This window comes from Oryctolagus cuniculus, chromosome 10, assembly GCF_051225735.1.
Source record: "Oryctolagus cuniculus isolate XC-2025 breed Fujian yellow rabbit chromosome 10, ASM5122573v1, whole genome shotgun sequence".
In the NCBI taxonomy this organism is placed as follows: Eukaryota; Metazoa; Chordata; class Mammalia; order Lagomorpha; family Leporidae; genus Oryctolagus; species Oryctolagus cuniculus.
Window position 1 is genome coordinate 53,814,876 of NC_142876.1, and position 463,384 is coordinate 54,278,259.

Genomic DNA, 463,384 nt, shown 5'->3' on the forward strand with positions numbered 1-463,384 from the left:
GCTAAGTCTGCAGTTGGTACACTTCCCACCTTTCATCATCTGCCGAGAGCCCTTTTAGTGGTTAAATGACAGTGATAAAGACTGTCTTATTTCAGTTTAGCTTATAAAACAATTAACTCTCAAAGGTATAAGTGAACTGAGCTGCTCCAATCCGAAGTACAAATATTAGGAACCATTTATGTTACCTTTTGGAGGTGGAGACGTGGTTGAGTAACCTAACTAATCTTGTTGGGTCATCTTTAATGTCTGTTAAATGTCAGACACCGTGTAGAAATACCTGTAATTTGGAAGGCGAGCCCTGACTCCTCCCTTGTGTCTTCAATGACTGGTTTGAGTCGCTCTGAAAGGCACACTGGTACATTGAAAACATTTAACCACGAATTGTCAAACCAATGCCCATTTACTGCATTGACTTCTTGAACTCCTAATGATTTGATGAGGCTTCACAGTCCTGCCTTGGTGTTCCTGTCCCTTCTAGTCATTAGTGATCTAACTGAAATGCACATCAGCTTGGTTTCCCACTTCCCTGCTCCCTACATCCCAAATCCTGACCCTATGGAAATCGGAGGTTCTTGGGGTGGCCTCTCTCACCATCTAGCTCCCACGTGACTCTTCAGACTTGAACATACATGCTGTTGGTCGCCTCAACTCTCTTGCTCATCAGGGTAGAGACCTGGGATGCCCCTTCAGCCATTGCTTTCATCTGACTGCATCCCTGTTATTTAAAATTCAGCTTAGAAACCTCCAACTGTATTTATCTGAGGGACACACACAGAGCGAACTCCCATTCCCCAAATGCCTGAAACAACCCAGGCTTTGGCCAGGCCTAAGATAGGACCCTAGAACTCAATACAGGTCTTCCACTTGGGTGACCCAAGTACTTGGACCATCCCCTGCTACCCACCCGGGGGTGCATTATCAGGAGGCAGAGCCAGGACTTCAACCGGACACTCTGATAGGGAACAAGGGACTCTTAACTGGTAGATCCTCCACCCCACAAATCTACCTTAGACAGTCAGTGGGTTAGAGTTGCCCTTGATATATACAGTTATGACTGAGCTTTGCCATGTCATTGTTCGGTTCTTCTCCCAGATTACAAAGCACCTGACAAAAGATAACCTAGGGCAGTGTTTCCCTAATCTAGATCACCTGCATTAGAAACCTCCCAGAAGCTTGTTAAAAACACCTCCCCCGGCTCTCTCCAGAACCTACTGAATCAGAATAGGGCTAAACTGTAAAACAAGAAAATTCAGAACCACGGGCCTGCGGGAGGAGCCATGAAGGGTTAAGCGGATATCACCTGGGTTACAAGGACATTGCTTCTCTCTTGGGCCCATGTTAGCAAGGAGAGAGGGCTCAGCTCCTCGTGCTGGGTTCCACGAGAAGGCCAGCTACGCTGCACTCGTAAGGATTTGTACCGACTTTACTGAAGAAGGACCACAGGTGTTAGGGCCCAAGCGCCCATGCTCTTGCCCCCTCTTTATCTGCGTTTCCTCTTCCTAGCTGCTGGGATCATTTTTGCCTCTACAATAAATACTGGGATGATCTGGGTTTGGCAATTTTTACAAAATGCAATGCCCAGAAAAACCAAACTACTACACCATGGCTGTGTAAATGTCTATCTTTATAGGTAAAACACTATATCTGAATATGATCAGCTTAGGAAATCAACTAGAAAAGTTTACACAGCAAAAGAGAGTGTGTGTTAAAAATCAGACATGTATTGTCCTGGTAGGCAAAATATAAAGTCTAAATATGATAAGTAATTGACTTACATAGTATGTGACAATAAACATGAATTTTTTGTGATAACTTAAAACTATACTTTTTTTACTCCTTAGTAGAGTTAGTTACTATGGGCTAAAATAAAAAGGTAGCTAACCCAACAAAGGTCAAATATTAATATATATTAATCGGCAAGGTACATATCACAGTATTACTAGCCCATGCCTCCACAGGTGTCCAGTTATAAAAATGTGTTCGGTATACATCAAATATACATTAGCCAGTCCTCTCAGCATAGGCACAGTCTAATACAAAAATAGATTTGACACATGAATCAGAAGATCCACCTGAGAACCTATGAAACAGGAGAACGGAGGGAGGGAGGGAGGGATGACAACACCAAAAAGCAGCACACACAGATGCCAACAGTCCCCCACTTCCACGCGGTTCTCTTCACCAGCAAGGGGTCAAGAGCAGTTTACACCAAACCAAGGTAGCAGGCAGCTCGCAGTGCGTTCACCGGTGGGATGAGTCACAGCAGGCAGGCCGGCCTGCCGGCTTAGGAATTACCAGCTCAAAATGGACCTAGATTTCAGCCAGCTGCTCCTGGTACAATGGACTCACACTGTAGGGCTGTTATTTTGGGGTCTTCAGAATCTCTGTGTACCCACTGCCCCTGCTCTACAACGTGTGAACACAGGGTGCACCCTGGGGGCAATCTGAACTAAGCCTTGGGAGAGACTGTGGTGAAACAGAACTGTGTTTGGTAAAAGAAACCTACTGCAGGGTGTTAGCAAACGTGTCTATCCAGTGACGCTAGCTGAATACAAAATTATCTGAGTCCCTGAAATTTTCATGGGGAAATAAAAGTAATTTCTAAAAAGCAGTTACCGCAGAAATAAATCTGTAAAATTCAATATGCAGAAGACAATGTAATCCTTGGATATGGAGTAACGATTCCAACAATACTGGGGCTGGAAATCCAAGTAAGAATGAACTCTGAAGCCAGAACTTCATGATTGAAAATGCAGAAATACAGAAAAGTTGGCCACAGACTCTGTGGATTAAGAAGAAAACAATATGGCAACTGCTCTATTTTAAATACTCGCAATGGTCTTCCCTTCAGTCTAATGAAACCAGGAACCAGTTGTTTTGGAAACCAATTTTTCTCTTTAGCCAAATTCTCTCTTCTAGCCCTGTAGATGTTATTATTCACAGAATGTATGATAGCAATTTTGTGTCTTTGTTAGTATTTAAAATCCACACAGAATTCACATCAGGAAGTCAATGTGAATAGAACCTTGGAAACAGCCTACAAAAAGTGTGGTCAGGAACCGAGATGAGGAGACACAAAGATAGTATAACCAGAGTCAATAAGGAGTGACTTCTTGCTGTGCTACAGCAGCAGAAGTTGCTTACTGTGACACTGCCATCCCCAGCTCCCTGATAAGGCGCCTGAGAAAGCAGTGGGAGACAGCCCAAGTGCTTGGGTCCCTGTGGGGGACCAGGATGGAGTTCCAGGCTCCTGGCTTCAGCTGGCCCAATCCTGGCTGCTGCAGCCATATTGGGAGTAAAACTCTGCATGGAAGATGGATCTCTACCCACCTCCCCCATATTCTGCCTTTCAAATAAAAATAAATCTTACAAAAAATTATTTCCTCAAAACAAGATTCAATTTGCCAACACTCTAACTGCTTTCCTCATGTTTTATTTTGAAAAGAAATATTAAAATATTAACATCACATGAGATTGTGCTTTAGCCAAAAGCATGTAAATGATACTCTAAAACCTATCCTTTAGCTCAACAGAAATTAAAAAAAAAATGCAACCTTGAATGTGAGCCAAATTATGGCAAAGATCCTTAAACGTGACTGAGGTATTTAGAGTCCTCAAAACCACAGGTGTGCAGGACTGGCCTTAGAGGTAAATTAAAAGACCACAACAATCAGCAATGAAGTGTTTAAAAAATAACATTGAACTCCTTTTATAATCTCTGATAACCTCAGCTGGGCAGAAAATGATATCCAGCAATGCTTCACCATCAAACATTTCATGGCAAAAACCTTCGTTCATTTGAGAGTGACTTTTCCAAGTCATCTGTTAAAAGATTTCCAAAAGTTGGTCATTAGACAATTTTCACAAACAACAGGCAACCCCTAAAACATAAGTAACGTGTGTCTGTAGCTGAGGCTCTCCAATCACTAGCAAAACAGTTGGGTTTTCGGTTGTAACATTTTCTTCTATTACTTCCTGCATGGTTTGCTTTCAAAGGGAAAAGACAGTGTTTATCCTTTGGGAACATTTTGCAGAGGATCTAGAGATGAATCTTTGATGACACACGTCAGCTGAGAGTGTTTGTTCTTTTAATAAGGAAAACATGAAATTCTGAGTTAGTAACATGGTTGTTTTTTAATAATAAAAAAATCTTCAGTTGGCGGTCAGATCTGCTATCTAGTCGCTGGGAACAGAGGGACAGTGAATGGAGTCCATTCGCCTTCTGTGCCTGAGTTTTGCTGTCTGTGGGAGAGGGCTAGGACTAGCTGCGCTGCCTGATTCACAGGAATATTCTGAGGGTAAATTAAAACACTAGGAAGCGCTTTTATTTTTTTCAGAACACAATATAAATGCAATGTCACGATGCTGCTCATCTCTCAGGCACCTGTCACTGTCACCCTCGCGAGAGGGGCTTCAGGGAGGTGCCCCTGCAAGATCATAGGCAGGACGCTTAGTTTGATTTTATTTCAAAAAATAATAAGTCACAAAACTAAAATGCTTGAACAAGGTCACTTAACCTTCTCCCCGGGTGGCTATTATCCTCCTCTTCACCCTCGCCATGGCCACTTTTCAGCTAAATGTTTAAAAGAGGAGATGTTTAACATGTCAGCTTAACTGGGAAAATGTGTCCCTGGCACAGGTGACTCTCAGAAGAAAAGCCGATTTTCACATGAGCTTTGTCCTCTGCTTTTATTTTCAGGTGCGGGCCCGGGCGGGCAGGGACACAGCAGGCTCCCCGGGTCTGTCACTGAGGAACCAGTTCCCGAAGGGAGGCCAGGGCAGCGTGGATGCGGACGTGCAGTCTGTTCTCAAAGTCATAGCCGGAGAAATCTTCCTGCAAGGACAAAGACAGGGAGGGCTCTGTCAGCGAGGCTCGCACGGCGCTGCAGTGCAGTCCACAGCACCAGCTACCGGACAGCTCCAGGTCCCACTCCCCACACTCCCAGCAAAGGCTGCACGGCCACGTGGGTGTCTCACTCTCCAAACATCAGCCTTTTGCGTACATTTAGAAAATGCCAAGGGAGTGTCCGCAGTGCTGTCTTTGAACACGGCCCTCGTGTTGCTTTAGAATGAACAGCCTTCAGCTGTGCTGTTCCTGTTAGACGTTCTCAAGTCGAGACCCCAGCGGTGAAATCAAGAGTTATTTCCCCACCCTTAGAATGGCATACACCATTTCATGGAGTTTCTTACGATCCTGGAAAGTTCACGTAAAGTCAAGTGCTTGCTCGCTCACTTAGCCAGCACTTCTCCTTTCTAGAAATACCGGTGAGAACCTCCCAGACTCTAAAACTCAGACTCAGCTGGACACTGCACAGGGCAGCACAGGTCTCTGGAAAGAGGCGGAATCAGGGTTTTACCTTTGCTTGCAGAAGTAGAGTTCTGCCTCTTCCTACAGTCTATGAAGATAAGAAAAACATTATCTATTAGTCTCTACAATTATATAGGCACAAGCAGAAAATGTTCAAAAATGGTGTGCTAATTAAGACAATTCATGGTAGGCAAGAAAGCAAGTTTACTGCTCATTCAAGTAGAATGATTTGTTTTCTTTAATATATTAATTTTACATCATAGTTATTAAATTTAATATTTAATACCTATTAAATATTATTTTTACATTACTTGATAAATAATTTCTCATAATCTTATTAGTCTATAACAGGCAACAACTGAAGTATAATACCTTAGGTCAAAACCTTGCTATAACAACCTAAAATTAATGATTACCAAAAGTTGCATCTGAAGTTAGTAAATTATACCTCCTTTTGAAACATTATTAAGCGAGGAAGTCAACTTAATTTTAAAAAAATGTTGGGGTCCAGAATTGTGGTGTAGCCGGTTAAGCCTCTGCCTGCAACGCCGGCATCCCATATGGGCACTGGTTCTGGTCTCAGCTGCTCCACTTCTGACCCACCTCCTTGCTAATGATCCTGGGAAAGCAGTAGAAGATGGCCCAAGTCCTTGGGCTCCTGCACCCTCATGGGAGACCCGGAGGAGGCTCCGGGCTCCTGGCTTCGGCCTGACCCAGCCCCAGCTGTTGGGGCCGTTTGGGGAATGAACCAGTGGATGGCATATTCTCTTTCTCTGTCTCTCCTCCTTTCTTTGTAACTTGTCTTTCAAATAAATACAAAATAAATCTTTAAAAAAGTTGGCTAGTCTTATTATATTTTTTATGTATTATTACTGTTGCACCAAGAGTAAACTTCATTAAAATAAAGTATGGTGTCGGAATTTTCTATTCAAATTCATAAAACCTGTATTTTGTTTTGGTAAAATTTGACTTTCCAATTAAAAGCCCATCATCTTTGGCAAGTCAGGTTTCATATTTAGGGATTGGGCTAGAATAATATTTCTATTAATTTAGCTCAATGTTTGAAAAAATCTATATATTTAGAAGATGAATTAAATTCACTAAAAATTATAATTTTATAAAGCCAATACACGAATGAAGCTCACGTAAATGAGCTTCTAAAAGAAGGTTCCAAGTAAATTCAGACACAATTGAAACTCTAGTAAAACAAAAACAACTACCTCATTGTACCAACTTAAATATACACCTTAGTTACGCAGTCAAATTTGTATGGTATTCTAAATTTTAAAGTAATCATGCAAACATCGTCATTTATTCTCACTATAATCTTTGTTAAATGGCAAGGCAGTTTTTTTGTTTCTTTTGTTTACTCTTTTGATTTTCTTATTTTACTTATTTGAAGGCAGAAAGAGAAACAGAGAGAGAAAGAGGGAGCAAGCTCCCATCCATTGGTTCACTCCCCAGTTGCCCACAACAGCTAGAGCTGGGCCAGGCTGAAGCCATGAGCCTGGAATTGAATCTAGGTCTCCTCACAAATGGCAGGGATGCGGCCCCCATCTGTTGCACCCCAAGGTGCAGGTTAACAGGAAGCTGGAATCAGACTGGGGCACTCTGATGTGGGACATGGGCGTCCTAAGCAGCATCTTAACCATGAGGCCAGATACTTGCCCCAAGGCAGGTATTTTTTATCCTGTTTTACAAACTAAGAGGTATGCAGTGAAGTAACATACCCAGCGCCATACACTAAAACACTGCATTGTATCATACATTATGACAAAGGCAATGATTTTCCCAAAAATAAATCTTTGTCCAAAAAGTTACATGTATAATTCAAATCCTAGAGAAGAAATAAATTCCTCAAAGACAGTTAGATTAGGGGCCAGCTCTGTGGTGTAGCAGCTTGAGCCTCTGCCTGTAAAGCTGGCATCCCGTATGGGGACTGGTTCAATTCCCAGCTGCTCCACTTCTAATCCAGCTCCCTGCTAATGGCCTGAGAAAGCAATGGAGGATGCCCCAAGTGCTGGGGCCCCTTCATCCATGTGGGAGACCCAGAAAAAGCCTCTGGCTCCTGGCTTCGGTCTGGTCCAGCTCTGGCCATTGCAGCCATTTGGGGGATCCCTCTCTGTCTCTCCCTCTGTCTGCCTGTAACTCCGCTTCTCAAATAAGTAAATTAAAAAAAGACAGTAAGATTAGGATTATGAATTTTTGGATTCATCCAAGAAGTGGATCAATAAAGAACATGTGTTCAATTTATTTTAAATAAAGGGTGCTTAGTGACTGCTCATTTGTCTGTTTGCTCATGAACATTATTAAAAAATGTGGGGTGGCACTGTGGTGCAGCAAGTGGGGCTGCTGATTGTGATGCCTATGTCCCGTAGGGAAGTGCTGGTTCAAGCCCTTCTCCTCTGCTTCCAATCCAGTTTCCTGCTAATGTACCTGGGAAGGCAGCACATGGCAGCCAGGTACTTGGGCCCTTTCTCTCACATGGGAGACCTAGATGGAGTTCCAGGCTCTGGCTGTCATGGGCACTTGGAGAATGAACCAGAGGATGGAAGATCTCTTTACCTCTTTTGGTGCCTCCCTCTCTGTCACTCTACCTTCAAATAAATACATAAATGTTTAAAGAGTGTGTGTGTGTGATCTTACCTCTGGCCTGTCCAGCAGAAGACAGCCAAGTTCATAGCAAGCATATGGCTGAACATACAAGTTATTCTGACGACACACTTCATCTTTGACAGCTCTCTGAAAGAACTAAAGAAATACAAATGTGATTGGAATGATTGATTTTCCTGCTTAGCCCAGGGCTCACCACATGTTCAGGAGGCAGGAAGGGAGACCCACGTTTCTTTTCTCCAGACCATCTTCATTCCTCCCCATCCACCCCCATCCATAATTCAGAAGCCTCCTCTAGGACCACTCATCCATCAGTCGGTCCCATTTGTGTTACTTATTTTCCCAGCTGGCACATCAACCTCCACTGATCCTACTGCAGAAAATACACTTTATCTGCATCTAAAAGTCTACACATCCCTATTTTCGTGTTTAACACAGAAAACACACAAGCCAAGACCTCTTAACACGTGTCTTGATTGCATCTCACTAGTACTTAAGCTTGTGATCTAAAATAAGCTATCTAGGGCTGTGTAATAACTAGAACACCACACTGACAGATTAATTTAAAATTATAATACAAGTACATTAACGTAGCTTTTAAAGCCAAAAATCTTCTATTTCTACACATGAACTCAAAGAGAAGTCAACGTACTACTGCTACACATAAAACTTGGCTGGAAAAATCCCTCCAAGTGTATTTGAAAATAATTCATGGTTCTTCGTCATGTTCTGTGCACAGAGACTCATCCTATGCCAGCAACCTTCTAAACCTCACCACACTCTGCACCAGTAACCCGCAGCGATAAGGAGAGGAGAAGCCACCATATCGATGTGACTGGTTGCTTTTGGTTTGGTCTGACTACAAGGCTTCCCTGGGATCCTCCTGATGTGTTTGCCTCCTCAATTTCTCTCCTGAGACTGTTGTCTTGGATAAACAGGAGCAGAAAGGAAGGCCACCTATAAAGAGGCAGTCTCCAAGGTGGAAGCTGCATTCAAAACAACTATTACCATCATCACCTCCCAGCAGCTGAAGGGATGGTGTTCTCCAAATACAGTGGGTAAAGCTCACAGGGCCATGGGAAGTCTGGCCCTGTACTTTTTTATTCTCGAGCACAGACACAGGGGCTCCCGATCTCTCTACGTAAGTCATGACCACATTTGCACTTTACCTGAAGAGCATCTTCTGAGTTTCCTAGACACTTGTGTATGGCACCGAGCAGCAAATACTTTAATCCAACCACAGATGAATCATCCACTTCATGGCAAGCTTCAAGAGAAAGGGAGCGAAAACAGCAGGGAGGAAACACAGTCATTCAGGAATTTCCTTTAATGCCACCCACAGCAAAGTGAGTGCTTCATTGTATGGCTGCTTATTTGGTTCATGTTTCTGTCCCCAAAACTCAGAATGCACCTGTTCTCTATCCACTAGTGAGTAGCAGCCTTGGCCAAGGAGACAAAAAATGTCAAACTCCACACAGCCAAGAAGACTCAAAATCATAGCCTATTTGTACTAAGTGAAGAAGAAATCCTGAAGAAGCCACATAGTCTATGATTCCAAATAAATGACATTCTGGGGGCCAGTGCTGTGGCATAGTGGGTAAAGTTGCCACCTACAGTGCAAGTATCCCATATAGGTGCCAATTCAAGTTTCTTCTGCTCCACTTCCAATTCATCTCTTTGCTGTGGCCTGGGAAAGCAGTGGAAGATGACCTGAGTCCTTGGGCCCCTGCACTCACATGGGAGACCCAGAAGAAGCTCCTGGCTCCTGGCTTCAGATCAGCACAGCTCCGGTCGTTGCAGCCAACTGGGGAGTGAACCAGCGGATGGAAGACCTTTCTCTCTGTCTCTCTGTCTCTCTGTCTCTCTCTCTCTGCCTCTTCTTTCTCTGTGTAACTCTGACTTTCAAATAAATAAATCTTTTAAATAAATAAACAAATGACATTCTGGAAAAAGGCAAACTGTGGACACAATAAAAACCCAGTAGTTACCAGGACACAGAAGAGGCAGGGCCGAGTAGGTGGAATACAGCTGGTTTAAGAGCAATGCAAACCCACTGTTCTCACTACACTGGTGGACACCTGCCTTTCAGCATTTCCCTGCACCCACAGAACACACAACAGCAACAGTGCACCCCAGTGTGAGCTGCGGACTTTGGGGGATTCGGTCACGCCAGTGCTGGCTCACTGACTGTAACAAAGGCTCCCCTGAGGCGAGCCTGGTAAAGAGGCCAGGGGAGCAAGACGACTATGCAGGGACTCTGGACTTTCTGCTCAACTTCACTACAAACCTAAAACTGTTCCCATTGTGGCGCAGCGGGTAGAGTCACCACCCGTGATGCCGGCATCCCATACGGGCACCAGTTTTGAGTCCCGGCTGCTCCACTTCTGATCTAGCTCCCTGCTAATGCACCTAAGAAAACAGAGGAAGATTGCCCAAGTGCTTGGGCCCCTACACCCATGTGAGAGACCTGGAATAAGCTCCTGGCTCGTGGCTGTGATCTGGTCCAATTCCGGCTGTTGCAGCTATTTGGGGAGTGAACCAGCAGATGGAAGATCTCTCTGTCTCTCCCTCTCTCTCTGTAATTCTGCCTTTCAAATAAAATAAATAAATACGAAAAAAAGAGAAAGAACTCAAGAGATCTTAAGGCAGCAAAGTCAAGGAAATGCTAACATAATACATTAACTTGCTCATTCATTCATTCATTCATTCGAGGGGTAGCTACTGTTTCTTCCAGCAGATGGAAGACCTCTTAAAATACCACGGTGACAACACAAACAAAAATTCCTATCCTTACAACGGACCAGAATAGACATTTCTGCAAAAGAGACATGCAAATGGCCAGTGGGTGTATGAAAATATGCCCACAATTAATCACTAATCATCAGGAGAGAAGAAATCAGAACCACAAGGGACTGCCATCTCACCTCTGTTAGGATGGCTGCTATTAAACAGCAGTAGGGCATGTGGGAAAAGGAAACGGGAACCCTTGGGCACTGTCAGGGGGAATGCAAGATGGCGGAGCTGCTACGGAAAACAGGACAAAGGTTCCTCAGAGCATGAGAAATCCCACAGAACTGAGCAATCTCACTTCTGGGTATCTATCCCAAAGAATGGAAATCGGGATCTGAAAAACATATTTGCATGCTCAAGTTGGAAACAAATGAAATGTCTATGAGCAGGGCAGAGCTGTGGCGTGGCAGGTGAGGCCACCACCTGCAGTGCCAGCATCCCATATGGGCGCCAGTTCGAGTCCCGGCTGCTCCTCTTCCAATCCAGCTCCCTGCTAATGTGCCTGGGAAAGCAACAGATGATGGCCCAAGACCTGGGCTACTGCACCAATGGGGGAGATGAGAGGAAGCTCCTGGCTCCTGCCTTCAGATTGGCTTAGCTCTGAACGCTGTGGCCATTTGGAGAGTGAACCAGTGGATGGAAGACCTTTCTCTCTCTTCCTCTGCCTCTGTATAACTCTGCCTTTCAAATAAATAAATAAATCTTTAAAAAAAATCTTATCAGCAGATGAATGGGTGAAGAAAATATAGCACAGACTACAAAAGAATTGTATGCAGCCTTAAGACAGAAGGAATTGCTGTCAGATGCAGCAACCTGGGCGAACTGTGAGAGCATTGGGCCAAGTGAAAAAGCCAGGGTCAGAGACCAAACACCACATCAGTCCCCCTAGATGAGGCCCCCCAGGCGTGAAACTCTCAGGCGTGCGAAGCAGGATGGGGGCTGCCAGGGGCTTGGGGATGGGAAGTGGTTGCTGTTCATGTGTCTGAGGTTTCAGTTATACAAAATGAAACTGTTCCAGAGACCCGCTACACAGCACCAAGCTGATGCCCAATAATAAAGTTACTTTAAGGATGGTAAGTGAGCGTGACGTGCTTAGGGGGAATCTGCTGAAATCCATCGAGATGTTTAGAGAGCACGTTCTTTAAATGCAGAAGTCCCACATACAGGGAATTGTCCCACAGGTAATACGGGCTCACAGGTGCAAAGGTATTTGTGTAAACAGTCACTGAATCATCTGGTTTTAAGTATTTGCCCAGCAAAGTGAAAGGAATTACATACAACTATAGCATTAATGATTCTGCGACTATTTGCGAATTTATTTTATGTGAGGAAAACTGAACATCTTTTTATTTGATTATTATTTCAAGCCCTTGCCTATTTCCCTGCTAGACTATGGTCTTTTGACTTTTTATTTGTTGAACTCTTTATTTAGTAGAGTCATTATGCCTTTGACTGTAATGTAAATTAAAAATATGTGATCTCAAAAAATAAGCTATTAAGTAAAAAAAAAAAAGCAATAGTCCATTGAAGTGCACAAGATTGGAGACAGCCTGTGTGCACACCAGCAGGGGACTAGTTACAGAAACGATCATTATTCCTACTTGGGAATACTACCACGACACTCAGAAGGCATGAGGTCAATCTACATGTTGATATTAGATAATATCCAAAATCTTCCTAAGTGACAGGAACACAGGCAGGAGAGAAGGGAGAGGATGCTGCTGTCTCAGGCTCCACGCAGACTCACCCATGCGCAGGCACACCCTTGTCCAGGGAAATGTGTGGCACATGCCCAGAAGGCCACTCCGAAACTCCTGAGCTGTGAGTGTCTTTTGGGAGGAGACCGCATGCCTGAGATGGAAGAGATGCTAACATTTTGCTTTCTCCATACGCCTTTGAGTAGTCTGGATATTTTCACAAATTTGTGAATTACTTAGCAAATAAGAACACTAAGATCCTAAAAATTAAAAAAAAAAAATGTATGCCAGGAAAAAACATTTCTGTCCTGAAGAAGCTTATATATTTGGGTGGGGATATAGGGGGAGACACTGCATGAAAGGTAAACAGATAAAATATGTCACATGAGGGTAAGTGCTAAGGGGGAAAATAAAGCCAGGCAGGGGAATCGGAAGTGGGAATGCAGTTCAAGCTTCATGGCTAAGATCACAGTGGCGTAAACACTGGGGACAATGCGGGAAGGAACTGTGTGAACGTTATTTGGGGCTGAGAGAAGAGCAAGCGCAAAGGCACGGAGGCCAGCACTGCTGGTTGTGTTCATGAATGGAAGAAGGAGTGTGGCTGCAGAGCAGAGAAGCAACTGCCTGGTAAGGTTCCAGACTGTGGGGTACTGCCAGCCACTGAATGCCCTCGGGCTTTTACTATGAGATGAGAGACAGAAGAGTTCTGAGAAGCAGAGTGACATCATATGACTTGGGTTTTAATAGGACCCCGGTGGCTGCAGTGCTGAGAAAACAGACATAGCTTGGAAACACAGAGTAAGAATGCAGAGAGAGGGAGGCGCAGGGCAGCATGGGAGTGGAACCACGAGCCGGGGGGCGTGGAGACATGACGCGCTCTGCTAGCAGCGAGTTACGGGGGAGACTCTGGTCAGCTACATGCACAAAACCAGAGGGCTTGAAGGAGAGCCCCACACAGATGCTTAGGAGCCACACTCTGCTGTCGGCCTTTCCAGGAACCCAGCAGCTTCTCTGCCAAGGTCTTCGCCAGGCCCTGTACAGCTGGGTGGATCTGGGTCATCACTGCTCCACACCGGGGGATGAGAGAATCCAAGAATCTCAGAGTCGGGCTCTGATGTTGAGGAATGTTCTCATCTTCACTTCAGCGACAGTCTCCCTCCCCGTGGGCCTATCTTTGTTGCTAATTTGTTAATTCTGATACCTGCAAAAGGACTCAGAGACTATTTAGTCCGATCTCACGTAAGTGACAGCCATTCTCGTGCCTGTCAATCGTGCCTAGCTTACATTTGCTCCTGTGTTTTAAATATCTCTAAATACACGAGTCTACACTCGTGCATTAAAGACTACCTCAGATCCTTCCTTGCTCCTGCAGTTGCCTTAGCAGGGCCTGACCCCTGCAAGAAATAGTAAGTTATTTCTTTAATACCCCACAATGCCTGGCTCATTTAAAGATTTCATTTATGGGGCCGGCGCTGTGGTGTAGAGGGGAAAGCTGCTGCCTGCAGTGCCGACATCCCATATGGGAACCAGTTCGAGTCCCTACGGCCGCACTTCTGATTCAACTCTCTGCTTTGGCCTGGGAAAGCAGTAGATGAAGTGCTTGGGCCCCTGAACCTATGTGGGAGACCTGGAAGAAGCTCCTGGCTCCTGGCTTCAGATCGGTGCAGCTCCAGCCATTGTGGCCAATTGGGGAGTGAACCATTGGATGGAAGACACCTCTCTCTCTCTCTCTCTGCCTCTCTTCTCTCTGTGTAACTCTTTCAAGTAAATAAATAAATCTTTAAAAAAAAAAGAGTAACTTTATCAGGGTTGCCTATGGTCTTACAGTTTTCCTAATACATAAATGAAAAGTGTATACTTTCAGTTACGCTCCTGGACATTTACCCAAGAGAAGCGAGCACATAACTATACAAAAGAGCCATTAACCTAGGTTGTGCACTTTTGTTTGTAGCAGTTTTACTCAAGGAAGCTGAAAAACCAAAAACCAAACCAAAACCCCAAATGCCTATCACCCAGAAAATGAGTAAACAAGCTGAGGTCTAGGCATAGCCATATAGTGGTGCACTACTCAGCCAGGACAAGACATGGACGATTGATGCAGGCTGCAACATGGACAAACCTTATGAACACTCTGCAGAACAAGTGAAGCCATGAATCGAAACATACGCCTGATATATTTCCATTTACAGCAAGTTCAAGTTCACAAAGGTCAGAACTGTGCTTGCCCTCGGGTGCGGAGTGAGGAGGAGCCCAAGGAACGTGTCAGGGTGGGTGATGGGAATGTATTATCTTCCGACTGTTGTAAGGGATGCCCCGGTGTGCATATTGGTCCGCACTCACTGGCCTAGAGATACTCTTTACTATCTGTGCTTTTTGTGTGTGTGTGAATCACACCTGCATGAAACACAATGATGGCCCTGGGGATAAAACATACGCTCACAGCGACACCTGTGGCCAGAGGGTGCGGAACACTTCTGGTGACAGCAGCACCCTGGACTCCAACTATGACAAGAGGATCTGCAGGTACGCGCACCTGCTGCTCTGATAACCCAAGTGATGGGAGTTTCTTCCTCTACAGCTTGAATCCAAGAGCGACAGACTGGTCCCGCCTGGCTCAGAAGACAGCGTGACCGCAGGAAGCGGTGCGGGCACGGCTGGCTGGTGTGCCCCCCCCTTACCTTGACTCATCCTCTGCAGGTTGGGGAGGGAACAGTTGGGAAGGGCCTTCCACAGGTACAGCACCTCAATGGACGCCAACACACACAGCGCTTGGGTTGGGGTTTGCTTCCGAAATCGCTCTGCCTGCGAGTAGGAAAAGATTCGGCTGTGTTTTTCCAAAACAAATTCAACTTAAACATGCTTCTAGGACATTTAAAAGCACACGATTCGCATTCAGGATGGATGGCGGCTCCTTTCCTAGCCTCTCCCTCCCCCTCCCCCGTCCTGCTCCCTCCCTCTGGTTGACACCCTTGGTGCCAAACCAGACCCTTCCAGATTCCTTGCAAAGCAACTGGCAGACAGACAAGCTACACGGGGCAGCTTGTGAAATAGGTAAGATGAAAGTCCCCACAGGCTTCAAAGAGCCCCCTACCCTCCCACCAGCTGCCTTCTAACAACCCCCACATACACACACTGGCAAATTCCCTCCTTAACCAGATGAAAACTCAGCTCTAAACACGCCCTCTGCGATGTCTCTTAGGAGACTGTCGCCAACCTCTTTGCTTGATTTGAAGCAAAGACCTCTGCTGAGGTCGGTCTCTGTCTCCTTTTTCCGTCTCTCCCTTCTGGGGGTACAAAAGGCCAGAACCCCGAGCTATTGCAAACCTAACCTAACACCTACAAGGGCGAAAATGACCACGTCTCTCCATTGAACAACTTTTCCTGTCTGAGTTCTACGACATCAGGACACTTGCCTCCTGTGCCTCACTCAACCCCATCTCCTATCGAGAACTGGCATATAGGGATTCTGAAAACTTAGGCATGAAATGAGTTTTATTTTAGTTTAAATCAATGAATTCAGAAGGCTGGGTTATAAGGATGGGGCTCAATGAGCTTTTATGGGGGATGTAAGACAAGACGCCTTGTAGTCACGGTCCCAAGGACTTTTTGGTTTTCTACTTGGTCCTAGTGCTGTCACTTGCCTTCTGTATGAGAGTCTAATTTACACTCAAACAAATTCAGTAAATGTTCAGTAAAAACTTAGAAAACCTAAAGAATGGCAAATTCAAAGTAGGAGAGAGGTCATAAAACAGGTTCTGCTGCAAAATTTGATTATGGGAGGCTAAAAAGCGAAAATGCGATGCTATCCCTCTAGCCCCGGGCCTTCCAGCAGGGCTCCGAGACCGGACCAACCCACTCCGCTCCCACAGGGCGCCAGCCTCGGTCCCTGGAAAGCGCGTGCGCCCTGCGGCCTCTGCGCTGTGCGCACTCCAGGGACCAGAAGCGAAGGCGCATGCGCCCTGCGGTGTCTGCCCCGCGTGCGCTCACAGGAACAGGAAATGCGCTTGGATGATTTGCGGCCAAGCCCGTGCTGCTCCCCACCGCGGCTGACTGCACGGGGCACAGCCGAGGAGTTCGGGCCACAGACCTCGAGGCCAGCGGGGCCCCCAACCTACCTTCTTCACTGAGAACTGTTCAATCTGGTTGTTTTTCCTCTTGAAGAGTTTCTGAACTTCTTTAAAAACGGCCTGTGCGCCGTCCACGTCACCGCTGGCTCCCTGGCACACTGTAAGAAACCATGGTCTGAGCTGTAGACTGCCGGCAGGGTTGGTACCACTGGGGGATGCCGAGGGGCATCATACTGGGAACCGTTTCCAAGCACAAAACCAGAGCCAGTGCCTGGCGACTGCCACACCAGGGGCCGCTCGGCCCTCCGGCTGTCACCGCCCATCCCCATCTCCCAGGGGCCTGTGTTCCGGAGCTGGGGTGGGGTGGGTCACAGGGAAAGCCAGCTCTCCTCCTGTTGGAACAGGTTTTTTTTGTTTTTTTTTTTTTTAAGATTTATTTATTTATTTATTTGAAAGAGAGAGACAGAGAAAGAGGTCTTCCATCCACAGATTCACTCTTCAGAAGGCTGTAGTGGCCAGGGCTGGGCCATGTGGGTGCAGGGGCCCAAGTATCTGGGCCATCCTCTGCTGCTTTCCCAGGATCATTAACAGGGAGTTGTATCGGAAGTGGACCAGCTGGAACTCGAACCAGCACCCGTATGGGATGCCTGAGCTGCAGGTGGCGGCTTTACCCGCTCCGCTACAGCGCCAGCCCGGGAGACATAGTCTTGTATGTAACAAAAGGCTGGCCGATGCCACAGCTCAATAGGCTAATCGTCTGCCTGCGGCGCTGGCACCCCGGGTTGTAGTCCTGGTCGGGGCGCTGGATTCTGTCCCGGTTGCTCCTTTTCCAGTCCAACTCTCTGCTGTGGCCTGGGAGTGCAGTGGAGGATGGCCCAAGTGCTTGGGCCCTGCACCTACATGGGAGACCTGGAGAAGCACCTGGCTCCTGGCTTCGGATCAGCGCAGCACTCTGGCCATAGCAGCCATTGGGGGGTAAACCAACTGAAAAAAAGGAAGACTGCCTCTCTCTCACTGTTCACTGTCCACTCTGCCTGTCAAAAAAAAAAAAAAAAAAAAAAAAAAAAAAGAAAAGAAAAGAAAAGAAAAGAAAGGCACCGCTACTGCCATAGTGCACAACCTCCTTGGCGTCTACATGGGCAGGGAGTGGAGATAAAAGGAATCTGGGAAAGAACAGTGAGCAGATAAGGGGTTTAGGAAGACTTCCTGGCAGGAGAGGGAATCCCTGTCCTGGAACAAAAGTTACAGAGACACACAAAGGCCTGCACCCTGTAGACCCTGAGTTCCATAGGCCTGCACCCTGTAGACCCTGAGTTCCAGTTGGAACGATTCTCTCTCTCTCTCTCTCTCTCTCTCTCTCACACACACACACACACACACACACACACGTTTATTCTGATGTAAAAAGGGCTGAAATACATAGGAGGGGCCTTCGCTGCCCTGCAGTGCTGACATCCCATATGGGTGCCGGTTCAAGTCCCGGCTGCTCCACTTCCATTCCAGCTTTCTGCTGTGGCCTGGGAAAGCAGTGGAAGATGGCCCCAGTCCTTGGGCCCCTGTGCCCACATGGGAGACCTGGAAGAAGCTCCTGGCTCCTGGCTTTGGATCAGTGCAGTTTCAGCCGTTGCAGCCATTTGGGGAGTGAACCAGCGGATGGGAGACCTCCCCCCGTCTCTCTCCTGTCTCCTGTCTCCTCTCTCCTCTCTGCCTCTCTATAACTCTGCCTTTCAAATAAATAAATAAAATTTTTTAAAATATGCATGCATTTCAAAAATGTAAATGTATATAATTCCCTTTTCCACACACTGTTGAAGTGCCCTTATGTGCGGTGATAGGAGAAGTTAGGGGAGAAAACCAAAGTGCTTTGGGAAAGACCCAGAAAGAAAAGGGGTCCTTTCTGTCCGGAGTGATGCGGGAGCTATGAAGGAAGGGTGTGACTCGTCTGTCCCATTGCACCTGCAGCCCACCCCAGGGCCCTGGCAAAGACGTCATCATAGCCCCTTCGCTCCACCTGCATCCCACCCCCTCCAGTCTTCACATTGGGGTCAGTCCCAGCCCCTCAGCCAGTCTTTACCACCACCCTGTCATCCTCCTCTCACCTCCTAGGCCACCAAATCCCATCCCGTGCATTTTTGCTGAGACACTGTCTTAGCTGCATGCTGTTTTTGGAACAGACTAAACAGATTTGATAACAGATAATTCCAATGGGATTTCAAGCTTACAGAAAAGGGGCAAGAATAGTACAAGGATTGATGCAGCAACTCCCCTCCTGGGCATATACCCCTAGGAAGCGAAAGCAAGGACTCGGGCACCAGGGTTCGTAGCAAGTATCACACTCTCTGGAGTGAAAAGGTGGAAGTAACCCCCGTGTCCATCGCTGGATGGATGCATAAACAAAACATGGACCCCACACGTAGCAGCAGAAGTTAACACGTGCAGTAATGTGGGTGCACCTAGCAGACACTGTGCTATGTGACATAAGCCGGACACACGAGGGCAGATGTGCCCCATTCATATGAGGCATGAAGAATAATCAAATTCACAGAGACAGAAAGAAGAATGGCAGCCAGGAGCTGCAGGGGAGGGAAAGCAGTGTTCTTGTTGGATGGGTTTTGCATGTCATTCAGTTGGTGAGTATTTTCTGGAGATGGATGTGGTGAGGGTCGCATGATACCACACACGAATGTAACCTCACTAAATGGCTCACTTAAAAATGCCTACGAGGGTCCATTTGATTTATATTTTATTACATGTTATTTAGCTCTTATATGTTATTTATATTTTGCCACAATAAAAAAGACAGGGCTGGGAGCCAAGTCCCCATGGCAGCACGCTGGCCCCTGAATGCCTGTGCTCTCCAGCTCTGCCTGCAAGAAGCCAGCTGGGCAGAAGCACCCTTGCTGCCTTGGGCACCCTCCACAGCGGGGCTCTCCACACTTGTACTATCTTGCCAGCAAAACCCCTCGGACAGACACATCCAAACCGGCCCTGCCCATCACCCACAGCCAGCACAGCGCCGGGACTGCCACAGCGTGGGGAGACAAATGCTCCTCTTCACAGCCACATGTGCTCTGTGTCTTCCGCACTCAACAGACAGGAAATAGCACCCCCCCACCCCCCACCCCATGGACAACGTGGCGCAAATACATGTGATGACCACTAGGTGGCGTGCGGGCCTCTGCTTCCTACGCTATGCAAAGCAACTTCCCCTACTCTTCAGCGTTGGGCACACGGAGGTGGCCCAATGCACTGCTGCTGCTTTTATGGGCGATGCCTGCAAATTCAGTACAGCAGCCCTTTAAGGTTAGACACAGTATACTGACAAGGACACCCAAAGTAAGATTACTCCATGCACACAGCACTGTAAGAAAAGACACACACCACACCACAAGGAGAGCAGACACGGTGGCTTTTCATAGCCACTGTTCGTGGACTCATGCGATCTTTATAGAGAGTTTCAGACATGGAGGATATACAGATTGGCCACTGTTAATTCTTACTTTTTCTTTTTAAAAAGATTGTTATTTTATTTTTAAAGGCAGAGTTACAGAGGTTCACTCCTCAAATGGTTACAACAGCTGGGCCGGACTGAAGCCAAGAGGCTGGAATTTCATCTGGGTCTCCCGTGTGGGTGCAAAGTACTTGGACCATCTTTCACTGCTTTCCCAGGCCGTTAGCAGGGAGCTGGATAGGAAATGGAGCAGTTGGACTCTACTTGGCACACATATGGGATGCTAGTGTTGCAGGCCACAGCTTAACCCACTGTATCACAATACTTTTAAATAGAGCAGATCTGTAGATAGAATGAAAGGGGAAGATGTTTCCTCAAATTGAAACATTTAGAAGAACAGGAAGCATTTAAAATAGTGTTTGGTTAGTCTGAATTTTAAATAACACGGTTACTATGTGGCTTCATAAGGAAGGTTCCTCTCTATACAAACTTGCAAAGGTTTATATAAAGTTGCTTCAAGGCAGGAAATGTGCAGCCACTTGGTTTCTTCAATCCACTCCTCCACAATTGGAAACCAAGGGGAATAGTTAATATCTCAAGGACAGACAACCCTTCTTTCCACCAGGTGGCAGCATGTCTTCAACTATCATACAAGGTGTAAGGCAGAAACACTCCCATTGAAAACACAGGGCCAGTGCTGTGGCATAGCAGGTAAACCTGCGGCCTCCCCTAGGGCACCAGTTTAAGTCCCTGCTGCTCCACTTCTTTTTTTATTTTATTTTATTTTATTTTATTTTTATTTTTATTTTTTGACAGGGAGAGTGGACAGTGAGAGAGAGAGACAGAGAGAAAGGTCTTCCTTTGCCGTTGGTTCACCCTCCAATGGCCGCCGCAGCTGGCGCATTGCAGCCGGCGCACGGTGCTGATCCGATGGCAGGAGCCAGGTACTTATCCTGGTCTCTCATGGGGTGCAGGTCCCAAGCACTTGGGCCATCCTCCACTGCACTCCCTGGCCACAGCAGAGAGCTGGCCTGGACTAGAACCCGGTGTGCCGGCGCCGCAAAGCGGAGGATTAGCCTAGTGCCTGCTGCTCCACTTCTGACCCAGCTCTCTGCTATGGCAGAGGGAAAGCAGCAGAAGGTTGTCCAAGTGCTTGGGACCCTGCACCCACATGGGAGACCCAGAAGAAGCTCCTGGCTCCTGGCTTCAGACCGGCCCAACTCTGGCCGTTGTGGCCATCTGGGGAGTGAACCAGCGGATGGAAGATTTCAATCTCTCTCTCTCTCCCCCTCCCCTTCTCCCTCTAACTCTGCCTTTCAAATAAATTATTAAAAAAAAATAGACATTACAGATGTTTGGCTGTGATGCTGCACAGTGTTGAAAGACCTGGCACTGTCCTACACCATCACACTGTACTGTGGATGAACAGGCAAAACAGGGTTGGAACACAGGACTCAACGCACGAGCTACTTTGTAACCAGGCACCACCAGCGAACATACTAACACAGTGAAAAAGACATGTTTGAGAACATCCTTAAAATTCCTAACACAGCAAAGAAAGGGGTGGAGAAGGGCAGGCTGAGGGTGGTTAGGACAAGATGGACAAAACTGGAGCAGCGTCATAAGAAGCATTTCCGAGACGCTGTGCAGGACGAAGCCTGGCTCGGGGCACCAGGCACAGGACTGGAGTTCTCAATGAACACAGGATCCTGCTGCCATTTACTTGGTCGCACAAAATGTCACTGTGCTAGGGAGAATGGTGGAGCACAACGCCCTCCCCCCCTCCTCCCCACATCCACCACCAGCCTGGGAGGTAACTCACAGGGGGCGGGGCCATGCTGTGAGACCAGTCCACTCACCTGCTGTCAAATAGGCGTAATAGCACTGCGACCACCGGGACTCGTTTTTCAGCCGCTCGAAGGAATCGAACGCATCCTTGAAGTTGAGCTCGATCATGCTGCACCACCCTGTGAGAGAAACCCCGTTAGCCCATACCCGGGAGTCACGGCCCACCTGGACCCCGAGTCTCTCAACGGCTCACTGCCTTCCTCTGGGAGCGCTCTAGGACGTGCTCTGCAACACTCAGCTTTAGAGGATTTTCTCTTGAATGTGTCCTGGGTAAAGTCTGGGCAAGACCAGGCACTTCCGATGTCACGACCTCTTGGGGAGTGGAGACGAGCACGGCACAGATTTCTAGAAGGACACTCGAGTGAGTCTCATCTGTGTGAGTCACCCAAGCCCAGGGAGGTACAGGCAGCCGGGGGAGCAAGGGCTTCCTGGACTCACCTGAGGGTGAATTATTAGCACGCATTCTCAGACCTCTGTGAGAAGCATGCAAGCCCATCTTCTCTACATTGGGGGACCCTATCTTTCTTGGATCGAAACACTGTGGGACTGGCATTCTGGCACGGAACACTTTATTTCCTTTGTACATTTAAGAAATACATATTTATTCATTGAGAGGGACAAAGACAGACAGCCATTGAGAGAGAGAGAGAGGAAGAGGGAGAAGGAGAGAGGTTCCATCTGCTGATTTTCCTTGGCGCTCAATCCAGGTCTCCCGTGTACATAGCGGGAACCAAGGGGTTGAGCCATCACTACTGCCTCCCAGGGACTGCATTCGCAGACACTGGAGTCAGAAACTGGGTATTACAGGAATCGAACCCAGATATTCCAATGTGGGACACAGCATCCTAGCCAGCCTCTCAACTGCCAGCCAAATGCCTGCCCCATTCCCATTGCTAAGCAGCATCTCAGAACAATTGAGCCCTATTGTGTAGCAAACACTGACAGAATTCTGCCTGCTCCTGTTTTGCGAAAGGGGCTGACAGCAGTCTCACTTTAACAAGGAGAAAACTGGAGGCTGAGCACTCAAAGCCACACGGTTCATCAGAGGGAAGCTCTGGAGACCAAGATCTGACACCCTTTTCTTTACACAATATTGCCTCCATAAAAGAAATTTCTGGAATCACTAAGTAGCTGTGTGACCTTGGGTTTGCCACTATGGGAAGTGGGTGCACACACTTATAAGGCACAAATCCTACAGGGAAGATGATACTTACATATTTTAAGAGTACTAATTTGAGCTGTTGTCACCCTATAACAGCTACCAGGGCAAGATCTGACTTAAGTACAAAAGAGAGGCAGAAAATGAGGCCTGGGTATCACTCACCTCCTGAGTTCCTCTCCCCAAGGCCTGGGCTAGCTCACCGCTAAGCTTCCTTTGGCTCTAACATTCTAACTTCAACTCTAACATAGACCTTGAAATGATACACAGGAAAGGCCACCAAGCTAGGCTTTCTTCTATTAAAATTTTTTATTTGAAAGGTAGAGAGAGACAGAAAGACAGTGTGGTTTCCCATTTGTTAGTTCCTTTTCCAAATGCCCATGACAGCCAGGGCTGGGCCAGTAAAAAAGCCAGGGGTCGGGGACTCAATCTGGTCTCTCACATGGGTGGCAGGGACCCAGGCGCTTGAGCCTGCACCTGCCCCCTCCCAGGCTGCACATTAGTAGGAAGCTGGGATCAGAAGTGAAGCTGGGACTCAGACTCCACTTTGATGCGGGATGTGGGAGTTCTAAGGGGTGTCTTAACTAACCACTGTACCAAACAGGCACCCCAAAAGCTAGGCTCGAAACATCCTGAACTCTACATATGGCTACTACACAGAGCTCCTGCAGAGTTGAGGTTGCATAAAGATTTATTTTTCATGGCATTATACTTTATCTGCTCTTCCCTAAACTATAAACAGGCATTTAAAATGGATTTTTTTGTAATATTATTACTGTCCAATCCCCAATCTTGTGCTTTGCATATTTTTAAAAGGATTCAGGAAAACAATTATGTCCGCAGCAGGTGAACATGTGGCAGGGGTCACAGGCCAAGAACCGAGAGGTGTCCATTGCTTCCAAGCATTCGTTGTTTACCCTTCCCTGCCCCTCGGCAGACAGCTTTTGGAGTTCCAATTTCCCTTCAGATTCCTGAAGGGAATCATTTCTCCTTTATCCATTCCTTTTTCACTCCTTATGTGCTATGTGATGTAACTTTGTAGTATTGTAGCTAAGCTGAAACTATAAAGTACCAGGCCTTTGTTTAAAAAAAAAAAATGTAGGGGCGGAGGTTTGTGTTGTGGCACAAAGCCATTGCCTGGGATACCAGCATCCCATATGAGCACTGGTTGGAGTCCTGGCTGCTCTGCTTCCAATCCAGCTTCCTCCTAATGTACCTGGGAAGGCAGTGGAAGACGGCCCAAGTGCTTGTGTCTCTGCTACCTATGTGGGAGCCAGGGATGGAGTCCCAGGCTCCTGGCTTTGGCCTGACCCAGTTCTGGCTGTTTTGGTTATTTGGGCAGTAAACCAGAGAGATGAAAGATTTCTTTCTCTCCCCTGCCCCTCTGCCTTTCAAATAAAAAAAAAATCTTTTTAAAAAATTGTGTCTGTTTGTTTCAACCCCGAAGTTGTATTTACTCTTAGCCTATGGGAGAAAATGCTACAGAAAAGGAGTTCTGTCACGCAGTCAGAGTTTTAGTACAGTAAGCAAAAGATTCACAGCAACAGCTTTGGAGATGGGGGGGAGAAAATCTTGGACAGACACATCCGAGTCCATTGCTAAATGTATTCCCAGCCTGTGGGCCCCAGCACCCTGCCTGAGGCTTCCTCCCTGTTCTTTCCTCCACCGCTCACAGCGGCTGCCAAGGGAGGCACCATCAAGGCAGTGGCGACAGCGTGGCTCAGGGGCTTGCTCAACCGCCCGAGGCCTCCAGAAACACGGGTGGAGAGCTGGCATTGGAGCCCACTCACTCCTGTGCTGTGCTGTTCATCTCAGACAAACACTGGCAGGAAAGAGGAACAAAGTGCTTTGAATTCTAAAGTGCAGTCCAATGCGGAATTTACAAATGGGAACTCAGGGACCCTACTTAAGGCTACCTACTACCTTGCAATCAAAACGCTACAAAAGCCCACCGTGCCACGGCAGCAACAAGGGAGCATCGGAGAGGGAACGGCTGTCACCGTGCTACCAGGCCATCCACGTCCTCGTCGCCAGGTAAGGCAGAGAGAGCGAGTCAAGACACAAACGGCACAGCACCACTACTGAAACACTGCCCACTCAAGCCAGGGATGCTTCCTCTCCATGAGAAGCTGGTGAGACATCACATCTTTACCAATTTCATAGAGACAGACGTGCTGAATTTCCCTCTGGTCCACGGCCAGTTCCAAAGCAGTATGGAAGGAAGTCAAGGCACTGTTGATCTGACACTGAGGGAAAGAAGGAAACACAGTTACTGGCTTAGAGCGGTCATTAGCATCACAACCATCAGCATTCTATAGCATCTTCTTCCTTTAGTCAACTGAGGCTCCAGAGAAGAGAGTGGTCTTTAAAATTTATTTATGTACTTATTTGTTTATGTTAGTTGAAAGATAGAGGAGGGGAAGGGACTTCCACCTGCTGGTTCGCTTCCTAAAGGCCTCAGTGAGTCAGGGCTGGGCAAGGTCTAAGGAGCTGGAGCCTGGAGCTCGGAACCTGGAACTCAATCAGGGTTTCCCATGTGAGTGGTAGGGATCCAAGAACTTGAGCCATCACCTATGCCTCCCAGGGTGTGAATCAGCAGGAAGCAGGAATCAGAAGCAGAGCCAGGACCTGAACCCATGCCCTCTGCTGGAGGATGTGGGTGCCCCCACTGGCGTCTCAACTGCTCTGCCGAATGCCTGCCCTGAGACAGTGGTTTAGTGACCGCTAAGGCGGCACTGGAGTTCCCCTACACTGCTGTGAGGCTGACCCAGGCACAGCCCAGGGCACCGCCTGCTCCTGCAGCGCTCTCTTCACTTTGGGGCAGCAGATCTGCCTGTACTTAAGTGTTTGCTAATCTAGCTCCTTGTTATGAGGAATCTTCCAAAAGCATGCAAAACATATTTCATCCTGCTGTATGCAGTCAGGGCTGGCCCAGAAAGACTCTCTCTCAGTCCTGAGCAAGCACACAAAGCCACTGCCCCTGTCAGCCGGTCCTCCGTGGCCTCTCCCTGTGCGGCCCACCAGTCTCCACCCTCTGGTTGTCCGTTGGTGTCTACACCCCAGAAACTGCTCTCCCCTTGTTTTGGTCACCACATCGCTTTCCCAACACTTTGCAAATTCTCTGGGAACTGAGATGACATTTCCAAATGTTGCCTTCTCCTAATGCTATCCAGGACCCAACAGTCTCCGAATCATCTGTTCTACGTATTCCTGGTGCAACACAACACTTCCCACTTGTTCACGGTTTTACTTTGCAGGTCCAGTGACCTGCAATCAGCTGCTGTGCAGAAATACGCGGTAGAGGATATGCGGTAGGATATTTTGAGAGAGGCCTCTTTCACCCAAGATTTATTACAGCACATTGTCACATTTGTTTGATTTTATTATTGTAATCATTCATCTCTTACTGTTTCTAATTTATACATTAAGCTTCATCACAGGTATGTAGGCATAGGGGAAAACCTAGGCTACAGAAGGCTTGGGATGAGCCACGGTTTCAAGGCATGCACGGCCATGGAATGCACCCCCTCTGGAGAACAGGAGACTGCTACACACCCTGTTTTTCTTTCCATCAAAGCTCTCTTTCAAGGCCTGCCAAGCAGATTCCATAGCACTTGATAAGAGCACCAAAAAAGTCAACTAGATAGGCACTGAGGTGGTACATATCACGTGTCATTAATAAATGACAACCTGGAGCAGCCAGCCCCAGATGGTGCATGTGGGCTCCAGGCACCTCTGCCTTGCTCCAGCAGGCATCAGTGGGCCGAGGGCTTTTCCCTCATCCCTCCTCCTGCTGCTGCTCCATGTTACCTACCCCTTTCCCAGGTCTCCCGTGACCTTTTCATTCCACCACCAAGCATTGCGGGCCAGGGGTGTGTGTGTGTGTGTGTGTGTGTGTGTGTGTGTGTGGCGGTCCTGAAAGGGAAGCTGCAGGCTATTTGGAGGACCAGCCCCACTCATACCCCTGGGCTGCTCATGCCAAGCCCCGGCAGAGGGCGCCTGGGACTCAAAGGCCCCAGGGCATTTGTGAGTCAGACAAGTGACCTTCAGGACAGACTGGGACTCAGGAACACTGAAAGCCAAATGACTGATTAGCCAAGGTCACGGCTGGATCAATAAATGCTTGTGGTCCAAAGTACGGTTGTGCGCTGCTTCCAGGACGGTGCCAGCTGCAGTATTTAGTGTCCAGGCTGTTGATCATGTAGCCACGAAAGGCACACCTCACTGCACCATGAATGCCAGTTTGGGGGGGAGGGACAGGGCTTAAGGTCTAGTTTGCAAGGAAGCCCTTGGAAGTGCACAGCAGGTCCATAATTTAGCCCACCATCGCACACTAGCTGTAAGTACACAGCCCAAATGCAAAAGACCAATGATACATTAAAAAATCAATCTTCCATGAAGCGTGTGTGCACATGAACATCTACTACACCCAGTCTCCAACTTCTCCCTTTCTGGATTTACAGCTCTTTTCATGCATCAAACGTGTCCTCAATTCAGCAGATTCCAAAGAAACCACAGCACCTGGGGCTCTGCTGCACACACACTCTGTCTGCTGAGTGAACAATGCTCCAACACCATACACAGTCATTCTAGATGGGCTGCCACCACCGAGCCGTCCACAGCTGTGGGTGCAGGGCACAACAGAGCAATGTCACACACCCTTAAGAGAACAGAAAAGTACGCAGTGAAGATGGAGCAGGCCAGCGTGGGGTGCAGTAGGGTAAGCCTCTGCCTGCAGTGCCAGCATCCCATATGGGCACCAGTTCGAGTCCCGGCTGCTCCACTTCCAATCCAGCTCCCTGCTGATGGCCTGGGAAAGCACTGGAAGATGGCCCAAGTGCTTGGGCCCCTGCACCCACACAGAAGACCCAGAAGAAACACCTGGCTTTGGATTGGCCTACCTTCAGCCACTTCAGTCATTTGGGGAGTGAACCAGTGATAGAAGACCTCTCTCTCCATCTCTCCCTCTCTCTGTAACTCTGCCTCTCAAATAAATGTCTTTAAAAAAATAATTAACTGAGCAACTGCCATGCTAGGCTGTGCAGACACAAAAATAAGTCAAAACAAGGTTTTGAATGTGAGGAAAGGAAGCAGCAGCCAAGAAGCAACATTTGAACCAACAGCCCTTCTCCAAACTCTTTCAAATATGTTCTGAGATAGGCACATAGGAGTATTGGTCCTGCTTGCAGATGAGGAAAGTGAAGTTTAGAGAAGTGAATGAGCTTGGTCAAGATCAAGGTCAACAGGCAGGAACTGTAGAGTATTCAAATTCTACTTTTACTGTCTCCCAAGTTTGCTTTCTTCAGAGACTGTGGATGCATTTGTGATTAAATTAAGGCTCTTGAGATAAAGAAGGCTATGCTGGACCATGTGGTGGACCCCGGATGTACTCACACGCAGCCCCATGAAGAGGAAGGCAGGGGTAGGCGTATGGCGCAGTGCTCAAAGACTGCACTTGGGACGCACAGCCCATGCTGGAGGGCCTGGGTTCGAGTCTTGGCTCTGCTCTCAATTCTTGCTTCTGGCTAATGCATCCTGAGAGGCAGCAGGTGGTAGCTCCTGCCACCCATGTGGGAGACCCAGAGGGAATTCCTGGCTCCTGACTCTGGTCTGGCCTAGCGCTGGCTGCTGTGGGCATTTGGGGAGTGAAGCAGCAGATGGGAAATTTCTGTCTGTCTCGTTGCCTTTCAAATAAAATAAATAATACTTCATATATATATATTCAAAAGAGAGAAATGCTGAGGAGATGTGATATACACAGAAGAGGAGAGGCCCTGTGATCACAGAGCCAGAGATTGGAGGAATGTGGCCACAAGCCAGGGAATGCAGGCAACCCCCTCGGGGTTGGAAGGGGCAAGGTCTGGATTCCCCCTATAGCCTCCGGAGGGAGCCAGGCCTGCTAGTGCCTTAACTTTGGCCCTGTGCAACCGGTTTTGGACTTCTGGCTTCCACACTGAGAATAAAAAAATTTTTTTTTAAGGCACCCAGTCTGTGGTAATTTGTTACACAGCCTTGGGAAACAAATGCAGGTCCTTTGTCTCAACGTGAAGCATGAAGAAAGCACCACGCCCTTTGTGCTGTAAGGACTGAAACTGAACTTGAGCTTCCTGATGCCCTGTCGTGGGGCTTTGCGGCATTGTCCCCGGGACCAGCACAACCACAGAGGAGCTCACAGGCTGTCCTGATCACTCAGAGAAATGCAGCCGCTGGCCCTGCAAACCGTGGAAATACAGCGACCTTCACTTGCACCACACAGATTGAAAGCAAAAATGATCTGCAGGAGATTTTATGATCACAGACTGAAACCTCCACCACAGAACCAACAAAGCAGAATTATCCTCTCTTGGATGCTCCACTCACAGTTTCATTTTTAAAGAAATGCGTGGAGCCTGGGCTGAAGGGAATACAGAAAAAGCCAGTAAGCCAAGAGTTAGAACCGTACAGCATCATACGCTGACAAAGCAGGTCACAAAACCGCCCGAAGCCTCGGGGTCCTCACCTGTAAAATGCTGCCTTGCTTTGTTTGCTTCCAAAGGAAGCCACAAAGAACAAAATTCACAAGTCTTTGCCAAATTAAACAGCGCATTTCTTGCCAACCTAAAATCAGCAGAGTCCGCAGCCTCTGCATGGTGACTATAGAGATGCAAAGCCTGGCTTCCTTTTTGTACATAAAATAATAATTCATTATTTCAAAGTCACAGAGAGAGAGACAGATTGATTTCTCCATCCCCTGGTTCACTCCCCAAATGCCCTCAATAGCAAGGGCTGGGCTACGCCGAAGCCAGGAGCCAGGAACTCCATCTGGATATACGGCCTGGGTGGTAAGCGTCCAAGGACTTGAGGCCTCATTGCTGCCTCCTAGAGTGCACATAACAGGAAGGCGGAATGGGGCTTGGAGTCAGGACTCAAATCCAGGCACTCCAATTTCGGATGCAGGCATCACAAACGGCATTGTAACCCCTGCGCCACACTCCTACCCACCCCTCAAACCTCGCTTCTTGGTAGGTACATCCCTAGGCGTTTGGGAACACTTGCAAAATGGATTTGTTGCTCCATTTTATCCACTAAAAAAAGTGTTGCCAGTGCATGGGAAACCTGGATTTTTGCAGCATTACTCTGGTCTCCACATTATTTTGCTCTTAAGGGTTCACAGAAAGTGACACTGTTTCCTCCTGGATTTTCCATGGAGATATTCAAATCATTTGCAAGTAATGCCAGTGCTGTCCCTTCCTCCACGGGAGGCTTGTGTGTCCACTGGCCAGGAGCAGCCCTGGAAATACAGGGTAACAGTAAGTGCAGCCGCATCCTGGCTCCGTTTTTGTTCACCAGGATGTTTCTCATGTTGCCCATGAGTGGAAGTTTGCTGCAAGCTGTTTTCTAGATGCCTTTTTTTTTTTTTTTTTTAACCAATGAAAGAAATTAGCTCTCTCCTTAGAATCTGCTGACAGTTTGCCTGGTGTTTAAGAAATCTGGATCGGGTAGTGCCTTTCTTTAAATATCACTGATAGGATTGTGCGGTCTTATCAATTATTTCCTGAATGCAGGGGTAAGAACAAATGTCCTGAGGCTGAACCACAATTAGCTTTTTGGAATAAGTCCGGCCAGATTATCATATGGCATTTAGAAATACTGGATTTCGGTTCCTAATATTTAACTGTTTACATTCAGAATGAGTGACTTGCAGTTTTCTGTGTAGCGATTTACATTTTGGAATCAGGATTATGTAGACTTAAAAACCAGCTGAAAATATTTCTGTATTTTCTATGCTCTGGAACTAGGTAAAAGACTAGTTCACTTTGAAACTAAATCTTTCAACTGAATAATTCACTAAAATGTTTAAGTCACTATACCTAAAAATTTCTTCTTCACTGGTGCACAGTGTAACAAAGAATATTAAACTTTCAGTTGATGCTATCAAATTCCAGCACCAACTGCATAACCAACAGAGTTTTAGATTTTAGAAAATATCTATTGTTTATACCCTCAAGGGACACGGAAATAAATACATAAACTATAAATAAAAGGCTCTTTGGTGAGATACTTTATCTTCAGACTTTTATTTATTTTATTGATTTGATAGGCAGGGAAACGGAGGGAGAGGCAGAAAGAGCTGTTCCACTTGCTGCTTCACTCCTGAAATGCCTACAGCTGAGGCTGATTCAGGCCAGAGCCAAGAGCTGTGAACTCAATCCAGGTCTCCCGTGCGGAGTACTCGAGCCATCACCTGCTGCACCCCAGGGTGTGCATTAGCAGGAAGCTGCAATCAGCAGAGCCAAGACTCATAGGCAGGAACTCAAGTATCAGATATACATGCCCCAAGAGGCGTCTTTCCTGCTCTGCCAGATGCCTCTCATCTTTAACAATAAGTTTATGTCACCTGTTAACAGTGCTAGGAAATAACTCATGACACTGTTTCCCAGCATTCAGAACAAGCACTCACGCTAAGTGGCAATTAACTTTCCCAGCGATGTTTCAGACTCACCAGGAGAAAGTCCAGATTTATCTAGCAGGTATAATTAGGAACTGTGTAAGTGAAGACTCTACTACAAACATACAAGTATGGACTGTTGTCTAAAATCCAAGCACATGTGTGTTTTTTTTTTTTTTTTAATTTTTGGAGAGCTCAGAAACAAAGAAAAATGAAACATAAAGGGATGGAGGGGCCCAAGGCAACACTTCCCATGCAATTTTTTCCCCCCACAGGCAGAGTTAGTGAGAGAGAGAGAGACAGAGAGAAAGGTCTTCCTTCCATTGGTTCACTCCCCAAATGGCTGCTACGGCTGACACCTGCGCTGATCCGAAGCCAGGAGCCAGGTGCTTCCTCCTGGTGTCCCATGCAGGTGCAGGGCCCAAGCACTTGGGCCATCCTCCACTGCCCTCCCTGGCCACAGCAGAGAGCTGGACTGGAAGGGGAGCAACCAGGACAGAATCTGGTGCCCCAACCGGGACTAGAACCTGGGGTGCCAGCGCCGCAGGTGGAGGATTAGCCAAGTGAGCCGCAGCGCCGGCCTCCATGCAATTTTAAAAATGGAAGATATTCTGATTAAGATATTTCCACAATATGTTTTAAAAATCCTTTTGAAGGTAACTATCTCAAAGCACAAATACAAAGGCATAAAAATGTCTGATAATTTCCCGAGTCAGACGCTAATCCTGGGAAACAGTGTTGCATGCGGTTCTCTTCAAAGACCATCACTAGCAATGCTGGGAAGATTCAGTGAATGCAGCTACCGACAAAAGGCTCCAGCTCCAGAATGTCAAGAAGAGGAGAAATGGACACTGGCCAAGTTCTTCTGGGGACTTGGCATAGACTATCGCACTAAAGGCACACAGAGTTCCAGATCTCTCCAAATCTCTAACGCACAGAAGAGTCGGCTTCCCGAGCAAGCAGGTGCTTTTTGTACCACCTCCAAATTATGTTTAACGATGAATGACAACAAAGCTTACAGACACAAGGGTTTCAGTTTACGGCCAACCTGCTGGCATTGAACAAATGCCGCTGTCTCTTCCTCCTACTGGGTTAAACACCAGGGAGGAGAGACAGTGAGAGGACAGAGCACAAGTGTCCCAATGCCTGGGCTGCTGGGGAAGCTGTTCCCTGGCTCTGCGGCTATAAGGTGCACTTGCATAGGAGAATTTTCAATTCTGTTAGATTTTTTTTTTTTGACAAGTAGAGTTATAGACAGTGAGAGAGAGACAGAGAGAAAGGTCTTCCTTCCGTTGGTTCACTCCCCAAATGGCCGCTTGGCCCAGCCCTGCCAGTGGAAGCCATTTGGGGAGTGAACCAGTGGATGGATTCTCATTCTCATTCTCATTCTCATTCTCATTCTCATTCTCATTCTCTCTCTCTCTCTCTCTTTCAAATTCTTTCAAATTAAGAGAAAGAACAAAAAAAGAAGAATCTGGGCTTTTGCACTGGATGAGATGGGAATTTGTTCCAGGGCTTTTCAAAGAGGCCTGAGATAATGTGACTTAAATTTCACTGGAAGCTTCACTTCCAAGGTCACTTTAGCAGATCTGTTAAGAACAGACTCTAGAGCAAGAGTGACACAAGCCAGCCGTCCATCTGGAAAATGCTATAGTCATCCGGAAGAAAAAAACATGGCTAGGTCCAAGGAGGCAGGGCTTCAAATTCCTAATTAGTTCATAAAACTCCATGTCTAAGACGGTGACTATCCAAGGTGGACAGCGTGCAACGTAAAAAGACACACACACCGCTTGTCACTGCTGACTACACATGCGGACTGCAGACTGGCAAAGCACAGCCAGCTTTCGATGCCCTGTGATGTTCCGGGATCTCCATGTGTCCTTTCCTGCTCTGCATTAATTCCCAACGTAAGAACTCCTGCCTGTTATGAAGGACAGAGACTCCAACTGATCACTACAGTCACCAGAGCAGTCAGCTGGCAAATGCAGTCAGTCATTACAGCCAACAGCAACACAGAAACAGTAGCTTTTTGTGGAGTCCAAGATGTGCAAGGAGTCCTTGATGTAGTTTTGCACCTCACTAGGTTCTCAAATGAATGAGTTATTTAGGCAGAACAAGAGAGTTGGAAATATACATTTGGATGCAGACCCTTTAGACACGGCTGCTCGGACAGCTGATTCCGCTGGCACCTTCGCTGTCATGAAAGCGCTCTCACTAAGTGCCTGGGGAGCTGCATGGGTCATCTGACAACCGTGCGCTGTGCCGAAGCCCACAGAGCCTTGCGGGGGGGCGGGACCTGGCTGATAAGCTGCTCCCGTCCACTCAGGGACAGGCACCGTGAACCTCCCTGTTCCCGGATGCCTCGTGCGGCACATGGGCCCCACCTCTGCACGCCCCGCCCCTCCTGGGTCCCCTCATCCCTTCTCAGGCATCCCTCCCCACAGTGACTGCCCTTTCACCTGGAACTTTCCTTTTATGGTCTCATGCGATGATCTTTGCAGGCACGCCTACTGCTGCCTTCATACTTCAGTTGGAAGCTCTTTTCTGGGGGGGAGGGGACTTCCTTGAGTACTTTTCTTGACCTCTGCCAGAAGGCATTTTACATTAGAGGCAGTAAATATCTGATTTATGCACAAATAATGGCTCTCATAGCTGTGTTTGCAGCATCTCCACACGGGTGAATAGAAATCCCCTGGGAACCCACAGCTAACTGAATATTGCACCAGTCACAAGACTTCTCTGGTCGCAACAGTCATGCATGTGACTCTGCCAGCACCTGTGATACTTTACACTGGGATTTGTAACACAGACGCAATTTTGTCCAGACAGGACGGGAACGTTCGAGAAGCCCTGAAGAAGCACCAGGTGCTTAGTGCGTCACCTCCCCATGTGACGTCACTTAAGGCTGACGTCACACTGCATGAGTGGGATTGGCCTCCTTTCACAGACAAGGTCCAGGACACCAGCTTGGAAAGCTCAGCCAGGCTGGTAAGTGGAGGAGCCCATCTTGGGATGAATCTGATGATATTCCTTCCACTGCATCAAGACGCCTTTTAAAATTACAGAAAAGAAGCTTAAGACGAATAGCAGAAAATTAAAAAGAAATAGACTTATGTTAAAAACACAGTCATAGGGCTGGCATTGCGGCATAGGGGGTTAACTATTGCCTGCAGTGCCGGCATCCCATATGGGCACCGCTTCAAGTCTTGGCTGCTCCACTTTAGATCAGGCTCCCTGCTAATGGCCTGGGAAAGCAGTGGAGGATGGCCCAAGTGCTTGGGCTCCAGCACCCATGTAGGAAACCCAGAAGGAGCTCCTGGCTTAGGCCTAGCCCAGCCCCGCCCATTGTGGCCATTTGGGGAGTAAATCAATGGATGGAAGATCTCTCTCTCTCCCCCCCTCCCTCCCTCCCTCCAACTCTGCCTTTCAAATAAATAAATAAATATTTTTAAAAGCCCACTATTGAAGAATTAAAAATAAAAGCAAAGAGGAAAATACAAGAAATTAACTCATAAAAATAAAAGTCACGGGAATACAGAGTATTCTGGTCTACGAACACAACCACACTACTCAACAGCAAACAAGTTTGGGAGGAACCTAGGAAGTGGACGGAGGAGCTGCGTTCTGCATGGAGAGTGGTGTGAGACAGCCGCTCTCAGGAAAGTGGCCTCCACACACTCCCGGGGACTGGATGGCGTGCTCCGTGAGTGTTTCCCAGAGGAATTAATGACAAGTTGTCAAAAGCACAAACCATCCCGGGCAGTTGGTTTTGAAGATTAAAGCACCATAAGTCGCTTTCACAAAAGCTTTGTTGAGATACAATTCACAAAGCAGAAAATGCATTCCTTTGAAGCAGACAACTGAGTGATGATGACGTAGCCACAGAACGGGAGCATTTGATGCCGGCAGGACTCATCTAACTCACTGCTTCTACGTGTCCTATGGAACCCTTCGAGGCGCCCTAGCTACCGCAGAAACGGGAAATTTCCAGCTCCTCGTCTGCACCCTCTGTCTTCCCTTTGAAGAGCCACCGTGCAGAATCAGAGCCTCTGGGAAGTCCCAGGATCCCCGAGGTTACCTGATGTGGCGCCTCTTTTCACCGCACAGTGCACCAAACCAGTGCTGCTTCAGGGAAGATGCTCAGAAAACCTGAATTTACTCCAATCCCCTAGTGGTCTAGGTCAAGGCAGAGAGTGCCAGAGAAGGGAATCTGGCTTGAGCGAGGTCTCACAGCTCCTTAAAGATGTCTGCAGTGAAAGCAGCAAGTTGCTCATCCCTCAGCATTGAGGAGGAACTGGTCCCAGGAGTGGGTACCAAACCCAAGGATGCTCGAGTCCTTCATGTGAACTGGCATCATATTTGCACATTCTCCGCACATGCTACCACCACACACTTACAACTTCTCAGGAGGACTTTCATGCCCGATGCAATGGAGATGCTTTGGAAGTCACTGTTACACTCTATTGGTTGTATCCCCAGATATCTGGTTGAATCCATAAATGTGGAGGCCACAGATACTTAAGACTCACTGTATAACTACACTGTTAATGACAGAGCCAAAACCAGACACCAGCTCTCCACATCTGCTGCCCAGTGCTCCTTCTGCAATAGCAACCCTCTAAATACTACATCCTGAACAATGCTCAGGGCTAGCAAGTTTTCTACAAGAAGACATAGAGAAAGGAGGACCACCACTCTCACAAAGAAACACACACTCAGCTTTAAGGGACCAATATGCTTGAACAGTTAAAGTCCAAAATCATAAAGGAAAACCAACACAAGAATTCACTATGATACTAAGAAGAAATACAAAATTTCGTGGACAGGAATATGTCAAAGTGAGAAACACTATTTCCTAAAGCTGGACTGTTACTCCTCAATCAGAGCTCATTAGCATTAGAAAAAGGAGAACCAAACAAGAATGGAACAGAGACTGCATGGATCTGTGAAACCCTGTTTACAGCAACAGAAAAATGAGTAAAACACCAAAATCACTTTTTCAACTAAGATCAACTTTTCAATCTTTGCAACTAAGATCATTTTTAAGGAAAAGTCTACCCAAAGATACGTAAGCAGAACCAGAAATAAACAAGAACTACAAGGTCAATGGAAAACAATACCCATGTGTCACGTACACAACTAAATATGAAGGAAGCAGCCCAGCTCCTCTACAAGAAAGGAGAGTCTCTGATCGGACTGAGAAACAAAACAGAATGATCTGCTGCTTCCCGGTCACCCCCACTCCACCTGCCCCCCCCTGCCCGGTGCTCTGGCCCTACTGATCTCAGAAGTCTCCTGTATACGTGGCTTTTTCTCTCATCTGAGCTCATCGCCCATGCACCTGCCACTGCCTATAAACTTCTGACTCTTCAAGAACCAGCCCAAAAAGCCCCCACTCTGGGTTGTCTTGTCTAGCTCTCGGGGGTGGCACTGCAGGTGAGCTGCCTTGATATTCTCGTGGCCTTGCTTTTATGTTTCTCAAAGCCCAGTCACATCTGCATCTGCTGGTGTGCCCCCCTGTTCACTTGGCCTTGACCTCCCCTGGTGCCTAACAGTAGCCACAGTGGTACCATCATTGTCATCACAGCAGCACTGACCTGGCACCCGCTCAGAGCAATGCATGCTGCCCATACCCCTCAGGTTCCCTGAATCCCAACAGCAAGACTGTGCCACAGACACCACTGAGGAGGGAGAGATGGAAGGTCTAAAGAGATGACGGCGTGCATCCACGGTCAGATGGCCAGAGTAGCAGGGTCAGCACACATCCCAGGTCCCAGCAGCCCGCCTCCAGTACTGAGCTCTGAACCCCGACTTGTGCCTTGTGCCGGGCAGAGGCAGCAGCTCAGACCCAAACAAGGGATGCGACAGAGCAGGCCTCATCACATTGTGAATCTAATAATGTAAATGAGGTTCATCATCTCAAATAAGCAAAACATGAAAACGAACACTTAATGACATCAAGTGGACATTTAATCAACACCCTTGGTTTCCCCCAACACTCTCAAGTAGAAGGAATAAGGATATCCAAGCCAAATTTCAAGGAATACAATCACATCCATAATCCGAAAACACTAATGTTCCACTATTCTAATAAGTCAAATACGCTATGATGAAGTATTAAGAAAATAAAAGGAGGCAGGCGTTTGGTGCCTCAGGTTGAGTCCCGGCTGCTCCGCTTCCAATTTCAGCTCCCTGCTAATGCGCCTGGGAGGCAGCAGGCGATGGCTCAAGTACTGGAGTCCCTGCTACCCATGTGGGGGACCCAGATGGAGTTCCAGGTTCTTGGTTTCATCCTCACCCAGGCCTGGCTGCTGCAGGCATTTGAATACTGAACCAGAGGATGGAAGATCTTTTTTCTGTCTGTATCTGATTCTGCCTTCCAAACAAATTTTCAAACAATTAATTGGCAGAAAATTTCAAATTTCTTTAAAAACTAACACAATTATCCAAAAGCCTAATAATAAAATTAAGAAAATAAAAATAAGTATAATAAAAGTAATACCAGATTTTTACATATCTGAAACTAGCATTCAGTTATATGTTTAAAATATAGTAAGTGGGGCCAGCTTTTGGCACAGTGGGTTAAGCTGCAGCGTGCAACCCTCACATACCATATCGGAGTGCCAGTTCAAGTCCTGGCTACTCTGCTTCCAACCCAGAGTTATGCGGACATGCCTGGGAAGGCAGCAGAAGATGGCTCAAGTACTCTGGCCCCTAGCAGCTATGTGGGAGTCCAGGATGGAGTTCCTGGCTTTGGCCCGGCCTGGACTTGGCTGCTTGTGTCCATCTGGGGAAGTCAATCAGTAGATGGAAGATATCTCTCTCCTCTCTCTTTCTGTCACTCTGCCTTCAAATAAATGCATATTTCCATAACAGGAAGAAAAATATTAAGTGGAAATGGAAAATGACAACATCAAATAAATGCATATTTCCATAACAGGAAGAAAAATATTAAGTGGAAATGGAAAATGACAACATAGAAAATGGCATAAGTGTGTGCGTGTGTGTGTGTGTGTGTGAATAAAAACATCCTGGGGGGGGGGGGTGCCGGTGCTGTGGCACAGCAGGTAATGTTGCTGCTTGCAGTGCCAGCACCCCATATGGGCGCTTGAGTTCCGGCTGCTCCACTTCTGATCCAGCTCCCTGCTATGGCCTGGGAAAGCAGTAGAAGATGGCCCAAAGTACCTGGGTCCCTGCATCCACGTGGGAGACCTACATGAAGATCCTGGCTCCTGACTTTGGCCTGGCTCAACCCTGGCCATTGTGGCCACTTGGGGAGTGAGCCAGAAGATAGAATATCTCTCTGTCTCTCCTTCTCTCTCTGTAACTCAAATAAATAAATGTTTAAAAATAAACAAGTAAATATTTTTTAAAAAATCATCAGAGAAATAAGCAAGCAATTAAAGAACTGATTCCAAAAGTACCCTCAACAGCATTAAGTTACAGAATTCTTTCAAATGTTTAATGGTGGTTTAATTACTTCAAGTGATTTACTTCTCCAAAAAGCTAAAAAAAAAAAAAAAATCGATTAACCCACTCCTTAAAAATGAATCGTTTGTTTCTAAAGCCTAATCAGAGCAGGTCCTCTGACTATTTAGATTTAGATTGACATTTAAATACACACATAGGTATTATTTGCTACTCAGCTACGTACATATGGAACATACGGGTAACACCATTATCGGCTGAATGTAGGTGTCCCCATTTGGCCTTAAAAGTTCTTAAAAACATCTTTGCTGAGATATAAATGCCATAAACTCACCTAAAGTGTACAAACTGATGTCTTAGGTACAGTCACAGAGCTATACAGTCATTACCACTATCTAAATTTGGAATATTTTCATCACCTAAAAAGAAAACTTGTACCCATTAGCAGTCACCTATCCTACCCAGAAGCAAGCAATAATCTAGTCTGTGTTTCTATTAATTTGCCTAATCTGGAGATTTGGTATGGATGGGGTCACACGATAGTCTTCATGACTGGCCTTTTCGCTTAGCAGGTTTTCAAGGTCTATCCAAGGTCGTATGGATCAGTACTTCTTTACTGCTGATTCACATTCCATTGTCTACATACATGGCATGTTGTTAATTTCTCGATGGGGGCATTTGAGTTGTTTCTCTTTTTTGTTATTATGGGTGATAAAACTGACTTATGTTTTTGTTTCTTGTGTAAACTGCTAGGAATAGACTTTCTGGGTTACACAGTTGGTAAATCTATATTTAGTGTTTTGAGGAACTGACAAACTTTTCTCCAAAGTGGCTGCACCATGTTATAGTTCCACCACTAATGGACTTCTCCACATCTGTTTCTTGCCAACACTGGGTATTAGCTGTCTTTTGAACTACAGTTAGCCTAGCGCAGGTGCAGCAGCTTCTCACTGGATTTGCATTTGCCATTCCTCAATGCTTTACGATGTTCAGCATCACTGCAGGTGTGTATTAGCTACCTGCACATCTTCTTTGGAGAAATCTTCAGATCTTTTATTTGTTATTAAAATGGGCTATGTCTTTATTATTGAGTTGTAACAGTTCTTTAAAACGTTTTCTAGATACAAGTCTCTTGGGAGATATACAACTTAAAAATACTTTCTCCCGGCCGGCGCTGCGGCTCACTAGGCTAATCCTCCACCTAGCGGCGCTGGCACACTGGGTTCTAGTCCCGGTCGGGGCGCCGGATTCTGTCCCGGTTGCCCCTCTTCCAGGCCAGCTCTCTGCTGTGGCCAGGGAGTGCAGTGGAGGATGGCCCAAGTGCTTGGACCCTGCACCCGCATGGGAGACCAGGATAAGTACCTGGCTCCTGCCATTGGATCAGCGCGGTGCACCGGCTGCAGCGCACCAGCCGCGGTGGCCATTGGAGGGTGAATCAACGGCAAAAGGAAGACCTTTCTCTCTGTCTCTCTCTCTCACTGTCCACTCTGCCTGTCAAAAAAAAAAAAAATACTTTCTCCCATTCTGGGGTTTTTCACTTTCCTGATGCTATTATTTGCAGCTAAGTGTTTCATTTCAATGGAGTTTGATTTACCTACTTTTGTTGTTGTGGGGTTGATGTCATGTCTAAGAAACCACTGCCTGACCCAAGGGTTTCATAGTTTTAAGCCTCACATTTAGGGATATGATCCATTGTGAGTTAACATCTGTGTAGGATGTAAGGGTCCAATTTCATTATTCTGCATATTCAGTTGCCCTGGTATCACAAGACTATTCTTTGCCCACTGATTTGCCTTGGTGCCCTTGTCAAAAGTCCATTGATCAAAACGGATCTATATGTCTATTCTTATACCAGCACCACACTGTCCAGGTTACTGTACAGTACATTTTGATATCAGGAAGTATGACTCTTCCAATTTTTTTTTTCAAGATTGTTTTTGCTATTCTGGGTCCCTTGAGGTTTGAGTCTGTTTGCGAATTTCCACAAAAATGCAAGCTCTGATTTTCACAGGGAGTGCTCGGATCTGCAGTTCAGCTAGGGAGCACTGCTGATCACATCTTCTGATCCTTGAGCACAGGGTGTTTCTCCAACGGCATTTTAAAAATTATCTTTAAACTGCTTTAACTTGCATCATAACAGAAATAAAAATAAAACTAAGGGCTGGGATACAGATGCTGATACCATGCAGGAAACAGAAACAGTCATACTCCGGCCCCTTGTTTCTTGAGTGTAATTTTTAACCATTTAACAACAGCTACAGAACTGTTCATCATTTTTATTTCTCAATACTAAAGCTACAGCCCAAAGAAACAACTCAGGGAAAAAAAAAAAAGAAAGAAAAAACACGGTAAGATATGTGTTGCATAACTTGTAACCCCAGGGAAATACCGGAAAAGAGCAACAATTAAGTATCCCAACATAAGGGAAATGCCCCATTATTACCACAGTGGAGATCTAAGCAGTCTGCCTGCATATGAGTTATTTATAAAAACTACGTTAATACATATCAACATTAGGTTTGTCAGCAAAATGCATAAAGTCTCCCATGTGTATATTAAAGGTCACAGAATAATTTGAGGTAAAGCAGCTGAAAATATAATTAGCATTGAGTTATTATTTTTATGGAACTGCTTATCATCTTGAAGCACTATGCACAGGTCTTACAACGGAAGGATTTCCTTGTAGGCTGCAGAAGGACACGCTGCGCCAGCCACTTTCTTCTACGTGATTCAGGACCAAGGCCGCCGTGAACCGGGTTAGCAATATTGCCCTGAAGGACACTGAGAGGAAGGACTGACCCCTACCTCTGGACTACGGCCGATGCAGGCAAGGGGAAGCTTATCCTCTTATGCACACTGAGCAAGCTTAGGGATATAAATCAATATTAGCCTTCTACTTGCCTTGCAACCCAACGGCCTGGAAAGATAGGCTGGAAAGAACAGCCAGTGTATTTCACTCACGGGCAAACTGGGTAACCACGATGTTCTCGTTTCGGCCAACAGTCATTACACACACGATGTGCATTGATCTCGCTGCAAAGTGAAGACAAATACATCCTCCATCTCCCCTCCACCAGATGAAATCAATCTCTCATTCCCTGTACTTCTAAGAATAAAACAGCAGCCCTATTTTTTTTTGGCGGGGGGTGGGGGTGGGGGAGGGTGCCTGAAGTAATTAAGAGAATCATGCAGGGTGGAGGAAGAGAAGACTACAATTAAGAGAGCTTCAGGGACTGATTTCTCTTCCTGCATTGCCTCTTTCCTGAGCCTATAAATAACAACATGACATCATGCTGACGAGGCAGGCGGTTCAAACCCCGGAGGCAGGGCTGCCCGCCCTTCAGCAGACGCTGAGACACACTCTGCCAACGTCCACACCGCCCGGCCACACAGAACCCCCCCTCTTTCCCCTGGGGGAGAAATGAGTCACCATGGGCATCAACATGCAGGGTTCCGGCCCTGCCATCGCTGGGCCACTACACCAGAACAGTCCTCTTCCTAGAACCAAGTAGCAGGCAAGTGGCTGCCGGCTGCCCCGTGCAGGTGTCACAGCATCTGTCCCCTGCACTCTGCACCATTCTCCACTCTGAAAGAGAAGGAGGGCCTGCGGAGGGCTCCCCGGAGGTGCGGCTTCGTGACTTCAAGACCCACCCCAGCAGCAATGAATGACCCAGTGACCTTTTACTTGTAGCATTCACTCAGTCCCTGATGGGAATGAACCACAAACTAAAACCTTGGCAAATCACCAAAATTAAGGCTTTTTTTTTTTTTTTTTGGAGGGGTGGGGTGGAGGGAGCAAGTTAACAGTCTAACCAAAATTAAGCACTTTCATCACCAAATAAAAAAAATTAACTCAAACAGCAAGCATAACAAAATACAAATCCTGATTTTTACTTGTCTGTTTAACAGCGTCCAAACCCAATTTACTTATTTTATTTACAGAAGTTTATTTAAAACTATTTTTAACAGGCATATAAAAATTGTGCATATTTTTGCAGCACTGTGTACTGGTTTGTTACATGTATACATTGTGTAATATCCAATCAGGGTAAATATATCTAACATTTCTTTATAGTGAAAGTAGCCCTGGGGTAGGCACTGTAGTGCAGTGGGTTAAAGCCCCAGCCTACAATGCTGGCATCCCATATGGGCACCAGTTCGAGCCCCCAGCTGCTCCACTTCCAATCCAGCTCTCTGCTATGGCCTGGGAAAACAGTGGAGGATGGTCCAAGTTCTTGGACTCCTGTATGAACGTGAGAGAGTAGAAGAAGCTGTGGCTTTGGATCAGCCCAGCTCCTGCTGTTACAGTCATTTGGGGAGTGAACCAGCGGGCGGAAGACCTCTCTCTCTGTTTCTGGCTCTATCTCTCTCTGTAACTCAGTCTTTCAAATAAATAAAAATAAATCTTTTTTTTTTTTTTAAAAGAAAGCAGTAGGGGGCAGGCACTGTGGCGCAGTAGGTTAAAACCCTGGCCTTATGCACCGGCATCCCATATGGGCATCTGTTCTAGTCCCGGCTGCTCCTCTTCTGATCCAGCTCTCTGCTATGGCCTGGGAAAGCAGTAGAAGATGGCCCAAGTCCTTGGGCCCCTGCACCTGCACGGGAGACCTGGAAGAAGCTCCTGGCTCCTGGCTCCTGGCTTCGGATCGCCACAGCTCAGGCCGTTGCGGCCATCTGGGGAGTGAACCAGCAGATGGAAGACCTCTCTGTCTCACCTCTCTCTGTAACTCTTTCAAATAAATGAAACAAATCTTTAAAAAAACAAAAAAGAAAGAAAGTAGCCCAAATCTTATCTCTTAGGTTTCTTAATAGTGAAGTATAGAGTGCAGTAGCTATACTCACCCTGCTGCACCAGAGCCCTAGGACGTCACACTCCCATCAAACCAACCAAACCCAACAGACCTCGTTCATCATCATGGAGTACAGAGGGACAATTCTAAAAAATGCCAAGGGCTTTGGTGCCCCACTGCGGGCTCGTACAACTTTAAATTCCAGGCTCTTGCCCTCCAGTCAACAAATCTCTGCTGAACGCTGAACTTAGTATCCTCACGTTCAAAGCCACTCTCGAGACCTTTAACACTAAGAAAGCACTCATCCTGTACGCAGCTTCCACTTCAGGAGTGAGAAGGCTCAGGCCATCCAAAGTCTCCTTTCACAGTGTGCTCTCCTCCTGCACCAACCCCGGGGAGTAGGGAAGCTTCCACAGCCTAAAGCTCTCTTCTCCCAGCAGGGCTACGGAACCCTGAGTCTGAACGAAAAGAACTCTCGTGAATAGACCTGACTGCGCAGGAGACATGAGAGCTGCATTAAGAGCAAGAGGGAAAAGGGAGAAATCCAGCCAAGGACTCACATGCCTAAATGCAAAGGAAAACAGTTTCAAGATAATAACGAAATAACTTGGATATGAGTTTAAACGATTCAGACCCTGGTGAGCTTCTGCACTGTGTTTCAGTTATAAACTATTAGTGTAATCTCAAAGAATATTCTCCTTTTAGAAATCGCTTCATTAGAGATTACAAGTTAGGAAATTGCTGTGTGGAGTCCTCAGATGTAAGGAGTCACTTAGTGAAAGAAAAATAAATGGGGCGGTAAAATACACTCCCATTGCAAACATCAACCAACCCAACCAACAGTCCTGGGCCTCTGAAAAATGGGCCTGGGCAAAAGTCTTCAGGGGCACTCATGGGGTTTGCTGGGGTGACACCCCTCTAGCAGAGGGCCTGGCCAAGTGGACCACAGATACTGCTAAAACCTCAAACTGATTCACTGGTAACTATTGCTAAGCAATAGATGGGGCCTCTAGCCTAACAGCCACCTTTGTCCAGGGGCATGGTTACTGTCTTACATTTTCATTGTTCAAGTCCTCAAGTAAACAGATAAACAGAGACACCAAGGAGGAGAGAACCCTCCCTCTAGGAGGGACTGGGAGCGCCTGGGCCACTCGTTGCATGAGCTCAGAAAGTTCTCGGGCCCCTGTTTCTCTTTTCTATAACACACAGAAGACACCTGGACATCTCAGCCATGGAGTGGCTCCAAGGATGAAACGGAACAGCGCACGTAAAGCTCTTGGCCAAATCCAACATCTGAACATGATGGAAAGCTACTGTTAAACTGGCCGGTGCCGTGGCTCACTAGGCTAATCCTCCACCTTGCGGCGCCGGCACACCGATTTCTAGTCCCGGTCGGGGCGCCGGATTCTGTCCCGGTTGCCCCTCTTCCAGGCCAGCTCTCTGCTGTGGCCAGGGAGTGCAGTGGAGGATGGCCCAGGTGCTTGGGCCCTGCACCCCATGGGAGACCAGGATAAGTACCTAGCTCCTGGCTTCGGATCAGCACGATGCGCTGGTCACAGCACGCTGGCCGCGGCGGCCATTGGAGGGTGAACCAACAGCAAAGGAAGACCTTTCTCTCTGTCTCTCTCTCTCACTGTCCACTCCACTGTCTGTAGAGATCAAAATTTAGAAATGGGTTATTAGTATCTCAGAGAAGAAAACCATTGTATTTTGTGTTCTTCAGCTCAGAGACTTAATCATACTTGTGTGCCTTCAGCTGCAAGGATGCCAATTTGTCTCGTTCTCAGTGAGGAATCACCCCTGCTTCACCCACACCCCCTGAACAGAAGGCGAGCGACAAACACCCAGGGCTCCTGGAAGAGTCGTCCTTAGCAGTGACACAAGGAAAGGCAGAACAAAATGTTCCCAGGCCCCAGGACTTCCTGGCTCACTGTGATAGGAGCCCCCAGGCGAGGAGCCAAGATCTGATCATCAGAGGGAAGGCACCGTACCTCTAATCGCTGTATCCGTCCCTTGAAAAACATAAAGAGGGAAGAATTTGGGTAAGCAGCTTCTTTTTTGAGAAGAATTTCCTTCGCTTCATCCAGGCCGGCTTTGTTATCACTGCCATCCAAGGCAAAGAAAGGGCGCACCACGGTGTGGTACCAGAGCAGAGCTAATCTAGGGGGGAGAGAGAGACAGACACGGAGCGCATGATTTTTCTTACATGGTTTCTATTACTTAAAAAAAAAAAAAATCAGCACGCGACCTCTCCATTACACAGTCTTTCTGAAAGGCTTACCACACCGTCCTTACAGAGGTAATACCTTGAGTACGTTTTCCTGTTTTAATTTTGCCGGTCTTTGGGGGGACTGCAGGTGCAGCATGTGGCATGAGCGGCACGCCCCCTCTCATTGGGTGGGAGGAGTAAGGTCACAGAGCCTTGCAGGCAGGCGGCTGCAGACACGACCCACGTAAACCTCTGAATTCTGCATCTCCCTTGTCAAGGCACAAATCAGAAACAGTAGCCAGGGACCTTGCATCTGCTGTCTGCTCCTAATAAAAGCTGTACTTTTTGCAAAAAGAGATCACTGTTTTCTCTTGTGTTCAAAAAAGTTAAGGTCCAAGCCTCGGAATTCAAATTGAACTGCAGAAACGAAAGTCAGAAGTCGTACGAAGCTGCTGAGAAGGAGAGATTTAAAGGCCCTTTCTCTGACTGCTGGGGGTGCTCAAGGTATAAAACAAGCAAATACACAAATAACGTAGCATACCTGTACTTCAAATTCAGTACCTTCAAGAAAATGTCACATTAAACTTAGGTCAACAAAACAGACTCATCAAGAACAGCTTTAACGAACAGATGAAAATGTTTAACCAGCACATCGAATATTTTTATGTGAATGTGTTCTTGCCGTGTGTTCACAAATTCAGTTCTCTCGTGGAGATCATACCAATTTACATTACTAATTCTATTCCTTCCTTTAAGCACCAAATGATATTAAGACATAAACAGACAAATGATCACAAGTTACAAGTCTGTGAGTTTAAATTAACGTAGGACCACGGTTTGAGTAATTTAATGAGCTTGGGAAGACACAAATATGTTTTCAATGAAACATTAATGCTATTTCTAATGGCTACTGAGTTACCAAGCACACTCCTCAATACGCAGGACAAGAGTTCATGGAGAACCTCTGTGAAATCACCCATTTTTTGGGAAATTGTTGACAAGTGATGTCACTCATGTCAGACAAAGAACAGGTAGTTTGGTAAAACTGCTCAAATGGAAAATGGTAGATATTTGCCAGGTGGAAAGAAAATCCCATCCTTTTTAACTGATGTAGAAATGGGTGGGTCCTGTCAGGTTCTCCATGTTGCCTGGTTTAAATAGTTGTCACTTAGGTCTACCTAGAACAATGTAACAGGTCTCAATTTAGTGGGCTAGCAAACAATACTCCTGCCATGTATTCCTAGATTCCCAAGAGGCTGTTTTTTTTTTTTTTCTGTTTTTAATTTTTATCATTAATGAATGGTGAGTTCTGTCCCATGAATGAAGGATCTTCAGAAAGTTCATGGAAATTGCATGCTATAAGGAAACTGCACGGACTTAACATTTTCTACACTGCAATAAATTTATCTTTTAATTGCATCTGTCCATGAATTTTCTGAAGGACCCTGGTATAAGAAAGCAACTGACAAACTAGAATCACAGAGAAATCACCCAGTGTGAGGAGTCTTCATAAGAATACAAGTTGCAGAATCAGAGAAGAGGCTTCTTAAATTTCTACGTCCTAAGTTCAAAACTCAGGATCACGAATCACAGTGATGACGGCGGTCAAAGTCACAGAAACTTCTACAATCGTTTGAGGCTGAAAGACAAGGTCACTTGCCCTGTTTAAAACACAGGACTCATGAGACTTAAAAGAACGGTGCCTTGCTCTCCAGTGCCCCGGCTGACGGCCACCACCACAGAACACCACACAGCACAGTCCTCAGAGTGGCATTAAATGACTCCAGGCACGGCGTCGTGTCAACCGGGCACGCATGTTACCTGCAGTTCCCTTAAAGTCTCTGAGTGTGGTTTACTTACTTTCAACACTATATTATCTACCAAAGCATTGCAATATAGCTACTCACGTAGCTAAAGGGGCCTTCATGTCCTTACTTTCGCTCGCATACATCAGTGAAGAAAGCCCCTGTAGGCGGTCTCCAGGAAAACCCAGCAGGTTGATGATTTTGAGCAGGTTTGGGGGCACCATGGATATGCAAAGGTGAAAAAGGCCATATCCAAAGCTCACAGCACCTTTCAGTCTGTTCAGAGACTCCTCAGACACCCCTTCAGTCACAATGTGGTTATCATTTGCAGCGTCAGAGGTCAAGGGCTCTTCAGCCAGCTTCTTCTGGTGCAGCTCTTGGAGCGCATTGATGTCCAGATAGCATTTATTGTAAATCTTCCAGGCCTTCCTAAGGATCCACCCACCTTTTATGTACGCTAGAAGAGGGGGAGGGGGCAAAAGCATGAACAAGTTAGGTTTGCAATCAGCTTTGTATCTGAATGCTAAAGGATGCAGAAAAACCCTCTGATGACCAAGCAAAACCATACAAATCATAAAGGCTCTTATCACTCACTACACCCAGGTTTCTTCTTCGTGCTTAAATCTCTTACTTGTTGTCGATCTCCCTTCTCTGTACTGTATGACCACTGCCAAGAACTGTATGTGTTTTTTTGTTCACTGTTACATCAATTCCCTTATACAATAACTAGAACATAGTATATGCGTATGATATATGCTGGTAGGAAGGGAGGGAGGGAGAGGGGAAAAGTATGAAAAGAAGGGAGGAAGGGAGGAAGGAAAGGAGGAGGGCAGGCAGGGAGGGTCGCCTGAATCCAACTTGTCCCCATGGGTTCCAGGGAATCCTCCACGACCTCTCTGAACTACTACAGTGCTATCCTGATAAACCTCTTCAGTAACTCCGGCTCTGTCTACCCTGTGTTGTGTTCCCCCTCAAGAGTGAACTTGGGGTCTAGTTCAATGCTAAATTTATACACAAGCCCTAAGCACGATGTCTTGCCAAAAAATACAGCCAGCAAACAAAAGGATTCACGTTTACTAGGTAAACAGAGGGCAGTAAACGAGCAAGAGATGCCGTTCACTCACGGGAAGGGCAGAAACACACGGGGTCTCAGGCCACCTGTGCAGCCTGGCCACTTCTTCCCAGGACTGCCTGACTCGGCCTGGAGCACGGGCATTCCCTCACCCGCTGCCCAGCCTGCAGGGTCTGGTGGAGAGGGGGGCAAAGGCGAGACTGCACCAACAGGTGGAGAGCTGCCATTCTTAGGGCCGCTTCCGCTGGTTCCCAGCAGGCTGACTTCTCTTGAGAACCAGCCCCACAGAGAAGATGTCAAGGTTAACAAGCAGGATGGCGAGGAACCACCTTCTGGGCCCCGAGGGCCTCTCCCCAGCACGGCCTCCGGAGGGCGCTGTGCACCTCTTCTCTGTGAACAGTTCTCGCCAGTGGGTGCCCAGAGGGGGTCTGTTTCCTTGCACGAATCTCAGTGCATCACGAGTAGAGCCCTGAGCAAAGGGTTTTCCATAGGGAATTCCTCACCAAACAAGCTTCCCTTACAGCCACAGGAAGTGGGCGTCTCCCAGCATCGCAAATGAGTGCTGATTAAAATCAAGGCTGCTCCACTTCCAGTCTAGTTCCCTGCTAATGCACTTGGAAAAGCAGCGGAGAATGGCTACTTGGGCCCTTGCCACCATGTGGAGAACAGGATGTAGCTCCTGGCTCCTGGCTTTGGCCTGGCCCAGCCCTGGCTGTAGGGGCCGTTGACGGAGTGAACCAGCAGATGGAAGGTCTCTCCCCCCTGTACCCCGTCCCCCAGAATGCTGCTAAATATCTATGATAAACAGCATAATCAATTAACATCAAAGTATCAGAAGAATGGACAAAGGCCATGAAGGTAATTTGTGAAAGAAATACAGTTTAGGGATAAAGTATAAAAATAGGTGCAAGCTCACCTGTCACCAAAAAAATGTACAACAAAGAGCATCTAAATGTCCAAGAAGAATTGATTAAATAGATTATGGCACATCCATGATACACTAATATTCTATTAATTATTTAGAATTATATTTGAAACTGAGTCATAGGGAAAACACAATCTAAAAGCACAAAATAGGATGCAAAGCCCCATAGATTTAATCTTGTAAAAAAAAAAAAAAAAAAAATGGAGGGGCCGGCCCTGTGGCATAGCACGTAAAGCCACCGCCTGTAGTGCTGGCATCCCATATGGGCGCTGGTTCCAGGCCTGGCTGCTCCACTTCCAATCCAGCTCTCTGCTATGGCCTGGGAAAGCAGCAGAAGATGGCCCAAGTCCTTGGGCCCCTGCACCCATGTGGGAGACCTGGAGGAGGCTCCTGGTTCCTGGCTTTGGATTGGCACAGCTCTAGCCATTGTGGACATTTGGGGAGTGAAATCAGAGAGAGAGGAAAACCTTTCTCTTTCTGCCTCTGCCTCTCTGTAATTCTGCCTTTCAAATAAAGAAATAAATCTTTTAAAAAAATAAAAATAGATTGCTAATAGTATTTTTTTTTTTTGACAGGCAGAGTGGATAGTGAAAGAGAGAGAGAGACAGAGAGAAAGGTCTTCCTTTTGCCGTTGGTTCACCCTCCAATGGCCGCCGCGGCTGGCGCGCTGTGGCCGGCGCACCGCGCTGATCCAATGGCAGGAGCCAGGTGCTTCTCCTGGTCTCCCATGGGGTGCAGGGCCCAAGCACTTGGGCCATCCTCCACTGCACTCCCGGGCCACAGCAGAGAGCTGGCCTGGAAGAGGGGCAAGCGGGACAGAATCCAGCGCCCCGACTGGGACTAGAACCCGGTGTGCCGGTGCCGCTAGGTAGAGGATTAGCCTATTGAGCCACGGCACCGGCAGCTAATAGTATTAAGTGACTTTCTCCATGGGGTGAAATTAGAGATGACTTTCTTTTGTAGTTTGTGATATTTTAAAAAATCTCCATGATAATACTTAGTCATTTTATAAGGAGAATAATTTTAAAAGTAAGACATATGAACTGATTAACCCAAAGTTCATGAGTGCAGGGATCATGGCCTATGTTTGCTCACCTACCACAGCACTTAACATATGGTATAAACTCTATGATTATGTGTTTGATTCAAAAACTTATGAATGAATGAAGACAGATATACTCATTTTTTAAACTGATTTACTTCTGCACTGAGACATTTTACATTTTACTTTGCATTTGCTTTTTTATTTTAAAGATTTATTTCACAGGCAGAGCAATAGAGAGAGAGGGAGGGAGAGACACAGAGTGATCTTGTATTCGCTGGTTCGTTCCCCAAATGCTACACAAATTGGGGCTGGGCCAGCAGAAGCCCGGAGCTTGGAGCTTTATCTGGGTCTCCCAGTTGGGTGGTAGGTGTCCAAGCACTTGGGCCATCTTTCACTGCCTTCTCAGGAGTATTTGCAGGGAACTGGATCAGAAGCAGAGCAGCTGAGACTTGAACCAGCACTCTGATATGGGATGCAAGCAGCAGCCTAAACTGCGGTACCACAACAGCCAGCCCCTATATTTACTTTATCCTTCTCTCTCAACAGTTCAGGAAAAGGAAATACAAGAATCACAGAAAACCCAGAGCACCTATGTGGACCGAAGAACTCATGATAAGCCCTGCTGCTCTTTGCTATCTGAGCTGCTGTGGGGCTCCAACTAGGGGACTTTGCATGGTCACAGTACAGAAAATTCACAAGAGCTATGTACTCTCCCCAGTATAAGCATGGTATCGGGAGAGTCCTGAGAAGTGGAATAAGGGGGAGGGGGGTAACTGAACCAAAGCAAACAGCAAAAGTAAATTACAGAACACACTTAAAAGAATGAATTCAAGGAAGCCAAATTCTGAAGGTCAAAATAAAAGTGGAATTCCACTTTTGACTCGAGTCAAACAGAACCAAAGTATCCTCAAGTATGAAATAGAGGCAGAGGGGCCAGCAATGTGGCTCAGTAGGTTAATCCTCCGCCTGTGGCATTGGCATCCCATACGGGTGCCGGTCCTAGTCCTGGCTGCTCCTCTTCTGATCCAGCTCTCTGCTCTGGCCTGGGAAAGCATTAGAAGATGGCCCAAGTCCTTGGGCCTCTGCATCTGCATGGGAGACCAGGAAGAAGCTCCTGGCTTCAGATCGGCGCAGCTCCGGCCATTGCAGCCATTTGGGGAGTGAACCAGTGGACGTAAGAACTGTCTCTCTGTCTCTCCCTCTCACTGTCTGTAACTATATATCTCAAATAAATAAAATAGCCTTTTTTTTTTTTTTACAGGCAGAGTGGACAGTGAGAGAGAGAGACAGAGAGAAAGGTCTTCCTTTTGCCGTTGGTTCACCCTCCAATGGCCGCCGTGCTGCGGCTGGTGCACCGCGCTGATCTGATGGCAGGAGCCAGGTGCTTCTCCTGGTCTCCCATGGGGTGCAGGGCCCAAGTACTTGGACCATCCTCCACTGCACTCCCAGGCCATAGCAGAGAGCTGGCCTGGAAGAGGGGCAAGCGGGACAGAATCCAGCGCCCCGACTGGGAATAGAACCCAGTGTGCTGGTGCCGCTAGGTGGAGGATTAGCCTAGTGAGCCGTGGCACCGGCTATAAAATAGTTTTTAAAAAAGAAAAGAAATAGAGGCAGGAAGAGAGAGGAAAGGGGGAGAGGGAAAGAGGGAGAAAAGGAGAGGAGGAGAGAGGGAGAGAGGGGGGTGGGGTGGGCTGGCCTCTGGTAATCTAGATGTTACAGTTTAACAGAAATATATACTTCTTCATTTTAAGTTTGGCAGAAAATGCTTTTCTGACTGTGAGTTTTAATTGATTCCTGTTTTGAATTTTCATCTTTTCTGAGTAAGTTCTATCTACCCAAGTGGCAGGCCCCTGCTGTCACAGCAGAGAAACACCTAATCACATAGGCAAAAGATCAGGCCCAGTAGACCCAGTCTTAGGGCAAGTTGTTAGAGATGCAATTGAGTCTATTTCACTCAGGAAATTAAAGCCACAAAAGCTCAGAAAACACTGTGGTAGGCAAATTAAGAAATGAGCTTATACCCACGACTAAAGGTCATTCCATTATATCAGGAAATCTTTAATGATCTTGAATGATTTCCTAATACAGTTGAAAGCACTGAAAACAGCCAGGCCTACAGGAACACTTTCCCATTAATCTTAGATTTAAATCCATCATATTTCACTTGAAATGCTACAGTCACAACTTCATTCCCACCAAGAAAAAGGACTATAGGTATCTACACAGACACACATGAAAAGGTGCTGGTGATTTCTCTAAGATGACAGCATTATCTGGAGGCAAAAGGAAGAAACACAGACCACTCTGTGAAACACACACTAAGCACTCGCAGTTTCAACTTCGCGAGTAATACATCAGAATCGTACCCCAAAACGGTGCCACATGTTTTCAAGGACTGAAATCCGAGGCGTTCTAGAGAAGACTGTCACTATGTGTACTGAGGAACAAGCCCTGGAAAGCAGTACTTGGGCGTACCTGACAGCTCTTGTTTCACAAACGAAAGCACAGCCAGGTACACCTGACAGTCAGCTATGATGATTTGCCTCTGAAGCCGGTCAACCATGGAGGGGGCGGATTTCCGGACGTCAACCTGTTTGGTGGAAAGCAAGCACACACTCATAAATCCTGCGCAACAACAATATCCCCTCCAGACAACCATTAGTCTCTTGCACGAAATCATCATCGCACCTAGGAATTGGGAAACATGGCGGCCACTCACAGCCAAGGCCAAGTTGCGAGTACAACTCGGTAACTATTCCCCCCGAGGTTAGCTGTGCTTTGGTAACAGAGCTCATAGAATGCAGAGGGGGAGTCTAACTCCAGGACAACGATTCTGAATAATGAAAATGCAATTTATGGGAAACATGAAAATCCACACAAAATTTCAGAGTTTCACCTTTATAAAGAAAACCAATGTGAATTCTTTTTTTTTATTTGACAGAGTTAGTGAGAGAGAGAGAGAGAGAGAGAAAGGTCTTCCCTCCATTGGTTCACCCCCCAAATGGCCGCTACAGCCGGAGCTATGCCGATCCGAAGCCAGGAGCCAGTGCTTCCTCCTGGTCTCCCATGCAGGTGCAGGGCCCAAGCACTTGGGCCATCCTCCACTGCACTCCGTGGCCACAGCAGAGAGCTGGACTGGAAGAGGGGCAACCGGGACAGAATCTGGCGCCCCAACTGGGACTAGAACCGGGGTGCCGGCGCCGCAGGCAGAGGATTAACCAAGTGAGCCATGGCGCCAGCCCCCAATATGAATTCTTATTCAAGATAAAAACCATCAGTGGTACTACTTCTCCCCCACAGCAGGTACCCTGAAAGGTCATTTAGCAGCCATTGCTCTTCAGGGGGGACTGATTCGAGGGTGCATCTTTTAGTGCATGCAACTGAGACGTGAAGGCCAGAAACTGACCACCCTTCTGTTAAGGAGAAAACACCCCGTCATCAAACATTACAACTTTGCATAGACCACAACTTGAACTGAAAACTTCAGCTGTATAAATAAAGACAAGCAAATAGCCAAATCACTTTTTGCAAAATGTTAGGTTTTATCAGAATATTGATAAAAAGAAGAAATATCACACTGCAATAGTGTACTCTGAATCCCCAATACAGAGTGAACTTGAATAAAATCAGCTAACTAGCTTTCATGTACTTTCGCAAGGAGGTAGGAACTGGTAGGATTTTTACATATATAAAAATATATAAATTGCGTGCATCATACACATAACATAATGATTTGCTTCTGTTCTTCCAGATTTTATGCTAAAATGGTCATTGTTCTTCTAAATCTAGCCTCACCACACATTACTTTGCTGGCTTGGGAAAATGTCAATCTATTGATGCTTCTGTTTCTTTCTAATAACATCTTCTGTGCAGGCTGTCTGAAGGGCTAATGAGATCCTGTCCTTATATAAGAAAACACTTTCTAAACTGCGAGACCCATTACAAATGTTAATTATTAACACCTGTGCTAGGCATAGTACTAGACACCAAGGTTGCACACGTCAATAAGCTCCCAGTCTAATGAGGGCTGGAGGCCTCATTACCAACGTAACGTGTAAGTGCTCTGAAGGGTAGAAGCACACAGGAACCTGCAGGAGGCCTGTTCATCAGGACTTGGAACCCTGGGCAAGAGTCTTGGGGAAAGAGGACACAAAAGAACAAGTGAGGAGCAGGTCAAGGAGGAGAATGTTCCAGGCAGAGGCAAGGCCGCCACATCAAGGGTTTGGACTTCATGGCAATGACAATGGCTAGTGGAGGTGGGGAAGCGAAAACCACAGGAGCATTTATTTGCATTTCAGTGCTGGCCTATAGAGAGAACGGCTTAGGGCACAGTGAGACCGGAGGCAGAGACTCCAGTCTGTCTCAGGCAAGGGGGACGCTGCCTGGCCTGAAGAGATGGCCGTGAGGGTGGAGGGAAGCGGAGGACCTCAAGAGATACTTAAGAAAGAGACTCTACAGGATTTGGTCACTGAGTTGGAGAGGGAGGAAGCAAGGGGAACTCTGGGACATCCTGCTGCTCCTGGGGACAGTCCTCATGGCCCATGGGTGGGCACCACGAGCAAGAGCAAGGGTAAGGCCCCCTCCTATGGTTGTGGGTAGCGGCTGGTACGGAGCAGCAGAAAAGCCAGGGCCGCTCAGGACAAGAACCAGCAGAGTAGCTTCTCCATCACACATGTGACACGTGAGACCCCAGGAACTCCCGGGGTGGGAGGGTGCCTCTTCACAGCCCAGACCTTGATGCAGGCATCCCAAGCAGCTGGATGCTCAGCTCATGGAGGAGCATGATTCGAAGTCAACAGAAGAACTACATGGCTCTGGGACTGAAAGGAGGTTCTAATGCTTTAGCAGACACATTTTGCAGAACCAAAAACCATAGTAAATTCCAAGGATTTACCTTTTTTTTTTTTCAGTCAAGTTCTAAGTACCAAAAGCCAAGTGAATGAGTGATATTCTAAGTCAGCGGCACACAGTGCACACCCTGAAGCTGTGGGACTTACATTCTTTTTAATTTTATTCTTGATTGTTTCAATCACTCCAGCCTCTTCACTTTCACACAGCTTTTCTGTAGTTTTTAAGTCATCACACGCCAACTGCATTTTTTCTTCCTCAAATGTCATCATGGCATTCTTCCAAGAAAGAAAGAAAGAATGAGTGAGTCACCGAGTGTCTAAAAATTTAGGCCAATTCATTACAACAAAATTCCAAACTAGAAAGAGAAAAACACTTACATCATTTGTTCCAAGTATAAGACTCAAAGTGTTGCAGCATAGCGTAAGCACTTAAAGAACCTATAAACTCGGGATGAAGTAAGAATACCCCTCTTCTACACCAGCAGGACAAGATACATGGTAGCAAAGGTCCATGCCCACCCTTATTGTCCTACATTTGTTATGTTGTTCATAAACACAATAACACAAATTCTATATATTTTCTGATTGGTCTGCTCAATTCAGTTTTCATAACAGCATCTCATTCAACAGTTCACCCTGCCCACACAACCCCTGGTCTATCGCTCTGCCCCAAAATGCCAATGAAACAACAACTAGGACACGCTCCCTGAAAATCATCAGTCTTGCCGGGGACAGCAGTCCCAGCAGGCTTACTTACAAGGAGTTCATTTTGTATTGTCCCCGGTCAAAGAGCCTATGGACAGCACGTCTCTGGGTGCCTCATGCATGTGGATTCGAATCTGGTCCCCTTGGCCTGGGTGGGGACAGTCTACCAAAGGTCTGCCCAACACTTGTGCCCCTACCCTGTTCCGGAGGTGGGTGGGCTGCAGGGGCTCAGACGGAGCAGCTGCAGGGTGCCTGGGTGCTGGAAGGCCCCTGGTGAGCTCACTGGCTCTGGCTCTCCACTCTCTGTTCTGTCAGCCAGCCCTCCCTGGCTGTGCTAGGCCTCCTCAGCTGACTCTAACCCACTTTTCCCTTCCAGTCAAACCAGGCCGTGATCACACTTGCCCAGGCCTTACGGTCATGCTCTTCTTTCCACCTGTTCCCTCAGGCTGCTGGAAGCTCCCCTCTGCTGTGGACCTGCTCCTCCCTGGCACCCCCCACCCTCCCACCCACAACTGGACTCAGCTGAGACCCCTGGTTTCCATGCCCCTTGCTGCCCCTGTAGTTGCTTAGGTTCTAGAGTCTACTGTGTTCTTTGAGGCAAGAAACTTACAAGGGTAGGCTGTAAGGAAGCTGTACTCACTGGTGACATGAGGAAATCAACGGCTGGAATAAAGCCCCCTCTCGAGGGAGGCTGGTCTGGTGCCTGAGGCTGGTACCAACAGGCTGGGCAGCATTTGCCCATTCACTGCCATTTTTCTGAATCTCAAATCTAAATGCTTTATCTCTTTGTCTCCACTCATGCCTTCCCCCACCACCACGGTTTTATACAATCTGATATTCTTTTAAAATTATGTGTTTGAAAACAATGTGTGATGAATGTTTCTAAAAAATGAAACCACCCAATCTTCCTCATTGCCCCATTTACTTTAAAACCTCTACTGCAACTCAGTCCCTTGATTCTCAAATGTGAGTATTTGGAAACGCAACACTAACCAATTAACTTATGCTCCGCCTTCTAGAAAATCCACACTGACCCAATTTCAGGGCAAACCTTTGTGACCCGAAGTCAAACCATTTCCCCCCTTCCTTTTTTTTTTTTTTTTTTTTTTTTTTTTTTTGACAGGCAGAGTGGACAGAGAGAAAGGTCTTCCTTTGCCGTTGGTTCACCCTCCAATGGCTGCCGCGGCCGGCGCACTGCACTGATCCGAAGGAAGGAGCCAGGTGCTTCTCCTGGTCTCCCATCGGGTGCAGGGCCCAAGCACTTGGGCCATCCTCCACTGCACTCCTGGGCAATAGCAGAGAGCTGGCCTGGGAGAGGGGCAACCGGGACAGAATCCAGTGCCCCGACCAGAACTAGAACCTGGTATGCCAGCACCGCAAGGCAGAGGATTAGCCTGTTCAGCCACGGCGCCGGCCTATTTCCCCCCTTCCTAATAGAGTTTTACTTTTTCAAGTATTTTATCTGAAAAACAATTTTGGTTGGGAGAATAGAATATTCTAGAAGATTTAAGATTTTAGTTTAAAAATTATGGAAGAGAAGTTATCTGATAGGTACTAGCTACTGGGGAAAAAAATCTATCAGTTTTAAGCCCTGGAAAATTGTCTACAATTGCATAGCTATATGGCTGATAGCCACTAACAGACACTACTTTATATGTTTGCTTCATGCCCATATATCTTCCGATAGCGACTTACCAAAAAACTGACAAAGCTGGCTCCAAAACTCATTAATGGGCTGTGATTTCTGTAAAGAAAACAGAACAAAATTATTTTTATTATATACTTTGCAATTTAAAAGCAGGGGATATCTCAGGATCACAATATAATCCTATTAATTGGATGGAAGAAATGAAGATCATCAGGTTAAATTGACCCACTAAAGTTAAAGAGACCCAAGATGGTTCACAGTTCTGTCTGCTGGGACAGACTCTGTCCCTGCTTATTCCAAGTAAGTGGACCACAATATCAAATTATAATAGAGACTATTTTAAGCATGCTTTTAAAGTATGGCTGTTAAAGAGTTGGCATAGAAAATATAGAGATGGTAGACCCAAAGTGACATCTGCACTTTGATGGTTGCTATGCATGTTTTAAAATGTAAGACTTGCTCAAACTCTCTACACATAAAATCAGTATTATTTCTAGAGAAGCAAAGGGTTTTACCACTGAGCAAGGTTCACAAACTCACTTATCCATCCAGGAACATTTAAGATGGCTCCAAGAGAGTGAACAAGCAGATAGAAGGTCTCTTTGCCTCATTCCTGGGTATATAGCTACAGAACTTAATGATCACGCTACCCTGCGTACAACATGTACCGTATAGTAGTATTTAATAATTATACATGTTATAACAGCATATTGATAGCAGTGTTATTACTAATAGCCTCAAACTGGAAATCATTCAAATGCCCATCAACAGTAGAATGGATTGCATTAACTGCACAATATTCATTCAATGGAACAGCTCACAGCTAAGAAAAATCACTGCTAATTGAAATAACATGAGTTAATCTCATAGACATAATGCTAAGTGAAAGAAGCCAGACACAAGGGAATACAAAGGTACTTCAAAATGTTCTTGGAGAATGTAATGAAGAGATAAGTTCATTTTGGTGTAAAAAATTTTGGGAGCCAACGTGTGGTATAGTGAATAAAGCCATTGCCTGTGACACTGACATCCCATATGGGCACCCGTTCAAGTCTCAGCTGCTTCACTTCTGATCCAGCTCTCTGCTATGACCTAGGAAGGCAGCGGGGAATGGCCCAAGTGCTTGGGCTCCTGCATCCACATGGGAGACCTGGAAGAAGCTCCTGGCTCCTGGCTTTGGGCCAGCCTAGCCAGCCCCGGCAGCTGTAGTTATTTGGGGAGTGAACCAGCAGATGGAAGATAACTCTTTTCTCTCTCTCTCCCTCTCTGCAACTCAGCTTTCAAATCAATAAATAAACCTTAAAAATTTTTTTGACCTCCATGCATATATGTTTATGCTAAATAATTCCCTTCATATGAAGTTCAAAATCACAATCATGACCACTGATGATGACTGAAATCAAAACAACAGTGACCTGTGGGGGAATATCAACCGAGAAGGACCCCAAGGGGGCTCAGGAGTGCTAGAAACATCTTCTAACTCTTGCAGGGAGGTAATGACACTGCCATTTCCATATGTAAAAGTTCTTTCCTGTATGTGAGTTCTTCCTTATGAAAAACAGGGAGAAATTGAAAAGAGGAAAAAAATCAGAAGATGATCACTGACATTAATGAAGTAGTATTAATTTTTTTAAGATGTAGCAATGGAACCGTGTTATTTCAAAGGAATCTTCAGAGATGTGTATGAAAGGATTTGAGATGAAATGATATGATAACTGGGATCTGTTTCAAAATTTCTAGGAAAAGATAAAAAGTGGGCAGGAGCATAGGCAAAACGAGGTTGCTCATGACTCCATCATAACTGAGGCTGGTGAAAGACCATCGAAATTCACTCAGCTTTTCTATGTGCTTTGGAAGAGGTATGAAATTTTACATAATAAAAAGCTACACAACACAGTAACAGCCTTCTCCCAAAGATAAGGTGACGTCTGATATTCGTTGATAGATTCTGAAGGTCACTCTCATAGTTTGCAGCCTGAAATGAAACCTAAGTAACAAAAAGCTCTAAATTTGTCTCTCTATATGAATGACTCACTCAAAGGTACAAAACCTGTTGAGAACACGAGGAAGCAGTATCTATGCAACACTGCCATGGAAACATTTTTTTAAAATTTCTCCAGGATATTAAAAATTAGTCTGATGGGGGCTGGCGTTGTGGTGCAGCAGGTTAAACCATTGCCTGTGACCATGCCAGCATTGCGCATGGGTGCCAGTTCGAGTGCCGGCTGCTCTACCTTCTATCCAGCTCTCTGCTAATGCACCTGAGAAAGCAACAGAGGATGGCCCAAGTGCATGGGCCTGTGCCACCTACAAGGGAGACGTGGAAGAAGCCTCTGGTTCCTGGCCTTGGTCTGGCCAACCCATGGCCATTGCAGCCATCTGGGGAGTGAACAGCAGATACCACCGGTTCGAGTCCCAGCTGCTCCACTTCCAATTGAGCTCCCTGCTGAAGTGCTTGGGGAAACAGCAGAGCATGGCTTAAATCCATGGGCCCCTACACCCATGTGGGAGATCTGGAAGAAACTCCTGGCTCCTGCCTTCAGATAGGCTCAGCTCCAGCTATTGCAGCCATTTAGGGAGTGAACCCTAAATGGAACCCTAGAGTGAACCCAAAATGGAAGGCGTCTCTCTCTGTCTCTACCTCTCTCTGTAACTCTTTCAAATAAATAAAATAAATCTTTTTAAAAAAATTAGACTGATGATTTTGTTCTCTAAAATATAGGAGAAGGGAATGCATACATTTTATTCTCAAAGGAATAGTTCTCCATTAGATAATGAACATTAATCACTACTGTAACTAAATCTTCAAATGCCCAAGTTACCAAAGTGGCGAAGGGCTGGAATTTTTAAAGACTTTCTTTGATTTTCCTGAAAATGTGCTATATTTGTATAATGTTGGGTTCTTAGAAGAATTCCCACAAAATGACTTTCCTCCTCTCCAAATGCGTGGAAGGTTTGGTCCTTTGTGGTTTACAAAAGAAATCTGGGACCTCCTGAACATTAATCAGCCCACAGCCGCCATCCACGTCTTTCACCGTGGCCCCAAGAGCCAGATCTGAAGGGCAGAGAAAGACCGCATGAATTTACCCCTGCAGCTCTTAATGGAGGCTTGTCTTCTCTGACCCATGCACTTTCAAAAACCACAGCCTCAGGGGACCGCCAGGGCTGACTCGGTCCAATTAGCAGAAAAAGCAACATCAAATGCTTCTCTAGATGCCTCTGACCTTGACTTCAGAAATGCAGCATTGCCAGTGCACCAGTGATAGCCTCTGCTCTGCTCAGTCTCACCACAAATGCACTTGAAGGAGACAAAACTGGCTGCGTATTTTCTGCTTCCTTGTGAACACACACAGTGCCAACAGAAGATCAAAGTGTGCAGGAACCCATTGGCTGCCACGTGACCCAGAATGGGGCATGTGGGGTTTGATTAAGCTGTCTCTGTAGGGAAAATTTCAGGTCTGTGAGCTGGGTAATGGCATCATGGATATGATGCCAAAGGCACAGGTAGCAAAAGTAAAAGCAGGTAAATGAACTACATCAAAATTTTTAAAACTCTGCCTCAACGAATACTATCAACAGAGTGAAAAGGCAACCAACCTACAGGTTGAGAGAAAATATTTGCAAATCATGTATCTGATAAAGGGTTAATATCCAAACTATATAAAGAACTCCTACAACTGAACAACAAAATAACCCAGACAACCCAATTAAAAAACAGGTGAAGGACATGTAGAGACCTTGCTCCAAAGCAGAAATACAAATAGCTAGCAAGCACATGAACAGAAGGAACACTAGGAAAATGCAAATCAAAACCACAATAAGATGCCAGCCGTTAGCATGGTCACCATAAAAATACAGGCAGTGTTAGAATGTAGCGACCCCTGAACCCTGTACACTGTTAGCAGGACTGTGAAATGGTATCGTTGTTATAAAAGACAGTATAGCAGTTCCTCAAAAAATAAGAGCATAGGATTACCATATGACCTAGCAAGTCCATTTCGGGGTATACACCCTGGAGAACTGAACACAGGAGCCGCAACAGATATCAGCACTCTGCTACTCACAGTAATATCAATCACAGTAGCCAACAGGTGAGAGTAACCCATGTGTCCATCAGTGGATGAAAGGGTAACATGAACGGTGGGGTATGCATATGGTGGAATATCATTCACCCAAAAAGGGAAGAAATTCTGACTCCCACGACAAAATGGATGAACCTTGAGGACATTCTGCTAACTGCAATAAGCTAGTCACAGAAGTACACACTGCATGATTCTACTGACATGAAGCAGCTCTCACAGTCAAGGTCATAGGAAGAGAGAGCAGAATGCTGGTTGCCAGGGCTGGGGATGGGAGAAGGAACAGGCAGTTACTGTTTAACGTATGTAGAGTCTGGGTTGTGCAAGGGGCAAAGACTTCTGTACATCAGTGTGGACGTGCTTAACGTTACCAAGTATGCCCTTAAAGCGGCTACGATGGTCAAGTCCGTGTTCTGTGTATTTTGCCACAGTTTAAACTGTTTTTCATGGGAGTAAAACTGTCTATAATAGTATAAGTGCCTCATAAAATAACCAGATGGAATATTATGACCTCAAAAAACTTTTGATAAGCTTTATTGTAAAAACCAAAGCTCCGTGTACCTTGTGTTCCAACATGTTAGGACAAAGAGGAAGGAAGATAGGAGTTGTGGGAGGCAATGAGGTTAAGGGCGTTCTTTTCCATGAGAGTATCTCTATGCGGGGAAGACGCAGAGTCACGACAAAACCTGCTCTAATCACCATCTCTGTTTTTATGCTGTCACCATGGACAGTCTCCCTACATTTACACCCCTTTCAGCAAGGAACAAATGCCAACGTGTCAGTCCATTTTCCTGTCTAAACCCGCCCTATAATTCTGCTATTGTTTTGATGCACTTTCTCAACAGAATGTATCATGCAGCCAACCAGGGTCATGGGCAATCCAGCAAAACAGCCTAAGGGGGTACGCTGTCCACGACGGGGCAAGCTGAGGCGCAGCCATGGCCAGCTGCGGCCCTGGGCACCGCCAGGACAGGGCTGGCAGAGCACTGGCCCCAAAGAAGTAAACCGAGAGGCACTCGCCTGAGCTTGCTGTCTAAGAAAGTCTCATTTTTTTTTCCTAAGGGCAAATGTAAATGATGTGGGACTGCTTTTTATATAATCCATATAAGTAGTAAATGCAAGATTTTATACATAACTCTTTAAAATAAAAACATAGATAAAAGAAAGGTAGTTCAGTAGGACATCAAGAGGAACCAACATATTGTTGTCTTGCTCTTTGAACTAATTTATTTTTCATTTTTTTTTTTTTGACAGGCAGAGTTAGACAGTGAGAGAGACAGAGAAAAAGGTCTTCCTTCCGTGGGCTCACTCCCCAAATGGCCTTTTTTTTTTTCATTTTTAACACTGAAATCTTCCCTCTGCCTTGCTTACTACTCCCCACTCTGTCAAGAAACATAATAAATACAGTAAATTATAATAAGGAATTTGACAAAGGTGAAAAGACTAAACAAAGCCCTGAAATGTGTCAGTTTCCTGGGATACTGAGGACTGGAATCAAAGCACTGCTCACCCTCAAGATTCCTGGGCTACAGGCTCAATGTTCACTGTTCTGAATCTCAAGTTCTCTGTGAGTAAGCTGTGGTAGCATCCAAGAGATAAGATGAAGGTGTTTGGGGTTAGTGCTGTGGTGTAGTGGGTAAAGCTGCCACCTGCAACACTGGCATCCCATATGGGCACCAGTTCAAGTCCCAGCTGCTCCACTTCTGATCCAGCTCCCTACTAATGAGCCCGGGAAAGGAGAAGATGGCCCAAATGCTTGGGCCGGGAGATCTGGAAGAGGCTCCTAGCTCCTGGCTTTGGCCTGGCCCAGCCCTGCTATTGCAGCCATTTGGAGAATGAACCAGCAGATGGAATACCTCTCTGTCTCTCCCCTTCTCTCTGTAACTCTGGCTTTCAACTAAATAAAATAAATCCTATTCTTAAAAAAGGTTAATGTGGTACCTCTACAATGAACTGTGTTTTCCAAATATGTTTAATTTAGGTTTCTTAACAATTCTAAATTTATTTGAGAGGCAGAAAGAGAGGAAGAGAAAGACAGGGGGTGGGGGATATGAAGCTCCTATTAGCTGGTTCACTCTCCAAGAGTCTGCAGGGACCAGGGGACTGAACTCAGGAGCTGAGACCGCAATCCAGGTCTCCACATGGGTGGCAGGAGCTAAATCAGTGCTGCCTCCTAGGGTCTGCATTAGCAAGAAGCTGGGGCCAGGAGCCGGAGCCAGACACAGAACCAAGGTACTCCAGTGTGGGACGCAGACCGCCTAACCAGCAACTTAACCGCTGGACCAAATGTTCACCCCTGAACTTACCTTCTAACACCCTTCAGTCACTGTAGAGCATTAAGAGAAGCTCCTTGGAGGCCTCAGTATTTTTAATTTGAAGATAAAGCAGCAATAACAGAGGAAAGAATGTCTGGCCAGCTGGTACCAAGGAACAGAAGAGCTCTTATCAAGGGAGAACAGTGACATTTCCAGCACCTGCTCAGGCGGCACGCGCTCAACAAATGTTTACTAAAGAGAGCATCTTCCATATGCAGAAAGGGGAACTAGGAAGGAAAGTGCCCCATTCCTTCAGAGGGTGGCCAAGGGAATCCAACACGGGAAGGCTTAAAAAGATTCCTCAAAACGAAAGCTAAGTTGCTCTTGCAGAAGCAAATTTATTCTAAGGCATCTTAGGTGACAGGGAGCCCCAGAGCCTCCTTTATGCATTGCACACAGGATTTCCTTGAAGGTGGTAGTGCAGCGCAGTGGAGGGTGCCCTTCTGAACCCGGATACAGACCAGGCTGTAAAATAAAAGTCAGCATCTGTGTTTGTCCTGAATATTACGTCACTCCCTCATTCCCACCAGCGCATGGCTCCCACTCATCAGGTTTCCTCTGCTCAGCAGACCTAGGAGAGAGGTACAGGTACCCAGTCCAATGCAGAAGCTGTTCCACATCTTCTAAGTGTCCATGAGAAGTACTAAGGTGGCTTTCCAGGGGACACAGTCCGCCCCAAGGCTGCGCAGTGAGGGATGAAAACGTCAGCTCCAGCCCATGCAAGTGCTTATTAGGGTGAGAAGAAACCAGCCCAGGAGCAGGTGTTTGGCTTAGCGGTTAGGACGCCTGTGTGCCATAGCAAAGTGCCTGGGTTTGACTCCAGCATCTGGTTCCTCACTCCAGCTTCCTGCTAATGTGGACCCAGGGAGGCAGCAGTAATAGCTTAAGTAGTTGGATTCCTGCCACCCAAAGGAGACCTGACTAAGGTCCTGGCTCCCAGCATTGGCCTGCCCCAGACCCAAGTGTTATGGACATCTGGGGAGTGAACCAGCGGGTGGCAGCACTCTCGCTCCCACCCTCCCTCTCAGATAAATACAGATTAGAGAAAAAACCAGGTCAAGCAATACAATTCACCATCCAAGTAAGACAACGGCTTCCTGCCTCCACCAACAGAGTTATCTAAGGGAAAGGACACATTTTCCTTTAAAAAGTGACGAAGATATGTATTTAAAATGAGGACACTTTATTTTAAAGTCACATGTCCAAATCGTGATGGGATAATGCTCCTCGGTTTAAAATAAGTGGAAAATGACCTCTGATACCTTTCTGGGCATCGTGCTACCGCACTACACGCTGGAGACACAAGGAAGAGCGAGGACATGCGTGGTCCAGTCTAGCAGCTGAGAAGAAATACCTGTAACCTTTCTGAGAGTGATGGACATTGGTGAGTGGCCGTCCCCCTGACTCACGGCCGCCCCTTGTCACCGTATTTTTCATGGATAAGTGACACTCCTTCCAACACCACACTTGAGAAAATCCGAGAAAGGCTACATGCCATCCCGATTTCCCCAATTTCCTCTTCTTGCGTCCTCCCTCTCTCCCTCTCTCCCTCTCTCCCTCTCTCCCTCTCTCCCTCTCTCTCTCCTTCCTTCCTTCCTTCCTTCCTTCCTTCCTTCCTTCCTTCCCCCCCCCTTTCAAGATTTATTTATTTATTTGGAAGGCATAGCTAGAGAGAGAGAGAGAGAGAGAGATCTTCCATCTGCTGATTCACTCCCCAAATGGCCGCGGTGGCCAGAGCTGAGCCAATCTGAAGCCAGGAACCAGGAGGTTCCTCCCACATGGGTGCAGGGGCCCAAGGACTTGGGCCATCTTCCACTGCTTTCCCAGGCCACAGCAGAGAGCTGGATCAGAAGTGGAACAGCCAGGACTCGAACTGGCGTTCAAATGGGATGCCAGCACTGCAGGCGGCAGCTTCAGCAGCTACGCCAAGCGCTGGGCCCTCCCAATAATGATAATGACCCCTCTGACCACATCCTACAGAAGCCATGCTTCCCACAGCATCCAATGATCTGTCCTCCAACAGGGGTTAAAAAAAAAAAAAAAAACTACCATATAGAGGCTCTTCATCCACCTAAGACCACACACACACACACACAAACCTAAAAAAAAGGCTCTCCCCAACAGTAATAAGTGACAGTGTGGGAATTCAGGGGATGGTTCTATTACTTCTCAGATACGAATCAAAGAGGGACCCTTGGGGAAGCTGCTGTCTCAGGGACAGCGTGTGTGTGTAAGACGTGTGAAGATCACATTCAGGTGATGAGTGTCTAATTCACGAGTATGTGCAACAGGCCCAGTCTCTGTTCAGATTTGGATCTATCACGTGCAGGGCCGTGGGGGGCCTGCAGCCACCGCCAACTCTGGAGAGGGGAACCTGGGCCACGAGGCATGTCAGACCCAGAGAGCACCTGCCCTGCCCCGGGTGTGCAGTGGTGCCTGCACCGACACACACCACAGTGACATTAGCTGCTTGCACTGTGGCCGTGCGTCTTATGGCAAAATAACAGATAATTCACCAGCCGGTGCCAAGAAGCCACACGAGACCCTTCCAGGGAGCAGCACAGCCAACAGCTTGTGCACGCAGGGCGGGGGAGGATTTCGGAGAGCAGGTGGAGACTCTGGATCTCCTCCCCGCACAGGGACAGAAGCAGCAGCAGCCCTGGCTGACCTCATTCCTCCAGCTTGGGGTGCTAATTATCTGCAGGAAGATCGCCAATGAGCACCACGAAAAAAACAACTGGACCCTTGACCCAGCCTTCCCACGGACAACTGTTCTGACAGAAGTGCTTCTAGGATGCACAGACAATAAGAACGCACTTCCTACATACGGCCAAACACCCCTCAACACCACTGACGTTTAAAAAACAGACATGGGGCAGGGTGCTAGGTCCAGGGTTTGGGATACCCGTGTCCCAGATTGGAATGCTCGGTTCCGGTCTTCACTGCTCTGCTTCTCAGCCAGCTTCCTGCTACTGCACACCCTGGGAGGCAGCAGGTGAAGGTTCCCGGGCATGGGTCCCTGCCACCCACTGGGGAGATGTGTACTGAGTTCCCAGCTGCTGGCTTCGGCCTGGCCCTGCCCCAGCCACTGCAGGCGTTCAGGGAGTGAACTAATGGCTGACAGCTCTCTGCGTTTCTGCTGTCAGATAAGTAATTTTTTGGTAAAGATTTTATTTATTTATTTGACAGGCAGAGTTACAGACAGTGAGAGAGACAGAGAGAAAGGTCTTCCTTCCGATGGTTTACTCCCCAAATGGCCGCAATAGCAGGAGCTGCGCCGATCCGAAGCCAGGAGCCAGGTGCTTCCTCCCGGTCTCCCAGGCGGGTTCAGGGACCCAAGCACCTGGGCCATCCTCCACTGCCTTCCCAGCAGAGAGCTGGACTGGAAGAGGAGCAACCGGGACTAGAACCCGGTGCCCAAATGGGATGCCAGCGCCGCAGGTGGAGGATTAACCAAGTGAGCCATGGCGCGGCTCCCAGATAAGTAATTTTTTTAAAAAACATGCAGCTTCCAGGTCCGGCTGACAGAAACAGAATTTCACCTTTGAGCTTGTCTGTGGTATCCAGCAAAATGAAAGCTAGCGCATAGCTCTCTAAGTATCTAGGGATTATAAAAGGGGGAGAACAAGAATGAAAAAAAATGGTGAGCAGGACAAAGGACAGGAGTGCTGGCCTGGGGCGAGGCGCAGGGAGAGCTGGGAGCCACCCTTTGCAGAGTCACAAATGGTGGTCCCCACATGCCGCCCTGGGCGGAGGGGATGGAAAAGACAGGGAGAGAGACACGAAGGCCAGGGCGAACACTGGATCCCGAACCTGCCTGATTATCTAACAGACTGTTCAGCGCGTGGGTATTTAGGGAACAGAATCACTATGCAAAAATTAAGTCTGCCTCAAGAACAGGGAAAGTAAGAAATGATTCCATTTTATTTCCTTTCCCATTATTACTTTAATTCTGTAAGTTTTCCTTTTTTAGGATTTATTTATTTATAAGTCAGAGTTACAAGGTGGGGAGGGGGAAGTCTTTCATCCACTGGTTCATTCCCCAAATGGCCGCAACAGCCAGGACTGGGCCAGGTGGAAACCAGGAGCCAGGAGCTTCTTCTGGGTCTCCCACATGCGTGCAGGGGCCCCAAGCACTTGGGCCGTCTTCCACTGCTTTCTCAGGTGCATTTGCAGGGAGCTGGACCAGAAGGGAAGCAGCTGGGTCTCGAACCAGTGCCCATATGGAATGCTGTCATCACAGGTGGTGGCTTTACCCCCTGCACCATGGTACTAGCCCCAAATTTTCAACATTAGCATCACAATGGCGGGAAGGTAAAGTTTAGTTCCCTTGCCTGGGCTTCTGGAACATGAGGACCCCCCACCTGGGCTGCACATCTCCTGCTTTCTTGCCTCAGTGACTTCTGTTCAGTTTCCAGGTCTTGGTTCAAACGATGCTGATTCCAGACCCCTCAGCGCTCGAGTCGGGATGGGAGCCCTACTCTGGGCTCCTTCTCACTGGCCTTGGCCCATCAGAACACTGCTCTCACCTGCACACTGCCTAGCACAGGGCCCAGCAGCTAGAGCGGCCTCAGGGAACACGTGTCAGTTGAACAAGTGGATGAGTGTACGGATGGGCTGACAAGCGAACAAAGGAATATCTGATGATCAGTTCTTTCAGGTGCACTTCTGGTAAGTGCAGCCGTTTCCTGTCCTTTCCATGTGGTAAAGCTGACTTACCCAAGAGAGTCACTAAAATAGCGCCCAGTATGCAGCAGGTGCCACCTAAGTGCTCACTGAATGAAGCTAGTTCCAAAGAGAGGACTCATACTTGGATAGTCTCTGGAGTACACAAAATGCTTCTGATGAGTTCTGGCTTTTACTGTTAATCCATTTTTACAAATATAGATCTCATTCACCTGCAGGGTTCTGAAAATTATTTTTGGTGGCATTACAAAGGCAACGTCTTAAACTAGAACTCTATTGATGATATAAAACTTTCTTCTGAGTTGGCAAACCTATTTTTCTTTAAAGATTTACTTATTTATTTGAAAGGCAATGAGAGAGAGAGAGAGAGAAAGAGAGAGAAAGAGAGAGAGAGAAGGCTTCCATCTGTTTGTTCACTCCCCAGATGGTCACAACAGCTAGGACCAGGCCAGGTTGAAGTCAGGAGCCTGGAATTCCATCTGGGTCTCCCAATGGGTGGCAGGGGCCCAAGCACTCAAGCCGTCCTCCACTGCTTTTCCCAGGTGCCTTGGCAGGGAGCTGGATTGGAAGTGAAAGGGATATTGGTGTCTGTCTGTTTTTCTGCCTCTAAAATTAAAAAAATAAATAACTTTAACAAATAAATTCATTCTCACAAGCTATCACTTTGTATTAATGTCCTCCTTATACTTAATCAGGTATTTCAAAATTGCAAAGTTTATTTTGGAAAACAGGTGCAAGTATTTGTTTTCCAAAGTCACTGGTTTATGAGCCTCCCACATACTATTAAACTAAAATGTTGTGTTTAAAATTCCTTTTCTAGTAGAGGCATTATTTGACCACAAAATCAAACACATATGCGGTAAAACTACCTACAGGAGATTAATAAGAGAGTGAAATTCTTTTTGCCAGATTAAAGCTGCTGTGATGATATTTGAGTAAGCTACACTGCAGATGAAACTGAACTGGCAACAGATAAAATTAACCAAATGAATACGCTGGTGTTTCATCTTGCACACATCTCCAGTACCCTCCTCTACTTCTCCCAACTCCACACAGCTGTTGGCTTCCACAGTGATCTGTTATAATTCTAAGTACTGGCAGGAGACATCTCCTCCTTCACTAGTCTTACTACAGCATCAAACTAAGCTACATGCATGAGTAGGTAAGGGTGTGTCTGGTTGGCTTTGGTGTTGTTAACACATACACAGACTTTCCATGCTGTGTACCCTGTGCCTGCCTGCCACAGAAAGAGAGAGGAAAAGAAGGGAGGGAGTAAGGCAGAGAAAAAGGGACAGAAAGAAACAAAAAGGAAGAGAGAAGAGAAAAATAATATAACACAGTCTAAGAATGGTGCCACAATTTTGGAGAATAAGTGATAGTAAATGTAGCCTAAAGTTGAATAAGGTATGTATCCTATAAAACTCACACTCTATGAAGAAAAATTCTGGTATTCAGGAATACACATCAATATAAATGTACCTCTTCTTCACCAACTTGGGATTTTATGAAACTAAGGTTTTTATTAGGGCAGCATGAATGTCATGCTAACATTCTATGGATCAAAAACCTGGTATTTTGGCACAGTTAAGTATTTCAAGAACAAATACCCATGAAATAATGTGAATAAAAAGTCAAATTGGGGACCAGTGTTATGGTACTTGAGCGGTCAACATCAGACATAAGTGTGGGTTCAAGTCCCAGCAGCTCCACTCCCAATCCACCTCCCTGCTAATGTGTCTAGGAAGGCAACGGAAGGTGGCCCAAGTGTTTGGGCCCCTGTACCCATGTGGGAGACCTGGAAGGAGTTCCAGGTTCCTGGCTTTGGCCTGGCCCAGTGTCAGTCATGACCATTTGTGGAGTGAACCAGCAGATAGAAGATCTCTCTATCTCTCTGTCACACCCTCTCTGTAACTCTTGAAAAAAGTCAAACTGGCTGAAGCAAAAACACATTAAATGACTGCTTTGGGGCTGGCTCTGTGGCATAGAGAGTAAAGCCACCACCTGAAGTGCTGGCATCCCCTATGGGCGCCAGTTCTGATTCAGCTCTCTGCTATGGTCTGGGAAAGCAGTAGAAGAAGGCCCAAGTCCTTGGGCCCCTGCACCCACCTGGGAGACCTAGAAGAAGCACCTGGCTCCTGGCTTTGGATCGGCGCAGCTCTGGCCATTGGGGCCAATTGGGAAGTGAACCAGCAGATGGAAGACCACCCCCCCTTCTCTCTTTCTCTCTGCCTCTCCTCTCTGTGTAACTCTGACTTTCAAATAAATAAATTTTTTTTTTTTAAAAAAGCAACATTTGCAGAAAGGAGGACAAACTCCATAAACACATCACATACAGAAACATCCTACTACAGAGAGTGGGAGTTTAAAGGTGGTTTTTCTCTTCTCTTTTTTTTCCTTTTCTTTCTTTTCTAATTTATCAATGACTAAGCTTTTATTTCTTTTTACAATTTGAAGAGTTTTTTCATTTCATTAACATAAGGCATAGGTAAAGGCGTGCCCATACAGAGGGCTGGCATCATGGCTGCGTCCCGTATCTGAGAGCCGGTCTGAGTCCTCACTCCTCGTCTATGATCCACTCCGGCTAACGTGCTCGGGAAGGCAGCAGGCGACAGCCCAAGGACTCAGGTCCCTGCCACCCACACAGGAATCGGGATGAGCTCTCTGCTCCCAGCTTCGGCCTGGCCCAGACCTGCTTGCTGCAGGCACAGTGACTCAGCAAAGGGAAGATTCTCTCTCTCTCTTTCCCTCTGCCATTCTGCCTTTCAAATAAGTACATATATTTTTAAATGTGCACATATAATTGAAAGCATCAATATATAGTTGAAGTTCATCTACTGACTTATTCAGAATATAACAAAATGTTTTAGGAGAATTAATTCACTTCTTGATGACACAGGATAGCAGGTAATACACAAGCTTCGGTCCCATCTGTAATTGTACTGGCCCCATTATTCAATTTCGATATTTGGCACAGGGTATACTAATAACCACTTTATGCCAAATAATTCTGTGATTTTACTGGTGAACTTCAGACGGGGACGACCATAACTGTCAGTGCAAATACAGCGGGGTGCCCAACAGGTGTACGGGTGCTTCAAGTGGGACCCAGCATCACCTGAGGGAACGCCAGCTTCGCCCTGTTGGGGCAGCTCACCCTGGGCCTCAGAGAAGAGGAACGTTACACAGCACGGCTCTATAAAGTATTTCCTCAGCGCCGTGATCAGATTGTCCATTCAGCCACCAACGCCGTGGATGACATGAAGTCCCCTTGTCACAATGCTTTAAACTTTCCACAGAACAGAAACAAGAGAAGCTGTCCCACAGTCACAGATACAGGCCTCCAGGATTTTGCCCACGCACTTGCGGACTGTCTAAAGCAGTACCTTCTTGGTGGCAAGCGGGCGCTGCCCCTCCCTGCTTGGCTGAGCTCAGCCATCTGTGGCCTCCCTGCGCCTTCTCTGGCTCCCCCTCCTGCGAAGCTGTGTTTCCCAGCAGTCGTTAAAAATCTTCTGCCACTGCTGCAGCGACTGCTGCTGGTACTGCCACAGCCGTTCTGGTTTCTCGGTGTGACCAAGTCTTGACCAGAGCTTCTGTCTCCAAAACCTATTGGGGGGGCCAGCGCCGTGGCTCACTTGGTTCATCCTCCACCTGTGGCGCTGGCATCCCATATGGGCGCCGGGTTCTAGTCCCAGTTGCTCCTCTTCCAGTCCAGCTCTCTGCTGTGGCCTGGGAGGGCAGTAGAGGATGGCCCAAGTGCTTGGGCCCTGCACCCACATGGGAGACCAGGAAGAAGCACCTGGCTCCTGGCTTCAGATTGGCGCAGCGCCGGCTGTGGCAACCATTTGGGGAGTGAACCAACAGAAGGAAGACCTGTCTCTCTCTCTCTCTCTCACTAACTCTATCTGTCAAATAAAAAAAAAAAAACAAAACCTATTGGTGTTCATAATCTGAAAACCGGTTGCTGTAATTAACAGTCACTGCAGCTTACATCTCCTCCAAGATTCCTTCCATCCTTACCTAATCCACGTACCACGTCCCTTGCCAGCATGCCCACCACCAAAGCTACAACTACCGAAGTTTCTTTAAAAAAAAAAATGTACTTATTTATTGACAGGCAGAGACAGAAAGAGAGGGAGAGACAGAGAAAGAGAGGTGAGGGAGAGATGTCTTCCACCCGCTAGTTCATAACCTAGATGGTCACAAGAGCTGGGGCTGGGCCTGGCCGCTCCCAGTGGGTGGCTGTGGTTCAAGTACTCAGGTCATCTGCTGCTGCTTTCCCAGGTGCATTCACAGGGAGCTGGACTGGAAGCAGAGCAGCCAGGAACCAGCCCTCATAAGGGATGCCGGTGTCACTGGCATTGGCTTAATCAGCCCCACAAGCATCAGCAACGCTTCCAGACCACTTGAACCTCTCTGGTTGAATGAAGCACGGGGTGTCTCTTGCTTCCATGGGGCCTTGCCGACAGACTCGGCCACAGAGCCATGGCCATCAACAGTTACACAGGCAGGGGCCCTCTCGCCCCTGCCTCAGTCACGATGTTGTCGCTTCAAGTGCCCCACATTGTTCAAAATATGATGTTGCTCGGTGGCCTCGACTCTCCCCAACAAAGGTCTTTCTTCCACTTGAGTGGGCCCTGGTCTTGGGGACTCTAAGTTCTGCGCTCCTACATCCATCTTGCGTGGCCTCGCACTCACGGCTGCTCCCACAGGACAGCCCCGAAGCCCCTGGAGCACTCGCTGTGTGGATCTCGCATCTGCACAGCTCACGACAGTCCCCACGGCTCCTCAGATTCTCGCTGTCTGCTTCAAAGCCCAATCCTCCGTCCTGGCTCCTTAGGGGACTCTGACTTAGACACAATGGCAGAGGGAAGAGGACCTGAACAAAGCTGTCTCAGCATGTCCCCAGGCAGAAAAAGCAAAAGGGAAGCCATACTGCCTGGACACCAACACATGCCAATCACTGCTCCGTGCACTAGAAAATGGCCCTTCCCATGGAGACTTAAAAAAAAAAAAAAAGAGAGAGATTTTTAAGCCTGCAATGCAGTAAAGGTGGTACAATTACATTTATGGCAGAATTCTGTTCCAGTACCTACACGAAGTCTAAATTAAATATTAAAATCATCTCCATCTGCAATAAACCCAATGGCTCACTGCACGCTCTCCTGGCGGAAGATCCAATCTTGATTATGAGGTATCCAGGGGACACATTGTTCTACTTTCCATAGATGAGTCAATGCAGCAGGAAACCGCCATGGTTCAGAGCACCGCGCCATCGCACATGATGTCTTCTGTTTTCCCAGGCAGGCAGCTCAGCACCCCGGGCGTCCACAGAGCAATCCTCAGAGAAGAGCAGAGCTTTCCCCAGTACTTTGAGAAACAAATCTGTGCCGTGAGCGGCACCATCACCAGAGAGCTTGGGGGTTTTCTTTTCTGCAGGTCAAATCTTAAGGTGAGAAGTGCAGCCATTCAGTTTGAAAACGCTTTGCCGGTGCCTTACGGAGATCACCAAGAACACAGAGAGGGCTGCACAGGATGGGCGAGGTGCGGGGCGCGGAGGAGGCTCTGTGCCCTGTCTGAACGCTGCCCGCGCCAGGAAGCTCCAGGAAGCTCCCAATCTTGTGGGGCTCGTGTTCCGCAGCAGAAATTCTGACAGTGACAAATACATATTTCCTCATGGAACGGTCAGTCCCGTAACTGACCTCTAACAATGGCATCCGTGACATTTATTAAAGGCGTCCAGAAAACAAACTTAATAGGCCATCAAGGTTGCCGTACAAGGTCACAGAGATCATGGCGGAAGCATGGACTGGCACGCAGGTGAGCAGAGGCTGTGAAATGCAAGGAGAGGTTAAGATGCAGCCTCATTCGGATCTAGCTGAAGAGCCCATGAGAGTATTGTAGGCAGGGAAAGCCAAGACACTCTGGCCAAAAAAAAACCCACCTAAATGAAAGATCTCTGCAAGTGAGATCCCAGTAGAAAGAGTGGGCCATCAAAGAAGGAGGTACCTTTCTCTGAAGGGAGGAGAGAACTTCCACTTTGACTATGACCTTGTCTAAATAAGATTGGAGTTGGCAAACTCAAAAGGCTTCCATAGCCTTGGCAATTCATGACTAGAGCCTAGGGAGATTACTGACCCATAAACAAGAGTGTCAATTTGTTAAGTCAACAACAGGAGGCACTGTGCACTTACTACTCATGTAGGATCTCTGTCCTTAATGTGTTGATCAATGTGAATTAATGCTATAACTAGTATTCAAACAGTATTTTACACTTTATGTTTCTGTGTGGGTGCAAACTGTTGAAATCTTTACTTAATATATACTAAATCGATTTTCTGTATATAAAGAGAATTGAAAATGAATCTTGATGTGAATGGAAGGAGAGAGGGAGCGGGAGATGGGAGGGCTGCAGGTGGGAGAGAAGTTATGGGGGGGAAAGCCATTGTAATCCATAAGCTGTACTTTGGAAATTTATATTTACTAAATAAAAGTTAAAAAAAAAGTTCATGGTAAAATAGAAAAAAAAAAAAAATGCGGCCTCACTCAGCCGGGCCAGGCCACCGGACGCTCACCTCTTACCAGGTCTCCGGAGGATGCTGGTCCCCAAACCACACTCTGACCACCAAAATCTCAGGGGCACTGTTTGGATTTTTGTTTCAAAAACGTGGCCATGTGGGGCAGGCATCTGGCGCCTGCACCCCATCTCACAGAGCCTGGGTTCAGCCCCGGCTCCACTTCTGATTCCAGCTTCCTGCTAACATGCGCCCTACAAACCAACAGGTGACAACTCTAGCAGTCGAGCCCCTGCCACCCACATGGGAGACTTGGACTGAGTTCCCGGGGCCGGGCTTCCGACTTGCCTCGCTCTGGCCCTGCAGGAATTTGAGGAGTGAACCCGTGGGTGGAAGATCTCTGTCTCCATCTCTCTGCCTTTCAAATAAAATGAAAATAAGTTTTTAAAAATTTCTAAAAAAGCAACAAGTGAATATTGCTGGCAGACAGAATTGTGTTAACCAAAATCCTCTATACTGAAATGTAATCTTTCCAAAAAGAAAACTTTGAAGACATCACTTAGGTTTCCCCACCTGAAATAAAGATTTCTAAAGGTCTGCTTTGGAAAACCAAATTTAAGATCCTGTTCCCCAACGTGTGTCTCAGTTTCCCGTTCAAACAGTGGCCCCTGGGCCTCCGAAGAGGCCGGGGGTGCAGCCTCCTCTTCCTCCTCCCATGTCCTTGTTCCATTCACTCTTTCCTCTCTGTCTTCCCATCACACTGGCTTCCACTTCCCATGGCCGCACTGCTACACGGAGCTTCCCCCAGACTCCAGTCTACACCAGGCTGTCAAAAACAAAGCAGTGCTCCTTGGAGACTTGTCTTTTAAACTTATTTTTGTTTATCTGTTGAAAGGCAGAGAGACACAGAGATCTTCCATCCAAATGCTTACAAGACAGGCCAGAGTCAAGAGCTCAATCCCGGACTCCCACCGGGTGGCAGGGGCTGAAGTACCTGAGCCATCGTCTGCTCTCTCTCAGGGTGTGCATTAGCAGGAAGCTGGAATCCAAGGGGAGCTGGGATTTGAACCTTGGCACTCTGATATGGGATGCAGGCAATCTGAGCAGAGTCTTAAGTAGGCCAAATACCTGCCCTTTGGAGATACTTTACAATGTGTCACCTGTCACCTCTGCTGGACATCCAAGTCCCTCCAACAACCTGGCCCTCGCTAGATGCATGTTTCCCTTCTTCCAGCCAGGTTTTCTGGCCCAGCTCTGCAAGCCCTTAACCACCTGCCTACAACACTCACTTTTCCTTCTTGGCCTTTGCACGCTCTCCCCTCTCCACTTCATGCCCTTGATTCCACCCTGGAAAAAATTCAACTGTCCCAATACCTTCTCTGCAACCCCTGTGTCCACAGAAAGAAAACAGGGACCCTGGTTTACACTACAGTGCCTACAAACTTGATGATTGCATGCTCACACACGGAGCTACTGATAGAAGTTTCCTTCTCACAGGAGGAAAATCTAATCGCCAGATGGAGACACTTGGGGCACAAAGTTAAGACTGTCCTGATTTGTGAAATGGCAACTGGGAGAGGCAGCAGGGTCCAAGAGCCTGGTAGGAACTACCTGAAACCATCTGCAGATGCAAAACTCTCCCCTTCAATCCTAAGGCGGCTGGGATCAAGCTCAAGGTTGTACACCGGTGACCTTCCCTGCCTGCCAACTCCCCTGTGATGCACCTGCACCTGTCCACGTGTCCTCACGTGGACCTCACGGACTCAAGAGTTAGAGTGAAGTGGGGACTTCAGTGTGCACTGTCTACAAGATGGCATGAGACATGCATGAATCTCTGACACGGCAAAACAAGAGACAGACACTTGCAGCTCTGTGCTCCCCGGCAGCAGACTGGCGGTGCCCAGCTGCCAGCCGCCCACTCAGCACCTGGCCTTGGGACTGCCCACTCAGGATGTGCTCATCACACTGGCCTTTCCCTACCTCTTTTATCTGATGTTCCCCCGTGCTGAAGGAGGCGCTCTGCTAACTTGATTCACTCAAGGTTTCATGCCAAGATGCGGAAAGGAGGGGCACCTGAAAAAGAATGCTGTCACTGAGCCAGTTTTCATTCATTCTTTTTTCTTTTCTTTTCTTTTTTTGGACAGACAGGGTTAGACAGTGAGAGAGAGAGACAGAGAGAAAGGTCTTCCTTCCGTTGGTTCACCCCCCAAATGGCCGCTACGGCCGGTGCACATCCGAAGCCAGGAGCCAGGTGCTTCCTCCTGGTCTCCCATGCAGGTGCAAGGCCCAAGCACTTGGGCCATCCTCCACTGCACTCCCAGGCCACAGCAGAGAGCTGGACTGGAAGAGGGGCAACCGGGACAGAATCTGGTGCCCCAATCAGGACTAGAACCCGGTGTGCCGGCGCCGCTAGGTGGAGGATTAGCCTAGTGAGCCGCAGCGCCAGCCCCATTCATTCTTTTTTCTTAACACTGCTTCAGTTTAATTTTCAAATATTTTTAAAATTTATTTCTTTATTTGAAATTCAGAGTTACACAGAGAGAGAAGGAGAGGCAGAGAGAGAGAGAAAGGTCTTCCATCCGCTGGTTCACTCCCCAACTGGCTACAACGGCTGGAGCTGCGCTGATCCGAAGCCAGGAGCCAGGAGCTTCCTCTGGGTCTCCCATGCAGGCACAGGGTCCCAAGGACTTGGGCCAACTTCCACTGCTTTCCTAGGCCACAGCAGAGAGCTGGATGGGAAGTGGAGCAGCCAGGTCCCGATCTGGTGCCCATATGGGAATGCCAGCACAGCAGGTGGCAGCCTTATCCACTACACCACAGCACCAGCCCCCCAAATTATTTCTTATTTAATTATTTATTTATTCATTTATTTGAAAGGCAGAGTAACAGAGAGAGGAAGTGAGAAAGAGAGAAAGAGATCTTCCATCCATGGCTTTAACCCCCAAATGGCTACAAAGGCCTGAATTGGGGCAGGCCAAAGCCAGTAGGGAAGAGCCTTTTCCAGGTCTCCCACGTGGGTAGCAGGGGCCCAGGTACCCAGGCCCTCCTCCACTGCTTTCCTAGGCACAACTGCAAGGAGTTGGATTGGAAGTGGAGCAGCCAAGACTGGAACCAGCATCCATACGGGATGGTGGCCTCGCAGGCAGTGGTTCAACCTGCTATGTCACAATGCTGGTCTCTTAATTTATCTCTATAAATGTAATTTTCTACTACTCTTAGTCTGATTCATAAATGTTTGTCTTTCATACCAGTGTATTGTACAACCCCAGGTAGACTATAAATTTCTTGGGAACAGAGACTAGGCCTGATTTTTTCCATGTGATTTCATTTATCTTATCACCAACGTGTACAACACAACAAGCACTGCACACACATTTTCTCTTTAAAATCTTTTTAAATTATAAGGGGAACAAATTTCATGTATTTCATATATACAGCTTTAAGATCATAATGAGACTTCTCACCCTACCCTCCCTCTCTTCCTCTCTCCCATCTTTCCTCCTTTTCTTACTTTTTGTCTAATTTTTTTTTATTTGACAGGTAGAGTTATAGACAGTGAGAGAGAGAGAGAGACAGAGAGAAAGGTCTTCCTTCCATTGGTTCACTCCCCAAATGGCCGCCATGGCCAGAACAACTCCGATACGAAGCCAGGAGCCAGGTGCTTCCTTCTGGTCTCCCAAGCAGGTGCAGGGCCCAAGCACTTGGGCCATCCTCCACTGCCCTCCCGGGCCACAGCAGAGAGCTGGACTGGAAGAGGGGCAACCGGGATCAGAACCTGGCGCCCATATGGGATGCCGGTGCCACAGGCAGAGGACCATCCAAGCGAGCCACGGTGCCAGCCCCTTGTTTAATTTTTATAATTAAATACTTTTAATTTACTTTCTAATCACAAGCTGAATCCTCCACTAAATAAAAATCTCAACATGTAGTAAGCAGAAAAACTGCTGTTCCTTGAGAGTAACAAGAGCTATAAACCATAATCAATCTCAAAATGTCAACTTCGCACACATACATTTTTTTAGGCTCTGTATTTTAGTTACACATTTTCCTGAGAGTCATGGTCCCTACTCTCAGATTGCCCCAGCAGCTCCCACAATGCCTCAGTACACATGGCACAGTCATTCGATGGCTACTTGAACAACCCTGAGACGGCAAATGTCATTAGGCCCGCCCCTTCTTTATACTCTGTAATACATGGGGTATATTCATTCTGCTTTAATAGTCTTTATGTCAAAACAAAATTATAACAGAGATGGGAGGGAAGAGGCCATGCCAAATTCAGAAGCCCCTGTAAAACCGCGGCAAGGAATCAGGCAACATAAAGTATCACTGATCCCTAGACCAAATACTTCCAACTCCAGACACACACCCAGGCAACAGGTTGCACACTGGAGAAAAAGGTGTACCCAGAAGGGCGCTAAAGTGCTGGGAAAGATCCTAAGGAAACGGAGCCCACCTAAGCAGTGAGTGGGAGAGTCATAAATAAGTACACCACACACTTAGACACTGAAATACTCGCTCTCAACGGGTAGACTTCAAAACTGACAAAATGAGTCAAAGAAGCAAACGGCAGAGGCTACTCATGTAAATTTGAAAACAGAAGCCTAGGTATTGTTGTGCAATATAAATATAAGCCATGGGTGGGAGAGACAGCTCCTGCCCTGACACGCTGCCTGCCTCTCAGGGAGGGAGAGAGAGAGGACAATGCACTTGAACTGGGCTGCAGAAGGGACTGTGGCTGTATCGGAATCCTCTTCTGAGAACCTTACGGGAGTATGGCAAACGTTAACCCTGGTTAACTCTGGCTGGGAAGGGTAGACACATTTGTTTATAGTACGCTATGCTTTTTGTATATTTAAAACATGTTAAAGAAAAAATTTTATCACAAGCCCATGACCATATTCACACGTTCAGGATGAATGTTTTGCCTAGTGATTAAGATGCTACATCGGGCTCAGCTCTCAGCTCTGGCCTAGTTCCACGTTCCTGCCCATGCAGACCCTGAGAGGCAGCGGTGACGGCTCAACTGCTGGGAAACCTGGATTGAGTTCCTGGCTCCCAGCTTTGGCCTGGCCCAACCCCAGTGGCTGCAGACAGCTGAGAAGTGACCCAGCAGATGGAGACTCACTCACTCTCTTTCTCTCGCTCTGCCTCTCAAATGGATATTTCTTTTTAAATTTTAAAACATTTTAAGAGGTTCAATTATTAAAATAATGAAAGCAAACCAGGGAAGCAGGTGGTAAGGCAAAGCTTCCTAAGATATTTCACAGTTGTGACATAATGATACAGGGCCATGGTGCTGCTGGGCCACACACCAGAGAACGCCCTGCTCCTTAGATTTGCTCAGTGTACTTTGACCTGGCAGGTGCGCTGCTGGCCTTTCTCTGGTGCCAGTGACACACCACTGGGCACTGGGGGGCGCTGTCTCCACTGCCCAGCCATGCAGCAGACCAGAGATCTGTCAGACCCAGGCTTGCTGCACACAGCCAAGTGTTCGCAAAAGCCACCAGCATCCTCTTCCTGTGCTAGCCAATCAATGCTAATCCTGTCATCAAGGGAAAAGAACTGAATTTCTACCCTAATGGACTGTATGTGCAGGCTCTTTCAGAAACTATAATTAACTGTGCTTTTAGCATAGCCAGAAAGTAGGTGGGCTCACTTTGAAGCAATGATCATTTTAACTGACGCCATTAGGAGTCTAAGGAGTCATAAATTATGAAATGACATATGTAAGTCTGATTTTTAAAGGGAAATACTACTGCCTGCCTCTCTCTAGTTACCCAGCCATCCCTAGGATCACCCCACTTTTTTTTTCTTGAATTCCATCCATTTCATTTCAATGCCGTATCTAATGAGAAAACCCTACTAACACCAATTTCATTTTGAACAATCAACGTACAATGCTTCCTAGAACCTATATCACCTGTTTGTGTCAGTCTGCCCTAAACTCAATCAGTAATTTAGAATGTAACTCCCCAAAGTAGAGTGCCACCATTTCCAACTGATGTTTAGAGTTGTCTTTGTTTTTATGAACACACACACACACACACACACACACACACGAGAAATTCAACCAACCTCCACTCACCTAAATCTCTGGATTAACCAATATTAGAGGGAGAGAAATAGATGCCCTTCACCTGTTGAACACCCAAGCTAGCAGGCTTTTCTCTTGCGCTTACTAGCTAAGCCGTGTGCTTACTGAGAGTCCCTAGTGATTATTCACAAACATGCTTGTGCCTTATGCCCTAGTTAGCGCAATTACGTAATTCCTTATTTATTAGGTAAACAGTAAAATAAGAGTACGAAAAAGTGTTAAGCTATACGAAAAAAAGCAATTAAATACTTTGAAAAGATTTGGCAAAAGCAGATGACTTTAAAAGGTGCTTTAGAAGTCAGCCAGAGTGAGACAACTGTCAAAGCTAGAAGCACCCACCCAGACTGCCTTGCAAATGACTTTGACCTCTTGTTCCACTTCAAAGACACCCCGATACTGCAAATCACAGAAGTGCATTCTAGGAGAGGCTTATGAAACAAAGGCACACTGAAAATCCACCAGCAAACTCACACACAAAGGAACAGCCTTGGCCCAACATCAAAAGTCAGAACAAAAGGTTTACTGGATATTACTTCATTTTTATAGTCGTCTGCTTTAACTCACTTTTAAAATTAGTCATTAGTGGTCATCACCACAGTGGCTCAGAGGCCTCTAATATACTCAACTAGGTGTTTCAAGTCCTTTTTTCAGTATTTAGCACCACACACTCAAGACAGTGACAACACAAGGTGTAACATTTCCCAGTGGATGATGCCAGACCATTAAAGAAACTGATACATTACACAATCCTTCAAAAACTTCTTCTTCTTCCTGGATTATTTCTCTTTCAGTGAATAGCAGCTGTGTCGAGCTGGTTAAGTGACACAGCCAGGAACACTCACAACCCATATCAGAAGTGCCTGGGTTCGAGTCCCCGTTCTGTTCCTCACTCTAGTTTCCTGCTAAGGCACACTCTGAGAGGCAGCAGGGGATGGCTCAAGTAGTTGGGTCCCTGCCACCCACATGGGAGACCAGGATGGAGTTCCCAGCTCTTGCCTTAGGCCTGGTCCAGTCCCAGCTATTGCGGATATTTGGCAAGGGGAGTGAACCAGCAGATAGGAGACCTCTGTGCCCTTCAAATAAAGTAAATACATTTTAAAAAGCAGCCATCTCCAAGTCAGGAAGAGGCCCTCACTGGATCCTGAGCACTCTGCCCCCAGCCTCAGACCGCCAGCCCCGAGATCCGTCAGACAACACATGGGCGCTGTCTAGGCCACCCCCTCTTCCCTAGCTGCCATGGAGCCTGAGCCGACGGCCACCTGCTGCCAGCACCATTGCCGGGGAGGCCCCGTACACCACTTTCTGTGTGGCTCTCTCACCAGACTGGAGCTTCTTTGAGGGTAAGGAATGGGTCTCATGCACTGTGTCTCCTCTCGGGACCCACCATGGTGGTTCCAACACAGCAGGTAGACAATACATGCTGAATGTATAGGTAACAAGAATGAGGATTCCATTTTAAACAAACATTATCATTCAACAGAACCTGATTTTGAATGGTAAGAGACACAGATACCAGCTTCCTGCTGGCCTACACCCTGGGAGGCAGCAGGCAATGGCTCAAATACTTGGGAATCTGCCAACCACGTGGCAGACTCGGATGGAGTTCCTGCAGTTCTAGGCTCCTGGCTTCAGCCTGGCCCAGTCCTGGCTATTTTAGACATTTGGGGAGAAAACCAGCGGGTAGAAAATCTCTCTTTCTCTCTCTCTCCCTCCCTCCCTCCCATCCTCCCTTCCTTCCTCTCTGTCTCTCCCACTCCCATCCTCATGTCTTTCAAATAAAGAAAATAAAATATTTTTTTAAAAGTAAGAGAAATGTTGCCACCAGACATGCACCTGAACTCCTCGGGGCCCAGGGCTACACAGCTTCACAAGTACAGACTTTGCTGTGTTTTTCCCAACCCCACCTGCAGGGAAGTCTCTGAAGAACGAGAGCTGGAAGGTCTCTTCTCTTGACCTGAGCCATGGTACCTGCCCTCTGCGGCTGCGCATCTTTCTAAGATGCCACAGTCCCTATTGGACCTCGAAGCACTCCGAGTTCACAACAGCAACCTTGCCACCAACCACACGTGATCGCCCTCTTCCCTTTGTACTGCATTTTGCATGTCAGAAGGGATCACATCCAATGCCTAAGTGCTACCTTGATAAACCAAAGTGGTAACAAGAATCAGCCCACACCACACAGAGCGTCTCACATACGCAAGCCTTCAAATGAGTGAGAGACACAGGTGACTGGCGCCGTGGTTAAGTAGCCACTTGGGACATCGGACAGCCTGGTTTGAATTATAGTTCCACTCCTTCTTTTTATTTTTTTAAGATTTATTTATTTATTTGAAAGTCAGAGTTACACAGAGAGAGAAGGAGAGGCAGAGAGAGAGAGAGGTCTTCTATCTGATGTTCACTCCCCAGTTGGTCGCAACGGCTGGAATTGCGCCAATTCAAAGCCAGGAGACAGGAGTTTCTTTCAGGTCTCCCACGCGAGTGCAGGGGCCCAAAGACTTGGGCCATCTTCTACTGCTTTCCCAGGCCATAGCAGAGAGCTGGATCAGATGAGGAGCAACCGGGACTTGAACTGGTGCCCTTATGGGATGCTGGTGCTTCAGGCCAGGGAGTTAACCTGCTGCGCTACAGCGCTGGCCAATGGTTCCACTGATTCTGATCCAGCTTCCTGCTCCTGCGTGCCCTGGGAAGCAGTAGATGACAGCTCAAGGACTCAGATCCCTGCCACCCATGGGGGAGACCTGAACTGAGTTCCAGGCTCCTGGGTTTGGCCTGGCCCATTCCTGGCTGTTGGAGGCATTCGAGGACTGAACCAGCAGACTGAAGATCTCTCTTTGTCCATCTGTTTCTTTGCTTTTCACATAAAATGAAAATAAACAAATACTAAAATATCAATGAAGAAATTACAATCAGAGGCTAATCTCTCAAAAAAAAGTCATGGAAAAATGGAATTAAAAGATGTTTATTTTGGTACAAAAAATTTTTGAAGCCTTGCATAGTTTTTCCATAATGCACATTTCTATGAACTTTTTGAAGACTGCTCATACTTTCTAATATCCCAGACAAACTTCCTATCACAGGGAACCCACACGCTTGCAGACTGGGGGGTGCCTGGCACGCAGAAAAACTCACATTAAAACAAGGATCATTCATCCAATACTCACTGAGCCCCGACCAACATGCAGGGGATACGGCCTGGGTGAGCCAGAAAGACAAGGATCCTAACCTCATGGAGGGGTGGGAAGTGTCTTGTTAGGCAATGCGGGTTACAGTCTTCTCTTTACACAGTACTCTGAGACCCTAAAAGAACCAAGAGCTGAACCCATGCAAACGGAGCCTGCTAACAACTGGGAAAAGTCACAATTGTCCCGAGATAAACAACCATTTTCATCAAGACCTTACACCAACACTAACAGCCTTCTCAATAGTCAAAGACTGAACTGCTGCCATCCAGGATGCATTAGCAGGAAGTGGGATTAGAAACAGAGCAGCAGTTAATGGTTCAAGTGCTTGGGCCCCTGCTACCTAGCAGGAAGATCTGGATGGAGTTCCAACTCTTAACCTCAATCTTGGTCCATCTCTGGCTACAGGCATTTGGGGAGTGAACTAAAAGACACAGTCTCAGTCTCTCTCTCTCTTTCTCTCTCTATCTCTCTCTCTCTCTATCTTGCCTTTCAAGTAGATGAAAATAAACATTTTTAAGGATCTTTTAAGGATCAGGAACAATACAAGCACAGCCACTTTGCCATGCTATCTAACACAGTACTAGAAGACCAAGTCAGAGCATTAGGAAAGAAATAGACAGAAGGCACCCACACTGGAAGAACTGAAGTCATCTGTGTTCACCGATGACATGATCTTATATATGGGAAACACTAAACATTCCACAAATAACTGTTAGAACCAATAAACAAACTCAGCAAAGCTGCAGGATACAAAATCAGTGTATAAAATCCAGTTGCATTTCCATACACTAACAACAAACAGCCCAAAAAGAAGAGTAAGAAAACCATTCCCTTAACAACAGTATCAAAAAAGTATAAAATATATAGACATAAACTTAACCAAGAGATGAAATAGGCTGAACACCAAAAGCTATAAAATGTTGCTGGAAGAAATTAAAGAAGATGCCAATAAATGGAAAGATGTCCCATGTTCATGGATTGGGTGATTTATAATCATTAAGATGCCAATGTGACATAAAGTGATTTACAGAGTCAACATCATCCCTATCAAAATCCTAATAATATCCTTTTGCAGAAATAAAAAAAAAAAAATCCATCTGAAAACTCATATAAGACTTTAAGGGACTCCAAATAGCCCAAAAAATCTTGAAAAAGAAGAACAAAAGTAGAGGTCTCACACTTCCTTATTTCAAAACTTATTACAAATATAAATAAATGAAACAATGGTTGGCCAGTGCCACAGCTCACTAGGTTAATCCTCCACCTGTGGCACTGGCACACCAGGTTCTAGTCCCGGTTGGGGCACCGGTTCTGTCCCGGTTGCTCCTCTTCCAGTTCAGCTCTCTGCTGTGGCCCGGAATGGCAGTGGAGGATGGCCCCAGTCCTTGGGCCCTGCACCTGCATGGGAGAGCAGGAGGAAGCACCTGGCTCCTGGCTTCGGACCGGCATAGTGCGCCGGCCATAGTGGCCATCTGGGGGGGGTGAACCAATGGAAGGAAGACCTCTCTCTCTCTCTCTCTCTCTCTCTCTCTCTCTGTCTAACTCTGCATGTCAAAAAAAAAAAAAAAAAAAGAAGAAATGAAACAATGGTATGGTGGCATAAAGACAGACAGACGGACCAATGGAATAGCATAGAGAGCTCAGAAATATATGCATGCGTGCATATACAGTCAAATAATTTTTGATAAGGGTGTGAAGACCATTCAAAGGGGGAAAAGATGGTCTTTTCAACAAAGAGTGTTGGGAAAATGGATATCCACATGCAAAGGAATGAAGTTGGACCCTTACCTTCTATCAACATTGAAGTTCAAATTATACAACTTATTAGAAAACACAGGGAGGAAGCCTACTGATATTGGATTTGGCAATGATTTACAGAAAGTTACAACAAAAGCACAGGCAAAAAAAAATATACTGGACTGTATCAAATTAAAATATTTTCTGCAGCAAAGGACACTATCAAGAGTGAAATGGCAACTCATTAGATGGAGGAAATATTTTCAAGTTACCTAATTGATAAGCAGTTAATTACCAGAATATATAAAGAACCCCTGCAGCTCAACAGCAAAGAAACAAATGATTCAGTTAAAAATTGGGCAAGTGACTTGAATAGACATTTCTCCAAAGAACATACAGAAACAGCCACTAACCACATGAACAAATGCTCAACATTGCCAAACATTAAGGAAATGCAATTCAGGTACCACAATACAATGACTTATTTAAAACAAAAAAAAGCGCTGGTGAGGATGTAGAGAAACTAGAAGCTTTGTGCAATTTCTTATAGGACTATAAAATGGCAAAACCAAGATGGAAAGTAGGATCGTGTTTCCTCAAAGAACTGGACACAGAATTCCCATATGACTGAGCAATGCTACTTCTGTGTATAAATACCCCCAAAGAATCGACAGTCAGAGCTCAAATGGGTATTCTGACTCCCATGCTTACAGCGGCACTACTCACAACAGCCAAAAGGTGGAAGCAAGGCGAGTGTCCACTAGGAACAAAAGGACAGACAAAACATGGTGTGTGTGTGTGTGTGTGTGTGTGTGTGATGGGATATTAGCCAGCCTTACAGAGAAAGGAGATTCTCACATACATGACAATAGGCATAAACTTTGACGACATTCTGCTAAGTGAAATGAGCCATCGCAGAAAGATAAATACTGTCCACTACCACTTACACAAGGTACCTGTCACAGTCAGTCACAGAGACAGAAAGCAGACTGGTGGCCCCCGGGGCCGCAGGGAGGAGGAAATGGGAAGGCAGAGCCTACTGGGTACCGAGCTTCAGTTTGAAGATGGATGCTGGTGACGGCTGCACAACAGTATGAGTGCACCCGATGTCACTGAACCGTGCATCTAAAGATGTTCACAGTGGTAAATTCCACCTTATGCATATCTTCCAACAAATAAAAAATGATTTATTATTATTGCTTATAAAATATATGGGAAGGCAGCATTGTGGCACAGCAGGTAAAGCTGCCGCCTGCAATGCCAGTATCCCATATCAGCACTGGATGGAGTCCTAGCTGCTCCACTTCCAATCCAGCTCCCTGCTAATGCACCTAGCAAAGCAGTGGAAGATGGCCCATGTGCTTGGGCTCCTGCACCCATGTGGAAGACCCAGAAGAAGCTCCTGGCTCCTGGCATCAGAGTGGCCCAGCTCCAGCCATTGAGGCCATTTGAGGAGTGAAACAGCTGCTGGAAGACCTCTCTCTCTGTAACTCTCCCTTTCAAATAAATAAAAAAAAAAAAAACTTGAAAAAAATATGGGGAAATGAAAAATTCAATGAAACAGATGTAATTTAAAACATTAAAGTTTTCCTTTTTTATTAAAAACAAACAAAAAAAAACCTTATGAAAAGTAGTGTGAACAGGGCTTGCTTTTTTCCCATCATATTACTCCTGATGCACAGTGAGTACCTTCACCATGCTTTGAACTGGGATCAGCTGTCAACACTCCAGCCTTTGTGTTTCCTATGTTGTGCAACATCTCCAAGAGTTCCTTTAACTTGAGGATTTTTTTTTTTTTTTTTTTGCCAGCATCACTTCCTCTTGGACGCCTTCATCCTTTGTCCTTACAAGCACTTTCCTCCTTTGTGTCAATAAACTCAGCTTCACTGAACGCCTGTGGCTGCCTCTCTGGAGTCCCTGGGCCGTGCCATTCCCAGGGCAGCTGTTCATCTTTGATCCAAACTTCACCTCCAGCATCGTCCCTGTCCTCTTTACTGCCCCTTCACCTTCAATGGCCAAGTCCCTCTTCAAACCTTCCACTTTCTGTAAAATACCGTGTGAGTGTATTGGCAGGAGACAAGGGGGCCACACAACCGCACTCTTTGCCCTCTGGGAACTGAGTAACAGGGACGCAGTGACCAACCAAGAGCAGGATCTGAAAGAAGTACTGAGACTGGGGTCGCTCGCCACTCAGGATGCTGGAAGCCCATATGGGCGCTGGTTCAAGTCCCAGCTGCTCTACTTCTGATCCAGCTTCCTGCTAATGGCCTGAGAAAAATGCTCCAAGTATTTGGGCTCCTGCTACCCATGTGGGAGACCTGGATGTAGCTCCTGGATCCTGGCTTTGGCCAGGTTCTGCCTGGCCCCTTGCAGCCATCTAGGGAATGAACCAGTAGATGGAAGATCTCTCACTCTCTCTGTAGCTCTTTCAAATAAATAAATAAATCTTAAAAAAAAAAAAAAAAAAGAAGTACTATGATCGGTCACTGATCCTGCTGTACTTTGTTACATATCAGTGATCAGCAAACTGAAGCGCTGCCAGCTTGGGCAGTTCCTCATGGTTCATGCACACGTGGTAGCAGCTGAAATATGAGCCACGGTCAATGTTACACGCTGGTAGATGAAATCCATGCGCACCAGGCAAAGCAAACAGAGAGGTCAGAAGAACCCCAGCAAAAGCAAAGGAGCCAGGCTAGAGGCCAAAGGCAGCCTCTCCAGAAAGGGGAAGTGGAGTGGAGGCTGAAGGGTGAGCAGCAACTGAGTCAGCTTGGTGGGAAGACTCCATTCAAGGAGAGCCCTGTGCCGGGAGGGAGCAGGCAAGGTCAGGGGTCTGCAGGAAGACCAAGGGAGCTAGGGGTTAAAGGGCAAAGGACACGCAGTGCAGTGCAAGTAAGTTCGCAAAATGGCCTGATTGTGGACAGTGGACAGTGGACAAAGAACCCGTACGTTAAAGTGAAGGTTAATATGGACTCTGAGGGGTCAAACCCCAAATCACTGTCAATTTAAAGCTATTTTGTTTTTCCCTTTTTATATAAACCATTATGCACAAGTTTCTTTCATGGAAAATGGACTTAAAGGATATGTTTACTTGGTCCAAAAATTTTCTAACCTTTATGTATTTGAAAGAATTACACAGAGAAAAGGAAACACACACACACACACACACACACACACAGAGAGAGAGAGAGAGAGAGAGAGAGAGAGAGAGAGATTTTCCATCCATTGGTTCACTTTGTAAGTGGCTGCAACTGCCAGGGAAGAGCCAGGCTGAAGCCAGGAGCTTCTTCAGGGTCTCCCACATGGGTAGCAGGGCCCAAGCACTTGGCCATCTTCTGTTGCTTTCCCATGCTCATTAGTAGAGAGCTGGATGTGGGACAGCCAGGACTCAAACGGCGCTGGTCTGGAATGCCAGCATTGCAGGCGGCAGCTTACCCTGCTGAGCCACAATGCCAGCTCCACCAAACAATTTGGAAATCCATGCATAATTTTCAACATGTAATATGCATTTTTCCATGAACTTTTTGATGACTTCTTCAAAAGAAGAGGGACCATGAGTTTATTTTACAGCATGAGCTTACTTGACTCTGTATGGCCACAGCCTCAGAGGAACACAATCAAAGTATTTTAAAATATAAGGGGGAAAAAGAGGAGAGGCCACAGACAATCAAAGGGCAAACCATGCAGGGTCAGTTTTTGCCGGGTAGATCCCATCAAGGCTTGTGGTCCTGATGGGGAGAGCAAGGGGAGGCCACATTAGTTTCCTGTGGCTGCTCTAAGTTACCAGAGACTGGGTGGCTTAAAGCAACAGCAGGGTGTTCTCTCATAGTCCTGGGGCCCTGTGTCACTGGGCTGAAGTCAAAGTGTTGGCAGGGCCAGGCTTCTCTGCAGGCTCGGGGGAGAACCCCTGCTTGCCTGTCTCAGCTTCTGGGTGCTCCCTGCGTTCTGTACCCTGTGGCAGCATCACCCCTATCTTAAAGGCCAATGGCTTTCAACCCGTCTCTTTCTGCTCCTTTTTCATATCACCTTCTCCTCTGTGTGTGGAAATCTCCCTCTCCCTCCCTCTTATAAGACTATATGTGATTGCAATCAGCACTCTCCCCCAACCCCACCATGCACACGTCCATAACCCAGGATAACCTCCCCATCTCAAGATCCTTAACTTAAATGCGCCTGCCATGTTCACCCCTTTCCAACTCATTTGCCATATAAGGTACCACTTCCAGGTTCTGCAACTGAGACTGGGCATCTTTGGGGGGATCATTTCTTTCTGCCTGTCCCAGAGGCCATGAAGGACTTGTGAGTGGAGAGACCCGTAGTTAGACTCACATGTGGAGGAGGGGCAGGAGGAGGGGCAGAGAGGACCAGGGGAAGCCAGTTGGGCCAGAGCAACTGTGCAAGTGAGAGGTGAGGGTGATGAAGATGAAGAGCAGGGGAGGGACTCAACAGATACGTGGGAGGTGACACTGGCAGACACAGAAAGTCAGTTAAGAGGAGGGGCCGGGAGAGCCTTCTAGACTTCTGGTGTGCATAGCCAAGTTTCAAGTGGTGACTCCAGCTGAGCTTGGGAGCACGGGAAGCAGACAGGAGAGGATCAGGGAGAAACAGCTGACCTGCCACGTACATACCACGTAACACCAGTCAGGGTAACAACAGGGCTGCTGGCGGCAGATCTTCCACTCAGCTTTTCCACTTGGGTTTGGTTAAGTCTTAGCTTTGTCACAGGGAAGGTGATAATGAAATCAATACTTATTCTCAGGGCTGCTCTGAGAATTGAGATTCAGGCCAAAAGGCACACGACACAATGGCTCATTAACAGAAAGCACTTACTATCCACTTGATCCCCACTCACCATCACTCTGCCTGCGCAGACAAGAGACTGTCGTGTGGTTACGGGGCTGCACTACTTCTAGTTTAATCAGCTCCCTCTCTGGCTTTTCTTAACTCATATATTATGCAATCCTGATGGTCATTTACAGTCACTGATACATTCTGAAAATAATTCTTCAGGTTGAACAATTTCTTTAGTTTTCCTTAATCTGCCATTAGTGTGTATCAAATATCTTCCTAACTCATCAGCATTCGTTCCTTCTCTGTCTTATAGATAAGCAACTCAATCACTTCCATGCAATGCTTTTAGCACCTGGAGACAGCACTGATAAGCAACTCAGAGAACACCCAAATCGCATTTCATCACCTAATTAGAAAGGCCCTTTGGCAAGGACTGTTCAACACAATGATTTCATTATTTCCTCATCCTTTATTATGGGGGCAATCGTCTGCAAACTGCACGAATAGTCCGAGGATTAAACACTTTCATCCATTTACACAAGCGGTTCAACTGCTCACCGATTTTAGACCGGCACTTAGATCCTTAGGATGCTTCTCTATTTTTCAGTTACAAGGCATTTCAAAATGAAGCTAGGCACTGACCCTTCATAAATTTCAGTAACTGGTTCTTAGTAAAGCCCTCCGAGCTTCTTAGACGGCAACCATTACTCACTAGGGCATCTACTTTTTCCTTTAGTGCAGGGCACAGGTGAAGACAATTTCATACGTGTTTCCTTCACGATTCATAAGATCCTTACCTATCGTGTTTTGGCTTCAATAGCTCTTTGATGAGCTTCTGTTTCATGTTACAACTCAACATTCTTCCATCAAGAGAAAAGCTCCCAATTTCAAGTAAACCTCAACTACTCTCTCTCATATGCCCAGCCCAGATCCAAAATACCACACAAAGGCTACAGAAAACCCCCAAGCAATGTGTCTGAACTAGTGATTTCTCAAGAACAAAAATTTCTAAGAATTCCACCACACCAGGTCCCAATACTTAGCTAAACTATTCTAAATAGCTATTTTCCTCTTTCCTTTTTAATTTTTTGTTTCCTGGGCTATTTCAAAAAGAGTAATTTCTAGCTCAGTTACTAATTTTAATAAATCTAAGTAATGAATGTCTTCTCAGTCATCAATACAGAAATAATGAGAAAATGTTTGGATCTGCATGGTTGATTTTTTCTTTTCTTTTCTTTTCTTTTTTTTTTTTTTTACAAAAAAGAACGCTCATTTTTGAGTAATTAAATGGATGCAAACCTGGATATAATGCACGGGAAAGTCAGAAGCCCCATCACTCCAACTGCAGGCCTAGAAAAAGCAGCTCCACGCTAACCTCGGATCATTCAAGAGCCGCATCAGACAAGTGCGCAGCTGATGAATTCAACGTGCTTCTATTTCAGACCTAAATAAAGAAGAGGGCGAGCGAGATTTGCAAGACACACAGATATCAAGTTCTTTCTTGTCTGGGAGAGCAGCAGACAACACATAACTTGAGATTTTGCAATTTACTGCTTAACATGGGGGCTGGGGGAAGCACTCAAGACCTTGGCAGTGACTCATCCTATCGGGAGCAATCCAAAAGAGGCCCAGCAGCGTGGAGTGAAGTTTAATCCAATTGCTTCCTAATGCGATTCTGTCATTTCATGAATTCAACTTCAATTTGGATGAAAAACATCATTTTCCCTCTTCTTTCCTGTCCCTGTTATAACAGCATCAAAAACTGTGATAGAGATCAAATGATGCAACCGTTTACAAATCTGATTCTCTTCGGCAGCTAGTTTATGGATGAATAATTTATATGGATTAAAACTGAAAGCAGAGCTGCTACAGAGATGAGGCAGAAAGTGCGATTTCAAAGCAGAAGTCTCCAGGACCGAAAGTCCACCCGGGAGACAGCAGCAAGAGCCCCCCAGCTGCAGGCACTGGCAGTGAGGAGCATCAGACTCATGCAGCCACACCCAGCAAGGAACACAATGGCGCAGCCCAGCAGGCAAGAACAAGTTGAGCTCCCAAGTATTATGGGATGCAGCTGGTCCTGGCCGAGGCTGGGACCAGAGAAAGCGCTCAGTGTGGAGGTGCTCTGTCAGAGATCACATTGTGTGGGCATTTTCTTCCCCGCCTAGTTGTTTCTGCCTTTTTTTTTTTTTTTTTTTTTTGACAGAGTGGACAGTGAGAGAAAGAGAGACAGAGAGAAAGGTCTTCCTTTTGCCGTTGGTTCACCCTCCAATGGCCGCCTCAGCCGGCACGCTGCGGCTGGGGCATTGTGCTGATCCAAAGGCAGGAGCCAGGTGCTTCCTCCTGGTCTCCCATGGGGTGCAGGGCCCAAGCACTTGGGCCATCCTCCACTGCACTCCCTGGCCACAGCAGAGAGCTGGCCTGGAAGAGGGGCAACCGGGACAGAATCCGGCGCCCCGACCGGGACTAGAACCCGGTGTGCCGGCGCCGCAAGGCAGAGGATTAGCCTAGTGAGCCACGGCGCCATCTTGTTTCTGCTTAGAACAGGAAGCCGTCAGGCACCACTCCGCCCTACTCTCTCAGCCTTTAGAAGAATCACTTTTGTGGTCCCTTTGGCTGTGTACCTTCAAGGTAATTGTGCCCTAATACCTGGGGATTTGACCCCTTTTTTGTTTTTGAAATTTTTAAAATGTTGCTTTAATTTACACGACCTGCTCAGCAAAGCGCATGCCCTCTTCTCAGCAAGGATACGGCCAGTGTACACAGTCTGAGGTTCAAGGTTAGGAAGACTTAAGAGGGGCAGGGCCAGGACAGCAGCCTCTGAAACAAGGTCAGCTTGCAGCTGGAGGGACACAGGTGCCACAGGCTCCTTATATGGCACAGAGGGAGAGGAGGGGCCTCACTGGTTCTCCATCCACAAGGTTAGGAAGAGAAGAGGGGACATTGCCATCCCTTCTGGTACTGCTTGGGCCTGAGAAGCAACAGATGTGTGACTGGGAAGGCTGGCTTTGAGCTGCAAGGAACCTGTGGGGCCCAGCTTGGCCTCTTCAGGCCTCAGGACCATACACCTGGGCTTCAGGCTGGCCTGTGTGGTCACAGGTGCACGGGGGGCTCCCTTCACCCTCCTCCAGCCACACCTGGCAGCCTCTCCCCTCCCTGCAGCCTAACTGTGTCAGCCGAAAGACGCTGCCCCAGGGATCTGGCTCTAGAGCCCAAACCTTGTCCAGAACCTTCTAGCACTGAGCTTGAGGCTTCTTGATAGAGGTGTTTTAAAAACCTATGGGGCCTTTTGGGGATGACATGGTAACGGCAGTAAAATGGGAAACAAGGCAGCCTGCAGTGTGGGAGACCTTCTGGCACACTGTCTCACGTCCTGCACCACTCTCAAACATCTGGAAATTCACATGGATGAAAGGCCATTCATATTATCCACTTCTAGAACCTACCTTCATCTACACACAAACATCAAATACAATGTCCCCCGGTATCTGCAGGGGGTCAGTTCCACCACCCACAGCAAGCACAAAGTCCTGACATGCTCAAGTCCCTGATGTAAAATGGCTTAATATTTGCATATAACCTCTAAAAATCCTCCTATGCCCTTTAAATCACCTCTAAATAACATAACACCTAACACAACACCTGCATCTCACTTCACTCATGCGGATTCGGTACTCAGGGCATGGCAAATTCAAGTTTTGCTTTATGGAACTTTCTAGACTGTTTTTCAGAGTATTCCAACCCATGGTCTGTATATGTGAAATCCACATATAGATAGCCCTGGTTGTATTCCTTGCCCTTTATCAAGGTTTGTTCACAATTTTGGAGGAAAAACATGTCACCAACAGCAACACTGCCTGTGTATGTGAACTGCCCGCCCACCACTACACTAGTCTGCTTTTGCAGCTATCTCGTGCCAATATTCACAGGGATGATGGAAGCTACTGTTATATTTAAAGCCGAATAAAATTCCTGAAGACATGAAACACTGGATATCTTTTGCCACCTAGTAATCTTAAGACTTTGTAGCATACTGAAATTTATATCATTAAAATTACATATTGAAATTGGTGTTCAATTCTTTTTCAAAAGATTTACTTTATTTGAAAAGCAGTGTGACATCCTCTGGTTTCTCTTCAGATCGTATAAATCTTTTGCCTTTTACTAAAGAAAAGCAGAGTGACAGAATGAGGGGGAGAGACAGAGAGAAAGAGATCTTCCAGGGGCCAACGTTGTGGCATTGAGTTAAGCAGCTGCCTACAAGGCCAGCATCCCATACAGGCACCAGTTTGAGTCTTGGCTGATCCACTTCCAATCCAGCTCCCTGCTAATGTGCCTGGGAAAGCAGAGGAAGATGACCCAAGTCCTTGGGCCCTACCCATGTGGAAGACCTGAATGAAGCTCTTGTCTCCTGGCTTTGGACTGGCCCAACCCTGGCCATTGTGGTCATTTGGGGAGTGAACCAAATCTGTGTCTTTCTCTCTTTCTCTGTAACTCTGCCTTTCAAATAAATAAATACATCTTTACAAAAAAATTTTAAAAAGAGATCTTTTATCCCCAAATGACTCAATAGCCATGGCTGGGCCAGGCCAAAGCCATGAGCCTGGAACTCTGTGCCACGTGCGAGGCAGGGCCCGAGTTCTTGAGCCATCTTCTGCTGCTTTCCCAGTTGTAATAGCAGCAGGGAGCTGGATTAGAAGCAGAGCAGGACTTGAGCCAGCACTCCGATACGAGATGCAGGCACCCCAAGTGATAGCCTTTAACCCTCCACACCACCATATCTGCCCCTCATTTTAGCTCTTCTGATGAAGGTGTGTTGAACATTTACATGTTAAAATACATATTCACATTTTTATTAGAAATTCACATTTATTAGAAATTCACATTTATTAGAAATTCACATTTATTAGAAAATTCACATTTTATTAGAAACTGTTTTTTAACTTCTCCTTGATAACACAATTTGGCCCTTCTACTGACTGCATGTGTTAGTAGGTTATCTCATCAACCCTCTTCATTTTAGGATCGTCTAAGAGGTGTTATCAAAAGAGCGCTGGATCTGACACAGCCCAGAGCTGCCTGTCTGGGAAGCACCACCTCCCAGCCACCGGGTTCTCCCAGAGCCCTGTTCTTCCTGACACTCAGGGCTCTGGGGTTCTGGAGCTGCCTCTGTGCCTTCTCATGCCAGGGAGGCAAGTAAGACCAGAGCACATTGTAGCACCACCAACCCGGGGCCGCCAAGCCCTGACTCCATGAGAGATGAAGGCCCACTGGCCTCCTTGCTGTGGGACAGAGCATGGCTCATCAGACAGCTGTGGTCCCCAGAGCCACACGGCCCAGACCAGGCCCCTGCCAAGGCTCAGGTGTGCTCAGCCACGGCCCTGCTCCCCAGCGCCCCCGACTCAGCCAGGCAGCCTGGGAAGCACCAGAGAGAAGAGGCTGATGGAACCAGAAGGAGGAGCTCTGCCATTCACTGCTGAGAAATAAGAGCACCAACCTCAGGGCCTCTCTGGAGCTCCCCGAACTCGGTCAAGAGACACCCATGATGACCCCCACCCCCACCCCAGGGATGCATCTGCTGCCGGGCACATAAAGGGGAACAGCTCAGCCCCTGCATAATCCCAGCAACCACAGGAAGGCCAGCAAGGCCTGGAGAGGAAGCCCAGCCACTGTCTGTCTGGAGGCCCTCTGCCTTCTCCCACAGACGGGCGGGTGCCCAGGGCCTCCAAGACGCAGGCGCTGCAGAAAGGGAAGGCCGGGCGGAGCCCCAGGCCTCTTTCCCGAGAGCTGAAGGACAGGACCCACTGGTCGGACGATGCACAGCGCTCAGCACAGCCTGCAAAGGGAAGAGGGACCAGGAGTGGCAGGAACAGAGCCAGGGCCCAGGGCATCTCAGGCCAGAGCCAGCAGAGGCTGGGAGCCACCTGGGGGGTGACACATTCCCTGAGGATGGAGCTCTGTGGTGGTGGCAGGGGTGGCCTCTGGGTGTCAGAGGGTGGTGGGCCCCTGGCTGGGGGAGCTCTAACAGCACCTATGAAGCGTGTGAAAGGTCAGTGATCCAGGTAGCACCGGCCCTGACTGCTGCCAGGCCTGGGGCAGGCCACCCTCAGTTACAGGGAGACACCAGATCACCCTGTCCCAGAGCTGGCCAGGAGACATGGGGGGCCAGCGAGGCTGGGCATGGGGCCTGGCACATGGTAAGCCCTGGCTGGTGCTTACCATTCTGTGTTTGCTTTGGTGTGTATGAGGTGGGAAAAAGTCACCCAACCAGTGACTTCACACATCTTTCAGCTCTGGACGGCACTGAGGGTGCGAATGACTCCTACGAGATGTGTCTGAACCGCTGCCTGTACTAGCTGTACAGCTCCTATGTTCTGAAATTCTCAAGCAGGAAGTGAGAGACAGGGAAAGCCAGCTTAGCACAGGGGAGGCCGCACAGCCATCTGCCCACCATCTTCACACGAGAGAAGCCTCGTCTCCATCTCAGAACCCATTTCAACAAGTCATGACTTTCTGTTTCGCACAGTAAGTTTCTGAGTACTGTGATATAAAAATAGGTGTCAACAGTCACTTTGCAGAAATCGGGATGCATTTTCCCCAAAGCTCAGCTCATGGAGGCCTGTTCAATCCCAAACCAGACCAGGTTCCAGAAAGAGTAGCACATGCATGAATTTAGGGTGCTGGAAAGATGGTAATGAAAGGGGTACAGCAGGCCCTCCTCACCCATGGGACTGGCGTTCCAAGGCCCCCAGCGGATGCCTGAAACTGCAGATGGCTCCAAACCCTAAATATGCTAGCATTTCCACCCCTGCATACACAGTTATGAGAAAGCTTCATTGTAAATCAGGCAGAGCATGGCATGAACAACAATAACTAATGATGAAACACAGCAATTAGAATGATATACTGTAGAAAAAGTTGAAGCTTATGAATTACTTATTTCTGAAATTTTCCATTTAATATTTTCAGACCAAAATTGACTGCAGGTTACTAAAATCACAGAAAGTAAAACTGCAGATAAGGGCAGGGGGTGCTACTGTCTAAAACAGAAAGGCCTCCCTCCCTACCCAACCCCAACCCTGCCCCTGGCACGGAGGAGCACAGCACAGGATTCAGAAACCACGGGCAAAGTCACCTGTTACAGAGCCGTCTGTTTTCCTCTCCCTCTCCTAGATCTGCCCTTCTTGAATTCTTTCCCAGTATCAGCTTTTCCTTCAAGTCCCCTGCTGTTGCTGAGTGAGTAGGAGGGTTACCTGGCAAGGGAGACCGGGTGCAGAACCAGTATTTTTTTTTTTTTTTTGACAGGCAGAGTGGACAGTGAGAGAGAGAGAGAGAAAGGTCTTCCTTTTGCCGTTGGTTCACCCTCAAATGGCCGCCGCGGCCGGCACGCTGCGGCCGGCGCACCGCGCTGATCCGATGGCAGGAGCCAGGAGCCAGGTGCTTTTCCTGGTCTCCCATGGGGTGCAGGGCCCAAGCACCTGGGCCATCCTCCACTGCACTCCCTGGCCATAGCAGAGAGCTGGCCTGGAAGAGGGGCAACCGGGACAGAATCCGGCGCCCTGACCGACTCTAGAACCCGGTGTGCCGGCGCCGCTAGGCGGAGGATTAGCCTAGTGAGCCGCGGCGCCGGCCCAGAACCAGTATTTTAGCAGCTACAACAGCCTGGGTGAAAGGTACAGAATCCTGAAATACGGTGACGCATGTGGGGGTCTCCCCGTGGTTTCATGCAACTAGAACAGAAAGTGCTCCGCGCTTCAGCCTAACTCCCCTCTCCTGTCTGGTTCTTAGCCTCATCAGGACTGCCCCCAGCAGAGCTGCTGTCTGCCAGCTTAGGGTTGGAAGCTCTCCTCTCTGCTGGGTCACCTGTGAGCACAGCACGCTGGACTCAGCACAGAGAGTCCTTCAAGGGCTCACACCTTTAACTCCGTGAATGTGTGCGCAGGTAGACACACTCTATTTTTCCTGGTCATTTCCTCCAAATTCTCCCAGTCCTCCACAGGCATCTGCATTTTTCAAAGAATCCCAATTAAGCCAAATGAATCTTTAATGAATATTTAATTGGGACCTTTTCCAACAGTGTGATCACTGAGGGGAAAAAAAAATAGATGAGGCTTTGCACAGACACAGCACTGAGCTGAGCTAAGGAGGGTGGAAAAAGTCGACAGCTGAGTTTCCGGTCTCTCTTGCCAGTTTCTTTCAACGGTTTCTGCCTTTTATTGCTTCTCCTTTCCTTGTGTTTCTGCATCATGGCCTCTCCTGGCGACTCCAAGACAGATTACTGTGGTTAGCCAAAGCGTCCAGAAACCAGGAGCAGCTTGCAAGTCCAAGTCCATGCTGTCCTCCCGAGTCTCTGACATGGTGTGGGGCACAGAGAGGCTCAGAGGCCTGCTGGCCCAGTGTCCCTTATGTACGCATTTGAGTCTTTCCAGAAAAGTCCACAGGCACAACAAAGTATGTTGGGTTTTTGCTTGTTTTTGTTTCTACTTTGTTTTGTTTTTTTTTTTGCAAAGAGGCAGGGAGTAAATAGTTGAGGCTTTGCAGGCCCTCTGCTGTATCACAACTACTCATGTCTGTGGTGACAGTGCAAAGGCAGCCGCAGACCACACAGAACCAATGAACCAGGCTGTGTCCCAATAAAACTTTAGTTACAGAAACAGGCAGCAGGCTGGATCTGGTCCAGAAGCCATAGTTTGCCAACCTCTGGGATCACACTGAACCACCTCTGTGGTAACACTGGCCCCAAGGTCAACAGGCTCACAAAACAAGGCCACATATCTCATGGCTTTGTCTTGGGCCATAAACTGTAACAATTTAGGATACATATATCCATTTACACACACACATGCACACGTACACACACAGCACCATGAATTCCTCTGGCTTTTTTATGTTTAATAGATTTCTGTCACTTTACAATTTCAAATGGAAAAGAAAAATATCACCAATGATGTTAACAACCACATACTAATTCTACCTCCAGTCCTTACGTATCACCATGCATGGTGATTAAAACATTCAGGATAGAACCATTCTATGATGATTTCAGTAGACACTGACTAAACAGGACTTTGCAATAATATCTGTAGCTTGAAATCGGTAGTAGTACTGGCAGTGGTAGCAACTGCAGGTGCCAAGACTTAAAACAGGGGACGGGATGGTGGCCTCCAGGGACAGCAGGGAGGCTAACTATCAGGACTACAAACGAAAATGACAAAGATCCTGTGGGTTAGAAGCTCCCAATCGCTCTCAATCTCCTCATAGATCAGCCTGTCCTCTCCCACCAGTCCTCTAGCTTAAAAACACAGCCACGTTTCAAGCCACAGAGAAAAAAAGACGGTGACGTTAGGGCCCTGAAGCCCCCAAGGAGCCAGGAGTTAGATGCAGATGTGACGGCCACACCATGGACGTCGGCCAGACCCTGAGCAGCAAAGGGACCCTAAAAACAGCACTGACTCAGAAGAGGCATAGGCAGCCGGTGGGGAGAAGCAAACAGCAGGTGCAGAATAAGCTATCCAATGGGACAACTTAACCACACTGACCAGCTGCAGACCCCACCCCTCTCCTCCCTGTGCTCTCTCTGGGTGGGCTGCTCACTGTGTCCCCTCCCACATATCTCACATTCTCCCCTCCCTTCCCCCTGCTCCTCCAACACCTTCTCACTGACCCCTCCACCCCGTCAGGATGCTCAGGCATCATTACCCCTGCCAAACAGTCCTCCCAGCATGGCTGCATGTCGCTCCCCCTCTTCGTGGAGGAACGACACTAAACCCTGCCTAGGCTTCATATCCGAGTCACGGCACCATTATGTTGCTCCCCGTCTTCGTGGAGGAACGACACAGGACCCTGCGTTGTTCTTTCCTCTGCCCGGCCCTCCCCGGGTTTGCTGCTGGTTCTTCCCGGGTTGGCTACCGTCCCTTCCACCTCCGTGGAAGGGCGGTTCCCCCAGCCACTTTCCCCACTTCCATGGGGGAGCGGCACACCGCCGGCCGGCTCTCTCGGGGGCTGCTCAGGTGTTCCTTCAGATAGATGTTCCTGGTGCATGTTGTCTCTCTCCTCCTTTATAGTCCTCTTCCACCAATCCCAACTCTGCTACCCACACGCCGAGTACGCTGCTCTCCTCCAATCAGGAGTAGGTCCTGCTGTTTATTGGTTGAACTGGAGGCAGCTGTGTAGAAGCTGTTTCCTCCTCTCCCAGCGCCATATTGTGGGAGAGCAGATGCATAGAATAAGTCTTAATTCCAGTAACAGTCTAGTCCGAGTTGCTCCCCACAGCTGCATGCTGCTCCTCTGCTCCCCCAGGCAACAGTGGGCCATGGACACGCGCTCAGCCTCACTTCCGCTGTCAGCCTTCCCCATGATGGGGACTAAAATCAGCCCCCGCCATGTGCACATAACCCACGGTCTACTTTACTGTGTGCATGGGGAGCTAAGGGTTGTGCTCTGTGTATTACAATCCAGAGTGTGTGTGTGTGTGTGTGTGTGAGAGAGAGAGAGAGAGAGAGAGAGAGAGAGAGAGAGTGTCTGTTGGATTAGAGCACTGAGCCCAAACACCAAACTCAGGAGTTTGAGTTCAGGTGGTCAGTATCATGAATTTACAAACTTAGGCCCTTGGCCTCAAAGCAGCACAAATCTGTCCGGATCTCTGGGAAAATATCTCCGAGCACATGACCGCGATGACCATCCCCAACAGGGCAGCCTGTCACAACACTGTCACTACAGTCACAACAGAAGCGGTGGGCAGCTGTCTTAGATCTCAAAACAAGACCCCCACTGTGCTTATACTTCTGATTCCAGTATGTACGATATCTGACTCACGCAACCCAGATTTCCCACCAACTCAGAATGGCCTTCATAATCATATAATCATGTCTCTATAAAGTAACCATTTCTCACTATGTAGCTATCAATGAAATATTTAAATTTATTTATTTATTTATTTTTACTTATTAGCTCAAGAAGCAGAGAGCGAGCGGGTGAACATACTTCCCCCATTCACTGGTTCACTCCTCAAATGCCTGCAACTGTGAGGTCTGGGCCAGGCCAAAGGTGAGAGCTGGGAATCCAGGTCTCCCACATGAGTAGCAGGAAGCCAACCACTCGGCCATCACTACTGTCTCCCATCTCGCTGGAGTCAGGAGCCAGAGCATGGCCACGTGGGACAGAAGCATCTTAACTGCTTTTGATTGTCTTATTCTGGCAATGTGGCATGAGAAGATGAACTGTAGCTTTAATAAAAACATAACTGCTATGCTGGACACAAAATCCGTTTCTGTAACTGTAACAACTAGGCTACAGAAAGCTGTTATGGGGCAGTGGGCGAAGAATGGCCGCCTGAGAGCGACACAGTGCTGAAAAAGGAGGCAGAGCTGGAATTTGGTTACCCCTTCGCTGTACTTACAGCGAGAGGGCTTGCACAAACACTTGTCATATGCTGAGCCTTGCAGCAGGCCATGTAACCTCAGAGCAGGAAGAGAAGTTCCCCGATGCATAGTAGGATCTTAACTTACAGATATTAAATCTTTAACTTTTTAACTAATATAGAAACCTTGCACATATTTGCGATGTAATACATGAATACTTTGTGTAACGTCCAATCAGGATAAACATCTATCTCCTGAAACATTCATTATTCCTTTATGGTGAAAATACGCAAAATCCTCTCGTTTAGGTTTTTTTTTTTTTTAATACAGTGCATTATCATATCGGTAGTCACCTTACCGTGTAATAACTTCTTACTCCTATCTAATCTAGAACGTCTTACTCCTATCTAACTACAACTTGGTACTTACAGGACTAGATGCTGGCAAGTTTGTATTGAGAGCTGCCACTGGGCCAGATACCACAGACTGTTTCCTTTCATCCCACCAGCCAAGCTACCGTGTCAGTGCTGCTATCTCTACTCCCATCTTATAAGTAAAGAAACAAACTTCAAGAAGCCCCAGTCAGCAGCTACAAAGTGGCAAAACTAGGACTGGAACCCTGGTAGCTGGAGCGTGGCATGTGACGGGTTCCTCTGTGCACCTGTGCTTTCCACGACAGGGATGAGCACAGGGACCTATACAATGACTTCCCACATCGCAAACAAAGCAGCTAGAGCAAGGGGAAACGAACAGGATAAGGCTATCACCTTCCCTTCACCCATAAAAAGGCTTTCTGACGTTACCGGAAAATAAAGTCGCAGGGCAGACTACAAAATACAAGAAATTCCGCGGGGCAGGCGGAATGGGAAACTTAACAGTCCTTGATTTAGAACCAGAGCGCCTGCACCCCAGCCCACACTAAACACGGGATCTCAGATCCCTCATTATGAACCGGTCAGGAGAAGCGACACCTCCCTCTTCTGGTGTCATCAGAGCAGTGAGAACATATAAGGAAAGCTGTCTAGCGCTGTGCTGGGCAGAGAACAGATAGGACAGTATTTCCTCTTATCTTCAGTCAGCTCTGCCATAAACAGCAAAGGCTGTGGGGGCGGGGAGGTTTCCCTTCCCACAACCCCCGAATGCACTCATTCTAACAAACACCTTCAAGGTGCCATCTCTGCTGAAGCGGTCTGCCTTCTGCTACCTGCACCCCACTGTGCAGACAGCAAGTTCCTACTCTGAATGCAAAGGCAACCCCAAGGCAGTAGTTAAGTATACTAAAGCAGTACAGAAAGGGCAGAGACCATTAAGTACCGCAGAAGACTGCAAAGCAAGAAGCACTGCAAACGACAAGGACCTTCAGCAGCAACTAGAGTGCAAAAATCACACTCTTCAGACTGCCTCCATCCAGCTCTCTTAGGACCCAGGCTGGCAGTTTGAAAGTCAGAGCCCATTCACATGTGTTTCATGAACGGCATTTCCAGAAGGTAAAACAAAGCAAGCTACAAAAGAAACCGCGGCACAGGCACGTCTTTCAAATCCTCCAGCATCCGACTTGACCCCAGGGCTTGTATGCTTGCAAAAGGAAACACTGAGAGAAGCTAAAAAGTTTTTTCCTTTTCAGACCCAAAGCAGCAAAAGCTCATTTAAAAGTCAAATGATTTGAGCGAGAAGTTCCTAGCTGTCCGACGCTTTGCCGCGAAGCATGTGGGAGCCAGGCTGGGTGGAAACCCCAGGCGTCAGCACTTCTGTCTCCCGTTCCTTCCCCTTACACACGGGCGCCCTCACTCCAGTCCAAGTCCGGGGTGGGGGTGGGGTCTCGGAACGTGCCACGCAACTGCTCATCCACTACCTCCGGAGCGGTCAACATGCAAAGCGCAAACTTGCTCCCTAGATCAGAAAGCACACGACGATTCTGGTCCCCAAGGAGATGAAGGCTCCTCCTACACCCACAAGAAAAGCTACCAGGTTGCGGTTCTTTTGCCTTTTTTTTTTTTTTTAAGACTAAAAAAATTAGCGGAACACATGGATTTTCCCTTTCATTCTTACTTATTTTTTTTAAAGCCCTCCTCCATTTCCTCATTTCCTTCTTCCCTGAAGTTGGAGGAATTCTGAATAAACACGCTCGCCTGGAACGCAGAACTCATGCTGAAGACTGAGTTTTTAGAAGCCGCCGGGCAGAGTCGGGCTGAAACGGTTACAGCCCTGCACGCCCGGGCACTTACGCATGTCTGTTTTCAAACAATGCAAGCTTCTAGAGCGCACCGCGATGCAAAGCAACGCGAGGCGCCAGGCACGGGCATGGTGCGGCCGTGAGCTTATGTCACAAAGGCTTCCCCGCAGCACGCGAGCGCGAGTCGCCACCCCGCCAGTCCCAGGCTCGCCCCTGCCTCCCAGGGTGAACGGGTTCGGGGACCGACGGCCGGAGCGGAACCAACACGGGGCACAGCTCTGGGAGGGCAAGGCTGCGGGGGCGAAAGTGCCGGGAGGCTGCGGAAGAGCTGGGAGGACGAGGATCACGGAGCGGGGGTGGGGTGGAGAGGGGCGAACAGCGCGGTCCGCGGCCGAGTGGCCGCCGCGAGGGGCAGGGGCTGTGGGCGGGGAGCCGCAGGTGGACGCGCGCGAGCCCGGCGGCAGGGGCGCGTGGGTCACCTGTATTGTTTGAAAAGCTGGTCCGACTCCCTGAAGCCGTTGTTGAGCAGCATGTTGATGCCGGCCAGGGCCAGCTCCGCGTCCTGCAGGGGCGCCGGCGCCGCCGTGGCCGAGTCTGCGTCGTCCCGCCGCCGCGGCCGCTGCTGCTCCGAGCCGGCCATGGGGCGCGAGGCCCTGCGCTGGGGTGGGGCGAGGTCGGCAGGCGGCTGCTGCGGCCCCGCGCGCGCCCGGAGCCCGGTTTCACCTGCCCCGGCAGAGCGCAGCGCGCAGCGGGCAGCGGGCGGCGGGGGCGGGGAGGGGCGCGGAGGGAGGAGCCGGGCTGGGCTGCGGCGCGGCGGGGGATTACTCAGCAGCGGCTCGCCCGCCCGCTCGCCCGCTGCTCTCGCTCTCGCTCCCTCCTAGACACCGGCTCGCGCGGGCACCGGCTCGGATCCGTTTCCGGGTGTCTCCAACCTCGCCGAGCCGGTCCCGGCCTCCGCTTCCTGCAGCCCCCGCGCGCCGCCCCGGCCCCTCCCGGCCCAGATCCCCACATGAGTCCCCAGGCCAGCACGCACGAGGCTTTCGGACCGCCCGCGGTCCAGAGCCCCAGCCGCTCCCCTCTCCCCCCTGTAGGGCAGGACCTGAGGGTCTAGGGGTAGGGGTACGGGGTTAGTGCCGCGGGAGCTCCCAGGGCTGGGAACCCCTGGCGACCCGCGCTTGTGACACCCCAACTCCCTCTCGACCCTGGGGCCGCCTGCTAGGACCGAGGCTGCCAGTCCCCGAGGAGGTGGGCAGCGGGGGTGGGCCTCTGGGCACCTGCCAGACCACTCCTGGGAGCCCGGTGCACAGAGGGGAGAGCGCGGGCGTCCAGGACCACCCACTCAAGCGGCCGCCAACATTGGCATGATAGAGCTAGAGGAGAAATGGAGGCCCATAACAATTACTTAACTAACTGTTAAAAGTGTATTCTGTTGCCATCCTGAGGATCAGCTATTCAGGCCAATGCAACTGAAAACTACGTGTAAAGGGGTGGTTTTTGCGTGACCAGATGTCAGCAGGTTAGCATAGGTGACTGAAATTAATCACCGTTACAGAGCAGCTCTCACTGTCATGATGATGAGCTGGTGGTGTCTGCGTGCTGTAAGACAATTCATAAATCACCTTTGGCTTGCCATTAATCTGTCTCAGCAGAATCGTTAAATGTATTATTACAGTCAAGCTTAGGCTCTTAATGCCAGTCCACCTGTCTTGAGTTGCCGTTTTGTACATTGCGCTTGATTAATTTCAATTTGAGCCCCCTTGGCCTGCTGCATTTGTAACAATTATTTTTAAAAATGGAAAACAAAACTCAGGTTTTAAAATAGTGAATGTTTAAACACCATGTCCAGCATCATGTAATGAGATGGGCATGGTAAATATTCACAGAAAATATTGCAAAATAACTCACTCTCATCATATGAGTTGCCTTCACTTATTTTGTGACTTGTGCCACCCCTTCCAAGAATCTCTCAGTCCATGCAGTGTTTCCAGCTTTCCCGTCTACAAATTCAAAAATAATGTGAATTGCTGTCATTCCCAGGCTAACATATGTGACCACTGCAGAACCATATGAATTCTTGAGTATTTGGAACAGCAAAATAAAAAAAAAATAGCAAGAAAATGGGTGGTTCTCACCCATGGGAAATAATACAGACAGCAATGCAGGAATCTTTGCATTCATGCTGCCTGAGAAGAAGGATTTGACAAGGTGACTTGTCTTTTTATTTTTATTTATTTTTATTTGACAGGTAGAGTTATAGACAGTGAGAGAGAGAGAGAGAGAAAGGTCTTCCTTCTGTTGGTTCACTCCCCACATGATCACTACAGCCGGCGCTGCACCGATCCGAAGCCAGGAGCCAAGTGCTTCCTCCTGGTCTCCCACGTGGGTGCAGGGCCCAAGCACTTGGGCCATCCTCCACTGCCTTCCCGGGCCACAGCAGAGAGCTGAACTGGAAGTGGAGCAACCGGGACTAGAACCTGGCGCCCATATGGGATGCCGGCACCATAGGCGGAGGATTAACCAAGTGAGCCACAGCGCTGGCCTGAAGATGACTTGTCTTGCTGTAAGCATTCTTGGATTTAAAGTAGTGGAAATCTTTAGCGTCAGCCATGTCAGAGTCCTTCTGTGGCATTCAGAGGCTGCAGCCTTTTGTTTCTGGGGAACTGAGAAAAAGACAAGTGTTTTCCTAGGGCCGGGCTTGGCGTTCTCCTGAGAGTGGATGCTGAGGGCTATGCATCCCCCACAAAACCAGCTTTGGGGGTCAGATCCCAGGTGAGAGAGGCACCCAGGTAGTTTTTAGTACCTTGATATCTTCGTATGTTTTGACAAGCAGGTGCTAGGGAGGGTACTGCCCATTGAGACCCACGCGAGGCCCCTGGCCACACGTGGCCTCCCCTGACCTAGCATTTGCAGGCTGCCTACACTGTGGAACCATCTACCCCAAAGCCCTGAGAATCTCATGAACCCTGGAGGGAAGCCAAGGGCTCACCGCCCAACTTAGGAGATAGCCTGCCCTCCCCCAGCCGGGGAAGACAGCCAAGCACAGTCCTCTGTGACCCTGTTACTGGGGAGGAAAAAAGGAATTTCAAGGAATTGGTGACACCGTGGGCTTTGTTAGCAAGTTGTACTTGGGGCTCTGCAGCTGAGGATGGGGGGAGGGGTGAGCAAGTGAAAGCGATCTTTGTGGTGCTAGTTCTGTCTCAAGAATTGAGCAGAGTGGGGCAGGCAGACTTGGGGAAATTTAACTGTTGAATGACTGGGACAAGGCCCAGTGCAAATGCCCCGCTCCCCATAATAGGTGGGGGAGAGGTGGTGCGGATAGATGGCTAACTCTACCATTTAGTGTACACAGATATGTACAGAATTGGATTCAATTGGATGTCCATTAGATTGGCATCATTATCATGATTGGACATTTTAAAGTATTTGCTCTGTTGTAAAGAATACAAAGAGGATTCAAAATCTGCCCCAGGATCCTGAAGGAAGATGACACGTGGACCACACTGTGACAGCTGTGGTTGGCACGGACTTCTGCCCAAGGTTCAACCAGCAAGTGGGGAATGAATGCTGGCGGTGTCTTATTCCACAGCTAACAACAGCAGAGAGTAAAGGCGGATAATGATGGATATTTTTGAGGCCATGGTGTGTATTACCCGCGAGAGGAAAGAAAATGTAGATTACTGACACACCAGGGCACCGCACACCTGATGCAGGGAGTACTTTGCACCTTCCTGCAAACCAAAGGCAGTCCCCAGTGCGCTAGGTTTAGACCAAACAGGATTCACTGGAGTGTGCCCTTCCACAGGAGAGGGAGAGGGGAGGAGAGAAAAGAAGAAATGCTAGCAACTGTAGCAAAGAACCTATTTCCTTTCTGCACATCCTGTGGGGATTGCCAGTATTTTGTGGTTCTTTGCATGATTTCATTACAAAAATGAAACTCCAAGTCAAACGTCTGCTACCCTTGACATGGTGGATTTTTTTGTTTGTTTCTAAGAGATCTTGGTTACAAATACTAAGAAAATATGACCCAAACTGGCACCAAAAAGCAAGTTTATTGATTCTTGAAAGGAGGCTTTCTAAAATGAGGCTGTCTCCAGGGCTCCAGCCTAGGCTGGCTAGAAATAGTTTCTCCTCTCCACCTCACAGCTCTGCCACTACTTGGGCAGGCTCTCCTCTCCTGGATCAAAATGACTTCCAGAAGCTGCTGGGGGCTACAAGCTGAAAAGCATCACTTCTCCCATAGCTTAACCAAAATCCTCCAATGAAATCTCATTGGCTTTGCTTGCCCTGACTGTAGTTAGATGCTCATCGCTGAACCAGTCCCTGAGGCTAGGAGGGGCGGAGCCTTCTGTTTGGCTAAAGCCAAACAGCCTTGGGGTGGGAATGGGCGGCTGTCTGGATGATATCATTTTCACCAAAACCATCTGACTGGGAAATTCCAGATCTCTTAAAACAGGGAGAGGTAGGGATTAGTCTTCTGAAATGTGTTTTGAGTTTTTAGAATTATCCTTTAAATGTAAGTTTAGAGAATAAAGTACCCTAAGAAAATTACTATCATGTGTGCTTTGGTTATATTAAATTTCTGTGCTAATACTAATAATTATGACAGATGTCTTCATGTATGTTTTTGTGAATATTCTCTATCAGTTGAAATATAGGTACGCAAAGTGTACAGAATTCTAAGGAGGAGGACAGCAGGGGAATTTGTCACTTCATTTTCATGTTGTGTCAGCTTCTTTTTCCTGAAGATCTATTTTATTTTATTTACTTGAAAGGCAGAGTGACAAAGAGGGGAAGAGAGAAAGAGATCATCCACTGGTTTACTCCCCAAATGGCCATAATGGCCAGAGCTAGGCCAGGCCGAAGCTAGAAGCTGGGAACTCTATCCAGGTCTCCCATGTGGGTGCAGGGGCCCAACACTGGGCCATCGTCCACTGCTCTCCCAGGCCCATTCACAGGGAACGGGATTGGGATCGGAAGCAGAGCACTGAGACTAGGGACCTGTGCTTTGATTTGGGATGCCAGCAGGTAACCCATGGTGCCACAACCTGCTGGCCCTTATTATATTAACTTTACTATCAAATTCAGACCCTGTATTCTACTGAAAGGGCTGTAACATTTACTTAACTGCTTTTATGTGGAAGGCAAATCAGGTCAGTGGTTGATTTAAATAGTGGGGCAGGTTCCTTCCTTTTCTGACCAGGAGGAAGCCACTACTTTCCCTCTCAAGAGGAGAGAGGGAGCAGACATTTAGCCTGGTGGTGAAGACGCCAGTTAGGCTGCCTGTTTCGCACAGTGGGGGGCTTGGGTTTGCTATCAGGCTCCAGTTCCTGACTCTGGCTGCTTGGCAATGCAGCCCCTCAGGAGGCAGTGGTGACGGCTCAAGTGGTTGAGTCCCTGCCATCTACTTGGGACAGCTGGGCTGAGTTTCCAGCCCCTGGCTTCCACCTGGACCAACCCTAGCAGTTGCAGGCACTGGGTGGGGGTTGCACTGTCTCCTAAATACTAAAGTTGGGGAGCCTGTGGCAGGTGCATTGTGAGGTCCAGCTGGATGTGTGTCTGACAGGTCACTCATGCTGCCTTGGCAATCCTGGTGTAGGAAACCATCCCCCTTTGGATCAGACATGACCTCATCTGCCTTTCCTCACACTGAATGCCCACTGGCTGCCCTGGGTTGTGTCCCTCCAGTACTGGCTGGCTGTAGCAGGGCCCTCTCTGGCAGGAGCACTTGCTCATGTTGTGTGTCTTTGAGTGGGAGCACAGTCTACTCTTGGTCTCATGTGATGTCTCCTTCCCCTTCTCTTCCTCTTTGGTTCCCTTTCCTTTGACCCATTTCCTCCCTTTTCATTGGTCGTCCCTGCTGCCTGGAGCTTCCCTCCCCCCACACCTGCCTCTTCTCTACAGAATCAGTCTCCCTCTCCTGGGGCCGCTTCTGATGACTTGCACACTTGCAGGCTCTGGCGAATGTCCCTGACTTCCCTGTCCACTGACAGTTCCTCTGCAGAGGGAGAGATTGTAGCTCAAGAACTGGGTCTGCTAAGTCCCTGGAGAGGGAAGTAGATGAGCTGGGTCCCATGATCGACCCAGGGAGCTGAGAGGTCACAGCAGGCTCCATTCAGTGCAGATGTATTTTTTTTTTTTTCCTGGAGGACCTAAAACCAAACATATCTTGCCATGATGATAAATTTCCATCTGGATTCTCCATTTTTATCTTTTTTTTTTTATCCATTTCCCTCTTGTTTCTAATTTTTATTGATATAAAGGGAACAGATGTCATGTATTTCATGTATAAAATTCAAAGAAAATAAGCAAACTTCTCACCCTCAATCACCCCTCCTTCCTGCCTTTCTTTTTTTTTTCCTTTTATTTTGGCAATAACATAATTTCAATGTACTTTATAATCACAGGCTTAATGCACCACTAACCACAATGTTCAACAAGTAAATGTAGAAGACCAGTGTTCCATGAAAATATAGACAAGGGCTATAAAAAATAATCAAATCATAAGATGCCAGCTCCATTCTTATACTTTTTTTGTATTCTGTATTAACTACCACATATAAGAGAAAACATGATGTTATCTTTCAGGGACTGACTATTTTACTAAGCAAAATGGTCTCCAGTTGCATCCATTTTGTTGCAAAAGACAGGATTTCATTCTTGTTTATGTCTGAGTAGTATTCCATTGTGTGTATATACCACATTTTCATTATTCAGTCATCAGTTGACATAAATCTGGGTTGATTCCATGTCTTAGCTATTGTGAATTGAGCTGCTGTAAACATGGGGGTACAGGTAACTCCTTCATATGCTGATTTCATTTCCTTTGGGTAAATTCCCAGCAGTGGGATGGCTGGGTCATATGGTAGATCTATTTTCAGGTTTCTAAGGAATCTCCATACTGTCTTCCATAATGTTAGTACTAGCTTGCAATTCTACTAACAGCATATTAGTGTACTTTTTTCCCCACATCCTCACCAGCGTTTGTCATTTTTTAAATTTATGGATGATAGCCATTCTAACTGGCATAGGTGAAATCTCATTGTGATTTTTATTTGAATTTCCCTGATGGCTAGTGATCCCGAGCATCTTTTCATGTGTCTGTTGGCCATTTGTATTTCATCCTTTGAAAAATGCTTATTCATGTTCTTTGCCTATTTTTAACTGGATTGTTTGTTTTATTGTTGTTAAGTTTCTTGAGATCTTTATATATCCTGGATGTTAATCCTTCATCAGATGCATAGTTTGCAAATATTTTGTCCCATTCTGTCAGTTGCCTCTTCACTTTGTTGAGTGTTTCCTTTCCTGTTCAGAATCGTCTTAGCTTGATGTAATCCCATTTGCCCATTTTTGCTTTAATTGCCTGCATGTTTTTTTTTTAAAGATTTATTTATTTTATTTGAAAGGCAGAGTTATAGAGAGGCAGAGAGAGAGACATAGAGAGAGAGAGAGAGAAAGTTCTGCCATCCACAGGCTCACTACCCAAATGGTCACAACAGCCAGTGCTGTGCTGATCCAAAGCCAGGAGCCTTGAGCTTCTTCCAGATCTCCCACATGGGTGCAGGGGCCTAAGGACTTGGGCAATCTTCCACTGTTTTTCCAGGCCATAACAGAGAGCTGGATTGGAAGTGGAACAGCTGGGACTCAAACCAGCATCTATATGGGATGGCAGCACTGCAGGTGGTGGCTTTACTGGCTATGCCACAGTGTAGACCCCGTTGCTTGTGCTTTTGGGGTCTTATCCAAGAAATCTTTGCCCATGCCAATGTCTTGCAGAGTTTCCCCCAATGTTCTCCTCTAGTAATTTGATGGTATCAGGTCAAAGATTTAGATCCTTGATTCATATGAGTTGATTTTTGTATAAAGTATAAGGCAGGGGTCTCATTTCATATCTCTGCATGCAGAGATCTGATTTTCCAATGCCATTTCTTGTAGAGACTGTCTCTTTTCCAAGAAGTGATGTTAAATTGTTTGCCAAAAACTAGTTGGTTGTAGATGTGTGGATTAATTTCTATTCTGTTCCATTGGTCTATGTGTCTATTTTTGTGTCAGTACCTGGCTGTTTTGATGATAATTGTTCTGCAGTATGTCTTGAAATCTGGTATTGTGAGACCTTTGGCTTTGCTTTTGTTGTTTAAGATTGCTTTAGCAATTCGGGGTCTCTTGTGTTTTCATATGAATTTTAGCATTTTTTTTATATTTAACAAGAATGTCCATATTTTTTTCTAAAGATTTATTTATTCAAAAGGCAGAGTTACAGAGAGGCAGAGACAGAGACAGAGTGATATCTTCCATAGGCTGGTTCACCCCCCAAGATGGCTGCAATGGTCAGAGCTGGGTTGATCCAAAGTTAGGAGCCAGGAGCTTCTTCCAAGTCTCCCATGTGAGTGCAGGGGCCCAAGTACTTGAGCCATCTTCCACCACTTTTCCAGGCACATTAGTAGGGAGCTGGATAGGAAGTGGAGCAGATGCGACATGAACCGGTACCACATGGGATAACAGTGCTGCAGGTGGCAGCTTTACCTGCTATGCCACAGCTATGCCCGTGGATGATCTTTTTGATGTGATGTTGGATTCAATTAATCAGTATCTTGTTGAGAATTTTTACATCAGGATTTATCAAGGATATTGGTTAATAGTTCTCCATCATTGGTGTACCTTTTTCTGGTTTTAGAATTAAGGTGATGCTGGCCTCATAGAAGAATTGGGATTAGTTCTTTAAAAGTTTGGTAGATTGTACTTTTATTAGGAGGTTTTTTGCCTTCACATTCTTTCATGATGCTAGTCATCTTTGTCTGTTTCTGTGTGTTGTACATCCCTAAGTATCCCTTGCAAGGCTGGGTGGGTGGTGAGAAATTCTTTCTCTCTCTCTTTCTAAGCCCATTTACCAGAATTTGCATTTTTAAAATATTTATTTATTTATTTATCTATTTATTTATTTGAGAGGTAGAGTTACAGACAGTGAGAGAGACAGAAAGGTCTTCCATCTGCTGGCTCACTCCCCAAATGGCCACAACAGCCGGAGCTGCACTGATCTGGAGCTAGGATCCTCCTCCGGGTCTCCCATGAGGGTGCAGGGACCCAAGGATTTGGGTCATTTTTACTGGTTTCCCAGGCCATAGTAGAGAGCTGGATCTCTACTGATCTCTGCTGAAGAACAGCAGCCGAGACTTGAACCATCACCCATATGGGATGCCAGCACCGCAGGTGGAGGATTAACCTACTGCACCACAGCGCTGGCCCCAAGAACTTCTTTCAATTTTTGTTTTAGAAGGTCTTTATTTAACCTCCATTTGAAAATGAGAGCTTCGCTGGGTACAGTATTCTGGGGTTACAGTTTTTTTTTTTTTTCTTTAAGGACCAAGCCTCTATCTCTCCATTCTCTTCTAGCTTATATGGTTTCTGAAAATAAATCTGCTGTCAATCTAATTAGAGGTCATTTAAAGGCCAGCTGGTATTTCTCTCTTGCACATTTTAGGATCTTTTCTTTGTGTTTTGAAAGTTTGAATATAATGTGTCATGGTAAGATTTTCTCTGATCATGTCTATTTGGGGTTCTATGTGCTTCCTGCACTAGATGTCCATATCTTTGTCCAAATGAGGGAAATTTTCTGCTGTTATTTCACTGAATAAGTTTTCTAATTCATTGTGTTTTTCCACTCCTTCAAGAATGCCCAAGACACATACATTTTCTTTTTTTTTTTCTTTCTTTCTTTTTTTTTTAACAGGCAGAGTTAGACAGTGAGAGAGAGAGACAGAGAGAAAGGTCTTCCTTCTGTTGGTTCACCCCCTAAATGGCTGCTATGGCCGGTGCGCTGCGCCGATCTCAAGCCAGGAGCCAGGTGCTTCTCCTGGTCTCCCATGGGGTGCAGGGCCCAAGCACTTGGGCCATCCTCCACTGCCTTCCTGGGCCACAGTAGAGAGCTGGCCTGGAAGAGGAGCAACCGGGACAGAATCCAGTGCCCAGACTGGGACTAGAACCCGGGGTGCTGGTGCCGCAGGCAGAGGATTAGCCTAGTGAGCCACGGCGCTGGCCACATACATTTTCTTATTTGATTATATCCCATAGACTCAGAACACTGTTTTCAGTTTTTCTTCTTTTTAATCTGCCTGAGATGTTTGTTAAGTTATATGATGAAGATGAATTGCTGAGAGTGCAAGTTAGAAGCATGGGGGAGGGAGGTTGGGCCAAGAGTCTAAATCATAGATTATGACTCTAGTCTTGTGATGCATTAACTCTGTGACCTGGGGGCGATTTTACTGCTACTCTTTCAGCCTCAATTTCCCCATTTGTAACATGAAGATAATCAATACTTTCAAAGCAACAGAATGAAACAGAGGGTTTTGTTAATTTGTAATACCAAAATATTATCTGAATCCTTACCATTAGTTTTCAAATATTAATTAAAGTCAGGGAATCCTTCTGTTCATATATTTACTTGTCAACATTATCATTATGAAATATCCAGCTCAAAGAAAATCTGTATAATTAAATAACTAGATACATCACATGGAGGTGGTTAGTTTAAAACCATTTCTAATATAAACAATGCATGTTTGCTATTACTGATATAGTGGAGGAGGAAGTGCATATTTTATTCAAAATGTGAAATTATCTTACATTCCCAGGTTCTTCATTTGACTCTGAATCGTTTCTGCTTTCACAATCCATTATTTTTTTTGTCACTGTCTGAGGTGTTAGACAAGGAGATGGATGTTGTTTGGTATGAAGACTTAAAAAATGCGTCTCTATGTCCTGTGAGTATTTTTGGCAGTCAGTTCTTGTCTACTGGCAAAGACGCATTGTTAACATAAAATAATGCCTTGTCCATACATCTATCACTTGTGTTTGGCTCTGGGGTTAGGTTAGTGATTCAATGTCTTACCCAAAACTCTGTGCACCTCAAGCCCTGCAGTAATTTAAGGAACCACTTGAAGAAAAAGTTTTCTATCTATGCAAGTAATTCATGTAATATCTGTGCAAACGCATGGGTGGCTCAGCGCTGGGGAGCTCGGCACTCTGGTTTTCTATAAGGAACTCATCGAAGGCTCTCACTGTGTTAGGGACATGAATAAGTACTGGAAATATTGAGATGAAGTGAATGCAGCTCAAAAACTTTTGTGAAAACTTGGAATTAAATTAAAATTTCATTTTGAGGCAAAACATTTGAGATCTATGTACATGCATTTCCCGGAACTTTCTGAAGTCCCATTGTATTGTAAGACACCTGCCCCAGAGAAGCTCCCGGCTGATGAGAAATGCAGACAGATACACTCTCACCACACAGTACACTAAGTGTGCTTAGTAGATCGCAAAGCAAAGATGGCCAGAATCTATTTAATTCCTATATTTACAGTGATGAGTTGCTTCATAAAGAAGACAGCGTCTGAGAACTGCATCACTAGGTGGTTCTTTCATTGTGTGAACATCAGGGTTACATAAACCTAGATGGTGCAGCCAACTACACACTCAGTCTATACCATCTAATTTACTGCTCCTAGACTAACAACCTACACAGCCTATCTCTGGGTTGAACACCATAGGCAACTGCAGTACGATGGGAGGTATTTGTATATATTAACCTATCTACTACACCAGTGTCACCGCAAGCACTTGAGTAATGTGTTGCCCTGTGACCTCACTTACGACCATGATGTCAGTAGGTGATAGCAACTTTTCAGCTCCATTATAATCTTATGGGATCACTGTCACATATGTCACATATTCATTATGAAATATCATTCACATATTCACATGAAAATGTCACTTGAGGGACATGACTGCACTTAATGTTACCTCCTAAATGATTATAACTTATACCTGTAAGCTGCAGTTCACTGATGGTTTATTCATTTGCTCTTTATTTATGCCCTTAGTATCCCTCCTAGGCTTCATATCTGAGTCACGGCACCATTATGTCGCTCCCCCATTCGCAGAGGAAGGACACTGGACCCTGCGCTGTTCTTTCTGCCCGGCTCTTCCCGGGTTAGCTGCCGGTCCCTCACTCGCAGAGGAACGACGCCGTCCCGGGTTAGCTGCCAGCCCCTCCACCTCCGTGGAGGGGTGGCACCCCCTGCCACTTTCCCCGCTTCCGCGGAGGAGCGGCACACCGCCAGCCGGCTCTCTCAGGGGCTGCTCAGGTGTTCCTTCAGATGTTCCTGGTGCATGTTGTCTCTCTCCTCCTTTATAGTCCTCTTCCACCAACCCCAACTCTGCTGCCCACATGCCGAGCACGCTGCTCTCCTCCAATCAGGAGCAGGATCAGCTCCTGGAGGTCAGCACTCAAGTTGGCGAGAGGCAGCTGCGTAGAAGTTTACTCCTCCCCAGCGCCATATTGTGGGAGAGCAGATGCATAGAATAAGTCTTAATTCCAGTAACTTAGTCTAGTCTCAATTGCTCCCCACACCTTAGGTGTCACACAAGGACCACAGCAGACCATCTCTCTCACTAATTTATAGCCATCCCCCCAGAGTGTGAACCAGTTTGAATTCCCCTCTTAGTCACCAAAGTAAGCTAATCACCACTTTTTGATCACTTGCGCATCTGTCTTCAAAAGAACACATACCACCACTGAAGTTACTAAAATAATGTGAATAAATTTTCAATACAATTCTAGAAGATTGGATAAGCTCAGTCAGGCTAAGGTGGGTGCACACACACACACACACACAGATATTAAACATATCTTTGGAATTGTGGGGAGCAGCTCGGACTGGACTAGGTTGCTGGAATTAAGACTTGTTCTATGCATCTGCTCTCCCACAATGTGGCGCTGGGAGAGGAGAAAACAGCTTTTACACAGCTGCCTCCAGTTCAGCCAATAAACTGTAGGACTTGCTCCTGATTGGAGAGCAGCGTGCTCGGCATGTGGGCAGCCGAGTTGGGATTGGCAGAGGAGGACTATAAAGGAGGAGAGAGACGGCATGCACCAGGAACATCTAAGGGGAACATCTAAGGGAACACCTGTGCAGCCCCCGAGAGAGCCGGCCGGCGGTGTGCCGCTCCCCTGTGGAAGTGGGGAAAGTGGCCAGGGGGAACCGCCCTTCCACGGAGGTGGAAGGGACAGTAGCCAACCCGGGAAGAACCAGCAGCAAACCCGGGGAGGGCCGAGCAGACGAAAGAACAGCGCAGGGTCCTGTGTCGTTCCTCCATGAAGAGGGGGAGCGACATAATGGTGCCGTGACTCGGATATGAAGCCTAGGCAGGGCTTAGTGTCGTTCCTCCATGAAGAGGGGGAGCGACAGGAATGTTCTGAAATTAGAGGGGATGGCTGTTCAACTTTGTAAATTCATTAAAAACTATTGAATTGCATACTGTAAATGGTGCCTTTTAGTATGTAAATCATATCCCATAAGCCCATTAATTAAAAAAATGAAGTCATTCTAAACCACAAGGTGCAGAGCAGAAGGAAGTTCATGGTTTGATTCCTGTTATTTCATGTATCTGGGGCAGAAAAAATAGTTTATTATGAAAAAATAATAAATCAGGGATGGGTGCTGGCTACCATCACCATCTGTTTGCTGCTGGGTTAAGCCTTTCCAAGTGTTATTTCACTCAATTTTCAAAATAACTGTGAAGTGGGCTTTATCCTAAGTTTACAATATGAAAATAAGTTCAAAGAAGTTGGCTAACTTGCCCGAGAACACACAGTCAGTAAGGATTTAAGTGGGATTGAAACACAGATCTCTTGGCCCACAGTGGTGAAGTCTTAATTAAAGTAAAATCTAGCATCCTCTACAGATTTGAGGGTATACACAGACCTAGATGGTGTGGCCCACTACAGACCTAGGGTATACGCTTGTATTATTGTTTATGTGCATTGTTGTATATATGTATGGCACATGGCTGTAGTAATATAATACTCCTTATTTAGAAAGTATTTTGAAGAAATGAAAATATATGATTTAATATATGTTCTAACTTACCTAAGCTAGAAGAAAGCCCAAGCACTGAATTTTACAAAAAACTCCATGTGATTCTAATGCCAGTAAATTTTAGACCCTCCTATGACAAAGACTTGGCTAGATGGTAACTCTTGGAAGGCAGAATGGTTTTGTTCATCTCTAGCCTGATTTCTAATCCTTAATATACATTTAAGAAACATTGTATGAATACAGAAGGGAACGCAAAATTGAAATATGGTGTTGATGGTAAGTCATTTTTAGATCCTTGCGTATGAACAGCTATCTTATTAAACCTAGAATCAAATGCATTTTGTTTGAAACAAAAGCATCTCATGTAATATATTAAGGAATTCTAGGCATCCCATCAGCTATGGTGTCTATATCTGGAGTTTCAAGAAACACCACACAGGTGTGACCAGGCCAGGAGGAGACAGGTCCACATTCAGAAGGGAGGAAGAGTGTGGACACTATGAAATCACTTCGTTCCAAACTCTTGACATTTATTTTTAAATGTGGTTAGAAAAGAAGCTTGAGAACATTCGGCAGTGTCATGGCTAAAAATACGCATTTCTTCACATCTGCTTTCTCCTCACCCTCTTCACCCTGTTCTCTCCTCTGAGACGAAAGCAGGGAACACGGGGTGTGGTGAGATCAGGAGGAGAAAGCAAGGAGGCTGTTCATAGCCGAGGGCACTAACTGGATCCCAGCCACCGCAGGGCCCAGCCGCCTCCTTCCCAGAGGCCAGGATGGTGCTCGCAAGCTTGCCGGGCTCGGGAGCACGGCTCTGAAAAGGGGACCACTCTGGTGGGCTGGCTCCTCTGTCCCCCAAGGAGTGGTAGGGTTTACCACCCTCCCCCACTGCCTTTTGCTCCTTTAGTCTTAAGCAGCAAGTGTGTTGTTTTGCCTTTGTTCAATGAATGAATGCAAGCAATTAAACAAATTATTTGTCTCTAAAGAGCTCTTTCCCTCGCAAGGGCTGGACAAATAGCCACAGGTACACCAGTGGCTCAGTCACACCCGGCTTCGGAGTGCCTGGGTTCCATTCCCAGCTCTAGCCAATGTAGACTATGGCCTCCAGAAGTAGGTTCCTAACGCCCACGTGGGAGATGTGGATGGAGTTCCCATCTCCCAGTTTCAGCCTGGCCCTGTTCTGGCTGTTGCGGGCATTTGGGGAGTGAGCCAGGAGAGGGGAGCTCTCTCTCCGCCAGCCTGTCTCTTTGCATCTCAAATTTAAAAAAGATGATGCATGATACAAATTGTAGGTTACCTCAGGTGTTTTCCAAGATGACCCAAGGCTGCCTACATCAGAAAGACTATCACATTTGACCTATCACAAAAGCCAGTTCGGTTCAACAGTATCTTTTTTGAAGACCAACTGTGTTTCAGCCACTGTATACCAGGTGCCATGGGACAATGTTAAATAAGATACCATTCCTGAATCTGAGACTCTTCCAGTGAACTGGGTGAGATAGATGATAACAGGTGATTTAATATAAAATGGTCATACAACAGCAGTGTATGGGGGCACAGGAGAGGGGCGTTAGTCCACCTGGGTCTCCAGGAAGGGTACTTGTAAAGGATTTGATGATTGAGCTGAGTCTAGAAGAGAGAGGTAGCAAACATCTCAGGAAGAAGGCCCTGCATGAGCAATGGTGTGGGCATGTGAAACCACAGAAATCCTCAAATAGTGCAATTGTTCTAGAATGTAGAGGGCGAGGCAGGAAGTGGTCAGATATGAGGTTGGAGAGGTGGTAAGGGGTCAGAGGTTGAAGCTTTTCTGTATCTTGCTCTGGAGCCTCTGAACATAGAGAAACCAAGAAGGAATGTCGGCAGGGGAGTGACATGGTCACAGTTGTGGGTAGACTCAGGATATAGGGCCAATTTAATGTGAAGAAGACTAGAGACTTAAGGGAGGCAATGGCCGAACATCACAACACTTGTTATTCCCTTTGTGTGTGAAATCATTAGTTCTCTTTTTTTTGTCACCGGTGAACAAACCCATTGCAAACAGGCTTCAGTGGAAAAGGTCCAGTGTGGGGTGGTCCCCAGGCATCTGCAGGGCTGGATAGACGTGTTCACACAAGGATACCAGGACTCTGCTCCTCCAGACAGGTTGACCTTTCTCTCTCCTGGGACAGCAGGTAATGGGACAATACTTCATTCTGTAGAGCTGTCCTGCACATGGCAAGAGTCTAGCACCCTCACTGCCCAATGCCAGAAGCACTCCATCTCCAAAACTCAGAGACCCCCAAACATTAAAACAGGAAATAGGGGTAGGCATTATCCTAGTGGTTGCAACACCTGCAGTCCTCATCAGAGTGCCTGGAGTTGAGTCTTGGCTATGGATCCTGACTCTAATGCAGACCCTGGGAGGCAGGGATGATGGCTCAAGTAGTTGGGTTTCTATCACCCATGTGGGAGACATGGATAGAACTTCTAGATCTTGGCACATTGCAAGCACTTAAGGAGTAAACTCACAGATGGAATATTTCTCTCTCTCTCTGCCTCCTCCCTCAAAACATTTTATTTATTTATTTATTTTGACAGGCAGAGTGGACAGTGAGAGAGAGAGATAGAGAGAAAGGTCTTCCTTTACTGTTGGTTCACCCTCCAATGGCCGCCGCAGCCAGCGGGCTGCGGCTGGCACACCATGCTGATCCATAGCCAGGAGCCAGGTACTTCTCCTGGTCTCCCATGCGGGTGCAGGGCCCAAGTACTTGGGCCATCCTCCACTGCACTCCCGGGCCACAGCAGAGAGCTGGCCTGGAAGAGGGGCAACCGGGACAGAATCCGGCGCCCCGACAGGGACTAGAACCTGGTGTGCCGGTGCCGCAAGGTGGAGGATTAGCCTATTGAGCCGCGGCGCCGGCCAACATTTTTTTTTTTTTAAATTTTGAGAGTGTTACTAACTCCAATCTTGAACCATTGCTGGTTCCCAGCTCTTGTTTGCCAGATGAGTTTTCTCCCTTAACACTATCCTTTGAAATTATGAATGGCTGCTGGTCAATTTGATCTCTATCCTCTATGAGCTAGTAGCCCCCAGTAGAAATTTTGTCAAGTTGTAGTCTTTAATCTACATCTCACTCCTTTCAGTTCTCCCCATCCTTAGCATTGTTCTCCATGCCTGCCCATTCTTAGAGGATTAGAGACTTTCTCTTTGCAGTTTCTATCTACCCATTGTCAAGGATGATCCTGATTGGTTCTGCTTATGTCACATGGCAATCCCTGATCCAATCACTGGAGGACAGGATACCATGAATGACCAGCTAAGGTCACATGGGAAGGCAGCCATGTCACTCTTACAAGACCCACTCGGAGTGGGAAAGAAGTTTTTTCCAAAGAAAGAAATGAGAGAAAACAACATATGTCCACCTCAGGCAGATGAATAAGGAACGCCAAGAGAGAATTATGGTGTACTTCATCAACCAATGTTGCATTACTCGATAAAGAAAAAAAAATTTAAGCTCCAAGATCTCTTCTTACCTCTTTCAAAACATTTTTTGTGGATTTAGGAAATGATAATTGAGTAGGACTCAAGAGCAAATGCAGTACAACATCGCTGAATGCTTTTTGCAGGACACTGATGATAAGATGTGTTGGTGATGCTGGAGGCAGAGCTGGGAGCTGAGAGGTATGAGAAACTACAGCAGAGCAGGAGATCAGGGAAAGACAGTTAAAGGACAGTGAAGGGACATGGATATTTGAATAGAAAAGCATCAGTAAAGCAAGAACAGAAGAGAGAAGAGAGGGGGAGACAAAGGACAAAGGACATTTATTGACTGAGTTGATGAAATGGCATAATAGACAATAAGTGTCAGTTTATCTCAAGAAAAAGAGAGGCTGAATATCTAGAGCCAGGGAAGAGGCTCATTGATTGATTCCTAAGGGTGTTTCTCAAAGACCTTGGTCAACACAGATCAAGTAATGTGAAGTCAGCAGTCTCTATTTAAACTCAAGCCAGGTTGACCTGGGGCCCCAGAAATCAGGAATCCTGCTTCTCCAGAGATAGGGTGTGTATTAAAAGCACCGGTCAAAGGAGACCAGAATGGACCAGGAACAAAGACAAATCACCAGCTGAGGCTAGAAGCGGGGCCAGGGAAATCGGGGGCCATCCAGACAACACATGTTGACCTTCAGCCAAGATAACCGAGTGAAAACAAGGCAGCTGGGTCACAAGGTTTTAACCTCCACATTTTCTCACTGTTGAGGGAGGTTCTAGGATGACAGAGTCTCACAGTCTGATAGCACGGGTCCTCGGTGTTTTGTGTGCTGTTCGGTTCTGTGAGGGTGAGCACAGAACCCCCTCCTATGCCCCTTTCCTTGTCCTTGTCCTCGGTCGAAGTGACCCCAGGTTAGGCACATACCGCCCTGAGGCGTACGTTGCTTCTCGGCTCCTCCTTTTACTTTCAGTTCGCCCAGCGAATTCACATAAGGGACTGATCATCCCAGAATTCGGAACCAAGTCATCTTCCCTCACTCGAGAGAGGTGACGCTCCAGAGACACCATGTGGGCATACGGCCTTGACCTAACGAATCAAGGAAGTCCCCCACTAAGCATAGGACATACGTACGACCTGATACACCACTATCTGTTTGTCTAATCTAGGGAACCTCCTGCAAAATGCCATCAGCCACTGAGGTGCTAGGAATTTGTTTTGTTACAGCAGCAGTGCTGTGGGTGTCTTTCCTTTGGCTAGAGTTGACGTGGCGCGCCACTCTTAAGCACTAACATGGGAAAGATACCCCTCCTCTCAGAAACCCACACAGATTACCAAACATAATGAATCTGTGAGTGATAACAGCCTGTCACTCACAGGCAACAGTAGATGACTTAGGGAGAGAGAGCTCTGACAATGAAAATGACATGACAGCAGACAACACAGGAATGCCTGGTCAGCCACCTCCCAAATATCTGTGGGTTGAATTTGGATGACCTTGAGGCGATAACCTATGTGAGGTCAGCCCATCCACACCCAGTGAGGATCCCCACATTTGTGGCAGTCCCTGGATACCCCAGGCTCTCAGGGTAGCTGCTAGACCCCATCCAACCCGTATTTTTGCTGTTAATGTAGGCGCAGATGCAGAATTCAGGCCCTGGATTCCAATGCCCGTAAAAGGCTTCTGGTAACCAAGGGCTGAAGATATGCTTGTGTCTTTCCAGAGAATGTGGGACAGCCCATTTGGGTACGAGCCAGAAACATCAAGCCTGCAACTGACAGTCAACCAGAACCAGCTGAACAAGACTGAGAGTCTGCCTTGTTAGTGGACACACCTGCTACCAATTGTCAAGCTGATGCCCTATCATCCTGCCCTGAGGAACTGCCCATAGCCATATCTGCTACTGCTTTATACCCCACTTAGCTCTGGTCAGTCACTCGAATGGCCCACAGCCTGCATGCGGTCACGCCATTCCTGATTACCATTGTTCCTCATTCCTACCCCTATCTGAGCAAGCACTCCTGTGTCTCCCGTTTTGAGGGCTGGTTAGTCAACAACGGGTAAGATCCCCTGGGGGACAACCTAAGACAGGCTCAGCAGCGGCTGCAGATCACATGGAAATGGGGTCAACAATGGTATGGCCAAGAATCATGCCTCCCATTGCTCAAAAATAAATGAAAAAGGAGAAATGTGGTGGAATGAGAAGGCCATGCCAAGATGGCCACTGGCAAGCAAGCATCAGCTACTCAGGAATGGCTTCAGAAACCACAAGGCAATGGAGCCTGCCTGGCAACAGGCTGTGATTGGTTAGGGCATAAATCGCCCCTTGACTGGATTGGCTGCCTCAGCTATATAAGCTGCTATACCAACTGAAATAAATGAGTCTGCAGGCTGCTTGCCTCAGGCCTGCTTTCACCCGACTCCTGGGGTCTGTGTAGTGACTCCGCACCTCTTGCCCCAACCGCATTCCTCCTGTCAGAATGAATCCACAGTAACAGACCTCGGCTCCTGATTCAACTCTGGCTGGTTTGGTTGACCTTGATGAAGTTGTGTAACATCTCTCAGTTTTGATTTCATCATCTATAAACACAGATAGTGATGAAGTCTCTATACCTCATAGGATTACTGTGAAAACCAGGTGACAGGAACTGCTACATAGTCTGTGGAACACAGTGCAAGATGAAAATCCGGGGTCCTTTGCTAAAAATGTCTGAGGAATTTCAAGATGGCCACAGCAGAGTATTAAACCAAGTGCTGGGCACTTCTGGGAAGAGGTCTCACGCACATGAAGTCAGCCCTGCCACGTCAGATAAGGTATCTCCAAGTGCTTTAGCAATCTGCAGAGTTCAACAAGCTGAGGATTTTCTTTCTTTTTCCCACTTGACTCTCCAGCATTGTATTAGTATCCTAGGGTGGCTCTAGAAAAGTGTCACAGGTGAGTGGATTAAATAACAGAAATATATTGTCTCAGCGTTCTGGAGCCAAAAGTCTAAAATCAAGGTGTTAGCAGGGTTGGCTCATTCTGAGGGCTGCAAGCTATCTCCCAGGGTTCTCTCCCTGGCTTGTGGGTAGCCTTCTTTTCCCGGGGTGTCTTTACATCATCTTTCATGTATGTGTATCTCTCTCCAAATTTCCCTCTCTGAAAAGGACACCACTCGTATTAGGTTAGGGCTCACCTGATGACCTCATTTTAATTGGGTTCCCTCTGTAAGAGCCCAATCTTCAAGGCTAGTGTTGTGACAAAGCAGGTGACACTACTGGCTGCGATACCAACATCGTATATGAGTGCCAGGTTTGAGCCCCAGCTGCTCCACTTCCAATCCAGCTTCCTCTAATGCACCTTGGAAAATAGCAGCAGATGGCCCAAGTGCTTGGGCCCCTGCCACCCATGTGGTAAACCTGGATGGAGTTCTAGGCTCCTGGCTTTGGCTTGGTGCAGCCTTAGCCATTACAGCCATTTAGGGAGTGAACCAGCAGATGAAACATTCTCTCTCTCTGTCTCTGTAATTCTGCCTTTCAAATAAATTAATAAATAATAATAAAGAACCCAATCTCTAATAAGAGCACATTCTGAGGTCCTGGGGACTGGGACTTCAGCATCCAGATTTTGAGGGGGCAGCACAATTCAATACCTATCTAGCAGTAACCCCCTGTCCTGTTTCGTGGGGAGTCTCTCTCGGGGAGGCAGTGACATCGGGCTGTGGTAGAGAGAAGGCTCTGGGTTCTGCCACGGGGACAGTGGTGCTCAGATCACTGCTTCTGCTGCCTTGTCCTGCACCTCTCACTGCTTGTTCCACAAGCCCACCCTTCAGTCTCTGAAAGCTCTGAGCCACACCTGGTACTTTCCCTTTTGGTTTAAGAAAGGCCTGTGCCCCCATGGCTGGCAGGCAGGCAGGCAGGCAGGCACCCTGATTGATCCTCGAACACTACGTGAGGACCGGGATGGTTGTGTCTCTGAGTTTTGCACCTCCCTAGGTGTGCTCAGCCCATCTGCCTGCTGCACCCCAGCTGCTTGCTCAGTGGGGAGTGCCTACTTCCCGCTGTCTCCTCATCTCCATCATCAATTGCAGATGCAGCTCCCTGGCTCAGGCCTGGTGGGTGACTGTGCCCACCCTAGAGGAGCTATTAGGACTGTGCCACCCAGGTCCTGCCTCAGGGGTGCTAGCTCTTCCCCCCACCTGCCCTCTCACATGTGGCACCTTATCCCCTTCCTAGGGTCTCAGAGGATGGCTGCCCGCAGGTGACAAGCCCTACTTGAAGCAGAGCCAAATCCCTGTGAGAATAGCTTTGACCAGTGAGAGCCAGGAGAACAAGGAACCAGCATAAATTCCCCTTCCTTTTCCACCCTGCACCGACCATTTCAAGATGGCTCCACTTTCCCCTTCTTGCCGCTCTGGGGTCAGCCTTCCACCTTAGAGCTTACTTTATGATTGATTTTCTCTTTCCTTCCTTCCTGCTTTCTCTAAGATTTATTATTTGAAAGGCAAAATTATAGAGAAAGAGGGAGAGACAGACAGATTGTACATGCACGGGTTCTCTCCCTAAATAGATGCAACAGCCATTGAGCCAAAGCCAGAAGCCCGGAACTCCATCCAGGTCTCCCACATGGGTGAAGGGGCCCAAGCACATTAGCTGAGAGCTGGATTGGAAGCAGAGCAGCTGGGACTCAAACAGGCACTCTGTTAGGGGATGCCAGAGTTGCAGGCGGTGGCTTAACCCCGTGTACCACAAAGCTGGCCCCTGTGGATTTCCATAGAAATTGCTCCCTCTGGGTTCCTGAAGAAAGCCTTTGTTTAGAATCTAGGCAGGGAGAGGAAGAAACCATCTCCGCACACCCACCTGTCCATGGCTGTCAACTTACCTGAGGCTCCAACACAGAGAATGGCACAGAAGCCGGAAGAAGAAACAATGAGGCTGGGTGTGCTGTGAAAAGGTAAACGATGGCTAAGCCACGCAGAGAACAGGGCCAGTCATCCAAGATGATTCAGGCCCCGTGCTAGGGAACAAAAGGGCTTTCACCTGGGCAAGCAGGTACTGGTGACAGTGGAAACAGAAGCTGTGTCTACAGGGTGTGGCTCGCTCTCCCTGTAGTTACAGATTCCTGAGAGCAGGAGGGAAGGAATTTTTACCGTAATACCTTGGCTCACCACTGCAGTGCCCCCGGGAGCTTTCGTCTCTCTCTGTAGCTTCAGCTGAGGGTTCACAGGTTGGATTATAGCACCGCAGCACAGCAAAGAAGGGAAACCGGCTTCAACGCAGCACCAGTGTCAGCGGCACGAGTGGTGACAGACGGGGCTATTTAGGACTGTGTAAATAGACTGGCGAGTTCTTACACCTTCTTCTACTTTTTTTTTTTTTTTTTTTTTAAATAAGGCTCACTGGATCCTCTAACAAAAAATGTACAAATTGGAGTTTGGGACGACAATAAAGGGGGATTCCAAAAGGTCAAAGAGTTCTGTTTCTGTTGCTCCATGAACTTGGGCAAATGACTAGGCTCTTGGAACCTGCTTCCTTGCTTACAAAGTGAAGAATCGAATAACCTCTAAGTTGTTAGAAGAGGTACAAGAGCTATGGTGGGGGGAAACATAGCACGTAATTAGTGCTCCATAAATGTTAGTTATTATTACCAGTATCAATCATTACAAATTATTATTTCTCACCACAGACATGATCACATGTGAGTGTTGCTTCTGGAAGAACAGCTTAGCAGAATGAAAACCCCACAACACCATCCTACTCCTCTTTGTGTCCCGTAAGTCTGTGTGCCTCACATTGGCTCAAGGCCTTTCTCCCTTACCCCAATTTCTTAAGAGGCAGGTGTGCACGGGTGTCCTGAAGTGGAGCGCTGGGCCCTCAAGTCTTCCTTGAGGAAGGTGAAAGCATACAGATCATCTGACCCAGGCAGGCAGACATCTAGGTCTCATTTTCAAAAATTCTGATCTACGAGATTTGGGGCTGAGGAGCTGGGCCTCATCACTTAATACACAGGTGCAGGGGTGAATATCGTCACACACACACAAGCCAGGATCCTGAAGCAGAACATGTCTGGACCAGAGTTCCAGATCATCTTCTGCATGTTCCTGACACTCTTTCAGCCCTTCGGTGAAATATGTAAACCACCTTAGGTCTTGGGAGGCATCTCCAGTCCACTTTCCCTTGGGCTGCAAGCACACTTAGTACCTGTACACACCTCATTTTAGTATCAGCACAGGTGTACAGCTTAGAGTATACTACTAAAAGAGGTTTTAATAAGTAGTACTTCCCCAACTTGGCTGTATACATGGTGACTTCAGAAATTTCATGGAACATGTAAAAAACTGTGCAGATTTCAACATTTTTTGGCATCAAAATAAACTCACACTAACTTGTTATAATGTGTCTGAACAGGATCTAGTTTGAGGTGCTAAGTAGGATTTGGCATCAGTTTCAAAAAAGCCCCTATCAGAGAAACATGACTTCTGCTAAAATTGAAGCAGCAACAAGCATCCAATTCATGGTGAAGTCTGGGTGAACGAATGGCAAAATCACTGATGCTTTACACCAAGTCTGTGGAGACAATGCCCCAAAGGAACTGTGCAATTTACAAGTGACTCTCTCATTTTAAGAAGGGAGGGGGTGATGCTGAAATAGGGCCTGCAGTAAGAAGCCATCCACATCCATTTGCATGGAAAAAATTAATCTTCATTTGTTGCCCTGACTGAAGAGGACTGATGACTGACAGCAGATACCATAGCCGGCACCACAGAAATCTCAGCTGGTTCAGTTTGCACGATTCTGACCGAAAAATGAAAGTGACTCCACAGGGAGCCAAAGCTGCTGGGCCCAGACCAGCTACAGACAAGCGCAGGGCTTTCTGTGAAGATTTTAAACAAGTGGGGTCGGGATCCCAAAATACTTCTACTCAGAGCCATCACAGGAGGTAAAACAGGGCCTTACCTACAGGATCCGGAAGACAGAGCCAGATCAAAGCAGTGGCTACCAAGAGGTGGAAGTGGTTCAATCAAAGTGAAAGTAGACCCATCAAGAGCGAAGGTCATGGCCATAGTTGCTGGGGATGCTCCAGGCATTTTGCTCCCTTTCTGTAAAGTCAAAGAGCAATGCCATTTGCTTGGTGCGCAAGTGTTCTGAGAACGCCGGCCAAGCTTTAGTGGGAAAATACCTGGAAAATCTTTCCCAGAGTCCTACACCACCTTGCTCCCGCTCATTCCTTCAGCAAAGAAGGGCAATTTTCTGAGCCTGTCTGTGGGAAATTATCAGGCATCCACCTTACATTCTTCATTTGGCTACTTATGACTGCTTTTTGTTCCCTAATTTTAAAAAGTGGTTAAGGGGCACCCATTTTTCTTAACCCTGTATCGACATGATTAGGTTCACCTGAGTTCTTTTTGTTAAAAAGATTTATTTATATGAAAGTCAGAGTTGCAGAGAGAGAGAGAGAGAGAGAGAGAGAGAGAGAGAAGGGAAGGGAGAGGGAGAGAGGGAGAGGGAGAGAGGGAGAGGCAGAAGTTTCTTTCTATCTGCTGATTCACTCCCCAGAAGGCTGCACCAGGCTAAATCCAGGAGCCATGAGCTTCACCTGGGTCTCATGCATGGATGGCAGGACACAAACACTTGAGCCATCTTTCCCTGCTTTCCCCAGGCCATGAGCAGGCAGATGGATTGGAAGTAGAGCAGATGAGACACAAACTGGTACCAATGCTGGCATTGCAGGCGGCCGCTTCGCCCACTATGCCACGACGCCAGCCCCTAAGTCAGGTCTTTAGGGATGAACTAAATGGCTAGTATCATCCCTTGCAGAAGTGTTTTGAACTTGTTTGAGTTTATGTCGAGAAACAAAGTTTACATTTTTAATTTTAATTTCATATAATCTGCTTGTATTAGAAGCATCTGGGGAAATTTTGACTAATCCCTGTCTCTCCAGACCATGCCCAAACCCAATTAGAAACCAAGAGACATTTGACTGGGAAGGATACACAGATGTTGAACAGCACTAGTCAGAGAGGAGACGCACACCAGCCACAGTGACATCTCGCTATGCGCCTATTAAGGTGGCTAAGGTAAAGCAGGGCAACAGTAGCAAATGTTGGCACAGGTGGAGGAACCTGATTGCTCCCATACTTTGCTGTGGACGTGGGAAATGGTGCAGCCCCTCTGGAAAACAGTTTGGCAGTTTCTTACAAAACTAAATATACATTTCACATACAACCCAGCAATCACACTCCTGGAATTTGTACCAGGAAAAAAAAAAGAAAATGTATATTCCCACACAAAAGCTTCCTTACAAATGTTCCCAGCAGCTTTATGTCTCTAACGGCCCCAACTGTGGTACTACTATCCTGGAACAAAAAAGGAATGAACTATTATGCATGGGACTTAAGAGGACCTCAAATGCATGATAGTGAAGAAAAGGTCAGTCTCCCAATATATGTACTGTGTGACTCCACCTGTCTGACATTCTTGAAATGACAGATAGGGATGCAGGATAGACAGGTGATAGGCAGAGGTTGGGGTGAAGAGAAGAAGGGAGTTCAGGGTACTGGCAGGGGTTAGCGCAAGGGAGATCTTCCTGATGATGGAATAGTTCTGTATCTTAAATGCAGCAACAATTATATGGATCTACACATGTGATTGAATGGCAGAGAACTTTACACATACTTTGTACCGATGTCAATTTCCTAGTTTTAATATGTGATTTGAGACACAACCATTAGGGAAAACTTTTGCAGCTTCCTGTGAATCTATAATTAATTAAAAAGAAAGAGAGAAAAGATCCTGCCGTTTAGGCCCCTTGCAGACTAATACTATTAGCATCACTGTGGGTGGAGTCCAGGAATGGGCAGGTCGCCCACCTCCCAGGGGATGACTAGTGAGGCCCAGCTTGAGGTCTGTCTATGGTCGGGTCGCATTTCACAGCTTCTGCAGCCATGGAGTTTTTCATCTGCTGAGTGGGATCCTCAGAAAGCTGTCATCCAGGGTGCAGCACAGCAGGGCTGTGAGTGCCTGCGCTGGTTGCATAGAGATGAGGCTTTCTGAAGCCTTGAAACGTCGCCAGCTGACGTGGTTGTCTATGGAGCAGAAGAGCTGTCAATCAGTGTGTGAGCATAAGCCCCGCCTGCGGGGACGTGGGAAGCGCACGGTGCTAAAGCAAGCTAAGGAAGGCCAATGAAGAGCTTCACGTCCCTTGTTTCCCCTGATTCCTGGACAAATGCAAGGCAGTTCAAAAAGTCTGCGGACCAATGGAATTAAAAGACAAATTGATTTGGGTACAAAACCATTTTAAAATCATATATAGGAGTGGTCTTCTAAAAGTTCAAAATACTCTGTAAAAACTGTGTATGGATTCCAACATTTTTTGCACCCAAATCAACTTATCATTTAAGTCCATTTCCATGAACTTCTTGAAGTCTGCTTATACAAAGAGCTCTCCTCGTCTCCTGTTTAAAGTTCATACCAGATTCTCTATGTGCACGCCCTCTACCGAGCACAGCAATGGGCTTTCACATCAAGATTTGAAAGCCACAGACTGATTTCCTTGGGTTACGACGATTGGTTTCATCTGTAATTTTCACCTTTATTCTTGTATCTTACACAAATGAAAACTATAGCACAAAATGATTGTGATGATTCTTGAAGAAAACGCTGAAAGTTTCTCAAATTTTCCAATTTTTGAGCAAGTGAGTGAGCAAGAGAGAGAATCTTCCACGTGCGGAGTTCACTCCCCAAGTGCCTACAACAGCCAAGGCAGGGCCCGGTGAAGCCAGGAGCAGGAACTCCATGTGAGTCTCACAAGGATATCAGGGACCCCCCTACTCGAGGCATCACCTCCTGCCTCCTGGGGTAGCATTAGCAGGAAGCTGGATGGGAAGTGATGCTGGGACTTGGTCCCAGGCACTTGGACGTGGGATGTGAGCATCTCAAATGGTGCGTTCCCGGCGGCACCGCCACAGCCGCCCTGTGTTTCTTTTTGTATCTTCAGCCAAAATATCTAAGGGCTGATCATTAAAAGAACAGAACACCATTTGCACTGGCCCTTTTCTGCTATTTTTAGCTTTCATTTATTTCTTGCTGATTTATTGCCAGAGCTCCATGTCTTTTCAGAGTGCCCAATAAATTTAAACACTTTCCAAAATGAATTTCTCCAGTTGAATCTCAGGCACGAATGTTTTGTTAGTGGGAGCAACACACTTAAGATGAATACGAAGCTTTCTGGTTGATTGCTGGTGATGTTGAATGAGCTACCCAAACACCACATGTCAGACTGTGCCTCCTTTCCATTGCGTTCCCCAAGATAATTCAACCGGTACAGCATTTCAGTTCTACAGGTACTTGGTTTGTGACATGTCGTGAACTTAAATAATTATCCACACTAGCACTGCAAATTGGGATGTTATTCAAATATTTATGAAAAGTGAACTTTGATCTGCCATTTCACGGCAGGAGCTCCTTGACCGTGGAAGAGGGAAGAGGGGATTCGAAAGCTCCCAGCTGGAGGACTGTGTTCTGCTCTTTATAGAAGCTTTCACTGGAATTTGCAGGGGCTGCTTCTGGTCATTTTTATATATTCTCAACCAAGTAAGAGTACAAGATCTGTGTGTGTGTGTGTGTGTGTGTGTGTGTGTTGGGGGGGTTACTAACCTGTTTCATGTCATAAAGGGGGCCAGGTACTTCACAATTGTGTGAGTACTGAGCACAGTTGTTAGCACAGCTGGTGTATGAGGATACTTCAAACAGTTTGTGGAAAAGTGGAATTAAAAGATAATTTTGGTGCACAAATTTTTGGGAAGCCATCCACGGTTTTTTCGTAAAACATTTTCCATAAGGTTTTTGAAGATCTTGCATATACTTGTATGCCTGGATTTCAAAAGTTTTTGCATCACTGTAAATTCATCCTTTAATTACAGTTTCCTGAACTTTTTTTTAAACAAAGATTTATTTATTTATTTGAAAGGCAGAGTTACAGAAAGAGAGAGAGAGACAGACAGACAGACAGAGAGAAAAGATCTTCCATTTGCTAGCTCACTCACCAAAAGGCCACAATGGTTAGAGCCAGGTTGAAGCCAAGAGACAGCAGCTTCATCCGGGTCTCCCACATGGGTGAAGGGGTCCAAGCACTTTGGACATTTTCTGCTGCTCTCCCAGGTGCATTAGCAGGGAGCTGGATCAGAAGTGGAGCAGTGGGGACTCAATCTGATGCGTATATGGAATGCTGGCACTGAAGATGATGGCTTTACCCACTACACCACAGTGCTGGCCCTTGAACTTTTAAAAAAAAGTTTATGTGTTTATTTGAAAGGCAGAGTTACAGAGAGAGAGGGAGAGGCAGAGTGAGATCTTCCATCTGTTGGTTCACTCCAGCCGGTTGCAATGGTCCAGGAGCTTCATCTGGGTCTCGCCTGTCTGTGCAGGGGCCCAAGCACCATCCTCAGCTGTGCTCCCAGGCACATTGTCAGGAAACTGGATGGGAATTGGAGCAGCCAGGACTCCAACTGGCGTCCATATGGGATGCCAGCACTGCGGCTTAACTGGCTGTGCCATAGTGCCCATGCTGCGATTTCCTGAACTTCTTGAAGAACTCTCACAGATATTATGGTATAGTAGATCTTTCCTGTTAATCTGACATTCAGGCATGTCTTCGCACCCAATCCTCCATGGAATACATTGAAATTCTGTATCATCCAGTATTTCTTCAAATATTAGCAGAGATTTTTAAGAATGGTACTGAGAAAGACTTGTGCATTTTATTAAAATCTATTCTTAATGCATTCCTGCCCATTACACTTATTATCTGTTTCAGATTGAAAAGCCTTTTATCATCTCCTCAATTTGCATTAGTATTTTAACATCGAAGACGAACTCAATCAGCACAGTGACCTGGCATGATAAAAGCCTAAACTGGCGTGAGATAGCAGTGATTCTTCTTAAGGCTCATCCTGTCTCATTAAGCCACTTCCCCCAGAAGCAGCCTGGAAAACAGGAATTCTGAGGGCACAGTCTTTCTGAGCCAGGGGCAGGGTGGTTCCTCCCAAAGACGCAGTGAATGCAGCTCTCTGAGGGGTTGGGGCAACCAGAAAGAAACCTGGAAATTAATTCAGAATTCTGCCACTGTTGTAAAAGCAAAACAAAACAAACTCCCTTCTCTCCTTCCCAGCTTTGCTCAGAACCTGCTTATATATTTGGGGTTAATGTGTGTGTGCAATGTGATTTAAAAGGCTGATGCAACTCTGTAGTCTCCTGGACTGCAGATCCAGGGGCACAGTCCTTGGCCTGAAGGGGCTGGCTGATGGCTCTGGCTCTGTGTGTGCACTTCGGTCGGTCCACCTGCCAATGACTCAGTGGTTATAACAAGCGGAAGCAGGCCATGCCTGTTAGGCAAGTTGCTGTTCTCCAAGCATGAAAATGTCAAGTGCACATAATTACTACTAATGCTAAGACACAGAGAAGTTGCAATAATTAGGGAGCAGTGGCATGGTTTCTTGTTTCTGGGAAGAACTAATGTTATGGTGAGCAGCACATGCACTTTTCTTTGTCTCTTAGTATGCATGGATCTTTTCTACTTACTGTGCAGCTGTATTTTTGGATCCACTCTCTCCTCATAGGCGTGAGGGCAGAGACCACAGGTCGGCTTTGTTTATCACTGCACAGTCCTAGGCCATAGAAGGAGCTCAGTGATGACAGATATGCCTTGATGTAGGATGGGATTATGTCCTGACAATACCATGCGAAGTTGAAAATGCTCTAAGAGGGAAATGCATTTAATATACATGGCCCACCAAACATCCCAGCTTAGCAACATGGAACACTGTAGGCTATTAGTTGTTTGCCCTCATAATCTTGGCACATGTTGCTAGGCCAGGAAAGGTTTGACATTCAAAGTTTGAAGTACAGGTTCTTACCTTGCAGCATTCTGAAGTTGAAAATCATTAAGTCCAACCATATTAAGTTGTGGGCGTGGGGCATGGCCATCTGTATTTGTTTGATGAAGGAATGGCTGTGGAATTACAGCTGAATAAAACCACCTCCAAATGTATTTTCCTGCATTCATTGAGATTTTAATCGACTATGTTGACTTCAATAATCAGGATGTTCTCTGCATTGTTCTTGTTGAATTCCTGGGCCAGATCTGGGGTACATGGCCTATTAATTCATGTTTTATGTGAGGTATTTTGGCCATAAAATCTTGCCTATAAAAATCTATAAACAAGGGCTGGTGTTTGGTGTAGGAGGTTAAGCTGTTTCCTGCAATGCTGACATCCCATATGGGCGCTGGTTCAAGTCCCAGCTGCTCCATTTCTGATCCAGCTCCCTGCCTATGCACCTGAGAAAGCAGCAGGAGATGACCAGGTGCTTGGGCCCCTGCCCCTCATGTGGGAGACCCTCATGTGTTGGCTCCTGGCTTCTGGCTTCGGCCTGGCCAACCCCCAGACTCTGGGGCAATTTGGGAAGTGAACCAGTGGATGGAAGATGTCTCTCCCTCTCCCCCTCTCCCCGTATCTGTGCCTTTCAAATAAATAAATTAATCTGTTAAAAAAATCCATAAACAAAGTGATACCTTAGCTCATAATCTTGTCCATTTCATAGGGTATTAGAAGAGCTGTATATCCCTCATTCTGTATAGATACTATATTCAAACGGTAAAGATTTCTTGGAAAGGAGATTCCATTGCCTCCAATAATTTATTCTAGTACTTAACACTCTTAAAGATGACTACCATCCTGGTGACACATGGCAGATGTTAAATAAATATTGTTGTTCCATGAATTGAACTTAGCAATACAAATGAAAATTGTAGCTAGTAAGTATTTGGTGTAATAGTAGCTCTCTTTAATCTCTGTTTTTAGTTCACTTGTGTTTGCAAGCAGCTTAAGTTGCCCTCCTTCTAGAATCCAATTTACCAGCAACTATGCTACCACAAATGAGCAGTTTCTCTAGTCTTTTTTTTTTTTTAATTTGAGAGGCTGAGAGACAGAGACAGACAGACAGAGCTCCCAATTTCTGATTCACTCCCCAATGCCTGCAGCAGTCAGGACTGGGCTGGGCCAAAGCCAGCAGCAGGGCATTCAATCCAGGTCTTGCTCAGGAGAAGCAGGGACCCACGCACTGGAGTCGTTACCACTGCCTCTCAGGTACTGCATTCGCAGGAAGCTTTAACAGAGGATGAAAGTCCGGACAGCAACCAGGGCACCTCAATGTGGGATCCACCAGGCCGGACGCCCACCCCTCCTCAGCCATTTCGATGTTGCTTCTGCTCAGCATTTATTTTTTTTTATTTTTTGACAGGCAGAGTGGACAGTGAGAGAGAGAGACAGAGAGAAAGGTCTTCCTTTGCCGTTGGTTCATCCTCCAATGGCCGCCGCGGCCGGCGCGCTGCGGCCGGCGCACCGCGCTGATCCGATGGCAGGAGCCAGGAGCCAGGTGCTTTTCCTGGTCTCCCATGGGGTGCAGGGCCCAAGCACCTGGGCCATCCTCCACTGCACTCCCTGGCCACAGCAGAGGGCTGGCCTGGAAGAGGGGCAACCGGGACAGAATCCGGCGCTCCGACCGGGACTAGAACCCGGTGTGCTGGCGCCGCTAGGCGGATGATTAGCCTAGTGAGCCGCGGCGCTGGCCCTGCTCAGCATTTCAAGGCGAATGGTTCCTGGGCATGAATCACTGGCTGCCTCATGGTTCTCTGAACCATTCGCGGCGTAGGTCTTGCTAAAATCTCTTTTCCCACCCTGTGTATTTGAAATGCAAGCTCTTGCATGTGCAAGCTTTCGTAGATGTCACCTTTTAAATAAAAATTATTGGGAAATCACATTGTTATGGTTCCGTAGTGCATTTTAGCGTCACATAACTACGAAGTGTGCTGTTGTTTCACACACTCTGTGAGGCGGGTGCTGGAGCTACACTGTTACCAGCATTGAGGCAGTGCCTTAGTAATAGAAGTGAAGATGTGGCCTTCTCTGTGAAGAGCCACGCATGCAGGGCTTCTTGCCAGGGCCTAAAGGTGAAGAGTATTGTTCACAGAAAACTTTTATCTTAAGACTGAAAAATGAAACAGTTTGATTGAGGTATAATTGACTAGAACATACTGCACGTATTAAAACTATACTATCTGATAAGTTTTGACGTGTGTGTGTTTGTGAAACCATTATCATTAAGACAGCGAACTATCCATCATCCCAAAAAGTTTCCTTGTGCTCCTTTGTCTTCGGTTCCTCCCATCTCTGGGAGCGTCACTCCATCACCAGCAACAATGTATCGACTTTCTGTCATTATATATTAGCTTGCTTTGTCAAGCATTCTTATAAATGGACTCTCAAAGGGCGTACTTTTGTCTGGCTCCTTTCACTCAGCATCGTCGCATTGAGATTCAGTCCAGTTGGGGCATATATGAATAGCTCATTGCTTTGCATTGCTGAGCAGTATTCCATTGAGTGGATCTACCACAGTGAATCCGTTTAACTATGGATATAGATTTGAGTTCTTTCTAGTCTTCCCTTACAAAGCACAATGAGCACTCATGCACACATCTTTGGACATACATTTGCTTTCCTCTTGGCTAAACACCTAGAAGCAGAATGGCTGGATCATACAGTAGGTGTATGTTTAACTTTCAATAAATCCTTCAATTCTCTCCCTAAGTACAATTTTCCATTCCAAATGGCAGTATTTTTTTTTATTTGACAGGTAGAGTTATAGACAGTGAGGGAGAGAGAGACAGAGAGAAAGGTCTTCCTTCTGTTGGTTCACTCCCCAAATGGCCGCTACAGTTAGAGCTACACCAATCTGAAGCCAGGAGCCAAGTGCTTCCTCCTGGTCTCCCACACGGGTGCAGGGGACCAAGTACTTGGGCCATCGTCCATTGCCTTCCCGGGCCACAGCAGAGAGCTGGACTGGAAGAGGAGCAACTGGGACTAGAACCCGGCACCCATATGGGATGCCAGCGTGCAGGCGGAGGATTAACCAAGTGAGCCACGCACCAGCCCCCAAACGGCAGTATTTGAGAGTTCCTGTTCTTTTATATATTCATCTACACTTGACATGATCAATCTATTTAGTCATTTTTATTAAGGATTTACTTATTTATTTGAAAGGCAGAATTGCAAAGAGAGGGAGAAAGGGAGGGAGGGAAGGAGAGAGAGATCTTCTGCCTGCTGGTTCACTCCCTAAATGACTGCAACAGCTGGGGCTGGGCCAGGCCAAAGCCAGGAGCCAGGAGTTTCCTCTGGATCTCACACATGGTGGGTGCAGGGTCCCAAGCACTCGGTTCATCTTTTACTGCTTTCTCCAGGCCATTAGCAGGGAGCTAGATTGGAAGTGGAGTAGCCGGACTGGAATTGGTGTCAACATGGGGTGTCAGCATTGAAGGTGGTGGCTACACCACAACACTGGCCCCTAATTTTAGCCATTTTACTTAGGTGTGTAGTGGTAGCTTGTTTGTACAAATATATTCCTAATGGATAATAATGTTGAATGTATTTTCATGTGTTTAATTTATTATCAATATTTCTTATTAAGTATCTGACATGAATCAAAGTCCAATTTTTTGGACATATGGACACGCACGTATTCAGGGGGTACTTGCAGGGACTGTCCTCTGTTTCATTGCTCTGTGCCTTTGTCAAACATTTGCCATCTATTTGGAGGTCTATTTCTGGCCTGTTCTGCTCCACCGCTCTATTTGGATATGTTTATGCCAAAAATTCCTGTCTTGATTAGTGTAGCTTTAGGGTAAGTCTTGAAAGTAGGTACTGATAGTCTTCCAATCTCAGTCTTCTAAGTAGTTTTGAATATTTTGGTTCTCTTGCACTTTAGAATCAGCTTGTTAATTTTAATGAATACATTGACATTTTGATCTGCAGTGAATATACAGGTCAATTTGGGGAGAATAAACTGCTTAATAATATTGAGACTACTGACCCTAGAAAATGCTGTATCCATCCATTTGTTTAAGTATCATTGAATTCCTGACATCAGTGTTTTTAGGTTTTAGTGTAGAAGATTTTCACATCTTTTTTTTGGATTTATCTCTAAGTATTTCATATTTTTGATGATACTGTAAGTGGTATTTTAAGAAAATTCTGATTTCTAATTGTTCATTGCTAGTATAGAGAAATGCAATGAGTTATTGCATAGCTGTCCTGTAACCCATGACCAGAATGTGCAATAGCAGGAAGCTGGAATGGGAGTGGAGCTGGGACTCAAACCCAGGCACACTGATATGGGATGTGGGTATCCTAAGAGGCATTTTAATTTTTAGGCTAAATGTCTTTTTTTGCTCCTCCACATAAGTACTTAGTTTTTGAAACTCTAGAACATATTTATGACTTCAATTCTAGCCTTAGTGAAGGTTGTGGGACAGTTTCCATGTTTGAGTCACAGTCTGTTTCAGATCTGAGTTTGGTTGTTGTTGGTACTGCATTCTACACTCTCTTAGCCAGTTTAGTCTGTAACAACAAATCACCCTGGATTGGGTGGCTTGTAAGTGACAAGTATTGTTGAGGTAGATTCGTTCTGAGAGGAGGAGCGTGGTGGGGGCAAGAGGCACAGAATCACCACACAGACCCCAGGAGTTGGTGAAATCAGGCCAGAGGCAAGCAGCCTGCAAACTCATTTATTTCAGTTGGTACAGCAGCTTATATAGCCGAGGCAGCCAATCCGGTCAAGGGGTGGTTTATGCCCTAACCAATCACAGCCTGTTGCCAGGCAGGCTTCATTACCATGTGGTTTCTGAAGCCATCCAATCAAAGCCTGTTGCCAGGCAGGCTCCATTGCCAAGGGCCATCTTGGTATGGCCTTCTCATTCCACCACCAAGTATTTATTTCTCCCAGGTTTGGAGGCTGGCAGTCAGAGAGCAGGGTGCCCACATGGGTGCTTTTGGTGAGGACCCTTTCCTGGGTTGCAGGCTGCTATTCTCATCGTGTCCTCACATCACAGATGGCAGAGACAGCAATAGCAAGCCCTCGCCTACCTTTCTATAAAGGCACAGATCCCAATCATGAGGGCTCCATCCTAGACCTACTTACCTCCTAAAGGCCCCATCACCAAACACCATCACGTGGAGATTTAGTATTTCAACATCCAGTCCATAGCACAAATGTTGTGAGTTTGATCTTGCTGAGCACTGGTATTTTTATATTCCTAAAATTATTATTGAGCTTTGTTCCAGAATGCAAAGAGTTACTTGAAAACAAATTGATCCTTTCAGATCTTGCTTTTAAGATATGTTGAGTGCAAGGCCAGCGCTGTGGCATAGTGGGCTAAGCCTCTCTGCCTGTGGCACTGGCATCCCATATGGGGGCCAGTTTGAGTCCTGGCTGCTCCTCTTCTGATCCAGCTCTCTGCTCATGGCCTGGGAAAGCAGTGGAGGATGGCCCAAGTTCTTGAGCCCCTGCACCCACATGGGAGACCCAGAAAAAGCTTCTGACTCCTGGCTTTGGATCAGCTCAGCTCTGGCCATTGTGGACATTAGGGAGTGAACCAGCAGACGGAAGACCTTTCTCTCTGTCTCTCTCTCTCTCTGTAACTCTCTGAAATAAATAAATAAAATCTTTTAAAAAATCCAGATGTGTTGGGTAGGTCAGGAGGGGTGCTCAGTCGAGGGCTGCATGCTCCCCCCCACTCAGCCAAGGTCTCTGGCACTGACCCGTGACCTGTGAATCAGGTGTGTTTTGCCAGGCTGGTGGGAACAGATGATGTTCTTGGGTCTGTTACCTCCCATTCAAGTGGTCTTTTGCCAGCCTCAGATTGCTGCTTTGCATAGAGGCAAAGGTGGGTTCTGTTGAGGACTTGAGGGGGATCCTCCAGTTTCCTCCCTGGGCGGCTCGCTCCTCTGTGGGGCTCTGTCCCGTGCACTCTGCTTCTTTAGTCTCCCATGACTCAGCTTCATCTCAACAGAGTTTCCTGGTGTCTGCTGGACTTATCTCCTTGTGCAGTGGCCTGGGAACTCCCAAGGCAGAAAATCTGGGGGCAACCTTAGGCTCACTTCATTCATTTCTTGTCCTTCAGAGATCATAATTATTATTTTTTTTTTTTGACAAGCAGAGTGGACAGAGAGAGAGAGACAGAGAGAAAGGTCTTCCTTTGCCATTGGTTCACCCTCCAATGGCCGCCGCGGTCAGCACGCTGCGGCTGGTGCACCGTGCTGATCCGATGGCAGGAGCCAAGAGCCAGGTGCTTTTCCTGGTCTCCCATGGGGTGCAGGGCCCAAGCACCTGGGCCATCCTCCACTGCACTCCCTGGTCACAGCAGAGAGCTGGCCTGGAAGAGGGGCAACCGGGACAGAATCCGGCGCCCTGACTGGGCCTAGAACCCAGTGTGCCGGCGCCGCTAGGCGGAGGATTAGCCTAGTGAGCCGCAGCGCCGGCCCTTTTTTTTTTTTTTTTTTTTTTTTTTGACAGGCAGAGTGGACAGTGAGAGAGACAGAGAGAGAAAGGTCTTCCTTTTGCCGTTGGTTCACCCTCCAATGGCCCCCGCGGCCAGCACGCTGTGGCTGGCGCATTGCGCTGATCCGAAGCCAGGAGCCAGGTGCTTCTCCTGGTCTCCCATGCGGGTGCAGGGCCCAAGCACTTGGGCCATCCTCCACTGCACTCCCTGGCCACAGCAGAGAGCTGGCCTGGAAGAGGGGCAACCGGGATAGAATCCGGCGCCCCGACCGGGACTAGAACCCGGTGTGCTGGCGCCGCAAGGCAGAGGATTAGCCTAGTGAGCCGCGGCACCGGCCTCATAATTCTTTGTTGCCTGCTTTCTTGTTAATTTCATATATTGTGGTGGTGTCAGGTATGATGGTAGATTGAGGCCTTGTGGAACTGGTGTGGTGGTGCAGCATGTTAAGCTGCTACCTGCAATGCTGGAATCCCATGCGAGTGCATCAGTATCTTGGCTTCTGCACTTCTGATCCAACTTCCAGCTAAACACCTGGGAAAGCTGTGGAAGATGGTGCAAGTGCTTGGGACCCTGAAACCCACATGAGAAAACTGGAGGGTGTTCCCAGCACTGGGCTTTGGCCTGGCCTAGCCTTGGCATTGCAACCACTTGGGAAATGAACCAGTAGATGGAAGATCTCTCTCTCCCTCTCTTAAATAAATAAAATAAATCTTTTTTTTTTAAAGTCCAGTCTTTGTAACTTCATTTCAGTCCAAACAAGTCTTTCTTTGAGACTCTGAATTTTCAGCATCCATGATTACTTTTGTCTCAGCCTTCTCAATGCTGTTTCCCTAAACATATTATGACATCGTATTTAGATTTTTCGTTTGACTACTTTTTTAAAAAAAGATTTATGTATTATTTATTTGGAAGGCAGAGTTACAGAGAGGCAGACAAAAAAGTGAGAAGAGAGAGAGAGAGAGAGACAGAGGTCTTCCACCTGCTGGTTCACTCCCCAAATGGCTACACTGGCTGAGGCTGGGCCCATCTGAAGCCAGGAGCCAGGAGCTTCTTCTGGGTCTTCCATGTGGGTGCAGAGGCCCAAGGACTTGGGCCATCTTCCACTGCTTTCCCAGGCTACAGCAGAGACTGGATCGGAAGTGGAGCAGCTGGGACTTGAACTGGTGCCCATATGGGATGCTGGCACTGCAGGTAACCGTTTTACTCACTATGCCACAGAGCTGGCCTCTCTGACTACTTTTTTTTTTTTTTAAGGAGTTTAGATTTCTGTTCTGGTATTTATGGTGGATGCTGCTGAAAAACAGATACGAGTAGTAGTCCTGCTCTTGGCAAAACAGAGTTCTTTAAGATAATAGCAAAATGTTCACGTCATTATTAACTATCATTTTATACTACTCCTTGAGTGCCCATTATAAACTAGCCATTCTGCCAGGCTGGGGGTACAACGATGAATAAACATTATCTTTGCCTGCAAGGAGCAGACATGCTAATGAGGAGGCCAATGGATGAAGCGCACAAGCAGGCAAAGGCCCCGCACTGAAAGAAAGCACGGCTGGCGTGGGATCCCCACGGGTTACAGCGCACACACCACCGTGCCCCACGGAGTCGGGGCTCCACCGCGGCAGGATTTGACGGCGGTGATGGACAGCTGGTTATCTGGCACTGCTGCCACGTGGCTCCTGGCTTTCCTTGCACTTTCTCATGCCATCATCAGAATGATCCTAGGAGAGGCGGGGATTGTTGTTTCCCCCTTTTTATGGATGAGGAAACTGAGACACAGAGCAATTAAGTAATAAGCCCAGGGTCATGCTCATTGCTGTGTTGAAACAGCAAACTCGTTTAAACTCAAACTTTGACCGCACGTTCGATAACCACAGCTCTTTACAGGGTAGTTAGCAGCATATTCACTGGTAGCAGATTGCTCCTTGTGAGAACGTGCCACATAATACGTGCGGTGCAAACCCAATACTCTGTATGCGCAAACTCAGTCTGCAATCTTTTTCTCTTAGAACTGCTTCTGGCAAAGGAGAAGTTCTCATAAATGTTTCTATTTTTATTCCAGTTTCCTTTTCTCTGTGTTAAGGCAAAAGTTATTGTCACAGCCACCGAGCAGTTGGTCTTCCAGCCCCTTTTCTAGCTATCTGGATGGAATAACCATTAGCTCCTCCCCTTTCAGAATTTTCTCTTAGGGCCCTGGTTCTACTCTGGAAAGCTCTGGTCTGAGTTTTGGTGATAGGGGCTTTATACGCCTCTAGAATTTGATCCAGCGCTCTAAGGTCACTGGGAGAATGTGACTTGCTTCCAAAGGCATGGGACGCCTGTACTCCTGAGACAATTCTTTTAAATTGAGGGTGTACTATGTGCCAGGCTCTGTTAACACAGCAGTGAACCGAGCTCCTGAAATAGGTCATCCCCATGCAGACCTTACACGCTAGTGTGTGGGGGGGGGGTAGGGGAGGGCATACATCATCAATAAAACATTAAAATGTAGTAGGCGAGATGACAAGCGTGAAAAACAAAGACGAATTCACTGCATTTATGTGTGCACACCTTGGTATGTACCTGTAATTATTTCATTGCAACAGTCAGGAATAATTTAATTGGGGATTCTCCTGATCTCAGACCTAGCTTAAATAATCTCAGCCAGAGAGTTAAAGAATTCGATTTGGGGTGGGATCTACATTTTATTTATCATAATGTTCTTATTTTGCTTGAAATGTTCTCCTGTAGACATTTTAGACTCTTTTAATAAGTTTTATGAATCAATCTGAACGTGGGCATTTGCTTTATAAACACAGAATTGTAGATAAATTACCCACAGGTCACTTTATCTCCAGGATATTTTTGCACATATCTGATGAATTACTTGATTAATATCAACTTTTTTTTCCTTATTTATTTATTTGACTGGAAGAGAGAGAGAGAGAGAGAGTTTCCCATCTCTTGTTTACTTCCCAAAGCTCACAACTGCCAGAGGGCTGGGCCAGGCTAAAGACAGGAGCTGGGAACTCAGTCTAAGTCTTCCATATGCATGGCAGGGACCCACCCACTTGAGCTGCTACCTGCTTACTCCCTGGTGTGCATTAGCAGGCTGCTGGAATCAGGAGCAGAGCTGGTACTCAAACCCTGACATTCTGATATGGGATGCTGGCATCTGAAACATTCCTTAACTGCTAAGCCGAATGCCTGTCCCTGGCATTAGTTGTCAAGTGCAGTTCAGGTGGCGACAGACAAATGCATGCTTTGAGCACACTGTCTTCTTGAGCTGAAGATTAAGACTAGACAAATGCTAGGGTCTCACTGTTTGTGTCACCCTTAAAAAAAATATTGAAATCTTACCCTCTTCAAGGGTGGGGAACCTTTTTACTACCAAGGGTCATTTAGATATTTTTAACATTATTCATTGTCATATAAAGTTATCAACTTAAAAATGCGCCTGCTATAGATTTATTGAATTTTAAGTCCCACTTGCAGTTGCCTTTGCAGGGCCAGGCCAAATGATTTGCAGGCCTCATATGGCCCACAGGCTGGACATTCCTTGCCCTGTAATGTACTGGTTCCTAGGAGGTGGGGCTGCCCTCAGGAAAGAGATCCAAGAGAAGTCGCCCACCCTTCCTCCATGTGAGGACACAACACCTGCGAATATGAAAGTAGGTCCTCACCAGATACCCAGACTGCCCTGTCCTTGGACTTCCCAGCCTCCGGAACACCTAGGAATCACTTGTCATTTGTAAGTCCCTGGCTTATAATGCTCCAATGCAGCAGTCCCAAAGGACCAAGTGAACAAATGAGAGTTATCAACTGTGAATGTTTGCAACAGTCTACCCAAACACAAAATCACACACTTGAGGTCTCATCTCAAGAAATTAGTTAAAAGTTCCCTGGAAAACAGTACAGTGTTCCCTACGGCTGATGAAGTTCATGGCTGGCAGGGTTTGTCGTTGGAGCCTTCGTCACCTTACCCATGGTGCCCAGGGCCTGCGTCTGTGCGACCATAGGGCACAGGGGGAGTGATGCCTTTGTGCCTTGCCTACATGTGACTGATGGCTGCTTGCTGAATCTTTGTTGTGTAGGAGCTAAGAATTCAAGTAACAACAAGAATAATGGGTGATGCTCCCATGATGCTCTGGGGTGGGCACCCGGCTAAGGACTTGGCATGGATTCGTCATTTCCATCATTGCTACACCCTATGAGGTAGGTGCTATTATTATTATCCTCTCTACTTGACAGAGGAGGAAGCTGAGCAACCATTAGCTACACAGTGGTGGAATCTGGATTTTCATGCAGACAGCCTGGCTACACAGCCCACCTTGACTATGCTGTAGTGCCTTTCATTAGGAAAAGTAAATAAGACAACACTCTGTTCTCGAGGTGCTCCGGTCCATGAGGAAAAACAGATGCAGTCATTCCTCCATTTGCTCCTTCCTCCCATGTGTCTTAAGCACCTGCTGCTCTGCGTCAGGAACTGCCTATGCCAGGAGCTCAGCATATCCGTGCCCCTGTGAAACTTACAAAGCAGTCTCTCCTAAGGTTTTCATTTGCAATATGGAGATGCGTACAGACTATTATGGGAGCCCCAAGAGGAGCAATTAATGCAGACTTGGATGCTAGGGAAAACTTCCCAGAGAAAGTGATATCCAGCTTCGGTTCTAAAGATGAATCTCACATCTCCTGCTTAAAATACCACAACTCCCGGGAGACTTAATGTTTCATGGTGGATCCATTACTTTCCACCCCACTTGGATGACATCTTTTCTAATGGGCAGGTTCTGTTGAGCAATGGGTGACAAAGGGATTATGATTGGCACCGGGCAGCCGGGCCAGTGAGGGGATCTGAAAGGACAGGGGAGGGCAGCTGGATGCTCTGAAAGACAGAATATCCATCTTGAATTCTTTCTCTGGCTCAGCCTCTGGGGGCCCAGTACTGTATGGATCCACCCAGCTTCATCTGCCCTGAAAATGGGGCAAAGCTCCAGAGTGATTATTCCTGTTTCTTCTCAACTGTTAGTTCTTCATGGAAAAAACCTACAGCTTTAAATCTGTGTGAGTTTATTTAAAGGTATTATTGATGCTGTGTTCTGGGCAGACATTATCTGTTTGAAATCATAGATTTTTTTTTTTAGGGTCCTGGCTGTAAAAATACAAAAGATGCTTAAGAAACCATTTATACGTAACTGTAAGTCATCCCTGGTTTAGGGACTGTTTTAGGCCATTTTTCTATGGTAATCACAAAATATCTGAAACTGGGCACTTCTAAAGAAAATAGGTAAATTATCTCACAGTTACAGAGGCTGAAAGTCCAAGACTCAGCATTCCTATCTGTGTGACCTCTACAGAGGCCCCCCTGGGCTGCCTCACATGGGTGGAGAAGCAGGAAGAGGAGCTACCATGTACAGAACAGGCCAAGCACCTGCAGGCCTTGCTTCATAGCTCCCACTTTCCTGAGACCTAACCAGGATCCCATGAGAATGATATTCATCCCTTCCAAGGGACCACCCACAACAACTCAGGCCCCACCTCTTAAAGGGCCCACCAGCTTTCAGCATCACCACACTGGCGTCCAGGGCACAGATGGGGGTGGTGTCAAAGCACATGCCAACCACAGCAGGGACTGTGCCCCTGTGAAACCTACAAAACACATCAGTCACAAGGTTTTGCCATCGCAATCTGGAGATACATACAGACTATTATGGGAGTCCCAAGAGGCACTATTCACACAGTCTTGGGCCTTAGAGAAACCTTCCTAGATTTCCCAGGGAACTTGCTACTTTCACCAACAAAGGAGTCCCAGCAGCTACGTGATCTGGGTGTGATCTCTCTCTTCCAAGAGCACGTGGGTTGTTGCTGGAGCTTATATTCTAGAGGGGACACAATCAGACCCTCCTAGCACGGGAGCATTGGCTCGAAAGGTAGTGCCTAAGCATAAGAAAGGAAAACAAAGCAAGGTAAGGGGAGACCCACGTATGTGGTGCAATTTGAGGTGGTGGAGACAGGGAAACAGCTTCTGGGGAGGTGACTTGCAAGCAGAGCTCTGCATGAAGTTAAGGATCAAGCCACGGCCAGGAGGTGAGGGGAGAGCGAGGAGCCAGCCAAAGCTGAGACCTGGGGCTGGGCAATCTGGCGTGGGGCAAGAGTGCATTGGTCAGCTCCTCATCACTGTAACAAGGACCCGAGAGAAGCTACTTGGGAAGGATGAGGGACTATTTCAGCTCACCGTTCTGGACAGTCAGAGTTCAAGATGGGACAGGCCCCAAGGATTCAGCCGTCGGGCAAGGCTGGAGGATCGTGGAGCAGGTGCGGGAGAATCACATGGACCTCGCCTTCCTGTCGGCTGGAATGATGGTGTCCCGCAAGGAAGGCATGGGCTCTACTGCCGGGTCTTCCAGCTGCACCACCAGTGAGGTAGGGAAGGGCAAAGGCCAAGGCGGTTCTGGACACTGGGCTGTGAAGTAAGTGCGGCTGGACGGCTTGGTGGTATTCAAGATAACCAGACATTATCACGAGGAAGGCCAGGGAACTGGGGTTGCTCAAGGAGTACTTTTGGGCCTGGTTGTAGAAGATGGGCTGGAAATCACCAAGTGCTTTCCTCTGCCGCAGCACACGGAGGATGATGCTGACTTGGATGAAGTCCAGTATCAGATGCACATGACGCGGAGCCTTCGCCCTGTAAACATGGATCGCATCCACGAGGGCTGCGCCAGTCCACAGACTATGGCTCATTCATCACCGGGCTCTCCTGGATTCCCAGTTCAGTGGCCAGCATTAAAGAATCTGTCGTTTTCATTGAGGATCCCCTAGAAACTGCCCGAGGGTCTCTGACGGTAAGGGCATACAGACTGACTCCTAAGCAGATGGAAGTTTGTAAAGAGAAGCATTTTTCCCCTGAAGCATTAAGGCAAATTTCACCTTCGAGCACATGTTTAAAGAAGTGTGAATTGTAATTAAAAATTCTTATCTGATCAATGTCCTACTGTTGTAGCTGGAGAAGAAGTCGACTGTACCAGGCAAACAGGGACTGCTCAGGGCAGCATTGTGACAGGTTAAGCCTCCACCTGTGACACCAGCATCCCACATGGGCACTGGTTCAAGACACGGCTACTTCACTTCTGATCCAGCTCCTTGCTAATGCACCTGGGGAAGCAGCAGAAGACGTTCCAAGTGCTTGGGCCCCTGCACCCAGGTGGAAGACCCGGAAGTAGTTCTGGGCTCCTGACTTCAGCCTGACTCAGCTCTGGCCATTACGGCCATTTGGGGAGTGAACCAATAGATGGAAGACCTCTCTCTCTCTCTCTCTCTCTCTCTCTCTCTCTCCATAACTCTACCTTTCAAATAATTAAAAAATAAATCTTAAAAAAATGAACTGCTCAGTCTTGCCAGCAGCAACGTCTTGGGGAAGAATCTGCAGTTGTGATGGACAGATTGGATGACATGGGCCCAGATACAGTTGAATATAACACACACGAGGCATACAGGCAACAGCAGCAGCAGAAGCATCACTATCAGCAGTGGCACCTGCAGGACACGCAGTGCCAGGGTCAAGGAGAACCCCTGCTCCCTGAGGAGGACCTGTCCAAGCTCTTCGAACCACCCCTGCCACCTGCCAGGAAGGGCTCACTGTTCGTTGCAGCCCAGATGAACACTGACAGCCAGAACAGCAAAGCGGTCACTGCCTAGAACTTGGGCAGACTCTTCATGGCCCAGGCTCCTCAAGAATACAACCACGGCTGGCGCCATGGCTCAATAGGCTAATCCTCCGCCTTGTGGCACCGGCACACCGGGTTCTAGTCCTGGTCGGGGCACCGGATTCTGTCCCGGTTGCCCCTCTTCCAGGCCAGCTCTCTGCTGTGGCCCGGGAAGGCAGTGGAGGATGGCCCAGGTGCTTGGGCCCTGCACCCCATGGGAGACCAGGAGAAGCACCTGGCTCCTGCCATTGGATCAGTGCCGTGCGCCGGCCGCAGCGCATTGGCCGCAGCGGCCATTGGAGGGTGAACCAACGGCAAAGGAAGACCTTTCTCTCTCTGTCTCTCTCACTGTCCACTCTGCCTGTCCAAAAAAAAAAAAAAAAAAATATAACCACTAAGAAAAGGAAGTTTCTAGAAAAGGAGTTAACATGGACTCTTCAGAAGAAATGTATTTGCATATTCAGAAGCACAGACAATTCCTTCTGTCTCTGGCAATAATGTCTTTCTAAGCAATAGTAAAATAAAAACAAATCTTGGTTGTTGTAGTTTTGCTATAGAAGGTAAAGACACTACGTGTGATGCCGGCATTCTATGTGGGCACTGGTTCGAGTCCTGGCCTCTCCACTTCCAATCCAGCTCCTTGCTAATGTGCCAGGGAAAGCAGCAGAAGATGGCCCAAGTGCTTGGGTCCCTGTACCCACATGGGAGACCCAGAAGAAACTCCAGACTCCTGTCACACAGCCCCAGCTGTTTGGGTCATTTAGGGAGTGAACCTGCAGATGGAAGATCTCTCTATCTATCTGTCCTCCTTTCTCTCTCTGTAACTCTGCCTTTCAAATAAAAAAAAATCTTTAAAATAAAACAAAATCTTGAAGAAGAAAAAAAAGAATATCAGAGGGAAAGCCAGGAAGCAGAGTGCCAACTGGACCCAGCTGGGGCTTATCTAGCCAACACTGTCGTGAGAACCCCCTACTGAGGCCACCCCCTTCCCCAGTGACTTACGGGCCTCCCACTAGGACCACCTCATAGATCACATCTTCACCCTCTCCTGAAAGCACCACCCTGGAGCCATGCCTTTAACACGTGGGCCTTTGGAGGACAACGATACTGGCACCCAGACTCTAGTGGGGAGTATTACAGGGAGGCCCTCTGGGTGGAGCTTTGCCTTGCACAGGAAAGCCGCCTTTAAGAGAAGTAACCTCTCACCTAGCTGCAGCGCCTTTGTTTGCCCAACACTACTCTCCTGTTGCAGACACACACCTGGGCGCAGAGGATGGGGGACACAGGACAGGCTAAGTGCTATAGGAGGAAGGGTTGGAAGTGGGACCCTACCACACTCCAACAAGGTTGCACAGTTACGGGCCCCGGGGTGGCCGGTGTCCCCTGGGAGATGAGAGGTCCCCAGCCCCATTCTGAGAGAGAGAGGCACCAAAACCACATCCTACACATTTCAAAATTTGGTGCAGAACCCATTCTAGATTCTGGAACACAGCCTCCTTTCTTCCCTTCGGTGCACAACATTATATAAATCTCGACCCTCTCTGTTATGGCCCTCTCACGCCGGTCTATACCAGATCTTGCAGCAGAGCCTTGGGAAGGCACAGCTTCTCCTCTTGCTCTGGGATCAGTAGCTAGCTTTTGTTTCCCTGTTGCCCGAAGCTGCCACCATGAGGCAGGGGAGCTAGCAGGCTGTGACCCGCCTGTGGCTGGGGATGGGGTGCACTGTGTTTGCAGGCTTCCTTGTCATCTAATTTGATGCAGATCTCACATCTCCTTGGAGCAACCTTTTGCTTTGAAGGCCTACCCTTTGCAAGGATGGGTGACGGTGAGTCGTGAGAGGAAGCCCTGTAGGGGCTCTGCAGGCATGGCCTCCTGTGGCTAATGCTGAGCCGCTGTCAGTCCGAGTGAGCACCACAGACAGCTGCCACTGCCCGCTGCTCAGGCAATGGATGGCAAAAGTCACGGAAGCATTAGAGCAGAGCCCACTGACTTCCTGGCTGGCCTGCTATTTATAGCAACCTCTCCCTCTTCAGGCAAACGCACAGACACCAGAGAATTCTGAGCCAGACTGTGTTTCCTGTCACTTACAGCTTCCAGGGGTCTTTTGTTATTCATCTGTGCAAAGACCATGACCTGTGCGTGTCCAGACTTCAGCAGAATAACAATGCTTGGAAAGGAAGCTTGAAGGGGCGGTGTGCAACGGTGAAGCTCCCGCAGGGTTTGCACCACGGGATCTGCCCTGGTCTCTCGGCCTGCACGCTGCCTTGTGACTTACTCCACAACTCCTGTGTAGAGGCTAAGACACCTCTATACGAGCCTACTCTTTAGGATTTGAAAACAGCAGGAAGGTGAGTAATCAAACATTTTGTATTGCACTGACATTCACTTCACGGGACCCACGCAGCTTCCTGGGCTGAACGCTGCAGATGATCATGTTGTTTCTAACACAGGGATCACTAATATTTCCTTCTCAGTGAAATACCATCCAGCAAAAATCATCAGGCAATGCACACTAGCACATTTTCCAAAAATCTTAGCTCAATTAAAATAGCTGGGCTCCATTCCATTTTAATAACATTTTTAAGGCATTGAATTCCTTCCAAATAGCTTAAATCATGGTGACAACATTTAGAAATAATAGCCAATCAATCAAATATGTGATTTTAAGTGATCACATAATTTTTAAATTACCAGAAGACAAGAACATGTTAATTATTCACTTGAGAAAGGTATAGGGTTATTACAACTTGTAAATTTGCCTAGACACTTGGTGTTTAAGGATCCTAGCTGCTCCTTGAATTAATTCCAGAATCATTAAAGACTGGGTATGGGAGCAAGAGGCAGAGAACATGAGAAATAGCAATATCAGTAAAGAGTATACTCCTTATCTTCATTGGGCCTGCTATTAACCAGGACCCGAGACAAGGGCTTGATTATAAATAATTATAATCCTGGGAAATAGGAGTTAGGGAGCAGGGAGAGAAAGGGAAAGAGGAAAAACCATTCTAGCTGCATAATAGTCATAAAGTGCTTAATAATACTGTGTGTATTAGCAATCACACTGCTGCTATAACAAACTGCCACAAATGGAGGGGGCTCAACACCATACAGTCAGAAGGCTGGAAGTTCAACCCGGGTCTCACTGAGCTAAGCCAAGGTTACAACAGGGCTCTGTCTCTCTCTAGAATCTCCAAACCAGACTCTGTCTTTCCCTTGTCCAGTGTCCAGAGGCTACCTGCATTCCTCGGCTTGTGGCCCCTTCCTCCCTCTTTAAAGCCAACAATGTTGTTTCTCTTTGACCCTTTTCTGTCGCCATGGTTCTTTCTGACCATAGCTGGTGAAATTTCTTGTTTTTTTTTTCAGAGCTCATGTCATCAGATTGGGGTCACCTGGATAATCTAGGAAAAGCTCCCCAATTCAAGGTCCTTGGGTCAATCACATGTACAAAGCATGCCATAAAAGAACATATTCCTGGGTTCTGGGGTTGGGATGTGGACACCTTTGGGGGGTATTATTCTGTCTATACTACAAGGTAATGGACAGAAGGCCATGGACAGAGGAGTTTCTTCCACTGGGGCTCTGAGGAGCATAGGATTTCCACAGCTATCCACCCAAAGTTGGAGGCCAGAGAATTTATCTGCCAGCTCCTATCCCCTGAAGACAGCACACTGCATCTCTAGGTTACATTTGGTAGGGAAAGTATACTCTAGTGGTGATGGGACGTAGGATAGACTGGGCTCTGTCTGTACAAAGCAAGTATTACTTCCAAGGAATTGTCCCTGACAACTGCCTTGAAAACAGGGGTGGATCAAGGGGCTGTGAAACAGGTGAGCAGCAGGTACCTGTTGCATGCCTGGAACAGCGTCACTTGTTGACCTAAGGATCTCATAGACCTGGAGCTTGGGTCCCCGAGCTCAGACCCTCGCCCTGATCTCCCCCATGAAGACTTCACGGGTGTTAGATCTTTCTCCTAAGCTTACTTATTTGATGGGGAGACCAATAAGGACCACATAGGATAGTTGTGAATATTCCGTGCACTAATATATGCAGAGCAGCTGATTGTGGAGTGGTTGAAAAATGGCAGTAGGCATCTCTGGTCATTGGTCCAATGAAACATTGATTGGTTGCCAGGCCCTGGGGATACATCCATGATGCAAACTGCCAAGGTGCTGCCCTCACTGAGGAGTATCTTGTCCCGCAGGGGCCACGGGCAATAGATAAATAAATAATATAGATAGATAGATAGATAGATAGAAAGAATAAACATCCATATGCAAGTTTGCAAGGCTGTATGGGAGTAGGACAACACCACAGAAAGTAGCGGACTGTACTGTCTAGTGCCTGCCACTCCTGCCCCCTCCCCTTCTTCTAGGACCCAGTGTGCCCAAGGCGTGTGAGGAATCCTTGCCTGTGAACCTGTCTTCCCCCAGCCCCAGCGGATCTAAATCACTGTGGTAATTCAATCTGCTTGGTGAATAACTGGCTTAAAAGCGGACACGAGACTCAATGAGATTCAAGAGCCAGGCTGCTGGTGGGGTGCACTCCTGCCTGGCAGGGAGAAAGGCTTTTACTGTTTTCCCCATTCTCCCTGCCTCCAGCACAAAGAATGAGCCATCTGGCCTGGCCCCGGCCTCTTCTGAGATCAGGAGCAAGCAAGCATGAGAATGAAAGCCTGACAGGGCAGAGCGCTCTGCAGGGCCGGTCCCTGATGACGTCATTGCCAAAGCCTGCAAGGCCCTGTCAAGACGGCTCAAGCGAGAGCTGTCCGCTCTTCTGCAGCTTGCTGCTGGACGCACGCTCGGCCAGTCGAGGTGGTCTGAGGCTCATTTTGTTCGGGAACTGGAAGATTAGCCGCGAAGGGGGCCAGGGTGAGCATGCAGGCAGAGAGAGGAAATGAAAAGATCCCAGAAGAGTCTGGGGCGTGAGGGAAGCAGAAGGGAGGCTGGAGCATGAGAAGGGGGTGGGGGGAGGCGGGGACAGGAGACCAGGGAGGTGGGAAGGGCACTTGCCCAGGGCCTGACCTCAGCCTAAGGCATTTGATAAACAAAGTTAAAACTGCACAGAAGGGAGGAACATGTGGATGCAGGAAATTGTAAATCCCACATTCTTTAACATAGAATTGGAAAATGACCAGACCTCGCATTTTGATAGGGCTATTAAAATAGAGTTATTACAAATTATGCTGAAATCAGAGACTGCCGGCCGCTAATAAGCAGTAGTTAGCAAAGAACCTTGGGAAGGTGAGAGACTCAGTTGTCCTGGAGACAGGCCGTGAGCTATGAAGCCTTTTGCAGCTCATTGTTAAGGAGAAGGGCTGGGATATTTATAGACTGTGACCGGGAGGTCTTTAGCATATAAATCCTAACCCGTGTCACCTAGAGGCCCCATGTGTCAGACTGAGATTTGTTCTGTCCTTGCTCTCTCTGTGTCCTAGCCAGTGTGTGAGAATGTTTGGAGCGCACGCTAGATTTTAACAGTGCTATACTGTCTCCCTTAGAATGGAACCAGCAATCCTGAAGCAAAATCCTCATTAATTGGTGTAGAACACTGTACTCAGCCCACATCTGTATTTCCCATAGGATCTGAATTCTTCTTTTTTATTTTTTACCCCAGCAAAGTATCAAGTCTTTGGCTTTCTCCCTTTGGGCCTGGTTGAAATAAATCACTCTAACATTTTCATTATATTAAGGGTCTCGAACATTTATTTCTTAATAAAGAATTTTCTTGACAGACGTGATCTGTCTGATGCATTCAATAAAAATACTCTGGCTGCAGTGGGAAGAATGATAAAGGAGCCGGAGTTGGCGCAGGTGCCCAGTGAAGGGGCTGTGACAGGAGAAAGATGGATGGCCTCATTTGGGGGGAGGTGATGAAGAGGCAGCACATGTGCAGATCTGAGACGTATGTAGGACATGGGGCTGGAGGGATGGGCTGGAGGAATCAGCTGGCTAGGGTTTTGTCGTGAGCAGTGAGGTAGATATGATGCTGTTTCCTGAAACTGGGCCGTTTGGGAGGTAAAACAACTCTGGGTGAACAAGCAGTTTAGATTGGGCTGCTGTGCGCAAGACGCCCTGGTATCCATATGAGGCACGAAGCAGGCAGCTGGAAGTGCATGGGTCTGGATTCCGCATAGAAGACAGGGTGCGTATGGAGAAGAAAGCGCGAGGCCAGAGGTGTGCCAGGATTTATAGAAGCCACACCAACCCCATTCCAGATCAGCAGTTTGATGCCGAAAAGAACGACCCTAACCAATTTTGCTGGCCTGCCCTTCCATATGAAAATTTGTGTTAGGTATACTCTATTGTAGAATCTGCCACCCTATAATTCCCAAGAGACTTTCCATCGATTAATTACTCAGGAACAAATAACAGCTACATGGGGTCCACACTGCGAGCTGGCTCTACCTTGGGTGAATAAGAGTCCTTTGAAAAGCACAGTCCTTTGAAAAGCTTTGGGCCGGCGCCGCGACTCAATAGGCTAATCCTCTGCCTGCAGTGCCGGCACCCCAAGTTCTAGTCCCGGTTGCTCCTCTTCCAGGCCAGCTCTCTGCTGTGGCCCGGGAGTGCAGTGGAGGATGGCCCAAGTGCTTGGGCCCTGCACCCGCATGAGACACCTGGCTCCTGGCTTCGGATCAGTGCGGTGCGCCAGCCACAGCGTGCCGGCCACAGCGGCCATTGGGGGGTGAGCCAATGGTAAAGGAAGACCTTTCTCTCTGTCTCTCTCTTTCACTGTCCACTCTGCCTGTCAAAAAAAAAAAAAAATCACGGCTTTGGAAGAAGTTGAGTACAGGTGGTATTTGAGGGCTTGGATTCTCGAGAGCTGCATGGTGTTTTGCTACCTGCACACACAAGGCACTTCAAGTAGGAGAGGGTGAGGAGGGTCAGAGCTGAAGGTGCTGAGCTCACTCACATGTTAGCTGCTCTGGCTGAGCGCACTGTCGGGGCAAGACACCCCAGGAAATGCCCGATCCTGTGTGTGTCAGCCTTTAACAATGCGAGGAAACAGGCTGATTAACTACTATTTTCAGCCAAAGCCTTTGTCGTCATTCCCTGTTAGAAGCGTGTTGGTTTGCCCGGCTGTCTTTAGGAAGCTTACTTTACTCCTAGTGGAAGGCCTCCATGTGTGGCGGGAGAGCCCTCTCTGGAGGAAGGAAGAGCAGCAGCCGGCCAGGGGGAAGCCAGCCCTTCACAGCCTTCCCTACGGCCCCCCGGGGGAACAAATGATATTTATTCATGTTTGAAAGGCAGAGAGAGGGAATCTTTCATCTGCTGTGCAAATGCCCTCAACACCTTCAGATGGGTCAGGCCAAAGCCAGGAGCCAGGAACTGGGTCTGGTCTCCCACGCTGGGTGCTAGGGACCCATGCACCTGAGTCCTCACTGCTGTCTCCCAGGCTGCACATTATTGGGAAGCTGGAATCAGGCACAGAGCTTGGACTTGAACCTGTGCACTCTGATCTGAGATTTTGGCATCCCAAGTGATGTCTTTTATTTTTTTAATTTTTTTTTTTTTGACAGGCAGAGTTAGAGAGAGAGAGAGAGAGAGAGAAAACTTCCTTCCATTGGTTCACCCCGCAAACAGCTGCTATGGCCGGCGCGCTGTGCCGATCCAAAGCCAGAAGCCAGGTGCTTCTCCTGGTCTCCCATGCGGGTGCAGGGCCCAAGCACTTGGGCCATCCTCCACTGCACTCCCGGGCCACAGCAGAGAGCTGGACTGGAAGGGGAGCAACCGGGGCAGAACCGGCGCCCCAGCTGGGACTAGAACCCCGAGTACTGGTGCCGCAGGTGGAGGATTAGCCTAGTGAGCCACAGCACTGGCCTCCCCAGTGATGTCTTAATCACTATGGCAAACACTCACCCCTCTAAGGCCTTCCTGATAGATGTGCAAGCCAAGGTCCCCTTCCCCACCAGCATGGTTTTGAAATGAAGTAGAAAACAAGTGGCTGCTCTTTGGGTCCTGGAGAGGATTAGTGGTGAAAATTGGTCCCTCTTCTTCCTCACCTTCTTGTAATATAATTAAAAAAAGATTTATTTATTTGAAAGGCAAAGAACAGAGAGAGAGTGAGAGACAGAGAAACAGATCATTCATCTGCCGATTCATTTCCCAAATAGCTGCAATGTCTGAGGCTGGGCCAAGCCCAAACCATCAGCTTGGATGCTTCATCTGGGTCTCCCATGTGGGTGACAAGGGCCAAAGCACTCGGGCCATCCTCTGCTGCCTTCCCAGGTGCATTAGCAGGGAGCTGGATCAGAAGTGGCGCCTCCGAGATGGGAACTGGTGCCCATATGGGATGCTGGTATCACAGGTGGCAGCTTAACTCACTACACAGCACTGGTCCCTGGAATACACCCTTGAAGACATCCAGTTGTCTCTGAGATGTCAATATTACTCAGGATGTGATACCTCCCTTTTGTGGTTCTGCCTTCTTGGCTCAGGTTAGTGCAGGGATGAGCCCGAGCATCCTATCAACGAATGTGTCTTATGGTTTAGGTCTTTGAAAGGAGAGCAGATTCCAAGAGGTGGCATGCTGTTGTGTCATGGGGAGCCACACACGGGGCCTGTTAGGAGGCAGAGGGCATGAAGTGGGAGATGGGTCAGAACCGTCAGTGGGGTTTGCATGGGAAGGAATGGGTAAGGCAGGGCTAGGTTTGCCTGGTTTTAATCATTTCAGAGGGCTTTGGCCTGTGCCTGTCTGGTGTCTGGCCTGGGCTAATGAGGTCAGAGCAATAGTGGCCTGCCTGGGAGAGCCCGGAGAGGACATGGTTGGGCTGCAGGCTTGGAATTGGTTGGTCTGGACATGAACCACTCTCACATTTACCATCTTCAGGAATTAGCCAGCTCTGGGAGGCGCTGCTCCTCCAGGGTCAGCAAGGCTCCAGGTGTCAAAGCATCAGAACCATACTGTTCTCACATGTGAGTCACACTTACATGAGGACTGGCTGTGGCAGCCCGGGGCTTACGCTCCACGCCTCCATTTTCTGTCCTGCTAAATGGAATCATACCTGACCCTCAGAGTAATTGCAGGGTCCAGATGAGACGTGTAGGCAAGGGGTTGGCACAACGCCTGGTATCTACCAAGCACTGAATAAATGACACAGGAAGGCTTGCTTTACGGCAGTGGGTGAGGACGGGCAGGTATGCTCCCTCAGCACTGGGTTCTCCTGGTGGGGAAGTAGTTCTCATCTGTAGCCAAAGGCTTCTTTTTCCTTTTGCATTATTTCAAACACTGGGCAGAGGCACTTTGGGTATGGCTGATGGTGTCATTGAACTAAACCCATGGATGGTAGAGACCCAGAGAGTAAGTGGTTTCCACGGTTTTCACCAAAGAGATGAGCAACCCCACTTTTTCTGATTTCCATTGATTAATGGATCAATTCCCCATTAACCTTGAGTAGTAAAAGACAGTGATGGTGAGAGCAAGGTTTGGAGACCTTTGCATTTTAGTGCCTCTCCCTCCTGTGTGATGGCTTCCCTCCTTTCCTTCCTCCAATGAATATTTATTATGCCCTAGGCACAGAGAAGAAGTCATTTACATAAAGTAATTTAATGGAAGGAAACAGGAGAAAAGCAGCTCAGGGCACTTCATATGTTCTTACTACGTAATCAGTATTTGCTTCTATTTTAGGTTGATGTGCATTTCTGTGAGTGTGTAAATGAAAATACAAAAAACAATTAAAAAAAAAACCCAAAAACCAAAAAGCCCATCACATGTACACAGGGCATCTAGCTGAAGTCCAAAGCCAGAGAATGGCTCTCGTGGACAGTAATTAGTTGGCTGTGTTTTAAATTCTCTTTCCTTTGACCTGAGGGCTTCGTGCAGCTTGTCATGATTCTACAGTGTCTTCAGATCAAAGCCATGTGAGCTCTTGGATCTGTGTAATCATTGACAGCATAACAGCATCATTAGGATTTGCAACATCCACCCATTAGCTGACCCGGCTCATCTCGGCCCGAGGCCAGCAGCAGGTGACGTTTGCACGTAGAGGAATGCTCTGTGAAAGAGGCCACCATCTTTCCCAACCTGGTCCCTAAAACTTCCCTTCATCCACTCTGCTGCCAAAATGAAACACACTCGCTTTTCCTCATCTTTGTCCTGCGTCTGTAATCCAATCCCAGCTTGGTGTAGGGCAAACAGCGCATGTGCTCTGAGGTCAGAGGACCTGAGTTTGAACTTTGGCAAATTGCTTAAGCTGAGGCTGAGTTTCTTGGCCTCAAGCTGGGGCTATTGGTGACGGAGGGTAAATAGGTAGGCAGCTAGGTAGTTCTATGTGAGCTGGAAGCACCTAGAAGCTGCCCCTCCTCCCCAGTGTAATTCTATCCTCCTCCTTGTCAATCAAAATGCCCCTTTCCAGGGATGCGCCTGCTTCCTAGGGGAGGACACTATGAGAATACGGATGTTAAGCTCCAGATGGAACCTGTAGAGCCAGCATAAAATTCCCAGGTGGCTTTATACCTGTGGAGGCAGCCTCTCCTACCTCATAAAAGGGGCTGGCAACTGGGAGGGGCTTTCTCTTTTGCTTGGGACCACCCTGAACGTGCTACACAGGTACCCTCTCTGCCTCTCCTCCCCTGCCACTCCTCTCTTCAGGCAATCCCCAACCCACCGTCTGCTCATAATGTGTATTTCTCTGAGTGGGGCAACCCATTTTCGCAGATGTATGTGTGTCCACTTTCTCACCCTTTGAATAAATTTTATCACTTTGCACACCTTATACGTGTCTCTACTTCAAATGCTTGTCTTTTGTGCAAGAGCCCGGAGATTAACACACCTCTTGCCCACATCACTGGTACCCAAGGTCAGATGCTTCTTGGAAAGAGACAAGCTCCGAGTGCCCCTGTGACTCTTACCAGGCCCCTCAGGGCTGCGGTGACTTCCCTTGGCACGAGGAGTGCAGGGATGTCCCGGGTGGAGCAACCCCTTCTGTACCAGGAAGTCTCACAGAAATAATGACATGAGCTTTTCTCTATCAGAGGCTGGATTCTGGGCGAGCCTCAAGGAACCTTTTGCCCTTTCAGTCTGAGGGCTAGTTTGGGCCAGATGATTTGCATTTTGCTGAATTAGAATCCCTGCCCATGACTATTGCCCCAGCGTGTAACTCAGCCAGGCCTGCAGCCCACGTCTGCTGAGCCCAAGGCCCAATTTCCTTCCTAGGCGTCTCCACTGAAACCTGAAGGGACCAGCGTCAGTGCTCATGAGATGAGAACTCAAAAACAAAGCAACGCCAACAGAAAGAACAGGAGCAGCAGCAAAGATCCAGGACAAAATCGCTGCAGCAGACCCTGCAGAAGCTGGCCTCAGGGCTCCTGCCTTCTGGCCCTCGGGGCCTGCCACCCGTGGAGGAGGGAACACCTTGACCCTGGTGCGATTCTCAGATACCGCAGCTCCTTCTGCAGCTGCGCTCCACGCGCCTGCGCAGAAAACTAGCTTCCTGCCACAAAGCAGATTTTACTGGGCAGTGGCCAGCCTGCCCCTTTGCTCGCTGTGCGACTTTTTGGGAAACCAGGGCCAAGCCATTGGGATGTGTCTTAATGACACATGCAGGTGCCTCCTATTGCCACGTGTGGGATGTCAGGGTCATTGATAAGGAACCTGCCCATTATCTTGCTCAGCCACCTCCTACTCCACAGCACCCATCCCCCACCCAATCTGGATGGCGCCAGGTCTGAGGCAGGGGAGGTGGGCAGGTACTGAGAGACCTGAACCTAGATCAAGGTGCAGCTGTTTTAGACTAGGCCTCCATTTTTTAACTTGGGCCTGACCGGGCCCTGAACCCTAAGCCAAAAGCTTCTAAAAGAAAATAAAATTCCCCTTGCGCCGGCACCACGGCTCACTAGGCTAATCCTCTGCATTCGGCGCCGGCACCCCGGGTTCTAGTCCCGGTCAGGGTGCTGGATTCTGTCCTGGTTGCCCCTCTTCCAGTCCAGCTCTCTGCTGTGGCCAGGGAGTACAATGGAGGATGGCCCAGGTGCTTGGACCCTGCACCCGCATGGGAGGCCAGGGGGAGGTATCTGGCTCCTGGCTTCGGATTGGCACAGTGCGCCAGCCATAGCGGCCATTTGGGGGTGAACCAACGGAAGGAAGACCTTGCTCTCTAACTCTGCCTGTCAAAAAAAAAAAAAAAAGTTAAAGAAAAAAACTTCCCTTGGGATAAACTCTCCTAGCAACAGCCAATTAGCAGATAGCAGGGAAGTTCCAGGTGTCTTTTCAGGCTGTTAAGGTGATTGATACCATCCCCAAAACCCTACAGTTTGACATGAACACCCTAGTGGCTCGGACCCTATACTTTAGCCAATCATAAAACAACAAGTATAAATTTAAAATGAGCCTATCAGATGCTGTATAGCCAAACTGGTTTGTTCAACTGTATAAAAACCCTAATGACCTTACTGTAAGGGCCGCCGATCCAGCCCAGCTGCGCCTGGTGTGGACGTCGGTCCAAACTCGAGTTTGAAATAAAACTCTTGCGTTTGCATCAGTCTTGGCTCCTGGTGGTCTTAACTGGTGGGAAGCGGACACTTCAAGTACAACAGTACCATGGTGGCAGTGCCTGGGATCTCTGTGGTCACGGGCTGTCCATGCCCCAGAGGTGAAACAGAGCCTTTAGATGTACAATAACTTCTAGCAATTTCAAATAACGCCTAGGGCACGGAGCACACATGGCACGGATCAAGAGAGGCCAGCAGCCAGTTTCCCCTTCCCTGCACTGGGGTAAGGATCAGCCTTGGTAAGGGGGAAAGGCGAGAAGAGCTGCGACAGGCTGGTGTAAATGGGAATGCAGGACACAGACCTCATGGGTTGTTAGTATCCCAGTAGCTTCAACTCATCCTCTGCTAGGCAACCAGCCGTGAAGGCCACCGACAAGGTCAAAGGCAGCTGGTTTTATCCAGAGGGCTGCGGAGGTCCTGGGCTGTATCCGTCATCTGAAGTGCGTGCTGTGAAGGGCATCCTGGCACCTGCTCCCTCTGTCCCCGGTCATAAGCGTCCCTCGCTAATCTGCTTGCCTACGCGTCCCCTTCCAGCAGCATCCTTATCTGGACAGCTCCTCTTTGCTGCCAGCTGGGAACGCTGAGTGCCTGTGTGGGTTTTAGGACCAGCGCCCGAGTACATGGGAGCCCCTGTAATCTGCGTCGTCCTGGTTCCCATCCCAACCCTCTTCTCCTGCAGCTAAAACGAGTGGCACACACAGGCCTGTAAGGTGGACATTCCTGCCATGCCTCAGAATGCCCTTAGCTAAGCCAGACCCCTAACTGTGATGTCAAGTTCAAATGGGGGGGAGGCAGGGGCTTCCTTGTATCATGGGAAAGCAGGAGAGATGGATAACAGGAGACAAACCCCACTGCCAGCTGGGCTAGCCAAGAGCTTGAAGCTGCTGAGAAGTTGCACCATGCACTTCAGCCTGCACCAAGGGCGACCTCTTCATGGGAACACTCAGACATTAGGGATGATATTTTCTGTTGACAGCACTGCAGTTATTTCCCAGAGTAGGCATCAGAAATACCTTCTATTGCTAAATTACTGATTAATTAGCAAAAGCCTTTTGAGCAAAGGATGGTGTAACCGGTATGTGTGCTGTGCCATCTGTGTGTATTCATGGAGACTTGAGTACAACAGAAATTTCTAGTCCTCCCCCCCCCCCATGAAACTCTCAATTCTCATCTTATCAGGGACTCAGTGTAGTGTAAAATGAACCACACATTCAAGATTTATGAGGAATCAAACTCCTGGCAGTGGAATGGTACACTTTACATTCTGGGGGCATGGAAGGCTTTATGAGAAAGGGAGGGGAAGCCATTTCCAGTACACAGGACTCTCTGTTATTTGGGACAGTAATTGCTCCTTGCCCGACTGATTAACAGGGGCGTTCCAATTTTGCCTCTGCTTTCCATTCTCGGGCATGCAATGTGCCAGAATTCCTACACTGAGGAGTCAAGTTATATTGTTTAGCAAATGAAGAAACTGGACACATGATGCATTTGTCACTTCCCACCACTGCTATTATAAATGAACCACAACAGATCGCAAATAGCTAAGCTAAGCTTGGGCACAAGGGACAAAGCTGGAAGCATTGCAATAACTGACCTCAAAACACATTCCAAGTCTATAGTAGCCAAAGCAACAAATAGACTGGTAAAACAGAACAGAGAGCCCAGAAATATAGCCTTGCATCTACAGCCAATTGATCCTCCACAAAGATGCCAAAGACATGCGTTGGAGAAAGCACAGATTCTGTAACAAACCATGCTGGGTAAAGTGGGTATCTGTGTGCAAAAGAATTAAACTAGACCCCTGCCTCTCACTGTGTCTGAGGATCAACTCAAAACAGATCAAATATCTAAACGTAAGACCTGAAACTATGAGAATACTAGAAGAAAGAGGCACTTCAAGACATTGCAACAGGCAATAAGTTTTTGGACAAGGTTCCCAAAGCATAGGCAACAAAAGCAAAAAAGACACAAATGGGACTACATCAAGCTAAGAAGCTTCTGTACAGCAAAGGAAACAATCAACAATGAACAGATAATAGAAGAGTGGGAGAAAATATTTGCAAGCTATTCATCCAACAAAGGATTAACATCCAGAATATACAAGGAACTCAAAAACTCAGCAGCAAATAATCCAATCTTAAAATGGACAAATGGTCAGAATAGACGTCTCTCAAAAGGAAAAACTGGAGGGAACTTAAACTGTGCACAGATTTCAACATTTTTTTTGCACCTAAATGAACTTATCTTTTACTTCTATTTTTCCATATACCTTCTGAAGTGCCCTCATGCATGTATTAAACTATCACCAAAACCCGTACAGATGTAAGATTATTGTGTCAATTGAAAAAAAGTTTTTGCTTTGGATTTCCCTTTGGAGAGCAAGCTGTTGGAAAGGACCGGGACTTGGGTTTACACATTTAAAACTGGGAATTTTGCCTGTGTAAAATAAAGTGCTGGTCACGGGCTTGGACTGAACACCTGCACGAGGCCAACAGAGCAAAGCAATGCAGAAGTCTAACTGAGCCCGGGCCCATCACAGGAGGCCCTGTAGCCAATTAACTACTTAAGCTGCAAACAGCTCTTGAAACTGTAACCAGCCGGCTGGTTGATGGACTAGCCTGTAGCCAATTAAGTGGTTTTCTGTGTGGTTTTTTCTAGTTTCCGTGTAGGCTGTGGGACCCCACGGTCGGCTGGGATTCTCACAACCTGCTCTAGTGCTGGGAAATGTCCTATTCGTAAGTTGCGTTTTGTTTGCTTTTGCTCAAGTCCACTTTACTAAATTTCACTGATCTGAGGAATTTCCTTTTAACCCCCGAGAGAATTCTGCAGGTGTCAGTGACAACAAAGCAAACTCACAGGGTGCAGGAGGGAGAAGCCGGCCCGGCTGGACTTGTCCGCGCAGAGCTCGGGACGCTCTTCCAACAGGACCTTGCTCCTTTCCGCAAGTGCCGCCTGGGCTTGGCATTTGTTTGGAGTCCTCCGAGGGTGAGACATTTCACAACCTTGGCTTTGTCCATGGCCCGCCGGCACCAGTTCCTCCTCTAAGGCGTGCTGTGGGCCCTGGTGGGAGCCACACACCCATCAGCTGCCCGTGTGTTTCCAGGTGATGTGAGCTTAGCTAGATCAGCCTGGATGACGGTGGACCTCACCCAGCTGCTTCTGTCTGGAGAGCAGGGCACACCTGGGTGGATTTGTATTATTGGCATCAGGGGCTCAGGCCAGTTTAAAGTGATTGAGTGTAAATGGATGTAAAGTTTTGGGCAACAATTTGACTAACAACATTAAAGCATTCATGTCCTTTGACCCAGTAACTTACTTCTTAGGATTATCTTAAGAAAATAAATACATTTATATCCCAGGACATCTTCATTGTAGTGCTGCTTATAAGTGGAAAAATGGAAACAAGGTAATTTGCTAATAAATGCAGGATAGTGAAATCCATTATGGTAAATTCATCTAATGGAACAGACTGTTATTCAAAGGCCCAAGAAACACAATGCAATTTTTAAAATTTATTTTTTATGTACTTGAAAGGCAGAGTTACAGAGAGAGGAGGAGACAGAGGGAGGAGGAAGGGGAGGGAGAGGGAGAGTAAAAGGGGGAGAGGGGGAAGGGGAGGGGGAGTGAGCGCCAGAAAATCTTCCTTCTGCTGCTTCACTTTTTTTTTTTTTTTAATTTTTGACAGGCAGAGTGGACAGTGAGAGAGAGAGACAGAGAGAAAGGTCTTCCTTTGCCGTTGGTTCACCCTCCAGTGGCCGCCACGGCCAGCGCGCTGCAGCCGGCGCACAGTGCTGATCTGAAGGCAGGAGCCAGGTGCTTCTCCAGGTCTCCCATATGGGTGCAGGGCCCAAGGACTTGGGCCATCCTCCACTGCACTCCCTGGCCACAGCAGAGAGCTGGCCTGGAAGAGGGGCAACCGGGACAGAATCCGGCGCCCTGACCAGGACTAGAACCCAGTGTGCCGGCGCCACAAGGTGGAGGATTAGCCTAGTGAGCAGCGGCACAAGCTGGTTCACTCCTTAAATGGATGAATCAGCCGGGGCCAAGCCAGGCTGAAGCCAAGAGGTCAGAGCTTCTTCCTGGTCTCCCATGTGGGTGCAAGGGCCCAAGCACTTGGGCTGTCTTGTGCTACCTTCCCAGGTGCATTAGCAGGGAGCTAGATCAGAAGAGGAGCATCCAGGTCTCAAATTGGTGCCCATATGGGATGCCGGCGTCCCAGGCGGACGTTTAAGCAGCTATGTCACAAAACTGGCTCCCACATATATTTTTTTTTCTTTAAAGATTTATTTATTTATTCGAAAGGCAGAGTTGCAGAGAGGCACAGGCAGAGAGAGAGAAGAGAGAGAGAGGTCTTCCATCTGGTGGTTCACTCTACAAATGGCCACAATGGTCAGAGCAGGGCCAATCCAAAGCTAGGAGCCTGGAGCTTTTTCTGGGTCTCCCACGTGGGTGGAGGGGCCCTTGGACTTGGACTATCTTGTATTGCTTTCCTAGGCCATAGCAGAGAGCTGGATTGGAAGTGGAGCAGCTGGGACTTGAACCGGTGCCCATATGGGATGCTGGCACTGCAGGCTTTACCCGCTACGCCACAGCGCTGGCCTCCCCAATATAGAGAGAGGGTTAAAGTGGTTGGCAGGGCACAAGCCGGGCTTTGGGGTTTTGCTGTGCGGCTCCACGGTGGGTAGGAGAGGCTGGAGCTCAGTTTCTCTGTGGGGAAGCGAGACACCTGGCTGTCCGGTGAGAGGGAAGGTTGGTGTGGTTTGCCCGGTGCTTCTGTCCTCTGACGTGTGGTTATCGTGAGTGTGGCAAAAGCCTGGCAACTGAGTTCTGAGGAATGAATGGGATCAACAAGTACCCAGAGAGGCTGAAGGCCACAGCCGCTGGCCGCTGGAGACACCAGGGCCGCACAGTGGCCCGGTGCCCTGCATGTACCTGTTGCTGGGAGAAGCAGTCCTCCAGGCCCCACTCCACTGGGCCAAAATGGCACCGATGGTGGACCTGGATGGAACTGGACACTGTGGTGACCAACAATCCTGCCCTCCTCTGGGTCAGCCCCATGCGTGAGAGCAGTGACAATGCTTGCGTGGCGTTTTGCAGCTTGCACATCATTTCCACGATGCTAGGTTGGGGAGCTCCCAGCATTCTTTTCTGAGAACTCACATTTAGTCTGAGGATGGCTTCACAGAAGGCTTTCTGTCTCCTCACCTACAGTTCCATCTGGGACTCTGCTGCTTTCTGGTGGCTGGTATTCAACAAAGGCAGATGGCTGGCTGTGCTTCGAGTGATTATAATATGGCGGCATGATGCGAGGAACTGCTGGGATTAGTGAGTGAAGAAGTCTCCTTTATGATGAATCTAGGAAGAGCTAGCAAATAGTTCACACCGATGGATAACCCCCTAGTTCTGTAGGGTTAACAGCAGGGTCTCAGAAGCAATGTCCATTGCTTTAAGTCGGATCTGCTAAAGACAGGTAAAATGGGTGATTCACCTGCCGACTCAGTAGTCACCTGGGAACTATTCATTTGAAAAATTGAGGGGCTGGAGCTGTGGCATAGCAGGTAAAGCCACCACCTGCAATGCCAGCATCCCGTATGGGTGCCGGTTCGAGTTCTGGCTGCCCCACTTCCAATCCAGCTCTCTTTCTGGCTTGGGAAACAGTAGAGGATGGCCCAAGTCCTTGGGCCACTGCAGCCATGTGGGAGACCAGGAAGAATCTCTAGGCTCCTGATTCCTGGCTCCTGGCTCCTGGCTCCTGGCTCCTGGCTCTCAGCATTTGGCCTGGTCCAGGCATAGCCATTGCAGACATTTAGGGAGTAAGGCAGTAGATGAGAATTCTCTATCTCTGCTTCTCTGTCTCTCCCTTTCAAAACAAAGCAAAAACGGTAGGATACAAGTAGAATATTGCACACACATAGGGGGTCTTCAAATTTGTCTTATGAAAAAGTTTGCATGAATTTCCAAAATTTTTGCATCAAAACAAACTCACACTGACTTCTTATAACATTTGAGCAGGCTCTACTTTGAGGTACTAAGAACAGTAAAGTGGCCGGCGCTGCGGCTCACTCGGCTAATCCTCCGCCTGCGGCGCTGGCACCCCAGGTTCTAGTCCCGGTTGGAGCGCCGGATTCTGTCCCAGTTGCTCCTCTTCCAGTCCAGCTCTCTGCTGTGGCCCAGGAAGGCAGTGGAGGATGGCCCCAGTCCTTGGGCCCTGCACCTGCATGGGAGACCAGGAGGAAGCACCTGGCTCCTGGCTTCAGATTGGCGCAGCGCCAGCTGTAGTGGCCACTTAGGGGGTGAAACAATGGGAGGAAGACCTTGCTCTCTGTCTCTCTCTCTCTCTCACTGTCTAACTCTGCCTGTCAAAACAAAACAAAACGAAACAAAATGGTAAGGCATCAGTTTGAAAAGAAAACCTCAGCCAGCATTGTGGTGTAGTGGGCTATGCCACCACCTGCAATGCCAGATCCCATGTGGATGCTGATTTGGGTCCCAGCTCCTCCACTTCCAATCCGACTTCTTGCTAATACATGTGGGAAAGTGGAGGATGGCCCAGGTACTTGCGCCCCTGCCACCCATATGGGAGACCTGGGGGTGGCTCCTGGGCCCTGGCTTTGGCCTGGCCCAGCCCTGGCTGTTGCAGCCATTTGGGGAGTGGACCAGCAGATGGGAAATCCTTCCCTTTGTATATGTCTCTTTCTCTCTCTCTAGCTGCCCTTTCAAATAAACACAGATATTTAAAAAAAAGAAGCAGCAGCAGCAGCAGCAGCTCCTGACTCCAGATCTGCACAGCTCCAGCTGTTGTGGCCAATTGTGGAGTGAACCAGCAGATGGAAGACCTGTCTCTCTCTCTCTCTCTGCCTCTCCTTCTCTCTCTGTGTAATTCTGACTTTCAAATAAATAAATAAATATTTTTAAAAAGGAAGAAAAATCGAGGTTTTCAGAAGCACATGACCCAGAGTCAACCTCTGACCTACCATAGCATCCCTAGGGAGTGCCACTCAGCCTGTGTTGGGTAATTCCTGAACCAGGGCCTCGCTGTCTCTCCAGGAAAACATCCCCGTCAGGCTTCAGTGGGAAGGTCTGAAAAGCACGCTGGGCTGAAGGGAAGGTGACTCAGGTGCAGAGGCGGAGGGCAGGCAGCTGAAGGTCGTCACGTGGGACCCCTCAGCCTGATCTTCAGACTTCGGTACTTTTCTCCTATGTGGATGACGCAGAGACGCTCACACAGCCTTCCTTGTTAGGGAAGGCGATGCCAGCTGACACTAGCGCTCTACTACACCATCCTTGCTGACGTCTGTCAGCTTGCCATGCAAAACTTCAGGCCCAGCTCGTGTAGCCAGCTCAGCTCTCCTGGGGGGGGGGGGGGGCAGTTTGTGCACTCAAAGAACCCACACCACCATCTGGGCCTGGTGGGTAGCAGACTGGGTGCATAACTCAGCTTTTGGTTAGTTTCACTGAAATACCTGAGAGGAGCTTCGTGGGAAGGAGAAGGCTCGTTTCAGTCACGGTCCAGGGGCCCCATTAGCCTGGGGGCCAGGTGGAAGCTGGAATTGGCGGAGTGTGTGCAGAACAAGGATCACGTGGTGAGCCAGGGAGCAGAGCGGGACAGAGGAGGCAGCACACGTGGCTCGTATGACCAACCCTCTCATGGGAGCTCCCTTGGAGGGCTAGCGCCCACACACCTGCCCCCTCTCAGAGGTCAGCATGACATCTAGTCTCTACTCTGATCTATCAACTATTCACGTAGGACTTTTGGATTTAAATGTCTCTGTGGATTTCAGGAGCCAAGTCCTGCTCAATCATTAAGGCGGGGGGAGACTGGGACTGGGAAGCCAATGGACCTCAGGAATTAACAGGTTCATTAGCTCCGCCTGCTAATCACTAGTTTATGACTATTCTGTATCCCTCCAATTGGAATGCACCATCCTTAAAGGCAGGAATCACATCCTATTATGCACTATTTCCAACATGAGCAGACACAGAACCACACCAGTACGTGCTCTGTAATTGTAGAAAACTGTTGTAGGGGCACAGGGAGTAGCTGCTGAAGAATCAATACCAGGACCAACAACCATTAAGCCACTGGCTTCGTGCTAATAAAACGTCATAATCTACAGAGTGCCCTCACTTGTTTCATCCCATCAATTAGAATCCCGTAACATTTGTAAAGATCTCATATTTTTAAAGTGCTTGAGAAGATATTTAATTTTTTAACAAGTGGGAAATAATGCTCTTTAATGGACCTTTTCAGTGGAAAATAATATTACCACATTTTGTGCATTTTGGATTAACAATTTGTTCTTCTTCAAGAAAAGGGATTTTTATATAAAATACATATGTAGCACTGCATGCTAGAGTGGTGGGGTATATGCGATTGGAATTCAAAACGAGGTTGGCTGTTACGCCCATCGGGGGATGTCTTGAGTCAGGAAGCATCTCCCCTAAGGAAGAGAGGCACGCCGGGGGACCGGTGCTTTTCAAGGTAAATTTCCTCGTGGTGTAATAGGCTCACGTTAGTGGTCAGGGCAGCCACTCAGACTGACAGGCCCCTGGACTTCCAAGGCTTCTGTGACAGGGACAGGGATGTGGTTGACTTGAATGTTCTTCAGACAGCCAAAAAATGATCTCCACACTGGCAGCTTCAGGGGCTGCAAATGGGCTGGAAGAGAAGAGAGAGAGGCCCTCAGTGGATGGCTCCATGAAATGAAGCCATGGGCGAGACCAGCAGGAGGATCGGTAGGCGTGGGTGAGCTGGAAGATTCCTTACAGTTTCTGTGCAGCGCTGCACTGTAACTCCGCCCCCTTACATGTCAATGCAGCACTTGCATTTTCCTGTGATGCACCCACCTGTGTCTCCATCCAGGAGCAGGAGGGAGGAGATGCTGGTAGGGAAGTTAAACTCCAGGTGGAGGCACCGTGAAACTCCCAGAAGGGCTCATGTACGCTGAAGCCTGTCCCAATTCCACCCCATTTGGTATCACATCTACCCCGCACAAGGACTGTTACCCGTGGGAGGGGCCCTTTTGCCTTCTGGCTTCTTGCCCTTGCTGCTGGTCCTTCTCTGGCCTCCCCTCATGCTCTCTCTCATAGGCGAGCTCTGGGGCCCACTCAGGGCAGGCATCTCTCTGTGTGGGGTGGCCCACACTCACGTGTGAATGCATACGCACTCTCACTTTTAAATAAATTCTGGGAAATAGTGGGTAAAGTTGCCGCCTGCAGTGCCAGCATCCTATTCAGGTGCTGGTTCAGGTCCCAGCTGCTCCACTTCCAATCCAGCTCTCTGCTATGGCTTGGGAAAGCAGTAGATGGCGGCCCAAGTGCTTGGGCCCCTGCACCCACATGGGAGACCCAGAAGAAACCCCTGGCTCCTGGCTTTGGATCAGCACAGGTCCAGCTGTTGTGGCCATCTGGGAGTGAACCAGTGGATGGAAGACCTCTCTCTCTGTTTCTGCCTCTCTGTAACTCTGCCTTTCAAATAAGTAAATAAATGAAAATACATAAAAATAAACCATGTTCTCATTTATGCACAGTATTTATGCCTCTGCTTTGAATTCTTATCTCGATCCGGTGGGGGGGGGGCAAGAACTTGGAATAAAACTTGAGATGCATACGCCCTAACAAAGGCATCCTGGGTTTCAAGCTAGTCTTATTGAAAAGCGCTAAAGGGACCTCAGGTCTCAGCAGCCCGCCCCCTTCACTTCTGCCTCTTGAAGTACCTGCCTGCCACTCCACCTGCTGTGACGAATCAGCAAAAAAGCTATCTTCAACTTCTGCAGAGGAGATTTCTCAGTCTGAATCAATACCTAATAACTGAACTCCGGTGCTTTTTATGGGTCCTTAAAGACCTATAAAATTAACTACCAGACCATTGGAAGGCACATAAAACAATGAAGAATGAAAAGGTTCTTTCTGGGCAAAATTCCAGGCTTGAACTGACCTCCATGTCTACCCACCCAACTTTCCCATTCTGGGCCCACAAAGCCTAATAACTCATCAGTAAAACTAAGTGCTGGAGAGGGGAGACCATCTTCGCAGCCCCTTTCCTGGCTCTTTGCTGATTTCAGGCTTCTAGGTTAATGCACTCTCTTGGGAGAGGCTTATAAATTTTAGGTTGAGGAAGCAGCAGTAATGTGGCTTGGGCTGCCTTCAAATGGGCTCACTGCTGACAACTGTGTTTCTCCACATGCAGGAGCAAAGACCTCACCATCTCTACCACCCAGGCAAGGGCTGCCCTGCTAATAACCCACAGGCTGGGCCATCAGGTTTGCTGGGTTAAGAAGAAGACATTAAGAGCTGATGGGGGAGGCAACATGGGCGTAGAAGAACTAAGGACCAGGGTTACCTGGGACACCTCCGATGTGCAGTGGCTCGTGCATGCTGGCCGGCAGGAAGGTGAGCCGTCTGGCTGTGTAGCTGCTGTCTGCATCCAGCTGCAGGTGCAGGGTGTGATGTTTCATGGTGACTGGGGGAGGGGGAGAAAGCCGGTTAGGTCTCTTGCCTGAGGACAGTCCTTCACACTGGTCGATGTGTCAACACTGGCTTCCTGTCAACTCGGTCCTACAGAGCCATGGGTGCTCTGCCTGCAGGCGTCAGCCTCTCTGTAAGTCACCCAACTTCCTGTGAACATCAGCTGTGTTTGGCACTTCCACATACATTACTGAACTGAACCCTTAAAATGAATCTGAACCCAAGGTAATTTCGCTCACTCCCACTCCCCGGGCCACACACTGGGATTCACGGAGCAGTCTCTGTTAGAGAGATGGGCATTCAGGTGTTGTCTCCTGTCTCCGGGGCCATGTCTACTTCATAACTGCTCAACTACTTTCTTAGAAGACATTGAGGGGCCGGTGCTGTGGTGTAGTGGGTAAAGCCACCACCTGCAGTACTGGCATCCCATATGGGTGCTGGGTTCAAGATCCGGCGGCTCCACTTCCGATCCGGCTCTCTGCTATGGCCTAGGAAAGCAGTAGAAGATGGCCCAAATCCTTGGGCCCCTGCATCCACATGGGAGACCTGGAAGATGTTCCAGGTCCCTGGCTTCAGATCGGCCTAACTCCAGCCATTGCGACCAATTGAGGAGTGAACCAGTGGATGGAAGACTTCTCTTTCTCTCTCTCTCTCTCTGCCTCTGCCTCTCTGTAACTCTGCCATTCAAATAAATAAATCTTAAAAAAAAGAAGACAACGATGACATTGACAGGTTGGTGCTGTGGTGTAGTAGGTTAAACATCAGCTTGTGGCACTGGCATCCCATATGGGTGCCAGTTCAAGTCCCAGCTGCTCCATTTCCAATCCAGCATCCCTGCTGACGGCCTGAGAAAGAAATGGAAGATGGCCCAAGTGGTTGTGCCACTGCACCCACGCGGGAGACCTGGAAGAAGCTCCTGGTTTCTGGCTTCAGATTGGCTCTGCTTTGGCCATCATAGCCATTTGGGGAATGAACCAGCGGATGAAAGACCTCTCTTTCTGTCTCTCCTGTCTCAAGTAAATAAGTAAGTCTCTCTCTAAAAAAAATACATTGATTTCTAAAAACTGATGCCAAAGACAGTCTCTCTTGACCCTCAGCACAGAATTCCTCCCATGTTAACAATCTTAGTTAATTGTAGTGCAGTTAGCCTACAAATTAACCAAAAAAAGAGCACTTTTTACTACAGGTGTTTTAGCCTATATGCATTCATATACTGAAAACTAATATCGACAAGGTATTAACAAAACAACAGATTTGAGGGGTATGTGTGTTCTCTACTCATTCGGTAGTCTAGTAGTTTGCATCAACACCAAGCGATTGTTGAAAATTTTAACCATTAAGGCTTAACAGCATCCTTAACTATGCAACAGGAGGAGCGGATCCTTACGGAACATTCACTGCGTATCTGTGCTGAGCAGTTTGCACACATCATCACTTCATGGATGGGGAAATCGAAGCTCAAGGGCAACTGCATTCAATGCTTGCCCACGGTCACCAGGGCAAGGGATGGAAGTGAGATTTGAGCCCCTATTGTTTTTGACTTCAGAGCCAACATCTGAATCACAGTCACGCTCCATTAAAAACTAGCATGGCTAATAAGCGTGCTAGGCCATAAATTCCCCTACCCCAACCCAGACCCCCAACATAAAAGCCAAAAGCAAACACCCCAGGAAGAACAAAAAAGCAAAATTCAAGTCTGTTCTGGAGAACTGGAGGCAGCAGCCATGTGTGACCTCAGCATGCCAGGTTGAAACGGGGCACGCTGATCTGGCGGGCTGACCCTGGGCAGGCACGCGGTGGACGTCCTGAGGCTGCACTTGGGAAGTCAGCCTCCGTGTATGAACAGCAGGCTGCTGGATATCATACCTGCCACAGAGTGCCACTGTCCATCACACAGAGACCGCTTTGGCGTGACCGATGTTGAGATCGCACTTGCTCCGCTGTCCACAGAGGCCGTGACCTGGAACACACACGCATTTTCTCGTTTCCTCCAGGAAGGAAGGTGGAGCCAGCTTTCCCCGAGCATCCTCCCTTCACACCCCTGGTCCCACCAACACCTGGGGGGGAGTACATTGGATCCTGGCCTCCTGACTCCTGCACCTGGTGGCCCCCCGGGGTTTCCAAAGCTGATGAAGAACTCCTCTACTGCACCCCTTCCAGGCTACCAAGTACAAACGAGGTTATACCTGAAGTTGAGGCCAAAAGCAACAAGCCTTTCGCTCCTGTCTGGCCTCCTGCCCCTCAGCCCCACTCCAAGTTTACAGACTAATGCTGCAGATCTTCCTTAGCATTGAATAAGATGCAAGAATGTGTGGTTCTCTTTAGAAGGACGCGTGAAATTCAGAAAGCAAAAAATGCTGCTGGAGGCTTCCACCTGCTGCAGGGGCCAGCCAGTTGCAATCACCCCCTGCAGGGGGCACAGGGGGAGGGGTCTCCATCAAGACAGGAGACAAGCTGACAGAAGCGACTGCGCCTGCCAGGTGGCAGAATCCCGCCTCCCTGCTCTCCAGAGCGGGGTCTCCACTGGGATTTTCCAAGGGTTGAGTTAAGGTGAATGAACTGAGGACTAAAATAAGCACATTTATAAATAATTTACATCTAATTTGCATGTAGCTGGAGGGCGCAGCCTACTCGCAGGCGTTTTTTGAGCTGAGCAATGTCCCTGCTCAATGTGAAGGTCATCGGGTCTGGGCTTTGCTTTCGAGGTTATTTCCTGTGCGGAAACTCTCCCTGGAACCCCTCCTCTGCAAAGCCAGCCTCCTCTCAACCACCAGCAAGTGGGCGGCTTCTCTGTGCTTCCAGGGATCCGCTCGGACTGAAAGGCTACAGTTTCAATGAGACTTTAGGCCATTTCATTTTCTTCTGAGATTTCCCCCCTCACAATTGATAAACTGTGGCTTGATGGGTATGGAATAAAATGGCGCATCATCAGTCTTCAACTGGAGGCCTTCACTCAGACAGGCTTCCTGGAAGAATTTTGTTTTAAAGAGATTTCCCTGAGAAGGAGAGAGCTGTACCCGGGAGGTGGAAAGTGTGACATCGACCTGGTCTGTGAGGAACAGGGAGAATGAGGCAGCACAAGATTAAACTGAAGAAGGAACTCAAGAAAAGCCAAGGAAGTGGGTGCAGAGACCAGGCCCAGCTGGGCTGCAGGGACCACAGAGGCTGGGGAGTTGTACAGAGAGAAGGGAATCGGAGCTGTCACACGGTGTAGACGGTTGATGAGAAAATCTATTTCATTAATTCTGGTCCTATCCTTATGAATGAAGGTAGTGCTATGGTGAAGGGGACAGGGAGGAGGGAAAAAACGAATACTGACTGAATACCGTTAGACCCATATCTGTGGGGTTCACACCTATGGCTATAACAAACTGCAGATGAAAATATTTGAAAAAATACCGTGGGGGTAGCGCTGTGGCGCAGCGGGTTAACACCCTGGCCTGAAGTGCTGGCATCCATATGGATGCCAGTTCGAGACCCGGATGCTCCACTTCTGATCCAGCTCTCTGCTATGGCCTGGGAAAGCAGTTGAAGATGGCCCAGGTCCTTGTCCCCTGCACCCACATGGGAGACCTGGAGGAAGCTCCTGGCTCCTGGCTTTGGATTGGCGCAGCTCCGGCCGTTGCGGCCAGTTGGGGAGTGAACCAGCAGATGGAAGACCTCTCTCTCTCTCTGCCTCTCTTCTATCTCTCTCTGTAACTCTGACTTTCAAGTAAATAAAATAAATCTTTCAAAAAAATACCATGTCTGTATTTAACAAAGATATCATATTTATATTGATTTTTTTCTTGTCATTGTTTCCCTAACAATACAATATAACAGGATCTTCAAAAAGTTCATGGGAAAATGTGTATCATGAACAAACCACATGTGGATTTCAAAAATTTTTGTACCAAAGTAGACTTATGTTTAAATTCTATATTTCCCACAAACTCTTTGAAGTCCCCTCTTATGACAAATATTTATATGGCGTTTTCATTGTATTAAGTATTATAAGTAATTTAGATGCTTGAAAGTATACAGCAGAGGGGCCAGCGCTGTGGCATGGTGGTTAAAGCTGTCGCCTGCAGTGCCGGCATCCATATGGGCTCTGGTTCCAGTCCCGGATGTTCTACTTCCGATCCAGCTCTCTGCTATGGCCTGGGAAAGCAGTGGAAGATGGCCCAAGTCCTTGGGCCCCCGCACCCACATGGGAGATCAGGCAGAAGCTCTTGGATCCTGGCTTTGGATCGGCGCAGCTCCAGCCATTGCAGCCATTTGGGGAGTGAACCAGCAGATGGAAGACCTTTCTCTCTCTCTCCTTTCTCTCTCTTTCTGCCTCTATGTAACTCTGCCTTTTAAATAAGTAAATAAATCTTTAAAAAGAGAGAAAGTATATGGAAGAATATATATAGGTTATATGTGAATGTTGCAGCATTTTAGAGGAGGAACTTAGGCATCCTTGGGGGTTGGGATCTGCTGGGGGTCCTGGAACCAATTCCCTCACAGATACTGAGGGCCAACTTCTTATGGCAGAGTCTCCAACCTGACAACAGCCTTAGGATAGATGAATAACCATCCACATTTTATAGGTCACAAAACTAAATCTAAACAAGTGTAATTAACTTCCTAGAGGCATTTAACCTGATGAGGCAGCTGGAATTCAGACCAACTTGTTTATGTTTCTCTGATTTTAAAGGTGACAATCAGAAAATGATGCTAACACTGCGTGCTGAAGGAGACTGGCAAGTTAGCCCCAAAGCCAGGTCTCTTGCACACAAGCTGGGATTTCACTTTCCACCCTGACTTCTTCTATTAGGGTCTCCAGAAATGGCATCTGCCTTCCATGAACCTGCCACGCACCTGTCCGGCCTCCATATAGACACTCAGGTGTTGCCCGGGTTGACTTCCAACGTGTATTAAGATTCCAGTGAGACTTCTGGGGCGAATGCTGAAAGCGAGCTTAAACTCTGGCCCCAGTGACACAGAGTTGGCTTTCAAAAGGAAAAAATACAAACAGTTACAGCATCATAATGAAAGAAAAAGAATGGAATTCTTAAGACTCAAAGACAAACTCTACCACACTATTCCTTACCCAGGACAACATGAGCTCCTCCTCCTTGGGAAAAATAAATGCCTTCCTCCAGAGAGCCACCCAAGCAGGGAGACACCCCGACGTTTGCAGAAGGGGTGCCCAAGGGCTTTAAGTCCAGCTGGAAGTTCTTCAGGCATCCTACAAAACTTTTTTGGGGGAGGCTCTGTAACCAAGCAGAAAAGAAAGAGCTCACGACCCACAACTCCCAGATATGCAGAGGCGGGCAAGGTTAAGGACATTGCACCTTATCAGCACAAGGGAGATGGTAGATTCCTCAAGGAGTTAGGTGTGTTTGGCAATTCCTTTGGCACAATGCCAAATAAACCTGCCTCACCGATGTCTGGCAGGTGGATGAAGTTTGAAGGTGCCGCCAAACCAACTGGTGTGCACGCAGCTGAAAAGTTCAACCTGACCCTGATCCACAGCCCGAGCTGCCACAGGGGGAATTTCCACCTTATTGTTCACAGATTGTCTCTTTGTGGCTCCAAACTACCTTTTAGGGTTTCATGAGCCCGTCTGATAAGGCAAGGCAGCTGACTGAATAAAGAGGCCCAAATGTTCCAAAACTAATAGAGCAAAAAAACTAAACAAATAAAAAAATCCCTGCATTGTTGGGTTCAGCACATGACCAACAAATCACTACTGCCAAGCACATCACCAGGGGGCCAGCAATGAGCCCCCTGCCAGCTCCTCACGTGGGCCGCTGGGCCTGGCTTCGGGAGTTCTGAGACCCTTACGTTATACACCAGATGTTCTCCATGTGGGCGCTTTCCTGGGGAGAAGGACTGTAGCTCTCATAAAATTCTCAAACAAGTTTAAGAACAAAATTCTTAAACTCAATAAAATCCCTAAATTTCCTTCTAGAATAAATGCTTTGAGGACGCTGGAATCCTGCAAGGCAGAGACAAAATAGGGTAATTGCAAAGGATATTGGCCACACATGTTTCACAACCCTAATTTAAAAATCCAAAATGCTCCAATATCTAAAACTTTGAGCACCAATATGCCAGCATAAGGAAAAAATTCTATTCCTGACTTCATGTGTTGGGCCACAGGCATAACACAGGTGCACTAAAAATATTTATAAAATTACCTTTGGGCTATGTGTGTGAGGGTATATGAAACATAAATGAATTTTGTATTTATACTTGAGTCACATCCCCAAGATATTATTTATGTATACAGAACTCTTCAAAATCTGAAAAAATCGAAACCTGAGACACTTCTAGTCTCAAGCATTTTGGATGAAGGATACTCAACCTGTATTACAGATGTGTATGGTGTCAGCATCAATGATAAACCAGTGATTGGGTGCCTTAGGACATTCTTAGTTTCTCAATATTTGCTAAGCTGCGTAATGGAGAGCCTGCATAGGAAACCAGGCCCAGACTCTCCAGGACAGACCAGGATCTGACACTGAAGGCCAAATCCACAACTATAGTTCTTGTATTCAGGGGCAGGGACTGAGCGACTGGCTGGGGAGACGGCTGATCCCACGGTTTAGACTCTCAGGTAGAAGGAAGGCTACAAAAAGGACCTTGGCTTGTAAAGAATACTGGGACTGGGGTTCTACTCATTGCTCCAGATGTTGGGGTGCTGGCTATGACTAAGGTGTCGTAACAATTTATCCAGGTCAAAACAATGCCCAGATTGTGCCTTGGAAGAGCTGCTCCCTCCTGTGATTTCTCTGGGATAAAAACAGGCACAGAGGTAGAGGAAGGGAAACCTGAGGATGTTGCTTAGTAATTAATATGGTGTATACAGACACATATTACAACATACACACTATGAATTTGTTATGAGAGGGGTCTTCAGACGTGTACTACGAAAAAACAATGCATGGATTCCAAATATTTTTGTGCCAAAATACACTTTTCATCCCATTTCTGTGAACTTTTTGAGGTACTCTCATATATTCATAGTGTACACATGAAAGTTATTCTATAGATAACAAAGCAAAGTAATATTTGCTGGGGTTCTGGCTCAAACTCCAGTGCCAAGCTCCAGCGGGCCATGCTGAGCCCTGTGGAGGGGCTGAACACCTAGATTATGGGCTAGGGAACAAGGTCTACTTTCTGTCCCTTTCCAGGCCCAGTCGAGTCTGTGCCCTCCCCTCCCCCAGGGCCAGCAAATGTCACATCAGAATGGTCTCCATCTCTGCTGGAAAGGAGCAAAAATCAACTCAGGCAGAGGACAGTTCCTATGCCCCAGCCGGTGACCGAACCATTCTCTTTGTGGGAGGAGAAGGCCTATCTGGGAGGAGAAAGACAGGTGCATGAGGGCCGGCGCCGCGGCTCACTAGGCTAATCCTCCGCCTAGCGGCGCCGGCACACCAGGTTCTAGTCCCGGTCGGGGCGCCGGATTCTGTCCCGGTTGCCCCTCTTCCAGGCCAGCCCTCTGCTGTGGCCAGGGAGTGCAGTGGAGGATGGCCCAGGTGCTTGGGCCCTGCACCCCATGGGAGACCAGGAAAAGCACCTGGCTCCTGGCTCCTGCCATCGGATCAGCGCCGTGCGCCGGCCGCAGCGCGCCGGCCGCGGCGGCCATTGGAGGGTGAACCAATGGCAAAGGAAGACCTTTCTCTCTGTCTCTCTCTCCCACTGTCCACTCTGCCTGTCAAAAAAAAGACAGGTGCATGAGGTCACCCAGGTAATCCAGGTGTAGTTAGAGCCCTGGCAGGGAGGGAGGGGAGGCAGAGGGGGAGGGCACTCCCAGAGCTCGCCCTGGCTGTAGCTCCAGCAGAGTCCCTGAACTTGACATGCCTTTCCCTTGGCCCAGTGTACCCAAGTGTGGTTCTTCAGATAATGTTGTTCTTTCAGACCCTGGCGCATGTGCAGTTATGAAGTTCTTCCTTGTTCAAGTCTCTTTCGAGCTTTCCGAGTAGGTCAAGGAACAATGTTAGCCTCTGTCTCTCTGCCTTTCAAATAAATAAAATAAACTTAAAAAACGGAAGTGAAGAAAGCCAGGGAGAAGTCCTGTATCACTCCAGCAGGGTTTGTATCTCAAGCCGCACCTTGCAAACACAGGCTTGGGAATGTGGTCTGGGTGCCTTCTCCTGGGGCTTGTGAACGTGAACAGTAATTAGGTATTTTAAAAAGCATCCGAAATATTTTGAGATGTTCAGAGAGCTCACATAACCGTCATGGGTACAGTACAAGGTGAGTTATTTTTATCTTGGGCTCTGAAGGGTGACCTCTCACCTTGGGTTTCCGGGATGAAGATGCTCCCAGGTAAACCAAGGCTCTGATACTGACAGTGGAATTTCCAGGCAGTCTTCCTTCCTGCGCCTTCAGGCCATCCACAACCAAGCGTGCCTCACCTCCATCTTGCCCAAACACCACCTGCAGAGGACAGAAAATAAGTGGATCTGATTTTCACCTTTGACAACTGCGGCTGCATTTGGTGCATGGTTACAGGGACATTTTTGAAAAATATTTTTCTGCCCCTTTTTCTCCTGCTATCATCACCGGCATTCTGTGAGATTAAGTTAGCTACTGAACAAGTGGAGCTCAAAAATGAACTAATACAAAAATGCCAAGGATCTGGAAATGTATGCAAAACATAGAGAGTCAATGGCACCAAAGTAAGCAAACATTTGTGCAAGAAAGGGGGAGGAGCACAGTGGTGGTGCAGAGCTGAGAGGAGGGGGTCAGGTGAGTAGACTTCCAAAAGTTCTTGGGAAAACATTACAAAAAGGTAAGTTTATTTTGGTGCACAATTATGTTTGAAATCCATGCATAGTTTTTTTTAACAGTATGTATTTTCCACAAACTTTTTAAAGATTCATCATTGGCATGGATTTCAAAATTTTTTGCACCCAAATAAACTAATCTTTTCATTCCATTTTCCATGAACTCCATTGTAATCCATAAATTGTACTTTGGAAATTTATATTTACTAAATAAAAGTTAAAGAAATAAAGTTTAATTTATCTATTAAAAAAAGTTCATTTATTTGAGAGGAAGAGGGAAAGAGAGGGAAGGACAGAGACACAGACACAGACACAAAGAGTTCTCCAGAAGCTAGCAACAGCTGGGGTTCAGCCAGGCCAAAGCCAGGATCCAGGAACTCAATCCAAGTCTCCCATGTGGGTATCAGGGACTCAGTACTTGATTCATCACCTCCTGCCTCCCACGGTTCTCACCAGCAGGCGGTGAGCAGCCGGAGCCGAGCACAGAACCCAGGCAACGCAGTGTGGAACGTGGGCATCTTAATCAGCACCTTACCCTGCAGACAACACATCTGCACCCCCAGGGACTTTTGGAAGTTCCCGCAGGGCAGGGCACACAAGAGAGTGCACGATGGCTGCTTCTTTCCTAACAGGAGGAGTAAGTGACTAACACTCCTCGCTGCAAGTTAGGACCCCTGGGATCTAGATGGTTCCTGCCCTGTCAGGGCTACTCCCTGGTGAAATCATTCACTGGAGACTCCCCAGCACGCATGTCCAGAGCGAAGAGGCTCTGGGCCGCCACTGTCTGCTGGCACACAGGTTGCAATGTCTGGTGGCCCTGGATGGGAAGGTGCTCCCAGATCTCCTGTTGTCCCCAGCTCAAAACTGCTCTCTCCCCAGCCACTTCCACCTCCTCTCCGTCTACACCACCTCAGTAAGCTCCCAACTACCAGCCCTGCTGCCGGCCCGAAGCTCTGAGATGTGGCCCGGGCTCCTCTCTTTCCCTCCACAATGCAGGGAGCTTCCCTCTGCTCTCCCCACTTCTACTTTAACCCCGGTGCAGTCTCTGCAGCTAAAGACAGGTCGAAAAAACCCAAATCCATTCATGCTAGAGTTTAAGACTCTTTAAAAGCTGCAGGGACACCTGGAATAAAATCCCAAGTCCTTAGCTGGGCCTCCAAAGCTTGAACGACCTGGGCCCTTTTCTTTCTCTAATCCCATTTCTGATCCCTCCATGTTCTGCTCACTCAGCTAATGCCCACCTCAGGGGCTCCATATTTGCTATTCCCTGGGCTGGGAACAGCCTCCCCACCCTTCACAGGAAGCCAGCTCCTGTTGGAGGCATCTCCCCTCTCTTGACTACGGTATCTACAGTCTCCCTGCTTCCTCATTTCCTCACCTTGCCCTCGCGTTTTCTCAAAGCACTCATCGCTATCTGATGTCACACTGGGGAGGCTTTGCTTATATTCTCTGGGGTAGCCGCTCACAGAATATTTGCTGAATGACTAAGTGAACACAACTCGTCAAGCCACTTAAGTTTTCTGAGTTCTAGTTCCTTTCCTCAGGAAAAAAGGAAAACAGAGCAGGCATTTAGCCGAGTGGTGAAGATGCTGCTTAGGACACCCGTGTCTTGTAGCAGAGAGTCTGGGTCCACTTCCCAGCGCCGCTCCTGATTCCAACTCCTGCCAACGCTGACTGGGGGAGGCAGCCCCGATGGTTCAAGTGCTTGGCTTCCTGCCACCCATGTGGGAGACCTGGATTGAGTTCCCAGCTCTTGGTTCCAGCCCTGGCCATTGTGGGCATTTGGGGAGAGACCCAGTAGATGGAAGCTCTCTGTTTTTCTTTGTGCATCTCAAGTTTAAAAAAAAGTTTCCTTTGGCCTTACCTTGTGTTTCTTTCTTTCTTTTTTTAAGATTTTATTTATTTATTTGACAGGTAGAGTTACAGACAGTGAGAGAGAGAGACAGAGAGAAAGGTCTTCCTTCCATTGGGTCACTCCCCAAATGGCCACAACTCCCCAAATGGCTGGAGCTATGCTGGTCCAAAGCCAGGAGCCAGGTGCTTCCTCCGGGTCTCCCATGAGGGTACAGGGGCCCAAGCACTTGGGCCATCCTCCACTGCCTTCCTGGGCCACAGCAGAGAGCCAGACTGGAAGAGGAGCAACCGGTACTAGAACTGGCACCCATACAGGATGCTGGCACCGCAGGTGGAGGATTAACCAAGTGCGCCATAGCGCCGGCTGCCTGTGTTTCTTTAAATCTAGGAAGTGCCCATATGAGAGCTGGGGTGCTGGGCATGTGGGTCTTAAGCCACGAGGAAGGCATTCCAAGTCTGGAGAAGGGAAATTGACCCCCAGAGAGAAACTGTCTAGGGAGTAGGGGTGGGAATGGGCAAGGGGAGTGAGGCAGCCCAGGGGGGTGTAGCGGACGGAAGATGCAGGGAGTGAAGCCCAGGGGGCAGTCAGGATGGCGTCCCTGCACGGCTGGGGGTGCAGCCCCCCTGTGCCGAGATGCGGGTCCCTCAGCGTCGCCAACCACACGAGCTCTCCCAGCGCGCAGGCCTCCGTGCCTGGGAAGGCTGCCAGGGCTCCTCCTGCTGGCCTCCCACCCGCTGACCTGGGCCCCGGCGCTCACCGTGTGCCACTGGCCGTCGTTGCATTTCTCTTTGCTCTTGAGCCGCAGTTTTTTCCCTGCTGTCCCCAGGGCAAAGACCAGCCGTCCTTTCGAGAGGTAAAGAGCCAGGAAGGAATTCCTAGAGCCCGCGAAGAACACCAGCCCTCCGGAAGCTGTCGTCTGCATGTCCACGGAGAACTGCGACCTGTGGGGTGAAGCAGGCAGCAGGCCATGAAGTGAAATGGTGCATCTTATAGCCGGGACACGGGAGGGAGGCACCAACACCGGAAACCCCATCTGTCAACCGATTGGATGATTAACTGACTCACGTCTCCGGGAACCTTTGAGACGCCACCTGTGAACAGTTTTGCTGTATGCTCTCCTGACTGCTTTGAGAAATAGTGCAGAACTTCTGTGGCCAGCTTAGCTATGGTGTTATGTCCCAGCACACGCAAGCAGGGACAACATGCCTGGGCTTTTACAAAATTCCACATTTAAAAAAATTAAGGTCAAATCCACTAAATATCAAATTCACCGTTGCCAGGGTGTGGATGGGGTCTGAGGGTGGGCCCTAGCCAAGGCTCACGTGCTAGAAGCTTGGCCCCCAGTATGGCGGTGGTTGTGGTGGTGGATCTGTAAGAGGTGGGGCCTAGTGCAAGGTGCGTGGGTCACAGGCCCCTCCCTGGCCTTGGAAGGGATTACGGCAGTCAGGGCAGCACCAGCCCTAGGAGAGCAGGGCTGCTCCACATGCTTGGCCCCTTTGATGCGGCCTGCTCCCTTGTTCTTTCTATGCCACGTTGTTACCCAGTGAAGGCACCCTTTCCAGAGGCCAACAAAATGTCCTTTGGACCTTCCAACCCCCAGAATCATGTGCCAAATCAATCACTGTAAGTTACTCAGGTATTTTTATAGCAACAAAAAGGGACTAAAACAACCAGCTGAGCCACTTTGAAGTGCACGGCTCTGCAGGAAGTGCATTCGTGGTGTTGTGCAGTCACCCCCAGAACTCATCACCTTGCAAGCCTGGACCCCTACCCTCTCAGCAGCAGCTACCTACCGCCCCGCCCCAGCCTCTGGACCCACTCTTCTGCTTTCTCCCTACCTTCCGGCCCTCATCCACCTATAGATGCAGTCCTACAGTCTTCATCTCTGTGGCTGGCTTAGTTCACGTGGTAGCCTGCACTCTTTGAGCCCAGTGAACACGCATTCCAATATGTGCAAACTCCGGGAGAGGGAGGTTGTAGGAGGAGTAGGGGACAACGTGAATATGGTGATGTGATTTAAGCATCAGGCAGGCATCTCTCCATTCCATTTGTCCATGGACTTTCTGAAGTCCCACCATATTTAACACAAGGGCACAGAAGTACCGACACATCTTGTCTCACCTACGTCTACCTTCCTCAGGCCCTAACACCCACCCATGATGGAAGAGGAATGGGGCCTATATCGTGCAGAAAAAGCAGATAATATAAGTTACTATACATTGTATGATAGTTACACATCATGTGCACTTTTGCCTCAGCAAACTTTAACTTCTATGAAAACTCCCTTCCTTCCTTCCTTCCATCCATCCTTCCATCCAATAAAAAACAGAACGAGTGTGCTCTGGGCACCATGCTAGAAGTGCAGTAACTCATTCCTTGAGTTGTCTGTGGCACAGGGATGCACTGGGAGGGGCTCCCAAAGGTGCACCATGACAAGGTAGTGGGAGACCCAGGTATCAATCAGCTGTCATCACCTGTTCCCCATGGGTAACATCCAGGTACACCCCAGAGAGAAGGCGAGGACTGGGTTTATACTGCTCCTAGCATTACAGGTTTGCTCAGTGCCAACTCCACAGTAGGAACTCAACAAACAGTTCCTGAAATGCATGGCATGGTCCGTGGAAAATCTGGAGGCCTACCCTCACAGTGGAAGAAAAAAATTGCAGTGTTAATGCTCTTTGCTTCTAATACTCTCTTTGCTTCTTAATATTGTGAGACTGAGCTGCACATTTATTCTTCTAGGTTTCCTGGAGGGCAGTGTGCTTCAAAGTGAAAAAGAAATCTATATTTGTTAAATTCAACCAGCCAGATGGTAACACTGCTCAGTGTTTCTCTCCGTGTGCCTGTGTTGGTGCGGAGGCTTGGGGAATGAGGGTTAGCCAGTTTAGGGAGGAGATTAGCAGGCACTACAGAATGTGAAGCACTTTACATATGTGAGCTCAATGATCAGACTTGACATTTGCTTTCCAGAACTGTTTCCTAAAGCAATTTTCTTTCAGAAAAGACTAACTGCTGAACACCAAAAAAGGCAGCAGTGGATTCAAATTCCAGCGCGTGAGGCTGCACATTGCTGGGGACAGGGAGGGAAAGACAGAGGCCTCATTAGCGTTTTTATGCATACACCAAAGAGTTAAAAAACAATGGTGCCAATTACCAAGGAGAATCAAAACATCTCTAGAATATAAATCAGAAGGAGAACAATAGTAAACGCAAGTCTCGAAACTTCCTGAAAATACAATCTGATCGCTACACTGAGATTACAATATATTTCACAATTACATTTATTAATGATGGGCCATGTTTTCATGTTGCCTTTGCAAATGCTACTGTTTTCATGTGTGATGTGTGATGCAGCATTGGACAGGAAGGCATGGGTTGCAGCCTCCTCAGAAGCCAGATTACTAATCACAATGGATGTGCTGGGAGAGAAGATGCCAGAGAGGAGGGGTGGAGGGAGAGAGGCTGGGGACAGAGCAGTAGGGACAGCCTTGGCAACTGCCGTTTCTTGCAAAAAGAGAGATTGTTGTGAAGGCCAGCTTGACCAAGAGATCTGTGATGGGGAACAGGGCCTCCCCACTGGGAAGTAACAGTGGATGATCCCTACTCCCTGCGTGAGTCGTCCACTCGCACAACTGAGGGAAATGAGGGACCCAGGGGCGCTGTGTGTGACGATCAGAGCCCTGGCGCCTCCCGCAGGGAGTCTCCTGTAGAAGCCGGCATTCCTCACTTCTGGCTTTGACATCTCTCTGCCTGTGAGTCACAGTCATGGTTTTCGGAATGGACTTCCCAGAAGCAGGCTCCTTACCAGCTCTTACCTCCCCTCCCTGCAGGGAAAACATCATCAACTGCATTTGACCAATGAGAAAATTGAGGTCCAGAGCGATGTTTCGTTTTGTTAAAACAAGGGAGCCGGGAAGGGAGAGAAAGCCTAAGCGTAGGAAAATTGTTTCCTCTCAAAGAACCTGATGTTGGGGAGACAGGGAATTCCCAGTGTCACACCTATGGATCTGCAGGGGCAATGCTGCCAGCCAAGGACTGGGCACGGCAGGTGTATCGGAGTTGGGCCACTTGGGTCAATACTGGATTCTTCCCAGGGGTCATCTCTGCGTGGAGTAACCCCCGCCTGGCCCAGACTTTCCCAATGAGTCCGTGTAGTCTGAAGCTAGGAGCTACAGCCAGGTCTTCTTGATTCCTGGGACATCTGCCTCTGTAGGGAAGTGTTGAAGGAATGGCTGCCACCTCTCAATTTACATCTCCTTCATATCACCTGAACTTGACAAACCTGGTTTTTCTACTTTCTTCTGACATCATTGATACAACTGCTCATCCCCTCCCCCTCCACAGGGTTGTAACTTGTTAGCATAAAAAGTCTAACTACATTCTCTAAACTTGTTCTAGCTGGCACCGGGTCTACCTAAAAGGATAATTTTCTTCTACAGAATGCAAGAGAAGAAAGGTGATTTTCCATAGAAATAAATAGCAGCTTTGGAAGAAAACATCAGCCTTATTTTTAGAACACTGCTGATTTGAAGCCAGAGCTGAGCTGTTGCAGTCTCTGAGCCATGCACTGTCACATTCGCAGCCCAGCTGTGGAGGAGAGCACCTGGCAGGCAATCACGCTCCCTGTCCCGTGCAGGCTGGCACTTCGGTTCACGGCAATGACAGTGCCATCTTCATGAGTGCCAGGTGCGTGACATCATGCTGGCAACACTTCCCTGGGGTCAAACTGCAATTGGCTTCTGAGTTGGCACTGGGGTGAGAAATTTTAAAATACCTGGGTTTCAGTAATTCCTGGGGAAGCTTGAAGAGCAAGTGGCTGGTGGGACTGTCCCCAAACCGGAAGGCTCCATGACTGTCCTGGGCCCTGGGAAGTGGCGGGCAGGACTTGCCATCTTGCCACACCTCCATGCTCTTCAGGGAGGCCACTGGTGTGTCCCGCAGCGGCTGCATGGGAGAAGAACCAAAAGTCAGGCAGCTAATTCTCAGGGGGACAGTGACAATGCTTCTCGCCGTGTGTCTTGCTCCATTTGGACTCTTGATCCTCAGGTATGAGTTCAGTAGAGAAACAGAACTGGCCAGTGGTTCCCAGGGTGGGGAGTTCCCACTGACAGCCCTTCTTGCAGGTTACCTCTGGCATGGAGGAGACAGAGGGGGAGTCACAGCTCAGTCTTGGCTCCATAACCCTTTCCAACCCGTTAAAGTTCTACTGGGGCTTTGATCTGAAAGGGGTGGGGTGGGGATTGCCCCTGGGAAGGTTTAAAACAGCACTGGATGGAAGAAGGGGCCATTCTTTTGGGGAAATAAAGTTTAAGAGGGTTTGAATCCCCATTTTCTCTCCCTCTCTGCTTTGATCAGGCACAGGCTATTTCTGTCCTACACAAGCACTGAACAATTGTATATATCCAGCAGCTCCCACCACCACCACAGAGCAATGCAAGAACCAACAAGTCCCTTGAGAGAGCTGGCATTTGGCCAGTGGCATGGAGGCCAGCCAGTGAGACCCGGAGCTGCAACCCTGCCACCTGCCCTGTGACAACTAAGTTGGTCTTCTGCAGCAGGGCAGGTGAAAAGTCGGGGAGAGAAGACAGCAGGAGAGAGACCCCACTCCGTCCCCATTTTCATCACAGTGGAGCCATAGACAGAAGTCTGTCCCATGCTGGACAATGCCTTGAGCCTTGAACAAGACTGAGCTTTAATGCAGAAAAAACACCATAATAAATACCAAGGTGACTAGAAGACTTGTTGGAAAAACAGATCCCCCAGCTCTTCCATCTTTCCTTGGTTCACAGCCCAGATTATGAACAGTCCATGTCCCTCCCAGGGACTCAGGATCCAGTAGGGAATTTCCATTAGTCAAAGCAAAAGGTAAGGATTTGTCTTGCTAGGAATTGGTTTATGGATGAACATGTGACTTCCTCCCAGCCAATGAACCTTGAGAGAAGTTGGGGAGAGGCGGGGTTTCTGATAAAAGTTTCTGTACTAGTAGAGAGAAGCCAGGGAGAATCAGTACTTCTTGTTCTGGACACTGTCCAGTGAGGATGCTTCCAGGAACCATGAGGGATGAGGAAAAGAGAACTGGAGAAGCAGAGTCAGGCCCCAAGCCCCACCAACCACTGAAGTGCTCCTTATGTGACATTATTGTAATTGTTTAAGTCATTTTACAGTGAGTTTTCTGGAACCAGCAGCTAAAGGCTTCCCAATACAGATCCCTTCAGATCAGATTTCCCCTGCAACCAGATTCCTGGATACAGTACTCAGAGTGCAAATTGGACAGCCATATTTAAAACGGTCAGGACAGGCATGTGGCCCATTCCTTAAGACAACAGTTAAGATGCCTGCATTTCACACTGCCTGAGTTCAAATCCTGGCCCTGGCTTCTGACCCCAGATTCCTGCTAATGCAGACCCTGGGAGCCAGCAATGATGGTTCAAGTCGTTGGGTTCCTGCCACCCACATGGGAGACATGGATTGGGCTCCCAGCTCCAGTAGGGGGCCAATGTGGGCATTTGGGGGGGGGGTATGAACCAGCAAGTTGGAGCGCTCTCTTTCTCTCTCTCTCTTTAAAGTAAAAATTAAAAAAGGAACAGATTATGCTGATTCATTGCTGAATGGAGATGGTTAATCATACCCATCAATGTAAGTGACTTGCCTAAAATCAGAACCAAACATGATCCCACTGAGAATAGAACCCAGCCTGGGACTTCCTGACTGGGACTTACCCCAGGGGGTCTGAGACAGACTTCACTGTTCGCTAGCAGTAGCACCCAGATCAACAGTTACTTAGGGACCCTTTGCCACCGGGTCTCCCTTGATTCTCAATGGCGCCATCAATCTTCAAGGCACTCAGGTTCGGCATCTTAGCTACGGACACCTCCCTCCCTTGCCTCCTTTATGCATTTAGTTTCAAGTCCTCCTGTTTCTCTCTGTGACATATTTTGTTTTGACTCCTTTCTTTTGATTTCTGGTGTCTCTGCCTTCCAAGTCAGCCCCGTCTTGCCTGGACTCTTGCAGGAGCTTGCCAGGTTGACTTCTTGTCTCCACAACTTGCCTACACCAAGCATTCCCACAGACTGCTGCCAGTGTAATAATCTGTAATCGCTTAAAGGGCTGAAAGCACTCATCAATTACATTGACACAGGGAAATGGACAAACTACGCAGGGCACAGGCTCCAGTGTGTGACATCAAGTCCCCCCAACTCATTTTCCCACCAGATTTTGTTCTGCTCATCGAGATTTCCAAGTCTGTGCATGCTACCCGGTGTGCCTCGAAGGGCACCTCCTTCGGGAGTCTACAGCCCAAAGTCTGAATTCTGGCTGTACCATTTACTGACAGGCTGGTCTCGAGCAAGATTTTGTTACGCTTCTTTGAGATGCAATTTCTGACCTGTATAGCTGGCATTTGATTCTGCTCTCAGAAGGGTGTGGTGAGAACTGAAAGAGATAGGATTCAGAGAATCAGAGAGAATGCACACCAAGTACCTGCGAGCTCTACCCACTTCCTGCCTCTGGGCTTTGGGCTTCTGCTCAGGCAGCACCAATATTCACTCATCTAAATTCCACCCACACTCCCCACAGATCCAGCTCTGGGGTCGCCTCCTCAAGAAGAACCCTTGGATTTGTGTGGCAGGAAAATTCCTGCTGCACCACTTCTGTGGCAATCATGGCCCTTGTTTGGGTTCTCATTAGTGTGCACAGTAGTAACAACTGACATTCACTGCACACTTCCTATGTGTGTAGCACTTCTCTAAGTGTTTGGTGTTTATGACCCCATTCACCTCACCACAACGGCGCAAGATATTACCATTATTCATCTTCACTGACACTGGAGCAAACAGCCACAGAGAGGTTAAATAATCATTCTCCTACAACCTGATGCAAACCCAGGAAGTCTGACCTCCAAATCTAATACTTAGCCACAGTTCTGTTGCATTCTCTCTGCCCTGGGCTGCTGCTCTATCTACTCTTGGAATGGGGGAAATTAAATAATGAATGCACTGACATCTCCCATAGCAATAGTCCTGGTTCCACCCTATTGGGAAGACCCACTCAGAGACCCCAACAGTCTCCCATGAACATACTCCACCTGGATCTCTTGCAGGGACCTGTCACTCATTAGGCCACAAAGTCCATTCCTTCTCTTCGCCTCCAAATATGTGTCCTTCTCCGAACTCCTTGGAAATGTCAATAGCATTTCCATCCACCCAACAACCCTAGACGAATGCCTCAGAATTCTTTTAACTCCTGCCTTTTCTTTGTCTCCCAAACTCAATCATTTTTCTCGAGTCCTAGATATTCTATCTTCTTTTTTTTTTAAGATTTATTTTTATTTATTTGAAAGGCATAGTTACAGAGGGACAAGGAGAGACAAAGAGAGAAAGAAAGCTTCCACTCCATGGTTCACTTCCCAAATGCCCCAAAGGACCAGGACTGAATCAGACCAAAGCCAGGAGCCAGGAGCTTCCTCCAGGTCTCCCATGTGAGTGTAGGGGCCTAAACACTTGGTCCTTCCTTTGTTGCTTTTCCAGGTACATCAGTAGGAGCTAGATTGGAAATGGAGCAGCTGGGACTCCAATAGGCACTCATAAGGGATGCTTGCATACAGGCGGCTGCTCAACTCACTGTACCACAATGCTGGTTCCAATATATAGTCTATCTTCTAAATAGCTTTTGGACCCATCTCCTTCTCTCTAGTTCCACCATCACTGTGCATATTTCATCTCTCAATAACTTCCAGCCTATGAAAAAACTATGCTCATATATCAGTTTGTACCAAAATAAGCTTATCTTTTAGGTCTACTTTCCCATGAAGTTTTTGAAGTTCTTTTGAATAACTTTATTTCTGAGGGAGGCAATTCTAATGATGTTCTTTTCATAACAGCACACTGGCAACCCTTTGGGATTTATGAAATACAGATCTTCTTAGCAGCAGAAAACATTTCTTATTATGCCTTATCTGTTCACGATTCCCCCAAATCGTTATGCAGCAGGAAAATATCAGGAGCCGAGCAGCATGTGGGTACCAAGACATGAGAGGAGTGCTGAACATTTTTCATGCATTGCTCTTCACCGAGCAATTGGAATGCCAGCCCCACCTTGCACCTGTGGGAGCTTGGGCAAGTTGCTTACGTTTCCAAACCCCAGCTTTCTTTTTCTATAAGCTGTGGCTAGTATAGTACTTACCTCTTAAGGTTATTTAAGAACGTAGCAAGAAGATCCACTTGGAGGGCTTAGTGCAATGCATGGCAGATCAGGGCTGTTCAAGGTTATCCATTAATCTTACTCATGGTGACCTCACACAGAGTAAGGAATTCCTTAAGTCCTAATCCTGTGTTCAATTTATTACAATGCCTCCACTCTTTCACACAAGGAATTGCATTTCCTTTTAGTCTTGGTTGTACATTTTAGAACCATCTGGGGAACTTTATAAACTACTGAAGCCTGGGCCTGCTCCAAAAGGAAGCCACATATGTCGAGCATTGGGATTGGAGAGCTCCCTAGGTATTTCTAATGTGCATTCAGGGTGTAAGCTGCACTGGATTCCACAGGCCTGGGACCATGTATTGGTTTTGTCTTAGGAGCTACATTAGTGCAGAGGTGACATCTAAGGGCAGGGAAAGAGGCATGGGCCTTAGACAAAATCATAGCAGCAGTGTCAAAAGAGTAAGACATCAACTACAGAGTTAGGAAGCCCCAGTCAAGGTACTGTGTGTTCTGTGAGTGCAAAAAAACACATTTTCAAATTTTCATCAAGATACAAAATAATAGCTACAAAGAAAAGCACTTTTGACATTTTGAAGCGATTCAACTGTTGATGGCCCATCAATGCCACTTCATGCAGACACAGACCTGCATGGGAATAGATGATTTTTCTCCTCCTCCCCTACCATCTCCACAGGAAAATCCTATAGGATCCCACAGAGAATCCCATAGAATCCCATAGGAGAAACCTCTGGAGAGAAGAAACCAGGGAAGGGTCATGACACTTACCCGGTTGATACTGAAAGCCTTGGTCTTGTTAAACCTTGCAGGACCTTTAAGCAACATTAGGAAAGGTGGTTCGTTTAAACTGCAGCCTCCCAGGGCCACATCTCGCTTGGTAGATCCACTGGCCAGATCTAGGACTTCGGGGCTCTGTGATAATCTGAAACAAGGATGGAAAGGAAGGCTGTTGCTAACATCCACCACATTAAAGGAAGACCCATGGCTCTCATACTGAAAGTCTTTGAAATGCCACCTGCTTTGGCAATATACACACAAATAAAAATCAACCAACTAAAGAGTCCCAGGCCCTGTGTCCATTTGGAAGAGTGTTTTGGCATAACCATGGAAAATAATTTAACTTTCAGATTATGGCCATGGAAAATAATCACTCTGAAACTTTATTTTAATCAATATTGCACAGTAAGATCTAGTCAGCTCTCCACTGGTTGCAAAGCCAAGGAATTGCCTGGATCAATGTAGTGCTAGAGACCAATATCAGTGTTGAATGTGCCTTTTAGTAGACAGAAGAGAGCTCAGTTCTTCCATGCATGCAAGCCTTTCAATGTTTTCTTTTTTATTTTTTTTAAAGATTTATTTGAAAGTCAGAGTTACACAGAGAGAGGAGAGGCAGAGCGAGAGCAAGAGCAAGAGAGAGAGAGAGAGAGAGAGGTCTCTGTCCGATGGTTCACTCCCCAGATGGCCACAATAGCTGGAGCTGTGCCAATCCGAAGCCAAGAGCCAGGAACTTCCTCAGGGTTTCCCACGTGGGTGCAGTGGCCCAAGGGCTTGGGCCATCTTCTACTGCTTTCCCAGGCCATAGCAGAGAGCTGGATTGGAAGAGGAGCAGCTGGGACTAGAACCGGCGCCCATATGGGATGCCGGCACTTCAGACCAGGGCGTTAATCCGCTGCGCCACAGCGCTGGCCCCTCAATGCTTTCTTTTGATTTTTAGATAAGAGGCAAAATTCTTTCCAGGAAAGAGAGAGGGCCTGGTTCTGGGTATCAAACTCAGGCTTGGACTTGCAGGCTGCTGTGATGGTGCTGTCAACACTCCCAGCCATGGAGACGCTGACCTCCGTGTCCAGGACGAGGCTCAGAGTTCTCACTGTCCTCCTGGCTGCTGAAACGTTGTCCTTGCCCCCTAGCTCAGTGTTTGAAGCAGGAAGTATAAGCAGTGGAGAAGACAAGGAGGTATTAGCACCACCTTCCTGCTCTTATGAGGCTCAGACAACAGCCATGAGAAAAGGCAGATTTTCCCATGAGACTTTGCTACCTGGTCGCCATCAGCTCTCCCTTCCATAAACCCCCTTCTGCTGTGTCCTGATGTCAACCAGCATCCCATCTCACCCCGTCCCATGTTCCCCTCCGTGTGTATTTGACTTGCATGTCATAGATGATGACATCCATTCCAAAGAAAGAGCTATAGTATTCTCAACCTCCATGACCCTGCCACAGTCCAAGTCAATAAAACATCTCAAGCCCTTCTCAGTCTTCCAGATGGGATTAGAGGTAGGAAATGAAGGTTTTCCTGGGAGCCATGACAGTAAGAGGTACATTTTCGAAAGGAGCTCTCTCTGCTCTGCAGTGTGCAGCACACACTGACAAATCTGACTGCGGCAACCAGACCCATGAGATGTCGTCAGTGTGGGCAGGTTGTTCTCATCAGTTACCCACAGAGAAAATATCACTCACCTCTGGACAAAAACATTGCTGATACAACCCTCAAAATAACTCCCGCCCAGGCGCAGAGATTGTTGGGAATTTGAAAAGCCTTGTAGCTTTTGGCTACTTCTCAGAGGCTGATCATCAATGAGAAGCCGCAGGCTGAAAGGGGAGGAGAGAAAAGCAAAGTTGAGAACTGCTGGAAAGAAGACTCTTGCTATGAGGTCAACTTACTGTCTTCACCTCTATATCTGTTACAGAAAATATACAGTTAAATCATGCTTATTTTAAAAGAGCATTAAAAAGCTTCATGTATTTCTATTTGTATATATCATCTTATTAAATTATTATATATATACAGAACGGGAATATGTCAAAAGTGTTCAACTCAGTGATTTTTTGGCAACATCAATACACCAATACAACTACTACCCAAATAAGGAAACAGAATGGATCAGCACACTGGGAACCCAACCTTGTGATCCCCTTCACTCTCCAGCCTCCATCCCTGTCCAAGGATAACCACTATCCTCGAGTCAGATAGCATAGATGAATTCTGCCTGTCTTTAAACTTATAAATAAGTGAAATCATATAATAAATAAATGAAATCATAGGGGATCATAGGGAAGGAGCTCTTTTGATTTGTTCCAAAGTATGCTTGTAACTTTCATTTATGTCATTAAATGCAGTTCTAGATCTTTCTTTATCATTGTCAAATAGTATTTCATTTTGAACACATTGTGAATTTCATTTTGAATACATTCATCCAACTGTTGATTGATTTTAATGAGGAAATTGATATCGAACAAATAAGGCCAAGAGGTCAAGGAAAATATTTTGCAAAAAGACATCAAGAAAATTCTGTTGAACTAAATAGAGCCCCAGCAGAAGTACCTCGGCACTCACCCAGAGCTGTCACTTATTACAGACACGTAGTGCAGCAGGCCATCCGTGTACGTCTGTGGAGACCTAAAAATCGGGCTCCCGCTATCCTTGGTGCTCACTTCAATGTGACCGTCTTCCAGAGTGACCTGCAGGCTACTTGTCTGAAATTGTCACAGAGTACACGCATCAAGAATCAGTTTGCATTTACAGATAATGACTGTATCAATACTGTATTTATGATCAAACTACATATAAAACAGGATGTTTCAATCCAAATGTTTTGACTTTGTCATTTTGATATGAAGATTATTGTTTGAATATTTTGACTCCATCTTTAAGAATATAAAAATCTTATGTAAGTGATTTTATCACCAGTGAATCTGTCAAAATCATTTTCCTGGACCTACATTCATTAAGGCAATTTAATTTCTCAAACGATTACACAAACCAGTTAAATCACTTCTAAAATTTTCTATTTTTACTTTAATCTTGCTGAAGTTATTTCCATCAGGATTCTTTTCTGAATAAATTTTATAGCAGAGTTGACTTGTCAATTTTTTTCATATAAACAATTATAACAATCATTTCTTCTTTTTAGTCCTTATGTGTCTTTTATTTTCTAGTCATTATTTCTAGGAAATCCAATCTGCCATGTCAAATTGCAGATCTAAATTTTGTCAAGATGATTTGACTCTGCCAATTATTAATGAAAATAATATATAATTTCAGCAGTGGTAACTTCAATTTTGTTCATATTTTTTCTACCAGATACAATTTCTGTAGTTTTCAACAAGAAGTAATTCTTGGTGAGCTTTCAGTCTCAAACAATTTTTTTTAGATTTATTTATTTGAAAGGCAGAGGCAGAGAGAGGGAAGTTTTCCATCTGCTGGTTCACTCTCCCAAATGGCTGCAATAGCTGGAGCTGTGCTGATCTGAAGCCAGGAGCCAGGAGCTTCCTCCAGGTCTCCCACATGGGTGCAGGGGCCCAAGGACTTCTACTGCTTCTCCAGACCATAACAGAGAGCTGGATTGGAAGTGGAACAGCCAGGACTTGAACCAGTGCCCATACAGGATGCTGGCATTGCAGGTGGTGGCTTTACTTGTTATGCCAAAGCACCGGCCCCAGTCTAAAACAATTTTACTATATATGACTATAACCACTGCTGTTTGTATTTTGTGTTGATTTTTTATAGTTTGCAGTATTCATTATGACTGGATCGAAGGCTGCCAATTTATATGGATTTCTTGGCTACCTCATTAGAGATGGAAGGCAAAGGTCTTAGGATGTTTCTGGGATTCCTCATTATCCAGGGTTGATCTAATCTTTTGCTAAACCAAATTTCCCACCTGCTTTTGATCATATTGTGTGCCCTGTACTAAGTGTTGTTATGTGTGGCAGAGGAAACAAACGTTAGCTGTCAAAAGAGCTAAGTGAAAACATCCTGCTTTGGTGGAAAAGCCACCCCCACAGTCTAAGTGTTAGCATCTGCTTTCTCAGGGCTAGTTTTGCAAAGATCTCTAAAGCCAAGTGAGCAAGACTCCCCCCCACCTCCCAAAGCCCTCTGCTATTTTTGACATCAACCCTCGGGACAGGCTTAAGACTCATTCAGTGTTGATGCACTATCACATACCCGTGTCTGATGGTTCACTAATATCCCACTGGGTTGAAACGTTTGAAACCCAAATGAGGCCTGGTAGTGGTTGGGCCACGGGAGGTCCAAATTAGAGAAACTCAAATGTCCTCCTTTGGAGAATGAGGCCGATCGCACGAGCTGTAAGGCAAACGTGGTATTAATTACTGGTGCTGCAATCATTTCACGGCTGAAGGACAGTATCTTATCCTGCCTGCATCACCTCACCCAAACCGATCACCGTGACTCACGAAATCTCGGCAAGAAACAAGTTGCTTTTCTACATGAGAAGTTGAAATCATCTGTAAGGTTCTGTGTTGTACAATTGGGCTTCCTCCTTTCCCACAAATTTAGTATTTTTAAAAGATCTCTTTATTTATCTATTTGAAAGGCAGAGTGACGGGGAGAGGAAGAGACAAAGAGAGAAAGAATCTTGCAGCCAGTGGCTGATTCTCCACATGCGTACAACACCCAGGGCTGGGCCAGGCTGAAGCCAGGAGGAACGAGGAATTCAACCTGGGCCTGCAGTGTGGTGGCAGGGACTCAAGTACTTGAGCAAACATTCTGCTGCCTTCTAGGGGCTTAAGCAGCGAGCTGCATTGGAAGTAGAGATGGGACTAGATCTTAGGCACTCCGATATGGGATGCAGGCGTATCAAGTTGCCACCACAATGCCTGCTTCTCTCCCTCAAGTGTAATCGGTGAACTTGAGACCATGCTGTACTTTGCAGGTACGTGGGCAGTGAACATGTGCTTATTCACCGTAACGTGGTGTGCTACCAGGACCAGTCGTAAGCTGGTGTGTTCCTGAGTCTGGGTGCTCTGAAGAATCTCAAGGTTCTGACCCTTGTCTTACCTTCCAGTCTTCTGAGCACTTTTTGGTTACTCCCACAGAGTCATTCAACCGAATCACACCACTGGTTTTCTTCAGATTTTTCATGCAGCCTCGGAAAGCAGGTGTAGAAATGTTTAATCTGATGAGGAATGGAAACAAGGAAGAGAAGGGATCGTCTCAGGCTCCGCTGAGAATAGAGAGTGCTGTGCTCTCTAGTGCTTCTCCCTATAAGCAAGAACGTATTTCAGGCTGTCTGTTCCCACGGAGTTCCTGTAATGCTGTCTTAGGATGCTGGGAAAACCGACTTCCTTTCCGGGTCAGTTAGCACTCCCAGCTGAAGAAATGCAGACAACAAAGTTCACAGAAGGATGGCCAGAGTCTCCAAAAGCAGATATAGAAGATGCATGGTATCTACAGCTGCCCGCCCTGCCCGCAGAATCACATGGGCAGCATGTTAGTAAGTTAATACAATACATGCTGTATAAGTATGCATTAAATCATTAATAAAAATTGTTAGAACCAAGAACTCTCTAGAAAACTTTGTCTTTTTTCTGTTCCCTCTTAAGCGAGCCACTGTAAATGCTGAAGACACGAAGGGTTATCTTTTGGCTCTGTTCCATTATGGGAAATGTAGCCTGATTTAACCAGTGCTAAGCTCAAATGATGGAAAGCACGGTCTGGGTGCCTGTGTTGTGTCCCTCACCCCCTAACTGTGGACCTGGGCAAGGATAGGCAAATGACACAGCAAGGGCTGAGAACAGGCTGTGGCACATGAACGTGAACTCCCAGGTGTTTCTCAGAGCTGTTGGCTCTGGAGCAAGCTGGTTAACATCTCTGTTTTATCAGCTGCATAACAGGAATATGTGAATCTGCTTCATAACTTTGTTATGAGTTTAAATAAGCTAGTATGTGGGGGGCTGGCATTGTGGCACACCAGGCTAAGCTTCTGTCTGCGAACCTGCAAACCATACGACACCAGTTCATGTCCTGGCTGTTCTGCTTCTGATCCAGCTCCCTGCTAATGCACCTGGGAAAGCAGCAGAAGATGGCCCAAGTGCTTGGGTCCCCGCTACTCTTGTGGGAGACCTGGATGGAGCTCAGGACTCTTGGCTTTGGCCTGGCCTAGCCCCAGTCACTGTGGCCATTTGGGGAGTGAACCAGTAAATGGAATATCTTTTTCTCTCTTACTTGGCTTTTCAAACAAATTTTTAGGATCATTAATATTTAAAAAAAATAAGCTAATATGTGTAATGTATCCAAATAGTGCCTGATACACAAAGAGGGACTCAGTGTGAGGTGAAGATTAGTGACTCTCCTCATGATATTATTGCTTAAAAAACTGGAAAATTTTTAAACATTAATTAAATAATTTGAAAGGCAGTAAGGGGGCAGGGACAGAGAGATCTTCCATTGGCTGGTTCACTCCCAAAATGCCCACAACAACCAAAGCTGGGCCAGGCCAAAGCCAGAGGCCTGGAACTCAATCTGGGTCTCTCACGTGGGTGGCAGGGACCCAAGTACCTGGGCTGTCATCTGCTGCCTCCTACGTGCATTAGCAACAAGTCGGACTGGAATTGGAGGCAGGACCGAATCCCAGGTATTCCAACAGAGGGTGCAGGTGTCCCAGGTGCCCATTTAACCCATGGTGTCACAACACCTGCCCCAGCACAATTTCTAAAGCAGCTCTTCCTACATGGTACCTTGGCATTTCCCTTTTGGCTTCTGAATCTGTCTGGCACTTAATTCACATAAAGCATTATCACACATGAACTGACTAAAGTCCAGGGAAATAAATATTTGTGTTTCTTAAACAAATGATGTGTTAAGGAAACTCAAAGCTGATTTCATTACAAATCTCCAAGGCTCACTTTTCTAAATGGAAAGGTGTCTGCATTCGTTTTAATCCAACTCATTATAAACCATTACGCTGCGTGTCATATGCATAAAATTAAATTTTCATTAAAAGGAAGAGGAAGAAACAAATTCTCACTGACATTGCAGCTCAGGTTTAATGACTTCATCAAGGTGCCCTTTTGCCTCAGGAGGCAAGGCAGGTCCACGTCAGCTCCTGGAGCTTGTCTATTCGCACATGTTTGTGGAGCTGTTTCAACAACATCCTCTGACGTCACTCTCTCCATAGAGTAAAGATTAAAGGCAGAAGAGAAGGAAGAGGAGGGGCGATAAAGGCATTGACTACGTAGCACCTGTTTTGATAAGGCACTGTGACTCCACCCTTCCAATAACCTCTTGAGAGAGGTATTTTCTCTTGTAATGTTTATGGAGCAGTTACCATGAGCCAAGCACTGCTCATTCCTGTACACATTTGAATCCTCACGGTCATCCTAAGGAATGAGTGCCTATCACGCCCACATTACCATTGTAACAATGAGGCTCAAGGGGCTGAGGTCCTTGCTAAGGTCATACAGTGGGTCAGTGGCAGAGCTGGCTTCAGGACTTCTTCCTACAGAGCAGTTCTCTGCAGCAGAGGTGTGAAGACGGAAGATGTATTTCTGCTAGTCCCAGAGGAGGGGTGGGGATGGGTCTTGTTACCCTGGCTCATCTGAAGTCCCTGACTTCCGTGTTGACTCTAGAGGGCTGTGACCGTGCAGGGGCACAGATCATAGTATTAACTGGTTCTGACGTTAGAGTTTGCATACATACTCTGGGCCAATCTGTCCACAAAACTTTAGCCAGCTCCACTGCTGTTGTAGGCAGCTCTCAGAGAGCAACACAAGCAAAATGCAATCCCAAACGTGCTGGCTACTTAGCAGATGTCCATTGGATCTCTGACTTTGTTTTTTGAATTATTTTCATTTTAATGTGTTGCTCTTATTTTCTGTGCCACCAGGGTATGTCCTCAGGGAAAATGGCCTGGTCCATGTCAACCATTCTGCTATGATCAGGGCTGACTTGCTGCTCTCCTGGGAAGCAGATGGGATCAACAGGCTGGGATTTCTGACGATCTTAAATCACCCTGAGATCTGGGTCTCCATCCCTAACAGATCCACCACACAGAGAGAGAGGGGCTCTGCTCCACATCACACGTGACCACCCTGACTACCTAGAAGGAGCAGAACACAACCCTTCTTTGAAAGAGCAGTAGGTTGCCCCTACAGGGCCTGGCTCTGGGCTGTGGATAGGTGTCTCTCTGTCTCTGTCTCTGTCTCTCTCTCTCACTCTCTCGCTCTGCCTTTCAAACAAAAAGAGAGAGAGAGAGCGAGAGTGAGACCATGAGAGAGAGAATCGTCCATCCGCTGTTCACTCCCCAAATGGTCACAATGGCCAGGGTTGAGTCGGGCCAAAACCAGGAGACAGGAGCTTCATTCGGGTCTCCCATGTGGTGGTAGGGGCCCAAGTACTTGGGTCATCTTATGTCGCTTTCCCAGGTGCATTAGCAAGGAGCTGGATAGAAGCAAGGCAGCCGGGACTTGAACTGCTGCTCAGGTATGGGCTACTGGCATTGTGAGCCGCAGCTTAACTCATGGCACCCCAACATCGGCCCCATGGGAAGAACTCTCTTGTCTCTGGGCTTGCCCTGTTCATCACTGTCTCCCTTACACCTGCCACGCGGCCTGGAAAACACTCAGCATTCCACAAATGCTTGTGCAATGAACAGATAAGCACCGACTTTCAAATGTACACGGAAGTGCAGAATGCCTCCAACCAGTGTATTTCATAACATTCTATTTGTGGCTGAACTATGAATTTAATATTGATATCATCTCTTTGGCAGTCAATGTCTTCATTTGTAAAATTCAGGGTCACCCACCACGAAGGGCAAGGTCCCTTCCGACCCAAGGAGTCTGGAGAGTAATGACATCCACTCCAAGTTTTATTAAAGTGCCAGGCTTTCCCACCGACATCTCTGTCTCAGTGGGCAGCTCTGACAGCTTTAAAACAAGATTAGTGTCTCCTTGCCAAGGCAGGACCCCAGCCCGCATGCGTAAGGATTCTAGAGGAAGAGCAGCTTTGCCTGACACCTTATAAATCCCATCTAGCACTCCTTCCTACTGACTTGTGAATCAGAAAATGAGTTATCTTGCTTCAGCTCTCGCGTACAAGGAAGCATAACCAAGCCTTCGGGGAGTACTTTCGGCTTCCTCATGAGGCTGCGCTGACCCTTCCAGGAAGCCCCCCCCCCCCCTTTTCATCAGAGGTCTAAAAGCCTATTTGGAGAAACAAAATGTGAATGTTTCTTTTAAGGCCATTCTCCGAGTGGTGGCATTTTTTCCTTCACTCACATTAAGCTTTACTGCCTTTGACATTAATTCATTCCTAGATTCATTCATCCAAGAAACAGTTAGGCAGCTATTCCATGTTTGATAGCACACACGGGGCAGGTAGTGCACCTGCGGGTGACGCACTGGCTCTTGCCCTCTTCAGGAGGCTGCCTGCCAGTGCTCAGTGCCCAGTGCCCAGTGCTGCTTCTCAGCCCAAGGGGAGCCTGCATGCTCCTGCACTACTTTGAAGGGCCCAGGGCCACTGCCTCCATTCTGCTTGTTGGCAGCATTGCCATCTCAGCTGTATCTGTTGTGGTTTCTCTCTACTCATGAACAACAATGGGGACAGAGAGGACATTCAGCCTAGTGGCTAAGACACCCACATCCCACCAGGGAGTGCCAGGCTAGAGTTCCGGCTCTGGTTCGCAACTCCAGCTTCCTGCCAGTGCACACCCAGAGGGGCAGTGGTGATAGCTCAAGTACTTTGGTTCCTGCCACCCACATGGGAGACATGGGTTATGGTCCCAGCTCCTGGTTTCAGCCTCAGTCCTTGTGAGCATTTAGGGAGTAAATCGGGGGATGTGAATATTTCTTCTCTCTCTCTCCCCCCAATAACAAAATTTAAAAAAGAATGACAAAGAGGGTTACACATGTTCCCCCCAGGTGCCCCCTTTCAAAAGGTGACACTCATGATACAGAATTTATAACTCTTTTACTCTGTTGACTAAACTTAATACTGACAGGTTTTTGTTTTATTGGTGGCTAGGATTAAACAAGGTAGATCAGATTTGTCATTAGCAAACAACTACTAAGACAAACTACTTAAACCAAAATGGAATGTGTGGTCTCACCTCTCCCGGATTGCAATTGGAATTCCTCCCAGATAATATGTGCTGAAATCAAATATTTCCCCTTCAATTTTAATTTTCTGAGAATTCACGTTTATCCACGTCAGTTTTTGGGCTTTTCCAATGACAATCTGAATCTGGAAGAAACAAGAGATGAATTAGCAAGCCATGGAAGCAACAGCGTCCTACTCCCAGTGACTGTGGGCGCTGAGATTTCATTTGTCTCCTTTCAGATTCACTTCTCTCCATGTCAGGAAGACTGGGCAGTAGTACTTTTAGATAAGAATCTGATACGAAAATATTGTACTAGAAATGTTTGCAATGGCTATCCATGTGCTTCATATATACCATTTGCATCTCCCTGCCTGAATGTTTGAGTTGTCAAAGGATGTGTCCCCCTTGGGTAATCACTATCCGTGCATCTGGCTCTAGAGCTGTATTCTTTGGGGTCCTGACTGCGTGTTAAAGAAGTAAAGATGTTCAGCAACTCCTGCAAATAGATGCAAGGGATGTACCGAATGGTCCCTCCCGTTGTTGATGATGTCCTGAATGCCTTCTTCTTTGGGTGGCCCCGAGTTCAATTTGTACCGCACCCTGAGACTGCCGTCCTCCACGTTGAGAGAGATGAAGCGGTCCTGGAACATGGAAACAGGCAGATCACCAGAGGCAGCTGGAGCACTGGACCTGGCTTCCTCCCAAGCCACAAGGTGCTTCAGCTTCCATGGCCTCGCCTCTATTTTTTTTTTTTAATTTATTTGTTTACTTGAAAGAGTTACAGAGAAAGGAGAGGGGGGGGGAGGGAGGGAGGGAGGGAGGGAGAGAGAGAATCTTCCATCCGCTGGTTCACTCCCCAATTGGTTGCAATGGCCAGAGCTGGGCCAGGTGGAAGCCTGGAGCCAGGAGCTTCTTCTGGGTCTCTTACATGGTTGCAGGGGCCCAGGCACTTGGGCCATCTGCTGCTGCTTTCCCAGGACCATCTGCAGAGAACTGGATCAGAAGCGGATCAGCTCAGACTTGAAATGGCACCCATATGGAATGCTTGTGTTGCAGGTGGTGGCCTAACACACTAGGCTACAGAACTGGCCCTTGGATCCTGAATCTTGCCCTTGGGAGTCAGGTTAGGGCTCCTCACACAGGCAGCAGAGTAACACAGCTCCCTGGGAGTAGCAAGCCCTCCCACGTAACAGCAGCTCTCTGAGCCATTTCTTATGTAATGGTGTTATGCAAGTTTTTCCTGATACAAGTTGTGTTCCAGGGTCTTCATCTTTAAGACCCCAAAGTGTAGCTCAGGTTCAACACCCATAATCCAAAAATCCAAAATCTGAAATGCTCCAAAATCCACAATTTTTTGTGTGCCAACGTGACACCACAAGTTGGATGGTTCAATGTGCACAAGTTTGTTTCATGTACAAAATTATGAAAACATTGCCTGAAATTATTTGCAAGCTATGTGTAGAAGGTCTATATGAAACGTAAATGAATTTAATATTTACTTCTGAGTCACATCTCCAAGATATCTCATTATTTATATGCAGATATTCAACCCCCCCCCCCAAAAAAAAACCCCAAATCCAAAACATTTCTGGTCCCAAGCATTTTGAGTAAGGGGTACTCCGACCTGTACAGAGAAGACCTTGTGAAATCAGTCTTCTTGCCCTGCAGATGCTACATGACTGTCAGCTCTCTGCTTGGGACCTTCCCAAACCATTAAAACAGGTGCAGCCTTAGAACCTCCTGAAGGGTTCAGACCAAACCCAGGGAAGAGGGTTGGGCCACGCTTGTGTCCCTACCCTGAAGGTAGAAGGTCTGGGAAAACCTCAAGCTCCACGGAGATCGCGTGGGCAGATGCACATTTCTGCAGAAATACTGCCTGCAAGAGCAACTACAGAGCTTCTGATTCTTTGAGCCACAAAGCAGCCAGAGCAACCATCACACCAACTCCACATCGACCAGCAGGTGGTGCTAATGATCACCTGAAGAAGGTCACTGATGAGTGACTTTTCTAATCTAAAGGATTTAAGAACAGCTCTCAGGGAGCAGATGGTCCACCTAGCAGTTAAGATGCCCATTGGAATCTCTGGATTTGGTGCCTAGCTCTATCTACTGACTCCAGCCTCCTGCCAATACAGGCCCCTTAGCCAGTGGCAATGGCTCACGTGGTTGGGCTCCTGCCTCACATGTGGGAGACCTTGGCTACCAGATATGGCACGGCCCAACTCCAAACATTGACAGCATTTGGGGAGTGAACCAGAGGATGAATAGAATGGTCCATGGGAACCTCGTCTGCTGGAAGGTAGAGAATTTTCATGTGGGAGTAAGCATCAGGCTGATAAATACATAGTCCCAGACAGCCTGGCAAGAGGCAGACAAGGATGGACACAGCAGGAAGTCACACAATCTAGAGCTCAGAGACCCCAGGCAGGGTTCACTTGTTTTAAGGCACAATAAGTTAGATGATCAGGTGAACAGCAATTTTCAGATAAAGTTGACAAAGAGAGTAGAAGACAAAAGGGAAGATGTCTCCCACATTTTGTTGGCATCCTCTTAAATTCCTGATTATTTAAAAGACACACTCCTTAGGCAACAGGAAGTATAACTGGGCCAAGGGAAAAGATGGAGGTAACACCTGTGGTGGCTTATTTGCATGCGGTTGGAGGTCTGTAACAACCCAATCATGCCCAAAACATGGAATAGAATGGACACATTCGGTAGTATTTGGATGGATCTCATTTACCTGGTTTTCTGCAAAAAACAGCACACCTGTATCCACGGTGGTCTGAATTGTCTGTCCAAAGGTGAGGAACGAGGCATTTGGGAGAGTTGGAACTCGGGCGTAGCCTGTGCCTTCAAAATAATTTTTGTCTGACTCCTCCTTTCTCCTGCCAACATCAATCACGGTGAATCAGACCACGACAGCACAGGGCCTCTGTGACATTGTGCTCATGAACATGAGCTCCTACCGTGCATGCAATGCAGCCCCGAATGCACAGTCCAGTAGTCACCTCTTTGTTCAAGAGGAGCATACATCTTTAGAATATGAATGCAGCTTTTTCTCCTGAAGTATTCTTAACACTCTATGATAATCAAACCCCAGCTCAAAAAAACAAACAAACAAACAAAAAAAACCCAGAATATTCAAGAGTCTCTTTGGAAATGTCTACTTTAGAAGATGTGGTCTACCAGCTGAAAACCATGAAATGTAAAACATACTAGCTTGAAGTATAATTTTATTCATAATTATTATCTCGTTAATACTTGGTTGGCCTCAGAATATTCCAAATTCTTTGAACCATAGGGAAGGTTAGGAGCTCAAGGCAGTGATTTTCAAACAGGTTCAGGCTCCAGAGCGCCTGGACAGTCATGGTACAGTTCGTGAACCGTTAGTTTTTAATATTTGAGTAAGTGTAAAACTTAGTGCCTACATCACATGCCAGCTAATATTGAATGCATCCTGGGAGGAGACACCAAAAATTTTAGAAAGATGTATTTCTTTAAAAAGCTGAGAAAACTGCCGATTCAACATTTTATAGAAATTAGGAAAGGCGGCCATTATTAGATCTCAGGATGGACTTCCGGCGTTGCACACAAGTGTAATTCAAGGACTGCTGGCCCAAAGCACCAGCAATGTCAGTGGCATCTCACTGGACCATCCCTCACTTACATGCAGAAGTACGATACCAGTATAAAGACATCAGTTTCAATGCTGTATTTACCTTCTACATGGTTCCACTTCAGTTGTATTGAGATTGAAAGTTTTTTTGAAGTTGTATAAGCTCAGAACATTTTCATTAAGGTCATCTAATTCAATACAACCTTTATACCGAGGGAGTTTTAGTCTACTGGGAAGCTAAAAAATGAAACAAACAAACAAAATCTTCTACTAATTGAACAAAGAACAATGATGAGGTTGACACAAACCAGTAAAAGGTGAGCATTCTTAATAACCTACGTAGCATGCAGGCAAAGGGCGTGGACCTTGCATGCCCTGACTCTGCTATTTACTAACTGTATGACCCCGGACAAGAAAGTAAACCTCTGTTTCTTCATCTACAAAATGGGAATGGTAATAACATTCATTTAATATACTTAAGCTTAGAACAATGCCCCGAATGAGTACTAAGTGCTAGCTATTATCTCTATTGTGCTTTAAGAATACATAAATGCCTTTTGCCTATAATTAATTAAAATAGAGACATTAGCCCATTATATCAAGGTAAACTTAAATATTTTCATACTATGGAATAATGTTTATACTTACTATAAAGTCAGATGGGTAACCTCCAACATAGAACACAACATTTTCTGGATCCAAATTAAGGAGTGTGTTGCTATTTCCACTATCCATGTCATGGAACTGAGGTGGTTTTGGTTTATTGGATGTGGCTGCTTTGGTGTAATTGAGCCTTGCAAATTGATAAATTCTGTGTAAAAAGAAATTAGATAGCAAAGTCGTATAAAAAAATAAAAGAACTCAAAAGCAAGGTACTAAAGATGGGGTCAATAAGATATGTAGATGGAAGAGTTTGGTGAGTGTAGGTCAGGTTCACGGGCAGCAGTCATCAGTCAGATGCACACCTCTGAAATTTCACCCGGTCCATAACTGCCTCCTGAGTTTCACTCTCCGTCAAGATCTGGTCCACCTGCAGTTCAGCTTCACGCTCTCCCAAGTTGTAGACACACGTGAGCCGCCCATCTATGATTGCCATGCCAATGTAGTCCTTGGAGGCCTGGAGGGCAAAGGTCACCTTAGAACACTTTCTCTCTCCACATTGTCAACTTCTCACCCCAGAAGGATACATGTCAAACTCCCAATGTGTGCAACAAGCCTTGGGCAGACAAGGTAAAGAAGTTTCTCCTCATATAGATTAATATCAAGTGCTTGATCAACAATTTCTATAAACAATCTTTGCTCCTGTTTTAATACGCTTATTCATTTAATTAATTAATTCACTCATTCATTTATTCATTCCCCCATTTGCTCGATCCACAAATGCCTATAATGATGGACCAGATACAGACTCAGCCATCCATCAGATAATAGTCTGGAAAGGGAATAAGCCATTTTTGTTTCCCTAGAATCATACAATGTGTACACCTCTATTATGACACCTCTGTATTTTTTTTTTTTTGACAGGCAGAGTGGACAGTGAGAGAGAGAGACAGAGAGAGAAAGGTCTTCCTTTTGCCATTGGTTCACCCTCCAATGGCCGCCACTGCAGCCGGCGCACCGCGCTGATCCGATGGCAGGAGCCAGGATCCAGGTGCTTTTCCTGGTCTCCCATGCAGGTGCAGGGCCCAAGCACCTGGGCCATCCTCCACTGCACTCCCTGGCCACAGCAGAGAGCTGGCCTGGAAGAGGAGCAACCGGGACAGAATCCGGCGCCCCGACCGGGACTAGAACCCGGTGTGCCAGCGCCGCAAGGTGGAGGATTAGCCTATTAAGCCATGGCGCCGGCTTGACACCTCTGTATTAATGTGGCCAATTATATGTGAGGGGTCTTCAGAAAGTTCATGGAAAATATGCATTATGAAAAAACTACCCATGGATTTCAACTTTGTTTGGCACCATACACATTTTAATTCACATTTTATACACAAACCTCTTGAAGTATCCTGATATGCATCTTTATTCTCTGTTAAAATGGGAGCACCTTAAGGTATAATTAAATTTTTTAAAGATTTGTTTATTTGAAAGGCAGAGTTACAGAGAAAGAAAGAGAGAGAGAGAGATAGACAAAGATCCTCCATCTGCTGTTTCACTCCCCAAATGGCTGTAACTCAGGCTCTGCCATGCCAAAGCCAGGAGCTTCCTCGAGATCTCCCACATGGGTACAGGGACCTAACCACTTGGGCCATCCTCTGCTGCTTTCCCAGGCTCAAGCACGGAGCTGGATCAGAAGTGGAGCAGCCAGGTATCCAACTGGTGCCCATATGGGATGTCAGCATTGCAGGCAGTAGCTTAACCCACTACACAAAGTAAGCCCCTAAATAAAAATTTTTCTTTAAAGATTTTATTTATTTGCATTTGAGAGGTGTAGTTACAGACAGAGGGAGAAACACAGAGAAAGTCTTCCATCTGCTGGTTCACTCCCCAGATGACAGCATTAGCCGAAACTGGGCTGATCTGAAGCCAGGAGCCAGGAGCTTCTGGGTCTTCCATGCAGGTGCAGGGAAGGTCCCAAGCATCTGGGCCATACTCCACTGGTCCCCCAGGCCACAGCAGAGAGCTGGGTCAGAATAGAAGTAGTCAGAACATGAACTGGTGTCCATATGGGATGCCAGCGCCTTCACCTGCTATGCCATAGCACCAGCCTCCTAAATAAAAATTTTGTAATGGTGGGGCCAACATTGTGGTACAGCAGGTTAAGCCGCAGACTAACACCAGCATCCATATGGGTGCTGGCTGTTCCAGTTCGATCCAGCTCCCTGCTAATGTTTCTGAAAAACTAGTATAAGATGGCTCAAGTGCTTGGGCTCTGGCCACCATGTGGGAGACCTGGATCAATCTCCAGGCTTTGGCTTTGGCCTGGCTTAGCTCTGGCTATGTGGCCATCTGGGGAGTAAACCAGCAGATGGAAGATCTCTCTCTCTCTCTCCTTCTCTTTTTTTCTCTCTGTAACTCTGCCTTTCAAATAAATAAATTTTAAAAAACTCTTAATGATTACAAAATATACATAATACAAAATTTACTATTTTAACCATGTTTAAGTGTACATTGGCATGAGGGTATATTCAAGAAACAGATTTTTGTTTATTATAGATTCAGGGTGTGGCATATGGCAGACGTATGGTATGAACTGATAAGTTTATAGTATAAATTGTAGAAGGAATAAAGAGAGATGCATTTTGTCACAATACAAAGCAGAAGCTGTAATTAAAGGACCAGCATCTTGAAGTGTGAAAGGTTAAGTAATAATGGTGTTAACTCTAAGAATCTTTAAATACAATGTCCACTCGTAATAATTAACAGTTTTCCTGGGGCTGGCCTTGTGGCATAGTGGCATAGTGGGTGAGGTGCTGCCTGTAGTGCACCACATGGGCGCCAGTTCATGTCCTGGCTGTTCCATTTCCATTTCAGCCCCCTGATGATGGCCTGGGAAGGGTAGTAGGGGATGGCTCAAGTGCTTGGGCTCCTGCCACCCATTCTTAGAGGAAGCTCCTGGTTCCTGGCTTAAGCCTTGGCCATTGTGGTCATCTGGGGAGTGAACCAGCAGATGGAAGATCTCTGTGTCTCTCTGTAACTCTGACTTTCAGATAAACAAATAAATCTTAAAAAAAAAAAAAAAACCAGAAAAACAAAATCAGGGGCAGGCACTGTGGCATGGTACGCTAAGCCTCCACCTGCAGGGCTGGCATCCCATATGGATCCTGGTTCATTTCCCGGCTGCTCCTCTTCTGATCCAGCTCTCTGCTACGGCCTGAGAAAGCAGTAGAAGATGGCCCAAGTCCTTGGGCTCCTGCACCCATGTGGAGACCCGGAAGAAGCTCCTGGCTCCTGGCTTCAGATCAGCCCAGCTCTGGCTGTTGTGGCCATTTGGGGAGTGAACTAGGGGATGGAAGCCCTTTCTCTCTGTATCTCTCTCTCTCTGTAACTCTGCATCTCAAATAAATAAATAAGTCTTATATTTTTTTAAAGAAGAAGGAATTAAAAGCTAAACCCAACCATTCAAAATGCCTGGCATGGCAGTGGGGACAGCTGCATTTGTTGGTTTGCCAGGAGAGGCTTCACCTCGCTCTATCCTCATTCCTGGGTGATCCCTGCCTCTCTGCCTGCAGGAAGGGTCTGTGGCTGGTGTAGTAAAATGGTGCCATCTTATCTGTGGCGACATCTATGCCCCGGGTCCCATCATGGGCTCTGGCCCCATCGTCACCTTGTGCAGTAAGCTTGGGTCCTAAGCCCCACGGCCCAACCAGAGGTGTCAGCCCTCCCCTCACCCCGGTGGGATTCACTGCTCCTACTTCCCTGCCCCCAGCAAAGGTATCACAGGACCTGCATCCAGCTCACATGCTCACTCTCTCCTGACCACTCTCTCTCTCGACTCTCTTGCCCTCTCCCCTGCCCATCAGCCTACCCCACCTGACAATAAACCTTTCCCTTCACTCCTGCGTTTGGTGTGTTTTGTGGCGGCCTCACAGCTGGGCATGCCGAGGAAGAGGACAGGGACACAAAGCTGAAGGAGCAGCTGCTTTGACATCTACGGAGCCCGGATGCTGACACCCTGGCACTGTGGCAAAAGGGGGCCCGGCCCCTCACCCCCGCAAGGGTGTGTGTTCTCGTGAGTGCACGTGAATGCCCACACCACATGCAGGGCCCCTGGGGAAGCTGTCTTCTCGGCCCACAGCAGACGACAATGCATAGCGATGGGAAGCTGCTCACGGCCCACACAGCAGACAGGTGCTGTGATTGCCACCTGCTGAGCCCATGGCAGTGACACACTCGTGTTCCACACCTTGAAAGCATACATCTCCCCGGACAGCTTTTTTTTAAACCTGAGAGAAATGCCCAAGTGATACTTACATCTTTATTTCCAAGGTACATCACAAACATGTCCTCGGTGCCCCCGTTTTCTCTCAAGTCAGGTCTTTGGAGAAACAGAGACAGAGATGTGTATCCTTTCAAATCCTCCAGGTCGCTGGGGAGGCGGACCTCCACGCCAGATTTCCCGTTGAATCTCATGGGGACAGTGACCTGGGAGAGGAGAGTTACGTGGTGTCAGACTTGCTGTGAAGAGAGGGACTGTGCTCGAAGAAGGGGCTGTGCCTTTGTTACCTCCCTCCTCGCTACGCAGCTGCCTTTCTCGAGTTGTGATAAGGAGAAGGCAGAAGGGATGTCTCCTAGACTTGGATTTGACACATGAAGCTGTTCCAGGAGCTGGGTAATAAAGCACTCACGCTTTTCCTGTGCAGTAGCAGCGGTCCCTGGGAAGCACTCTGATGTCTCTGCACTGGCTGTAGTAATAATCCCAACTCCAGCTCCACCAGGTTCTCGCTCAGGTGAGCCAACCTGAGCGAGGGTGCCTGCCTTGTAGTGCACACGGAATACAGCAGACGTATTCTTAAATGTATTTTTAAAGAAACCGAGTCCCAGCCAGATATTTCATGATACGGTCACATTTAATACAACCTTTCGGTATTTAAAAGCCAGTGCATCAGGGTTGGCGCTGTGGTGTAGTTGACTAGGCCCAGTGGCATTGGCATCCCATATGGGTGCGGGTTTGGCCCCTGCACCCATGTGGGAGATCAGAAGAAGCTCCTGGTTCCTGGTTTCAGATAGGCTCGGCTCTGGCTGTTACAGCCATCTGGGGAGTGAACCAGCAGATAGAGGACCTTTCTCTCTGTCTCTCTCTGTCTGTAACTACCTCTCAATAAATAATCTTTAAAAAAATTTTAAAAAGGAGTACATATAGGACCCTAAGAGAATGCTTTTTAACAACCTTTTTAGTTTGATTTTTTATGTTTTACATATTTGAGAAGGGGGAGAGAGAGAACGAGCGAGCGCGCTATCTCCTATCAGTTTCCTGAGTGGATCCTGGAAGAAAATCCTTCCTCCTGCCCTCATGAGCTCTAAGGAAAGAAACAGCTTCAGGTCTCCGACATATCAGATAATTGAGGAGGCAAATCTTGCGTAAAGGACAACAGGAAGACATCAACCTTTGTATCTCAAGTAACCAAGAATTAGGGCAAGAAAGACAACCGGCTCTTGGGTAAACAGACGTTTTCCTTTCTTGCTGAATGTGGTAACTCAGCAAGAACGCCCCGGCTCCTGACGCCCTGGGAAGGCGCCCACCTTATTTGCAGCGTCTCTGGCCTGCTGAATCAGCTCCCGTATTCTGTCCACATTGTCAGAGACGTTTCCCAGGGGTAACAGCTGTTGGTTGATACTTTCAATCTTGCTCAGAAGATCAGGCAGTTTTCTGGTTAATTTTTTCACTGAGGGGAAAATTAGAAAATAAAAAATAAGGGGAAGCTGCTACCTGCAGTGCCAGCATCCCATATGGGTGCTGGTTCGAGTCTCGGCTGCTCCACTTCTGATCCAGCTCTCTGCTACGGCCTGGGAAAGCAGTGGAAGATGGCCCAGGCCCCACATACTGAACAGAATGGCTCATACTCAGGTCACAGCCTTCCTAAATGCACTGTGGGTTATACTGTGCAATCTAGGTACCACATCGCTGTCTTGATCATGATAGGATAAGAACATCTTTGTTTTCTGATCCTTCATACCAATCATAATTCAGTACCTGCTGATTCAGGAAGCTGTATTCTCACTCCATGAACAAGAAAGTCAATAGCACTGCCCAAGGATTAAACAAAAGTCCTATCTAGTCCTTCCAACAGAAAGAATGTGTCACGTGGAGCTGTTTTCTAAGCTTTCAGTTTCTGAGATCAGACCCTGCTGGGAAGGCATGCAACGGAGCGGGAGCACCGCGCCCTGGCCAAAGAACGCCCAATGCCCAATACCCGAGTTATCTGCAGCCGTTAGGGCCTTGTTGAAGTCTTCACTGCGCGTACTCCCGTAGGTATCCTTAATCCGCTCCACATCTTTCTGGATGGGGTTGAGCCCGTCCAGAACCTCACTTGTGATGTCATCGGCCTTTCTGACCACGTTCTTTGCGCTGTTGATCATCTCATCGATGTCCCCTAAAGCACACACAAGTAGGGAGCTGCAGGGATCTAGGACATTCAAGAAAAGAAGCCAAGTGCTGGGGGCCGGGGACATGCTGACCTCTCTGTATCCCGTGAAGCTCTGCACGCAGAGCCGTGAGGTTGGTGTCTATCAGTTCTTTCTGAACCGTTACCATCTGCAAGGTTTGCTTTAGGTTATTGAGAGCTGGGTTGATTTCTGCAAGAAAACAAAGCACCAAGAGAAAATTACTGTGTGGATTTAGATGTTCCATTTGCATTTGGGATTCTCCAAAGGAGCCAGTGTCTGCAAAGCATCGAGCAGACTTGCATGCTAGGGATCATCCCAGAGATGCCCAATGTACATGCCCAGCCCACAGTCCTGGCACCCCCAGGTCACAGAGGCCAAAAGTTCACCAGAGCCTTTGGTAACAGGCTCCTTGGAAACGCACAGGAAGACAGAGAGGGGCTGAAGAACTTAGGGGAGGGCTACCCTTGCATCAGACTGCTCATGGAAGGATGTGTCTGCCTTGAACTCACTACCGTGTCCCAGCACACAGTGTGGTGTCTGGCCTAGGCGTAATATTGGAATATACATGCTGTACACATCAATGCATCAATGAATGAATGAACAAATGAATTATGCAGAAGGAGTGCTGCTGAGAGCGCCTCATGCAAGCAGATGTAGACACAGAGTGGGCAGTGTTTGCTTCTGCTCATTTCTAAGCTGACACATTTTACAGTTCCATGAAAGGGAAGAAGCTAGCAGACATGCCTAGCTGATAATGTTGCTATCTTTGGTCGTAGAAAATCATCACAATTGATGAGGTATGACTTTAATTACGGTTCCAGGACTGGTTTACATGACAGCCCAAGCACTGAGAAGCACTCACCCTGCATCTAAACTCAAATCTTGCATAGACAGCAGATGTCACGACAGGATACCTTTAGAAATTAATTATGCATTTGACAGGGAGAGAAAAAGGGGGGGGATGATAAGGGAGAGAGGGAGAGAGGGAGAGAGGGAGAGAGGGAGAGAGGGAGGGAGAGAGGGAGAGAGGGAGGGAGGGAGAGAGGGAGGGAGGGAGTTCCTATCTGCTGGTTCACTTCTCAAATGCCTGAAACTGCCAGGGCTGGGGCAGGGCCAATCAGGGAGCTGGGAACTCCATTCGGGTCTCCCATGTGGGTGACAGGGACCCAATTACTTGAGCCATCATCTGTTGCCTCCCAGTGGTTTGCATTGGCAGGAAGCTGGAATTGGGAGCCAGATCTGAGTACCAAACCCAAGCACGCCAATATTGGTCACAGGCATCTTCTTGGCGAAACACCAGCCCTCATACCAGGAAATCTTAATTCTTGAAATTTGCTAGGCAAATGACCCTCTGTATCAGCAGATTCCCATGTGTGGATTCAACCAGCAATATCTGAGAAAAATAATTGCATCTGTACTGAACAGGTATAGACGTTTTTCTTGTCATTGTTGCTTAAACAATATAGCAACTACTTACAGATCATTTGCACTCTATTAGGTATTGTAAGCAAACTGGAGATGATTTAAAGCGTAGCTTAGGTTGTGTGCAGATGCTGCAGCATTTGACATAAAAGACCTGAGCAGTCATGGATTCCGGTACCCTCGGGAGTCTGGAACCAAGTCCCTGTGGATACTGAGGGATGATTACACATTCTTTTTGTATTTTATGTTCCATGCTTCTAATTTTTAAAAACGAGAATGGAAGGAAAGAGAGCAGGAAGGAAAGAGAAAGGGGCGGGGGAAGGCAGGTGTTTCCAAGGCCAAAATCCAATCCCCTTGAAAGGCCAAGGAGGCCGAGGGAAGACTGAGGCTCAGCCACGGACGACCACGAGAAATGAGAAACTCAACAGACAGCATTTTCAGAACACAGGAACACAGTGAGCTTAAATCTGTTTAATTCTTTTCCTTTTAAAGACAAACGGAAGTCTTCCAGAGATAAAATTTATGCTTAAAATAATTCTTACGTTTCCCAGTATTAGCAATTTTGGTTACTTTTAATTGCTAAGACTTTAGGACTTTAAGCAGTTGTGTTTTTTGTTTGTTTGTTTGTTTTTTGACAGGCAGAGTGAACAGCGAGAGAGAAAGAGAGAGAGAGAGAGAGAGAGAGAGAGAGAGAGAGAGAAAGGTCTTCCTTTGCTGTGGGTTCACCCTCCAATGGCCACCGTGGCCGGCGCACCGCGCTGATCTGAAGCCAGGAGCCAGGTGATTCTCCTAGTCTCTCATGTGGGTGCAGGGCCCAAGCACTTGGGCCATCCTCCACTGCACTCCCAGGCCACAGCAGAGAGCTGGCCTGGAAGAGGCGCCCCGACCGGGACTGGAACCTGGTGTGCCAGCGCCGCAGGCGGAGGATTAGCCTATTGAGCCATGGCGCCAGCCAACTTTAAGCAGTTGTTAAAATGACCCCAAATAAATCATCTTGATAAGTGAGTGAAATAAAATTAAAAAAAAAAAAACTAAAAATCTTGATAGTAGATTAAATTAACGCTACCTCAAGGTCAGGCCAAAAGAAGCCTGTCACTTTCAAGACATGTTCTAGTGTCCTATGTGATGGTGTGGGGCACTTTACAGTATCGGGGGATGAACGACATTGTTAAAATACATCATGGATTTCAAAGCATTGTGCACACTGACACTGAGATTTCAGAGGAGCATTTGCTGCTGAGGCTGCCCCTGTTGGTCCCACAGCTCACTGAAGGCCTCTGACTGTCCCTGTCACCCCCACTTTACCCCAATACCTTGCTGTAGCTTCTTCTTTGTTTTTTTGGCTTCGCTTAGCAGTTGATCACTGTCGGAACTCAGGGCTTTAGCTTTTCTTAGAAGATCTTCCTTTATCACCGTCTGAAAGCAAAGCATTTATCAGCCTTCAGCAAATGCTGTAGCTCAGGAAATACACAGTTAAGCTTACTCATCCTGGCCTGAAACCCTTAATCTTTAGAGGATGACGTTCAAATAGGAGGATAGGGTTGGAGGTAGAGAGGTCAAGAAAAGACAGGGCTCCAGGTAGACATCTGTGGCTTGGGTCGGTGGTGACACACTGACACGCGTGCAGCGCTGCCTGCAATGGAGGCAGGGAGCACTTGGCTACTGCTGGGCTTTCCAGCTTTGGTACAGGGTCTTCAGTCTTCCCAAAAGGCCTGGATACTCAGCTGTGATATCTGATATTCTGTCTTTCTTTTCAAAACTCAGAATAGTATTGGGTGCATATAGGATCCCAGAGGACTGCAAGAATGCTCAGATTTAAGACCTGATCATCGGGAGCAGAGCTCTCTCTTTCTGGTGAATAGTCAATGCTTAAATACAACCTTAAACATCCCTGGTCGGTTGCAGGTTGGAGTACTTATTGAGGTTCAAAATAGGTAGTTGGTTTGACTTTTACTCAATTTTACAAATAACGTTTTCAGTCAACAGCCAAGGAAATACTTACAAGACCCCTATCTGGGGCAAGTTCAAGTCTATTCTATGTAACAAATTCAGGTTTAAAAGAATGTTTGCTTATATCCCTCAGTATACAGGGAAAGAGAATAAGAAAGTGAACCATCTCCAGAGTGAATCTGGAGACGCCGCCGGGGCAGGTGCGCACCTGGAGGGCGGACTCAGACGCGCTGCTGGCCTTGTTGGCGGCATCCTCGGCCGCTTGGATGGCGTTGAGGATGTTCTCGTAGGCAGTGGCAGCGTCCACGGCACAGCGCACCAGCTCGTCCCCACTGGTGTTCCTCTTGATCCTGGGGGTGGGACGGGGGGTTAGTTCCTCCAGCTGCTCTCCCCATATCTTCCCCATTCTCTCGGCAAGCAGAGACCAGAGGCAGTGGCCTTCACGGTGCCCATGGATGCGACTGGGAATCAGCTCCCTCACTGGTGGTCTGGTTCAGTCCTGGGCACCAGGTCCTGGGTGGGGCTTCAGCTTTGCCCTCACCACCACCCTGTCCCAGAGACCCAGCCTGCCCACTGGGGGACCTGGCTTGGCTGCGGATGGCTCTGGGGAACACGCACCACTGGACCGCCCTGGCCGTACACTCACTCTTCCAACTGCTTCGCCAGCTCCTGTAAAGACTGCGCATGCTTCTCTGCCTCCTCCACCAGGGATGCTTTGCTGGTGGATCTGGAAAGTTCTCTCACTCTGTCACTTAGTTCTTGTCTTGCTTCATTTAAAGTGGCAGCAACTTTCTCATATTCCTATTGTTTTTTACAAGCACACAAAACAGCATGAATTCAAAGACTGTATATGCCGTTTTCTGAAACTCTCTCATAAACAGTGTTTCAAGAAGGTAACCATGAGAAATTCTATTTTCAAGCCCATTTACCATACCAATTAACCCTTGGTTACTTCAGATAGTGGCACTGATAATATCCCTCCAGGTTTTACCGGAGTCTTGAACATTTTCCCTATAGTATCAGTATATAAGTACCGTGTCACCATCAATGTCAAGGTCTACTAAACCAAGGGACCTTTCTATCATATAAAAAGAGCTATCATAAAAGATACTTTCAAAATACTCCCTGGGTTGCTAATACATTTTGTCAATCTTTTATCAAGCTCAAAATGTCATCTATTAATACAAGCATGCTTGATATTCTAAAAAAATAGCACTGCAATATTTTGTGATGACAAAAACAATTTGCTCATTGCCAACAAAATAGGTAATGCCATTGTTCACATTCTGGTATATTCTTTTTCATCTAAAAGATGTATAGTCAAGGAGAAAAACAAGGTCATTGCATCTCAGAATTTCCTGGCAATATCCGTGAAATATTTTTAGAAGTTCTGGAGAGCAAGCAGTGTTCACTACCTTCTGGCTTTCCTCCATCTGCTGCAGCATGATGTTGGTCTGCAGCAAAGAAGAGTCTGCAGTGGTCAGAAACTTGGTGAAGTCACTCTGCAGGGAGCTGATTTCTTTCACGCGTCTCTGCAGAGAAGAGAGAGGAGATCTGCTTGAGCTGCAGCATACGTTAGCAAAAAGACACGGCTGCATCTGTCAGACAACAGCAGAGGTCTAACTTCTGAGGCAGAACGTCTTCTTGAACCCGAAGATGGTGTAGACAACTACTGAGTGAAGGGCACGCAGGCCTCTGCAGGGTCACACCGTGTGCCCGCCCGGCAGTCCCGGCCCCGCTGCACCGGGTGCGAGGCAAGTCAGCCACTGTGGTGGACATATTCCTGGGCTCTGGTTGGTGGAACAGGTGATGCATCTGAACTCCAATCAGGACCCACCCTCGGCACACGCTACACGCCAGCCGCAGTGAGGACAGAGCAGGCACTTGAATGTGAGAACACAGGCCCCAAGAAGGCCAGGCAAGAGGGCTGCCACACACAGCCGCGTCCTGCTCCCTCCCTCCGCTGGCACAGTCAGGGACTTCACACTGCCTCAGGGGGCTTCCTTCGGGCACCTTGCTGAGGTCCTTTATTTTCATTGACTGACTTGCTCCCTTGTTTTGGATTGGGCCTATGTTACTCAACTCTGATCACGCTATCATTGTACAATCTCTCACGTTTTTGTTGATTTAGCATATGATGTTCACTATCAAAAGCATAAACTCTAAAATTTGAGTTTGAAATTCTGTCATTGTGACTTCAGTAGTGGCCTGGACTTCCAGTTCTTACCTATAAAGCAGGTAATGGCTTAAGATCCCTCTGCTGGTGGGTGTGGTAATGGCATTTACAGATCTGATACAAAGTCATTAATGGAAAATATATCATGTATGCTTGCAATTTATTAATAATTATATAATTTATTATTTATTTATTACATATTTATAATTTATTATATATAATAAATGTATTATTTATTTCACATCTACGTGGAACACTATTTCTCCAATACTCTTCCTGCTAGAGGTGAGGCCAAAGCTGCTTTCACAGCATGGTCTAGGGTCTAAGTTCACAACCATTTCTGGTAGCTGAGGCATAGGGATGACTTAGGTTTTGCATCTAATGCCTCATCCCTGTTTGATCAGGATCTGATGTGGTACAACCAGACACGTGGGAAGGGACCTGGCTGTGCTACTTTAATAACAATAGAGATCCCTGCTCCCTTCATCCTTATTGCTAATGCAGGTGTGGGACTTCAGCTGTCAACTCACCTTGATGGCTCCCAATGTCTCCTCATTGTCTTGGTTGAGGCCAGTGGCCTGCTTTGCTTGGGCAGCTGCCTCCTGCAGCATAGCCCGTAGGTCACCGAGTTTGGCTTCGTATTCGTTTAATGAATCCCACATACTCTTAGCCAGTCCATTGCCATTCTCCTGGTGGGTTGCCAGCCAGTTTCTTATCTGGTTCAGCACTGGAATATACCACATTATGTTTTTCTCTTGAGAGATGAATATAATGAAGCTAAATTATAAAGACTACAGAAGGAGCATTGAGTTTCTGCTCATTTCATGATTTTCCTTGAACTTTTGAGTGAATTGGAAACCAAACTGACACTTATGCAGACCTACTATGTGCACTGCATGCATTGCCTCATATAGCTTCCACAGCCACTCAGACGGCAATCATCACACTCATGTTTCAGAAATGGAGGTCTCTAGAAAGCAGGGGATCAACTCAATTTCCATGACCAGTCACACTTGGAACTTGAACTTCAGAGTATGCTCCTTCCACCAGAATACTACCTCCTACAGTGAAAGGCTGAGATTGATATATTTGAACAATACAAATGTGATTAGAAAACTATGATATATATATATATGTCATATATATCATATAAATATGTATATATATATATTAACTACTGAAGCATCAGTTTACCCAAAGATAAAAATTTGCAGTGAGCTAATCTGAGGGTACTTCAAGAAGTTAATGGAAAAGGGAGTCAAAATATAAGCTTATCTTGGTGCAAAAAATGCTGAAATCCATGCATGGTTTTTACATAATAAATGTTTGAAGACTCCTTATATTTCTAAGTTTTGAACTAATGAGACATTTTCTCTTATCAAAACCTTTAGATATATTCACTTAACTTATAGGATATCCACCTTTTTGTAATAGTAATGCTAATATTGATTTGTGATTCAAAAATCTGTTTTTAAGATGACAAAACAATACGATGAGAAAACTGGAATGAGATGAATGAATGAATGTCAGAGAATCAAAATGAAGTTAGAAAGGAAAAAGTTATCACTATAAAACTCATGGGAGAAGAACTTTTTTAACTGCATGATGAGTAAGGTATTTTCTACAGCCTCTTGGTCACTTAGAGAAAATACTCTTGGTCTCCAGGGGGTGCTACCTGTTATCATCATGTGACACTGTAACAGTAATATTTGCTGAAGTGAGGAGACCTTCCACCTGCAACTGGGAACTCTGTCTTATACTTTGCACATCATATTTCAAACCAATTAGAGTGGACTAGGTGTAAGGATTTGAAGTCTCCAAGGGTGGGTATCTGGTATAGCAGTCAAAGCAGCAGCTGGGATGCCAGCATCCCATATCAGAGTGCCTGGATTCAAGTCCTGATTCTGCTCTCATTCCAGCTTCCTGTTAATGCACACCCTGGGAGGCTACCGCTGACGGCTCAATTACATAGGTCCCTGCAACCCTCGCTGTTGACCTAGACTGTTTCTAGCCCCCAGCTTCAACCTGCACCAAATGGAAGCAAACCAGAGGATAAGAGGTTTTTGTCTGTCTCTGCCTTACAATAACTAAAATAAATTAAAAAATTTTAATATATAGATTTATATAAATTGGGGCATCCTTACAGAGCTGAGCCTCTCTCTTTTCAGCTTCTGCTTCTCTCAGGTGCTTTCCAAAATTCCGGTTCCGCAGCTCCCTCATCATGCGCTCAGCCTCAGCCAGCTCCCTAGAAAAATCTCCCGCAGGCAAGTAGTTTCCTTCTCCGTTTGCCCCCGAGATCTGCTTCAGGAGAACTGGAAAACAATGTGCAGTTGATTAAACTGGGAATTTGGGGCTCCAGCAGACTATTAGAAAAAAAAAGGCAGGAACTTTATGGAGGTTTCATATTAGTTTTTGGTAGCGCTACAGGATCTTTGTCGTAATACTGAACTCAAAGGGAAATTCTCCCAGCACACAACAAGGGCTAGGTAAGAACAAGAGAACCATTTCACTGGATTGAGCGACTCTCCTTACTGTGCACGTTCCGGATGACGCTTTTAATCTTCGTGTCCAGCTCTTTTGCTCTTTGGGTTGTCTGGTCAAGATTGTTATAGAACGTTTGTGCTTTTCTGGAATTTATTTGAGCCTAGAGGAATAATAGATTAATAAGCAGTATCTTAAGTGGATGGAGAAAAGAAAACATATTTTAAAAGTAAGAGAAAAAAAAAGTCAAGGTGATTAACACCTTACCTTTTCTTGCAGAGTTTCAAATTCACCATTCAAATTACTCAGTTCCTTCTCCAGGCCGTCTATTTTTGATCCATGACTTGAAATGGCAGAGCGGTAGTTGAGCAACCGATTCTGAAAGTAAAACCCTACGTGAACCTCACTTTGGCCTAGACACTTTGGCTAAATCCCACCAAATCTGGTAGAGGTGGAAACAAAACGAAAACATTTGTTGAGTAAGACTGATGTCTGGTCCACAGGGGAAATGGATTCTGTGAAGTAGAACATGGAGAATCCACTCTCTAATGTAAATTGAGATGATGTAAATTGGATGGCTTTTACATTGCTGCTTTATATTTGTAAAATGTAAAATCTGGGAGATCAAAGATACTTTACTTGAATGAGTGACCCATTATAGACAGGAGGGGGATGCTACTTACCTGATTATTCATTTCCAGGTTCTATAACAAATGAAGTTTTTAAAAAGCTAGGGTTAAGCTGGCAATACTAAAAACCTGTGGTTAACCTGAAATGCTACTTTATGTACCTGATAGTTACCTCTGGCTACTTTCTTGAAAGTACATTAGGTTCAAATAATCCAATCTAACAGAGCTGGAGAGGAAGTCACAGCTCACGGGGTGGAGAACACCTGATGTCATGAAGAGAGGATGAAAGCCCAAAGGAGCTGAGTGACTTCGCCATGGCTGTGCAGCTGGCGACGGCTGCGGGTCCCTGTCCTTGTCATAAGACTAAATTGCCTCATTGCTTTGAGAGGGTGATATTGCTGCATATAATATCTGCAGCAGTGATTATTTTCAAGACTTTAGGAAAAAAGTGTTAATATCTTGAAAAAGTTGACAAGATAAAAACGATACTACTATGCTCTCCATTTCTATGTCAGAGCCACAAGCCTGGGTGCCAAGCCTAGGTCTCGGAGCCCCCTAACCCTTGTCCCCTTCTGCAGTCACTTGGGGATTGTTACGGTAAGCTGTAGGGTGGGTTTTGGTGCTAAGTGAATTAGCATGTTCTAAAATGCCACGTACCTGAGCAATCAAAAATGTCTGTTCCTGTCTCACACTCGCTCCTACAGAGTTATCAGTGTTTGTGTGATGTAGCAAGAAGATAATTTTATTTGAATTCTACTAGTTATAATAGACACTGAGGCACATCACCCTGTGGAAGTGTTAGTAGAACACTTATGAGGAGTCTTGGGTGAAGCACAGGCTTGATTCTGAATTCTTCCAGAACCACTATGTACTACCTGCACCTTCTCCATGTGTGCTAAACAGAAACAACGCTCTTCCTCACGGGGAGGTGGCGAGGCGCACAGAAAGCAGCTTAGAGCGGAGCCCCACACAGAGCACACGTGCGGAAAGTGCAGGCTGCAGCAAGGAATCAGCGCAACGCAGTCATTCGTCCTCAAGACGTAAAGGCGTGCTTTTCTCTCACCTCTTTATCAAGTCCATAACCCATGGACTAAAATTACCCTGAAGGGATTAAAAAGAGCCATTTTTCTAGAATGGCCTTTCTGTTCTACACTCACATACAGCCACTAGACTCAGCCTTCCTCCCAAACACACTTCACTAAACTTTCCCAAGGCCTCTTCCGCTGTGTCTGCTCTAGGCTTTATCTCATCCATCGAAGTCTCTAACATCCATGAGTATACTTATCCCTTCCATCATTTTCAACGGGGTCTCTTATAACTGTTTGATTTCTCATCTTGTTTGATTTCTGGTGGATTCCTAACCCCTCAATTGTCCTACTTTCCCTTCTTTCTAATGGATACTATTTTCCAAAGGAATGTTCTGATTGTCCTCCTCTTCCTTTTATCTGAAGTGAACCCATGTCTTGGTGGCTGCTTTGGTTGGGTGTCTTTTTCCACCATTGTTTATCTGTTGAATAAATGTTTGCAGGCTCATACAGTGAGTGGAGGTTTCCCCTCTCTCTATCTCCTTGGGCATATCTGGTGATCCTATGAGTAACACTTAGAAGTGTTAGCTCTCTGTATTCATGAGTATGAGCAGTTTCTACCAGTAAAATTGTCTTCATTTGGACAAGAGAAAGAAGGAAAACAGCCCCTCCTGGAGCCATCAGTGGAATCAGCCTCTCACTTCTCCTACCCATTCCTGCAGCCTCCTGGAGCCATCAGTGGAATCAGCCTCTCCCTTCTCCTGCCCATTCCTGCAGCCTCCTCCCACCACCAGGGCTCCACTCTGGGCCCCCAGGTCATTTACCCTCAGCTCCTTGACTTGGGTCTCCAGGCGCCTCATCTGCTCCAGAGCACCTGCGCTGGCACGCAGACCCTGCAGCTGCGACTTGACCATCTGGAGCTCCTCACCCATCGTGGCCAGGTCATTCAGGAGGGTCATCACGCAGCTGTCACAATCTGCAGGGGCCACAGTCAAAGGCAAAAGTGCTGCAGGCTACAACTGCAGGCAGGCAAGGAGGGCACAAGGGCCGTGTAGCCCAGTTCACATGCACACAGATGGCTGCAGGCTGAAACCACAAGCCTGGCCTTCTCAGGGGGTACAGACTGTAAGAAAAGCAGAGCCCTACACACGGGAAGCCTTTGGAAATACAAGGAGGGCTCTGTGCAACTTATGGCTTATTTTGTATTTGGGAAAATAATAATAAATCACTTTTGTTTGTGGAGTGCTTGCTACTTGACCAGGCATTGTGGTGGGCATTCACAAGCATTTTCCTTGTAGTCCTATAAGCTAGATTTAGTTATTACAGGTTGAGTATCCCTTATCCAAAATGCTTGGGATCAAGTGTTCTGGATTTTGGAATAGTTGCATATATATAATATTTGGGGGATAGGGACAAAATCTAAACATGTAATTTATTTCTGTGCACTTTATATACATTTAAATAACTTTGTGCACGAAACAAAATTTTATAATGTGGAATTTTTCACTGTGGCATTTTGTCAGTGCTCCCAAAGTCGCAGATTCTGGAGAACTGGGGTTTTGCATTTTTGCATTTTTGGATTAAGGGCACTCAGGCTGTGGTCTGTTTTACAGATGATGAAGAAATGGCTTGGAGAAGTAATGGCTGTTTGCTGGAAGTCAGCCGGTGGCTAACAGAGGCTGGATTTGACCTCAAGCTGTGCTCTTCCCGCCTCCTTCCACCGTCGCCTTCCCAGATTGGACACCACATGTCTAGCGTGGGTCTCACAGATCTTAAACTAAGCCCCCCAAAGTGGACAGGGGTAAGGGCTTCCTCTTCTCACCATCACATTCTTCTGTTGGGCTGCTGTCTTTAAGTTCTTGGTTCTGGTTGATGCAATCTGAAATCAGAAAATAACCAAAGAAGATACTCACTCTTCTTCTGTTTCTTAGCCTGGTTTTCAGGGAAGTTTATCTTGGAAGATTTTTTTCATCCAATCATCCAAGAGCGCTGCTGGCTCGCTCTTCTCCCTCCCTCTCCTGCGCCACTGCTCAGGGAACTCCTATCTCCCAGCAGGCTTTGCTGCTGGGATTTCTTCTGTGGCCTCCGTGCTCGTACATTCCCTTTCTTCCACACCAAGGTCCCTCACTGTAGAGGGCCATGCTTTTATAATCAAGGAAATCTCCTAACCATTAGTGTCAGGCTTTATTCATCGCATAGCCTCCTCCATGTTCACGCTTCTTCCAATATCATCCAAGTACACTGAACAAACCTTCATTGAGTACCTTTGTGTATACACTGTGGGATGGGGCCTTGTGCTAAGTGCAAGAAGTACAAAGGAACAAGACAAAACCCCTAGTGCCCTGCGGCTGAACAGTCCCACAATTCAACAGATGCTGTGTAGAGACAGGCACACACACATCAGCTGGGTGTTGAGGTTCTCAGCTATAGTCAGGAGGGCCTTGTGGTCATCCTTGGATACTTTCTCCTTCTACCACTTCTATTCTTTCTCCTACCACATGTTTTCATACTAATATGCCCTCTCTCTTCCCTCTACAAAATTATCTAGCTTTGCCACAGCAAAACTTTAAGTGTGAAATTCTCATAAACATGAATCTTTTGCATTTTGAATGTGTCATGGAGGCACTGGCTATCCTCTCTAACTTTGTGTCATCTGAAAACTGGGCAAGCATGCCTTCTGTCACTCCATCCAAGTCACAACTGTTGAACAACATGGAGCTGAGGATGCAGTCCGGACAACAATAAATGCCCATTCTAGCCGGGCCTTTATCCATTTACCCTGCATTCCTTCAGAAATGATCACTCAGATTGAACCCACACGTGTGGGTTTAGTTCTTCATCTTGTCCACTAACTACGAGAGATTTATCTAAGGGTAACACATTGCATTTTCCTGAAAAATCATATTAATATTCTCCAAGAGGGAAAAGGTTAGCTCTCCTTTTTGCTTTGAGTTGCCCCTGATGAGCACATAGCAACCTCCACTAATTTTATTCCTTTGGTATGTAAAAAGCATGTCCATACCCCCAACATCTGTATTGCCACAAGAGTATTTTGACTTATTTAGATGCACTCATGAAGATAGATGAGGTGACAATACCCTGCTATGTCAAAGGAAAATCTCAGCAAAAATCACCAAAAGTAGGGTCTGACATTATTTTAGCTTTAATTAGTTGGGTTTAAGAAACAATTTACTTTAAAACGTCCTCCCAACTGCAGTAAGTTATTCTCACAACTGTAAGTGCCAGCTAAGCACTCCCAGAGTTTTCAAAACAAGGGGCAATTTGTCAGCTGGGATTGTGTAGGAAGCTTCTTGAAGACATGGGCTTGGCTTCTTAGCCTGTTGTTTTATACCAGTCTCATAAATGCAGGTTAGCAAAGGTGTGTGTGGATCTTACCTCCCGTCAGGGGGTCACAACTGCCCAAGTGGCCATTGCTGTTACAATTGCATGGTTGGCAGCTACCTCCAAATTTCTGGGGATTCCCAAAATATCCTGGTGCGCACCTATACAAACAGAAAGGAGGAGAAAGATACAAAGAAATCCTTATTTATCCTACCCAATTCCCTGAACTTTTAGCTTCCTGTTTGGGCCATGGTGACTCTATGGGAGGAAGACTGCACTGCCTTGCAAGAAAGTGTCTCCCTGGCAATTTAACATTAAAATGGTGTTTAACACAAGAGTGAGCCTGGTGAGGGCAGGAGGCAGGCGGGGGTTGCTCCTCTCCTTCCCTCAAACACCATGATGGCTAAATAGCAGATGAACAAAACGCACATGGGGGCCAATGGTTTGACCCATATGGAAATCAAGAGTGGTTGAAGTTCATGTGAGACTTACATTCCTGAAGATCTAACACACATGTTGTTTAATTCAAAGCTAACTTCCTTATAGAAACAAATGTAAAGGTTCATATAGTTTCATATTTTGCACGAAGATTTTCTTTTTATCCTTCCTATTGTATTATTTCAAGCCTGCATAGTTCCTCTTTGCACCAGTTGCTGCAAGTGCATATATAATGAGCCTGAGTGACTGGGAGTGCTGCTGCCATTGTCTTTCAGTACTAAAGGTACTCTAGATAATTCAGTGGCAAGCACTCAATTCCTGACTTCCAGGTCTGAACATCGTATTTCCTGGATTCTTAGATTTTGTTTTTTAAGAACTATAACACATGCATGTTAATGTTTCTGGAGTTGGGGTATCAGTGTCCATGAGCAAATTTCTATTCCCTGCCCAGTCATTCCCAAATTGTCCTTAACTTGATGTTTGATGTATTATCATCAACAGAACTGATAGAATCAAGGGAATATAGGATTTAACCTTTTCCTCTAATTTAAAACTTTGCATCAAAAAACTGTTAGGCAATTTTAATGCACTTTAGTGATGAATACAATGGCGATGTAATGGAAAGGACATGGGCTTTGGATCAGGAAGGTCTGGCTGGACCCCTGTCTCTACACTTAGTGGTGTGATATTGGGCTATTTTCACATCCCTTGAACTTCAGTTTCTTCATCAACTTCCCCCATGAAAATATGAGTTCCAAAAAGACATTTCTTTGGTTGTTTTTCTCACTGATATATGCCTAGGTGCCAGATAATCATTTGCTGAATGAATGAAAGAATGCATAATAGCTACAGAGGTCTAAGGCTACAAAAGATAATGCAGTAAAAACCTAGCACGATGTCTGCACACAACTGACATTCAATAAAGGGTAGCTATCAATATAAGACATGATCAAATATTCATCTTATAATAGGTTCACTGGAAATTATTACATTTCAGAAAGTAGAACGGAAACAGAAAACCCTGTGCTCCCTAATTAGTAAAAAGGTTACTGGGTGGGGGACAGTGCTGTGGCATAGTAGGTTAAGCCTCTGTCTGTGGTGCCAGTATGCCCTATGGGGGATGTTACACTAAGTTTGGCCTAAGAATGCCTCTGTACTTGAGTCCTTACATAATGAACTGCGACCTTAGTCCATAGACTAACTGAAAGCTGTTTCACATAGGAGCATGCTTTTGTAACAAATAGCTGAGTCTCAGCCAATCAGCAGCCAGATTTCAATCACAGGTGGCCAAGATCAGACCATGTTCAAATGGCTCAGACACTCAGCGGTAACCAGTTGAGCTGTTTTCGTACCTCCCTTCCATCTTCTGCCCATCAGTGCTGTCTCCCCATGTTCTGCAGTGGAGCGCTCTCCAGGTTCTGGGTGCTGCTGGGTTTGTTAATTATTATTTGCTCAATTACAGGCTGCTAAATCTAATTTGTCTCAAGTTTTTATTTGAACATTGGGCACTGTCATGATATTATTGAAACAGAAAGAGACTACTAACATAACATTGGGTGAGATAATTAAGCAAAGTAAAATAGGAGTCTCCTGTTGCCCCTTTTTTTTTTAAAGCCCATGCACATAGAATTGATCTGAAAGAATACCCAGCAGGGCTGGTGCTGTGGCATAGCAGGTAAAGCCACCACCTGCAGTGCCAGCATTCCATATAGGCGCTGGTTCGAGACCCGGCTGCTCCACTTCCAATCCAGCTCTCTGTTGTGGCCTGGGAAAGCAGTAGAAGATGGCCCAAGTCCTTGGGCCCTGGCACCCATGTGGGAGACCTGGAGGAAGCTCCTGGCTCCTGGCTTCGGATCAGCACAGCTCTGACCATTGCAGCCAATTGGGGAGTGAAGCAGCAGATGGAAGACCTCTCTCTCTCTCTCTCTCTCTCTCTCTCTCTGCCTCTCTTTCTCTCTTTGTGTAACTGTGACTTTCAAGTAAAATAAATAAATCTTAAAAAAAAAAGAATACCCAGAAAGCTTTCAACAATGGTTTTCTGTGGGTAAAGTGACTTGAATGGGACCGAATGTGAACACATACAAGTGTAAAGGGGCCCTGGAGGGGTGTGGAGGGAACCTGTTTCTCTGCTCAGCATTATTATGTCATTTTTATGATTAACATGGGTTAATTCTATTCTAAAATTGTTGTAAATTTTAAGATATCTTGAAAATATTGTAAGAATATAATTCATTTCTTGTTACTTTCACAAATACATTTTTCCCCACTAGACTCTAAGTACTTTTGTTTCATGATACTCAGCAGTGCCCTATGCAAAGCAGCTGAACAAGAAAACATGACCATGAAGACTAAAGCTTGGCTTCATGGCCCTCAATAATTATTTTTACATTTTTCCACTCTACTGTCTATCCTTTCGTTTCACAAATATTACTGAACAATACCATACCATCACCAGCGGTGGCTGCTTTGCCTTGGTTTCTTTTCGCTGGTGGAGTAATGAATTATTGTTCAGAGATGAAAGTGGGGACAAACCAAAGGTTCATTGAAATATGCTCAGAAGCAGGAATGGGACATTAGAGAGAGCGCATGGCAGCCTGTCTTCCTGGCTTGGGCTTGAGGGACAGTAACTGGTGAAGTGGCTGCGATGCTCACGACTGGCACTTTTGATTGACATCTGGGAACTGCACACCTTGACCTCACTTTATATGTGGCTTCCCAGCATGTACTGGGAATGCCCCCAGTGCGGGGGTGGAGGTGGGGCGCAAAACCACAATGCTAATTATGTTATAATGATCTAATGATCATATAATGAAGTAAGGTTGCTCCGGTGTCAAACTGTTTCCTACTGAGCATGTGCCCTAACTAGAAGTTTCTGGTCTGGCTGAGTTCCTGTTTTATCAGAACGCTTTAGCCACAAGCTAACCTGCCAAGTGGGTGGTCTTGGGTAGCTCCCAGCAGACAGCAGGGCCCCTGGCCCCCTCCCTAGTCACTCCTGCTTAACCATCTACCTGACAACACAAGGCACCAGGATTCGGAAACAAACAGAATGCATACTGTTCTGGAAAGAATTCCAAATATAGTTGTGGGGCATGCAGGGAAATCTGGGGTGGTGGGTGTTTGTGTGCAGAAGTATATGGAGCTGCATGTGCGTACAGGTAACTAGGCATGCGTACACAGGGGAGGTGGGGTACGCAGAAATGAGTCTCCACGGGGAGGGAGAACAACCATGGAGGAGGGGGATGAATCAGGTTGGGGGGAGGGGATGTAGAAATGGGGGGAAGGCAGCAGGGATGATGTGTAAGGAGGCTGGGTACACACGAATGGGTGCTGGGCGGTGCACAGGGCCATGTGTGGTATGTCCCTATGTCGGGCCTCATTCTCAGCTTTCTGACACACACAAGCAAGAAAGAGCAGGACGTTAATGATTCGCTAAGTGAGCTGTCTTGTATTTGTCCCAGGACACCTTCCTCCAGCCTTCAGGATTACTAGCCCCACCCCTAGCTCAGAGCCAGCACCTAGCAGGGCCCCACCCACTGCCCAGGTGCCCGATGCCCTGCCCTGCCCTTCCCCCACCTGTGGGGGAAAGGGGAAGTCGGACCCACCTCTCACACTGAGTTCCCATGTACCCGGGTTTGCAGGAGCACCTCACGTTCCCCCCATTCACGACACAGCCGGTGGCAAAGCTGCAAGAAGACAACAAGAGGTCTCAGTGAAAACAGACATCTGTGAGCCTCTGCTCACGGCTGTCCATCCCAGGGGCTGGCGGGGTGCGAAGGGAAAATTGAAAGCTAGGAGTTCGCTCCTTTTTGTGTGAGGAAAATGTTGCCCATCGAGACTTGTAGAGATAATGATGAATTATTTCAGCTGACACTGGGCAAATCGTGGCGCATAGGACTCAAGGCGTTCATTTCATTTCTGGCTTGGAGAAATGCATTCCTTCCCTTAAGACAGAGCAAAGTAACTCACCGCGGAAGAGATGATTACAACAGCACTTTTCCAGGAGCAGCAAGCAAGGAATAAAACAAGTCGAGGCAGAAAGAAGAACAGAGAGTTCTGGTTCTTCTAAAAATTCGTCTCCTTGTTTATGAGTGGTTTTATATCGTGCACGTAAATTGCCTTCTGGGAAGAAAAGTTGCTGGTGTGGGGGGGGGGGGGGGTGCCTGGGCTCGTGGTGCCCAGAATGGAGTACAGGGCCGGCCCGCCTGCCTTGGTATTTCTGTGGGTACAGTCAGTGGTGATTTGTATATTTTTCCAGGCCACGTTGTAGAATTTTGATCCCTTTTCTTTTAGCTCTAAACCAGGGGGTGAGGAATTTTTTTTTTGGCCAGGGGCCATTTAGATATTTCTAACATCATTTGCTGGCCCTACAAAATGACTAACTTAAAAATGAACCTGCTATGGAGTTATGGAATTTCGAGTCCCGCCAGCGGTTGCCTTGGCAGGGCCAGACCAAATGATCTCACAGGTCTCATGCAGCCAGTGGGCTGGGCGCTTCCCACCCCTGCTCCAAACTCACATGGAGCTGAGAAGCAGGTGTTTTTTTTTTTGTTTTTTTTTTTGTTTTTTGTTTTTTTTTTTTAAACAAAAAGACCATGGAAAACCCTTGTTGCTTTGTGAAGTGTCTGAGTCTGTCCATTGACCCTGCCACTGTCACACACCTGAGGGTGGACGCTGGGAAGGGGCTTCCTACTGGAAGTCCCATGAGACGGATGCAGATGTCACCTCTTGGGGACAGCTAGCAACCAGCAGCCGTGCAAGGCTTCAGTATAGCTGGAAGGAGTCTCGGGTGAGCCTAGGGTTTTATTGCTCAACCTGAGCAACCGCGTGCCCCTTTACCTTCACGGAAGCCAACAACACGCTCTACAACCAAAAATGGGAAGCTTTTGGCAAGCACCCCGTGGAAATTGTACTGCCTTCTGCTCTTGCCAGCGCTGTTCCAACAAGTCTGGGCAAGCATCAGGTGATAGATCCCTCCACAAATGCAGCTGCAGGACTGGACAGGCTGTGGTGGATCAAACACCGGAGAGCAAAGCTGGTGAGCATCCCAGAAATGCAACTACAGGTAGCTCTGCTGGGCACTGACTTCTGGCGACCAGAGCCTCGGCAAGCCTGATGCCGGGCAGCTAACAGGGCTGCCTCCGGGGCTCACCCTTGTCTCCGAGCTTGTCCACTATGGGGGCTTGATTCTCACACTGACCCTTGCTTCCCTTGGTTGTCTTCCTTGTGGTTCTGTGCTTGGATCCCACAGCAAATGTATTGTGATGAGCAAGAATAGGACAAGGTCCCAAGTCCAAGGAGAACATGGACTGCCGTGAGAATACACTGGTGACTTCCTACCTACCTAGTCTTATCGGCTACACTGGAGCCTGAAGGACAGCTCCGATCATGTCACTCAGGACTTGGGCACTGTCCCCAAGGCTCCACTATACAGATGACCCAATCCAGATGCCATGCTATGCTTTGTAAGTCTCAGGACCTGAGCCTGGGCTGTCCGCTGCTCTCCTCTCCCACTCCAGCCCCTCACCTTCTCATCTCTGAACACCTCTTCCTGGGGCTTTTCCCTTCTGCACCAGCCTTATGTGAGAGCCCTTGGCTAAGACCGAAGGTTGGCTCACTCCATCCCCTCATTCGGGCCCCTGCTTAACATCTTCTGAAGGCCTGCTGTGATGCACACTCAGAAAATCACTGTGTGACCATGAGCGACCAGCAAAAAGAAGAGGAAAAGGAAAAGGCCAGAGGAGCACAACTTGAGAGACTACTTCTATTTGTTGTGGTTTTTAAAGCGTAAGGGCCTTATGGAGCTATATCACTCACTGTACAATTCACCCATGTACGGTGTACAACTCTATGGCCTAGCACTGTCACAGAATTGTACAACCATCACCACGGTCCATTTTAGACCACATGTACCACCCCAAGAAGCAGGCTTGTAACGTCAGCAGGCACTTGCCATCTCCACCACTGTCCCTCTCCCCTCGCCCAGACCCCGGCAACCGCCAAGCTACTTCCGGTCCCTACAGTTCTTTCTCAAGCATGGACAGTACCTGTTGGTGTGAGGACACGGGCAGGCACTACAGTGTCCGAGGACGGCGTTCCCATAGTAACCCTCCTTGCAGCGCTCACAGTGGTCCCCCGCGGTGTTATGCTGACAGTTCTTGGGACAGACAAGCGGAAGAGTTACTTGCAACCTGGGACATCAAGGGCTTTGGAGGTCACTGTGCTACCCACAGTCAGGTCCTCTGACTCTGCACAGACATCGGGTTGCTAACCAGCAATGGCTCCCGTCTATCAGATCACAGGGACGGGTGCCTTTCATCAGGTGTTCAGGTAGCCTGATGCAGTGGACACAGCTGTGTCCCAACTCCACTCTCACGTCTCATAGCTGTGCAATTGTGGGCACGTTCCTTCACTGAGCTCTGTAGTTTTTTTTTTTTTTTATAAACCAATTTTGCTGACTTCAGAATCACAAACAATTGTAATTTTCTTAAATGCACAGTTAGGAAAATGCTCACTTTCCAAAAGTGTTGGGAAGATTTTAAAAGTAAAGTGCACCAGGTCCAGGGGAAACATCAATTCTTTTCCCTCTTCCCTTTAGAACTGCTTCTATGAAAAGTAACTTCATTTTCCTTTATTTCCCTTAACATTGATATGCTGAAGAGCAATAACATGGAAATAAGTTTTTAAACCACAGAATTTGTAAAAATAAAACTTTGCATAGTTTTTGAAGAAATCACTCAACTTATGTCCCAAAGAATAAATGAATTTTACTGAGGCATTTTATTTATGTAAATCCAATTATCTTCATGCCAAAGACAATGTCTAATGAGAGTTGTTTGGGAAAGTGTTTAAACGATGCAACTTTGCAACCAAGCGTTCTTTTGAGCCAAAGCCTAATGGGCTGTGTTGAATTAATTCATTATGTGGAATTTTTAATCTGATAATACCTGCTGTGGCTTTGATACTAAAGATCTACATGGACAAAAACATTCAGAAAATCTCCCCTTGCTGTGGACATTTGATCATTCAGAGATACTATGCATTAATTAAATGACTTGGAATGAGTATGATTTTTAAAATCTGTTGATGAATTTTACCTCTGTATGCAGAAGTGGTTCTTGAGTAGGAAACTTTAAGGGATATGAATTTTAAAGCAATGTCTGAAGCCAGGCTGGGTAAACAATATCCACACGTATCACAAGAGGACCTGTTTTGTTCAGTTTAAACAAACCTGTCCTCCAGGAACCACTGAGTAACAGAATTATAAAGAAACTATGATGCTAGTATGACGCCGTTTCATATTTTTTTCTGGATAAAAAATGATGCAATAAATATATGGATTGGGAAGCTTAGAAAATGAGGAGGGTCTTTACAGCAGGATGCTGCTCACACATTCACTTTGATCACCACCAGAGAGAACCCGCCTGTGCCCAGTTCTCACCCTGTGGTTTGTCCACCGTGTCGGGGAGCTCTGGCTGGGGCAGATGACACACCACTGCTACCTGCATCTGTCCTTGGCTCAGGCGCCCTGAGTCTCTCTCAAAACATCCACCCTTTCCAGCTGATCATTACCTTTCCCCTTTACCTTGCCTTTTTTTTTTTTTCTTAAAGCCAAATGACAATTTCAAAGGAGAACAAGTCTGCACGTTTGTGTTTGAGTTCTATGTCTATTGTTCCTGGAGCTGGAAACAGGGGAGGAACAAGAACATGGAGAAGCAAGGGTTGCTTTGGGGACATTTCATGCAACTGAAAACATTCAGAGCACCGCCCGTTCTCAGGTAGGAAAGGGGAGGAGGGGCTCAGCCCTGTGTTGCTTAAATCAGTCCCATAAAAGCATCTGCAAGATCCTTTGCTCTCAGTTGAGGGCAGCTCCCCTGGAAGCTGTATTCATGACCTGCAAACTTGTGACATCTACCGATCGTGTTTCCTAGTGTCCCACTGTGAATGAATGAATGAATGAATACCACAGGAGCCTACAAACACTCCCATGGCATGTGCTCCCCAGCTCCATTTGACACCAGGCACCAAATGGGCACTTACTATTTGCCCAACTGTGCAAGTTTCTAGGGATGAAAGATGGGCTGGCACCTTGACTCAGAAGGAGCAATATAACCCTGTAAATAACACTTCAATGCAATATGGAAAATGTGTTGCGGCAAAGCTGAGCCAGCGTCCCTTGGGAGCAAGAGGCTTTTCCAGAGCCCCGGGAGAGCCTCCTGCAGGTGCCCGGGGTGCCTGGAGGACAGCAGAGGGACTAGCTGGGTGGAGCCGTGAGTGGAGGGCATTGCAGGTGCAGAGAACAGTGTACAGAGTGTCAGTCTTGCACTAGCATGGTGGCAAGTGGACAAGGCGAGGAGCAGTGGGAGGGCAGAGGCTGACGTGCAGTGTGGCAGAATGCAGCTGGCAGCAGCCCCGAGATGCACTGAGGGTCGAGGGCTTCCTCCACCAGCAGCCTCTGGAGAGTGCCAGGCAGCCGTGAGTTTCAGGTAAATCATTCCGGGAAATGCAGAAGGTGGGCTTGAGTGTTAGGGAATAAGAAGATGGGAGGAGAAGGGGGAACAGACATGGGGACAGAGAGGAAGATACGGCCACACATTGGTAGAAGGGGTGACAGAGGCAGTAGAAGGCAGGGGAATTGGGAAGAAGGGAGAAAATGTGGGGAGAAAGCTGAGTCAGGAGAAGGCAGCAAGGCCGGGACCTGGGACCTGGGCGGAGAAGGGGAAGTCGGCCGCCCACCCCTGGAGCTGGACACATGCTGTTTTACCTGCCAGCAAAGACATTGCTTTTTCAGAGTTGATTCTCAAAATGCCATGGAGCTTTGCACCTGCGTGAAGGTCCTCGACTTTAGAAATTTACTTTACACCTTGAGAAGTGGAGGTCTCTTTGTAGTGGATTTCGTCTGAAAACTCATTTGCAGCTCAAAGGTACTGGGTTGCTCAGTAGTGTTCCTGAGAACGAGGCCCATCTCCTTGGCTTCCACACAATGGATACAGTTCTGAACAGCATCAGCACCTGCTACTTGCCTTTGAGTGTAGCATGGGCTCTGCATGTGTGTGCACACATGAGGGGGCACACGTATGCATATGGGTGTGCACACTGCACGCTCCTCACTAGACAGCAAGCCTCTTGAGAGTAGGGATTATGTGTGATGATTTTAACCCCAGCACTTAGCTTAATACCTGGCATAACAGCACGTACTCTGTAGGGGGTTCCTAAGGGCTTCCTGAATAAATGGGTTACTAGTGCCCACAGCTACGGAGAAAGGGAAGGGGAAAGAAAATCTTGTTTGATTAAACTCCGAGTTATGACTTTCACTAGGTAAGTGGACTTCAGAGAAAACTCCCTTTGTTCTTTGGCAGTTTTTATGAGGAGGACTTGACTTCTAGAATGTGTCAGTGGCAAGATAAACACTGTTCATCAAAGCATCTACCTGTGTTACACACAACATGTGGTCTCAAGCATACACTGTGACATAGGAATACTTACGAGCTGAAAAACAGTATTTCTCAATATCTGTCATTCCTTTTGAACTTATAAGGTTACAATCCTACCAAATGCCCCATTGTAACAGTTTCCTGTCCTGGCCTGTCCCATCCTGCAGAGGAAGCAGCTCTCTGGGACAGGCTGAGCTGCCTTCATAGAGTGTAGGAGCTCAAAGAATTGAAAGACACTCGAGTTGCATCACACAATGCAAAGGAAATCCGTGCCAGAACAGGCCATTGTCACAAAAGCACACAACACAGCCAGGGGCTCTGTTCCTGGGAGTCCTGATGCTCCCTCCCTCCCCTTCATTGGAGAGGCCTTGGCCACCAAGGAAGGGAACTCTGATGAAGGGATGATGGAACAGAATAAAAAATATTCTGATTCAGGAGAGGAAAGAAAAAGACTCCTAGGAAATGAATTTCAGTGGAGAGAATTTTGTAAACTATTTTAAAATCAGATCATTTTTTTTAAGTAATGAATCTATACAAAGCCTGAGGCTTTGAGAAACAACAGAAGTCAATACAGGGCCGTACAGCCTGGGAATGCTGCGAGGAAGGGGAGGAGATGGCACCGCCTCCCCCAAGCCCTCCCCTCCCAGTGACCCCTCTCTGTCTTGGCAATGGAGGAAGGCTTGTGTCTGCACGACTGAGTAGGAGCTGGAAGCCCTTCTCCATCCCCTTCTCTCCCGCTTGCTTCCTTGGGTTGCGGCTCTTCTGATAGTGGCAACCCCCCTTCGCAACCTCCTCCCACCACAATAAAACTGCGGCCCAGGTAAGGGACTGATTCATTACACCCTGGCAAGAGTTGTGTCCCAGGATCCACCTCTCAATATCCACCTCTCAATATTTAATGAGGCAGGGATTTAGAAGCAAAGGTGTAATTGTTCAGACAGGTGTTATTTTCTGATGGTGCCTGTTAAGGTAAAAGAAAGATGAAATGTAAAATACATAATTCAGCTTGATAACACTGACCTTCCTACATATACAGGGCTATTTGGAGTTTGATGGGAGATGTAACACAATGTCTTAAGGCAGAGTAGGGCATGGGGAGGAAACAGATGGCTTGCTGGTAGCATCAGAACATCAATTTACTCACAATGCATATTCCCGTGCCATCCTGACATCGATTTGAATGTCCGTGACAATTGCAGGGAACACAGCGTCCAGCATACAAGCCGTTGGCATCCCGATAGTATCCAGAGCTACAACTCTGTTTTTCAAACAAAGTGTTTAATCAATACAAAGAAGAAACCAGTTATATCCAAAGCAGGTGACAATTTTGACTGTGAAGCAATTCACTCCTCTCTTCTGCCTTTCAGTCAGTGTGTGTGGATTCCTCACCTGCACCCCAGCCACCTGTGTTTTTGCTTTGTCTCCATGTGCTGGCAGGGGAAATCCAAGGGAGTGGGCGTGGGGTGAGGAGTGCGGGTGGAGAGTGGGAGTGGGCATTTTTCCTTCTACATCAATTGTTGTGGAGCCGGGTGGATGGGACAGAGGAGTCCAGAGGATGAGGACCCCAGTCCTGAACAGATCACTTCAACTTCTCTTTGGGAGCTGCCCCTTCCCCAAGTGTAGGCTTGGGGGAGTCGGGGAGCTGTCCAGGAGGAAGAGGAGAAGGAGTGAGGTGGTGGGGAGTTTTAATCAGAGTCTACACAACCATAGTAGAATTTTTGGAATCACTTCCTTGCCACTCACTCTTCTGTGGGCTACAGGGAGCCCTGGAAGAGGGGAGGTGCTTGGGTTCACATTCAGGAATGTTCCAGAATGTTTGCTCCATAGTGAGCGCAGATGCAGTCTGAGGGAGTCTGTGTTGACTTGGTCTTGTTTTCTTGTTCAATATTGCTTTTTCTCTATCTCTAGTATATTGTCTCCTTCCAGCATAATAATACAAGTTATTATTTCTCTTTTGTATGAAAAGAACTACAGTTTCCTTTTCATGTGCTGGTATCCTTTTAGGATGAATCTCATTAATGCCTCCAACAGAAAAGAAAAAGCAATGGTTCTTATACCAGCCATCCAAAACTTATTCAGATTTCTGTCTTTAAAGAGATTTGTAGACAGGTTCTTTATTTCAGCAGAGTTAATTGGTACATAAATTAGAATCAGATGTTGCCCTTACTGCTTACATGAATCTCCAATATTCCCTATCACTAAACTATCAGGAAAAATTAATATTCCAAGATGCAGGATAATCTTATCCAATCCTCTTTAATGTCTGTAAGACTCTGAGGCTACAGTGAAAGGAAATACTGATCAACCCATTCTGACTCATTCCTGGCCACAAAGGTCTCTACCCGGTCAGGTGGAAAAGAGGAAGAAGCATGTGGTTGGGGGTCAGGGGAGTGCTTCAGGTGCCCCCAGGGAGGACCCTCCAAGTCACCCAGCTGCTTCTTCCACAGTTACCAATGAAAACTGGTCGTGCACAAGACCATGATTTCCAATACAGCGTTCCTTTCATCTATTAGGAACCATGTGTAGGCAAAAGAACATTGCAAGAAATCAGATTACCTATGTGTTATGTGAATAGGCTTGTCCAAGGGAGAATCGAAGTATGAAAGGAATGTTCTTTCACTGAAAGCACAACTGTTAGATGCCTCTGAGCGGGATCCAGCCAAGAACGGTGCAATCAGATCCACAAACAAATAATAATCTCTTCTAGGACGTGAGACCTGCCTTACAATGACCCCGCACACCGCATTACCTGCCTATACGATAATCATACTTGGCAGAGAACAAATTACTCCAATAAACAAATACAGCTGGTGAGTTTATGACAACGTGCCTGAGTAAGAGCCTTAATTAAACATGCTGGGGGACAATAGTCTGTTCGAAATACAATGAAGTCATTTGTCTTCATTTGCTTCTGATTAAAAGCAGGAAAAAATAACTCTAAGAGTTTTGTATCATGTGACTTGCAGGGCATGTGTCAGTTACTGAAATTCAATCATTTTTCACTCCTAGAAAGCAACAAACTCCTATTTTACATAAAATCCAGATGAGGTTGAAGAATTCCTCTTTAAGTGAAAAATGAATGTATCCTTGTATGTTATTTCAGTAAAAGGATTTTGTATGCAGTTAAGTTTTCCCAAAGCAATATTTTTTCAAGTTAACCTTTCCCAGGAGCCTTTTGTAGTGCTAATGATAAAATCAGATCCCTCTCTCTTTCCAGGGCTGTTCAAGCTTCGGTAGGATCTGTTTCTAAGAATCCATCAATATCCATGCAGCACCCAGAGAGTTTAAAGAAAGCAGCATTTTTGGATAGTCTGCCCCTTGCAAACTGAAGCCTGTTGTTTAGATGTTGTACAAACTTGGATCACTTTTCTTAAGCATGGATTTAATTGTTTCTTACACCTTACTTCGTGGGTAAATCTTCTTTGGAGCAGAATTTGGGAACCTACAGGCACTGAACTCTTCTGTCGGAAAGCTAAGGTTAGTGTCTAAGGGACACAATGTTTCCTGGGACATTAACATCTCTAGGGCATTTCCAGGTGCGCTGGTGTTCATGGGGTTTGTGGTTAATAGCTCCTTTTTGGAGAGCAGTCTCTCAGGTCCTGTAATAAACACTGCCAGTCAACACCGTGGGGAGGCTGTCAGCCCTTCCCCCAGCCCACCCACTGACTTATCAATCACCAGAACTCAAAATGTCACAAAGCTGGGAACCCGTCCTCATCTAGAAGCAAAACTTAAAAGGGATGTTACCTGGCTGGGTCTAAACTCCGCATAGCTTGCTTGCAGTTGACTTTGACCCGGAGGCTGAAGGCGTTCTACCCTTTGCTGCTGTGAATTGTATCCCAAACACTGCCCCAAGGCTGCCCCCAAAACCCACAGCCATCCGGAGCTCCAGGCTGACCGCCTCGCCGCAGGGGGCATCCTGGTCCCGCACTGGCTGTGTTGTGTGTGCACAGGAACCTCTGCCTCTCCCTCTTATACCTGCCCTTCCTGCTCAGTGCTGGGGCCTGCCTGACTGAAGGAAGGAAGGCGGACCGTGGCAAGGGGCCCCACCTTTAAACTTCACTCATGAGTCAGCCTGCGCCAGAGCGCGCTGGTAACAGTCCCGCAGGGAAGCACACCGCTCTGTAATTCCTGGGAGGTGGGGCAGGCATCACCTTCTACCCACCTCGCCCCGCAGACAGCACGAGACAGCTCGAGCAGCCATAAATCACAGGCTGAGTCACGGCCAAGAACACGCCCTGGGTGTGAAGGTGGTCATGCCGGCTCCCTTCTTTTCCCGGGGCTGTCTATTTTAAGCAGGCTGGAAAAGACACGGAGGGGAGGGGGCGATGGAGGCTACCAGCGGGCCAAATGCACAAGACAGCAGTCCCGGTGGGCAGGCTTCAAAAGCAGAAATAGCTTGTGCAAAAAGTAAAGGGTTTGTCAAGTCCACATACGCTGCAGGTATGGTATCCACAGGCTTAGAATGTTTGCTGTGTCCTAGCAGTTATCCTAACAGTGTGTTTTTTCCCTCCTCTCTTTGCACTGGTAGCTTGTACTCTGAAGCGGCTTCATTTTATAGCACATTTTAATCCCCTGAAGACATCTCAGATCCACCTGGCCCTGGAACAATGAGGAACTGCAGGAAGCGAAAGTGAGTTCTGCTCAAGAATCCAGGGTGTTCTCTGGAATTCAACTCTACCGGGGGTGGGAGAGGAGAGGGCGGAGGGAGGCCTGGGACAGCGAGGAGGAAGGCCGTTCGAGGTCTACCTGACATTTTATTGCTGAAGGTGGTCTAATAAGGCACAAGCTCCAGCCCTGTAGAAGACAGAACGCCCCCAAACCATCCCACAGCGCAGGGCAGCAGCCAGAACAGGCAGCGCAGCCACACACAGTGGCCCCGGGGTCGTGTCGGCTATAGGGCACTGTCTTACCTGGCATGAGTCACCTGCGTAGTCAGCAGGGCAGGCACACACCTCGACGTGGTGTGCCCTGCGGCCACTCCCTGAGTCGGAGGCCTCCTCCAGCCCCACCTCGCCCAGGGTGAGCCGCTGTGTCTCCGTGAAGTGGAGGCCTCGGATGCGCAGCCCCTCCAGTCTAGACAGCACCATCATCAGCTCCTCCCTGGACACCGGGGCGCTGCTGCCGGCGTGTCGGAAGTTTCCCTGCGTGGGGAAACAGACGGGCGAGGGCTCCCTTAGGCAAGTTCATGTGCAGGGGGTTCAAAGGGGCAGACTGCAGAGAAGCAATCACAGAAACTTGAACCACAGGGAGATGGGGAGGAACCTCCTGGAGCCAGGAGAGGGGAGCTCCAGGGGAACAGGGAGAAATAAAGACAGATTCTTATTGTAGGCGGCACTTGTATCTGTGTAAACTTAAGAGAAAGATAAAGGAAAGGAATGCATACAGCAGCCAGCTGAGTCATGACAGCAGTCACTAAACACACAACAGTGACAGAATGCACAACTTTTTCTCACACATGCACTCAGGATGTCAGTATTTTATTATAGTAAAAAACACATAACACGAGTTGTACCGTGCCTGCCATTTGTAACTATACACTAGACATGGGAGTGACATACATGTTGCTCGACACATCTCCAACTCACTCATCTTGCAACACGCAACTCCGTAGGCACCGAACAGCAGCCCCATTTCCCCCAGCCGAGGCAATGACCCTTCTACTAAGAGTCTGACTACCTCAGATACCTCCTGCAAGTACAGTACTTGTCTCTCAGCGCCTGGCTCGCCTCAGCCAGGTGCGCCGTCCTCAGTCTCTGCCACATTGCAGCATTGTCAGGACTCCTTCCTTGTTGAAGGCTGACTAACGTTCCTTTGTATGCTTAGACCATATTTCCCTTCATTTATCTGTCAGTGGATGTTTTGGTTGCTCCCAGCTCTCAGCTACTGTGAAGAATACTGCAATGAATGTGGTGTGCAAATACGTCTACAAGAGGCTGCTTTCAGGGGCCGGTGTTGTGGCAAAGCAGAGGAAGTTGCTGCTAGGCAATACCAGCATCCCATGTGGGTACTGGTTCAAGTCCCAGCTGCTCCATTTCTGATCCAGCTCTCTGCTAATGGCATGGGAAAAGCACTGGAAGATGGTCCAAGTGTTTGGGCCCCTGAACCCACATGGGAGACCCAGAAGAAGTTCCTGACTCCTGGCTACTGCCTAGTGCGGCCCTGGCAATTTTTAACAGCGTTAGGAATAATTTACATATAAGTTTTAGTAAAATTTATATAAGTATGCAACTATAATATAGTCCTAGGACACTTTCATTACCCTACAAAGAACCCTGGTGCCAATTTGCGGTCACTACTCATTCCTTTCCCTTGTCCTGGGCAATCACCCATCTGCTTTCTGTCTCTAGGGATTTGCCCATGCTGAACAGTTTATATAAAGAACAATCTAATTTCAATAGCATGTGTTACGGTTTGGACATGCTCTGCCTCCCAAATCCATGTAGGCATTTAAATCCTTAAAATTGTAAGTTATGGTACTAAAAGGATGCAGAGCTAATCTAATCATGGTGTTTGGGAGGTGGGCCTAGAGGGAGGTCCAGAGGTCACAGGGAGCACTCCCTTGGAAACTGGTTCTCACAGGGGATTGGTTATAAAAGCCTAAGTGGAGCCCAACCGCTCTCTCTGCTTCCTGACTTACCCTGTGCCCCTTCCTCTGCACAGGCTCCACCATTACCTTTGCACCCTCACAGAGGCCAAGCCAATGGGGCTGCCCAATCTTGAACTTGAACCTCCAGAACTGTGAGCTTGAGAAACCTTGTTCTTGCTCTGTCTTTAAAATGTCCGCTTTTTGGCCGGCACCGCGGCTCACTAGGCTAATCCTCCGCCTAGCGGCGCCGGCACACCGGGTTCTAGTCCCGGTCGGGGAGCCGGATTCTGTCCCGGTTGCCCCTCTTCCAGGCCAGCCCTCTGCTGTGGCCAGGGAGTGCAGTGGAGGATGGCCCAGGTGCTTGGGCCCTGCACCCCATGGGAGACCAGGAAAAGCACCTGGCTCCTGGCTCCTGCCATCGGATCAGCGCGGTGCGCCGGCCGCAGCGCGCCGGCCGCGGCGGCCATTGGAGGGTGAACCAACGGCAAAGGAAGACCTTTCTCTCTGTCTCTCTCTCTCACTGTCCACTCTGCCTGTCAAAAAAAAAAAATAAAAAAAAAAAATAAATAAAATGTCTGCTTTTTAAATTGAGAGCCAGAGAGAGAGAGAGAGAGAGAAAGAGAGAGAGAGAGAGAAATAGAGAGCGAGAGAGAAATAGAGAGAGAGAACCCACACTCATTTACTCCCCAACTATCCAAAACAACTAAGGCTGGGCTGGGGTGAAAGCTGGGAGTGGGGAACACCACCGAGGCCTCTCACATGGGTGGCAGAAACCCAATGACTTGAATCATTTACCAGTGCCACCCAGGGCCTGCATTAACAGGAAACTGGAGTCAGAAGCTGAATGCAGGCATCAAACCTAGGTACTCTGATGCAGCATGCAGGTGTCTTATCTGCTAGGCCAAATGCCCATTCCAATTATTTCTCTATATAAAGTTAGATACCTCTGGTATCTTGTTATAGCGCTGAAAACCTGCCTAATACACTACATAACAACTTTGCATCTATTATTAGTTTTATTCCTGCCCCTGTTCTTTATGCTATTATTGTCATATAAATTATATATTTATACATGATAGAGAGAAAGAAAGAGAGCAATCTATCTTCCATCTGCTGGTTCACTCCCCAAATCACAGGGCTGGGCCAGGCCAAAGTCAGGAGCCAGGAACTCCTGCTAGGTCTTCTACATGGATGACAAGGACCCAAATACTTGGGACATCATCTTCTGCCTTCCCTGGTGCATCATCAAGGAGTTGGATCAGAAGTGGAGTAGCTAGAACTCAAACTGGCACTCCAATGTGGGATGCTGGTGTCATAGGTGGTGGCTTTACTCACTATGCCATAACTCTGGTTGCTTCTTCCTTCATCTCTGAAGGATGTTTTTCCAGATACATAATTCTATGTGGATGGTGTGTTTCTTTTGCCTCTTTCATGGTTTCTAAGGATGAACCAACTGCTAATCTTACTGAGGACTACTTGCATGGGAAAAATCACTGCTTCCAAGATTCTCTCTTGCTTTTCATCTTTCAGCATCTTTACTATGATGTATCTATGAGTGGATATCTTCTATTTATCCTATTTAGAGTTTATTGAGCTTTTTGGATGTATAAATTAGTGATTTTCGTCAACTTTTGGAAGTCTCCAGCCATTATTTCTTAAAACATTTTTTCTTTCCCTTTCTCTTCTCTCCTTCTTGTATCTCATTATGCACAAATTGATATACTAGACTGTGTTCTGTGTGTCCTTGAGAATCTGTTTATTTTTCCCCATTCTTTCTCCTTTCCATTCCTCAGACTACATAATCTCAATAGACTTTCCTCAAGTTTCCTGATTCTTTCTTCTTTCTGCTCAAACTGGTTTTTGAGCTCTTGTCCTAGTTAACTTTAGCTACTGTAACAAAATCCCATATACTGAGTAGTCTTGATACCAGAAATTTGTTTTTTCACAGTACAGGAGACTGGAAGTCCCAGATCCAGGTACTGCCTGATTTGTTTCCTTGTGAAGTTCTCTTCCTTACTTGCAATGGCTGTATTTTTCCCGAGTCCTTACATGGCAGAAAGATACAGTGAGTACTCTGGTGCCTCATCTTATGAGGACATTAATCCCACCAGTACTCCACACTAGTGGCCTCATTTAACCTAAATTACTGCCTCACTCCAAACATAGCAACATTGGTGGTTAGGGCTTCAATGTATTAGTGCAGAAGGCATGATTCAGTCTATAGCATCCCTTCAGTGAATTCTTCATTTCAGTTATTGTACTGTTCAACTCCAGATTTTGTATTTGACTCTTCTTTATAGTATTTATATTTTCACTGATATTCTTTAGTAAGAGATTATTCTCATAATTGTCCTTTGGTTATGGAAATATAATGTCTTGGCCAGCGCTGTGGCTCAATAGGCTAATCCTCCACCTGCGGCGCCGGCACCCTAGGTTCTAGTCCCGGTTGGGGCACCGGATTCTGTCCTGGTTGCTCCTCTTCCAGTCCAGCTCTCTGCTATGGCCCAGGAGTGCAGTGGAGGATGGCCCAAGTCCTTGGGCCCTACACCCGCATGGGAGACCAGGAGAAGCACCTAGCTCCTGCCTTCGAATCAGTGCGGTGTGCCAGCCGCAGCACACCGGCTGCAGTGGCCATGGGGGGGGATGTGTGAACCAACGGAAAAGGAAGATCTTTTTCTCTGTCTCTCTCTCTCTCACTGTCCACTCTGCCTGTCAAAAAAAAAATGCAAAAAAAAAAAAAAAGAAATATAATGTCTTTCAGTTTTTTGAACATATTTACAATGTTCATTTAAAACCATTTTCTAGTAAGTCTAACATCTGGTCTTCTTCACTATATCAGTTCACTTTTCATTATTTTAACTACAATGCCCAGAAGGAGCTTCTTGTAAAGGAAAGGTTTATTTCAGCTCACAGTATGGAGGTTACAGACCAGGGCAGGTAACACCCACAGTCTGGTGTCTGATAGAGGTTGGTCATGGTGGGTGCAGGGGAATGACATGGTGAGCCAGGAAGCAGAGAGAGAGAGAGAGAATAGCTAGGACAAACAAATTCAAAATAATCAGTCCTCCTACAAGAACCACCCTCGTAGGACACACCCCAAATAACCTAAACACCTCCCTGCAGACCCATCTCTCAGATTTCACAATTAGATTAACTCCACCCTTAATCTGTCAATCATTAACATTTAAGAGACCAGAGTTCAAACATCATCATGAGTTTTTGGGAGATGAGTCCTACTCAATCTATAGCACTCGGTGACAGTGTACTTATTGTTGTTCCCCACCATCTTCTGCCCATTATGTGGACTAAATCTTTTGTTTCTTCATATTTCTCATAATTTCATTGAAAAGTGACATTCAAAATTATATAATTTTTGCCTTATTCCCCAAGATTTATTGTTGTCATTGTTGTTTATTATTATTTTAGTGAATTTTCTGGATTGATTCCATATAGTCTGTATTCTGACATGTTTGGTCCTATGAGTCCCTGTTTGTTAGTAATCACCAAATGACTGGACAGAGATTTCCTTGAAAGCATGGAACCCAAAAGTTACCTAATCTTTGCAAAATGGCTCTGTGTGCATGTTGGGGGACCTCTCCCCTCTCAGCTAGGCAGCTGACAACTCTGCCTTAGCCTTCACTTCCTCTTGCACAGAGCCTCCCAGGGAGACAGAGGTAAGAGCTTGGGTCTTCTCAGGTCTTTCATAATCATATGCACAATCCTGTGTGTGTGCACAGTATTTAGCCTTCTGCAATCCCAGAATTCTGCTGGAATTCTGCAAAGCTACTACAGTCACCTCACTCCCCAGCATTTTATTTTGAGCTTTGAAATTTATTATTTGCTCCAATCCCCTCAAAGAAGTTAAACAATTAACTCTAAATGCTTTCAATAACACTTCCAGAGAAGAAACTCCAGCAAGGTCAAATAAAGACAATCTTGTAAGCAGCTCCTTCAAAACAAACTTCCAGGCAAGACAAATTATTACAGTTCTCTAGGAAAGAGGCTTTGAAGGAGCTCCAGTCCCACTCTGCACCCTCTAGCACCTGCCAGGCTGCTGGAGTTCACTGTGGTTATGAGCTGCTGGTTTGCAAGGCTCCTGCAGAGCTGGAGAGAGAAGGATGGGAATGGAACAAACTGAACACCACAAACGCTCACTGTTCTTACACAGATTCAGCCATTTTTTTTAATAAGCTCTTTCCAGATGGCTATAAGCATTTGATTAATTGACAGAATCCTGTAAAAGTTGATTCTGATCAGTTTTGTCAATTTTCTCATTGATTTTATGGAGGAGAGACTTTTTGGAGGCTCATACTCTGTTATTTTTGCTGACAGCACCTCGCTCACATAACTAGAATCACAGATACAACAGGCACAGGGAGGTCTGTGCCTCCCTTCTTTGACTCAGTGTAACGCCATGGGAATTCATCTGTGCTGTAGGAGGTATCAATATTTTGTTTCTTCTATGAAATAGCATTTCATTGTATTGTTATATCCGGACAGAAATGTTAAAATCTGATTTTGAGTCCAAAATATTCACAAAAGTTTCACCTCAAAATAGTGTACTATTTAAGAATGCAAATGGAATGCTAATCTTAAGGACTAGTTCTAATTAAATAGGTGTATCAAAACACTCTATGATCTGATTAGTTTTCCTGTATTTGATTATAGAGTCTTCCCTCCACATCCACGGAGACTGGCTCCAGCACCCCCATGGATGCTCAAGTCTGTGGATGCTCAAGTCCTTTGTATAAAATGGCATTCTATTTGCATAATACCAACACAATCCTCCCATCATTTTATGTCACCTTGAATTACTAGGAATATCCAAAGTATATTACTATATTACTAGGAATATCCAAAGTAAATGCTCTGCACACAGTTGCTATGTTGTCTGGTTTAGGAAAAAATGACAAGAAAAAAAATATCAGCACTTGTTCAGGATAGGTATTTTTTGAGTATTTTCAATATATGTTGCTGGAATCCACCCATGCAGAACCTACAAATATGGAGAGCTCTGATATCTTTTGATGTAAGACATTTCCATGGCTTTTTTACCTAGAACCCAAGCATTTGTTGGCTATTGACCAGGTCCCAGGTACTGAAGGAGACCTGAGTATGAGGAGAAGCTATGTTGCAGCATTTACAAGACCACAGGGTTTATAAGACCAAGCTAATTAACTATTAAATCAGAGACAGTGCCAAAGTACCATAAAGATAGTATAAACCAAGCCACGGGAGCATCAGCTACTTCTTAGTCTCTATAATCAATGCTCAAAAACTTCTCTATATAAACTTATATAAGCATAACTTACATTTCTCTTCTTAAAGTAAGCATTAAAAAATCTGCCACTGTCTGAAATCATGAAATCAGAGAACTGAGAACCAGGCCGTGGACGCTTTTCCTTTACCTCAATCACTTGCACGCGCCCCTGATGCAGCCGGTCTGGCCGTGGGTGACTGGGCTCCTCGTGGACAAGGGACATGTGCCGACCCTGTTTACAGAAAACCATGAATCCATCAGTGCCTTGCTTGTGATGTTTGAAAATTCATAACCAATTTCAATGGATCTACATCATGTGAAATACTTAGCTCTAAAAAAATATCTCAGAATTCATTGACTTGTAAAAGGATTGATGACATGGAAATGGAATAATAAGAGTATACTGCATGTTCACAAATAGAAAAGCAGGAAAGTTCCCTTGACTAAAAGTAGCTAAAAAGAATAGAAAAAAGAAAAGGGTCCTGCCCTGTAGCGTAGTGGGCTAAGCGTCCACCTGTGGCGCCAGCATCCCATATGGGCACTGGTTCATGCCCCTGCTGCTCGTCTTCTGATCCAGCTCTCTGCTCTGGCCTGGGAAAGCAGTGGAAGATGGCCCAAGTGCTTTTGCCCCTGTACCTGCATGGGAAACCCAGAAGAAGCTCCTGGCTCCTAGCTTTGGATCAGCTCAGCTCTGGCTCTTGCAGCCATTTGGGGAGTGAACCAGTCAATGGAAGACCTTTTTCTCTGTGTCTCCTCTATTTGCAATTCTACCTCTTAGATAAATAAATAAATCTTGAAAAAAAAAAAAAGACTTGGTATATGATATGCTTATAAATGTATATATCTTTACTTATTTATTTTAAATTTTTCATTCATTTATTTGAGACAGTGAGAAGGAGAAAGTAAGATAGATAGATAGATAGATAGATATCCCCTCTGTTGGCTCACTCCCCAAAATGCCCACAACAGCCAGAACTGGGCTGGCCCGAAGGTGGGAACTCATTCCAGGTCTTCCACATGGGTGGCAGGAACTCAGCTACTTGAGCCCTCTCTGCTGCCTCCTAGGATCTGCATTGGTGGGAAGTTGAGTCAGGAGCCAGAGTCAGAGCTGACGCCAGGTATTGAACCCAGGAACTCCAATATGGGACACAGGTGTCTTAACTGGCATCTTAATTGCTAGGCCAAATGCCTTATGCTAGCATTTTTAAATTTTATTTTTACATGTTGCTCAATTCAGAGGAGAGACTAAGAGCCACTGTTTGGAGAAAAATATTTTTAAGACATGTTTTACAGTAAATGCAGCACATTTGGTTTTCATTACTGCCTACAGAGTCAGATTGTGATAGCAAGAAAGGGTTTGGTGGGTAGGTTATGGAGAGGAAGGGCAGGGGGTTGGCAGAGCCTGACTGTGCCACCTGTGTTACCAACGAGCTGCAGAACTGCCATGTGCAAGTGGGGATTTGCTTGCAGCCCTCACCTTGTAGATCCGGCCTTGCTCCCTCCCAGCCTCCACCCTACTCCCTTACGGCAACACACAAGGGCTGCTCAGCAGGGCAGATGGGTTGGTCAGCGCCCACCACCAGCAACCCTGCTGCAAACACACACACACAAAAGCCCAGATTTCTGTGGTAGCACCAACTCCATAAGGTGTCTATTCATCAGGGCTGGTGTTTCAGAAAAAAAGGGCATTTCCTGGAATCAAAACCAAGGGAAACCTTCATCTGAGAAGCATGTTCCCCAAGGCTTTTAATTACAGTGGTTTGGAGCAAAGCAGCAGGGTGTGTGTTTCATGAGTCTAAATGATTTTCCATATTTGAAGGTAAAATTAAGGAGAAATGTTGGTCATTACCTTTCAGTAAATTCTAATAGTTTGCACAATAATCTCTTTTATGTTAAAAACAACAACAACAACAACCAGGCAAACAAATGGCCTAACTATGAGATGTTCTGCACAAACGCGAAGCTGTGACAGTTTCCGCTGTGCTGCGGCTTATCTGCACACTACAGCTCTACACTCGTGGCTGCTTTGTTTTCAAGTTGTTCTGCAAAGGTTCCATGGAATTCTAAAAGCAATAATGTAACAGATTTGTATACCAATAAAAACAGAACAGCACCACACTGCCTCAACACAGATCTCTATCGGGAAGGAGAGGCCCTCGGCGGTGATGCGGTGCCTGAGACTTGCTGGTGCCTGTTTACTGTGAAAGAGGCAAGAAAACCCTTCCAGAAGCCATGATCGTGTTGCACGAACCACAGCACGTAATCCAGAAACAGAGCCAGCTTCAGGCTATGGTGCAACGGCCCATGGTCACGGTATTGTGTGCCTTGCATTGCAAGGGAATCAGCAGCCGGTGACAGCAGTCCTGCTCCAAACTATGCTGGAGATCACAGCTGGGGATCACGTGCCAGGCACACAGTGGGTGGGTGTTACTTAAAAAAAAAAAAAGAAAAGAAAGAAAAAAAGCAGCCTCCTGCTGTCTTTATGCAGTTAAATTCCTATCACCCTATCACAGCATTAAACACCCTCCTCCTTCACCTCCAAGCTTGTTTTCAATGACTGGCACACACTGATAACTACACCCACGCTGGACCGGGCCTCCCAGGAGTCCAGCCTCCTGTCTTGCATGCCCCTCTGCCAGGGCTTAGCTTTTCTCCCTCCATGTCCATTCCTAAGGTTCTGGCGCAAAATGAATCTTGCCCATGAAGCCTTCTGGGAGTCTCTCATATTACTTAACTCCTGCCCCCTACTCAGACAGACCCAGCTCCAACAAGCCTTATTTGGACTTCTCCTAACTACACAGTGGGTTTAGGTGTTTGTGTATCGCTCTGATTCCTCTCTGTTTGAGAGGAAGGGAGGAAGGATATCTCTCTCTCTGTCTCTGTCTCTCTCTCTAGATATATATATATATATATATATGGGAGAAACTCTCTCCCATCCTCAACTTCACTTCCGAAATGCCCACAATGGCCAGGGCTGAGCCAGATGAAACCTAAGAGCTTGGAGCTCAATTCAGGTCTCTCATGTGCATGGCAAGAAGCCAACCACTGGAGCTATCACCGCAGACACTCAGAGCATGTATTGGCAGGAGCAGGGCTGGGACTCAAACCCAAGCACTCTGATACAACTGCAGGCTTAAGCTCTTTGCTAAATGTCTTCACCTAATTCCCCTTTCTGAGGACTGGAGTCCCCTGTCCTTAACAGAGTGCAGCAATGTGGCCTTGCACACAGGAAGGACTCAAAAGCACCGATCAAACTACATGGAAAGACAGTCACATCACCCGTGTTTACCATGAGGCTGGGACTCAGGAGACACAGGGGGAAACACACTTGTGTACTTGGGAGGGCAGAGGGGAAGAGCTACCTGGTTGGAGGAAGCAGGCTCCTGGGGAGATGCACATGCTCTCATCCTCCTTGCTAGTTTCTACAAAATATTGGAGGGGCAGCACTGTGGCACAGTGGGTTAATGCCCTGGTCTGAAGCGCCAGCATCCCATGTGGGAGCTGGTTCGAGACCCGGCTGCTCTACTTCCTGTCCAGCTCTCTGCTATGGCCTGTGAGGGCAGTAGAAGATGGCCCAAGTTATTGGGCCCCTGCACCCACGTGGGAGACCCGGAAGAAGCTCCTGGCTCCTGGCTTCGGATCGGCGCAGCTCCAGCCATTACAACCATTTGGGGAGTGAACCATCGGATGGAAGACCTACCTCTCTCTCTCTCTCTGCCTCTCCTCTCTCTGTGTAACTCTGACTTTCAAATAAAATAAATAAATCTTTTTAAAAAATGTATTAGAAACAACCTGGTCCACACATTCTGTGGGCCACAACATCAAGACATCCTGAATTTAGACCAGCACCACTTCCTGCCACCTGGGCCACGGTATGATACCTACTGTGAACAGCACGTCCGGCCTCTTTTCCAGAGGAGCCATGTCGCCAGGCAGGCCAAAGGACTTGACTTGGTAAGTGAGGAAGCCTCCGTAGGAGGACACCTGAAATTGAACACATAGCATCAACAGCACAAGCAATGCAGGAGGCTGTGCCAGCATCAACCACACAGGAAGTACAGGGGGCGTAAAGTCTGGAATGACACTCCACCTGCTCAGAGAGTGGGGCTGAGGCTGGCCAGGGCAAGAAGTTCATGGGCAATATGTACTAGGAAAAAACTACCTTTTGCACCAAAATAAACTTTCCTTTTAATTCCATTTTCCATGAACTTTTTGAAGTACCCTCGGATTTTAACCTACTTTTATCCATTTTTGTAACATTTAAAATGTTTGGTATGAACATGATTGAGTTCTGTAAGCAAGAAGATGCTTCTATTAAAACAGAAAACGAGAATCATACTGAAACAAGTCAGATCCTTGTTTCCTGAACAACTACTAAATCAAAATGTTTACCTACCTAGAGCTATTCTGAGAAATCAGGCCATTGGTTTCTTATGTAACAGAGTGAATTGGGTACTACCCACCAGTCACAAAGTGAATCTCTCAAAATAATTTTTTTTTTTTTTTAAATTGAGTTTCCTGAAGCAGATGGTAAATTTGTCCTAAGCTGCCACGAATTCTGCTGGGTACAGAGACGGGACTGATGACCCCGCTTCGGGACACGATGGCCTGTCAATGCCACGGGAGCAGTAGGATCGTGGTGGGGCCACAGAGGGGAACGGTCGTGGCTTTCTGACAGCTGCTTCATCTCTCTGCTAATGCCTCCCACCCTGCAAGTAGAAATCAGCCAAGGAGGAAAGACAGAAATCAGAGGCCACATCAGCCCAGACTACAGAGCCCAAAGCACCCTTGTGGGGGAAATGCAAACAACATGCAGGTGTTCTGGAATCTGTACGTGGGGACGCCTCACAGAGCTAAGGTCACGGAGCCTGCACGGATTCCAAGGTAACATTTTAAAGCTTCTTCCTGAGAGATTAAACACAACAGCCTTTTCAGTATGCGAAGGCAGCTTTAATCACACATCCACAGATTCTCTGTATCCTGCCTTCAGGAGGTGAAGCCTCATTCTTCAACCTTGAGTGTTGAGCTGGAATGAACGATTTGCTTCTAATGAATAGAATAAGCCAAAGCTGAGAGTGTGCCACCTCTACAAGATTGCACTTTCTGTCTTAAGCCCCTCCCCCCATGAGTTCCTTGGGGGATGCCAGCTGTCATGTCATGAGGACCCACAGGTAGCCTGTGATGAGAAACTGGCCTCCAGCCACCAGCCAGTGAGGAAGAAAGGTTGCTAACAACAGGAGAAGGAAGCTGGAGGCGGATCCTCCAGCCCCAGATGACCACAGCTCGGGGCCACAGCTCGGAGCTGTCTCCTGCCGGCTTCCTGATCCACAGGAACTGTGCCAGATAATACCTGTTTGCAGTTTTAGGTTGCACAGTTTTGGGGTAGTTTGTTACACAGCGACAGGGAACCAACACATGGGGCCAACTACATGGCGGCAGAGAGTACTGAGGGAGGGAGGAGAGGAGTGGGCTGAGAGAAGCAGCTTTCTCCACACTCAGATGTCAGCAGCCATGGTCTTCCAGCTGGAAGACAGAGACCCCAGGCCCCCGGGGCACTGGCAGTTAGTCACTCTAAGTGGGAGAACCTGGCACGCCCTGAAATACTCCCTTCTCCAGAGACCCGCCCTTGCTAAGGAGAGCGTGACACATGACCGGGTTCCCACAGGGAGCCTGCTTTTCTGTCCTCACAATAGGTACAGCCTGCCAGGCTCTGGAACCAGAGTACTCGCAGCACCCCCAGGAGGGCTTAACTAAGCACACGTGCAGAACTGGCGGGGTGGGGGGCGGGGGTCCTGTGCTGCTTTTAATAAGCCCATGAGTCACTTGTCAGCTTTTGTTTTCCTGACAAGGAGGCTTTCTTTGCTGCAAAATAAAGAATTCCCAGCATTGGCAGTGAAAAGCATACATGTCCCGTTCACAACAGACATCACATTACCGGTTATTTTTGTCTAGAAGAAAATCCTTTGGCGTTAAGCACAAATCAAGCAAAACACCTGGCAGGACGGCCTCTGCAGGTGAGCGCATGCGCGGCAGGCACCCCACTCCCTCCACCCCACCATCCCGGAGTAGGGCCCCCTCTCCACTGCTAGTTAGCCTAACTTCTTCAATGTCAGAGGCCTGTACTTCCTGACGCTTCCCTCCAGACGCCCGGTAAATGCTGCTCAGAGGGTCCACCAGAACTCCAGGACACGTTACCTTGTCCCCCAGGTAGGAAGGGGGTGCGACCCAGGACGCAGTGCGCACTGTGGCCGGCAGCTCCTGGAGATCCGCGACCACACTGTTGCTGCGGGGGTTGAATGAGATGGGCACATCCATGCCCTCTGCCGTCTCCAAGCGCCAGCCCCGCATGTCCACAAACTGCAACACACAAGCAAGGGATGCAATGTGCAGTTGTGGCTTCTCAGGGCGGAAAGGGCGTGGGGTTGGCTCCTGGCGTCCAAGGCTGCCTTTCTCCTTTCGGTGTCTCCTGTTGAGCCCACCCTCCCTGGACGCCCAGGACAGAGCCCTTGCCCCGCTTTGCCCCCATCTGACCCATCACAACCTAAGGGCTCGCAGGGACAGTGACCAAACAAGGGCAGGATTTAGCTAGGATGGCCACACACATCCTGGGTCTTCACATTTAGCAGGTGTTCCGTGAATGTTTGCATAATAAATAAGCAACTGTATAAATAACTACAGCTGTGGGCATTGTAATGGCAAGCTCCTTAGAGAGGAAGATGTGAGGTGGAAGCCAGTGGCTTGCTCTCAGTATTATTTTTCTCCAAATGAAGCATCAAAATTAAATATTTCTCTGGACACAAAGGAAGCAGTTTAATTGTAAGGCAAAGAAAAGAAAGAACTGATGAGGCGCGCGCTTCCGGTTCCCCTGGGTGTAGGGAGAGGAGATTTCACACTGGATTTATAAACTAATTTTTCCCCAATTACCGGCCTGGGCTCTATTTAGGAGGCAGGCAGGAAGATATATAGAATAATATTAATTTGCATGCTTGTTAAATGTAAGATTCACACAAATAGAGCAAGCATGGGACTGCCCGTTCGTGAAATAATGGAGACAATAAAAATTTGACTTTTATGAAGTTAACTTAAAATGAGACCAAAGAAAAGATGTAGTAAAACAGGTGAGAAGGCAAGTAAAACAAGGAAAAAGGAGAAATGAGGGGGTGATATTGCTGATATAGTAAGAGGCAGCTATTTCATTTCATTTGTCCCCAGGCCCTGGCACAGATTTCCAGATTCCTTGTGATTTCCTGGGGGTGGCGGTGGGGGGACAGGAGCATCTTTTGTCACAGTATTTGTCCTTACCAGCACCCCCCCCCCCCATCTCAGGAGTGAGTGTCCTTTTGCCTGCTAATGTGAGCACTGGTATCTGGGGCTGCTAGTTAGTTTCTTTTTTATTTTTGACAGGCAGAGTGGACAGTGAGAGAGAGAGAGACAGAGAGAAAGGTCTTCCTTTGCCATTGGTTCACCCTCCAATGGCCAAACGAGGCCGGTGCGCTGCGGCCGGCGCACTGTGCTGATCTGAAGCCAGGAGCCAGGTGCTTTTCCTGGTCTCCCATGCGGGTGCAGGGCCCAAGTACTTGGGCCATCCTCCACTGCACTCCCAGGCCATAGCAGAGAGCTGGCCTGGAAGAGGGGCAACCGGGACAGAATCCGGTGCCCCGACCGGGACTAGAACCCGGTGTGCCGGCACCGCAAGGTGGAGGGTTAGCCTATTGAGCCACGGCACCGGCTTGCTAGTTAGTTTCAAGGTGAGGGCTGATGGGCAGAAAGACCAAGACAGAGCCTTGGGGCTCTCAGCTGACATCTGGGGCGGGAGGAAGCGCTGCAGATGGAATCAGTTGCCAACAGCTGATGATTTGATCAAACTCAGCTCCATAACGGGGCCTCCACAACAACGCTAAATGCCGGTTCTGGAAAGCCCCTGGGCAGGTGCGCACATCCATGTTGCTCACCCCAACTCCACGGGGGCAGAAGCTCCTGTGTGCAGGCGCTCTGGGCCCCACTCTGCACACCTGTGCATCTGCATGCTTTATAGTAAACCAGTAAGGGTGAGCCACGTGTGAGAGCTCAGAGGGCTGTCATAGTAAATTATCAGACTGAGGAGGGGGTTGGGGGAAGCCCTGATTCATAGCCAAACTGGATGTCCAGGACTTGTGGTTGGTATCTGAAGTGGGAACAGTGTTACTGACTTCAGATTCTGGCCCTACATCCAGGCAAAGAGTGTCAGAATTGAACAGAACTGTAGGACACCCTCCCCACCCCCCAGCTGGTATCTGGAGAGAAATAGAGAACTGCTTGGGGAAAAACAAAGGAAGAAAAACCCACACACATTGGTGTCAGAAGTGTTGTGAGTGTAGAAAGAGGGTTTCCTTTAAGGGGGAAACTGCAAACCCTATTCATCTCCTGGGTGCTTATTGATCTCCATGATGTCCAAGCGCCTGTCCTACGCACTGCAGGTGCATCAGGAATCACGCTGTGGTGGTGGAGGGAGGTGGGTAATAAAGAGGCCTTGGAATCGCATGTGTGATATGCTGGGAAATGATACATGTGTAGGGAAAGCCAGGGGAGGGGCACAGGGAGAGGCTGGGAGCCGTGGAGGAAAGCCCGCTGAGCACTTGAGATCCGGGCAGAGAGCTGACGAACCCGGGAAGGTATCAGGAGGCCATCCATGGGGAAGATGCTGCAGGCCCAGGAAAAATGAGGGCCGTGCCCACCATTTCAACCAGGGATTGAAGGAGAGCTCCCCCCGCCCATGTCAACTCCTCCTCTCATTCAGGACACTGGCGCTCCCTTCTTCCCAGTTGTGCTGCATGTTCCAGTTGTCTGCATGGAAAATCCCAGAATCCAACAATCCATGAGCTGTAAGTGTGTGGCGTTCTGAGCAGCGTGCTCAGATCTCTCTGTCGCTCCCTGTCTTCGTGGAGGAACGACACAGGACCCTGCGCTGTTCTTTTGTCTGCTCGGCCCTCCCCGGGTTTGCTGCTGGTTCTTCCCGGGTTGGCTACCGTCCCTTCCACCTCCGTGGAAGGGCGGTTCCCCCTGCCACCTTCCCCACTTCCGCGGGGGAGCGGCACACCGCCGGCCGGCTCTCTCGGGGGCTGCACAGGTGTTCCCCTTAGATGTTCACGGTGCATGTTGGCTCTCTCCTCCTTTATAGTCCTCTTCCACCAATCCCAACTCTGCTACCCACACGCCGAGTACGCTGCTCTCCTCCAATCAGGAGCAGGTCCTACAGTTTATTGGTTGAACTGGAGGCAGCTGTGTAGAAGCTGTTTCTCCCTTCTCAGCGCCATATTGTGGGAGAGCAGATGCATAGAATAAGTCTTAATTCCAGTAACTTAGTCTAGTCCGAGTTGCTCCCCACACTCTCGCTCTCCCTGTCCCTTTTGTCTGGGAAGTGGCTCGTGCCCGTGCAGCACACCCGTGCCGCCTGTGCTACCTCTCCATCGGTCTCTGGGTCACCACGTCCGTTGTCTCAGTGCTGCAGTCTGTATTTTACTGAACAGCGGCCCCCAGTATAAGAGTAGTGATGCTGGCCATTTGGATGTGCTACAGAGGGAAGGAAGCACCACATGGGACTTCCTTCGAGGGAAAAAAGATCTCGACTTCAGGAAAGAAAATAAAAATCATATGCTGAGGTTGCCAAGGTCTGTGGTAAAACAGGGGAAAAAAGCACGAAGAAGAACAAAATCATGTCATTTGCAACAACACGGACAGGACTGGAGGTCATTATGTTAAGTGAAAGACTCACTAAAGAAGTGGCTCCCGTAGAAGCTGAGAGAATGGTGGTGCTCAGAGGCTGGGGAGGGAGGAGGAGGGAGAGATCGAGGAACAGAAAGAACCTTCTAGTTAGGTGAGAGAGCATTCTGGGCTCTGTCAATAGGGTGACTATCATTGACAACAAGGTTCCGTGTTTTTTTTTTTTTTAAACAAAAAATGCTAGAAGAACGAATTTTAAATGTTTTCACCATAAAGAAATGATATAGATAGAAATGTTTCTCCTGATCTGTATATTAAACATGTATATATGTATCAGAATGTTATATGAAACCCGTAAATACATACAACTTTTAGGTGTCCCTTAAAAAAACAAATAGGAAAACACAAGATAGAGTTTGGTACTCTCTGTGGCTTCAGGCATCCACTGGGGGCCTTGGAACACATTCCCTTGGGAAGAGGAGGGAACCGCTGTAGCAAATGCAAGCACCCAGACTCTCACATACCTTAGCTCTTCGCTTGTGTGTGCTATGACAATGAGTATTTACTCCGAAGCAAAAGCAGCTGGTACAACCCTTGGGATTGGCTGGGTCCAAATAGAATGATCCTGCTCGACACATATTACATTCTGCACCTTCCACATTTTCCTGTTGATACAGAACAGGAGGAAAAGCGATCATTTCTTTGAAAGGTTCCCTGGTTGCTATTGCTACTTGCACCAATTCAATAACCACACAAGATGTGAGAATGTGGATGTCAACAAAATATTAAAAGATACATAATTATTATTAAGTTTTCATATCACATTCATTATACCATATACAAATGGAAGAGAGAATTTCATAACAAAATGTCCTGGGGCAAAATAGCAACAAAAGGATTCCCAGGATGGGAGGCAGACTCATCCCACTCAGCTCCACCCACCACATCAGCTAGGTGCTGGGTGCTCTCCCACACCCACAGAACCCCCAAGAGCACAGACAATAACTTGTATCAGAGTGGGGATTTTTTTCTGCCAAGGGCCATTTGGATATTTACAACATCATTCACAGACCATACAAAATGATCAGCTTAACTTAGCCTGCTATAGGTTTACTGAATTTTACAGCCTGCCTGTAGTTGCCTTGGAAGGGCCAGACCAAATGATTCTTGCAACCTGCAGGCTGGATGATCCCCCACCCCTGTTAGATGGAAATTTGTGTTGGTTTTTCTGGTCTCCACCTGTCTGTCATCAGAGTCTCCAGGGGCTCTGTGGCTCTCAAAGTAGGAGAAGGGTATTTCTTTCTAATTATTTCTAAGGAATGTGATGACTGTAAGATGCACACACATTGGGAAACCAGTTGCCCAGTCCCGTTGCCCATACTTCCCCGCTGACTCAATGTGAAGAACGGTCCTTCTGACCTCCGCGCTGCAGGACCTGCCTCACCTTGCAGAGGCAAGCTCCGGTCCGAGGGTCACACACTCCTGGCTCCGTCCCATCTCGGTTGCAGCTGCAGGGCACACACTCCGGGAAGTGGTAAAACCCAGAAGCACACTGGTCACACTGCCGCCCAGTGACCCTGGGCTTGCATCTGTACTCAAAGCAAAGGAAGCCAAAATCCTTATTGTCCTACACACAATTCTATGAGGTCTGGCTACACTGCAGCAGAGTCGTGGTTTAGGCAGCCAATTAAACAGAGACTGCCTGGGGTATGGCTAGAGCCCAAGGCAGAATAGAGAGGCAGGGATAACAAGCACACAGAGAAAGCAGGTCAGGACAATAGTTAGTCAGCTTGGTGCTGCTCTGAGAGATCAGCAAAGACTGGGTCATTCCTAACAGGCAAGTGCATGGTTCTGAAGGCTGGGAACTGCAAGATCAAGGAGATACATCTGATCAGTCTTCTTGCTTATAACTTGGTGGAAAGCATCACACAGCGAGGGAGCAAGAGAGCAAATTGATGGCCTCCAGCCCTTTAATTCACTCATAAGGGAGGAGTCCTCATGCCCTAAGCATCTCCCAAGAGGCTCCGCCTCCCATCACTGGCACTGGGGATTCAGTTTCCACCTCGTTTTCTAGGGGGCACATTGAGACCATGGCGAGGGACATCCTGCATGACCATGGACATCCGTCATGGATGGGCCAGGCTTCACATGGTTCAAGGATGCACCTGGCCCCTGAGACTGGAGGGAAATTAGAACAAACACATGCAGGGTCTAACTGGGGATCAGGGTAGCAGCAGCCAATCCAGCCCAGCAGAGGCCCAAGTTTCCCTGTGGGAGGTGACACACCCACAGGGCCTTACTGGACAGTGCTATAAGTTGCAGGTGAGGCTTGCAGTCCAGACAGAAGGAACAGAGCAGGGAGACCACCCAACGTGTGCAGTGAACACCAGTGTGGGGCTGCTGGGGCAGGGAATGCTGAGGTGCGAGCCTGCGGGAGCCTGGCTGTGGAGGTCAAGGGCTCGCCCTGTCCTGTGCAGAATAGTGCAGTGGCTGAGACCTGCACACTGAAGCCGGATTGGCCAGGGTTTGAATCCAGCTCTGACCAAACGCAGATGTTGTCTCTGCAAGTCTTTTAACCTCTTAACTTCTCAAACTTACTTTTCCCATCTGTAAAGTGGGGAGAATGGGAGCTGCCGCAGGGAAGAGAGGTGGGCAGTAGATACGGAAGCTCAGCAACCATGCCCAGCTTTAACTTAGCCCAGCCCTGACCATTGCAGGTGCATGGGGAGTGAACCAACAGATGGAAAATATGCTCCCCCCCCCTCTTTCTCATGACCTCTCAAATAAAAATTAATTTTGAATAAGATTGAAATACCAATTAAAAAAATGCCAAAGGAGTGCCTGGTGAGGTCATGACAACAGGGGAGAAAAGAAACTTGCTCTTCAAGGGCTGGCTGAGCAGCTCTCAGAATAAGCTAAAGTCAGCCTGACCTCGGCACATCTCTCCAGGGAGACTCCGTGGCCAGAGGAGCTGCCTTCACAGCAAGGGCAAGAAGATCCCAGCAGACGCTGCCACCTGGAGGTGCAGAACAGCAGCTCCAGGATGTGGGTCAAGGCCAGTCACCTCCAGGGCAATGGGCCGGGGGCCAAGCATCATGGAACTGTCTGCATGCATGTGGGTGTTTGCTGTGCCCCTGGAGGAAGCAGCCCTGAGGCTGTTGGGGTGAACTATCTCTGGTGGCCACTGAACACTGCACCTCACATCTACCTTAGTCATTCGATAATGACAGAGTGCCTTCTGTATGCACAGCCCTGTGTCAGGGGACATGGGACAGAGTAGAATACGTCAGTGTTGAGTGTGGCACATTTCTTGCAGAGGACACAGGACTTAGAGATGTGGCAAGTAACTGGATAGATGGGATGGGACAGCGCTGAAGTGCTTCAGGCAGTACATGAGGAGGTCTCTCCATGCTCTTGCCTTCCCCAAGTCTGTTTGTAACACAAAGTCCCTGAACAGGCCATCAAGGAGGGAGGCGCCTTTCTCCGAAGGGAGGAAGGAACCTTCACTGTGATAGGACCTTGACTAAACAAGTTCAGAGTCGGTGAACTCAAGGGGCTTCCATAGCCTAGACAGCTCATGGCAAGAGCCTCGGGTGATTGCCTATGCCATAAATAAGAGTGCCAATTGTTAAATCTACAATGGGAGTCACTGGGTATAGTATCCCCACGTAGGATCTCTGTCCTTAATGTGGTTTACTATGAAACTTAAAGACAACACTACTAGTCGAACAATACCCTATACCTTGTGCGGTTGTGTGAGGGCAGCCTGTTGAAATCCTTGCTTAGTATATACTAAATTGATCTTCTGTATATGAAGGTAATTGAAAATGAAACTCGACGAAGGGCGGGATGGGAGAGGGGAGGGCCACGGGAGGGAGGGAGGTTGGTGGGGGGAAAGCCACAACAACACAAAAGTTGCACTTTGTAAATTCACATTTATTAAAAAATAAAAATAAAAAATAAAAAAAAAAAACACAAAGTCCCTGAAGAACAGAAATACTTTGAGGGAGCCTTTCATAACTAAAGATCTGAATAAAAAAAAAAAAGGTTTACAGGAAGTGAGAAAACCCAGCCAGCAAAGAAATCAGAGGGAATAAAAGGCTCAAGTTAGGGTAGACAGGGTCCAGAGAAAGCTGACCTTTTTTTTTTTTATCATATTAGACATTGGGGAGGCAAGGCAGCTATTATTTTTTTTTAGATTTTTAGAATTTATTTGAAAGAGTTACAGACAGAGAAAAGGTTCAGACAGACAGACAGACAGACACACACACACAATCTTCCATCTGTTTGTTCACTCCCCAGATGGCCACAATGGCCAGGGTGAGGCCAGCGGGAAGCCAGGAGCCAGGAACTTCATCAGGGTCTCCTACATGACTGGGCCATCTTCCACTGCTTTTCTCAGGCCATTAGCAGGGAGCTGGATCGGAAGTGGAGCACCCAGGTCTCAAACCAGCGCCCAGGTGGGATGCTGGCATTGCCGCCGGCAGCTTTAACTGCTGCTCCACAACACTGGCTCCAAAGCAGTTCTGTAGCAAACAGTGAAATGCTGGAGGCAATGCTGTGCAGAGCCCTGCGTCCCCATGCCCGCCCCCGCCCCCACAATACAGCACTCACCACACCTCGCTGTCTTTATTGGTAAGTGTGGCACCTCACCTCCCCCAGACCACAGAGGTGTGCTTGCCACAGGAAGCCCAGTGCCCAAACTGGAGTAGGTAACAGATGAGTTTGAATGATGAAAAATACTGACATCTGAAATAGAATTGAAGTCAAAGAAGCATTAAAAAAATATAAAAATAACACACAAGGAGCTGAGGGAGGTGTTCCATCCTCATTTAAAAAAATAAAAACCAGAAAACACGTGGCAGGCATTTGGCCTAGCAGTGGACACCCACATCCCACATCTGAGCACCTGGGCTCGAGTTCTGGCTCCAGCTCCTGACTCTAGCTTCCTGCCAGTGTAGACCCTGGCAGGCAGCAGTGATGGCTGAAGTAGCTGGGTTCCTGCCACCCACGTGAGAGACCTGTGAATTCCTCCTGGCCCCCTGCATTGACCTGGTCCAGCTCTGGCTGTTGTGGGCATTTAAGGGCTGAGCAAACAGATGGAAGCACACACCCACTCTCTCTTCCTGTTCTCTGCCCCTCAAAAATTTTTTTAAAAAATTTTAAATGCCAAGATAAAATTATGATCATATATGCATTTATTAACAGTATCTGAAGTTTTTCAGACTAATAGTGACAAAAGTATGGGGAAAACAGTTTTTATTTTTTTTTTTTTGAACATATACCCACAGTTTAATGATTATTTCTGAGATAAAATTTTTTCTCTGTGTGTGTGTGTGTGTGTGTGTGGGTATGTGTTTTTCTCCCCCAAATAAAACATGAATATATTGCCTGGGCTCCTTCTGGTTACATCAGGCTTCAAGGAACTCATTAAATGACTGAAAAAAGGGAAATTCTTGAAGTCAAGCAATCCAGAAGTGTTAAAGCAGATTAGAGTCCTTCCCATCTACAGAGTATAGATATATATTTTACCCTCTCCTATTTACCGAAAGGTCTTTGATATTTTTGAAATGGACATTAATTTCTACACATGTGTGAGCATGAACAAGCACACATCCTGTTTACTTGTTTCTTTGTACAATTTCAGAGAGCAAAAGCAGTGTTTTTAAGATGGAAATAGAAAAGGCCATTAACTTCCTAAACTTTTTAGTTCACTCCTAGTATAGCAATTCTCAAATTATATCATAGTTTAGAAGGTTTTACAGAAAAATGGACAACTTTTGCTCAGGAACAAAAGCAATGCCTCATTTTGATGGAAAAATTAAATTTCAATCACTAGATGATATTTATAGTACCTGTTAATGATGAGGAATTTTCTACACACCAACAAGAGAATTAAATATACTGTTTGAGTACTCGTTATAGCATTAAGCCTCAGTGTACAGCACGTTAAGGACAGAGATCCTACATGAGGAGTAAGTGCACAGTGACTCCTGTTGTTGACTTTACCAATTGACACTCCTGTTTATGGCATCAGTAATCTCCCTATGCACCAGTTATGAGTTTCCAAGGCTATGGAAGCCCCTTGAGTTCTCCGACTCTTATCTTGTTTAGACACGGTCATAGTCAAAGTGGAGGTTCTCTCCTCCCTTCAGAGAAAGGCACCTCCCTCTTTGAAGACCTGGGGAAAACAGTTTTTAAAAGCCCAGGATAAGGGTCCTGTGCTGTGGGGTAGCAGGTTAAGCTGCCACCTACAGTGCCAGCATCCCATATGGGTGCTGGTTCGAGCCCCAGCTGCTCCACTTCCAATCCAGCTCCCTGCTATGGTCTGGGAAAGCAGTAGAAGATGGCCCAAGTCCTTGGGCCCCTGTACCCACATGGGAAACCTGGAAGAAGCTCCTGGCTCCTGGCTTCGGATCAGCCCGCTCAGGCTGTTGCGGCCAATTGGGGAGTGAACCAGTGGATGGAAGACCTCTCTCTCTCTCTCTCCCTACCTTTCCATAACTCTGCCTTTCAAATAAAAGAAATGTCTTAAAAAATCAGGATAATTGTGGTATAGCATATTCCTCTTAGATTAAGGAGCCAAAAATAATGACTGAATGAATGACTCAGGAAAAGGAAGGTTTATTATTCAAACACGAGGTGGGAAATGACTCAGCTGGGGTGGTGACAGGAGCCATGGAAGGCGGGGGAGGGGGTGGATACTACATTCCTTGACAGAAGCTGACACCCGATTGGCTGCAGGGAAAATGGGTTGATTGGAAGATGCATCTCAGACTTCAAGGCTTTGAGGACTGAAATGAGGCCGCACCCGTGAGTAGAACTTATGTTTTAAAGTAAAGTAAGAGATGGCTGGAAAGGCCATTGGCAGTGCTGTGACCTTCAGATCCTGCAGCAGAGTTGCAGAGTTTTGTAGTTAAAGGTTGTGCAATCCAATTTCTCAGTATATATGTGAGGAGACAAGAGCCCAAAAGGCTGAGGGGATTTGTCCAAGGCTTCCTAAGACAATTGTCCCTCAGTATCCATAGGTGATCTGTTCTAGGACCACCCCCACCCACAGGACCCCCAAATCTGTAGATGTTCAAGTCCCTACTACACAAGGGCACACTGTTTGCATATACCCTGAGCACACCCTCCTGTGTACTTTAAATCACCTCTAGTTGACTTGTAATACCTAGTACATGGTAAATTCTTATAAATAGTCTTTTAGGGAACACCAATCAAGTAACAGTCTACACATGTTCAGTAGAGATAATGTTTTTTCTGATGTTTTCCATCAAGCTGGTTGAATTCAGGGACACAGAACCTGCAGATGTGCCACCTGCAGGTATGCGGAGCCAACTGTAAGGCCAATAAGAGAGCCAAGGCCGAACTGATGGGCAGTGAAGGCAGGACAAGACAGCATCAGGATTGGGACTTCAGCTGATCACCCAGGGAGATTACCCAGGAGTGGGGATGGCCGCAGTCAGGAGAGTGAGAGGGAGGCAGGCAGCCGTGACCGTGGCAAACACAATTACAGCTCAGGCTTCCTGGGTGCTCAGTGTTGCCTCAGGCCCTGTTCTAAGTGTGCTCATAAGGGATATTTAATCCTCTAAGACCTTCAGAAGGTAGTGCCTCCTGTGCTCTATTTTGTAGATGAAGAGCTAAGGCACAGAGGAGAGAAGTGGCATGCCAGAGATCACCCAGAGGGCAGTGGCCGAGGCAGGATGCAACCTTGCACAAATTCACAAGACACAGCCTTTGGTCGGGACAGAGGTAGGGGTGGAGGAGGAACCAGAGTCAGTGAAATGGCTGGAGAAGGATCAGCCAGGGCGGTGTGAGAGGCGCCAGCGTCACAGGAGACGGAGGACACAGCTGAATGCAGGTGAGAGCCTGGCCCTCCATGTGCAAGGCGAGAGTCCGGCGTACCCAGCTGTTGCTGTGCCCGGCACCTGCATGCTGCCTGCTGGCCCCATTCCTACCCCTGGGTGAAGTGCATCACAGGAGCTGCCTCTCCAAGTGGTCAGGGTTGTGGATTGATGTCTAGCTGGAAGCGCCTCTGTTCCAAGGATGTCAGGTCTACGGCTCTTCTAGTGTTTTATGTCTCCATCTAACACAACATTTAGAAAATCCGTGGGGACTGGCTGAGAGGCAGGTCGTCCACAAAGGTGCCTGTGCCTCTCCTGGTGCCTGTGGTACCAGTGGCTCAAAGTCGCTGCAAAGGAGGTGGTCCGTGCCGTAACACATACTACAAGCAGTGCCTTCCAGCTTTCTTGTATCAACCACGGATTGACCAAAATCTTCTGAGGATATTCTAGCCGTTTTGTGTGTTCAAGGATTCAGATGGCATCAATCTCATTGTTAAAAGCAGATGCAAATGTAGTTTTTCATGGATATTTGATTAAATATGTGCATTTGCTGTTCTGTGTTAAAATTGAGACTTTGATTATTATAAGCACCTCTATTATCTTGACTTAATAGAGTTGGCCCAAATAGTAGACTTCTTGTATTTATACAGCATAATTTTTAAAATAATATCTGTGATACAGTCAGAGATTGAAGGTATAGAATCAGAACTTTAGGTGGGAAGTCAGAGATGGTTTTAACAAATTTCCTTACAGAGCAGGAGGCGGAGGTGCAGGAAGGAAAAAGCACTGGCCCAGAGCTCCTGGCTAGTATCTGAAGACAGAAGTTGAACCATAAAACTCAGGTTTGTGGTTGCGGCTTAATTGACTCCCAGGCATCTCAAAAATCACATCACGGTTTTGTTGAATTTCAGACTGAGTATTGCTAGAATTATCTTTATAATTCATTTTAAAGTAGATGAATATCAGTTTGGTTTTCTCTTAGTGAGCATGACAGACTAACATCTATAAGCAGTCTAGCACGATTTGAGAATTCCAGTTTTTAAGCTTTGTCATCTGTGATAATTTGAATAACTGCAAGGGAATCTGTGGTATAACTGAGCAAGGATGTGTTTTTCCTTTTCCTGCAAATTTCAGTTATCTTTGACATCTTTTTTTATGTGAGCTTTAGATTCCTCTAAAATTATTCTTCATTTTTACTAGGAAATTTTCCAGGGGGAAAATAGTAGGTTTTTCTCTAATATTTTAAAGGGGATAATCCTCTTAGGCAATCAGAAGCTTTTTCAGCGTTAACCCTGAGATGTTGTTGGCAGTTTATGTAGCTCACAGTGAGGTAATATGCTGAAATGTTTCCTCATGCCATCTGCCAACAGCCCTTTTATGACAAATGCACACTGATCGAGGGTTGATACGTCACCCATTAGCGTACGACCGTCTCTGGTGGTATGAAAGTAAACAGGTCCAGGCCTGTTGAGGCGCCCACGTTCGGACAACACGACATGACACCGGGCATGTGCCAGCTGGTTAAACTGTCATTGGCTAACGAGGGTTTGTTAAACAAACAGACTCCTTAGAATTTGCACCTATAGCATATCCATCGATCGACTTTCGGAATCTTAACCAATTGTAAGCATTTTAATGCATTCTCAGATTTTTCTTCTGGGCAGCAGCCCTGGGAAGCTGTGTGTGAAGTTCTGCTTGCAATGACTTACTCAGTTAACCAGCAGCTCGGACGGAAGACTCTCCCACTGGCTCTCAGACACTAACTCCTCCTGCTTCCCTTCCTGCCTGCCAGCGGCTGCTCCATCTCCCTGGTGGTTCCTCTGCTTCCTCTGATTAAGCAGACGCAGTCCCTCCAGGCCCACACCTGGTGATGGAGCGACTGAGTTGACTCAGGCAGGACTCACACCTGCGGTTCAAACACTTAGAATGTTCCATGAGTCACGTTTCCCTCTCGGCTTCCTTACAAGTTCCCAGGAATAGAAAGGAGTTGACAGGCACCAGGCAACCGCGGAGGGTGTGGTGAAGGGTGAGTTTCACAGCTGCAGAGAGCTGAATTGTGTTCCCCCAACAAATGTGCCCAAGTCCTGACCGCCAGCACCTGCCAATGGGACCTTATTTGGAAACAGGTCTTTGCAGATGTACACACGACGTGAGCATACTAGAGCAGAGTGGGCTCTAAGCCAACGTGACTGGTGTTCTTCTAAGAAAATGAGGACTGGCACAGACACACAGAGAGAAGAAAGCCACGGGAAGACAGAAACACGCAGGGAAAAGGGCAGGAGGCAATGGGGGCAGACATTGGGGGACGCAGCTACAAGCCAAGGAACACCAAGGGTTGCTGCTGGCACTGGAGGGAAGAGAAGGGCACATAGCAGGTTCTCCCCTAGAGCCTCCAGGAGGAGGCAACCCTGCTGAGCCCTACATTCCAGACTCCAGACTCCAGGACAAGAGGGAACAAACCTGTTGTTTCAAGCCACCGAGCTGGTGTTCATGGGTGACAGCACCACAGGAAACTCACCGTCCTCCAGTTGGCACTGCTGAGGTGTGCCACCAGCAGTGACAGCCCCTCCTGGCCTGCATGCCCCACTCCATGTCCCTGGTGGTGTGGGCGCAGGGTGGATGGTGAATCTTATGCCTTATGCGGTACACTGCCACACCAGCCCGCACTCGGAAACTCTGGCTCAAATTTCCTGCCTGATAACCCCCGCTACCGAATTCTTACCAGACTCTTCTGAGACAGTTTTTTGGGTTCTCTGGAGTCACTGTCTGGCCCTGCTGAGATCAGGTTTGTCACCTACACTCGTGTGACAGAGGCCTCTACCTGGCAATGCCAAGCCCAGCCCACTGAACCAAACCTCTTAGCAACACGGCATTTGCTTAAGTCTGAGTTTGCTACTCAACTCCAGATATTGGCATTGGACTGCTCTATGGGCCCCTGGGCAGCCCAGTTCTCAGGTCAGGCTGCCCACCCTGTCTCCGTCACACACCCAGTCAGGCCCTGCCACAGAGGATCAGTGCCCCCCGCTTCCAGCTTGCCCATGTAAGTTAGGGTTCAGGCCCAAGGATTTCTCATGTTGTTGCACATTGCCCTTGCTGATGGTGCCAGCTAACCCTGGCACAGGGATGGAGCCCATGGCCAAATGCAAATGATAGGCGCTCATCACAAGGAGTCTTGGGAGAGGAACCTGAGAGCTGGGTCACGTGTGCTCCACGTTCTGTAGTGTGGCTCATACCACACTGGGGTCCCATGTGGGAGCAAGGCTGCTCCTGGCCTAAGGCAAATGGTGACCTGGCCACCCAGGCTCTGCCTGGCTACTCTGAGCCTGAAGGGACCAGTCAGCCCACCCACCATAGCCTGAGGCCAACACAGGGCATTCCTTGGCCCTGTGAGAAGTAATAACAACCAGCATGCGGATAGAGGGCGTCTTATCCTCCCCACAACAGCATGGGACAGGCTGACCCCTCTGAACTCACCTGCACTGCCCACTGTCCCTGTCGCACTCGGGGGTGGCAGCAACAATGGTGCCCCTCGTGGAACAGTTGCAGCCTTCGCAGCCGGCCAGGGGGTGGAAGCTGAAGGAATGCATCTCACATGCCTCACACTGGGGTCTGATTGTGCGAGGAGGGCAGAGGCACTGCCCCGTTGTCTCTTCACACAGGCGCTGGCCACAGTTGCACGCTGGGCAAGAGACAGACGATATCAAGTGAGGGTCAGGCACTGCCCAACCTCCAGCATAACTGTACCAACAGCCAAGACTTCTAGAAGCTTCTGAAGGATCTGGGAGAGATGTTTCATTCCCTTTCACTATGGACATTTGACTGGTTGATCTGAAAGGCCTACTTCTCAAATGTGCACAACGAAGCTCACTCAGTGCCCACGGCTGTGGTTGCTGAGTGAGGTACAGGCCTATCAAGTGGCAGCAAGACAGATACTCAAGGGAGCTGACCTAGCAGCTGTCATGTGCCAGCCTAGTGGGGGCAGGGGCTCCAGTTCATCAGAAGGTTCTAGAAGTCAGCATGCAGCGGATGCTCCCTGAAGTGGCCCCACAGCCTGCCCCTTGTTACCGTCCCCAACCAGTGCGCTGCAAGTCCAGAGCCTGGGGCCACATGGCACAATACAGCAGCATCAGTCTTCCTCCTTAGGCAAAAAACTGATCACCAGGGGACTAAATCTGCACACCCACAGTCCTCACTGCCACCAGGTGACATGGGCTGACCCTACGCCTCGGACTGCAGGACAGTTCTTAGATACAGGTCCAAAGGTTTCTCGCCCAGTGACTAATGCACCTGTGTGAACTTGACTTTCCCATCTTCACTGAGTTTCAGTTGCTCAGTTGGGGTTTTAGGTAGGGGACTGTGCTGCCCAAGACTCTGACGGTTTCAGATTTTCATGCTCACTACACTTGTGTGACAGAGGCTTCTATCTGGCAATGCCAACCCAGCCCACTGAACCAAACCTCTTAGCAACACGGCATTTGCTTAAATCAAAGTTTGCCACTCAACTCCAGATATTGGCATTGGACTGCTCTATGGGCCCCTGGGCAGCCCAGTTCTCAGGTCAGGCTGCCCACCCTGCCTCCATCACACACCCAGTCAGGCCCTGCCACAGAGGATCAGTGCCCCCCCCCCCCCGCTTCCAGCTTGCCCGTGTAAGTTAGGGTGCAGGCCCAAGGATTTCTCACATTGTTGCACATTGCCCTTGCTGATGGTGCCAGCTAACCCTGGCACAGGGATGGAGCCCATGGCCAAATGCAAATGATAGGCGCTCATCACAAGGAGTCTTGGGAGAGGAACCTGAGAGCTGGGTCATGCACACATCCGTAAACACATCCTCAGATGCTGGGACACACGCACTTACGCTTGCAGCGTGGGAATCCGTAGTAGCCCATGGCACAGCGGCTACACTGCCGCCCGATGACGTTGGCCCGGCACGGGCACTGCCCACCTTCGGGGCTGCACTGGGGGCTGGTGGCCCCAGCGGGGTGGCATTCACAGGGCAGTGCACCATTGTGGTAAAAGGCCACCAGGGACCTGGCGGAGTTCCTACAGAACTCAGAGGCTGTCTTGGGACTGCGGAGGTAAAAACAATTCCCAGTGAGCCCCAGGGTTTGTGCCCAGGAACAACCCAGCCTTCCCCTGCCCATTCACTCCACCTAGCAGTGTCTTTCTCTGGGGTCTGAGGAGCAAAACACCCACCCTGGAATCGGCCCATGAGGATTACTCTTTCCCCCGCCCATCCACGCCAGGAGAAGACACCAGGAATGCTCAGTGGGAAATTCTGGGGCCAGAATCAAAAGGGTGAAAATACACCTCTAGAATGAACTACACTATATGAGTTACATCTCAGTAAAACGGCTATAAAAAGAGTACCCCACTGGCACAATAAAACAGCTCATAAGATGATAATGAGAATTGCCAATGCTTACTGAATGCTGTGTCTTGGAGGCTGTATCTACATCTCACTTCACCTTACAACCACCCAACCAGTTAGGCTGAAGCCCCATTTCACAGATCAGAAAGCTGAGGATCCCAGAAGTTCAGCAGCATTCCCAAAGCTGCACAGTGGTGGTGTGGCCGAGAAGCATTCAAATGCACAGCTATTGGATTTCAGAGATTGTGCTCTTAACAGATGCTGTACAGGAGGCATCTTCTCCTGGGGTTCTGGAGCACCTGAGTTCCTCAGGAAACCTACGGGGAGGTGGGGGCACCCATGGAAGAGAATGGTAGGAGCCAACATGAAGGGCTTTCCTGGACACGAGGAGACAGGGCAGGGAGGGTGAGTCTCTGGACGCCCCAGGCTCAGTCCGATGAGAATAGAGATCAAGGCTGGTGTCTTTCCCAGGGAAGGTGCCCTGTGTGGTGTCTCTGAGGCATCTGCATTGGTACACAGACAGCAGCAAACAGGAAGAGACCCTGCCCTGGGTGGGAAAGCTGAGTAGAGTCAGTTGGTCCCAATGGTGCATGGCAAGGCCTGTCCCAGCAGGATGGACCATTCAGGGAGAGAACGGCTCCCTCCTCAGACCTGCGGCTCAGCACCACTCCTCCGGCTGGCCAGAGGAAGGGGACAGACCCAGGCCCAGTCCCTGTGAACCCTGTTCTTGATGGAAACACACGCCTCATGCATGCAACAGCCTTCCCACCAAGCGAGACTTACTCAATATAAAAGCTGTTTCCTCCACAACTGGTGACAAACTCAGAGGACCTGTCCACTGTTTTTTTGTGAAGTATTTGGTAGTCGTAATTCTCTGCAGGCACCACCAGAACACGGACCTGAAAGAACACATCAGCATGGGTTTGGATGTCCAATGGCCAAGCCTGCCTGTGGCTACCCATTATACTTTCTCATCACTAAGGTTGATGTCCTTTAATATCAAGCCCAAGACTTGGGGGCAGGCGCTGTGGCATAGCAGGTAAAGCTACTGCCTGCAGTGCTGGCATCCCGTATGGGCGCTGGTTCGGGTCCTGGCTGCTCCACTTCCGATCCAGCTCTCTGCTATGGCCTGGGAAAGCAGTAGAAGATGGCCCAAGTCCTTGGGCCCCTGCATCTGCATGGGAGACCCAGAAGAAGCTCCTGGCTCCTGGCTTTGGAGCAGTCCAGCTCTGGCCATTGCGGCCACTTGGGGAGTGAACCAGCGGATGGAAGACCTGTCTCTCTCTGCCTTTGCCTCTCTGTAACTCTGCCTTTCAAATAAATAAATAAATCTTTAAAAGAAAAAAAGACAAAAGGAAGTGGGGTTTATGGGAAAACAATCACAACAGCAAGTTTATAGCCAGGATAAAGACTTGATCCCTGTGGCTGTGTAGGAGACCACAAGTGCCAGGCAGACCCCTCGAGGCACCTGCTAGGAGGAGCTGCAGCCTCACCTTTTGGCTGAGTTGGAGACCTTGGGGTGTGCAAGTTCTGTTAGGATGGCCAGGGTCCCACGTGACCCATGCCTAGGATTCCCCTGGATCTGCAGGAATTGTGGTTTTGTATGTTTAAAGGTAAGCAAAGAGAAGCGGCAGAACCTAAAACCAGAGCTTGCCCATGAAGTTAACATCAGACCTAGTATTCTACCATGAACAACTGTGGCTCCAGTCTTTAAGAGTGCAACTTGGTTCTCCCTATACCTGCATGAATCTGGCCATGCCAGGAACGAATGCCATGGGAAATCTCCAACCTCTCTGTGAAGTGTTTGCCGAGTGCCTATACATATGCTGAGCCCCGTATGTCAGGTAGCATCCCAGGCACAGGGGACACAAACAAATGTACTCAGGTTCCTGTACCCTGGGAAGAGCTCTGCAAAATCCTTTGGCCTGGCTCTGCCAAGGCAACTGTGAGTGGGACTCAAAATTCAATAAATCTTGGCCGGCACCGCAGCTCACTTGGTTAATCCTCTGCCTGCGGTGCCAGCACCCCGGGTTCTAGTCCCGGTTGGGGCACCGGGTACTAGTCCCGGTTGCCCCTCTTCCAGTCCAGCTCTCTGCTGTGGCCAGGGAGTGCAGTGGAGGATGGCCCGAGTGCTTGGGTCCCTGCACCCGCATGGGAGACCGGGATGAAGCACCCAGCTCCTGGCTTTGGACCGGCACAGTGCCGGCCATAGCAGTCATTTGGGGAGTGAACCAACGGAAGGAAGACCTTTCTCTCTCTCTCCCACTGTCTATAACTCTCTCTGTGTGTCTCTCTCTTTCACTGTTTAACTCTGCCTGTCAAAAAAAATTCAATAAATCTATAGCAGGCTCATTTGTAAGCTGATCATTTTGTGTGGCCCAAGAATGATGTTATCAACATCCACATAGATCTTGGCGGAATAAAAGGTCCCCCACCCCTGAGTCATCACTGCTGCTTCCCTGGGTTGGCCTTAGCAGGAAGTTGGAACTGGGAGCAGAGCCAGGGCTCAAACCCAGGCACTCTGACATGAGAAGTGGGCGTCCTGACCAGTGTCCTAACTGCTAGGCCAAAGGCCCGTCTGCTCCCTTAATTGCCATATGCGTTTTCTGTGTGGAAAAGAGAACTGTAAAGTTGAAGCATTTTTTTTTCTATAATTACAGCTTTAACGCCTTGGAGGAATTGTTGCTGTGAGCCAGCCAGCCAGCCAGCCAAATGGCCAAGCAGGGCAGCCCTAGGCAGAGGGATGAGCAGGACGCACCAACACCAAGGACTTTCCTTCTGGAACCTTCACGGTCACAGCCACCTCAGGCTCTGAGATGTCCAACTCCACCTGGCCTCCTGCGATCACCTGGTCACGGCAGCAGAGCACATGGGGGCAAAAGGCGGCACTGAAGGAGCCTGCACAGAGAGGAGGGTCTCTAATCACAAGACTGCAGGAGTGCTGACCGCAGCTGGCGGCGGCTCGGGGCCTGCGCGCGGGAACTCGCCTGCGCGCGGGAACTCACCTGCCCAGGGCTGTCCTCCATCCACCAACACCTGCGCGGGAAATGCTGGGTGCTCTGCTTGACAAAAATGGATGACAACGACGTAGCGGCCTGCGTGTGGCACAAGTCCTCTCAGGGTCACTTGGCTCTAGGAGGGAAAAAGAGGGAAACCATGCCCCCAAACCCTCAGTCTAAAGAGCTAGGGATAATCAGAATCACATACTTAGAGGTTAATAATGAAACAAGCGGGCATTGACCCAGGTGAAAGGACAACCTATATTCCCACAGTAGCCTTCACATGAACGTTGATTTGTAATCTCAATTGAAACAAACCAGATGCCTCTTCCAGAGGGAAGGGACCAACTGTGGTGCGCCCCCTGTAGGCTGTTGAAGGAAATACAGTTTTGTTAATCACCTTCGACAATTGTTCGCCAAAATTTCCCAAACATATAATCCAGCAATCATCCTCCTAGGTACGAGCCCAAGAGAAATGAGTACTATATTTGCAAAAAGGCTGCATAAGGATGTCCCTGGAAGCACTACTCATAATAACCGTATGATACAGAATATGGCCTTGTGGCCGGCATTGAGGCATAGTGGGTTAAGCTGCTGCCTGCAATGCCAATATTCCATATGGGTGCTGGTTCGAGTCCTGGCTGCTCCACTTCCAATCCAGCTCCCTGCTGATGGGCTGGGGAAACAGTGGAAGATGGCCCATGTACTTGGGTCCCTGCCACCCACCTGGAAGACCCAGATGGAATTCCAGGTTCCTGACTGAGCTGGCCCAATCCTTGCTGTTGTGGCCATTTGGGGAGTAGGCCTGTGGATGGAAGGTATCTCTCTCTCCTTCTCTCTCTCTCTGTCTCTTCCTCTCTTTCTCTCTGTAACTCTTCCTTTCAAATAAATAAATGAATAAATAATTTTTTTAAAAAAGAATATGATCTTTTTGAGAGGCAGAGAGAGAGAGAGAGAGAGAGAATTCCCATATGCTGGTTCACTCTCCAAATGTCTACAGTGTCCCCTGGGTGCCCAAGCCAGGAGCTGCACTCAGTCCCGGTCTCCCATGTGGGTGGCAGGAACTCAGTCATCTGAGCCACCATCACTGCATTCCAGGGTCTGCATTAGCAGGAAGCTGGAGGCAGCAGCCAAGCTGGAGACTGAACCCAGGCACTTTAGTGCAGAATGTAGCTATCTTAGCCAGCATCTAACTGCTAGGCCAAATGCCCCCGACACCATCTGTGAGGTTTGACCACCAGGGGTTTTCAAGCCTCCCCCCCGCCCCTTTTGCCTTCTGCCCCACACCCAGGCAAGCGGATGAGAAAGCCCAGGAACTCCCTTCCTTTGCACAGAAAGTCCAAATCACACAGATTCTGGTCCCTGAGAAAGGGAGTCACCCCAGCCTGTCCCACCCACCCCCTCCTCTCCCACCAGTCCACACGAAAAGCCAGAACCACACTCCTGCTTCTGTTTAAGTGGGTGAGCCCTGCTCTCCCAGAAAGGCCCATTCTGTGAGTTGTCTTTTACCTTCGAGTGTCCAATAACAACAACAACAACAACAGGTTATTCTCAATGTTCTGGCAAGAGCTGTGACTCTCCTGTGTGTAAACGACTTGCTGAAGGCCAGATATAATCTGGTGACAAAAGCGGGCTTCTTGGTATCCACTCCCATCCCCTGTGAGACTGCCTGTCTCACAGGAGTTCTACAAGTTTCTCTCTCAAATTCTTGCTCAGTTCCGAACTTAATGCAATGTAAGCGGAAACAAACCATCTTTGGGATTGCAGAGATGTCATAATAACACAATATTACATATATTATAATATACTATATATATTATATATATATGTCTATAATGGAGAACTTAAAAATTTCTGAAATTCTAGAGCCAGTGTTGTGGCACAGCAGGGTAAGCTGCCACCTGCAACACTGGCATTCCATATTGGACCACCAGCTGCTCTGCTTCTGATCCAACTTCCTGCTAATGCATCTGGGAAGGCAATGGAAGATGGGCCAAATCCTTAGGCCCCTGCCACCCACGTGGGAAATCCGGGTGGAGTTCTGGGATCCTGGCTTTGGCTTGACCCAGCCCCAGCCATTTGTTGCAGTCATTTAGGGAGTGAATAAGTGGATGGAAGATCTCTTTCTCATTCTTTTTCTTTCTAACTGCCTTTCAAATAAATAAATAAAACTTTTAAAAAAATCTCCTGAGATTTTATAACTAATAATGAAAAACTGCATCATGTCACTATATTTCTCCTTCAGGCTCTAAATATGATTAATTGGTAAGTGTTTACTGAGACTTTCCGGCCTGCAGGGTCCTGTGCTGGTATAGTAGGGGATAAAAGAAAATTCATTAGCAAAAGAAGTAATTCCAAATACAGCTATTATATTCTTCTAATATAACTCGGACAGAGAACATGGACAGTTCATGAACATATGAGCTATCACGACCTGGGCCATGAGTGGTCACCAAATGACTGTGTGGAGGAGGGAAGCAGGCCAGGGTGCTCACGGGCAGGATTGACCCAACACCAGCATTTCTGGGAGTCTCCAAAGTTGAAAGTAGTAGGGACAACAGAATCACCTGCAGGGTTGGTTACAACACAGATTCCTGATTCGGGAGGCCTGGTGGGACCTGCGAATGTGCACTTCTAGCAAGTTCCCAGCCGATGTGGCTCCTGCTCACTGGAGGCCACACTTGGAGAACCACTGGTCTAGAACAGGCACACCCAATGGGGTCCTACCTGTGGTGCCTGCAGCATGAATCCTGGAATAACGCCTGCAGGAGGGGAAAGATCCTGGGCCAGAAGAGGGAAGGGTCCCCCAGCCGGGACTTCCAAAATCAGTGCTGTTGGAGGAGTTTCATGGGCCAGGGAGACACAGGAGGCACTGAAACAGAGAGTATTTGAAAATGTTATCTTACAAGTAACCCAAAACTGCAGGACTGCCCGCGAGTGAAGAGCCAGATGTTGAGCACTGAAGCAGGTGAATGTCAGAAGGACCTTGTGTCGCGGGACCGCAGGACCCTGGTGGTCTTTGTATTGTGATACTCAGTGTAGCTATTGGCCAGCTGTGTTCCAGCCACCTGCTCAGCACCAGCTAAAGCAGAAAGGCAATCTAATTTTGGAGAAAACTAGATAGAAGCTTACTGTAACTCCCCTTCCAGAACTGAAATTGTTAGAGATCAATACAATAAAACACTGACCTCTAAACATGGATTTTGATGTAATACCGTATAAAAGAGATCAAATACACAACAGTTCTTTTAGGCACAGATCTTCCCTGTCTTGGTGGCTCCTACTGTCCTAACTATACACACAAGATTTCCTGATTGTGTCTGTAAATTATTTGTGAATCTACTGCAAAGCAACCCTATCAGAATTCCAGTAAGCTTTAGTTAGCTAATTCTGATAGCATGGCTGTGAGATAGGGCAGAGCTTTTGTGGTTTTGTGAAGAGCCTCAGACATAGAAGTTAAAGGATTAGAACAAAGTGAGTCATTGAAGGGTTCAGAGTAGACGGCTGGGTACCTGCCCGGGAGGGCTGGGTTTAACCATTTCCCCAGTCACTACTGTGTCAGCTTCCTGCTGCTATGGAATTCTGGAAAACCCAACTGCTGGGAAAGATTATTTACCTGGTCTTTTTCACATTTAAATCCATTACCAGACCTTAGCACACTGGCCAATGATCATTTCTGAAGTATAGGTTGAGCATGACCATTCCCCAAATCCAAAACCCCAAATCTGAATGTTTATGAGTTCTAACAACATGATGCCACAAGGGGAAAATTTCATACCTGATACCATGTGACAGATTACAGTCAAAACACAGTGCACACAAAAGACTGTATAAAGTTATCTTCAGGCTGTGTGTACACAGTACACATGAAACGCAAATGAATTTTGTGCTTAGACTTGGACCCCATTCCCACGGCAGCTCATCATGTATATGCAAATATTCTGAAGTCCAAAAATATCAAAATGTAAACCACTTCTGGTCCCAAGCAATTTGGATCAGAGACACACAACCCAAATTAAGTTTCAGCCTTTTGAGAATTACAGCATCACTCGGTGCACCAACAAGGCAGAAAAGGGGGACGCACACTACCTTTGATTGACAAATGGTCCATAACTGGCAATGCAGTGAACCTGAGGTCTCACGTATTCAGTGGAGAATTCCTCAATGGGTATGATACAGATCTGATGCTGTTGAGCAAATACAAAGAAGGCATACCATGGGTATCAGCAAAACCGGTGCTATAGTTGAACACCATTTTTAAAAGATGCTATTAAGTAAATAATTCATCCAGAACAATTATAATCATTATTTTAGAGTAGCAAAAATTACAGAGGATACTATGCTATGGCATCATTATGCACAACAAATCCTTTTTGCTGTTATACAGGATCCCTGATAAAATTTCTGTTGGAATAATTACAGAAATAAAGTGGAGAACAAAATCATAGGGCAGTTCAAGAACAATTCATTTCAGTGATTTTGGGTGCGTGTTTTTTCCCTCCTGCCCTGGGCCCAGGCTGGATCACCAGTTGGCAGGAGCAGGGAGATGTGTTGGGCAGCCAGAGAACCACCATTCAAAGATGCGACTGCTCCCACTGGGAAAAGCCTTCTACATAGTGGATATCACCTACGTGAGGCTCACCTGGACTTGTCTGAAGAACTGTCTCCAGACCTCGTTTCTGAGTCGCACAAGAAACTCAGTCATTGATTTATCAGTCTGTTTCATTTTTAAATCTAAACTGTATTACCAGTGGGATTGAAAAGCTCTTCCAAAACAACAACAAAAATCTGCACTGACACCCCTGACACTGGAATTCCTGCAAGACCAGGACAGCCAAGGCCCTGTTCCCCTGGGACTCATATTCCAGTACTCGATTCTGCCTGACACTCCACTCCCACACCAAGGGCAAACCTGTGCTTAAAACATGAAGACTCGGCCCATTGCAGTTTCCACTGATGAGGAGGTTAGAGCTGCCTGGACTGCTACGCTTAGAAAAAGAACTATAATTTTATGATTAACCACTGAATTCCAGCTATGTAAGACCAGGCTCAAAGTTTTTGTTTTTAATTTTTATATTTATTTAATTTATTTGAAAGGCTGAGAAGGAGAGAGGGAGGGAGGGAGACACACACACACACACACACACACACAGATTTGTTATCCACTGGTTCATTCCCCAAACACCTGCATGCAACAGCCAGAGCAGGGCCGGGCCAAAGCCGGGAACTAGGATCTCCGTCAGGGTGGCAAGGACCCAACTACTTACGAATCACCTGTTCTTTCCCAGGGTGCGCATCAGCAGGAAGCTGGAATGGGGAGGAGAGCCAGGACTCAAACCCAGGCCCCTGGATATGAGATGCAGACACCCCAAACAATGTCTTAAATACTGCACAAAAGCCCACTCCTCCAAGTTTTTAATACTTAGGCACAAATATTTAAAACAAACCCAAATGGACTGACCTGGCATTTCCCACCAGGTGATACATGCTTAATACTAGCAGTAACAGAAAATTGCTTCATACCTAAGCAGAGTGGACAGTGAGATCATTTTTTAAATTTTTAAAATTAAGGGAACATATAGAGACAGTATAAAAGTTGTGGGGCCAGCGTTGTGGTACAGCAGAAGTCACCACCTGTGATGCCAACATCCCATACTGGAGTGCTGGTTGGAGTTCTGGCTTCTCCGCTTCTGATTCAGCTGTCAATGTGCCTGGAAATGCAACAGAAGGTGGCCCCCAAGTATTTGGGGCCCCGCCACCCATATGGGAGACCTGGATGGAGCTCTGGGCTCCTGGCTTTGGCCTGGACCAGCCCCAGCTGTTACAGCCATTTAGGGAGTGAACCAGCAGATGGAAGGTATATCCCTCCCTCCCTCTCTCTCTCCTCTCCTCTGTCACTCTGCCTTTCAAGTAAATACATGAAAATCTTTTTTAAAACTGTGCAGATGTCATATTGAGCATTTAGTTGTAAGTCTTGCTTCACTTTCCCTCATTATTATCGTTGTCCTGAATCCCTCCCTCTATGATATTAATATCTGTTTTCAAAAAAATAGTATACAACAGCATGTATATAATGTACACTTGAAGTGAATGTAGCAAAATGTTTAAAATATATTAAAAACAGGGGCCGGTGCTGTGGCATAGCAGGTAAAGCTGCCACTTGCAGAGCTGGCATCCCATATGAGCACCAGTTTGACTCCCGGCTGCTCCACTTCCACTCCAGCTCTCTGCTATGGCCTGGGAAAGCAGTAGAAGATGGCCCAAGTCCTTGGGCCCCTGCACTCACATGGGAGGCCAGGAAGAAGCTCCTGGCTCCTGGCTTTGGATTGGCACAGCTCTGGCCATTGCGGCTATTGCAGCCATTTGGGGAATGAACCAGCAGATGGAAGATCTCTCTCTCTTTCTTCTCTCTTCTCTCTCTCTGCCTCTACCTCTCTGTAACCCTGCCTTTCAAATAATAAATAAAATAAATCTTTAAAAAAAAAAGAAAATTCAATCATATTGGTAACAATGAATACAACTGAGTGAAATGGGATTGTGTCAGAGGTGTGCAGATTTGATGACTACACTTTATTAGGTGGTATGAAAAAGTCCAGGGGCCGGCTATGTGGCTTAGTGAGTTGAGCCTCAGCCTGTGGTGCTGACATCCCATATAGGCACCAGTTCGAGTCCTGGCTACTCCACTTCCAATCCAGCTCCCTGCTAATGGCTTGGGAAAGTGGTAAAAGATGGCCCAAGTTCTCGGGCCCCTGCACCCACGTGGGAGACCCAGATGAAGCTCTTGGCTCCTGGATTCAGATCAGCCTGGCTCCCGCCATTGCAGCCATTAGGGGGAGTGAATCAGTGGATGGAAGACCTCTCTCTCTCTGTCTCTCCTTCTCTATGTCTGTAACTCTGCCTCTCAAATCAATCAATCAATCTTAAAAAAAGAAAAAGGCTAAAGCAAATGAAGAGGCAAGCCCAATTTAAGAAGAGATGAATTCGTGTTAAAGTGGCGACTCATTACAGGTTAATTTTACTGATGTCATGAAATTCCAAGCAAAATTTAAGTACGTTTAAAAAACACAGAGATCGCGACAATGCTTCTAAACTTCAGTGGGCAACACAGAACCTACCAGAAGGAACCGGGCCATGCGCGCCTTGAGCTGCACGTCTGCATCAGCCAGGAGCTCCACCACGGCCACGCGGCTCATGCCGTCAATCACAGAGCTGCGGCAGGGGACGCTGCAAGAGGAACAGCACTTGCTTAGCTGAGCTGCCAGTCGCCCTTGTCGCGTGCCTGTCAGCGGGCTGGCTGAGTGCTCATCAGGCTTCCTTGTTTGTAAGGGGATGGACAGTTGTGAATTTTTCTGCATGACAAGCAGAAGACAGGAGCTGCCTGTCCCCTCCCAAACTCAGCTGAAACATAGTGGACACCGTGACCTTTAGGAGGGGGTTAGGACATGGAGGCACTGCTCTCATGAAAGGAGTGGTTAGTTATTGCGGGAGTGAGCTCTCTCATGCGGTGTGTTCTCTCGCCCCTCCGTGTTCCCCCATAGGCTGATGCAGCGGGAAGGCCCTTGGCAGACGGCAATGCCACGCTCTTGAGCGCCCAGCCTCCAGAATGATGAGAAGTATTTTCCTTTTCTTCATGCGTTACCACTCTGCGGTATTCTATTGTAGCAGCAGAAAATGGACTAAGACACAGCGCACAGTCTCTGCTGGGGAAAGAACATTCCAGCTGTGGCCAGTGCTGCACCTCCCAGGGCTAAGCACCCCACTCGCCTTTTCTACCCATTTTGACAGAATACTTGGTTTAACTGTTGCGAGAGAGAGTCCCAGATCTCTAATGCATAGGCTTCTTGGGAATTCACCAAGATTCTTGGGACCACTTGCAAGTAAATTTACCCTCTGGCCTCACAACCACCATCCTGTGCCCAGGCAGCTAGTGTGACTTGATCTCACGCAATGTCATGGAAACCCAGACTGTGCCTGTGAACTTAGCTCCTCTCTTCCTTCTCTCCTCATTGCAACCACTGGTGTCCCTCCCTTCCATCCCACCAGGTGAGCTAGAGTTAAGCAACAAGTAAAAGGTCACAGTTTTACACCAAAAAATATAACTCTAATGAAAAGATTCAAAAGGAAGTATTTTTGAGTAATATTTCTATATTTCTGATTTCTTATTCTGTAGCAACTTTTCTGTATAAATATAATTTGGAACTAGGGACATGTTAAAACAAAATGACCATCTCTAGTTTTTGAAATAATTTAGACAATCTCTTTTTTGGGGAGGAATGAAATGAGATAAAATATACAAACAGCCAAACGCAGTGTATAGTATACATGTAAAAAACAAATAACCATTTTCTATTCTCGTGAATGTGTGCATGTGTGTGAATTAGAACACATTCTTTCTAGATTCAGACATAATCTTGGGGGTTAAGTAGTATTAAGTTAGTCACTTTAATTTAGCTTTAGCTTCAGCCTATTTTAAATTCTTACTAAGAAATCACAGATGAACAATAATAACAGGATTGATTTAATTGTCAATGAACACTTCTCTTGTGGAGAGGTGCTAAGACTGATCACAGCACTAGTTTGAAATGTGATTGTCCTATAAACACCACTGCTGTGTTTTTAACAACATAGTTAGGACTCACTCGAGAAATGCTGGGACATGAAATTTGTTCCCTCTATGTGAATAGAAAAAACAAAAAACCTCAGCAGGAGATGCTGTGACATTGAAAGAGCCTATCATTTGAAATAGATTCTCACGAATCAAATATTTCCAGTATCACCATAACTTTTGGGCTCCCGGACAGGTAGGCAGCCTGTTCATTTTTACTTGTCCACATCACAATCAAGGAAAAGAAGGAGGAAGTACTTTAGCCAAGTGAAAAAAAAAAAAAAAAAAGAAAGAAAAGTATGAATACAATGGGACCCTCAGAGGAATAGTCAAATACAGTGAAAGTGATTCCTAATCAAATACAATGGCATCCTGGAATTCTAATGACAGAGACTCATAAAACAGAACTCTGCGGTGCTGTGCCTGGAGCCAAAATGCTCAGGAGAGGGTCGTGAGGTTCTGGCTCAGTAACTGCATTCAGACAGAGGCCATGAGGAAGCTCTTAGGAACGCTGGAAGGGTGCTCTTCCTCCTCTGGTTTTGGAATCCCTCCTCTCCTCGGCACAGATATGCCCAGAGGTCTTTCGAGATGAGTCAGAGAATAACCACAGCCATCCTGAGCATTTCCTGCTGGCCTCTTGGCCACTCCACTCTACCCAGTGAAACAGGAACCGAGCCACGTGACCCGGCAGGCGGAAGGGGTCGGAGGACTGAACTGAAGGGTGGGCTTGGGTGGACGGGGTATGGAGATGCCCTGCACTGTGGCTCACAGTCTCCAGGACCCGGGGGACAGGCGTGGTGACACATCCACCGAGAGCACATCCCAGTGTTGCTGCTGTCCCCTATGGACGCAGCCCTTGTGTCCAGCTACATGGCAGGACAGTCTGGGGAGCTCTTTCAGGCTCATCTCTTGCTGCTATTAAAAGTCTAAATGCAACCGTGGTTTTTGGTTTCTTTATCACCACCCCAGAGACAAAAATCTTCACAGTTGCATTTTTAGGGTGACAGAGGGCATGATATTAATTCATTAGCCATTCCATCAAGTCCTATAAAAGTTTCCATTTTAAGCCACCAGAAATACCTCTTTTTATAAGTTCTTTCATTTTCATAATAGAGAGAGTCCAACTACCTCAGATCACCTTGAGTTGGACATAAAGCAACATAAGAGGAGAGGCAAGAAAATGCCCAAGGCCTGGGACAAGGCCTGGGTGGGCTTCCTGCAGCCCTCCGCCTGTTGTTCAAGGGATGCCACTGCCCAGTGTCATCAGTTATGCAATTAGTCTCACGTGAAAACACCCATGTGCTGTCCTTTAATTAAAACATACCTCGAACATTTGCATGTATCTTGAAAAAATATGCAAAGAAAACCATTTTTTAAATAAACCCAGAGCAGAATTTCAAGGGGGAATTTTAAAGTCCACTGCTGAGTTTCCTTTTCACCTGCTGATCCTCAGACATTAAGTACCCCGGCTCTGAAGGTGTGTGTGGTGAGGCAGGTGGGCACCTGCTGACACCCTGAGAATGAGTAAGACTTTTCCCTTACGCCACACGCTCATGACCTTAACGGGGCCTCTGAGGTGAGGGCACAGAGACCATGCCCCCTCACTGCTTCCTGTGACCCTGAACCCCATTGCCAGGGGGAGCACCCGGCCTTTGAAGAAGATGCTGCCCAGAGAGAGGACTTCTCATACCCTCGGCAAGAGTGATGGTGGATCACACAACAACCAGACCCCAGGCCCCTTTTCAAAAGCTACCTCCAAAGGAAACAATGTTCCAATGCAAATAACACCAGAATCTTCCAAACAGACCGAAGAGAAACTCCTGGGGGTGGGGCTGAGTACCTGTACTTGCAGCTGTAAACGTTCACCTGGCCCTCCAGAACAGACCCGGGGCTCTCCACGGTCACGTCCACCACAAACAGCTGGTCTGCTTCGGTGACATACTCGACCACAAGCACGTAGTGGCCAATCCGTGGGACACGAAGCCGCAGGTGCAGTTCCACCTGTCCAAGAGGCCAAGCAGACAGACCATCATCTCGATATCAAGGGCCGGACACATTTACAAGCGAAACAGTGAAGACAGGGAAGGCAAGCCGGAAGCACTTGAAGTGTCATCATAGTAAGCAATGCTGTCTTATAGACAGAAATGCCAGGTAGAGTACACGACACCCTGCTGAGTTTGATGTTCAGATAAACAAGGGGTGACGATGGGGCATTGTGGGTTTTTGATTTCTAAATCTGCAACCCTGCTTCTAGGGGGTTCTGCCCACTTTCTCCAGCAGCGTTGCAGCCGCTTGTTCCTCACGGTGAAGGCCACTCCCAAACTGAAGTAACAAGGAATTACCAATGAGGTCCAAGAGCCAAGGAAATGACCTGCAGGCTCTTTAGCTGTTCTCTGAAAAAGAAATATGAAATTCCCTGAAGGAAAATCGTGGAAAAGTGACACACACACTGTGCTCTTGAGGCTGTAACTCAAGAGTCTGGTCTTCAACATGCACACACGTGTTTTGGTCTTTTGAGGAAAGCTGTGATCCTAGTAATACTTTTGCACCAAAACAACAGAGACCCAGAGACTGCATGGCCTGCAGGGCCACAGATATTTACTACCTGGCCCTTTACAGAAAAAGGGGACACTTCCCCTGACATGAGTGTCCCCTACTGGATAGGAGCTTGGGGTCTGCCATCAGAATGCCTCCAGCCACGTGGTCATGGATAAGTCACTCCACGCCTGCAGGCCTCATGTCCTACTGTGTACAACATGAGGATAATGATGGTGCCCACCCCGTGGGGTTGTTAGGAGGCTTCAATGAGTTCCTAACGCAAGTATCTACTTAGATCCAACGCTCAGCAGCATCTCACCACTGGTGATGCTAGGACGTGGCCTGTGGCCATGACTTGCTGTTTTTCCTCAACAGTAGTTCACGTGTCTTCTCAGCACATGCAGACACACAGCCTACATTCCACAGCACGAATATAAAATTATTCAACTAATCGCCAACTGATGAACGCTTAGCTCGCTCTGATTTTCCCAACCACAGTGCGCACTAGCATTTCTGTAAGACGCCTAGAAGTCGAATTGCTGGGCCCACGTGTGTGTGCACACTGAACGCCTGCACCAGTATCAGCACCACCTTCCTCAGCAGCGTGCCCACCCCAGCCCAGAAGCTCAGGCCCAGTCGACCTTGACTGCACTTCATTAAAATGGTCCCCTTCTTTTTGCCTCCAGGAAATTCACGCTCGCTCTTCCCTTCTGGAATGTTCTGAACCACACAACTGCAATTTTTCACAGCAATTTTTTTACCATTTAAATAATAGAAAGACTTCCCTCAGGGAAAAAAAAATGGGGATTATCCACAGCACTTTTGGACTCTGTAATAGAGTGAAATGTAGGATGACTGCTGGGCCAGGCGGAGAGGTAATTACCCTGGACATCTCCCAACAAGGGCTCGTCCGCCTTTACCTCGCCACAAATCACACGCAGGTCAACGACCTCTCAGATTCTCTCCCAGAAGTTATTATCGGCTGCAACTTCCCAAACAGTTCTCCATTATAAATGCCACTACTCTTTCCACTCTGAGCCCTGTGGAATGATTTTTTTTTTTTTGGAGGACTTTCTGTAAAAGTTGAAATCATATTTGAGGGTAGGAGTGAGTTTTGAGAAACTTCAATAAAAGATGTAAAGGTAGCAAGGCAGAAGGTTCACAGTTTGCTGTCATCATTTGTCTTTTACAAAAGGAAACTTTAATAGAGCCAGTGTCAAACGGAGTGGAGGAATCTTTCTGGCTGAAGGCATAGAACTGCCCTCTCTTAGCTATTGGTGTTTTAGGGTAAAAGATATAGAAAGTGGAGCTTATTGAAAAATTTGCTCACACAAAGCTAACAGGGAAAACTCCAGGTCCAATATCAAAATGAGGGTCCATATTACATCCAACAAGTGGCCAGGTGATGGGTACAGTGGGAGGCAAGACAGATGTCTCTGCCTTCAGATAAGCAGGTGAGTGGACAATACAATAGAAAATGACACGTGTGATGAGTGCTCTAAAGAGCCGCCAGGGGAATGCAAGACAGAAGCCTGCACCAGCCAGGGAGAGGAGGAAAGGGGAAGGCTTCCCCAAAGAAGCCACAACTTCACTGAGCGTGGAGAACAAGGAACAGATACCCAAGCCAGGAGGGGAGGGGAGAGCATCGAGGCAGAGGGAACAGCCTGCAGGAGGAAGCTGGCCGACAACACCTAATGCTGCAGGTATTAACATAAGTTCAGGAGACAGAGGGTAGCCCTGGGGGCCTGAAGAACAGAGAGCCAGAGGGTGGATGACAAAATTGGGAAGAAGGCATGGTAGCCTTACAGGACATAGTAAAATGTTTGTCTCTGTCCTAAGGCAAACAAGATGGTGTTGTGATGCTTCAGTTGTGCATGTGTGTAGGGGAGTGGTGGGTGGAAGGGGGGACAGTGGCAAGCAGATGTTTCTATCAGAATAAGCTGACTAAGGCATAAGGAATGGACTGGGATATGCAGTGAGCAAGATCAGATTTGGGTGCGCTAATTAGGGGGCTACTGCAAAGATCCTTGTGAAAGGTGAGGGCACAGGTTGAGTATCTCCCATCCGAAATCCTTGGGACCAGAAATGTTCCTGATATGGAAGTCTTCTTCTTTTGGGAGTTTGGAATGTTTGCATTCACATAATAAGATATCTTGGGAATAGCACTCAAGTCTACACACTTATGTTTCATATATGCCTCATAGATACAGCCTGAACATAATTTTGTACAATATATTTAGTGTACTTGTGGGTTTTTTTTAAGAGTTTGTTTATTTTGAAAGTAAGAGTTAGAGGGAGGGAGAGACAGAGAGAGAGAGAGAGATATCAATCTTCCATTTGCTGGGTCACTCCCCAAATGGCTGCAATGGCCAGTGCTGTGCTAGGCTGAAGCTGGGAGTTTCATCTGAGTCTCCCACGTGGATGACAGGGGCCCAAACACTTGTGCTATCTTCTGCTGCCTTTCCCAGGCCACTAGGAGGAAGTTGGATCAGAAGTAGAACAGCGGGACATGAACTGGTACCCATATAGGATACTAGCATCACAGGCAGCAGCATTACACACTTTGCCACAACTCCAGCCCCATAGTGTATTGTGTTTGACTCTGATCTATGGCGGGAGGTCAGGTGTGGAATTTTGCCCTGGTGGCATCATGCTGGGTCTCCAAACATCCAGAATTTGCAGCATTTCTGGTTCCAGATTTCCAGACAGGGATGCTCAACTTGTGTGTTGGACTAGAGAGGTAGAGGGAGAGAAGTGGAGAGACTCACAGGAAGTTTGGGGTGTAGACTCAGGATTAGCTTCAGTGAGGGACAGAGACACAGATGACCTTGGGTTCTGGGTTAGTCAGTTAGACAGACGGTGGTCCCGTTTGCTCAGGTAGGGAACGCCGACATGGAATTGAGATCCCCTCTGAGACATCCGAGTGGCAATGTCATGGAAGAAGATAGGTGTGCTGCTCTGCAGGTAAAAGCAGAGGGATGAATGACTGGGCATACCAGCTGGGAGGTCCCTGTTGGAGCTGGTGTCTGCCACACAGGCCTGATGAGACAGCTTAGCGACAGAGTACAGAGTAGTAAGACAAGGAGGGTGGCGCCTCCACAGATTCTAACACTGTGGGCTACCCAGGAGAGGGTGAGGTTGCACGTGATATTTTGAAGAGAGGTAGAAAGAACCAGACACTCCTACATTATGGAAAGCAAGCTAAGAGAGTGGTTAGAACATAGGGAGTATTCAATAAGAACAGAGGAGTGTTCAACAAGAACAGAAGTCTTTCCTTCCCACAGTCTGACTTTCTGTGGATTCAGTTACCTGAGGTCAACTACAGTGCAAGAAATATTCATGAAAAGTCCCAGAAATAAACAATTCATATGGTCAAAATAACTTTCACTAAGGTATGTTATAATTGATCTATTTTATTATTGGTTATTATTTTTAATCTCTCAATGTGCCTAATTTACAAATTGGACTTTATCACAGGTATATACATAGCATCAGAACAGAGTACAGGATTGGTACTACCCAGTAGTTTCAGGCATCTCCTGAGGGTGGGGACATATCGCCCGTGGATAAGGGGGAACAACTATATTGAAAGCTGCTGAAAACTTTAGATGATGGCTTTCTAGTAACTGCAATTTATTTTAAAATTGGATCAAGCACCCCTCAAAGCAATGAGCCCCCAACAGTTTAAGTACTCAGCAGGGGGTAAACGAATCTCTCACAAGCATAATGGAGAGAAGATTCTGTCACAGGAAGATATCAAAGCCTCTTTTAACTGCACATGTCTAATTTTAACACAATGACATCTAACCCTGCTATCAAATAAAGCTTTTGCAATGGTGATAATAATCTATAATTTTTTCAAAGATTTATTTATTTATTTGAGAGGCAAAGTTAGAGACAAAGAAAGGGAGAGACAGAGAGAGTTCACTCTTCAAATGGCTGCAATGGCCAGAATTGGGCAAGTCCAAAGCCAGGAACCAGGAGCTTCTTCCGGGTCTCCCACATGGGTGCCGGAGCCCAAGCACTTGGGCCATCCTCCACTGCTTTCCTAGGCCATTAGCAGGGAGCTGTATCAGAAGTGGAGCAGCCAGGACTCGAACTGGTGCCCATATGGGATTCCAGCACCAGAGGGGAGGCTTAACCCACTCTGTCACAGCGCCAGCACCATAATCCATAATCTGTGCCCTTCAATAGGGTGGCCACCACACAACTAGGCTCACTGAGCTCTTAAAATGGGGCTGGTTGAGGAGCTGAATTTTTGCCTACCTTGAAGTTTAATTAATTTAGGTTTAAATGCCCACATTGGGCTAGAGGCTATTGTATCAAACAGCACAGGTCTGTAAGCTTTTGGATAAGACAATAAAAAGAACTATTCGATAAAACTGGATAACCCTCGGCCGGCGCCACGGCTCAATAGGCTAATCCTCCGCCTTGCGGCGCTGGCACACCGGCTAGTCCCAGTTGCCCCTCTTCCAGGTCAGCTCTCTGCTATGGCCCGGGAGTGCAGTGGAGGATGGCCCAAGTGCTTGGGCCCTGCACCCCATGGGAGACCAGGATAAGTACCTGGCTCCTGCCATCGGATCAGCGTGGTGCGCTGGCTGCAGCGCGCCGGCCACAGCGGCCATTGGAGGGTGAACCAACGGCAAAAAGGAAGACCTTTCTCTCTGTCTCTCTCTCTCTCACTGTCCACTCTGCCTGTCAAAAAAAAAAAAAAAAAAAGAAAAAAGAAAACACTGGATAACCCAAGACTTGACTTTATGCATCAATCCAAAGTGACCATGATGAATAGCTCAGTGCTGTGGCTCTGGGCTACATCACAGGGAGGATACCTCCCAGTGAATCGTCAGAATCACTTCTGCGAGGCTGGCCCTTCTAGAACATGAGTATCTCCCTGTTGTCTGGGGAACACACCCATGTACATGCGTGCACATGTATATATAGTGTATCTGTGCATACCTGTGTCTGTGCATATGCAAATATGTATCTAGGCATGGCTAGGGAGGGATACAGCAAGCTTAATACGAGAATAGAGTAGAGGGAGGGTCATTTCTTTTTTCTTAAGGCATATCTATACTGTTTTATTTGCTACAACAAGCATATGATATTTTATAAAATAAAAACTAATGGAATGAAGACCATATTGAAGAAATATACTTAAAATCTCCACGAGCTACATTCAAAATGTTAGAAATGCAGTTTACAAAAGCGTACACATTGAAAGGTTCAGTGAAAATTAACACCACAAACCTTTTCATTCCCCTAAATTTAATCTCGCAAATGAACATTTTCCTCAAAGGCAGAAAATAGAGAACATGACAGAGAAGAAAGAGTCAAACCACAGTGAAGGAGGCATTTTTTTCCAGAGTCTTCGTTTTGAGACGTTGTGCTGTGCTGTTCTTACTGTTATGGATGATATCCTGAACTCTAACTCAACACTTAACTCTGCGCAGTGTTAACTCTTGGTGTGAGGCTCCAAGAACCCCTGAAAGAAGAGTGAGGGCGAGACCTGCAGTAACCTGCCCTGGGCGCCGGGGCGCGGCTGCCGTGGGGCGCAGTGGTTCCAGACTCTGGGCTCGAGGAATTCAGGCGTCACCGTTATGCACCGAAGGGGCTGGCCCCCAAGTGAGGGCTGAGGCCTTTCAGGGTAAGCTGTGCTGTTTCTGGAGCCCTTTTAGGTTGAGTCACTGGTGTGTTTGACGAGAGATCTTGCCCTGAGTCACGTAGAACAGGATGTCTGCTTATAAGTCCAGGGAACCCAAAGGAAAAAAGTCTGTGTCACCCATAGCTTTACAACCCCATCCCCCACATTTAGAAAGTATCCAAAGAACAACCTTCCCACGACCCCAGGTCCCAACCCAAACCAGAGAAATAAGTTTGATTGATGACTGATTGATGTCTCCGGGAACAGCTCTTTCGAGCTCTCCTGAACTGCAGAAGCAACAGCAGCCAAGGGTTTTCAGCAGATCAAGTGGGGGTGGGGGAGGTGATACGAACTTTGAATAACAGGCTGTCCCTACCTCTCTCCCACTGAGATCCGCCATGACTGGGTGCGTGGGGCTGGGCTGCCTCAGAGCCACGGGTCTGGGCTCCCCATCAAGCAGGAAGCGTCTGGCCTCACAAGCGAGCGTGCAGGGGAATCTGGTCACTGGCAGATGCTGGTAAAGCAGGCAACTTCAACAGCAATGACAAAACACGACAGTTACAACAGAGAACGTGACCCACCATATCAACAGTGCAACCCTGAGCACGCTAAGCCATTCCATTCCCCCACTCCTTCACCAACATTCCCTCAACAAACCCTATATTTATTTGTTTGTTTGTTTGTTTGTGATATAGAGTTACAGAGAAAGGAAGAGACAGAGGGAGAGGTCTTCCATCTGCTGGTTCACTCTGGCTACAATGCCAGAGCTGAGCCAATCTGAACCCAGGAGCCAGTGGCTTCTTCCAGATATCCCGTGTGGGTGCAGGGACCCAAGCAGTTGGGCCATCCTCCACTGCTTTCCCAAGCCATAAGCAGAGAGCTGGATCAGAAGAGGAGCATCTGGGACACAAACCAGCACCCGTATGGGATGCAGGTGCCATGGTCAGAGGCTCAGCCTACTATGCCACAGCACCAGACCCTCAACAAACTCTTAGGTCTCTGCGAATTTTTACCTGCATGCGGAACTGATGGCACAAATCTCCACCAACCTGGATTCTGTTTTCTACTCTTTGGCTCACCAGATGCATGACCTGGAGGGTGTTACTGGGGCATGATCAACATGTCCACAAGCTAGAGGGTGGTAGCCACTCACACATAAGGCAGCTACCTGTGCAAAGTGCTTTGCGACTCTTACTGGAGCGACACAAGGAAGACACAGAGGAAAATCGCAATTAAAGACTTATCCAGAGCACCACGTGGCTGTTGTGATCCTGAGGACCATCGTGAACACTTGCATTAAAAGCTCTCAGTCTAAGCCGAACACTCACTTCTCCTGGGGAGATCCTGCAGGGGCACATGGTTCCGTGACTGGCAGCTGCAGCACAGGTGCTTCGTAGTAGTCCCTGGGGAGCAGCACCAGGTAATCCTAGCAACACACACAGAGAAGACAGTCACTCATTCTGCGGGTGGCCCAGTCCGACGAGCTAGATTAGCAATCCCGGGTGACGTCACCCTGACTCACCAGAACACACACAGCAATTCAGCAAAGGTTCCTGACGGAGATAAGCTGCTCAGTGTGAACACTTTGCTTCTCAAAGGCTAGGAGAAATTGTACTGTCTCTACCAGGTTACTGAAAGATTTGAGAATTAACAAAGACAACCTGTTGACTGAGAGAATGTCCCTTTGAGGTCTGGGCATTTGGCATAGCGGTTAAGACATAGCTTGGGAAGTCTGCATTCCTTAGTGAAGTGCCTGGGGTCAAGTCCTGGCTCTGCTTCCAATTCCAGCTTCCTGCTAATGCACACCCTGGGAGGCACAGGTGGTGGCTCAAGTGCTTGGGTCTCCGCCACATGGGAGACCTGGGTAGAGTCCTGGGCTCCAGGTTTCAGCCCGGCCCAGCCCCAGCCCCAGCTTGTCGCTCCCCGTCTTCGTGGAGGAACGACACAGGACCCTGCGCTGTTCTTTTGTCTGCTCGGCCCTTCCCGGGTTTGCTGCTGGTTCTTCCCGGGTTGGCTACCGACCCTTCCACCTCCGTGGAAGGGCGGTTCCCCCTGCCACTTTCCCCACTTCCGCGGGGAGCGGCACACCGCCGGCCGGCTCTCTCGGGGGCTGCACAGGTGTTCCTTCAGATGTTCCCCTTAGATGTTCCTGGTGCATGCCGTCTCTCTCCTCCTTTATAGTCCTCTTCCACCAATCCCAACTCTGCTACCCACACGCGGAGTACGCTGCTCTCCTCCAATCAGGAGCAGGTCCCACAGTTTATTGGTTGAACTGGAGGCAGCTGTGTAGAAGCTGTTTCCCTTCTCAGCGCCATATTGTGGGAAAGCAGATGCATAGAATAAGTCTTAATTCCAGTAACTTAGTCTAGTCCGAGTTGCTCCCAGTTGCTCCCCACACCTGCTGTTGTACGCATTAGGGGAATGAATCAGTAATGGGATGTCTCTTTCTCTGATTCCTTTTCTGTCTCTCTGCCTTTCAAATAAACATAATAAACATTCAGTTTTAAAAATGTTCCTTTGAGGTGCTGATAGAACCCTGACTATTGGTCACGTGTGGGGGCTCTCTATCCATGCAGCTGAGCAGTACCCTAATGGCAGGCTATGCAAAGTGATGTTTTGTGATCCTGGTGATTCACAGAGCGGAGCTGGCCCTGTGCCTGTGTCGGGGAAGAGAGGAAGAACATGTTCCACCGAGTGTGCCAAGGGAAGCCCACCACGCACATGGGGCTGAGCAGTGCTGCAGGAGAGAGCAGAGCTCTGAGCTGAGATGCAGCTGGTACAGCTTCCCAGCAGTCCAGGCGTCGCTGCCCGTCTACACAGGGAGGGAGGGAGGGGACGCTGGCCTCAACTGCGAAGACACTCACGTGTGGACCATGAGGTGCTTTCTCTCCTCAGAGCAATGTAAGGGAGGAGAGAGTGGGAGACTATGATGCAAGGGACCCTCGAGTCCTACTGCCTGAGTGAGTTTTAATTAAATAAGTTATTGATCTATTAGTAAGCTTCCTCGGGCTAGGATCAGATCTCATAACATTAGATCCCAAGGATCCTAGAATGGTAGAAGTTGATAATAGGTGCTCAATTAAGCACTTTTAGAGAAGATGGGATCAAAAAATGGGAAACTATTTGTGCATAATGACACAATTGCACAGAATTAAGTCATTAAGCATCTTCCATACCTAGGTAGTAACTTAAAATGAACTTTTTATCAGTCCAACTTTGTATCCATTATCAGTATCAATGAAATTTTCCTCTTCCTCATTTATGACATCAGTGAAACATTCTTAAACTTTTAAAAAATATATTTATTTGAAAGGCAAATTGTCATAGAGAAAGGGAGAGACAGAAAGAGAGAAAGAGAGAGAGATCTTCCATCTACTGGTTCACTCCTTAAATGACCCCAAAAGCCAGGGCTGGGCCAGACAGAAGCTGAGAACCTGGAACTCCATCCTGGTCTCCCATATGGTTGACACGGGCCCAAGTACATGGGCCATCTTCCACTCCCTTCTCAGGCACATTAACAGGTAGCTGGATTGGAAATGGAGCAGCTGGGATTCGAACTAGTACTCTAATATGGGATGTTGCATGCCAGTGTTGTAGGCAGCAGCTTAACCTCCTGCACCGTAACACCAGGCCCAGCATTCTTAAACTTTTTAAAGCAATTAAACTTCCTACCAAGGAGATGCAAGACCAGGCACTGAACAGATGGCATAAACCTTCACATTATCTTTGTAAGATTCCAGATTTGGAAAAGACCTATCTGGGTAAGTATTCTCTATATGGTACAGAAGAAGTGATGGAGGCAGGCTTGGTTGGAGGTAAGGGACTTATTGAACAGAGCTGCTGATGTGGCCAATTAATAGGGTCGTGCCAGGAAGATAAACTTATGCTTCTCACTCGGAGTGCGTGAAACCATGCTTCTGCTGCAGACGGTGTTGGAAACTTTGCCATAAGCTAAGGCAGACCCCAAAGCATGCATCAGATACGGCATCTCTCAGAGCAGATTTCAGCCTTCCAAACCCCCAGAGCCTCTCTGGCTATTCTGCCACTGTTTCGGCTGATGATGAGTTTTTTGTTCAAGGCAGTCTTGGTGACGGTGTTGCCAGGGGTGAGGAGGGAGAAATCAGGGAGAGCATTACAGAGGAGCACTGGCTCCTGCAGCCGCCTCCTCTTTCCACTGCTGACGGCCTCACCGTTTTGGGTTTTCTCACCCTCTAGACTCTTCTGCCTCTATCCAGCATGATCTGCAGACAGACCGAACGTCTTGTGTGCTCATCTGATTCACAGTGGAAAATGCCAAGCTCACTTCCGAAAGACCGGGCCATAGGCATGAGCTTGCGAAGGTTTTGCATTCCCCCTAACAATTTCGTGTCGCTGCGAGTAACCATTTGGTTTCTGTTTTGTCTAAGAGAAGCTGGCTGGAAGCATCTAAAGGACACTTTGAGTGGCTTCTTTGTTGTTATATCACCTAAAGGCGCGCGTTGCCACGTTCCTGTGTCTCAACTGTAGATGATTCTGATATTTTGTGGGCACCAGGGATCTTAGTGTCAGAGGGACCATCTCTGAGCGGGGAGACTCCCATAAGACAGCACCACCCAGAGCCACGTCTTACCAAGAGCACTCCTTCTGCCTTAATACAAGCAGTCCAGGTCCCCGGGGTGATTGAAAACGGGTCTGCAAAGCCATTGCCAGGGACGCTGACAAAGGTGGGCTCCTTACTCGGCAGGAAGACGATCTCTTTGCTTTGAGCAGCACCTACCAGAAATACAAAGAACTGCTGAGTCATTTTCAAGCAGTCAGTGCTGATTTTAGGCACTCAGGTTTGAATATGCAGTTTATATCTGGAAAGGCTTAAGGTGATTTACTGATCTTATTTTCAAACAGTATACTTCTATGTATGCAGACGTATAAAATAGACTAGAAAGATACCGATCAGATGTTAGCAGTGGCTGTCTATGCTGGGATTATGAGTGGTTTTTTGAATTCATTAAATAATAATTTTAATCCATTTAAGATGCTTAGGTAAGTTCCTTGCTTTTTAGGAAATGTTCAATATATCACACTAGATATTAGATTATTCTCTCCTTTTCAAGACCATGTATTTATTGGGTAATAAGAACAATTTTTGGTCTTTGTTTCAAACAACGTGTTTTCCTCTGCACTAAACAGAGGGTCTGCAGAAGGTTCAGAGGAAGCAAGCTGGTGCGCCTGAGTTTGGGTGAAACTCCAGAAGAAAAGTCTATTCCGAATCCTCGCAGCCACCCTCACCCAACAGACTGTCAGGCCTGGAACTAAGTTCTGTGGATAAGGCAGCAACTCAGGAAGCATGGCCCTGGTTTCCTGAGGGGCGGACGTGGATGGTGAGGTGTCCAGACTAGAACCAGGAGAGCAGGGTGTTGTGTGGCACTGGGGAGGAGCAGCAGCCACACTGTGCAACGTGCAACTGGGCTCTTGACTCCAACTTGGGGAAAGGTGTTGCGGAGGATGAGGGAGCAGGTGTGTGAGTGAACAGAGAGTGGACTGCTGAGGGTGTTGCCATCCAGGAGGCACGGGATTTGTTAGGAAGAGTACAGAGTCTGAATACTTTGTCTGCAGAGACCAGCTGTGAGTCTGGGCGATTTACTGAACCTCTCAGCTTTCAGCTGCACTTCCCCCTCAACCCTCTTCAGTTCAGAGAGTTCTTGCTATGCGAGGACCGAGATGCTACAGACGCTGAAAATGACCACGTAAACCTTCTAGTTTTCCCATTGCTTATTAGTTAATCAGCCTCCAGTCACGAAACCTTGGCTGAAACAACTTGGGAATGGCTTCATCTCGTCCCCCAATCCCGACTGCCGTGGATGCTAAGGACAGATGCTTACCTCTTGATCTTAAACCAAATTTCCACTGGTGCCATTGTGTATCCTTGTGGGAATGCAGATACTTCCTGGAATCTGTTTCCTATGATGGCAGAAGCCCTAAGACTTCCAGGTCTGGTCTCTGACTGTGGCAAGGCTATTCCCTCTTCCATAGCCCCTCTGCCCACAATAATCCCTCTCTCTCCTAGGAGCTCTCTTGGGCTCTCTGCTTTATGGCATTCACCTTAAAAATTCCTAACCTTGCCCATTTCTCCCTGAACTGTTCAGTTTGCTTGAAACAATGGGAGCATTTAGGGCAGGCGGTCAAGCTCTCTCAGTGCCAAAAAGCTGACACCTATTTCACCATGAATGAGTTATAAATTAGCTTTGTTCAGTGAAGTCATCATAAGCCAGTAGGTTCAGCCAAAATACAAGTTAAATCAAGTTTTTAAATGTCAGTTAATGATACATTTACCATGAAAACTTAAATAATCAGAATGTTTAGTATCTAGGAGGTTGATCTAGTAGGAGGTCCCTAAGTCATGGTGTGTGTGTGGTAAGGGGGTTGAGGAGTGAGAGGCTCCTTGGAAGGAAGTTCTATAAAACGGTTGGTTATAAGGCCTTGAGTCAAGCCCAGTTGCGCTCTCTGCTGCCTCCCCAGTCTGCCCCCATGATTGTCCACCACATGCACCTCACCATTGCCATTCATCATCCTCACGAAACATCAAGCCAATGGGGCTGCCTGATCTTAGACTTGAACCTACAAAACTGTGAGCTAAATAAGCCTGTGTTTCCTTCATAAGTAGTTTGTCTTAGGCATTTTGTCATAGGACACCACAGGATAGCCAGAGAACTGTCTAATCAGACCATGTCCCAGGCTTCATGTGTTATGAGCATGGGTGACCATGGAAATGGGAGCAACTGTTTCCTGACCTGGTCACTTATTAATTGGCAAGAGGAATTTTACCCACCTCCCTTGGCCCAGGATGGGTAAATACTTATATGGCCAGAGACTGCTTCACTTCCAGGGTTAACATATCTCAGGATAACATGAAACAAGGAGAGAGTTGACTTGCCCACATTCAGCATCACCTGTACTTCATCCTGAAAAATAGCAAAATACCACAAAGGATTGAAGAGACAGTATTAAAAGAAATGCTAGCCAACTGGTGACTTTATTCAGGTTTCACAACTGGATGTGCAGTACAAACTCGCATAGACACACAGGTAGGCACATGCACACCCACTGAGCAGGCAGCACACAGAAGAGGGAAACGGGCCCACCTGGGAATGAACTGAAATCACTCACACTCCCTCAGCAACCGAGGTCCCCTTTTAGCCTTTTGTTATTGGGCAGACAGAGCAGAGTTTCAGACGGACTAGGTTAACAAAGCCACAGTGACAGAGGCAACCACCACTGGCTGGCAGAAAAGAAGGAAAGAGAAGAGTATTATTTCACACCACTACCCCCATAGAGATTCCACTCCACGGTCCACTTCACATGCATATAAATCTAAACAGGCACAGAAAACACAGCAACTGATAGTGGCAAAAGCAAGGCAAGAGGCTAAATACATCAGTGGTAAACTCAGGCGTAACTACAATACTGGGTCCGTGTATCTCGTGAAGTTTTATCTCCACCCTATCCAAGGACAATGTGGGCTTCTCATCCTAGAGGAAGTTCCCCTTTCCCCCAGGCCCTGGGCTCACTCTGTGAGCACTGTAGAGCCCAGAACCTTGAACAAAAGACTAAACTATTTTAAAAATTTGTTTATGTATTTATTTGAGAGGCAAAGAGAGCTCCCATCTGCTGGTTCATTCTCCAGATGCCTGTAATAGCCAGGGCTGGGTGGACCACAGCCAACAACTTGCTAAGCCAGGGCTGATCCCAGCCAGGGCTGGGCCCAGACCACAGCCAAGAACTTGACCCAGGTCTTCAGGTGTAGCAAGGACACAACTACCTGACCATCAGGTGCTGCCTCCCAGGGTGCGCATTAGCAGGAAGCTGAGGCTGGGGACAGAGCCATGACACAAACCCAGGCCCCTCCAATAGGGGATGCCAGAGTCCCAACTGATGTCATAGCCCCAGGCCAAATGCCCATCCCAGGAGTAAACTATTCTAATTCTGAACCACAGCTCACAAAACCAGGCGTGGCTGTGGCCCGAGGGAAGTTCAGGACGCTTGGGAATTCCCAGATCAGTGGTTCTGCTACTCTTCCTTGGGTTCAGATGGAGGGAGCACACACTGCATGAGACGTTGGTGACCATGAAGAGTGCTTTGGGGTAGGACCGCTGGCTCTGGAAGCAGGCGCTGCAAGTGACCCACACTGAGGAACTCGGGCTGGCCCTCACAATTTGCCAGGATTCATATTTAAGTGTTCCAAGTGGGAACATAAATATGCAAAAATGTGTGAGGGGCAGAATACAGCAAGTGAACATCCAAGAGACTCTACCCAAGATCCTGTGACCAAAAATACTCCCTCGGGAAGTGCATCAGTAGAAATCCAGTCCTTTGTGTGGACCCAGCTATACAGCAAACTAATGTCGTTCAAACGATAAACACCTGTGAGAATCTGGGGACCTGGCTTGGACTCTGAATCCCTCACATCCTATCATGACTCAATAGAAACATTGCTTTTCTCTGAATAATGAAGTAAGATTAGGGCACTAAAGAAACTGGATTGCTGTATTTGGAGGGAAGGGAGAAACAATGAGATTCCTCAGGTCCTGGGTACTATTTTGGAAGGCAGCTTGGCTGTGGAACTTCGGCCAGGCAAAATGCAGCACCAGAATCTTTGAGGGCTCCAGGAGAACTATGTCCTGGTCCCACTTTCTCTATGGGCTGACGGAGAGACAAACAGCAAGGGCACTGAATTTTGAATTGGCTGAGAACAGATGTTGGTTTATTGTGGTTGTCAGCTGACCTCTCTTACTCTGAATTTCTCTACTTAGAGACCTGGCTTGAAGAGATCAACCCCAGGGGCCAGCGCTGTGGCACAGCAGGTATAGCCACCACCTGCAGTGTTGGCATCCCATATGGGTGCCAGTTTGAGTCCCGGCTGTTCTATTTCCAATCTAGCTCTCTGCTATGGCCTGGGAAAGCAGTAGAAGATGGCCCAAGTCCTTGGGCCCCTGCACCAGCATGGGACACCTGGAGGAAGCTCCTGGCTCCTGGCTTCGGATCAGCGCAGCTCTAGTCATTGTGGCCAATTGGGGAGTGAACCAGCAGATGGAGGATTCTCTCTCTCTCTCTCTCTCTCTCTCTGCTTCTCCTGCTGTCTTGTGTAACTCTGACTTTCAAATAAATAAGTAAATCTTTTAAAAAAAGAGAGAGAGAGAGAGACCCACCCCAAAAAGAAAACCCAAGGACAAAACTGTCAGTAGCTCTACAGAAGTATTTAGTTAGAAATCTTTATAAGTTCCAAAGGTAAACAAATAATGTAAAAATTCCCTTACTCATTCTAACGAAAACTCACAATAGATGGATAGAGTGGGAAAGAATGGAGGCAAAGAGAAATATGGAGAAGAACATAAATAGCACTACTAACTATTTATCACAGTGTCTGTTCACATAATAGTTGGGTATTTTAAAAAAAAGCATCAGCCCAAAATTAGCAAGATGAGCTTCATTATAATTATTTAACATAACTCATCTTTATTTTCCACAGATGGCTTTAAAAAATACTTGTTATGTTATAAACATAAAAACATACTACACAAAGTTTATGGGAAAATGGAATTAAAAGTTTATTTTGGTGTGAAAATTTTGAAATCTGTGCATAACATTTTTATAATACTCATTTTCCACAAACTTTTTTGAAGACCCTTCATGTGAAATGGACTTCAAATTATTGTTTTTTGCACCAAAAAAATTGACCTTTTCATTCCATTTTTCATGAACTTTTTGAAGCACCCTCATAGCCTAATATCATTTTGGAAGCTTCCTTCTTATAAAAAGTCCCACAGATAAACAATTTGTCTGTAACCCCTTTGTTTTCTGATTTGGTGACCAAGTTACAGTAACAATGAACTGTGAATCCACGTGTATGCTTTCACTCAAAACTCTACCTTCCCCCAAGCCCCAAGTCTAACCTCAACTCCAACCCCAACCCATACTCTGGCAAAAAGGAATCCTGGAGTCAGGTCTGGGGGGAGTTCCCCTCTAGAGGGCTCATGCGTGTGTGTAGACAGATACTAGAGTGTTCATGTGTGTGTAGACAGATACTAGAGTGTTCATGTGTGTGTAGACAGATACTAGAGTGTTCATGCGTGTGTAGACAGATACTAGAGTGCTCACGTGTGTGTAGACAGATACTAGAGGGCTCATGTGTGTGTAGACAGATACTAGAGTGCTCATGCATGTGTAGACAGATACTAGAGTGCTCATGCGTGTGTGTCCACAGCTACTCTGCTATGAAGACTTCCCTGCTGGCTGTGTACCTGCACGGGGGTCATCTGGGCATATCCTCTCCAGCTAAACTCAGGAAACGTCAGGGGATCGAATCCAAACCGAAGGGCTCCTCCGGCAGGTGTGGTGCCTTCTTCGATCTCATACTTCATATGATGCAAATCCGGGAAATAGTAGTTCTTTTCAGGACTTTTAGAAATAAAAAGTAAAGTAAATGCGGATGCAGCAAGTTAGATTCATGGATCGTCTCAGTGTTCTTTAACCTCGATATTTGGTGCTAAAAGAACTCCGCAAAGCTCACAGAGTGCATTAAAGAAGGACAAAGACAAGGGGCCCCTGCTTTCTCCGTAAAGTATTGCTTGCATTCATGTTTACATCCCCATAAACGATACCTAACACTTACTCGTTCCAAGAAGGAAGATGAGAAAGTCATTTAGCACAACCCATACGTGTAGCATCCTTTACTATGTTCTAAATGCTTGTTAACAACTTAGCAAAGTCAAATGAGGCTCTGAACTATGTATTGTTGCACACTCATATGCACTCATTGGACAAATACGAATATCTACACGCCAGGCACTGCTGCTATGCACTACAGCTACAATAGTGCACATGATATAAAGTCTTTCGTGTACTTAATTGTTTAAAAGGCATAGGGACTGAAACAGATGAGAGATCTTCCATGCACTGGTTCACTCTTCAAAGGCCCACAACAGCATGAAATCCAAACCAGGTCTCCCAGCTGGGAGGAAGGTCCCCAAGTACTCGAGCCACCGCCTGCTGCCTCCCCAGTTGGGCATTAGCAGGAAACTGGAAGTGGAGCTGGGCGCCGCAAGCAGTGTCTTAACTACTGCACCAAATGCCTACTCAAAGTGAATGTGCATGCTTTTGAAACATATAGGAAAACCTTAAAATGCCCGGATAATATTCTAAACAATCATTTGGGAGGATTTCATACAAAAGGATATAATTTTTGCCGAACTAGAGAAAGGATGCTGTGACATCTACATTGCTGGTTTGCTGTCCCCTTTACCTCAGTCACTATTCAATAATCAACCAAAGGACATGCTCTACATTTAGAGGTGTAAATAACATGGGATGTAATGTAAAAAAGTCAATGTTTTTTGCCTCTGACTGGGTCATTTAATTCTGATTCGGTTGCATTATTACAACCCTGAAATTAGCCAATCACTTATATCACAGAAAAGAGAAAAAAATGTTTGCCAGTTACATAGGGGGAAGGTTCACTTTAGTAACACAGGGTGGAAAGAGGCAAAACTCTGGTGGGGAACGTTTATGAGCTATTAACAAAGTTCCTCTGGTCCTGGCGAGGCTTACAGGTTTGCAGGACAAGTCTGCAGGTGCGCCCTTCCCCCAGATCTTCCATATAGAATTCTAGCAGTGAGAGCCAATCCGGATGACAGAGGAAAAGCATAGACTTCTGGAATTCAAATGCTGGGAACACGGAGGGAAAGGAGGGAGGCCCCGCACTGAAGGCACACAATTTACCCTACCAACATGTAAGATTTGCCAACCTGTTGATGCTACTAGTGGTGAAAGTACTTGAGATTCAGAAGAGACTGCACGGCCCAGAGTTTCCAGCATATGACTAAAAGTTAGAATATGAAAACTTCACTTCTTCTACCCTCCACTGGGGGAAAATTATGAATGAATTATGGTTTCAAAATCCATACAAAGTGTGCAATGTAATGGGCAGAGATAGCTGCTGCGACACCGCATGGGGCTCCATCTCCACGTCACTCCCTTGCACCGACACTACATTTGAATTTACTTCTGCATGGAACAGGCACTTCTTCCCCACTTCTAAGCTTTCCTATTGTTCCATCTGCCCACCCAGTCCCAAATAACACACTCGGCCTCTCTGCTCCCTGAGCCATGAGTCCAAGGGAGAAACAGGAACTGAATCCCACTGGCCGCAGAACCTGCGTTCTTCCCCCTTCTCACTGCCTCTCTGTACCAGGGCGGGGCTGCGTGTCTGCTGGCTCCTCGTGCGGTGGCTGACACGCTGAGGCTAGGTCACCGGATGCTGCTGCATGCTTCCAGCTCTCCTCTCGCCCACCTGGCTTTTTGTGCCCACGGGAACTTTCGAGAGCAGCTGTCCCATGGCCTGTGCAGTGGAACGGGTTTTACCGGCGACCTCACTTCCTGCTCTAATCAATTCACTGACAAAGATCCAGTTTCCAGTTATACAGGACAGTGTACTCTGCCCTCCTCTGTCCTCAGCTGCTTCTCTCTCCACAGGGTTGTAGCACAGGCAAGAACGTCGGAGACAGTTGCTACGGCTGGCGTGTGTCTCCCAAAGGTTCAGGCACTAGAAGCTTCCACCTCATTGTGGGGAGGGTATGAGAGATGGGGGAACTCTTAAGAGGCAGGGCCTAGCGAAAGGTCATGAGGTCACTGGAAATGCTGTCCTCAGAGGGATCAGCACAGTTCCTGTGTGACCCCAGTTAGTTGCTACAAGGTGAGGCATTACAGACCCAGCTCTCTCGGCCACGTGGCTTCCTGCTTGGCTTGTAATCCTCTCCCACCTGTGACCTGCCCTGAGACCCCTGCCAGCATCTGTGCCCTGCTGTTTGCACTTGCAGCCTGCATGTCTGGGAGCGAAACGGACCCCTTTTCTGCCTAAGTTACCCAAGCTCAGGGCCTTTGTTACAGCAACGGAAGGCAGACTCAGACACTTGTCTGCCACGTGTTAACTCAGAAGCAACCTCCCCGCAGACTCACCGCTGGCACGCCTCCCCGGCGACGTGCTCCCGGCACGGGCACTCTCCCGAGGGCCCGCTGCACATGGTGGTGAGCGCTCCGCCAACGTCACAGCGGCACCCTGCAAGTCGGGGAGCGGCAATGGTTACCCACCAGACCATCTCCATGCGGAACGCTTTCCCTCTCTCTACACGAAGGAAACCTTTCCCCTCCACATCTCACCTCTGGCAGGTGTCTGGAATAGGCGGAGCCTTCCAAATTCAGGGAGCCCTGGCCCTCCAAAAGCCTACATCTAAACTGGAGGAGTGGTATCCAGTACCATGGTGAGAGTAGCCCAAGAACGGAACCTGATTTAGAAACAGCTCCATCGGCCGGCGCCGCAGCTCACTAGGCTAATCCTCCGCCTTGCAGCGCTGGCACACCAGGTTCTAGTCCCGGTCGGGGCACCGGATTCTGTCCCGGTTGCCCCTCTTCCAGGCCAGCTCTCTGCCGTGGCCAGGGAGTGCAGTGGAGGATGGCCCAAGTGCTTGGGCCCTGCATCCCATGGGAGACCAGGAGAAGTACCTGGCTCCTGCCATCGGATCAGTGCTGTGCGCCGGCCGCGGCGGCCATTGGAGGGTGAACCAACGGCAAAGGAAGACCTTTCTCTCTGTCTCTCTCTCTCACTGTCCACTCTGCCTGTCAAAAAAAAAAAAAAAAAAGAAAAGAAACAGCTCCATCATAAATAACATGTACCAAGGGAGGACACTGTAAGAGATTCATGAATGGCCTCAGGGAATAACAGCTTGCAATTTCACTCTTCGACATAGTTTACTTAATCACTTATTTGAGAGACAGGGAGAATTCTCATCTACTGGTTCATTCCTCAAATGCCCGTAACAGCTGGGGCTGGGCCAGGCTAAATCCAGGAGCTCAGAACTTGACCCAGTCTCTCATGTGGGTGACAGAGATCCAATTACTTAGTTCACCACCATTGCCTCCCAAGGTTGCCATCAGCCGGAAGCTGGGTATTGAAGCCAGGTGCAGATACCCTAACCATTGGGCTAAACAATCACTCTACCTTTTTGATAATACAAAATATATCTTTAAAATTACTAAGTCTTGATATTATTTATAAACTTCATCCTCCTTCAGCTACTATTTTTAAAATTAAATCAACAATGTGCTGGTAGACATGAAGTGGCAGCAGCCCTATTTGCAATTTATGATCAACTTCAAAGGAGCATTTGCCTAAATTCCCTAGATGGAAGGTTTCAGTGCGAGCCCATCCAAAAGTCTGCCTGAAGACAATGAACACACGAGGAGGTTCCCCGACAGTCTGCGTCCACCAACACTTGTCTTTGCTCAGGAGCCACCAGAAGTATTTACCTTGACACCCAAAGTAATTGCTCTTTTCCAAAGCAAAATATCCATCTTCACAGGTGTCACAGGCATCGCCAGTCACATGAAGCTTGCAGGAACAGTCACCATCTCCCTGCAGAGCCATGAGCCAGAGGACAGAATGTGATACAATTCCAGAATTCGTTCATCTTCGAGATGGCAAACGGACTGCACAATAGGAAGCCACGTGGGCAGGACCTGAGAAAGATGGCCCAGCTCCATACGACTAGAGAGGTACGAATACACTCCCCGGAAACCCCACAGGCACGGACACGAACATTCTGCAGGACCTCAGCTCACATTACCTGCCCACACTCTCCAATTCCACTGGCTGTGCCCGCCTCGTGGCATTGGCATTCTGCAGAGACAAGAAACAAGGGTTACATAAAAGACAGTTCTCTGGCTCTGGGAACGTCCCCTGCCTGCAACACGACACATACAATCAGACTTTCCAGCCTACACAAGCAGAGTTACAGCTTGTACCACTGAGGCCTAAGATTGGGTTGTTTTCTGGGGTTAGGAGAACAAACTAATCAAGACCCTCTGTTCACAAGGAGCAAGCAGTGTATGGCTACTCCAGGGCAGAAGCTACAATGGTGTGGGATTTTCAAATGATTCTAACGTCAAGGTCATCATTCACAGGCTGGCATGAAAATCTGCTCTATTCAAGGATATGGATTCTGTTTAATGCCTTTACCTCAGTGTTTTTAAGTTATCTTGGCCTCAAAATAAGCATGAAATTAAAAGCAGAAAGAGTGGATTATAATAAAGCCAGGAGATTAAAACCATTGGTTAAGCAGCTTTCTTCACAAATAACCAAATACATAAGGAAATAGGCTACAGATCATTTGCCAAGATTCTGAAGATGACAGAAGTGCTGCCCACAGTGTGTGTCTATACAAATTTCACACAAATTGAACTGATTCAACAAAGGGCTCCTCTGCAGGTAAGTAGAGAAAATGAAGAGGAAGCTACAATGTAGTAAATTATGGAGATAAGAAATCTTACCTGAACACCCATCGGGGTTTTCTTTGACCAGATTCCAATATAATGGTTTGCAGATGCTACAAGTAGGGCTTTCAACATGAAGCTTGCATTGACAATAATCCTTTAAGGAAAATCAAACTAACATTTGACATCTTGGCATTAAGACCTATTTTGAAATATGTATTCTGAGAAAAGGCTTGTCACAGAAAGTTTCCCGCTAAGGTTGTCCCTGGGAGGCAGTGGTGACGGCTCAAGTAATTGGGTTCCTGCCACCCATGTGGGAAGCTGGGATTGAGTTCCCAGCTCCTGGTTTTTGCCCTGGCCCACCCTGGCTGTTTAGGCAGGAGGGTAAACTAATAGATGAAAGCTCTCTCTCTCTCTATGTGTCTTTTTCTTTGTCAATCAAATAATTTTTAATTCTTTTTAAAGAAAGAAAAGTAATTTAGTTTCTTTGGAGGTAATAAAAGCACTGGATTGATTTCAGCAATCTACTAATTGATTTTGGCTTTTTAATTCATTTTATTATTATCCACATAATCTATATGCGTGAATAAAAAGAAATCAAAAAATACAGAAGGAATATATGTCACTCTTATATTTATGAGACCCTCAGTGTCTGTTGAGGCTGTTACAGGATGGATTTAAATTTAAATGGAAAAATATCTTGAGAGTTAATTTGTTGGGAAACAGAAAAGTGTCATGTTTATCTCCAAGTGCTTTGTTTGAGACATGAGATTCACTGCCGCAGGCTTCAGTACCACTGAGCCCCAGCCTTCAGGCAGTGGAAGCCCCTCCCCCTGAGCCACTCAGTGCCTGGAGGTCAGCAACCCCAGGCCCTGTGGCCAAAGAGTCGTCATTTCTAAAAGTTGTAGAAAATTATCCCAAATACCAAAGTATTGTACTTGGTATAAAATAAAAGAAGTTGCAATTGCTTTGTGCACAATTTTATTTGATGTGTCATTGGCCACTGGCCTCACTTTTATTAATTATGCAAACCAGCCTTATGCACAGCTCCATGGAGGCAACCTCCCCAGAGTAACCTACAGCAGGTAACAAACTCAGGGCTGCAGAATTAAAAGTTTAAAGAAAACTTATTCTCCTGGTTTTGAAATCAAAACTCATAGACTCATATATGCACTTTGAGAAAGAACAAATATCTCCTTAAGCAATCTGTCTGGAGGCTTATTTTAGCTTTCTTGTAATTTCAGCTGGAATTGCAACCCTTAGATATCAATTCTCTACTTACCAAACTGGAGTCGGTGGTACCGGCTGGGTCACAGGCGAGGCTGGAAGCTGTGCATGATCGAGAAATGTTTTCAGTGTCTGGGGACTTGTTTGGGTTTTTGTGTCTCTGTTCTGATATGCCTCAAAATTTTAAAAGTTGCGCTTCCTTTTTAAAAACAATGTATCTACACTTACACATTTGATAGATGAAAAATAAACCCTTTGTGTGCAATAATTCATGGCAAGTCACCCTGCATGTGATCCCTCTCCCCAAATTACTCCTTCTGCTACTCACCACCTCCATACCCTCCCACGTCTAATGGGTGATGGAGATATTTAAAAATTTTGAGCATCTTTATTATGGCCCAGAAGGGGGCAATATTGAACCAGGAGATTGTAACTTGTCCATTGCAAAGTGACAGAATCTGTAAGTATGTTGGTTGGTTAACTGAGAGTGAATTCTGTAATTATCACAACCCCTTTGTTTAGGAATCAATTAGTGTGCTTTCCTGTCTGCCACTCTGGCACCGCGAGCCCAAGATCACCTCTCCACCATAACCAGGGATCTCACCAAGTCCCGGGATGACTGATTCACTGCGTTGGATCCGAAAATGGGTTGAAGAAGCCTGTTTTGAGCCTGGTTCTGCATACTTTTAAATAACCCCACAGTGGGCTCTTGCTACAAATAAATGTCCCTTAGCCTCCCTGCCTTCATTTCCTCTTTGTCTCAGTTTTCCCTGGGTGACTCGCTTTCACTTTCTCTCTCTCTCAGACCTCAGGCCTCAACCTGGTGCCTCTAGGATTCATCTGGGAAGGCTTTGGGTCTGCGTCTGCGCTGTGCCCAGACGGCCCTGACACGAGGCTCCCAGGGTTGCTGGGGACAGGAGGGGCTCTGGGAAAACTATGTTCTCGCGGTGGAAAGCCTGGCTCAGCCTGCCACAGACACCGCTTCTCCACAGAGCAAGAGTCCCCTAAAACCAGCTGTTGGGGTCACCAGCTGGGCTGTGGAGGCTGCACATCAAGGAGCTGGGGGAGACCCATGACTACCTCATTTCTGTCCCTCCTGCCGGGGAACACGCCACCTCCCAATCGATTTGCATCTCCTCCTTGGCTCACTTTTTTTTTTTTTTTTTTTTTTTTTTTTTGACAGGCAGAGTTAGACAGTGAGAGACAGAAAGAAAGGTCTTCCTTCCGTTGGTTCACCCACCAAATGGCTGCTACAGCTGGCACGCTGCGCCAATCAGAAGCCAGGAGCCAGGTGCTTCCTCCTGGTCTCCCATGCAGGTGCAGGCACCCAAGCACTTGGGCCATCCTCCACTGCACTCCCAGGCCACAGCAGAGAGCTGGACTGGAAGAGGAGCAACCGGGACAGAATCCGGCACCCCGACCAGGACTAGAACCCAGTGTGCCTGTGCCATAGGCGGAGGATTAGCCTAGTGAGCCTCAGCGCTGGCCAAGCTCACTCTTTCCAAACTGCATGGAGTCCAGGGTCCACAGCCCCCTGCCCTGCAGGGCAGAGACACAGCACAGACCCTGCTCTGCCTGCAGCAAGGGGGCCTCCTAGAAAGAGACCCAGCGCTGCCAACATCAGGGCCACTGCCAGTAACAAGAGGAGGCTCAGGGGGCTGGCGCTGTGGCACAGTGGGTTAAAGCCCTGGCCTGAAGTGCTGGCATCCCATATGGGCACCGGTTCTATTCCCGGCTGCTCCTCTTCCAATCCAGCTCTCTGCTATGGCCTGGGAAAGCAGTAGAAGATGGCCCAAGTCCTTGGGCCCCTGCACCCACGTGGGAGACCCGAAAGAAGCTCCTGGCTCCTGGCTTTGCATCAGCGCAGCTCTGGCTATTGTGGCTATCTGGGGAGTGAACCAGCGGATGGAAGACCTCTCCCTTTCTCTCTACCTCTTCTGTAACTCTTTCAAACAAATAAAATAAATCTTTAAAAAAGCAAAAAAAGAGGAGGCACAGTGCCTGGGCACACGGGACAACAAGCACCAAGGAGTCACCTTTGCCATACTGCTCTGCCCTGAGAACTGGCAACTACACAGAAAAAAAAAAAAAAAACTTACAGCACATGGGAACCGAAATCCCTTTTAGTTAGGAACAGATCATTTGTGGATTCCTTTGCGAATGCATATCTTCAGGGCACTTGAACTGGGAGGAACCAGGGAGATTGGGTCAAATGTGAGGGAGTGACCAGAGCTGTGTGTTGGGGAGTGGGGGGCTCTTCTGAAGGGGCTGCACACACCGGCGGCCAACCCTGCGGTGCTCTGCCGGCTCCCTTACCTTGGCAGTGGGGGAAGTCAAAGGCTCCCAAGAGACACCTGTCACACTGCCGTCCTGTAATCCCCGGCTGGCATTCACACTGTCCGGTCTCTGGGTTGCAGGGCACTGGGTAGGATCCGAGCGCGGAACACTGGCAGGCTGGGGGGGTGAAAGGAACTCAGATTCAGGTGCAGGGTGGGAGTGGGTGGGAGGGAGAGTGTCCTGGATCAGAGCACAGGGTTGGGGCCAGGAAGACCCAAACACAGATTCCAGCTCCACCGCTTATTTCATCTGGAACCTGACACAAGTTGCTCAGCTGCTCCCAGCCTCAGTCTCCCCTTCCGTAAATGGGAGTGACACTAGCATCCACCTGGTAAGATTGTTGTGGGATTAAATAATACTTGAAAGACTTGGGGCCAGCACCTGCCGTAGCGAAGGCTCAACTAGTGCTAGCTTGTATTTCGGTCACTAATTTTGTATTGAACAAGATCAGCTGGGGGTGGGTGAGGGCTGGGGGAGGCTCATGGCGGGTATAGTTGAGAGGGGCTGTGCCTCACCAGAAAGTCCACTTTAATTCCACAACCCACTGGGAATCAACCACAAACCATGCCAGTCCAGATCAGCCAGCAACTGTTTTCTCTGTCCTCCTGTTTTCACACCTAGTTTTCAACTTCTAGAGTAGTTGAATAATCATGGACAAAGCTATGCAGACAGGGTTAGGAATGGATGGGAAAGGCATCCCAGTATCCCAGTAACACCCCATGCTGTTACCATCATCTCTCGCTAAGCAAGTGACTAAGGCACAGGCTGGGAACAGGTGTTAAGCATAGTGGTTAAGACATCCACATCCCACATCTGAGTGCCTGGGTTTCATTCCTGGCTCTGATTCCCGACTCCAGCTTCCTACTAATTGCATTCTGGGAGGCAGCAGGTGATGGCTCCTGTGGTTGGGTCCCTGCCACCCACATGGGCGACCTGGATCGGGTTCTCGGCTCCTGGTGTCAGCTCAGCCCAGCCGCAGGCATCTGAGGAGTAAGCCAGAGGGTAGGAGCTGTCTTTATCTGTCTCTCTAATCAATAAAAACTCACATAAAAAGTAAAATAAAGAAAAAAGCAGGTGCAGGTGGACAGAAGATTCTGATTGTTCTCTCTGCTGCCTTCCCACTGGGCCTGGCTCCTAACGCGCTCTGTGCAGTAAACTCCTCCAGTGCTGTAATTGCTCAGTGTCAAGTGAAGTTCATAACTTAAGTGGTATTTCCAAAGTCACCAAATCAGTCCATAGCAGAGGGCTTCAGTCTCTGTGTATTCAAATACCGACTGTCACTCAATAGTCATGCAATCATGAGCAAGCTGCTTAGTCTCATTAAGCCTCAGTTCCCTCTTCTGTCAATTGGGGCTGATGATAGTAAATGCCTACTTCCTAAGATCATCAGAGAGTCACCAGCAATAAGGTGCGAAAAGCACCGAGCACAATGCTTGTCATACAGGAAGTCCTCAGTGTTTGCTCTATCAATGTTCTCATTCTAATCATCCAAGGCCCCCACTGCTGGAGAAGATGCATTTTATGCTAGCTCACACTGAATTAATGGAATGAATTAGTATTTCTTACTTCCAAATTTATACTTGGTGTATTTTTTTATTAAAATGCAACTTTGCAAAATATCAAAAATTCCACACTAGCTGGGGCCTTGGGAAAGAAAATATTCCTAAGTCCCAATTCTTGTGATTTACTTACAGGTCATCAGAATGATTCAGCCTGGGCACATGGAACACCTCTGAGGGTGGACCACACCGTTTTCAATCTCTGAGAGAACTTGACCACCCTTTTTCTCTAAGTTACTCTAAAAGCACTTCTTAGCAATACTGATCATGAAGATAGAGTTTGCCCTAGTTGTCAATGGAATAATAAACTCTCAGACAGAAGGGAACATGGCTAGTGTTTTCAATATCAATTGCCTGGGCCTTCAATGGGCCGCGTGTCTTGCTCAGGGTTTTCAGTTAGAGAATGCCCCAATTCTCATCTTCCTGCTTTACCTTTATCCAGCCAGCAGATATTAACTGCGGGCCTATTGTGTTCAACAGTACTGTGGCCAGATGTTGTGGGGGAGTACGTACCAAACAACACACACTTCCTGTTCTCAAGAGCCAAAAATCCAGAAGAGGGGCTGGAGAATTCCTGACATGGTATGAAGTACCCCACCCTGCCAGAGACTAAATGTGAGAGACCTGTCTAATGCCGCTCTGTCAGCTGGTAGCAGACAGCAGGTCAAGACTGCTCTCCTACTGCCATCTCCAGCAGTGCTCTTTCCCACCAGGCCTGTCTGCAGGAAGGAAGTGCCTACCTAACGGCAGATTTCTGAGGAAGTGTTCTTGGGCTCTGTGATGTCAGCATGGCTAAGCTGTATGTGCTCAGATGTTTGGGGAAACACCAGCCTAGACGTTGCTGTGAAGGTTGGTCTTAGATGAAATCAGCATTTAAATCAGTAGACATTTAGACGAGATTGGGTGTGTTCAGGGTGCTATGGCTGTAGACAATCTACTAGTAGACACTTAGTAAAGCAGACTATCTTTCTTTTTTTTAATTTATTTATTTTTATTTTTTGACAGGCAGAGTGGACAGTGAGAGAGAGAGAGAGACAGAGAGAAAGGTCTTCCTTTGCCATTGGTTCACCTTCCAATGGCTGCTGTGGCCGGCGCGCTGCGGCCGGCGCACCGCGCTGATCCAATGGCAGGAGCCAGGTACTTATCCTGGTCTCCCATGGGGTTCATGGCCCAAGTACTTGGGCCATCCTCCACTGCACTCCCTGGGCACAGCAGAGAGCTGGCCTGGAAGAGGGGCAACCAGGACAGAATCCAGTGCCCCGACCGGGACTAGAACCTGGTGTGCCGGCGCCACAAGGCAGAGGATTAGCCAAGTGAGCCGTGGCGCCGGCCAAAGCCGACTATCTTTCATAATGTGGGTGGGCCTTATCCAATCAGTGGAAGGCCTTCAAAGAACATCTTCCAAGGAAGGAGGAACTCCACACAGACTGCCTTCAGGTTGCAGCTATGAAAACAACTTTCTCCATGTCTCCAGCCTTCTGGGCTACCTTGCAGATTTTGGACTTGCCAGCCCACACAACTGTGTGAACCATTTCCTTAAAATAAATAGATCTATGTATCAGGGCCGGCTCTGTGGCATAGTGGATTGAGCCTCTGCTGCAGCGCTGGTATTCCATATGGACGCCAGTTTGAGTCCTGGCTGCTCTACTTCTGATCCAGCTCTCTGCTATGGTCTGGGAAAGCAGTGGAAGATGGCCCAAGTCCTTGGGCCCCTGTATCTGCATGGGAGACCTGAGACATGCTGTTTCTCTGGAGAACACTAATACAGATGTTGGCACCAAGAAAAACATGTCTATAGGAACAGAATCTTAAGAAGCAGTTCTCTGAATTGGTTTTGGGTCTTATGCAATTGGTTCTCTAATCTGATTACATTTGGAGGCACAGATGTCTATTTCCAGTAGTGAAGAGAGCACAGATATCCCATGGTGCGGTGTGGCAACTGAGATATGCATAAATGATACTATTGGATATTCCTACCCAGCACTTCTAAGAGACCAGTTTCTGGGAGGTCATGGATTTGATAACTTATGACACTGTTGTCACACTAACTGAATTACCAAACTTGCAAGTGTCTGCTGTTAAAGCAAGGGTACTGCTTGGTAAGGACTGGGATTCTGAAAACTGATTTGGGGATGTACAGGAGGATCAAGATGAAGGTGGGGACATGGAGTTCCTAAATGCTGACGAGTCTTCTATGTCAGTAGACACAACCTTTCCCCCACGGCTGGGTGAATTAATACTGCCTTGACTGAGGGAACTGAAATCGCCTCCCATGGAGTAGTGAACTGCCTTGCAAGACACTTCTGAGTCTCCCCAGGATCCGCTCCTTCCACCCCTCTTTCCTGTAGGCTAACGATGAGACTCAAGTACCAGTGGGCCCTGAAAGGTGGGGCACAACATGAGTATACTCCAAAAGAATTATGTGATTTTCCAATTTAAACAGCCAGGAATCCGACAAAAGTGAGTGCTGGATACAAAGTGTGTGAGAACTGTTGCCATCGAGTTGGAAAATGTCATGCAGTGGGGGCTCATTGGCTCTCAGGGTGGCGAGGGCCAAGTACTGGCACTTACCCACCAAAACCAAGGTGGGCATGGATACCATAATGGACAAAGAGTCAAAACAGCAATCAGAACAGTCTTAATCATAGGCCCTCTGGTGCTGCCAATTGAACATGGTGCTCCTGGAGGTAAGACAGATGGGAAGTCTATTAAATTCTTACTTGACCTACATGCTCGGGGGAGCCTTAGGTCCATGAACAAAAGTCTAACTGGAAGCATAAAACCATAAAGTCACACCCTCTTAATCTGTTCCCAGATGCGAGCCCGTTTACAGACTCAGAATTCTCTGAGTGAAAGGGAGGCTGGATCCCCTGGAGCAAGGCCTCCTCCACCACTCTGCCTAAAATGTACTCTGCTGCAGTCCCCCAGCCTTCCCCAAAGCGAGCCCTGGCCTTTGATCAGAGTGACTGTGCACTGGAGAAAAGGAAACAAGGAGACAGTTCAGGGGTTACTGGACACTGGCCTTGAATCAACACTAATTTTGAAAGATCCAAAAACATCACTGTGGCCCTCTAGTCCTTAGAGTAGAGTTTATGGGGGTCAGATGATTGGTGGAGTTTTAGATCATTGTGTCTCCAGCAGGTCCAGTGGGCTCCCCAGACTGTCTTGGGATTATCTCCCCTGTTCTGAGCATAACTGGAATAGACATACTCATTACTGGGAAAATCACACTGGGTCCCTACATGTGGGGTGGTGGTTATTACAATGGGAAAGGCCAAGTGGAAGTCATTAGGGCTGTCGCCACCTAGGAAAACAGCACACCCAAAGCAGTTCCTGAGTTATCAAGTGATAAGAACATCTGTTCTATGGATACCAGCCACCCTTTTCCCAGCTACCCCAGCCATTGTCCAATGGACTCATGAACAAACTGGCCATGATGGCAAGAAAAGAGGTTATGCATGGGTTGGGCAACTTAACCATCCAGTCAATAAGGCTGACATGGCTAGGGCCATGGCCGAGTACCCAGTCTGTCAGCAGCGGAGACCAACACCAAGCCTCTGACATGACACATTCCCTGGGATACCAGCAAGCTACCTGGTGGCAGGTTGATTACATTGGATTGCTTTTAACACAGAAGGGGCAGATTTTGTTCTTACTGCAATGCACACTGGCTCTGGATATGGAAATGTCTTTCCTGCACACAATGCTTCTGCCAAAACTACCATTTGCTTGCAAACACAATGCCTTATCCACTGTCATGGTATACAACAGCTTGCTTCTGATCAAGGAACTCACTTCACAGCAAATGAAATGCAGCAATGAGCCCGACCTCATGCAATTCACAAGCTCTGTCATCCTGAATAGTTGACCTCTTGAAAACTCAGGTATAGTGCCCGCTAGGTGGCAATACTTTGCAGAATTGAGGCAAGTTCTCCAGAAGGCTGAATGTGATCTGAATCAGCAGCCAATCAGGGTGCTGTTTCCTCATTAGTCAGGATATACTCCAGGACTCAAGGGGTGGAATGATGGTGGTGTACTTCAGCGTTACCCCAGAGACTCCTCAGAAAAGATTTTGCTTCCTGTCTCTGCTACCATATCCTCCACTGACCTAGGGTCCACAGGGAGGGACGTTCCTGCCAGGAGATATGACAGCGATTCCACTTAACTGGAAGTTAAGAATGTAGTTGGCCACCATGGGCTCCTCGTGACTCTAAATCAACAAAGATGGGAGTAATTGTGCTCACTGTTTTCAAGGGAAAATGGGAATACGACTCCACAACAGAGGTAAGGAAAATACATGTGGAACACAGGGGATCCCTTAGAGTAGCCCTTAGTAGTACCATGCCCTGTACTAAAAGCCAAAGGAAATGTACAACAGCTCAATTCAGGTAAGACTACTTAATGGCCTAGTCCCTTTTGGAAATAAAGATTTGGATCACTCTACAGATAAAGAACCAAGGCCAGCTGAGGTGCTGATTGAGGGCAAAGGGAATGCAAAATGGGTAGTGAAGAAAAGTAGTTACAAATGCCAGCAATGGTCAGGTGACCAGCTACAGAAATAAGGACTGTAATTAGCAGTATTTCTTCTGTATTTTGAACATGTGTGTGTAGCTTTATGTGTACATAAAACACACAAGGGGTTTACATGTATACACACAAAAGCACACAAGGAGTCTTCAAAAAGTACAGAGAACAAGTGTATTATGAGGAAACTCTGTAGGATTTCAAAACTTTTTGCACCACAATAAAGTTACCTTTTAATTCCATTTTCCATGAACAGTTTGAAGAACTAAAAACAAGCTAATATGCTTGTTTTCTTCTCCTTATTATTATTTTATACAGCTTAAGATGATAGACTTTAAATCACAGTATTTAAGTTACTGGATATTTCAAGAAGAGAAACCATCACCCAAGGACTTGGCAATCTCTTCTGGGGAGGGGTTAGTGTGTTTCAGTTGTATACTGGTTGTATTCTATATGCAGAGTTATGATCTTGTTATAGTCTTATTTGGATATTAAGTGTGGTCTAAGGAGAGGTGAATGGGTGCGCATGTGGCAAGGGGTGGATTTGTGTTCATTAATTTTACTTGTGGGGGCCGGCACTGTGGTGTAGCGAGTTAACCTGCCGCCTGCAGTGCTGGCACCCTTTATGGTGCCAACCACTTCCAATCCAGCTCTCTGCTATGGCCTGGAAAAGCAGTAGAAGATGGCCCAAGTCCTTGGGCCCCTGCACCCGCATGGGAGACCTGGAAGAAGCTCCTGGCTCCTGGCTTTGGATTGGCGCAGCTCCATTAGTTGTGGCCAACTGGGGAGTGAACCAGCAGATGGAAACTCTCTCTGTGTGTCTCTCCTTCTTGCTCTATGTGGCTCTGACTTTCAAATAAATAAATAAATGAATCTTTAAAAAAAATTGACACGTGGGTTAGGCTAGGCTATGGTACCCAGATGTTTGCTCAAATACAGATCTAGATATTGCTATGAAGGTAGGATTTTAGACAAGACTGGCATTCATATCAGAATTTTGCCTAAAGAAGGTTGCCCTCCCTCGATTGCATGGGCCTTCCAATCAACTGACGGCCTAAAGAGAAAAGAACTGCTCTTCCCCTGAAAATCAAGAGGAGTTCTGCCTCCAGAGCCTCTTCAGACTTGAGCTGCAGGATCAGCGCTTGCCTGGATCTCCAGCCTGGCGGTCTACCCTGCCGGTTCACAGCTGCCAGCCCTCCCCTCTGCATGAGCAAACTCCTTACAATAGATCTATCTATGCAAACAGATACACGTATCCTAGTGGTTCTGGAGAACCTAATACAAGCTCTGTCTGCTATTTCTGCCCAAAAGGAAAGGAATACAGAGAGAAAAGCACTCAGGAAGGCAGTCAGGGTAGCTGCCTGGACGGTGGGTGCCGCACAACGTGGGTGTCACAGATACTGGCCCCTGGGCCACAGGGCTTGCCCAGGGAGCCTTGGAAGAAGCAGTTACACTCTGGAGAGGAAAACAAGACTCCACCTTATACGCACATACATTTCTTGTAAAAATGTGCTCAACCCAATCTGGCCTCACGCTTCTCATTTCAGTCCAGTGTCAGAGAAAACTGCCAGATCCCAAACCCAAACCCCAACACTGGCAGCCCCTTTCTCACTCTTGGAAACACTATAAAGCTTTAAAAATAGTTGGCTTTTGTTCTGTTTTTTGTTCGAGTCCTTTTGAGTTTCTGAAGTATTTTACTTTGTTCCACTTACTCCTCATTGTTTCTGCTTTAAGACACTTTTACTCCCAAGAAGTTTAAAAAATACTAACAGAAGTCCAAGGGCACAGGGAGCTTGTGTGCCACGCTCCTCAATGTCCTCCAGCATTGAGTGCATCCCTGATTCACAGATTTCAGATTCGTGATTATTCAGTGAGATTATAAGCAATTTTTATTTATTTCATTTATATAACTTAATTAACATATTGAAATCCTTCTTCAGGTCCAGCTCTGATTGGGTTCTTGATTGGTGTTATCTTAATGAATCATGAAGCATTAGTGGGAGACAGGTATTACTGAGACTAATGCCATCCTCTCCCTGTCAGTAATAAGCTCCCGAGTGAGGTCACACTGTCAGGACAAGGCGAGTTACAAGTTACGGAGAGACCTGTATTACTTAAGCCATGCTCTCATTGCCCATGATTTGGGGGCTTTTCCTTCTGGTAGAGAAGTATGCTGGAATCTTCTTCAGTCAAAGCCTCAAAGCAACTGTCAGTTCCAGCACCCTTACCACAATCTACTTCTCTGGAACTGGGCCTTGGATAAATTAAATCCACAGAAAACCTTGTCCAAGCTTCCACCTCAATGCTTCTTTCAACAAACACTGAATTACGAAGTACAGGGCCAATTCAAGGCAAAACTTCACAACACTTGGCTTCAGGCCACTCCCCACCACCAGTGCTGTGTCTCTGCTGCCCCCCACAGAGGCTGGTGGTTCCTCCCGGGTGCACGCAGGCCACACGCCTTCCCCAGCACCATTCGCCACCACCTCGGCACCGTTGCTCTCTTTTTGGGGCTCATTCACCTGGTTCTGGAGATCATGCTAATAGGAGGAAGGTAATAGGGCCTTCCTAAGAAGTCTCATATAAACATGTTTTATAATGGGAAAAAGGAGAGTAGTACCACCTCCCAAAGTCTACATCAGCCTCTAGTGGGGACAGTTCTGGGCCCTGGGTCAGGCCAGCATCATCGAGCTTTGAGGGCGGCTGCACTTCCAGGTACCCTCATTCATAGGAGGGAAGATCTCTGGTTCCCATATTCCCACCCTCTCCCCTCTCTTCCAAGTGCAGGTCAGCTGATGCTTTGCAATTCGCTCCAGAAAAGGAGAGAAAGAGGAAAGAGGGGAGGAGGGAAAGTGGAAGGAGAAAAATGAAGAAGAGGGGAAAAAGGAGGGAAGAGTAGGAATGAAGGACAGGAGGAGGGAAAGAAGCCTAAACTACCCCGAATAATTAAGTTAACCCCGAGAGCTGCAGCTGCCTGCTGTGAAGACCAGGAGTTGGACCAAACATGAACACAACCTTAATTTACATAAGTACAACTCTATAATCCGGTCTCATGCCTATGAATTGACTTACACTTCTAAAAAAGAAAATTACGGGGCACTTGAATGACCTAAGCCAAAATGAGAATGTGGCATTGTTCTCAGAAAAGTCTGGAGTAAATTCATTTAATGCAAAACACAAATCCAGGATGGCAGTTGGCCAGAACAGTTAGAAGTATTTTAAAATTCCATTTAAAGAAGATTTTGAAAATTTTAAAGCTATAAAGAGCAAAACCATAAGAAAAATTTTGTACTAGAATGTACTCGGTATCTGGCACCACAAGGTTGCGATTCTAAAATTCAAAGGATCAAACTCCCTCTAAAAAAAGATCACAAAAGATAGAAAAATGGTGAACACAGAGAAGGGAGGCCACCACAGGCTGGCTGCGTTGCCCTCCCAAATCCTTCCAGAAGAGTTCGAACACGAAACAACAAACTGCAGGGCAGACCTGGATGCCACTGAGGATAAGGCTGGAGGTGCAGGGCGCACTTCCTGTGCGGTTCGTAGCAGAGGATATGAGCAGTGCAGGCCGCCGAGGCAGGACTGGAAGCAAACTGCTTCCCCCTCCCACTAGCGTTCCAAAGTCTAAACAAGGCTCTCTTTCTTCCACAATCACCCACTTGGGGTGGAGTTGAGGAACAAGTACAAAACAAAAGGGAGTGTAGTATTAAGGCACAAAAATTTTTTTTATTTTTATTTTTATTTTTATTTTTTATTTTTTGACAGGCAGAGTGGACAGTGAGAGAGAGAGACAGAGAGAAAGGTCTTCCTTTTGCCGTTGGTTCACCCTCCAATGGCCGCCGCGGCCGGCACGCTGCGGCCAGCGCTCCACGCTGATCCAAAGGCAGGAGCCAGGTGCTTTTCCTGGTCTCCCATACGGGTGCAGGGCCCAAGCACTTGGGCCATCCTCCACTGCACTCCTGGGCCATAGCAGACAGCTGGCCTGGAAGAGGGGCAACCGGGACAGAATCCGGCGCCCCGACCGGGACTAGAACCCAGTGTGCCAGCGCCGCTAGGTGGAGGATTAGCCTATTGAGCCACGGTGCCGGCCCTTCCACTGTTTTATCCAGGCCATTAGCTGGGAGCTGGATTGGAAGTGGAGCAGCCAGGGCTCACCCCAAAATATATCCCTATGGGATACTGGCATCACAGGCAGGGGCTTTACCAGCTATGCCCCAAGGCACAAGATTTACCTGCTACTCTCTGCCTTGCAGGGTATGCCTCTCTCCCTCCACTTGAGCCATGACTTTGAGCCGCAGATGGAATCCAGCAGAATACTTGACCACAAATATTCACTTGCAGGAGCCACAGAGTGCCTGCTGGTTTTCCCCTGGCCTCTCTCTGGAGCCACTGCCAGCAAGTCTTGTCATTCTCCAAGTTTTGGTAGACCTTTGGAAGCAGACGTCTAGACCAATTCCACCCCAAAAAAAAAATGTAAGATAAATTCTCATTTAAAAAAAAAAAAGCCTTCTCTAATCACTTAAAACAAGAACTATGACAATATCACTGTAGCTGACTAAAGAGCTCCTCATGTCAAATGCCATTTTTTAAAATGTATTTTAGGAGCTGGTGTTGTGGCGTAGCAGGTAAAGCCACCACCTGCAGTGCCAGCATCCCATATGGGCACCGGTTCAAGTCATGGCAGCTCCACTTCTGATCCAGCTCTCTGCTATGGCCTGGGAAAGCAGTGGAAGATGGCTCAAGTCCTTGGGCCCTGCACCCACAAGAGAGACCTGGAAGAAACTTCTGGCTCCTGGCTTCGGATTGGCGCGGCTCCGGCCAGTTGGGGGGTGAACCAGCAGATGGAAGACCTCTCTCTCTCTCTCTCTCTCTGCCTCTCCTTCTCTCTCTGTGTAACTCTGACTTTCAAGTAAATAAATAAATCTTTAAAAAATGTATTTTATTTTGAAGGACAGAGTGAGAGGGAATGTCTTTGTCGGGAGAGAGGAAGAGAAGAAGAGAGGGAAGGAGGGAAGGAGGGAGAGAATGCACGTGCTTCCATTTGTAGATTTACTCTCAAATGCTCACAGCAGCTGGAGCTGGGCCAGGCTAAAATAAAACCATGAGCCTTTAGTTCACTTGGGTTTTTCCCTGTGGGTGGCAGGGATCAGTGTTCTTGAGTCATCAAGTGTGATCCCAGGATGCACACTAGTAGGAAGCTGGATTGGAAGCAGAGCTGGGATTTGGTCCCTGGTACTCTGATATGGGATTCCCAAGCAGCAGCTTAAATGTTGCACTCAATACCAGCCCCAGGTATCATGTTACGGAGGAATATTCTACAGTTCAATCTCTGAGGTTTTCCAGATTTCTCCTAAGATTGATCACTTGGGGAAACAGCTTTCTCAGAGGCTGAGGATTGGACTTAGAGCTTTGCCGCACCTTTTTTGGTTATTCCCCCTCATTCCGCCATGGGGGAACCTGTCCTCCCCATGTTTCATCCATGCTGCTCAGGTGTGTGGACTCCACTCCCAGCTCCATGGACGTGGGGAGACTCGGGCTTAGCCGGTTACAGCGCTGAGTTCCACAGCCGCAGGCTTGATTCAGGGGCGGGCATGGGATGCAAACATAGCCAGCCTTGCCCTGGAGGAATGCACACTCTTTCCCCCTAGTCTTGAACCCAGAAGGATACGTATTAGTCAGCTTGGGTGCCATAAGAAAACACCACAGACTGTGTGGCTTAAACAACAGAAATTTCTTTTTTCACAGTTCCAGAAGCTGAGAGTCCAAGGTCAAGATGTTTTTGGATTCAGTTTCTACTGAGGATCTGCTTCCTAGCCTGCAGATGGCTTCCTTCTCTCTGTGTCCTTACACAGTGTAGAAAAGCAAGAGGGCTCCCGGGCTCTCTTCTTAGAAAGACACTCATTCTATCAGTGGACCAGGACTCCATCCTTGTGAGCCCATTTGTCTGTAATCTGCTCCTAACTCCAAATACAGCCACATTTGCATCTGTCATTCAGTACATGCATTTGGGGTGACACAATTAGCCCATAGCAAGGTGAAGGCAATATACAAGATAGCACAATTGACAGATGGAGGACAACAAACCCTGATAACATCTTTTGAGCCCCTGGATCCAGCCCAGCTAGTCCTATAGGAGATGCAGCTATCCTAACCACTAGGTCAAATGCCTCTTTATCTTACAACAGGCATCTATCTGGACAGAAGCCTCACCTGTTTGGAATGAGGTCTCCTGGTGCCTCTGGGTAGACCTACTGGACAGGAACCAAGACTCTCACTCGGATTTCCCTCACACCTGGCCATGGGAGATGCCCACACATTTCATACCCCAGAACACTAAGTAGAGGGCCAGTCCCAACTCAGCAACACTCCCTGTGCTCTGCCTCCCAGCAGGAGACATCCCGCTCCTAGCTCTGGGTTCCCAGGCCAAATCTGTCCTCCACCACCTCCGCAAGGCATCCCACAAGAGAGCCCTTAGTGTGCCGAGGTGAGGTGTAGACATCACCCTGCCCCCTGGGGAAAGAAAAGGGTTCACAGCACAGACATCCAGCTGCCCGGGTTCTCTTTCCTCTACTCTCCCAGGCTTCCTGCATTCCCTTGAGAGCTGGACTGTTGGGAAACAGGTCTCTGCACATTTCCTGTAAAAAACGTCAGTGTGGTGATTTGATCTTGAGATTATGTATGTGTCATGGTTTCAGGCCAATACTTCAATGCCATTTTCAAAGAGTGTGATATGGATAGGTTTTAAAACACTTTACTTGTATTTATTTTTCTTTTTTAACAAAAAGATTTATTTTATATTTATTTGAAAGAGTTACACAGAGAGAGAAGGAGAGGGAGAGAGAGAGGCAAAGAGGCAGAGAGAGAGAATCTTCCATCTGCTGGTTCACTCCTCAGTTGGCCCCAACTGTCCAGAGCTGCACCTATCCGAAGCCAGGAGCAAGAAGCTTCTTCCAGGTCTCCCACACAGGTGCAGGGGCCCAAGGACTAGGGCCATCTTCCACTGCTTTCCCTGGCCATAGCAGAGAGCTGGATCGGAAAAGGACCAGCTAGGACTCAAATTGGTGCCCATATGGGATGCCAGCACTGAAGGTGGTAGCTTTACCCACTATGCCACAGCACTGACCTCTGTATTTTCTTTTAAATTCAAAAAAAGCTGCCTTTTCTATTATATAAAGAATCTGAATTGATTCTCCTAAGGAGTGACTTTAGAGGCCACTGTCATGGTACAGCGGATTAAACCACCACCTAAGATGCCAGTATCCCGTGTGGGCATTGCTTTGATTCTCAGCTGCTCCTCCTCCGGTCCAGCTCCCTGCTAAGGCACCTGGGAAAGCAGTGAAGGACGGCCCAACTACTTGGGCCCCTGCTACCCATGTGGGAGACCCAGAAGAAGCTCCTGGCTCCTGGCTCCTAGCTCCTAGCTTTTGCCTGGCTTAGCCCTGGCCATTGCAGCCATTTGGGGAGAAAACCAGCAGATGGAAGAAGAGCTCTCTCCCTCTGTCTCTCCTTCTCTGTAACTCTGAATTTCAAATAAAAATAAATAAATCTTTAAAAAAAGAGAGAAAAGAGGGCCAGCGCTGTGGCATAGCAGGTAAAGCTGCCACCTGCAGTGCTGGCATCCCATATGGGTGCCGGTTCGAGTCCCAGCTGCTCCGCTTCCAATCCAGCTCTCTGCTATGGCCTGGGAAAGCAGTAGAAGATGGCCCAAGTCCTTATGTCCCTGAACCTGTGTTGGGAGACCTGGAAGAGTCTCCTGGCTCCTGGCTTTGAATCTCCCTGCCTCTGCTTCTCTGTAGCTCTTTCAAATAAATCAAATAAATAAATAAATACATATTTAAAAAAAAAAGAAAAGAAAAAAGAGTGACTTTAATGAAAAAGCAGATAATCATAGACATTTGCAAAATCCTGATTATCTTGTGATTTTTTTCCCCCACAAAGGACCTCAAAGTCAATCTATTTTCCAAAAACAAATGTTGTTAAAAGGAATAGTGTCAGCAGCTTTCATTTCTCTATAACTCGTTGGACTGACATAAAGATGGTATGGCAGAGGCCTTTGTGTTTTAATTAAACTTGTTTCTAACTGACATGATTAAAGTTGTGGTAGAGGACTGCCCAAGGTCAGAAGAAGGAAAAGGGAGGCATCTGTCCAGGGAATGAAATGTAGTTGTTTTCTGCTTGCCTGTGAATGCTTCAACTCTAGTTACTATCCACTTACATGTAACCATTTCAGGTTCTGCTTGTTAGTACAGAACAATGATGTTAACCCTTGCCAGACAGGTACCGCTCAGTATGTGTGTAAAAAAACATCATCAGGAACTATATATGCATGCCCAGTATTGTATCAATTCCTGTGGCCGCCATGTAATGTTAGAATAGCCAATCTCCCTGGGCTAATCCTCCGCCTTGCGGTGCCGGCACACCGGGTTCTAATCCCGGTCGGGGCACCGGATTCTGTCCCGGTTGCCCCTCTTCCAGGCCAGCTCTCTGCTGTGGCCCGGGAAGGCAGTGGAGGATGGCTTGGGCCCTGCACCCCATGGGAGACCAGGATAAGTACCTGGCTCCTGCCATCGGATCAGCGCGGTGCGCCGGCCGCAGCACGCCGGCCTCAGCGGCCATTGGAGGGTGAACCAACGGCAAAGGAAGACCTTTCTCTCTGTCTCTCTCTCTCACTGTCCACTCTGCCTGTCAAAAAAAAAAAAAAAAAAAAAAAAAGAATAGCCAATCAAATGTTTGCATGTAGCCACATAAAAGAGACAAAGAAACTAAAACCATATATATGAAAATATCGCTCCTACGGTCTCAGGCTTTTGGATAAGAAATTCCACCTGGGCTTTATGCCAGCATAATAAAAAACTACTTCCTATTAAAAGGCCTTGGTGTCTTGTCCAGGTACACGAATCTTGCTACAGTGTCAGGGTACTGAAACTTATTCCCTCCTTCTCCCTTGCTGGGTTTAAGACAGCAAAGTAAAGACAAGATTATGGATGAAAGACAAAACACGATATGTATCTTAAGCTAGTTCCTATCCTTGCTCCTTGATCCTCATAGATGTAGCATAAAAGGCGGAGTGGTTTCTCTCGCCAGACAGGATTGGGAAGGATTTGTGCACAAGAACACCTTCATGGCAAAAATGGATTCCTCAGATTATTGCCACAATTTATGGAGCAACAGTTTCTAGCTGAATGCCAATTCACCCAATGCTGAAGCCTCAGATCAAAGCGCAGAATGAAACAGAAGTAACAAGGTTCTCAGTAGCACAGATGCAATCCCCCAGGGCCCTTTGGCAAAACAGCTCCCTAGTGTTCTTGGCCACACCCACAGTAAGACTGCCTTTCATGCTGGAACCTGATAAACACACAAATGGATCAATAGATAAAAATAGTGACAACTATTAAAACATAAACAGCTATGAGCAAGAACTTTGCAAGGCATTTCTTACCATTACTACATGTGATGCATTCTGATAATTTCTGGTCTATTCCATTCCACTTTAATGCTGATCCATATCCCCTAATTTGATCTCTCCATCCAGTAATGGATGGTGACTTGCAGTCTGACTGTCCTTAGAAAGACAGTCCTGGGGCTGACACCGTGGTGCAGGTTAATCCTCCGCCTGCAGCGCCAGAACCCCATATGGGTGCTTTCTTGTCCCGGCTGCTCCTCTTCCTGTCCAGTTCTCTGATATGGCCTGGGAAAGCAGTAGAAGATGGCCCAAGTTCTTGGGCCCCTGCACCCACGTGGGAGACTGGGAAGAAGAACCTGGCTCCTGGCTTCGGATCGGCGCAGCTCTCGCCATGGCGGCCATCTGGGGAGTGAACCAACAGAAGGAAGACCTATCTCTCTGTCTTTCCCTCTCACTCTCTGCTAACTCTACCTGTCAAATAAATAAATAAAGTCTTTAAAAAAAAAAAAAAAGAAAAGACAGTCCTGATGCCTCTTGGTGTCCTGGAACCACTAGACACTGGAGGTGTGTAAGGAGTAGAAATAGTCTTGCCATGCACCAGGCTGGGAGCCAAGAGACCTGGGTGCTACTCCCCAGCCTGGAACCAACTACTTCTCATCTATCCTTACTTTACAACAGTTGCTGTACAATAAGTGCCTGTGATTTCAATTCCTTTTCACTCATCAGAATTAACACACATTCTTCAATCAACACCACAAAAGATGCAGAAGAGATAGGGGCCAAGTTTACAGAGAGATAAATCTGCTGTATATCTGGGGAAGAAGTTATCTCCTTAATGTGTTGGGTTTTATCATTTTTTTTAAAGATTTGTTTATTTATTTGAAAGGCAGAGTTATAGAAGTAGAGGCTGAGAGAGAGAGAGAGAGAGGGGTAGGTCTTCCACCCGTTGATCACTCCCCAGATGGCTGAAATAGCCAGAACTGTGCCAATCCAAGGCCAGGAACCAGGAGCTTCTTCTGGTTCTTCCACTCAGGTTCAGGGGCCCAAGGTTTGGACCATCTTTCACTGCTTTCCCAGGCCATAGCAGAGAGCTAGATCAGAAGTGGAATAGCCAGGACTTGAACTGGCACCCATATGGGATGCTGACACTGCAGGTGGTAGTTTTGCATGCTAAGCCAAAGTGCCACCCCACCCCCTTTTTAACAAACCAAGTTTGCTAAGATACTGTTCTTGAGGACTGACATTGTGGCACAGCAGGTAAAGCTACCGCCTGCAATGCTGGCATCTCTTATGGGCACCAGTTCATGTCCCAGCTGCTCCACTTCTAATACAGCTCCTTGCTAATGACCTGGGAAAAGCAGTGGAAGATGGCCCAAGTGCTTGGGCCCCTGCAACCCACATAGGAAACCCCAATGAAGCTCCTGACTCCTGACTTTGGGTTGGCCTAGCCCTGGGCGTTGGGGCCGTCTGTAGAGTGAACCAGCAGATGGAAGACCTTTCTCTGTAACTCTGACTTTCAAATACATAAGTGAAATCTTTTTTAAAATGATGCTGTTCACATACTATATGACTCACCCGCTGAGTCTACACAATATAATGTCCTTTACTATATTCGCAGGATTGCTATGACCTTCACATAACCTAATTTCAGAACATTTTTGTCCCATCATCAAACAAATCTTGTACTCACTAGTAGTCAATCCCCCATGTACTTCCTCTGTCTCTACTCACTCCCTGATCTAAGCAACCACTATTCTACTGTCTCCATGAATTTTGTGTTTTTTGGGCATTTCACATGAATGAGCCATACCATATGTGGTCTTTCATGACTGGCAAAAAGTTTTTGACCTAGCATAATGTTTTCAAGGTTCATTCATGTTGTGTGTATCTCTACCTTCCCTTTCACAGAATAATATTCTATTGCATGGATATACCACATTTTACTTATCCATTCATCAGCTGATGAACTTGTCTCTCTTTTATGGCTATTTTGAGTAATATGGGTTTTGTGTACAAGTTATTGTTTTGATTTTGTTTGTTATTGTTTTGATTGTATGTTTTAAATTCTCTTGGCTATAATACCCAGGAGTAGATTTGTTGGGTCACATGGTAACCATATGCTTACGGATGTTTTACCTTTTGAGGAGCAGCAGAAGAAAAGTATATATTTACAGAAGGTTATTATAAACTGCATTTACCCTTTCTAGTTATTTTCATTCTTCCTGTGTATTTGGTGTCATTTCCTATCTCTATTATAACTTTATTCTCATTTATCTCCTTTTTCAAATGTATTACATTTATTGTCAAGTATAATACATATAGTCAAATTCATTACATTTCTCCATGTTATAGACCCAATATATATTTGTATATATGATTTTGTGTATTCTTTTAAAAGCAACCATAAGAAAAAAGTATTTAATTAGTAGCTACTCACATAATTCCCTTTATCAGTATGTTTTTGCTTACAGATTCAAATTACTGTGTGGTATTTCTTGCTTAGCTTCAGGAAATTTCTTTAGTCTTTCTTGTAAGGCAAGATGGCAGAAATTCTGTTTTTGTTCATCTGGAAATGTCTTTACTTTGCCTTGATTTTTAAAAATAATTTGGATGGACGGAAGATTCTTGGCGGATTGTTTTCTTACTTTCAGCACTTAGAGGATACAATCCCACTGTTCTCCAGCCCCCATTGCTTCTGATGAGAGCTGTTTTTCTAACTAGGGTTCCCTTGTAAATGATGAGTAATTTTCCTTTTTCTGCTTTCAAGGTTTTTCTCTTTGTCACTGTCTTTCAATATGTTAATGTTAACTATCATTTGTCCGGGTGTGGCCCTCTTGATTTGTATTTGTCTTGCTTGGAGTTCAGTGAACTTCTTAGGAGGACAGATTTCTTTTCATCAAATGGATGAAGTTCTATCTTTTTAAAAAAGAACTTTTTAAAATATTTATTTTTTTCATCTACGTGAAGGACAGGGGTCCAAGCACTTGAGCCATCATCTGCGTCTCCCATGATGCATTAGCAGGAAGCTGGATCAGAAGCAGAGTAGCCAGGACTCAAACCAGCACTCAATATGGGCAGGCAGCAGCTTAACCTGCTATGCCGCAATGTTCGCTCCAATCATTGTATTTTTCTACCCTTTTCTCTCCCTCTTCTCCTTCTGGTACTCTCATTACACATAGTTGGGTCCTTACTGACGTCCTATATTTCGTTTACGTTCTGTTTATTTATCTTCATTCCTTTCTCCAGTTTTCAGATTGTATAATCTCTATCAGCAAGTTCATTGATTGTCTTCTGCCAGCTGAAATTTACTGTTAAACTCTTTCAACATTTATTCCTTTCAACTCCAATTTTATGTTTCATTCATTTCAACAATTTCTATCTCTTTATTGATATTATCTATTTGATGAAACAGTCATCACACCTTCCTATAATTCATTAAGCATGGTTTAACTCTACACAGACTTACGATAGCCACTTTGAAATCTCTGTGTACTAAGTCCACCACATGTGCTCATTCAAAAGCAGTTTCTATTGCCTGCCATTCCCCCCACACCTTGTAAATAGCATACACTTCCCTGTTTCTTTTCTGTTTTTTTATTTGACTAGTGACTTGACTGAAATAATTCTGCAAAGCCTATTTGCCCTGTGATGTCCCTGCTCAGATTTTACCTCATTTTTATCCTTCTGATGTTCCTGCTCAGATTTTACCTCATTTTTATCTTCTGGCCTGAAAACCTTGGCATCACCCCTAAACTGAAACATATCATTCACTGATCAAAAGTTGTACTTAAACTGCTTTGGTCAGTTAGACTTCTGCTCTTTAACATTCAACATTTAACCTTGGAGGCTGCAATCACAGTTCAGGGGATTTACTTTTTTCATCCCCATATTCAGCATACTAGTTTAAGATTTTCCTTCCATTATCACTGCTGGGAGAACACTGCCTTGGACATTCATACAGTCTTCCAGACGGCCATGGAAGACTATATTATTTTTAAGCCTGACTCAGGAGTTGCCACTGTGTGAGAAAAGATCATTCTTGTAATGTTTGGTCAGAATTCTGTTTAGGCCCTGAGGTTCCACCCTTATGTTGGTTGATGCAGTGTGAGAAGCTTGGGGGATGTCTTTGACTCTTTTTCAGGTCTTTTTCTGATTGCCCCTAAATGGGTGCCACCCAGCCTGTGCACGCAACCTTCCCAACCTTCAGAAACATCTTTGATATCAGCCAGCCTCTTCTTAGTGGTTGCTTTCTCTGAATCTCTTTAGTGAACTTCTGGCTGCTCTGCTGTTTTGCTTGCATGAGAGCTACCAGCCTCCTTGTACTTAGTGCACACCAAGATCTTCATTGTTGTGTACAATACCCATGGGTATGGAACTCTCTGCTCTGTTCAAAACAGTTCTCTCAGGTAGAGAGGCAGAGGTCTTTGCACCTGCGACCCACCTTCTGCCTCAGGACAGAAACACTGTCCTATCAGAGCTGGAGGTGGAGATGGACTTTTTCTAGAGTGACATCTCTGTTCTACAAGTGGGCGCTAGAGGAGGTGGCAGCCTCTGGACTTCTCACATGCACCTTCTGCCATGGAACTTCTACTCTATGAGCAGCTGGGGGTGGGAGGGAGGTGATTGGGGCCCCAACACCCTCAGCCTAGAGCGCCAAAGCAGAACTTGCACTCTACAGGTGGTAGCTTGTGGGAGGAAAAGAGACCCAATGCTCTCTGCTGAGCCTACCTGGAATAGAGCTTCTGCATGCAACACAAGGCTGCAGAGAGATGAGAAACATCAGCATCCTGCCACTCCCAGGATGAAGCCATAGCCCCAAACTGGGGTTTGGAGAAAGGGGTCTTCTTGGCCACATATGTCCCAAGTAGAGCGTCTATAAAATGGAGCTAGCGGTGAGCAATGGAGTAGACCATGGCTCAAATGTCACAGTCTCTGTTCTCACATGTATTTGTTTCTTAAATAAATAATTTGTTTCTTAAATAAATTTGTTTCTTCATTTGCTGTATGCTCTTGGGACAATTTACAGAGACTTTCAATTATTATCATTACTTTTTCTATTTTCATCAGTTAAATTCTTGTTTTGCTGGAGAGAGTGTCTCCAGCAAATGCTATCATTTCTGGCAGTCTCCTCTCCCTCTGCTTTATCTTAAATATGCACTTGCATTCTCTACTTGTCTTAAAATGCATTTGTTCTTGTACTAAAGAAATATTAGAAGGAACATTCTTAAAATGTTGTATTCTTATTCATCCTTGTATTGATAAATACAAGGGCACAGTATGATGCCTTTGCCCATGTAAGTGACTAAGTGGGAATATCTGTCATGAATTCTAGCAGAATTAGTTGGGAGTTGTGACTGGTAGAGACTAGGAAAAAGGAAACTTTTGACTCACTTTCATTTACAAGAATATTTTGCTTTTGCTTAATAGATGGCAGTCAAACCAAAGCAACAGAAATGTCAATGCATTATATAAAAAGCTAACCTGAGAGACTCTTGTGCACTCCTTGCCCCCAAGGAGTTTACATGGAAGATAAATTGGGATAATATACCCCAAAGAGATGGCTAGAAAATGCCTACCTATTTTGGACTCACTTTAAATATTTGGTAGCAAGGAATGAAGTAGTGTCCTTGGCTGCCCTGGTCCTCTCCATCTTTGCTACTCACCCTCATGGACATCTGAGACATGGAAGGCCTCCATCCCACCTCCCTCCTGCTACTTCTTCATTTTGTCAATTCAGTGTTTCCAGATTAAAATATTGATGAAAATGGTTCACAATTCATGCTCTAAAACATCATTATTTGGGATTTCTTTCCGTTAAAAGAATATTACATACAAGGACAAAATTACCAAACTGGACCACAGAGCCAGTTTAGTACAGAATCTAACTTTAGTACGATTCACACAATTCTAACATAAGCATCAGCTGTACCGATGTTTTCATAGGGAATACATTAGAACTCCAACTTCTAATACTGCATTTCTCTGGTTTCAGGCAAGACACACAAAGAAAAGACATCCCCTTCCTTTCCTTACCCTCCCACCTGCCAGGTGGCCACATCTCTGAGCAAGGATGGCTGAGAGCTTGCGTGGCTCCAGAGAGGCGAAGGCTGAGAAATGAAGGGGAGAGAGAGAGAGGGAAGGAGGGAGGGAGGGAGGGAGGGAGGGAGGGAGGGAGGGAGGGAGGGAGGGGTCAATGAACAAGACACAGCAGGGAGGCAGGAGGAAAAGGAAAAGTTTTAGAGTGTGGCATATAGCCACACAGGGAGATGAACCTGGGCTGGGACCATGAGCCCTTCAAATGATCTAGAGGGAATTAGGGGGCAGAAGAAGAAGAAGAGTAAAAGAATAATAACTAAAGTACAAGCAAATGCTTCTCAAGCTGTAAGAGCTTCACATGTCAGTCCACGTTGTGGGGTGGGCACTGGTACTAGAAAACTGAGGCACAGCAGGGTTAATAACTTGCCCCAGTCGGCAGTGAGCGATAACGACCCCTGCTCTTCACTGCTCTGTCCTCTGGCCTCCGCAGAGTTTTCCCCACTGCTGTTCCCAAGTCACAGTTCCTTAGTGTGGCCAATCTTGTAGATGAGATTGCTCCATAGCTACTGTAATCTCCTGTGTTCAGAGGCTAGAAAGCTAAAAACAGTACTTCCCAGATTCTCTTGGAGCTGGGCTCTGGTCCCTAATTGGGTTTTGCAGATTAGAAGCATTGAAACAAGATTAGAAAGTGGGAAATGAGGAGGAGGCTGCTCTCCAGCTGCCCGGTGAGCATCCCCGCAGCTGTGCCCTGAAGCCCTGTCTCTGGCTTCCTGGGCACCCAGAGATGTTGCAGAGGCAGCAGCACTGCGGTCTTCCTGTCCTTGCGCTGTGCGGCGGCAGTCTAGGCTCAACACTCAGCCATTCTGTTGGAGGCCTCCTTGGAAGTCCAGCCTAGAGCCTGCTACTCCAGCCCTTAATGACTCAGGTTAGCTCCTCATTGCCTCCGAGAAGTCTCTTGTTTATAACTAGATGCTTATTTGCTGCCCTGAAATAATTTTCTCCTTCCTCTCCCTACAATATTGGCTGCAGTGGGAAGAACAATAGCAACTAGGGAGGAAGAGGCAAGGGAGGCTGGTGCCACCGCTCACTAGGCTAATCCTCCGCCTTGCGGCGCCTGCACACCGGGTTCTAGTCCCAGTCGGGGCGCCGGATTCTGTCCCAGTTGCCCCTCTTCCAGGCCAGCTCTCTGCTGTGGCCCGGGAGTGCAGTGGAGGATGGCCCAAGTGCTTAGGCCCTGCACCCCATGGGAGACCAGGAGAAGCACCTGAGTCCTGGCTTCAGATCAGCGTGGTGCACCAGCCGCAGCACGCCGGCCGCGGCGGCCATTGGAGGGTGAACCAACGGCAAAGGAAGACCTTTCTCTCTGTCTCTCTCTCTCACTGTCCACTCTGCCTGTCAAAAAAAAAAAAAAAAAAAAAGGCAAGGGAAGAGAACTAGAGAACTTGGACGAATCCACTGATTCGCTCATTCACACAATACAGACTGCACACCTATCATGTGCTAAGCACAGAGCCAGACACCACCTCTCTCTGCCCCCAACTGCTCTGCAACTCGATGGGACGCTAGGCTGCAAAACAGACAGGGAAGGAGAAGTTTGTGATTTCAAGTGCCTATGGCTTTGCATATGCTGCCCCCTCCCCTAGAACGCCCTGTCTCCCTCTCTTGTCTCCCTGGCAGGTGCCTCAGTGCTACTCAGCCACCAGCTCCTCTGCAGAGCCAGGACTCTACCCCAGGTAGCTGACTCCAGAGCCCCTGCACTCAACCACTTGGGAGGAAGAGAAGGGGTAGGGTTGGAAAGAGAAGATAAAGGAAGTGATAGGGTTTGGTAGGAGGGAGCCATATATCACATACATGGGCTAATTTATTAAATTGCAGGCCTCACCGCTCAGCCTGAAGTGCAGCAGGCTCTGCCTTTCCTCGGGAGAGTTTATCTTAGAAAAGTGATGATCGGTGTGCTACGGTTTGCTCACTTACCTGGGCAAATAGGGAAGGAGTAGAAACCAGAGCGGCAGGCGTCACACCGAGGGCCCTCTACCCCAGGGCGGCACAGGCACCTTCCATGGGCATCACAGATTTCGGGGAGAACACCTTCCAAGTCACAGTCACACCCTGCAAAGGACACGGGACAATCACAGGGGGTCTCCACAGCTTATGAACTATCTGCAGCTTACAAACATTCTTAATCCAGAAGACTACATCTTAAAGAGAAATAAAACAAATATTCAGGGGCGGGCGTCTGGCGCAGCAGCTTAGGTCAATGCTTAGGATGTTCACAAGCCCTACTTGAGAGCCTGGTTCGAATCCTAGCTATACCACTTCTGATCCAGCTTCCTGCCCATGCCAAGTCCTGAGAGGCTCAAGTGCTTGGGTCTGCGCCATCCACATTGGAGGTTCAGATGGAGTTCCTGGCTCCCCCTTCAGCCTGGCACAGCCCCAGTTGCTATAAGAATTTGTGTAATAAACCAGCAGATGGAAAACCTGTGTGTATGTGTGTGTGTGTCTGCCTTTCAAATAAAATACAAATAGGGTCTCACACTGTGGGGTAGCAGGTAAAGCCGCTGCCTACAGTGCCGACATCCCATATGGGCACGGGTTCAAGTCCCAGATGTCCAACTTTCTATCCAGCTCCCTGCTAAAGCACCTGGGAAAGCAATGGAAGGATGGTTCAAGTCCTTTGGCCCCTGCACCCACATGGGAGACCCAGAAGAAGCTCCTGGCTCCTGGCTTCGAATTGGCTCAGCTCTGGCCGTTGTGGTAATTTGGGGAGTGAACCAGTAGATGGAAGATCTCTCTCACTCTCTGCCTCTACATCTCTCTATGTAACTCTTTCAAATAAATAAAATAAATCTTTAAAAAATAAAATGTAGGGCCGGTGCTGTGGTGCAGCAGGTTAAAGCCCGGGCCTGAAGCACTGACATCCCATATGGGTGCCAGTTCTAGTCCCAGCTTCTCCTCTTCTGATCCAGCTCTCTGCTATAGCCTGGGAAAGCAGTAGAAGATGGCCCAAGTCCTTGAGCCCCTGCACCCACGTGGGAGACCTGGAGGAAGCTCCTGGCTCCTGGCTCCTGGCTTCAGATCAGGCAGTTCCAGCCATTGTAGCCATCTGTGGAGTGAACTAGCAGATGGAAGACCTCTCTCTGTCTCTATCTCTCTCCCTGTAACTCTTTCAAATAAATAAAATAAATCTTTAAAAATAATAAAAATAAAAACAAAATGCAAATAAATGCATTTCAAAAATACTCAAGAAAAGTCAGATACCATTAACAACATCTAGGGGTGGGGATTACCTTGCCAGTGACACTCTTTCAACATCTACTCCCTACCAACACTCTCTCCCCTCCCCTCCAAATCTGACCTCCTACAGTAAAATTTCAGTGTAGTAATTTCCATCTAGTGATGACCCTGTATTAAACCTTTCTCCCTTCCACCTTCCACTTTGGAGAGAAAAGGAGCCTCACAGATTCAGCCTTACTGCGTGCCAGACAGCTGCGAGGGCCTCCCTGGGACCACGTCACCGAGTCCTCCTGGCTCTGGGGCTTCCCAGCGGCCAGGTTGCTTGTGGGGTCTCATCCCGCTCTGCCCCTTCGGGACCGCGGCTCAGGCCCCTGTCCTGATTCTGGGCACGACTGGCTCAAATGTCAGCTCCTTAGAAGGTTCCCCCTGACCGGTCAGAACAAAGGGGCTGCCTGCCCCCCTCCTCATTCCCTAGATCGGCTGCGTCTGAAGTCACGCGTTAGCCTGTGACTGGACTGGTGCTCCACGATGACAATGGAATGAGGTGGACACGCTGCCCTGGGACTTCTGAGCCCACATCACCGGGAGTTTTGCAGTTTCTACTCTTGTTCTCTGGGGACCCTGAGGCCTCCCACAGCCTGGCCTCCTCGGAACTGAACAATCACGTGGAGGAGACAGCCGTGGTCCAGCAGGCCCTCAGGCAGCCCACACAGTGGTGGGAAACAGCCCTGTGGTTTGCAGCCGTTGAGTTCTGGGGTGATTTATTACCCGGGAATAGAAGGAAGAAACACCCAGCAGACTGCATGCTTAGGGAGAGCTCGCCACAGGCCCCCAGTGCCTCCACACTGCATTTCTCTGTAAATGACCACGTATTCTCAAAAATACAGCTCTCTCGCTTGACTTCATTATGAGTGGATAAATACACATCTTGTAGTTGAGGAAATGAAAGGACAAATAAGGATCTCGGTTAAAAAAAAAAAAAAAAAAAAGATGCCCAGAAAGTCTAGCTAACTGGCCCAGGGCTGCACAGTCAGGGTCTGAATCTAAGTGTGCTTCATTCTGGAGCAATGTCCTCCTATTAAACGAAGGACATAGGCTGATAACAAGCTTACGTACAACTTTCAGGGTTTGTCCTGTGTTAGTAAAATAGTCAAACAAATCTCATATCTTTTAGAAAATTTATTTATTTAAAAGGTGGAGAGTAGGGGGGTAGAGAGAGAGAGAGAGAGAGTCTTCTACCTTCTGGGTCACTCCCCCAGTGGCTGTAACAGCCAGGGCTGGTCCAAGCTGAAGCCAGGAGCCAGGAACTCCATCTGGGTCTCTTAAGCAACTGGCAGGGGTCCATATACTTAGACCATCATCCAATACCTTCCTAGGTGCATTAGCAGGGAGCTGGATCAGAAGTGGAGCAGCCAGGACTGGAACCAGTGTTCTGACATGGGATGCCATAGTTGCAGGCAGCAACTTCTCCTGCTGCATCACAATACCAGCTCCAGAGATCTCATATTTAAAATATCCACATTTCTATCAGTTACTCACTGGTTCATAAATCTGCAACATGCTCCCCAAAGGAAGTTCCTGAAGGACTGAAAGATTTGACTGGGTGTTCCCTGCTTATTAAGGAGGGGAAGCTTCATGCGTTTGGATTTTCTATAAGGGTTAAAATAATGATGTGACAAGTTAACTAAATCCCTCCTCTTCCGCTTTGCCTTGATCCCTTAATTTTTCAGATAAAAGGTTAATAATGAGATCATGAAATTATTTTTCTAATACAATAATTAAGAAAAAAGAGTAGGGGTAAATCAGCCCAATTTACAGTCTTTGCGTGATCTCTAACTTCTTCGTACTGAACAAGAATAGCCACCCACTTAAATAGAACATGCCAACCCAAATACACTACTTTGGCCTACTGATTATTTTGAGCTGAAGGCACTTGACAAACAGCAGGTATAAGAAGGGCTCTTTGACTTTCTATCTAAATACTGGCCATAGCATTTCCTAAGGGAAGAGGGTGCTCTCTGTAGCTGAAGAACATTTTTATCACCGGAGACTGGAGTCCACCAAAATTTATCTACCAAAAAGACCTACTAAAATAACACTTATCTGCCAGTACTGAGGTAATCCCAGGTCTGTCAGCTATAGCCTGAGGACCACACCTGTCCCTGTTTCAGTAAATAAGGTTTTCTTGGAACACAGCCAACCTCATTTATTTACTTAGTGCCTACAGTTGCTTTCACATGACAACAGCAAACCTGAATGTTTGCCACAGACTCCACAAAGCCTATTAAGCCATAAATATTTATGATCTGAACATTTACAGCAAAGCTTGCCATCCACTAGATGGGAATTGCTACCCAAAAGGGCAATAGATATCAACAAGAGACATACATCAGAATCACCTGTGAAACTTGTTCAACCCTAGAAATCTCGATTAAGATCTGGGGTGATTGACAGAAATTTGTATTTCTGTAAAGGCAAAAGCATTCTCAGACATGCCCTTGTTTAAAAACCGCAGTAAAAGAGGATGTGAAAACTTCAATGGCCCTTAAAGAATTAAAATTCTCAAGGATGAGAAGGTACCCAGTAGGGTCCAGTGCTCTAGATCTCCTGACAGCTGGCATAGCTGTGCTTCTAATACTCACTGCCAGTTAGGCCACACACTGGGTGGTTTTTACATGCATCAGATCAAATTAAGTGGTTATTTGTGCATTCAAGTTCCCTCCAATAAACCTAACTGCACTCATTGAAATGTCTCTTCCTTGAGGCTGAGTTTCAAGTCTTCCCTAATATTTTGTTAACAGGCATCTGAACTTCCTTTGAAGTTCAATTAACTGTGTCTTTCTGAAGTCCCCACCAGTCTACTGGGGGAGAAGAAATGGAGTAACAAAGGGATGACTCTACACAGAAAATAGGAGATCCAGAACATTCTGAAATGTGAGCTGTAATCAGCTCAAACGTTAAGTTCCATTCTAGTCAATTAACAAACATTTAAGAAAATACCTGCCAACACCCACCATGGGCAAGGTCCCACCATAGATACCGTGAGGACCACAGAGACCCGTAGCTGTTGTCCTCAAGTGCCCATGGGTCTGACAAAGAAGGCACCAGACAATGGCCCACATCAACAGCACGCTGCATTTTGGTTTGCTAGCAGGAGTCAGAAGTGCTGGGCGGGCAAGGGAGGAAATGAGGATGGGAAGGTAAAGTAGGTGCCAGTGTGACTGACCCTTTCTGCTGCCCTACAATCCCAAAATCATTCACCCCTTCTCTCCTGTGTGACTCCCAAACCTGTCCCATCCTCAACTCCAAGGCCTCCGTCCCATCCTCCTCTCCTACCCCTGATCTTGTTTCTTTTTTAACAGAGGAAGCAAGAAACAACCAGAAGAGCGCCTCCTCCCAACAGCTCTCACATCACACCTGCCTGTTCCTGTCTCAGCAAAGGGCCACGTCTCCCTTCTGCGTCGGCTCTCCCTTCACCCACACCATCATCATGAGCTTCTTTATCATCACCTCCATCCGCAGCACCTGGGACTCAGCTGCCATCCTCTCGTGGCCATGGACTGCCACAGGGGCTTCCCGCCAGGTCTCCCTGATTCCCCTCCTGTGCCCTGCAGAGATCCCTCAAACTCTGCCTCTCCTCTGTGTGATCCCCTCCCCGGCACCCCCCGCATTCTGAGTACAAAGCAGGTCTTTGTGGTGGCTGACAAGGGCCCATCATCTGACCCCTGCTGCTGCCCTTTCTTACCGATCTCCCCTTCCCTCTTTCTATTCACACACATCTGGGCTCTTGTCCACCAGACACCCTTCACCCAGGGCTCTCCTACCCCAGGAACTGTGCACTGGCCCTTCCCTGTGCCTGCCTCAGGAAGGCCTTCCCTGAGGCTCTAAAGTCTCTCTCTCTCCCTCTCTCCCTGTAACTCTGTCTTTAAAGAAATAAAGGTAAATCTTAAAAAAAAAAAAAAAAAAAAAAGTGAAGTGGCCCTGATGTAGAACACAACCCTGCATATCACAACCTCACACAGACACTGCCCTTGCTTTGTGGTCCATAAATTATATATGTTACTCAGTCCCTGCATTTTCTATTCTGTTCACTTAGCCCCCAACAGCCAGAATGATGCCTTGCACATAACAGGGGTGCCTTGCACCCTTGGGAGAAATGATTTGGCAGGCGTGGCACCCACAGCCCCTGGGCAGCCCCCTCTCCAACCCGAAGACTGCTTAGTGCACATTGCTGCCACTCTGGGCCGCAGAAGCTCCTCAGCCTTCCTGCAGGCCAAGTTGCAGGCACCAGTAGTTAAGGCCGCAGGACCAGTGCTTGGCTAACAGCACCCAGCTGTTGTTACTCCTCCAGCTGAGTTAACCCTGAGCAGGTCCTACCGGCTGCTGGAGTTGCTGAGAGGAATGTGGCCCCAGGTGCGAGGCAGGACCTGGCTGGTTCATGCATCTTCCTCTTGGCTCCCTTCTCCCCCCTACTCACTCCCTTCCCAGTGTTTCCCAGGATCTTCTCCCAAATAAACTATTCACACTCAACTCCTTCCTCGGGGTCTGTTTTTGGAGACTCCAAATAAGGCAGTAGACAGCTGGCTGCCACAGAAGGTTTTTGAGCAAGCTAGTGATCTATAACCCAAGCTCAGTTTAGTTTCCTTAAGCAGGGAGTGCCATTGCAAAAGACAAGCTGGAGTAGAGGATGACAGGTGGTGAGCAGGTCCTTCAGAAGCCATCCCACCCTGCTCAGGAAGAAGGACTTGAACTTGGACTTGGCAATGTGCACGGGAAGTAGGAAAAGAATATGGAGCATATTTACATTGAAGTGAAACCAAAAAGGAGGTAACTTGCCTTTTATATCCCCAGCTACTGGATCTTCTGGACTTGAAATAGAAGTAGGGGAACTCAGAATTCCTATAAAATGTATTAAAAATACAGAGAATGATTTAGGAGTTAATGAAGTAAAATATTAAGTTGCATTAAGTAGGAAGATGCCCTCTTTCACCTAGTAAAAAGCATGAAAAGCAAGACTTCTATATTTGAAATTGAAACAAGACTGGTCAGATGTTCTGACTTTTTTATTTTTTTTAAACTTTTATTTAGTAAATATAAATTTCCAAAGTACAGCTTATGGATTACAATGGCTTTTTACCCTCCATAACTTCCCTCCCACCCGCACCCCTCCCATCTTCCGCTCCCTCTCCCATTCCATTCACATCAAGATTCATTTTCAATTATCTTTATATACAGAAGATCAATTTAGTATATATTAAGTAAAGATTTCATCAGTTTGCACCCGCACAGAACATAAAGTGTAAAATACTGTTTCAGTACTAGTTATAGCATTAATTCACATTGGACAACACATTAAGGACAGAGATCCCACATGAGGAGTAAATACACAGTGACTCCTGTCGAGAGAACTTCCACTTTGACTATGAGCTTGTCTAAATAAGATCGAAGTCGACGAACTCAAAAGGCTTCCATAGCCTTGGAAGCTCATGACAAGAGCCTAGGCAGATTACTGATGCTATAAACAAGAGTGTCAAATTGTTAAGTCAACAACTGATTTGTTTATTAATGAGCAGAATGGATATTCTGTGCTCATAATTGCTAAGTCTCAGACTAAGCAGGGAAGAGCTTCACTTCTTTAACATCGTTTTTGTTTTAAAAAATACTTCCAAGTTTTTCCCTGAAATTTGTTTATGCCATAAACTGCTTCCTCAGATCTCCTTCTCTCTTTTTTTCCCCATTAAAAAGGCAAGTGCAACTTCTGCTCAGCCCCTATCCCACACATTCGAAATTCAGTCTTGAGGTGATGTCACCATATTTGGGGTTAAAATATTGGTTCCTTTAAATATATATAATATGATCATATAATTTAGCAAACCAGAGCAATCTTGACAATGAAAGTGGGTGCTATTTTAATAACTACCCTGGGATAGCAGGAGTAAAATGGAATATAAGGTCACCCCAAGTCCCCACAACTTAATATGCTTTTCCTGTTCTAGATCTGCAGGAGGCACATTAACTCATGCAGTAGTGGAGTGGGGTCTTCCTGAGACTGTTGTTGTTGTTGTCCTAACTCCAATGTGCAGTTTCTACACTGTTGCAGAACAGGCACAGCCAGTGCTCTTGCCACAGTTTGAATAGCTGATTTCATATTCTCCGGGTTCACCTTCTATAGTGTGTCTAACAGGTCCATAGTTTTTCCTCTTGAAGATGCTGAGATGTTTTCCTAGGTGATCGCAGAGGGGTAAAGTGGGGGGTTTTGATGACCTGGCCTCCTGCACAGTGGGAAAGAGGAAACACATCCCCTGGCCCCTGGAGAGCATCTAGAAGCCGTGGCATTTCTGAAGTTTGTGAAGGCACACCCATGGCTTGCTGTGAGGTTGCAGTTGCCAATGTCTCACCTTCTGAACCACTGAGTCTATGGTATGATGTCTAGAGTGCAACGTAACACGTGGAAGATCAACAGGACTATCAGATGTACTTACATAACATCTCCACTCCAAGCCTGGAAACACTCTCACACAAACACATGAACCTGCCTGTTCCAGTTCTGCCTCACCCCTGCCTACCATGCGCCGAGGTGTTCACGCACAAAGGCAGCTGTGGACCAGAGAGGGTGGCTGGTTTTGCAGTGGGTACTTACTCGAGCAAAGTGGAAAATGATAGTATCCATCTGCACACTTCTCACAGTGGTCTCCGTGGAAATTCGGCTTGCAGTGACAACGGCCTGAGCCCTGTTCACAGCCATCTGCACGCTCAGGGTCACAGCTGCAAGCTAAAAGAAATCCCGGTTTTCAAAGGCTAGTAGTCACCATGCATCTCAGGCCATGTTCCGTGCTGGCTTATGGGTCTGTAGTTACTCTTGAAAGGGCACAGCCTGTCTTCCATCACACATGATTGATGGAGCTCCTTGACTGACCTCATGGGCTCGCAGAGACAAGCTTTAATGAGCATTCACATTGAGAATGCTTATCACACTGAGTATCACCCAGCTCACTGAGAAAGAGGCCAAGCTTGCATAGGCTACAATCAGAGGGACTGGAGGTTGGAGGGTGTGTGACAGGTCCTGGAAGGTAAATCATGAACAGCCTCCACTGGCATTGGACCTCTGTGGACCTCCACCAAGTGGTCCTCATTACCCAGTTGTGATATGAATGCAGGACAGGTGTCTAGACGTGGATATATAGCCTACGGACAGCATAGCAAGACTATACCCATCAATCCAAATATTGGATTTGAGTAAGATGGCTTACAGTTTGGGGGGCCAAACATTACCCAGCTTGCAATTCAGGGGAACATGGTTAGGGGAAAAGGGGTTTGGAAACTCCCCACCTGGCAGCTTCCCTTGATCTGGCAGGTTATAGGCTTGGTCAGGAAAAAGAATGTCCCAGCTCATCTGAATACAGCATCCTTGAGAGCTGGGGGAGCTGGCACTGCCTGGTGTTCAGGATTTCTGCGGTCTGTGGATTCTTTATGCTAAACCTCTGATATCTGTGGGCCACTTCAATTATGAAGGAACAAAAACAAGGAAAGGGATGAAAAAGTGAGGCTCCTGTGGCTACGATCACCTTTGGCTGCTTTCCCTTGCCCATGCCTATTCTTTGCGTGTACAAGACAAGGAGGGGGCACACCTTGCAGAATGATTTGGAAGAGGAGGGAAAGTGAAAATACACATTTTTTAAAAAGGCTTATTTATTTACTTGAAAGAGTTACAGAGAAAAAGGGACACAGAAATAGACCTTCCACCCACTGGTTCACTCCTCAGATGGCCGCATTGGCCAGGGCTATGCCAGGCTGAAGACAGGAGCTTCATCTGGGTCTCCCACATGGGTGCATGGGCCCAAGCACTTAGGACATTTCCACTGTTTTCCCCAGGCCATTAGAAGAGAGCTGGATGGGAAGTAGAGCAGCCGCTTCACAAACAGGAGCCCACATGGGATGCTGAAGTTGTGTCACCTTTACCCACTACTCCATGATGCTGGCCGTGAAAATACACATTTTAACAAACAAGAATACTCTAGAGAGAAGCAAATCAGTTTACATATTCTTTGCACTTTATGTTTTCAAATGTTAGTGATATAATGAATGTGTTTGAGGGCGAGGGCTAGGCTTAGAGTGGTGAATTTAAGGAGCACAATTGTCTTCAACTGTGAAAAGCAGGCAACATTTAAAAAAACATTGAGTAGGCTACAGGTTGTATAAGGAGAGTTTAAGAATTAAAAGATAAGCTGATTTTGGTGCAAAAAATTTTGAAATCTTGGAGTAAGAGTTGGCATAGTGATTAAGGTGTCATTTGGGACACTTGCATCCCATATCAGAGTGTCTGGGTTCAAGTCCTGGCTCCATTTCCCATTCCAGCTTCCTGCTAACATATACCCTGAAGGGCAGCAGGTGATGGCTCAAATAGCTGGGTCCCTGCCACCCACATGGGAGACCTGGATGGAGCTCCTGGCTCCTGGCTTCATTCTGGCCCAGCCCTGGCTGCTGCGGTCATTTGGGGAGTGAGTCAGGTGATGGGAGAGCTGTGTCTCTCTGCCTTTCAAATAAATAAATCATTTTAAGCACATTAATTAACAATCATTAAAGAATTTTTTTGGAAATCCATGCATAGATATTTCACAATATGCATTTTCCATGAACTCTTTGAGGACCTTGCATCCATGTGAAGGACATCTGTAATCTGACCTAAGACTGATTGTTTCATAGCAAAAGACAAGTGGTATTTTTCTGTCTAATAATTATGTTATGGGATGGCATGCCACACAGCAATGAACTATACTATACTACCCATTTGTGGTTTTGTTGTACAGGCCAAAATATTTAACTACTCAGAACCTTTGGTTTTCTCTTATCCAAAAATGAGAATATTAACCACAATGTCCCAAGTTTGTTATGATACTTGAATAAGATCTCTGAAGGTATGTGGGCATACCTTGCATATGGAGAACACTCAAAAGTGACAGCTATTTTAAACACTCTATCATCAAGTTCTCATGAACGCAGCACTACATTGTCTGGATACTAACTCTGACAAAGTTGAAATCACTGCATATCGCAGAAACATGTGAAAACAACAGGGAAAGCAGAAACTAACATTTATGGCAAGCCTACAGTGTGACAGGCCCAATGTTAAGCTATGGCCTAGATGCTTTTAATGGCATTTCACTTAATCTTATGAAATAGGTTTGCACTGTATTTCCAGATGAGAAATCTAAGGCTCAGAGATATTATGTAACTGTCTGAGATCACACAGCAAGAATGGAACCAATAAGGGAATGAAGGAGATTAATAACCAGGCAGAATGACGCCTGACAACCTCCCAGGGGCAGTATAAAAAAGTTGAAATAGAACTTACGGATGCAGCCATGGGGGGCATCAATTGGAACCCCGAAAGGGCGGTAATAACCCTTTGCACACTTTTCACAGTTGACACCAGCTGTGTTGTGCTGGAAAGAAACAAAAGAAGCTTAGAAGGAAAGATCCTGCAGAAGCAGCCAGAGTTCCTGCTCTGTGCTATTCATCCAAAGAAATAATTCTTTCCACACAATTGTCATTTCAAAGTCACTGAAAAATAAGCATCGTTGTTAACCTTGAGTCCAAGATTTGCTACAGGGCAGTTGCTTAACTTTAGCTCAGGAAGTGCTTCCCCAGTGGCAAAAGAAATGAGGAAAAAGTTCCATGAAGTGGACAGCCCAGGCTTTCTTCTCTATACCAAGGACTCTGCTTTAATGAAGCCTTGGCATTTGGGTGAGAGGAGAAAAAAAAACTCGAGGCTCTTCCCCATGCTGGAGAACTGATGAGTGGAACCAAAGGCCAGGTGTGCAGTTGTATCTTCTCCAATTTTGGGCGAAACAACACATACAGAGTCTCGTCTCCTGTCATTCTGATTTTATCTGTGCTTCAGTCTTTCAACCATTTCCCAACCAATTCTATTATGGGAATGGAAAATGAAGGCCTGGGTCTCATACACAGAGCTTATTTGAAAGCACAATATGAGGCAGCTTTTTCTGTTCATGGTTAATCCTTGTAATTACTACAAAATCAAATTATCCAACATGCAGCATTAGTTCCAAGAATTATGCACCATGGACCTAGCTCAATTCTCTCTCTCTCTCTCTCTCCCTCTCCCTCTCCTCCCTCCTTCCCTCTCACTTGGAAATAATTAGGGGGACAGAGTTCTTTTATCAATGAAAGGAAAGGCAGGAGGAAGTTAACAACAACAAACACAATGTAATTTGACTCTCACAAAAGTCTGCATAGAAATGCAAAAGGGAGCACAAAGACCCATTCTTTACCCTCTTCTTGTTTTAGTGGATTTTATTCACTACAGATTTTGATTTATTACCACTCCTCATCCTGTGGGCTGAAATCTGAATTCACTTTAACACTGAGGTCAAAAACCACACTGGCCACTTAACATGTCGATGCACAGACGACCATGGCAAATAAGAAACAGCTGGAGCCCACCCTCCTGTCCCATCAAAGGCCAAGTAACCTTCCCTTCCAGGGCTTGCCACTGTGACTTGTCACAGACAAAGGACAGCAGGTTAACTTGGGATGCCAAATCTTTTCCTTCAAGGAGGTGAAAAGGGGAAAGCATCCTCTGAAGTGGGCAGGCCAGGCTTTCCCCTGCACCACATGAAGCCCCTGCCACAGAGGAGTTAAATTTTTAAGGGAAAAGGAATAGCATAAAGGATAGAGGTGGAGGTGGGGATTACTCTGCAGATGGAAAAAGGCCTGTGGTTTGCATTTACATCTCAGGAGTTCTGTAGGACCTGCAGAGCCTGAGGACAAGACACTCCACTGTGTCCAGGGATGGCTTGGTCCTGGTTGGACCAAGACTAGGTCAAGACCAAGGACAGTGGGCCTTCATGGTTTCTATATTAGAGTCGCTGGTGATGGGTTAGGTGCTTGAAGTTGGATTTATGTGATGTTTAGCCTCAATGGGACAACCTCAATTGTCCTAGCTGAAGCATGGAGTCGGTAGGATGGAATCTGTGCAGTGACCCACTTTGGGACACCCACATACCATATTGTAGTGCCTAGTCCTATCTCCTCTTCCAATCCAGCTTCCTGCTAGTGTGCACCCTGAGAGGTAGCAGATGATGGCTCAAGGACTTGTGTTCCTGCCGCCCACACGGGAGAGCTGAATGGAGTGTCTGGCTCCTGGTTCCGGCCTGGCCCACCACTAGCTGTTGTGGGCATTCAGGGAGTGATGCAGCAGATGGAAGATCTCTCTATATATCTATATCTATATCTATCTGGATATAGATATCTGTTGCTCTGCCTTCCAAATAAATAAAAATCGTATTGGAACTCTGATTGTGACTATACTAAATTTATATTGCATTTATCATAGGCTTTGAAGATATGGTATATTTTAGGACGTTATACCTGGATATACATGCTGCTTCTCCATGTAGGTCTTTTTAAATAAACTTCAGTAAGGTTTTATAGGTTTGATCACAGCTCCACAAATAACTGCTTCCATCTATTGCCTCTTAGAGCACCTCTAACTCACTATGCTCTTCCTCGTGTATATGTCTGCTTTTTATCTCTTGGGAATCATTTGAAATTCCTGGTCGGTGAGTGACAGTCTTTCCGATTTTTCACACTATAATGGAGTCTTGAAGGAATGAGTATTTGCTGTTCAAATATCTTTTCTGTCACTTTGTGGGTTTTGCTGCAGGAAGGAGCCTGGCCATATGTACCCCATCTGCTGCTTCGTCTCCTCTAGCATTGTTTGGTGTATGTGACAAAGAACACTTTGGAAATACTGAGACCAACACATCAAGGACACAAACAATCAGGGAGCAAGCGTCAGGCTTAGATCAGGAGTCACATCTCTATGGAACAGACTAAAGACTTTGCTTTTATCAATGGAGATCAAGTGTCTTCAAGGATTATCTCAAAACAACATCCGTAATCATTTTTTTTTTTTTTGACAGGCAGAGTGGAGAGTGAGAGAGAGAGACAGAGAGAAAGGTTTTCCTTTTGCCATTGGTTCACCCTCCAATGCCCGCCATGGCCGGCGTACTGCGCTGATCCGATAGCAGAAGCCAGGTACTTATCCTGGTCTCTCATGGGGTGCAGGGCCCAAGCACTTGGGCCATCCTCCACTGCACTCCCTGGCCACAGCAGAGAGCTGGCCTGGAAGAGGGGCAACCGGGACAGAATCTGGTGCCCCAACTGGGACTAGAACCCGGTGTGCCGGCGCAGCAAGGTGGAGGATTAGCCTAGTGAGCTGCGGCGCCAGCCCCCCACCGTAATCTTCAATATCACTTCAAAACACCAAGGTTTCACCAAAGGGAAGGGAACAAAGGAGCAATCCAAAACTGTTGTACTCCTGGCTGCCTTCTTTTATTGCTCTTTTCCCCCAACATTCTGTTATGAAAATTTTCCAATATTATAGTGAAAACCTATATAATGCCCCTCCCAGATCTGGGAGTTTATTATCAACATTTTACTTCACTTGCCTTATCACATAATTATCTATCTATTCCTCTGTCCACCCACTAATCCATCTTAGTTTTAAAAATGCATTCCAGGCCTGCACCGCGGCTCAATAGGCTAATCCTCCGCCTAGCAGCGCCAGCACCCCGAGTTCTAGTCCCGGTCGGGGCGCCGGATTCTATCCCGGTTGCCCTTCTTCCAGGCCAGCTCTCTGCTGTGGCCCGGGAGTGCAGTGGAGGATGGCCCAAGTGCTTGGGCCCTGCACCCCATGGGAGACCAGGAGGAAGCACCTGGCTCCTGCCTTCGGATCAGCACAGTGCGCCGCCGCAGCGCGCCAGCCGCAGCACGCCAGCCGTGGCTGCCATTGGAGGGTGAACCAACAGCAAAAGGAAGACCTTTCTCTCTCTCTCTCTCACTGTGCACTCTGCCTGTAAAAAAAAAAAAAAAAAAAAATGCATCCCAGAATAAATTACAGATATCAATCACTTTCCCCAATGTGAATTTCTTTAACTGGGGTTTAATATTTGTTTATCATTTTTTAAAGGAAAAATGTCTTTTACAAAAAATTTTATTTATTTATTTATTTGAAAGGCTGAGTGATGAAGAGAGAGGGCGAGACAGAGAGAAAGAGATCCCCCACCTACTGGTTCACTCCCCAAATGGCTGAAATAGTCTGGTCTAGGACAGGCTGAAGCCAGGAACCAGAAATTCCTCCTAGGCTTCCTACATGTGTGGCAAGGGCCCAAGGACTCAGGCCATCTTCCACTGCCTTCCCAGGCACAAAGCAGGGAGCTGTGTATAGTCTGAGTAGGAATTAAGATTTATTTTTTCCCCATAAATATCCATTTATTCCAGATTCACTTGTTGAAGAGACTGTCTTTCCCCCTACTGGATTGATTTGGTACTTGCTTTAAAAATCAAATGCCCAGTATGTGTAGGTCTGTTGATGTACTCCTTATTTACTATATTGACCTATTTGTCTAAGACCTATGTCAGTCCCACATTTTCTTTTTTTTTTAATTAATTAATTAATTTATTTATTTCAAAGGCAGAGTTACAGAGAAGCAGAAGCAGAGAGAAAGGAGAGAAAGAAAAAGAGAAAGCAAGAAAGCGAAAGCGAAAGAGAGAGAGAGAAAGAACGAGAGCGACAGAGAGAATCTTCTTTTTGCTGTTTCACTCCCCAAAAGACCACAACAGATGGAACTGTGCCAATTTGAAGCCAGAAGCCAGGAGCTTCTTCTGGGTCTCCAATGTGAGTGCAGGGGCCCAAGCACACGGGCCATCTTCTATTGCTTTCTCAGGCCATAACAGCATGCTAGATTGGAAGAAGAGCAGCCAGGTATCAAAATGGCATCCATATGGGATGCCAGCCTACACTGTAGGTGGTGGCTTTACCAGCTATGCCACAGCGCCGGCCCCAGTCCCACATTTTCATCATTATAGCTTCATAGTTAGCCTTGAAGTAAGTTAACTTAACATTTCCAATTTTATTCTGCTTTTTCATTATGGTTTTGAATATTCAAGCTTATTTCATATCCATATAAATTTTAGAATCCTAGAGACCAGTGTTGTGGCACAGTAGGTTAAGCCGCTGCCCATAATACCAGCATCCCATATGAGCGCCAATTTGAGGTTCATCTGCTCTACTTCCCATCCAGCTCCCTACTAATGTGTCTGGGAAAGCACTGAAAGATGGCCCAAGTTCCTTGCCTCTGCACCCATGTAGCAGACTCAGACAGAGTTCCAGGCTTCTGGCTTTGGCCTGAGCCTCCACCATTGTGGCCATTTGGAGAGTGAACCAGTAGATGGAAAATCTCTCTCTCTCTCTCCTCTCTCTTTTCCTCTCCCTCTTTTTCTCTTTTTGTAACTCTGCCTTTCAAGTAAATAAATAAACTTTAAAAACTTTTAGAATCCAAATGTCAATTTCCACCTTAAAAATGCATTAAATCTTCAAGTTAATTTGGGGGAGAACTAACATCTTATCCATCCATTTAGGATTTTTCTAAATTTCTCTCATCTCTCTCTTTCTCTGTCTCTATCTCTCTATATATATATAACTCCACCTTTCAAATAAATAAATCTTAAAAAAAGGGAGTGTGTGGTAGGTAAGCCACAGTGTGCTGTGCCATCCCATATGGGTGACTATTCAAGTCTCGGCTGCTCCACTTCCAATTCAGCTTCCTGCTGATACACTCGGGAAAGCAGCAGAAGACAGTACAAGTCCTTGTACCCCTCCACCCATATGGGATACCTGAAAGAAGCTCCTGGCTCCTGGCTCCCGGCTTTGGCCTGGCCCAGCCCTAGTCAATGCTTCATTGCAAACATTTGGGGAGTGAACCAATGGATGGAGGTGTGTGTATGTGTGTGTGTGTGTGTGTGTGTGTGTCTCCCTCTGTAACTCTAACTTTCAAGTAAATAAATAAATCTTATAAAGAGTTCTCTCAATTTCTGGAGTCAGACGCAATACCGTTGCGCCCCGAGGTCCTGTCTCAATTTCTTAAGCTTTAGGTTAGCAGTCTTACACGCCCTTTTAAAAAATATTCCTAAATATGTTATGTTTTTGACACTATATATATATATATTTTTTTTTGACAGGCAGAGTTATACAGTGAGAGAGAGAGAAACAGAAAGAAAGGTCTTCCTTCCATTGGTTCACCCCCCAAATGCCCACTACGGCCTGCGCGCTGCGCTGATCCGAAGCCAGGAGCCAGGTGCTTCCTCCTGGTCTCCCATGTGGGTGCAGGGCCCAAGCACTTGGGCCATCCTCCACTGCCTTCCCGGGCCACAGCAAAGAGCTGGAATGGAAGAGGAGCAACCGGGACAGAACCGGCGCCCCAACTGGGACTAGCACCCAGGGTACTGGCGCCGCAGGCGGAGGATTAGCCAAGTGAGCCACGGCACCGGCCTTGACACTATATTAAACTCAATTTCCATTTCATTTTCCTATTCCTGCTGCTAATATACAAAAATATAACTAATTTTCACATATTATCCTTTGTCCTGTAATCTTACTAAATTTGCTTATTATTACTGGCAGTTATTTATATGTGACTTGGGATTTTCTACATAAACAACACTGTCATCTTCAATAGGGGAAGTTCTTCTCTTCAAACATTAGTGCTACTTTTTTTTTTTTTTTTTTGCCTTATTGCAATGGGTAGACCCTCCAGAGCACTGTCAAACAGAAGTGATGAAGAGCAAGCATCCTTCCTTGTTCCCAGTCTTGACAAGGAAAGAGTTCTCTATTCCATCGCTAATATAACTATGATATTCATTATAAGTTTTGTTATAAATGCCCTTGTAAGATTGCAGAAATTCACTTCTATTCTCAGGTTGCTAAGAATTTTACCATACAATGGGTATTGATTTTATATAGTGTTATTTCACCTGATTTTTCTTCTTTATTATGTATGATAACATAGGTTGATTTTTGAAAATTCAATCAACCTTGATTTTTCTGGGATAAACCTTACTTGATATAACGTAATAACCTTATTATATGTTGTTGGATTTGATTTTCTAATATTTTATAAAATGTCATTGAAAGTATGATATTCATGAAAGATGCTCATCAAATTCTCTTTCACGTAATGTTTGTCAAGTATGGATATTAAAGCTGTGCTGGCCTCACCAAACAAGTTGGGAAGTATTCTCTGGTTTCTGATAGAATTTATATCATAATGATGTTAATTCTTCCTTAAATGTTTAATGGAATTCACCAGTGAAACTGTCGTGGCCTGGCATTTTCTTTGCAAGAAGGTTTAATAACAAATTCAATTTCTTTTTTAAAAAATGTATTTATATTAATTTGAAAGGTAGACAGGGAGACACAATGAGAGAGACACAGAGATAGACAGATACCTTCCATCTTCTGCTTCCTTCCCCAAAAGCCTGCAGTGGCCAGGTCAAAGCCAGGAGCCTAGAGCTCAATCTACGTCTCCCACATGGGTGGCATGGACCCAGTTACTTGAGCCATCCCTGCTGCCTCCCAGGGAAGTTAGAACCAGAACTGGAACAAGCACTTCAATCCAGGTGCTCCAATATGGGATGTGAGGACCCAGCAGCGGCTTAACTGCCTCTCCGATGCTTGCCCCTCAATTTCTTTCATAGATACACAACCACTCAAATATCCTCCTTCATTTTATATCAATAAGTTAATGCCCCCCCCCAAAAAAAAAGTGTCTTTTTAATTTAGGCTTTCAATCTTGTTGTTCATAGTATTTTTTATTTACCTTTAAAAGTCTGTGGTTACTGTAGTGATAAACCCACCTAATATATAAGATTGTACCTCCGTCTCTTTTTTCTTACTGAATGCCACTGGAAGGCTATTAATTTAAAAAAAAAAAAGCACTTGAGTTCGTGAATTTTCTCTATTGTTTGCCTGTTTTCCATTTAGTTGATAAGGTGGTATTTAAATCTTCATCTCTGGTCATAGAATTGTCTCTTTTTCCCTTTAATTCTGTCAAATTTTGTGTTATACATTTTAAAGCTCTTTTATTATATGCAAACATGTTTACGATTACTCTTTTCCTGATGAGTTAACCATTTTATCATTAAGAAATATTCCTACTTATTTCTGTGTTAATGCAATTAGTCTTGAGGTCTATCTTATCTTGTATCAATATTACCACTCTATCTTCCTAAGGCTTATATATCTTCCTATTTATTTGATTTCAACCTATCTATGTTTTTATATTTAAAGCTCATCTTCCCTAAGCAGAATATAGTTGTGTTTTGCTTTTTTGATACATTCCTTTAATTTCTACTCTGCATTGGGGTCTTTGGTTCGTTAACACTGGTATTTTTGTGATACGGTGGATTTAGGCCTGCCACTTTCATATTTATCTCTGTCTGCCCCTTCATTTTGGCTTTGGTGTATGTGTGTTTCATTTCTCTGTTTCTCCTTTCCTCCCTTCGTTATTTGAATATTTTTAAACATTACATTCAAATATTCATATTGGCCTTTTAGCTTTGTCTCTGCATTATTTCAGCAGCTGACTTAGGGATTATAGTATACATCTTTAACTTCTCATGGGTCTAGTTAGAGCTAATATTGTACCACCCATGAAAACTGTAGACACTATTGTCTTAAATGTCATTTTTGTTCTTTATACTATAGTTTCACAGGTATTATATATACATACATTATAAGCCTCACAATATAATGTTGTAATATTTGTTTGAAGCACACCTATACATTTTAAAGAATCCTTTTCTTAAAAAATTCTTTATATTTTCCCAGATATTGACTGCTAACAGTCTTCATTTATTCATGAAGATGTGAGTTTCCATGTAGATTGTCTACCCTCTGACCTGAGGAATTTCCTTTGTCTTTCTCATAGTGCAGGTCTCTTAGCTTTATTTTACCAGTGAAATGATTTTCATTTTGCTTTCGTCATTCAAGAATATTTTTGACAAAAACAGAATTCTGGCCTAAGGGTTCTTTTATTTTTCACTTCAAAAATATTGCTCCACTGACTTGTAACCTCCACAGTTTCTAATTAGGAGTTAGCAGTCATCGTAACATGCTGTTTTCTCTGTACTTTCAAGACTCTCCCTGTGTTCCTGGTTTTCAGCAGTTTGAATCTGCAAGGCTCAGGGTGATTTTTTTGTAGTCGTATAGCTTGAGGATCACTGAGCTTTCTGAATCTGCCTTAGCCTACTGCAGAATTTGAAAAATGTCCTGCCATTGTTTCTTTACATTTTCAATTTTCTTTGCTTTATCTGCTCCACTCTGCTTCTGACACCCAATTACATGTATGATGGACATTTCAGTACTGTATCATGGGTTCCCAAACCTTTGTTCAGTTTTTTTTTTTTAATATGGATGCTGTGGCAAACACTAGTAAGGATAAATTATTTATTTAACTAGATGCATTTGTTATATACAGCCCTTCTCCTTGAGATTTTATTTTTATTTATTTGAGAGGCAGATTTACAGAGAGAGGGAGGGACAGAGAGAGAGAGAAAATTCTTCCTTCCATTGGTTCATTCCCCAAATGGCTGCAATGGCCAGAGCTTGGTGGATCCAAAGCTAGGAGCCAGGAGTTTCATCCAGGTCTCCCACATGAGTGCAGGGGCTCAAGCACTTGGGCCATCTTCTGCTTTCCCAGGCCATAGCAGAGAGCTGCATTGGAAGAGGAGCAGTCAGGACACAAACTGGCACCCATATGGGATGCTGGAACCATAGGCAAAGGATTAGCCTGCTACACCACAGCACAGGTCTCTGTTTAGATTTTTAAAAAACTATTTTTCTTTCCCTTCTTCAGAATGGACAATTTCTACTGAACTTAGTTAACTTCACTGATTTTTCTATTATCTTCACTCTACTATTGGGCCTATCCAATTACTTTTTTGTTTTGAATATTTTACATATTTTTAGTTATAGAATTCTTGTTTTTTTCTATTACAGTTATTATATCTCTGCTTATTTATCATTATTTATCATCGTAAGCATATTTTTACATATACCCTTGAGCGCAGTTACAACAGGAGCTCTAAACTCCTTGACTGCTGATTTCAACATTTGAGTCATCTCAGAGTTGGTTTCTATTGGCTGTCTTTTCTCTTGAGAATAAGTCACTTTTTTGTTGTCTACACATTGAAAAACTTGGGGTTGTATCCTAGGCAAGGTGAATGTTGTAGAGACTCTGGATTCTGCAATATTTTCCTAAACAAGAATTTATTTGTGAGGCAATTAATCTGACTTTACTCAAATTGCAAACTCTCTCAAGTCTCAAATAAGTTACGCTAGTCTTAGTAGAAACACAATCTGTGCACTAATGATTCAGGAGTCAGTGAGAAACTTGGGAAGAAACGTCTACACAGACTTAGGGGTCACCCATCTCTTGAGTTCTGTTTTTCACAGATACCCCACTTACTTCCTAAAAGTTGTTGTTGCATAAAGCTCTGCCCTCCAATTCTTTGGACTAGAAGGATTCTAGCTATTCTGGAAGAATTTTAGCCACAATACATGGCACCAACTTCTGTGTACCCTTTGGCTGAAGTCTTTCACCCAGTGCTAACCTGATTCGCCAGCTGGCAGCTTCCCTCCAGTACTCTCCTGCTGTGTTTACTTGCAGTGGCTCTAGATCATTGTTTTTGATTTTGTCTTTTTATTTTGGGGATTGGTTTTTCGTTTTGTCTTTTGTCCTTGATGTTTAGTTGTTATCTGTGAGAGGGCTGGGTCTTGTAGGAGCTAAAGAAAGTCAAAGCAGAAGCAGAACTTCCTCCTGATTCCTGAGTTATGAATATGACAAAAAAGTTAATTACACTGAAATAGTTAACTGCTAAGTCTTCATCACTAACACAAAAAGGCAAGGCAATTTTGTTAACTAAATATCCAACATAGGCAAAGGCATTTTCTGTTTAAGTTGGAAACAAGTACAATATTTCCAAACAACATTTCAATAATTTCACCTGCAAAAGAAAAATGCTTTTGCAGAGCTGCTATAAAAAAATAGAAGACAGGCCTGTGCTGTGGCATGGCGAGTAAAGACCCCTCCTGCAGCACCGGCATCCCATATGGGTGCCTGCTCAAGTCCTGACTGCTCCACTTCCAATCCAGCTCTCTGCTATGGCCTGGGAAGGCAGTGCAGTATGGCCCAAGTCTGGGGGCCCCTGCACCTGCATGGGAGACCTGGAAGAAGCTCCTGGCTCCTGGCTTCAGAACACAGCAGCTCTGGCCGTTGTGGCCAACTGGAGAGTGAACCACTGGATGGAAGACCTCTCTCTATGTCTGTCTGTCTGTCTCTCTTTCTCTGCCTCTGCCTCTCTATAACTCTGCCTTTCAAATACATAAATAAACCTTTAAAATAAAACAGGCCGACACTGCAGCTCAGTAGGCTAATCCTCCGCCTGCGGCACTGGTACTCCGGGTCCTAGTCCCAGTTGGGGCGCCGGTTCTGTCCCTGTTGCTCCTCTTCCAGTCCAGTTCTCTGCTGTGGCCCGGGAAGGCAGTGGAGGATGGCCCAAGTGCTTGGGCCCTGCACCCTCATGGGAGACCAGGAGGAAGCACCTGGCTCCTGGCTTCAGATTGGTGCAGTGCACCGGCCATAGCGGCCATCTGGGGAGTGAACCATCGGAAGGAAGTCTGTCTCTCTCTCTCACTAACTCTGCCTGTCCCCGCCCCGCCCCCGCCCCCCTCAAAAAACCAGAAGACTATATTGATGATTTTCTGGAACGACAGTACAAAATGGACAGGAAGAAGAACAAGGTAATCTAAGGACACATTGAAGGGGCTTGGTCTTTAACCTGGAGAAAAGATTCTACATGCACAGACCAGTGCTTCTGCAGCCTTAATGTGCTTACGAGCCACCTGAGGGCCTTCGGGTGCTTAGCCTTAGGAATATCTTTCATGTATGGCTGAAACTTTCTGATTTGTGACAAACCTGAAACATACTTTCCTTATCACCAATGACAGATGTATTGAATGTGTGGAACAGAAGACAAGTGCAGAACCGGAAATCTCTCTATGGCTATGTAATCCTGGTCCCATACAAAGTGGGAATCTCCTATGAAGACTGTTTTTTTTTTTCTTATTTATTTTATTTAAAAGGCAGAGTTACAGAGAGGCAGAGGCAGGTGGGGGGGTCTTCCATCTGCTGGTTCATTCCCCAGATGACCAAAATGATTAGAGCTGAGCTGATCCAAAACCAGGAGCCAGGAGCTTCCTCCATGTCTCCCACACAGGTGCATGGACCCAGTGATGTGGGCCATCTGCTGCTTTCCTAGGCCATAGCAGAGAGCTGGATCGGAAGTAGAGCAGCAGGGACCCAAACCAGCACCCATATATGGGATGCCAGCACTGCAGGAGGCGGCTTTACCTGCTACACCACAGCACCGGCCCCAAGACAGTCTTTTCTTTTTTTCTTTTTTGATAGACAGAGTTGGACAGTGAGAGGAGAGAGACAGAGAGAAAGGTCTTCCTTCCATTGGTTTACCCCCTAAATGGCTGCTACGGCCAGTGTCCTGTGCCGATCCGAAGCCAGGAGCCAAGTGCTTCCTGCTGGTCTCCCACGCAGGTGCAGGCACCCAAGCACTTGGGCCATCCTCCACTGCCTTCCCGGGCCACAGCAGAGAGATGGACTGGAAGAGGGGCAACAGGGACAGAACCGGCTCCCCAACCGGGACTAGAACCCGGGGTGCTGGGTCCACAGGCGGAGGATTAGCCTGGTGAACTGCGGTGCCAGCCAAGACAGTCTTTTTTTTTTTTTTTTTTTTTTTTTTGACAGGCAGAGTGGACAGAGAGAGAGACAGAGAAAGGTCTTCCTTTGCCGTTGGTTCACCCTCCAATGGCCGCCGTGGCCGGCGCGCTGCAGCCGGCGCACCGCACTGATCCGATGGCAGGAGCCAGGAGCCAGGTGCTTTTCCTGGTCTCCCATGGGGTGCAGGGCCCAAGCACCTGGGCCATCCTCCACTGCACTTCCCGGGCCACAGCAGAGAGCTGGCCTGGAAGAGGGGCAACCGGGACAGAATCCGGCACCCTGACCGGGACTAGAACCCGGTGTGCCAGCGCCGCTAGGTGGAGGATTAGCCTAGTGAGCCGCGGCGCCGGCCCAAGACAGTCTTTTTAAGACAGCTGTTTTGGGCCAGCGCCTCGGCACCGGCACACCGGGTTCTAGTCCCGGTCAGGGCGCCGGATTCTGTCCCGGTTGCCCCTCTTCCAGGCCAGCTCTCTGCTGTGGCCCAGGAAGGCAGTGGAGAATGGCCCAAGTGCTTGGGCCCTGCACCCCATGGGAGACCAGGAAAAGCACCTGGCTCCTGCCATCAGATCAGTGCGGTGCGCCAGCCAAAGTGTACCAGCCGTGGCGGCCATTGGAGGGTCAACCAACGGCAAAAAGGAAGACCTTTCTCTCTGTCTCTCTCTCTCACTGTCCACTCTGCCTGTCAAAAAAAAAAAAAAAAAAGACAGATGTTTTAACAAAACACAGGAAAGTGGAGGCAATGTAGATCAAATCTGTAACATATTAGATAAGATCTGTAATGAACGCCTCAGTGCAGATACACTCATTACCCTCATCTGCAATGCATCTCTCTTGGCTAAACTTTAGTGAACCTAATTGTCCTACAGAAGGGATGAAAAATCAACACCTAATATTTGGTGCTTGTGTCAGACATCAGTAATTCATCATAGTGCACTTCCTCACGGAGTCTAGATTTAGAATCTAGCTGAAGACAGGATGTAAAGTCAGCTCTGGGGGGCAGCGCTGTGGTGCAGCAGGTTAATGCCCTGGCCCGAAGCGACAGCATCCTATGTGGGTGCTGGTTCTAGTCCCAGCTGCTCCTCTTCCGATCCAGCTCTCTGCTGTGGCCTGGGATAGCAATAGAAGATGGCTCAAGTCCTTGGGCTCCTGGCTTCAGATCGGCGCGGCTCCAGCCATTGCGGCCATCTGGGGAGTGAACCAGCAGATGGAAGACCTCTCTCTCTACCTCTCCTTCTCTCTGTGTGTAACTCTGACTTTCAAGTAAATAATAAAAAAAGAAAAAAAAAAGTAAAGTCAGCTCTAGCTCTGAAGTCCGTTTCTATTCGTTCTCCTATCTTAGATTTTCTACCACAAGATGGGGAGCCAGGGTGACAGCTAGGAGTTCTCTCCACGTGGTTGCAGACCTATGTGAGGGACCTAATGAAAGGCGTTGGGAGAGTATTTCAGGCATGGAAAGCCAAGACACTCTGTCAAAAAGATCTCTGTGAGTGAGATCCCAGTGGAAAGAACAGGTCTTCAAAGAGGGAGGTGCCTTTCTCTGAAGGGAGGAGAGAACCTCCACTTTGACTATGACCTTGTCTAAACAAGATAAGAGTCGGAGAACTCAAGGGGCTTCCATAGCCTTGGAAACTCATGACTGGTGCATAGGGAGATTACTGATGCCATAAACAGGAGTGTCAATTTGTAAAGTCAACAACAGGAGTCACTGTGCACTTACTCCTCATGTAGGATCTCTGTCCTTAATGTGCTGTACACTGAGGCTTAATGCTATAACGAGTACTCAAACAGTATATTTCACTTTGTGTTTCTATGGGGGTGCAAACTGTTGAAATCTTTACTTAATGTACACTAAACTGATCTTCTGTTAAAAAAAAAAAAAAAAAAAGAAAAGAAACTATCAATTCCCAACTTGACTCTCACTGGGATTAAACATGACAATAGGTCTGATCTGATTTCATCATCATGTAAAAAAAAATCATCTATTATTTTTCACTTTATGTTCCTGTGTGGGAACAAACTGTTGAAATCCTTACTTAAGGTATACTAAGCTGATCTTCTGTATACTAAGATAATCGAAAATGAATCTTGATGTGAATGGAAGGGGAGAGGGAGTGGGAAAGGGGAGGGTGGTGGGTGGGAGGGACGGTATGGGGGGGAAAGCCATTGTAACCCATGAGACGTACTTTGGAAATTTATATTCATTAAATAAAAGATTAAAAAAAAAAAAAAAAAAAAAAGAAAGGCGTTGGGGTAAACATCCCTCAGTGCATCTCCCCTACAACCCCGAAATCACATGCAGCCGACAAGACCTTCGATGATCAGAAGTGAAGAAACGGCCTCGGAAGACAGCCCAGTCGGACAGCACTTCCTCGATGTCGTCTCAGAAGCCAGGCGTACCGAGTGCTCATTCTGCCCAGGGATGCCTGCGCTTTGGTGTCAACAGGGCCTCACCTGACAGCTAATGCAGACACCCCCGCCGGCATAGACGCCTTGAGTGTTCAAGCTCTCCTGGCGCTGCTCCACATCAGGGTCATAGTAGCAGTCAATGGCGTGGCCGTGGCAGTTGCAGGCTGAAAAAAGTGTGCAAAGTCAACATTTCATCACGACCAGCAGACATTTTGCAGTTCCCCCACATGGCCCTGGTGCTCGCTGGGCTGCCACAGTGTTGGTCCTGGAACACCAGGCCACTCTTAATAGAAAATTGTACAGATATTTACACAAAGGCCAGCCTGTGATAAAATGTCATATGTAGCTCCTTTCATTTGATGCTAAATGAGAGTGGTTTTTCTCCTTTATTTTATTTTATTTATTTTTTCTTTTTGACAGGCAGAGTGGACAGTGAGAGACAGAGAGACAGAGAGAAAGGTCTTCCTTTTCCGTTGGTTCACCCTCCAATGGCCGCTGCGGCCGGCGCGCTGCAGCCGGCGCACCGCGCTGATCCGATGGCAGGAGCCAGGAGCCAGGTGCTTTTCCTGGTCTCCCATGGGGTGCAGGGCCCAAGCACCTGGGCCATCCTCCACTGCACTCCCTGGCCACAGCAGAGAGCTGGCCTGGAAGAGGGGCAACTGGGACAGAATCCGGCGCCCCAACCGGGACTAGAACCCGGTGTGCCGGTGCCGCTAGGCGGAGGATTAGCCTAGTGAGCCGCGGCGCCGGCCTGGTTTTTCTCCTTTAAAAAAAATAAGATCTGTAATTGTAGTAAATTAAGATATACCAAAATGCCAACTAAACTTCATACAGAAAGAGACTGTGATTGTTGCTAGAGCTACTACGAATCGTGATAAGGGAGCTCTTGGTGCACTGTGAAAAGTGTTGCATGGAAATTATCTCAATATTCTGCACAATAACTCTCCAAGGTGGGTCCCCTGGGGATGAGAGAAATGGAGGATGGGACCACAATGACACAGCTCACGAGGGAGAAAGGCACGGTTCTGACCTTTGTTTGATGCCAAAACCTGCACTTCGAGCCAGTATTCTAAACTTTCATCTCAACACTACAGTGGTGACCAACTGGGAGTAATACTCATGTCTAACTCCAGGGGGCGTGGCTAAGCAAGTTGGTTTATCTGCCGAGTGTAAGTTCTGTGTGACAGAGACCGGACGCACTTCACCTGCAGGAGCGCGTCACCCTCAGGACACAGTGGGTGCGCACACACACTCATCAGACTGACTTGAATCCATAGGAAGACAACACCCTGTGCCATCAAAATTGATGTCCAAGAGTATCTTAATGATTTTGGATCTAAAAATACCAAGTGAAAAAGTGCAGAATATAAAATAATATAGGTAATTAATCTTGAGTATTTGATGTATCTACAAAACGCTAAAATTATCTGATGAAATATTTAATAGCGGCTCTCTGCAGTGATCTGAATGCTTATGACCAGGCAGCATCCACACCTTCCCACAGTGTTAGCCTATCTCAAAACTCCCCAGAAGTCCCCTCCAGAAATCCCTTTTATATAAGTTCACTGGTCATAAGAGCATCACTCTTATCACTTAACAGTTACAGAAAATACTTGACCAACAAGTGTAAAGTCATTACTCACCTAATTCAATACACATGGGTCCAAATGCCTTTTGTCATTAAAAAATATATATCCATCTTCAACTGCTCAAAGTATTCAGAAAAATGGGCCACGGCTTCTAACCATAATAATCCAATGTCACAAGAATGTTTTCAGCACTTGCCATAAATAAGTGGCTTCCCAAGAAGATGGGCTTAAAATAAAATCTACAGTTGGATGTCTCAGGGCTTCTTTGTTTAAAACAGCAGTTTCCATACTTTGCATCACACCCATAAGTCAAAGCAACCCCTGTCTTTTCTCCACCTTTCTCTGGTCCTCTTTCCTCCACCTCCTTGATCCTGCTGAGTTACTTTTCACACCTCTCTCACTCTGCCCTCTACGCTCCCAACTTGCTGTTCAGATAGCAACCTCGCCTCCTGGTCATATCTCAGTCCACAAAACAGTTAAGATTCCTTAGGAAGTGGCGAAGGATTAAAATGTTATGATGGATGTTTCCCACTTAAGATTGCTAAAAGAGGAGTCCAGTGGGGCCAGCACTGTGGCGCCATGAGCTAAGCTGCTGTGTGTGATGCCAGCAGCCCATATTGGAGCACTAGTTCACACCCCAGTGGCTCCTCTTCTGATCCAGCTCTCTGCTGATGGCCTGGGAAAGCAGCAGAAGATGGCCCAAGTGCTTGGACCCCCGCACCCACATGGGGAGACACAGATGGAGTTCCAAGCTTCTGGCTTCGGGCTGGACCAGCCCCAGCCAATGTGGCCATTTGGGGGAGTGAACCAGTAGATGGATGATTTCCCTCTACACATATCACTCTGCCTTTCCTTGCATATCTGAATGCTCATTGCATATTAGTAATTTGTACTATTGTTCATTTTCCCCTCATATTTATATCTTAATTTAGAGTGAGGTGCTTTTATCTCTAGCCTGGGAGTTCTTCATTACAATGGCTCCCCCTTGATTTTGGTTTTGCCTTCTGTGGTTTCAGTTACCCATGGTCAACTTCAGACCAAAAATAGTAAATGGAAAATTCCAGAAATAATAATTTCATAAGGTTTAAATTACATGCCACTCGAATACCACGAGGAAACATACTGTCCCACTGTGTCCTGCCTGGGGACAGGAATCATCTCTTTCCCCATTGTCCCCAGGCTGTATGCACTGCCTGTCTGTTAGTCATTTAGGAGCTTAGTTGTCAAGCCAACTGTTGTGCTGTCACAGTACTTGTGTGCAAGTCTGATTTTACTCAATAATGGCCCCAAAGCAGAAGTGATGAGAACAATTTGGATACATCAAAGAGAAGCTGTAAATCACTTCCTCTAAGTGAAAAGATGACAGTTCTCAACTTTATCATGGGTATGTATATACAGGAAAAAATATAGTGTATTTAGTGTTCAGTACTACCTGTGGGCTCCAGGCATTCACTGGAAGTCTTGGAATGTTTCCCCACCAATAAAGAATATAAAAGACAGAACTGAGTCCCTACGACTGACATGATCCCAGCCTCTTCATGAGCTCAGGGAAACATGGCATCAGTCCCCAGGTAGAGAGAGGGGAGATCACGCAGGGGTCCTTACAGCCCCAGCTGGGCACTCACCTTCACACTCATTGCTCTGGCCCCAGGCAGCCGGCCGCCAGCGCCTCTGATGGTACCCCACACAGCAGCGGTCACACGTCTCTCCACAGGTGTGGTGCTGGCATTCGCACCGGAACCTGGGCATGGGAGCAAAGCGCATCTCAATAACTGGAAACTTTGATGAAGAGCAGTTGATGCAGTGTGAAAAACTAACACGTGAACACAGTTGCCAGGTTCATCCCTGGACTGCTCATTGAGTAATTATGGGAAGAGAGCACTTTGCAGATGCTATCTCAAGTCCCCTTATCCGTGTTTTATCTCCATTTTATAGTGGTGAAACTAAGATTCCGAGGTATTAAGACACTTGCCCCCCAAGGTCGAGGTGATAAAGATTAACTTGACTTTGAACAAATGAACAAACCAATGTTATGTCTCCTGCGATGTGCTAAATATCACATTGTCACTAATATCTGGGGGGTCTGAGAGACACATCTGCTCAAGTTTTTTTTACTGGCAGTCACATACACAGATTTACCAAATTAGGGGACCGCTATTCATAGGTTACAGAGGACTCTGCTGCCAGAGACTGTTCCAATACCATCGCAGGGCCAAAGGCAAAGAACCAAAAATCTACGCATCAGGGTGGGCATTTGGCCTAGTGGTTAAGATACCCTTCAGGACACCTGCATCCTACATCGGATGCCTGGGTTCAAGTTCCAGCTCCACTCCCAATTCCAAATTTCTGCTAATGTGCATGCTGGAGACAGCAGGTAATGGCTCAAGTAGTGAGACCCTGCCACCCACAGGGGAGACACTGAGTTCCTGGCTCCTGGCTTTGGCCATTACAGGCTTTTGGGATTAAACCAACAGATGGGATCTCTGTCTCTCTCTCCACCTTTCCTAAGAAATAGTTTTTAAAATTCTAAAAATCTAATATCTGTCTTAAAATGTTCCCAACTTAAAATGAAATTGTTGTGGCCCTGGCATTGAATTAGAACTCCAAGTGTTGGGCTTGTGCTGTGGCATAGTGAGTAAAGCCGCCTCCTGTGGTGCTGGCATCCCATATGAGCTCTGGCTCGAGTCCCGGCTGCTCCACTTCCAATCCAGCTCTCTGCTATGGCCTGGGAAAGCAGCAGAAGATGGCTCAAGTCCTTGGGCTCCTGTACCCATGTGAGAGACCCGGAAGAAGCTCCTGGCTCCTGGCTTCAGATCAGTGCAACTCCAGCTGTTGCAGCCAATTGGGGAGTGAACCAGTGGATGGAAGACCTCTCTCTCTCTCTCCCTCTCCTTCTCTCTCTTTGTAACTCTTTCAAATAAATAAATAAATCTTAAAAAAAAAAAAAAAAGAACTCTAAGTGTTGAGTTTACATTCATCTGTGCTTGAAAGTTGTCTAAGAAGGCTTTTGGCTGTGCTTGTGGGAATCTCCTCACTCCTCCCCTAGGAGAGGCGGGGTGGCACATACTTGGTACACTCCTAGGAGAAGGCGGCACTCCCTTCCCCACTCAAGTGCCCATTAAAACACATGAAAGCAGATTTGCCTGGCAGCACAGAACAGCTGGAATCCAATGGGCTCTTATCAGAGAGGCGGTTTCAGCTCATTGCCATCGAGATCCTCGGTGTCAGCTGGGCTGAAAGGGTATTCAGGGAAGACTGCATGAAGAACATATGGTCCAGCCACACTCACAGGGAGCTTAAAACCGCACTCAGCAGAAGAAGTAGCTGGAGACCTGTCTGAGTCATATTGTTAGCCCCAAGTCATTGCTTCTCTCAACCCAGGCTCATGGCTGATATTACATCTGCTCCGAAGATGTTGTTGAAGATGTTGTTGATTAGAAAATCTCTTCAGGATGACCACTCCACCCATTCCCAGGGAAAAATTCTTATCTGTTTCTAGTGTCCACAGTCACATGTCTCCTAAGCAACTGAATGCTTTTTAGCTTATGATCCTAGTGAAATATGAAACCAAGCATATTTCCCTTTTTTACATGGCTACTAGGAATCTCAGAATAAAATATGTGATCCTTCCATCTCTCCATGCATCAAGGTCACTGTGGTTTGCATGCCTGGTTAAAGCTTTCTTCTTCCTGAGTAGCCAATAGCTTTTTTGATTGCTTAGCCTTAGCTCCTCCCATTAAGTCACGGAATCCCCTTAAATATACTATGAGATGTGGATTTCATTGGCACTTGTACAAAGTCAGTCTTGAGCAGAAGTGAACCAATAGGCAGGGGAGGCAAGGCAATGCTGCCAGAGTGGACATTGCAAGCTAGGCCTTTCACTCAAGCATGGAGGGATGGCCTCTCCACTCATGTGTTGGGAGCGATGAACCACCCGGTACCAAAGGCTGCCGGGTCATCCAGAGACAACAGGGCTCAGCCGTCCTTCCAAGCAGGAAGCTCAGTGCCTCTCCCTCGGCTTCTCCTCTCTCAGGTGGCATCATTTTATCCTGGACTCGGAACATTGCACGGACCTCTTCTTCCCCTTCTCTCCAACTCGGCACTCATCTGACCCAACTTCCAGTGCCTGAGGGCTCCACCCTCCCAGCTACGTGGTGGAAGTAGAAGAATCATCAATAAACAAGTGCTTGCTCATTAAATGGTGGTTAGCATGTACATGAGCCCTCTCAGCCCCACCTGATCCCTGAGCAAGGACAGCAGCATCAGGGCTCATCACTGGCCAGGGAGAAGCACACCACATAAGTCAGGCCTAAAGATGTAAACCTGTGGCTGGTGCTGTGGCACAGAGGGTTAAAGCCCTGGCCTGAAGCACCGGAATCCCATATGGGAGCCGGTTCTAGTCCCGGCTGCTCCTCTTCCAATCCGGCTCTCTGCTATGGCCTGGGAAAGCAGTAGAAGATGGCGCAAGTCCTGGGGCTCCTGCACGCATGTGGGAGACCCGGAAGAAGCTCCTGGCTCCTGGCTTCGGATCAGCACAGCTCCGGCCATTGCAACTGTTTGGGGAGTAAACCAGTGGATGGAAGACCTCTCTCTCTGTCTCTACCTTTCTCTGTTATTCTGCCTTTCAAATAAATAAAATAAATCTTAAAAAAACAAAGATCTAAATCTCAATGTGACTAAAGGGGAAACATCTCTCATAAATGCTGCTCTGGGAGATTTGTAGATTAACTGAAACCTGGGGAGAAAAGCATCCCTCTTGTGATGACATCCATATAGCCAATTGGTGACTACCAAATATGTGAGACTCATGCATTTTGTTGCATGTAAAATATACCTCAATTAAAATCAAGAAAAGGTACATTCATGTTCATAGCAGCATTATTCACGATAGCCAACTCATGGAAGCAAGTCAAGTGTCTATTTACAGATGAATGGATAAGCAAAGGACACATAGCATTTCAGCCTTCCAAGCCAAAGGAATTCTGACACAAGCTGAACATGGATGAACTTTGAGGGCATCATGCAAAGTGAAACAAGCCAATCACAAACAGACACATATGATAAAGCTCCACTTCTCTGAGGGCCCTAGGGTAGTTGAATTCATAGAGAAGGAAAGTAGACAGTGGTTTCCAGAGCCTGGTGGGGTGAATGGGAGGTTGTGGTATAGTGGGTACAGAGTTTGATTTTTGCAAGATGAAAAGAGTTTTGGAGATTGGTTGCACACAATGTGCATTTACTTAACAGGACTGAAGTGTACACATAAAATGGTTCATGTGACACATTTTGTTGTATGTATTTTCCCACAACTTAAACTTACGAGGATTTAAAAATGTATACCCCGATCCTATTAAACAAACTATAGTTCTCTTGCCAACTGAAATCAATTGTTAGTGGCTGCCTGACGTATCATCTTGTGAGGGTGCTATAATTGATTAGTCATGTCTACTGTGGACCCACAGGGGATATCTAAAAGGAGGGGAGGCGCACACATCACTTCTTTGCTGATCCTGAAACATTCCTGTGGAGGGCAGGAACCCTGGAACATTTAATGCAAACATCCACTGAGATACTCAGACTTCTGCATAGCAAAGCTTTAAAAATTGCACAATGTACTTACAGTTGTTCAGGATTATTTACACGGCATACTTCAGCATGGCCATTGCAAACACACCGTCCACCAATGCTGATATCCTTTATGCTGTAGTAATACTATAGTACAACAGAAAGCAGAATGTATCAGTTTTACCAAAAAAATCTTTCTCTTCCTAATCTTAAATCCACATTTGTGTTGACCCAGCTTCCCTTTTGTTCCATCCTCTTAAGTCCCTTCTCCTTGCCTACATCCATACATAAGGGAATCACATTTGGACTGAACTTGTTTTCTGAAATAAATGCATTCCTCTATCAAATTTAATAACATGCTGCCAAGTTTTTCCATTAAAAAAGCAAACAAATGCTTGGAGTGCATAGAAGGACATTGTCTTTGAAGAGTCATAACCTAGTGGGCAGGCATTTGTCCCAGTGGTTAAGAGGCCAGGTGGGCACACATCAGCGTGCCTGGGTGCTCTGCTCCTGATTCCAGCTTCATGCTAAGGAGCACCTTGGCAGCAGGTGGTGGCTCAAATTGGGTCCCTACTACCCACATGGGAGACCTAGATGGAATTCTGGCATCCCTGCTTCAGCCATGTGGACATCTGGGGTGCAAAACAGTGGGAGGGAGATCTCTGTCTCTCTGCCACTCAAAGAAACAATTCTAATGAAAAGAATCATGTCTTGTGGTCTATTAAAAAGAGATTAAGGACTTCCAAGTTTTTTAAATATAAATCCAGATGTTAGACACCAAACATTTTATTTATCAAAACTAGATTTTATGTCCTTTTCCACCTACTATGTGCAAAATACTGCCCCAGGCTGCAAGAAGGGACAGACATTGACAGTGATGGCTCTGAGACAGCCACACGACAGCAGCAGCTCAGGTTCCAAAGGGCCACAGTCAAAGTCAAAGGTTCAAGCTCCATAAAGGACAGAGTCAGCTTCGGATCCAGCCAAGTGAGTCCCGGCCCCTGAGCTATGAACACGCATAGGCGCCCTCACCGAGGAGTCCCCCTCTCCAGCGCGTTCCAACAGACGCCCCCTCCTGCCAGCTGCCTTCCTTCTCTCACCTGGCAGGAGACTGCCTAAGACTGGGCGAGGAGTGCGGGGGCTGCCGGCTCACTGAGGCCGCGTTGGCATCGAGAAGAACACCTGTCTGCCAGGGAGACCTGGAGCTTACAGGACAAGAGATCTTGTGTCTGTCGTTGCTGTTGTTCAGTGCAGTAGTCTTAAAGAGCTCTACTCATTCGGGGTTTGCTCATTAAAAACTACTCAGGTGTCAAAGCTTCCTAGCCACACCTTACTTAAATCTGGGGCCACTAACAAAGTCCCTGGCTAATCTAACTGCATGAAGATAGCATGAGCAGCACCTGACAAGTGAATGCCCAGAGGCTTTGCTGCTGATCAGGGTAGTGGCAACAGGAGAGAGAGAGAGAGAGAGAGAGAGAGAGAGAGAGAGAGAGAGAAGCTTTCAGCCAGCAGCTCATAGGACCCATGGGGCAGGATACCTGGCATCTTATTTCTCCTGACATCCTATTTCTCCACTAAAAAGCAACCTGGATTTGGGGGATCAAAAGAACGTATGTTTCATGCCTCATAAACAATGACAATGGAAAAGCCTTCATTCACCTAAGTGAAAGGCAATTTACAGACACGAGCGCAAATGTTGCAACTCTCAAAAAGATGGCTTTTGTAAACACCTGCAGCCTGGCTGCAGATCAGCAGAAAGCCCAGTTCTCCCTTGTGAATCTCTGTCCTCGGATCCAACATGGTCCCCCTACCCCCCGACACAGGGGCTCACAGGGAGCAAAGGGAGCGGATAATGCAGAAGATGGGCCCCCTCCCCCAGGGCAAAGCTTGGCCTTCCTGGAGACTGCTCAGAATCATAGCAGCACTTGAACTTCCTCCCTCCCTCCATTTCCCAGCTCGCTGACATCACCTAAAGAAAAAGCCACACTCTGTAGGCTGGCCCTGCCCTTGGCCCTGGGGCTGAACTGTGAAGGCTGTTCCCATAGACCCTATGGCTCTTGGACTTCTGCTGGATTTGGCCTCAAGAAGCCCCTGGCAGGGGCTCAGAGGGTGGGAGAAGAGTGAGTTCAGTGACATTATCTGCGGCATCCTTCTATGCCTGGGACACAGAGGGCCCTGTCCTGACACCTGAGAGTGACAGGTGTGCAGGGAGGGCGTCCCCCTCAGCAGGGGGCGCTGTTCCTCCCCTACTTTAGCTGCAAAACCTTGCTCAGCCTCCTCACGGCTAGGTAGGGCAGCAAGGTGGCCAGATCTTGCCGATGGAGATGACTTTCATAGAGTTTCTCTATGCCCGGCCCTCCCTTGTCTGCTGACCCGGTGCGGGGTTAGGGGATGGGAGGGAGGGTCGGGGTTGGGGAGGTATCCAGAGGAGGACTCCCAGAACCTTGGGGTGGCTGAACCACTACACAGAAAAAAACCTGGTTCCCTGAATGACTACATGGAGCCAGTCTTGTGTTTACTGTGTTAAGCCTCTGAGATCTGAGGATGGTTAGCTACAGCCGTAGGTAGCCCATCTAGACAAAGACGAGGCTGGCGATAATCCTTTGCCTTTCATCTTCTGGGAATAGAAGGCTTTTGCTTCAAGCAGCCAACCTCCTAATTAATTATGTCTAGCATTTTAGATAGAACAAGTCCCGTGCCTACACTCTTGCTGGCTATAAAGGTTACTTGAAAGAGTTCAAGGCAATTTGTCTGGTGAGCACAGAAAGTAACAAAACATCGTAGGTGGCGCGCTGGGCGCGGAGGGGCCACCACTCACCCGCCGCGTGACGGTCGGATCCCGCTGGGCTTTGGAGATGAGGTGACCCAGGAGGGTGTTGGTGCGGAGGAAACGCAGGCGGATGTTTGTGGCCTGGGTAAACTCCCGCAGCGTGGGAGAGAAAGTAAAATTTTTGGCACCTGGACGACCGTTTATCAGGGAGACCACGACCTAAAATAAGGCATACACACACACACACACACAGAGGAAAGAGGAGGGGGAAAGATCTTTTATCAAAATGCAGCAGCAAGTCTCCAAAGATCACTCCGGTGCCTCCAAGCGTGGGGTACTGCAGACCTGGGGTGTTTGCAGGTGGTCTCAGACCTTGTCTGTGTCCACAGCCATCCCTGCCTGCTCCGTCTTCCCTCCCACATCCTGGCTCTGAGTTCTGGCAGCTTGGCTCTGGAGCACGGGCTCCCGGAGGGTATCCCTTCCTTGTCAAGCCCGTGTTGTGCTGGTGTCACTGTGGGGCCATCAAAGAGCCCACATACAAGGGCCTAAGGGGCCTGCTTTGTCAAGCTGCATCAAAGAAACAGCGCTAGAATCATCCAGATGTCGCAATGCTGGCGAGAAGGAGCTCTCTGGATACGGAGTTGACAGACATGAAGGGGCAGTGGGAAAAGAATCTACACAGAAGCAGAGTGACGTGAAGTCCATGTGTCCGCCGTGGCTGCTCAGGTGGGACCTCACTGCTGATGGAGACAGAGGCGGACACCTTGATGGAAGTCTATCTGAGACTCATTCGTATTCATTACGGCCACACAAGTTCCGTGCAATTCTCTGACCTTCCCCCCTCTCTGCTTGTCCACCTCCTCCACCAATAACCAGGCTGCCTTTGCCCAGGCCCAGTGCAATCCGAAAGAGACCGATGCCGCCCGCCCCCAAGGCTGACGGGGACTGGTGATTAGTGCTGCCATCTGCTTCTCACCCCTCACCCTTTCTGGGGGTCATGTGTGGAGAGGTGAGCGCCATCATCTCTTCAGGTACCAGGGACCCATGTTCTAAATATCCCACCAGAACGGAGAAGTTAAAACCTGGGCCTGGCCTCCTGAATCCTGGCATCCCAGGGAGAATTCAAGACCCCACGCAGAATTCCCAACCCGACCCAACCTGGGAGCCCTCGGTGTGACTGCTTTATGCTCTAGCCTCAAGTGCTGCTTTCCGTCTTGCTCTGTGTGAGAGCTCTCGGAATCTGCAAGTTTCACATCAGGAATAGTTGGGTGTCTTCATGTTCATGTCTGAGTCTTTTCTCTCGCGGGCCCCCCCAAGCCTACTCACCTCACCGTTTTCCAGAGGCACGATCCGGGAATATTCAGTAGTACAGAGTACATCGTCATCCCGCGTGACAGCTGTATTGGCCTCCTTTCCAAATTGTTCCAGACAGTCTCTTTTAGAATCTAGGAAGAAAATAGATTCATATTATAAAGTTAAATATGATCACTTTATTGGAAATCACTTAAAAGGACCATGTTTCCTTAAGAAAATACACAAAAAGAAAAAGAACAGACAAGCATGTGAAAAATTTTAGACAGATGCTGAGAATGAAGTTTCCAGCCCATAAAAGAAAATACCAAGTCATCCCAGGCCACTCGGCCACCAGCAGCAATGTTGGAGATGCAGTGCTAACCCCCCTCATTAAGCAAATTTACCCTCTAAGGAGCCTTTGTGGAAGAGCCCAAGGCCAATGCCATTCAAAGCGAAATTCCTGTCCACCTTGGTTCATCAGAGTTCCAAGACCCTGACATTCTTCTTTTGTGAAGATAGCAAGAGTCACAGTAGGAAATGCAGAAGATGGAACTTAGCTCCTAATCCTACATAATGAAACAAGGACTGGGGGTAGGTGTTGTGGTGCAGCAGGTTGAACTGTCACTTGGTACACCTGCATCCCATATTGACATGCCTGGGATCAAGTCCCACCTCTGATTCCAATCCAGCTCTCTACTAATGTACCCGGGAGGCAGCACGTAATGTTGCAAGTACCTGGGCCCCTGCCACCTACGTGGAAATCTCACATGGAGCTCCTGGCTCTTGGTTTCAGCCTGGCCCAGTCTTGGCTGTTGAAGGCATTTGGGAAACCTCTGAACTGAAAATCTGTCTCTCCCTGTCACTCTGCCTTTTGAATAAATAAGTAAACAAAACTGGTTTAAAAAAAAAAAAAAAAAAAAAAACAAAGAAAAGCATTGGAGTTTTGGGCCAGTGCTGGCACACTGCTCTCCCCCTGGTAGTTCTGTATCCTTGGGATGACTGAGCACATCCTTGAGCAATGGACATGTTCTGAGAGTAATCCGGAGGTTAGAATTGACCCTAACTAGCAACAATCGGAATCTAATTTTCTAATTAAATCCACGGTCTTGATCTGTTGCAAATAACTAAAGCCCCTCAGTGATGTGGCAGGCAAGACTACTTACGAGCAAAAAACTGCCAAGGTGAGTATGTGCTTCCAAAGTCTACAGATCTTTCCAAGACCCAGAGATCAGGGCGAGGAGAATTTGCAAATTTGATTAAAACATAGGCCACCTGGAAGAGCTGATGAAGCAAAAGAGACACCGTTAGTAAAGTCACAGCAGCGACAGGTTCCGCCATCTCGGTATGACACCGATTCCCGAGGCAACACATCCAGCCCCAGCCCCTCTCCCGAGATCCATAGCTTTTCTTTTTTTAAATTTATTTTAATTTAATTTTATTTATTGGAAAGGCAGAGAGACAGAGATAGTTCTTTTATCCACTGGTTCACTTCCCAAATGCCCACAACAGTTGGGGTTGGGCCAGGTTGATGCCTGGAGCTGGGAATTTAGTCTGGGTCTCCCACGTGGGTGGCCAGCACCCCAAGTACTTGAGCCATCATGATGCTGCCTCCTAGGGTCTGTATTAGCAGGAACCCGGAATCAGCAATGGAGCCAAGACTCAAACCCAGGCACTCTGATGAGGGACTTAGGCAACCTAAGCAGCATCTTCAATGTTAGGCTAAAGATCTACCCCATATCCTATTTCTGTTGACTAGACATCTCTACCTGGGTGCTCTCAAGTTTATCACATTGAAAATCAAAAGCACTGGGCTGACACTGTGGCATAGAAGGTTAAGTCTCTGCCTGCAATGCCAGCATCCCATATGGTAGCTGTTCCACTTCTGATCCAGCTCCCTGCTAATGTGCCTGGGAAGGCAGTAGAAGATAGCCCAAGTGCTTGGGTCCCTGTACCCATGTGGGAGACCCAAAAGAAGCTCCTGGCTTCAGCCTAGCCCTGCACTGGCCATTGCAGCTATTTGGGGGAGTGAACCAGTGGATGGAAGATCTCTTTTTCTTCTCTCCTTCTCTTTCTGACTTTCAGATCAATAAATAAAATCTTAAAAAAAAAAACACACACACACATCATCGCTCTTTATCCACCAAATATCCACCATCTTTGTCACACCGTAACCAATATGCCCCTGAATTTCAGCCCTCCTACATAGCATCTTGAATTCAACACATACAGACAAGTCTAAAGGCAAGCAATGGTCACCACGTGCTGACCCTTCCAAGGCCAAGAGCCAACATTACAGCACAGAGCATCTCCCGGGGCTGTCAGAACCACCAGCTCCAGGTGCTGGAGAGACCACAGCTACACGACCAAGGCCTGAGCCGCGGCAGGGTGGGCTAGTGACACCTCCTTCCCTGCACTTCCTCCACCTTTCCCTTTGTCCCAATGCCCTCTGCTTCTTGACTGCTGTTCACACTCCCATCACTCCTCTTCCCACGTCATGGATGATGTAAAGGTACAGAAGTGGGCTGTGGTCCAGCATTCCTCACCGCCCACTCCTGTGCTCCGAGGCGCCTGCCCTGTGCACCTCAGGGCTCCTTGCAGTTCATCCCCACCCCGTTCCCTGGAAACTCATCTGGCTTGAACAACCCTGAGATTGGATGCTTCCTAGTGGGGGCCTAGTAGCACAAGGAACACAGGTGTGAAACAAGTCTATGTTAGCATGTTAGTGAGCAAGGGTTACCCCCTCCTCCAAAGCCCCGGGACCCCTAGGTGCATCTCAGAGGGACCAGAGAGACGAGGACAGCCGACCTGCCTGGCAAGCCCTCGAGCAAGGAGCTTGGGGTCGAGGGGGGGAGGGTAACTCAGACCCTGAGGGACTCTTTGCTTCCCTGGAAAGTAACAAAGAATGGAGTTTCACCTTGTTTCATACACACCAGTACATGGTAAGAGTCATACTTACAAAAAAAAAAAAATAATAAGTCTGAGTACACTAACCAATGCAAACATTCCAAACTCCAAACTGGAAGCCATAATCCCCAGAACAGCATTTCTCAAACTTTTTGATCTCAGGACTCCTTAGACTTTTAAAAATTACCAAGGGCCCCAGGGGACCACATTGTGGCTCAGTGAGTTAAGCTGCCCCTCCACTATCGATCCAACTCCTGCTGATGTGCCTGGGAAGGCAGCAGAGGATGGCCTGAGTGCTTGGGTCCCTGACACCCACGTGGGAGACCAAGATGGGGTTCCAGGCTCCTGGCATCAGCCTGGCCCAGTCCTGGCTATTGTGGCCTTTTGGGGAGTGAACGAGTGCATGGAAGATCTCTCTCTCTCTGCCTTTCAAATAAAGTCTTTAAAAAAAAATCACCAAGGAGCCCAAAAAGCTTTTATTTACATGATACGAGTAGGTACAATATTAAAAATTAAAGCTAAAAATTTAAATATATTAAATCCACCACATGTTAACATAAGTGTCATACTCATTTTTATTAAAAGCTGTATTTTCTGAAAGCAAATGTTTTCAAAAGAATAGTAGCTTTATATATTTGCAAATCCCTTTAAATGGCTGGCCAAGCAGAAGACAGTTGATTCTCACATCTGCTTCTGCACTCAGGCCCCCATGACAAGTTCTGGTTGAAGTCTTTGGAGAAGATCTGGCCTCATGAAGTTCTGCAAGGAGGAAATGGAGAACCTCAAAACTTGCGAACCCCCTGGAAGGTCAGGGGCTCTTCACCATACTTGGAGAAGCCCCGCTGTCAGTACAGGGGCTGATGTTGTAGTTGGAGAAGCCCCTTTCCTCACTTGTCTGAGGAGGGAAAAACCATCACACCAATTACTGAAAACCGCAGTTCGGCCAGTTCTGCCCCAAACACTTGTTCCTTTGATCTCAACAAGAGCACTTACCTGGATTCAGACAAATGCTCCCAGACTGTCTACAAACACCTGGGCAAATGATCCAACTCATGAAGAAAAACTAAGTAGGAATTACAGGGTGCTCGGAACACCATAGGCAACACCTAGGGGTGGGTGTGAGGATTTCCAAAAGACATATATCATGATTATGTGGGGAAAGAGTTTAGAGGAAAGCCAAGAACTCCTGTTTGGGAAATCAGAAAAAACTATGTTTTTCTCTTAAAAGTTTACATCTGAGTTCTCATCAAAGGAAAACCACTTTCCGGTACATGGATACGATGCACTACAGATGAGATGTATTTGAATACAGAAATCCTTCAAAGTAGCTTCACCCCTTCCACCAGGTTCCCGCAATCAGAGCACGCCCCCCACGCAAACCTACCTCATAGACGTGATTTGTCGCTCCCCCTCTTCGTGGAGGAATGACACTAAGCCCTGCCTAGGCTTCATATCCGAGTCACGGCACCATTATGTCGCTCCCCCTCTTCGTGGAGGAACGACACAAGACCCTGCGCTGTTCTTTCGTCTGCTCGGCCCTCCCCGGGTTTGCTGCTGGTTCTTCCCGGGTTGGCTACTATCCCTTCCACCTCCGTGGAAGGGCAGTTCCCCCCGGCCGCATTCCCCACTTCCGCAGGGGAGCGGCACACCGCCGGCCGGCTCTTCTCGGGGGCTGCACAGGTGTTCCCCTTAGATGTTCCTGGTGCATGCCGTCTCTCTCCTCCTTTATAGTCCTCCTCCGCCAATCCTAACTCGGCTGCCCACACGCCGAGTACGCTGCTCTCCTCCAATCAGGAGCAAGTCCTACAGTTTATTAGTTGAACTGGAGGCAGCTGGGTAGAAGCTGTTTTCTCCTCTCCCAGCGCCATATTGTAGGAGAGCAGATGCATAGAATAAGTCTTAATTCCAGTAACAGTCTAGTCCAAGCTGCTCCCCACAGAGGAGAGCAGATGCATAGAATAAGTCTTAATTCCAGTAACTCAGTCTAGTCCGAGCTGCTCCCCACAGATCCCCCTTTCTTTTTATTTTTTTGGTGTTGATACGCGCCTGTCTTCGGTGTCCCGCAGCACACACTCTGCTCTACTTGCTAGAGTTGCCACAGGTTCTTACAAGTCCTATCAATCAGGCAAACCGAATCCGGGTCCTCTCTTCGCCATGTTGTGAGGAGGTTTTTAGGCGCTGATGCGTGCCTGTGTTCGGTGCCCTGCAGCGCATGCTCTGCTCTGCCTGCAGGGGGCTTACAAGCCCTATCAGGCAAACCGAATCCAAGCCTTCTCATTGCCTTATTGTGGGGGAGACTTATTAGTGTTGGTTCGTGCCTATCTTCGGTGACCTGCAGCTCATACTCTGGTCGAGCTTTGCTGGCGCTTACCGCCTTAAATCAGGCAGACCGAATCCAAGCCTCCTAATTGTTGCATTGTGGGGAAGCTTTACTGATGTTAATTCGTGCCTGTCTTCGGTGACCTGCGGCTAGCCGCCCAGGTGCTCATCGCCTCACTAATCGGGCAGACCGAATCCAAGCCTTCTAATTGGCATGTTGAGGGGAGGCCTTATTTTTCTCTATTTCTCTATCTCCGGGCATTCCTACCTCTCCCATTTTACTTCTATCTTCCAGCATTCCTATTTTTCTCACTTTACTTCTAAACTTCTGTTTCTCCTATCCCTGCGGCTTTCCGGCACCTCGCCCCGCCGGCGCCCGCCCCGCGGCGGCTTCATGGCTCTGCGCGGCTTCCCGGCGCCTCGCCCCGCCGGCGGGTTCCCAGCTCTGCGCGCACGCTCCGCGGTCTCCACGCACTTCGCGCCCGCACCACGGCCTCGCGCCAGCCCCGCGTTCCCTATTTATTCACGCCCCGTGCTCTCTCTGCACGCGGCGGCTTCCGCGAATGTTTCCGCCACCACCGGCATTCAGTCCAAGTTCCCCGGACTAACCTGGCGAATTTCAACCTGGCGGCCCACGTCTCTGGTTCCAGATCTTCGCCTCTTGCTCCCCGGGGTGACTTGAAGAATTCCAAGGTGGCTTATATCTCCGCCTCGGCCTGCACTCGCGGCTTCATCCTCCCTAACATTTTTCTCTACCCGGTATGTTTCCTTAAGTTTTCTTCCAACAATATTCCTCTCATTTCTCCTGGCTACTCCCCACAGTCCGTATCCGAGTCCAAGCCTCCTCCAGGTTTCACTTTCGCTTTCAATCTCCTAGCTTCCCCGCCATAGTCCGCATCCGAGTCTATGAAAGCTTTCACTTTCGCTTTCAATCCTAACTTTTTTCCCACAGTCCATATCCGAGTTTATGCCTAGGCTTTCAATAGCTTCTTCCGGCACCTAGGCTCTTTGCTAGTCTCTCTCTCCGGTATTTTCCCACTTCTTCCCGTTTCTTCCCTCCTAAGTTTGCTATCCGTCCTAAGTTTCCTATCCGAGTCAGGTTTCCTATCCGAGTCACGGCACCATTATGTCGCTCCCCCTCTTCGTGGAGGAACGACACTAAGCCCTGCCTAGGCTTCATATCCGAGTCACGGCACCATTATGTCGCTCCCCCTCTTCGTGGAGGAATGACACTAGACCCTGCGCTGTTCTTTCGTCTGCTCGGCCCTCCCCGGGTTTGCTGCTGGTTCTTCCCGGGTTGGCTACTATCCCTTCCACCTCCGTGGAAGGGCAGTTCCCCCCGGCCGCATTCCCCACTTCCGCAGGGGAGCGGCACACCGCCGGCCGGCTCTTCTCGGGGGCTGCACAGGTGTTCCCCTTAGATGTTCCTGGTGCATGCCGTCTCTCTCCTCCTTTATAGTCCTCCTCCGCCAATCCTAACTCGGCTGCCCACACGCCGAGTACGCTGCTCTCCTCCAATCAGGAGCAAGTCCTACAGTTTATTAGTTGAACTGGAGGCAGCTGGGTAGAAGCTGTTTTCTCCTCTCCCAGCGCCATATTGTAGGAGAGCAGATGCATAGAATAAGTCTTAATTCCAGTAACAGTCTAGTCCGAGCTGCTCCCCACAGAGGAGAGCAGATGCATAGAATAAGTCTTAATTCCAGTAACTCAGTCTAGTCCGAGCTGCTCCCCACAGTGATTCACCCATTACTGTGTTCCAGCGCCATCACGCACCGCCCAGTCTTTGATTTCAGACTCACAATTAAAAGTGGGATTTCATTCATCCCACTTTACAGATGAGAAAAGTTTGAGAGAGTGTAAGTGATGAGCCCACATCAGGCAGATATAAAAATCCTGAGCCTGTGTGTACTCACAGAGAATTAGCTGTGCCACAGGACCTAACAGGTACTGAATACTGGACCCGTTTCATCCTGGGGGCAATAAATTATCGAGACGGTCCACACATCACTATTGCCACAGATGCAAGAATCCACGGAAGGCAGCCTGGCCAGGGGAGCTTTTGTTACAATACAGCACAAGAGTGTATTTGAGTGCACTGGTTTTCCAAAGTTGCACTCTCTGCTAACAAAAATCTAAACAGAGTAATCTCAGTGGCTTAGAAGGGAGCCTCACTTTGCTCAGCTTTGTCTTGTTCCCATATCATGTGTGATCCCTCGGAACAGTGGTTGGGAACGCCTGGCACGCAGACTGCTTAAGGACTGGGAAAACGTGGTCTGGCCCTGCCTAGGCAACTGCAGATGAGACTCGAAATTTCATGAATCTCTAGCAGGTTAATTTTGAAGTGGATAATCTGGTATGGCCTGCAAGTGAGGTCATACATACCCAGATGGCCTGGGGCAGAAGGCAGGCTCCCCGCCCCTTGGAAGCTGCAGGGGAGGTAAAAGGCCCCACTGTAGCAGCAGGTAGTGACTCGCCGAGGTTATCCATGGGCCTTCAGCTGTGCTACAGCTGCCACCCAGGCCTAATTTAACAAGCCCACTAATTTCACCCACTCGTCTTCCGGCACCCATCAAGATGCCCCACTTTAAAATGTTTCTGACTATTGGCTGGCCGCCTTCTGTTTTTTGTTTTTTTTTTTCTGAATCCCTTTGCACTAGTAGACTATAAAATGGTACTTCAAAAAGTTCACAGAAGGGGCCAGTGCTATGGCGCAGCAGATTAACGCCCTGGCCTGAAATGCTGGCATCCCATAGGGGCGCCGGTTCGAGACCCAGCTGCTCTACTTCCAGTCTCACTCTCTGCTGTGGCCTGAGGAAGCAGTGGAAGATGGCCCAAATCCTCAGGCCCCTGCACCCATGTGGGAGACCTAGATGAAGCTCCTGGCTTCAGATCAGCACAGCTCCCCTGTTGAGGCCAACTGGGGAATGAAGCATCGGATGGAAGACCACCCTGCTCTGTGGATGTGGGTGTGGGTATAACTCTTTCAAATAATAAATAAATAAATTTTCATCTGTTACTAAATAACCAAGTGACCCAGGCATGTGAAAGCAACAAGTAGGGATTTCCTCTCTCCTGCTGGATAATTTAAAATTTTTATGGCTTTTAAATAGCTCCTTCTGTGGAACTTTTATCTTACTATCAGTTACCTGGGTTTACTCTTTGGCCACTAAAAATACTTCAAAGCATACATTAGTGACACTTGAGATTCCCTTTGGAAGCTCATTTATGAAACTAGAAAGCAAGGGGCTAGAGTCATTACAAATAGAACAGGAAAAGCAAAGAAATATGGATTTTCAAAGAAATGATGTTTGGGGATCAGAGATATGGGTGGGAAATGATTAAAAGGGGTTGAGCTGTAATCTTCCAGCCACGTGATTTTCTAACAAGCTAAAGAGGGCTTGACTTCCATCCATAACTGTTTATATAGAGACACAAAGCAGTCCTTTGACTAATGCTTTAATAGAGCCCATGATAACCATAAAAGGTGCAGTGCGAGGCACTTTGACTTCAAAAGACTTCCAGGTAGGCAGGGAAGACAAGACAGGACCATGTGATCCTGTTTCTCTCCCCCAGTGCTATGTTCTGAAGCCATCTATTCAGTTCAGGACCTTCTTGGATTGTATGGAAGACGTGTTCAATACAAGACATGAATGAATGAATGAATGAATGAACGAAAATTAAGACAATTTATCTGCTACTGAATTTAGTAAATGGGTACCAGTTGGCAAACACAGAGACAGAGGGGCAGTGGTTTTGCCTAGTGGTTACCATAATGCATCCGGGGCAAGTGGGCAAAGCTGTTGCCCAGGATGTCAGCATCCCAGTCAGGTGCCAGTTCATATCCCAGCTACTCCACTTCCAATCCAGCTCTCTGCTAATAGCCTGGGAAACGCAGAATCAGCAGAAGATGGCTCAAGTGTTTGGGCCCCTGCAACCCACATGGGAGGCCTAGATGAAGCTCCTGACTTCAGCCTGGCCCAGTGCTGGCCGTTGAACCAGCAGTTGGAAGACCTCTCTGTGTGTGTCTTTCCCTCTCTCTAATTCTGACTTCCAAATAAATAAATAAATCTTAAAAAAAAAAAAAACCTGCATGTGCCATCAGAGTGCCTGGATTCAGTTCCCGGCTCTGGCACTCGTAACTCCAGCACAGTCCCCTGACAGGGACCTTGGGAGAGTCAGGAGTGTCCCACAGAAGGTTCCAGTCTGGTTTACAGTCTAAATTCTATTGCAGAGTCACAAAATGTTCCACAGCCTGAATTTGTGAGTTTTCCCAGTGACAGGCATCCTTAGCCAGGTCACCGCATGGATGCCACATCCCTCTCATGTAGTCACATCACATGGCACAGGATGCCAGGTTACCCTGTTACTGATGACACTGCTGGATCACTTCCTTAGAAAGATGCTTCCCCACTGCAAGCTGCCTTTTGCCTTTGTGATTAGTAAGTAATCTATCACATGATGTTTCAAACCCTTTATTTATATTAACATTTCCATGATCTCTATGTATGAAATATAAATCCAATATCAACAATATCAACATTTCCATGATGTCTATGTATAAAATATAAATCCAAGTTATGAGAAAGTGAGACTATGGACCCAAACAATTAGGTTTACTTTGTGATTGACGCCCATTTGGAAAACCTATCCAGTGAGCTAATTTCTTTTTTATTTATCTGACAGGCAAAGTGACAGAGAGAGAGGGAGAGGGAGAGACAGAATCTTCCATCTACTGGTTCACTCACCAAATGACCACAACAGCAGGGTCTGGTCCTGGTCAAAGCCAGGAGCCAGGAACTCCATCCAGGTCTCCCATGTAGGTGCAGGAACCCAAGCACCTGGGCCATCGTCCACCGGTTTCCCAGGAACATCAGCAGGGGTTTGGATCAGAAGCAGGGCAGCCAGAACTCAAACCAGCACTCTGATATGGGATGCCAGCATTGTAAGCAGAGGCTTAACCCTCTGTGCCACAACACTGGTCCCTGGTGAGCACATTTTTAGGGATGTTTTTGATGGAGAAGGAAATTAAACTCCATTTGGGAACCTGGTTTGAAAATTTTTTTACAAACTAACAGACAATCCTCATAAAACAAAGCCAGTGATAAAAATGCAACTCAACTGACCGGATACAGGATCCTTTTAATCCTGATGCAAAGAGGATGTCTCCCAGCGGCTCAGCAGGTGCACCTCTTTCTTCTTGGTTTATCATCACCCTATGCTAGGAAACTCAGTGCCTCAGAAACTCAGAAGGACTCTGCTTGGTTTTAGTCTGTAGAAGGCCTTGGCCCCTCTTCTTGGTTCCCAGAAACACCTGCTCACCTGGAATGAGCTCACCTGGGGAGATGGATCATTTTAGAAACTTGTAGAAGTCGCTGCAGAAGCCCCTGGACCACCTCTTATCCCAGCATCTCCTTCTGAAAGGAAACCCCTTCGCTGCTGAGAAGCGCTGGCCTTTACAAGTTTCCTCTGTATTTTGCCAAGAACATCGTCATCCTGCCCCTTATTACTCTTCACCTCAGGGCCCACACCATCTCTCTCTAGGTTCCTTTTAAGCAATAAACGCTCAAGTCAGCAGGAGGCAAAGACCGGGACAAGAAAGGAGAGAAGACAGTTTCTCACTTCCTGATTTAAAATAACAAGAACTGGAGAAATAAAATCCCTAATCCAAAACTCAGTCTAAAGATTTGGGTTACCACAATAACTTGGAAAAGCTCATTGATTCATCCATTTGAAAGGCAGGCCTCAGAGATAGAGAAAGAGAAGAGGGACGGGGCGGGGGGAGAAAGAGAGAGAGAGAAGAGCGAGCGAGCGAATGAGAGAGCACTTCTACCTACTGGTTCACCCCTCAAATGCCCAAGGCTGGGCCAGGCTTGAAGCCAGGAGCCCAGAACTCAAGCAGGGTCTCCCACATGGGTGGCAGGAACCCAAGCATTGGGGCCAAAATATACATTAGCAGGAAGCAGGCTTGGAAGTAGAGGAGCCAGGACTCAAACCAGGCACTCCAATATGGGCTGCAGACATCACCAGCAGCAATTTAACCACTGCGCCTGCAATTTTACCCACCCCACAAATAACAATCTCAACAGGAAAAAAAATGAGGAGACAGGGGGATGAGGAAACACCTGCATCGAGATGCTACTGGTAAACTTAGCTCCAGAGGGACAAAGATACAGCTTGATGACCTCTACTTGTAGAGCACGATTTTCAGCCCTGTGGACTTTAACCACTGTCCCCTGAATACACTTAGGGAACCTGAGATCAAACTGTTACTCAGGTGCATTTTATCCACAATTTTCAATTTACAAATAGATTTGGGGATGATTATAAACAAGCTGAAGTCTACTGGAATCCAAGAACTCTGAGGTTAATTTCTTAATTGACATTTGACTCACACACTGAACTGATGAGCACCCTAAGAACCTGTTTGATAAATGACTCATAAAAAGGAAAAGGATGTGTTTTTTGTGTTCCTCCAAGGGAAAGTGATTTAATTAGCTGGACTTCCATAACAAAAAAACAAGTTATCTAAATCTATTTTGAATCTGTTTCTGTTTTTGAGATGAAACAACTCCCCAAAAGATACTGATTTCTCTAAATGACTTACACCAGGGCAAGCTTCAATAAAATATTTCTCAGTGATGATAATTTGTCCTATTCAGATTCCAACTGATTTCATTTCCATTTTCTATAAACAGGTTCTTATCCATAATGCTCCAGTCTTCTCTTAGCCAATAGTTCCATCTGAAGAGTCCTGGGGGGCGGGGCTGGTGCTGGTGCTGTGGTGCAGTGGGTGAATCCTCTGCTTGAGGCATAGGCATACCATATGGGCACCTGTTCTAGTCCCGGATGCTCCACTTCCAATTCAGCTCCCTGCTAATGCACTTCGGAAGCAGCAGAAGATGGCCCAAATCCTTGGGCCCCTGTACCCACGTGGGAGACCTGGAGACCTGGATGAAGCTCTTGGCTCCTGGCTTTAACCTGGCCCAGCCCTAGCATTCACAACCATTTGGGGAGTGAACCAGCAGATGCAGGCCAGGTCAGGGCCTGCACTTGACCTTGATGAGGTCAATGCTGGTAGTTAACCAAAACCCCCAAAACAGTACTCATTTACTTATTTATGAAACTGAGAGCAGCTCAAAGTTGCTCTCACCATGATGAACGGGTACACCCCCAGCTGAACTCCCAGCTCTGGGTCTGGACGGTAGAACTCCCTTGTGTTGCAGAGGCTCCCACCTAAATGCTCTGGCTCATGCAAGGAGCCCCAGCAGGTGTCCTGCCTGGCAGGATGACAGTGGAAAAGAGCGATGCCCTTGGTGCGAGGGGTCCCAGCAGAACAGGATGAGGGCAGTCGGCTGAGTAGGGGTGCAGAGTACAGGTAGACTCCACACTTCACAGACAACAGGACTGGGCTGAGCTTCCCCAAGCCTCAGTGACTTGATTTCACTGTGAGGCTGAGGGCAGGGACTAAAGCTTTCCCTAGAAGAGACAGGAAGTATATTAAGAGCCAGGGACATGGGCAGAGTGGCCAGCAGATCCACACAGGAGGTGTGGGTTAAGTAGGGAAACAGCCCTGGGAGAACTGGTTTCAGGCACAGCTGGCAGATGGGTGTGGGAGCCCCACATTCACCCCCTGCCCACTGGCAGAGAAGGGGACTGATAAGCATGCATTTTTCCATGCCAGCAAGAACCATCCCCTGATGGAATACTGTCCCCTACCTCTTAGGCAATGGAAGACAGCAGTGAGCAGCCACTGTGGGGCTCCACGTGCCTGGGGCTCTCTGATTCCCTGATGAGGGACATTGCTGGAGGATCTGCGCTCACACCAAAGACTGCACAGATCCTTGTTGTGATTCTTGGGGCAGCAGTGACAAATATTGTACACTGAGGCTAGCACCCAGGCACTGGTCTTCTTTGAGAAAAGGATGAATGAAACTATATCAACAGAGCAGAACAAACTTTCCCTCTGATATAAAAAAAAAGAGATTTATCACACCCAACCTGGCTATCACCTTGGACACTCCCTTCACCCTGGAGCACTGAACAGAGCTCCCTGCCACACCCATCACATGCCTCTGGGTATTCACTGAAAAAGCAGACACTCCACTAGGCCACAGAGGAATATTCCGAAGATAAAAGCCATCTCAGGGATAAAAAAAAAAGAAACCAACAAGTATCTCTACAAATGCCAAACAATAAATGCAGCAATTCAAAAAACAACAATAAGGAAGACAACATGATGCCCCCAAAAGAACACAACACTTCAATACTAGAATGTGAAGATAAAGAGACTGAAGAAATGCCAGAAATGAGATTCAAAAAATTGATCATAGGATTACTTAGAAGTAATCAGAAGAAAATCCACAAACTATTGAAATCTATACATGACATGAAAGAAAATCTCTGCCATGAAACTGAGATCTTAAAGAGAAATCAAAATGAAACCCCGGAAAAGAAGAATTCAGTAGAACAAATGAAGAATGTGGTGGAATATCTTAACAACAGACTCAGTGAAGCAGAAGAAAGAATACCCAAGTTAGAAGACAAATCTCTGCAAATTTTACAGTCAGACCAAAAACAAGAAGAAATTAGAAAACTAAAAAACACTGTTGGAGATCTACAGAATACTATCAAACAACCCAAAATATGGGTCTTAGGAGTTCCTGAAGGTGTGGAAAGAGAGAATGGATTAGAAGGCCCTCTTTAGTGAAACAATTACACAAAACTTCCCTAATTTGGAGAAAAAAAGGGACATCCAAGTCCAGGAAGCACATAGAACTCCTAATAGACACAACCAGAAAAGATCTTCACAACACATTGTAGTTAAACTCTCCACGGTAAAACATTAAGAAAAGATTCTTTTTTTTTTTTTAATTAATTAATTTATTTGAAAGGCACACAGAGAGATAAGGAGAGAGAGAGAGAGAGAGAGAGAGAGAGAGAGAGAGGAGAGAGAGAGGGATCTTCCATCCACTGGTTAACTCCCCAGATGGCTGCAATGGCCGGAGCTATGCCAATCTGAAGCCAGGAGCCAGGAGCTTCTTCTGGGTCTCCCATGTGGGTGTGGGGCACAAGGACTTGGGCCATCTTTACTGCTTTCCCAGGCCATAGCAGAGAGTTGGATTGGAAGTGGAGCAGCTGGAACTCAAACTGGTGCACATTTGGGATGCCAGCACTGCAGGCAGCAGTTTTACCCACTATGCAACAGAGCAGGCCCCAAGAAGATTCTTTTTTTTTTTTTTTTTTTGACAGGCAGAGTGGACAGTGAGAGAGAGACAGAGAGAAAGGTCTTCCTTTTGCCGTTGGTTCACTCTCCAGTGGCCACCGCGGCCAGCGCGCTGCGGCCGCGCGTCACGCTGATCCGAAGCCAGGAGCCAGGTGCTTCTCCTGGTTTCCCATGCGGGTGCAGGGCCCAAGTACTTGGGCCATCCTCCACTGCACTCCTGGGCCATAGCAGAGAGCTGGACAGAAAGAGGAGCGACTGGGACAGAATCCTGCGCCCCGACTGGGACTAGAACCTGGTGTGCTGGCGCTGCAGGCAGAGGATTAGCCTACTGAGCTGCAGCACCAACCCCAAGAAGATTCTAAAACATGCATGAGAGAAGTGCCAGATTACTTTCAGAGGATCTCCAATTAGACTCACAGCTGACTTCTCATCAGAAACCCTACAGGCTAGGAGAGAATGGTGAGATACATTCCAAGTCTTAAGAGAAAAAACTGTGAACTCAGAATACCGTACCCTGCAAACCTCTCATTTATGAATGAAGGTGAAATAAAGACATCTCATAACAAACAGAAATTGAAAGAATTTGTCACCACTCAACCAGCCTTACAAAGGATGCTTAAGGATGTGCTATACACAGAAACCCAGCAACATGAGCATCACTACAAAAGAAGGTGAAAGCAGAAAATCTCCCAGTAAAAGTACAAAGAAAATCTAAAGTAAAAAATAGGAATATTTATTTTAAAATGGCAGGGCAAAGTCATTACTTATCAATAGTCACCTTGAATGTAAATGGCCTCAACTCTCCACTGAAAAGACATAGACTGGCTGAATGGATTAAAAAACAAAACCCATCTATTTGCTGCCTACAAGAAACACACCTCAACAACAAAGATTGAAACTGAAAGGATGGAAAAAGATATCCCATTATCCCATGCTCTCAGAAACCAAAAAATAACAGGTGTAGCCATCCTAATATTAGAAAAAGTTGACTTTAACACAAAAACTGTTAAAAGAGACATAGAAGGGAACTATATAATGATTAAGGGATCAGGGGCCAGCACCATGGCACAGTGGGTTAACCCTCCGCCTACAGTGCCGGCATCCCGTGTGGGCACCATTTCTAATCCCGGCTGCTCCTCTTCCAATCTAGTTCTCTGCTGTGGCCTGGGAAAACAGTGGAAGATGGCCCAACTTCTTGGGCCCCTGCACCCACATGGAGGACCGGGAAGAAGCACCTGGCTTCGGATCAGCACAGCTCCAGCCATTGTAGCCATTTGGGGGAGTGAACCAGCAGGTGGAGGACCTTTCTCTCTGTCTCTCCCTCTCACAGTCTGTAACTCTGCCTCTCAAGTAAATAAACAAAATCTTTAAAAAATGATTAAGGGATCAATTCACAAGAAATATGTGAATATTATAAATGTATATGCACTGAATTACAGGACAATTGTCTATGTAAAAGAAATCTAAAGATCTAAAGGGAGACATAGGCTCCAATAGAGTAGTAATGGGGAACGTCAATACCCCACATTCAGCAATGGACAGATCAACCAGACAGAAAATTAGCAATGAAACAACAGAGTTAATCGACACTACAGACCAAATGGACCTAACAAACATCTACAGAACTTTCCATCCTACAGTCACATAAAAAAAAAAATTGAAACCAAAAAAAAAAATACAAAAGATCAACAAAATAAGAGCTGTTTTGTTGAAAAAATAAACAAAGTTGACACACCATTGGCCCAACTAACCAAAAAGAGAGAAAACTCAAATCAGTAAAATGAGAAATGAAAAAGGAAATGTAACAACAGACACCACAGAAATAAAAAGGATCATCAGAAATTACTACAAAGAGCTGTATGCCAACAAATCAGGAAACCTAGAAGAAAGGGACAGATTCCTGCACACATACAACCTACCTACATTGAGCCATGAAGACATAGAAAACCTAAACAGACAATAACCAAGACAGAAATTGAATCAGTAATAAAGATCCTCCCAATAAAGAAGGACTGGATGGCTTCATTGCTGAGTTTCTACCAGACATTTAAGAAAAAACTAACTCTACTTCTTCTTAAGTTATTCAAAACAATTGAAAAGGAGGGAACTCTCCCAAATTCTTTCTATGAAACCAGCATCACCTTAATTCCTAAAGCTGAAAAAGATACAACAGATAAAGAGAACTGCAGACCAATTTTCCTAATGAACATAGACACAAAAATCCTCAACAAAATACTAACCACTTGAATCCAACAGAACAACAGAAAGATCATTCATTTGGACCAAGTGGGATTTATCCTGGTATGCAAGGGTGGTTCAACATTCACAGATCAATCAATGTGATATATCATATTAACAAACTGAATAACAAGAAACATATGATTATCTCAATAGATATAGAAGAAGCATTTGATAAAATACAATGCCCTTTCATGATGAAAATTTGAAGCAAATTGGTTATAGAAAGAGCACTCATCAATATAATCAAGGGAATTTGTGACAAACCCATGGCCAGAATCCTATTGCATGAGGAAAAGTTGGAACCATTTGCACTGAGATCCAGAACCAGACTAGGATGCTCACTTTCACCACTGCTATTAAATATAGTCCTGGAAGTTTTAGCCAGAGCCATTAGGCAAGAAAAAGAAATCAAAGGGATACAAATTGGGAAGTAGGAAGTCAAACTATTCCTATTTGCTGATGACATGATTCTATATATAGGGGATCCAAAAGACTCCACTAATAGACTATTGGAACTCATTGAAGAGTTTGTTAAAGGAGCAGGGTATGTAATCAATACACAAAAATCAACAGCTTTTGTATACACAGATAATGCCACAACTGAGAAAGAAGTTCTAAGATCAATCCCATCACAATAGCTACAGAAAAATCAAATATCTGGGAATATATTTAACCAAGATGTCAAAGGTTTCTACAATGAGAATTATAAAACATTAAAGAAAAAAAATAGAAGAAGACACAAAAATGGAAAAATCTTCCATGTTCATAGATTGAAAGAATCAATATCATCAAAATGTCCATACTACTGAAAGTAATTTACAAATTCAATGCAATATCAATCAAAATACCAAGGACATTCTTCTCAGATATAGAAAAAAATACTTAAATTCATATGGAAATGCAGGAGACTACAAATAGTTAAAGCAATCTTATACAACAAAAACAAAGCTGGAGGCATCACAATACCAGACTATATAACATACTACAGGGCAGCTATAATCAAAACAGCCTGGTACTGGTACAAAATAGACGGATAGATCAATGGAACAGAACAGAAATGCCAGAAATCAATCCATGCATCTACAGCCAACTTACCTTTGACAAAGGAGCTAAAATCAATCCCTGGAGCAAAGACAGTCTCTTCAACAAATGGTGCTGGGAAAACTGAATCTCCACCTGCAGAAGTATGAAGCAAGATCCCTACCTAAAACCTTATACAAAAATCTACTCAAAATGGATTAAAGACCTAAATCTATGACTCGATGCAATAAAATTATTAGAGAACATTGGGGAAACTCTGCAAGACATTGGAATAGGAAAGACTTTTTCGGAAAAGGCCCCAGAGGCACAGGTTATCAAAGCCAAAATTGACAAATGGGATTACATCAAATTGAGAAGCTTCTGTATTGCAAAAGAAACATTAAGGAAAGTGAAGAGGCAAACAACATAATGGGAGAAATTATTTGCAAACTATGTAACTGATAAAGGATCAATAACCAGAATATATAAAGAGATCAAGAAATTCCACAACAAAACAAACAATCCAATTAAGCAATGGGCAAAGGACTTAAACAGGCATTTTTCAAAAGAAGAAATCCAAATGGCCAACAGACATACATGAAAAAATGCTCAGGATCACTAGCCATCAGGAAAATGCAAATCAAAATCACTTTACACCAATTAGAATGGCTTTCATACAGAAATCAAGAAACAACAAATGCCGGCGAGGATGTGGAGGAAAAGGTACCCTAATCTACTGTTGAAAGACAGTATGGAAGACAGTATGGAGATACCTCAGATCTGAATATAGACCTACTTTATGACCTAGCCATCCCACTTCTGGGAATTTACTCAAAGGAAATGAAATCAGCGTATGAAAGAGTTATCTGTACTCCCATGATTATTTCAGCTCAATTCACAATAGCTAAGAGATATGGAATCAACCCAAATGCCCATCACCTGAAGACTGGATAAAGATATTATGGGATAAGTACACCATGGAATACTACACAGCAGTAAAACACACACACACACACACACACAATCTGGTCATTTGGAACAAAATGGATGAGGCTAGAAAACATCACACTTAGTGAAATCAGCCAGTCCTGAAAGGACAAATGCCATATGTTCTCTTTGACCTGTGATACCTAATAGGGTACCTAAAAGGTAATCCCTAGAAGTGAAATTGACACTTTGAGAAGCAAGGACTTTGAACAACCCTAGTCTCGACTGTTGAGGAGCAATTTTTTACCCCATACTAGTTGTTGAACTCTTTATTTAACATAGAGCTAATCATATGTGTATAAAATTAATTGAAAATCGATCTTAGTTAAAAATAAGAATGGGAATAGGAGAGGGAGGAGGAAAAGAGCTGGAAGAGTGGGTGGGAAAGTGTGTATGGTGGAAAGAATCACCATGTTCCTAAAGTTGTAATTATGAAATAAAATAAATTTTTTTAAAAAAGGAACAATACTTTGTTTTCTCCTACAGGAACCTGATTATGAGTATATGTTTAGTCAATGTAGACCCTGCCTTAAAACACTGTCCTTTTAGTGGTTTGTAGGAAGCCTACTCTACATCCTAAAAGGACGCCATGCCAACAGCTGCCAAACTGTCTTACAGAAAGCCAGCTCCACTTTGGCTGCCAGTGGAGCACATGTTTCCCCCACACCATGACCAAAGACCATGCCATACCATTGTTTGGGGAACAGAATCTTTTAAAAAAAAAGATTTATTTATTTATTTATTTGAGAGGCAGAGTTAGAGAGAGAAAGAGGGAAACAGAGAGAGAGAGAGAGAGAGAGAGAGAGAGAGAGATCTTCCATCTGCTGCTTCACTCCCCAAATGGCTAGAACTGGGCCAATCTGATGCCAGGAGCTAGGAGCTTCTTCTATCTCCCCCATTGGTGCAGGGGCAAAAGGACTTGGGCCATCTTCCACTGCTTTCTCAGGCCATAGCAGATCATAGTTAGATCAGAAGAGGAGCAGCCAGAACATGAATCAGTGCCCATATGGGATGCTGGTGCCACAGGCAGAGGCTTAACCTACTATGCCACAGTCCTGGCCCCAATAAAAGCTCCTAACAAAAGGAGAAATCATGGTTAGGAAGAGGTGCAACGTGATGGGAAGGGGCCTCTTGAAAGAATGGCTCAGGACATTGTGGGTCGTGATAGGAAGGCCTAGCAGAAATCCTATTGTATATTTAGAAACAAGCCTACTCTCCACTATCAACACACATTATTGTCCTAAGTCACTGGGAACATTTAGGAACAAAAAAAGGTACATGGCAGTGAAACAATACAATAGCTAAGAGGTCTTGTAATTAAATGATGTATTTGCTCTTGGGGGACAAAAAATGTCAAATCCATTCTATTAGGAATCAGCTGAATCAAAGCAGGTTCTTTGTCCATCACGTACTGTGAAAGGAACATTGTCAGCTGGCACACATGTCTGCTTTTGATGCTTGGTCATTCTGCTTACTGTTGAGCTCCTATGACACAGTCCACTGGGAAAGAAGCAAACTTTAAAATAAGTGAAGACCAGCTATGAAGCTTGGGTGTTTTCCACAGAATTGTACTACAGTTCTGGAAATGAGTTGGAGGTATCTGACATATACAATAATACATATTTCTAAAGGAATAGACAAATATTTCAGGCTTAGGATAACCTTAAGGTAAGGTAAAATATGTTTGTTCCAAGCCAAAGCAAAACATATGACTGAGATGAAAAGAGTAACCGTGTTTTACTGTTTGGTCAACTTGTGCCTTATATTTATCTACGTCTCATTTTGTTAAAGAAAAAGGATGGGGAAAGGTGTAAGGCAATGTGTAAGGATGCAAAAAAAAAAAAAAAAAAAAAAAAAAAAAAAAAAAAACCACAGAAGTTTGAAATGATCAGGAGCCAAAAATAGCAGAACAAAAGGAAAACTGGGGCCTATGTTGTGGCGTACCAAGTAAAGCTGTTGCCTGTGATGCCGGTTCATGTCCCAGCTGTTCCACTTTATCCTGCTCCCTGCTAATGGCCTGGGAAAGCAACAATGAATGGCTCAAGTTCTTGGGCTCCTGCACCTGTGTGGGAGACCCAACTAAACTCCTGGCTCCTGGCTTTGACCTGGCCCAGCCCCAGCCATTGCAGCCATTTGGAGAGTGAACCAGAAGATGGAAGATCTCACTCTGTCTCTCCCTTTTTCTCTGTAACTCTACCTTTCAAATAAATAAATAAATCCTTTAAAAAAAAGATATAGATAGGTGTAAAATGCATACGCACATGCACACACTCAAAAATATGCGCACACACACACGAATGCACACACATGCACTCATATTGTATGTATTTTTCTAAACTTCCATTTAGCCACCTCCTCAATAATTTCCTTTCATTCTTTCAGAGATGACAATGAGGAGTATTGGTCAATTTCAACCAGTAGAAAAGCATCCTTTGGTGGCCGGCATTGTGATGCAGTGGATTAAGCCACCATCTGCCATGCCTGAATCCCATATGAGCACTAGTTCAAGTCCCAGCTGCTCCACTTCTGATCCAGTTCCATGCTAATGTGTCTGGGAAGTCAACAGAAGATGCACAAGTCCTTGGACACCTACCACCCATATGGGAGACCCAGATGAAGCTCCTGGCTCCTGGCTTGGGTCTGCCCCAGTCCTGGCTGTTACAGCCATTTAGGGAGTGAACCAGTAGATGCAAAACTAACTTACTTACTTTCTTTCTTTCTTCCTTCCTTCCTTCCTTCCTTCCTTTCTTCCTTTCTTCCTTTCTTCCTTTCCTTTCCTTTTCCTTCCTTCCTTCTTCATTCTCTCTCCCTCTCCCTCCCGCTCCCTTTCCCCCCTCCTTCTTCCCTCTCCCTCTCCTCTCTCACCTCTCCACTCTCCCCTCTCCCCTGTCTTTCAAATAAATCTTTTTTTTTTTAAAGAGCATCCTTTGCAAGTCAGGGAGTGAGGTGCCTCTCAGAGCTCCAGCAGGAGACAAGTACCCAACAAGAATAAAGTGACTGGGGAAGAGTTTAATACAGCAGCAATTTATAAAGGAGCGGGCAGGGGAAGGGAGCCTTCTCATGATGGTGAAGCACCTTTCCCGCCCCAGGCCTGTGAGGGAAAAAGAAAGAGCAGATGCAGGAGGAGCCAAGACCCCGGTTATAACTGAGATGCTGCAAGCCCTGGGCCATCAAGAACTGGGGGAACGGACACACAGCCTTGCTGTCCTCCATTCTCACCACCTGTGCATACCAAACCCTGTAACTGTCAGGGTAAGGTCAGTGCCTGATCAGAAAAGCATGGAAAGTGGATGGAGGGGTGCTGGCACTGTGGCATAGCGGCTAAAGCTGCACCTGTGGCACTGGCATCCCATATGGCTACCTGTTTGAGTCCCAGCTGCTCTGCTTTCTTCTTTTTTTAAGATTTATTTATTTATTTGAAAGTCAGAGTTATACACACACACACACACACACACACACACACACAGAGAGAGAGAGAGAGAGAGAGAGAGAGAGAGGTCTTCCATCCACTGGTTGACTCCCCAATTGGCTGCAACAGCCGGAGCTGTGCCGATCTGAAGCCAGGAGCCAGGAGCTTCTTCCAGATCTCCCACGCAGGTGCTGCTCCACTTCTTTAAAAAAAAAGATTTATTTATTTATTTGAAAGACAGAGTTACACAGAGGAGAGGCAGAGAGAGAGCGCGGTCTTCTATCTGATGGTTCACTCCCCAATTGGCTGCAACAGTCAGAGCTGCACTGATCCAAAGCCAAGAGCCAGGAGCTTCTTCCTGGTCTCCCACGTGGGTGCAGGGGCTCAAGGACTTGGGCCATCCTCTACTCTCCTTCCCAGGCCATAGCAGAGAGCTGGATCATAAGTGGAGCAGCCGGGTCTCAAACCGGCACCCATATAGGATGCTGGCGCTTCAGGCCAGGGCATTAACCCGCTGAGCCACAGCGCCGGCCCCAGCTGCTGCACTTCTGATCTAGCTCTCTGCTACTGCACCCGAGAAGGCAGCACAGGATGGATCAAGTGCTTGGGCTCCTGCACCCACATGGGAGACATGAAGAAAGCTCCTGACTTCAGACCAGCCCAGCTCCAGCAGTTGTGGCCATTTGGGAAATGAACCAGTGGATGGAAGACTCTGTCTCCCTCTCTCTCCCGCCCCACCCCCCATAACTCTGCCTTTCAAATAAATGAATTTTCAAAAAAAGAAAGTGGATGGAGGGGGCAAGGGAGATCTCTGTCATCACAAGCAGGCTTGGTGCTATTTGATGTTTTAAACAATTAACAGAGGTATTTTAACTGCACAACCAAATCTGTCCAGAGGAGAGATCTGTAGAAACAGAAGGAAGGACAGGCAGACTTCTCAGGATGGGACATGGGGGTGCCACAGCTTTGAGGAAAAGTTACTTGAAGCGTGGCCCGTGGACTGAGGTTGGTCTGGAAATTGTCATCCAACCACCAGGAAACAAAGACAGAAATTCAGAGGAAGTGATGCGAAGCCTTTATAAGGAATTACAAAGAACAAGTTGATATCCGTGAAATCCGACGTTCAAAATGAGGCTTGCATTTTCTGTGTTGAGGCTTTTTCATTTCTTTTTCCTAGGAATTCATTTTTAGAAATGTTGAAGAATGTTTAGAAAGGTTAAAATCGCAGTCATCTGTCACTCTGCAGCAGTGTGCCCAGGCCTCAGTGTGCCCAAGGCCACCTGGGGACTTCAAATGCGAGTTCCAGCAGGTCCAGCTTGAGGCCCAGAGTTCTGAGTGACTGGCTGATTCACACTCGGAAGGCAGAAAGAGAGAGAGAGAGACAGAGCTCTTCCTTATGCTGGTTCATTCCCCAAATGGCCACAACAGCTGGGTCTGGGTCAGGCCAAAGCCAGAGCCAGGAGCTCCATCCTGGCTCCTGTATGGGTGGCAGGGGCCCTGGTACTTGGGTCCTCGCCTGCTGCCTCCCTGCACGCACATCAGCAGGAAGCTGGACTCTGGAATGGAGCCAGGCACAGATACGGACTGCGGGCCTCCCAAGCAGCGCCTTAACAGCTGTGCCCAACACCCACCCCCAGAATTCCTCATTTTTTTTTTTTTTTGCAGCTTTATTTATTTATTTGAAAGGCAGAGTTACAGAGACAGAGGGGGAGACAGAGAGAGAAAGAGCTCTTCCATCCATTGGTTCACAAATGGCCACAACGGCCAGGGATGGGCCAGGACAAAGCCAGGAGCCTGGAACTCCATCCAGGTCTCCCATGTGGGTGGCAGGGGCCCAAATGGCCAGCTGACTTGGAGGGTGACAAAAAGGAGTTTAAGCAGGGCCTGTATGAGCACCATATTAACCCACTAATGAGTCAGGCAGAGGCAGCCCAGGCAAGGTGTCAGACTCACCTGTTCTACACAGAGGCACTGTCCACATCCACGGATCCCACCTGGGTAGGTTCTACCAACCACAGGTTGAAAATAATAGGGGGAAAATGCACCTGTACTGAATCTGTACAGAATTTTTTCTTGTTGTTATTCCCTGAATGATACAGTATGACAACTATTTACATAACATTTATAGAGCACCAGGGTTTAGAAATAAATAGTGGCCGACGCCGTGGCTCACTAGGCTAATCCTCCACCTGCAGCGCCGGCACCTGGGCTCTAGTCCTGGTCAGAGCACCAGATTCTGTCCCGGTTGCCCCTCTTCCAGGCCAGCTCTCTGCTGTGGCCCGGAAGTGCAGTGGAGGATGGCCCAAGTCCTTGGGCCTTGCACCCGTATGGAAGACCAGGAGAAGTACCTGGCTCCTGGCTTCGGATCAGCACGGTGCGCCAGCTGCAGCGCGCCGGCAGCAGCAGCCATTGGAGGGTGAACCAACAGCAAAGGAAGACCTTTCTCTCTGTCTCTTTCTCTCTCACTGTCCACTCTGCCTGTCAAAAAAAAAAAAAAAAAAAAGAAAGAAAGAAAGAAAGAAAGAAAGAAAGAAAGAAAGAAAGAAAGAAAAATAAATAAATAAATAGTGTAGAGGTGATTTAAAGCGCACGAGAAGAAGGGCATAGGTAATACGCAGTCACTGGGTCATCTTACGTCAGGGACTGGAGCATTTGTGGATTTGGGGAGCTGTGGCAGTCCTAGAGCCAATATGTCATGAATATCAAAGGACAACTGTACCAGGCACCTTCAGGCCCAGCCCTGCCCAGGGCCTGAGCCAAGAGACAGAGTCATGCCCTTCTCTGAAATACAGGAATCTTCAAAACAGCTCCCTTGGCACAGTCTCACTGCCCTCACCTCCCTGCACCACAAGAAGCCTGCACTCTGCTTCCTTCACCCTGGCCAGGCACCGGGCTCTGCTCTCTTGCCCTGGTGCAAACAGTGCCAGCTGCTCTGCCTGCCTCAGACCCTCTGCTGGAGACTCCAGCCTGGATCAAGCCGCCTGTGCCCGTCTGGACCTGCAGTTTCATGTTGATCCAGGAGGGGAAAGAGAACTCTGGTCTCCCCAGCTGAAGTTGTCCTCTCCATGCGTGGTTGTAACAGATGCAGGAGGGACAGGGAGAGCCTGCTGGGCTGGGATGACTGTCAGGGCCGTGGAAAGAACTGGATGTTCTGTTCCAGTTCCTTGGTGATGTTGAAGAACGATAAAGGTAGACATCACCCCAGCTGCTTAAAGCACATGGACCGGAGTTTATGTGGTGCATCTGGGATTCCTAAAGCCTGGGCCCTTTGCATCTGTGGGCTGAGAGTTAGAGAGAGGAGGGCAAACAGCTCACAAGTGAGAGAGAGGTGAGCATAAAGCACCCTCCTTGGTAGGCTGCGGGAACAAAGGGAGGAAGAGTGGCAGGAGTTGCCGATGCAGGGAACACAGGCTGCTCCTGTGGTCTGGGGAGGTAGCAGGGCCACAGTGTCTCATGACAAGCACACCTGGGCTCCCGGGCAATGGGTACAGCTGTAGTAAACTGGGCAGGGAGCCTGCGCCTGCTGGAGCCATCCTCCTTGGGGAGCCCCACCTCCCACCCCTGGGCTCAGCACCACGGCTCTGCCAGCCAGGAACACAGCAGAGCGCCCCTCTGCAAGGCTGGCAGTGGCCACAACAAAAGAATGGTGAGTGAGAACTGCAAGAGGTGGTCCTGTTTGGCAGAATAGAAAATTTTTAAAAAATTAATTTAAAAAAAAGGACAATCACAGATATGGGAGTAGGGAGAAAAGGGGCTTGGGGAAGAGTTGAGGAAGATAGCTCGGGCTCGGGTGGCCAGGCACCCGTGGCAGCAGGGACTGTGTGGGGACCGGGCAGAAGAGGCCCCGTTTCTAACTCAAGCTTTCGTGAGCATCATTGTGAGGAATTTGTAAAATTCAGTTTCTCCTTATATATGCCTACCACTAATAGCAGCAGGAAAGCTTCCAAGAGATGGAAAGCCAAAATAGGCCTGAAATCTCAAAAGTTTCACAAGGGAAGAAATACAGAACAGTTTTCAAGATTAGCTAAAGAAAAAAATACACTCTATAAAAACAAATAAACAACAACAAAAAAGACAACAACCTAAGTTCCCATTTGCTGGGTGTTTTCCTGATGCTGCTGGCATTTAAAGATCTCCAGAGGCCAATCTCATCCTAACACAGAAAGTCAGGCGCCCCACGGGGGCTGCGGGCACCAGGGAGCGACAATACTTTCCCATGGAGCCGCACATCCCACAAGCAAGTGCTGGGCTTCAGCGCCCTCCCTCTCCAACTCCTCTTTCTCCCCAAGAAGACCATTTGCCTGCTGTCCTGACTCTCAAAGTAATACATGCTCATCACAGTCAACACAGACACAATCGGCCCGTGGACTGCATTCCTGCGGCGTGCGAGACACCACTCCAAGAGCTTCTGCTGTCCAGTCTAGGCACTCCTGCCAGCAGCCCCACAAGGCTGGTGCTGGATTCAAGTCTGTATCTCAGATGAAGAAATCAGCCCTGCACGGTATCACACGACTGGAGAGCTGTGGGGCCAGTGATTCCCAGGGAACCAGCCCGAGCCGGCAATGGAGTTATGCTCTCCTGAATCTCACAGAAGGAAGTAGAAATCACTCACTCTCTAGGCAGAAGCAGATGCAGCATTTTAAGAGCTCTGTTACTTTGGGGCCAGAGCCGTGGCTCACTTGGTTAATCCTCCGCCTGCGGCGCCAGCATCCCATATGGGCAATGGGTTCTAGTCCTGGTTGCTCCTCTTCCAGTCCAGCACTCTGCTGTGGCCCAGGAGGGCAGTGGAGGATGGCCCAAGTGCTTGGGCTCCTGCACCCACATGGGAGACCAGGAGGAAGCACCTGGCTCCTGGCTTCAGCCTGGCCTAGCCCAAGCTGTTGCAGGCACCTGGGGAGTGAATCAGTAAATGGAAGATCTGTCTGTTTGTCTCTCTCTCTCTCCCTTTCTCCCTCTCTCTCATCAATCTGCTTTTCAAGCAAGTAAATCTCTAAAAATAAAACCAAAAAATCATACTCTTGGGGAGACCACAAGTTGCATTAAGGCTATAAATGTCTTTTGCAGATGATTTTTCTGCTGCTCCTCAGGATTCCAGTGGGACATGCTCTCTCTTGCCCCTGCCCTACTCTCCCTTTCACCTCAAGGGACCAGCAGATCCCTGCCACACCCCCCACACGCTTTCTCATATACCCCACCCTAGGGGAGGAAGTCCACAGGGTGAGGACTGGATTCTTGGATTCTGCAGGAAGTCCAGGATGTGGATGTAGATCCCATGGCTGTTCCTTCCTCGCCCCAGGGGACAGGTCTCCCTCGGGGAGTGTTCACATCCAACCAGGAGCCCAAGAAGAGACAAATGGTCCCATGGAATATTCCAATGATTCTCCTTTTAGAAACTTGACATCCACATTTTATTTTAGATACAAAAATGAACTCATTACACTTGGCCAGATGATATGAAAGCCTCCTGTAAGACATTATGTTCTTGTTCTATAGCCTGAAACTAATGAATAATATATAACCCAATGACCCTGAACAACCCGGGGAATACCGAGACTCTAGTGAGTCACGGCCCTGTCCGATATTTGCCACCTTGAAAGGTGGAAGCTGACTTTCAAGATCAACTCCTGAAGGTAACGCTATTATTTGTCAAACTGTGTTGGCCAAGGAAAATATCAATGCATCCCACCAATCAGTCCAAAAGGAGATGAAGAAACAACCCCTTCTTGGCAACATAAGCTGTCAAATTGACTGCGGCACAGTAAATCCGATTCTAGCTCTCAATAGGTGAAGAAAAGGATTCGGTCATAACAAGCTTATAATCTGTATTTTATTTCCCAATCATGCATCAAAATTCACACCCTCTAACTCTAAGGTCTTAATGTTAATATTAAATAATAAAATCTAACTTCTCAATGACATCCTGATAGTTAATTCCAGCAAAGGAAAGAAAACACAGATCTTACCAATGAGGCATAAAATATGAATCTTGCAAGACACAGCTTGTGAAACTCATATTGCTCCAACATGAAAAAGGAAAGACATGTCTTAGTCATCTGACATATTTATATTGCTTTTCCTGTCTCTATATTCTTGTCAAATATTTTCTATGGTGTAATATATAATATTGTCTAGGGGTCAGCATTGCGGCATAACAGGTTAAGCCACCATCTGCAGCACTGGCATCCAATATGGGTGCCAATTCAAATCCTGGCTGCTCCTCTTCCAATCCAGCTCCTTGCTAATGCACCTGGGAGGGGCAGTGGAAGATGACCCAAGGCTTTAGCACCTACACCCATGTAGGAGAACTGGAAGAAGGCCTTGGCTCATGGGTTTGCCATTGTGGCCATTTGGGGAGTGAACCAGCAGATGAAAGATCTTTCTCTCTATGTCTGCCTATCTCTCTCTAACTCTCCCTTTTATATAAATAAATAAATTTTTAAAATATTTTCTAGAGAGAGACAGTTTAATGTTTATTGCAGCTCAATTCACAATAGCTAAGACCTGGAATCAACCTAAATGCCCATCAACAATAGACTGGATAAAGAAGTTATGGGACATGTATTCTATAGAATACTATACAGCAGTAAAAAACAATGAAATCCAGTCATCTGCAACAAAATGGAGGAATCTGGAAAAAATCATGCTGGCCGGCGCTGCGGCTCACTAGGCTAATCCCCCGCCTTTGTGGCACCGTCACACCGGGTTCTAGTCCCAGTCGGGGCGCCGGATTCTGTCCCGGTTGCCCCTCTTCCAAGCCAGCTCTCTGCTGTGCCAGGGAGTGCAGTGGAGGATAGCCCAAGTCCTTGGGCCCTGCACCCCATGGGAGACCAGGATAAGTACCTGGCTCCCGCCATCAGATCAGCGCGGTGCGCTAGCTGCAGCGCGCCGGCCGCAGCAGCCATTGGAGGGTGAACCAATGGCAAAGGAAGACCTTTCTCTCTGTCTTTCTCTCTCACTGTCCACTCTGCCTGTCAAATAAAAAATAAAAAAAAGAAACGTGTCTGGGGATTCCAATTCAATCCCATCAAGGTGGCATGGTACCAATGCCATCTCACTAGTCCAAGTGATCAATTTCAGTTCACAACTGATCATAATGATAGGTCTAAGATTCAAAGGGATCACATAACCAAGACTAGTGTCTGCTCATACTAACTGATAGAATTCAAAAGGGAGAGAACAATCCAACAGGGGAAGCGGGATATACAGCAGACTCATAGAAGGGCAGATGTCCCAAACAGCACTCTGGCCTCAGAATCAGCCCTTAAGCATTTGGATCTGGCTGAAGAACCCATGAGAGTATTATAGGCATGGAAAGCCAAGACACTCTGGAAAAAAAAAAAAAAAAGAAAAAAGAAAGAAAGAAAATAAAATGACCTAAATGAAAGATCTCTGTGAGTGAGATCCCAGTAGAAAGAACGGGCCATCAAATCAAAGGAGGTACCTTTCTTTGAAGGGAGGAGATAACTTCCACTCTGACTATGGCCTTGTCTAAATAAGATCGGAGTCGGCGAACTCAAAAGGCTTCCATAGCCTTGGCAACTCATGACAAGAGCCTAGGGAGATTACTGATGCCATAAACAAGAGTGTCAATTTGTTAAGTCAACAACAGGAGTCACTGTGCACTTACTCCTCATGTAGGATCTCTATCCTTAATGTGTTGTTCAATGTGAATTAATGCTATAACTCAAACAGTATTTTACACTTTATGTTTTTGTGTGGGTGTAAACCATTAAAATCTTTACTAATATATACTAAATTGATTTCCTGTTTATAAAGATAATTGAAAATGAATCTTAATGTGAATGGAATGGGAGAGGGAGTGGGAGATGGGAGGGTTGCAGGTGGGAGGGAAGTTATGGGGGGGAGGAAGCCATTATAATCCATAAGCTGTACTTTGGAAATTTATATTTATTAAAATAAAGTGAAAAAAATAAATAAAATATTTTCTAGAAACCCAAAAGTTGTGTTCCATTCTTTTAATAAGTTCTTACTGAAGTTTATTTTATTAAATAAATATTATTACCAAGGCCCAAAAGAGATTTTAAAATGAAGCAGTTGACTCATTTAAACCTGATACAATTCTGTGAGGCGGCACAATCATCTCTAAAATGACGACACTGAGGCAGAGCTGTTAAATACAGATAGGGCCTCCTCAGTGAGGAGGGTGAGTGACACACGGGCTCCTAGTGAGGAAGGGCAGTGACACACGGGCTCCTAGTGAGGGAGGGCAGTGACACACGGGCTCCTAGTGAGGGAGGGGAGTGACACATGGGCTCCTAGTGAGGGAGGGCAGTGACACACGGGCTCCTAGTGAGGGAGGGGAGTGACACACGGGCTCCTAGTGAGGGAGGGGAGTGACACACGGGCTAAGTGAGGGAGGGGAGAGACACACGGGCTCCTAGTGAGGGAGGGAGTGACACACGGGCTCCTAGTGAGGGAGGGGAGAGACACACGGGCTCCTAGTGAGTGAGGGAGGTGAGTGACACACGGGCTCCTAGTGAGTGAGGGAGGGGAGAGACACACGGGCTCCTAGTGAGGGAGGGGAGAGACACACGGGCTCCTAGTGAGTGAGGGAGGGGAGAGACACACGGGCTCCTAGTGAGGGAGGGAGTGACACACGGGCTCCTAGTGAGGGAGGGGAGAGACACACGGGCTCCTAGTGAGGGAGGGCAGTGACACACGGGCTCCTAGTGAGGGAGGGCAGTGACACACGGGCTCCTAGTGAGGGAGGGGAGAGACACACGGGCTCCTAGTGAGGGAGGGAGGGCAGTGACACACGGGCTCCTAGTGAGGGAGGGAGGGGAGTGACACACGGGCTCCTAGTGAGGGAGGGGAGAGACACACGGGCTCCTAGTGAGGGAGGGAGGGGAGTGACACACGGGCTCCTAGTGAGGGAGGGGAGTGACACACGGGCTCCTAGTGAGGGAGGGAGTGACACACGGGCTCCTAGTGAGGGAGGGCAGTGACACACGGGCTCCTAGTGAGGGAGGGGAGTGACACACGGGCTCCTAGTGAGGGAGGGAGTGACACACGGGCTCCTAGTGAGGGAGGGGAGAGACACACGGGCTCCTAGTGAGGGAGGGAGTGACACACGGGCTCCTAGTGAGGGAGGGAGGGGAGAGACACACGGGCTCCTAGTGAGGGAGGGGAGTGACACACGGGCTCCTAGTGAGGGAGGGGAGAGACACACGGGCTCCTAGTGAGGGAGGGGAGAGACACACGGGCTCCTAGTGAGGGAGGGGAGAGACACACGGGCTCCTAGTGAGGGAGGGAGGGGAGTGACACACGGGCTCCTAGTGAGGGAGGGGAGAGACACACGGGCTCCTAGTGAGGGAGGGGAGTGACACACGGGCTCCTAGTGAGGGAGGGGAGTGACACACGGGCTCCTAGTGAGGGAGGGGAGAGACACACGGGCTCCTAGTGAGGGAGGGGAGAGACACACGGGCTCCTAGTGAGGGAGGGAGGGGAGTGACACACGGGCTCCTAGTGAGGGAGGGGAGAGACACACGGGCTCCTAGTGAGGGAGGGGAGTGACACACGGGCTCCTAGTGAGGGAGGGGAGAGACACACGGGCTCCTAGTGAGGGAGGGGAGTGACACACGGGCTCCTAGTGAGGGAGGGGAGAGACACACGGGCTCCTAGTGAGGGAGGGGAGAGACACACGGGCTCCTAGTGAGGGAGGGGAGTGACACACGGGCTCCTAGTGAGGGAGGGGAGAGACACACGGGCTCCTAGTGAGGGAGGGGAGAGACACACGGGCTCCTAGTGAGGGAGGGGAGAGACACACGGGCTCCTAGTGAGGGAGGGAGGGGAGAGACACACGGGCTCCTAGTGAGGGAGGGGAGAGACACACGGGCTCCTAGTGAGGGAGGGGAGTGACACACGGGCTCCTAGTGAGGGAGGGGAGAGACACACGGGCTCCTAGTGAGGGAGGGGAGTGACACACGGGCTCTTAGTGAGGGAGGGGAGAGACACACGGGCTCCTAGTGAGTGAGGGAGGGGAGAGACACACGGGCTCCTAGTGAGGGAGGGGAGAGACACACGGGCTCCTAGTGAGGGAGGGGAGAGACACACGGGCTCCTAGTGAGTGAGGGAGGGGAGTGACACACGGGCTCTTAGTGAGGGAGGGGAGTGACACACGGGCTCCTAGTGAGCAGTGTCATTAGCACTGGTCCCGGCCAGCTCACTGCAGTCCCACAGCCTCAGTCCGCTCACAGGCTCACAGAGCAGCCCTGGACTGGGTCAGTGAGGATGTGCTGGATCCCGTCGTCATGAATATGCATGCAATAGTGTCTGCCCTCAACCAGCTAGTCACTAAATTGTTCCCATGTTGGTGCTTTATGAGTTTAACTACGTTAATTATGGGCTTTTCAGTACATCAAATGAATGCTATAAAAACTAGATTTATAAAAAATAGCTTAAAGGAAAAAAGAGTAAGTCCAGCAGGCATTGGGATATTTACCATGGATCGTTTTGAGTGTTTAAAATTCCCTGGTGGCTTCCTCTAATGTGCTCTGTGGGAGACAGTGATGATGGCCAAGCCGTTTGGGCTCTGTCACCCACAGAGGAAACCCAGACTGAGTTCTTGGATCCTGGCTTTGACCTAACTCAGTCCCAGCTGTTGCAAACATTTGGGCAGTGAACCAGCAGATGGGAGAACTCTGTGTCTTCCTTTCAAATAAATTAAATAAATAAAATTAAAAGTCCCTCTTAACTATAGAAACCCTCAGTTAATAAGTGATACAACAAGTAAATTGTGGTTATTACAGGATACATCTACTGAATTAATGTTAGAGGTTAGCTATCAGATGGACACGACTAATTCATGGTTGGGGGCCAGTGCTGTGGCATAGCAGGTAAAGCCGCCACCTGCAGTGCTGGCATCCCACATGGGTGCCAGTTTGAGTCCCAGCTGCTCCAGTTCCCATCCAGTGCTCTGCTATGGCCTGGGAAAGCAGTGGAAGATGGTCCAAGTCCTTGGGCCCCTGCACCTGTTTGGGAAACCCCAAAGAAGCCTGGCTTCGGATCGGCACAGCTCCAGCCATTGCAGCCATCTGGGGAGTGAACCAGCGGATGGAAAACAACTCTCTCTCTCTCTCTCTCTCTCTCTCTCTCTCTCTATCTCTCTCTCTCTCTATCTCTTTCTGCCTCTCTGTAACTCTGCCTTTCAAATCAAATAAATAAATCTCTTTTAAAAAAAAAAAAGACTAATTCATGGTTGAAATGGGAGTTGAAGTCTTTTTTTTTAAGATTTATTTATTTATTTGAAAGTCAGAGTTACATAGAGAGAGAAGGAAAGGCAGAGAGAGAGAGAGAGAGGTCTTCCATCCACTGGTTCATTCCCTAGTTGGCTGCAATGACCAGAACTGTGCCAATCTGAAGCCAGGAGCCAGAAGCTTCCTCCAGGTTTTCCATGTGGGTGCGGGGGCCCAAGGACCTGGGCCATCTTCCACTGCTTTCCCAGGCCATAGCAGAGAGCTGGATTGGAAGTGGAGCAGCTGGAACTTGAACCGGCCACACTGGGATGCCACACCGCAGGCTGCGGCCTTACCTGCCATGCCACAGTGAAGGCCCCAGGAGTTGGAGTCTTTTGAACCATAACGGATGCCTCTGAATTACAACAGGTGTTGACTGATGGTGAAAGTATTCTATGGCTGTATGCACCAAGAGGTAGTCATCCCAAGGGTCTTCTCAGCTTTTCTCAAGAGGACAGACCTGAAGCCTAGCTGGTCAAACAAGGCCCAAACTATGGCTGTCAGTGGTCCTAAAAAGTCAGAGTTTCCAGGAAAAGGAACGCCATGACCTATCTCTGTCACACACAAGCTCACAGCATTATTCACAATAACCAGCGGGTGGAAGCAACCCAAGTGTGCATCAGTGTATGAATGGATACACGATGTGATCTATGGAATATTACCCAGCCTTGAAAAGGCAGAAAATTCTGACACACACTACAACAGGGATGAACTGTGAAAATATGTGACTGAATGAAGTAAGCTGCAAAAAGACATTCTATGGTTCTGCTTCTATGAGGTCCTCAGTCATCATTTAACAGTATATAGGGCCGGCTCCACGGCTCAATAGGCTAATCCTCCACCTGCAGCGCTGGCACACCGGGTTCTAGTCCCGGTCGGGGCACCGGATTCTGTCCCGGTTGCCCCTCTTCCAGTCCAGCTCTCTGCTGTGGCCCAGGAAGGCAGTGGAGAATGGCCCAAGTGCTTGAGCCCTGCACCCCATGGGAGACCAGGAGAAGCATCTGGCTCCTGCCTTAGGTGGAGGGTGAACCAACAGCAAAAGGAAGACCTTTCTGTCTCTCTCTCTCACTGTCCACTCTGCCTGTCAAAAAAAAAAAAAAAAAAAAAAAAAAAAACCAGTATAAAACAGTATATAGGGAACGGGTTTAATGGATACAGAGTTGCAGTTTTATGAGTTGAAAACAGAGTGGCTGATGCTCCTGTATAAGAACTGAATGTACTTAATGCCACCAAACTATACACTTCAAAATGTTAAGACAATAAATCATGTTATATGCATTTGACCATAATTAAAAATAGTAGCAAAATATTTTTGCCAGTGAACTGTTAGAACAAGGAAGGGAATCTGCATTGGGACATGCATTTTTCTGCATTTTAATGGAGACAAACATTAATGTAACAGGTTTCACACCATTGGAGAATTAAAACTGAAGTCTGTTGTTGCAATGGTTCTTGTTAACTCAGAAATCACCATGGCAATAGAGATGCACACGAATGCCCCCCAACCCTGACCCTCTGGTTAAAAGCATGACTCACCTGGCCCAGGTCCAGGGTGAGGTTGACTCTGTTGTACTGTGTGCCCGAGGAGAGAGGGGGGCTCTGCCACCAGCGCTCAGACCCATCGATTGCATTGGTGGCCGGGTGTGCCTTCCTGGGGTCCTCCGAATTGCAGTAGTCGCAGAACTGGCCCTGGTGGAAAAAGTTCTTTCTTTATTTTCAAGTAAGTTCTTCTTTCTTTTTTTTTTCTCCAATTGTATAGGGATATCTGTGGTTTTCTTTGACAAATTATAGTGTGCTAGTCATTTTTTTTCTTAACAATATAGTAAAAATGGAAACCGAACAAAGGCTATTTCATAGCTCAGAGATGTCAGCTGTTGAAATTCATTATCATGTATTCCGAAGACAGCAGGAAGGGCTTTCTCTTTCATTTCATTGTAAGCCTCCTCATCTGCTTAGTGTGTTTCTAGGATACAAATTATACTCCTAGGCCGGCGCCGCAGCTCACTAGGCTAATCCTCCGCCTAGCGGCGCCAGCACACCGGGTTCTAGTCCCGGTTGGGGCGCCGGATTCTGTCCCAGTTGCCCCTCTTCCAGGCCAGCTCTCTGCTGTGGCCAGGGAGTGCAGTGGAGGATGGCCCAGGTGCTTGGGCCCTGCACCCCATGGGAGACCAGGAAAAGCACCTGGCTCCTGGCTCCTGCCATCGGATCAGCGCGGTGCGCTGGCCGCAGTGCGCCGACCACGGCGGCCATTGGAGGGTGAACCAATGGCAAAGGAAGACCTTTCTCTCTGTCTCTCTCTCTCACTGTCCACTCTGCCTGTCCAAAAAAAAAAAAAAATTATACTCCTAACTATGTTCTTCTTGGCCCATACAACACTTCGAGAGGAGCCTGCAGTGTTGGGGATCAGAGATGTTTTCATTTTACTCTACAAATCCTCCTCTGTGCAGTGCTGCCAGAGGCACTGGGGTGCCAAAGGGGAGCTTGGCTCCAGCAATAGTGGAGATGTTCAGGTCACAGATGACCCTAGGAAGGTGGGGCCTGGGCCAGAAAACACAGTGCTAGGGTGGGAGGTGGTGGATATCCCAGGGTGGAAGCCACAGCGTTCCAGCTACTGGAGGGGATGGGCAGGACTCTGGTCAGGGGCAGTGAGCAGCAAATGGGGAAGACACTTCAGGTGGGGCCGCTAGCCATGCGCACAGGTGCAGAGGTCAGCTGGCCCAGTCTGACATAAGTATGGACAGACAAGGCTTGGCACGTAAAGGAGGGAGATGTGGCTGGCTGCAAACTCCAGACTGAGATGGTGACAATTAATTCAGGAGGTAAGTGGAGATCCATTTTTACCTGGAGTAAATACCTGGTTACTATTACCATGTCCAACTCCTTTCAACTCTTTTTTTTTTTTTTTTTTTTGGTAGGCAGATTTTTTTGACTCTGGCTTTTGGTTTGTAGACATTTACCACCTGAAAAACTGAACCTAGGGCTTTCTTCTAGGTTGAATATCTTTGAACTGAATCAAAGGCTCATGCTTCCCCAGGGATGGACTTCACATACTGAACTGCTCTGCTCCCAAACCAAACACCTTGGGGCACAGCCACCCCATTAGAGGTGAACAAAGAAGCAAACATAACCCACAGACTCTCCTAAAAAAGTACTGTGACAAAGGGGCAGCTCTGGCCCTGGCCAGCATTTAAAAATCCATTCCTAAATGTTCAAAGATACATTCAGAGGTCAGCTTTGTGGCACAAAGGTTAAGTTGCTGCTTGCAATGCCAGCATCCCATATAGGAGTGCCCATTAGAGTCCCAGCGGCTCTGCTTCCAATGCAGCTTCCTGTTAATGTACCTGGGGAGGTACATGACGATGACCGGAGCAATTGAGTCCCTGCCACCCACATGAGAGATAAAGAAAGAGTTGTAGGCTCCTGGCTTCCACGTGGATCAGCCCTTGCAGCCATCTGGGAGTAAATCAGTGGATGGAAGATTCTCTCTCTCTTTCACTCTGAGAAAGAAAGAAAAAGAAAGAAAAAGAAAGAAAAAGAAAGAAAGGAAGGAAGGAAGGAAGGAAGAAGGAAAGAAAGGGAGGGAGGGAGGGAGGGAGGAAGAAAGAAAGGAAGGAAGAAAGAAAGAGAGGAAGGAAGGAAGGAAGGAAGGAAGGGAGGGAGGGAGGGAGGAAGGAAGAAAGAAAGGAAGGAAGAAAGAAAGGAAGAAATGAAGAAAGAAAGGAAGGAAGGAAGAAAGAAAGGAAGAAAGAAAAGAAAGGAAGGAAGGAAGAAAGGAAGAAATGAAGAAAGAAAGGGAGGAAGGAAGAAAGAAAGGAAGAAAGAAAAGAAAGGAAGGAAGGAAGGAAGAAAGAAAGGAAGGAAGAAAGAAAGAGAGAAAGAAAGGAAGGTAGGAAGGAAGGAAGGAAGGGAGAAAGAAAGAGAAAGAAAGAGAGAGAGAGAAAGAGAGAGAAAGAAAGAAAGAGAGAGAGAGAGAGAGAAGGGAAGGAAAGAAGGAAGGCAGGCAGAGAAGGAAGAAAGGAGGGAGGCAGAGAAGGAGGAAGGGAGGGAGGGAGGGAAATTCAATCCTGGTATACAACTGAAAGAAGTGTGACCAAATGTTTTCATCTCCTATGCAACTGGCAGTTCTTCCCTGCATGGCGAGCTTTTGTGTAGATGGCTCCCAGTTGACCCCAATGAGGACACTTATGTAACCCAGAAGCTGCACCTTGGGACCGTGTGGCCCATCATTCACAAGGTCAGGGACCACGTGGTTCCTGCTCTTCATTCTGTCACTTCACCCAACACACTGCCTTGGCACACAGTAGAAGTTCAACAAAGGAATAATTCCATCAACAATTTAAAAACAACATTGAGTTACTTCTATAAAATGTACTCTTATAGAGGCTTCATTAACAACTTTTTAAGATAGGACATCTAAATATTTGTTATTAGTATGTATTATTCCCTTCAATGACCTTCAATCATTCCTCTTCAATGTGGAAACAGAGAGGTTAGCTCATTTTCTGCAGATCCACAGAACTGATAAATGGTGGAATCAGGATTCCTAGAGACAACACAATAATGACCTGGTGACTTTAGTCCCCTTTCTAGCAGCTCCAGCTCTGCTGATTGGACCTCCAAGAGTATTCAGTAACCTGTATTGCTACCTGTAATCAGTGTTAAGTGGTAGCCTTTAGAGTTTCAGAGCCACGGTTTGAAGGCCTCTTTCACGTAGAACCATTTCATTGTTTCTGTTTGCTTGGGTGTGAACATCCCTTCAAAACTCATGTTGAAATGCAATTGCCATTTTAACATTGCTAAGAGGTAGGACCTGGGGCCAGTGCTGTGGCCAGCACTATGGTAGATTAAGCATCTGCCTGCAACACTGGCATCCCATGGGCACAGGCTGGGATCATGGCTGCTCCACTTCTGATCCAGCTCCCTGCTGATGGCCTAGGAAAGCAGTAGAAGATGGACCAAATGCTTGGGCCCCTCACCCGCATGAGGGACCAAGAATAATTTCCTGGCTCCTGGCTTCGGATTAGCCTAGTGAACCAGCACATGGAAGACCTCTCTCTCTCTCTCTCCCTCTCCCTCTCCCTCTCCTTCTCCCCCTCTCTGTAACTCTGCCTCTCAAGTAAATAAGTAAATCTTTTTTTAAAATTTATTTGACAGGTAGAGTTATAGATAGTGAGAGAAAGAGACAGAGAGAAAGGTCTTCCTTCCGTTGGTTCACTCCCCAAATGGCTGCCACGGCCGGCACTGCACCAATCCGAAGCCAGGAGCCAGGTGCCTCTTGCTGGTCTCCCATGCAGGTGCAGGGCCTAAGCACTTGGGCCATCCTCCACTGCCCTCCCAGGCCACAGCAGAGAGCTGGACTGAAAGAGGAGCAATCGGGACTAGAACCCGCCGCCCAAATGGGATGCCAGCGCAACAGGCGGAAAATTAACCTATTGAGCCATGGCGCTGGCCCCAAATAAATAAATCTTAAACAACAACAAAAAAAGAGGTAGAACCTGTAACAGGTAATTAGGTCTTGAGGCCTCTGCCCTCATGAATGGATTAATGTACTCATTGTCAGTTGGCTTTGTTACTGCAAGAGTAGGTTCCTGATAAGAAACAAGATGATCTCGGCCCCGTTTCTCTGAGTGGTGCATGCTCTCTGGCCCTTCTGCCATGTCACCACAAAGCATGCAGGTGCTTGCCAGATGCCAGCACCAAGCTCTTGGATGTCCCAGCCTCTTCTCTTGATTAGAAATGTCCCAGTTCTGTGGTGCTGTCACAGAGCAGCACACAGCAGGCCAGGACGACAGCACGGCTTCCCTGGCCCTTCCGCTGCCCCCAGGAAAGCACTGGCACCATGGAGCAGATGGGGAGGAACAGGCACCTCCAGGGTGCAAGGCCTAATTACTAACACGTGGATTTTCTTACTTGTAAGCAAGCAACGCTTTGAAAGATGCCACTGAAAAGAAAATAATTGTACAGGGAGGCTGCATCGCCAAGTATGCATGTGTCAACATTGCTACTTGGAAGTTTGATTGATATCTAAGTTAAAGGTGAATTCCTAGCAGAGAACTTTGCCTGGGTAATAAAAATGAGTCAACCTTTCAGTTTATTTCTACATGTCATTGGGGGGAAAAAAAACCTTGACAGTAAAGAATCAATAAAAATAACTTAGCAAATCAATAATGCCATGTTTTTCTAGATTAACTATTTAGGTTATACTTTCTTGTGCCACATAAAATAAGTTCTAACATAGATGCTACATCTTTAAGTAAATATTTAACAAGAAAAATGTATAACATCTCTAAAAAAACTTACTCTAAAAATTAATAATATATGTAAAAATTAATCATTAGAAAATTTAGCTCAAGTAACTCTGTAATGGCCAGGGTAAGAATTTTCTATTGAAATGTTTTTACTAAAATATTCCTTCTCTTTTCTTTCATTTGTTTGACTTTTGAACTTCTAGTGATTTCTACCACAAATCAACTTAGCTAAAGAATTAAAAAGGATCCAATAATACCCTGGAAAAAATAAGACTATAGGACCAGAAGTAAAAGAATTCAGAAAGATGGCTTCTTCAAATGTGAAAAACTAGTGACAAGCATTGTGGCACAGCAGGCTAAGCCATCCCTCGCAACCTCAGCTTCGCTTTTGGGAGAACTGGTTCAAGTCCTGGCTCCTCTGTTTCCAGAACAGCTTCCTGCTAAGGTGCCTGGGGAGGCAGCAGAAGATGGTCCAAGTGCTTCACCCCTGCCACTCCTGTGAGAGACCAGAATGGAGCTCCTAGCTCAGATATGAAACAATATGGATGACTCAGCAATATACTATTAAGTGACAAGCACAATATGCTTTTCATAAAATTAAGATCAACTAAAATGAAAGGAACTTCTTATAAATAAATATACATGTCATAAAAATGATATAAAAAGGAAAGGAAAGAAATAGTTAATGAAGGCTTCAGGATGATGGTTTCCTCAGATTGTGGGACACAGAGGAAATAGGGGTGGAGGGGACCACATAATAGCACAGACTATTGTTAAGGCTTATTTCTGGGGTTGGTAGCAACATTATATGCAAAATACATGCAGGCCATGCAAGGACCCATGAAAAGGGCATGTGATAAACTGAGGGTTATGACTAACCCATAATCCAACTCTGTAGCTGAGGTCCAATATTGGCTAAATAACCATAAATTGTTTAAAAGCTGGACAGAAGCCAATAGAAACCACAGAAGGGTGTGGGGGATACAGTGAGGAAAAGGAGCACTCACACACTGTTGTGTCCAGTTACCCATCCATCTGTGCAACACACCTGTACTGGCCATCTACTCTGTACCAGAGGCTAATCTAGGCAGAACCAAGAACACCAAGAGATAAACAGACAAGGAACTCACTCTAAATTGTCTCCAGGCTATTTTTAACCCACTCCCATGGAAAATAAACAATGTAATGGTTCAGGTAGGGGGAGGAGCAGCTGTTTGCCCTAGTGGTTAAGACTCAGGTTAGATCACCTCTGTCCTACATCAAGGTGCCTGGGTTTGATACATGGCTCCAGCCTCTGACTCCGGTCTCCTGCTATGGAATACCCTGGGAGGCAGTAGATGATGGTTCAAGTGATTGGGTCCCTGCCACCTACATGGGAGACCTAAACTGAGTCTTTGGCTTCCCAGTCTCAGCTCCCTGGTTATTACAGGCAATTGAGAAGTGAAACAGTAGGTAGGAGCTCACTCTCTTGCTCTCTCTCTCTCTCTCTCACTCTCTCTCTTCATCTTTCTCTCTCTCTGCTTTCGAAATAAACAAGAGTGTGGGAGAGGAAGAAAATACAATGGGAAGGGCTAGAAAGACAGCAGATGGGATTGTCCAAATAAACTACTAAACAGCTCAGTTCCACAGTTGAGATAAGCCGAAGCTTGCCCAGAGGTCCCTAGAGCAACCTACACTTTTTCAGAAAGATAGACCTTTTCAGAAAGATAGACCTCTCCTAGCTCCCAAGTTTTGATGATTCTCCTTAACCAGAGAGCTTCTCACATGTGATACTTTGCAAATCAACTTGCAATGTAAATGTTGTATTATTCTAAGAAACTAGAGGTTGGTTATAGCAATGCTCTCTCACATAACTTTTGTTATACTATTTGAACATTCATTCATTTATGCAATTTATCCTAATTGCCTACACTGTGTACAGAATTCTGTTTGAAGCTGGGGTAAAAACACTCTGAGTTGGATCTGCCCCTACAGAAAGTTAGTGGGAGATAAGAGAAATAACTCAGCCACCACACTTTTTCAAAAGGTGCTGGAATGAAGGTAACACAGCAGTGCAGGAGCCCTTGAGAGGCACACAGCACTTTCTTGCTTAATTTCCACAACACTCAGAGCTCTGTATCAAAATATCCCAAACTTGAAGATGAAGAAGCAGGGCTGGTGCTGTGGCACAGCAGGTTAAGCTGCCGCCTACAGCACCAACATCCCAAAAGGACGCCAGTCCTGGCTGTTCCACTTCCAATCCAGCTCCCTATAGATGCACCTTGGGAAGCACAGGAAGATGGGCCAAGTGCCTGGGCCTCTGCATCCATGTGGGAGACCCAGATAAGGCTCCTGGCTCCAGCCTGGCCCAGCCCTGGATGGAAGATATTCACTCTCCCTGTCTCTGTCTCTCTCTCTCTAACTCTTTCAACCAAATAAATGTTTAAAAAAAAAAAAAAAGATGTTGAAGCAAAGTTTCAAAGAGGTAGAAGTGCCTTGCCTCAAGCCACATGGCCAGTACAGGCCGGGACCAGGAGCTGTGTGTGCGTCAGGTGATGTTACCTAGGGCCCATAACGCTTTCCATCCTGGCCAAGCTGTTCTAGGCACCACATCAAAGAGCCCTGTCTTAGATTTGGATGGAGTGAGGCACTGGAATGGCAATCATCTGACTTGCCAAACACTTGCCATCACCAGATGTGTGGGAAGAGACCCAGCTCTGGCAAGAAGTCCGCCTGGCAGAAGCTCAGATGCAAGCCCAGCGAATCTGGCAAGACAAGCCACACTCATCCATCACCTGCCCCGTTACGTAGCACCAGGTTCAGGCTGCAGCGAACCCCGCTCGGGGCCATCCCTCCCCAGGGCTCTGCGGGCCACGCTCTCTCAAGAGCCCAGTGCTGTCCCAGTACTGTGAACAACATTCTAGACTGTGCCAGTTCCAGACCTGGGGTTGCTCCTTGGCAAAGCCCTTGCTGAGAGCATCCTTCCTCCAGAGAGGCACACAGGCGTGCTTCCTGGTGATTGGACACGCGTTCTTTAAGGTTCCTGAATGTGTGCAGATGGTGGGGTGAGTGGCGACGACACAGTGCACCCAGAGTATTCAGCTGTGCAGCTCCCCCCAGAGGGGTCCAAGGTACCACGAGTGGAGCACTGCACCTCTCTTGTGCCCTCTTCCTGGAGGTGGCGATTTGAGAGGAAAACAAAGCAGAGGACTCAAACTTGCTCCGGGGACGAAAAAGAAAGTTTTTAAGTAGATCAACAAATATCTGTAGATTCTAGGTGAGGGATCTTTTTAACTCATTTCCAAGGCATGTATTTTGGAGTAGATTAGATGGAAGTTCAAATGTTGGCTTTACCATTAACAGCAGTGGAATATTTATGCAATACTTTAGTCTTCCTGGAACTCTGCTTTCTTCCTATTAAAAAGGGCTAATCCCATGGGTCTTATGCAGTGGTTGTGAGGGTTAAATGAGACACAATCCAGAACATGCTCCACACCTACCACACCGCCATCAGAACCACTAAGGTGTTTGTCAAAAATGTACACTTGGACTCTGCTCTGGGCTTGCAGAGTCAGCATCTCTGGTGAGATCCAGGAGTCAGAATTTAAAAAAAAAAAAAAAAAACTGCTAAGAACAGATACCACACTGATCTTAGCCAAAAGGCAGAGAAGCGATAGAACTTTTTTTAAAAGCACCGCACTTAGGGAGTGTTCTGTCCCTGCAATGCGGGAACACCAGGCATTAGAAGCAGCAGTCACAGAGCAACCGCACCTGTGCTGGTGACAATACAAGGAACATCCAGGTGCCACAGTCCGCACCTCATCCTTTAATACTTTCCCAAAATGTTCTACTTTTTATTTCAGAGGCAGAGAGACAGAGACTTTCCTTCTGTTGTTTCACTCCCTAAATGCTTGCAATAACCAAGCTGCCCAATCTGGGTCTTCCCCCCATTTGGGTCTCCCACATCAGGGGCAGGGACCTACGGTGCTTCCCAGGGTGCACATCTATAGGAGGCTGGAATAGGGAGCAGAGCTGGGACTCAGATGGGAAGCAGACATCCCAGCTGGCATCTTAACCATAAGACCAAATCCCTGCCCCCACAGATACCAACTCTTAATTTTCATGACAAACCTAAAAGGTAGTCACAACCATTGGACCCCTTTATGGACGAGGATAGAAGCACAAAGACATGGGGTAATTTTTGTAAGTGTTGGAGCCAAGATAGGAACCCAGGGAGGGGTGAACCCACAAGGCACGGTGGGGAGGGTAGAAGAGAGGAGGGGAAACAGCTGCTTGGCTGCTGGCATTGCACAGACTTGGGCTTGGCCAGAGAATGTGAGTTCCCTGCTGGGCACCGCCTGCAGGTGAGTCAGAGACACAACCAGGCAAAGGAAGACGCCACTGGGTTTCTCCCTCCCTGGACCACTGAGAGGTGGGTTTGGTCCACACTGATATGCTGCAGTACGTTCACTCTTTCACTCTCCTAGAAATTATTTCACACATTTACCCTGCTCCGCAAACCTCCTTCCTTTTTGACCTCATCTCATGAATTGCTGCACTGCTCGTCTTCCTGAACCACGAAGCTCCTACATTGGGTCCACAATTTGGAAAAGGCATCTGAGCTCCAAGCCCCACCTGCCACACACATTCTGAATCCTGTCCCTCCTCCCTCCTGCCTGCTCAAGGACTTCCCCCCTGCAGTCACACCCCAACGTTCAGGGGTGCACACTCATTCTCTACTGGATCATTCCAAACATGCCAGCTACAACGACCTCCTGCTCTCTCCCCAACTCATTCCATTGATCGTACATTGATGGTACTGCTGTTTCTCCGTCACTCCAAGGCTCCCCCTGCCTCAGGGTCTTTGCACATGCTCGTCCTTGTCCTGGGACATGCTTCTCCCAGACTTAAGTCTGTCAGTGAGATCTGCCGTGACAACCCCAACGAAAGCCAGAGAAAGATACCACAGAACCAAGGGAGCAAGTGGCCAAAGAGAACTGAGGCTCCAAATAACAGGTGCCAAGAGTCACTTAGAAGTCAGCACGATGCTCAGAGAAGGAATGAAGACTCTCTCTGCCCTTAGCATTTCCACCAGAAAGAAAAGGCTGCTAAGACATAGTGAAAGACAAAAAACTCGACCAGTTTCTGAAAGTCATATTAAGTGGCTTTCCTGATGAGGCCTCCCAGCATATTCTGAGACTTGTTCTAGTTCATTATAAACATTCAGAATTCAACGGCTCGTTAAAGATCCATTAAGTGATAAGCTGTCACTTAAGCTCTGTATGCGACATGGTAGACCTCCTGCTCTACCCTAGATCTCCAGGCTTACTCAACTGGCCTAACTGCTTCTTTGTCCCCTTGGACCAGCATCTCCTCATTCCTCCACCTGTCTCTGGTACCCAGCTTTCCACCCTGTTTCTTGTATTCCACATCCTGGAGTTGTGCATATAAGTGACATCGCCCAGTACTCGTCTTTCCATGCCTGGCTGGATCGCTTAGAGCGTTTATGTGCAGGAAAGACACGAGTGGCAAAGATTCTGTGCACGGTGGTTTGCCTAGTGCCTTGATGGGAATGAGAAGGTTTCCTACTTCACACTTGTCCTGTGTGCCTCCAAGCTGCGCTCCTGTGAGTAAAACCACTGCCTGCAGTGCCAGCATCCCATACAGGCACTGTTCCAAGCCTCAGCAGCTCTACTTCCAATCCAGCTCCTTGCTAATGCACCTGGGAAAACAGTGGAAGATGACCCAAGTGCTTGGGCCTATGCACCCATATCTGAGACCTGGAAGAAGCTTCTGGCTCCTGGCTCCTGGCTTTGGCCTGGCCAGTCCTGGCTATTGAGGCCACTTGGGGAGTGAACCAGCGGATGAAGACCCTCCCCCCTCTCTCTTTCTCTCTGTCTTTGCCTCTCCCTCTCTGTGTGGCTCTGACTTTCAAGTGAATAAATAAATCTTATATTTTTAAAAAAGATAAGCTTATTTGTCGCAAAAACCTTTGAAATCCATGTGTAGTTTTTTCACAACACACGTTTTCCACAAACTCTTGGGATACGCCTCATGAATACTATGATTGCTTGACCTTTCCTTTGTCGACAGACCCTGGGGTGTTTTCTGTATCTTGGTTCTTGTGAATAATGCTTCAATGCACATAAGAACTGATGGTAATGGTGTTTCCCTACTGATTTTTCCCATGTTAAAATGCTGTATACAGAGTTGCAGTATAGTGTTAAGCTGCCGCCTTTGACACTGGAGTCCCATATCAGAGTGTTGTTTGAGTTCTGGCTACTCCACTTCTAATCTAGCTCCAGGCTGATGCACATGCGCAAGCAGCACTGGCCCTAGACCTTGGGCCACTGCCACCCACGTGGGAGACCCACATGGAGTTCCTGGCTCCTGGCCTTGTCCTGGCCCAGGCCTGTTTCAGCCATGGAAAGTGACCCAGTGGACCGAAGATCTCTATCTTCCTCTTTGTCTCACTCTTTCTCCCACATCACCACTCACCCACTCTCTGTCACTCTGCCTTTCAAATAAACAAACAATATATTTTTTATAGATGCTGGATGAGGGCTAAGGGCAGTGGAGCAGTGCCGGCTTGGGGTGGGGTAACAGAATGTCCAGAACACTTTTGAAGGCTGGCACTAGCCTGACATCTCCTGGAATCAACTCTGTCCATCACATCACACACCCAGTGGGACTAGAAAGCACGCGGACCACACTCCCGTGAGTCCTGCACAGAGGCAATGCTTGCGTCATGCTGGCCTGCCATGCTCTTCGTACATAAGGATGACTCTAACGTCCCTGACCACTGAACACGTGTCCAGCCTCAAGCTCTCCTCATCCCGTTTAGGAAATGCATTTTGAGTTATTTGATTGCAAAGCCTCACTAAGATCCAGGCCGCATCCCCCTCCTCTGCTTTCTCATACAAAGACTACACTGACATGCTGAAGGGTCGGCACAGCCTGCAGGCTAAGAGAATGGAAGCTAATGTTATAGTATTCATTTCCTAGGCTGCCATTCAACGTGGCACAACGGCTCACTGAGGACAGCAGAAGGTTCCTGCCTCACCTTTCTGAAGGCCAAAAGTCTGAAATCAAGAGGACAGGAGGGCCATGCTCCTCTGACACCTGTCAGGGAAGGACCCTTCTTTGCTTCCTCCAGCTCCTGACAGCTCAGGCCCAGGCATTGGACTTGGTCACTGCATCAGGCACCTCCACTTTGAAATTGAACACATCAAGGCCGCCGCTGTGGCATAGCAGGTTAAGCTGTCATCTGTAGCACTACCATCCCATGTGGGCACTGGTTTGAATCCCAGCTGCTCCATTTCTGATGTAGCTCCCTGCTAACGCACCTGGGAAAGCAGTGGAAGATGGCTCAAGTGCTTGGGCCCCTGTACCTGCACCCAGAAGATGCTCCTGGCTTCAGATTGACCCAGCTGCTGCTGTTGCAGCCACTTGGGGAGTGAACCAGCAAATGGAAGATCTCTATATCTCTGTCTCTCTGTAATTCTGCCTTTCAAATAAGTGAATAAATGTTTTTTTAAAGATTTATTTATTTATTTGAAAGGCGGAGTTATAGAGAGGCAGAGACAGAGATAGAGAGAGACAGAGAGACAGAGACAGAAATCGTCCATCCACTGGCTCATTCTCCAAGTGGCTGCGGTGGCAGGAGCTGTGCCAATCTGAAGCCAGAAGCTTCCTCCAAGGTCTCCCACATGGGTGCAGGGGCCCAAAGAATTGGGCCATCTTCTACTGCTTTCCCAGGCCATCGCAGAGAGCTGGATTAAAAGTGGGGCAGCCAGGAGTCAAGCCCATATGGGATGCTGGGACTGCAGGCGGCAGCTTTACCTTCTATGCCAGAGCACCGGCCCCCCAAATTTTTTTTAAAAAAAGAAATCAAATACAAGAGGGAAGAGGGTCAGCTCTGTCTTCCAAAAGACAGTTTGCTGAAATTCACAGTTTGCTTTTTGGTTTTTTGTTTTGTTTTGCGGTTTTTTGTTTGTTTGTTTTTTACTACAGCACTTCCATCAGGGTTTTGCTCTGGCAAAACTGGTGCTGCCCCTTGAACATTTCTTCACCGAGCATCCAAAGCATTTCAGACAAGTTGCCACAAGGGAGACAGACAAGAGCAGGAGTCTCAGCCACACCCTCAGCAAGCGTGTGATCTAATAAGGAGACAGGCAGGAGAATGACTGGCTCCAAGGCAATGAGTGGAATTAGCAAGGTGGAGCAGGGTTTAGCAGGGACCCTGAGGAAGGAGCAGTCAGCTTGGCAGTGGCAGCACGGAGCAGTAGTAAAGAGCGTGAACTCAGCAGCCAGAGTTGCCGAGTTCAGGTCCTGGCTTCACCACATACTAGCTGTGCGATCTCAGACACATCACTAAACCTCTCTGTGTTTCCACTGCCTCGTTGTGAAATGAGCATGCTAAGGGCACCTCCCTCATAAGTTCATAAATTGCTGTGATGATTAAGGAGTCAATGGGGATATGGCGCTTTGGGACAGAACCAGGCATCAGTAAGAGCTACATAAGCGTGTGCTCAATCCCTCCCCTGTGTTATTAGGAGGTCCCTGGTTCCAGGCTGTGCTCTCTTCTCACCATCCTGCCCTTTCCTGGGTACCACTTCAATACAAAGAATGTGCCATACAAGGTACAACATAAAATTAATAGAGAAATAGCTTCTTAAAGAGGTGCATAAATAATCACTTAAAACCCATGTTACTCTCTTGCTAATATTTATTAATTCCACTTGTATTTTCTGCTCATTTAGAGCAGGAAAATCACTGTGGGAATACAATGTGCTTGTAACATTGGGAAACTGGCAGGGCACATGGCACGCAAGCTGGCTTTCTCCAGGGCAGTTTCCAGCCTGTTGGTAGGATGGATCCAATCAGCATGCTGGTAGCTCTTTTTGGCAAAGCAGATGAAGGGTCCCAGCCTCTGAGCAAATGCATCGTGGCCCACACTGGATTTTAGTTCCACTCCCCGCTGCCTTGTCCGGGAGCCCAGGTATACTGCACACCCGTAGGCAGCTCCATTGACTGGGACCACAGAGGTCCCAGTCATCTTAATAAGTCCTTTCCTTCCCAGGCAAACATCTCTAGAATGATATGCAAGAGTTAGTGCAGGTTTCTAAAGGCCTTCATGACAACAAGAAACAGATAACTGCATAGACACATACCAGGGTACTTTAAAAATAAATGTGGGGCCAGTGCTGCGGCATAGCAGGTGAAGCCACCGCCTGCAGTGCCAGCATTCCATATGGGCACCGGCTCGAGTCCTGGCTACTCCACTTCTGATCCAGCTCTCTGCTATGGCCTGGGAGAGCAGTGGAAGATGGCCCATTTCTTTGGGCCCCTGCATCCACATGGGAGACCTGGAGGAGGCTCCTGGCTCCTAGCTTCGGATCAGCCCAGCTCCAGTAGTTGCAGCCATCTGGGGAGTGAAAAAGAGCATGGAAGACATCTCTCTCTCTCTTTCTCTATTTTTCTCTCTCTCTCCCTCTCTCTCTCTCTCTCCCCCCGCCTCTGGATCTCTAACTCTGCCTTTCAGGTAAATAAATAAATTTTTAAAAAACATAAATGTAAAAATGGATTCAAAAGATAAGTTTATTTTGATGGAAAATCCATAGTTTTTTTTATAATGCATATTTTCCCTGAGCTTTTAGAAATGTTCTCATATAGAAGTTGAATACTGCATTTTGGGTTTGTAACTTCTCTTTTTTCCATATGTGATTTAAAAGGCAAATGTGTAAAAAATTTTAAGTTTATGTTAATGGACAACAACATATAAAGATACAATTTGTAGCAATAACATAAAGAGTAGAGACAGAGCTGTATAGATGAAGAATTTTGGATGCTACTGAAGCTGTGTTGGTATCAACCCAAACTGAAATGTTATAAATTCAGGATGCTAATTGTAACCCCCAGAGTAACCATGAAGAAAGAACTTCAAATTACACACAAAATGAAGTAAGGAGGGAATCAAAATGCTGCACTGCAAAAATCAATGAAACACAAAAGTAGGCAATAATAGAAGAATTAAGTAACCAAAAAGGAAAAAGACATAGAAAACCAATCACAAATGACAGGAGTACTTCCTTATTAGCAGTCACTTTCTAGAAATCGCCAATTAAAGGGCAGAGATTGATACAATGATTGTTTTTAAAGATCTAAGTATACACTGTTTACAATGGACCGATTTTATATCCACAGACACAAGTAGGTTGAAAGTTAGGATAGCAAAGGACACTCCAGGGATATTGTAACCAAGAGAACTAGGGTGTAGCACACAAACTACAAGAGAAAAAGATAAAGATTGCATATTGATTAAAGGGTCAATGCATCAAGAAGATAGAACAATTATAAACATATCTGCACCAAACAACAACTGTATCTGGTTTAGCTACAGTCTCCTTACAAGTGAGGGGACAGAATTAGTGACAACCTTCGGTCCCTGCTGTTCCTGTATTTCCTTCATTTAGACTGAGGATTCAGACTTCCAATGACAGCAGCAATTCAAAGCATGAAACAGATCTTTTAATTCAAGGATTGGACATTGGCAGCTCCAACTGTTCCCAAGCAATCCTAAAGATCCATAAGCTCCAGTAACCTGTGACTTGCTATGGAATAAATGCAAATTACTGCAAGTCTGCTGTGTGGAACCTGTTTCTTAACTGGTCAGAGACTTTGGGTCTCCACAGGAAAACCTTTATGTCGATGTTCTCCAAATGTTTGGTACTTAAGCTTTCATTGCTGAACTTTGGCTAATACCCACAAATGAGGAACGGATGATTTTTCTAAATAATTTTTTGCAAAACAATCACTTACTTGACTATAGTCATTTGTCTAAAGTCATAAAATAATTTTATCATTATTAATTGTTACAAATATGTCCATGGATATAATAAATGTTTTAGATTTCCCACTCAAGATTTCCACACCAGTTTCAAAAAGAAAAAGGCTCTCGGATGTTAACAGAGGATTTTCTTTCACAACAGTTCTGTAACAGCCTTAAATACAGTTGCATTTCCTGTTTACAGCCATGAGTCCAAGTTACACAAACACAAGGCTAAGACTCTTTTGTGGCTTAGACCACTCTCACTCTTAGCCATAGCTTGTGTGTGTGTGTGTGTGTGTGCATTTCTCTATAGATGTTATTCCGATCAACTACACAGCACCATACAGAAATGCAAGTGTAATGAATGAATGTCTACAAAATATGTTGAACTGTAACTGTACAAAATTTACAAGATTACAGGTTTGGCAAGTGTGTACATTCCACCCCATATGAGTATATGCTTACAGTACTATAGCTGAAGCTAAACCAACATGACCTTGCATTTCCCTTCTATCATCACCTCTGGAGTCTGAATGCATAGTAATATCCTTAGATTCCATAGGCAAATAAACACTTAAAATTAAGGCACAAAGTGTGACATATTTCAGTTGTCATTACTTTTCAACACAATGAATCGGTGTATTTTGCACATTATCCTTTGTAGTCACTTCTTACAGCCTAACTGTATCTTCACTCCACTGCTCCTCCATTCACATTTTCTGAGCACACCCCCCCCCCCCCGTTTGAGGCTCTGTGCTAAGTCAGTGGGGACAGCACAGTGACCACTCAGGATCCCTGTGTCACAGAACCCTTATACACCAAAAATGCAGCATCTGATTACCATTCAGTGCGCAGCATCTTTCCAAATGAATTTTAAGGCCAGAGAAACTATGGTGAAGTTTTCCACACAACCAAGTTCAGACTTTTAAAATATCCTGCCTTTTGACCCAAGTTACCATTCAAGGAGCAGCATTGTTCTTAGAGATTTTCTAGCTAAAAAAAAAAAAAAAGCAGGTTTTATTCTATGATCTTTATTCTTTTTTCTTTTATTTTTTTCCAAAATCCTTTTGATCTGAAATTCTTTTGTTTATTTTTATTAATATAGAGAGAACAGATTTCGTGTATTTCATAAGAACAGCTCTAAGAAGATAATCATATTTCTCTCCCTTCCTCCCCTTCTCTAAATCCTGGCTGTTTGCCAGAGTTTGTTTTTAGAAAGTTCAGAGAGATGGAACAATTTTTCTAACTCTTCTCCAGTTTCCATCTCAAGCTGTACATGAGCAGATTCAAGGCAGGCATCACCCAGACGCAGCTGCCGGGTTAATCAGGATCACCCTTCCCTTCTCGCACCTGTCTCCCACCACCACTCTGTCTTCTGAAAGGCAGCGGGCAGAGCCCTGACCTCTGGGACTCAGCGTGTCCTTCCTGCCCGGGCATGCTGCTCTGGAGTCAGCAACTGGTGTGCCTTCCAAGCCCTCCGTTGCAGAAGCAGATACCATGCGTCAGCAGGGTTTTACTTTCAGGTGTAACACCAGCCAGCGTTCTCCCTCTGCAGGCTACACTCTGGCCTGCAGACACAGTTGGCTGGGTGACCTCAGAAAGCCACTTCCTACTCCGTCTGGGTCTGTGAGCCCCTGGGTGTGTGAGCCTCTGTTGAATGCCCTTAACTAGAAACCCAATCTGAACAGGAAATAAGGACTTTTGTGGGTCCCCAGAACAGCTTGTCAACCTATGAACAATAAGTAAGAACACCAGCCAGGGAGAAAGGTGTCAGCCCCCGGGAAAATCCGGGGCAGAAGACATGGCTGAGACTCTCAGACCCTTCCTGGCATCCACTCTACCCACTATTAGGACAGTTCTCTCCAAAGCCGGGTGTGACAGCCACCCAGAGAGACACAAAAGCAAATACTATGTGTTCTGTTTACCCTTATTTTACTTAAAAATGAGTAAGTCCAGGGGCGGACACTATGGTATAGCAGGTTAAGCCTCTGTCTGCAACACGGGCATCCTTTATGGGCACCAGTTCAAGACCCTGCTGCTCCTCTTCCAATCCAGCTCCCTGCTAATGCACCTGGGAAAGCAGCAGCAGATGACCCACATGCTTGGGTCCCTGTACCCATGTGGGAGACCGAGAAGAAGCTCCTGGCTCCCACTTAGCCCAGCCCCAGCCATTGCAGCCATCTGGGGAGTGACCCAGCAGATAGGAAGATCTTTCCTCTTCCTCCTCCCTCTCCCCTTTCTGTAACCCTACCTTTCAAATAAAAAATAAATCTTTAAAAAAATGAACAAGCCCAGTGCAATCATATATCACTTAATGATGAGAATACAGTCTGAGAAATGCATACATTGTGCAAAATCAGAGAAATCAGAGTGTTCTTGAGCAAATTCATAAAGCCACAGCATCACTGGGTGACCGCTAATGGGACCTCCAACGTACGTGAGGCCTGCTGCTGACAGACCCATCATGCTACACGTGACTGTATTTAACATACAGAGTGACGTAGGGGCCTTCACCTAGTCCCCAAGTCACCTGTGGTCCTGAACTCCTGTCCAAGGGAGAATGAGGGATGCCACTGGGCTCTCATCTCGCCATGACACATCACAGCTTACATGTGTCTGGTTAAGGGGACATATGGATTTTGCTCTAAATAGCAGGAGAGTTACAGAGCCTGCACTGAAATAGGGAGTGACCAAGAAATCCTTTTGATTACCCAGGGCTCACTGGTTACATCATAGTGAAATACTTAAAAGGCTTTTTAAACTTAAAGATGTGCTTCATGGTGGCTATTTTTTTTTTCACAAAAATTCCAAATTTGCTGACTTTGGTTGGGATGAAAAGTGGCTGCCAGTAATACACTTCCTGATAGATATTTACAGAACAATACAGCACTTACTCTGCGCCATAAAAATGCAGGGATTGTTTTACCAATGTGTGAAAAAGTCAATACTGGTCTAAGGAAATGCATGCTTTGGAAAGAGATTTTTGGAAAATAGATGTTTGGAACTATTGCCATGTTTTTAGCAACAAAACATGGAAATGTGTAACTCCAAAACCATTCACAGTTGCATTCTCCAAAACCATGAAATAATTTTCTAATGTATTCTAATATTTCCCAATAGGAAACTTGCAGTGACTTTTGAATATGTTATTCAAAACTTTAACACACAACACCTTCCTTGTAGAAAAGACTGAATACCACTTGCAAAGGGAACAACTACCAGGCAGGTTTCTACTTAACAAAGTTTTCAGAGTAACCGAAGGAGGGGGCCGAACTCTGAGCGCCATGATTCGGTGATGGGACGAAGCCTGTGTGGTCACAGCATCTGTCACTTAGTTTAATACTCTACTGTCACCATCTGGAAACATTTAATTTTTTTTTTTTTAACAAGGGCTCCGCATTTTGTTTTTTGCACACAACTCCATAAAATTATGTAGCTGGTTCTGCCATTCAGCAGACAATACAGTTCATACATCTGAATCTACAATTTTTTAGGTATATAGGTATTTTCTGTTATGACAGCCACTAAAATCAAGGATTACTATAAAATGAACTTTGATGGTTATATAAGGGGTGGGCATTTAGCGAGCAGTGAAGGTGGCCACTACAAAGCCTGCATCCATCATTGGAATACCTGAGTTCTCTATCTGGTTCTGCTCCCTGCTAATGCACACCCCGACAGGCAGCAGTTCACATTCAAGTACTGCGGCTCCTGCCACTCACGTGGGAAACCCAGACTGAGTTCCTACTCCTCGGTCTGGCCTGCACAGCCCCAGTTGTTCCAAAAGACTGAAGTGGATAGGACATCTCTCTCTCAATCTCTCTCTCTCTCTCCCTCCCTCCCTCTCCTTGTCAAATTTTAAAAGATGTTCTTAATCATACGTGCTAATGTAAATTTGTTAAAAATAATGATATTCATTATTACATTTTTATATTTAAAATAGTTACACACAATCGCAAGAAAAGCCAGAGAAAGCAAAAATTATTTGGGGACCGCTTAAGAAAGGTAAACGTATTTTCCTCATCGTCATTTTCTTTTTCATTTCTCCTTGAACGTTTTATAATCTACACGATATATTTAACACGGTAAGACATGCAAATAGCTGATGAAGACATAAGAATGCGAATACACGCCCAGCTGGTCCTGCACGGAAGCGCGCGGTGGAAGCAGGCTCTGAAACACCCAGGCTCCAAACGACTCCCTCTTTTTGGAACAGGTCCAGTCATCCGCAAAGCTCCCCGGGAGCGCGAGGGGAAGGGTTGGGTTAGCGGACTTGGGGTCAGGCCTGGGTTCAGAAGCCGCCACCCGACCTGATGGTACAGGTCCGACTCTAGGCCGCCTCCCTGAACTTCGTCCCAGCGCACTGCCCGGCGCGTATCGCCTGAGGGCAAAGCGCCACCGTGCCTACCAGGCGCGCGCGGCGCGCACTGCCATTTCTCCCTCTGCCCACGGCGGCTGGCCGTGACACTTCAGGCAGCAGGGGCGAAATGAGTCTTCCCGTGACATCAGAGTGATGCCGCTGATGGAACCCTAAAGTTGTCTCGTGAAATACACCTCGGGCGACACCCGCCGCCAACTTTTCCGAGTAAAGTGGGAAGCTGAAGAGCCTGGCCCGAGGCGCACAGGTGAAGCCCAGGAGCGGCCTCGAGGCGCGGCCGGCAAGGCCCAGGTGAGCTGGCGGGAAGCGCCCACAGCGGCCGGCATCCCGAGCGCGCGGCTGCGGACTTTCTGCTCTGCGTGCCAGAACCCGACCGCAGCAACCTTCCCTCACCTGGCACGCGCCGCCCGCACGCCTGGGGCGGCTGTTCCCGGGCACTGCTCGCACAGGGTCGCTCCCGGGGTCCCCCGGCAGTGCGCAGGGCGGAGGACAGCCCTTCCCGGCGGCCCGGAGTCACCAGCACGCGTGGTGGAAAGGGTCCAGTCCCCAGACCCCGATGGACTGGCCTGTGGGCAGGAACCGTTCCCCGCACCCCTACCCCAGCCCTTCTCTCTCTCTCTCTCTCTCTCTCTCTCTCTCTCTCTCTCTCTCTGGAGACCTTACCTGGATGGTGTGGCCGCTGCCTGAGGCGGGAGGGCCCCCCACCAACTTGCAGTAGAGCTCGGGTTGGGGCCGCCCGCTGTCCCCGGGCCCGCGCTCCCCGCAGGTGGCCGTGGCCCAAATCCTCGCCGCCTCCGCCAGGTTGAAGTAGGGCGGATCCAGGCTGAGCCGAGCTCCGGCCCGGGGGTCCCAAGCGGCAGCACTCCAGGCGGGCAGCACCCTCGGCAGCAGCAGTAGAAGCAGCAGCTGAACGCGCGGCAGTGCCCAGCCCCACGCGCGCGCGCCCGCTGCCATCCCGCAGCGCAGGATCCCGCCGCCGAGCAGCCCGCAGAGGGGCTCCCAGACACTGCGGTTCCAGCGGGCGCCGCTCACCGCCCGCGTCTCGCCGAGCCTGCAGCGCCAGGGGCAAGCGCAGCCTCCGGTGTGGGCGGTGCCGGAGCCGCACCCCGCGTGAAGCCCGCCACGTGGGGGCGGCTTCTCTGGCTCTGGAGCATGCAGCGGCCGGGGCCGCGCCACCGGGCGGATCAGGAACTGACAGCGCCCGGCCTCGGGCCAGCCAGCGCGGTCTCTGCGGGCGCGCGGGTACCGCGAGAGGCGTTCCCGGGCTCCCACCCAGCTGCGCGGCTGCAGCGGAGTCAGGACCAACCGGCCTTCCCAGGGCCAAGGGCGGAAATCACACTGTCCTCCTCTCCGGAGAACCACGAGCTCAGACCGGAGCCAGAAAAACAACAACAAAAACCAAAAACCAAACCAAAACAAACAAACAAAAAAAACCCACACACATACAGCTCCTTACGGAGAGACTTGCGGTAACTCTGAGTGAGATTAGCATAGGAAACTGCCACTTCCCTCAGAACTTTCTGTGGTTTTCCGGACAAGTATTGATCCGTCCTTTTTGCAAACCTGTGCGCCTACACCTTCGGGACTGGAGCCAACGCCGAGCCGCCGCGGATGGAAGGAGCTCCCCGAGGGCGTGGCGGGGCGCACACATGAAGTCCACAGCGCACAGTGCAAGGCGTGGATTGCGCTGCAGGAAAACCTTCACACGCCCAACCTGCTGCATTTGGAAATGAGCCGGCCACCTCGCCAAAACGGACCCCACGCAGGCCCTCTAAGCCATCAGGGAGGGTGACCTTGCTGCGGGCCTGGGCCATCAGGAACGGCCCAGAGGAAGGAGGGGACTGGAGATCTGTGGGATGAAGAGGCGAAAGGGAGCGAGACGTGAGGGCAGGGCTTAGCAAGGTCCCAAAGCAGGACTGAAAAGGTACAGTGGAAAGAATGCGAATGTTGACATCCTAACCCCACGGTGACGGTTTTGGGAGGTGGGCCTTTGGGAGGCAACCAAGCCATGAGAGCGGGGTTCTGTGGACCAGTGCCCTTACAGATGAGCCCCAAGGGGCCGCCTGGCGCCTTCCACCCTGGGAGCCAGAAGGAAGCTGTGTGCGAACCGGTAGTCCGGTCCTCCCCACACAGGGAACCCGTTGCATTCTTGATCTTAGACATCCCAGCTCCCAGGACTGTGGGAAATAAATTCCCACTGCTTGCGGGCCGCTCAACGCTGGGCAATTTATCTTAGCAGCCCAAAGGGAGCAAGATCGAGAGAACTGATCAGTGTATTTATTAAATGCTGGGATATATTATAGGAGGAAGGAACTATGTCTGTATTTGTCCTTCCAAAATAAAAAGAAGGGAATAAATGTGTGGGCAGGACCTATAAATTGGCTACATAAAAACTGAAAGTTTTTAGATTCAAAAACATAGTAACTAAACAGAAATGGAAAACAAATGAGTGGAAGAAGCTTCATTCCACAAATGGCTTTCCTAGATGAAGTTTTTGCAAGAGAAGTGGAAAAAAGCTGAATGGGGCTGAGAGACCTAAGAGGCAATTCACAGAAAAATTAGTTTAAAAGCTAATTCACTTTTTTGTTTGACCTTCCTGGGAGTTGAAATGCAAGCAAAGCAGTGAGGCTCATCTTTCACCTATCCACCTGGTACCGATTTAGTGCCAAAGCTGAAGGTTGAAGAGAATTCAGGCAAACAAGTATCGCAACCTTGGTAGAAATGAAAACCTTGTAAGCTTTCAGGAAGGCAGTATATTCACTGCTTAGCAAATGACTCCTATGTGCATGTATTTTCCCCTAACAATTCCACTTACAGAAAGTTCCCAAGAAATAATTTGGAAGTTTTGGAAAGATTTCATGGCAAGGACTTATTAGAGCTATTTATAATATTTTTTAAGTTTAAGGAATCTAAATGTCCAATAACGAGGACCTGCCTCAGTAAATTATGGCATAACAACATAATTAAATATTATGTCCACTAAAATGTTCTTAGAGAAGTGTATTTTTTGACAGAGAAAGATGTTTGTAATAGTTAACAGAGAGAAGATATACAATAAAGTATGTACATCAACAAAAAGCAGTCATATTTTTAAACACTAGCAATAAGTAATCAAAATGAATAAAATAATTCCATTTACAAAAGAATCAGAAAGACCAAATTCTTAGCAATAAATTTAACAAAAAAGTACAGTATGTGTAAAATAAAAACTACAAAGCATCTTTGAAAGAAGTTTTAGAAGACCTAAATAAATGGAAAGACATGTTCATGGATTGCAGACAATATTGTTAAAAAATAAGAGTGATGCTCCCCAAACAATCTTCAGATTCATCAGAATCCCTATCAAAATCTCAGCTTATTTTTTTTTTCAGGAATCTATGATGTGATCCTATAATTCTTGTGGAAATGCAAGGGACCCAGAATAGTCAAATAAGAATAATAAGAACAAACTTAATGAATTCATACTTCTTGCTATCAAAACTTAATATAATGATACAGTAATTAAGAAAGGGTGGAACTGGCTTAAGGGTAAACATATAGATCCATGGAATAGAAATGAGAGTGCAGAAATAAACCCTTTTGTTAGGGCCAATTGATTTTTTTTTTTTTTTGACAGGCAGAGTGGACAGTGAGAGAGAGAGACAGAGAGAAAGGTCTTCCTTTATTGTTGGTTCACCCTCCAATGGCCGCTGCGGCCGGCACACTGCGCTGATCCGAAGCCAGGAGCCAGGTGCTTATCCTGGTCTCCCATGGGGTGCAGGGCCCAAGTACTTGGGCCATCCTCCACTGCATTCCCTGGCCACAGTAGAGAGCTGGCCTGGAAGAGGGACAACCGGGACAGAATCCGGCGCTCCAACCGGGACTAGAAACCGAAGTGCCGGTGGAGGATTAGCCTAGTGAGCTGTGGTGCCAGCCAGGGCCAGTTGATTTTTAACAGGATGCTAAAAGACTATTCTTTAGGTACATAATCATTTCAATATACTGCTGGCACAACTGGATATCCGCAAGCAAAAGAATTGACTTCTAATCCAACCTCACACCATCTACAAATTTAACTCAAGCAAGATGATCAGAGATCTAAAGTTAAGAGCAGAAACTATAAAACTCTTAGACAAAAACATAGGAGTAAGTCTTCTTGACTTTGGATTGACAATAGTTTCTTAGTATGACGTTGATAACACAAGCAACAACAACAAAACAAATGTAAAGACCTGTGTTTCAAGACACCCTCAGTAAAGTAAAAGAGAGCCCAAAGAATAGGAAAAAATATTTGCAAATAATATATCTGATGAGATTCATATCCAGAGTAACTTTCAACTCAACCATAAAAAAAATTAGATGACATGCAAAGGACTTGAATAGACATTTATCTTCAAAGAAGATGTAAAAATGGTCAATAAGCATATGAAAAGATGTTTAGCATTTGTCATCAAGGAAATGCAAATCAAAACCACAATGAGATGCTATTTCTACCCACTAGGACAGTCAAAATAAAAAATACAAGTAATAAACAAGTATTGGTGAGGATGGGGAGAAACTGAAGCTCTCATACATGACTAGTGGGAATGCAAAATGGTTCAGATACCCTGAAAAATGCTTTGGCAGCTCCTCGAAAAGCGAAACATAATGTTCCCATATGACTGAGCAATTCCAATCCTAACGCAATATACCCAAGAGAACAGAAAGCATACAAGTAGGCTTCAAAAAGTTAATGAATTCAAAGATGAGCATTGTCCATGAATTTTTGAGGCCCTTCATAGCTACATGAAAACTCGTGCGTGAATGTTCAGAGCAGCATTATTTATATTAGCCAAAATGAAAATAAGCCAGTGTTTGCCAACTGAAGAATGGATAAATAAAATGTGATGTGTCCATACAATGGACTAGTAGTCACCCATAAAAAGGAATGAGGTTCTGATACATGCTTACAACATGGGTGAGCCTTGAAAACAGTACACCAAATTAAATAACCAACACAGAAAAGGCCACATGGATGCGGGGTTTCATTTTGGAATAATAGAAATGTTCTAGGATTAAATAGTGGTGACATTTGTACAATTCTGTGGCTGTACTAAAAACCACTAATATATGTACTTATGAACTTTAGGCATATAAATTATATACAAATAAATCTGCCACTAAAATTGTGAAACTGAAATATATGTTGAACATGAAAGTCTATGTGAATGCCTATGTGTGTGTGTGTGTGTGTGCATGGGCCTGTGTATCAAAGTGGAAAGCTGTAACAGGATATTCAAAAGTGGATAGACAGGATGGAGAAAGAATATTTTTATGTTTATTTCCTTTTTTATAACTTACATATATTTAAATTTTTTTCTGAATAATGAACCTGTATTGCTTTTGTTCTAAATAGAATTTCTACAATATTCTAAGAAAGCAATTAAATGAATGTGTATCTCTGCCTGGAACCGTCCTGGGCAAGGGGATGTATTGCTACCTGTTGATGAAAGAAAATTGAAAAAGAAGTGAGGATAGACTTTACATACTTTCAAACACCCTTTCAGATATAAGATTATTTGAAAGAAAATATTCAACAAGTGGCTAAGATTCCAAGATCATTTTATTAATATGCAAATACAAAAGCAAAGTCTAAATTAAAGAATCTCTACACAGGCCAACGACTCTTTCACCCTGCCAGGTCACTTCACTGTGATGTTCTAATCTATCAGGAACCTCGGTAGCAGTGAACTCAAGGCAAGGCTTTGTTCTCAGAACACTTCCTATTTGCCATCAAAGGCAACATTTAATGCATGACATAAAATTTATTGTATACTGACGGTATTCCTCTTTAATGTGTTTTATTGCATTCCGTAGCCAGAGGATAAGTCATATCATCGACCTCACACAGTGATTGCAGTTTAAAAATAACTTGTGGTCTCCAAGTATAGTACGTGTGTTTGCTTACTGAGAACAGCTTTAAAGGTGGTCAAATAAAAGCTACATATCCAAAGTTAATATTTGCTAATGAAGTTCTCTCTGTAAAGATTATGTATCCAAAACAAACAGCCAGGGAACACCTACCCTCTAAGGTCTGGATACTGGAGAAAGATAAATGATGAAAATAATGCTACCCGATGGAAGGGGGCGTGACCACTGTCCTACAGCTTATTTTATTTTTTAAGAAGTTTTTGTTTTCTTTTTATTTGCTTATTTATTTACTTGAGAGTCAGAGAGAGAGAGAGAGAGAGAAAGCTCTCTCATCTTCTGTTCACTCCCCAAAATGCCTGCAATGGCAGGGCTGGGCGAGGCTAACATTCAACCACTTGAGCTATCACCTGCTGCCTCTCAGGGTGTACATTAGCAGAAAGCTGGAACCAGAAGCAAAGCTAAGACTTGAACCCAGGCACTATGATATGGGATGTGGGCATCCCGAGCAATTTTTTTTTTTTTTAAGATTTATTCATGGGGCCGGCACTGTGGCATAGCAATTAAAGCTACTGCCTGCAGTGCCGGCATCCCATATGGGCACCAGTTTGAGACCCGGCTGCTCCACTTCCAATCCAGCTCTCTGCTATGGCCTGAGAAAGCAGTAGAAGATGGCCCAAGTCCTTGGGCCCCTGCACTCGTGTGAGAGACATGGAAGAAGCTCCTGGCTCCTGGCTTCGGATTGGTGCAGCTCCAGCCTTTGTGGCCATCTGGGGAGCAAACCAGCAGATGGAAGACCTCTCTTTCTCTCTCTCTGCCTCTCCTTCTCTCTCTGTGTAACACTGACTTTCAAATAATGAATCTTTTTTTTTTTAAGAGAGAAGAAGGAGAGGCAGAGAGAGAGACTTCCACCCGCTGATTCACTCCGCAATTGGATGCAATAGCCGGAGCTGTGCTGGTCTGAAGCCAGGAGCCAGGAGCTTCCTCTGAGTCTCCTACTCTGGGGCAGGGGCCCAAGGAGTTAGTTCATCTTCTACTGCTTTCCCAGGCCACAGCAGACAGCTGAATCGGAAGTGGACTCCTACTGGTGCCCATATGGGATGCTGGCACTGTCGGCAGCGGCTTTACCTGCTACGCCACAGTGCCGGCCCCCCGGGCAATTTCTTAATAGGTCAAATGCCCATTCCCTCTTCTAAAGTTTAAATGAAGGAATGTATAAGGGCAAATGTTTTTAAATACAAAAGCAAACACACTTGTGTTTTTAAGGTAATAGCGGGTTATTATGTTTTAATGAAAACAATGCTTAAAGGAAGTAAATGGCTTGCCTAAGTTTTAAGAAAAATAGGGGGGCTGGCCCTTTGGCATAGCAGGTGAGGCTGCCACCTGCAGTGCTGGCATCCCATATGGGCACTGGTTTGAGACCTGACTGCTCCACTTCCGATCAAGCTCACTGCTATGGGAAAGCAGTGGAAGATGGCCCGGGTCCTTGGGCCCCTGCACCTGTGTGGGAGACCTGGAAGAGGCTCCTGGCTCCTGGGCTCCTGACTCCTGGCTTTGGATCAGCTCAGCTCTAGCCATTGCAAACATCTGGGGAGTGAACCAGTGGATAGAAAACCTCTGTCTTTAGGCTAATCCTCCGCCTTGCGGCGCCGGCACCCCGGGTTCTAGTCCCTGTTGGGGTGCCGGATTCTGTCCCGGTTGCCCCTCTTCCAGGCCAGCTCTCTGCTGTGGCCCAGGAGTGCAGTGGAGGATGGCCCAAGTGCTTGGGCCCTGCACCCACATGGGAGACCAGGAGGAAGCACCTGGCTCCTGGCTTCAGATCAGCGCGATGCGCCGGCCGCAGTGGCCATTGGAGGGTGAACCAACGGCAAAAGGAAGACTTTTCTCTCTGTCTTTCTCTCTCACTGTCCACTCTGCCTGTCCAAAAAAAAAAAAAAAAAAAAACAAAAAAAAAAACCCTCTGTCTCTGCCTTTCAAATACATAAATAAATAAATCTTAAAAAAAAATAGGGACAGTAAGAGGACCCCAGGACTTCTGATTCCAAGCTCACGCTCCTAAAGGACCAAGGTGAGGCCCATCTGCAGTGTGAAGTATGCTGAGCACAAGAGCAGCTACTGCATTACTTGCCCTTAGAGGTAGGTGGGACAGACATGCATAGTTAGATGTAAGCAAAACCAGGCTAACGCAAGTGCATTGGGGTTTGGCTGTCCTCCCAATACTTCCGAAATGATTCATGCCTAGCTGTGTACTTCAGATCTTAAGAGGGAAGCACAATTTGCCATGCCATTGTTGAAAAGAATTTCCCTAGAGTCAAGAACCCAGAAGTGCCACTGTGATAAACCCAGCGTGTCTTGCAAGGACCTGGTCAAACTCCAGTGACCGTGTAGTAACATTCAGTGATTGGCCTAACATTGTAATCGTGGTTTGCATTCCTGTAAGTCAGAGCACAGGTTTTCTTCTCTTTCGATTCTCTCCCCCAGTGTAGCAGCTTTTCCCTTCTGTCCTCCCAAGTCCTCCTAGGAATATGAACTGGGATCAGAAATTTGTGTCTGGGGCCAGTGCTGTGGCACAGCGGGTTAAAGCCCTGGCCTGAGTGCCGGCATTCCATATGGGCGCTGGTTTGAGTTCCGGCTGCTCCACTTCCTATCCAGCTCTCTGCTATGGCCTGGGATAGCAGTAGAAGATGGCCCAAGTCCTTGGGCCCCTGCACTCACATGGGAGACCTGGAAAAAGCTCCTGGCTCCTGGCTTTGGACTGACACAGCTCCGGCCGTTGTGGCCAATGGGAGTGAACCACCAGATGGAAGACCTCTCTCTGCCTCTACCTCTCTCTGTAACTCTTTTTTTTTTTTGACTTTTTTTTAATTTATTTGAAAAAGAAATCTGTGTCCTATTTTTTTATTCTTCTTTAAGTTGTATTATTAAACTACAACATCTTGTCATCAGCTCGGCTTGGCTTAATGAGCTGATTGCAGAAGTTTCCCTCTTTCATTGTCCCTTCATAGGGAAAACCATGATGTCACTGAAGGCCAGTAGCAGTATATGGATCACCAATAGCAATGAAAAGAAAACAAAGCAAAGCAGCAAAACCAGAGGCATTTCTCACGCACTTGGGAGGCACAGAAGAAACTAGGCAATGAGTGAAGTTTCAGGGTCCGACTGGTAAGCTTCATTGCAAACTCTAAGCTGGAAAACATGTTTCCAGGGGCCAGCGCTGTGGCGCAGTGGGTTAACGCCTTGGCCTGAAGCGCCAGCATCCCATATGGGCGCCGGTTTGAGTTCTAGTTGCTCCACTTTCGATCTAGCTTTGTGCTATGGCCTGGGAAAGCAGTAGAAGATGGTCCAAGTCCTTGGGCCCCAGCACTGGCATGGGAGACCCGGAAGAAGCTCCTGACTCCTTGCTTTGGATCAGCCCAGCTCCGGCCGTTATGGCCCATTAGGGAGTGAACTAGTGGATAGAAGACCTCTCTCTCTCTCTTTCTGCCTCTCCTCTCTCTGTGTAACTCTGATTTTCAAATAAATAAATAAATCTTAAGAAAAAAAAAAGCCTGTGGAAAATTAAAAAAAAATGTTTCTGAATCCAATTATTTTATTTAAAAACAAATAACCATTCATTCTTCTCTTATGACCTCATGATCCCTGCATAGAAAGAATTTTACCAACTGCATTTCTTAAATATTTTCCATATTATTAAAGAGCTACCTAATTGCAAATGTAGGTGTTTAATTAGCATGAAATAATTAGCTAAGGATTATTCCTGCTCAAAGTGGAAAAAAAAAGTGTGGTTCCAGTGGTCTACATTGCCGTATAGATCCTAAATAAAGACAGGGTTGTTTTTTATTTTTTATTTATTTATTTTTTTTAAAGATTTATTGGTTTGATTTGAAAGGCAAAGTTACAGAAAGAGAAGGAAAGACAGAGAGACTTTCAACTGCTGGTTCACTCCCCAAAAGGCCGCAAAGATTAGGGATGGGCCAGGTTGAAACCAAGAGTCAGAAGCTACTTCCAGGTTTCCCACATGGGTGCAGGGGCCTAAGGACTTAGGCCATCTTCTGCTGCCTTCCCAGACTCATTAGCAGGGAGCTGGATTGGAAGTGGAGCATCCAGAACTCGGACCTGCGCCCATATGGGTAGTCAGCATGGCAGAAGGCAGCTTAACCTGCTGTGCCACAGCACAGGCCTAAAGATAGGGCTTCTATTAGTCATTTTGAAAACTGAGAATTGCCCCAGGCCCCTGGGCCTCAGGAATCACAACTCTAACAACCACCCATTTTTGTTCATAGATAAGGAAGTTAAAGTCAAGAGACTTGTCTAAGTCCTCATTACCAAGGAATGGCTTCCAGAATCCAGCCATGTGCCTGCCTGGGATTACAGCACTTTTCCCTGGCTCCCTTTCAACTTCAGGCCTCACTGCTCCAGGGCCCCAGGTCGAAGAGCTCCTTGAAAAGTAGTGATGCCCTCTTGCCATATGACCTATGCCTGGTTCATCTGCAGAACTCAGAATCCCCAGAGTTAAGCCAACCAGAGTGAAATTCTCCTCCCGGGCATATCCAGTCACTGCAGGCGGGCTGCAGCTTTGGCTGGAAAGTTGACAATGGTACCTCCTGTTAGGGCACTCCCTGGGCAATTAGCACTGCCAAAGAACCTATGAAAAATTCACATTCCAGTTGCATGAATTTCCTTCCAGTTCTTGCTTCACACCCTCCAGTTTAGCCCTTATGTGAAATACGCAGTTGGGCAGAGCAGGTAATTTTATACATTTGTTATTAAGGAGGATTCTTTTTTCCACCCTAGGTGTGTGTTACTACAAGCAGTAGTTCTGAGATAAAAGAAAGTCTGTAGCTATGTAATAGTACCTTTTCTTTACAATGATTTTTATTCTTAACACCCCAGAGCTATCCTGCACAGCAAGCAGGTGGAGACTATTAGTCTTCTTTGTTGATGAGTAAAAATAAAGTAGTGATTAATTAAATGATTTTGCTCAGGCTTAGGGGGGATTTGAGGAATGGAGACTTCATGGTCTTGACAGGAGGGTCAGTGATTGATCGGGTGGAGGTTTTGAGTCAAAGTTAGAAGGCATTCTCTAAATTACCTTCTTGCATCATTTTCACATCTTCCCCTTCCTGGTCACTCTGCATATAAGGAGTTGAACAGTCTCTATGAAAATGGGAGTTAATGCTACCCGTAGGGTAAAAATATGTCATCACCTCGTGTTCAAACACACTGAACTTGGTGTCTAGGTTCAAAGTACGTTCAAGGGACATTTTGCCAGACTCAATAAAGGGCGATATAACAATAACGCCTGTAGTTTCCTCGAGGGATAGGAGCTAGTGCAAAGATTTTTTTCCTTTGTATCCTTCAAGACTGCCATAGACGACTTCTATACAGAATAACAGGTTAATGATTCTTTGTCAAAATTCAGATTAAACTAATTTCACTTGAACCCTAGAGTGTAAGTGTCCTAGATAATGCTGTAGACCATGTAGTCACTGAGCTCTCTCACCATTTAATGCTCTTTTTTTTAAGAGTCAAGATTAACTTTTGATTGAGGATTTTTTTTCTTTTTTTTTTAAAGATTTATTTATTTATTTGAAAGACTTACACAGAGTTAGAAGGGGGGAGAGAGAGAGAGGTCTTCCATCCCCTGGTTGACTCCCCAATTAGCTGCAAAGCCCAGAGCTGCTCTGACCCGAAGCCAGGAACCAGGAGCCTCTTCCAGGTCTCCCATGTGGGTGCAGGGGCCCAAGCACTTGGGCCATCTTCTACTGCTTTCCCAGGCCATAGCAGAAAGCTGGATGCGAAGTGGAGCAGCCGGATCTCGGACTGGCACCCATATGGGATGCCATCACTGAAGGTGGCGGCTTTACCCGCTACACCACAGTGCTGGCCCCATTTAATACTCTTTAATAACCCTCTTAGGGGCTGGCATTGTAGTATAGAAGGTTAAACCTCCACCTGCAATGTCAGCATTCCACATGGGCACCAATTTGAGTCCTGGCAGCTCTGCTTGTGATCCAGTTCCCTGCTAATGCACCTGGGGAGAGCAGCAGAGGACAGCCTAAGGACTTGGTCCCCTGCACCCACAAGGGAGACCTGGAAGAAATTCCTGGCTCCTGGCTTTGGCCTGGTCCAGCTCTGGCTATCTGACTGTTGCAGCCATCTGGGGAGTGAACCAGCGGAGGGAAGATCTCTCTCTCTCTCTCTCCTCCTCCTCCTCCTCCTCTCTTCTCTCTCTGTATCTCTACCTTTCAAATAAATAAATGCATATTTAAAAAATAAAACAACCCTCTTAATACTGAACAGTCCATAAGAAAAAAATGGGAGTGCTTACTTCCACATTTCTTAAGAAGACAATGTAGATGCAACTTCATCAATTCCAAACTTTTTTGCTCTAGATTTATAGGGCACTGAGTAATGTTTGTGGGTCTTACCATTTGTTTCTTTTTCCCAGGCATAAATTCCAAAGAGGATTCTGAAGGTGGCTGGTTATAGATAGACCCAGGGCAAGTTTGCTCCAGGCATGTGAAACAACTTAAAAATATGAGTGTGCTACATATGTGGCCCTGAGGGATTAGTGAGATGAGAATGGGGCAGAGTGAATGGCAGGCCTGCAAGTACAGGTGTGGCGTAGAGTTCTTCCTGAGGGTGGGGTTTGCGTCTAAATGGGGCCATAAGATCAATTTCTGAACCAATGAAAAGTGATCAAAATTAGTGTTCAGCTTAGCAATTAAGATTCCCATGTTCAGATGAGTACCTGGGTTCAGTGCCTGCCTCTAGTTCCTGACTCCAGCTTCCTGCCAGTGCTGACCCTGGGAGACAGCAGAGATGGCTCAAGTATTTGGGTTCTTATCACCCTCATAGGAGACCTGAACTGAGTTCCTGGCATTGACTTGGCTCAGACCTGGCCATTGCAGCTGTTTGGGGATTGGTAGTTCTCTTGCGATCTCTTTCTCTCTTTCTCTCTTTCTCTCTCTCTCTCTCTCCCCGCTTTCTTCCTCTCTCTCCCTCTCCCCCCACTTCCTGCTACACAAATGCATATATTTAAAAGTCTCTTGTGTAATCCTTCATGTGTTATCTCTTTTCTTGCCTAGAGCCAAAGGATTCCAAGGCCCTAGGAGACGGCAGATCCACAAGATGGAAGGATCCTGGGTTCCTGAGTCATCACATAGGAAGTTTGCCCCACTTATTCCAGCACCAGACTGTTATAAGTATATAAATGAGAAACTTTCATTAAATTAAACCACCAAAATTTGGAAGATATATACAAAAGTAGTTAGTGATATCTTAGCTAATACATCTAATTGAACTATTTTTATTGTAATATTTTTGTATATGTGAAAATAGAAAGCAAATCCTTACAATAAAGTGTTCAATGGTAAGCAAGAAAGCAAGTCAAGATTCTGAAACAAAACTATAACATAGGACGTAGCTCTTGGAAACCTCCAATTTTCTCATCTAAAAATAAGTAAGTTTATTGAATCAATTTATTTATGAGCCAGAGATGGATGAAGAGCTCCTATCTGCAGGTTCACTCTCCAAATCCTCACATTAGCCAGGAGCAGGGAACACATCCTGGGTCTGCCATGTGGGAAGCAGGGTCCCAGCCATCTCAGCCATTCCTTGTTGCCTCCTGGAGTCCGCATTATCAGGAAACTGGAGTCAAAAGTGAAGCCAGGACTTGTACCTCGGCACTGATACACAATGCAGGCATCCCAAGCAACATTAAAAAGAATTAAGGAAAAAGATTGATTTTAGTAGTTAGTTTAAAGGCAGAGTGACAGAGGGAGAGGGAGAGACAGAAAGATCTTCCATTTGCTGCTTCGCTCCCTAAATGGCCAGAGAGCTGGGGCTGCACCAGGCCAAAGCCAGGAGCCTGGAACTCCACTCAGGTCTCCCACGTGGATGGTAGGAGCCAAAACACTTGGGCCATCTTCTGCTGCTTCCCCAGGCTCATTAGCAGGAATCTGGATCAGAAGTAAAGCAGCTAGGACTCAACCAGCACTCCGATATGGGATGCCAGTGTTGCGGGTGGCAGCTTACTTGCACAGTCTTAACCTGTGTCAGTGTTTTTTGCTGGGTTTTCTTGGGTTCAGCTGGACTAATTGTTTGATTGAGCTGTTGTTGTCTTCTGTTTATATTCTTTATGCTTAGCATTCTTCAAAGTATTTTCCTATCAACTTTGAAAAAGAAAGTGCTTGTAGCTGTACGATTTATGTGAGTCAGCAAATAAATAACAGCAGATCCATTGCTTCGAAACTACCCATTATCAAAAGAATATCCTAAAATCTTCGTTTTCAAATAAACCATGGAATTAATAAAATGTTAGTTGTTAAAATCCCCACTATATATATATGAATTCTCTTTTCTCACTTCCTAACAAAAATACACAGGAAAAGTAGCTCTTTTACCTAGGCTACAATTCATTTTAAAAAATGGAACTTTCCTAACTATGCCCCCTTCTGAACCAATCTATTTTCATCTGTGACACCAGCAATTGGTCTGGCATTATATGCAAGTATCTAGCATAGCACTTCATTCACATCAGTAATTAACAATCATTAATTCACTTTTCCCTTCCCTCTCACCTATCAGACTGGAACTCATGGATTGCTTATTGACTGTTCTCTTTCCATAATGCCTTATGTTTAAATGGCATTGATGTGGAGTGAGTAGGCAAGCAGCTAGACAGATCTGTGTGAGCTGGAAGTCCCTGCAAGTCTCCAGTGCAATGCTATCCCTCTGTCAACCAAAATGCTCCCTGTCTGGGATGTACCCATTTCATCTGGGACCTAATTTAGGAGGGATGCCATGAGTATGGATATTAAGTTCCATGTGGAATATCTGGAGGTATCATAAAATTCCAAGGTGGCTTCTAGCCTGTAGAGATAGCCCCACTATCTCTACAAAGAGAGCAACAACTGGTGTGTGTGTGTGGGGGGGGGGTTGTTCACTCTCTCTCTTCTGCAGAGGACCACGTCTAGAGGTACCACACAGACCCCCCCCCCACCTCTCTCTGTATGTGTGTGTGTGTGTGTGTGTGTGCTCCCTCACCCCTTCTCCCTTAAGGCAATCCTCTGGCCCACTGCCACTCAACACAGGTATTTCTCCATGTGAGGCAACCCACACTCAAGAGTATATGTGTGTTCACTTTCTCATCTTTTGAGTAAATTTTATTATCACTATATGCACCTTGTACATGCCTGCACTTAAAAATCTTATCTTTGTGTGAAACAAAATCCTGGGAAAAATTAATATTCTCATGCCCACAACAGCATTGATTACCATTAGCCTAAATTCACCATTTGTCTATGCTCTTGCTGCTTCTGCCTTAGTCCAGGCCACCCTTCATCATGCCAAAATTATTGCCAAAGCTTCCCAGCGACTCTCCCAGCCTCTGGTCTCTCTCCACTACAAACCGTCTGCACATTAGCTGCCAGAGCAAGTGGTTGCCTCAGAGTCTTCCTGCCAACCTTGTCCAACCGAGCTCTGCTGGCTTGGCTTCCCAGCCTCCAGGATTGGCCTCATCCTAAGGACACTTCTATGTCCCTGCTCCTGAGGGCCTGTCTTCTCATGATCAGGGCTGTGGTTAAGACTCCCAGATCCATCATCAGAGTGCCTGGGTTCAATTCCTGGGTTCTGTTTTCCTTCAGTGTAGACACTCAGAGACAGTGTTGATGACTCAGGTAATTGGGTTCCTGCCATCCACATGACCTGGATTGCATTCCCAGCTCCTGGGCTGACACGGGCCATTGCAGGCCCAGCCATTGCAGGCATGTGTGAAATGAACTAATGAATGGGAGCATTATCTCTCTCTCTCTCTCTCTCTCTCTCTCTCTCCATCTCAAATAAATAAAAAATAACAAACACAATTTAAAAGACAATAAAAACAAAGCACTCCACAGCCTTATGTGTTTGGTGGTTATCATATTCAATAGAAAATATTACAGAACACTTTCCTCATTGCTGAAAGTTCTACTGAACATTTCCATTCCAGGATGTAAATCTGACCGTGTCACTACTCAGGGCTATGCCATTTCATGGTTTCTTATCACTTAGGATAAAGTCTACACTGCTTAGGAAAGTATGTATTGACCTTGCCTTCTTTCTGCACTGTTTCCTTTATTCACCTGCAATTTGCCCTGCTTTCCAGACTTAAAAAATTATTTCCTATTCCACGGTGTGTCTCCAAGACTTGATGTGGTCATATCTTTTGCCAGGAGTGCCTTTCTCCATTTAGCCACCTGTGTCACTCCAATTCATTCTTTAAAAAAAATGATTTATTTATTTGATAGAGAGAGAGAGAGAGACAGAGAGACAGAGAGATCTTCCATCTGCTGGTTCACTCCCCAGATGGCTATAATAACCAGGGATAGGCCAGGCCAAAGCCAAGAGCCAGGAGCTTCATCCAGGTCTTCCATGTAGGTGGCAGGGGCCCAAGCAACTGGGCCATTCTCTATTGCCTTTCTCAGGCCATTAGCTGGGGGCTGGTTAGGAACTGGAGCAGCCAAGACATGAACTAGTGCCCATACGGGATACCAGCATTGCAAATGGCAGCTTCACCCACTATGCCACAACACCAGCTCCTCCAACTCATTCTTCAAAATTCATCTCAGTCATTGCCTTTTTTCAAAGATACGATGGTTCACTCAGCTTGATTGAATTAGGGGACACCCAGATATCTAGTAAAACGTAACTTCTGATTGTACCTGTGCGGGGTTTCCAGAGACGAGTAGCATTTGATTCAGTAGACTGAGTGAAGAAGACCCCTTTCCCCCTCACCAATAGGAGTTTGGGAGGAGAGTGCAGATGAAAAGAAATGGTGACATTTTTCCCTCTTCTTGATCCCGTCTTATCCTGCCCTCAGACATCATAGAGTTTTCTCACCTTCACACTGGGATTTTTATTTTAAAGATTTATTTATTTATTTGAAAGACAGAGTTACACAGAGAGAGAAGACGCAGAGGGAGAGAGAGGTCTTCCATCCGATAGTTCACTCCCCAATTGGCCACAACAGCAGGAGCTGTGCTGATCCGAAGCCAGGAGCCAGGAGCTTCCTCTGGGTCTCCCACGTGGGTGCAGGGGCCCAAGGACTTGGCCATCTTCTACTGCTTTCCCAGGTCATAGCAGAGAGCTGGATCAGAAGTGGAGCAGCCGGGTCTCGAACCGGTGCCCATATGGGATACCAGCACTTCAGGCCAGGGTGTTAACCCGCTGCGCCACAGCACTGGCCCCCATACTGGGATTTATCCCCTCCCCTACCCCATTCTCTGATCTGCAACCTCTAACTTAGCTCCCCCTGGTTGTCAGACCATCAAGCGTGGCCCAAATTACACTCCAGTTTTCCTAGGTCTCCAGTCTGCAGATGGTACACTGGGGGACTTCTTGGCCTTCATAATTACATGAGCTACTTTGCCATACTAAATCCCCTCTTCATCTATGTGTCTAACTGTCAATCTACCCCCCTACCCACCCATCTAGTCTGTTGTTCTGCTTCTCTGATGCATACAGCAGGCTTCCCCCAGCCCCACCTGGCCCCACCCATGACACCCCCGCCCTCTCCAAGTTGGCCACTCCTGCCACTGAGCTTTCGTAGTACATATCCATGCCTCTATTGCAGCTTACAAGACTGTGGGCTCCTTTTGGGCCAGCACCATGATTTATTCCTTTTGTCCTCTTGGTCTAGCAGAATGTCTGGCACAAGTAGATCCTTGGCAAACACTTGAGAAATGAAAGCAGCAGCAGAGCCTAGAGGGAGTGTCCTTCCTTCCCCAGTCTTCAGAGCCTCACATCTGGGAGGATTTGCAGCTCCAAATGCCACATCTGTTCAGCTGTCACCCCTTCCCAGTGCAATTGAACACTGTCCTATGGCCAGATTGTTGACTATAAAAGACAAAGAGAACTGGGCAGATGTCGACAAATTGATTTACAAGACCCCTGCCATATCAAAAGCCAGGCACTCAGGTTTGCCAAGGTCTAATCATTTCTCTTGAAGCAGCAGAATTCCCTTAATTCTGCACTCGTGCGGCCCCGAGACCAATGTCTTCCACCCCTGAGAGGAGGGCCAAAAAAGCCAGATGATTGCTGTGGTGAAGCCTGCTCATGTTTGGTTTATTACTAGATTATTAGAATTCTTGTGTCATGTCGCTATGTGGTAAAGGCATCATCAGAATACAGCATGATGAAAAGTCAGAAATTCTTTATGATTTCACATTTATGTGGTTACAATGTAGCACTTAGCTGCATTCTGTCTTACACTGTTTCCAACATTATTTTTACAATTTATAGCCTCAACTATATTGCAAGTATCCTGAATATAAGAACAATTTATTGTCCATAACTCTGAATAGTGATGATGACTACTAAGAGTTTGAGAAGTATTTTTGGATTGATCATTTGACTTGCTCTAATCCAGTGAGTTTGTAAGACTATGACCCCAGAAACCATAGGAACATGCCCAAATACTGGTGCTGTCCTGTAAGACTCAAATACATCAGCTAGTTTTCTAGGTAACTTAATTCTGCCTTATTTTTTTAAATAATTTGCATTTATATAACCTTTAATATTTTTCTGTTAGTATGGTAGACTTTATATTGCTGGCTCCTGATGAACAATGCCTTTCAGAATTCATGCCTTTGGGTTGTTTCTTCTCATTTGAGTCTCAGTTTGATCATGGGACTTGCTTTGGCAAATGGGGCCTTAGCGAGCATGGTGCAAGTAGAAGTTTAATAATCTCTCGTCCTCTTGGAACACCGATTCCGAGCTGTAGGAAAGTCTAACGACTGCTAGAGAAAGAAGGCATGTAGAAAGGGCTTCTGAGTCTACCCAGTGCAGCAGAATAAAGTGATCTTGGATGCTGCTCAAGCCCTCAGTAGCTGCATGAAAGAGTACAAGTGAGGCCAGGCAAATTGTCCAGCTCATCTGAGCCCAGATTGCTGAATCATGAGCAAACAAAGAGTTTTTTTTTAAGCCACTGGTTTGGGTGGTAGTCTATTATACAGCAACAGATAGCCCAGGCACTCAGAATCTCGTCTCTCCTTCCTAACCACCAACGTGAGCTGATAGCACCTACTGTGTGTGTGTTCCCTTCTTGAATGTCTTGCATTATAAAGCATTAGAGGAGGAATATAGAATAATTCTATTTAGGTGAGAAAATTTTACTTGCTGGGAAATGGATATTTTAGAATTTGACTTTTTACCAGCTCTCTGCTATGGCCCGGGAGTGCAGTGAAGGATGGCCCAGGTCCTTGGGCCCTGCACCCGCATGGGAGACCAGGAGAAGCACCTGACTCCTGGGTTCAGATCAGCATGGTGCGCTGGATGCAGTGGCCAATGTGGGGTGAACCAACGGAAAAGGAAGACCTTTCTTTCTGTCTCTCTCTCTCACTGTCCACTCTGCCTGTCCAAAAAGGAAAAAAAAAAAGAATTTGACTTTTGCATTTAAAGCTTTCATCTATGGAGTTAACGTCTTTAAGAAAATAAAATTAACTGGATCTCTGATTTTTTTTCTTCTTTTTCTTCTTTTCTGGCATTGGCTCCTGCATAAGTATCCAGGGAAAAGTAAAATTTGATCTTTTGAGTTTTATGCCCTGTTTTTTGCTCTTGCCAAAATGTTCTGTTAACTTCATCCCAAGATTTTTTTTTTAAATGTTCTTGTGAACAATACTTCTTGCCAAGGCATCAAGAATGGTGCCAAAAAGGATAATTCTACAAAAAATAGATTTCTTCATCAGTATCTATGTAGATTCTACCAGTCAAGTACTGCTTTTATAGCTTTCTTGTGAAAGTGATGGTTTTTCTGAAAGTGGATTTTGGATATTTGTGATCCTTCCTTTCAAACACAGCCTGGGCCTCATTTTCCCCTCCTCAGCTTCAAGTTACATTTTATATTTTCTCTTTTCATTTCTTATGTACTTTGAATAGGCTCTTCTTTGAAGTGTTTCTCCTTTATGTCTAAATCGGGAAATTGTGGTTTTCCTTGAATCAAAGAGTGTCTTTAATCATTTCATCAGGTATTAGACAGTCCACTAACATAAGAAGCAAACTTAGTGGGAAATCAGAAGAAAAGCCAGCAGAAGCTCCTTGTCCAGCTGTTGAGGTGTTCAGAGTGGTCCTGACCTATTTCAGTGCTACCCAAACTGTGGACTGCCAACCCACATCAGTGCAGGATCCACTGTTGTAATCAGAAAACAAGAATATACACCGCTTATAACCTTTCAAAAACCAGCGGCCGGCGCTGTGGCCCAGCAGGTTAAGCTGCTGTCTGCAGTGCTAGCTTCACATATAGGCACCGGTTCAAGTCCCAGCTGCTCCGCTTCCAATCCTGCTCCCTGCTAATGTACCTGGGAAAGCAGCAGAGGATGGCAAAAGTGCTTGGGCCCCTGCACCCATGTGGGAGACCTGGAAGAAGCTCCTTGCTCCTGGCTTCAGCCTGGCCCAGCCTTAGCCATTGCGGCCATTTGGGGAGTGAACCAGTGGATGGAAGATCTCTCTCTCTCTCTCTCTCTCTCTCTAATTCTTTTAAATAAATAAATTAATGCTTAAAAATAAACCTTTAAAAACCAATGTGATACTTGTCTGCCATGACATCCAACTCTGTGACCATCTTCCTGGTAATCCAGTTGTATTATATATTACAAAATACTGGTCAATAACATTAGAATTTCTGTTAAATTTCATTTTATTTTACTTATTTGAGACACAGAGAGAAACAGACAGACAGATTGGTCCCATCTACTGGTTCACTCCCGAATGCCTACAATGACTGGGGGTTGGCCAGGCAGAAGCCAGGCGCTGGGAACTCAGTCCAGGTCTCCCTGTGGTGGCCCTCATCACTGCTTCTCAGGCTCTGCATTAGCAGGAGGCCGGAGTCTGGAGCCAGCCAGAACCAGGGTCAAATCTACATAGTCCAATGTGGGCTACCAGGGTCCTAAGCAGCATCTTCATAGCCAGGCCATAAAGCCCACCCCAGAATGTATTTGAATGATCTTTCCTCACAGATAAAGAAGCCTAGTCTAAAGGACTTCAAGTGACTTCCCCGGGTGGGGGACATCTGGCCCATGAGTTGGACAAGGCCTGCAAAATCATTCAGTCTGGTCCTGCCAACACAACCACAAGCAGAACTCAAAATTCAAGAAATGTATAGCAGGCTAATTTTTTTTTTTAAGAATTGTTTATTTATTTGAAAGTTAGAGTTACACAGAGACAGAAGGAGAGGCAGAGAGAGAGAGAAAGGGAGAGAGGTCTTCCATTTGCTGGTTCACTCCCTAATTGGCCACAATGGCTGGAGCTGCACCAATCTGAAGCCAGGAGCCAGGAGCTTCTTACAGGTCTCCCACATGAGTGCAGGGGCCCAAGGACTTGGGCCATCTTCTACTGCTTTCCTAGGCCATAGCAGAGAGCTAGATTGGAAGTGGAGCAGCTGGGACTTGAAGCAGCGCCCATATGGGATGCCGGCACTGCAGGCGGTGGCTTTACCCACTACGCCACAGCACCGGCCCCCAGGTTAGTTTTTAAGGTGGTCATTTTGTATAATTCATGAATGATGTCATTAATATCCAAATGGCTCATGACAGGAAAAGCTTCCAACCTCCCACCACCATTGCCTCAAGACTATGGCAGGGTGGGATTCCAAGTTGGTGCTCAAAAAATATTTGTTGATTATTGATTATAACTTGATGGATAGTTTCTATCATGCTCTAATATTGTATTGAATCTTTACCATTCACTGAATTATTTGAACAACAAATATAAAAATTGGAGTCATGTGACTTCTTTAAAAAGGGCATGAAATAGCCTGCATAATTCTCTAGGCTCAGTATGAGTAATTACACCCAAGGTGAGACGACTCAAAAGAAATGACACATATGCCCAAGTTAGAATTAGTTTCACTTACTCCATAATAGCACCTACTGGTTTAGCTTCCTCCTAACAGAGATATGAGTGTAAGGTGATTGCTTTAATAATATGAACTCAGCATGAGGACTCAATCCGTGACTCGCTCCTTGCAAAGGATAAAACATCATTTGGGTATTTCAGGTAAAAGCCACTCCCTACACCCCATAAGGGAAGCCATGTTCTTTGAAGTTGTATGTCTTCAAAACTGTACTCTTTGAGGATCTTTAGAGGACTGTACTGCTCAGTCTTTAGACTGTAGAGGCTGAGTGTGCAGCACGGACCCCATTCTTAGTCCTAGGTCTCTTCCTCCTCCGTGGTATGTCAGCCTCTGGGCAGTCTTGCTGCTGGTTTTGCTCTGATTTGTGCCCCAGTCCCACTAATTTGGTTATTCCTCACTCCTTGGAGAAGGTAGGCAAGGTTCTTAGTGCCTGTGTGCTCAGTCCTTCATCTGAAATAAAAAATAAGGGCCAGGATATTGTGCAGCTTAAGTGACACAACATGCGTGAAAGTGCCTGCTGCGGTGACTGAACCTGCCACCTGTCCGTGGTCATTGTCCTTTTCCCTTTGTCTTTCTCGGGCCAAGCTTCCACCACACCGTGCGCTAGTTAAGCCCACAGGCTGTAGAGCTTCAGGCATGGGTTCAGGTGCCATCTTCCCTACCTTCCTGCTTATGTGACCTTGTGACTTGGGATAAGTTATTTAACCTCCTTAAGTCTTCAAGCTAAGTGTCCATCAATGGATAAATAGAAAACAAAATGTGAGATATCTTATTATCAATGGGAATTGGTTCCGGGACCACTTGCCCCAACCCCTGAATATATAAAAACCCATGGATGCTCAGGTCTCTTGTGTAAAATGGCATAAATACCTATAACTTATGCATTTCACCCAAACACATTAAGTCATCCGTAGATCACAAGCATGTAACATCTAACACAATGGAAACATTGTTTACAATGCTCCTCAGATCCCTACCCCTGACCCAAGTGAGCCTGAAGAGGCCCCAGACTTGCCTGGCCCTGGAGCCCCCTGCTGAGCCTCAGCCCTGGCAGGACTGGTCTGTGGGACACTCATCCTGGGACTCAGACATCCCCATCAGGTCACAACCCCTGCATCTCACTAAAGCAGATGTTATGAGAATCGTTTTGTCTAGAGCTATGATCCACAGTGGCTTTTCTCTGAGCTTCTGCCAACGTTTCTCTTTGCAACACAATTGCTTGGATTTCCCCTATACATTCTACTGTTTGATTATGGTTCCTTCTTCATCTCTGGCCCCTTGGGCTTGTGGAGAGTGGCTGAGAATTCTATGTTTACATGGAAGGCAGCTGTGCTCAATGATGGGCTGTGGCCTGAGCTCTTTGACCAGTTCTTCTGGAGAGCTGGGGCAGGGGGCACCCTGCATGAGCACAAGGTGCCTTTTATTCAACCTCAAAATTCCAAACACCTCCCCAAACACACACACACAGATGCACACAAAGATGGAGTCACAGCCCCCTAGCAATCACTTCCAGGTCCCTCAGGAAACTTCTAGCCCTGTGCCGGGTACCAGTAACGAGAGATCTTTGGGGACTTGGAGGAGGAAAGGCACTGCCATCCATGAATCTATGAATCCACAGTGGTTATTCTAGTGGGCAGCAGCTTGCATGGGTAAAGGGGATGATGTTTGCCATTGCTGCCTGCCCAGGGGCCGCACTGACCAGCTATGGCCACATGCCTTAGATTCTCAAACAAGGGAAGATCACCACAAACATGGGCCCAAAGCTCAGCCGAGGAAAGAGCATCGGAAGCTTGTTTCCATAGTTGAGAGGCTCGTGGATCCTCAGATAATCTGTGAGGATTCATTCATTCATTATAAGAACTCAAGGAGCACCTGCTTACAGAGGCGAAGAGCAAGACCCAGCTCCCACCCCACGTGGCTCAGGTTCTGATGTTCAGTCTCACTGAAATTCCTGTAATCAATGCACTAAATATCCAACCCTGCACTATTTTTAAGCTGCAGTTTGTTAGGTACAAGGGGAATTTCAAAAAATGTGGAAAAGCAGAATTAAAATCTTATTTTGGGGGCTGGCTCTGTGGCAAAGTGGGTAAAGCCGCTGCCTACAGTGCCAGCATCCCATGTGAGCGCCAGTTCGAGTCCCAGCTGTTCCACTTCCGATCCAGCTCTCTGCTATGGCCTGTGAAAGCAGTGGAAGATGACCCAACTGCTTGGATCCCTGCACCAGCATGGGAGACCCGGAAGAAGCTTCTAGCTTCTGATTTCGGATCGGTGCAGCTCCGACCCTTGCGGCCATCTGGGGAGCAAACCAGCAAATGGAAGACCTCTCCCTCTCTCTGCCTCTTCTTTTCTCTCTGTGTAATTCTGCCTTTCAAATAAATAAATACTTTTTTTAAAAAAGCTTATTTTGGTTCAAAAAAGTTTTGAAATCCATGCATAGTTTTTTCATAATATGTATTTTTCACAAACTCTTTGAATACCCTTCATGTAATTGCCCAATTGGTCCCCAAAAGTCAAATGCTAATAAAAATAGTGTATTCTACATTTTCACCCTGGGGAGAAGGAATCTGTTTTTCCACAAACAGAATTAAATTCAAATTCCACACTCGCTCCCATGTACAGCTGTGAGACTTTCCATAGCATGGGAGTCTCCTAGTCCATTTTCCCTAAGGACCTAATTCAACTTTTTTGGATTGCCTGAAATAGTTTTGGCACAATGAAAGATGAAATGAAACAAGTGCCAACATTGCAAGCAATTTAGAACTAAGTCTGCATGTACATGTGTGCCGCGTTTGCCCCCGCAGGTCAGCAGTAGGAGTAAAAGCCAACGACTGAGATTTCACCTGAGATGGACAGCACTCAGGGCCCCCAGTGCATTAAAAGAAAGATAACGAGCTTGTGTGGCTACCCTGGGGCCTCCGCAGAGCGAGAGGGCAGCTGCACTCAGGAGGCACCTCTCTGGGGTCCATTTATAATAGATGGTTTCATTCCCAAGGGCCAGATCAGTGATCAGGTACTTTCCAACCATTAACCCAGATTCTCCTTAAACAAATGTTGGAAGCCAAGGAAGCAGAGAGAGTTACACAACAATGCGAAACATCCCAAGGAAAATCAAACACGCGAGGCAAAATCTAGATGTCTGACCAAGGACTGAATTGGCATTTCTATCCCAGTGCTTTCTTGGTCCACAACTGGGTCACAGAAGAAGCTCTCCAATCCTGCCATCTACAAGAGCACTTCAAAAAGTTCACAGAAGATGGCATTGAAAGATAAGGCTATGTCGCTGCAAGAAATTTTGAGATTTATACACACAAGTTTTCAACTAGCTGATGGAACATGCATGTTATCAAAAAACATCCATGGATTTCAAAAACTTTTTGCATCAAGATAAACTGATCATTTAATTCCAATTCTCCATGAGTTTTTTAAGTACTTTGTTTAGCTCACAGCTCATCACTGCATTTTATTCCTGTATTTATGTATTTGAAAGGCAGATAGACACAAATAGACAGTGATAAGTCTCTGTCTGATGGTCCACTCCCAAGATGCCTGCAACAGCCAAGTCAAAGTCGGAAGTCCAGATCACCTGCTGCCTCCCAAGGTGTGCATTAGCAGGAAGCCAAAATCAGAAGTAGAGCTAAGCCTTGAATTCAAAATTCTTCACATATGGGATGCGGGCATCTCAAATTACATCTTTAAAAAATGTATTTATTTATCTTGAAAGTCAGTTACAGATAGAGAAGGAGAAACAGAGGAAGAGAGAGAGAGATCTTCCACCTGCTGGTTCACTCCCCAGATGGTCACAACGGCCAGCACTGGAGCCAGCCAAAGCCAGGAATCAAGAGCTTCATCCAGGTCTCCCACATAGATGGCAGGGATCCAAACACTTGGGCCATCTTCTCCTGCTTTTCTCAGCCATTAGAGGAGAGCTGGATAGGAAGTAGAGCAGCCAGGACTTAAACTGGCATTCATATGTGAAGCTAATGTCACAGGAGGCAGCCTTACTTGCTACACCACAATGCCAGCCCTGCCCCAGCTGCATCTTGAGCACTGCACCACACACCCGCCCTTGTCACTGCATAGTTTTAAGCTGCAATCCACTTGACAAAGTAGTGACAAAGGCCACTGATCTCCAGGGGAAAGTCGATATCCAACATTTTGTTCAACTACTGGAATAGATAATAAAAACAAAATTACTAGAAAAGTTTACCAAAGAGCAGAGACTAAAAAAAGGCCTGCATGGTTATTGGCCATTTGGGGGATAGTTGGGCCATTTCAGGAAGTCCCTTCTAAGTCAATGTGACCTTTTCTCTTCCCTGGGGTTAAGGAGTAAATGCAGTGGAATCTTCACATAAAGCCATGCCAAGACAGCACGCCACGGCCCAGGAACCCCACCCACAAGAAGAGAGGTCATTTCAGCAAGCGAATGGAGAGTTCACGCAATCAATCAAGGAACAAGAGAAACTTGTTAATAAACGAGAGTCCAGGGAACAGTCTTTCCAAAAGATATGACAGAATAGACTATCAAAGGAGAAATCTCTTAGGAAATGGATTTAGTTATCAAAGGAAAAGTAGCTAAATAACTGCAGTATTTGCAATGTACCAAAATTACAATTAAAAGACCTTATGGAGTAGAAGTAGCATACCAAGAGCTTCCATGGCACCCTTTAATTCTAGACTCCAAGTTGTAAAAATCATTTTCATCTGAGGAAGAATGAAATGAAACATTTCATTAATTCAGAACTATCATTCAGCCATGCATGCACTGATTCATTCAATTAACATAATCACCATATGTCATTATCTTGATTTGATCATTACACACTATATACAGATGTCCAATTATCACACTACACTTCATAAATGTGTATAGTTATTACATACCAGTTACTCAAAAGATTACATAAAATATGTGTAAGGTTGCTGGAAATAGTCACCATATGTCAAGCACAAGGCTGTATATTTTATATGCATTAAGTTAATTTAGTCATAATAATAATCCAATAAGAAATATGATATTATTATCTCCATCTTACAAAAGAGGCAGAATTTAAAGAGATTATGTACTAGGTTCAATCATTAAATTGTTGATATTGGCCTCATTTTGACCTGCAAAAATGGCTATTTCACATGATTATGAGCTGGAAAATTGGCAATTTCATGTAACTCAATCTAAAAGCTTTCACCAAGATTAGGAAATTTGCACACAGTACATGAGAGCCAAATTTATGCCCTTACCAACTCAGCAATCCCACATGCCATGGAGCAGAAACCATGGCAGGTTCTAGGAACATAAGCATGGAAGGATTTATTTTGATGAATGCTAACCATCTCTACATCATGCTTTAAGACATGATTGTCATATTTTTAATTCTTTTTACTTATTCTCCCTTGTCTTTGTCTGCATATCATGTAAGATAAATTGTTGATCAATGAAGAACAATGATGCATGTGGCCAGCAATTGACCTAGTGGTTAAGACAACACTTGAGATGCCTATGTCCCACATCAGAGTGCCTGGATTCAAGTTCCGGCTCTCCTCCCAATTCCAGCTTCCTCCTAATGCATACCCAAGACGCAACAGTGATGGCTCAAGTCATTAGGTTCAAGTGATTGGCGCTCACCTGGGAGAACTGGATTGAGTTCCGAGTTCCCAGTTCTCAGCCTCGACCCAGCTTTGCCCAGATCCAGCTGTCTCTGACATCTGGGGAGTGAACAAGCAGGTGGGACCTCTGTCTGCCTCTCAAATAAATGAAAAAATAAATAAAAATTATTTTTAAGAAAATAGAAAGAAGAATGCCGCACCGAGATGCTCAGAAATGACATTTGCTTTGTCAGTAGGTTGGCTATCTTGCTGTGGTGGTTATTAGTCATTCTTGCTGCTGCTGCTGACGATGATGTTGTTGCACTCATTCTTGGTCCTCTTGGAGCACATCCAACTCCAAACTAGGACAAACACTGATGTCAGACACCTCTCATATGTGTCTGAAGCCAAAAAGACTGCATTTGTCTCTTGTTCTCTTCCTTGGGTTGAATATAGATTGCTTGCTGACTGTGAGAGTTCTTGTGATGTGGGCCCACATACATTCCTCCAAGAAACAAAAACAACAGATTGTGCACAGACATAGACAGAGTTACACTTAGGAGTTGGCTCACAAAATTGTGGAGGGTAGCAAGTCCCGGATCTTCAGGGTAGGACATGAGGTCCAGAGACCATCTCCCTGCAGAATTCCCTCTTCTGGGGAGGTCGGTCTTTCTCTGTTCAGGCCTCCCACTGTTTGGATGAGGCCCACCCACCGGGTGTAGGGCAACCTGCTTGACTCAAAGTCTAATCTAAATGCAAACCTCATCTAAGATAAACCCCCACAGAAACATCTAGAATAAGGTTGAACCAAACAGCTGGGGACCGTGGCCTCACCAAGTTGACGCATAAAGTTAACCACTACAGCCTGTTAAACCAGATTTGGCCTTTGCTACAGAGGCTGGGTCATGTTCAGCATTCAGAGTGGGAGGCGTGCGAAGGCCAACAGCAATGCTGCACCCAAGTCTCAGGAGCTCCCGGCACATAACCATCAAGCCTCCTTGGTTTTGTGATACCTTGGCCATCTCAAAGGGCACTTATTTCTGTTATCAAAGAAAATTTAGTAGTCTAAGTTATTTTGAATGCCTTGTAGAATGATAGAGTATAAAGATTATTTCATAGGAACATTTAAAATCAAATAGTCATTTCTATTAAAGAAAACCTGGAATGTGTGGACCTACTACCCAGTGAGGCCTACACTGGAGATAGCTGTGCAGTTACCAGAAAGGATTTATTGTAGGCTAGGTTCCCTGGCAAGCAGACTCTGATGAATAGCTTATTACTCATTAGGGCTTGATCTTGAAATCCATACTGCAGAAAGAAGAGGGGAGGAGCATTGGGCACAGAGAGTTGGGATGTGGTGTAAGCTCAAGGTCAACGGCAGATGACCCTGGATAGATTCTGGAACTATCCTGACACTTTAGAGTGGCGTTGAGCAGGAGTAAGAAGACTGGGACTTTACACTCCCATGTCAATCATCCATTGGCTGTGGGCCCTGGGAAGACAGCATGACCTTGGGTGAGGTGACTCTGCAGCTGAGGCAATCCAGAAGGGGCTGGAAGCTGACGATTATCTGCCAACAGCACTCAAGCAGCGGGGAGACAAGGAGGATCTGCTCAAAGTAGCACAGGCTCCCCCATGGTCTTCCCTTTGAACCTTCGAACCCTTTCCTGCAAGTGCAGGGGCAGCTCCTCCAGGATTCTGGTGAGCCTCTCTCCCTGGGAGTAACTTAGAAGATGGAACTGTTTGTTGGATGTGTTACAGTCTACGCTGCTGCACCTGGTCTTGGAACCACAAATGATACTCAACAATTCACTCCTTAGTTATCCATCCCAGGTTATAGTTTCATGGGACGGTTGCCATATCCTGGGGGGAAAGTGTTGCTCTTTGGAACCAGGACTTCTAAACTGGCAGAGCTGATGGTGCAAGGACAGGAAGTTCATGGAGAGTAATGGTAAGTGGGAACACTCCCGCTTTTACTCTTTGGTCTGTAGACCCCCATGTATGCTTACTATGTTGAGATCTCTTCAATTTAAAATAGACTCATATACTTTGCCTTTCCCACACTACCCAGAGAGAGGTCCAGCATTGTTCTGTCATAACTTAAGAGAAACTTTTACAATGTGCAGACCCCTTGAAGTCCTATAAATGAAGGAGGAGCCTACTTAGGTGGCCCCAACCTTGACTTCCAAATGGAACACTACATCTACAAAAATGTGATAGGATCTATGTGGTGAATCTGAAAAGGACCTAAGAAGCTTTTGCCAGTGTTGCCCTGAAAACCATGCTGATTTCAGTGTCACACCCTCCATGAACACTGGCCAGTGGGCTGCTGCTACCGCAGGGTTCACTCCTATTGCTGTGTAAGGACAAATTTTTAGGATGAAGAAGCTTGTATCTAGGTTCGGCTCTGGTAAACAAGTAACTTGTCTGCCAGATGACCTTCTCCTGCTCCTTGGGAGCCTGGCCAGTTTCCAGGGAGGAGGATAAAGGGATGTTTCTGATAAACAGGTGGGCATGCTTCGTGTCTCGGCTCTCTTGCCAAGCTCCGAGATGGGACGCACTGCTTGCCTAAAATCTTGGCAATGAGCCCCCTTTGTCCTTGGGGGCTTTAAGAGGGAACCAGAGCAAGCCTCTGCTGCTGCTGTTCCATCCCGGGGGAACACACAGTCATGCTGGACATTGAACGTGCCCGTGATGACTACTGATGATGCTTAGTTCTCAGTAGGGATCCTTTTCCGGTGCTGTTTGTTGCCCGTGATGATTACTGATGATGTTTGGTTCTCAGTATGGATCCTTTTCCGGTGCTGTGTGAAGATTGCCTAGTGGTAAATTCCCAGGTTGAGTCTCTACTCTTAGGGACTCCTCCCACCTGCTTCTTTCTCTCTCTCTTTCTGTCCTACTTCTTAAAATTTGCTACTTAAATAAACTACTTGTTTCTTTATACTACAAGGCTTGCAGGGTATTTCTTGCGGATCAAACTAAAAGCAACTAAGTCTGTGCACAGCAGACAGCTAAAAAATAATTTGCTGTCACATGCTGGCTGCTTCACATCTGCAACCTTCACTAACCAGATCCAGGCAGCCTTCCAGATGCTGTGCCTTCAGGTAGCTCCTGATGCCAGGGATGACCACCAGCCTCTCACAAAGACATCTTGGGCTAACCTGCTTACCATAGCCGGTGTGACACAGACTCTTCTCTGCACCGGGTGGATATTGCCATCCAGGCAACAATAAGAGGGCTCGTTCAGTGGGTCTGACATGGTGGATGCTGCCCCTAGAAGTTCTGTGCATGCATGGCACCATCTCCTGCCAGCACCCACGTGAGGTCAGGCCCAATCTTGACAGCCGCAGAGATCCTGATGAGGTTGCAAAGGAAGAGCAGGCCACTGCTGGAACCTCTGTGGCCAAGACAGACTTTCAGGGTGAAGGACTGCCCTAGCTCCAGAGCTCACTGTGCTGCTCAGCCTGAGGTCACAGGCTGGTCTGAAGGTGCTCCCTCTGATCCTGCTCAGATGTGGCTCCAGATGTGCCACCTCCACCTCAAGGTGGATTGCTGCTGGGCTCACATAACCTCTCATAGAACCCGATCTATGATAGAAAGTTCTGGCCACAGGGTCACTTGATGTCCCAGAGTCTGACATTCCATCTTCACCAGGGCTCAGTGGCATTTTGCTTTGGTGTCTTCCTGGGCTCTACTCCCAGGTTAGGAGGCTGATCTCCCACTAAAGCTAATGTCAGGCTCCTGAACTGTTATAAGAGGGGAGCGCCAATTCCATGCCCATTCTACTGATCATTTGCGTGAGTTAACTCACCCCCAAGTCAGAATGAACCTAAAATTCATCCACTCAAGGCTTTGAGGAGAGCTGTCTCAGTCTGTTCAGGCTGCTGTAACAATTTCCATAAGCCAGATGGCTGATAAACAACAGAAATGTAGTTCTCATGGTTCCAGAGTTTGCAAAGTCCTCAATCAAAGCACCAACAGATTCAGCTTCTGCTGAAGGCTCACTCTCTGGTTCATGGCTGGTGCCTTCTCTCATTAACTCCAAAAGGCCTCCCCTCTTTACTTATTTATTTATTTGAAAGTCAGAATTGTATCTATCTATATATAAAGAGAGAAAAGAGAGAAAGAGAGATCTTCCATCCACTGGCTCATTCCCCAAATGTTCACAACAGCCGGGACTGGGCTAGGCCAAAGCCAGGAGCCAGGAACTTCTTTCAGGTCTCCCACATGGTTCCAGGGGCCCAAGCACTTGCACCATCTTCCACTGCTTTCCCAGGTCATTAGCAGGGAGCTGGATCAGAAGTGGAGTAGCTGGGACTCGAACCGGCATCCGTATGGGATGCTGGCACTGCACATGGAGGCTTAACCTGCTACACCACCGCGCCGGCCCCAAGGCCTCCTCTCTTTAAAACTATTGTATTAAGAATTAGATGTCAACATAGGGAACTTAGGCAGGACACCAACCTTCAGACCATAGGAGGGACAGTACTTATGGAGTAATACCTAGGGGTCAGTAGTCCAACCGTTCTGGAAGCCAGCCCAGCAGATGCTGTTCTTAACCGGCACTATTTTGAGTTCTTCTGAATTCATTTGACGTTAGCTTGGTGGCCTACATAAAGAAATGCCCCAGAAATAGCTCTGTGAAATTTATTGGTATGCCTGTAAAGAGATATTGAGGAGGTTCTACATTGCTCTAAACAGTTCTTGTGCTCTCTAATTATTGACCTTCCCATGTGCAACGGAGAGTTCTGATCTCATGAACCACAATAAAGGGGCACGTCCTTGCTTTGCGGTGGTCATTCCTGAGAAGCTTAAAGCCACATTTGTGGCCCTCCTGCCTCTGTCCTGTGTTCTACCTCACTCTTGGCTTTATATCATCTTTCACATTTTCAATTTCTCTTCATCCTATTTATTTCTTATTTTATTTTTACATCTTTTTATTCTATACATTTATGTTGGATGTTTTAAACACTGTCTGGCAAGGGTATAAATAAGTAAACAGATCAATGGAATTCTTAGTGCATGCAATATCTGCCTACACTGTGCCATTGGGAGCACCCGGAAGAATCCTAAGTGATAACTTCACCAGCCTGGATGGAAGTATGAGCTAGAACAATTCTGAAAAGCAATTTGTATGCACAAATTAGCTGTCTTCCAAATTTCTACATTTTGACCCAAGAGAAATAACCAGAAATGCAGGTAACACTTCAGTATATAGTAATTATTATAGCATTATTTTTAATGATAGAAGTGAAAATCTACCAAAGGGTCTTATAAAAGGAAAAGGGGTATATAAATTACAGTATATTCTGTTTAAATGCAGTCATTAAAAGAAGGATTTATTCAAAGAACTTGTATATTTATTTAATTCTTAAAAATTTTTTTTGAAAGAGAGAGGAGAGGGAGAGAGAGAAAGAGAATATTCCATCCACTGGTTCACTTCCCAAACAACTTCAATGGCCTGGGCTGGTCCATGCCAAAGTCAGAAACTCCATTCAGGTTTCCCATATGGATGACAGGGACCCAAATACTTGAGCCATCTACCACTACTTTGCTAGGTGCATTAACAAAGAACTAGATCAGACAGAGAGCAGCCGGGACTTGAACCACTGCTCATATGGGATGTAGGCAAAGTAGCAGCTTTACCTGCTGCACCACAATACCAGCCCTCCAAAATTCTGAAGGTCAGAGGAAAATATTCATGTTGTGTTTAGTAAAAAGGTAGAATATACATGATTCTAACTGTGTTGCCATATGCTTGGGAAAAGATTAGGAGTGTATTTTAGCACATGGAAACTCTGGGAAGTTATATTATAGGTCATATATCTTCTTCATCCTTTTCTTTTTATTATTTTGAGTTTATAGCAAGTTTCATAAGCTGAAATGTCAAACTTAAAAATTTTACTGGGACTTGCATTATGGTATAAAGGATTAAACCATCACCTACAACACCAGCATCCCATATGGGTGCTGGTTGAAATCCTGGCTGATCCACTTCTGATCCAGCTCCCTGTTAACGTGCCTGGAAAGGCACTGGAAGATAGCCCAAGTGCTTGGGCCCCTGCACCTATGTGGGAGATATGGATGAAGCTCTTGGCTGCAAATTTCAGCCTCACTGAGCTCTGGCTGTTTGGGACTCTCACACCCTGTATCTGAGTGCCTGGATTTGGGTCCCAGCTCTGCTCCCAGTCCTAGCTCCTTGCATCCTGGGAGGCAGCAGATGATGGCTCAGGTACTACGTGGATCTCTGCAACCCATGGAGGAGACCCAGATGAAGTTCCTGACTCCTGACTTCAGCCTGCCAAGCTCTTGCTGTTGCAGGCATGTGGGGAGTGAACCAGCAGATGAGAGCTCGCTCTGTGTGTGTATGTGTGTGTGTGCACGCACATGCTTGTATGCCTGCATGTATGGGCGTGCCTCTGTCTCTCTGCCACTCTACTTTCAAATAAATAAAGCTTTTGAAAAGGTAGCTACCGGCCGGCGCCACGGCTCTCTAGGCTAATCCTCCGCCTAGCGGCGCCGGCACCCTGGGTTCTAGTCCCGGTCGGGGCACTGGATTCTGTCCCAGTTGCCCCTCTTCCAGGCCAGCTCTCTGCTGTGGCCCAGAAGTGCAGTGGAGGATGGCCCAAGTCCTTGGGCCCTGCATCCCATGGGAGACCAGGAGAAGCACCTGGCTCCTGCCATCGGATCATCGCGGTGCACCGGCCACAGCACGCTGGCCGTGGCGGCCATTGGAGGGTGAACCAACGGCAAAGAAAGACCTTTCTCTCTGTCTCTCTCACTGTCCACTCTGCCTGTCAAAAGAAAAAAAAAAGTAGCTACCTACGGGTCTGTGTCCTGGCAACTCCAACCTTGATGATTGATGATTGTTCTTTTGGATGCACTCTGAGTTTTTTTTTTTTTTTTTAAATAAAGATGAAACACACACACACACACACAGAAGAGAGAGAATTTTAATTGAGTAGACAACAAGCCTAGTGAAACAATGAAAATCCATGTGAATCACCTGGATTTAGCCTGCAGCCCTCTCTTTAGCACACGGATGGCAATGTGTTCCCTCTGTGGGACACTGTTGAGAAACGCAGCCTCATATGTGCAGCCTTCCAACCCCCCTTGGCTGTGTAAGAATGGGCCTCGGGTCTGAGATGCTTCTTACCAGGAGAAAGCGAGTCCTCACGGCCTTGCTGGGCTTATCATCAGGCGGAGGAAATTGCTTTCCTTATTACTGACTCAATGTACGTCCTGATTCTGCTTAAGGATGTGCATCACATAGCACCTGGCCAATCCTACCGCTCTCTCTGTATGCTGAAAAAGGGACAATCCTTCCCCTGCAGCTCAGAGCGAGGCATGCAGACCAACTGCAGGAATTTGGCCAGGGTGTCCAGTGTCTACTGATGTAACTGTCTTGCTGTGTCTTCCCTGAGCCATGTTCCCTCCAGGGCTGGGTTGTGTTGCTTCCCTGGTGACTCCAATACCAAGGTGCAGCAGGCAGAAGGCCCAGGCTTCCACTCTTGAGAAGCAACAGATACCACATGCTCAACGGGCATGAACTATAACCCTAAGGTTGCAGAATGCAGGCTGGGTAAGTTCATTCTCACATGTATTCATCAAGTTTTTGCAGACAAACTAGCTGGCAGAGCACAGAGGAGAGAGCAGGGGCCTTCCTCCCAGATTTGCCTGGGTTTGGAACCTGTGACCGGAAGCAGGCTACTTACCCACTCTGAGTGTCAGTGTTATCGATAATAGCTTTCACCTAGTGCTGCAACGAGAGTAAAATTCAGTGACACATTCAAGACGAAAGCACAGAATAGACAGGAGCCAATGTGGACATCAGCCAAACCCTACCCCTCACTTCCGTTCTCACCAGTAGAATATTTTCAATGGATTCTAAGAGAGAAGCTAAATGGAAGTGATTTAAATGACAAGCCCAGGGAACAGCAGCTCTGATTGGCCAATCCAGGGCATTAGTGATGTCATATGTCTGCTCTGCCACCACAGTTCCCCTGGTGGTCACACAGTGGCTGCAGTAATTCCAGGCATCTCATTCCTACAGGACAATGTCCCAAAAAAGACAGGACCATCTCCTCCTGGGTATATCTTAGCATCAAGGAAACTTTTCCCAGGTGCCCCTGGCACACCTCCACTCATGTCTCAGAAATCAGAATTTCTCACATGTGCACACCTAATCCAGACACTAGCACCAGCCTGGACCAGAGGGCCCTGTGATGGCATTTTTGGCTTTCAAAGGACAGAACAAGCTGCTGGGCTCCCATCTCTGTCTGTTTTCTGTAACTATCACAAATTACCAGAAAGCCAGGAATTTGTAAAGAATAGAAGTTTATTTGGCTCGAGTTCCAGAGGCTGGAAAATCCAGGAGCTCGGCACTGGTGTCCGGTGAGGGCCATCCTGCTGCATCACGCAAGCCAAGGAAGCGCAAGTGTGTCAACTCCAGTCTCCTCCCTTTCTCGCACAGCCCCACCCTCAAGACCTCAGCTAGTCCTCATCATTCCCAAAGGCCCCACCTCCAAATACTGCTAACATATACAATTTGGGATTAACTTCTAGGAGGCACAGTCGAAAGTCAAACTGCAGAGGCTCCCCGCAAACACATGGAAGGCACCTGAGCAAAGCTGGCATCCTGGTAGGGAAAGTGGAGGAGGCAATGGATGTCAGGTAGACAGCATCAGCACTGTCCCCTTCACTCCTCCCTGCACGAAGCCTCATCTGGTATAAATTCCAATAGGCAAGCAGAGTGTGAACGAACCAGCTGGGAGATGTTGGGTGGCAAAGGGGATAGGGAATATAGGCAGTCCAGATGTCCAGCATGGACTCAGCTGGGGAGAAGGAGCCTGATGACAAAAAGGTGAGGTTAAGGGCTTGGTAGACCTGCCCAATCTGCTCCACAATGTGTCTAGGACGAGCCTTGCTAGAGCATTAACTAGGACAATGCAAAATCAAGGCCAAGCACACTACAATCTGTGCTGGTATAAACAGAAGGTAGTAATGACCATGGCCTCATTTGAGACGGATGTAAATGTCTGAGTCTTTGAGTGGTGGGTGTCCATGGATAGGCCTGGTGGGCCTTCTGACTGGGCAGATATGGAGAACCCAACTCCCTAAATCAGTAATTCATAAGTTGGGGGAGGAATCTGCTGCAGCAGTTAAGACACCACTTGGGTGCCCACATCTCCCATCACAGCACCTAGGTGCCAGTCTCAGCCTTGTTTTCAACTCTCACTTCCTGCTAATGTGCACCCTGGGAAGTAGCAGGTGCCAGCCCAAGTACGTGGGCCCCTGCCATCTACATGGAAGTCCCAGATTGAATACCTGGTTTAATTTCACTTTGAATCCAGTGGGTCACTAATGAAGTGTGCGGTGGGTTACTTTAGAAAGAGTTGCCTTGGTGTGGCTACAAAGATTTGGTTGTGTTTGGGAGCCTTTTTGTGAAGATGAGCTTAGCCACGTGTGTGGGATGGTGCATTAGGCACATTCTGTAGACCCACAGGAATCCCATCAGTCCCATGGCCAAAAACAACTGTGAGCAGCACGTGTGGCAGTGGAAAGGGAGCTGCTTGGAGCCAGACACACAGAGTAAAGGTCCAGCCCTACGGAACGTTAGCAGTTATTCCAATTCCCCTAGCCTTGGTGCCTGCATCCGTGGAATAGACAGAAAACCCACCTAATAGATTCTTGTAACAAAGGCAACTGGGATCTAGAAAGCAGTCTTAGTATTAGCTCTTTCCCTTCCCCTTTTATTTTTTTTTAAGATTTATTTTATTTATTTGAAAGACAGAGTTATAGAGAGAGGTCGAGACAGAGAGAGAGGTCTTCCATCCCCATTCGCTGGTTCACTCCCCAGGTGGCCACAACGGCTGGAGTTGCACCAGTCCAAAAGCAGGAGCTAGGAGCTTTTTCCTGGTCTCCCACTTGGGTGCAGGGGCCCAATTACTTGGACCACTTTCTACTGCTTTCCCAGGCCACAGCAGAGAGCTGGATTGGAAGAGGAGCAGCTGGGACTAGAACCAGCAGCCGTATGGGATGCTGGCCCGCTTCAGGCCAGGGATTTAACCCACTGCACCACAGCGCTGGCCCCCTCCCTTCCCCTTTTATTTATCATTGCAGCAGCGCCTCCAGTGCCTGATCTCACATGACAATGCTGCATGGAACCTAACAAGTCTCCTCTATAGACACCCAAAGCAAGGAACAAGTCTTTGAGTCTTCCTCAACTTAAAAACTGGGATTTTCAGCTCTCTGTATCTGTCTCTCTGCTTCTCAAATAAATTTAAAATGATGGAAAAAATAGGGTGGGTGTTTGGCACAGCAGTTAAGACACCTGTTGAGGTGTCTGCATTCCATATGCGAGTGCCTAGGTTCCAGTCCCAGCTTCACTCCCAATTCCCGCTTTCTGGGGAGACAGCAGGTGATGGCTCAAGTAGTTGGGTCCCTGCCACCCACGTGGGAGACCTGGCTTGTGCTCCTGCCAGTCTTGTGGAGTAAACCAGAAGATGAGAGAGCACACCCACTCCTTCTCTCTCTGCTTCTCAATAATAATGAAAAAATTAAAAATTGGCATTTTTCTGTGAAAGTTCAGAATGCTCTGATTTTAAACATAAAGCAATATACTTTCTCCCTAAGGGGCTAAAGGGTTCCATTTTCATTATTAACTTTAATTTTTGGTTATATTTTGACTTGTAGACTGGTCATTACACAGTCAGCTAAGAAGAGGGAAGGAGACACCAACAGAGGCAAGTGAGGGAATGAAGATCGGATTCCTAAAGGGCGAAAGGTAGGGTGGCCGCTTTTACTTTAGGACTTGAATTTTGTAGCAAAGCTATTATCTTTTTATTTTACAATATATACTTTAATTTAAAAATATGGATCAGTCATGTTCAGTTCCTGAGACCATGCCTGGGGAAGGCAGCGGGTGTGTGAGAGGGGACAGCCCTGCAACACTCAGCGTTCACAGCACAAGCCCAAGAGGAGGGGACTGATGATATTGAAGGTAGGGGGCTACGGACCTATTACAAAGTTTGCCTTTCTCCTTCAGAATGAGGAAGCCTGCTAATTACTCATGCCACCAGAAGGCTTGTTCTCAGGAGGAAAAGCACACACTCTTAGAAAAGAAAGAGAGAGGAAAGTAAAGCAAGAGAGACAGGAAAAAGAGAGACAAGAGCTACTGGCAAGAGCAACAGGCGTCTGGCCGCAGTTCCCCCACGCCTCACGCACATCCTCATCACACCTGTGCCTGATGAAGGCTGAGACCAAGCGGGGTCGGGGCGGAGGGGGCAGTCCAGACGCTGGTCCAGGAAGTGTGCATCTCAGTGTTGAGAATGCTGGGTGGAGAGTATGTGTGTGTGAGGATGGGAGCGGGGAGTGCCGTGTGCAGGGTTTGGCCCTGTGTGTGGGGAGTGCGTGTGTAAGGGACGTGGGTGTGGGTGTACGGGTGAATATAGAGACGG

At 47.0% G+C, this 463,384-nt stretch overlaps 2 protein-coding genes, 1 long non-coding RNA gene and 2 pseudogenes across 6 annotated transcripts; 2 read left to right on the forward strand and 3 right to left on the reverse strand.

Moving 5' to 3' along the window:
- Positions 1-4,071: 4,071 nt before the first annotated feature.
- Positions 4,072-105,635, reverse strand: TTC39C (tetratricopeptide repeat domain 39C). 2 transcript variants are annotated; one of them, XM_008261148.5, is made up of 15 exons: positions 105,244-105,356; positions 92,534-92,678; positions 57,886-57,934; positions 55,633-55,761; positions 53,111-53,225; positions 47,696-48,050; positions 45,571-45,739; positions 25,086-25,179; positions 21,786-21,893; positions 16,524-16,633; positions 15,087-15,210; positions 9,091-9,188; positions 7,955-8,059; positions 5,358-5,396; positions 4,072-4,834 (listed from the first exon to the last, which is right to left on the reverse strand). In XM_008261148.5, exons 2-15 carry the CDS (start codon positions 92,566-92,568, stop codon positions 4,745-4,747), a joined length of 1,620 nt encoding a protein of 539 aa, XP_008259370.1. In that variant the 5' UTR covers positions 92,569-92,678; positions 105,244-105,356; the 3' UTR covers positions 4,072-4,744. The 2 variants fall into 2 exon arrangements, with proteins under 2 accessions (XP_008259370.1, XP_069906490.1); XM_070050389.2 differs by lacking the exon at positions 92,534-92,678 and having other exon boundaries at positions 105,244-105,635.
- A 42,099-nt stretch (positions 105,636-147,734) lies between these two features.
- LOC100347574 (eukaryotic translation initiation factor 3 subunit H pseudogene) lies at positions 147,735-149,221 on the forward strand (annotated as a pseudogene).
- Positions 149,222-164,238: 15,017 nt separating this feature from the next.
- On the forward strand, positions 164,239-168,567 carry LOC149123769 (uncharacterized). The gene is made up of 3 exons (XR_016214104.1): positions 164,239-164,374; positions 164,459-164,624; positions 168,348-168,567. It is a non-coding gene; the product is annotated as an uncharacterized LOC149123769 (long non-coding RNA).
- A 1,250-nt stretch (positions 168,568-169,817) lies between these two features.
- Positions 169,818-425,907, reverse strand: LAMA3 (laminin subunit alpha 3). Of its 3 annotated transcripts, XM_008261146.5 has the most exons (75): positions 425,231-425,907; positions 404,668-404,820; positions 370,937-371,054; positions 369,807-369,925; positions 368,529-368,699; positions 365,766-365,857; positions 361,774-361,889; positions 358,605-358,723; positions 343,850-343,940; positions 341,138-341,269; positions 339,334-339,396; positions 333,238-333,372; positions 309,721-309,858; positions 307,460-307,506; positions 306,235-306,334; positions 305,532-305,584; positions 305,215-305,320; positions 303,868-303,967; positions 301,155-301,311; positions 297,686-297,818; positions 295,490-295,632; positions 292,209-292,306; positions 291,257-291,410; positions 284,542-284,702; positions 281,212-281,320; positions 278,186-278,283; positions 276,824-276,968; positions 274,103-274,229; positions 273,856-273,995; positions 271,881-271,996; positions 270,585-270,796; positions 269,201-269,405; positions 259,324-259,468; positions 258,404-258,544; positions 254,376-254,537; positions 252,066-252,164; positions 248,329-248,412; positions 241,245-241,475; positions 237,476-237,589; positions 232,945-233,054; positions 230,503-230,583; positions 226,517-226,623; positions 224,943-224,999; positions 223,945-224,096; positions 221,734-221,844; positions 221,518-221,629; positions 221,130-221,297; positions 219,516-219,712; positions 218,225-218,341; positions 217,456-217,610; positions 217,018-217,159; positions 216,173-216,275; positions 213,510-213,626; positions 213,245-213,424; positions 212,574-212,716; positions 211,305-211,475; positions 207,362-207,513; positions 207,045-207,207; positions 206,500-206,633; positions 205,521-205,665; positions 203,302-203,421; positions 202,790-202,923; positions 197,740-197,857; positions 196,885-197,025; positions 195,274-195,413; positions 194,397-194,528; positions 192,711-192,864; positions 187,498-187,667; positions 183,481-183,664; positions 180,378-180,518; positions 177,181-177,343; positions 176,949-177,079; positions 173,973-174,066; positions 171,982-172,101; positions 169,818-170,298 (listed from the first exon to the last, which is right to left on the reverse strand). In XM_008261146.5, the coding sequence occupies exons 1-75, from the start codon at positions 425,519-425,521 to the stop codon at positions 170,153-170,155; spliced, it is 10,023 nt and encodes a 3,340-aa protein (XP_008259368.3). In that variant the 5' UTR covers positions 425,522-425,907; the 3' UTR covers positions 169,818-170,152. The 3 variants fall into 3 exon arrangements, with proteins under 3 accessions (XP_008259368.3, XP_051707297.3, XP_008259369.3); XM_051851337.3 differs by lacking the exon at positions 309,721-309,858 and having other exon boundaries at positions 425,231-425,659; XM_008261147.5 differs by lacking the exons at positions 241,245-241,475; positions 248,329-248,412; positions 252,066-252,164; ... (33 more) ...; positions 404,668-404,820; positions 425,231-425,907 and adding an exon at positions 240,079-240,340.
- Positions 412,893-413,033, reverse strand: LOC127492501 (U2 spliceosomal RNA; annotated as a pseudogene).
- Positions 425,908-463,384: the final 37,477 nt, after the last annotated feature.

Excerpts from the sequence above, each read along its gene's own strand:
- TTC39C (XM_070050389.2), bottom strand. The coding sequence starts at position 105,404 with ATGGCCGGCTCGGAGCAGCAGCGGCCGCGGCGGCGGGACGACGCAGAC. Across the intron at positions 45,740-47,695 it reads ATGAAGGCCCCTTTAGCTAC|ATTAGCTCTGCTCTGGTACC; the intron begins GTGAGTAGCTAT and ends TCTCCCCCCTAG. Across the intron at positions 9,189-15,086 it reads CCTGCAGAGGATGAGTCAAG|CTTGCCATGAAGTGGATGAT; the intron begins GTAAGGGGGGGG and ends TTTCTCTTGAAG.
- LAMA3 (XM_008261146.5), bottom strand. The coding sequence starts at position 425,521 with ATGGCAGCGGGCGCGCGCGCGTGGGGCTGGGCACTGCCGCGCGTTCAG. Across the intron at positions 276,969-278,185 it reads GGACCATTTGTCAATCAAAG|TGCCTCCTGTGTCTCCCTGG; the intron begins GTAGTGTGCGTC and ends TCTCTGTTTCAG. Across the intron at positions 241,476-248,328 it reads GGCGCGTGCAAGTGATTGAG|GGAAACTTCCGACACGCCGG; the intron begins GTAAAGGAAAAG and ends TTCCCCACGCAG.